Source organism: Pelophylax lessonae (genome assembly GCF_965119305.1).
Source record: "Pelophylax lessonae genome assembly, chromosome: 1".
Taxonomy (NCBI): domain Eukaryota; kingdom Metazoa; phylum Chordata; class Amphibia; order Anura; family Ranidae; genus Pelophylax; species Pelophylax lessonae.
This window is the reverse complement of record NC_138768.1, coordinates 467,799,162-468,375,877: the sequence shown is the minus strand read 5'-3', so window position 1 is coordinate 468,375,877 and position 576,716 is coordinate 467,799,162. Positions and strand designations below refer to the sequence as shown.

General features: G+C 46.7%; 2 protein-coding genes across 2 annotated transcripts in view; both read left to right on the top strand.

Annotated features, from left to right (window-relative positions):
- The window catches only part of RNF126 (ring finger protein 126), a 213,661-nt gene extending 181,728 nt beyond the window's left edge, over positions 1–31,933 (top strand). Inside the window, exon 9 of the mRNA XM_082261204.1 lies at positions 31,363–31,933. Within this exon, the coding sequence (XP_082117330.1) occupies positions 31,363–31,506 (144 nt within the window). The 3' untranslated portion in view covers positions 31,507–31,933. The remainder of the gene's footprint in view (positions 1–31,362) is intronic.
- A 118,669-nt stretch (positions 31,934–150,602) lies between these two features.
- POLRMT (RNA polymerase mitochondrial) lies at positions 150,603–574,296 on the top strand. Its single transcript, XM_082261183.1, has 21 exons — positions 150,603–150,752; positions 190,736–190,819; positions 227,475–228,091; positions 286,968–287,098; positions 296,031–296,214; positions 307,302–307,451; positions 307,654–307,821; positions 322,102–322,272; positions 322,415–322,654; positions 322,992–323,777; positions 364,441–364,563; positions 421,215–421,337; positions 421,434–421,613; positions 436,422–436,508; positions 440,640–440,753; positions 495,997–496,049; positions 501,930–502,028; positions 515,200–515,272; positions 526,818–526,903; positions 573,890–573,954; positions 574,044–574,296. The coding sequence occupies exons 1-21, from the start codon at positions 150,653–150,655 to the stop codon at positions 574,091–574,093; spliced, it is 3,684 nt and encodes a 1,227-aa protein (XP_082117309.1). The 5' UTR covers positions 150,603–150,652; the 3' UTR covers positions 574,094–574,296.
- The last annotated feature ends 2,420 nt before the right edge of the window (positions 574,297–576,716 follow it).

Genomic DNA, 576,716 nt, shown 5'->3' with positions numbered 1-576,716 from the left:
TAGACACACCTACAGGGGGCTGCCCCACTGGTCCAATACCCCCGGCTAGCCTCATTCCCAATTCAGTTTGTCTTCTGCCCAGATAGGAGTAAGATAGGCTCTCCCTGTGCTGGGGCTGCATATCTCAGCCTTTCTTCTGTTTTATTACTTTTATTTTCTGCAAAAGTGTTTTCCTTGCACTACTAGCTTTTTATTTGTTCTGCGCTTAGTTCGGATCTTCGGAAGACTACAGCGTTTGCGGAGCTGAGAATCGGACTGGTCGCCCTGGTACTCCAGGACAGAGGATCTTATGGAATCCCAGCCCGCCATCGAGCGTTTAGCAGGCTATGCGTACGCCCTGGCCTCGCAAACGACCTGCCCCTGTCCTCAGGGTCGAACGCCCGCGAGGTGGCCACCTCGCCAAGATGCCTCAGTTGCGGTCTGACCGTGTGTGGCATATGTCCTGTCTTTGGCGGACGGCACCCCCGCCACCTGGGGTGGGAGGTTCCCGTCGTGGAGAGGCACCCACGCCATCTTGGTCGGGTAAGTAGTACTCTGTGTGGGGCCTCTGTGTGGGATGAGTCTGCTGTGTCTGTTCTCCCTCCCTCATGTCTGTGTCTGGGGCTTGCATCCTCCTGGTTCCTGCTGGGGAGTTACTGTGTGCTGAACACTGTGTGGGGGTTTGTGAGGGTCCCTACCCTGTCGGCACTTTTTTGTGTTTTGTGTGGGGTTCAGACATGTGAAGGCGGACTGCTGCGGTAAAAAACCGCAAGTCCGCCATGTTGGGTGTGGGCGGCTGTCTGGCCTCACTGTAGGCTCTTTAGCAGCCATTTTCCTCTGCAGTATTGGCGCTGTTCGGGCCCCATCTTGTGTGTGGCACGGTTCTGTGTTTACACGTGTCGGCGGCCATTTTCCCGGAGCCTCCAATTGCAATCAATAGGCATCCATTTTTCCTTAGCCTGTGCTTGCCTGGCGGTCTGACATCACTTCCTTTTCCTGCATACAGCGGAATCGTTTTGGAGAAGGGTAACGTTCCTGGGGGTCTTTCTTGCTGTCTTGGGGAATATTCTCTTGCTATTGGCTATTTTTTGATATCTGTTGGTGCTTCAGTTATGGTCCTGATTGCATGACAGTGGGTAGCGCCGCCGTCGCGTCTTAAAGGGCCAGTGCCATACAAACTTTTGTTTATTTTCATGGGAGTCCCAGGACAGCAGAATTCCTCCCAGTCTTTGGTGGTTGATTCAGGTGCGCCTGAATCTTCTACCCTTACTGCTACTCTTGCGACTTAGTGTCCAAGGGGGCTTTAGTGATGTCAGAACGGGCTGTTTAGCTAAAGGTCTAGGATTTTCACTATGTGCGTTTTTGCTATGGTTGCCTTGGACAGTATACCCCCTGAGGGGTCTCAGTCCCCCCGAGACTGCCAAAGAACGCGCTGCTATGTCTGCGCTTATTTCCTCAGTTAAAGAGACACTGCATTTAGAGAATGAGCCCACCCACCGGGGTAAGCAGTCTTCCTTGGGCCTCGCAGAACCCGAAAAGCGGCACAGGTATTTCCTTGTCCCGCTGAGTTTCACGTGACCGTGAACGAACAATGGCGTACATTTAATGCGCCCTCTTCTGGTACCAAAACTGTTTCAATTCAGTTGCCCTTTCACGTCTCCTACGGATTCGCGATGGACCGGGTCTCCTAAAGTGGATCGCACGTGTCCAGGTTAAACAAGGCCACTCTCATGCCCTCGGAGGATTCTCCGGTGTTTAGTGCTCAAACGCACTCTGGAGGCGGATTCCCACCCTCCGACTACTGTGGAGATGGTGGAGCAGATGCGTCTGGCAGGTTTTTTTGTACCTGTTTGACGTGGCCTTGGAGGAGGCTCCTCTAGCAGCTCGGCTGTCTGGTGTCATGGTGCTGCTCCATCGTTTAATGTGGCTGATGAGCTGGTCGGCTGACCAGACTCCAGGAAGACGGTGTCTAACATCCCTTATGAGGGGAATCGTCTTTTTGGGGATTCCCTGGATGTGTTGGTTAAAGGAGGCACTGGGGACAAACTCTCTGCTGCCCCAGAACCCCTGGGGTAAGTTTTTCCCGCGGTAAGCGGGGCCCTTCCTTTAACCCAAATCGGGGGTCCTTTCGTGCCTTCCAGGCACCGGTCAAGGGGCAACCCTTTAAGGGCCAGGGTGGTCAGAGGTAGCCCTGGGCGGGCAAGCAAAAATCCACCCATGCCGGCCCGGCGGGTCCTTCCGCCTCCTCCTGCAGGGACGCCCTCACCCATTACAGGGGTGGGGGTGGGGAACGTCTGCGCGGTTTCCTAGACCCTTGGCTGCTCCGGGTTTCGGACAGGTGGGTTCTGGAAATAATTCACGGGGGTTCAAAAGTTCCGCATGGAATCCCTCAGTTCGGTGGTGGCCTCCTTAAGTCCAGGAGATTCCAGGCTTCCACCATCCTCGAGGATGCGTATTTGCACATCCCTATCTTTGCGTGTCTTCAGAGGTTCCTCCAATTCGCAATCACGGAGGGTCACTATCAGTTTGTGGCGTTACCTTTCAGTCTCGCTTCGGCTCCAAGGGTGTTTCCCAAAGTGCTGGCTTCTGTTCTGGCCCTGTTGCGAGCGCAGGGGATTGCGGTCTTGGGATCTCTGGACGATCTCCTGTTACGATCGAGTGCCAGCCCGAGTCTCTTACGCGATCTGTCAACTACCTTTCAAACGCTCCGGGAGTCCGGATGGACCATCAACGTTCAGACCTTGTCCCCTTATATTTGTCTCCCTTATCTGGGAATGGTCCTGGACTCTACCCAAGTAAAGGTTTCCTGCCCGAGGACATGCTCCAGACTCTACAGGACGAGGTCAGGTCCCTCCGGGGAAAAGGATTCTTCGTCGCTCAGGGCCTGCATGCGGTCCCTGGGGTTGATGGTGTCAGCCTTCGCGGCAATACAGTTTGCACAGTTCCACCCGCGATCTCTTCAATCGGGGATCTTGGCCAGGTGGGACAGGCATTCTCAATCCTTGGTAAGGTTTATATCTCTGAGTCGCCAAGTCTGAGAGGATCTTCTCTGTTGGCTCCTGTCCCCGACTCTGACGGAGGAAAACTCCTTCCGCCCGTTGTTGTGGACTGTGATCCCCACGGATGCCAGCCTGTCAGGCTGGGGTGGCGTTCTGGGCATTCTGTTTGCCCAGGGCTCTTGGTCGGAGGGGGAATCCTCCCTGCCGATGAACATCTTGGAATTGCGAGCGATCACATTATGCTTGCTCCGTTGGTCGGCTCATCTTCGGGGCTGCCCTGTGCGGGTCCAGACGGACACCGCCACTGCGGTGGCTTGCATCAAATCATCAAGGGGGCTCATGGAGTGCCCGGGCGGCCCAGGAAGTGACAAGAATTTTGTCTGGGGCCGAGATGCACGTCCCGGCGATTTCGGCAGTTCACGTTCCGGGTGTGGAGCATTGGCAGGCCAATCATCTGAGCCGCCAGACCCTGGACCAGGGAGAATGGTCCCTACACCCGGAGGTTTTTTGAAAGCTGTGTGCGAGCTGGGGATCCCCGGATGTGGATCTGTTCGCCTCTCGGCTAACCAACAAGGTGGGAAGGTTCGTGGCACGAACGCGCGATCCTCTGGCGGTCGCCTCGGATGCGCTGGTGGTGCCTTGGAATCAGTATCGCCTGATTTCTGCCTTTTCTCTGCTTCGGTTGTTGGCCAGGTTCCTTCGCAGGTTAGTCTCGGAACCGAAGTTGGTGATTCTGGTGGTCCCAGACTGGCAGTGCCGGTCTTGCTATGTGGCCATCGTCCCAACTGGTCGTCGAGACTCCGTGGCGGCTCCTGTTCGAGACGATCTGCTGTCTCAGGGGCCGATCTTCAATCCTGCTTTATGGTCGCCGACCTTAGCGGCGTGGCTGTTAAAAGCCAGGTCTTGAGAGATCGGGGTCTCTCGTCGGCAGTCATTCCTGCCCTGCTCAGGGCTTGGAAGGCCTTGTCCGGTAAGATCTATTACCGTACTTGGAAGGCTTATTTTGCCTGGTGTGAATCCAGGGGCATCCATCCTCGCTCCTTTTCGGTGGCGAGGGTGTTGGCCTTCCTCCAATCTGGTGTGGACCAGCGTCTGCGCTGACCACTGTTAAGGGCCAGTTATCTGCACTGGCCATCCTTTTTTCAGCGCCCCTTGGCGTCTACTTCATTGATGGGCACCTTTATCAAGGAATGCGTCTTTTGGCTCCTCCTCGGAGAGCGCCTTTAGCTCCTTGGGACTTAAACCTGGTCCTGTCCATTTTTCAACGTCCTCCCTTTGAATGCACCAGAAAAAAATTTTCTGCCTCTGCTGACGGGAAAGGTTACCTTTCTGGTGGCTATCACATCTGCTCGCAGAGTGTTGGAGTTAACGGCCTTGTCTTGCCGCTCCCCTTACCTGGTGGTTCATAGGGATAAGGTGGTCTTGCGACCTAACCAATCCTTCCTTCCTAAGGTGGTTTCTGATTTTCACCCTAATGAGGATATTGTCTTACTTTCGCTATGTGCGAACCCTAAGCATCCTAAGGAGTGTGCCTTGCATTCCTTGGATGTAGTCCGGGCGATCAGGGTTTACCGGTCTTCCACTGAATCCTTTAGGGAGTCGGATTCTCTTTTTGTACTTCCTGAGGGTCCTCGGAAGGGTATGGCTGCATCTGCTGCAACCATTTCTAGATGGATCAGACGGCCGATTGTACAGGCCTATTCGTTTAGGGAACAGGTACCGCCCTTCCTTGTCAAGGCGCACTCTACCAGAGCGGTGAGTGCTTCCTGTGCTTTCCAGCAACAGGCTTCGGTGGCCCAGATGTGCCAGCTTGCGACTTAGTCGTCGGTGCACACCCTTTCCAAATTTTACAAACTTGAGGTTCTGGCATCTGCAGATGCTTCCTTTGGCCGCAGGGTTCTGTGTGCGGCAGTGCCTAAAGGGGGCCCTAGTTTTTTTGCAGGTCCCTGGCTGTTGGGGTTGTTTCCTCCTTGGTTATTTGCTTTCCGGGGTTGTTTGCTCCAGTTGAGCTTTTCTGTTACCCAGAGGGTTTACCTTTCTGTTCAGATGAGGTTCCCTTCTCGGACCTGGGTGCAGCGTTGCCTTGGTGACGGTTGTGCTTCCCACCCCTCTGTCTACACTGCTTTGGGAAATCCCATTGGTGAAGACTGTATGAGTGGGCGGCGACTGTCAGAGGACGTAAGAGAACTGAATTTTTGGAAAATCTTACCGTAAAATTCCTTTCTCTGAGTCCTCTGACAGTGGCCGCCCCCGCCCCTCTTTTGGGGTTCATGGACTATCTACTGCTTGCTACCAAACTGAATTGGGAATGAGGCTAGCTGGGGGTATTGGACCAGTGGGACAGCCCCCTGTAGGTGTGTCTATATGTAAATTGCTTTTTTTTTTTTAACAAGTCTTATGCCTAGCTTGCTCCTGAGGATAACAGGTCAATACCCATTGGTGAAGACTGTATGAGTGGGCGGCGACTGTCAGAGGACTCAGAGAAAGGAATTTTACGGTAAGATTTTACAAAAATTCAGTTTTTAATGGATAATCCACAATATATACAGATGTTTAATAACATTCTACTACTTACAAAAAATTATCACGAGTTATCATATTGGCAAAATCCACGACTGGTGGTATAACTTCTAAGGGTCAATGGGAATTTGTGTGTATACAACATCCACACTCGCCTATGTTTTATGCCCTAACTAAACCTCTACTTCATCTCTTCCCCAGGCCGGCCTATTGTGTCAGGTAATGGATCTATATTGAAAAACTCAATTAGTGGAGGAGCACCTCCAACCACACGTTATTAGTTTACTTATATATATATATATAATGTATTTATTACTATACACTTGTTACAACATTTTGATGGACTAAATGTATCCATTGCTGCTTTTCGAGTAAGTATCGATGTAGAAGCACTTAACAGCTCGCTGCCCCATGGTTAAGGCTTTACCTGCATTAGACGCATCCTCTCACAACATAGTTGAGCTGATTGTCTGAATTCATCATTGAATCCCTGGACTTTATTCTCCGCAACAAATATTTTCTGCTTCTACGGTTCCCACTTCCTCCAGGTAGAAGGCGTAGCAATAGGGACCTGTTGTGCCCTATTCTACGCCAACCTGTACCTGGAGGAATGGGAACATTTTTGTTTTTAAATCGAAGGCATTTTCGATCTACACTGAACATGTCGCCTTGTGGCTTGGATACATCGATGATATATTTTCAGTGTGTGAGATGCATTGGACCTACTACAGAAATATATTAAACTGAATACCAATGGGTTTAATCTCAGCTTTACAATGATGTAGAATTTGGACTCCTAACCACTTTTGGATGTTACCATCTCAAAAAAATCAGGAAGGATATTTAACTAGCAGCCTTTTTCTTAAACCAACAGCTGGCAATACTATCCTACATGCCAGCAGGTTTCACCCAAAACCGCCAATTGCCGCTATTCCATACAGCCAGTATCTGCGACTCCTCATAGAGCAAAAAAAAACATAAAGTTAATAATCCCACCAGGATTATGACCTTTTCGAAACAACACAGACATAAAAAAAATGGTCAGAAAATACTGGAATCTTCTGCCCTGCGTTCCGCAGAGAAGTATTGTTGTCCCCGATACTCCTCTATTTACATATAGACGCACAAGATCCATTGGGGACCTCTTGGTCCACAGTGAATTCAGCGGCAGCTCCAAAAAGGACCCCTACAAATTTTGGGGTACCTTTTTTACATGTGTAGGATGCAAATATTGTCAATACATCCAAATCCATAACCCTACACAATGAGGAGAAATTTACAATTCCTCATATTAGATTGAATCCATCTGTGCCAATGTGGAGGAGACTGGAATAAGTCTCATCTAATGTGAGGCAATGATTTTCGGATAAATGCTACATATCCCCCTGGTTTAAATGATATTGTTTCCTATAGAGCAGGGTTTCCCAAACTACGGCCCTGCAGCTGTTGCAGAACTACACATCCCATGAGGCATTGTAAAACTCTGACATTCACATACATGACTAGGCATGATGAGAATTGTAGTTCCTGAACAACTGCAGGGCCATAGTTTTGGAATTCCTGCTATAGAGCCTTTCTTGAGGGGTTCTCTTCAGGAGGATGGGCATATTAATGTATTCTAGTTATGGTACTTTATCCCTCCATGAAATGTTCTCCTCTGATTTATGTCATCCTCTGTCTGCTATATTGTACTTTTTCCGGTTTAAATGTACTGTATGTTGCCTACATATGGTTGGTTTCTTTCACTTAAGCCTTGTATTTTTTTGACATTCCCTGTGTTTGTAGCCCATGGGGATAGGGGATAAACCTTTCTCTCCTGTCCGCCTTCTCTCCCCTTTTCTTCTGCCCGGGGGACCACCAGGCACTTCTACCATCCATGTGCCGGAGGCCTGTTCCATGCTGCTCTACCCTGGTGTTCCTCTTAGGCTGCAGCTTGATTTGTGACTTCCATTGTCGGTGTGGCTCATCATGCGGCAGTGGGTGGGTGATGCATAACATTGCGCCACCACTGGCCCGACGTAATGCTGATTGGTGGATGGAATATTTCTTGCCATCCCGCCCCTAATCGACGTCACAGGGGATACTTACATCTGGCCCTTATTAGTGGGTGCAGCATCGCAGTGCACTGCCCACCCAGGGGGCTGTGGCAGCCCTGGTATGCTTGCCCCCAATTGGAGATTCTTCCCATTCAGATACTCGGCCCTGCCTTTCTTTTTTTATTTCTCTCCCCGTTATTGACTAGTTATCAGTCCAATTCAGGCTCATTTAATGAGCCCAGGTGCACACAGATGATCACATTGCTTTTATGCTGTGTTATGCACCCTAAACCACACAGAGCTTTGTAAGTATTAATATTCCTCCTGGTTTGGATTTCTTCTTTTTCCCTGGATTGAGATACTTTTATATTTTTTCTTATACTTCGTGGTTGCTTCAATCCTGAAATCCCTGTATACACTTCCCTCCTTTGGACATCCTGGGGCAGTTATATGACGACTTGTACTGTGTCGGTTCAGTTTTTGGTTTATTTTATACTAACTGATTGATCTGCATCAGTACATACTTTTTAATACGTGAGTACTGGGTAATTCCATTATTTTTTGATCTAATTACAAGCACAGAGACTTTTATATATAACCGTCACATCCTTCCATTAGGGCTTCCACTCTTTGCTGTCCCAACAGCGGAGGAGAGGGGCAGCAGGGGTAACCTCCCTATACTCAGAGTGTGTGTGTGTGTGTGTGTGTGTGTGTGTGTGTGTGTGTGTGTGTGTACGTGAAATGTCATCAATCTTACCCAGTGGCTGCATATAGTTAGTCAGGTTGAAAAAGACACAAGTCCATCTGGCTCAACTAATAAACAAAAAACATTAAAGAAAACCCAACCATACAATACCATATACACAATCATATACCTGCAGTATACACAATCCTATACCTGCAGTTGATCCAGAGGAAGGTGAAAAACTCCAGCAAAGCATGGTCCAATTTGCTACAGCAGGGGAAAAATTTCCTTCCTAATCCCCCAAGAGGCAATCGAATATTCCCTAGATCAACAATACCTAGAAATATTAGCACCCGTTTATTTTATGCACACCTAGGAAAGAATCCAGGCCTTTTTTTTTAAAGTAATCTAGTGAGCAGGCCAGAACCACCTCTGTAGGAAGTCTATTCCACATTTTCACAGCTCTTACGGTGAAGAAACCCTTCCGTATTTGTAGACGAAATCTCTTTTCCTCTAGACTTAGGCTGGCCCTACACAATACAATTTTCTTATTCAATTTCCTTTAGATTTACCTTAAACTATGTAATGCAAGGGCCTGCCTGACTGCATACAAATTGAAAGTGTTTAGGTTTGCCCCTATATTACATGGTTTTGGTAAATCTAAAGGAAAGTTGAACAAGAAAATTGTATAGTGTATGGCCAGCCTTAGTGCCCCCTTGTTCTGTGTTGACCTTAAAGTGAATAGCTCAGCACCCAAGTTCACTATACTGACCCCTTATGTATTTATACATGTTGATCATATCCCCCCCTTATTCTCCTCTTCTCAAGAGCATAAATTCAGTTCCTCTAATCTTTCCTCATAGCTGAGCTCCTCCATGCCTCTTATCAGTTTGGTTGCCCTTCTCTGCACTTTCTCCAGTTCCCCGATATCCTTTTGAGAACTGGTGCCCAAAACTGAACTGCATATTCCAGGTGAGGTCCTAACAATGATTTGTACAGGGGCAAAATATCACTCTCTCTGGAGTCCATGCCTCTCTTAATACAAGAAACGACTTTGCTTGCTTTGGAAACCACAGCTTGGCATTGCATGCTATTTTTAAGCTTATGATCTACCAGGACACCCAAATCCTTCTCCGCTATGGATTCCCCCAGTTCCTCTCCCCCCTAGTATGTATGATGCATGCATATTCTTAGCCCCCAAGTGCATAACTTTACATTTATTAACATTAAACCTCATTTGCCACATGGTTGCCCAATGAAATGCACTGAGGTCGGCTTGTAAGTTGGAGACATCCTGAATGTATATTCTGAATGCACTCTAAGTCAGTAGTGAATATTATGTATGACATTGACACAATCATGCATTTATCAAACACTGTATTACATCCAAATCAATTATGTATTCTTTCAACCATAATTCACTCTACCAGTTTGCATGTGGCACCTCTCAAGTGGGCTTTGAAATGCATCAGATGCCCGTATGCTACTATATAAGCAACTAGAACCATAATGTGGTTAATAAAAAAAAAAAAAGTATTCGTTTTTTTTTTTTCTCCTTACAATACTGCTTTTTCATATGATCCGGGTAGTCCATAATGTTCCCCTGTTCCATGTAGAGGATATTCTTTTTCTTTTTTTTTGGGATGCTTTACTCTGCCCCCAGACCCCGTCAATTCTATCTTTGAGTAAATAAGTACCAAACATGCAGGTATGTAGATAAAGAGGGGGGGGGTTCAGAGGAACATCTCCTGCACTCTGTGTGATCTCTGACTCAAACACCCCCCCCCCCCCCCCCCATTACCAGTGCCATGTGTTGAGAGAACTAGGAGGCAGAGCGAGCACACTGTAGCTACTGCCAGGCTGACCTGCTGCTCACACTACAGGCAGGGAGGAGGTGAGCTGAGGAAAGTCTCCTTGGGTGGACTGGAAAGCTGTCAAGTGTGTCTGTCTCCCTGTACTTTTTCGGTGGCAGGTCGGCTCTGTCACTTGAAAAGACGTACCTGTGCATCGCTTCGCAGGATCATGCCCATTCGCCATAGGGGAAGCTGATCAGCAGGGCACCCGCGATCGTTCCCTGTGGAGACAGAACGGCGGTCTGCCTTTGTATACACTGCAGACCACTGTTCTGTCAGCTATGAACACAGGGATCCTGTGTTCCTCTTATTTAGGAACACGGGTCTCTGTGTTCATGCAGCAAGCCCAACCCCCCAGTTAGAATGCATATCTAGGGACACATTTAACCCTTTGATCACCCCTGGTGTTAACCCCTTCCCTGCCAGTGTCAGTACAGTAACAGTGCATATTTTTAGCACTGATTACTGTAGTAATGTCACTGGTCCCCCCAAAAATGTCAGGTGTCTGATCTGTCTGCCGCAATGTGGCAGCCCCGCTGCTGATCGCTGCCATTACTAGTAAAAAAAATAAAAATGACCTAAATCTTACCCCTAGTTTTGTAGACGCGATAACTTTTGCGCAAACCAATCAATATACACTACTTGGGATTTTTTTTTGTACCAAAAATATGTAGCAGAATAAAAATTGGTCTAAAATGATGAAAACAATTTGATTTTTACTTTTATATGTGAATGTTAAAATTACATTTTTTTTTTTTTTTAATTGTGAATGTTATATAGCCGAAAGTAAAAAATATGGTTTCTTTTTCATTCATTGACGGACACAGCTTCAGATCTTCTTGACCCTTGGGTTTATGCTGCCCCCTAGGCGGAAAAAAGTTTGACTACACCTATAGGGCAGTCACAGGGGGTATACTCCCACTTCCTGCTAAAGGTCTTTGCTTTTTTTCTGCCTAGTCAGGAATGAGGACCTGGTTCCTTGCTGGGATCTCTGGTCCTTGCATTTTTTCCTTTTTAAACTGACCTTTTTTCTTTTATTATTTTCTGTTACTGTGAGAACTACAATCAATTGCTGGATTGGGTAACGGACTGTAGATCCTTAAGCCTCGTACACACATACCGATCGTCGGCCGAATGATCGGCCGTCTTTTGTCCAGTGCTGTCGTGTCTGTTGAAAACTGCAAAAGACTGCACACGAATTTTGTCGGCCAACAGCCGACTGCAGAAGTGATGTCATGTGATGGTTAACTTTCCTTGTCTTTTTTTCTTTTCTGAGCATGCCCAGTCTTGCTAATCGGCTGTCTGTCGGCCGAAATCTGTACTGACTGGCGAACAATCGGCCGTTCTGGTGTTGGCCAACAAAAATTTTAATGCCTGCCCGACAGATTCTGTTCGGCTGAAAATGCGCTGTCGGAAGCATCATACTAACAAGCCTACAATCGGCCGTATATTTACGACCGACAATCGGTACGTGTGTACGAGGCTTTACTGTCTTCCCAGTCTGGACAGCAAGCGCAACTTGACCTTAGCTCCGGGCTAGGTTGGCCGCAACATAGCCCCACTGGACGGGGGACTGGCCGACAAGTTAAACACCTCACGAGGATGCATAGTCCTGGTCACGACCTGAGTCGCAGCATGCTTCTGGCCCGCATCACCCCCATTCCAAGATGGTATGATGGTCTGCCTGGAGCAATGCCCGTCTGGTCCCAATGTGTGGTGAATAATGTTCTGGTGTTTTTTTCCGGGTGGACGTGGTCCCCTCTCGGTTGGTCAGACCCACGAGTGCCCTTCCTTCCCTCATGTCGCTCCCCCTCACTATCGGGGTCCATCTGCGGACAAACCACCCCCCCGGGACGTTAATGCCCGTTTTCTCTTACGTCCTCTGACAGTTGCCGCTGATCCATATGAGCCTTCACTATTGGGTAATGGTGCCCTCGGCAGGAGTAAGCTAGGCAGATAAAAATGTTAATACAAAACTTTTCTATACTTAAACACACCTCTATGCTGTATGTATGCTGCCAATCGGGTGCCATCTTAGTTAAGGGCACATTATTTTAGGCACCGTTTTTTTGTGGCTCCTGGGCTAGGCCTCTAGAGAGTTCAGGTCACTTCCTCTCTTTCCCTCCATTTTACCTCCGAGTAGTCTGTGACAGTTTATGAAACTGTGGGGGGATTTTTACTAATGCCAAAGGCATTTTGCTGCCAAAACTGTTTTTGGATTTTGCATTTTCTGAAGGAGCGCTTTCAAACAATGCAGCCTGCGGTAGGGTTCCGTAGGAACCGCCGATTTAAGGTGCCAGTGTCCCATTTATTTTATCTTGGCTTTTTGGACTCCCAGACCAAAATTTTCCCTGCAGGCCTGGTGGGGGCTTCAGGTATGCCTGAAGCCTCTTCCCAGGTCTCCATTTTCTGCTGCTCTTGCACTTTTTTTGCATTCATGGTGGATTTGCAGAGTGCTCTTTTAAAAAAAAAAAAAAAAAAAAAAAAAACCTTTTAAACAATTAACGGCTTGTGCCCTCCCAATCCTCGGACTCTGAGCCTGAATGGTTGCCACGGACGATGTCCCTCCTGTGGGATCCATGTCCTCCGCTTATGAGGAGGAGGGGGTGGAAGAATCTCCTCGGTAGCGCGGGGACGCGCTGCCATAAGCTATCCTCATTAGCGCCATTATGGAAACTCTCCATCTGGACAATGAGTCCTCTCAGTCAAGTACAAGGGCTGCTGTCGGGTTTCGAAGTGCCCGGACGTCGGGTCAGGTTTCCCTGCCCTGTGAATTTTCGCAAACTTGCGCATGACAGGCGACATCGCATTACACATATGCTCGTGGTGCCTGAGCATCTTTTCCCACCGCTATCCCTTTTTAGGAGGCCGTGATCAGACGTTGGACGGTGTCCCCTTACGTGGACCACACTGTCTCTGGGCTGGCTAAATCCACCTCAATGCCAGTTCACAGATCTGGCTGATAGGCATGTTGAGGCACTTTCCTGTTTGCACCTGTGTTTGCCGCGGTGCTGGCCTCTCAGGCTCTCGCGGCATGGGCCAAGGTGCTTCTGTGCACCCTGGTGGTGGAGACGACCTATCCGACTGCCCTTGACTTGGTGGTTTGGGTTACCCGAACAGGGATGTACCTGTGTGACGCGACCTTGGACGAAGCTCCATTGGTCGCTCGGTTGTCTGTGGTCGGGGTCACGATTCGCTGCCTTATTTGGCACAAAAGCTGGTCTGCTGACCACACTTCCAGACAGACAGACCGTGTCTGATGTTCCTTGTTGGTGAGTCGTCCTTTTGGGAACACTCGGGCTGAGTTGATTAAGGGGCTTATGGGGGTCAGAGTACTCGGTTGCCCCGGTCGCTAGGGGTAGGTCCTCCCGCGCTAGGCGGGGGCCTTCCTTGATAGCTCAGCATGGGTCCTTTCGTGCCTTGGGGGCGCAGGACAAGGGCTTCAAGCACTCCCGTGGTCACAAGAAGCCGTGGTCAGGTGAGACAAAGGACGGTTAATCTGGCTCGGTGGCCTGGTCCACCTCTTCCTGCAGGAACGCCCTCATCCGTCTTAGGGGTGTAGGGACGTCTGTGTTGCTTTCAGGTTCCCTGGTTGTCCAGTATTCAGGACAGGGGACGGGGGTTCACAAGTTGCTTTTTCAGGGTCCAAGATCAGTTTTCGATCTCGCTCCGTGGACAGGTTCTTCCTCCCGGCTCTCCAGCTGCCTCCTGCTTGTCTCAGGGGTCTCATGGTGGCGGTGTATGTTCTGCTCGCCCAAGGAGTCTTTGTGCCCTTGTCTTCACGGGACAGGTTTCGGGTTTTTTTTCTTTTTTCTTCCATCCTGTTCTCTGTGCCCAGAACAGGGGGCACAGTGCGTCTGCTTCGGGGGCTTGCAGTCTCTGAACCGTTTTTTGCGAGTGCTGGAGTTCTCGATGGAATCCCTCAAAGCCGGTTGTGGCGTCATTGGGTCCAGGGGACTTCCTGGCCTCCCATCGCCTTGCTGGATGAGTGTCTACCCATCCCTATGTACGAGATGTCTCCACTTTGCGGTGGCAGGGGAACTGGCCAGTTTTCTGGCGCTACCCTTCGGTTTCGCTTCAGGTCCCAGGTTTTTCACCAAGATTTTGGCTCCAGTGCGGGCTTTACTGCGTTTAAAGGAGATTGCGTACTCTTTTATCTGGCCGACCTCCTGTTCAGGCCGAGCTTGTGTGCATCTTTGTCGAGTTTTCTGACCGTGCCAGTTTCAGACACTCCTCCGGGAGTTGGGGTGGAACGTCCTTTTTCATTGGTCGGCACTGAGTCCTTCAGGTCATCTTCATAACCTGGGGGTGGTCCTGGACTCGGCTCAGGCGCAAGTTTTTTTTTTTTTCTTCCGGTGGGCTAACCCTGGCTCTTGAGGGACGACGATCCCTCCTCCTTTGCGGACCTATGTGCAGTCTCTGGGTCTGATGGTTTTGGCTTTCACAGCCCTCTAGGTGGCCAGGTGATTGGTCATTGGACAAGTAGTTTCTCTGTTCCACCGGCTGCGGTCGGATCCTTTGTGGGGGTTGTGGTCGGCGGTGGGGGCCTCTTTGCGGTTGCACGTCTTGGAGCTCCGCACGATCAGGCTTTGTCTGTTTCTATTGGTTATCTCAGCTTCAGGGGTGTCCGGTTCCAGGACGGACGATGCCACGACTGGGGCTTATATTAATCATCAAGGGGGCACCAAGAGTGCCTAGGCGGCCCGAGGAAGTGGCCATGCTCCTGTCTTGGGCCGAATTGCGCATTCCTGCGCTTTTGGCTGTTCCCATTCCGGGTGTGGAAAATTGGCAGGCGGGACTGTCTAAGTCGCCTGACCTTGGACCATGGAGTCTGGTCCCTGATTCCAGAGGGGTTTTGCCTCCTGTGTGCCCAGTGGGGGACTCTGGACGTGGATCTGTTCACGCCCCATCTCGACAATGGGGTTGGGAAGTTTGTGGTCGGACCTCACGATCCTCTGGCGGACGCCACGGATGAGTTGGGGGTGCCTTTGGCACCGGTATCTGCTGTTGTATGCCTTCCCTCCGGCTCGACTGTTGTCCAGGTTCCTCCGCAGGTTGGCGTTGGAACGGATATCGGTCTTTCTGGTGGCCCCAGACTGGCCACGTTGGTCCTGGTACGTGGCCATCGTACAGATGGTCGTCGGGCCTCCCTGGCGGCTTCCGCTGCGGGACGATAATCTGTCTCAGGGGCCGATCTTCCTTTCTGCTTTACAGTCTCTGGCTTTCACTGCATGGCTGTTGGAAGCCAGGTCTTGAGTGGTAGGGGTCTTTCACAGGCGGTCATCCCTACATTATTGAAGGCTCAAAGCTACATTGAGGAAGCTTTCCCATCGCACCTGGAAAGTGTATATGCCTGGTGCGGATCGCATGCATACCATCCTCGCTCCTTCTCTGTGGCAAAGTTTCTGGCCTTCCCGCAGAAAGCAGTGGATCAGGGTTTGGTGCTGAACGCGATCAAGGGTCAGTTGTCGGCTTCGCCGTCTTTTTCCTCGTTCCTTGGCATCGTATTCTTTGCTTCGCACCTTCCTCATAAGGGTGGGGCGTCTGGCTCCTCCGAGGAAGGCTCCCTTGCCTCCCCGGGGCCTGAATTTGGTGTTGTCTGTTAAAACTACCTCCCTTTGAGAACATCAGAGTTTTTCCTCTGCCTGGGTTGTCCCAGACAGTTGCTTTTCTGGTGGCTATCACGTCTGCTCGCAGAGTGTCTGCATTGGCGGCTTTGTCTTGCCATTCACCTTATCTGGTGTTTCATAGGGATGAAGTGGTTCTGCGACCCACTCAGTCTTTTATCCCCAAGGTGGTTTCTTCGTTACACTCCATGAGGATATCGTGCTGCCTTCGCTTGTGAGAAGCGCGAGCATCTCCAGGAGATGGCTTTGCATTCCTTGGATATGGTCCGGGTGGTCAGGGTTTTCCTGGCTGTCACGGCTTCTGTTTGGCAGTCTGATTCCCTGTTTGTTCTTCCTGAGGGACCTCGGAAGGGCTCGGCCGCGTAAATTTTACGGTAAGTTCTTAAAAAATTATATTTTTTCTGGTTTGGGGGTGTCGAGCGGGTGCTGGACGCCGGAGGGGGCGCGGCGCTGGCTGCGCAAAGCGTGGTTTTTAGGGCGGATGGTCCTATTGGGGGTCCCCCCCTTACTGTTCAAGTGTACCGGGGGGTTTCCGGGAGCCACATGGGCCTGCCGTTTTGCCGTGGATGACTGCATGTATAATAGGCGGTCAGGTTTGTATAGTCTGGCAACCATTTTCATGTAGTTTGCCATTGCTAACAAATGGCAGTCATGTTTTTGAAGCCTATGGAGCGGTGAATCGGTGGTGGGCCTCTTGTGGCAGTTTATGTATTTCCTCTTTCTCTTTGATCCCCGCATGGCGTGCAGCCGTGGAGGGGGTGGTGAGTCCCTGTGGGTGCAATGGCTCCCTCTTTCTGCTATAGGTTATTGGTGCTGCTGGTGCAGTGGTGGGGGGTTCTTTTAACAGCTATTTTTACACTTTTTGCTGGCAGTCTCCAGGTTAACCATGGAGTCCCTGGAGCATGTGTGACCTGCAGTCACTTGTGTCCAAAGTGGATATGGCTCTCCAAAATAGGACGAGCAAAAAGGATGCTCCGCCTTCACTTGCATCCTCTGTCTCCTCAGATTCCTAGGTTGATTGGGCTGCCGCGGACGTAAGTCACCCTACTGGGTCTGTGTACACGCACCGAGTGCTCTGATAGTGAGGATGATTCCACTTCCACTACAGCCGCACATGAAAAAGCGCTAGTAGATGCGCTGATTTTATCAGTGTGGGAAATGTTGAAATTGGAGGACTCATTTACTGCTGCGCCGGTGCAATTTGGTACCCGCAGAGTCTCCATATCGGCAAAGGTGTTTCTCTTTCCCGCCTATTTCTCAAATCGCCTTTCAGGACAGCACTTAGAGAGAGCGTAGCTCCACCCAAATTCCCAGAAAACACTGCAGTCTTTAAATCCCTCCTCTTCCACCATGCCTTCAGTATTTGTGTTTCCTCTGCCATGGTGGAAGTGCTGCAGGAACCATTAGAGGGGCTCAAGGTGAGAGAAAGGGTAGGCTTACCTCTGTTTTCTCTGTGATCATCCCAGCATCCCCCCGGGTGTTCTGGAGCTGCTGGTCCTTCCAGCTCAGGGGAGTGAAGGCTTTCCCAGGATACCCCACCTGTGTGCCCGGGAGCCACGAGGTTTAGGCTGGGAGAGGCAGCCCAGGCCAGAATTTTTCCTTTTAAATTTCCAGACATGTCGGACCTGGGTCCCGTCCTGCGAGTGTGCATGTCCGGGTAGGCAGGACTTCCTGCAGGGGCGTTGCAGCACTGGTTCTGGCCACTGGAATGCAAGGATCATCGGTGGATGCAGGCGCCGCTAGCACCGGCCAGGCTCAGGTAAGAGGGGTACAGGGGTGCCTTCAATCTTACTATTAGCCTTATTTTGTGTTTTCTGTTTCTCGGTCCCACCTAGAGAGTCTGGGGGTGGCTTCAAAATCTGGAACAATCCAGCTTGACTCATCACAAGAGATTTGGTTTTTAGGGTACACCCTAGATTCAGTACTTCAAAAGGTCTCTCTCCCTCAAGAATAGTAAAAGTCCAGTCCACTGTGGCCCTGATTCAGACCAACCTCAGGGTTTTGGTTTGGACAGCTATGGCGGCGCTGGGCCTTCTTACTGCATCAATTCCAGCCATCCAGTGGGCCAGGTTACATTCTCACCCACTCCAGATGCACATTCTGCAAAATTGGTCACACCTCCAGCCTCTGGAGAAACCATTTAAAATTTCCAGAAGGGTGAAAAGAGCGCTCAGGTCCTGTCGGACAATATGACGACTGTAGCCTATGTATCAAAGCAGGCGGGAACAAGGAGCAAGAGCCTCTTGGATCTGGCCAAACAGTTGCTGGCCTGGGCAGAGCTAAATGTGGCTTCTCTGACAGCAATTTACCTGAAGGGTTCTCCATCTCCTGGCAGATCTGCTAAGCAGAAAAAAGATTGTAGAAGCAGGATGGAGCTTGAACCAGGAAGTCTTCCTTAATGATTACGGAAGTCTGGGGCTATCCTCAAGTCGATTTATTTGTGAGTCAGCAAAATGCCAATGCTCCAACATTCTTTTCCCTTCACAGGGGAGATCCGGTTTGGGGTCTGGATGCCCTTGCTCATCCATGGAACTTCCCTTTTTGCTATGCGTTACCCCCCCCCCCCCCTCCCTCCATTCCAGCTGGTACCTCTAGTCCTCAGGAAGTTCAGGGAAGAATCAGCAGATCTGATCTTGATCATCCCCTTTTGGCCAAAAAGGCCTTGGTTTGCACCACTTCTAAATCTAACCACGAAACCCCCATGGAAGCTTCCGCTCAGGAGAGATATTCTAACGCAGGGGACCCTGAACCTTCCGGAATCGGAACGTCTTTAATTGACGGCTTGGTTTCTGAAGAAGACCTCTTAAGGGCCAGAGGTCTATCAGAACAACGTATTTCTACTCTTCTTTCTAGTAGGATAAAGGTGGCCAGAGCTATCTACATGAAGATCTAGAAGAAATACAATTCTTGGTGCTCTTTTTAAGAAGCTTCAGGTTAAAAGTGAAGCTTCAGGTTAAAAGTGTAATTTCTATTTTGGAGTTGCTCCATGAAGGAATGGAGAAGGGGCTGGCAGCCACCACCCTAAAAACCCAAGTGGCAGCTCTTTCAGGTTTTTTTTTTTTTTTTGAGAAAACTTTGTTGCAAGAGACTTTAGTTATTAGGTTTTTCAAGGCTTTCGCTCGGAATAGGCCAACAACCTTTAAACATTTGGTTCTTTAAAACTATTTTTCTGGTTGCGATCACATCGGCTGGTAACGTGTTTCCCCGAAAATAAGCCGGGTCTTACATTAATTTTGGCACCAAAAGACACAGTAGGGCTTATTTTCGGGGTAGTTCTTATAATGTTCTGTCCTGTCCCTCTCTTCCCTCCCTGCGTGCCAAGAATCCAGTGTGAACCTAGTTTAGTGTATATAAAATCCTAGGATGCACTTTATTAGTGTTTTTATATATGTCCAGTGTGTGTTTTTGTAATACAATAGTGTAAAATACCTTTATTACATTACTGCTGTGTCTCCCACTCTCTCCTGTCTTTCTCCTCTCATACCGTGGCTGTCAGAGGGGGATCTCAGCCCCTCCCCTCTGAAGTTTACACAGAAGCGCAGGGTTGATTAAATTACAATAGTGTGAAATACCTTCTACATTGCCGCTCCGGGCTCAGCTGATCTGCTGCCCTCTTCTCCCCCACTGACAGTTGGGGGTCACGGAAGCGCCGATGTATCGAAGGTATCTCCCACAATTCTAATCGAAAACCGGCGCTTCTGTGTAAACTGCAGAGGGGAGGGGCTGAGATCCCCCTCTAACAACTTAGCTACGGTATGAGAGGAGAAAGACAGAATCATCTGAGAGCGGAGTGGCGATCCAAGGAAGGTTAGTATTATATTACAAAAACACACATTGGACATTATTTAAAACACTAATAAAGTTCATCCTAGGATTTTTTATACACTAAACTAGGGCTTATTTTCATGGTAGGGCTTATATTGCAGCCCTCCCCAAAAATAACACGAAGTCTTACTTTCAGGGTAGGTCTTACTTTCGGGGAAACGCGGTAGAATTAGTGAAATTCAGGCCTTGTCAATCGCAGATCCTTTTTTGGTTATTTTTCCGTATCAATTAGTTCTCAGAACGGAACCGGCTTTTCTTCTAAAATGACTACATCCTTTCATTGTACTCAAGAAATTTTACTGCCCACGTTTTCCTCACCTCCAGCTAACGCTTAAGAGGAATCCTTTCATTCTCTGGATGTTAGAAGGTGTTTGTTATACTATCTGTCCGTGACTAAGGAATTCAGAAAATTAAGTGCACTCTTCATAATCTTCACGGGATCTCATAAAGGTGAAAAAGCCTCCAAGAGTACCTTGGGAAGGTGGCTTAAATGGACAATCAAGGAAGCCTACATCGCTCAGAGGGAAACTCCTCCTGACTGTATTGCAGCTCATTCTACTAGGTCAATGGCTGCTTCATGGGCCGAAAGAGCCGGTGCTTCGCCTGAACAAATCTGCAAGACAGCTACCTGGTCCAGTTTTTCCAATTTTCTTCAGCAGTATAGGCTAGACTTACTGTCAGCTACAGATCAGGCCTTTGGTAGGAAGGTACTGCAGGCAGTGGTCCCGCCCTAGGGTAAGTTACTTGGTTATCCTCTTCAGGTGCTGTCCTGAAAGGCAATTTGAGAAAACCTTAGTTAGACTTACCAGTGATGGTATTTCTAAGAGCCTTTCAGGACAGCAGCCTACTACCCTCCCTATATTTTTTTCTAAGATATGACTAAAATACCTGTTGTGTTGGTTGTTTTGTTGTTCTGTGCTCTATTTTCCAGCATGTCGAAGGCTACTCTATAACTGAAGACATGGTGGAAGAGGAGGGATTTAAAGACTGCAGTGTTTGCTGGAAATTCGGGTGGAGCTACGCTCTCTCCAGGTGCTGTCGTGAAAGGCTCTTAGAAATACCGTCACCAGTAAGTCTAAGGTTTTCAACAACATTGTCGCGAGTCAGTGGGGTTCCCCCAAATGCACTGTCGGGGTCCCTAAACGTTTCGCTAGAAGGTATCCTTTTGAAGAGTCCCTGTTAAAGAGACTGACCGTACCGCCTGATGTGGATTTGCAGGTTGAATAAAGCCACCCTTCTGCCGGTGCAGCACTCTGTCCTTTAAGGACCCTTTTGACGTGAGCTGAATCTCTGGTCCGATACACTTTTACCATGGCTGGTTCCATTCTGCGGCCGGTTTTTACCATAACCTTTGTGTCCCAGACCTTAACGGAATGGGTTAAGCTCCTGCGCCAGGATTTTGTAGGGGGGCAGTCCCCTTCTAACCTGGCATAGCTGGCGGACAAGTTGATCCAGGGGTTGCAGTATGTCTGTGATGCCTCTCTGGATGCGGTCCCCTTAGCCTGTAGGGTGTCCGTGACAGCCGCATGATATGGCTGAAATACTGGTCTGCGGACCAGGCTTTCAAAAAAGTATTGTCTGATCTCCCTTTTGTAGGAGACCACTTGTTTGGAGCTTCCATGGAAGCGATCATTAAGGGTCTTACTGGAGGTAGGAGTACTCTGCTTCCACAGACTACCAGGAGCAAAGAGTCTCGTCGCAAACGTGGTCCTTCCTTCTCGGCCCATAAGCGGTCCTTTCGTCCCTTGAGATTTAAGGACCAGGGATAAAAATCTGCCCGTTACCCCGCAGGGGGTTCCAAGAAGCCCTGGCCTGGTGAGTCGAGAGCGGGTTCCTCCCGGACCACAGACAAGCCCGCTTCTGCCTGAAGGGGCGCCCTCACACGTATCTGGGGCTGGGGGCGGATGTCTTTTGCTTCTTTCCAGATCTGGAGCATTTGGCCCCATATTGCCTACGAGGTCTTGGGGCGGTACAGGATCTGCTTTCACAAGGGGTCATAGTACCGGTTCTGGAATCGGATGGCTTTTAGGGGTTTTATTCAAACATTTTTACTGTTCCCAGGAAGGAAGGCCTGGTCCGTCCAATTCTGGACCTCAAGGCCTGAACCGCTTTGTGCAGGCTCAGAAATTGTGAATTGAGTCAGTTTGCACGGTAGTGGCATCCCTTCATCCGGGGTATTTCCTGGCCTCCATCAATATCAAGGACACTTACCTTCATATCCCTATATGTCGGGCATCAGCGTTTCCTTCGCTTTGCCGTGGGCGAGGAGCAGTATCAATTAGTGGCTTTACCCTTTTGTCTTACCTCCTCGGGTGTTCACAAACGTTTTGGCCCTGGTGTTAGCATTGCTAAGGCAGAAGAGGATTGCGGTACTAGGGTACTTGGACAACCTCCTTCTGCAAGTCTCCGAATGCCTTTTAAAGACCGTCTGGACATTTGGTGCAAACTCTGCAAAAGTTTGGATGGAAACTGAATTTCCAAAAATCTGTAATTGTCCCGTCCACCAGGCTGGACTATCTGAGCCTGACCCTGGACACGGCCTCAGCCTGGGTGTTTTTTCCGGAGGTGAAACTCCAGAAGCTGCAGGATACGATATGGCTCCTGTTGTCCAGTCGGCGGTCATCTCTCAGGACTTGTGTGCAAGTGCTGGGCTTCATGGTCTCCACTTTCGAGGCGGTTCCGTATGCTCAGTTCCATACCAGATCTCTGCAAAAAGATTCTTGCCAAATGAAAACCCACAAAAGAACCCACAATCTCTAGACAATCTGATTCTGTTAAACCGGGGAACGAGGGTATCCCTGATCTGGTGGCTCTGTTCTCCGGCGCTTTTTGACAGTAAAAAATCCTTTCTCCCCCTGTACTGGACGGTGTTTACCATGGATGCCAGCCTGTCCGGGTGGGGAGGTGTTTTGGGCACGGATTGTGCTCAGGTGTTTGGACTCTGAAGGAGTACAGCCTGCCGATCAATATCCTGGAAATTCGGGCGATCAGGCTTTGCCTATCCCAATGGGCGGTTCTTCAGCAGGGGCGCCCGGTAAGGATTCAGTCGGACAATGCCACGGCCGTGGCATATGTCAATCATCAAGGGCGCACCAAAAGTGTCCTAGTGGCCTGGGAAGTAGCCAGCATTCTAAGCTGGGCAGAATGGTTTGTTCCAGCCATCTCTGCTGTGCATATTCCAGGGGTAGAAAATTGGCAGGCGGACAACCTCAGTTGGCCGACGTTGGATCGGGGAGAATGGTCTCTTCACCAGGAGGTGTTTCATCGACTGTGTCTCCGGTGGGGGACTCCCGATGTGGAATTGTTGGCCTCTCGCCTCAACAGGAAGGTGCGGAGCTTCGTAGAAAGATCTCAGGATCCTCTGGCTGACGCCACAGATGCTCTGGTGGCTCCTTGGAGCAGTTATTGTCGGATTTACACATTTCCCCTAATAACTCTTCTGCCAAGACTCCTGCAAAGAATCGAGGCAGAACGGATTACCGTCATCCTAGTGGCTCAAGACTGGCCTCGCAGGTCCTGGTATGGAGACCTAGTGCGGCTGGTTGCCGATGTCCCTTGGAGACTTCCTCTCAGAGAAGATCTTGTTAGCTCAAGGACTGGTCTTCCATCCTGCTTTACAGTCGCTGGCTTTAATGGCTTGGCTGTTGAAAGCCAGGTGCTGAAGGATAGAGGGCTGTCTGAATCTGTGATTCCTACACTGTTAAAAGCTAGAAAATCTACTTCCAGGAAGATTTAAGTCTGGAAGGCATACAACATTGCTTGGTGTGAGTCTCGGTGTGGGGGGGGGGGGGGGGGTGGGGGTTTGCTTGGTGTGAGTATCGTGTCTTGAAGTTTCTCCAAAGATCAGTGTTTGGCCTTGGGTACCATCAAAGGCCACATTTCGGCCCTGGCGATTCTTTCAGCACCTGTTGGCCATGAATTCCTTGGTTCACACCTTTGTTTAGCCAACTGGTTCCCCCGGTGAGATTTCGGTTACCTCCGTGGGACCTCAATTTGGTGCTCCCGGTTCTTCAGAAACCACCTTTTGAAAATATCCATGAGGTTTCTCTGCTTACTCTGTCACAAAAGGTAGCCTTCTTGGTGGCTATTACTTCTGCACGCAGGGTGTCGGAGTTGGCTGCGTTGTTGTCGTTCACCCTATCTGGTGGTTCACAGAGGCAAAGTGGTGCTTTATCCCTGCCAGTCATTTCTTCCTAAAGTCGTCTCTGGTTTCAATTTAAATTAAGACATTGTGTTGCCTGCCTTTTATCCTAAGCATCCTAATGATATTGCCTTACATTCTTTGGATGTTGTTCGGCAATCGGGGGTGTATCTGAAGGTGACTGAGTCGTTCCGAAAATCGGATTATTTTTTGTCCTTACGGATGGACCCCGTAAGGGGCTGGCCATGCCTGGTGCGACCATTTCTAGATGGTTCAGACAGACGGTGATGCAGGCCTATTCCATTAAGGGTCAGGGTCCTCCTTTTTCTGTTAAAGCGCATTCTACGAGGGCGCTTAGTCTTGGGCCTTCCGTCATCAGGCGTCTGTAGTGCAGGTTTGCAAGGCGGCTTCCTTGTCGTCTTTTCACACTTTTACAAACGTTTATAAGGTAGATGTGTTGGCATTTACGGATTCTTCTTTTGGCTGCAAGGTTTTGCAGGCCGCTGAGAGTGTGTTTTTTGTCAGTTGAGCTCCTGTTTTACTTGGTTGGCTATGTTTAGCCTGTGGGAAGTGTGTTTTTTTTTTTTTTCTGTGTTCATCCCACCCCTTATGTTGATACTGCTTTGGGATGTCCCAAGGGTCAAGAATATCTGACGCTGTGTCCGTCCATGAGCGAAAGAGAAAATGGGATTTTTGTCTCACCGTAAAATCCTTTTCTCTGATGTCCGTTGATGGACACAGCACCCGTCCCTCTATTGAGTTGGGATTTATGGTCTTCTGACACTGCTTGTCACAAAACTGAAGACCTATAGCCGGAAGGGGGAGTATACATCCTGGGACTTCCCTATAGGCGTAGTCCAACTTTTTGCCAAGTGTCCTATTCCTCTCGGGGGCAGCATAAACCCAAGGGTCAAGAACAGCTGGAGCTGTGTCTGTCAATGAACATCAGAGAAGTATTTAATAGACAAAAATCCATTTTTTTTTTTTTTTTCAGAATTGTTGCTCTTTTTTTGTTTATAGCCCAAAAAAATAAAAATCGTACAGGTGATCAAATACCACCAAAAGAAAGTTCTATTTGTGGAGAAAAAAGGACATCAACTTAGGGTACAGCGTCGCACAGCCATGCAATTGTCAGTTGAAGTAACAGTGCCATATCGCAAAAAAAAAAAAAGCCTCGTCATTAAGGCGGTAAATCCTTCCAGTCCAGAAATATATATAAGCTGTACAATCAGTTGAACAACAGACTGAAATCCTTTTCGGTGGTAGGAAGTAAAAAAAAAAAAAAAAACTAAAATATGGTTGCATAAGTGTGCACACCCTTAAACTAATACTTTGTTGAAGCACCTTTTTGATTTTATTACAGCACTGTCTTTTTTGGGTATGAGTCTATCAGAATGGCACATCTTGACTTGGCAAAATGTTTCCACTCTTCTTGGCAATAACACTCCAAATCTGCCAGCTTGCGAGGGCAACTCCTGTGCACAGCTCAGATCACCCCACAGATTTTCAATCCGATTCAGGTGTGGGCTCTGGCTGGGCCATTCCAAAACTTTAATCATCTTCTGGTGAAGCCATTCCTTTGTTAATTTGGATGTATGCTTTGAGTCGTTGTCATGCTGAAAAATGAAGTTCCTCTTCATGTTAAGCTTTCTAGCCTGAAGGTTTTGTGCCAGTATTGACTGGTATTTGGAACTGTTAATAATTCCCTGTTCCAGCTGAAGAAAAACAGCCCCAAAGGATGATGCTGCCACCACCATGCTTCACGGTTGGTATGGTGTTCTTTTGGTGATGTGCAGTGCAATAGATCTTTTGTAATTATGGCCAAAAAGTTCAACCTTGGTTCATCAGACCATAATACGTTTTCCCACATGCTTTTGGAAGACTTCAGATGTGTTTTTCCAAAATTTTGCCGGTTTTGGATATTTTTCTTCGCCAGAAAAGGCTTCCGTCTTGCCACTCTACCCCATAGTCCAGATAAATGAAGAATACGGTAGATTGTCACATGTACCACACAGCTAGTATTTGCCAGATATTCCTGCAGCTCCTTAAATTTTGCTGTAGGCCTCTTGGTAGCCTCCATTACCAGTTATCTTTTTTTTTTTTGTAAATTATTTATTTAGAAAGGCACACATTACCAACGGGTAACAGTAGATAACAGGTCAAAAAAATTCAAGAAAGCACATTGCAATCCACAAATATGAATAAAGGTCACATAACGGGTTAAGAGCAAAGAACACTGCAGTCCAGCAGAAAATCAAAAGGGTAGCTTAATAGGTTACAAACATGTGAGTCATAAGAAAACCCATCATATGAACAAATGCATCTGCAGAGACGCAAAGGATCTAAGCATGGAGGCTGGTCGCGTGGGCAACCCCCATCTTCACCGGCGTCTGTCTCGTGGCCAGTATACGGAAACAGAGGGGCGCGCCCCAGGGGGCAGCCAGGCGCATCAACCCTTCAATAGTAACCCTAATGTAAGCACGCACAGAAACAGGTGGGGGGGGGGGGGTATTTTTTCTAATATGCGAAAGAGCCAAATAGAAGACAAAGTATGGGAGAGGTAACGGAGAAGTGTGGACACAAGAGAGAGTGGGAAAGGGATGGGGATCGGGGGAGGGGGGGGAGAGAGGCAGGGGAGGAGGCAGAGATGACCGTCCGTGAAGCCCAGAGAGGATTAGGCAACAAGATTCTTGTAGTCCTCCGACAACATGAACTTATGCCAGTAGAACCAATGCTCCAGAAATCTGTCCCACGTGCCCCGCTCCGCCACCACAAGATCTTCCATTTAATTGATTTGAGCAACCTTTTGCAGTCACATGGCTACCGTGGGAGGCTGGGCTAGTACCAGCACCTCTGACCAATAAGACTGCAGGCCGCGGCAAGACCAGAAGATGTGAAGAAGGGAGCCATTTTCTTCCTTGCATCACCAGCACAGGGCAGAGCAGGAAGGAAACCTCTTATGCAGCCTGGTAGGAGTATAGTACCACCTAGTCAGGATTTTATAGCCTGCTTCTTGGTACCTGGAACAGACTGAGGTCTTCTACGCAAAGAATAGGAGTCTCTCAACCTGTCGGTCTGAAAAGGTCAGCCCCAGATCGTGTTCCCAATGCACAATGTAAGGGGGTCGGTGCGCCAGATCGGGAGTCATCAGCATGTGATAAAGTAATGAGATTGCATGTCGTAGTGGAGAGCGTTTCCACGCAGAGAGTTTCAAAAGATGTGAGGGGCCTAGCGAATGAATTCGCTGGCGGTAGAGAGCTTAAGAAGTGGGCCAATAGCATCTTTTTCTAGAAGGACAAGGGGTCGAAAGTTGGGTCGGTGCAAAGTTCTTGCCTAGAGACTCAATGACCTTGTCGGATAAAATTCCTAGCTTGATACAGCCCCCTATTCTGCAGAACGTGGAAGCCAGGGGCTCCCACTCCCGGCATAAAGTCTAGGCAATCCACCACCTGATGAAGGGGGGACGGCAGGGGAGCCATTTGCCAAACCCTACATGCTCTCCGGCACACAGTCAAAGTGGCCCCGATTGTCGGGTGTAGAGCGATCCCTTTCGGCAAAGGAGATTGGGTCCAGAGAAATGATTCCAAAGAGGAGTCGCCTACAAATTGTTAAATCTGTACCCATTGCTTGATGGGTCCATGTCTGTACGAGTCTAGGATCCTGGCCAGGTGGCATGCTGTGTGATAGAGTGCTGTGTCAGGAATAGCCATGCCGCCTTGTAACTTAGGCAGCCTCAAGATCCGCAGAGCCAGACGAGGAGGGCCTCTGACCCACAGGAATTCACAAAGTGTCTTGTTAATCTTTTTAAGGAACACAGGAGGGAACAGAAATAGGAAGTGCCTGTAAGACGTAGAGCAAGCGGGGCATTATGTTCATCTTTATGATGATGCATCGGCCAAACCACGAGAATAAGCCACGTTGCCATTCACCCAAGTCCTTCCTAATTTGGGCTAGGAGCGGAGGGGAAGTTACAGTCAAAGATGCGATCCGGGCTAGTCGGAAGGGAAATTAGAAGGATATGTGACGAGCTCCATCTAAAGAGAAAATCCGCCCGGAGCAGGAAGGCTATCGATGCCGGCATAGCTATAGTGAGCGCTTCAGACTTCTGTGGATTGATCTTGTATGGTGACAGGGCTTCATAGGAACAAAATTCTTTCATCAGATTAGGAAGAGAGGTTTGATCAGAAAAAGCAAAAGATCGTCCGCATAAACTGCCACCTTCGGAGACAGCGATGGAGACACCAGCAGTCCAACGACATCTGCGCTGGCCCGCATGGTCCTGAGGAATGGTTCCAAAGTTAGAATAAAGATCAAAGGTGACAGGGGGCAGCCCTGCTTACCAGTTTTCTTGTCTCCATCAATTTTGGAGAGCCATCCATTTCTTGGTAATGTCACTGTTGTCATATTTTCTCCACTTGATGACTGTCTTCACTGTGTTCCGTGGTATATCTAATGCCTTGGAAATTCTTTTGTGCCCTTCTCTTGACTGATACCTTTTAACAATGAGATCCCTCTGATGCTTTGGGAGCTCTCTGCAAACCATGGCTTTTGCTGTAGGATGACACGAAAAAAATGTCAGGAAAGACCTACTATAACAGCTGAACTTTATTTGGGTTTAATCGCTGGCACAATGATGACAGGTGTGTACTGACTCATATTACCATGAGTTTGAATGTGATTGCATCATTCTGAACACCGCTACATCCCCAGTTCTAAGAGGGTGTGCACACTTATGGAACCACTTTATTTAATTTTTTTTTTTATTCTCACCCCCCATCCAAAATAAAAATGTAGTTTTGTTTTTCAATTAAGTTGTACAGTTTATAGGTCACAAAGGTAGAAAAAGTTCTGCAATGATTTATCTTTGTCTCCATTTTTTTTTTTCCCAGAGACCTGATTATTTTAACCACTTGCCTTCTGTGCACTTAAACACCCTTCCCATCCAGGCCAATTTTCAGCTTTCAGCGCTGTCACACTTTGAATGACAATTGCGCGGTCATGCTACACTGTACCCATTTGAAATTTTTATCATTTTTTTAACACAAATAGAGCTTTCTTTTGGTGGTATTTAATCATCTCTGGGTTTTTTATTTTTTACAAAAAAAAAGAATAAAGACAAATTTTGAAAAAAAAAAATTTTTCTTATTTTCTGCGAGTAAATTTTGAAAATAAATTTTTCTCCTTCACTGATGTGCGCTGATGAGGCGGCACTGATGGGCACTGATAGGCTGCACTGATGGGCACTGATGAGGTGGCACTTATGGGCACTGATGAGGAGGTACTAATATGCCGCACTGCTGGGCACTGAGAGGCGGCACTGCTGGGCACTGAGAGGCGGCACTGCTGGGCACTGAGAGGCGGCACTGCTGGGCACTGAGAGGCGGCACTGCTGGGCACTGAGAGGCGACACTGACGGGTGGCACTGAGCGGCACTGATGGGCAGCACCATCAGTGCCCACACTCAGTGCCCATAGTGCTGCCAGTCAGTGCTCATCAGTGCCTAGATGAGCAGGCACTGATGGGCACTGACTAGCAGCACTATGGGCACTGATTGTGGGCATTGATGGGGGGCACTGATGGCGGGCACTGTGGGCACTGATGGGGGGGCACTGTGTGTGTGTTTTTACCTTGTGTAATCAGGGCACTGGTGATCGGTGCCCTGATTACATTCTCCTGTGTCCCCGGCGCTGTGAGGCTCCCCCTCCTTCCTCACACTGCAGGCTCTGTGTGAGGAAGGAGCGCCGGCGATGAGAGATGATCTCATATGTTTACATATGAGATCATCGCTCATTGGACGGCCAGATCACGTGGTGAATGGCCGCTGTGATTGGCCATTCACCACGATCTGTGATCGGCCGTGTCCAAGAGACACGGCCGACACAGATTTTCTCCCCGCAGCGCGCTCGCGGGAGCGCGCTGGGGGCGTGTCACTGGGAGGCCGTTTAAAAACGGCCTCCCGAAAATTCGAGTCCGCGCTGCAGCCGTATATAGGCTGTAGCGCGGATGGGGGGTGGTTAACAGGGGTGTGTAGACTTTTTATATCCACTGTGACTCATTTTAGTAGTTTCTGTTGTCATTATGATTTAAAAAGAGTAAACACAGTTAATTGATGATAAATGAATTCAACGTTTTGTGTTACCATTCATATTCTTTGAAAAATGGCCAAGAAAGAATAAATTCTGCCAGGGTATGTAAACTTTCGAGCACAACTGTAACTACTTGCTGACAGAAGGTATTTATATGTATGTCAGTCAGTGGTTGTGTGTTTGTGGTGTTTTTATTTTCTTTAATATTAATGCTAGCTTAAAAAATAAAGAAGTCTGTATATTTACCATCTAAGGGCTTTTTCACACGGGCGATCCGATCAAATCCGCCTGCCAGTTTTTTAGGCGGATCTGATCGGATCCTCCATGCAGCTCTATGGGGCAGCGGATGTCAGCGGAGACACCTCCGCTGACACCCGCTTGCCATCCGTATCCGATCCTGTCCGTGAAATGTGGACGGATGGAAACCCTATTTTTCCATCCGTTCAGTAATCGGATCGGATCTGATGAGAGCGGACAGGCGGTCCGCTCTCATCCGATCCCCCATAGAGGGCAGCGGGGGCTGAGACACCTCCCTCTCCGCTCTGCAAGCGGAGACGGAGCTGTCTGTCATCCTCCGGCTCAGCGGGGATCGCGGATCGATCCCCGCTGAGCAACACGGATCCTACGGAGGCGGCCCGTGTGAAAGAGGCCTAACAGACATTTGTTATGCACTGCCAATCCTCATTGTGACATTCTTAAAAGCAAACCCTGTCATGCTGTAGCTCTCCCTGTAAAACAAGAGTAAAAAACTGAGTGAAACACTTGCCATCCCACCCTCCATGATGGTTAATACTTCTCCGTTCCTGAGAAATCACTCCCCAGAAAAAAAGTTCCTGGCAATATCGATCTACGTGGTCCCCCGCAGTTCTGTGGTGGCCTGGAAAATTTTGGTTTTCTGAGCAGACTTCAGAGGACAATATTTCAGGAACCGATCGGAGCTTGGTTTCCCTAGAGGCAGGTGGGGTAGGCATTTGCAATTTTCTTTTCCAGAGTAGGCTTGCCTGGAGAATTTTTGTATAGAAAAAGATGCTCATGCTGTGGGGAAGTGTTAAATGTATTAGCTTAAGGGCAATTTCACAATGATCCGCAGTAAAAACAAATGCTTTTTTGGTGCTATTTTATCACGTTTTTACAGTGTTTGTGGTGCGTTTTTCACAGAACGTATGACTAAAAAAAAAAAAAAAAGCACCACTGTGAGTACATTTTTGCTGTTTGTCTATGCATTTTAATAGAGGGGTGGGTTTTTTTTTTTTTTACCACACCAAAAATGCAGCAAGCCAGGACTACACCTCCATTTCCATCTGACCCATCCTATCTGCCAGACAGATGGGGGAACAGATCTGTCTGTTTTTAGCAGACAGGAACGAATCGGATGTAGGTGGGTGTCAATGGACATATCCATTGGCATCCGTCGTTCCATAGAGGGCAATGGAGGGTCCGATCGGGTACAGCAAAAAGCAAAAGAAAAATTTGATGGCAAATTCCATACTACAAAAATCTTAGGAGTCCTAGTCTATTTATAATGTTATGACCCTCAGTCTAGAGAATTTTGCATGCATTTTGCCTATGTCCTGAGAGAATCTTATGTTCTGACATTTTTCTTTTTTACAGCATGATACATGTCCTGTATGCAGGAAAAGTCTGAGTGGGCAGAACACTGCAACCAACCCCCCAGGACTTTCAGACATGAATTTCTCTGCATCTTCTGCTTCTTCCTCATCTTCCACCTCCCCTACTGAAGAAAATAACTCTTGAGCAGCTGAAATTGGGTGGGGGAGCAGCTGCCGTGCACCTGCACCTCTTGCCGCCCTCTCGCCTGCTGCTTTGTCACCACTGCATTTAGAGCCGAAAAGGAACAGAGCACAGGGGTTCCTAAGAGAAGAAAAAAAAAAAGAAAAATAGACTTTTTAAGGCTTTTGGGGGGTCGAGTCTGGATTTCTCTTCCTCCTAACCAAGTGGGAGCAGCTGGTAACCAAAGTGTGACATCTAATATGGAAGAGACTGAGTGGGTGTGAGGATTTTTTTTTTTTTTTTCTGTGAAGGGTTTGGGTTTCCTCTTTTAAAATATAGAGGTGCGGTAACTCCTTTTTATCCATTTTTATTTTTTAATGCTTTGAAGTTTTTAATCTCTAAATTAAACATGTATGATACTGCTCCTGGTGTGAGCAGTGATTGCACCATACTTGGAGGCTGTGTCTTCTTCAGTAAGATTAATTAAGTGTGTAGAATGTGCCATATTTGTGACCTGAGTGACACACAGCACTTGACTATCTGTGGTTCCAGTTCCATGTCTCATAATCCTTAAAGACTACTGTATAGCGCTTAGGTTCCATTTAACAGTATTGGTATTGTGGTTTTACCTAGTCTTAATGTTCCTCTATATGCATATGTAGCATGGTGTTTTAGCCCAGTTTGCCAGTACAGTCTGTTCATAAGCAAATTTTAGGCTGCAAGTTTGCTATAAGCAAATATTTATAAGTAATAAGAGATATGCAGAGCAATTTGTGTGGCAGGTCCTGCTACTCCTTTTTTTCTGGCAGCCTATTTGTTCTCAGTACCAGCTATGTAAGATATCCATTTTGACATCATCACACACAGATAACTAGCAGTTTTCTACCTATTTTCCTTACTGTTCTCTTGGAACCTGGAATTTGGAACCATATTTCTCCTGGGAGATTGTGTGTTAGAGACTAATTTCCAAGAGTCTCGTGCTAACTTCTCATGTAGCACACGTCAATGCTTCACTTTTTTTTATCTTTTGGATTTACATGTGGCTTTGTAGCAATTGAGGAAAGTAACCCTGGGTTTTGCTGAGCATTGCACAAACTTTCATATTGTGTGTGTGTGTGTGTGTGTGTGTGTGTATATGTGTATATATATATATATATATATATATATATATATATATATATATATATATATATATATATATATTTCTCTATCGCTCATTGACAGACGTAGTCCTCGGTGATACAGCACCTTCGGGTTATGTTGCCTCCACAGGAGCAGGACTAGACAGGAAATTAAAATGCTCTAGCCACACCCTAGGGGCAGTCCCAGAGGGTATATCCTCTCTCTCTCTCTGCCTCAGCAAATCAGTTATTTTCTGTCTAGTTAGGAGTAAGGACCTAGATACCTTGCTGGGATCTTAGGTCCTGGCAAGAATTTTTTTCTTAAAAAGATTTTTTAGACAGCTTTTTTCTCCAGTGTTCCTGTGAGATCTTCAAGCAAGAAAGCTGAACTGGGCGACGGGCTGGATTTTGAGATCCGGTGGTCACCCCAGTTCAGCCTACGAGCGCGTGCAGGCCATAGCTCCGCGCTGGGTCGGCCGCGACAAAGTCCCATTAAGGGACTGACCCCGCGAGTTAAACGTCTCGCTGAAACGCCAAAGACCATGAGTCACAGCGTCCGTATTGGTCGACAGCCCTCCCGCCCCGGTGGAGAGGGGTACTGTCAGGAGTTGGTGCCCGCCTGGTTCCGGTATGGTGAGTAGTATGTTCCCCCTTTTCCCCCTGACGGGTCTTGTGGTGAACGCGGGCCCCTCTCTGTATGGTAAGATAGAGTCCCCCTCTATCCTATAACATGGCACAGATCCCCCTACTTTGAGTGTGATTTTATGTGCAAAAAGCCAGGAGGCTTGGTTTGGGAGCTAACAATCTAATTGTATACATGTTTAAAAGATTGTAATCAGTGGCAGTCTGGGAATCTTACTGTGATAAGAATAAGGTACCTACCAGTCAGAAGCCACGGACATGTAGACTGCCTTCCTAGTCAAATCTCCAGCTATAGCAGGCCTTCCGAAGGCCATGAGGTCCGCCAGGGCCGGTACCGCCAACCACGCCAAAAAATCCCCATGCAGAGATAGTGTTGTGTGCCCTGCAGCACACCGCTATTCGGTACAGGCCGCCGCCATTTTTTTTGCTGGATTGCACGAGCCGCCATTTTGGCGTAGCCTCGTGTCTCCAGCATGGGGGCGGCCATGTTTGAGGTGATCCAAACACCTTGTGGAGCTAGGGGAGGCGCCGGAAGGCGTGCAGAGGGGCGGAGCCGCCTCCTTTCTTCCTGGGCAGCCAGCCAAAAGACTTCCTGTTTGTCAAGACAGCGCTGTAACCTGTTGCAGTTAAACTCTGAGCATCAAGTGGTGAGCCTGGGGGTCTATCTCTCTCTCGATCGATAGGGATTCCTAGCAGGTAACACTAAGGGGCTTTTGTGGCGCTGGGGGTCTGTGAAAAAAAAAAAAAAAGTTTTTTATTTTTGAATTATATTGTCCGGGAAGTTACTGGAATAATCATGGACCCTGCCACACAAATTCCCCCACCTGTTTCCCTCGAGGGGGCCACGGGACCCGCCGGTGCACAGAGTGTAGAGGCATTTACAGCAATTTTGGAGTCTATGGTGGCTCGGGTGGAGGCGGCCTGTCAGGGACGAGGGTCAAGGAAGCGACCCCCGCCTACCCCTATATTATCTGACACCTCTGACTCAGATTCAGAGATGGTCACTGCAGTTGCAGGTCCCTCTGCAAGGGCTGTTAGCTCAGGTAAAGCTCCCTCAGACAGTGAGGAGGACGTTTCTTCTCCCGCTATAATTCAGGAAGAAGCATTGGTGGACGCACTAGTTGTGGCAGTGCAGGAAACCTTAAAACTTGAGGTTTTACCGGCAGAAGCAACTGATACAGAGATTCCTTTTGGTACTAACAAGCCCATCAAAACGGTGAAGGTTTTTCCTGTACCCAAGTGTTTTGGTAATAAGATTAAAGGAGAATGGGAGCATTCTAAACGTACCTTTACTATTTCCAAGCGTATTGCTAGACGCTATCCGTTTGAGGAATCCATCATTAAGAAATGGACGGTACCACCAGTGGTGGATCCACCTATTTCCAGGCTGAATAAAGCCACGGTTATCCCAGTGGAGGACACTTCGTCCTTTAAGGATCCGGTGGATCGAAAGATGGAAGCAGAGTCCCGCACCATCTTCTCTCTGATAGGGTCAGCATTTAGACCAGTAATTGTTATTGGTCTAGTTTCCCAGACACTTACGGAATGGGCGAGATTGGTACGCCAAGACCTTAGGGGAAAAGATATTCCCCAGGAAACATCTGATTTGATGGAACAGATTATACAAGGGCTACAGTTTATCTGTGACGCAGCCTTGGACACTACTCCCCTATTAGGGCATGCATCTATGTCAGCGGTAATCCTCAGACGTGTGCTGTGGTTAAAATGCTGGTCAGCTGACCTAGGTTCCAAAAAGACCTTGACGAATCTCCCCTTTCAGGGGAATCGTCTATTTGGGGCCACCCTAGATGAAATCATTAAGGATGCCACTGGGGGCAAGAGCACTTTTTTTGCCACAGGCTGCTAAAACTAAGGGACCTCGCAACAAGCGAGGACCTTTCTTTACCGCCCATAAAGGGTTCGCACGCCCGGCTGGAACAAGCGGGAAAGGCAAGACTCCTCCAGGAGGGTTCAAGAAAGGCTGGTCGGACAAACAGAGGACCAACTCAGCCAAACCCGAAGCAAAGGAGTACACAGCCTGAAGGTGCGCCCCCACCCGGTTTGAGGGTGGGGGGACGTTTTCACCGGTATTCAGGACATTAGATCGAGCATCAACTACTACTACCGGTGCGATTCTTCCCTTCCAACATTTAAGTACTACAGGGAGCGGTAGTCACCGTTCCCTGAATAGATCTTTTCCTTTACCTTTTCCTAAGATTAATTTCTATTCCCCACAGGAATCGGATCTGGTTGACCAGACAGGCCAAGAAGCCTCTAGCCGGGTGACTTCGGTCCCTGAGGTTCAACCAGAAAAGATCACCCTTCCTGATAGCAATCAGGTATCTGATAAATGTGTGGGAACAGAAAACGACCAGACTTTCTCGGATGGTTGGGGCCAGATACCTCTAGGGACGCCTGGTTCAGATCCAATCAGCGCCAGTGGTCCTAGAAATTCTAGGCTGGCCTCCTCAAGCCGGCCTGGCCGACTTGGACATGTTAGTCGTAGACGTTCCGTGGGAACTTCGTCTCAGGGAGTGTCTGTGGTCTCAAGGACCAATTTACCATCATGCTTTACAGTCGCTGGGTTTAATGGCCTGGCCATTGAGACCCAAGTACTGAAGGACAGAGGTTTGTCAGCTTCAGTCATTCCTACCCTTATTAAAGCAAGGAAAGCGACTTCCAGCAAAGTCTATTATCACACATGGAAAACTTATATTGCGTGGTGCGAATCTTTAGGATTTCCTCCACGTACCTATTCGGTGTCTCGAATATTGGCCTTTTTGCAACAAGGGGTTGAGCAGAAGCTAGCCTTGAGCACCATCAAGGGTTAAGTTTCAGCATTAGCAATCTTCTTTCAGAAGCCTTTAGCTACCAAATCCTTGGTGCGGAATTTCATCCAGGGGGTGCGGCACCTGGCTCCTCCAGTCCGCGCGCCCTTACCGCCTTGGGATCTTAATTTGGTTTTGTCGGTTCTACAGAAACCTCCTTTTGAAAACATCAGGGAGATTCCCTTGCTTACTTTATCCCAGAAAGTGGCCTTCTTGGTGGCTATTACTTCTGCTCGCAGGGTGTAAGAACTGGCTGCATTATCATGCCAGTCCCCATACCTAGTGATTCATAGGGATAAGGTAGTACTTCATCCTAAGCCATCTTTTCTTCCCAAGGTGGTTTCAGATTTTCATCTGAATGAAGATATTGTACTACCTTCCTTGTGTCCTCAGCCCAAGCATCATCGGGAACATGCGTTGCATTCCTTAGATGTGGTTCGGGCAATCAGGGTATACCTGAAAGCTACGGAATCATTCCGTAAGACGGATTCACTTTTTGTGATCACGGATGGCCCCAGAAAGGGTTTGCCTGCATCTGCCGCGACCATTGCCAAATGGATTAGACAGACGGTGGTACAGGCTTATTCTATTAAGGGTCAGAGTCCTCCGTTCCCTGTTAGGGCGCACTCCACTCGAGCGCTCAGTACTTCCTGGGCCTTTCGCCATCAGGCGTCAGTGGTTCAGGTATGTAAGGCGGCCAACTGGTCGTCGGTACATACCTTTACAAAATTCTATAAAATTGATGTGACGGCATCGGCGGATGCCTCATTTGGCCGCAAGGTTTTGCAGGCCGCAATTTGAGGAGACCGGTGGTCTACCTCGAGAGTTTTTTTCTGTTTGAAAAATTTCTTTTTTGTTGAGTCTCATCATTAAGGATGAGCATTGTAAACTTCTAGTTGGCACCGGTTGGGCCTTCTAGATTGTGATTTGATTTCCATTTTCCCACCCCTCATTTGTGATACTGCTCTGGGACGTCCCGAAGGTGCTGTATCACCGAGGACTACGTCTGTCAATGAGCGATAGAGAAAAATGGATTTTTGTAAAATCTTACCGTAAAATCCTTTTCTCTTAGCTCATTGACAGACGTAGTCCCCGCCCCTCTGTTTTGGAGTTGGGTTGGGTTAAAATCTCTAAAGACTGCTTTTTGACATAACTGATTTGCTGAGGCAGAGAGAGAGAGGATATACCCTCTGGGACTGCCCCTAGGGTGTGGCCAGAGCATTTTAATTTCCTGTCTAGTCCTGCTCCTGTGGAGGCAACATAACCCGAAGGTGCTGCATCACCGAGGACTACGTCTGTCAATGAGCTAAGAGAAAAGGATTTTACGGTAAGATTTTACAAAAATCCATTTATTAGGGCTGTGCATCTTCACTTACCTCACGATTCGATGCGATTACGATTATTAGGGTCGCGATTCGATTCGATTCCGCGATGCATCACGATTACTATGGGGGCCCTTTTCTAAAGGGGGATCTATGGGGACCCTGCTCTAAGGGGGATCTATGGGGACCCTGCTCTAAAGGGGATCTATGGGGGACCCTTCTCTAAAGGGGGATCTATGGGCACCCTGCTCTAAAGGAGGATCTATGGGGAGCCTGGGCCTGCCCTAAAGGGGATCCAGGGGAACTGAGCTCTAAAGGGGGATCTATGGGGACCCTTCTCTAAAGGGAGATCTATGGGCACCCTGCTCTAAAGGGGGATCTATGGGGAGCCTGGGCCTGCCCTAAAGGGGATCCAGGGGAACTGAGCTCTAAAGGGGGATCTATGGGGACCCTGCTCTAAAGGGGGAATCTATGGAATAGATCCCCTTTAGTGCAGGCAGGTCTCCCGTAGATCCCCTTTTAGTGCAGGCAGGTCTCCCGTAGATCCCCCTTTAGTGCAGGCAAAGGCAGGTCTCCCGTAGATCCCCCTTTAGTGCAGGCAAGGGCAGGTCTCCCGTAGATCCCCCTTTAGTGCAGGCAAGGGCAGGTCTCCCGTAGATCCCCCTTTAGTGCAGGGAAGGGCAGGTCTCCCGTAGATCCCCCTTTAGTGCAGGGAAGGGCAGGTCCCCCATAGATCCCCATTTAGGGCAGGCCCCCCCTTTAGCGCAGGCAGGTCCCCCCATAGATCCCATTCCCCTTTAGAGCAGGCCAGGGTCCCCTACCAATAGAGCCCCCTTGGAGCAGGCCAGGGTCCCCGTTCCACAGACCCCCCCCTTAGAGCAGGCCTGGCCTGCTGTAAGGGGATCTATATGGGGACCCTGGTGGTCCTGGCCTGCTCTAGGGGGATCGATGTGGGGAGGACCCCTGGCTTGGTGACTGGTCCCAACCAATAGACCCCCACCCCCCTTAGAGCAGGCCAGGGTCCCGACTCCCAAGCGACCCCCTCCATTATAGATCCCCCATAGAAGAACACTGCAGCAGACCAGGGCCCAGCCCAGTCCCCCCAGGGTGGATCCTCCCATAAAGAACCCTTAAAACAGGCTAGGCCCCAGGGCCAGAGCAGGTCCCATCCCTTCCTGAGGTGGCCTACTGGCTACTGGCCCCCCCTCCCCCAAAGTTAAAACTTTAAAAACTTCTTCTGTTACTGTACCTTGTGTAAGTTGTCTCCCCTCAGTCTCTGGTCCCCTGGTCAGTCCGACTCCGGCCTCTCTCTCTCCACTGGTCCAGCAGTGGGGCCCCCCAGCTGCCTGCAACAACACGGTTCTTCCAGTGACCACCGGAGTCTCACCGCCGCACCAATTCCACAGTCCATCCCCCAGCCAGCAGAGAGATAATCTCACTGGCCAGGAGGACTCGGGAGGCTGAGCGGGACTGTCTGCAGGGGGGAGCGGCGGGCGGCGACTCCAGCCGGCGAGGCAGTGTCAGTGAGCACATGATCATCTCTGGGAGTAAAAAAAAAAATCAATGATGGCAGGGCAGCGTGGCGGACCGGCAAGAACCACTCACGGACACCGGTGTCCCTAGAGCGGACACCTTGCCGACCCCTGATCCCGGGGCCAGAGAGAGCACCGATAGCTCCGCTCTCCTCTACCTCCGTGTTCCACAAGCCCGGCCAGCGGCCCAGCGCCGCCATGTCACTTCTTTCCCCGCCCCCGGAACTGACGTCATTAGTAATCGATTTTCCAAGCACCCCGAATTGATGCAGAATTGCGAAGGGTCGCATCGCGATGCATCGATCTTCCGATTATATTGCGCAGCCCTAATATATATATATATATATATATATATATATATATATATATATATATATTACATACACACACAGAATATATTTTATGCTTCTTTGTATGAATGTTTGTTTTGTTTTTTTTCCTTGTGGCAGAAGTTGGAGCATATAATCCCATTTTAGGCACAGGAAAAAAAAAGGTCACAAAATGACATTTCCATTCCACGTGTTAAAAAGCTTTTATAGACCCGATTTATCAAAAGGTGCTTCGATTTCTAAAGCCCAGTACTTTGATAGCATTCGAGCCAACTTGGTATCTGCAGTTTGCAGATTTTTTTTTTTTTTTCTCCAGTGTGATTTCTCTCTAGCTTGTATTACTTGCAACTATTTATTAGCTTATCAGGAAGCCTACTACACAGGATTTATCTATGTGATGTTAGAAATAATTACATGGCAAGTAGTTAATTTTGAAACCAGTGTAATTTCGTATCGTGTATAAATGTTGCTTGCCTAAACTTCCAGGGAGGTTGGCATATACAGCACCTCTTCTTCCCACCACATAAAAAAAACATTTCTCTTTCGTTCATTGACTGGTACCGCTCCTGGTATTCCTAACTATTGGGTTATACTGCCCCCTACAGGATTTGGACACTGGGCAGAAAATAATTCTGGCTACACCCATAGGCAGTCCCAGGGGGTATACTCCCTCTCTCTGCTATAGCCACTCAGTTTTTTTTCTGCCTAGTCAGGGGTAAGGACTTCATTTTTTGCTGGGATCTTTGGTCCTGGTAAAATTTGTGAGATAGAAAATGTTTTCCTCCTGGATTTTTACCTGTGAGATCTACAATCCACTGTCGGGCTGGATAATCTAGATCCAGTGGTCACCCCAGTCTGGCCTGCGAGCGCAGACCTCAGCTCCGAGGCAAGGGGTTCTGTCTGGAGCGGTGCCCACCTGGTTTCTGGTATAGTAAGTAGCTGTCTCCCCCTGGAGGGTTTTGGCGTGGATGTGGGCCCCTCCTTGGCACAGTCAGACCCCTTGGTTCCCCCTCTTCCCGCAGGCATCACCACTTGCCAAGTCCCTCATCCTGCCCCCCCCCCCTCCACCCTGGGGCTGTTTGGCTGGTCTGGACGCTTTCATGGGAGGATGGGGCAGGGCATTAACTGTCAATGGGGGCCGGGGGATTACGCCGCTGGCGACCGGAGGATCGACTGAGCGGGGTGTTGTACCTGGTGGGGGCTGAGGATGACCATGCTGAGGATCACGTGGTGCTGCCAGAACGGTGGGGGTTGTCCCTTAGCAGTGTTATAAACTTTTTTTTGGGTCCCCCTGGTGACTCATGGAGTCTTTGGAGCGCGTTTCCTCACCTGTTCCCCTCTCTGAGGCTTTGGGGCCCTACGGGTCCCAACCTTCCATCCATGCACTGACAACGGTCCTGGAGTCCCTTATGTCCCAGGTTGAGGTGGCTTGCGGGCGACTGGCTAGCAAAAAGCACCCCCTGCCTCATCTGTCTCATCAGATCCTGAATCTGATCTGGCCGCCACGGACGTGGGTCACCCTGCTGGGTCTGCAACCACACGCCTGGAATCCTCTGATAGTGAGGATGATTCCCCAACGTCTGCGACCGCGCATGAAGAGGCGCTGGTGGATGCACTGATTGTATCTGTCCGTGGGACCCTGAAGATTGAGGATGGAGCTGAAGCTGCGACGGAGGTGCGGGTGCCCTTTGGCATTCACAAGCCATCCAAAGCGGCAAAGGTGTTTCCTTTCCCTGCCTATTTTGACAGAATTGTCGCTTTAGAGTGATGGCGACCATGGCATGCCCGTGGGGCCCCTAAGCACTTTACTAGATGTTAACCTCTGAGTCCCATTTTGCGGAGGCAAGGCAACCATGATTCTGGCTGGAGAATCCCTGGCCTTTAAGGATCCGGCTGACCGGAAGACGGAGGCTGTGGCCCGCACTATGTACGCTTTGGCTGGTTCGGCAATGAGGCCGGTATTCACCATTGCCCTAGTGTCCCAAACACTGACCGAGTGGGCTAAGCTCATACACCGTGACCTGGAGAGGGAACAGCTCCTCCCAGCCTTTGCGGAGCTGGGGGACCAGCTGGTCCAGGGGCTGCAGTTTATCTGTGATGCCTCTTTGGATGTGGCAGTGGTCCTTTGACATGTCTTTTGGCTCAAGTGCTGATCTGCGGATCAGACTTCAAATAAGGCCTTGACTGATCTTCCTTTTAAAGGAGATCGCTTGTTTGGAGCTACCCTGGATGACCTCATTAAAGGTCTCACGGGGGAAAAGTACTTTTCTTCCACAGGCTACGAAGGGCAAGGAACCTTGTCATAGACGTGGGCCTTCCTTCTCTGCTCAGAATCAGTTTTTTTGTCCCTCTGGGTCGTCTGACAAGGGCTCAAAGCCTTTCAGGGCCTCTTCTGGAAGATCCAAACTAACCTGGACTGGCAAGCCAAGATCAGGCTTCTTCAGACCCGTGGACAAGGCTCCTTCAGCATCATGGTGCGCCCTCACCCATATCAGGGGTGTGGAGACATCTTCGCTGGTTTCCGGACCCGTGGACTCCGGGTGCAAGACAAGTGGGTCGACGAAGTCATTCGAACCCGGCTACAAGATCAAATTTCGCTCTTGTCCCCCGGCAAGGTTTTTTCCTTCTAATTTGTGCCTGTCCTCAGATCGCTTACAGGGCCTGTTTGGGGCGGTACAAGACCTGTTCCTTCAAGGGGTGATTGTCCCGGTTCTGACCTTTTTTTTTTTTTTTTTTTTTTTCAGGGTTTTTACTCAAACCTGTTTATAGTTCCCAGGAAGGAAGGCAAAGTGCATCCTATCCTAGATCTCAAGGCGCTAAACTGATTTGTGCGGGTACAGAGGTTCAGAATGGAGTCCATTCGAACGGTGGTGGCATCCCTGTGTCGCGGAGTTCCTCGCCTCTATTGCCATCAAGGACGCCTACCTTTACATTTCCATATGTGCCAGTCACTGGCCTTTTCTCTGCTTTGCTGTGGGAGAGGAGCATTATCAGTTTGTGGTGTTACCCTTTGGTCTCGCATCCTCCTCGGGTCTTACAAAAGTGTTAACCCCGGTGCTAGCTTTGCTACACAAAAAGTGTCCTGGCGGCTCTGGAGGTAGCCGGCATTCTAAGGTGGGCAGAATGGTTTGTTACAGCCCTCTCCGCCGTACACGTTCCGGGGTGGAAAATTGGCAGGCGGATTACCTCCGTCGGCAGGCTTTGGGTCACAGGGAATGGTCCCTTCATCCGGAGGTGTTTTACCAGCTGTGTCTTTGGCTCAGATCTTGACCTTCCTTCAACGGAGGGGTTGCCTTGAGTACCATGAAGGGGCAGGTGTCGGCTTTGGCGGACGTCTTCCAACAACCTATAGCCACACACTCCCTGGTGCATACCTTTCTTCAGGGTGTCCGACATTTGGTTCCTCCAGTGCGGGCTCCTTTGCCACCTTGGTATCTTAATTTGGTGCTTTTCAGCTCTACAGAAGCCTCCCTTTGAAAATATTCAAGATTCCCCTGCTTACGCTGCCCCAGAAGGTGGGCTTTTTAGTGGCTATCACCTCTGCGTGCAGGGTGTTGGAACTGGTGGCATTATCCTGTCGTTCACCTTACCTGGTGATTCACAGGGATAAGGTGGTTCTTCGCCCCTGTCCAAAGGTTGTCTCTGATTTTCATTTGAATGAAGACATTGTGTTGCCTTCCCTGTGTCCCAGGCCTAAACATCCGAAGGAAATTGACTTGCATGCCTTGGATGTGGTCTGGGCAATTAGGGTGTAACTGGCAACTACGGAGTCTTTCAGGAAGTCAGACTCTTTGTGCTCACAGATGGACCTCTAAAAGGTTTGTCGACTTTCTCTGCGACCATTTCCAGATGGATCAGACAGACGGTGGTTCAGGCCTATACCATAAGGGGTCAGATTCCTCCTTTGCCTGTCAAGGCACACTGTGCTAGGGCGCTCAGTGCCTCCTGGGCTTTTCGTCATTAGGCGTCAGTGACACAGGTTTGGAAGGTGGCCACCTGGTCGCCTGTACACTTTTACAAAGTGGATGTGTTGCATCTGTGGATGTTTTTTGGCTGCAAGGTTTTGCAGGCTGCTGTTTTAAGAGGACCTGATCCTCTTTGAGGGGTGTATTTTTTTTTTCATTTAGGCTCCAGTTGTTTAGTTGAGTTCCTGTTGCCTGGTTGGGTAATGGTTAGCCTTGGAAATTATTGTTCCCACCCCTCATGTTTAACACTGCTTTGGGACGTCCCAGTGGTTATGAATATCAGGAGCTGTGTCCGTCAATGAACGAAAGAAAATGGGATTTTTGACTTACCGTAAAATCCATTTCTCTGATGTTTGATGGACACAGCACCTACCCCTCTGTGAAGTTGGCTTTCTTCTGACACTGCTTGTAACAAAACTGAATGCCTATAGCTGAGAGTAGGAGTGTACCCCTGGGACTGCCCCATAGGCAAGTTTTCTTCCTGCTTGGTCTCCTGTAGGGGGACAGCATAACCCCAACGGTCAAGAAGATAAGAAACCGAGTCTGTCAATGAACATCAGAGAAATGTATTTTACGGTAAGGCAAAAATCCAATTTTTTTTTTTTTTTATAGTCTTATCCTCTGAGGGATACAAAGTATTAAACATTTTGGGTCTACTGCAGCCTACCGAAGGGTTGAACACTGGCTCACAAACTGTAGGCTACCCACCACCACTGCCAGCATTTCGGGGTTTTTTTTTTTAATTTGCTAATGTTCTAGTAAGAGGGATGTCTTTCTCTGCTTCACTAGTTTAAGACTTGGCCTACTTTTTTCCTCTTTAATAAAGATTTATTTCCATGTAGCTGCAGGAAGTTTTGGAATTCTTGCAACTTCCTGGCTCAGTTTTTCTTCTAGAATTTTGGTCTTGTGTTGATTTGACATTGCTGGGTGAGCCTGTAGGCGAATATTGGGCACTGTTGGAGTGCTTTCCAGAATGGTTCTGGTTAAGCTCGCTCCAAAGGGCTTCCCCAGCCTAGAGCGATTACCTTTGTGCTTTCGCTTTCTCTGAAGCCTGACACGTGCCGATGCAGGGGACTTGGAAGTCTGTGTCCCCTGTGTCCTATCTGCTGATAAAAATCCTGGAACTTCGGAAAAGATTTGACTGTGTCTTCACTGTTGAATTGGGTCTGCTGTCGAGTCAGTTGTTTCAGATTCAGTCAGACAAAGCTTTGGTGTGGAAGTAGCAAGAGGAGAACCAGAACAGATCATTGTAAAGCAGATTTCCCCAACCACAAGAGTGTTATGTGCATCCAGATGTGTTCCAAGACCTGTCAGATGAGTGCTAGATGGGGCCCCCTGGATTCCAGATTTCAACAACTGGATAGGTTTGTATCTAGATGCAGGGATTTGCTAGCAGAAGCAGTGGACACACTAGTACAGTAGAGGGATCTGTGCCTCCCCTGAAACTTTTTCGTTGGCTGTTTCATAGGATCCAGATGCAGGACATTCCCAGAACTCCAGATTGGCCCAGGATAGCAGATACACTAACCTGGTAAGAATTATCCGATGCATCATGGGCTGTGCCAAACTGTCTGAATCTTCTTTCCCTATTTACCACTCTGCTTCTTGGTGGCCATCTGTAAGTGTTATCCCTTCAATGTGTAAGGTAAGAAAATCTACTTCCCACAATGTTTATCATGAGGACATGGAAGGCATACTTGCTTTGTGTGAGTCTAGAGGCTTTTTTCTGTTGGACAGATCCTTCTTTTCCTATGGTTTGGTCAAGACCCATAAAAAGATGGATTTCCATTCTTTCCATGAGACAATTACTTCCCACTCATTGATCAAGGTCTATGTCCAAGGTATCTCCCATTTGGTCACATCTCTAACTATATGGGATTTTATTTTTATTGTTTAGGCGTTTCAGAAATCTCCATTTGAACCCTTTAGACACATTCCTCTCTCTGCTGTGACTCCCAAGGTGGTTTTCTCATGGTTATCACTTTGACTAGACAGGTGTGCAGAACTGGCAGCCTTATCCTACATAGATACAAGGTGGGGTTGAGGCCTATACCTTTCTAAAATTAACTCTGCATTTCTTTGAAAAGGATTTAATAATTGGGGACGGAGGTTACAAGAGATATCAGATGATATCAAAGAGATTGCACATGCATTCTTATAGTTACAGATGAGCAAAAGAAAATGGAGATACGTAGACTCCACAGGTTCAATGGTCTCTGCATTTCATCTTAATCAGGACATTGCCTTTTACTCTGTACCCAGCTCTGGTTCACAGAAAGGAGCTTTCACTCCTCTGTCTAGATATGGTTCTGGTTGTCTATGTGTGTCTGTGTCACCAATACTTCATTCTGCAAGACTGATTACCCCCCCCCTCCTCTATTCAAGGCTTACTCCTCTAGCACTATGAGTGCTACCTGGGGGCTTTGCAGCAGACCTCTGTTTGCAAAGCTGATTTCTGGCCTTCAGTTTACACATTTTTCCAAGCTTTTACCAGGTGGATGTTTTCAGCTACTTGTAATGCTAGCTTTGAATGTAAGGCCCGAACTACTGCATTCTCCGTTTCTTTTGTTTATGTTGGGACTGTTAGCAGTTTGCTATGTTGTCTGACCCACACTTGTACTGCTTTTAGGTGTCAATGAACCAGAAAGAAAAGAGGATTTATGTACTTGCTGTAAAAACCTAGCCTTGGAGTCCATTGAAGGATACAGGTGCATCCATCTGGATATGCTCCTGACAGTGTCCAATCCTCCTGTAGGTTGTATAACCCAAAGTTTTAAGACCTGTCACTTTATTAAACTCCATAGAAAAATTATTTTATGGCGAGTACAAAAATCCAATATTGTAATCCTACAGTACAGGACATAGGAGGGTGTATATTTATAGACCATGTGTTTATAGACTGCTACCATCTGGTGATTGGACACTTGTAAAAGCTTTGCTGGATGTGCTTCTATAACACCACCCTACTCAGGGAGTCCTTGATTTTATTTGCTAGTGTTCTTGGATGGTGGACCTCTTCTCCCCTATGGAAAAGTTTTATATGCTTCACTAATTATCTTTATTTTTTTTTTCAACTTCTACGATGATTATAGAAGCATTGTAACTGGTGTACTTTTAACCATGCCTGGACCACGCAGTGTGGGAACAGCCTTTAATGTTGTTTAGGGCCCTGGATTCTGCTTAGGGGAATTATGAATTATTTATTACCATAGACTTGAATAAAAGGAGTTGAGATGCTTTGACTCCTTCCAAACTCTACATGAAGCTTCATCTTTGAAGCACAGCAAGGCTAACTCTTCGTTTTTGATTACAGGCCATGTTATTAATTGCAGACTGCTTTACTAGGAGTTTGAGCAGTTAAGAACACTCCTCAAACTCCTGCTTTTAATGCCAGTGTGAACAGGGCCTTAATACAGCAATAGCCGCCCAGAGCTCAAAAGTGCAAGGCTTCTTTTGCATCCCTACCTTCTGCTCTACAAGTGGTAAAATCAGGAGAATGAAAAGGACTCGGAAATGGTCTTGTAGCAGGCCACAGAAGATTTGTTAACATGCTCACTTTTGCTCTACACAAAAGCCTCGGCATCCTTTCACCTGACTCTCCTCCATCTCGCCATGCCCCTCTAGGTACTAAGACGTACAAAGGCTGAAAGACATTCCCTCTTCATGATCAAATAGAATGGGAAATTATGACAAATGGGGTATCTTTGCTTGGCCATATCCAATAGAAAGAAGCATGAATACAAAATTAAAAGTGGGCTTTTCAGGTAGTAGACCCTGCTGTCTTAGTCCTAAATATAGTACTGTCCCTATACAAGATGTTCCTTCCAATCTGATTACTGGGTTAGAAAAAAAAAAAAATCCCTACTTTATCTAAATGCCCCCCCCCCTTTTTTTTTTCCATTAAGCCATTGTCATGTGAAACTTCATCCCCAAGTCTTCTCTTCTGTTTACTTTCTGCTTAGACTGTTTCTTCAGGTGTCCACATCCAGTGCTTTGCAGGGCATGGACAATTCCTATTGGATGTCCCAGCAATGGGGTGTGCTCAGGATCCAGAAGAGGACAACATAAAAATTACAAATCTGCATTTTTTTTTTTGGGAGGTGGAGGACAGGGGGATGGTCAAAGGTTTTTATTTTGAAGCAGGGCTTTAAGGAATAAGCAGACAAAAAAAAAAAAATTTTAGACCCTCTTAAAGGCTCTGTTTACTATAACAGACCCAGCCCTGCAACCAGCTATTGCTGCAATTTATTTGTTTAACTGCAAGTACTTGGACAAGAGATGAAAAATCAACATGATCTTGTTTTTCAGAACCGAGTTCTGGTGGAACAAACTGCCTTCTGCCCTACTTTTCTGTAGTGACGGCATTTAAGAAGTCATGACACAGATCTCCGGAATGGCTTTCATTTCTGTCCATAGCCACAAAATCTTATGAACAGAAGCCTGATTGTTTAAAGCTGCCTGTAAAAGACGCCTCCTTCACTCATGCCTTTTGAAAGAGGCCGTCTCTTGGGAACCAGCTCCTAAGAAGTCAGAGAAGGAAAAGTCTTCCTTTCACAATGGAAGACTCCAAAACTCCCCTTCATAGGGACTTCCACCTCCAAACTAAGAGCACTTCATCACTTTTCCCAGGCTTCATCTTCAACGCCAAAAGTCAACCCTTCTCTTTTAGTACAAGAATTGGAACAGGTCCATCCAATCAACTCCAAAGCCTTCTTCACTATAAAAGGGTGCTCTTACTCCTAAGAGATGGGGGATGCTTGTTGTAGTTTGCATTCCTCTGTGTCTCAGACCTGTGGGTTCAGTCGACTTGGTTTTAAAAAGGTACAAAATAGTTTCAAACTCCCATCATGCGGTCCCTCTGGAGGACAGGTTCAAGGGATTCTATTCAAACTTGTTAATGGTGCCAAAACCCAGTGTGTGGGGGGGGGGGGGGGTATTTGTCCTATTCTTAACCTGTAATCCCTTTAACCACTTGCCGACCGCTCACTGAGCTGGTACTGCGGCAAAGTGGCTCGTTATCGTCCAACTACGTAGACCTATGTCGCTGGATCCCGCCCCCTCTCGTCGCGTGCGCCGCCGGAGGCTCGCTCCCGCTGTATTCAGACACAGTGGGAGTCGGGCCAGGGGAGGAGAAGCAGTGATCCCCGCCACTCTTCCCTGATCGTCAGGGATCGAGTGAGGAAATCCGCCCACTTGTGTAAACAAAGCGGGCGGATCTCCTATGTGACAGATTACAGGATTCAGCTTAGCTGAACCTGCGATCTGTGTCACACAATCCCCTCCCCCCACACACGTCAGTAAGCATGAGGCATACATTTAACCCCTTGATCACCAATAGTTAACCCCTTCCCTGCCAGTGTCATTATGACAGTAAGAGTGCATATTTATAGCACTGATTACTGTAGTAATGTCACTGGTACCCCCAAAAGTGTCAAAAATGTCAGTTAGGGGTCCGATCTGTCCACCGCAATGTCGCAGTTCCGCAAAAAAAAAAACGCAGATCGCCGCCATTACTATTAAAAAAAAAATAAACAATAAAAATGACAAATCTTTCCCGTAGTTAGTAAACGCGATAACTTTTGCGCAAGCCAATCAAAATACGCTTATTGTGATGTTTTTTACCAAAAATATGTAGCAGAAAGTAAATTTGTTAAATTTTGATTTTTAAATTTTTTTTGGGGAATGTTGTATGTCAGAATATAAAAAATATATTTTTTTTTTTCAAAATTGTCGCTTTTTTTCAAAAATAAAAAATCGCACAGGCGATCAAATACCACCAAAAGTAAGCTCTATTCGTGGGGGAAAAAAGGACACAAATTTAATTTGGGTACAGCGTCGCACGACCGTGCAATTGTCTGTTAAAATAATGCAGTGCCGAATCGCAAAATATAGGCTGGTTAGGAATGGGGTAAAATCTTCTGGTCTTAAAGCGGTTAAAAATACGCTCATTGAGAATTTTTTTGTCAAAGACATGTAGCTTAATACATTTTGGCCTAAATTATATGACAAAAATTAAATATATTGGATATTTTTTCACTGTAAAAGTAGAAAATATCAATTTTTTCACAATTTTTTCTCTTTTATTATCGCAAAAAATGAAAAGCGGAGAGGTGATCAATTACCACCAAAAGGAAGCTCTGTTTGTGGGGAAAAAAGCATGTAAATTTAGTTTGGGTATGGTGTTGCGTGACCGCGCAATTGTCAAAGTCGCGCAGTGCCAAGTTGCAAAAAGTGGCCTGGACCTAAAGCAGGAAATTCCTCTGGTGCTAAAGTGGTTAACAAGTACCTTTTTTGAGTTCCAGTTTCACATGGAATCTGAAAGGTCTGTAATTGCCCCTCTGAAACAAAGAGAATATCTGACATTCATGATGCCTACCAACATGTTCCTATTTTCCCATCTTCTCAGTGATTTCTGAGCTTCGCAGTAGGAGACATATCCTTCTGATTTGCACTGCTATTTGGCCTATCCTCTGTCCTCAGAGAATTCAAAAAGGTGCTTGCACCCCTATTAGCCATTTTAAATTATATCTACACCCCAAACCACAAATGTAATCTATTGCAACTTACTAGCCCTTGATGTGGTAAATGCATTTTTAAACTTTTTTTTTGTGAACTTCTGACGATTTTTGCCAAGATGATATAATCAACTTCCTGGCGTAAAACAATAGCGTAAGGAGGATATGTATAATATAGTTTTAGTAGTGGCAAGCGAGTCCAACCAGACTTAACACACTTCTATGGAGAGAGGAACAGAAACGCTGGTTATAGTAATATTATAAGTTATAAATAATACATGCCAAAACCTCCCTCTAGAAAGGGACTTTAAGCTGGACAGTTCCAAAAGCATGCATGAAATCTTCATCTGGTGTGGAACATCGCCAACAAAGGGAGGATTGGTTTCCAAATATCTTACCCAGTCGTGCAGGTGTGTCATAGTCCCTATGAATGAACTTAGTGTATTAAACAGTCTCTAGCAGAGACTAATTTGGTAAAGGGAGCTTCCCAAATGTCTTCCCACTCTAGGCCGGGAGCCACAACATCCCAAGCTGCTTTAGAGGGACGTGTTCTTGTAATAGTTTTGTATATAATGGAAAAAAGCTTGATCAGGTCCTCATCCCGCAGCAACAATTCCGTATCACTAGCTTCTAAATATGCCTTGGGCCAAAATGAGCCTGAAAACCATAATTGTAAATACCTTAAAAAAAAAAAAAAAAGTGGGAATTAGGTAGCTGGCACAGTGCCTTTAACTTATTAAAGGACATCAAGGATCCCTGAGATGTAACATGTCGCAATGTTTTAATGCCATATTTAGTCCATACTGTTGGGTAAGGGTACAAATAAAAATGAGTCAGGTTTGGGTTTTTCCTAAGGGTACATGTGGAGAGAATCCAAAATGGTATCTCTCCTGTGTTCAAGTGGTATGTGGGAAGGTGAGTGGTCTGTTTTTACCACCTAGGGTCTTGCTGTCCCCTCAGGACCAAGGGTATCCAAATATATAACTGAAAAACAAAAAGAGAAGGGTGCACTGACCTCATGCATTACCACTTAAAAAAGTTTATCAAAATCCAAAAAAGCATACATTGTACTCAAACGCATGATACTAGCACACATGTAAGGAAAATTGAACCAATCGCCTCCAGGACTGCCAGGATACTCCTATGGTGCTGGATGATGTGATGGCGTCTGCATATTCCTGGCTGATGCGTTTCGAGGGAGAAACCTCTCCTTCAGAGCCAAAAGTACTGACCCACCATAAATTCACAAGGTGTTCTATAGCCAGTCTGTACCGCCCTCATTACTCAGCTCAAGGTCAAGGGTGTAGCTAGCTGTGATGAAGTTTGTTTACTGATGGTCTATAACGTCCACAAAAATGAGAGACCACACAGTGTACACTACTACCCGTGTATACAAACCAGCCATACACATACACCAATTTCAAATAATGATGGTAATAATGACAAAGGTAAAATGATGCGAACAACTAAAAGCAAGAATAAAAAAAGTTATGAATCGTTAACCACTTAAGCCCCGGAAGATTTTACCCCCATTCCGACCAGGGGGTATTTTGCGATTCAGCACTGCGTGACTTTAAAGGACAATTGCGCGGTCGTGCGACGCTGTACCTAAACGAATTTGACGTCCTTTTTTTCCCACAAACAGAGCTTTCTTTTGGTGGTATTTGATCACCTGTGCGATTTTTTGATCACGCGCTATAAACAAAAAAAGAGCGTCAATTTTGCAAAAATAGCAATATTTTTCACATTTTTTTTATATGAAATTCCCCCCAAAAAAATGTAAAAATCAAAATTTTTTAACATTTTCGGCCAATTTGTTTTATGCTACCTATGTTTGGTAAAAAAAATCGCAAAAAGCGTATTTTGATTGGGTTGCGCAAAAGTTATCGCGTTTACGAACAAAGGGAAAGATTTTTGTCATTTTTGTTTTTTTTTTTTTTAACGCGTAATGGCGGCGATCTGCGATTTTTTTTTTTTTTTTTACGGTACTGCGACATTGCGGCGGACAGATCGGACCCTTGAATGACATTTTTGACACTTTTGGGGGTACCAGTGACATTACTACAGTAATCAGTGCTATATATATGCACTGTTACTGTAAAAATACACTGGTAGTGAAGGGGTTAACTTTATTTGGGAGGGAGGGGCTGTGTGTGTCCCTAGGGGCGTGCTTTCTACTGTGATTGGCTGTGGCGTGAGCTGTAAGGACACTGATCAACGGATCTACATAGTAGATCCATGTGATCAGTGTCTTTACAGCGAGGAGAATGACAGGCAGCTTGTTTACACAAGCTGCCTGACATTCTCCCTCTCCCCCGCCGATCGCCGAGTGGCCGGCGGACATCGGGTCCGCTGGTCACACGCGCGGGGGGGTCCGTGACCACGCGGGAGCGCGCGCTCGCTCCCTAGACCCTCACAAGCAAGCAACGTAGCCCTACGTTAGTTTGCCTGTGAGGGGCTGACCGCCGACGTAGATAGTCGTGCGGCGGTCGGCAAGTGGTTAACAAAGCCAACAAATATAGTGACTAGGAATATGCTAGGCCACATGTGTCAAACGCAAGGCCATTTTATGTGGCCCTCGCACCTCTCCAGCTGCAGCATCCCCCTCATCTCTGCCTCCACCTTGTCTCAGCAGTCGGCAGCAGAGAGAAGGACTCCTCCACCAGATCCTGCACCTCTCAGCCACAGCACCCCTTTGACTCCTCTTCCCTTGGTCTCCGCATTCAGCAGACTGACAACTAATTCCAGCCCTCCTCTGGTCCTCCTCCTAATTTTTCCCGGCAGCAGCTCAAGTTAAAGAGGAAGTAAACCCTCCTCAGGAAGTTGTACCTATAGGTAAGCCTATATTAAGGCTTACCTATAGGTACTGTAAATATCTCCTAAACATGTACCGTTTAGGAGATATTTACCTTTAATGCAGCCAGTGACGTCACTGGCGCATGCGCTCTGAAGGAACGGCAGATCGTGCCGTTCCTTCAGAGCCCCGTGCCGTGACCGTCGGCTCCCGCGCGCGTGCGCGGGAGTGACGTCACCGCGGCTCCGGCCAATCAGATGGCCGGATGCCGCGATCCCGGAAGACGGGCGACTATACATGTCGCCCGTCATACAGGTAAGCGGACGGCACGGCGGGGGCTCGTTCTAAGGTAAGTATTTCATAATGAGCTAGTATGCGATGCATACTAGCTCATTATGGGTTTCTCTTTCAGGTTGTAAAGAAGATAAAAAAAAAAATTCTTGGTGTACAACCTCTTTAAGAGGGTGCAATGTATTGTAAGATAGGGTGGGGGGACTCTTGACTTATGATAATGGGGGGGGGGCTCTTGACATCTAATGTATGAGGGGGTGGGGTGCTGTTAACATCCAGTCTTACAAATCTAACCGACTGTTTGAAGGCAACCTTAATGCTGATGTGGCCCGTGATGAAATTCAGTTTGACACCCCTGTGCTCGGCCTTCATTTTGACTTTAAACTGGCAAAGACCGGAATGCAGAACAGCAATACATGTATCTGTATGTATATATCTCTCTATGTACTCCAACCTTGATGGGATTAAAGGATGTTGGGGATCGTGCCCCAAAAGGACCAATTCCTCTTTATAGTTTGCAAGCCAGGGCTTGTGTCGCCATCCGCGCTCCAAGCCGCATCGCACTTGCTTGGAACACACGCCCGACTCGTACACACACAAGTGCGGGCGGATCTGCATCCCACCACTCAATACATCACTTCGGGGTGCACTGCGGCATCCCTTCCGGTTCTATCTGAGGCTGCCTCCTGCAGTGAATGGCAGCCCCAGAGATTAAGGAGCGTCTCAGATGGCCACCCAACCTCGCCCCAGCCTGACAGACACACAGAGAAGAGATGGTAACATGGTCTAGGAGTCCCCCACAGTCCTAGATCAAAGAGTACCATGCAGTGTACTGCAGTCTCCAAGAAACAGAGGTGAAAGAAGAAGGGAGAGACAGGAGAGATTTTGAGGTCAGGCATCCCTCAATGCCAAAAGAAACTGGAAAGGAGCCAATGGACTTAAAAATAGCTTTGGGAATCCATAAAACTTCTTTCTCTTATGTCCTTTGAAAGTCGCCGCCCACTCATACAGTCTTCACCAATGGGTATTGACCTCATCCCACAGGAGCAAGCTAGGCATAAGACTTGTTAAAACAAAGCAATTTACATACACACCTGTAGGGGGCTGTCCCTTTGGTCCAATACCCCCTTGCTATCAGCCTTCCCAACTCACATGCCCCCCCCCCCCCCGCCGTCTGCGGTGGGGAGTTCCCCCTCTGTTTGGGGATGACAGTCTGCTGATGTATGTGCTCTCCCCTCATGTCTGTGTCCGGGGCTCGCATCCCTCCCGGTCCCTGTGGGGGCCTCTTGGCGCATGTATCACCTTGGGGGGGGGGGTCTGTGGGGGTCCCTGTCCACTTGTCAGTGTGTTTGGGGGTGCAGACATGCGGACCGCTGCGGTGCAAAAAACCGCGGGTCCCCCATTTTGGGTGTGGGCCGCTGCTCTGGCCTCACTGTGGGCACTTTCTGCAGCTCTCTATGTAGTGTTTTTTGGCGCCTTCGGGCGCCATCTTGTGTGTGGCAAGGTGTTCTTCTTTGCACATGTTCGGTGGCCATTTTCCCGGAGCCTCCCATTCAGATGCATTGGCAACCAATTTCCCTTAGACAGCTTCCTGTTCAGCCTCTTGCGGATGACATCACTTCCTTTCCTGTATGCAGAGATCGTTCCCAGCTGAGTGGTAACAATTCTGGGGGTTCTTTTTGCTGGTTTTGGGGAATATTCTTCTGTTTTCAGTGTTTTTCCCATCTCAGGGGGGTACCTTAGTGTAATCCTTATTGCAGTTCATTTTGGTGGGTCGCTGCGATCGCGTCTTAAAGGGCCAGCGACAGTGATTTTCTCATGGAGTCCCAGGACTGCAAATTCCCCCCAGCCTTGGTGAGTGATTCAGGTACTGCTGAATCTTCACCTTCCCTTGCTGCTGCACTTGCGACTTCAGCGTCCAAGGTGGATTTGTTGATGTCAGAGCGGGATTCTAGGAAACGAGCTAGGGCTTCATTGTCCTCTGATTCTCAGTCTGATATGGTTACCCTGGACAGTTTAACCCCTGATGGGGTCTCAGTCCTTGCATTCTGATATGGAGGTGGAGGAGGAGGATGATCCTTCTCCTGAAGCGGCTAAAGAACACGCTGTGTCTGCGCTTATTGCTTCTGTTAAAGAGACACTACGTTTAGAGGATGAGCCCAAACCACCGGTTAAGCAGTCTTCCTTTGGAACTCGCAGAACCCGAAAAGGGGCACAGGTATTTCCTTGTCCCGCTGAGTTTCACGAAACGGTGAACGAACAATGGCGTTTTTTTGAAGCGCCCTTTTGTGGTACCAAAACTGTTTCAGTTCCGTTACCCTTTCGCGTCTCCTACGGATTTGCGATGGACCGTGTCCCCTAAAGTGGATCACACGGTGTCCAGGTTAAACAAGGCCACTCATGCCTCTAAGGGAAAATCCACCAACGCTAGGCGGAGCCCTTCTTTTAAAGCTCATCTTGGGTCCTTTCATGCCTCTGGCGTACAGGATAAAGGAAAATCCTTCCTTCAAGACCTCAGGTGGTCGCAAGAAGCCGTGGTCGGGTAAGCCAAAGGCCGGTCAGGCCAGTTCGGTGACCCGGTCCACCTCTTCCTGTGTGCGTTGTTTTCAGGAGCCCTGGTTGTCCAGAATTCAGGACAGGTGGGTTCACAAACTGATTCGTTCAGGGAACAAGATTGAGTTTTGCTCTAGCCCAGCAGACAGATTCTTTCCATAAAACCTCCATCTGAATCCCGATCGTTTCAGAGATCTCATGGGGGCGGTGCAAGATCTTCCCGCCCAAGGAGTCATTGAGCCAGTGCCTTCACGGGACAGGTTTCGCGGTTTTAACTCAAACCTGCTCACGGTGCCCAGAAAAGAGGGCAAAGTGCGTCCGGTTCTGGACCTAAAGTCTCTGAACCACTTTGTGAGGGTACAGAAGTTCCGGATGGAATCCATCAGGTCAGTGATGGCCTCGTTTAATCCAGGGGACTTCCTGGCCTCCATTGACTTGAAGGATGCAGATCTGCACATCCCTATCTACGAGGGTCATCAGATATATCCGCTTTGCGGTGGCAGAGGAGCAATTACCAGTTTGTGGCATTGCCCTTCGGTCTCGTTTCGGCTCCCAGGGTATTCACCAAGGTTTTGGCTCTGGTGCTGGCTTTACTGCTTTTAAAGGGGATTGCGGTCCTCGGTTATCTGGACCACCTCCTGTTAAGGTCGCGCACGTGTGCAACTTTGACGAGCGATCTGTCTGTCACAGTTCAGACGCTCCAGGAGTTCAGGTGGACCATCAACTTTCAGAAGTCGGCTCTGACTCCTTCGGTTCGCCTCCCGTACCTGGGGATGGTCCTGGACTCCTCAAGCGAAAGTTTTTCTCCCGGAGGACAAACTCTGGACCCTGCGGGACGAGATCAGGTCCCTCAGGGACAACAATCTCTCCTCTCTACAGGCCTGTATGCGGTCCCTGGGTCTGATGGTTTCGGCTTTTGAAGCCATCCCATTTGCTCAATTTCACACGAGAACTCTGCAAGCAGAGATCCTTGCCAGGTGGGACAGAATGCCTCAGTCATTGGACAGGAGGATTTCTCTGAGCCCCCTCGCAAGATCGGATCTTTTGTGGTGGCTCCTGTCACCAACTCTGACACAGGGCAAGTCCTTCTGGCCTCTGCTGTGGACTGTGCTTACCCCGGATGCCAGCCTGTCGAGCTGGGGTGGAGTTCTGGGCATGCTTTGTGCCCAGGGGACGTGGCCGGCAGGGAGGCCTCCTTGCCGATAAATGTCTTGGAGCTCCGAGCAATCAAACACTGCCTGTTCCGTTGGTCAACTCGGCTTCAGGGTTGCCCGGTTCGGGTAGAGATGGACAACGCCACGTCGGTGGCTTACATCAATCACCAAGGGGGCACCAAGAGTGCCCGGGCGGCCAAGGAAGTGGCCGAGATCCTAGCTTGGGCGGAGACGCACGTTCTGGCAATTTCAGCCGTTCACATTCCAGGTGTGGAGAACTGGCAGGCGGACTATCTGAGTCGCCAGACTCTAGACCAGGAAGAATAGTCTCTGCATCCTGAGGTGTTTTGCCTCCTGTGTGCCCGGTGGGGGTCTCCGGACGTGGACCTGTTCGAGTCCCATCTCAACAACAAGGTGGGAAGGTTCGTGGCCAGAACCTGCAATCCTCTGACGGACGCGTTAGTGGTGCCTTGGCACCGGTATTGGCTGATTTATGCCTTCCCTCCAATTCAACTGTTATCCACGTTCCTCCGCAGGTTGGCGTCGGAACGGATGCAGGTCATTCTGGTAGCGCCAGACTGGCCGCATCAGTGTTGGTACGCAGACATTGTGCAGATGGTCGTCGAGCCTCTCTGGCGGCTTCCGCTGGGAGACGATCTTCTGTCTCAAGGGCCGATCTTCCATTCTGCTTTATAGTCTCTGGCTTTGATGGCGTGGCTGTTTAAAGCCAAGTCTTGAGAGATGAGTGTCTCCTGAATGCTGTCATTCCTACATTACTGAAGGCTCGGAAAGTTACCTCTTAAAAAGTTTGATTCCCTTTTTGTCCTTTCTGAGGGATCTCTGAAGGGTTTGGCTTCGTCCGCAGCAACCATTTCTAAATGAATCAGACAGACGATTGTTTAGTCCTTTTCGATTGAGGGTTAGGTTCCTCCTTTCCCTATAAAGGCACATTCTACTAGAGCTGTCAGTGACTCTTAGGCGTTTCTCCATCAGGCTTCTGTGGCTCAGGTGTGCAAAGCGGCGACCTTGTCATCCGTGCACACTTTCACAAATTTCTACAAAATTGATGTGATGGCATCCTCGGATGCTTCCTTTGGCCGCAAGGTTTTTATTGCAGTGGTTGTTTGAAGAGATGGTTTTTTTTTCTGTCACTTCCTGGGGTGTTTTTTTTTTTTTCTTGTTCTGGGTTAGCTCCTGTTTGAACTTTGTTGCCCTGTTGGCTCAGTTGCTTTTTTCTGGCCTTTTTGATACGTTGCCTTTTGGTAGGTTGCATCTTCCCACCCCTCACACCTGCACTGCTTTGGGACATCCTACTCGTGAAGGCTGTATGAGGGGCTGCGACTGTCTGAAGACGTAAGAGAAAATAGAGTTTTTGTAAGAACTTACCGTAAAACTCTTTTCTCTGAGTCATCTCCATTACATGAGGGGCAGGGAAATTGATGGATTACAAAAGATAAACTAGGAAAAAGATAGATGAAGTGAGCAGCTCACTGGAATTAAGGAGGATGTTTCATTGCTGGCAAGGTAAACTGGTATTTTCTGTATTTGCTGAAAACATTTTTGCTTGTAAGAAGAAATCCGCCCCCCACATCTAAGGAATGCAGGCCACAATCTATTGCATTTTTGTTCTTTTGTTTAGTAATCCTTTAAGAGCTTAGGTCAAAGGTACCCAAGCGAACTGAAGGTTTCATCTCCCTCAATGTCTGCAAAAGTCCAAACCTCAATCCTGATTCTGTTTCTAGTACTTAGGCCTCAATATGGGTACAACCTAGTTTTCCTTCCAGCAAACAAATCATGTGTTTGGACCTTAAGAACAAAGACATCCCTCAATGAGCAAAGCTCCCAATCAACATCCTGGAACTCCAGAGGAATATAATTGGCTCTGTCACTGGACAGCCTTGGCTTTCCTTTCCCTTGTAAGAACTGTTCTCACGGATCCACCCCTCATTACAACACCCTGTGCTTCTTTGGGATCTTAATTTTGTTCTGTCTGCTCTGCAGAAGCCACACTTGGAACTCCCTTTTGAGTGATCTCTCTGGCAAAGTGGCTATTGTGAATATCGCATGTTTCTGATTTAGCGGCTCTCTTGTAAGATGCCCTCCTTGATTCTTCACAAGGATAAATTGGTTTGGCATCCAAGACCTTCCTTTCTATCTATGGTGGCCTTCCACCTTGAGGATAATTTCCTTCCTTCCTTCTTGGACCCACTCCAAAGCACCCTAAAGAAATTGCTATAGTCAGGACATGGCCAGAGCTGTCGGGGTCTATCTGGCAGCCACAGTCTCTATCTGAAAAATGGACTCTATCTTGCCGACTGGTTCTTGTAAAGATAACCGTGCTTCTAAATCCACTGTTGCTAGGTAGAAATGACCACTCATTGCAAGGGCTTATGCTCTAAAAGATGAAGTACCTCCAGTACCTTTACATGCTCACTTCACCAGATTGGTTGGGAGTTTCTTTGCTTTCCAACATCAAGCATCTGTTGCCCTGCCTTGTAAGGCCACCACATGGTTTTCAGGTTTATAACTTCTCCTTTTACCAGGTGGATGGCCAGGCCTTGTTGGATGCATCCTTCGATCACAAAGTTCTTTCAGCATCACTCCGAGTTGGGTATTTGACCCATTGGTTTTTTTTTTGGGCCTGTTGGGAGTCTGTCTTATTGTTGCCCACTCCTCTATTTCATTGCTTGGGGACATCCCATGGTCTATAACTATCCAGCCTGTGTCCTATACTGTATGACTTAAAATAAAAGGAGATTTGATTTACAGTGCATCCAGACAGTATTCACAGCGCTTCACTTCCACATTTTGTTACAGCCTTATTCCAAAATGGATTAAATTCATTATTTTTCTCAAAATTCTACAAACAATACCCTATAATGACAATGTGAAAGAAGTTTGTTTAAAATCTTTTTAAATTTATTAAAAAAAAAAAAAAAAAATTGCATGTACAAAAGTATTCACTACCATTACCATGATCACCATTAAGTTTCTACAACTTGATTGGAGTCCACCTGTGGGAGATTCAGTTGATTGGACATGATTTGGAAAGGCGCACACCTGTCTATATAAGACCCCACAGTTAACCGTGCATGTCGGAGCAAAAACCAAGCTATGAAGTCCAAGAAATTGTCTGTAGACCTTCCAGACAGGATTATATTGAGGCACAGATCTGGGGAAAGGGTACAGAAAAAATTCTGAAGCATTTAAAGGTCCCAATTAGCACAGTGGCTTTCATCATCTGTAAAGTTTGGAACCATCATGACTCTTCCTAGAGCAGGCCGCCTGGCCAAACTGAGCGATCTGGGGAGAAGCGCTGTAGTCGGGGAGGTAGGTGATCAAGAACCCGGTAGTCACTGACCGAGCTCCAGCGTTTCTCTGTGGAAAGAGAAGAACCTTGCAAAAGAACAACAATCTCTTTAGCACGCCACCAATCAGGCCTGTATGGTAGCGTGGCCAGACCGAAGCCACTCCTCAGTAAAAGGCACGTGACCGCTCGCCTGGAGTTTGCCAAAAGGCACCTGAAGAACTCTGACCATAAGAAACAAAATTCTCTGGTCTGATGAAACAAAGTGAAAAAATGTGTGCATACCCGTGCTCGGATATAGATGTGTACAGTGTGTGTGTGTGTGTGTATGTATTTATGTGTATATATAAATAAAAATGTATCAATGTTTTAGGCTGCTGTTAGTTATAGAGGTGTTAACCTCACAATCGGGTAATGGGATAGTTTGACCAGCGCTGCCTTCTCTAAACCTATTTTATAATAAACAATATCTCCATTGTATACAGTAAAGTGCAATACATAAACAATTCATCAATCCAAAATGTTAAAGTACAGTACTTGAAAAAGTTTTTAGTGCTTTCAAAGTGCTTGATGCATATAATAGGTGAATATGGTGTCACTCTGTGTTCCCCTCCTGGGTCCCTACTCACCGACCAAATGAGGAAAAACCACTTTCTCTAGCGCTCATTGACAGACGTAGTCCTCGGTGATACACCACCTTCGGGTTATGTTGCCTCCACAGGAGCAGGACTAGACAGGAAATTAAAAAGCTCTGGCCACACCCCAGGGGCAGTCCCAGAGGGTATATCCTCTCTCTCTCTGCCTCAGCAAATCAGTTATTTTCTGTCTAGTTAGGAGTAAGGACCTAGATACCTTGCTGGGATCTTAGGTCCTGGCAAGAATTTTTTCTTAAAGGATTTTTTTAGACAGCTTTTTTCTCCAGTGTTCCTGTGAGATCTTCAAGCAAGAAAGCTGAACTGGGCGACGGGCTGGATGTTGAGATCCGGTGGTCACCCCAGTTCACCCTACGAGCGCGTGCAGGCCATAGCTCCGCGCTGGGTCGGCCGCGACAAAGTCCCATTAAAGGACTGTCCACGCGAGTTAAACGTCTCGCTGAAACGCCAAAGACCATAAGTCACGGCGTCCGTATCGGTCGACAGCCCTCCCGCCCCGGTGGAGAGGGGTACTGTCAGGAGTTGGTGCCCGCCTGGTTCCGGTATGGTGAGTAGTATGTTCCCCCTTTCCCCCTGACGGGTTTTGTGGTGAACGCGGGCCCCTCTCTGTATGGTAAGATAGAGTCCCTTTCTATCCTACAACATGACACAGATCCTCCTACTTTGAGTGTGATTTTATGTGTGCAAAAAGCCAGGAGGCTTGATTTGGGAGCTAACAATCTAATGGTATACATGTTTTAAAGATGTAATCTGTGGCATTCTGGGAATCTTATGGGTTAAGAATAAGCTACCTACCAGTCAGAAGCCACGGACATGTAGACTGCCTTCCTAATCAGATCTCCAGCTATCAGCAGGCCTCCCGAACGGCCATGCGGTCCGCCAGGGCCGGTACCGCCAACCACGCCATATCCCCATGCAGTGAGAGTGTTGTGTGCCCTGCAGCACACCGCTATTCAGTACGGGCCGCCGCCATTTTTTTTGCTGGATCGCACGAGCCGCCATTTTGGCGTAGCCTCGTGTCTCCAGCATGGGGGCGGCCATGTTTGAGGTGATCCAAACACCTCGTGGAGCTTGGGGGAGGCGCCGGAAGGCATACAGAGGGGCGGAGCCGCCTCCTTTCTTCCTGGGCAGCCAGCCAAAAGACTTCCTGTTTGTTAAGACAGCGCTGTAACCTGTTGCAGTTAAACTCTGAGCATCAAGTGGTGAGCCTGGGGGTTTATCTCTCTCTCGATCGATAGGGATCCCTAGCAGGTAACACTAAGGGGCTTTTGTGGCGCTGGGGGTCGAAAAAAAAAAGAAAAGAAAAGTTTTATTTTTGAATTATATTATCCAGGAAGTAACTGGAGTTATCATGGACCCTGCCACACATATTCCCTCGAGGGGGCCACGGGACCCGCCGGTGCACAGAGTATAGAGTCATTTACAGCAATTTTGGAGTCTATGGTGGCTCGGGTGGAGGCGGCCTGTCAGGGACGGGGGTCAAGGAAGCGACCCCCGCCTACCCCTATACCATCTGACACCTCTGACTCAGATTCAGAGGTGGTCACGGCAGTTGCAGGTTCCTCTGCAAGGGCTGTTATCCCAGGTAAAGCCCCCTCAGACAGTGAGGAGGACGCTTCTCCTGCTATTATTCAGGAAGAAGCATTGGTGGACGCACTAGTTGTGGCAGTGCAGGAAACCTTAAAACTTGAGGCTTTACCGGCAGAGGCAACTGAAACAGAGATTCCTTTTGGTACTAATAAGCCCATCAAGACGATGAAGGCTTTTCCTGTACCTAAATGTTTCGGTAATCAGATTAAAGGAGAATGGGAGCATTCTAAACGTACCTTTACTATTTCCAAGCGTATTGCTAGACGCTATCCGTTTGAGGAATCCATCATCAAGAAATGGACGGTACCACCAGTCGTGGATCCGCCTATTTCCAGGCTGAATAAAGCCAGGGTTATTCCAGTGGAGGACACTTCGTCCTTTAAGGATCCGGTGGATCGAAAGATGGAAGCAGAGTCCCGCACCATCTTCTCTCTGATAGGGTCAGCTTTTAGACCAGTAATTGTTATTGGTCTAGTTTCCCAGACACTTACGGAATGGGCGAAAATGGTACGCCAAGATCTTAGGGGAAAAGATATTCCCCAGGAGACATCTGATTTGATGGAACAGATTATACAAGGGCTACAGTTTATCTGTGACGCAGCCTTGGACACTACTCCCTTATTAGGGCATGCATCTAAGACAGCGGTGATCCTCAGACGTGTGCTGTGGTTAAAATGCTGGTCAGCTGACCTAGGTTCCAAGAAGACCTTGACAAATCTCCCCTTTCAGGGGAATCGTCTATTTGGGGCCAACCTAGATGAAATCATTAAGGATGCCACTGGGGGCAAGAGCACTTTTTTGCCACAGGCTGCTAAAGCTAAGGGACCTCGCAACAAGCGAGGACCTTTCTTTACCGCCCATAAAGGGCGCCCGGCTGGTACTAGCGGGAAAGGCAAGACTCCTCCAGGAGGGTTCAAGAGGGGCTGGTCGGACAAGCAAAGGACCAACCCAGCCAAACCCGAAGCAAAGGAGTACACAGCCTGAAGGTGCGCCCCCACCCGGTTTCAGGGTGGGGGGACGTTTTCACCGGTATTCAGGACATTAGATCGAGCATCAACCACTACTACCGGTGCGATTCTTCCCTTCCAACATTTAAGTACTACAGGAAGCGGTAATTACCGTTCCCTGAATAGATCTTTTCCTTTACCTTTTCCTAAGATTAGTCCCGATACCTCACAGGAATCGGATCTGGTTGACCAGGTAGGCCAAGTAGCCTCTAGTCGGGTGACTTCGGTCCCTGAGGTTCAACCAGAAAAGATCACCTTTCCTGATAACTATCAGGTATCTGATAAATGTGTGGGAACAGAAAACGACCAGACTTTCTCGGATGGTCGGGGCCAGATACCTCTAGGGATGCCTGGTTCAGATCCAATCAGCGCCAGTGGTCCTAGAAATTCTAGGCTGGCCTCCTCAAGCCGGCCTGGCCGACTTGGACATGTTAGTCGTAGACGTTCCGTGGGAACTTCGTCTCAGGGAGTGTCTGTGGTCTCAAGGACCAATTTACCATCATGCTTTACAGTCGCTGGGTTTAATGGCCTGGCCATTGAGACCCAAGTACTGAAGGACAGAGGTTTGTCAGCTTCAGTCATTCCTACCCTTATTAAAGCAAGGAAAGCGACTTCCAGCAAAGTCTATTATCACACATGGAAAACTTATATTGCGTGGTGCGAATCTTTAGGATTTCCTCCACGTACCTATTCGGTGTCTCGAATATTGGCCTTTTTGCAACAAGGGGTTGAGCAGAAGCTAGCCTTGAGCACCATCAAGGGTTAAGTTTCAGCATTAGCAATCTTCTTTCAGAAGCCTTTAGCTACCAAATCCTTGGTGCGGAATTTCATCCAGGGGGTGCGGCACCTGGCTCCTCCAGTCCGCGCGCCCTTACCGCCTTGGGATCTTAATTTGGTTTTGTCGGTTCTACAGAAACCTCCTTTTGAAAACATCAGGGAGATTCCCTTGCTTACTTTATCCCAGAAAGTGGCCTTCTTGGTGGCTATTACTTCTGCTCGCAGGGTGTAAGAACTGGCTGCATTATCATGCCAGTCCCCATACCTAGTGATTCATAGGGATAAGGTAGTACTTCATCCTAAGCCATCTTTTCTTCCCAAGGTGGTTTCAGATTTTCATCTGAATGAAGATATTGTACTACCTTCCTTGTGTCCTCAGCCCAAGCATCATTGGGAACATGCGTTGCATTCCTTAGATGTGGTTCGGGCAATCAGGGTATACCTGAAAGCTACGGAATCATTCCGTAAGACGGATTCACTTTTTGTGATCACGGATGGCCCCAGAAAGGGTTTGCCTGCATCTGCCGCGACCATTGCCAAATGGATTAGACAAACGGTGGTACAGGCTTATTCTATTAAGGGTCAGAGTCCTCCGTTCCCTGTTAGGGCGCACTCCACTCGAGTGCTCAGTACTTCCTGGGCCTTTCGCCATCAGGCGTCAGTGGTCCAGGTATGTAAGGCGGCCACCTGGTCGTCAGTACATACCTTTACAAAATTCTATAAAATTGATGTGACGGCATCGGCGGATGCCTCATTTGGCCGCAAGGTTTTGCAGGCCGCAATTTGAGGAGACCGGTGGTCTACCTCGAGGGTTTTTTTCTGTTTGAAAAAAAAAAAAAAATTGTTTTCTCTTTTTTGTTGAGTCTCATCCTTAAGGATGAGCATTGTAAACTTCTAGTTGGCACCGGTTGGGCCTTCTAGATTGGGATTTGATTTCCATTTTCCCACCCCTCAGTTGTGATACTGCTCTGGGACGTCCCGAAGGTGGTGTATCACCGAGGACTACGTCTGTCAATGAGCGCTAGAGAAAAATGGATTTTTGTAAAATCTTACCGTAAAATCCTTTTCTCTTAGCTCATTGACAGACGTAGTCCCCGCCCCTCTGTTTTTTGAGTTGGGTTAAAATCTCTAAAGACTGCTTTTTCACATAACTGATTTGCTGAGGCAGAGAGAGAGAGGATATACCCTCTGGGACTGCCCCTGGGGTGTGGCCAGAGCTTTTTAATTTCCTGTCTAGTCCTGCTCCTGTGGAGGCAACATAACCCGAAGGTGGTGTATCACCGAGGACTACGTCTGTCAATGAGCTAAGAGAAAAGGATTTTACGGTAAGATTTTACAAAAATCCATTTTTTTTTGTGCTCCCATCAGCACAAGAAATGGCTACCACCAAGAATGATACTGCCTAACTAACCTTTTAATCTTGAAAGTGTATTCACTTTATTTTAAATGAAATGTAAATGTTTTTACGCTATGAGAACTCTCCTCTCATTTCTACCACACACGTTGTTGGTAGCCTGGTAACAGATAACAGCAGGAAGGATCTCACCACACTGCACCATTACACAGTCTCCAATTACATTGATGAATCTAGGAAAAAAAGGCAAAGGAGGATATTCATAGCCATTTGTTGTGCTGATAGGAGCACTAAAAGCTGTTTTTCATCATACGTTCGGTGAGTAGGTACCCAGGAGAGGAGCACTGAGTGGCACCATATTCACCTATTATATGCATCAAGCACTTTGAAAGCACTAAAGACTTTTTTTTTTCCCAAGCACTGCCTTTCATTTAACATTTTGGATTGATGAACGATCGATTTGGATCGATTCATCACCTGGCCGAAACCATCCCTACACTGAAGCATGGTGGTGGAAGCTTCATGCTGTGGGGATTTTTTTAGTCTGCAGGAATTAGGAGACTAGTCAGAATTGAGGGAAAGAAAAATGCAGCAATGTACAGAGACCTCTATAGCGAAAACCTGCTCCAGGGCACTCTGGACCTTGTACTGGGGCAAAGGTTCATCTTCCAACAGGTAAATGACCCTAAGCACACAGCCAAGATAACAAAGGAGTGGCTACGAGACAACTCTGTGAATGTCCTTGAGTGACCCAGACTTAAACCCAATTGAACATCTCTGGAGAGATCTGAAAATGGCTGTGCACCGACTCTCCCCATCCAACCAGCTGGAGTTTGAGAGGCCCTGCAAAGAAGAATGGGAGAAACTGCTCAAAATAAGGTGTGCCAAGCTTGTAGCATCATACTCCAAAAGACTTGAGGCTCTAATTGGTGCCAAAGGTGCTTCAACAAAGTATTGAGAAAAGGCTGTAAATACTTATGTACATGTGTATTTTTTTAAATAAACTTGCAAAGATTTCAAACAAATTTCTTTCACGTTGACTTAATGGGGTATTGTTTGTAGAATTTTGAGCAAAATAATCGGAATTGGCTTTGATCGGATACGGTAACCCGGAAGTGACATCATGACATCACTTCCGGTTTACTGAAGTCTTAAAGGCACCAGTTTTTGAAAATCAAAGTATTCAAAAACGCTGAATTTGGGGTTTGGAATGCTTTCAATTGCAAAGGAAGGATTTTGGGTCCTATAGACCCCAGATCCCTCCATAAAGAATACCGGTCATGATGCCGATGTTTACATTCCTTGTGACAGCAATAAAAGTGATTAAAAAAAAAATAAAAGCATCAGTGTAAAAATATAAAATATATATTTAAAAAAAAATTAAAGTGCCCCCATCCCCCTGTGCTAGCGTGCAAGGCCGAACGTGCACGTTGGTCCCGAACGTACACAAACCGCGATCGTCTCAAATATGTGAGGTATCACTGCGAACATTAGATCATGGGCAGTAATTCTAGCACTAGACCACCTCTGTACATCTAAGTGGTAAGCGGTAAAGGCTTTAAAATTTTGCCTATGGATAGTAAAATTTACGTTGTTTGACACCATTGTGCAGGTGTACACAATTTTTAAGCGTGACATGTTTTTGATATCTAATTATTTAGCGTGATATCATCTTTTATATTTTACAAAAAAAATTAAGTATTGTTTTTTTTTTTTGCATTAAAATTAAGTGTATTTTTTCCCGTAAACTGCGTTTGCAAAACCGATGTGCAAATACCATGTGACATAAAACATTGCACCAATTATTTCTCTAGGGCCTTTGCTTTAAAAAAATATATAATGTTTGGGGGTGTTTAATTTTCTAGAAAATGTTCTAGCAAAAAAAAAAAAAAAAATGATTTTCACATGTAAACAAAAAAAGATTAAACCCAAAAGCTTAAAGTGCAACTAAACCCTATTATCCTTTTCAGCCAAGAAAGCTGCCATTTTAGCCACCCTTTGATTTACAACTGCCATGGTCCTGCACATGTGATCGATTATGACTCCAGCCGTTGAATTGTTTGACCATTTGATTGAGAGAACAAGCACATGTGACAGCTAGCATTCCCCTTTTTTATTTTTATTTTTTACTGTTGAGTTTAGTTCTGCTTTAACATTTATTATATTGCAGCTTACCAAATTTTAGATGTGATAGCTGTATTTTTCTTTTTTAGGCTTTCTTTTTTTTTTCATCTTGTGATCCAGCCAGTAAGTCTGTTTTTTTTCAAAAAAAAAAAAAAAAAGCGCTCTTGCAGTTACGTGGATGAGATGGACCATTTACCACTGCCAGGGGTGCCTAATATGATTAGCTTTTATATGAAACCTTTATCCCAAAGGGAAAAAAAATCAGCTGTAACTGATTATGAAGTGTTCAGCTAAAATTTGATACTGTAATTCATTCAATTTGCTAGTACTTCTACAATGCCACACTCAAAAGCGTTATGGTAATGCATTTTAATGAACACAATTCTTGCAAATAGAATGCATTAACACCCATGTAAATATGTACCTTTTCACTGTATTTTTGAGGTTGCAATCTCATGTGGGAGAAAAAAAAAACATTTTTCAGCTTACAGGTTTGCACGATGGCCTAATACAGCCACCTCATCTAATGATTGGTAAACTGCAAAATATCACATTTTAGGTTTAATACAAAAAATATATGTTTCATTTTTACAATACTTTTTCATTTTCCAATTTAGGCTAAAGCCTAAGTTAGTTTTATTATGGTATTAGAGGATTTTGCCATCGGTAGCTTTTTCTTTTTTCCCTCTCCTCCCCATCTGTCTCTATGACCCTCGAGTCATCTCGCACACCCCACCTCTTCCCCTGTATTTTACAGTTATGCTGGCAAAACATTACGCTTCACTAGCGCTCAACCCTCTGCTGCACATACATTCTACAAATGCCTCCTATCCTTGTCCCCCTGCCACTACAACTACCTCCAGTTTGGCCACACACTCCCTCTCACATAATCCATCACCCCAATTCCCCCTCATCTCCTGTGCTGCATCGCCACATTGACTGCCCAGTACTTGCATTAGACATGTGAAATGAGAAAACACAAAGTTGTTGCTGGAGCAGTGAAAACAAATGCTTGTAAATAGTAAACTAACTTGCATTGCAAAATAACATCTCTGCCCTACAGGTTACACCTGAAGATCAGCTGTACAACATAAGTGCTAGGAAGACCATACAGGGCTGAGGGAGAAGATCAGTAAGTTCCTGCTCCATCTCCTCTGCACACAGAAAACCTGCAGTACTAAGTGCTGTTCACTTTTACATTCTTTCTTCAGGTTCAGTAAACCTGGGAAAGTACAAGTGGCACCTAGAGGGGGGATTAGAGGGAAGGTAAATGGCGCTGCCTAGATCAATATGGCCACAGAATGCTGTAACCACAACTAGATTTTAAAGTGTCAAATGCATAAAAGTGCTGACGTACAATAAATGATCACAATTCATCAAAATAAACATACATATAAAAATAGAGCCAATTGTGCAATAAGTGCTGTTGTGGTATGGCATCTAAATTATTATCAAGAAAGGTGACACAATGTGCATATATAGGTAACCTCAATGTGTAAACATATATTTAGAAGAACACTAATAGTTCCAAACAACAGTGGATGAACAATCAAAATATGTGATAAATGGTGAGGTAGTGAAATAAATCCATGGAATAAATTGATAAAGTGACTAGTGTAAATGTGGCCAATTATATGGTAATAATTCCAAATAGCAAAAAATAGGACAACCAAACTATTATGTGGTAAAAGCTGAAGTCAATTATAATTGATAAAGTGACTAGTGCGGAGGTGGCCAAATATTTAGTTTAACATGAATCCATCAGGTGAATAAATACATGGGAGTCCCAAAATGGTAAATCTTGAGGTGATCCAAAGCTGGCCATGCAGGTGAGGAAACAGCAGTGCTCCCCTCTCAATGCCCGCACTCACCGGAACTAGATACCCCTGCAGGTGTAAAAAGCGTGGTAATTAATCAGGGGTATGATGCCATCCGATAAAGGGCACCGGTCTTATTGGCTCAGGTCATCCAGTTGGATCCTCACTCAAGGGTACAGGGTAATACTCTTTTCTCTGTCGCTCATTGACAGACGTAGTCCTCCTTGATTAATATCAACTCGGGTTATACTGCCCTCTACAGGAGTAGGACTAGACAGGAAAGAAAACGTTCTGGCCACACCTTAGGGGCAGTCCCAGAGGGTATATCCTCTTACTTCCTGCTACAGGATATCAGTTTTTTTCTGTCTAGTTAGGAGTAAGGACCGAAGTTCCTTGCTGGGATCTTTGGTCCTGGCAAGATATTTTTAGAAATACTTTTTTAGGCAGCTTTTCTTCTCCAGTGTTCCTGTGAGATCTTCAAGCAAGTATGCTGAAACTGGGCGACGGGCTGGATGTTGAGATCCAGTGGTCACCCCAGTTCAGCCTACGAGCGCGTGCAGGCCATAGCTCCGCGCTAGGTCGGCCGCGACATAGTCCCACTGGACGGGGACTGACCCTGCGAGTTAAACGTCTCGCCTGGATGCCAATGACCAGCGGAGTCACGGCGTCCAGATTGGTCGACCAGCCCCCCCACTCCGGTGGAGAGGGGTTCTGTCAGGAGTTGGCGCCCGCCTGGTTCCGGTATGGTGAGTAAATGTTCCCCCTCTCACCCTGTCGGGTTTGTTGTTGGACGCGGGCCCCTCTCTGGGATGCATGGACCTGATCCTAACAGGTGTCATTAATCCCCCTCTTATAAGCTTGGTTTGGGAGCTGACTATCTATAGTCACTATATGACACTATAAGGGAGATGACTGAAGTCAGTGGCAGACTACTAAGGCATTACTATTAAGGTATTACTATTAAGGTATAGAGGTATCCTACCTGACATAATGTGTATACAGGCCGATGCCTATGCCTGGATTACAGCATCCGCAGGTCGCCATCCTTCCATAAAGCTGGTCACCTCCGCAGGCCGCACAGCCTCCCGCAGGCCACACAGGCCGAGGACTACACTCCCGCAGGCCGCACAGGCCGAGCGCACACTCACGCAGGCCGAGCGCACACTCCCGCAGGCCGCTGCTACTTTGCTCAAGCCGCCGCTATCCTCCACAGGCCGCCGCCATTTTTCCTGCAGATCGCACGAGGCCGCCATATTGGCGTAGCCTCGTGTCTCCAGCATGGGGGCGGCCATGTTTGAGGTGACCAAACATCTCGAGGAGTAATGGGGAGGCGCCGCATCCTTGGCCCGGGAAAGCAAGCCAAAGACTTCCTGTCTGTAACAGACAGTGCTGGAAGCAGGTTGATAAGAAACTTCTGTGCATCAGGTGAGCCTGGGGGTCTCTCTCTCTCTGAGGGGTACAAGCAGGTACACTGAGGGGCGCTATTGCGCTGGGGGACTAAGTTTAAAAAAAAAAAAAAAAAAGTTTTTTCTTGCAATTAATTTTTTGTGTTTGCTGGCAAGTGTCTTGTTAATCATGAACCCTGCCACACATGTATCCCCACCTGATCCCCTCAAGGTGGCCGCAGGACCCTCCAGTACCCCACTTGTGATGATGCATTATCAGCAGTTTGGAGTCTTTGGTATCCCGGGTGGAGGTAGCCTGTCAGGGACGGGGGTCGCTTTTCTTACCCCCCCCCGCCTACCCCTATTTCATCTAATATTTCAGATACGGATTCTGAGCTGGTCATTGCAGCCCCTTTTCTGGGGTTGTTGTCTCAGGTACGGTCTCCTCAGACAGTGAGGAGGACGCTTCTGCCTCCGCCATAGCACAAGAAGCGTTGGTGGAGGCACTAGTTGTGTCTGTCCGGGAAACCTTAAATTTTGAGATTACACCGGCAGAGGTAGCTGAGACTGATATTCCTTTTTTGGTACTAGCAAGCCTACCAAAATGGCGAAGGGGTTCCCTTGCCCAAATGGGGTCGTCCGAAAACGAACCCCTGCTATTTCCAAACGCATTGCTAGGCGCTATCAGTTGAGGTATCCCTCATTATAAAGGAAAGAGAATGGAAGGGAAGGAATTGGACTTTATTGGCACCGATATTAAAATTGTATATTTTTTATTGAAAAATTCACAAAAACACCAAAAAAAGGGGGAATATAAAAAGACCAACATACAATAACATATAATGCAATAGGCGGCAAAGCCTCAAAACAGTGTGCAAATCGCATAGCCTGTCAGGTACTAATAATTGTAACAGCAATCGCATATATTACAGAGTAACCTGTGTTCATGAGGCGGCCATAGAGAAGGATGATGACCGTCTCTAAAGGTTGTCTGTACAGAGTGGATACACAGATGTTAAGTTGAATCCCAGCTGCCCTACATGTTTCGCTTAACATAGTAAGCTTCTTCTGGAGCATGTGGTGAAAACAAACCTCTGCATAGGGACAAAACAATGATAATGAATATCCTAATATATACACATACAAAATAAAATTGGCATATACATAGAGGTTGTTATACAGTCATACAACTGAATAGAGCTATCGAACAGCCAATAATTGATTACATTTGGGGCTACGTTCAATGCCCTTGTCACACCAAGGGGAGGGGGGGTGAGGGGAAGAGGAGGTAGAGGTGAGAAGGCGGGAGAAAAGGGGGGGGGAAGAAAACAGGGGAGGAAGGGCCTGAATGCTGGGAGTGCCTACCAAGCCCGCAGACACAGATGGAGCCAAACGTAGGGACCAGGGCTGCATGGTCTGGTATGATGGAGTATTCTAGTGGGAAACACCACAACTATAGTCATATGTTTAACAGGGATACATACCTGAGAAAAACTTCAGGTGATAGAACCTTGTAATAGACCAAGCCTGGTGGGCTAGAAAGAATAACGAGGGGGGTCGGTACGCTGTGATTGGAGCAAACTGCCTAATACAATTACCGGAGATAACATGAGACAAAGTACTTCATATGACCTGAAATGAGTGATATGGTAAGTAAGATAATCAGTCAGCCAGATATTGATGAAATTGAAAGGGGAGCTAGGATAGGGACTATCGCCCAGAACCTCACCTACAGTGCGACTGAAAAAGACCAATACAAAAAACCCCAAGTTCATGCAAGGGTTAATAACGTATGCCTTGACTGTTCAAAGTAATAGTAACAGACTAAAGAGAGATCCGAATGGTAAAGCAACATGCAATAGCAAGGTTAAAAGTGGGAGTAGAGTGCCTAGAATGAATATGGAAATCCCCATTGTATTTAGTACCCAAAAGACACCAGGGTGTAATAAAGCAGAGATAGCATCTTAGGAGCTAATAGAGCTCATTAGGGCGTCACTCACATAGATACAGCTCAGATCGAGGACTCAATGTCAAGGAAATCCGATCCCAAAAAGGGATTATATAAAAGGAGGGCCGGAGGTAAGGAAAACCCCGGCCTACAAATCCGAACAAGGGAAGGCGAGGTAGGTACACCTCCTATGCCTAAGACCTGTTGGATAATGGGGATAGTAAGTCCACAGACAGCGATATGTGGTGACATATTGGCCCAAAAGAAGAAATAAGCTTACCCAGGTGTATTCAGGCATGAGTATGCTACCTGCTCAGCAACCGTGTGTATACCCCCCCGGATGGGGATACCGCCATGTTTAGAGCGAGTAGCGCGCTCTATTTGAGCGCCGTGGTCCCGGGTGATGAGTCATGCATGTGACGTCATCAACCCCGGCCGGTGTTCCCCGCGCATGTTCAATTTGGTTCAAGCTTTTTAAGATGTATAATCACTGTTTGATACATACAGTGCAGGAAAAAAACAATATGTACTTTACTGGGTTTAATACTTTTTGTACTGATTGACTGCACCGTGTGTCCATAGGCTTGTGACCCTAGCTGCCCCCCTTTGGGGACATCTGCGGTCCAACATGTGGTCAGGGTGGCAATCGATCTACTTTACTGTATTTTGCAATATGTATGCATATATTAATATGTTGGTACTAATTGATGCTCTAAAGTGTCCCGTTTATCTAGGTTATACTAACGGTGCACTTTACTTATAATGTTGGTTTTGTTTTGTCGGGGGTCCTTGTCTCTTCCATTCCCCCCGCGTTTTCCACTGGTCCCTTTTTTTCTTAATTTGATTGCTAATTCACTGTTGTTTTCCCTTCTCCCTTGTCCACAGGATGGCGCTGTGCATGTGTGGGTGCGCACTCCATCTCCGCTGACTGTCTGGAGCAGACGTACGGCCGGGTAGCCACGCCTAACGGTTGGGCTGCCAATTGGCGCCCCCGTCGGCGTGGTTAGTAGGAAGCGCTGTGGGTCGGATGACTCACAAGGGCTCCCTCCCCCAGCCATGACGCGGCCGGCCGTGTGCTGGGTCACCATGGTGACGCCTGCGGCCCGCGCATGCGCGGGGAACACCGGCTGGGGTTGATGACGTCACATGCATGACTCCTCACCCGGGACCACGGCGCTCAAATAGAGCGCGCTACTCGCTCTAAACATGGCGGTATCCCCATCTGGGGGCGGTATACACACGGTTGCTGAGCAGGTAGCATACTCGTGCCTGAATACACCTGGGTAAGCTTATTTCTTCTTTTGGGCCAATATGTCACCACATATCGCTGTCTGTGGACTTACTATCCCCATTATCCAACAGGTCTTAGGCATAGGAGGTGTACCTACCTCGCCTTCCCTTGTTCGGATTTGTAGGCCGGGGTTTTCCTTACCTCCGGCCCTCCTTTTATATAATCCCTTTTTGGGATCGGATTTCCTTGACATTGAGTCTTCGATCTGAGCTGTATCTATGTGAGTGACGCCCTAATGAGCTCTATTAGCTCCTAAGATGCTATCTTTGCTTTATTACACCCTGGTGTCTTTTGGGTACTAAATACAATGGGGATTTCCATATTCATTCTAGGCACTCTACTCCCACTTTTAACCTTGCTATTGCATGTTGCTTTACCATTCGGATCTCTCTTTAGTCTGTTACTATTACTTTGAACAGTCAAGGCATACGTTATTAACCCTTGCATGAACTTGGGGTTTTTTGTATTGGTCTTTTTCAGTCGCACTGTAGGTGAGGTTCTGGGCGATAGTCCCTATCCTAGCTCCCCTTTCAATTTCATCAATATCTGGCTGACTGATTATCTTACTTACCATATCACTCATTTCAGGTCATATGAAGTACTTTGTCTCATGTTATCTCCGGTAATTGTATTAGGCAGTTTGCTCCAATCACAGCGTACCGACCCCCCTCGTTATTCTTTCTAGCCCACCAGGCTTGGTCTATTACAAGGTTCTATCACCTGAAGTTTTTCTCAGGTATGTATCCCTGTTAAACATATGACTATAGTTGTGGTGTTTCCCACTAGAATACTCCATCATACCAGACCATGCAGCCCTGGTCCCTACGTTTGGCTCCATCTGTGTCTGCAGGCTTGGTAGGCACTCCCAGCATTCAGGCCCTTCCTCCCCTGTTTTTTCCCCCTCCCCCCCCCTTCCCCCTTCTTCGCCCCTTTCCCCCCCCCCTTTTCTCCCGCCTTCTCACCTCTACCTCCTCTTCCCCTCACCCCCCCTCCCCTTGGTGTGACAAGGGCATTGAACGTAGCCCCAAATGTAATCAATTATTGGCTGTTCGATAGCTCTATTCAGTTGTATGACTGTATAACAACCTCTATGTATATGCCAATTTTATTTTGTATGTCTACATATTAGGATATTCGTTATCATTGTTTTGTCCCTATGCAGATGTTTGTTTTCACCACATGCTCCAGAAGAAGCTTACTAGGTTAAGCGAAACATGTAGGGCAGCTGGGATTCAACTTAACATCTGTGTATCCACTCTGTACAGACGACCTTTAGAGACGGTCATCATCCTTCTCTATGGCCACCTCATGAACACAGGTTACTCTGTAATATATGCGATTGCTGTTACAATTATTAGTACCTGACAGGCTATGCAATTTGCACACTGTTTTGAGGCTTTGCCGCCTATTGCATTATATGTTATTGTGTGTTGGTCTTTTTATATTCCCCCTTTTTTTGGTGTTTTTGTCATAAATGTGTTTTTGTGAATTTTTCAATAAAAAATATACAATTTTTAATATCGGTGCCAATAAAGTCCAATTCCTTCCCTTCCATTCTCTTTACTCTACAACTCAGGATGTGGCACCCCTAACTACCCCCCCTTTCCTTGTGCGCCTAGACACCCTGCGACCTAGGAGCGCATACATAAACTATTTGATCCCTCATTATAAGATGGACGGTACCACCAATAGTGGACTCACCGATTTCCAGACTAAATAAAGCCACTGTTATCCTGTTGGATTGACAGAATGGGCCCCCACCCATCTCTAGGGTGTTGGGACGTCTTCACCGGTTTGTGGATCCATGGCTTTTCAGAATCCCGGATAAAGGGATTCGCGAGGTCATACGGTTGGGATACAAGATTGATTTTCGATCACTTCCGCCGGTGCGATTCTTCCCTTCCAATATTCGACATCCCCGGGTCGCTTAAAAAAGCTTTGCGGGGGACAGATTGATGCAACAGGGAGTGGTAGTTCCCATTCCTTGGACAGTTTCAGGGGTTCTAGTCGAACCTGTTCACAATGCCCAGGAAAAAGGGCTAGGTGTGTCCATAGACATTTAGGATGCCTATCTTCATACCCCCATCTTCACAGGCTGGTTCCCACCAGGGGAGGGCTGGCAGCCTTAAGCCTGGGGGGCAAGTCCGGTCAAGTGGCCCGTTGAACTACCGAATCAACTCACCATTCATGCCCAGCTTTTTAGTGGGACTGCGACATTGCGACGGACAAATCTGACACAAAGTGACACTTTTTGGGGACCAGTGACACTAATACAGTGTCAGTGATCAGTGCTAAAAAATGCACTGCTACTGTATAAATGACAATGGCAGGAAAGGGGTTAACACTAGGGGTGATCAAAGGGTTAAGTTTGCTCCTAGGGAATGCTTTCTTACTGTGTGGGGGATGGATGTACTAGAGAAAATAAAAAGATCTGTGTTTCAGCTCAGCTGAAACATAGATCTCCATCTTCCTGTGACAGAACAGCCGTCTGCCTTGTTTACAAAGGCAGACCGCCGTTCTGTCATTCTCCTGCATGATCGCAGGTGACCTGCTGATTGGCTCCCGCTGTGTCGCGTCCCCTAGAACCCGTGCACAAAATCACGCATCGGTATGTGATTTTGCACAGCCAGGCCACCCTGCCACACTATATATGCGGTGGGCGGTCTGGAAGTGGTTAAGCTGGATGAGTGGGTCCTGTAGTCCTTCACTAGTTGGGGGATCGGGGGTGGGTGACACATGCTGAGCTCTTAAGGGGCTTATGCTGGGACCTGTAGTCCTTCACTTTTGGGGGGATTACATCCCCAAAAGCAAAGGACTGCAAGACCCAGCATGAACCCTGGCTGAGATCTACACATGTGACCTCCTCCTTTGCGGCCAGCTTACGCTCCCATGACACAAGGGGGAGCCCTAGGGGACCTCAGGGACCCAATACCTTTAAAGAGGTTGTAAACCCATGAAACTATGGTTTTTTTTTTTTTTGCTGCAACCTGAAAGAGAAACCCATAATGAGCTAGTATGCATCGCATACTAGCTCATTATGAAATACTTACCTTAGAACGAGCCGCCGCCGTGCTGCCCGCTTACCTGTATGACGGGCGACATGTCCAGTCACCCGTCTTCCGGGATCGCGGCATCCGGCCATCTGATTGGCCGGAGCCGTGGGAGCTGACGGTCACGGCACCGGACTCTGAAGGAACGGCACCAGCGGCCGTTCCTTCAGAGCGCATGCCCCAGTGACGTCACTGGCTGCATGTCAGGTAAATATCTCCTAAACGGTAAATGTTTAGGAGATATTTACAGTACCTATAGGTAAGCCTTATCATAGGATCACCTATAGGTAAAAGTGTCAGAGGAGGGTTTACTTCCTCTTTAAAGATGAAGTAAACCCTCCTCGGACACTTTTACGGACACTTGACCATCGGCTCCCGCGGCTCTGGCCAATCAGATGGCCGGATGCCGCGATCCCGGAAGACGGGTGACTGGACATGTCGCCCGTCATACAGGCAGACTTGTATAAAGTACTCGAAATTTCTACTTGAGTAAAAGTACAAGTGCTCGATCAAAAAATTACTTGAGTAGAAGTGGAAGTGCTCGCAGAAAAAGTTACTTAAGTAGAAGTACTAAAGTATTCAACATTTTTTTTACTTAAGTATTGCAAGTAGTTTTTTCAAAAAATTTGCTACTTAAGTACTAGAAGTAAAAAGTACCAGTAGTTTTGAAAAAAAATTTCTACTCAAGTACTGAAAGTAGAAGTACAAGTACTGTGTTATGTAGTTATTAAAGAAATAAGTCAAAAGTTTGAACATCATATTGTTTTTATTATTTCAAATGATTTATTCAAATGATTAACCTGTGTTTGTTAGTAGTTTCTTGATGCACTTTAAGCGCTGTAGCACCATTTATTTGTTTGTTTCATATTTTCTTTTTATTGGAAAGATTTGGTATAGCAGCTTTTATTATACACAGCCTTTATTTTCGTATGCGCTGATTTACAAATGACATTATACACATTTTTTTGAGCTTTATGCAACCTGCCATCTACTGTTCTGGCACTGGTAATTTTTTTAAAAGTAACGAGTAACTATGCAGCACAAAAAAAAAATACTTGAGTAGAAGTATCGAAATCATCGAAAAAATGTAGTGAAGTAAAAGTAGAAGTAGGAGAAACAAATTCTACTCTAGGAAAGTACAGATACCGCATTTCGGTACTTAAGTACAGTACTTAAGTAGTTCTACTTCGTTACTATACATCTCTGCATACAGGTAAGCGGGCAGCACGGCGGGGGCTCGTTCTAAGGTAAGTATTTCATAATGAGCTAGTATGCGATGCATACTAGCTCATTATGTCTTTCTCTTGCAGGGTCAAAAAGAAGAAAAAAAAAAAAAAGGGTTTACAACCTCTTTAACTGGACTGTATACAGCATGTATATTGATGTCTAGCTGCTCCTGGCTCTAAATACTTGTCTCATACCTGTATAATACAGGTATGAGACAGGTATATAGTGCCAGGAACAGCTAGACATCAATATACAGGCTGTATACAGTGCCAGGGGGTAAGTGCAGGGAAAAAATGCTCCACATGTTGTCCACACATGACACTTTCTTTTTTTTTTTTTTGTCACTCACTGGAAATTCTTCTCTGAGTCCCGACCACGTCCTCACAGACACTGTCCACCGCAGCAGGAAACTTCACTTTAAATCTGGATTGCCACCGTAAGTTTACCAGGCCAGGCCAGCCCCCTCTTCTGCATCGGCCCCGCGTTGATGGATGGAGGGAGGAGCCGGAGGTGGGTGGGGCCGGGCGGCTGGGGCCAGTAATCGTCGCGGAGGACGGCTGACCACGGCGCTTTGCGTGATGGGTCCTCCTCTCTGCTCTGGAGACCGTGACGTCACTGGTTGCTAGACGCTAAGCGGTGATCTAGCAACCAGGTCTCCAGGGCAGGGCAGGGCAGTCGCCGGAACTTCCAGGAAGTGACAGACAGTGTCAGCTGTCAGCGCTGCGTGTGACTGTGTAAGTGCCTGAGCGGCGTGAGCGCCTCCCATTTTCAATCGAGTACCGACTGACACACAAGATACTGAGCGAGCAGCCTTTTCTGAGGGGGATCAGATCGGCCCAGGGGGAAATTGCCACCTTGCCCCCCGGCCCAGCCCATGCCTGGTTCCCACCAGGACACTGAACTATATGGGCCTAATTTTGGATACATCCTTGGCAAGAGTGTTACTCCATGCGGAGAAACTCCAGAAGATTGTCAATGATTCGGATGTTGCTGTCCGTCAACTGGCTGGGACTGATGGTCGCCTCCTTAGAGGCAGTACCGTTTGCCCAGTCTCATACCCGAATTCTCCAAGAGGAGATTCTTCTCAAATGGAATCGGAATCCCGATTCCCTGGACAATCGGATCCGATTGAGCGAGCGGACCAGGGAGGCTCTGGTCTGGTGGCTTCGGTCTCCGATGCTCAGCCAGGGGAAGTCATTTCTTCTGATAAATTCCAGGTTACCGATAAAGGTGTTGGAACTGAGAGCGATCAGACTTTGTCCGATTTACTGGACCGAGCAGCTCTAGGGCAGCCCGGTTCGGATCCAATCGGACTATGCCACGGTCATGACTTATGTCAATCACCAAGGGGCACCAAGAGTGCCCTGGCGGCCATAGAAGTGGCCAACATTCTTTATTGGGCTGAACAGTTGTTCCAGCTCTCTCCGCGATATTCATCCCGGGGGTGGACAGGCAGATTATCTCATCCGTCAGATTCTGGATCAAGAGGAATAGTCTCTTCATCCAGAGGTATTTCACCAGCTGTCCCTTCATTGGGGCACCCCGGATATGGATCTGTTGGCATGCCGGCTCAACAGGGCTCGCGTCCGCGATCCTCTAGCAGACGCAGCAGACGCGCTGAGCGCCCCGTAGGGGCAGTATCAGCTATTATATGTCTTCCCCCCTCTCAAGTTGCTGCTGAGATTTCTCCGCAGGATAGAGGTGGAGAGAACTCCAGTTATCCTGGAAATTCCGGGCTGGCCTCGTCAAGCCGGGTACGCCAACTTGGGCAGGCTAGTCGCGGACGCTCCTTGGAGACTTCCTCTCAGGGAGGAGCTGCGGTCTCAAGGATCGATCTTCCATCGTGCTTTACAGTCGCTGGTTTTAACGGCCTGGCCATTGAGACCCAGGTACTGAAGGACAGAGGATTGTCAGCTTCAGTTATTCCTACTCTAATTAAAGCAAGGAAAGCGACTTCCAGCAAAGTCTATTATCGCACATGGAAGACTTATATTGCGTGGTGTGAATCTTTGGGATTTCCCCCACGTACCTATTTGGTGACCCGAATTTTGGCTTTTCTGCAAAAGGGAGTTGAGCAGAAACTATCCTTGAGCACCATCAAGGGTCAGGTTTCAGCGTTAGCAATCTTCTTTCAGAAGCCGCTGGCTACTCATTCCTTGGTGCGGAATTTCATCCAGGGGGTGCAGCACTTGGCTCCGCCAGTGCGCGCACCCTTACCGCCCTGGGATCTTAATTGGGTTTTGTCGGTTCTGCAGAAACCTTTGAAAATATCAGGGAGATTCCCTTGCTTACATTATCCCAGAAGGTGGCCTTCTTGGTGGCTATCACTTCTGCACGCAGGGTGTCAGAACTGGCTGCATTATCATGCCATTTCCCATATCTAGTGGTTCATAGGGATAAGGTAGTTCTTCATCCAAAGCCATCCTTTCTTCCTAAGGTGGTTTCAGATTTTCATCTGAATAAAGATATTGTGCTACTTTCCTTGTGTCCTAAGCCCAATCATCCTCGAATGTGCGTGGCATTCCTTGGATGTAGTTCGGGCAATCAGGGTATACCTGAAGACTACGGAATCGTTCCGTAAAACGGATTCACTTTTTGTGATCACGGATGGCCCCAGAAAGGGGTTGCCTGCATCTGCCGCGACTATCTCCAAATGGATTAGACAGACGGTGGTACAGGCTTATTCTATTAAGGGTCGGAATCCTCCGTTCCCTGTTAAGGCGCACTCCACTCGAGCGCTCAGTACTTCCTGGGCCTACCGCCATCAGGCGTCAGTGGTCCAGGTTTGCAAGGCGGCTACCTGGTCGTCGGTGCATACCTTTACAAAATTTTATAAAGTTGATGTGATCACATCGTCAGATGCCTCTTTTGGCCACAAGGTGTTGCAGGCCGCAATTTGAGGAGACTGGTGGTCTACCTCGAGGGTTTTTTTCCGTTGGAATTTCAGTTGAGTCTCATCTTTTGATTGATGAGCCTTTAAAACATCTAGTTGGCACCGTTTGGGCCTTCTAGATTGGATTTTGATTTCCATTTTCCCACCCCTCATTTGTGGCACTGCTTTGGGACGTCCCGAGTTGATATTAATCAAGGAGGACTACGTCTGTCAATGAGCGTCAGAGAAAAATTGATTTTTGTAAGATCTTACCGTAAAATCCTTTTCTCTTAAGCTCATTGACAGACGTAGTACCCGCCCCTCTGTTTTTGAGTTGGGTTGGGTTAAATTCTCTGACACTGCTTTGTGACATAACTGATATCCTGTAGCAGGAAGTGAGAGGATATACCCTCTGGGACTGCCCCTAAGGTGTGGCCAGAATGTTTTCTTTCCTGTCTAGTCCTACTCCTGTAGAGGGCAGTATAACCCGAGTTGATATTAATCAAGGAGGACTACGTCTGTCAATGAGCTTAAGAGAAAAGGATTTTACGGTAAGATCTTACAAAAATCCATTTTTTCCTAATTGATATACAGCTGTCACATGACCCAGATCTTTCCCAGCTTGTCTTCAGATGAGGAGGAGCTTCTATTCCTCTGCATCCAGTGATTCAGCATTGCAAACCGTTCTGCTCATCATGGGAGTTCCCCCCCCCCCCAATGCTACAATTGGGGTTATATTTAGGAGGTAGGCAGCAGCCAATTATTTATCCTTAGCGCGGATTTTCTTCTCTTTGCAAGTGGCACCTAATTGCAAATCAGTGTTTTTTTGTCCCTGATCTATAGTTGATTCACACAGAGGAGTCATCTGGGTTCTTAAAGATCTCTGATGTCTCCTAAAGAGAACCGTTCACCATTTTAAAATAAAAATGTATACTATGCTAATGTGTCTTGCCACACTTTGCCCATGTACTGTGTATGCTGTCCACACTCCTCTCTGCATATCCTTGCCTCCTCATACTAGGTAATGCCCCTGTCATACCCTCTGCACTCCTCTCTTGAACATACTGCCCCCATTGTATCTTCTGTACTATTTTCATGTACGCCCTAATCTTTTGATACCTTCTACACTCTTCTGCTGCATACAGTGTCTTGCAAAAGTATTCGGCCCCCTTGAACTTTGCGACCTTTTGCCACATTTCAGGCTTGAAACAAAAAGATATAAAACTGTAATTTTTTGTGAAGAATCAACAAGTGGGACACAATCATGAAGTGGAACGAAATTGATTGGATATTTCAAACTTTTTTAACAAATAAAAAACTGAAAAATTGGGCGTGCAAAATTATTCAGCCCCCTTAAGTTAATACTTTGTAGCCCCACCTTTTGCTGCAATTACAGCTGTAAGTCGCTTGGGGTATGTCTCTATCAGTTTTGCACATCGAGAGACTGAAATTTTTGCCCATTCCTCCTTGCAAAACAGCTCGAGCTCAGTGAGGTTGGATGGAGAGCGTTTGTGAACAGCAGTTTTCAGTTCTTTCCACAGATTCTCGATTGGATTCAGGTCTGGACTTTGACTTGGCCATTCTAACACCTGGATATGTTTATTTGTGAACCATTCCATTGTAGATTTTGCTTTATGTTTTGGATCATTGTCTTGTTAGAAGACAAATCTCCGTCCCAGTCTCAGGTCTTTTGCAGACTCCATCAGGTTTTCTTCCAGAATGGTCCTGTATTTGGCTCCATCCAACTTCCCATCAATTTTAACCATCTTCCCTGTCCCTGCTGAAGAAAAGCAGGCCCAAACCATAATGCTGCCACCACCATGTTTGACAGTGGGGATGGTGTGTTCAGGGTGATGAGCTGTGTTGCTTTTATGCCAAATATAACGTTTTGCATTGTTGCCAAAACGTTTGATTTTGGTTTCATCTGACCAGAGCACCTTCTTCCACATGTTTGGTGTGTCTCCCAGGTGGCTTGTGGCAAACTTGAAACAACACTTTTTATGGATATCTTTAAGAAATGGCTTTCTTCTTGCCACTCTTCCATAAAGGCCAGATTTGTGCAGTATACGACTGATTGTTGTCCTATGGACAGAGTCTCCCACCTCAGCTGTAGATCTCTGCAGTTCATCCAGAATGATCATGGGCCTCTTGGCTGCATCTCTGATCAGTCTTCTCCTTGTATGAGCTGAAAGTTTATAGGGACGGTCAGGTCTTCGTAGATTTGCAGTGGTCCTTCCATTTCAATATTATTGCTTGCACAGTGCTCCTTGGGATGTTTAAAGCTTGGGAAATCTTTTTGTATCCAAATCCGGCTTTAAACTTCTCCACAACAGTATCTCGGACCTGCCTGGTGTGTTCCTTGTTCTTCATGATGCTCTCTGCGCTTTAAACGGACCTCTGAGACTATCACAGTGCAGGTGCATTTATACAGAGACTTGATTACACACAGGTGGATTCTATTTATCATCATTAGTCATTTAGGTCAACATTGGATCATTCAGAGATCCTCACTGAACTTCTGGAGAGAGTTTGCTGCACTGAAAGTAAAGGGGCTGAATAATTTTGCACGCCCAATTTTTCAGTTTTTTATTTGTTAAAGTTTGAAATATCCAATAAATTTTGTTCCACTTCATGATTGTGTCCCACTTGTTGATTCTTCACAAAAAATTAGTTTTATATCTTTATGTTTGAAGCCTGAAAAGTGGCAAAAGGTCGCAAAGTTCAAGGGGGCCGAATACTTTCGCAAGGCACTGTATACTGCCGGTGTCGTTCCCTCTAAACTGATCTTGGAAACACTGCACACATCATACATTCCTCTCCTGGACAAACTGGTCTGTCAAATGCTAAACACTCGTCTGTTGAACATACTGATCCTTCATACAATGCACACTCCTCTCCAGGACACACTGATCTATCATACCCTCTGCACACATTTGCTATATACACTGCCCTCGCCCTCTGCACTTCTCTGTTAGGTCAATATGTCCAGCAGAATATGTCTATCATACCCTCTGCACTTATTGCACATGGCACATCTTCTGTACTCCTCTTATGCTTATACTGTTAGTGGATAGTAGGGCTGGTGGTCTCTGTAGGATCCCCCTTCTGGCCGGGTTTTTGGTTTTTCTACCCCTCCCAGCTCCCGCTGGGGGCACTGTATGGGGTACTTGTAGTACTTGGGGGGGGGGTGCTCCATAGCTCGTGGGGTCCCCAATGGTAGCCAGAATGTGCTTGTACACTTTTTTTGCTGCCGTTTGGAGCGGCCGCCATGTTTATGGTAGATTTCTAGGCTCTGTGTGAGGACAGCAGCCATTTTAGGATTCTGCACAGGCTCCCGTTCGGGCGCCATCTTGGATGTGGGCAAATGCCTAGTGAGGGCAAGCGGCCATTTTCCCTGTGTCGTTTTACATTGAGTTTCAATAGGCGCCTTTTGTCTGGGCTCGAGGGCTGGGCCTCTAGCGGTGTGAGGTCACTTCCTCCTTCACACATCTCCTGTGCAGAATGCTGGTGGCAAGTACTGACAGGCTGGGGGATTTTTGCTCATCCCCCTGCCATTTTTCGGCCAAATCGAATTTTACTTGTGGCTAGTGTGTTTCCTCAAGGGGCTCTTTCAGTTGGTGCAGATTGCCGGGGGGGGGGGGGGGGGACCGCAGATTTAAAGGGCCTGCGTCCCTTTTTAATTTTTAGGCAAGATGGACTCCCATGACAACAAATTCCCTGCAGACCTGGTGGGGACTTCGGGTACACCTGAATCCTCTTCCATGGCCTCCATATCTGCTGCTATTGCGACTTTGGCGCCCCAGGTGGATCTGCTGATGTCGGAATGCTCCTCCAAAAAACGGCCTGTGCCCTCCCAGTCCTCTGACTCTGAGACCGAATTGATTGCCACGGACGATGGTCCCTCTGAGGGGTCCCGGTCCTCCGCTTCAGAGGGGGAGGAGGAATCTTCCTCCTCGATAGCGCCGGAACGCGCTACGATGGGTGCCCTCTCTAGCGCTATAAAAGAAACTCTCAATCTTGATGATGAGCCATCTCAGTCAAGTAAGCGGTCCGCTTTCAGGTTCCGGAGGCCCAAGAAGTCAGGTCAGGCTTTTTCCTGCCCTGAGGAATTTCACGAGATTGTGAATGACCAGTGGCGACGCATTAAGCACATGTTGGTGGTGCCTAAGCGTTTTTCCATCCACTATCCATTTTTGGAGGCGGTAGACAAACGTTGGATGGTGTCCCCAAAAGTGGATAACACTGTGTCTTGGCTGAATAAGCCCACCTTGATGCCAGTTGAGGATTCCCCGGTATTCAGGGATCCGGCAGATAGGTGTGTGGAAGCGCTCATCCACCACATTTATCTGGGGGTGGGTTCACTGTTAAAACCTGTGTTTGCCTCGGTGATGGCCTCTCAGGCTCTCACGGCATGGTGCAAGGGACTTCGCAGCACTCTGGTGGCAGAGTCGGTCTCTCCGACTGCTGTTGCCATGGTTGATCAGCTCATACAGACTGGGATGTTTTTTTGTGACGCAGCCTTGGACGAGGCCCCATTGGTCGCCCGGTTGTCCGCGTTGAGGATCGCGATCCCATTACCTAGATGAGTAAATTAAGGGGCTCGCTGGAGGTAAGAGTACTCCAGGTCACTAAGGGTAAGCCCCCCCCCGCACGCGGTGGGGGCCCTCCTTCAAGACTCAATGTAATTCCTTTCGTGCCTTTGGGACACAGGAGAAGGGTAGACCCTTCCGACCTCCCGGTGGCCACAAGAAACCGTGGACGGGTAAGCCAAAAGCCGGTCCGTCTGGCTCGGCAGCCCAGTCCACAGTCCACCTCTTCCTGAAGGGACGCCCTCACCCGTTGTCGGGCTGGGGGGACGTCTGCGTTGCTTTCAGGAACCCTGGTTGTCCAGCATTCAGGACAGGTGGGTTCACGAACTGATTAGTTCAGGGTACAAGATCAAGTTTTGATCTCGCCCCACAGACAGGTTCTTCCCCTCCAATCTCCAGCTGTCCCCCGATCGTCTCAGAAATCTCATGGGGGCAGTGCACGATCTGCTTGCCAAAGGAGTCATTGTACCGTTCCTTCACGGGACAGGTTTTGCGGGTTTTACTCCAAACTGTTCACGGTGCCCAGGAAAGAAGGCAAAGTGTGTCCGATTTTGGATTTGAAGTCTCTGAACCGCTTTGTGCGGGTGCAGAAGTTTGGGATGGAATCCATCAGGTCAGTGGTGGCATCGTTGAGGCCCGGGGACTTCCTGGCTTCCATCGACTTTAAGGAGGCGTATCTACACATCCCTATTTTCGAGGGTCATCAGCGATATCTCCACTTCACGGTGGCTGGGGAGCACTACCAGTTTGTGGCGTTACCTTTTTGGTCTCGCTTCGGCTCCCAGGGTTTTCACCAAGGTGTTGGCTCCGGTTCTAGCTTTGCTGCGTTTACGGGGCATTGCGGTCCTCGGTTACCTGGACAACCTTTTGTTAAGGTCGAGCTCATGTGTGACCTTGGCGAGCGATCTGGCCGTGACGGTTCAGACACTCCAGGAGTTCGGGTGGACCATCAATTTTCAGAAGTCTGCATGGACTCCCTCAACTCGTCTTCAGTATCTAGGGATGGTCCTGGACTCTGCTTAAGCTAGGGTTTTCCTTACGGAGGACAAACTCGGGACTCTGCGGGACGAGATCAGGTCTCTCCGGAACAACTATCTCTCCTCCTTGCGGACCTGCATGCGGGTTCTGGGCCTGATGGTTTCGGCCTTCGAAGCAGTTCCGTTTGCTTAATTTCACACCAGGACCCTGCAAGCGGAGATCCTCGACAGGTGGGACAGGACGCCTCAGTCTTTGGAGAGGAGGATTTCGTTGAGTCCTCCGGTATGGTTGGATCTCTTGTGGTGGCTCCGGTCACCGTCCTTGATGCAGGGCCAGGCCTTCCGGCCTCTGTTGTGGACGATTCTCCCCACGGATGCCAGCCTGTCGGGCTGGGGCGGAGTTCTGGGCGCGCTTTGTGCCCAGGGGACGTGATCGGAGGGGGAGATTTTGCTGCCGATAAACGTCTTGGAGCTCCGAGCGATCAAACTCTGTCTGTTCCGGTGGTCATCTCTACTTCAGGGGTGTCCGGTCCGGGTACAGACGGACAATGCCACGGCTGTGGCTTATATCAATCACCAAGGGGGCACCAGGAGTGCCCGGGCGGCCAAGTTAGTGGCTGAGATTCTATCTTTGGCCGAATCGCATGTACCGGCGATCTCGGCTGTTCACATTCCGGGTGTGGACAAATGGCAGGCGAACTATCTGAGTCGCCAGACCTTGTACCAAGGGGAATGGTCCCTGCATCCGAAGGTTTTTCTTCTCCTTTGCGCCCGGTGGGGGACCCCGGACGTGGATCTGTTTGCGTCTCGTCTCAACAAAAAGGTGGAAAGATTTGTGGCCAGAACTCGTGATCCTCTGGCGGACGCGTTGGTGGTGCCTTGGCATCGCTATCGGCTGATGTATGTCTTTCCTCTGATTCAACTGTTTTCCAGGTTCCTCCACAGGTTGGCATCGGAACGGATGTCAGTAATGTTAGTGGCCCCGGACTGGCCTCGACGGTCCTGGTACGCGGACATCGTTCAGATGGTCGTCGAACCTCCCTGGCGGCTTCCGCTGCGAGACGATCTGCTGTCTCAAGGACCGATCTTCAATCCTTCTTTACAGTCTCTGGCTTTAACGGCATGGCTGTTGAAAGCCAGGTCTTGAGGGATAGAGGTCTTCCACAGGCGGTCATCCCCACCTTGTTAAAGGCTCGTAAAGCAACTTCAAGGAAGATGTATCACCGCACCTGAAAAACGTATATATCGCTTTGTACGAAGCGCATGGTACGAAGCGCATGGTTTTCATCCTCGCTCCTCGTGTCGAAGGTCTTGGCCTTCCTGCAGAAGGGCATGGATCAGCGTCTGGCGCTGACTACGGTCAAGGGTCAGTTGTCAGCCTTGGCCATCTTTTTTCAACGACCTTTGGCTTCACATTCCTTGGTCCGCACCTTCATTCAAGGGGTACGGCATTTGGCTCCCCCGAGGAGAACTCCCTAGCCTCCCTGGGATCAGTCCGACGATTGTTCAGGCCTATTCCATTAAGGGTCGGATTCCTCCTTTTCCGGTAAAGGCCCATTCTACTCGAGCCGTTAGTGCCTCTTGGGCTTTTCGCCATAAGGCTTCTGTGGCTCAGGTGTGCAAGGCGGCGACTTGGTCGTCTGTGCACACTTTCACAAAGTTTTACAAACTTGATGTTTTGGCATCTTCGGATGCTTCCTTTTGGCCGCAAAGTTTTGAGTGTGGCAGTTGTTTAAGGGGACATTATTTTTAACTGTCCCTCCTTCTTGGGGTTTTTTTGTTGTTTTTTGGGTTTGTCCGTTTTTTCCTGTGGGCTCAGGTTTTTACTGGCCTGGCTGTTTGCGTTACCTTCTAGGTTGGTTGCATTGATTTCCCACCCCTCATACCTGCACTGCTTTGGGACATTCTATTAGTGAAGGCTAATACCATCGGGCGGCAACTGTCAGAGGACTCAAAGAAAATAATTTTACTTTTGTTAACTTAGAGCCCTTCATAACTAAAAATGTGGTTCTTTTATGGAAGAAAATACAATTTTAACAGGGTTGAAAACTATAGTCATTTGGTCTCAACTACTTTGCTGCCTGGGGCTTCTGCTCATTCAGCGCTTTAGATGACCAAAGCTATTTTTCTTTTTTTTTGCTAAACATGCACAGATAAAATGCACAAACTTGAATGCATAGTTACATAGTAGGTGAGGTTGAATAAAGACACTAGTCCATTGATTCCCCTCCTAATGTGTATTGTGCTTTTATGTTTCTAGTCCCCAAGTGCAAAACCTTGCACTTCTCCACATTAAACCTCATTTGCCAAGTCGCTGCCCACTCCGTTATTTTGTCCAGGACATTCTGTAGGATATCTGCTTCATGCTGTGCAGTTATTGCCCTGGCCAATTTTGTGTCATCTGCAAAAACTGATATTGAACTACTGATCCCGTCCTCAATGCTGTTTATGAATAAATTGAACAAGGTTGTTCCCAGGACTGAGCCCTGGGGGACCCCGCTTACTACCTCAGACCAGTCTGAGTATGTGCTGTTTATTACCACCCTTTGGACACGCCCTTTTAGCCAGTTCCGTATCCAAGAGCAAACCCTGCTGTCGATACCTGCAGACCTTATTTTATAAATTAAGCGTTTATGGGGAACTGTATCAAATGCCTTAGCGAAATCTAAGAACACCACATCCACTGGTCTGCCCCTATCTAGCTCACAGCTCACCTCCTCGTAGAATGTTAAGAGATTGGTTTGACAAGAACGCCCATTTGTAAACCCGTGCTGGTTACTGCTGATGTTGTTGTCTTTAGCAAACTCTACAATATAGTCCCTTATCATCCCCTTCAGAAGTTTACATACTATTGATGTCAAACTGACAGGCCTATAATTTCCCGGGACATGCCTCTGACCCTTTTTGAAAATCGGAATCACGTTCGCTTTCCTCCAATCCCCTGGTACATCTCCTGTCCTAATACTGTCAGCAAAGATCAGGAACAGTGGTCTAGATATAACCTTACTGAGTTCCTTGAGTACTCTCGGATGTACGCCATCTGGGCCTGGTGATTTGTTTGTGTTAAGTTTATCCAGCCTATCCCTGATTTCACCCTCTGTTAGCCATAGTGGCAAGTCCTGTGTATTACTACTAACCATACAGTCATGGTCAGTGTACCCCTCCGTTTCCTGTGTAAAGACTGACGAGAAAAAAGCATTCAGCACGGTTGCTTTTTCAGTGTCCTCTGTAACCATCCTCCCATCATCGTTAATTATGTGTGCAATATGCTCTGCCCTAGTTTTTTTGCTGTTGATATATTTAACCACTTGCCACCCGCCCGCCGTCAATTGACGGCGGAGCGGTGCGACCATTATTCTGGGAAGACGTCATATGACGTGATCCCAGAATAGCAGGGCAGGCGCGCGATCGTGTGTGCGCCGCCCTGCACTGCTGGTGTCGGGGTGTCCCCGGGACACCCCCGTGTCACCAGCAGGGGGGGAAACAGCCAATGGGCATGGCTGTTTCCCACGTGATCGGCTGTGTACCAATGACACAGCCGATCACAATGGAGGAGCCTGGAAGATGACCGCGCATGCGCGATCGGGAGCGCGCAGCGCGGTCATGTCAGTGGCGCTGTGTTCCGTAGGAACACAGCTGTCACCGGTAGTAGTAAACAGTCACTGACAGTGACTGTTTACTAAGTGATCGGCTGTGAATCCATTCACAGCCGATCACAAAATGTAAACAAAGAGCAGTAACTCACTGTTACTAGCTCTTCTCCCCTCACAGTTTCCAGTGTGAGGGGAGCAGAGCTAGAAAGAGTGAGTAACTGCTCTGTGTACCTGCAAAAGTAAAAATCACAAAAATAAATGTCCCCACACAGTCCTCAGCCCCCCCCCCCCAATTGCACCTGTCACCCAACAGTCACCTCATCAGTGCCCAGAAATTGACACCCATAAGGCTACGTTCACATGTGAGCGTAGCGATCGCGGGCAGAATCACCGCGATTCTGCCTGCGATCCGGAAATCATTGCAAATTGCGGGACGCCTGTGCGTTGCCCGTGATTTGCAATAGCACCCCAAACGCTGTGCGATGTTGCTGCGATTTCCACCTGCCGAATCGCGGTAACATCGCGCACAAACATCGCATGACACCCAAAAAAGGTACAAGAGCTTCTTTGGGGCGTCATGCGTTGTTTGCGTGATGTTACCTCGATTCGGCAGGCGGAAATCGCAGCAACATCGCACAGCGTTTGGGGTGCTATTGCAAATCACGGGCAACGCACAGGCGTCCCGCCATTTGCAATGATTTCTGGATCGCGGGCAGAATCGCAGTGATTCTGCCCATGATCGCTACGCTCACATGTGGACATAGCCTAAAGTTTACCGGTCACCAGAGACTGCCATCAGTACCGCCGTGCACCATCGCCCGTCACCTGTCACCCATCAGTGACCATCGCCCATCACCCCATCAATCACCGTCACCTGTCACCCCATCAGTCATCGTCATCTGTCACCCTATCAATCATCGTCACTTGTCACCCCATCAGTGATCGTCACTTGTCACCCCATCAATCATCGTCACTTGTCACCTCATCAATTATCGTCACCTGTCACCTCATCAATCATCGTCACATGTCACCTCATCAATCATCGTCACCTGTCACCCCATCAGTCATTGTCACCTGTCACCCCATCAGTCATTGTCACCTGTCACCCCATCAGTCATCGTCACCTGTCACCCCATCAGTCATCGTCACCTGTTTGCCATATACATGCAATCACTTACTGACCGCCTAACGACTATATGCGTCGGCCATTAAAAGCTAAATACTGGGGTTATGGCAGCAGATAGCTGCCATAACCCCGGTATTTTTTGAAACGGCGGGCGGTCGGCTTTCAGATAAGGGTGGTCCCAGTGGCGGATTCGCCGCGGAATTACTCTTGCGGTGCAGGGGAAGAGGTGCCCCCCCCCCCTCCTGCCGCGTCCCAGACGTTTTCCCAGCTTACCGGACCCGCCGGCAGTGGGGAAAACTATCCGGTCCCGGATCCTCAGAGACAGGAAGTCGAGTGAGGGCAAGATGTTGCCTAGCAACCGGTTTAAAGGGCCGCTTTTTTTTTTTTTCCTTTTTCAACAATTTTTTATTTTTTTTTTATTTTTTAGTGTAGTTGTGAGATGTGAGGTCTTTTTGACCCCAGATCTCACAATAAAGAGGACCTGTCATGCATATTTCTATTACAAGGGATGTTTACATTTTTAATAGGAATAAAAATGATCAAAACATTTTTTTTTTAAACTGTGTAAAAATAAAAAATAATAAATAAAATAAATAGGAAAAAAAAAATTAAAGCGCCCTGTCCCCGTTAGCTCGCGCGCAGAAGCAAACGCATACGCAAGTCCCGCCCACATATGTAAACGGTGTTCAAACCATACATGTGAGGTATCTCCGCGATCGTTAGAGTGAGAACAATAATTTGAGCCCTAGACCTCCTCTGTAACTCTAAGCTAGTAGCCTGCAGAAATTTTTAAAATGTTGCCTATGGGGATTTTTAAGTACCAATGTTTGGCGCCATTCTGTGAGCATGCGCAATTTTGAAGCATGACATGTTGGGTATCTAATTACTCGGCGTAACATTATCTTTCACATTATGGAAAAAAATTGGGCTAAATTTACTGTTTTCTTATTTTTTATTTAAAAAAAGTGAATTTTTTTCAAAAAAATCGCATTTGGAAGACTGCTACGCAAATATGGTGTGATAAAAAATATTGCAACTATCTCCATTTTATTCTCTATGGTTTCTGCTAAAAAAAATATATATAATGTTTGGGGGTTCTAAGTAGTTTTCTAGCAAAAAAAATGATTTTAGCTTGTAAACACCAAGTGTCAAAAATAGGCCCATTCTTAAAGTGGATAAATGGACAACTTTGTGTAAAGTGCTACTTGAATGTTAGGCCTATGTATGTGGCCAGGCTGTGAAAAAGTGTTACACATGTGGTATCGCCATACTCAGGAGGAATAGCAGAATGTATTTTGGGGTGCAATTTTTGCTATGTACATGCTATGTGTTAGAAATATTGCATAAATGGACAGCTTTGTGTAAAAAAAATGTGTTTTCATTTTCTTTCCACATTTTCCAAAAACTTGTGGAAAAAAATGACATGTTCAAAAGACTCATTATGCCTCAAAACTTATACGTTGGGCTGTTTGCTTTCCAAAATGGGGTCATTTTATGGGGGTTTCCATTGTCCTGGTGCTCCAGGGCCTTCAAAAGTGCAATAGGTTGTCAGGAAATTATATGTGTAATTTGTGCTCCTAGAATGCCGGACGGTACTACTTGGATGTTAGGCCTCTGTATGTGGCCAGGCTGTGAAAAAGTCTCACACATGTGGTAACGCCATACTCAGGAGGAGTAGTAGAATGTGTTTTGGGGTGTAGTTGCAAGTATACATATGCTGTGTGAGAGAAATAACCTGTTAATACGTCAATTTGTAAAAAAAGAAAAAAAAAATCTTCATTTTGCAAAGAGTTGTGGGAAAAAATGACAACTTCAAAAAACTCACCATGCCCCTTATTAAATACCTTGGAATGTCTACTTTCCAAAAAGGGGTCATTTGGGGGGTATTTGTACTTTCCTGACTTTTTAGTGTCTCAAGAAATGAGATAGGCCTTCAGTACATCAGGTGTGGTCAAGTGTGATCAATTTTCAATGATTAGCACCATAACTTGTGGACTCTATAAATTTCACAAAGACCAAATAATATACACTTATTTGGGTTATTTTTACCAAAGATAAGTAGCAGTATAAATTTTGGCCAAAATATGTGAAGAAAAATTACTCATTTGCTAAATTTTATGACAGAAACAAAGAAAATGCGTTTTTTCACAATATTTTCAGTCTTTTTTTATTTATAGCACAAAAAAATAAAAAATCCAGTAGTGATTAAATACCATCAAAAGAAAGCTCTATTTGTGTGAAAAAAGGACACACATTTTTTATGGGTACAGTGTTGCATGACTGAGTAATTGTCATTCAAAGTGTGAGAGCGCTGAAAGCTGAAAATCAGTCTGGGCAGGAAGGGGGTGAAAGTGCACTGTAGGCAAGTGGTTAAAGAATTTCTTTGGGTTTTTTTTTACTATCCTCCGCTATTTGTCTCTCAAAGTTTATTTTAGCCATCTTGATTTCGTGTTTACTTTTCATATTTGCCTCCTTGTATTGGTCGAAAGCCGATACTGTGCCCTCTGATTTATATTTCCTGAAGGCCAATTTTTTTCCCCTAATAAGTTTTTTAACGCTACGGTTTAGCCAGCCAGGTTTGGCTTTGTCTCTTCTAAATTTATTTCCCATAGGAATGCACTGCAAGATGCATTTGCTTAATATGCTCCTAAAGCATTCCCATTTTTCTTCTGTGGTCAGTGATCCCAGGGTTTGGTCCCAGTTTACCCTTTCCATCAATTAGTACAATTTTGGAAAGTTTGCCCTTCTGAAGTTTAGGGTTCATATGTTCCCCACTTGCCTTGTTATATTGTTATTTACACTAAATGTGATCATCCTGTGATCGCTAGAGCCCAGGTAGTCCTACCTCCGAGATTAGGTCTGGGTCATTAGTGATCAATAGATCCAGGACTGCATTTTCTCTAGTCAGAGAGTCCACCAACTGTGACATGTAATCACCGCTCTTAATATTTAAGATTTCCTAAACCATATTTTTCTCGTTCATTAAGGGAAAATAGGATTTTTCTACAGCTTGCCTGTAAAATTATTTTCTTGGAGTACATCACAGGACACAGCAGGTAATAATGACTATCTGGGTTATACGCTACCTTTAGGTGAATGGACGCTGGCAACCAATAGACAGGAAGTTCCTCCCATATAATGCATCCCATACAGGAAGAACCTCAGTTTTCGAAGCAAGCAATGAAAACCCAGAAAAGAGGGGAGGGACCTCTGTGTCCCGTGATTTACTTAAACAAAAGGATTTTACAGGTAAGCTGTAGAAAAAAATCCTGTTTTCTTTATCGTACATCACGGGACACAGAGCAGGTAATAATGATTATCTGGGATGTCCTAAAGCAATGCCCTTGAGGGGAAGGGACACAGAATCCCATAATTGCCCCTAGGCAAAGAACAAAAGGGAACTTATAGTGCTGTTTGCAACACGCCAATACCAAACGGAGCCCCTTCTTGGGCTCTAACATCCACTTGATAAAACCTTGTGAATGTATGAATTGAAGACCAAGTAGCAGCTTTGCAAATCTCAGCAATATATACTTGATGATGCACTGCCCAAGAAGCACTCACCCTCCTGGTAGAATGCGCTTTTAACTTAAAAGGCAATGACTTCACAAATCCACCTAGAGACAGTGGAAGTAGTTACCGCTTGGCCTTTTCTAGGCCCTTCTGGCAACACAAAAAAAGCATCGGTACTACGGATTAGTGCAGATGACTTCAAATAGACTTTAACTGCACTAACAAAACCTAGTGAATGCAATAATCTTTCCTCTGGAGTCTGAAGATTTGGAAAAAAGGAAGGCAGAACAATATCCTGGTTTAGGTGAAACCCTGATACTACTTTAGGCAAAAAGGATGGATGAGGCCAAAAGACCACTCAATCCTGATGAAGGGTCAAAAATGGCTCTCTACAGGAAAGAGCCGCTAACTCTGAGACCCTCTTGGTCGAGGTTATAGCAACCTAAAAAGACCAATTTCGACCAATATTACCAAGGGAATCTGCCCGATAGGTTCAAAGGGCTGCCTCTGCAGCACCACGAGCACAAGATTCAGGTCCCAAGGACACAGGAGTGGTTTAATTGACGGAACCATGCAAATCACACCTTGCATAAATGTCCACACCAAAGAGTGCGTCGCTAAAGGTCTCTGGAAAAAAAGGCTGAGACTTGACTTTTAATGGTCCCTAATGCCAATTTTGAGAGCACCCCTACCAGAAGAAAAGCAAGAATTCTACCAATGACATACTTACGAGGATGCCATTTTTTGGTTTCACACCAAGAGATACAGGATTTCCAAAATCAATAATAAATTATCCTAGAGATGGGCTTCCTGTCATTAATCAATGTAGCCAAAACCGAGCCCGAGATCCCACGATCCTTCAAGATTCTGGTTTCAATAGTCAAAACTAGTGATGGACGAACATCGGCCGGGGCGGTTCGCAAACGCCAGCCACAAATTTTCTCAAAAGTCCGCGAACCGCGAGTTTGCGGCGGGCCCCATTGACCTTAATGGGAGGCGAACTTTAAAAACGTTTAGGTCATATTTGCAGCCACAAAAGACGTACTAGCTGTGCACAAATAGTCCCAGCACATGGACAATGTCATAACAGAAGTATTGCAATTGAAAAAGTTGTCCTAAATTTTTTTTTTTTTCACAGCACAAAATATTTTTTTTATTTATCAGCCAGAACTGACAGCAGCCGGTAAATACATTGTATTATACATATAGGGTCCATTCACACATCTGTAAAATGGGTCCGCATCCATTGGCGGAACCTTTACAGACCCATTGTTTTTCATTTCCAGTCTGCAAAAATTAGGCATTCACAGGATGAAGAAGTAAGTGTCGGCCATTCCAGACCCCAAAAATTAGCCCACATGCGTTTACCTGACAGCTAACTGTACAGACTGTAATAGACCCTAAAACGACATTGGAGCATTTTAAATGACTTTTGTGGACATTGTCCAAGCGATTTCTGTGCGACTGCAGCTGATATCTAACTGTCCCTAAAGGAACCACAGGATACCTGGCCGTCATGTTAGCCACTTTACCACAGGAGTATTTTCCTGCTTTACGTCTAGGCCACTTTTTGCGATTCGGCACTGTGTGATTTTAACTGACAATTGCGCAGTCATGCAACGCCGTACCCAAACAAAATTTACATCCGTTTTTTTTCCCACAAACAGAGCTTTCTTTTGGTGTTATTTGATCACCTCTGCGCTTTTCATTTTTTGCGATATTAATAAAAAAACGCGACAATTTTGAAAAAATAACAATATTTCTCTGTCGCTCATTGACAGACGCAGACTTCTTGATTAATATCAGTAGGGATATACTGCCCCCTACAGGAGTAGGACACTAGGCAGGAAAAAAGTTCTGGCCACACCTTATGGGCAGTCCCAGGGGGTATATCCCCTCTCTCCCTGCTACAGGATGTCAGTTTTTTTCTGCCTAGTCAGGAGTAAGGACCTAAGTTCCTTGCTGGGATTTCTGGTCCTGGCAAGCTTTTTTAGATAAATCTTCTTTTTTAGTTAGCTTTTTTTCTCCAGTTTGTTCCTGTGAGATCTTCAAGATGCTGGATCTGGACGACGGGCTGGATGTTGAGATCCGGTGGTCACCCCAGCCGGCCTACGAGCGCGTGCAGGCCCTAGCTCCGCGATGGGTCGGCCACGACTGGCCCCGCGAGTTAAACGTCTCGCCAGGTCGCCTACGACCAGTCGGAATCTGAGTCGCGGCGTCCGTATTGGCCGACAGCCCCCCCCACCTCGGTGGAGAGGGGTTCTGTCAGGAGTTGGTGCCCACCTGTTCCGGTATGGTGAGTAAATGTTTCCCCCCTGCTCCTCATGGCTGACTCTGGGGTGGACCCAGGCCCCTTCCTGGGACAGTTGGACCCACACTAATCTGGGTTCCCCTCTGTTTCCCTGTGCACCCTCCCCCTGTGGTGTCCCTCTCCCCCCTCCCTTCCCCCCTATGGGAGGGTGTTTGTGTGTGGGGTGGCTAGCCGTTCATGCAAGCCGCTAAGGGGGCGGGGGGTCCCGAGTGTGGACGGCTGTTGTGCGGGGGGCTTCCTCCCTGGCTTCCCAGGGCCTACCTGCCGATCGATCGCCTTGTTAGTGAATGTGGGGACCCCCCCTTCCCACCGCAGCGCGCAGAGCCGCCATTTGTTTGGAGTCCCTCATGTGGCTCATGGGGGCGGCCATCTTGGTACACCCAGCTCGTTTTGTTTGCAGAGCTGGGCAGCTGTGGGAGTTACTGAGGGCATGTGAGGGGGAGGAGCCCCTCCCTAGACCCGGGAAGATTGCTGCACAGGACTTGTCATGCAGACAAACGCTGAGAGCAGTCCTGTTTTGAACTCTGATGCATCGTGTGGTGAGCCTTTTGGGAGTCTCTCTATCTCTCTCTGAGGGGGTCTAGAGGCACGCTGTCTGACCATTGAGGGGCGCTGCAGCGCTGGGTGACATTTTGCAAAAAAAAAAGTTTTTTTTTTTTTTTTTAAATTTTGTCATATTTTGCTGACCGGTTCCCCTGGTGTTGCCATGGACCCTGCTGCACATGTGTCCCCTCCCCATCCCCTCGAGGTGGCTGCAGTACCCTCCGATTCTCCGCTCACCATTGATGCGCTTTTGGCGGTCCTGGAGTCATTTGTGTCCCGGGTGGAGGTGGCCTGTTAGGGACTGGGGGCTAAAAAGCGACCCCCGCCTACCCCTGTCTTGTCTGATGGCTCAGATTCTGATCCTGAGCCAGTCGCTGCTACTGCGGGTTCCTCCTCTGGGCTGCTGTCTCGCGCCCCGTCTCCTCTGATAGTGAGGATGACCTTTCTGCCTCCGCCATAGCGCAAGACAAGGCACTGGTGGATGCACTAATTGTGTCTGTCCGGGAGACCCTAAAACTGGAGGTTGAACCTGCGGATGCAGCTCATACGGAAGTTGCCTTTGGCACTCGCAAGCCCTCCAGGGTGGCAAAGGTGTTTCCCTTTCCCAAATGCTTTCACGATATCATTAAAAAGGAGTGGGTCCGTCCAAAACGACCCCCTGGGATTGCTAGGCGCTACCCGTTTGAAGAGTCCCTCCTTAAGAAATGGACGATGCCACCTTCGGTGGATCCGCCGGTTTCCAGACTAAATAAGGCTACTGTTATCCCGTTGGAGGATTCCCCATCTTTTCGGGATCCGGGTGATCGTAGGGCGGAATCTGTGTCCCGTTCCATATTCTCCCTGGCAGGGTCGGCCTTGAGGCCAGTGTTTACCATTGCTCTGGTTTCGCAGACGTTGACGGAATGGGCCAAGCTGTTACGCCATGACCTGGAGGGGAGAAGTCTCCCCCCTGCCGTGACGGATTTTCTGGAGCAGATGGTGCAGGGGCTACAGTTTGTTTGTAACGCCGCACTGGACGCTGCTTCATTGCTGGGGCGTGTGTCGATCTCGGCGGTGGTCCTCCGGCGCATGCTATGGTTGAAGTGCTGGTCGGCGGATCAGGCTTCCAAAAAAGCCTTGACTGATCTCCCTTTTCAGGGGGATCGCCTGTTCGGTGCTACCTTGGATGAGATTATTAAGGATCTCACTGGGGGCAAGAGCACCTTTCTACCACAGGCTAATAAAGGTAAGGAACCTCGTCGTAGACAGGGACCTTTCTTTACAGCTCACAAGAAGTTTTTTCGCTCCTCCGGGGCGGGCGATAAGGCAAAGTCCTCCAAAGCCCCCCCGGGGGGTTTCAAGAGACCCTGGTCTGGTAAGCAAAAATCCGGTCCTTCCAGACCTGAGGATAAGACCGGTTCAGCCTGAAGGTGCGCCCCCACCCAGATCAAGGGTGGGGGGGGGGTGTCTTCGCCGGTTCCCGGACCCGTGGCTCTACAGTATTCAAGACAAATGGGTTCACGAGGTCATACGGTCGGAACACAAGATCGAGTTGCGATCGTTTCTACCGGTGCGGTCCTTCCCTTCCAGTATGCGACTGTCCCCGAATCACCTAATGGCTCTGTTGGGGGCAGTGCAGCACTGGATGTAAATGGCGCCCATAGAGGGTGCCTATCTTCACGTTCCCATTTACGCAGGACACCAGCGGTATCTGCGCTTTGCGGTGGGAGCGGACCATTATCAGTTTGTGGCGTTACCCTTTGGTCTCGCCTCTGCTTTCCGGGTCTTCACCAAAATTTGGGCCCCAGTCCTGGCTTTGTTGCAGCAGCGGGCATATCGGTCCTGGGCTTCTTGGACAACCTCCTCTTTTGTGCGGAGTCTCCGCAGGCTCAGTGTCATACGCGGACTCTCCAAAAGGAGATTCTTCCCAAATGGAACTGGAATTCCGATTTTCCTAGACAATCGGATCCGGCTGAGCGAGCGGACCAGGTAGTTTCTGGTTTGGGGGCCTCGGTCTCCGATGTTCAGTCAGGGGAAGCCCTTTTCTCAGAAAATATCCAGGTTATTGATAAATGTGTCGGTACTGAAAGCGATCAGGTTTTGCCTGGTTCACCGGACCAGGCATCTTCAGGGCTGCTTGGTTCGGATTCAGTCGGACAATGCCACGGCCGTGGCATTTGTCAACCATCAAGGGGACGCCAAGAGTGTTCTAGCGGCCGTGGAAGTGGCCAGCATGTTTTGGGCGGAACAGTTCGTTCCGGCTCTGTCTGCAGTTCACGTTCTGGGTATGGAAAATTGGCAGGCGGACTTTCTCAGCCGTCAGACCTTGGATCAAAGGTAATGGCCTCTTCAGGTCGGGCTGGTCGCAGACGCTCCTTGGCGACTTCCTCTCAGGGAAGAGCCGCTGTCTCAGGGACCAATCGTCCATCCTGCTTTACGATCACTGGCTTTGACGGCTTGGCTGTTGAGAGCCAGGTGCTGAAGGACAGGGGTTTGTCTGCTTCAGTTATTCCTACTCTGATTAAAGCGAGGAAAGCGACTTCCAGAAAAGTCTATCATCGCACATGGAAGTCTTATATCGCGTGGTGTGAATCCCTTGGGTTTCCTCCACGTTCTTACTCGGTGGCTCGGATATTGGCCTTTCTGCAACGGGGGTTGAGCAGAAGCTGGCCTTGAGCACTATCAAGGGTCAGGTCTCAGCATTGGCAATCTTTTTCCAGAGGCCACTGGCTACTCATTCTTTGGTGCGGAATTTCATCCAGGGGGTGCGGCACCTGGCTCCTCCGGTGCGCGCGCCCTTGCCACCCTGGGATCTTAATTTGGTGTTGTCGGTTCTCCAGAAACCTCCCTTTGAAAATATTAGGAAGATTCCCTTGCTTACCTTATCCCAGAAGGCGGCCTTTTTGGTGGCTATCACTTCTGCACGCAGGGTGTCGGAATTGGCCGCATTGTCCTGTCGTTCCCCATATCTGGTGGTTCATAGGGATAAGGTGGTTCTTCGTCCGAATCCATCCTTCCTTCCTAAGGTGGTTTCAGAGTTTCATTTGAATGAGGATATTGTGTTACCTTCCCTGTGTCCTAAGCCCAGTCATCCTCTGGAGTTTGCGTTACACTCCTTGGATGTGGTTCGGGCGATCAGGGTGTACTTGGCTACTACTGACTCTTTTCGTAAGGCCGATTCACTTTTTGTGATCACGGATGGCCCTAGAAAGGGGTTGCCTGCGTCTGCCGCGACTATCTCCAGATGGATCAGATAGACGGTGGTGCAGGCTTATTCTATTAAGGGTCGGGTTCCTCCGTTCCCTGTTAAGGCACACTCTACTCGGGCTCTTAGTGCTTCCTGGGCCTTCCCCCATCAGGCGTCGGTGCTTCAGGTTTGCAAGGCGGCTACCTGGTCGTCTGGTCATTCCTTTACAAAATTTTATAAAGTTGATGTGCTGGCATCGGCGGATGCCTCTTTTGGCCGCAGGGTTTTGCAGGCCGCTGTTTGAGGGGACCGTTGGTCTACCTTGGGGGTTTTTTGTTTTTTTCAGTTGGGTCTCATCCTTTTGTTCGATGAGTCCTTGATGCTTCTGGTTGGCTCCGGTTGGGCCTTCTGGATTGGATTTTTATTTCTGTTATCCCACCCCTCATTTGTGGCACTGCTTTGGGACGTCCCTACTGATATTAATCAAGAAGTCTGCGTCTGTCATTGAGTGACAGAGAAAATTGGATTTTTGACTTACCGTAAAATCCTTTTCTCTTAAGCTCATTGACAGACGCAGAACCCGCCCCTCTATTTTTGAGTTGGTTTGGGTTGAATTCTCTGACACTGCTTTGTTACATAACTGACATCCTGTAGCAGGGAGAGAGAGGATATACCCCCTGGGACTGCCCATAAGGTGTGGCCAGAACTTTTTTCCTGCCTAGTGTCCTACTCCTGTAGGGGGCAGTATATACCTACTGATATTAATCAAGAAGTCTGCGTCTGTCAATGAGCTTAAGAGAAAAGGATTTTACGGTCAGTCAAAAATCCAATTTTTTCTATTTTGACAGTTAAAAAAATATCCAATATATTCAATTTTTGTCATATATTTAGGCCAAAATGTATTTAGCTACATGTCTTTGACAAAAAAATTCTCAATGAGCGTATTTTTAACCGCTTGAAGACCGGAAGATTTTACCCCATTCCTGACCAGGCCATATTTTGCGATTCAGCACTGCGTTACTTTAACAGACAATTGCACGGTCGTGCGACGCTGTACCCAAATTAAATTGATGTCCTTTTTTTCCCCATAAATTGGTGGTATTTGATCACCTGTGCGATTTTTACTTTTTGCGCTATAAACAGAAAAAGAGCGTCAATTTTGAAAAAAATAACAATATTTTTCACTTTTTTTTTTATATGAAATTCCCTCAAAAAAAAATGTAAAAATTAAATTTTTTTAACATTTTAGGCCAATTTGTTTTCTGCTACATATTTTTGGTAAAAAAAATCACAATAAGCGTATTTTGATTGGCTTGCGCAAAAGTTATCGCAGCTACTAACTACGGGAATTTTATGTCATTTTTATTGTTTTTTTTTTTTTAACTAGTTATGGTGGCGATCTGCAAATTTTTTTTTTTTTGCGGGACTGTGACATTGCGGCGGACACATCTGACCCTTGACTGACATTTTTGACACTTTTGGGGGTACCAGTGACATTACTACAGTAATCAGTGCTAAAAATATGCACTGTTACTGTAAAAATGACACTGGCAGGGAAGGGGTTAACTTTTATTGGTGATCAAGGGGTTAATGTATGCTTGGTGCTTACTGATGTGTGTGGGGGGAGGGGACTGTGTGACACAGGCACAGATCGCAGGTACAGCTATACTGAATCCTACAATCTGTCCCTGCCTGTCACTTAGGAGATCTCCACACTAGATCCTTTACTCGGAACCTTTACAGACCCATTGTTTTTCATTTTCAGTCTGCAAAAATTAGACATTCACAGGATAAAGAAGTAAGTGTCCGCCATTCCAGACCCCAAAAATTAGCCCACATGCGTTTACCTGACAGCTAACTGTACAGACTGTAATAGACCCTAAAACGACATTGGAGCATTTTAAATGACTTTTGTGGACATTGACAAAGCAATTTCTGTGCGACTGCAGCCAATCTCTAACTGCCCCTATAGCAACCACAGGATACCTCTCCCTAAGCTCAAAGGATACTAGACCTATACCGAAATACCAGCCCTGAGAAGGACTTTTGTGGACATTGACAGAGCGATTTGTGACTGCAGCCGATCTCTAACTGCCCCTAAAGCAACCACTGGATATCTGTCCCTAACCTGAAAAGAGACTGTAGAAGGCCTATACCGAAATACCAGCCCTGGAAAGGACTTTTGTGGATCTTCACAGCACTATATGTGTCTAGCAAACTCTCCCTGATAAGCACAGCAGACCTCTCCCTACACTGGCAGAAAACGGAATGTGAAATGGCCGCCAGGTCAGGTCTATTTATAGGGTAGGGGGACTGTCCATGTGCTGGAATGTTTCAATTGACTGTCCGGTTCCACCTGACGGCTGTGTCATGGGTCAAAGTTCTCCCCAATGTAAACAAATATGGCCGCCGCGAACGACTCCATGTGTCCGAAAATTTGACGGGTAGCGAACAAGCAAAGTTCGCCGCAAACCGACCGCCGGGCGAACCGCAAGGCCATCTCTAGTCAGAACGTCAGATTCATCGACCGTAAAGGAGGCTGGAATATGGGACCTTGGGAGAGCAGATCTGGACAACATGGAAGCAACCATGGCTCTACTACGGCTAACCTCACAACCTCTGTGAACCAAGGCCTCCTGGGCCACGCAGGAGCCACCAGGACCACCGGCTTCCCTTCCACCTGAATTCTGTTCAACAACAGTGGCAGAAGTTGGATCGGAGGAAATGCATACGTGAGTCTAAAATGTGACCAAGGGGTCACTAAGGCTTCTGTTCCGACAGCGTTCTGGACACAAAATTGTTCAGTTTGTTGTTGGACCTGAATGCCAAAAGGTCTACGTCGGGGGTACCCCAATGTTGAAAGATCGTCTGAAACACCTCGGGATGCAGGGACCATTCCCCTGGACACAACTGCTGGCGACTTAGAAAGTCTGCCTGCCAATTGTCCACACCCGGGATGAATACTGCTGAAAGACAGGAAATATACCTCTCTGCTCATGTCAGAACATAGTTCACTTCTTTCTGAATTGGCTTCTGGTGCCCCCCTGATGGTTTATATAAGCCACCAGGGTCGCATTGTCTGACTGGATCCCGACAGGACCCCCCTGCAACCTGGTTGTCCAATAACACAGCACCAAACGGGCAGCTGTGGTTGCCAAGATGTTGATGGGCAAGAATCTCTTCACCCGAGACCAAGTCCCTTGGACAGAAAGACCGTCCAAGATGGCCCCCCAGCCGCTCAGGCTGGCGTCTGTGGTCACAACCTTGCAGGTTATTGGCAAACAAGATTTTACCTTCCTTAGGTTGACGCGAATCATCCACCAAGACAGATCCTGTCTGACCCTCGGGGGAAGAGACATAGGGAAATCCAACACTTGGACCTTCTTATTCCAAGCAGAGAGAATACTGTTCTGAAATAGTGTGGAGTGGAATTGAGCATAAGGGACTGCCTCTAAAGAGGCCACCATTTTGCCCAACAGCCTCACGCATAGTTGTATGGAGGGAAACTTTTGTCTCTATGAACCAAACCAAGCTTCTTAACGCCACAACCTTTTTTGACGGCAAAAAAACTATTGCCTGAACTGTGTCGAGAACCAGACCCAGATATTCCAAGACTTTAACAGTGGATTTTTCTAGATTGATAATCCAACCCAAACCCTCTAGAAACTGGATTGTTCTGGACACGTCAGCCCTAAGCTTGAACGATTCTCTAACAGTAGGTCGTCCAGGTAACCCATGACAGAGATGCATTGGGACCCTAGAAAAGCTAACACCGGGGCCAAGATTTTTGTAAATACCCGGGGAGCTGTAGCCAGACCGAACGGTAGAGCTACAAACTGGATTGGCACTGCCCTACTGCAAACCGCAGAAACCTCTGGTGCGACTTGAAGATTGGCACATGGAGGTATGCGTCCTTGGCATCTATGGAAGCATCACAGATGCTAAATAGGGTTTAGGTCTGACGACATGCTTGGCCAGTCCATCACCTTTACCTTCAGCTTCTTTAGCAAGGCAGTGGTCATCTTGGAGGTGTGTTTGGGGTCGTTATCATGTTGGAATACTGCCCTATGGCCCAGTCTCTGAAGGGAGGGGATCATGCTCTGCTTCAGTATGTCACAGTACATGTTGGCATTCATGGTTCCCTCAAAGAACTGTAGCTCTAAAGTGGCGGCAGCACTCATGCAACCCCAGGCTATGACACTCCCACCACTATGCTTGACTGTAGGCAAGACACACTTGTCTTTGTACTCCTCACCTGGTTGCTGCCACACAAGCTTCACACCATCTGAACCAAATAGGTTTATCTTAGTCTCATCAGACCACAGGACATGGTTCCAGTAATCCATGTCCTTAGTCTGCTTGTCTTCAGCAAACTTTTTGGGGGCTTTCTTGTGCATCATCTTTAGAAGAGGCTCCCTTCTGGGACGACAGCCATGCAGACCAATTTGATGCAGAGTGTGGCGTATGGTCTGAGCACTGACAGGCTGACCCCCCACCCCTTCAACCTCTGCAGCAATGCTGGCAGCACTGATACGTCTATTTCCCAAAGACAAACTCTGGATCTGACACTGAGCACACGCACGTAACTTCTTTGACCGACCATGGCGAGGTCTGTGCTGAGTGAAACCTATCCTGTTAAACCGCTGTATGGTCTTCGGCATGGTGCTGCAGCTCAGTTTCAGGGTCTTGGCAATCTTCTTATAGCCTGGGCCATCTTTATGTAGAGCAACAATTTTTTTTTTTCAGATCCTCAGAGTTCTTTGCCATGTGGTGCCATGTTGAACTTCCAGTGACCAATATGAGAGAGTGAGAGCGATAACACCAAATTTAATACACCTGCTCCCAATTCACAGCTGAGACCTTGTAACACTAACGAATCACATGACACTCGGGAGGGAAAATGGCTGATTTGGCCCAATTTGGACATTTTCACCTCTGTTGCCAGCGGTTTAGGCATTAATGGCTGTGTGTTGAGTTATTTTGAGGGAACAGCAAATTTACACTGTTATACAAGCTGTACACTCACTACTTTACATTGTAGAAAAGTGTAATTTCTTCAGTGTTGTCACATGAAAAGACATAATAAAATATTTACAAAAATGTGAGGGGTGTACTCACTTTTGTGAGATACTGTACATTTGACATCAATCCTTGCCCTCAAGGAGCTTAGTCTAAGGTCCATAACTCACATTCATACTAGGGAAAATTAAGATAGGAGCCAATTAACCTACTAACATGTCTTTTGTGTGTGGGAGGAAACCCATGCAGGCACATATAGGTGCGCTACCAAAATTATTCATCAAGTGCAGAAAAATCATCTCCATATAAAACATTAACAATCTTTCATGCATATAATAAATTAACTTGGTATAAAATGCTTCAAAATATAAAATAGAGCCCACAACAGGGCCAGATCTAGCGTGTCTGATGTGGAGGTGCAGTAAAAAATGTCAGGGGGGTGGAGGATAGGATCAGTAGTTTGTAGGCCAGTGTACTGGGGCATTAGTTTTTAGGACAGCATACAGGGGTCAACTGGGCAGTGCACAGGAACTGGTAAGGCAGAGGACAAGGGGTCACCGCTCACAGTAGAGAGGGCAGGGGTTAACTGGCAGGGCAGAGGACAGGGGTCACTGCTGACAGGAGAGCAGCCTACCCCAGCACCCCCTACATCCAGTGGCAGGTGAGGACAATATATAATTGTAGTATAGTGGCAGGTGAGGGCAATGTTGTTGCAGGCTAGGACAGTATGTAGTGTGAAGGTGTTACTCTATGGCTTTTTATCAGAATACCCCAGCTGTGGGATCAGCATGAGTGAAAGAGAGTGTGGGAAGAGTGGAGGAGGCAGCTACACTCCCGGCCACACCCACCACCTCCAGTGGCCTCAGGAGATATTGTAGATCCCAGAGGGACAACCTAACCAAACTAGGTGACCTGGGAAGTGTTACAGGCAGCTTCCCCCACCCCACTGGGCTCTCTGCTCAGCTGATCATCAAGTTAGCCAGGCAGTACTGCGTTTACAAAGCGGTAGACAAGGAAAGTGCAGCTGTTTGAAGTATGGTTCAGCAGCCATGAAAGAAACAACTATAGGTGTCCCTGGGGAATTTGAGTGGAAGGGCTGGAGATGGTAAGTGTAGTAATGAAAGGTATAGAAAAGAATATATAAAATTTCAACATTTATTGATTTATATTAAAATTCAACAAAATACAAAAAATAACATATTTAGACTTTAAAATAACATTCCATATACATATCCTGATAGGGATAATACATTAGGGGTTCATGAAGCAGGGAAGTGTATCCTCCAACATGTTTCGGAATTTTTGTTCATCTAATTCCTTCTTCAGGGAAGTTTATATACACATAACCGTGCATTCACCACCTGTGTATTTACGGATGTATAGAATGTAAGCAATATTATTTAGAACAAATACATGAGCATAGAGGCAAACAATATATCTTATCATCAATGAGGGATCCCCAAGTCCCATAAGGGTAGGGAATACCCATAATAGGTATGTGTCTGTATACACAAGTATATCCTTAAGAGTAAACAGTAACTATGAAAATATCAACTTACCCCTAGAGGGAGTATGGAGCAAAAAGCGTCCTTTTAGTTGTCTCCTCACAGAAGGTATACTGCAAACGTGGCTGTTTGTATGGCAAAGGATACCTTATATTCATGCAGTCTGACTGTGCAGCTCTGTAGTTTGAATGTGCAACAAGTATATGGACTTGAGAGAATACAAGTCCCTCCACACGTTGTCAGGGTATTAATGTTAGTACCGGCGGTTCACTCAAATCCCCAATGGCCATATGCACATTGTGTTCACGAGGAGCACATAGGGCGGATGAGTCCACACCTATTAAAATGCACAAGTGGGGGAAGAAAATATTTAGCCATAATGACTGATTTCCCATATATAAAAGTGTGATTAGGAAAGGGGAATTCAAAATCCACATACCTTGTCAGAAATCCTATGTGAAATGCAGATAACCGATCTCTCTGTGGTGACCCAAAGGTACTGAGTCCCACTAAGCTTGAAGCATTTATATGCTCCACCTGAGAGTTCTTACCTGAATTAGGAGGAGTGTATACACCTGGTTGGATGATGAGGGGCGGGTAAAGAGCAGGTGGGTGGTTCTGAGCTAGTTGTCCCCATATGTTGGATTTCAAGTTTTCCTTTTATTAGGTGTCTCCACTGATGGTACATTATCCCTCTCTATCCTACCATTCCAAGCAGGAAGGGAGATCGAGAGGAAGAGGAAGGGCGTGGGTGACATCCAGGGCTGCGCTCCCCCGGTCTAAGCGGCGCCGAGGGCCGCCGCGTACCTGTGACGCGGCGGCGTCCGGCGTCACATGACCGCCGGCACGTTGATGCGCAGCTCTCGTGAGATGATCGATGGATCTCGCAGACGGGGTGTCAGTGAAGGATACATGGCGTCCGGAGGCGCCATGATACCGACACCTCCCCTGGATCGCTGCGCAAACTACAGGCCCCAGCATGCATTGCAGGGGCCTGGGCGTGCCGTGGAACACCAATGGGAACAGGCCAAAGCGAGGAGGGAAGGCCGTATCAAGTGACATTTCAGCATAGCTGGTATGCCGTGGAGCATAAAAAGAAAAAGGAGATAAAGATACATAAACAATATGAATAATGTAAATGCATAGGGCTGCACAGTGAGCTGCATGAGAGGTACAGATTGTTTAATCATACCTATACGTGAGATAGGGATCCCTAATGATTGATGAGCAGACCGAGGCCCCTCTGTAGTGATATAAATAATATTAGATTTAATACATAAAGTAACAATATTGCATAATATTACATAATTAACGATTTCTTTGATTTCCACATTGTAACTGAGAACATCTTAGGCATATAATGCGACCATTTTAGCATGTATGATCATACAAATACATAAGCAGAGACATTTCATGAAAAATATATATTTTTATATATTTGATGACAAAACAAGAAATGGAAATAGGGAAGCAGAGATGGATACGAGAGAAGAGAATGTGTATTGGGATTCAAATATCTTTAGTATTTTATTTTATTTGACAGAATCTGGGTGTTACTCCAGAGAATTAGTATATTTTCCCGCACATCTCTATTCCAAACCATTACAAGAGCTAAAGATTCCATTCAACATTTTTCCACACACCCCCTCCCCCCTCTCTCCCCTTTCCATCCATAAAAGGGGCTAGAGATCCCATTCAAAACCCCCTGAACTAAAGCCAGGGAGAAACGGCTTAAAATTGAAGGCTTCATTCAATCCCGGTGGAGAAGTGGCATTTAGGTCCGAAATCCAACGAAGCTCGCGCTGGAGGAGAAACTTGTTAAGATCTCCTCCGCGGGAGCTGGGGTGGATTCGATCCAAAGCCAAGAATTTTATATGTGGAATGTTGGCACCATGTACCAAAGCTGAGTGTCTACCTAGCGGTACTTCTGGATCTTTCTTTTTAATACTTGCTATGTGTTGGCCAATACGTTTGCCGAATTTTTGGATAGTTTTGCCAATATAATAGCAGCCGCAATCACAAGACAGTAGATATACGACTGCCATAGTCTGGCAGTTCACATAATGTTTTGGACGAAAGTTTTTACCATTAGGCAGTATAACATTTTTCTTGGTGTTAATATATCGACATTGGGCACATGACCCACAGGGGAATGTGCCCAAATGTGTACAAGGGTCCTTCCTTGACCGGCCCTTGTATTCACTACTAACAAGGGCATCCGACAAGGAAGGAGCTCGTTTAAATGTTATCTGCGGTGTTTCTGAGATAAAGGGACTGATCGACGAATCAGACATTAACACATGCCAGTACTTTTTTAAGATCTTTCTAACCTTATGGTGTCCTCGGGAGTATTTTGTTATAACTCTCGTAGTAGTATCACTTGAGTCTTCAGCTTTTTTGTTTTTGTATGAAAGAAGATCCCGACGGGATTGAGTTTTTGCCTTTTTAAAAGCTTGTTTCAAACATTTTGGGGTATATCCCCTTGCTGATAGCCTTTTCTGTATGATTTTAGCCTCTACATCAAACGCCTCCTCCGTGGTACATATTCGTCTAGCCCTCAAGTATTGAGAATATGGGATGGAGTCTACTAACGGCTTAGGGTGCGAGCTCGAGGCATGCAAGATAGTATTGCCTGAGGTTGATTTTCTAAAGAGCTCACAGTGTAGCATGTCATTATCCCCCCTGACTATCCTGAGATCAAGGAAAGTCACTGAGGGGGTGCTATGCTCAACCGTGAATTTTAGATTTAAATCATTACAATTGATGTAATCCATACACTCCAAAAGAAGGGAAGGAGGTCCATCCCATATCATAAGAATGTCATCGATGTAGCGGTACCACATAGGTATGTGGTCCGCATACATCGTGAATTCTTCAGATAGGAAGAGATTTCGCTCCCACTCCCCCAGGTACAGGTTGGCGTATGCCGGAGCACAGCAAGTGCCCATGGCAACGCCCTGTACCTGGAGGTAGTGGGAGCCAGCAAAACAAAAGACATTATGTCTTAGGATAAAGTCCAAGGCAGATAGAATGAAATTTTGAAATATTCCATCAATCTCATTGGTTCTCATCATGGCCTTCCGGATAGCTGCCAGTCCCAGGGTATGGGGTATTGAGCTATAGAGTGATTCCACATCTATAGTAACTAAACTAGCATTTGGTGGTATGTGAATATTTTCTAGAATGCGTAGCATATGGATTGTATCTTGGATGTATGATGGGAGGTCAGCTACCATGGGCCTAAGATGTTGGTCAATGAGCTTGCTGAGATTTTCGGTAATTGCCCCATTTCCTGATATAATGGGTCTTCCTGTAGGGTCTGATATGCTTTTATGGACTTTTGGGAGGGCATAGAAGGTGGGGATACGTGGGTGAGTGGTTCTCACGAAATCCCAAGTTGTTTTTGGGATGACGTTATTATAGTATGCTTCATCTACAAGATTGTAGAAATCCTTATTGAATCTCTCGATTATGGTTTTGTTTATGGGACGGTACCACTCGGTGTTTTTTAAAATGCGAAGGCACATGGTGTATTGGCTGTTATCCATGAGGACAACATTGCCACCCTTGTCGGATGGCTTTATTGTCAACTCATGGTTGTTACGTAAATTATACAGGGCTTTTTTCTCCTCCATGGTGATGTTACTTTGGACTTCTATATCGTCCATTCTCAGGGCTTTGATCTCTTGTGGTAAGTTTTAGAAAGGAAGCTACAGCCTGGTTAGAGCTGGGTGACGGGTAGATGTTAGATGGCTTTTTTAGAAGTTTTTGTTCAGACGACATTGGAGGCGCTGGAGGGTCGGGATCCTCTACCTGGGATAACAGCATTTCAATATCAAGGCGGTCAATTAAATCTAGAGGTTCATTCTCCTCGAGGAGAGCCTCTAAATTGGTCAGAGCTTGTCGTTCTTTTAGGGTGTGTGTAGTGTCACAGGTTTTTTTGGAATACATACTTTTTAACAAGAGTTTACGGGTGAAGAGGTGTATATCTTTTATGGTCTAAAATTTGTCGAGACTGGCGTCTGGGCAAAAAGTGAGACCTTTGTGCAAAAGTTGTGTTTCAATATCTGTGAGAATGTGCGAAGAAAGATTAATGATACTAAGTTGGTCAGTGCATTTGGGATTTAAAGTGTTGGGGATCATTGGATTTGGGAATTGGGAGGAGGCACTTTGCCTAAAAAAATCTGGGGGATTTTGGGGGTGGTGGTGAGTGGGGTATTACTTGGAATGACAAGCTCCGGGGCCTCATTTGAAACGTTTGGTTGTTCACCTGTAGAGGCAATTGCTCCTTCCTGGGTGGACCCAGGTGGAAACATTTTGGTAGTTTTGTTCTTAGGAGTTTTTGGATATTTTGTAGGGGGACCCTCACCTTGTTGGCGTCTCTTTTGTCGTCTGTTACTTGTGGTGGACTTAGATGAGCTAGAAGAAACAGAGGAGTTATCAGAGGTATATGACAATTTACGTGGTTCATTATTCCTAAGAGCATCTCTAGGGATATGATATTGAGTTTGTTTCCATTTATAAGCTTTACCCTCCTTAAACGCACGTCTGTCACGCAGGTACTTTGCTTCTTTCTTTTTGAGTATTTCTCTATTGAAAAACTCTAGGTGTTTTGTAAGTTTTGTATTAAGTTCCTCGTACAGATGGTGCGTTTTAAAGGGGGCAAGCTCTAAGTATATTTTTTCAATATTGGCATTAACCTCTATTGATTGTCTCCTATATTCCCCTATTAATAGTTCCATCATCTTGTTGGAACATTGTTGTAGGTTATCCTCCCAATCTTTCTTAAAAGCAGGGTTTATATCCTCAAAAGAGGGAAAGATTTGGATGCGTAAGCCTAGGGGATTAAGTTTGTCTTCTCTATATTGCTCAAAGGTTTTTACATGCCAATGAATGGCTGATTTTTTCTCAAGCCATTTTGTAAGGCCTGAAAATATAAAGGTCAACTCTGAGACTACAGATTCCTGTTGACCAAAATCTTTTTGAAGGCCAGAGACAAAGTCCTCCCATACTTTACCCTGAAACTCAGCCATTTTGGAGAAAAAAGGGGGGGACAGGAGGTGAGGGAAAGATGAAAGGAAAAATATTGGTCGAGTATCAAGGCCTAGATGGACAATCAAAAGATGAAATCAAGAAACAAAGAATCAAAGAAAATCAGAGACGGCAATGCATTGTACCAAGAGTGGGACGCGGGTATTTACTACCCAAATTTATGAGACAAATTGAATGGTTGGTACAAGGCTATGCCGAACCAGCCCAAAATCCCTTCCCCACTGAATTCATGAAAGAAACAACTATAGGTGTCCCTGGGGAATTTGAGTGGAAGGGCTGGAGATGGTAAGTGTAGTAATGAAAGGTATAGAAAAGAATATATAAAATTTCAACATTTATTGATTTATATTAAAATTCAACAAAATACAAAAAATAACATATTTAGACTTTAAAATAACATTCCATATACATATCCTGATAGGGATAATACATTAGGGGTTCATGAAGCAGAGAAGTGTATCCTCCAACATGTTTCGGAATTTTTGTTCATCTAATTCCTTCTTCAGGGAAGTTTATATACACATAACCGTGCATTCACCACCTGTGTATCTACGGATGTATAGAATGTAAGCAATATTATTTAGAACAAATACATGAGCATAGAGGCAAACAATATATCTTATCATCAATGAGGGATCCCCAAGTCCCATAAGGGTAGGGAATACCCATAATAGGTATGTGTCTGTATACACAAGTATATCCTTAAGAGTAAACAGTAACTATGAAGATATCAACTTACCCCTAGAGGGAGTATGGAGCAAAAAGCGTCCTTTTAGTTGTCTCCTCACAGAAGGTATACTGCAAACGTGGCTGTTTGTATGGCAAAGGATACCTTATATTCATGCAGTCTGACTGTGCAGCTCTGTAGTTTGAATGTGCAACAAGTATATGGACTTGAGAGAATACAAGTCCCTCCACACGTTGTCAGGGTATTAATGGTTAGTACCGGCGTTTCACTCAAATCCCCAATGGCCGTATGCACATTGTGTTCACGAGGAGCACATAGGGCGGATGAGTCCACACCTATCAAAATGCACAAGTGGGGGAAGAAAATATTTAGCCATAATGACTGATTTCCCATATATAAAAGTGTGATTAGGAAAGGGGAATTCAAAATCCACATACCTTGTCAGAAATCCTATGTGAAATGCAGATAACCGATCTCTCTGTGGTGACCCAAAGGTACTGAGTCCCACTAAGCTTGAAGCATTTATATGCTCCACCTGAGAGTTCTTACCTGAATTAGGAGGAGTGTATACACCTGGTTGGATGATGAGGGGCGGGTAAAGAGCAGGTGGGTGGTTCTGAGCTAGTTGTCCCCATATGTTGGATTTCAAGTTTTCCTTTTATTAGGTGTCTCCACTGATGGTACATTATCCCTCTCTATCCTACCATTCCAAGCAGGAAGGGAGATCGAGAGGAAGAGGAAGGGCGTGGGTGACATCCAGGGCTGCGCTCCCCCGGTCTAAGCGGCGCCGAGGGCCGCCGCGTACCTGTGACGCGGCGGCGTCCGGCGTCACATGACCGCCGGCACGTTGATGCGCAGCTCTCGCGAGATGATCGATGGATCTCGCAGACGGGGTGTCAGTGAAGGATACATGGCGTCCGGAGGCGCCATGATACCGACACCTCCCCTGGATCGCTGCGCAAACTACAGGCCCCAGCATGCATTGCAGGGGCCTGGGCGTGCCGTGGAACACCAATGGGAACAGGCCAAAGCGAGGAGGGAAGGCCGTATCAAGTGACATTTCAGCATAGCTGGTATGCCGTGGAGCATAAAAAGAAAAAGGAGATAAAGATACATAAACAATATGAATAATGTAAATGCATAGGGCTGCACAGTGAGCTGCATGAGAGGTACAGATTGTTTAATCATACCTATACGTGAGATAGGGATCCCTAATGATTGATGAGCAGACCGAGGCCCCTCTGCAGTGATATAAATAATATTAGATTTAATACATAAAGTAACAATATTGCATAATATTACATAATTAACAATTTCTTTGATTTCCACATTGTAACTGAGAACATCTTAGGCATATAATGCGACCATTTTAGCATGTATGATCATACAAATACATAAGCAGAGACATTTCATGAAAAATATATATTTTTATATATTTGATGACAAAACAAAAAACAAGAAATGGAAATAGGGAAGCAGAGATGGATACGAGAGAAGAGAATGTGTATTGGGATTCAAATATCTTTAGTATTTTATTTTATTTGACAGAATCTGGGTGTTACTCCAGAGAATTAGTATATTTTCCCGCACATCTCTATTCCAAACCATTACAAGAGCTAAAGATTCCATTCAACATTTTTCCACACACCCCCTCCCCCCTCTCTCCCCTTTCCATCCATAAAAGGGGCTAGAGATCCCATTCAAAACCCCCTGAACTAAAGCCAGGGAGAAACGGCTTAAAATTGAAGGCTTCATTCAATCCCGGTGGAGAAGTGGCATTTAGGTCCGAAATCCAACGAAGCTCGCGCTGGAGGAGAAACTTGTTAAGATCTCCTCCGCGGGAGCTGGGGTGGATTCGATCCAAAGCCAAGAATTTTATATGTGGAATGTTGGCACCATGTACCAAAGCTGAGTGTCTACCTAGCGGTACTTCTGGATCTTTCTTTTTAATACTTGCTATGTGTTGGCCAATACGTTTGCCGAATTTTTGGATAGTTTTGCCAATATAATAGCAGCCGCAATCACAAGACAGTAGATATACGACTGCCATAGTCTGGCAGTTCACATAATGTTTTGGACGAAAGTTTTTACCATTAGGCAGTATAACATTTTTCTTGGTGTTAATATATCGACATTGGGCACATGACCCACAGGGGAATGTGCCCAAATGTGTACAAGGGTCCTTCCTTGACCGGCCCTTGTATTCACTACTAACATGGGCATCCGACAAGGAAGGAGCTCGTTTAAATGTTATCTGCGGTGTTTCTGAGATAAAGGGACTGATCGACGAATCAGACATTAACACATGCCAGTACTTTTTTAAGATCTTTCTAACCTTATGGTGTCCTCGGGAGTATTTTGTTATAACTCTCGTAGTAGTATCACTTGAGTCTTCAGCTTTTTTGTTTTTGTATGAAAGAAGATCCCGACGGGATTGAGTTTTTGCCTTTTTAAAAGCTTGTTTCAAACATTTTGGGGTATATCCCCTTGCTGATAGCCTTTTCTGTATGATTTTAGCCTCTACATCAAACGCCTCCTCCGTGGTACATATTCGTCTAGCCCTCAAGTATTGAGAATATGGGATGGAGTCTACTAACGGCTTAGGGTGCGAGCTCGAGGCATGCAAGATAGTATTGCCTGAGGTTGATTTTCTAAAGAGCTCACAGTGTAGCATGTCATTATCCCCCCTGACTATCCTGAGATCAAGGAAAGTCACTGAGGAGGTGCTATGCTCAACCGTGAATTTTAGATTTAAATCATTACAATTGATGTAATCCATACACTCCACTATGGTTCAGCAGCCAGGCACAGTGCCCAGGGTGGAGGAGGATGCAATTGGCTTTGGAGGGGGTCAGCTGAAATCTGGGGTGGCACAGCCTACCCCAGCACCCCCCCCCCTTTAGATCCGGCCATGGTTCACAACGATGCTCAAAAATGCCTCAGTCCTTATAAATCCTGATGGATCTTATAAAAATACACCCAGCGTACAAGTGTGTTCCAGTGATTCCTCCACCACAAATATTCAGCCTCTTACCAGAATGATTGATCTCCATACAGAGATTATTAGGCCCTTGTTTATATGCCTTTAAGCAACACTGACTACGTAGTAATCAGCATTCTGACCTCCAGTAGCCATGGCATACCTGATATATATAGTGATGGACGAACATCTGCCGGGACAGTTCGCAAACGCGATCGGCGAACTCCCTCAAATGTTCTCGAACCACAGGTTCGCGGCGGACCCCATTCAGAGGCAGGTGAACATGAAAAACATCCAGGTCATATTTGCAGCCACAAAATACTTACTAGCTGTTCACACATAGTCCCACAACATGGACACCGACATACCAGGAGTATTGCTATTGGAAAAGTTGCCATAAGTGTTTTTTTTTTTCAGCAAAAAATATATATATTTTTTTTCTAAATCAGCCAGAAATGACAGCAGCCGGTAAATACATGTCAAATACATATAGGGTCCATTTACACGTCTGTAAATTGGGTCCACATCCGTTCCACAATTTAGCGGAACTTTTTACAGACCCATTGATTTTCAATTCCAGTCTGAAAAATTAGGCATTCACAGGATAAAGAAGTAAGTGTCGGCCAGTACAGGACCCAAAAATTAGCCAACAGGCGTTCACCTGACAGCAAAGAACTTTGTATTCTGTGGCTGGAGGTACATTAGGCATTCACAGGATACAGAAGTGTCGGCCATTACAGGCAATATTAGCCCACAGGTGTTCACCTGACAGCAAAGAACTTTGTATTCTGTGGCTGGAGGTACATTAGGCATTCACAGGATACAGAAGTAAGTGTGGGCCAGTATAGGCCCCAAAAATTTGTCCACAGGCGTTCACCTGACAGCAAAGAACTTTGTATTCTGTGGCTGGAGGTACATTAGGCATTCATAGGATACAGAAGTAAGTGTCGGCCAGTACAGGCCCCAAAAATTAGCCAAAATGCGTTCACCTGACAGCAAAGAACTTTGTATTCTGTGGCTGGAGGTTACTTTGTGGAGCAGGGACAGAGAGTTAGTGACACAAATCGCTAGCTAATAGGTCCACAAAAGTATATTGTCAGTGTAGGGAGAGGTTGCTGTGTCGAGCAGGGATAGACTGTATAGTGACAAAAATCGCTAGCTAATAGGTCCACAAAATACTTTTGTCAGTGTAGGGAGAGGTTGGTGCGTGGAGCCGGGACAGACTGTAGCAATTAGGCATTCAACGGACATAAAATGCCTTTTATGCTGCTGTATTTACCTAAGACAGGGAACATGAATTTTTATGGGTGGTGGCGGATATTTGTGGGCTGTCATGAGGAATTTGAATCAAACATGGTCTACTGGTCACATGTGTTGAATTCCTTCGAGATCCATACCTCATTCATTTTTAGAAATGTGAGGTAGTCATAGTCAACACTGTCGTGAGCTAGGCGAGTGCGCTTATCGGTCACGATCCCCCCTGCTGCACTGAACGTCCTTTTGGACAGGACACTGGACGAGGGGCAAGCCAACAGTTCCATTGCAAAATGTGCAAGCTCTGGCCAGAGGTCAAGCTTGCCCATCCAGTAGTCCAGGGGTTCATCACTTCTCAGAGCGTTCACATCAGCCATTAACCCGATGTAGTCGGACACCTGTCGGTCTAGGCGTTCCCTGATGCTGGATCCGGAGGACAACTGTGGATGGGTCGGCTGAAAGAATGATATATCAGAATTGACTAACACATCTTCAAACCGCCCTCTTCTTGCAGGCGCTGTTGGATTGGTACCCGCAACTGTTTCTCTTTGTGTGGAAATTCCTCTGCCAGTGCACGCAAAAGCAGAATGCAGCATTTCTCGAAGCAAGGCCTGGAAGTGCTGTATTCTGACAGCCCTCCGTGATGGTGGTAACATTTACGCCATTTTTTGTTTGTACCGGAGGTCTAAGTACGTTGCCACCCAGTACTGGTCATTTTGTCACAGGGTTATTTAAAAAATGACAGGCAGAGGAAGAAACAGGCCCTTCCGCAGGGGTGGTAGGGGGTAGAGCAGGAGCACCAGGCCCGAGCCAAAGTGGGAAGTTGCAGAAGGTGAGTTTGATTACGTCAAAGGTCGCACCAGACTTGGTTGAGTGGCTCACTCAGCCTTCCTCTTCTGCACCCTCCTCATCCTCTCTATCTGCACTCTCTGCTGTGTGCACCCCCAAAGACACCACCACCACCATATACACTCCACTTGAGTCACATGAATTATTTTCGGATCCATCACAAGACATTTGCGATGCGCAGCCATTCTTGGCATTGGATCAGGAAGAGGAGGTAGCAACAGCCACCACTCATAAGTCTGACGACAGTATCCAGATCAGCCCAACGAGGTTTGTCCCTGCTGCTGCTGCCTACTTCGAGATCTCAAATGTTAGTGGTGGGGAAGGTGACGTCGATGATGATGTGTCTATGGACGTCACGTGGGTGCCCACAAGAGAGGAAGAGGAGGGGAGTTCAGAGAGGGAGAGATGGACCAGCAGATAGGGAGGAGAAGCAGGCCGAAGTTACATTGCACAGGAGGGACAAACCAGACTGCTAATGTATCAGGAGCGATCCATCAACCATGTACGGCCACATCTGGCGCTAAAAGGACGCCGGCACATGGCTCCGCAGTGTGGGCTTTTTTTAACCTGTCCGCTGCTGACAATAGTGTTGCCATCTGCAGCCTTTGCAGTCAACGCATAAGTCGCGGTAAGCCCAACACTCACCTAGGGACGACCGCCTTAAGAAGGCACCTGGACTCCCATCACCGAGCCCAGTGGGAGCAACGCCGTCAAAACCCACAAAGCCACACTCCATGCTCTCACCGTCCAGCCTTTTCTCCTTCTCCTCTCTCCTCACAATCTTCCTCCGCTCCACCTTCCATCATGCCGTACTCATGTTTTTCTGGAAAAAGGCAAGCTTCCGTGGCCTAAATGTTCGAGCGTAAAAAAAATGATGACGCCGGATAACCCTCTTGCCCAACGGTTGACCGCTGGCATGTCGGAACTACAGCCAACTACTGCCATATAAACTGATGGACTCGGAGGCCTTTTGAAAATTTGTGCCCATTGGAACACCACAATGGAAGGTCCCAGGAAGGAAATATTTCTCGCAGAAGGGCATCCCAGAGCTATATGGCCATGTTCAATGTGAATGTATCTCTGGCGCAGTGTCAGTGCCAAGATATATCTGACCACAGACATGTGGTCTAGCACAGTGTTTCTCGAATCCGGTCCTCAGGGCATACTAACAGGCCAGGTTTGCAAGAAAACTGAAATACATCACAGGTGATATAATTTGCTGCTCAGTGATTGCAGTATTCTAGTCTGCATCTCCCCAAGGTAATACTTAAAATCTGGCCTGTTAGTGTGCCCTGAGGACCGGAGTTGAGAAACACTGGTCTAGCAAACATGGCCAGGGAAGGTATATAACTTAACCTTCTGACTGCCGTCAAGCATGTAACCTGTGGCACCAGTGTAGATTTGGTTTTACCGCCACGGATTGCACACAGGCTTGCCTCTTCTTCTCCTCCTCCTACTCCATCCTCCCTCTCCTCCTCGGCTGACTCCTCCTTTTCTGCTGCTACCATCTCTTCTGCTGCGCCGCACAAGATCCTCAGAACCTATTCGACATGCCAGGTGAGACGTTGCCATGCTGTGCTGCGTCTGTTGCGCCTGAAAGCCAAGAGCCACACTGGCCTTGCACTCCTTTCAGCTTTGAGTTCACAGGCAGATCAGTGGCTAGCTCAATTTGGCAGTTGGTAAAGTGGTGTGCGACCACGGTGCCATTCTGCTGAGCACGCTGAAACAGGGCAAAATTACACACGTGCCATGCATGGCACACATCCTGAACTTGGTCGTGCAGCGATTCGTTGCCAAATACCCTGGGGTCCAGGACGTCTTGCGGCAGGCCAGGAAAATCTCAGCCCATTTCATAAGATCTTACATAGTCATGGCTCGCCTTGCTGACATTCAGCGGCGACACAACCTGCCCGTCAGACGTCTTATTTGTGACTGCCCGACGCAATGGAACTCAACCTTGTATTTATGCTTGACCAACCTCCTTGGGCTGTTCTGGGTACTGTCGTCAGACTGCTGAGTGGCGGCTGTTGCTACCTCCTCTTTCTGATCCGATGCCAAGAATGTCTGCGCATCGTAAATGTCTTGTGATGGATCGGAAATTAATTGCTGTGACTCAAGCGGAGGGTATATGGTGGTGGTGTCTTTGGGGGTGCACACAGCAGAGAGTGAAGAGGGTGCAGAAGAGGAAGGCTGAGTGAGCGACTCAATCAAGTCGCTTGCGTCCTTTGACGTAATCGAACGCACCTTCTGCAACTTACCACTTTGGCTCCAGCCTGGTGCTCCTGCCCTACCCCCCTGTGAAAGGGCCTGCCTCTTCCTCTGCCTGTCATTTTTTAAATGACCCTGTGAAAAAAGTCTCTAGAGAAGCGCAGTATATGTGGAAGAAGGTATATAACACCCCACTTCAATCTGTCGTTTTGGGGGGCCACTGGTCTATCACACCAGTTATAAAAAAAATTTCCCAGTAACTTTTGTCACTGTGTGTAGCAGAGTTAACGCGGCGAAAGAGGCAAAATTTCTGCAGTACCCAAATACAATATTATAAAAGTATATTGTTATAAAACACCCCACTTCAAATCCACTATAATATGCTTTCTATATTAGAAAGTATATTATAAGTGTATTACACCCCTATGTACTGCACACCAAACAATAGTACACTTATGCCAGTCCTTAAAAGGACTTTTGTGGACCTATTACGTAGCGATTTGTGTCACAGACAGTCTGTCCCTGCTCCACACAGCAACCTCTCCCTACACTGACAAAAGAGAGAATATAGGCCAAACAATAGTACACCTATACCAGTCCTTAAAAGGACTTTTGTGGACCTATTACCTAGCGATTTGTGTCACTAACAGTCTGTCCCTGCTCCACACAGCAAACCTCTCCCTACACTGACAAAAGGCAGAATGTAAAATGGCAGCCAGATCAGGTCTATTTATAAGGTAGGGGGTATGTCCATGTGCTGAAATGTCTCAATTGGCTGTCCTGTACCACCTGATGGATGTGTCATGCGTCAAAGTTCTTCACAATGTAAAAGAATATGACGGCCGCGAAAATCGCCATATGTTCGCATGATCGGCGAACAGCGAACGAGCAAAGTTCACCGCGAACCGCAAGGCCATCTCTACTGATATACAGTGCCTTGCGAAAGTATTCGGCCCCCTTGAACTTTGCGACCTTTTGCCACATTTCAGGCTTCAAACATAAAGATATAAAACTGTAATTTTTTGTGAAGAATCAACAAGTGGGACACAATCATGAAGTGGAACAAAATTTATTGGATATTTCAAACTTTAACAAATAAAAAACTGAAAAATTGGGCGTGCAAAATTATTCAGCCCCTTTTCTTTCAGTGCAGCAAACTCTCTCCAGAAGTTCAGTGAGGATCTCTGAATGATCCAATGTTGACCTAAATGACTAATGATGATAAATAGAATCCACCTGTGTGTAATCAAGTCTTCGTATAAATGCACCTGCACTGTGATAGTCTCAGAGGTCCGTTTAAAGAGCAGAGAGCATCATGAAGAACAAAGAACACACCAGGCAGGTCCGAGATACTGTTGTGGAGAAGTTTAACCGCTTGTTAAACGTGTACGTCACTCGCCTGCGAGCCAATAGGGGGCGTGCGCGCGCCGCCGGAGCTATGCTCCCGCCCCCGCTCGCTCACTGTGATCCCCGATGTCCGCCGGTCACTCGCGATCGTCCGTTACAGAGGGAGAAAGGCAGGCGGCTAATGTAAACAAAGCCGCCTGTCATTCCCTCTTGTGTAAGTGCAGAGATCATACGGTCCTGCTATGCAGGATCATATATCTCTGTAGTTACACAAACAGCCACATCCCTATATATGTATAGCACTGATTACTGTAGTAATGTCACTGGTACCCCCAAAAGTGTCAAAAATGTCAGTCAAGGGTCCGATCTGTCAGCCGCAATGTCACAGTCCCGCAAAAAAAAAATCGCAGATCACCGCCATTACTCGTTAAAAAAAAAAACAATAAAAATGACAAAAATCTTTCCCAATAACTTTTGCACAAACCAATCAAAATACGCTTATTGCGATTTTTTTTTACCAAACATATGTAGCAGAAAACAAATTGGCCTAAAATGTTAAAAAATTTTGATTTTTACATTTTTATGGGGGGAACTTCATATAAAAAAAATGTGAAAAATATTGTTATTTTTTAAAAATTGTCGCTTTTTTTTTTTGTTTATAGCGCATGATCAAAAAATCGCACAGGTGATCAAATGCCACCAAAAGAAAGCTCTGTTTGTGGGAAAAAAAGGACATAAATTTCATTTGGTTACAGCGTCGCACGACCGCGCAATTGTCCGTTAAAGTCACGGAGTGCCGAATCGCAAAATACCCCCTGGTCAGGAAGGGGGTAAAATCTTCCGAGGCTTAAGAGGGTAAAGCCGGATTTGGATACAAAAAGATTTCCCAAGGAGCACTGTGCAAGTGATAATATTGAAATGGAAGGAGTATCAGACCACTGCAAATCTACGAAGACCTGGCCGTCCCTCTAAACTTTCAGCTCATACAAGGAGAAGACTGATCAGAGATGCAGCCAAGAGGCCCATGATTACTCTGGATGAACTGCAGAGATCTACAGCTGAGGTGGGAGACTCTGTCCATAGGAAAACAATCAGTCGTATACTGCACAAATCTGGCCTTTATGGAAGAGTGGCAAGAAGAAAGCCATTTCTTAAAATATCCATAAAAAGCATTGTTTAACCACTTGCCTACAGTGCACTTTCACCCCCTTCCTGCCCAGACCGATTTTCAGCTTTCAGCGCTCTCACACTTTGACTGAGAATTACTCAGTCATGCAACACTGTACCCATACAAAAATTGTGTCCTTTTTTTCACACAAATAGAGCTTTCTTTTGATGGTATTTGATCAATACTGGGTTTTTTATTTTTTGTGCTATAAATAAAAAAAGACTGAAAATATTGTGAAAAAACGCATTTTTCTTTGTTTCTGTCATAAAATTTTGCAAATTAGTAATTTTTCTTCACAAATTTTGGCCAAAATTTATACTGCTACTTATCTTTGGTAAAAATAACCCAAGTAAGTGTATATTATTTGGTCTTTGTGAAAGTTATAGAGTCCACAAGCTATGGTGCGAATCATTGAAAATTGATCACACTTGATCACACCTGATGTACTGAAGGCCTATCTCATTTCTTGAGACACTAAAAAGTCAGGAAAGTACAAATACCCCCCAAATGACCCCTTTTTGGAAAGTAGACATTCCAAGGTATTTAATAAGGGGCATGGTGAGTTTTTTGAAGTTGTAATTTTTTCCCACAATGCTTTGCAAAATGAAGATTTTTTTTTTTTTTTTTTACAAATTGCCGTATTAACAGGTTATTTCTCTCACACAGCACATGTATACTTGCAACTACACCCCAAAACACATTCTACTACTCCTCCTGAGTATGGAGATACCACATGTGTGAGACTTTTTCACAGCCTGGCCACATACAGAGGCCTAACATCCAAGTAGCCCCGTCCGGCATTCTAGGAGCACAAATTACACATATAATTTCCTGACAACCTATCGCACTTTTGAAGGCCCTGGAGCACCAGGACAATGGAAACCCCCATAAAATTACCCCATTTTGGAAAGCAAACAGCCCAACGTATAATTTTTGAGGCATAATGAGTCTTTTGAATATGTCATTTTTTTCCACAAGTTTTTGGAAAATGTGGAAAGAAAATGAAAACACATTTTTTTTACACAAAGCTGTCCATTTATGCAATATTTCTAACACATAGCATGTACATAGCAAAAATTGCACCCCAAAATACATTCTGCTATTCCTCCTGAGTATGGCGATACCACATGTGTAACACTTTTTCACAGCCTGGCCACATACATAGGCCTAACATCCAAGTAGCGCTTTACACAAAGTTGTCCATTTATCCACTTTAAGACTGGGCCTATTTTTGACACTTGGTGTTTACAAGCTAAAATCATTTTTTTTTTGCTAGAAAACTACTTAGAACCCCCAAACATTATATATATTTTTTTTAGCAGAGACCCTAGAGAATAAAATGGAGATCGTTGCAATATTTTTTATCACACCATATTTGCGCAGCAGTCTTCCAAATGCGATTTTTTTGAAAAAAAATTCACTTTTTTGAACTAAAACATAAGAAAACAGTAAATTTAGCACAATTTTTTTCCATAATATGAAAGATAATGTTACGCCGAGTAATTAGATACCCAACATGTCATGCTTCAAAATTGTGCATGCTCACAGAATGGCGCCAAACATTGGTACTTAAAAAATCCCCATAGGCAACATTTTAAAAATTTCTGCAGGTTACTAGCTTAGAGTTACAGAGGAGGTCTATGGCTCAAATTATTGCTCTCGCTCTAACGATCGCGGCGAAACCTCACATGTATGGTTTGAACACCGTTTACATATGTGGGCGGGACTTGCGTATGCGTTTGCTTCTGCGCGCGAGCTAACGGAGACAGGGCGCTTTAATTTTTTTTTTTTTTTTTTCCTATTTATTTTATTTATTATTTTTTTATTTTCACACAGTTTAAAAAAAAAATGTTTTGATCATTTTTATTCCTATTACAAGGAATGTAAACATCCCTTGTAATAGAAATAGGCATGACAGGTCCTCTTTATTGTGAGATCTGGGGTCAAAAAGACCTCACACCTCACAACTACACTAAAAAAGCAAAAAAAAAAAAAAAAAATTGTTGAAAGAGGAAAAAAAAAAAAAGCAAAAAAAAAAGCGGCCCTTTAAACCGGTTGCTAGGCAACGTCTTTTGACGTAGCTCCGGTCCTCCAAGACCATAGAGTTGAGTGAGGGCCATCTTGCCCTCACTCGACTTCCTGTCTCTGAGGATCCGGGACCGGATAGTTTTCTCCGCTGCCGGCGGGTCCGGTAAGCTGGGAAAACGTCTGGGACGCGGCAGGAGGGGGGGGGGGGGCACCTCTTCCCCTGCACGTAAGGGTAATTCCGCAGCGAATCCGCCACTGGGACCACCCTTATCTGAAAGCCGACCGCCCGTCGTTTCAAAAAATACCAGGGTTATGGGGGCTATCTGCTGCCATAACTCCAGTATTTAGCTTTTAATGGCCAACGCATATAGTCGTTAGGCGGTCAGTAAGTGATTGCATGTATATGACAAACAGGTGACGATGACTGATGGGGTGACAGGTGACGATGACTGATGGGGTGACAGGTGACAATGACTGATGGGGTGACAGGTGACGATGACTGATGGGGTGACAGGTGACGATGACTGATGGGGTGACAGGTGACGATGACTGATGGGGTGACAGGTGACGATGACTGATGGTGTGACAGGTGATGATGATTGATGAGGTGACAGGCGACGATGATTGATGAGGTGACAAGTGACGATGATTGATGGGGTGACAGATGACAATCACTGACGGGGTGACATGTGACGATGATTGATGGGGTGACAAGTGACGATGATTGATAGGGTGACAGATGACGGTGACTGATGGGGTGACAGGTGACGATGTTTGATGGGGTGACAGGTGACGGTGATTGATGGGGTGACAGGTGACGGGCGATGGTCACTGATGGGTGACAGGTGACGGGCGATGGTGCACGGCGGTACTGATGGCAGTCTCTGGTGACCGGTGAACTTTAGGCTATGTTCACATGTGAGCGTAGCGATCATGGGCAGAATCACTGCGATTCTGCCCGTGATCCAGAAATCATTGCAAATGGCGGGACGCCTGTGCGTTGCCCGTGATTTGCAATAGCACCCCAAATGCTGTGCGATGTTGCTGCGATTTCCGCCTGCCGAATCGAGGTAACATCACGCAAACAACGCATGACGCCCCAAAGAAACTCTTGTACCTTTTTTGGGCGTCATGCGATGTTTGCGTAGCCTTATGGGTGTCAATTTCTGGGCACTGATGAGGTGACTGTTGGGTGACAGGGGACATTGGGGGGGGCTGAGGACTGTGTGGGGGACCTTTATTTGTGTGCTTTTTACAGGGGTACAGAGCAGTAACTCAATGTTTCTAGCTCTTCTCCCCTCACACTGGAAGCTGGAGAGAAGAGCTAGTAACACTGAGTTACTGCTCTTTGTTTACATTTTGTGATCGGCTGTGAATAGATTCACAGCCGATCACATAGTAAGCAGTCACTGTCAGTGACTGCTTACTACCGCCGGTGACAGCTGTGTTCCTACGGAACACAGTGCCACCGACATGATCGCGCTGCGCGCTCCCGATCGCGCATGCGCGGTCATCTCCCGGGCGCCTCCATTGTGATCGGCTGTGTCATTGGAACACAGCCGATCACGTGGGAAACAGCCATGCCTATTGGCTGTTTCCCCCCTGCCGGTGACCGGCTGTGTCCCGGGGACACGCCGACACCGGCAGTGCACGGCGGCGCGCCCGCGATCGCGCGCCTGCCGTGCATTTACTGGGTCACGTCATATGACGTCCGCCCAGGATAATAGCCGCACCGTCCCGCCGTCATATGACGGCGGGCGGGCGGTAAGTGGTTAAAGTTTGCCACAAGCCACCCAGGAGACACACCAAACATGTGGAAGAAGGTGCTCTGGTCAGATGAAACCAAAATCAAACTTTTTGGCAACAATGCAAAACGTTATGTTTGACGCAAAAGCAACACAGCTCATCACCCTGAACACACCATCCCCACTGTCAAACATGGTGGTGGCAGCATCATGGTTTGGGCCTGCTTTTCTTCAGCAGGGACAGGGAAGATGGGAAGTTAGATGGAGCCAAATACAGAACCATTCTGGAAGAAAACCCGATGGAGTCTGCAAAAGACCTGAGACTGGAACGGAGATTTGTCTTCCAACAAGACAATGATCCAAAACATAAAGAAAAATCTACAATGGAATGGTTCACAAATAAACATATCCTGGTGTTAGAATGGCCAAGTCAAAGTCCAGACCTGAATCCAATCGAGAATCTGTGGAAAGAACTGAAAACTGCTGTTCACAAACGCTCTCCATCCAACCTCACTGAGCTCGAGCTGTTTTGCAAGGAGAGACATACCCCAAGCGACTTACAGCTGTAATCGCAGCAAAAGGTGGCGCTACAAAGTATTAACTTAAGGGGGCTGAATAATTTTGCACGCCCAATTTTTCAGTTTTTTATTTGTTAAAAAAGTTTGAAATATCCAATAAATTTTGTTCCACTTCATGATTGTGTCCCACTTGTTGTTAATTCTTCACAAAAAAGTTTTACAGTTTTATATCTCTATGTTTGAAGCCTGAAATGTGGCAAAAGGTCGCAAAGTTCAAGGGGGCCGAATACTTTCGCAAGGCACTGTACCATGTAAAAAAAGCACACCACAAGTTCAAATCAGTAATCCTCCAAAGAAAAGCCAAAATGAGCCACAATAGTGTTATATCATAAAAGTTATTTTTATTTAAAAACTGTGACAGGAAGTCAGGTAAATCTGTGGATGTAGTCACAGACAGGAGATACAGTTACACCTGGTTTGGAAAGTTCACCAATTACTATAGGGTGTTGGCTGCAGAGATAGCAAGCAGGAAGTTGAAAACCATTCAGCTGTTCAGAATGAGGAAATAAAGGCCTCTATAATTTGTCCAAAGGAAGTCTAAGGATTGCTGCCTCCTGTCGCCGTGTGGGCTGGGAGAGGAGGACAGTCAGATGTGTGCCCCCTGAAAGCTGTGTGAGCATGGGGAAGACCTCCTGAAGCGATGTGAAGCTGAGGAGGGTAACAAGTGTGAAGACTACTCGAAGTGAGGTCTTGGATCGTTTCTAGGTGAAAAGAAACCAATGGACATTTCCTGTGTGAAGGGGAAATTAATTAAGACTAAAGACTACTCAAGGTGAGGTCTTGAACTATTTCTATGTGGAAGAAATAAATGAACTGTTTGCTATGTGAAGAGCCAAGCAAAGGAATGGTTGCTATGTGAAGAGACAAACAAAGGGACAGGTTCAATGGACATTTGGTGTGTGAAGAGATAAAACATGGACTATTGAGAGTCTGCTGTATGATCAGCCAAGTCTGCCCAACAGTAGGTTGGGGACAGACTTCATTAGATAGGTTCCAGTGTGTGAAGATAGCTGCCCACAGTGGCAAGGATTTATTTTGTGTTTTATTTAATTTTGGATGTTTTTGCTGCATGCACTTGTGTGAATTAAACTGCAAGAATAAACCAAACTGTTGTTTGCAACCACTTCTCGGCTATCTCCCTGTGTAACGAACCCCCCAAGGGGTCATCCACGCCTACCACCGAGCTAATCAACCCCACATATGGTGGAGGATGCGGGCAGAAGCAGAGATCCCTGCAAAGAAGTGCATATTGTAACGGACCGTTTCAGCAGACAAGGGGTTAAAATCTGTTTAGGCGATATGCCCCTTTCTGAGAGACAGGCACAGCTACTGCAGAACACCAAACTCCCGAACTGGATACAAAATAGCACTCCAACCTGGAACCTCACGAATAGCTGCTAGCAGACGAACAGGAAAAGCATACATCAGCTTACACTCCTAGCAATCAGTCTCCAACAGCATACAGTGAATCCCCCCAAGAACGAGACAAAGCTCTGAGTTGAGGGTAAAACAGGAACATCATCAACAACATTTATTGGAAGAACACAGCACACTTTTATACAGAATTTGGAACATCCTGCTCCCAACAACCGCCCTCCCATTGGTCAATTGCAAAGTACCTGCAGTTCCCATTCAGGTCCTCTTTTAGCCATGCAAATGAGGAATTGAAAATGAGTCAACAGGGATTGGTCAGATAGCTTTGACCAATGCAAGGAGACAGAAGCCCCAGGTGGCAATCAATGTAAACTATTGTCAGACACAAACTGTGTCTGCAGCAAAGGAGATCCTGCAAAAGAAAGAGAAAAGCTACTGGCTTTAAAGGGGCAGTGGTCTCAACATTTTTTGCTGGACTGTGAAAAATTTATTGTGGAGTTATTGAAGATGGGGCGATCAAAGCGCCTGAAAGATGCAAAGATAGCTGAAATGAGAGACCGGATTCTATGGATGGAGGGGATGCTACTGTCTGAACGAGCCCCATCCATGCCGGAACAGAATCTGCTAAAGAGAAAGGTTGTTGTCCCTAGCAACACTGAGGAAAATGTGGATTTTCAGCGGAGCTTTGCAGCTCAACAAAAGGCTCATCAAGAGAGCATGGCAGGCTGGAAACAGAGACGCCAGCAGCCAATGGAAGTCATCGGTTTGGAGGAAACCGAGTATGTGTGCAGGGCTGAGCTGGATGCCTTGCAACGGAAAATGGAAGAAAAGGAACGAGCCCTGGAATTGCTTAGGATGGAGCATAGAAACGTGCAGGCTCAGGTGTTACAGTGGGAAGAATCCACTGCTCTTCTTTTTTCCGAGTTGCACAAACGCAGAGAGACTATAATGGAGAAAGATACCATCTTCATGGAAAAGGAAATTGAAATTTAGACTTTGCAGAAGCAAAGTATGTGTGATATGTTGGAGTTGCGTAATCAACTGGCAAAAAGTCTTCAGTCTTTGGAAGCTACCAAAATAGACCTGCAGGATGTGCAGGAACAGAATGTCTCTCTGAAAACGACATTGTCTCTCAGCTACAAGGAGAAAAGTGAGAGAGAGGCTAAATTACTGAGTACTGTGTATGAGCTCACCACTTTGAGCAATGTGGTAGATGAATTGCGTACGGACTGTAAAAGTTGGAAAGATGAAGCCCAACGTGTCCAGCAGCAGCTAAAGGAGAAAGAAACCTGTGTGGCAGAATTACAGTCTCATTCCCAGAAACTAGCCAATGAAGTGAAGGCTCTTATGCAGGGAAAAGGAGATTCTGAACACAAGAGAAAAAAAGTAGAGGCACAGCTGCAGGAATCGCAAGTCAAAGTGTCAGAAGGTGACCGATTGTGTGCTAAGCTGTCAGAGAAGGCAAACCGACTGCAGGTTGAGTTGGACAATGTCACAAATCAGCTTTCTCAAGCAGACAGCAAATCTAGAGAAATTGCCAAAGATTTCTCTATCTTGGAATCGCAGCTGCAAGACACGCAGGAACTCTTACAGGAAGAGAGGTGTCAAAGGCTGAGTTTGAGCACAAAACTCAAACAAATGGAAGATGAGAAAAATGGCTTCCTGGAACAATTAAAAGAGGAGGAGGAAGCAAAGAAAAACCTATCAGAGCAAGTCGCAACATTGCAAGCTCAGATAGCGGATATGAAAAAATGCATGGAAGAAAGCGTTGGTTCATTAGAGAGTGTTGAAGATGTGAAAAAGAAGTTTGATCAGATGCTTGGTGAGGAGAAGTCTGTATCTGCAAAATATGCAGAAGAACGCGACCGTGCAGAAGCGGAGGCGCGTGATAAAGAGAGCAAAGCCCTGTTCTTGGCTCGCTCCTTGGAGGAAGCTCTAGAGTGTAAGGCTGAACTAGAAAGAGTTAACAAATAGCTGCGTACAGAGATGGAAGGTTTGGTCAGCTCCAAGGATGATGTTGGGAAAAGCGTTCAGGAGCTAGAAAAGTCTAAGCGAGCCTTAGAACAGCAAGTAGAAGAGATGAAGATTCAGTTGGAAGAACTTGAAGAGGAATTACAGGCAACAGAGGATCTGTCCCAAAGAGGGGATAGTGTGCCTGATGCAGTTTTTAGAAGGATCAGTGTTTTGAGGTCTGTCCTGAGTGAGCTTCAGAAATGTGATGACATGTGGCTTGAATCACCCCTCTGGAATAAACAGTTCCTTCAAAAACTTCAAGCATTGGAAAATGTATCAGTAGAGCTTCAGCAAACAAAGGAGTTGTGTAAGAGATGTGGTGATTTCTCAGTTCAGGCTGAAAACCTAGTGGAGAAAACTAAAGCAAGTTATATAAAGCTGGGAGAAAAAAGCAAACACCACCTAGTGGAGAAAACTAAGACTGTTGGTGAAAATGTGAAGCAAATGAATAAGTGCCTTTCAGGGAGTGTTTCCAAAATGGAATTGGTGAAAGACAGGTGGCAGAAGTTGGATCGTGATCTTGGGATACATTCCATGTGGAGTTCAGATAAAGAAGAGGAGCTACAAGGGAAAAGTAATGCAGTGTCAGAAAGTGCATTGAAGAAACCTGTAATAGACTGTGTTGGTGCCTTTGACCCATGTGTTGGTGGAAGGAAAGTTGATGATGTCTCTGGAAAAAGGAACAGGGGTCACTTTGAAGAAATGTGTGACCGCCTGTTGTCGCAAATGGAAGGCCCTCTGCACAGCATCTTAGAGCAAGCTAATCTCAAGAAAGATTATTCCCTTTTACAACAAAGAGTCAATGATTGTGTACAGCTGTATGGGGAGGCAACTCAAGTCACAGAGGGACGTCAAGATTCCCTACTTGGAACAAAGCTTAGTGAAGCAGAGGTTCTCAAAGTTTTGTGGAAAACATTTATTGATTGCAGAGAAAGGCGGCTCAAGATTGGTGAAGACCATAAGATTAGCAAAATTGAGTTGCCTTTGGATCACGGTCCTCCTTGGTGGATAGGACTAAATTGTATGCAAGACAAACTTGAGAAGGAGCGGAATGATGCCAAAAATGCAGTTGAGGAATGTGTATATGAGATGAGAGACAAACTGTGTGACATTTATGAGAAATCTGTCAATGAAGATGACAGAAACCGTTTCATCCGGAAGCTTGAGAATACTAGGGGGCTTATCAGTGAGAGTCAAGAGAAGTGCCTGACACATGCGTGTCTGGAAATCTGTGTCCCAACCCTAGGGTTGAAACAAGAGGGGGGGGGGTATGTGACAGGAAGTCAGGTAAATCTGTGGATGTAGTCACAGACAGGAGATACAGTTACACCTGGTTTGGAAAGTTCACCAATTACTATAGGGTGTTGGCTGCAGAGATAGCCAGCAGGAAGTTGAAAACCATTCAGCTGTTCAGAATGAGGAAATTAAGGCCTCTATAATTTATCCAAAGGAAGTCTAAGGATTGCTGCCTCCTGTCGCCGTGTGGGCTGGGAGAGGAGGACAGTCAGATGTGTGCCCCCTGAAAGCTGTGTGAGCATGGGGAAGACCTCCTGAAGCTATGTGAAGCTGAGGAGGGTAACAAGTGTAAAGACTACTCGAAGTGAGGTCTTGGATCGTTTCTAGGTGAAAAGAAACCAATGGATATTTCCTGTGTGAAGGGGAAATTAATTAAGACTGAAGACTACTCAAGGTGAGGTCTTGAACTATTTCTATGTGGAAGAAATAAATGAACTGTTTGCTATGTGAAGAGCCAAGCAAAGGAATGGTTGCTATGTGAAGAGACAAACAAAGGGACAGGTTCAATGGACATTTGGTGTGTGAAGAGATAAAACATGGACTATTGAGAGTCTGCTGTATGATCAGCCAAGTCTGCCCAACAGTAGGTTGGGGACAGACTTCATTAGATAGGTTCCAGTGTGTGAAGGTAGCCGCCCACAGTGGCAAGGATTTATTTTGTGTTTTATTTTATTTTGGATGTTTTTGCTGCATGCACTTGTGTGAATTAAACTGCAAGAATAAACCAAACTGTTGTTTGCAACCACTTCTCGGCTATCTCCCTGTGTAGCGAACCCCCCAAGGGGTCATCCACGCCTACCACAAAACGTATAGGTACTTAAAAAATTGTAGAAACAAGAGCGCACAAAAATACAAAAGCAGAACCACCAATCTCGGCATGCATGTGACGTCACTGACTAGTCCCTGCCCGTCATGTTTCGCTAAAAATCAGCATCATCAGGAGTGTGGAGCATGGTTGGCAATACCAGTGACAGATCTTATATAGTCCCAGAGCCGGCTTTCCTGTCCATGTGCTCATGTAAAGAACTATTGTGTCTGATTTAAAAAAATCATTGAAAAGAATCGTTAAAAAGAAAAATCAATCTCATTATAAAAATGAAGACTATTCTTTATGCTGAAAAAACTGCATGTACGTACTAATAAAATTAAGTAAGTATTGTTTACAGACTGGTTTCACTGACTATAAGGAATACCCGGCTCCATCTAGTGGTGCCATAAAAAACTACTACTATATAAAAAATGTGTATCTTATTGGTCAGCTAGTGGAAGGTTTTTACCATAATGCATAGAATGCATTAAAGTGTTTGTTACCCCAACACTTCATATTCCTGATATGTGCCTGCTGTACCATGTACTTGTATGATAAATTCTCCTGTTTTCTTTATTGCTTCTTTTGTGTGAATTCCCTGGTGTTCCTGCCAGTCCCTATGCTTTCCTAATAAAAACTGACCACACTAAGCAAGAGAGCACACTGTAGTCAGTTCTAGCTAAGGCGGGAGCTCAGCCTGCTCTCCTCCAATGATCAGACTTGTCCTGACAGGCCCCTGCTGCACAGCCATTCACTTGGAAGCTCAGTGTGCTGCTGTTTTTCATCCCCTAGGTCTCAGCTGAGAACAGAGGGAATGTGATCACTTATAAAGAAGGGAGAAAAGGTTTTTATAATGTGTTTTTATCTATACACAATGCCTTTCATTTCAATTTTAAACTGAATGGGTTGTTTTACAAGGTGATAATTTACAATCACTTTGTGTTAAAAAAAAAAAAAAAACATTTTGACTTTAAAGCCACTTTAATAAAGGGCTGCTTTGACACTGCAGGTTTCTCACACTATTAGACAATGACACCTAATGGGAACAACCAGGGCTGCTGTTAGAAATCATGGGGCCCCATACAGCCTACCTGGCAGGGCCCCCCGAATTTATCAAGACAATATTATTTAATATTATTACTAAAAATATACTAAAATCATTTTAAGCAGACACAAACATAAACAGAGAACCTGTGCGAATTAGCCCTTTTTTGATTGTTTTTTTACATTTAACCACTTGCCGACCGCCGCACGACTATCTACGTCGGTGGTCAGCCCCTCACAGGCAAAGTGACGTAGGGCTACGTCACTAGCTTGTGAGGGTCTAGGGAGCGAGCACGCGCCGCCGGAGGCGCGCTCCCGTGTGGTCACGGACCTCCCCCGCGCGTGTGACCGGCGGACCCGATGTCCGCCGGCCACTCTGCGATCGGTGGGGGAGAGGGAGAAAGTCAGGCAGCTTGTGTAAACAAGCTGCCTGTCATTCTCCCCTCTGTATGAGAGTTGATCATATGGATCTACTATGTAGATCCGTTGATCACTCTGCATACAGCTGAAGCCACAGCCAATCACAGTTAGAATCACGCCCCTAGGGACACACACAGCCCCTCCCTCTCAAATAAAGTTAACCCCTTCACTACCAGTGTATTTTTACAGTAACAGTGCATATGTATAGCACTGATTACTGTAGAAATGTCACTGGTAACCCCAAAAGTGTCAAAAATGTCAGTCAAGGGTCCGATCTGTCCGCCGCAATGTCGCAGTACCGCAAATAAAATCGCAGATCGCCGCCATTACGCGTTAAAAAAAAAACAACAAAAATGACAAAAATCTTTCCCTTAGTTAGTAAACGCAATAACTTTTGCGCAAACCAATCAAAATACGCTTTTTGCGATTTTTTTTTTACCAAACATAGGTAGCATAAAACAAATTGGCCGAAAATGTTAAAAAATTTTGATTTTTACATTTTATTTTGGGGGAATTTCATATAAAAAAAGGGAAAAATATTGCTATTTTTGCAAAATTTACGCTCTTTTTTTGTTTATAGCGCGTGATCAAAAAATCGTACAGGTGATCAAATACCGCCAAAAGAAAGCTCTGTTTGTGGGGAAAAAAAGGACGCCAAATTCGTTTAGGTACAGCGTCGCACGACCGCGCAATTGTCCGTTAAAGTCACGCAGTGCCGAATCGCAAAATACCCCCTGGTCGTTTAGCAGCCAAATCCTCCGGGGCTTAAGTGGTTAAAAAAAAAATGTATAATAATTTTTTGTGTGGTGGCCCGTACGGGAAATTAAGTATATATATTTTTTTTAAATGTTAAAAATGTTTACAAGTATTTTTTTTTTCTATTTTTTTTTAATGATGTATTACTATCTATAATTATTTATTTATTTTTATTTTTTTACAATTTGTCATCACTAAAGATATTATTAATAAAAATACTCTAAAATCATTATTAGCGGACAGAAACATAACAGAGAACCTGTGCAAATTAGCCCTTTTTTGATTGTTTTTGTTTCATTTAAAAAAAAATTTAAAATTTTTTTTTGGTGGCCCATACGGGGAACGAAGTATAATTTTTTTTTAAATGTTAAAAATGTTTATAAGTATTTTATTTTTCTATTTTTTTTAAATTATGTATTACTGTCTTTAATTATTAGATATATTTTTTTACAATTTGTTATTTTTTTACAGGACAGGGAAGCCTGCAGTGTTGCGGGAGGGGAGAGGGGGGAACAGAATGAAAGGGGGGCACACGACGAGGGGGATCAGAAGCAAGCAGAGCAGAAAGGGGGATCGATGTCAGGGAAATGCCCTGTGTCTGTGTCTCTCTCTCTGCGGCAGGTGAAAGCTGGAAGGAGGGGGAGAAACTGTCTTTCAGCTGCTGCAGAGAGCCGCACAGGGCTTCTTTCTGTAATTGCCTCTCCTCCCAACCGCACTGATCCCCTGTGCTGTTGGGGCCCCCCTGTGTGCCCGGGCCCCCTACAGGAGGACTGGTGGTCCCCCCCCCCCCTATCAGCGGCCCTGGGAACAACACTGACAATACTTCTGCACTTCCCTGCATGTTTAGGGTACTGGTAAAAAAGCAGTTTTACTTAAAGCCTAACTTCATGCTTTATCTACTTTAAAGAGTTCTTTAACTACTTGCCGACCAGCCACTGTACTTTTACTGCAGCAGGTCGGCTCTGTCCTGCGAAACGATGCACCTGTACCAGTGGAGGCTGGTGCTAAATTCTCTTGGGGGGGGGGCAGCCGTGGTCCCCCCCAGCCAGCCAACCACATAACCCTCCCCATCGCTCAATCAATCCCCCGTCAGGCCCCCCACCAGCCCCTGCACTTACCCGATGCAGGTGATGGCTTTTCCACCTGCATCTCCTTCCAAGTTTCGGCAGTTGCTTCTCTTCCCGGCCAATCAGGTCTTTGGACTCCCAGCCATTGGGATTCAGGACCCACTTCCTGAATGGCCGGGAGGAGAAACAGGAAGACATTAGCGAATATTAATTTGTTAATGTCACACAAATTTTTGGAACCAATTAGAGCTTCTGGCTCTAATAATTTGCTTCTTAGAAAAAAAAACCCATTGGAATCCATGCGTCAGGCACTCTACATGTAGATTAGGGGGGCGGCCCCCCTGCGCCCCTAATGGACGGGCCGCCACTGACCTGTACATTGTTTAGTGAGACAGCTAGTGAGCCAATCAGCGGGTCCGGTGCACGCGATGTCCCCCGTGCACCCCCGATCATTCCCCATGGAGACAAAACGGCAGTATGCTGATGTAAACATGGCAGACCGCTGTTCTGTCAGTGATAAAGACAGGGATCCTGTGTTCCTCCTATTTAGGAACATAGGTGTCTGTGTTCATCCAGCAAGTCCAACCCCCACACAGTTAGAAAGAATCCCCTAGGAACACACTTAACTCTTTGATCGCCCCTGGTGTTAACCCCTTCCCTGCCAGTGTCATTAGTACAGTAACAGTGCATATTTTTAGCACTGATTATTGTAGTAATGTCACTGGTCCCCCCCAAAAGTGTCAAAAATGTCAGTTAGGTGTCTGATCTGTCCACTGCAATCCCGCTAAAAATCGCTTGATCGCCGCCATTACTAGTAAAATATAATAAAATAAAAATGACAAATCTTTCCCCTAGCTTGTAGATGCGATATTCTTTGCGCAAACCAATCAATATACACTTATTGGGATAGTTTTTTTAGCAAAAATACAGTCAGGTCCATAAATATTGGGACATCAACACAAATCTAATCTTTTTGGCTATATACACCTCCACAATGGATTTGAAATGAAACAAACAAGATGTGCTTTAACTGCAGACTTTCAGCTTTAAGTTGAGGGTATTTACATCCAAATCAGGTGAAAGGTGTAGGAATTACAACAGTTTGAATATGTGCCTCCTACTTTTTAAGGGACCAAAATGAATGGGACAATTGGCTATTAAGCTGTTCCATGGCCAGGTGTGTGTTATTTCCTTCATTATCCCATTTACAAGGAGAAGATAAAAGGTACAGAGTTCATTTCAAGTGTGCTATTTGCATTTGGAATCTGTTGCTGTCAACTCTCAATATGAGATCCAAAGAGCTGTCACTATCAGTGAAGCAAGCCATCATTAGGCTGAAAAAACAAAACAAACCCATCAGAGAGATAGCATAAACATTAGGTGTGGCCAAATCTACTGTTTGTAACATCCTTAAAAAGAAAGAACGCACCGGTGAGCTCCACAACACCAAAAGACCCGGAAGACCGCGGAAAATAACTGTGGTGGATGACCGAAGAATTCTTTCTCTGGTGAAGAAAACACCCTTCACAACAGTTGGTCAGATCAAGAACACTCTCCAGGAGGTAGGTGTATGTGTGTCAAAGTCAACAATCAAGAGAAGAGTGTATACAGAGGGTTCACCACGGAATGTAAACCATTGCTGAGCCTCAAAAACAGGAAGGCCAGATTAGAGTTTGCCAAACAACATCTTAAAAAGCCTTCACAGTTCTGGAACAACATCCTATGGAGAGATGAGACCAAGATCAACTTGTACCAGAGTGATAGGAAGAGAAGAGTATGGAGAAGGAAAAGAACTGCTCATGATCCAAAGCATATCACCTCATCAGTGAAGCATGGTGGTGGTAGTGTCATGGCATGGGCATGTATGGCTGCCAATGGAACTGTTCTCTTGTATTTATTGATGATGTGACTGCTGACAAAAGCAGTAGGATGAATTCTGAAGTGTTTTAGGCAATATTATCTGCTCATATTCAGCCAAATGCTTCAGAACTCATTGGACAGCGCTTCACAGTGCAGATGGACAATGCCCCGAAGCATACTGCAAAAGCAGCCAAAGAGTTTTTTTAAGGGAAAGAAGTGGAATATTATGCAATTGCCAAGTCAATCACCTGACCCGAATCAGACTGAGCATGCATTTTACTTGCTGAAGACAAAACTAAAGGGAAAATGCCCCAAGAACAAGCAGTAACTGAAGACAGTTGCAGTAGAGACCTGGCAGAGCATCACCAGGGATGAAACCCAGGGTCTGGTGATGTCTATGTGTTCCAAACTTCAGGCTGTAATTGACTGCAAAGGATTTGCAACCAAGTATTAAAAAGTGAAAGTTTGATTTATGATTGTTAATCTGTCCCATTACTTTTGGTCCCTTAAAAAGTGTGAGGCACATATACAAACTGTAGTAATTCCTGATTTGGATTTAAATACCCTCAAATTAAAGCTGAAAGTCTGCAGTTAAAGCACATCTTGTTTGTTTCATTTCAAATCCATTGTTGTGGTGTATAGAGCCAAAAAGATTAGAATTGTGGCGATGTCCCAATATTTATGGACCTGACTGGATGTAGCAGAATACATATTGACCTAAAATTATAAAAAAAAATTGATTTTAAAATTTTTTTTATTGGGAATGTTTTATAGCAGAACATTAAAAAAAAAAAATATATATATACAGTGGGTACGGAAAGTATTCAGACCCCCTTAAATTTTTCACTCTTTGTTATATTGCAGCCATTTGCTAAAATCATGTAAGTTCATTCTTCTTCCTCATGAATGTACACATAGCACCCCATACTGACAGAAAAACACAGAATTGTTGACATTGTTGCAGATTTATTAAAAAAGAAAAGCTGAAATATCACGTGGTCCTAAGTATTCAGACCCTTTGCTCAGTATTTAGTAGAAGCCCCCTTTTGATCTAATACAGCCAGGAGTCTTTTTGGGAAAGATGCAACAAGTCTTTCACACCTGGATTTGGGGATCCTCTGCCATTCCTCCTTGCAGATCCTCTCCAGTTCTGTCAGGTTGGATGGTAAACGTTGGTGGACAGCCATTTTTAGGTCTCTCCAGAGATGCTCAATTGGGTTTAAGTCAGGGCTCTGGCTGGGCTATTCAAGAACAGTCACGGAGTTGTTGTGAAGCCACTCCTTCGTTATTTTAGCTGTGTGCTTAGGGTCATTATCTTGTTGGAAGGTAAACCTTCGGCCCAGTCTGAGGTCCAGAGCACTCTGGAGAAGGTTTTTGTCCAGGATATCCCTGTACTTGGCCGCATTCATCTTTCCCTCGATTGCAACCAGTCGTCCTGTCCCTGCAGCTGAAAAACACCCCCACAGCATGATGCTGCCACCACCATGCTTCACTGTTGGGACTGTATTGGACAGGTGATGAGCAGTGCCTGGTTTTCTCCACACATACCGCTTAGAATTAAGGCCAAAAAGTTCTATTTTGGTCTCATCAGACCAGAGAATCTTATTTCTCACCATCTTGGAGTCCTTCAGGTGTTTTTTAGCAAACTCCATGCGGGCTTTCATGTGTCTTACACTGAGGAGAGGCTTCCGTCGGGCCACTCTGCCATAAAGCCCCAACTGGTGGAGGGCTGCAGTAATGGTTGACTTTCTACAACTTTCTCCCATCTCCTGACTGCATCTCTGGAGCTCAGCCACAGTGATCTTTGGGTTCTTCTTTACCTCTCTCACCAAGGCTCTTCTCCCCCGATAGCTCTAGGAAGGGTTCTGGTCGTCCCAAACGTCTTCCATTTGAGGATTATGGAAGCCACTGTGCTCTTAGGAACCTTAAGTGCAGCAGAAATCTTTTTGTAACCTTGGCCAGATCTGTGCCTTGCCACAATTCTGTCTCTGAGCTCTTCAGGCAGTTCCTTTGACCTCATGATTCTCATTTGCTCTGACATGCATTGTGATCTGGAAGGTCTTATATAGACAGGTGTGTGGCTTTCCTAATCCAGTCCAATCAGTATAATCAAACACAGCTGGACTCAAATGAAGGTGTAGAACCATCTAAAGGATGATCAGAAGAAATGGAAAGCACCTGAGTTAAATATATGAGTGTCACAGCAAAGGGTCTGAATACTTAGGACCATGTGATATTTCAGTTTTTCTTTTTTAATAAATCTGCAACAATGTCAACAATTCTGTGTTTTTCCGTCAATATGGGGAGCTGTGTGTACATTCATGAGGAAGAAGAATGAACTTAAATGATTTTAGTAAATGGCTGCAATATAACAAAGAGTGAAAAATTTAAGGGGGTCTGAATACTTTCCGTACCCACTGTGTATATATATATATATATATATATATATATATATATATATATATATATATATATTTTTTTTTTTTCAGATTTGTCACTTTTTGTTTATAGCGCAAAAAATAAAAATTGCAGAGATGATCATATACCACCAAAAGAAAGCGCTATTTGTGGGAAAAAAAAATGACATCAATTTTCATAGGGTACAGCATCGCACGACCGCGCAATTGTCAGTTAAAGTAACGCAGTGCCGTATGACAAAAATAGCCTGGTCATTAGGGGGTAAAACCTTCCGGTCCTTCTTAAGTGGTTAAATGAATACAAGCCTTTCTCTGCTTGGGTGAGGAGCATTCATTTATAAAAATACAAGACTTCCTGTGCTGCTCAGTCCGGCTTAATTTTGTTCCAGGAACAGAATAGAAAGCCCCCGTACCAATGTCAGAACACAACAGTGCATGCTGATGCTACATACATGAAGCATCGCTAAAAAATGGAACTCAATATTGTGAAAACACAACAATGAATCAATATAAGGACATCAAACTTATTAGGTGAAAAATGTGCATAAAAAAAATCACCAAGTATTTAAAAAGTGTCCATAAGAGCCCATACACAAGGTCTAGAAAGGAAAAATATATTTGAAACAAAAAAGTCCAAAGGAAACAAATTGTCCACAATTCACTTGCGCCACCAGTGTCCCCACAATCCCAATTCTTAGTGCTTCCACCACCAGGTGACAGTAAATATTAAAGCCTCTTACCGGATCCAAATGTGTGTGGTACATCTCCTTATGAAGAGAAACTCAAAAGCGCCAAACGTGATCCAGTCAGGGTTGGTTCTTTAGCAGGGTGAAAAATAAAAAGTATATACGCCCATAGTGTAACCCGTAAAAAACATGGTCAGTCCCCGTGGGAGTTGTACTGAAGCACATGACAAGAAAAATCACATTATTTTCATTGGTGCCTGTTCAAATCAATGCAACTTCATGTGGTGCGATTTTGGAAAAGGTTCCTGAACTACTTTGACGGAATTACAGCATGATTTTCCTTTCAAAATTTTTTATTTATATAACAAAAGAACAAAGACAGTACAGGCACTACGGACCATGCAAAAAAAACAAAAAAAAAACAAAAAAAAAACAGATGTTTAGCAAATGACAAAAGACATGAACAATCATGAAATAACTTCTATATGCCACTATGGGTAAGTAAGTAGATCACATCATTAAGTTCCAAAATTAAAGGAAGGGCAAACAATGAACGTCTTGAGTAGGGGGCCGGAAGAGGTCCCCCCGAACCCAAGGAGACCCCCAATGTGAACTAAGACTGTCTCCTCAGGGAAGGGAGGGTGTCTCCAGCACTCCTATAACCTAGAAACATTTGACAGCATTGGGTTGTTGGCAATCTACCCCCAGAAGGGAATGTTGTAGAACTCCACACACGGAAGAACAAACAAATAATCAATAGGCAACGTGCCGGTTCCCACTACTCCGACTTGGGACACGACTTGTGTGCCCTCAAGTCGCCCCAAGTCTCTTGTCATCACAAATTCAATGTAAATGAATGAGAGTCGTCTTAATATGCACTACTGAAGTCTCTCCGACTTCAGAAAAGGGTCCTGTACTACTTCAAGGCAACCTCTATCTGACTTGTGCACATAGACTTCAATGGGAGTTGCTTCGAAGTCAGATCCTTATCTATTTTCAAGCGACTTGTTATCAGACTTTCCAGGAAGAAGAAAAAGATTAGCCAGGCATTCCCCACAGACAGTCACCTATCATTTAAGACTCTTCAAAGTAGTGCACAATCTCTTCCAAGTTTCTTCCAAGTCTCTTACAAGTCTCTAAACAAGTCTCTTCAAAGTCACGCTTAGCGCCCATTCAGACTGGCGCGACACGACTTGCTGGGGCGACCTTTGAAGTCGCGGTGCACAGCCTCGGCGCGACTTGCAGGGACTTCATATAAGTCGCCCCAAAGTAGTACAGGACCCTTTTTCTAAGTCGGAGCGACTTGTGTCGCTCCTATTAGAACGGGTCCTGTACTATTCAATGGTGAGCGACTGACCGCGACTTGTCAGGCGACCAAGTCGCCTGACAAGTCGCGCTAGTGTGAATGGACCCTAAAAAGTCGCTCCTTCATGGGGCGACTTTCTGGTCGCGGTAGTGTGAACCGGCTCTGAAGTCGGTAAGGTATCCAAAACTGTATAGGAAATGGAGCTAGCATTGTCCCAATAATTTCCCATCGAGCATGGGATAATCAGATCAGATAGAAATAGACAAAGCAAAGAGAGTGCAGGAAAGAGAGATAGACTCAGGGGTAGGAGAGGACAGAGAAGAAAATAGACCTTAAAATAGGTGTGCTAATGACGTGGAAGTGAGTGGTCAGAGAGAAAGAATGGAGGAGGAGGAGGGTTTCCTGACAGGTCCATGTAAACAACTGCGAGCTAGAATATACTACTAAGTAAAGGGGTTTTAGTGAACAAAGCCCATGGTTTCCAGACCGCTTCGAAGGAGTGGTAAGTGTCTAGGATTTTGCTGGCTAGCATTTCCTGTGACATGATCCACAGTCTCCATAGCGCTCACTTAAAGGAAAATTTCCAGCATGATTTTGACCTCCATAGAATATGTAAACTATCAAAGTACCATCTAAGCTGCACTACACACCTGTAATTGCAACTGAAAATTGGATCAAAATCTGATTGAGCAGTGTGAACTTAGCCTAGCCTTCGTGTTCATGCAGGTGGTAAAACTGCAGATCAACTGCTTGCTTTTACGATCCCCTGATGTCACATGTGAACAAGCCCTTAGGCTTTAGGCTCGGTTTACATTGGTGCGATGTGGGAAACCCTCTGAATCCATTGTGGGTTCCCGCATCGCATCCGACCACATGCCGCTGGGAGTGTCAATACAAAATTATTAACCCCCCCCCCCCAGATCGGTTTGCATATCGCAGGGCAAACTGTCAATTCGGACAAGAATCAGATCGCATGGGTGTGAACACGATTCTGATGCAGACCAAAAAAAGGGCCCTACACAACTTTGGTCCGAATGTGATGCAAATTGGCTGAATTAGCATCACACAGACATCACATGTGATTTGCACAGCAGTGCGGTGCGAATCACATGCAATGTCTTCCATCCCACCAATGTGAACCAAGCCTTAAAGTGGAACTAAACCCTCCTATCTTTTTCAGCCAAGGATGCAGTGATCTTAGCAACTGCCATGGTGCTGCATGTGTGATCAATTACAACACAAGCCTTTTGATGGTTTGACAGTTTGGTTGAGAGCACAAGCATATGTGACAGTTAGCAATCCCAGCATGCCTGGAATGTAACTGTTTTTTGAAACTGTTAAATCAATGGGTCTAGTTCCACTTTAATTGATCCTCCTCTCCAAAAGGCTCCCTCCAGGCTGTAGAATTGGTCCCCACAGCTTTTTTTCCCCCTATGCTCTAGCAGTCACAGGTCTAATGCAGAGCCTATATCCATGCATTGGATGTGAGTATACCCAGGGGCAGTCCTCTACTGGAGTGTAGAGGAGTACAAGAGAGTTCTGGCTACCAGAAGAGCAAGATCAAGTAAGTATAGCTGATTATGTGGCCCTGTAGACCAAAACTTGCATCAAGGCTAGGTTTACTTCTATGCATGTGCAGGTTGATGCATTTTTCCAGTGTTTTCTGGCAAATTTTGCGTTTTTCATGCACGTTTTTTTTAAGCATTTTTAATGTGTCTTGCATTTTTTGGGAAGAGTTGATGTTGCTAGAAGGAAGTATTTATTTATCCACCTTTTCTTCATGCAATTCCATTTAAGTCTGCGGAGCCAAAAGCACACTGTGCTCTGTGTAAAAAAAAACAAAAAACAAAGTTCCTGCGCCTTTCCAAAAAACACATTGCAGGGAACTGCAAAGATGTGAATAGGACCCATGGGAAATAGGCTTAACCCCTTTGTGCAGACGAAATGCAAATATGCAGCCTCAGCTTCAGGGGGCCTGCAGCTAGAGGCATCACCCCGGTACTGTTGTTTAGAGCTGACGGTCGGCTTTCTTGTAATGACAACCGATGCAGTTGAGCAGCCGCTCGATTGCCATTACAAGGAGCCCGGGTAACACTTTATTAAAACACATCAACCCCCCTTTCCTTCTAAACACTTACAAAAAAAAAGATTCTTGGTAATCAGCATACATATCATAAAAAAGCATCCAGCGGAATCCACCAGTTAGAGGGAGCCGGTCTGCGTACTACGTGGAAGCTTCATGGTCACCCTAATGCGTTTCATCATTGCTTCGTCAGAGGCCCTATTTTAATAAAGTTACGTAATTACACTATTGGTCTTCCTCTCTCAGTTTTCTTGCGGCTTATGTCCTTGGAGTATATGTGCTAAGGCTAATACCTGCATTTGCCCTTGAGATTTCTTTGGAGTGAATTACTTATGTATCCACTAGAGAGATCCTGCAAGTGATTTTAAGCGGTTCAAGAGGAGTGTCTATTTGGGAGGACCATTTCTATACTGTGGATTTTACATGCAGTTTATCATTTATTTCTGGTGGGTGTGTGACCATTAGGAGAGGTGGCCCGGGGTGTGGTGACGGCCCATTTTTTCTACCTTTTGGACTCCCCCATGTGGTGTACCCCAGAGACTTCAGTTCATTCATCAGTTTATATGGAGTATTGTTTATTTATTGAAATTATCATATTGACTTATGATGCATGTAACATCCTAATTTTCCCATTACTGTGTGATACAGCTGTTAATATTAATTTTATTTAGCGCCGCTTGATGTTATAGTTACATCCTTACTTTGAGTGTGCAATTTTATAGGTGGCTGCTCATTTATTACATAGTTACATAGTAGGTGAGGTTGAATAAAGACAATAGTCCATCCAGTCCAACCTGTGTAGGTGTGTGTGGCTGTAATCATCTCACATAGCCCTAAATGTTCTGATCCTTGAGATGTACGTCTAAGAGTCTTTTGAAAGCCACCATACTACCTGCAGAAACCACCTCTTGTGGTACAGAATTCCACAATCTTGTAGCCCTAACAGTAAAGAACCCCCCACGTTGCCTGAGGATAAAACGCTTCTCCTCTAATCGCATTGTATGCCCTCGAGTCTTCATGCAATCCCTTCGACTGAACAGCTTTTTTTCTAAGCTGAGATCCCCATTGAGATATTTAAAAATTGCTATCATGTCCCCCCTCAGGCGTCTCTTCTCCAGGGAGAATAAATCAAGCGATTGCAGACGCTCTTCATAATTAAGGTCCTCCAATGCCCCAATTAGTTTAGTTGCCCTTCTCTGGACTCTCTCCAGCTCCAACACATCCCTCCTGAGGACTGGCGACCAGAACTGCACAGAATACTCCAGATGCGGTCGGACCAGAGTTTTATAAAGTGGAAGGATTATAGTCTTATCTCTGGAATACATCCCTTTCTTTATGCATGCTAATATTCTGCTGGCTTTGGCAGCTGACGCTTGACATTGCATGCTATTGCCTAGTCTATCATCAACCAAGACTCCCAGATCTTTCTCCATTTTTGATTCCCCCAAGGGTTCCCCTCCTAATGTGTATGGTGCTTTTATCTTTATAGTCCCCAAGTGCAAAACCTTACACTTCTCCACGTTAAACCTCATTTGCCAAGTCGTTGCCTACTCCGTTATTTTGTCCAGGTCATTCTGTAGGATATCTGCTTCATGCTGTGCAGTTATTGCCCTGCCTAATTTTGTGTCATCTGCAAAAACTGATATTGAACTACTGATCCCGTCCTCAATGCTGTTTATGAATAAATTGAACAAGGTTGGTCCCAGGACTGAGCCCTGGGGGACCCGCTTACTACCTCAGACCAGTCTGAGTATGCGCTGTTTATTACTACCCTTTGGACACGCCCTTTTAGCCAGTTCCGTATACAAGAGCAAACCCTGCTGTCGATACCTGCAGACCTTATTTTATAAATTAAGCGCTTGTGGGGAACTGTATCAAACGCCTTAGCAAAATCTAGGTACACCACATCCACTGGTCTCCCCCTATCTAGCTCACAGCTCACCTCCTCGTAGAATGCTAAGAGATTGGTTTGACAAGAACGCCCATTTGTAAACCCGTGCTGGTTACTGCTGATGATGCTGTTGTCTTCAGCAAACTCTACGATATAGTCCCTTATCATCCCCTCCAGAAGTTTACATACTATTGATGTCAAACTGACAGGCCTATAATTTCCCGGTATATGCCTCTGACCCTTTTTGAATATTGGAATCACGTTTGCTTAGTATTTTCTTTTATCCCGGCACAGGGTGGCGATTCCTTATAGTATCTATAAGTGGGTTTCCCTTTAGTTTTAATGTCATGACATCACTTCCGGGTACTGGAGCCTTAACCACTTTAATACAGGGCACTTTCCTCCCTTCCTGCCCAGGCCAATTTTCCACTTTTAGCGCTGTTGCCTTTTGAAAGACAATTGCGCGGTCATGCAACACTGTACCTACACCAATTTTATGTCATTTTCCCCCCACAAATAGAGCTTTCTTTTGGTGGTATTTGATCACCTCTGGGTTTTTTCCTTTTTGCTAAACAAATAAAAAAAGACCGAAAAGTTTGAAAAAAAAAAAAAGTTTTTTTGTTTATGTTATACAATTTTGTAAATACGTTTTTTCCTGCACTGATGAGACTGCACTGACGAGCACCGATGAAGAGGCACTGATGGGGTGGCGCTGATGGGGTGGCACTGATAGGCAGCACTGATAGGTAGCACAAATATGCAGCATTGGTGGGCACTGATAGGCGGCACTGCTAGGCACTGATAGGCGGCATTGATTGGCACTGATAGTTGGCACTGATAGGTGGCACTGGTGGGCACTAATGGGCACTGATAGGCAGCACTGGTGGGCACTGATAGGCACTGACGGGCGGCACTGATGGGCACTAATGGGCACTGATAGGCGGGACTGGTGGGCAACAATGGGCACTTGTGGGCGACACTGAAATCTGGCAATTATGGGCACTTGTGGGCAGCACTGATAGGAAGGGCACTGACGGGCAGCACTGATGGGGAGGGCAATGGGGGGCTCCCTGAGCCCTGATTGCCATCCCTGGTGGTTATAGTGGGCATCCCTGGGGTCATAGTGGGCATCCCTGGTGGTTCTAGTGGCATCCCCCCCCGAGGGTCTGCACTGGTAATCAATGGGCGTCCAGAGCTGTATTATCCTGCCGCCATCATATGACGTCCGGTCAGGATAATACAACCACATTCCCGCCGTCAATTTGTAATAGGGCGGGCGGGAAATGGTTAAAGATGCCAGATTTTTTAAAAAAAATGACAGCATTCAAAACAGCCAAGCTTGGCGTTTTGAATGCTTTTAAGTGCAAAGGAGGGATTTGGGGTCTTTTTGATCCCAGATCCCTCCATAAAGAGTACCTGTCTCTGCCTATTATTGTCACAAGGGATGTTTACATTACAGCAATAAAAGTGATCAAAAATGTATTTTTTTAATGGACAGTGTAAAAATCAAAAAAATAATTAATCTCTGTAACTCTAAACAGGTAACCGTTAATATTTTTTAAAGCATCACCTATGCAAATTTTTTAAGTACTGTAGTTTGTTGCGATTCCACGAGCATGCACAATTTTAAAGCATGACATGTTAGGTATCTGTTTACTCGGCGTAACATTATATTTCACATTATTCAGAAAAATTGGGCTAGCTTTACGTTTTTTTTAATTCATGAAAGTGTATTTCTTCCCAAACAATTGCATTTGAAAGACTGCTGCGCAAATAATACTGCGTGACATAAAATATTGCAATGATCGCCTTTTTATTCCCTAGGATCTTTGCTAAAAGAATATATATCTATATAATGTTTGGGGGTTCTAAATAATTTTCTAGCAAAAAATACTGATTTTAACTTGTAAGCAATGTGTCAGAAAAAGGCTTAGGTTCCAAGGGATTAAATGGGCTGTAGTGTGTTTCTGCAGATCTACAAATGCAATAAAAACCGCATGGATGTGAATCTAAACCTTACAGTGCAGGGGCAGCCCCACTGCAAGGGAGGATCTTTCTTTTCCCTGAAAATTGGCTTTAAAGTGGTAGTACACTGCTGTTATTTTTTTCTTTTTTGCAACCTGCTAGGCAATATCATAATGTGTTAGCATGCAATGCACACTAGCACATTATGCGAAACTTACATAAAAACGAAGCCCTCCAGCGCGGCGCTGTCACCGCTGAGAGGGCTGACATCTTCACCCAGTCTTCCTTCCGGGTTCGCGGACTCTGGCTGTGAGTAGCTTACGGCGCAGAACTCTGAAGGAACGGCCACCATGTGTTGGTGACATTACCGGCTGCATGTACAGTAAATAGCTCCTAAACAGTACATGTTTAGGATAGGGTGACCAGACGTCCCCGGATTTAGGACACTGTCCCCGGTCCAAGTCTGTCTCCAGGTTTGTCCCCGGATTCAGGGCCGGATTAATGTAGACAGGGCATCCCATACTGGCTGAGAAACAGCCTGGTGGCTCAGAGGCAGACGCCCCCTGCTGGACAATATCACTGCCGCTCCTGCTGCTGTTCAGTGGAGAAGAGGCAGAGCCAAAAATTTACTGTGTGGAGGGCTGTGAACGGGAAATGAGCAGATGGGGGGGGGGTCAGAGCTGGTGCAGTTACATGGAGCGATGGAGAGTTTAGCTGTTGTGGGGGAAGGGCTAAGAGGTGGCTGCAGAGATAATCTGTGAGAGAAGGGTACAGAGGTGAGCTATGGATGTGGGGCAGAAGTGTCCTAGCATAGCACACCCCTGAACCCTGTACTCTATGCCTAACACCCTCCAGTATATTATGTAGTCCTGTGCCCAGCGCTCTGTGTATTATGTAGTCCTGTACCCGGCGCTTTGTGTATTATGTAGTCGTGTGCCCAGCGCTCTGTGTATTATGCAGTCCTGTGGCCAGCGCTCTGTGTATTATGCAGTCCTGTGGCCAGCGCTCTGTGTATTATGCAGACCTGTGGCCAGCGCTCTGTGTATTATGTAGTCCTGTACCCGGCGCTCTGTGTATTATGTAGTTGTGTGCCCAGCGCTCTGTGTATTATGCAGTCCTGTGGCCAGCGCTCTGTGTATTATACAGACCTGTGGCCAGCGCTCTGTGTATTATGTAGTCCTGTACCCGGCGCTGTGTATTATGTAGTCCAGTGCCCGGTGCTCTGTGTATTATGCAGTCCTGTGCTCAGCGCTCTGTGTATTATGTAGTCCTGTGCCCAGCGCTCTGTGTATTATGTAGTCCTGTGCTCAGCGCTCTGTGTATTATGTAGTCCTATGCCCAGCGCTGTGTATTATGCAGTCCTGTGCCCAGCGCTCTGTGTATTCTGCAGTCCTGTGCCCAGCGCTCTGTGTATTATGCAGTCCTGTGGCCTGCGCTCTATGTGTTATGTAGTCCTGTACCCGGTGCTCTGTGTATTATGTAGTCCTGTGCCCGGTGCTGTGTATTACGTAGTCCTGTGGCCAGCGCTCTATGTATTATGCAGTCCTGTACCCGGCACTCTGTGTATTATGTAGTCCTGTACCCGGCGCTCTGTGTATTATGTAGTCCAGTGCCCGGTGCTCTGTGTATTATGCAGTCCTGTGCCCAGCGCTCTGTGTATTATGCAGTCCTGTGCCCGGCGCTCTGTGTATTATGCAGTCCTGTGCCCGGCGCTCTGTGTATTATGCAGTCCTGTGCCCGGCGTTCTGTGTATTATGCAGTCCTGTGCCCGGCGCTCTGCGTATTATGTAGTCCTGTGGCCGGCGCTCTGCGTATTATGCAGTCCTGTGCCCGGCGCTCTGCGTATTATGCAGTCCTGTGCCCGGCGCTCTGTGTATTATGCAGTCCTGTGCCCGGCGTTCTGTGTATTATGCAGTCCTGTGCCCGGCGTTCTGTGTATTATGCAGTCCTCAGCACTCTGTGTATTATGCAGTTCTGTGCCATCTGCCAATAATAAAAAAAAATATGTCCCCCCTGGATTTCATTTTAAAAATCTGGTCACCTTAGTTTAGGACATATTTACAGTACCTATAAGTAAGCCTTATTATAGGCTTACCTATAGGTACAAAAGTCAGAGATGGAAGAACATGTCATTACATTTAAATGAAGGATGCTTTACTTGCCTATCCTGAATGCGCTGGTTGCTTGGCTGCAGAGCTGACTCTCTTGCACACATAAGGACCATTCTCTGTCATTCCTAGTCTGTGACTCTGAAGGTATCAGACAGGATAACATTTACAGAAAACGCTCAGTAGTGACTACCCCTTCAGCAGCATCATTTTCCATATTTCCCTGGCACAACTTTTTTACCCCCACAACAGCAGGAAAGCCCTCCATCCACATGTTTATTTACACACGCGAGCCAGCCTCCTCCTCCCCACACGAGCTGGTCATATGACCGTGACGTCACGAAGGTCCTTTAGCCCTCTCGGAAGTACTATCTAGCCTGGCACGGGGAATGTTGGGGTTGAGGCTGGTTGTGCTGTCTCGGGTTCTCCGGGAACAAGTGGCACGCGGCTCGGGGATGTGTGTGCGCTGCAGGCGGCTCCTAGACACAGGTGAGCCACACTTCCGGGACAGACACGTGGGCTCCTCATCTCCTTCATACCTGGAGGAGGGGACAGAATAGGGGAGACACACTGCTCTTACACTTCTCATTGCCCCTCACAGACATTCGTCCTCTAGTGCCCTTCAGGTGAATGATGTGCACCTTGCATTAGCTCTTTCAGCTAGGTACACGAGTAGGCTGCCACCTTTGGAGCACACACAACTTTATTGACAACTGAGAGCACAGGCTTGGAAATGAAATTCTTTTTGTGGGACTTGAAAGGCTTTGGATAGCATGGAAAAGGATTATAACTCGTATCAGGTTTTTTTTAGGGCTTGTTGGTTTGCTAGATAGTAAAGTATATCATCATATTTACTTGTTTTAGTGCCGAGTTCACATCAGTGCGATCACATGCGATGTCTAACTTCACATATGTGTGAATAGGCACTAAAACTTTTTTTTTTTTTTTACGTTACTTCCTAGTTTCTACCCTAGGCAAATGATGTCATGTATACCAGGAGACTTCAGGAGGGGAGGAGCTAAGGGCAGATGGATTCCAGAAAGTAAATGCTACATGACACACTTGCCCTTACTCAAGATGGCCACGGCCAGAAATGGTAGGGGGATGTTTTTCAAAGTGATTTCATAAAAAAATAAAGCATGGAGACATGGATGGATGGGGGAGTTTGGTTTGAATATTAAAGCGGAGTTCCACCCAAAAGTGGAACTTCCGCTTTAGGTATTCTAACCCCCTGACATGCCACATTTGGCATGTCATTTTTTTGGGGGGGGAGCGGGTACCTAGTTTTGACAGGTACCCGCTCCCACTTCCGCTCGGAGCTCCTCTCCTCCACTCCACTTCCTCCTCTCCCCCTCCCTCCCTGCAATCTTCTGGGACATGTCAGAGGTCCCAGAAGATTGCCGGCCAATCAAGGCGCGACTCGCGCATGCGCAGTGGGTACCCGGCTGTGAAGCCGCAAACTGTCACAGCCGGGTGCCCACAGCAGTGATGCCGAGGGAGAGGATCGAGGCTTCGGGCGGCCGCATCGCTGGACCGTTGGACAGGTGAGTGAAATGGCTGGAACTCCGCTTTAACCACTTGCCGTCTGCTCACTAGAGCTCTACTGCGGCAAAGTGGCTGTTGTAGGTCTGAAGATGTAGACCTACGTCGGCAGACACTCCCCCTTCTCGGCGGCGCGCTGCTGCTGTATTCAGTCACAGCGGGAGTCGGGCCAGGGGAGGAGCAGCCGCTGCTCTTCCCCGATCGTCGGGGAATCGAGTCTGGAGATCCGCCCACTTGTGTAAACAGAGCGGGCGGATCTCCGAAGTGACAGGCAGGGTTCAGCATAGCTGAACCTGTGATCTGTCCTTGAGTCACTCAGTCACCTCCCCCCACACATGTCAGTAAGCACCAGGCATACATTAACCCCTCCCTCTCCAATAAAATTAACCCCTTCCCTGCCAGTGTCATTTTTACAGTAACAGTGCTTATGTATAGCACTGATTACTGTAGTAATGTCACTGGTAACCCCAAAAGTGTCAAAAATGTCAGTCAAGGGTCCGATCTGTCCGCTGCAATGTCGCAGTACCGCAAAAAAAATTGCAGATCGCCGCCATTACTCCTTAAAAAAAAAACCCACCAAAAACGACAGAAATCTTTCCCTTAATAAACGCAATAACTTTTGCGCAAACCAATCCAAATACGCTTATTGCGATTTTTTTTTTTTTTACCAAAAATATGTAGCAGAAAACAAATTGGCCTAAAATGATAAATTTTGATTTTTACATTTTTTTGGGGGGGGGGTTGTTCATATAAAAAAATGTGAAAAATATTATTTTTTCAAAATTGTCGCTCTTTTTTTGTTTATAGCGCAAAAAGTAAAAATCGCACAGGTGATCAAATATCACCAAAAGAAAGCTCTATTTGTGGGAAAAAAAGGACGTAAATTTTGTTTGGGTACAGAATCGCATGACCGCGCAATTGTCGGTTAAAGTCGCACAGTGCAAAAAGTGGCCCAGACGTAAGACAGCAAAATCCTCCGGTGGTAAAGTGGTTAAAAATGAATCAAATAGCGTTTTTGGTTTGTAATGCTCAGATGTAGTGAAGATCCCCTTTAAAGGGATTGTAAAGGCAGAAGTTTTTTTAAATCTTTTTATCTAGCGATGTTGCAGGAGTTTTTCAGCTGCCCGGGACTCCCCTCCTTATTGGCAGAGACAGCAGCGCCATTGGCTCCCGCTGCTGTCCATCAAAGTCAGTTAGCCAATCAGGAGAGAGAGGGGTGGGGGAGGGTCGCAGCTCCATGTCTGAATGGACACACAGAGCTGTGACTCGGCTCGGGTGCCCCCACAGAAAGCTGCTTGCTGTGGGGGCACTTGACAGGAGGGAGGGACCCAAGAAAAAGAGGACCTGGGCTGCTCTGTGCAAAACCAACTGCACAGAGCAGGTAAGTATAACATGTTTGTTATTTAAAAAAAAACAAGACTTTACAATTACTTTGTCTTATCTTTAAGTATATATATATGTAATTCGACCCTTCCGGGTAGGGGGAGTGCATGTGCACCGCTGGCGATTCGGGAATCAGGAAATACATTTAGCCCCGGTTCACACTACTGCGTGTGCGGGGTTCGCATGTCATGTCGGAGCGCACTGCTCCGACATGACATGCGATCAGCTGTGCGGTGCGAGTTTAGCCATACAGTTTGTATGGCTAAATTCGCATCGCACCCGCAGCAAACACGCACAGGAGGCATTTTTGCTGCCGCATCAGGATCGGATCGCACAGCGGTTCACACTTGTGCGATCCGATCCTGTGCGAACTGCACGATCGCACTGCGATATGCGATCAAACTGGGGGTGTCGTTAAGATTACATTGACACCCCCAGCGGATCGCATATGGCAGTGTGAACTGCCGGGGGTGCGTGTGCGATGCGGGAACAGGCTGCGAATTCGCAGCCTTCCCGCATCGCATCAGTGTGAACCGAGCCTAAATCTCTTTGTCTAGTAAAAGTACTTCACGAAGTATAGTAAAACACTGGCTAGGCACACTGATAACCCTTTGATCGCCCTAGATGTTTAAACACTTTAATAGAGGGCACATTCACCCCCTTCCCGCACAGACCAATTCTCTGCTTTCAGTGCTCTCACACTTTGAATGACAATTACTCAGTCATGCAGCACTGTACCCAAACAACATTTTTTAAATTTTTTTTCACACAAATACAGCTTTTTTTTTTTGTGGTATTTATTCACCACTGTTTTTTTTTTGTGAAAAGTGAAAAAAAGAGTTTAGTTTATTTTATAAAACTTTGCAAATAAGACATTTTTGTTCATACATTTGGAGCTAAAACTTATACTGCTGCATATCTTTGGTAAAAATAACAAAAATTAGTGGATATTATTTATTCTGTGTGAAAGTTAGTCTGCAAGCTATGGTGTCTATCATTAATATTTGATCATACCTGATCACATTTTTGAAGGCCATGGAGCACCAGGGCAATGGAAACGCCCAGAAAATGACCCCATTTTGGAAAGCAGCATATTGTATGAGTCTTTTGAAAATTTAATTTTTTTCCACAAATTTTATGAAATTGTGGAAAGAAAACGAAAACTTATTTTATTTATTTATTTTTTTTACACAAAGTTGTCAATTTATAAGCTATTTCTAACATATAGCATGTACATAGCAAAAATTACACCCCAAAACACTATCTGCTACTTCTCCTGAGTATGGCGATACCACGTGTGAACCTTTTACACAGCGTAGCCACATACAGAGGCCCAAGCATCTCCAGGCGTTCTAGGAGCATAAATTACACCTAATTCCCTGACTACCTATCACACCTTTGAAGGCCCTGGAGCATCGGGAAGATGGGAAACACCCCTAAAATGACCCCATTTTGGAAAGCAAACACCCCAATATATATTCTATGAGGCATGAGCTGGAGACAGGTACTTGGGTACTCTGATGGGCTGGAGACAGGTACTTGGGTACTCTGATGGGATGGGGACAGGTACGCGGGTACTCTGATGGGCTGAGGGAAGGTACTCGGGCACTCTGGTGGGCTGGGGGCAGGTACTCGGGTACTCTGATGGGCTGGGGGCAGGTACTCGGGTACTCTGTTGGGCTGGGGGCAGGTACTCGGGTACTCTGTTGGGCTGGGGGCAGGTACTCGGGTACTCTGTTGGGCTGGGGGCAGGTACTCGGGTACTCTGTTGGGCTGGGGGCAGGTACTCGGGTACTCTGTTGGGCTGGGGGCAGGTACTTGGGTACTCTGATGGGCTGGGGGCAGGTACTCGGGTACTCTGATGGGCTGGGGGCAGGTACTCGGGTACTCTGATGGGCTGGGGGCAGGTACTCGGGTTCTCTGATGGGCTGGGGGCAGGTACTCGGGTACTCTGATGGGCTGGGGGCAGGTACTCGGGTTCTCTGATGGGCTGGGGACAGGTACTCGGATGGGCTCATAGACAGGTACTCTTTATTACTGAGGCATTTTTCCGAAAATATGAATGATAACACAAAAACTTTTCTTTCACTCATGGTTAGTGTTTGGCTGAAGCCATTTATTTTAAATCAACTGTGTTTACTCTTTTTAAATCATAATGACAACAGAAACTACCCTAATGACCCTGATCAAAAGTTTACATACCCTGGTGATTTTGGCCTGATAACATGCACACAAGTTGACACAAATGGGTTTGAATTGCTATTAAAGGTAACCATCCTCACCTGTGATCTGTTTGCTTGTAGTGTGTGTGTATAAGGGAGAGGGGAGGAGCAAATAAATTTGCACCGCCCACCTATGGGACCGTGGCAGGCCCTATATTTTAAATTAGGGATAGACCGATATGGTTTTTTCAGGGCCGATACCGATATTTTGTTCACAAAGTATCAGTATCAGCCGATATTTTGTACATTTACTTCTTTGAAAAAAAGGCAATTTTTGACACAAATCTGGTGCTGAACATGTTAATGTTTGTTTATTAACACTTTTAATATTAAAGGCTCATTCTTCACACCTTACCTGCATGAAAACTGATAGGAAAACTGCACAGCTTTCACTTGCAGGTACATCAGTTTCACATCATGTGAACGAACGAGTTCTAGAAAAGTAGATAACTGTGAAAAATAATATGATGGGAAAATAACTAAAGGCTTCCCAAAACAAAATTTACATAAACCGCTGCAGTAGTGCACTCACTGTCTGCAATGACTAAATCTAGTAGCTGCAGAGCAAAAGCCAATGGACTGGACACCAGTACTACTCACTTTCAATACTCTCAGTTAAGAAGAAAAATATTATAGCGCAGAAAGCATAACATTTCAGCATGTTCACCAGTTAAACGGCTTCTGTTTTTTTCATGTATTGCTGCCACCTCACTAAAAACACGTTCACTTGGTACCAAGGAAGGAGGAGCAGAAAGGTATCTTCTAGCATGAGAAGCAAGTCTTTTGTAGCGTGCCTCATTTTCTTTCCACCACTGAAGAGGATCACCACTTCTTCTGTCAATTACTGGTTCCTTCAAATAGAGATCAAGTTCATCATCCAGGGTCATTATTTAAGATCCAGAAGAATCCTCTGCATGACGCCCCAATAAAACACTAAACATGGCACCTACAGTCAGGTCCATAAATATTGGGACATTGTTTCATTTCAAATCTATTGTGGTGGTGTATAGAGCCAAACATATTAGAATTGTGTCAATGTCCCAATATTTATGGACCTGACTGTATTTGACCACAATGAAGTTTCTCTTCTGTCCATTGTCTATTTGGACATTGTTCTCTTTTTGCAGCATCCTGCTCTTCCAGATTAGAAACCTGCTCTTCCTGACTTGTCTTTTCGGCAGGAACCTCCTGCACCTCCTGTAGAATAGCTTCTGTCAGCCATTGTTTTGCCTGGCCAATAAGTCATCAGAAGAGAAAGCATGATTCTTGTATCGAGGATCCAAAAGACATGCAAGCACAACATTTTTATACTTTTCATGCGTCTCAAAACGTTTGGCGAGGCTGTTCCTCGTGGCTTGCCTACATGTTTTAGGGCCACGTGTGTTGGGTCCTTCATTCTCTTGAAGCATCTTCAGCACTCTCACACATGGGATTACAGATGACACAGATGAGTCGTAATAACTCACCTCTAGTGTCACTTTCTCTATGGGGAGGAGGGTCTCAATGACATTGGCTACAATGTCCCACTGATCAGCAGTAGGACAAGAATATCCTCCATATTCACCTAAATATATGGTAAGAGCTCGCTTCTGCTCCAGCATTCTTTGCAGCATGTGAAGTGTGAGTTCCATCGTGTTCGAACAGCATTAATCAAGTTGTTTTTGGGTAGGCCAAGGTCTTCCTGAATGCACCTTAGTCGCTGCATGGCAAGGATTAAATGGTGGAAATGGCCTGAGCACCTCTTCAGCATGCCAATTATATCAAGCAAAGCTCTCTGGTTTGACAGACCATCATTTACCACAAGTTGGAGGGTGTGTGCCATGCAACTGAGGTCTGACGTTAGCCAGCCTCATTCTTTTCACCATGTTCGCTCCGTTGTCTCGAAGCACAAGCATCACTCGGTCTTTGGGGATTCTCCAGTCTTCAAGCATGTCTGGAAACCTTTCCCTAATACACTCCCCAGTGTGGGATCCTTGCATCACTTTTGTATTCAACATCAAATGCTTTCTTGTCCATCCGCTGTCAATGAAGTGGCATGTAAGACTCATTAGTGACTCTGTTTTTCCTGACCAGCAGTCAGTCGTGAATGAGAGTGAGTTGCCAGCATTCTCTGGTTTCAGCATAGCCTTTACTTTCTCAATTACCTTTTGGTGAATCTTTCCAAGCATTTCGGTTCGAAAATACTTGTCACTCTTCAGTGTGTACCTTGGTTCAACTATGGACATCAACCGCTTAAATCCAGAGTTAGACACCATTGTAAATGGCTGGTTATCAGTGACCATCATCTCTGTGATTACTCTGTCCAGCGGTTGGGATCTTCCATCTGAGTTTAGCCACCTGTTTTTTTTTTCTGAAACATATCTGTTATTGTTGCCTGGGATATTGGTATTTCACCTTGTGATTTATTGTGTTTTTTTCTGTGCTGCATGATATAACTTAACATGATGAACTCTTAGATGGGCTCAAAGATTTGATGTATTTTTGGTTTTTGCAATTGCTGATCCCATGCCTACATTGTTTGTGCATGTATTGCACACTGCTGCTTTTCCTGGAGATGGAGACGAGCAATAGTTCCAGAACACACTTTTACTTTTTCTATTTGCATCCATCTCCATTGAAAGTTGAGACACTACAAAAAGGCCTGTGGTGGCTGGCTGGTACAATGCCTGTGGCTGGAATGCTGGCACCCTGTGGTAGTTGGCTGGCTGGCACCCTGTGGTGGGTGGCTGGCTGGCACAGGAGCTGTGGCTGGCTGGCTGGTACAAGGCCTGTGGCTGGCTGGCTGGTACAGTGCCTGACCTGTGGCTGAATGGCTGGTACAGGGCTTATGGGTGTGGGTGGCTAGCTGGCACCAGGCTGCTGTGGGTGGGTCACTGGCTGTGTTACAGTCCCGACTAGTCCCGACGGTTAGGTCCAGTGCGCAGCAACATACGCAATGACGTCATGACAATATTGGTAATATCGGCAAGTTCCGGGGCCGATACCGATATATTGGGAAAAGTGAACATCGACCTTCCGATAATCGGTTGATCCTTAATTTAAATTTGTCAGTCAGTTAGCAGTTGACTCAAAGTTAGTTTTAATTGGTTAAATAAGAGGTCACATGCAATTGGCACGAGCAAGTACCTTTTTTATAAAGAATTTCTTCTGCGTAGTACAGTACAGAAGAGGAGCAGCAAATAAGACGACACATCCCGCCCTACCACCCATTGTCACGGCACCTTTTATGTAGTCAGTCCTTTTCGATAAGAAAAGGGACAGTTATTCATATATATGGACAGGTTTTTGCTATAACTCAAGCTGTTATGGCTGAGTTATAAATGTGGAAATGTATTTGGTGAGTAAACAGCGTTATATTATATATACAATTGGTCACAATTGTGTGGTGTTTTTTTTTTTTTTTTTAATTAAACAACAATAAAAGGGCCCCGGCCATTTTAAATCCAAAATTGTGTAGTGTCTGTCTATTGAGTATTAGAGCTTTTCATAAGTTGAAGAAAGTCATGCCAACTGTCTCATAAGGTCAATGAGTTTCTGGACTCCTGACAGACCCTTGCATCTTTCATCCGGTTCTGCAATGACGTTTCTGGATTCTGAGTCATGGGGAAAGCAAAAGAATTGTCAAACGATCTGCGGGAAAAGGTATTTGAAATGGTATAAAACAGAAAAGGGATATGAAAAGATATCCAAGGAATTGAGAATGCCAATCAGCAGTTCTCAAACTCTAATCAAGAAGTGGAAAATGAGGGGTTCTGTTGAAACCAAACCACGGTCAGGTAGACCAACTAAAATTTCAGCCACAACTGCCAGGAAAATTGTTTGGGATGCAAAAATAAACCCACAAATAACTTCAGGTGAAATACCGGACTTTCTGAAAACGTGGTGTGGCTGGTTCAAGATGCATCTTGAAAGAAAGAAAGCCATTACTATGCAAATGCGACAAAGTATCTTGCTTACAATATGCCAAACAGCACAGAGACAAGCCTCATTAAGCTTGAGATGAGACCAACATTAAGCTTTTTGGCCACAACCATAAATGCTACTTTTAGAGAGGAGTCAACAAGGCCTATGATGAAAGGTACACCATTCCTACTGTGAAACACGGACATGGATCACTGATGTTTTGGGGATGTGTGAGCTACAAAGGCACAGGAAATGTGGTCAGAATTGATGGCAAGATGAATGCAGTATGTTATCAAAAAATACTGGAGGAAAATTTGCATTAATCAGCCTGGAAGCTGTGCATGGGACGTACTTTGGACATTCCAACATGACAATGATCCTAAATGCAAGGCCAAGTCGACTTGTCATTGGCTACAACAGAACAAAGGGAAGGTTCTGGAGTGGCCATCTCAGTCTCCTGACCTCAATATCATTGAGCCACTCTGGGGAGATCTCAAACGTGCAGTTCATGCAAGACAGCCCAAGAATTTACAGGAACTGGAGGCTTTTTGCCAGGAAGAATGGGCAGCTTTTACCATCTGAGAAGATAAAGAGCCTCATCCACAATGACAACAGAAGACTTCAAGCTGTCATTGATGTCAAAGGGGGCAATACATGGTATTAAGAACTGGGGTGTGTAAACTTTTGATCAGGGTCATTTGGGTAGTTTCTGTTGTCATTATGATTTCAAGAGTACACACAGTTGATAATAAATGGCTTCAGTCAAACACTAACCACGAGTGAAAAATGTTTTTGTGTTATCATTCATATTCTCTGAAAAGTGGCCAAGAAATCAAAAATTCTGCAAAGGTATGTAAACTTATGAGCACAACTGTAAAATAATAATGGAAATCCAGTTTAGTTACACTTGTATCATGTAATCACTATGACCGGTCCTCAGGAAGGATGTGCTGGAACTGGAGAGAGTCCAGAGCAGGGCAACAAAAATAATTAGGGGAATGGAGGAAATCAGCTATGAGGAAAGACTACAAGCACTGAACTTATTCTCTCTGGAGAAGAGACCATTGAGGGGGGATATGATATCAATGTACAAATACTGTACTGGCGACCCTAGCATAAGGAACAAACTTTTCAGAGAAAGGGAATACAATAAGACACGTGGCCACTCACTAAAACTAGAGGAAAGGCGGTTTAACCTTAAAATACGTAGGGGGTTCTTCGCTGTAATAGCAGTAAGGATGTGGAATTCTCTTCCACAAGCAGTGGTATCAGCAGGGAGCATCGATAGTTTAAAAAGACTATTAGATGGGCACCTTAAAGACCACAACATACAGGGGTATACAATGTACAGTTAACAGCAAACACACACGCACATCATAGGTTGAACTGGATGGACGGATGTCTTTTTTTCGACCTCACTAACTATTTAACTATGTAACTATGATACCCGGTTATCTGTAATTTTGATCTGCTGTATTTGCAGCCCGCCCCTAACACCAAAAGGGTTAGATGACAAACAAGTACGTGACCTAGCCTGCTCGTGCTGCCTACCCGCAATAAATGTACTGAGGGCAATCCAGGAGCGTTTTGAGCCCCCATTCACACTAGGGCGACTCACGAGGCGACTTGTGTCGCCCCAGGTCGCCCCAGGTCGCTTGACATGACCAAACCAATGTAAATGAATCAGTGCCGTCTTAATTGCCGCTATTAAGGTCGCTCCGACTTCAGAAAAGGGTCCTGTACTACTTTCAGGTGACCAGTGATCCGACCTGTCCCATATACTTCAATGGGAGTCGCCTCCTTATCTTAATTGAAGCGACCTGTAATCCGACTTGTCATCCGACTTTGCTAAAAAATGGCAGTGAACAAGAAAAGAGCATAATTTTCTTGCAGGCATTAGCGGTCATTTTTTTAGGCAGGCATGTCATTTTTTGGATTTCGTTTCTGGGGGGTCTAAAAAGTGTCCCTGTCAAGTTTCAGCTCTGTAGCATGTCCAGAACCCCTAAAAAAAAATCATTTTTCTTTTAATTTTTTGTAGTGTCTTTACCAGCTGTCTTTTATACTTGCAGGCATTCATCAGCGGTCATTTTTTTAGGCAGGCATGTCATTTTTTGGATTTCGTTTCTGGGGGGTCTAAAAAGTGTCCCTGTCAAGTTTCAGCTCTGTAGCATGTCCAGAACCCCTAAAAAACAGCATTTTTACTATATTTTCAGGAATACGGCTTCTCTGCGGCTGGCTTTTTTTCTTGCAGGCATTTAGCGGGCCTTTTTTTAGGCAGGCATGTCATTTTTTTTATTTAGTGTCTGGGGGGTCTAAAAAGTGTACCTGTCAATTTTCAGCTCTGTAGCATGTCCAGAACCCCTAAAAAACAGCATTTTTACTATATTTTCAGGAATACGGCTTCTCTGCGGCTGGCTTTTTTTCTTGCAGGCATTTAGCGGGCATTTTTTTAGGCAGGCATGTCATTTTCTGGATTTAGTGTCTGGGGGGTCAAAAAAGTGTCCCTGTCAAGTTTCAGCTATGTAGCATGTCCAGAACCCCTAAAAAAAATCATTTTTCTTATAATTTTTTGTAGTGTCTTACCAGCTGTCTTTTTTTCTTGCAGGCATTTAGCGGGCATTTTTTTTAGGCAGGCATGTCATTTTTGGGATTTAGTGTCTGGGTGTCTAAAAAGTGTACCTGTCAACTTTCAGCTCTGTAGCATGTCCAGAACCCCTAAAAAACAGCATTTTTACTATATTTTCTGTAATATGGCTTCTCTGCGGCTGGCTTTTTTTCTTGCAGACATTTTACGGGCATTTTTTGGGTGTCTTTGGAGGCATGTGCTTCTTAAAAATTATAGGAAAAAAGCTCTTTTTTTTTTTTTACGTTTCTGGACAGACAAACAAAGCTATGTGAGACACACAACACTGCACACATGGGAAAAAGGAAATATGTAAAAAAAAAAACACAGGAAAAGGAAATTAGGTCACAAGACATCAGATTGTGATTGGCCAAATAAAAAGTTGCCTCGCGATTAGGTCGCGTCAAAGTCGCGCCAAAGTCGCGTCAAAATCGCGTCAAAGTCGCGCTGGAAGCGACGCTACTTTAGTGGTAGCGGCAGTGTGAACCAGCACTAAAGCTTTAGTTTACCTTTAAAAAAAAATACAAAACAAACACAAGGGACATTACTTACCTTCAGTGTGATATGTCCCTTGCTTTTGTCTTCTAGTTCATTATTCATTTTCCTCCTCCGTTTACCCTCAACCTCCTCCATGCGTTGCCTACTAAAGATGGCCTCAGTGATTGATCGAGGAAAAATCTACAACAGAACGGTTGTATAGAAGTGGCTCTGTATATCGACTTCTGGACAACCAGCCTGCTGGATCAAAATTTGCTCAGTCCAGCATGGCCAGCTTTAGGCTTTAATATTGTTTGGTTAAAGGTTATTGTCACACCCAGTTAGTGGGGGTTGCTATCAAATGATTTATTTTATTTCAGGTTCTTGTATAGCGCTGTCAATTTACGCAGCGCTTTACATATACATTGCACATTCACATCAGTCCCTGCCCTCAAGGAGCTTACAATCTAAGGTCCCTAACTCACATTCATACATACATAGTATGGCCAATTTTATACAGGATCCAATTAACCTACCAGCATGTCACCATGATAATTAGTTTAGGTGTGCATCAGCGATATTGGCTGTTCACAATTGGCGTTATACCATTTATTTTCTACTATGCATCACTAATTATTTTGATTTGGCAGTGATTTTGGTTTTAAGACATCTGTGGGTTGTTAAGAGCTTCAGCATGGGCTTAGTGCTCTCTGACAGACATCTGCCTGTGTGTGGAGGTATACTTGTGATATCTTTGATCCAAATACTGATTTGAAAAGAAGATTTACAGTGGGGGGGAAAAAGGTATTTGACCCCCTGCTGATTTTGTACGTTTGCCCACTGACAAAGAAATGATCAGTCTATAATTTTAATGGTAGGTTTATTTTAACAGTGAGAGAGACAGAATAACAACAAAAATATCCAGAAAAAACGCATTTAAAAAAGTTATAAATTGATTTGCATTTTAATGAGTGAAATAGGTATTTGATCCCCTATCAATCAGCAAGATTTCTGGTTACCTGGTGTCTTCTATACAGGTAACAAGCTGAGATTAGGAGCACTCTCTTAAAGGGAGTGCTTATCTCAGCTTTTTACCTGTATAAAGACACCTGTCCACAGAAGCAATCAATCAGTCAGATTCCAAACTCTCCACCATGGCCAAGACCAAAGAGCTGTCCCAGGAAGTCTGACCTCTGTGATTGCCAACAAAGGTTTTGCCACCAAGTACTAAGTCATGTTTTGTGAAGGTAATCAAATACTTATTTCACTCATTCAAATGCAAATCCATTTATAACTTTTTTTAAATTGATATTTTTGTTATTCTGTCTCACTGTTAAAATAAACCTACCATTAAAATGATAGACTGATCATTTCTTTGTCAGTGGGCAAACGCACAAAATAGGCAGGGGATCAAATAACTTTTATCCCTCACTGTACGTCTCCTCTGTTCAACATCATCTTTTCGTTTTGGAGTATTTGCTGACAGCTGTCAGCCTTTTTAACCACTTGCTGACTGCAGAACGCATTTATACAGCGGCAAAGTGGCTCTCCTGTGCCGGATCACATACCTAGTATGTAAACCGCACTTCTGGGTTGGAAGCGTGACGGCTGTGCTGTGTTAAGACAACACAAGCCGATTAGCGGGTGCCGGCCAATGTATAAGCAGTGCACAGTACATACCTAACCCTTTGATTGCTCTAGATGTTAACCCCTTCCCAGCCAGTGTCAGTAAAGTCCATAATTTTAGCACTGACCACCGTATTATTGTCACTGCTTCCCAAAAAGTGTCAGATTGCCCGCCATAGTATCACAGTCCTGCTATAAGTCGCTGATCTCTGCCATTACTAGTATAAAATAAAAAAAAATTCCAGTATATAAACCATAGTTTGTACGTTAGAAGGTTTACGTAAACCAATAAATATACGCTTTATTGGGATTTTTTTCTTCCAAAAATATGTAGCGAAATATGTATTTTAGTAAAAATTTAGATTTTTGATTTTTTTTTTTTTTGTTTTTTGGTGTAGGTTTTATTTTTTTTGGCAGGGAGTAAAAAACATTGTTTTTCAAAATCTTCAGTCTTTTCTTTGTTCATAGCGCAAAAAATAAAAAACCCAGTGGTGATCAAATACTACCAAAAGAAAGCTCTCTTTGTGGGGAAAATAATTATATAAATCTAATTTGTGTACAGCTTTGCGTGACCGTGCAATTGTAAGTTAAAATAGCGCAGGATGAAAAAGCAAAACCTGGCCTGGTCATGATGGGGAGGGGGGGGGGGGTAAATCTTCTGGAGGTCAAGAAGTTAAGCGTGCAGTTGCTTGTTAACTCTATTTCTAGATAAGGAGCTGATTTTCCTACTCCAATTTGTTTTTTTACAGTTTTGAAAAATCAACACCATTTTCGACACATCTGGTACTGAACATGTTCATGTTTTTTAAAATGTTTAACATTAAGGGATCGTTCTTTACACCATACCTGCATTAAAACTGATGGGAAAACCGCACAGATTTCACTTGGCGGAGACATCGGTTTCACATCAGTTTTCATGTGCGATCCAGTCAGTTTTCATGCATGTTGAGATGACCTCAGTTTTGCAATGCGCGTTAGTTATGTGCACTATATTCACACCAATGTTTTCATATCCTTTTTTTTTTTTTTTTTGTTCCTGTGCAGAAAACTGCATACACGACACAGTGACAATGACACGTTGCACATTCATGCGCAGAATAAAATCTGTATGTTGTGGTGTGAAAAAAATCTATGGTTCTTTTCTCTACTCTTCTTCTCTATGTGCCATAGAGAAGAAGAGTAGAGAAAAGAACCATAGATTTTTTTGTGTAATGCAGAACGTGTGCAGCAAAACTGTTGTCTGTCTACAGATAAATATTAATCAATTAAAAGCAAGACAGAAAAATGGCATAAACTGCTGCAGTGCTCTCACTGCAATGATTAAATTTAAATCACTACTGCAGTGCAAAAGCTAGGCAGTGGACACTTCAATATTCCCCGCTAAGTAGAACAATATTATAGTGCATTTACAGTGGGTACGGAAAGTATTCAGACCCCCTTAAATTTTTCACTCTTTGTTATATTGCAGCCATTTGCTAAAATCATTTAGGTTCATTCTTCTTCCTCATGAATGTACACATAGCACCCCATACTGACAGAAAAACACAGAATTGTTGACATTGTTGCAGATTTATTAAAAAAGAAAAACTGAAATATCACATGGTCCTAAGTATTCAGACCCTTTGCTCAGTATTTAGTAGAAGCCCCCTTTTGATCTAATACAGCCAGGAGTCTTTTTGGGAAAGATGCAACAAGTCTTTCACACCTGGATTTGGGGATCCTCTGCCATTCCTCCTTGCAGATCCTCTCCAGTTCTGTCAGGTTGGATGGTAAATGTTGGTGGACAGCCAATTTTAGGTCTCTCCAGAGATGCTCAATTGGGTTTAAGTCAGGGCTCTGGCTGGGCCATTCAAGAACAATCACGGAGTTGTTGTGAAGCCACTCCTTCGTTATTTTAGCTGTGTGCTTAGGGTCATTGTCTTGTTGGAAGGTAAACCTTCGGCCCAGTCTGAGGTCCAGAGCACTCTGGAGAAGGTTTTTGTCCAGGATATCCCTGTACTTGGCCGCATTCATCTTTCCCTCGATTGCAACCAGTCGTCCTGTCCCTGCAGCTGAAAAACACCCCCACAGCATGATGCTGCCACCACCATGCTTCACTGTTGGGACTGTATTGGACAGGTGATGAGCAGTGCCTGGTTTTCTCCACACATACCGCTTAGAATTAAGGCCAAAAAGTTCTATTTTGGTCTCATCAGACCAGAGAATCTTATTTCTCACCATCTTGGAGTCCTTCAGGTGTTTTTTAGCAAACTCCATGCGGGCTTTCATGTGTCTTACACTGAGGAGAGGCTTCCGTCAGGCCACTCTGCCATAAATCCCCGACTGGTGGAGGGCTGCAGTGATGGTTGACTTTCTACAACTTTCTCCCATCTCCTGACTGCATCTCTGGAGCTCAGCCACAGTGATCTTTGGGTTCTTCTTTACCTCTCTCACCAAGGCTCTTCTCCCCCGATAGCTCAGTTTGGCCGGACGGCCAGCTCTAGGAAGGGTTCTGGTCGTCCCAAACGTCTTCCATTTGAGGATTATGGAGGCCACTGTGCTCTTAGGAACGTTAAGTGCAGCAGAAATCTTTTTGTAACCTTGGCCAGATCTGTGCCTTGCCACAATTCTGTCTCTGAGCTCTTCAGGCAGTTCCTTTGACCTCATGATTCGCATTTGCTCTGACATGCATTGTGATCTGGAAGGTCTTATATAGACAGGTGTGTGGCTTTCCTAATCAAGTCCAATCAGTATAATCAAGCACAGCTGGACTCAAATGAAGGTGTAGAACCATCTCAAGGATGATCAGAAGAAATGGAAAGCACCTGAGTTAAATATATGAGTGTCACAGCAAAGGGTCTGAATACTTAGGACCATGTGATATTTAAGTTTTTCCTTTTTAATAAATCTGCAACAATGTCAACAATTCTGTGTTTTTCTGTCAATATGGGGAGCTGTGTGTACATTCATGAGGAAGAAGAATGAACTTAAATGATTTTAGCAAATGGCTGCAATATAACAAAGAGTGAAAAATTTAAGGGGGTCTGAATACTTTCCGTACCCACTGTAATAGTGAAAGAAGGCACTGTATAAATTTGTGTATGTGCTGGGATTCACCACCAGCACATACACAAATTTATACAAAAATTATACAATGTATCTATATATGGATATGTGCAGCAATGTGCCAAAAAGGCAACCAACAAATACCTATATGAGATGGTTTGCTGTGTACTCAATCAAAGCTGAGTGTCATTAGCAATCTGTGAAATATGAATATTAAATATATATGTCCAGCAATAAATTTATAAATAAAGTCCAAATAAAGTGAATACAATTCATGTGCATACTAAAACTATTCACAATCGATACAAAAAAGGGCTAGGTGCATACAAGATCAGTCCAATTCAGAAAACATGACAAAAAAATGTCTTAGGCCCTGTACACACTATCAGATTATCTGAAGACTTTTGTCTTCAGATTTACCTTTTCTATGTAGTGCAAGGGCTTGCCGGATTGCATACAAATTGAAAGTGTTTAGGTTTGACCTCATATTATATGGTTTTGGTAAGTCTGCAGACAAAAGTCTTCAGATAATCTGATAGTGTGTACAGGGCATAAAAGTCCAATAGTGTGGCGAAGATGAGTGGCTGTCAGAACACCTGCACCTTTGTGAATAAGAAATGGAAACCATTTCATCCCGTGGGTAAATGGGTAATCTGTATGCTCACCAAAAAGATTCAGGCCACCAGGACCTATATCATTTATACAATGGATGGATGCACCGTCCACACTTGCACCCTCTTATCTTCCCGCAGTTCGATTGCATATATATGAGGAACACAAAAATTGTATAATAGTCTAATTCCGTTTTTTATTCTCTCATGAATCAATAAATAATTGTGCTTGCATCAATGAGTACCTATGCCGACACTGGTGAGAACCGCCACAATAGATATAGGAACTGTCTCCCCCCTCCTGAAGACGCAAATCTGTTAACCACTTAAGCCCCGGAGGATTTTGCAGCTTAAAGACCAGACCCCTTTTTTCAACTTGGCACTTTGTGAATTTAACTGATAATTGTGCGGTCATGCAATGCTGTACCTAAATGAAATTTACGTCCTTTTTTTCCCACAAACAGAGCTTTCTTTTGGTGGTATTTGATCGCCTCTGCGCTTTTTATTTTTTGCGATATTAATAAAAAAAGAGCGAAAATTTTGCAAAAAAATGACATTTTTAACTTTGTCTTTTAAAAAATATTCAATATACTCAATTTATGTCATTTTTTTTTGGCCAAAATATATTTAGCTACATGTCTTTGACACAAAAAAAAAAACCAATGAGCGTATTTTTATTGGTTTGCGCAAAAGTTATAGCGTCTACAAACTATGGTGTAAATACTGAAATTTACGCAGCTTTAATTTCTGACTGCCTATCTCGTTTCATGAAGTGCTAAAATGGCAGGGCAGTACAAACCCCCCCAAACTAGCACTTTTTGGAAAGTAGAGATCCTAAGGAATGTTCTGAGAGGCATGTTGAGCTCATTGAATATTTCATTTTTTTGTCACAGGTGTTTGAAAAATGACTAAAATGACTGTTTTTTTTTTACACAAAGTTGTCATTGAAATGATATATTGCTCACACATGCCATGGGTATATGTGTAATTACACCCCAAAATATATTCTGCTGCTTCTCCTGAGTACAGGGATACCACATATGTGAGACTTTTTGGGAGCCTAGCTTTGTACGGGACCCCGAAAACAAATCACCACCATCAGAATTTCAAAGGGCATACATTTTTCATTGCATTTTCTCACTACCTATAATGGTTTAGGAGGCCCTGAAATGTCAAGATACCACAAACCCCCCCCCCCAAATGACCCCATTTTGGAAAATAGACACCCCAAGCTGTTTGCTGAGAGTCATGGTGAGTCCATGGAATATTTTATATTTTGCCACAAGTTTTGGGAAAATTACAATTTTTTATTTATTTTTTTTTTTTTTTACACAACGTTGTCACTAAAAGATAAATTTCTCACACATGACATGGGTATATGTGGAATGACACCCCAAAATACATTCTGCCGCTTCTCCTGAGTATGGGGATGCCCCATGTGTGAGACTTTTTGGGAGCCTAGCTGTGTACAGGACCGCAAAAGCCGATCAACACTCTCAGGTTTTCTAATGGCGTAAATTGTTCATGTCACCTCTGCACTACCTGTCACAGTTTCGGAGGCCCTAAAATTCCAAGATAGCACAAAACCCCCCCCAAATTACCCAATTTTGGAAAGTAGACACCCCAAGCTATTTGCTGAGAGGCATGGTGAATCCATGGAATATTTTATATTTTGCCACAAGTTCCGGGAAATATATATATAATTTTTTTTTTTTTTTTTTTTTTACACAAAGTTGTCAGTAAATGATATATTGCTCAGCTCACACATGCCATGGGTATATGTGAAATGACACCCCTAAATACATTCTGCTGCTTCTCCTGAGTACAGGGATACCCCATGTGTGAGACTTTTTTGCAGTCTAGCCGAGTACAGGACCCCGAAAACCAACCTCCACTTTCAGGCTTTCCAAGGGCGTAAATTGTTGATTTCACTCCTGACTACATATCACAGTTTTGGAGGCCATGAAATGCCAAGACAGCACAACCACCCCCCCCCCCCCAAATGACCCCTTTTCGGAAAGTAGACACCCTAAGCTATTTGCAGAGAGGCATTTTGAGTGTTTTGCAGATCTAACTTTTTGTCACAAAGTTTTGGAAATTGAAAAAAGAGGAAAAAAAATGCATTTTCCTGTTTTTTCTTCATTTTCCAAAAATAATGAGAGCTGCAAAATACTCACCATGCCTCTCAGCAAATAGATTGGAGTGTCTACTTTGCAAAATTGGGTAATTTGGGGGGTTTTGTGCCATCTTGGCTTTTTATGGACTTCAAAAGTGTGATAGGTAGTAAGGAGTGAGATCAACAATTTACGCCCTTAGAAAGCCAGAAGGTGCAGATTGGTTTTCCGGGTCCTGTACGCGGCTAGACTGGCAAAAAGTCTCACACATGGGGTATCCCTGTACTCAGGAGAAGCAGCAGAATGTATTTTGGGGTGTCATTTCACATATTCCCATGGCATGTGTGAGCATTATATAATTTATTGACAACTTTTGTGTAAAAAAAAAAAATAAATAAATAAAAAAAATATATATTTTCCCGAAACTTGTGGCAAAATATAAACTATTCCATGGACTCACCATGCTTCTCAGCCAATAGCTTGGAGTGTCTACTTTGCAAAATGGGGTCATTTGGGGGGGTTTTGTGCTATCTTGAAATTTCAGGGCCTCTGAAACTGTGACAGGTAGCACAGTGATAAAATCAGCAATTTACGCCATTAGAAAACCTGAAGATGTGGACTGGATTTCGGGTTCGCGTACACAGCTAGGCTCCCAAAAAGTCTCACACATGTGGTATCCCTGTACTCAGGAGAAGCAAAAGAATGTATTTTGGGGTGTCATTTCACATATTCCCATGGCATGCGTGAGCAATATATCATTTAGTGACAACTTTCTGTAAAAAAAATATATATATATTTCCCGGAACTTGTGGCAAAATATAAAATACTCCATGGACTCACCATGCCTCTCAGAAAATAGCTTTTGGGTGTCTACTTTTCAAAAAGGGGTAATTTGGGGGGTGTTTGAACTGTCCCGGCATTTTATGCTCAATCTTATCCACACATCACCCACTCTTCTAACCACTTGAAAACCAAGCCTTTTCTGTGCCTTTTTTGTTTACATGAAAAAATATTTTTTTTTTTACTAGAAAATTACTTTGAACCCCCAAACATTATATATTTCCTTAAAGCAGAGGCTCTATAGAATAAAATGGTGGATGTTGCAAATTTTTTTGTCACACGGTATTTGCGCACAGATTTTCCAAATGCAATTTTTGCGAAAAAAATACATTTTTTTTTTAATTTATTGCACAAATACACTATATAATTCCATTTTTTTGATAAAATTTAAAAGATGATCTTATGCCGAGTACATAGACACCTAACATGACATGCTTTAAAAATTGCGCATGCCTGCGCAGTGGCAAAAACATACGGACATTTTTAAAAACCTTTAAAAGTCTCTACAGGTTACCACTTTAGACTTAGAGGAGGTCTACTGCAAGAATTACTGCACTCGATCTGGCGATCGCGGCGATACCTCACATGCATGCTGCAATTGCGGTTTACATATGACACTAGACCAACGCTTGCGTGTGCCATTGCGCGCAAGCACAGGGGAAAGGGGGGGGGGGCTCGATTTTTATTTATTTATTTTTTTTTCTTTTGCTTTTTTGTTATTTTGACACCTTTCCTTTTTTAATTTTTTTTTTTTTTTTTTAATAATTTTTATTGTTATCACAGTGAATTTAAATATCCCCTATGATAGCAATCTGTAGTGACAGGTACTCTTTTTTTAAAAAATTGGGGTCTTTTAGACTCTAGATCTCTCCTCTGACCTTAACGCATCTGACCACACCAAAATTGGTGTGATAAAATACTTTCCCAATTTCCCAATGGCCCTGTTTATTTTTGGCGAAACAGAAGTCATGAAATGCTCGTAGCCTCCGGTATCTTAGGCCATAGAGATGATTGGAGCCATTCTAATCTCCAATTAGCTCTATGGTTAAATAATTGAACCACCGGCTGCACTCTCGGGTTAACCAGTGGGACAGGAGAGCCAGAGAAAAACCACGGAAGGCTGCAGAAGGCGGCGGTGGGGGGGGGGGGGGGGGAGGCACCTCCCACTGCATGTAAAAGCAGTCTAGCGGCCAATTACCTGCTAGGATTGCTTTTACATGTAAGCCGACCGCTGGCTGTAAAAAACGATACCAAGATGATGCCTAAATCTGCAGGCATCATCCTGGTATAACCACTCAAAGTCTAGCAACGTACCAGTACATTGCTGGTCCTTGTTTGGCATATAGTTTTTTTTTTTTTTCATGCAGCCTGTGGGCTGAACGGAAAAAAAGAGAACCTATCAGAAATCAGCACAGGAATAATGCGTAGTATTACTCATCATTAACCGCCCAAACAACCACCCACTGAATTTAATGATGGGTATACACGACACTATCCACGTATACCAAAATAGGATTTTAACTGCAGTGCTGAAATCAGAAAATCACCACAGCTGCTATCAGCAAAGGTATCCATATATGCTGAGCGCAAACACTGTTTGTGTCAGAATATATACATTAAAAAAAGTACAGTAGGAAGAGTAGAAGAACATATAAAATGACTGACACAACAACAGTTTTTGGATCCTTTTATTTTTCTTTCTAACTGTTTCTTGATGTCTTGATTTGGGACTGCGATCTTCCAGCTTGGGTCTCTCAAAATGTCGATGGACATCCAACATCCTTCGAGACCCTGTGTTTGTGTGCCCTACACTGTGTCGTGCTGTACCCTACACTAATACTCCACTAGTGTATGGTAGCGCTCAAAACATTCCCCGATGCAGAGACCAGGTTGGTCAGGACATTTGGGACAATAATAACGGGTGTCACTCCTACATCCGCGCCTGCTACAGACACGACATCTTCTTTGGGGGTGTCTTTGGGTAGGGGTACTCGGGAGGACATAAGGAAAATGTCTCTCATGCAGCCGGCTCACTGCATCTGGAAGGGGAAGTTGGGAAGGCATGCCTCCTGGGTACAGGTAGGCAAGGATGATCGCTTCCTGGAATTCCCGGAAGGATCCAGTTCGTCCTGACGCCCTGTATAGGACAAAGGCGTTCAGCATAGCCAATTGGTAAAGGTAAACAGACACTTTTTTGTACCAGCGTCTGGCTTTACGGGCAACTAAATACGGCGCCAAAAGCTGGTCGTTAAGGTCCACCCCTCCCATGTTAAGGTTATATTCGTGGACACAGAGGGGTTTCTCCACAACGCCAGTTGCCGTAGGGATTTGGACTGTCGTGTCTGCGTGAAGGGAGGACAGAACATAAACATCCCGTGTATCCTTCCACTTCACCGCAAGCAATTTGTCCATTTTCAAGCAGGCTCTCTCCCCCCGACTAAGACGGGAATTTACAAGCCGTTGGGGGAAGCCCCGGCGATTAGGTCGCACGGGGCCACATGCGCCAATTTGTAATTCGAGCAGGTGACTAAATAGTGGCACGCTTGTATAAAAGTTGTCCACGTACAAATGGTACCCCTTTCCGGATAAGGGTGACACCAAGTCCCAAACAATCTTACCGCTGCTCCCTATGTAGTCTGGGCAGTTCGGGGGCTCCACAGTGCTATCTTTTCCCTCATAGACCCGGAAACTAACTGTATAGCCTGTGGCCCTGTCACACAATTTATACAGTTTGACCCCGTACTTGGCACGCTTGCTGGGGAGGTACTGTTTCATAGCAAGGCGGCCAGTAAATTTAATCAGGGACTCGTCAACGCAGACAACTTGTTCGGGGGTAAACAAGGCTGCAAACCGCTGATTGAAGTGGTCTATGAGGGGCCGAATTTTGTGGAGACGATCATATTCAGGGTCTCCCCGAGGACGACAGAGTTCATTGTCGCTGAAATGCACAAATCTCAGAATTTGCTCGTATCTCGCCCTGGACATGGAGGCAGAGTACATGCGCATATGGTGAACTGGGCTAGTGGACCAATATAGCCGCAATTCACTCTGTTTAGTTATGACCATGTGGAGGGAAAGGCCCAGAAAGATTTTAAAATCGGAAACCGTTATAGGTTTCCAGCCGAATGGTCTGGCAAGGGGCGAATTTGGGTTGGCGGCGATGAATTGTCGTGCATATAAATTTGATTGATCCACAATAGATCTGTAAAGATCTTCCGTGAAGAACAGCTCAAAAAAGTTCAGGGGCGTAAAACCAGCTGTCTCCACGTGGATTCCAGGTTGGGCGGTGAATGGGGGGAAGTACTGGCGCTGTAGAATCAGTGGGTTGCCAATTGGGATATGCCAGCGCATCAGGGAGGGCACTATGGGCTCTACGGGCCTGTTTACGAATACGCGGTGGCTGCGGGCCACTACTCGTGCTAGCCACCGCACCAGCTTCAACTGCACTTAGGGGACTCGCCACGTCACCAGGTGATACTGCAGTGCTGGTTGTACTAGGTCCAGGGTGTACTAGGCCGCTGGCGCTTGCCAGGTCGCCAGAAAAATGAGCGGCACTAGTAACCACACTCTGCTCCATACGAGCACCCTGCGATTCCTGCATCTCAACAACTCCAGAATGGGGTCGGGTACGCCTGGGTCTAACAGGGACCCATCTGTCGTCGGAGCTATCTGTCAGGGAGCCGCTGCTGTCATCTGGTTCGTATACTGACATTAATTCGGTCATTGTAGCTTCCCCATCGCTATCAGAGGACACGGCCAGTATACTATAAGCCTCTTCACCACTGTACAAACGTTTAGACATTTTGGTAACTAAATTTACCTGTACAGTGGTGTTGACTCACAGGTAATAAAAGCACCTGGTTGTCAAGGACTATTTCAAGCGCTACCAAAAAAACTGCTAATGCTAGCAGGGATCAGGCCTGACTCTGCTAACACAGCGGTTTTGTGTGTTGTGTTTTTTTGTAAGTGACAGTAATCTGTTGATTACTACACTTACCTGGGTGAAAGGGTTAAACGCAGGTGCTGGCAGGAATCAGTGCTGACCGTGCAAACACTGCGTTTTGGGAACCCTAAACTATGGGGGCGCTAGTATAGTTCTGATCAGATATTGATCTGTTCAAACACTATACTAGAAATGGAAGTGTGTGTGCGTGTGTGTGTGTGTGTGTGGTAATCAAGGGGTTACTTCTAACTATGCGCCGGGGATCTGGGGGGGGGGGGTGACGGGGACCCTAAACCTACTTTGGGATAGAAACTAACTCGCTAGCGCAACCTCAAGTCACAATCACACTAATACAAAATACAGTAAAAACAGTATATTATGTGTGTTAGTGTGCAATGTGACAGGGGGGAAGGGGTTAACTGGATGTGATCAAGGGGGGATCAGGGGGTTAAATCTTTATTGGAAGGGGATGGCGGGTATCCTACGGATAAAAGAAACGGTGGCAAGCGCTAAACCTGGTCACAAGTCACACTTATACGGGTATATAGAAAATGCTATATACTGTATACAGTGTGTTGTGGCAGGGGGCGTAGGGGTGATCAGGGGGTTAAATCTTTATTGGACGGGTGGCGGGGACCCTAAACCTCCTTGGGACAGAAACTTTAGTCGCCTGCACTAATTCTGATCACAATCACACTAATACAAAAATACAAAAACACTGTATATTACGTTTGTATTAGTGCTGATGTGACAGAGGGTGTAGGGGTTAACTGGCGGTGATCAGGGGGGATCAGGGGGTTAAATCTTTATTTGGGGATTGTGGCGGGTAATTTAAGTGGAAAAGGGGGGGCCGCAAGCGCTACACCTGACCACAAATCACACTTATACGGGTATATAGCAAAATGCTATATACTGTATACGGTGTGTGTTATGGCAGGGGGTGTAGGGGTGATCAGGGGGGGGTCAGGGGGTTAAATCTTTATTGGAGGGGTGGCGGGGACCCTAAACCTTCTTGGGACAGAAACTTAGTCGCCTGCGCTAATTCTGATCACAATCACACTAATACAAAAATACAAAAACGCCGTATATTACGTTTGTATTAGTGCTGATGTGACAGAGGGTGTAGGGGTTAACTGGCGGTGATCGGGGGGGGGTCAGGGGGGATCAAGTGGTTAAATCTTTATGGGGGGGGGGTAATTTAAGTGGAAAAGGGGGGGTCGCAAGCGCTACACCTGACCACAAATCACACGTATACAGGTATATAGGAAAATGCTATATGCTGTATACAGTGTGTGTTGTGTCAGGGACTGTAGGGGTTAATTGGGGGGGCGATCGGGGGTGAAATGTGCCTATCTATCTGTGTGTGGTGTGCTTGGTGCAATTACTCACAGTTAGATGTGCTCTCCTCTCACGCTGGATCCAAAAAAACCATTGGGAGGGGAGGGCACATCTTCTCTAAGCCTGTGTTTACATTTCACAGGCTTAGTGTCACTTGATTGGGCAGGACCGATCAACAGGTCCAGGCCAAAAATGATTGGCCTGGACCTGATGACTGATCGGTTCTGAACCCAATCGAGTCATCGGCGGGACCGCGGGATCGCGCGCGCGCCAGAGAGGCTCAGGCTAGTGACGTAAATATACGTCACTTTGCCTGGCCGGGGCTGACCGCCGCAGTAAATTTACTTGCGGCGGTCGGCAAGTGATTAAATGCATTGTGGTCTGTAGGCTTTCTGACACTTCCGGGTCTGTCTAGCGACGTCACACGCCAGCCGCGACCACAGCAACACTGTGGCGGGGCAACAAGTCAGCTGAGTAACGGTTCCTATATCCATTGTGGCGGTTCTCACCAGTGCCAGGATAGGCACTCATTGATGTAAGCACAACTGTTTATTGATTCATAAGAGAATAAAAAACGGAAATACAGTATTATACAATTTCTGTGTTCCTCCTATATATGCAATCGAATTGCGGGAAGATAAGAGGGTGTAAGTGTGGACGGAGCATCCATCAATTGTATAAGTGATATAGGTCCTGGTGGCCTGAATCTTTTTTATGGTGAGCATATAGATTATCCATTTACCCACGGGGTGAAAAGGTTACCATTTCTTATTCACAAAGGTGCAGGTGTTCTGACAGCCACTTATCTTCACCACAATATTGGACTTTTAGACATATTTTTTTTGTCATGTTTTCTGAATTGGACTGATCTTGTATGCACCTAGCACTTTTTTGTATCTATTGGGAATAGTTCAAGTATGCACATGAATTGTATTCACTTTTATTAACTAGATGATTTTATTTATAATTTATTGCTGGACATATATATTTACTATTCACGTTTCACAGATTTCTAATGACACTCAGCTTTGATTGAGTACACAGCAAACTATCTCATATAGGGATGTGTTGGTTGCCTTTTTGGCACATTGCTGCACATATCCATATATAGATACATTGTATCATTTTTTTAACAGTATTGGTGGTGAATCCCAGCACATACAAAAATTTTATACAGCGCCGCCTTTCACTATTACATTTTTCATTTGTGCACGTGTTCATTCACATTTAAAGGGGCAGCAGTATATGTTGTGTTTTTTTTTTTTTTTCAAATTTAGGGGTTTAGCGTCTTCATTATATTTTTTAATATTCTAGTGCTAAAAGCATACAATTTCAGCATGTTCATCTGTTAAATGGCTTCTGTTTTTTTCATATATTGCTGCCACTTCACTAAAAATACGCTCACTTAGTACAGAGGAAGGAGGAGCAGAGAGGTATCTTCTAGCATGAGAGGCAAATCTTTTGTAGCATGCCTCATATTTTCTTTCCACCATTGAAGAGGATCACCACTTCTGTCAATTACTGGTTCCTTCAAATAGAGATGAAGTTCATCATCCAGGTTGATTATTGCAGATTCATAAGAATCCTCCGCACGAGGCCCCAACAAAAACACTGAACATGGCATCAATTTGACCACGATGAAGATTCTCTTCTGTCTGTTGTCTTTTTGGACATTTGTCTGTTTTTTGCATCATCCTGCTTTTCCAGATTAGAAACATGCTCTTCTTTTTTCTTCATTTCGGCAGGAACCTCCTGCACCTCCTGTTTGAATATCTTCTGTCAACCTTGGTCAATACATCATCAGAAGAGAAAGCATGATTCTTGTATCGAGGATCCTTAAGACATACCAGCACAAAATTTTTATTCTCTTCATGGTTCTCAAAACGTTTGGTGAGGCTGTCCCTCATGACCTGCCTACATATTTTAATGCCACATGTGTTAGGTCCTTCATTCTCTTGAAGAAGCGTATTCAGCACTCTTACACATGGGGTGACAGATGACACAGATAAGTGGTAATGACTCACCTCTAGTGTCCCTTCCTCTATGGGGAGGAGGGTCTCAATAGCATTGGCTACAATGTCCCACTGATTAGCAGTAGGACAAGAATATCCTTCATGTTCACCCGAATAGATGCTAAGAGCTTGCTTCTGTTACATCATTCTTTGCAGCATGTGAAGTGTTGAGTTCCATTGTGTTGGAACAGCCTGAATCAAGTTGTTTTTGGGCCAAGGTCTTCCTGAATGCACCTCAGTCACTGTTTGGCAAGGATTGAATGGTGGAAATGGCCTGCGCACCTCTTCAGCGTGTCAATTATATCAATCAAAGCTCTCTGGCTTGGCAGGCCATGATTTGCCACAAGTTGCAGGGTCTGTGCCATGAAACTGAGGTCTGACACTTCAGCAAGCCTCATTCCTTTCACCAGGTTTGCGCCGCTGTCTCTTAGCACAAGCATCACTTGTTCTTTGTTAATTTCCCAGTCTTTAAGCATGCCTAGAAACATTTCTCTAATGTACTCCCCAGCATCAATTTTGTATTCAACACCAATTGCCTTTTTGTCTTCGCTGTCAATGAAGTAGCATGTAAAACTCATTAGTGACTCTGTCCTGACCAGCAGTCAGTCGTGAATGAAAGTGAGTTGCCAGCTTTCTTTGGTTGCAGCATAGTTTTCATTTTCTCTACTACCTGTTGGTGAATCTTTCCCAGCATTTTGGTTCGGTAGTACTTTTCACTCTTCAGTGTGTACCTTTGGCTCAGCTATGGACATCAACCACTTAAATCGAGAATCAGACACTATTGTAAATGGCTGGTTATCGGTGACCATGCTTTCTGTGATTACTCTGTCCAGCGATTGGGATCTTCCATTTGAATTTAGCCACCTGTTTTTTTCTGAAACCTATCTGCTATTGTTGTCTGGGATAATGGTATTTCACTTTGAAATTCTGTTTTGTTTTTTCTGTGCTGCGTTATATAATTCAACATGATGAACTCTTAGATAAGCCCAAAGATTTGATGTATTTTTAGTTTTTGCAGTTGCTGATCCCATGCTCACATTGTTTGTGCATGTGTTGCACACTGCTGCTTTTCCTGGGGATAGTTGAGATGAGAAATAGTTCCAGACCACACTTTTACTTTTTCTGTCTGTATCCATCTCCATTGAAATTTCAAAGAGAGTTTATGGAATACAGCTAAGGGTACAACTGGCTGGCTGGCACCCGGCTATGGGTGGCTGGCTGGCACCCGGCTGTGGGTGGGTGGCTGGCTGGCACCCGGCTGTGGGTGGCTGGCTGGCACCCGGCTGTGGGTGGCTGGCTGGCACCCGGCTGTGGGTGGGTGGCGTGTCCTCTCGAGTCCAGCCATCCAGTGCACTGTCCGTGGGGAAGGGAGGCAGCAACCTTTTGCCCTATCTGGGTAGAAGAAGCCAGGACTCAGTCAGAATGTGCAGGCCCAGTGCACGGAGGCTCGTGGCGCAACATACGTAATGACATTGTGTGCTACGCGCACTGGGCCTGCAAAACCTTCCTGGCATCTTGACCAATGACATAGTGGGCCCCAAAAATATGGCCGCCGCACCAGGAGGAGACCAATATCGGTCATGTCGGTAGGTTATGTGACCAATACCGATTCATAAAAAAAAGGGATTATCAGCCACACCGATAATCGGCCGATCCTGGTTTGCTTGTTTCCCCCCCCCCCCCCCTGAACAGAGAAGATGGGCCTAAAAGGATAGAAGCTATCATTCAAAAATTAGACTTTCAGCTGTGTTGCGCCCCCCCATCCAGCTAATTCTGCAGGTCCTGAAGAAGATTCAAACTGAGAAAGTGGCAGTCATATTTGTGGCTGAAAAGGCCATAGTTTTTATCTCTCCTCCAATTAACGGTCAAGCAGTATCAGACACTTCCAATCAGGAATCACCAGTTGCTACAAGGTCCCTTGTGTTATCCACAGGTGGAAAATCTATACTAGAAAAAAGGTTTCTCCCAATGCTTAGTAAGCACTCTTCTGTCAAGCCGTAAAAAGGTTACAAGGGCTATATATACGGTAAAGTTTGAAAAAGGTACAACTCTTGGTGCCTGTACAAATCAAAGCCTTCGGAAGATCTTGCCTCAATCCTGGAGATTCTTCAACAAGGAGCAGACAAGAAGCTAGCGATCAGCACACTCAAAGTCCAGGTTGCAGCTTTGGGAGTTTTTTTGGAACGCTCTGTTGCTTCGGAAACCATAATCATTTGATTTATTTTTTAAGGCCTTATCCCATTCAAGACCAGTTAAAGTTGAAGCTTTTCCTCAGTGGGATCTCTCAGTTGTCCTACAAGCTCTAACCAAGTCTCCTTTCAAACCTCTGGACTCTGCAACCTTTAAATATGTCACATTGAAGACAGTTCTGCTTATTGCAGTCACTTCCGCACGCAGGATTAGTGATAAGTAAGTGAGCCATTCCTAACGATTTATTCAGGATTGGATAGGATTGTGCCGAAAACTGACCAGGCCTTTCTCCCAAAGGTAGCGTGGGTATATCGTCGTTCTTAAGATATTATTTTTCCAACTTTTTTCCCTAACCTGTCAGGGGAAAAGGAAAGAAGTTTTCATTCTTTAGATGTAATGCCCCATACACACCTGCAGATTATCTGCAGACTTTTGTCTGCAGACTTACCTTTTCTATGTAGTGCAAGGGCCTGCCGGATTGCATACAAATTGAAAGTGTTTAGGTTTGACCTCATATTATATGGTTTTGGTAAGTCTGCAGACAAAAGTCTGCAGATAATCTGCAGGTGTGTATGGGGCATAAGAAGAATTATTTTAACTTATTTAGAATTACCTAACGAATTCCGGAGTTCTAAATCTTTTTTTTCGTTTTGTTTGCTGGGACCAAAAATGGGCTGAAAACCACTAAAGGGTCCATTGCCAGATGGCTAACAATTGCTATTGAATCAGCTTATTTACTTTTGGGTCTCATTCCACCCTTGGATATTCATGCTCATTCTACATGAGCTCTAGCAACCACTAGGGATGTAACAATATCAAAATCTCACGGTACGATACAATTTCGATATTGACCTCACGGTACGATATTTATTGCGATATTGTGGAAAAGCTCATGGTATTGTTAAATAGCTTATGATAGTGTTTGTGATGATAATAGCGAAAAAATACCGACATTTATTCTGCTTTTGCCAGTCAACGGGCAATTTATTGTTGTATTTATGGATCCATGACAACATAAAACACTGATCACATAGTGCTTTTAAAGTGCAAGTTGTAGTCAGGAACATCAATATTCTGTATAGTAATATTTGGTTGCATAACTGATTCTTCTGTGCAATGTTCAAGTTAAGAAGCAGCTAGAACAATTGTGAACAAACAATAGGCAATTCCCTTTAAGTGCAAACAAAGATCAAGTTAAGTCAGGTTTAAATGTGCAAGGCAAATAAAGGCAGCCTTTTAAAACTGGTATTTAGGAACATAACTTAAACTTAAATAAAATAGTCAGTCAAAAAGCCTTTAAAAAAAACACTGACCTATCATTTAGCTTATGTTCACGTTTTTCATCAGAAAGATCAAAATATCTACATTGCAAGAAAAAAAAAAAACAGTAAAAAAAATCCTTAAACTCTGGTCTATGTAGTTAACAATGATTTGTTCCGCGGGACTGTGTTTATTCCTCTTGCTTTTTGACGGACACCTGTCCTTTTAATATTGTAACCCAACCACGACGATATCAAGACACGACCACGACGATATCGAGACGACCACGACGATACGATATCGCGATATCTTCGATATCGTTACATCCCTAGCAACCACATGGGCAGAGAAGGCCGGTCGCAATCCCCGGAACGACATTTGTAAAGCGGCGACGTGGTCAAGCATGTCCACTTTCATACGCCATTACAGACAGGAAAAAATATCAGCTGGGGAGCAGGCTTTCAGCAGAAAGGTTCTGCAAGCTGTGGTCCCCTGAGGGGGTAAGTTCTTGTTTATCCTCATATGCCGTCCTAAAAGACGTTTTTGAGAAAAGTCAAGTTAGGTTTACCAGTAACTTGTTTTCCAGTAGTCTTTCAGGACAGCATTTACTGCCCGCATATTATTTATGCTGTTGTGCTTATGTTTTTCAGATGGGCAGGAGGTACTCTTCGACAAGTGAGGACTGTGGGGGAGAGGGCTCCAATTTAAAGACTGTGGTGGGTGTTTTTCCTGCCTGAGGAGGAAGAGCTACTTTCTCTTACGTCCTCCGACAGTCGCCGCCTCTTCATATTCGTCACAATGGGGTATTAGACTTTGCTCCGAAGGAGTAGCTAGGCAACAGAATATGTTAACATTAAAGCTTTTAACATATCCCACCCTCAAGGGGTGGTCCCCTCAGTCAATACCCTCCTACTTCCTGCAACCATATCTCAGTTTCAATGTCTAGCTTGTCAGGAGTAGCTGGTTCTCTCTGTGCTGGGGCTTTGTGCCCCAGCCTCTTTCTTCTTTTTTGATTTTTTGTTTGAGTTTTTTCTCTCTCTTTACTTCGCTGTTCTTTTTGTCAGCATTAGTTAGTTCTTCTGACGAAGAGGATCATGCGGGCTGGGTCTCGGGCTGATCCCCCTGGTCGCAGGTCATGGTTCAGTGGCTTCCCAGCCTGCCATCGAGCGTTCAGCCAGGTAACGCTCCTGGCACAGTGAACGACCCATCCCTGTTCGGTGCAGGGATGATTGGTGAGGTGGCTACCTCACTGGACGCTGTGCGGTTTCTTAACCCCCATTTTGTGCGTCTTGTATGCGACTCTCCCTGCCTCATGTGCAGCGGCTTGTTCGCCTGTGCGGGTCCCCCACACCATTGAGAGGTAAGTGTATCTATGTGGGGACCTGTCTGTCTGGGGGGGTGTCAGTCTGGGACTGTGTAACCTGCCCCTGTTCACACTGTTTGTCTCCCTATCACTCTGCTGCATGCTGCGGGCTGCAAGGGGGGGGGGGGGGAGCTGTGTGACACTGTCTGTGTCAGCCTTGTTCAGTGTGAGAAGCTGTGTGCTGTGGGGCATGTTTTGTGGCATGTTTGGGCACAATACAGCGATCGCTGCGGCGATCTGCCATGTTTTTTTATATATGGATGGTGTTATGTGCATTACTGTGCTGTGGGAGCGGCGGTTTCGGCGCCAAACGGCGCCATTTTGCCTGCACTCGCTCCGGCCGCATGTTCTACATGCATGGCGGGCATTTTCTTGTAGCCTCCCATAGGCTTTAATAGAGCGCCCTGGTCTCATCACTTCCTCTTCTCCTGGGTACACCGATCGAGGCAGCAGCAGCGGCGAGGGTCTCCTCAGGTTTTATCCTTCTGTTTCTTGCTATATCCATTGCCTGTGTCAGTTTATTGTCCCTGTGGGGGTCTCATTGTGCTGGTGTGTGGTGCGTTGGGCTGCGCTCGCCGCGCTTGTTAAAGGGGCAGTTAACCCTTTATTCTCCGGCATATCATATTGGGGCAATGGATTCTCAGGAGGGCAAATTTCCTGCCACCTTGGTGGAAAGCCAGGGGACCGCTGTTTCCCCCCCAGGGGGGGATTTGGCCACTATTGTGGCCGGCCTTGCTGCTCAGGTGCAGATGCTGGTGGCTGCTCAATCTACTAAAAGACCCAGAGTTTCTATTTCCTCTGATTCTGAGGGTGAAGGTGATGGGGCTGTTATGGCGGGGGTCTCCTTATCGGGGTCCCGCTCCTCCCTGGATCTAGTGGGGTCCGAGGTGGAGGCTGAGGTTGAGGGGGTTGATAATTCTCCCCCTGGCTCGCCTGAAGAGCTTGCAATCATGGATGAGTTGATTGCTTCCATAAAACAAACGCTGCGTTTGCAGGATGAAGTGTGTCCCCCCGCTGCCTTGGCGGCTTATGGGACGCAGAGAAAACGCAGGACGCCGCAGGTTTTTCCCTGCAATGATGATTTTCAGCGCGCTGTTAAGGAACAGTGGCGCAATTTACGCAAACCTTTTGCTGTGCCAAGTAGGTTCAAGCTGCGTTGTCCTTTTTCGCCTTCCACTGATGAACGGTGGTGTGTACCACCCCCGGTGGATCACGCAATTGCGGTTTTGAACAAATCCACTGCGATTCCTGCAGAGGATTCCCCGGTGTTCCGTGATGCCACGGATAGAAGAATGGAGTCTCTTGCCCGTCATACTTATTCTGTTACGGGTTCTATGCTTAAAGCTCTGTTTGCCTCTCTCATGGCGGCCCAGGCTGTCGCAAGTTGGACGCAGATGCTTAGGCGCGTCCTAGTGGCTGATTCGGCCTCGCCGGCGACCCTGGATATGGTGGGTCACATCCACCAGGGTGTCATGTATCTGTGTGATGCGCACTTGGACTTAGTCCCGTTGGCTGCACGTGTACACAGCGTGGCGGTGTTGTCTCGCCGCCTGGTTTGGTTGAAGTGTTGGTCGGTGGACCAATCTTCATGTAAGACCTTAGCCAATCTGCCTTATGATGGGTCTCGCCTTTTTGGGGAGTCCTTGGATGTGTTGATTAAGGGGATCACCGGAGGTAAGAGCACTCTCTTGCCCCATTTCCCCAAGGCTAAGGGGGCTTCTGGGAAGAAGCATGCTAATTTTCGGCCCCCTCAGGGGTCCTTTCGTGCCTTTCGGTCGCACTACAAGGGCAAACCGTTCAAGGGACAAGGCTCTCAAAAGAAGCCCTGGTCTGGAAAACAGAAGTCCGGTCAGTCCGGACCCGCTGCCCATAACAGTGCGGCCTGAAGGGGCGCCCTCACCCAGTTTTGGGGTGGGGGGATGCTTGCTCGGTTTTCTTCAACCCTGGTTGGCCCGTGTGCGGGACAGGTGGGTTCAGGAGATCGTTCGATCTGGTTACAAGATCGAGTTTCTCTCTCGGCCGGAGAGCAGATTTTTTCCCTCAAATCTTCAACTGTCTCCAGAGCGTTTACGGGACCTGCACCTGGCGGTGCGAGACCTGAGGGCTCAGGGAGTAGTGGTTCCGGTGCCTCATCGGGACAGATTTCGGGGGTTTTATTCCGATCTGTTCACCGTGCCCAGGAAGGAGGGCAAGGTTCCTCCAATTCTGGACTTGAAGGCTCTAAACCGCTCTGTGCGGGTTCGCAAGTTCCGCATGGAATCCCTGCGGTCGGTGGTGGCTGCCCTGGTTCCAGGGGAATTCATGGCCTCCATCGATTTGAAGGATGCGTATCTTCACATCCCCATTTTCGAGGGTCACCAGAGGTACCTTCGATTCGCCATTGCGGGGGATCACTACCAGTTCGTGGCGTTACCTTTTGGTCTCGCCTCGGCTCCGCGGGTTTTCACCAAGGTGCTTGCACCGGTTCTGGCATTATTGAGAGCCCAGGGCATCTCTGTCCTGGGGTATCTGGATGACATTCTGGTTCGGTCTGCGACCAGCCAGGGTCTGGAGAAGGACCTGTCTGTCACGATGCAAACTCTCTGCAGGAGTTTGGTTGGACGATAAATTTTCCAAAGTCGACACGGAGTCCGTCGGTTCGTCTTCCCTACCTGGGAATGATCCTGGACTCAGTTCAGGCGAAGGTCTTCCTGCCGGAAGACAAACTCGGAACTCTTAAGGAGGAAGTCAGGTCCCTCAGGGACTTTCCGCACTCGTCTCTGCGGACGTGCATGAGATGTCTGGGATTGATGGTGTCGGCCTTCGAGGCGATTCCCTTCGCCCAGTTTCACACGCGGGGTCTCCAAGCGGAGATCCTGTCCAGGTGGGACGGGCGACCTCAATCTCTGGATCTTCAAATCTCGTTGGGCCATCGCACCAGAAGGGACCTTCTGTGGTGGCTCCAGTCCCCGATGGTGTCGGGGGGCAAGTCTTTTCGTCCTATCTCGTGGACAGTGATCACCACGGATGCCAGCCTGTCGGGCTGGGGTGGTGTTCTGGGCGTTCTGTCCGCCCAGGGAACTTGGTCGGAGGGGGAGTCCTCCCTTCCGATCAACATTCTGGAATTGCGTGCGATAAATCTCTGTCTTCATCGTTGGACGGACCGGCTGCAGGGCTGCCCGGTTCGGGTGCAGACGGACAATGCCACGGCGGTGGCCTACATCAACCACCAAGGGGGCACCGGGAGTGCCCGAGCGGCTCGAGAAGTGGTCGACATTCTGTCCTGGGCCGAGACTCATGTCCCGGCGATAACGGCGGTTCACATTCCGGGGGTGGAGAACTGGCAGGCGGACTATCTGAGTCGCCAGACCCTAAATCAGGGGGAATGGTCTCTCCACCCGGCTGTCTTCCAGATGTTGTGCGCGAAGTGGGGTCTTCCAGATGTGGACCTGTTCGCGTCTCGTCTCAACAACAAGGTGAGAAGGTTCGTGGCAAGGACGCGCGACCCTCGGGCAGACGCGTCGGACGCGTTAGTGGCCCCGTGGCATCAGTACAAGCTGATGTACGCGTTTCCACCGATTCAGTTGCTGTCCAGGTTCCTTCGCAGGTTACACTCGGAACGCAGCACGGTGATTCTTGTGGCGCCGGATTGGTCACGCCGGTCCTGGTACGCAGACCTCGTGAATCTGGCGGTCGACGCCCCGTGGCGTCTGCCTCTTCAAGACGATCTCCTGTCTCAAGGGCCGATATACCATCCTGCTTTACAGTCGCTGGCTTTGATGGCCTGGCTGTTGAGACCGAGGTCCTGAAGGAGGGGGGGTCTCTCCCCTGAGGTCGTTCATACCTTGATCAACCATCATTCACATACAGAAAGATAAGGGATAATGCAAATTAAACAGGTGTAAATTAAACATAGAAAGGTGTCAGAACATACAGTACATTGCAGTTTGTGGCATCTGGGGCTTCATAGCTGCAGACCGTTCAGGATGTTCATGCTGACCCGTATCCACAGCCTACCATAGGCACGTGAGCATCAGAACTTGATCATATAGCAATGGAAGGAGGTGGCCTGGTCTAATGAATTCACGAATGGTTTGAGGAGCACCGCAACAAGTTTCAGATATTGACTTGGCCTTCAAATTCTCGAGAACTTAATCCAATCGACTATCTGTGGGATCTGTCGGGAAACAAGTCTGACCCATGGAACCTTGCAACTTACAGAACCTAAATGATCTGCTACTGACAGCTTGGAGCCATTTTCCACAGCATACCTTTAGAGGTCTAGTGGAATCCAAGCTTTGATAGGTTATGATGGGTGGTCACAACGTAATGGCAAATCGGTGTATAAAATACTTCTATAGAATGACCATATTTCCAGAGACCGTAAAGAAAATCGGCTAATGATCCAGTTTCTGTCTAAATACCAGCCAGCTTGGGGCAGGTTCTTTCAGAATATACACATAAACTCACTGTATGTATTTGAGGAAGTGATGCTCGCTCTGAAACGCCTTGAGTTTGAACAAGTTTGTTGTGGTTTTATATATATATATATATATATATTTCGATCTATATAATTTGTGTAATTGATTTCGATTTGTGTAATTGAGCCGGATGGATAGACCTACGTCAACAATCAGCACTTGAGCTGTGGCACATTACACCTGGCATCAATATCTGTGGTTGAAAATCTCTGTGAACACTGGAATTCATATGTTGTAAACTCATTTCTCTTTCGTTCATTGACAGACACAGCGTTCCATATCCCATAGGGTTATGTCGCCCCCCCCCCCCCCCCTCCTGACACTAGGCAGAAAAAACAACTTGGCTACACCTATGGGCAGTCCTAGCTGGTATATATCCCTCTCTCTGCTTTAGGCCTCCAGTTTTTTTTTTCTGCCTAATCCGGAGTAAGGACCTAGCTCCCTGCTGCGATCTTTGGTTCTGGCAATTTTTTTTTCTCTTGGGATATTTATTTCTGTTTTTTTTTTTTTTTTTCCCCCGTGAGGTCTACAATCAACTGCCGGGCTGGGTGAGGGACTGGATAGCTAGATCTAGTGGCCCCCTAGTCCGGCTATCGAGCGCGTGCAGACCAGAGCTCCGCCCTAGATCAGCCGTAAAATAGCCCTACTGGGCAGTGGCTGGCCTGCGGGGTTAAACGTCTCGCGAGGTTGCTTACGATCGAGTTCTAGCCCGAGTCGCAGTGTTCCTTCTGGCCGACAGCCCCCCCATTTCAGTGATGGCAGGTTCTGCCTGGAGTGCTGCCCACCTGGTTTCTGCTGGATCGGTGAGTATATGTCCCCCCTCTTCTCCTGGATGCGGATCCGGGCACCCCCCGGGATAGTCGGGTCTGCGGGTTCTCATCCTACTTCCCGGGCCCCCCCTCTGTTTGTGTCGTTCCCTGTGGGCCACCCTTGCCGTACAACCCCCCCCCCCCGGGTAGCGTGGAGGGGGTTAGTGGTTGGTACAGCGCGGCACCAGTGGGGGGGGGGGGCTGGCGGTCCTGGCGCTGGCGGGGCGGACTTAACTTAAGGGGTGGGGTGCGACCTTGTCTGGGGGGGTCTTGGGGCCCTGGTCCAACCCCTCGGGCTGCAGAGTTTGTGGCCTAGGGTCCAGGGATGGTTTACAGCAGTGGTCCTCAACTCCGGTCCTCGGGGCCCACTAACAGGCCAGAATTGCAAGATAACTAAACTACATCACAGGTGATCTCATTTGCTGCTCAGTGATTGCAGTATTCTAGTCTGCATCTCCCCAAGGTAATACTTAAAATCTGGCCTGTTAGTGGGCCCCGAGGACCAGAGTTGAGGACCACTGGTTTACAGGTCCCTGGGAGCCATGTGTGGCAGCAATCTTCCTGTATTTGGTGCCAAGCTTTTGGGGCCTGTGTTTTTCTCCCCCGTGGCCATTTTTGGTTAGTCCAATGTCCACAGGAGTGGCAGCCATGATAGGGAAGCCTTCAGGGCGTTGAATATTGTTGTGGGGGCCCCTCCTCTTCCCCCTGTATTGACTCCTGGGTTTTCTTTTCCCTGGACACCACACGTGGATCACTGGTTTTCTCCGGTGCTTGGTACCAGCGCTCCTCCAGTGGTGGTAGGGGTGAGTCTTGGTGGGGGTCCCTCTCTCTGCTGCAAGTAGCGGGGTGCACTGACTCAGAGTACCCCCTGCAGTAGTGTGGGGTGGGCAGGCTCTGGTTAGGTGGGTCCCCTGTGTTGCCAAATGGATTTGCTGGTGGGTTCTCCCTTATTAGTCATGGGGTCTCTGGAGCATGTTTCCCCACCTAACCCCCTCCTGGAGGCCGCAGGTTCTTCAGGGTCCCAGCAGTCCATTTATGCCCTGACTGCAGTCCTGGAGTCCTTTGTTTCCTGGGTGGAGGTGGCCTTTGGATGCAGGGCTAACAGAAAGCGCCCTCTGCCCTCTTCTGCCTCATCTGTCTTGTCAGATCCTGAATCTGGCTCTGTCCCCACAGACGTGGCCCACCCTGTGGGGCTTGTAGTCACGCTCCCTAATCTGTCAGATAGTGAGGATGATTCCTCCGCAACTGCAACAGCGCTTGAGAAGGCGCTGGTGGAAACACATGTTACATCTGTGCAGAAGGATGCAGCTAACTGTGGCCATTCCTTTTGGTACTCACAAGCCGCCTCGCATGGCGAAAGTGTTTTCTTATCTCTTATGATTTGACAAATTTGTCTGCAAAGATTGGGAGTGTCCAAATTATCCCGTGTGGTTCCTAGACGTTTTGCAGTGCAGTACCCCTTTGAGGAGCCACTTCTGAAGAAGTGGACTTTCCCACCGGTGGTGGACCCTCCTGTTTCCAGGTTGCATAAGGCAATCATGATTTCAGTAGAGTGATCCGGCTGATGGAAAAGCAGAGTCTGTGGCCCGCAACTGCTGGTCCTGGCCATTGCCCTGGTGTTGCAAGCTCTGATTGAGTGGGCTAAACTTTTGCGCCATGATCTGGGGGGGTGAGTAGATTCCCCCTGACTTTTTGTTGAATTGGTGGGCAAGTTGATCCAGGAGCTGCAATTTGTCTGAGATGCCTCCTTGGACGTGGCTCCCTTAATTTCTAAGCTCTCTGTTTTGGCAGTGGTGCTTAGGCGTTTGTTGTGGCTTAAGTGTTGGTCTGCAAACCAAACCTCTATAAAAGCTCTAACTGATTTGCCCTTTCAAGGTGATCACCTGTTTGGGATAGTTTCGTTCTTGCCCTCCGGAAAGGTTCTTTCCCTCCAATCTGCGTCTGTCCCTGGACTGGCTGCAACCTCTCTTCAGGGTGGTGCAGGACCTGTTGCTTCAAGGAGTTATTGTTCTGGTATTGGAACGATTTCAAGGTTTTTATTCAAACATGTTTACAGTCCCAAAGGAGGGCAAGATTCGTCTGTTTCTGGACCTCAAGGCCCTAAACTGTTTTGTGGGGGTACAGAAATTTAGAATGGAGTCCATTTGAACTGTGGTGCATCCTTGCATCAGGGGGATTTCTTAGCCTCCGTTTGTTTTTTCTGCCTAGTGTCCTTCTCCTGTAGGGGGTGATATAACCCTCGGATTCTGAATATGGAGCGCAGTGCCCGTCGATGAACTGAGAGAAATGGATTTTACAGTAAGTAACACAAATCCTGTTATTTCTATTTATTATATTCAGGCCTGTTTGAATACACACTTCTGTGTTCCTGGCCATTTGGATTAGTGAGCATTTGTGATGATACATTTTTTTTTTTTTTTATATTTGGACCCACTGGTACTCTTAAATATGCCCTATTTTTATGTCTCTTTTCACTCTTCTGATGGTAACTTAAAATACTGCATTTTCATTTATTTACTGTTTCTGTGACTGGCTATTAGGACAAAGAAAATAGGGGAAATCTATCAAGGGAAGACTCAAAACAACAATAGTAAAAATGTGACTATCTAAAAAAAAATGGCTATGCATACACTTTTTAATAAAAAATACTGTGAATATCTTTGTCATGCTACCTCCACTTTTCCTACTAATTGCCGTTGCATGTCTTCCAGGAAGTACACAAAGATGGTCATCCTCTGCAAAACCTAAGGATGAGATCACAATCAGTGATCGGGGTAGAATCGAACTACTTGAAGGTCAGTTAAATGAATTTACTTGATAAAAACACCCTCATGAATTAAGTGTACTTTTGATTGTGTATGGAATAGGCTTGTGACGGTATCAGATTTTCATGCTGCGATTAATTGATTAAGGTTTTGCCACGGTATACGGTATTATCACGGTATTCTATTATTAAATTTAAATTATTAAATTTCTACCTCACTTGAATTTCATTGCTGAATTTAGGGGCTTTGGTTCACTTATGCAAATTATTATATAGACAGTCAGTACAGACTCTGTGAACCAGGCCTAAAATAGGTCATCAAGCAGTGTCTGGCCTAACTGGTGATAACTGGTCCTGGCGCTCGGCTCCGATCCGATGGCCTGGTCATTAAGAGGGCAAATCCTTGTGGTCAAGAACTGGTTAAACCTGAAGGAGGTGTTGTTTATAAAATTACTTTACTATTGCTTTAGGCCTGGTTCACATGTATGCGGGTTGGCGGTTCACATGTATGCGGGTTGGTGGTTCACATGTATGCGGGTTGGCGGTTCACATGTATGCGGGTTGGCGGCCCACATTTGCACAGGCATAGCAGCCCATTGATTTGAACGGGCTGCTATGCCCTCATTTTCCGCAGAAAAAAGGTGCATGCAGCATTTTTTTAAAATTCAGTGGCCTTGAAATCCATCCTGCTTTTGCACCATGCGACTAACCTGCAGTTCCTGCTCTGGCAAGCTTTCTGCATTTTTTGTATACGTGGGCACGGCATTTAAAAACAGTTTGCGTGTGCAGCAACGGCAGGTAAGTCGCATGGTGCAAAAGAAGGATGGATTTCATGGCCACTGCATTTTTTTAAATTCTGCATGCACCTTTTTTCAGCTGAAAACGCAGGCATAGCAGCTCAAGCCCATTCACATCAATGGGCTGCTATGCCTGTGCAAATGTGGGCCCCCAACCCGCATACATGTGAACCACCAACCCGCATACATGTGAACCAGGCCTAAAGCAATAGTAAAGTCATTAATAGATAAAAACACCGGTCCTCCTGCAGGTTTAACCACTTCTGGATCGCAAGGATTTGCCCCTTTAAAGACCAGGCCATCGGATCAGAGCGCCAGGACCAGTCATCACCAGGTAGGCCAGACACTGCTTGATGGCTATATAATAATGTAATGTGGGCTGCTATGCGTGTGTGTGTATATGTATATATATATATATATATATATATATATATATATAAAATTAGAGCTGCACGATTCTGGCCAAAACGAGAATCACAATTTTTTTAGCTTGGAATAAAGATCACGATTCTCTGTGTAACAAAAAAAAAAAATTGGGATAACTTTACTGTTACGTTTTTTTTTTTTTTTTATTCATTAAAGTCTATTAATTGCGTTTGAAAGACTGCTGCGCAAATACAGTGTGACATAAAATATTACAACAATCGCCATTTTTTTCTGTAGGGTCTCTGCTAAAAAAAATATATAAAATGTTTGGGGGTTCTAAGTACTTTTCTAGCAAAAAAAAAAACTGATTTTTAACTTGCAAGCAACAAGTGTCAGAAAAAGATCCAGTCTTTAAGAGGTTAAACTTCCTTTCTCCCTGGCAGAGGGAAGGAAAAGATACAAATGTAATCATTTTTGTTTATAGTTACTGGGAGAGCTGTGTGAGTGAATGAGTCATCCAGCTCACTGAAATGTATCAATTCACAAGTCAGACCCAGGAGCAGAGAAACTCGGTATTTTAAAAATGCCACAATAACAATACTGTGGCTATGCAATACCGCGATATATCGAATTACCGAAAACCGGCATATGTCTAGTATGGAATAGTTTGCCTCTTTCCCTCTCTTACAAATGTCACATGAGTTTGTGGGATTTGCAACAATTCTTTGCCTGCATCCTTTTCACTGGTTCACAGTTTTTAGGACATAATTGCACCATGTTGCCTGCAAAAGCAGGATAAAGTAATCTTGAAGTGTAGGTTCACTTTTTTTTTTTTTTTTTATAATAAACTCTTTTGATAGAATTGACCAGTCTTGGGCGTTTTTTTCAAAACAGATTTTTTTTATTTTCCAGAAGGTTTTTTCATGACAATTGTTGGTTAACCAACAAACAAACATCACAACTACAGGGAAAAAAGATACGTTTTCAAAAGGCACATTGGTTCAAAACATTCAACCACTTATACCGTCTTATACCAGGCCGTTTTTCAGCTTTCAGTGCTCTCACACTTTGAATGACAATTATTCAGTCATGCAACACTGTACCCATATGAAATTTTGTGTCCTTTTTTCACACAAATAGAGCTTTATTTTGTGGTGTTATTTAATCACCACTGTTTTTTTTTATTTATTTTTTTGCTATAAATAAAAAAAAAAAAAAAAAAAAAAAAAGGAAAGCAAAATATTTTGAAAATTAAAATTGAGCAAATTAGTGATTTTTTTTTTCATAAATTTTGGCCAAAAGTTGTACTGCTAAATTTCTTTGGTAAAAATAAGCAATATTATTATTATTTGGTCTTTGTGAAGGTTATAGTCTACAAGCTATGGTGCCAATCATTGAAAACTGATGGCTCTACTGATGTTCTTATTTCTTGAGACCCTAACAAGCCAGGACAATACAAATACCCCCTCTTTGGAAAGTAGACATTCCAAGGTATTTAGTAAAGGCATGGTGAGTTTTTTTTTTTATTTTTTAAGTTGGAATTTTTCCCACAGTTCTTTGAAAAATAAAGATTTTTTTTCACAAAATTGTCATATTAACAGGTTATTGCTCTCACATGGCATATGCATACTTACATGCAGGTAGGCATTCTAGGAGCATAAATTACACATCTAATTTCATAAATACCTATCAAATATTGAAGGCCCTGGAACACAGAGACAATGGAAACGCCCACAAAATGACCCCATTTTGGAAAGCAAATGCCCCACTGTATATTCTACGAGGCATAATGAGTTTTTTGAACATGTCATTTTTTCCACAAGTTTTTGGAAAATATGGAAAGAAAATGAAAATGCAGGTTTTTTTTTTTTTTAAACAAAAAGTTGTCAATTTATAAGCAAATATTACACCCAATTTTACTACACCTACCACATGTGTGAGACTTTTACACAGCCTGGCCACATACAGAAGCCCAACATGCAGGGAGTACCGTCAGGTGTTCTAGGGACATAAATTGCACATCTAATTTCCTGACTACCTATTACACATTTGTGAGGCACTTTAGGGCACTGATTGCACTGTAGTGGCACAGATGGGAGCTAATGAGCACTGTGATGGCTCTGATGTGGCACAGATGAGCACTGATGTGGCACAGATGAGCACAGATGTGGCATGGATGAGCACAGATGTGGCATGGGTGAGGCATGGATGAGCACTGACGTGGCATGGACGGATGAGCACTGATGTGGCACAGATGAGCACTGATGTGGCATGAATGTGGCATAGATGAGCACTGAGGTGGCATAGATGAGCACTGATGTGTCATGGGTGTGGCACAGATGAGCATGGATGTGGCATGGATGAGACCCGAATGAGCGCTGATGTGGCACGGATGAGCACTAATGTGGCATAGATGAGGCACGGGTGAGCACTGATGTGGCATGAATGGATGAACACTGATGTGGCACGGATGAGCACTGATGTGGCATGAATGTGGCACAGGTGAGCACTGATGTGGCATGGGTGTGGCACGAATGAACACTGATGTGGCCCGGACAAATAAGCACTGATGTGGCGTGTATGTGGCACAGGTGAGCACTAATGTGGCAGGCCTGAGCACTGATGTAGCATGGATAAGGCAGGGATGTGGCATTGATGAGCACTGATGTGAAACGGATGAGTACGGTTGAGCACTGATGTGGCACAAATGAGGCATAGATAAGCAATGATGTGGCATGGATAAGGCACAGATGAGCACTGATGTGGCATAGATGTGGCACACAGACGGATGAGCACTGATGTGGCACAAATAAGACATGGATGAGCACTGATGTGGCACGGATTTGAGCACTGATGTGGCATGGATGTACACGGATGTGCCATGCATGAGCACGGATTTGAGCACTGATGTGGCATGGATAGGGCACAAATGAGCACTGATGTGGCACAGATGTTCACGGATGTGCCATGCATGAGCACTGATGTGGCACGGGTGTGGCATGGACGGATGAGTACAGATGTGGCACGAATGAGGCACTGATTTGAGCACTGATGTGGTATTGATGAGCACTGATGTGGCACAAATGAGGCATGGATGAGCACTAATGTGGCACTGATTTGAGCACTGATGTGGTACGGTTAGGGGCGCTGATGTGGCATGGATAGGACATGAATGAGCACTGGTGTGGCACGGATGTTCACTGATGTGCCATGGATAAGGCACAGATGTGCACTCATGTGGCATGGATGTGGCACGGATGGATGAGTACTGATGTGGCACAAATGAGGCATGGATGAGCACTGATGTGGCCCGGATGAGCACAGATGTGGCATGGGTGAGGCAGGGATGAGCACTGACGTGGCATGGACGGATGAGCACTGATGTGGCACAGATGAGCACTGATGTGGCATGAATGTGGCATAGATAAGCACTGAGGTGGCATAGATGAGCACTGATGTGTCATGGGTGTGGCACAGATGAGCACGGATGTGGCATGAATGAGACCCGAATGAGCGCTGATGTGGCACGGATGAGCACTAATGTGGCATAGATGAGGCACGGTGAGCACTGATGTGGTATGGATGTGGCATGAATGGATGAACACTGATGTGGCACGGATTAGCACTGATGTGGCATGAATGTGGTACAGGTGAGCACTGATGTGGCATGGGTGTGGCACGAATGAACACTGATGTGGCCCGGACAAATAAGCACTAATGTGGCGTGTATGTGGCACAGGTGAGCACTAATGTGGCAGGCCTGAGCACTGATGTAGCATGGATAAGGCAGGGATGTGGCATTGATGAGCACTGATGTGACACGGATGAGTACGGTTGAGCACTACTGTGGCACAAATGAGGCATAGATAAGCAATGATGTGGCATGGATAAGGCACAGATGAGCACTGATGTGGCATAGATGTGGCACAGACGGATGAGTACTGATGTGGCACAAATAAGACATGGATGAGCACTGATGTGGCACGGATTTGAGCACTGATGTGGCATGGATAGGGCACAAATGAGCACTGATGTGGCACAGATGTTCACGGATGTGCCATGCATGAGCACTGATGTGGCACGGATTTGAGCACTGATGTGGCATGGATAGGGCACAAATGAGCACTGATGTGGCACAGATGTTCACGGATGTGCCATGCATGAGCACTGATGTGGCACGGGTGTGGCATGGATGGATGAGTACAGATGTGGCATGAATGAGGCACGGATTTGAGCACTGATGTGGTATTGATGAGCACTGATGTGGCACAAATGAGGCATGGATGAGCACTAATGTGGCACTGATTTGAGCACTGATGTGGTACGGTTAGGGGCGCTGATGTGGCATGGATAGGACATGAATGAGCACTGGTGTGGCACGGATGTTCACTGATGTGCCATGGATAAGGCACAGATGTGCACTGATGTGGCATGGATGTGGCACGGATGGATGAGTACTGATGTGGCACAAATGAGGCATGGATGAGCACTGATGTGGCACGGATGAGCACTGATGTGGCACAAAAGAGGCATGGATGAGCACGGATGTGGGTCTGATGGATGAGCACGGATGAGGCTCTGATGGATGAGCACGAATGTGAGCACTGATGTAGCATGGATGATCACTGATGTGGCACAAATAAGGCACTGGATGTGGCACGGATGATCACTGATGTAGCACAAATGTGGCATGGATGAGGCACTGATGTGGCATGGATGAGGCACGGATGAGCACTGATGTGGCATGGATGGGGCACGAATGAGCACGGATGTCGCATGAATGGGGCACGGATGTGGCATGAATGTGGCAGAAATGAGGCACGGATGAAGACTGATGTGGAATGGATATGAGCACTCATGTGGCACGGATGATCTCTGATGTGGCATGGATGAGGCACGGATGAGCACTGTGGGCACTGCAAATCCAGCCCATTCACGCTGTTGCAGTCTCCCTCCTCTCCCCACATGCTGTATTGATTGGTGTAAGTAGAGGAGAGAGCTGAACCGGATATGATGCCGGTGTTCCGTGAGAATTACCTACCCGTGAGAAAAACCTACCCCTCGTCACTTCCGGTACTCGGCCCTGTATGTAATGCAGCGGGTACATTAAAACAGCTGTGTGGAAATACGAGTCACCTCCGCTCCTGTCCCGGTCACTTCCCTGCTCTCGGATAGTAAATATAAAAGCGGCAGCGGCTGTATGAAAAGATAAATCACGGAGCCGAAAGCCGCTTTTATATTTACTTGCCGAGAGCAGGGAAGTGACCGGGACAGGAGCGGAGGTGACTCGTATTGCCGCACAGCTGTTTTCATGTAAGCGCCGCGTCGGTAGGTTTTTCTCACGGTACACCGTGATCGTTTCATACTAGTGCGCATGCGCACTAGTAAGCTCCTCTGTTCTTCCATTAGGTATCCGGGGCTCTGAGCATGCGCACTGCTGCGCTGCTCAGCTGTTTCTGGCCGGAAGTGACGAGGGGTAGGTAATTCTCACGGGGTAGGTAATTCTCACGTTACACCGGTTTGTTGACAAAGTGAGCGCTCTGTCATTGGACAGAGCAATCACATGGTAAAGGGCTGCTGTAATTGGCCTTTTACCCCCATCCATGATGCGCTAGGTCCCAAGGACCCAGCCATCACAGACACTCCTGGCTGCGTGCGAGCATGGGAGGACATCAATAGACACTCTCTAAAAAAAAAAAAATATTAATTGTAATAAAGTGATCGTGTTAACCACACTTTAAACATATTCCAACAATATATGTAATGAAGAGAGTCGTGGTAGCTAAATATTAAAAATATGTACTTACCAGCATCCCCAACAATAAATTGATTACCCACACCCAATTCCTACGGGAGTGTCAATGCAATGGTGTGTAAACCATATTATTAAACAATAAAGCTTTATTTACAACAATTAGAAGAACAAAAAATATATAGAAGCTCATTCAACATACATGTAAATACAGTATATACATGACCCCACCCATAAGGCCCTAGTCGGGGAATTACTAAGAAATTATCACAGTGCCTAACTTGTCCAGTCCCCCAAGCTGGGACAGACCCAACACATTTCAAATATTTTACCTCAAAGGTCACTTGGATCTCAGAAATACTTCTCCACCTTCAACCACCAGCAGGCTGAGGATAACCAGCCAGGGGAGGAACATGCATGCACTTGAGGCCACAGGAACAACAACTGGCGAGGCAAAGAAAATGAAATGAAAGGCTAAGCAGTAAAGAAGAGTGTCCATATATGATGTACTTAAAAAAAAATAAAAAATATATATATATTTATATGTGTGTGTATATATAGCAAAAAGCACCCCCACCTTCCCCTGCCTCATCTATCTCCTCAGATCCTGAATCGGATTTGGCCGCTGCGGACCTTGTCCACCCTGCGGGGTCTGCGGCTATGCTCCCTGAATTATAGGATAGTGAGGATGATTTGTCCACACCTGTAGCTGCGCACGAGAAGGCGCTGGTGGATGCACTGGTTTTATCTGTGCGTGAAACTTTAAAAATGGAGGATGCAGCTGAAGCTGCGTCGGAGGTGGCTGTCCTCTTTTGCACTCAGAATTACTCTTGCTGGCAACCATTTTTTCCTATCCCTCTTTTGCGACAAATCTGTCGAAATAGGAGTGGGAGCATCCAAAACGTCCCTTTGTAGTTCCTAAACGCTTTGCGGTGAGGTACCCCTTTGAATAGTCTCTCCTTAAAAAGTGGACTGTGCCACTGGTGGTGGACCCCACCCCGGTTTCTAGGTTGAATAAAGCGACCATGATTTTGGTTGAGGAATCGCCTGTCTTCAAAGATCCAGCTGACAGGAAAGTGGAGGCTGTGGCTCACAATATGTTCACTGTTACTGATTCGGAGCTTAGGCTCATCTTCACCATTCCCCTGGTGTCGCAAACTGACCGAGTGGGCTAAACTTTTGTGCCATGACCTAGAGCAGTGGTCCTCCACTCCGGTCCTCAGGGCCCACTAACAGGCCAGATTTTAGGTATTACCTTGGGGAGATGCAGACTAGAGTATTGCAATCACTGAGCAGCAAATTATATCACCTGGGATGTATTTCAGTTATCTTGCAAACCTGGCCTGTTAGTGGGCCCCGAGGACCAGGGTTGAGGAACACTGACCTAGAGGATAAGCCGATTCCCCCTGCCTTTGCTGAACTGGCGGACCAGTTGGTCCAGAGGCTGCAGTTTATCTGTGATCCCTCTTTGGATGCGGCTCCCCTGATATCTAGGCTGTCTGCTTCGGCAGTGGTACTTAGGCGTGCATTGTAAGTTCAATGTTGGTCTGCGGAACAGACCTCTAAAAATAGCTCTGACTCCTTTTACCCTTTCAGGGTGATCGCCTGTTTGGGGCTGCCCCTGATAACATCATTAAGAGTCCCACAGGGGGGAAGAGTACCTTTCTTCACAGACTAGAAAGGGTAAGGAAACTTCGCAGACGTGGCCCGTTCTTGGCTCGCAAGAAGTTTTTTCGTCCCTCAGGGTCCACTGACAAGGGTTCGAAACCTTTTAAGTCCTTTTCGGGAGGTTCCAAGTGGCCCTGGTCTGCCAAGCCAAGAGCAGGATTCTCTAGACCCACGGACAAGGCTTCTTCAGCATGAAGGTGCGCCCTCACCCGTGCCTGGGGTGGGGGGGGGGGCGTCTTCGCTGATTTCCGGGCCCGCGGACCTCTTTGGTAAATGGCGAATGCGTCCACAAAGTGATACGGTCCAGCTACAAGATCCAGTTTCGTTCTTACCCTCTGTGTGCATCTGTCCCCAGACCGATTGCAAGCTCTCTTTGGGCTGGTAAAAGACCTGCTGCTTCAGGGTGCGATTGTCCTGGTTCCGGCCTCGGAACGGTTTCAGTGTTTTTATTCAAACCTATTCATGGTCCCAAAGAAAGAGGGCAAGGTACGTCCTATTTCTGGACTTTAAGGCCCTGAACTAGTTTGTGCAGGTAGCAAAGTTCAGAATGGAGTCCATTCGCTCGGTAGTGGCATCCCTACATCAGATGGATTCAAGGATGCTCACTTGCACATTCCAATATGTGCCGGACACCAGCGCTTCCTCCGTTTTGCTGATGGAGAGGAGCATTATCTGTTAATGGCGCTACCCTTTTGTCTCGCCTCCGCTTCACGGGTCTTTATGAAAGTGTTGGCTCTGGTTCTGGCCTTGTTACGGCAGCAGGGGGTTGAAGTACTGGGCTATCTGGACGACATCCTCTGCTGCCCTGCTGGGCGACGTGGAGATCACTATACAGACCCTGAGGGAGTTCGGTTGGCTTCTGAATTACCAGAAGTCTGCTCCGATTCCTTCCTCTGGACAAACTCAAGAAGCTGCATGCTGCAATTCATCTCCTGCTGTCCAGCAGATGGTCATCCCTCCGGACTTGCATGTGTTATATTCTCCGTGTTGTGAGAGACACAGGACTCTGGTCTGGAACAACGGATGTTTATTCGGGACTCTCTGTACAGCATTACAGGACAGCTCTGCATATCAATACATCTCTACATGTGTCTTAAGATGGCCACTCTGCCCCTTGACCCTTGTCATCACTCCTGGGTGGAGCCAGCCTTAAAGTTACAGTACATGTGAAACCCTTCAGGTATAACAGCATGCAAGTGCATGGATGCCAGTCTGTGTAGGTTGGGAGGTGTCCTGGGACACTGGAACAGTTCAGACTGCCGATCAATGTCTTGGAACTTCCGGCGATCAAGCTGTGCCTGGATCACTGGACAGATCAACTCCAGGGGCTCCCAAAACGGAACAAGTCTAACAATTCCACGGCGGTGGCATTGTCAATCACCAGGGCAGAAAAAAGAGCGTATTGGCAGCTTTGGAAGTAGACGGCATTTTCTGGTGGGCAGAATGCTTTGTTCCGGCCCCCTCCGCCGTACATATTACAGGAGTGAAAAACTGGCAGGTGGACTATCTCAGTTGGCAGGCGTTGGACCAAGGTGAGTGGTCCCTTTATCCGGACATGTTTCTTCAGATATGTCTCCGGTGGGGCACCCCTGAGGTGGATCTGTTGGTGTCCCGGCTCAAAAGAAAGGTACCGAGGTTTGTGGCAAGGTCTCAGGATCCATTGGTGGATGCCACAGATGCCCTGGTAGCCCCATGGGGCCAGTACACCTGAATTACGCTTTCCCTCCTCTCAAGCATCTGCTGCGGCTCTTGCGCTAAATCGAGGCCGATGGGATTCCGGTCATTCTAGTGGAGCCAGACTGGCCTCGCCTTGTGTGACGTCCTTGGAGACTACCCATCGGGGATTTCTTGTCCCAAGTGCCAATCTTCCATCCTGCTTTACAGGCGCTGGCTTTGATGGCCTGGCTGTTGAAAGCCAGGTGCTGAAGGTAGAGGTTAGCCTGGGTTGGCGATTCCCTCACTGCTGAAAGCTTACTAGGAAGTCTACCTTTAGGAAAATCTACCATTTGTATGTGAAAAGCGTACATTTCGTGGTGTGAGTCGATTGGTGTTCACCCTCAGTTTTTTTTTTTCGGTGGCTTGGATTTTGACCTTGAGCAGAAATTGGCCTGGAGTTCCATCAAGGGTCGGGTGTCGGCCATGGCAGTCTATTTTTAGCCACAGTCTTTGGTGTGTATCTTTGTTGAAGGGGTCCGACATCTGATTCCAGCGGTGCGGTCTCCCTTACTGCCGTGGGATCTGAACTTGGTGCTTTCAGTTTTCAGGAGGGAGAGAGAGAGAGAAATATGATTAGTGTGGATTATAGATGAACTAAAATTAGGAATCGTGTGGTGTTTTATAATTAGTGTGCATTATAGACGCACTAAAATGAGGAATCATATGGTGTTTTATGATTTAGTGTGCGTTTATAGATGCACTAAAAATTTACAAATGCGCACACAGTCACACACGCTTACAGTACAAAAACGCACTGTCATGCATACATACCCACTCTCGCGCATGCACTTACGCACGCACACACACACACTTGCAAACGCACAATCACATGCACTCACACGCACTCACACACAAACTCACACATATGCACTTACACACACACACACACACACACACACACACACACACACACACAAAATTTCACATAAAGGCCATGCACACAAAAAAACACACTTACAAATGCATTCTTGTTCGCACACACACACACACAAACACTCACTCATGCACATACACAGACTTACACAATCATGTTTGCACTCACACAAACGCACTCTCATGCACACTAATGCTTTATCACCCGCACACACACATGCACTCGCACTCAGGCACGCACACACTCTCATAGACTCCCTCTCATGCGCGCACGGAGATATATAGGTGGTATGGCGCTCATAGATAATGCAGAGGAATATATAATAACAATACAGTAAGGAGTGGTATGTCTTAAATGAATGGCCAGGACAATATTCAGGGTGTTGTTAGGGGCTGTACTGACAATTAGCACAAGGTGGGGATTATAAGTCCATTGTGCAAGTCTCTGAGGATAAAGGGAAATAAATGGCCTGGAATCCAATAAAGGATAAGCAGATGCGGGGTGGATCCAAGGATGGATGGATGGATGGATGGATGGGTCACAAGGCACTCAGGGCTGCTGTCCGGAAGAGTGAAGTCGACTCTGAGCAGTAGATAAAAAGAAGAGGGAAGCGCCTCTTGAGTGTGGTAAAAAGCACAATTTACCAGCTTACTTATATGTAAGTTACTATATTGCTTTGTAATAAATTGTGCTTTTTACCACACTCGAGGCGCTTCCCTCTTCTTTTTATCTCATGCGCGTACGCTCTCTCATGCACATGCACTGTCTTAAAATAAGTCAGTATGCCTGCAGATGAGAGTTTAAATAGTAGAGATACAGAAATCACTATGCCCGCAGAGATGATGAAAGCAGAAACAGCACAGATACATAATCAGTATGTCCCAGGTGACAGCCAGTGGCGTCACTAGGGTTGGTATCACCCGGTGCATAAAAATGATTTACCCCCTTAGTACAGAACCCCTTTCCTTCTACACACCCCCCCCCCTACTAAGTGCAGACCCCCTCTCCACTTGTGCTAGTAGGGAGGTGGGGGTTTGGATATGTGCTGGGGTGTGCTATGGGGGGGGGATAGGTCTTGTGGGGAGTTTGATTTCAAATCCAACCCCCACTTCTAGCATAGGACCTTCCTCTCCCCTCCCATAGCATCCCCTGGATATGTCTTTTTAGCTCCCCCCCCCCCCCATTACTCTTCCATCTTTTTTTAACCTGTCCCCCTTCCTGGTCACTGTCCGCCTCTTCTGTCCATCTACATTACAATGTACATACTTCAGATCAGCGTGGGACATGCACAGTGGTGTCCCTCCTCCTGTGTAGATGTAAACAGCGAGGAGAGGGAAGCGGCTTCGGTCCGCTCTGCTATGTGAGGCCGAGACAGCCAGTAAGAGACGCAGATCAGTGTAGGGGTGCGGTGCTAGCGGTGCTGCTGCCCACAGGTGTCCCCCCCCCCCCCCCCCCCCAGTGACGCTACTGCTGGTTGCTATGGAAATAACACCGCAATACAGGGGGCACGCGGCGTCATTTTCTGTTACTAATGCTTTCCCATGTGTCCTTGTAGCCAGAAGTGACGTTACATCGGGTACGTCACTTCTGTTGATTACTTATTCATTAGGGACACGCCCAGCTACTTTGCAATAATGACACGCCCAGCTGCTCTGAATGGGGGAGGGAGCTGGGGACGAAAAGTCACATGATAAAGGTACAATTGTGAAAGTTTAGAAGACTACAGATTGCTTTCTGTCACTCATTACGTGTGAGTTATGAGTTTGTGTGGTTGCCTATACTATTCCTTTAACAACCCCCACTTTCTTCCTTACAGCAGTTGCAAAGTGTTCCTTTGAACCTGTACCCAATTTTAAATCCCTGAGATAAAAGTTAACCATAAAACAGCCTTGGTTACTTTTATTGCCTATAAAAGCTTTTTTTTCTCAAGTCTGACAACATGATCAAGCCCATTTCAGTGTCCAATGGGACCTCCTCTGTGTTCAGTGAAGGCACTCTCATTACTAGAAAGGGGGGTTTTGTTTGACGGGGGTCAGAGAAAATCAGGCTACAGAGTCAAAAAAAATTTAAGTGGAGGCTTTTCTCACCACTTTAAGGTAATAGCTGGCATCTTGTGATGTCTGCTCTTAGGCTAAACAATTACTTTGGAAATGTAGTAAAGTTTACTTTAATAATAAAAGAAATGTATTTTTAAAACCACCATACGTTTCATTTTAAAGGAAACCTGTGCTGAGAGAAAGCTGGTGGCTGTTCTTACTGAAAATACTAGTTCCCTGGCCCTCATGCTAATCTAATATCTTGCTTCTAACCTGGAAAAAGAACACAAATCATGAGTACTGATATCAGTGTCGCTTTATTTACTGTGTTGCTCAGAATGTCAGAATGTCCTAAACTCAGAAATCAACATTACAGCCAGACAGCTAGCATCTGTATAATGTGATATTCCGATATTCAAAAAAGGGCAGAGGCATATCCTGGGTAATTATAGGCCAGTCAGCCTGATGTCAATAGTATGTAAACTTCTGGAGGGGATGATAAGGGACTATATCCAAGAGTTTGCTAAAATCAATAATATCAGCAGTAATCAGCACGGGTTTACAAAGGGGCGTTCCTCTCAAACTAATCTGTTAACATTCTACGAGGAGGTTAGCTGTGAGCTAGACAGTGGGAGACCTGTGGATGTGGTGTACCTGGATTTTGCTAAGGCGTTTGATACAGTTCCCTACAAACGGTATAAAATTTGTAACCGATCAAAATTAAGAGGTTTGTATACCAGTGCCAGAAGCCTGGCCAACAAGATGGGAGAGCTGGAGCTACTGATGTTTGAGGAGGACTTAGATTTTGTGGGGATAACTGAGACTTGGTTTGACAGCTCTCATGACTGGATGGCGACCATTCAGGGGTATTCCCTTTATCGCAGAGATAGAGAAGGTAAAAAAGGGGGAGGGGTATGTCTGTATATTAAGAACAGCATACAGGTAAATATGAGGGATGATATTAATAATGGAGCTAAGGACGAGGCAGAATCCCTATGGGTAGAGCTTCAAAGGGATGGCACGGCGGGGAAGGTAATATTGGGCGTATGCTATAGGCCCCCCAACCAGAGGGAGGAGGGTGAGGCGGACCTCCTTTTACAGATAGGATTGGCAGCAAGGATGGGAAATGTCATTACAATGGGGGACTTTAATTATCCAGATATAGACTGGGCAGAAGGAACCGCGCACTCAGCCAAGGCTAGGCAGTTCCTAAATGTTTTGCAGGACAATTTCATGGGTCAGATGGTGAATGCACCGACAAGAAACAATGCGGTACTTGACCTACTGATTACCAACGATACAGACCTGATCACGGATATAGAAATACGGGACAACTTGGGAAACAGTGACCATAGGTCAATAAGTTTCAGTATTAATTACAGTAATAGGAAGCAGAGGGGTAATATAAGGACACTGAATTTCAAAAGAGCCAATTTCCCTAAACTGCGCTCACTGCTAGAAAATATCAATTGGGATAGAACCCTGGGAACAAAGAACACGGAGGAAAAATGGGAGTGCTTCAAGAGTATACTAAACAGGGGGATTGACCAGTGCATTCCAAAGGGAAATAAATTTAAAAGAGCAAAAATAAACCCTGGATGGCTAAACTCCAACATAAAAATGCATATTAGTGCTAAGGAAAAGGCCTTCAAAAAATACAAGACTGAGGGCTCATTGGCAGCATTTAAGCACTACAAAGAGTGTAATAAGAAATGTAAAGACGAAATCAGGGCGGCTAAAATAGAACACGAGAGACATATAGCGGAGGAGAGCAAAAAGAACCCCAAGAAGTTTTTTAAGTATATAAACAGTAAGAAAGCGAGGCCAGAACACATTGGCCCCATAAAAGATGATAAAGGAAATATGGCCACTGAGGACAGAGAAAAGGCGGAAGTGTTAAATCATTTCTTCTCTTCAGTCTTCACAAAAGAATCGGGGGGCTACACAAACCCAGCTTGTAAGGCCGAACTAAATAATACACCTCAGGAAGTGCCACCATGGCTAACAGAAGATAGACTTAGAGCCAAACTAGAGAAACTTAACATAAATAAATCCCCGGGATCGGATGGCTTGCACCCGAGGGTTCTTAATGAGCTCAGCCAGGTGATCGCCAGACCATTATTCTTGATCTTTAAGGATAGTTTACAGACGGGTATGGTGCCAGCTGATTGGAAAAAAGCCAACGTGGTACCAATATTTAAGAAGGGGCCGAGATATATCCCGGGTAACTATAGGCCGGTCAGCCTAACATCTGTAGTCTGCAAAATTTTGGAGGGGATGTTAAGGGACCACATACAAGACTTTAGTAATGAAAACGGTATTATAAGTAGTAATCAGCATGGATTCCTGAAAAATCGTTCGTGCCAAACCAATCTATTAACCTTCTACGATGAAGTGAGCAGCCACCTAGATAAAGGTAAGCCTGTGGATGTGGTGTATCTGGACTTTGCAAAGGCCTTTGACACCGTTCCCCACAAACGATTACTGTACAAACTAAGGAAGGTAGGTATGGATCAGAAGGTGAGTAACTGGATAGAGAACTGGCTCCAGGGGAGAGTACAGAGGGTGGTGATTAATGGGGAGTACTCGGATTGGGCGGGTGTGGAAAGTGGGGTCCCCCAGGGTTCTGTCCTGGGACCAATCCTGTTTAATTTGTTCATAAATGATCTAGAGGAGGGGATATCTAGCACAATCTCAGTATTTGCAGATGATACTAAACTAGGCATGCCAATATCTTCTATGCAGGATGTGGAAACCTTGCAAGCAGACCTGAACAAAATAACGGGGTGGGCAACTACATGGCAGATGAGGTTTAATGTTGATAAATGTAAAGTAATGCACTTGGGGGCCAGAAACCAGAAAGCAAGCTACTCACTAGGGGGGGAACCTCTGGGTGAGTCTAGGATGGAAAAGGACTTGGGGGTACTGGTAGACAACAAGCTTGGCAGTGGCATGCAATGCCAAGCCGCCGCAAGCAAAGCCAACAGAATACTGGGATGTATAAAAAAGGGGATTCACTCCAGAAATAAAGAGATTATTCTCCCACTCTACAAGACTCTGGTCCGGCCACATCTGGAGTATGCTGTCCAGTTCTGGGCACCGGTCCTCAGGAAGGATGTGCTGGAACTGGAGAAAGTCCAGAGAAGGGCAACAAAAATAATTAGGGGAATGGAGGACATCAGCTATGAGGAAAGACTACAAGCCCTGAACCTTTTCTCTCTGGAGAAAAGACGATTGAGGGGGGATATGATATCAATGTACAAATACTGTACTGGTGACCCGAGCATAAGGAACAAACTATTCAGAGAAAGGAGATACAATAAGACACGTGGCCACTCACTAAAACTAGAGGAAAGGCGGTTTAACCTTAAAGTGCGTAAGGGGTTCTTCACTGTAAGAACGGTAAGGATGTGGAATTCTCTTCCACAAGCAGTCGTATCAGCAGGGAGCGTTGATAGTTTCAAAAAACTATTAGATGGACACCTTAAAGACCACAACATACAGGGGTATACAATGTACGGTTAAAAGCAAACACACACACACGCATCATAGGTTGAACTGGATGGACTGATGTCTTTTTTTCAACCTCACTAACTATGTAACTATGTCCTATCGAAGGCTTTTTTCCGCGTCCATCGACAAAACCGCACCAGGGACTCGCGCAGGGCCGTGACATGCCCAATGCATGACATGTAATGCTCTGATGGTATTTTCACGGGCAGTTCATTGTTAATTAGATTGTTCTATTTGATATTATTTTACATTATACTTGTGTCTGGTATTCTTTGTGCAAGTCCTCACATTTCTGGTCACACCTCTGGTCACAGGATACTAGGGATGCACGGATATATTATCATTAATTATTATCATTATATTATCATTATTTATTATCATTATCAAAGTGCGTAAGGGGTTCTTCACTGTAAGAACGGTAAGGATGTGGAATTCTCTTCCACAAGCAGTCATATCAGCAGGGAGCATTGATAGTTTCAAAAAACTATTAGATGGACACCTTAAAGACCACAACATACAGGGGTATACAATGTACGGTTAAAAGCAAACACACACACGCATCATAGGTTGAACTGGATGGACTGATGTCTTTTTTCAACCTCACTAACTATGTAACTATGTAACGGTTGATTTATAAATTAAGGTCCACAGGCATCGACCACAAGGTTTGCTCTTGGATACGAAACTGGGTAAAGGGGCGTGTCCAAAGAGTGGTAGTAAATAATGCATACTCTGACTCGTCTGAAGTGGTAAGTGGGGTCCCCCAAGGCTCAGTTCTGGGTCCAATTTTGTTCAATTTTTTCATAAATAGCATTGAGGACGGGGTCAGTAGTTCGATCTCAGTTTTTGCAGATGACGCAAAATTGAGCAGGGCAATAACTTCACATCGGGAGGCAGAAATCTTGCAGAATGACCTGAACAAAATAACAGAGTGGGCAACTACATGGCAAATGAGGTTTAATGTGGATAAGTGTAAGGTATTGCACTTGGGGACTAATAACGTAAAAGCTAAATACACGCTAGGGGGGGGGGGGAACCTCTGGGGGTATCAAAAATGGAGAAAGATCTGTGTGTCTTAGTAGAAGATAGACTTAGCAACAGTATGCATAGTCAAGCTGCCAAAGCGGGCAGAATATTAGCATGCATAAGGAAGGGGATGTACTTCAGAGACAAAACTATAATCCTTCCACTTTATAAGTTTGGTCCAACCACACCTGGAGTATTCTGTCCAGTTCTGTTCACCAGTCCTCAGAAGGGATGTGTTGGAGCTGGAGAGAGTACAGAGAAGGGCAACAAAACTTATCAGGGGATTAGAGGCCCTTAATTACGAAGAGCGTTTGGAGGTGATTGATTTATTCTCCCTGGAGAAGAGACGCCTGAGAGGGGACATGATTTACAAATACCTCAACGGTGATCAGAAAAAAAACTATTTAGTTGCAAGGAATGCATGAGGACACAAGGCCATGCAATGCGATTGGAGAAGCGTTTTAACCTCAGGCTACGAAGGGGGTTCTTTACAGTAAGGGCTACAAGACTGTGGAATTCTCTGCCACAGATGGTAGTAACTGCGGGAAGTATGTCTAAGTTTAAAAGACTCTTGGACATACATTTCAAGGACATTAACATTCAGGGGTATGGGAAATGATTCACACCGACACAGGTGGAACTGGATGCACTATTGTCTTTATTCAACCTCAACTACTATGTAACTATGTGATAGAAGTGGTAATGTCAGGAAGGGGTTCACCTGTTGGTGGCACTTTCGCTCCTAGACCTATAAGCTGCAGTTCCCATGTCCACCAGCGGTTGTCTCTCAGCAGCCAGAAGCTTATGGTAATCAGTTATCACATGATGCTTGTGTATTTAAAGTGATAATAAAGTCTTCTTTTTAACTAAAAAAATAAATAACAAACCTGTCAATACTTGCCTGTCCTGTGTGGTGGTTTTGCACAGAGCAGCCCTGATCCTCCTGTTCCGGGGTCCCTCTTTCTTGCTCCTGTCCCCTTCCTCCTGTTGCGTGCCCCCACAGCAACAGATTGCTATGGGGGCACCCGGGCCGAGCCACACCTCCCTGCAGCCCGGTCCGCCCCCTTTCTCTCCACATTGACTGACTTTGGCAGCAGCGGGAGCAAATGGCACCATGCTGCTTTCTCAGCCAATGAGGACGGGATTCCCGGGCAGCCGAGACACTCCTGCAACATTGCTGGATCTAGATGGATCTCAGGTAAGTATTAGGGGGGCTGCTGCACACAGAAGGTGTTTTATCTTAATGCATAGAATGTATTAAGATTAAAAAAAAAAAGAAAAAAAACCTTCTGCCTTTACAACCAGATTAAGCCCTGCTTGTGCTTCTTTTCTTTGCCTTGGTGTTTTGTCCATGTGCCCCTGACCTGTGTTCCTGTATGCTGATACTTTACCTGCCTGCTTGTTCCTTCTCCAGTTTACCATCTTCCTATCCTGACTTGCTCCCCCTGCCTGATCACTATTTATGGCTCTTACACAGACTACGCTTCACATATCCTGATATCCACATATCCTGCTATCTGTATATATTTGGTTTGGGCAGTTCATTGTTTTTTTATATGATCTTTATTTAGGTATACAAAAATTTTACAGAACAAAACACAATATTATACACAATGTTATACATAAAAAGAACATGTGGCAGAAGTCCAAACATTGGTTAAATCATCAAAACAATAGGGAGGAATGCACATCGACTACATTTTGCCCATAGGCCAAACAAAGGTTAACCCTTAATTTAATCCAACCTGTGTATCGGACTGGTCTTTTCAGAAACACGCCTTAAGACCAGTCCCAGGGCACAGTAGAATAAACCCTATTAAGAAATGTTGGGCAAATGCCATCATTCACTGGTAAGTACATGAAAACAGAAAGGAAGAGAAGAAGACATGCAAAGAAATAGAAGAAAATAAGAGGCGTGGCTTCCGGCGGAGTGAATGGACGTGTGAGAGTCCCGCTCCGCTGGCCATCGGGAACACCGCCGCTACATCAGCCCCAGCAGAGCCGCTGAAAACCAGCTGACACACCGCCATCCTCCACCCGATCACGGACTGACGATGGCCCGCCGCAAAAAGAATCCCGGTCAGCTCAACAAGCTGTCCGGGTTCTTCCTTCCGCAAGGCCCCGGACCACGGCAAGATGGCGGCGGCGGACCGCGCCATCACAGCTCCGCACCAGCTACACAGAATCCGGCTCCATCCGCAGCACACCAAGGCAGGATGATTGCGAACCCGGACAGTGGGACATCCTCGGGATCCGCCTCGCCCCCATCGCCACCGCTTTCTCCAACCTCCAGAAGCCCGGCGAAAAACAGGCCCAGGACGACATCTCCTCCCAGGCATTCATCAACCGCAAGTATGACTGCTCAACTGTCCCCGCACACTGGGGCCACTGTATCCCACCCTCTCTCTGACCCCTTTGGCTCCTTTCCATCCGGTGACCACCCTGTATCAGTGTCACTTATCAAAGACATGCTATTCACATTGAAAACATCCATGCATGCGGATATGATGGCATGCATGCAACAATACAAGACAGAAATCAAGTCCTTAGGCCACAGGGTGGATAATGTTGAACAAGCAGTGACTGCCCAGGTTTCCTCCCACAACACTATGGTAGATGCTGTCAATGCCCAAGGGGAGGAAATTCAATGGCTGAGGGACAAAGTGGCTGATCTGGAGGACCGCTCCAGGCGAAACAACATTAAGATTAGGGGCATCCCAGAGACGGATCCTCCGGATCAGCTACTACCTCATGTCACCAACCTCTTCCGCCTGCTGTTACCCACAGCAACGGAGTCAGACCTCCTAATTGATCGGATACATAGACTCCCTAAGCCGTCCTTCATAGCGGGTGAACTGCCAAGAGATACGTTGCTGAGAGTCCATTTTTTTCATATCAAGGACCAAATCATGCGCGCTTCTCGCAATATCCCCTCACTACCTGCGGAGTATGGCGGCCTCCAGCTACTGCCGGACCTGTCTCGGCATACCCTGCAGAGCAGGCGTAACCTGGCCACGGTCACAAAGGCCCTGCGAAATCATAGTGTACCCCACAAATGGCGATACCCTGCTACCCTTATCGTCACACACGGTGGCTCCACGGTCACTATCCGCACTTTGGAGGAAGGACTATCTGCTCTACGCTCCTGGAACATTATCCCCCCCTCTGAACCGGGTCCCTCCAGACCACCACAACTAGAATACCAGGAAGAACCGTGGCAGGTGGTCTCTCGCAAGCGTTCCGCGAAGTCCAAATGACACCTACAATGGGGCACCCCTATTACTCCACTCCACGATTTTCTGGTGTTCCCGGCCTAAGGAAGTTATCCTTATATGGCCCTCGTTTGCTCTCCTGACAGTTTTCACTGTCCCCGGACTGCTGAGACAGTCCCCTTCTTAAAGTTTTACCCCTTTTTTTCCTCCCTTATCTCCCCCGGTCATCCTCCAACTGACTTTCCGTCATCCCAGTGGTCACGACTGGACGCCTTTTCTTATGCTCAACTGCTCATCGTTGTGAGAACTGTTTTTCCTAACCAAACATGACTATTAAATGCCTGACGATAAATGCCAACGGTCTAAACCACCCGGCTAAAAGACACTCTTTATGGCGGGAAATTCGTGATAGCAAAGCAGACATAATAGCAGTGCAGGAAACGCATTTTCAATCCGATAACCATCCGAAATGTCTGCACAAAAACTTTCCTCATGTTTATATGGCGAATGGCCCAATCAAGAAAGCAGGAGTGATGTTGGCCCTGAAAGACACTTTGACTTTCTCCTACAAGTCCTCCATTTCTGACCCTGCTGGCCGATATATAATTCTGACCTGTGATGTTAATAATCTCCCATTGACGATCGTGGCGCTTTACGCCCCAAACACTCACCAGCTGCGTTTCTTGAGGAGATTGCTCAAACAGATTGAGTCAAATATGGGCATGTAATGTTATGTGGTGACTTTAATTTGGTGGTCGACCCTGGGCTGGACTCAACGGGCCCATCCGGGGGCCGACCTGTATCTTTGTCCTCCATGCTTAATGCATCGAGATTGTTTGACGTGTGGAGATGCCTACACGCATCCGAGAGGGACTACACCTTTTTTTCTAGCAGGCACCAATCATACTCTCGCATAGACCTCTTCATCACTGATTTATTCCTCCTGGAGAGGTCCTCCTCCTCGGTGATCAAGGATATTACGTGGTCGGACCATGCTGCGGTTGAACTGATCATCGAGGAGGGGGCGCAGGTTCGTTCGAACTTCATATGGCGCTGCGACAGTGGTACTGTTCAAGACAAAACGTCAGTCACTCATATCACCAAACAACTCCACGAATTTTTTGAATTCAATACTGGCTCGGTATCTGACTCCTGGACGCTGTGGTCTGCACACAAGGCCTTTATTAGAGGAGTGTGTATACAGCAGCAGGCCAGGATGAAGAGGCAGAGAGACCATAAAATAAAGAACCTCTTGTCCCAAATTCACCTGCTTGAATTGGAGAACAAACGGTCCCCCTCGGATGTGAACTCGTCTCAACTGTTTCGCTTACGTCATGATCTTAGACTGTTATTTATTGAACAATCTGACAGGCTTCTCAACAGGCTCAGACAATCTTACTACACACAAGCTAATAAGACAGGCAAACATTTGGCTTCTAGGGTTAAACAGAAACAGGCCAAAACCCGTATCCCATTTTTGATACACCCATCCACTTCACAAAAGATCACGCACCCACAAGCCATTGCAGACGCATTCGCTGATTTTTACGCTACACTTTACAACCTTAAAGATTGCCCAGATGAGCAAAAACCCACGCCACATTCTATCAACCAATTTTTAGACTCAATTAAACTTCCCACTCTTTCGCCAACGCAGCTAGAGGCCTTGAATGCCCCCATCACAATAACAGAAATAGAAACTGTCATTAAAACACTTCCCAAAGGGAAATCTCCTGGCCCAGGCGGGCTTATTAACGAATACTATCACCAATTTGCACGCGTATTGGCCCCCCACTTAGAATCGGTCTTTGCGAAAGCTGTATCCACGGGCTCTCTCCCACAGGACATGCTCAAGGCTTATATCTCCACGCTCCCAAAACCGGGGAAAGACCCAGTCACCCCCGCAAATTTTAGGCCGATTTCCCTCCTCAACTCGGATGCAAAACTCTTTGCAAAAATTATTGCCAAGAGAATCCAAGCTGTGCTACCGACACTAATTAAACGGGACCAAATGGGGTTTATGCCAGGCCGTCACACCGCTGATGCCACCAGGAGGATTATAGACATTGTTTCCTATGCGAATATACACAACATTCCCTCGACCCTACTGACTATAGACGCGGAGAAGGCTTTTGATAGGGTACACTGGGGGTATATGCAGGCCACCCTTCAAAAGTTTGGATTCTCTGGACCCATTCTACTAGCTATCTCCGCTCTATACTCCAATCCTTCCGCGCAAGTGAATGCATCGGGTATCCTATCAAAGCCATTCTCTATAACCAATGGGACTAGACAGGGATGCCCTCTGTCCCCGTCTCTGTTCAATCTTGTTATAGAACCCCTGGCAGAATCCATAAGGTCCAATACCGCTATTTTGGGCTTCTCCGTGGCAGGCATGACCCATAAAATTAACCTATTCGCGGATGATGTCATCCTTATGTTGAAAGACCCACGACGTTCCCTGCCGATAGCGTACGAAACTCTATTATCCTTCGGCGCTGTCTCCTACTACAAACTTAATGCGACGAAGTCCTCGATCCTCGATTTGGGTGTGAATGCCACGGAGAAACGTTATCTGCAACAAATTGTCCCGATCCCCTGGACCAAGGATAGTATCCGGTACCTGGGAATAGAGGTCACCCCGAATCCCCGTATGCTATTGTCCACGAATATAACGCAGTTACTCAAAAAAACAGATGCCACCCTAAAGCACATACAAAAAACTGAACTGGCCTGGTGCGGACGCTTGGCGGCTTATAAAATGATAATTCTCCCCCAAATTCTTTATCTTTTTAGGAATCTGCCTGTTCCCTTCTCATATACGAATTTGTCCCTTTTCACTAAACAACTTCATCACTTTTTATGGGAAGGCAAACGCGCGAGATGCGCAGCCTCTACCCTGCATAAAAGCAAATATTATGGTGGGGCAGGTATGCCTGATATTCCCTCGTACTACTGGGCAACTGCATTATCCCAAACAAAACGATGGTTAGACAACTCATCTCCTCCCTTATGGGTGGAATTGGAAACGGCTCTGACTCCCACCAAGGACCTCCACTCGTTCCTACTTGGGGACAAGTGGCTCCACTGGGACCTCGGGGCCTTTCCTCTTCCAATCCAAGCCTCCTTACGTGCGTGGAGGAAACCCACGCCTTCACAATATAACATTGATATTCTACCCCACTCTGATCTGCCATTGTCACTCATAGCCTCACGTGTCCCGGACCTACCCTTACGATCTTTCCATGAATGTGGAATCTCTCGTATCTCCCAATTTCTCAAGAATGGTGCTGTTACAGACAGCACCACCTTGAGAAGAACGCATAACCTTCCCGCATCACTACATTTCCATGTCACACGTGTTCGACATTTACTATACCCCTTACCGCCTAGCAGGTTTTTCTCGGTCATATTCTCCCCTCTGTTGGAGGGACTGCGGACACACGGGAACGTTACTGCATGTCCTGTGGGAATGCCCCTCCTTAAAAAGCCTATGGAACAACGTCTTTAAATATATCTCTACGCATACCGGCTGTATTGTCACCCCGAACCCGGCCTTAGCTCTTTTGCATCTGGGAATCGAGAATCTCCCTTATCGATTCCATTCGTGGATCACACACACTCTAATAGCTACTAGGCTATTGATCCTACGCAAATGGAAAACCACTACCCCTCCCACCATGCAAGAAATGATTTTATTACTACAAACCAACCACAGATATGAACGATCTCTGGCCGTAAATACAATGACCCTGAAGAAATTTGATTATCATTGGGATTTCTGGTCCACTCCCTAATGGACTATAACATACATACAACACACCCCCATAAGTTCTGTTGCCTGTATGAGAACGCCTCCGAGGAGCATACCTTGCTGTTACTAATGATGCTAATGATGTTTGATAATGATGTTTGCTATAGGCCTTATGTTGCCTTGCCTTCCATTCTGGGTTGACGGACTCCCCCCCCCCCCCCCCCCCTTTTTTCTAAATCTAACCCTTATTGTTATTTTCGACCACTTTGTCGACACCTGGTTTGAACATAATGTTTGTATTTGAATACTGAACGTATACTCCTGTTTGTTAATATTTGAAAATCAATAAAAATTATTGAAAAAAAAAAAAAAAAAAAAAAGAAATAGAAGAAAATACAAAGTTGGAGGAGAGAATCCAAGGTGGGGGGAAAAGCCCGGGAGCAACAGCGCCAAAGCAGTGTAGAAACAAGGAAGTGGACAAGGTCAAACAGTCTCAATTCAGTTCAAAGTGTCATCAATCCTTCAAATATATACCAATGGGCAGATCCGTAGTCACCTAGGCCAACTTAGTAAGACCTAAGGAGAAACCTACCTCCCCAAGGCCAGCATGATTAAACATCAGGGATCCCCTCAGAATAAAATATCCATCCCAACCAAATGTCCTGAAAGGGATCAAATTGCCCCTGACCGTGTAAACCCAACGCTCCGCTCCCATTATGTAATTCACCTCCTTCTTCCACTCAGGGCACACAGCCTGTTTCCAGTGTCTTGGGATCAAGCATTTGGCAGCATTTAATAGATATGAAGTGGCACTGTGCCTGTACCGTTTAATCAAGGTCTTAACATCATGAAAGAGGTATTGGAGTGGAGTACGCTTAATTGGTCTGATACCTTTTTCTGAATCCAGGGGGAAACCAAATCCCAGAAGACATTAATCAGTGGGCAGTCCCACCAAATGTGAAGGAACATACCTCGCTGATCACAACCCCCCCAACAACTGAGGTCCGCTCCCAGGAACATCTGAACAAGGCGGGAAGGAGTTCTATACCACCGGGTAAGAAATTTATATGAGCATTCCTGGATTTGGGTACTAATGGACAACACGTGAACTAGTTGTATAATCTTAGCTGCCTGTCGTGACTCAAATTCCATTCCTAATTCCCTTTCTCATTTTTTCATGTAATACGGCACTGTGTCTGAGATTGTTCCAAGTACCAACTTGTACATATATATGGGACAGCAAATGCCTAAACTCTGGAGGCCACACAACAGGATTAAAAAATAGACAGCGAGTACGCAGTTCGCAGAGGCGACAGCAACTTATGGAAAAAGTCAGTCAGTTGTCTATACCGCCAAGAGGACATCGGGAAGTCACCGTATTTGGACCTTAGATCCTCTAAAGGCATCAGTCGCCCAGTTGATGCGTATTAAGCGCAAAACGTTTTCCCATCCACCCCCCAGAAACGGAAAAAAAAGGCGAATTCTCCCCTGGAGAAGACAATGGGAAACCCCGCGAGCATTCAGTCTGTCCCACATCCGGAGGATTAACTTCGTTAAGGGAGAGGTCCAGTCCGAGAGGTCCCAGTAATCCATCGGAATCCAAGGCGCCCCTGCCAGATTTCTACCCGCCAATGTCTTTTCAAGAGGGACCCACAGTTTAGTAGAGGCATCATTGGTCCAGTTCAATATACGGACCAGAGTCATTGCTTTGTAGTATATATATTCAGGGCTCGACAAACCCCGGGCGCCAGGTCGCATTTGCGACTAGAATTAGCGACCTGGCGCCTGGGGTGCCCTGCAGGAGGTGTCCTGTCCTTTTTGCGCCCCCACTTCCTCCCCGAGTGCATGGACTTCCGCACCATCCAAAAATTGAGGCCCCGACTTTTCGAGGCTTCCAATGGGGAACTGGCGCCCTCTTGTGGTGGCCGGGAGTAATGACTGTTTCCACTGCCTTGTTCTCAATGCCTTCCCATCTCCTTCCAAAGAGGAGATGAGAGGGAAGTTTTTGCAGGCTTCATCTCCCTGTCCAGTTACCTTTGCTTAAAGGTAAGTGGACAGGGAGTGTGGTTATTATTCATTTATTTTTTAAATTTAAAAAAATAAATATTTTTTTCTTTTTTTTTTTTTAATTATTAAAAAAAAAAATTTTTTTTTTCAATTCTGATTAAAAAAAAATAAATAAATAAATATATATATTTTTTTTTTTCCTCATCGCCATGCCACAGCCGAAGGCCCCTGTCACACGGGCTGTCTGATCAGGACCGCCTGTCAGTTTTTCAGGCAGACCTGATCGGACCCTTCATTCTCCTCTATGGAGCAGTAATCTGCCGTCATCTGATCCTGTCCGCCAAAAACAGACGGATGGTGGTTCTATTCTCTATCCATCCCGTGGATCGGATCAGATGGCATTGGATGGAAAGAGACAGAGACAGTCTGTTTCCATCCAATTGCGCTATAGAGGAGAATGGGGTTCTAGTCGTATTTATGTGTAAATTTAGTATCAGTTTTATTAAATAAAGCTTGGTTGTTAGTTTAAAAAACAAAAAACTGGCTCCTAACTTTTTTAGCTGGCTCCTAGATTTCAGGCAAATTTGTCAAGCCCTGATATATATATATATATATATATAATATAATATATATATATATATATATATATATATATATATTAAATATACGTCAGGTAGTCCCGTCCCACTGTCTTTTTTGTGTCTCCTAAGTAGATCATAAGCGAGCCTGGGGTGTTTACCATGGCAGACGAACTTCAGGAAAGATCTCCTGATACGTCTGAAAAAAGATTGTGGCAATGCGATTGGAATCGTATACAGCAAATAAATAATCCTAGGTGGGATATTCATTTTAAGCACAATTATACGCCCAAACCAAGTCAGGGGAAAATCCTGCCATGTGTCCAAATCCCCAGCTATTCGCCCCAAAATTTCCCCATAGTTCTTGTCATATAAGACCTCTGGGTCGGGGGGGAAATATGAGTGCCCAAATAGGGGAGAGAAGTAGTTTGCCATCGAAACCGAAAGGATCGCCTAAGAGCGTCCGCCATAGCAAGTGGGACATTAATAGGGAGCAATACAGATTTGTCATAATTAATTTTAAAGTTAGATATAGTCCCAAATTTGCGTAACTCCTCTAAAAGCACAGGCAAGGAGACATGAATCTCACTGATAATAAATAACAGATTGTCCGCATACGCAGATAATTTGTGTTCTGTGGACCCAATGGTGACCCCCTCCCCCAATGTCCTTATTAGCGCGTACCATCCGCAAAAATGGCTCTAACACCAGAGCAAAGGGGAAAGGGGGCACCACTGCCTAGTCCTATTATGGATATAGAATGGGTGTGACAATACGCCATTAACCTTCACCCTAGCTCCTGGGCAGCTATACAATGCCAAGATCCACCCCATTACCTTATCACCCAACCCAAAAAATCGTAGAACCTCTGTCATGAGCAGCCACCTAGATAAAGGTAAGCCTGTGGATGTGGTGTATCTGGACTTTGCAAAGGCCTTTGACACCGTTCCCCACAAACGATTACTGTACAAACGAAGGAAGGTAGGTATGGATCAGAAGGTGAGTACCTGGATAGAGAACTGGCTCCAGGGGAGAGTACAGAGGGTGATGATTAATGGGGAGTACTCGGATTGGGCGGGTGTGGAAAGTGGGGTCCCCCAGGGTTCTGTCCTGGGACCAATCCTGTTTAATTTGTTCATAAATGATCTAGAGGAGGGGATATCTAGTACAATCTCAGTATTTGCAGATGATACTAAACTAGGCATGCCAATATCTTCTATGCAGGATGTGGAAACCTTGCAAGCAGACCTGAACAAAATAACGGGGTGGGCAACTACATGGCAGATGAGGTTTAATGTTGATAAATGTAAAGTAATGCACTTGGGGGCCAGAAACCAGAAAGCAAGCTACTCACTAGGGGGGGAACCTCTGGGTGAGTCTAGGATGGAAAAGGACTTGGGGGTACTGGTAGACAACAAGCTTGCCAGTGGCATGCAATGCCAAGCCGCCGCAAGCAAAGCCAACAGAATACTGGGATGTATAAAAAAGGGCATTCACTCCAGAAAGAAAGAGATTATTCTCCCGCTCTACAAGACTCTGGTCCGGCCACATCTGGAGTATGCTGTCCAGTTCTGGGCACCGGTCCTCAGGAAGGATGTGCTGGAATTGGAGAAAGTCCAGAGAAGGGCAACAAAAATAATTAGGGGAATGGAGGACATCAGCTATGAGGAAAGACTACAAGCACTGAACCTTTTCTCTCTGGAGAAAAGACGATTGAGGGGGGATATGATATCAATGTACAAATACTGTACTGGTGACCCGAGCATAAGGAACAAACTATTCAGAGAAAGGAGATACAATAAGACACGTGGCCACTCACTAAAACTAGAGGAAAGGCGGTTTAACCTTAAAGTGCGTAAGGGGTTCTTCACTGTAAGAACGGTAAGGATGTGGAATTCTCTTCCACAAGCAGTCGTATCAGCAGGGAGCGTTGATAGTTTCAAAAAACTATTAGATGGACACCTTAAAGACCACAACATACAGGGGTATACAATGTACGGTTAAAAGCAAACACACACACACGCATCATAGGTTGAACTGGATGGACTGATGTCTTTTTTCAACCTCACTAACTATGTAACTATGTCCTATCGAAGGCTTTTTTCCGCGTCCATCGACAAAACCGCACCAGGGACTCGCGCAGGGCCGTGACATGCCCAATGCATGACATGTAATGCTCTGATGGTATTTTCACGGGCAGTTCATTGTTAATTAGATTGTTCTATTTGATATTATTTTACATTATACTTGTGTCTGGTATTCTTTGTGCAAGTCCTCACATTTCTGGTCACACCTCTGGTCACAGGATACTAGGGATGCACGGATATATTATCATTACGTCGTTGCAAACATTATCGGCCAAAAATAGGGCTATCAGCGTTTTGCGGATAGAAAGAAATAAGGTGCCGATAATGTCATGCTGCGCCCCGCGTGACTTCAGTGCAAAGCCGCGCCCCGCGTGACTTCAGTGCAAAGCCGCGCCCCGCGTGACTTCAGTGCAAAGCCGCGCCCCGCGTGACTTCAGTGCAAAGCCGCGCCCCGCGTGACTTCAGTGCAAAGCCGCGCCCCGCGTGACTAAAGTGCAAAGCCGGCAGCCACTTTAAAGTGGAGCTCCAGTTGTTTTTGTGTTTTAATAAAAGTCAGCACTTACAAAAAGTGTAGCTGCTGACTTTTAATTAACACTGCGCCTCCAGAATTGTCGGGCAGTCTTCTGGGACAGGGGGAGGGGGAGAGGAGGACTTCCGTTTGGATGGCCTAGCGGAAGTGGACTCACCCACCATCCCTCCCCTTTCCCAAAAAAATGTAACGCCAAATGTGGCAGTGAAAGGTGGGGGGTGCAGAGTGCCTAAAGCGGAACGTCCCTTTTTGGGTGGAGCTCCGCTTTAATAATTTTTTTTTTTTTTTAAACTGTCTGTTTTTGGCACAACCTCAATTTACGGTTTCGGCACCGGAAGTTTCATTTCAGTGCACCACTACAGGATACCAGTACTCTGTATCCTTGACAGGTAGCCTCAAGAAATCTCTCAGCTCATGTTTTCTTTTTTTTTTTAAAATAGAAGTCGGAGTGCAAAAAAGTGCATCTATTGGTGAGATTTAAGCGAGGTATTATTCTTATGGTTCAACCCAATGCATTGTAACGGATATTGTTCACATTTAGTTTGCATCTTTTTTCTGTTTGTTTAAGACCATTATTATGGTCTTATACCAACGGCGCCTATATGCGTGTAATCGTTCCCTCGATGGATAAGACATTTTTTTTTCTCAAACTTTAATAAAAAGATTGATATATAAACTTATGTTTCATAAATGCAATATTTGTTTCTCTATCGCTCATTGACAGACGTAGTCTTCTTGATTCTCAAGAGCTGGGTTATGTTGTCTCCGCAGGAGTAGGGCTAGGCAGAATGACAAAACGTTCTGGCTCCACCCTAGGGGGCAGTCCCTGAGGGTATATCCTCCCTCTCTCTGCTACAGGGAATCAGTTTTTTTTCTGTCTAGTCAGGAGTAAGGACCTAAGCTCCTTGCTGGGATCTTTTGGTCCTGGCAAGACTTTTTTTCTTTAAGAAAAAGACATTTTTTAGGTAGTTTTCTCCAGTGTTTTTTCCTGTGAGATCTTCAAGCAAAAATGCCGGACTGGGCGACACTTGTGGTCACCCCAGCCGGCCTACGAGCGCGTGCAGACCAGGCATTGCGCTTGGTCGGCCGCGACATATTCAAGTAAGTATGCGGGGCCGGGCGACGGGCTGGATGTGAGATCCAGTGGTCACCCCGGTTTCTGCCTTAAAGGCGCGTGCAGACCAGTGCGCTGAGTCGGCCGCGACGGAGTCCCAGTAAAGGGACTGACTTTGCGAGTTAAAGCTCGCTTGGACGCCAGGACCAGAGAGTCGAGGCGTCCACAAACCCCCACCCCGGTGGAGAGGGTATTATGAAGAGAGGGTGCCTGTCGGTTCGGTATGGTGAGTAAAACGTTCCCTTTTTTTCCTCATTTATGAGGCAGTATATATTATGGGCCCCTCCATATATGGTCAGTATATATCTGACACTTACAAGTCCCCCTTGTAATACAGCATGTGTTTGTGGGAAGTGGACTTGGTTCAAGAGCGAACACTCTACCCAGCAGACTGTAACATTACAGCAGACATAGGAGGTATAATCCTACCTTATGTGCAGTGTATCTCTGTAGATCCATATGTCACCTCTCAGCAGAGTGCAGGTGGATGTGCTGGGAAGACGATATCGGCGGTCCGCCGCCATTTTGCCGTAGACCGAATACATATATGTCCTCAGGTCACGCCGGCCGCCATGTTTTTGGAGTCTTAGGTCTCTTCTATGGGGGCGGCCATGTTTTGTGAGCCCAGCTTCCTCGTGGAGGGCTGGGAACGCCGGAAGGCGTACACAGGGGGCGGAGCCACGCCTTCTGCCCGGGAAAAAGCAAACAGCTCCTTCCAGTCTGTGTAAGACAGACGCTGGCTGCAGTTTGTTGGAAACTGCACTGCATCGGTTGGTGAGCCTTGGGGGTCCCTCTCTCTCTCTCTGGGATCGAGAAGCAGGTACTCTGAGGGGCGCTATTGCGCTAGGGGGAGACACACAAAAAAAAAAAAAAAAAAAGTTTTTTTTTGTTTATTGCTGGCAAAGTGTCCTGTATTAACATGGACCCTGCCACTCATGTATCTCCTCCGGATCCCCTCGAGGGGTCTGCGGGATCCTCCAGCACCCCATTGACAATTGAATCTTTGTCAGCTATTATGGAAACTTTTGTGTCCCGGGTGGAAGTGGCTTGTCAGGGACAGGGCGCAAGAAAGCGACCCCCGCCTAACCCCTTATTATCTGAAACCTCGGATTCAGACTCTGAGCCTATTTCTGCAGTTGCAGGTACTTCATCTGGTATTGGTGTCTCGGGTCCTGTCTCTTCAGACAGTGAGGAGGATGTTTCGGCATCAGCCATAGCCCGAGAGGAAGCGTTGGTAAACGCACTCATTGTATCTGTTCAAGAGACTTTAAGGTTACAGGGTATTCCATCAGAAATAGCTGAAACTGAGATCCCTTTTGGGACTAAAAAGCGCATCAAAGTGGCAAAGGTTTTTCCATTGCCCAAATGTTTTGGCAATCCAATCGATGAAGAATGGCGTCTGCCAAAACGCACTTTTAATATTTCCAAACGCATTGACAGGCGTTATCCGTTTGAGGAAACCCTTATTAAGAAATGGACAGAACCACATGTGGTGGATTCACCTATTGCTAGATTGAATAAAGCCACGGTTATTCCTTTAGAAGACGCTCCGTCTTTTAAAGATCCAGTGGATCGCAAGATAGAAGCTATGTCTTGCACCATGTTTTCCTTGATTGGATCAGCTTTCAGGCCAATAATTGCTATTGGTCTGGTTTCGCAGGCTGTAACTGAATGGACCAAGTGGTTACGCCGGGACTTAGAAGAAGTCCCTTAGGCGGTATCAGATTTGTTGGAACAAATGATACAAGGGTTACAGTTTGTATGTGATGCGGCGTTAGACGCCACTCCATTAATGGCGCGAGCATCAGTCTCAGCAGTGGTTCTCAGGCGTACACTGTGGCTAAAAGGTTGGATAGCCGACCAAGGTTCCAAAAAAGCATTGGCTAATATCCCCTTTTCAGGAGAGCGTCTATTTGGAGCCAACTTAGATGAGATCATTAAGGATCTCACCGGTGGAAAAAGCACCTTTTTACCGCAAAATTTTAAAGGTAAAGGAACTCGTCAAAGACGAGGGCCTTCTTTTTCTGCTCACAAGAGGTTTTTTCGTCCAGCGGGTGAAAAAACTAAGTCCTCCAAAGCTCCTGCAGGAGGCGTCAGGGGTCGGTGGTCGGGCAAGCAAAAGCCCGCCCCCTCCAGACCCGAAGATAAACCATCCAAAGCCTGAAGGTGCGCCCCCACCCATAACTGGGGTGGGGGGACGTCTTCGCCGGTTCCCGGATCCATGGCTTTCCAGAATCCCGGACAAATGGGTTTGCGAAGTCATAAAGTCAGGGTACAAGATCGAGTTTCGATCTCTCCCACCGGCGCGATTCTTCCCTTCCAATATCCGACTATCTCCGGATCGTCTAGAAGATCTGCGGAGAGCAGTCACAGATCTACTACAACAAGGAGTGGTAGTCCACGTTCCTTGGACAGAACGGTTTCAAGGGTTTTATTCAAACCTGTTTACAATACCCAGGAAAGAGGGCAAAGTGCGTCCAATTCTGGACTTAAGAGCGCTCAATTCTTTCGTCAACATAAGAAGATTCAGAATGGAGTCCATTCGCACGGTAGCAGCCTTCCTGCATCCAGGGGATGTCCTAGCGTCCATAGACATCAAGGACGCCTATCTTCACATTCCCATTTTCGCAGGACATCAGCGTTTTCTACGCTTTTCCGTAGAGGAGAACCACTATCAGTTTGTGGCGTTACCTTTCGGTCTCGCCACGGCTCCGCGGGTCTTCACAAAGGTGTTGGCCCCTATGTTGGCACTTCTGCGCCAAAGAGGTATATCGATTCTAGGTTACCTAGACGATCTTCTGCTTCATGCAGAATCTCCTCAGACCTTGCTACAAAACATAGAAATTACTATGATTTCTTTACAGGAATTCGGGTGGCTGGTGAACCAGCAAAAGTCATTTCTGGTTCCCACCCAGAGGCTCGAATATCTGGGTCTAATTCTAGACACAGTCAGGACGAGAGTTTTCCTTCCGGTAGGGAAACTTCGAAAGATTCAATCAGCAGTCCAGTTGTTACTGTCCAACAGCTGGTCTTCCCTTCGGACGTGCATGAGGGTTCTGGGGTTGATGGTGGCTTCATTCGAAGCAGTCCCATTTGCCCAGTCCCATACCCGAATTCTTCAGCAAGAGATTCTTCTCAGATGGAATCGGAATCCGGAATCCCTGGACAATCAGATACGATTGAGCAAACAGACCAGAGAGTCTCTGGTTTGGTGGCTTCGGTCTCCAATGCTCAGCCAGGGAAAGTCATTTCTGCCAATATTTTGGACGATAGTGACCACGGATGCCAGTCTATCCGGATGGGGAGGAATTCTTGGTCAGTTATCTGTCCAGGGACTTTGGTCCCCGGAAGAATCCAGATTACCGATAAATGTATTGGAACTGAGAGCGATCAGACTTTGTCTGATTCACTGGACCGAGCAGCTTCAGGGCAGCCCGGTTCGGATCCAGTCGGACAATGCCACGGCCGTGGCTTATGTCAATCATCAGGGGGGCACCAAGAGTGTCCGAGCGGCCAAAGAAGTGGCTTGCATTCTTCGCTGGGCGGAACGATTTGTTCCAGCAATCTCTGCGGTGTTCATTCCGGGGGTGGAGAATTGGCAGGCAGATTATCTCAGCCGTCAGACCCTGGATCAGGGGGAATGGTCCCTCCATCCAGACGTTTTCCACCAGTTGTGCCTACGGTGGGGCACCCCGGATGTGGATCTGTTGGCATCACGATTCAACAGGAAAGTTCAGAGATTCGTGGCTCGCTCCCGCGATCCTCTAGCAGAAACCGCAGACGCACTGATCGCCCCGTGGGGGCAATACCAGCTAATATATGCCTTTGCTCCTCTCGCGTTACTGCCAAGACTTCTTCGCAGGGTAGAGGAGGAAGGAATCCCAGTAATCCTGGTAGCTCCGGACTGGCCTCGTCGAGCTTGGTACGCCGACATGGTCAGACTGGTGGCGGACGTCCCATGGAGACTTCCTCTCAGAGAGGATCACTGTCTCAGGGACCGATCTTCCATCCTGCTTTACGATCGCTGGCTTTAACCGCCTGGCTATTGAGACCCAGGTGCTGAAGGACAAAGGTTTGTCAGCTTCAGTTATTCCTACTCTAGTTGAAGCAAGGAAAGCGACTTCCAGAAAGATTTATCATCGCACATGGAAGTCCTACATTGCATGGTGTGAACCTTTGGGGTTCCGTCCTCGGTCTTATTCGATTAGTCGAATATTGGCTTTTCTGCAACAAGGGGTTGAGCAGAAACTGGCCTTGAGTACTATCAAGGGTCAGGTCTCAGCATTAGCCATCTTCTTTCAGAAGCCTTTGGCTACTCATTCCTTGGTGCGGAATTTCATCCAGGGGGTGCGACATCTGGCTCCGCCAGTGCACGCGCCGTTACCCCCCTGGGATCTTAATTTAGTGTTGTCGGTTCTTCAGAAACCTCCCTTTGAAGATATTAGGGAGATTCCTCTACCCACGTTGTCCCAGAAGGTGGCCTTCTTGGTGGCTATTACTTCTGCACGCAGGGTGTCAGAACTGGCCGCATTATCTTGTCGTTCACCATATCTGGTGGTTCATAGAGATAAGGTGGTTCTTCGTCCGAATCCATCCTTCCTACCAAAAGTAGTTTCAGAATTTCATCTGAATGAAGAAATTGTATTACCTTCCCTGTGTCCTAAGCCCAGTCATCCTCGGGAATTTGCTTTGCACTCCTTGGATGTGGTCCGGGCGATCAGGGTATACTTGAAAACGACAGACTCGTTTCGCAAGACGGATTCACTTTTTGTGATCCCAGATGGACCCAAAAAGGGGTTGCCTGCATCTGCCGCGACCATTTCCAGATGGATCAGACAGACGGTAGTGCAGGCTTATTCTATTAAGGGTCGGGAGCCCCCGTTCCCTGTTAAGGCGCACTCCACTCGGGCACTTAGTGCGTCATGGGCCTTTCGCCATCAGGCGTCAGTGGTCCAGGTGTGCAAGGCGGCTACCTGGTCGTCGGTGCATACCTTCTCTAAACATTATAAAGTTGATGTAATGGCATCGTCTGATGCCTCATTTGGCCGCAAGGTTTTGCAGGCCGCAATTTGAGGAGACCAGTGGTCTACCTCGAGGGTTTTTTCCGTTGGAAAATTTTTCTTTAGTCTCATTCTTTGTTTATAATGAGCCTTTAAAACTTCTAGTTTGGCACCGGTTGGGCCTACTAGATTGGATTTGATTTTGTCAATCCCACCCCTCATTTGTGGCACTGCTTCTGGATGTCCCAGCTCTTGAGAATCAAGAAGACTACGTCTGTCAATGAGCGATAGAGAAAAATGGATTTTTGTAAGAACTTACCGTAAAATCCTTTTCTCTTAAGCTCATTGACAGACGTAGTACCCGCCCCTCTATCATTGAGTTGGGTTGGGTTAATTTCTCTGTACTGCTTTAAACAGAACTGATTCCCTGTAGCAGAGAGAGGGAGGATATACCCTCAGGGACTGCCCCCTAGGGTGGAGCCAGAACGTTTTGTCATTCTGCCTAGCCCTACTCCTGCGGAGACAACATAACCCAGCTCTTGAGAATCAAGAAGACTACGTCTGTCAATGAGCTTAAGAGAAAAGGATTTTACGGTAAGTTCTTACAAAAATCCATTTTTTATTTTATCTAATTTCTTTCTTTTTCTGTGCTTTTAGTTCTGGAGATCCGGGCACAGCAACTGCAGGTAGATAAGGGCTCGCCTATGCTTGAAACTGGGAATAAGAAACGAACTGCTCGGCAAGAAGAAAAAAAGCAGACCAAACAAAAATTAAAAACTGTCCATTCTTCTAAACGCCAGATGGAAAAGCTACAAAATGAGCAGGGTTTTAAGAATTGTAAGAAGAAAAATGTAAATCTATTGCAGACTAACACGTTTCCTGTAAGGACAGAGCAATACCAACCAGAGGAGGATGTAACAAAAAAAGGAAAAAAGGTTCAGAAAAAGACAAAAGCCCAACCCAAAGACGATAGTCATTCTTTAAAATCTGTCAGACCTACTGCGCAGACTGTTGGAGGTCTAGATCTGAATGAAGTTAGCTGTGAGGACTCAAAGTTGGCTGGCAATGGAAGGGAAGTTTTATTGGAGGATAAGGATGGAAACCGATTTGGGGATACACAACAGAACATCCACTGCTATTTGGAAACCTGTATTTTTTTGGGAGATTTGAACAAGGCTCAGCAGTGCTTACAATACTACCTACAGCACCCAGTAAGGATGACTCAGCTTAACGTAGCTATGTTCAACTTGCTTTTGAAAGAATGGGCGAAAAAGGTAAGAGAAGAAAAAGGATGTTGGCACCAGTTGAGTTGATAAGATAAAAAAGTGTAGAAGAACATGAGTGCTGTTGAATTGTTCAAGGGGCGTTTTAAATTATCTTTAAACTCTTGGGGACTCTGGTTAGATGTTGCTGCTAAAGATGATAGTTATCCTGCTTTTGTGATGTGAGTTGAATGAAATATTATTAAACAGGGAGGGTGAAATCTTCATGACTGACCTATGAACTGAAGGGTAGGGTGTCCCTAAAATACAAGAAACTTGTAGGGTATTTAATTTGACAGTATCTTGGTAAATTTAAAATAACAGTTTTAAAAGAACGTGCACCTTACATTGAAAAATGGTGGTCAAAACTACTATTAAATATTTTTTTAACATTTTGAACAGTATTTACAACCTGCTTTTGGCAGACAGTTCCACTGGATGAACTGTTGCCCATTTTGGGCTGCATCTAGCATGGCTACATACTGTTCTGAGAAAACAGCATGTTTGTTGACAAGCTCACCTCCTAACCGCTTTAGATAAATGACCACATTCAAGAGGAAGTAAACCCACATAAAAAAAAAGAGAAAAAAGAAAAACCTGTTAAGACAAAGGCATAATGAGCTAGTATGCATCGCATACTAGCTCATTATGAAATACTTACCTTAAAACAAAGCCCTCGCAGTGCGGCCCGCTCAGTGACAGTCACTGTCCGGCCGTCCTGCTACCTTGTTCGCGTCCTCTGGCCATCTGCGCGCGGGAGCCCCCGTTCACGGGATAGGGCTCTGAAGGAACGGCACGGGTGCCGTTCCTTCAGAGCGCATGCGCCGATGACGTCATTGGCTGCATGCACTGTAAATATCTTCTAAACTGTGCATGTTTAGGAGATATTTATAGCACCTATAGGTAAGCCTTAATATAGGCTTAACTATAGGCAAAAGCATTTAAAGTGGGTTTACAACCTCTTATAAGAAATATATGACCAGGGATGCACTTTCAACAAGGAAGCTTTTTCTGTAAATTTTTTTTTTTTTTTTTTATTCATGAACAGGAATGTACATAACATTCATCTATACCAGGGGTGGGGAACCTTTTTTCTGCCAATGGCCATTTGGATTTTTGTATCATCATTCGGGGGCCGTACAAAATGTATGCATACATGTAATAGGCATTGCTTTGCTGCAAAAAACGCTGTAAAAAATTGAGGTCACAAAAGTGTGAAAGGGGCCTTCAGTAATCAAGGTATAGTGTGCCCCCTTTCAATGCAGAGAGGCCACAGCCTGCCCCCTTCCAATGCAGACTGACCACAGCGTGCCCCCTTCCAATGCAGACTGACCACAGCGTGCCCCCATTCAATGCAGACTGACCACAGCGTGCCCCCTTTCAATGCAGACTGACCACAGCGTGCCCCCCTTTCAATGCAGACTGACCACAGCGTGCCTCCCTTTCAATGCAGACTGATCACAGCGTGCCCCCTTTCAATGCAGATTGATCACAGCGTGCCCCCTTTCAATGCAGACTGACCACAGCGTGCCCCCCTTTTAATGCAGACTGACCACAGCGTGCCCCCTTTCAATGCAGACTGACCACAGCGTGCCCCCTTTCAATGCAGACTGACCACAGCGTGCCCCCTTTCAATGCAGACTGACCACAGCGTGCCCCCTTTCAATGCAGAAAGCCAGTGCTCTTACCTGCAGTGGCGGCTTCTCCTCGAATCCTCCCGCCTCCCCCTCGACCAATGGCATGCGTTCGCCTTTCAGCCAATCACGGAGCTGGTCTCAAACCCGCTTCCTGATTGGCCAGGGGGAGGATCCGTGAGACAATAGCAAATTTTCATTCGCTATTGTCACACAAATGGGTTGGCCCCGGGTCCACCCTTTTCGGAGACTCAGTGTCAGAAAGGAGCCATCGGCTCCTTCTGACACAGCGGCACGGGCAACGATTGTGCGGGCCACAGGTTCCCCACCCCTGATCTATACACTGTGAGACAGGTTAAAGTCCAGCATCCTGCAGAAAACCTCATATAATTGCATGCAGTATAATGTACAGCCATAGGAAACACCTTATTTTTCTGGTAAGCATAGCCCATAGGCTTTTCATATTTTTAAACATGATATCAGGGCAGTAAAGGTTCTTAGACTTCCATCGTAGAAAGAACTAGGGGCAAGAAATTACAGGAATGGAAAAATAAAAATGGGGAGAGAAAAAAAAAAGGATGACGGGGAATAGGATAAGGGAAGAGGCCTCCCCTTCACCCAGGACCCCGTGAGCTCCCTGGTCGACAAGGATGCAACAATCCTGTCGTGATGGATGTGTTTTCCTCTGGGTAGGTACATTTTTCCCAATAGAACTATTTAGTAAAGAATTTGTTAGGAGTCGTGATCCCCGGGAAATAAGGTCCTTCATTTTGTTTATTTCTTCTGCCTTAGCAAGCCACATAGCTGTGGATGGGGGGTTGGGCAGTTTCCAAAGGTCTGGGATTAAGCAGGTGATGCAACACTTGTAGGTCTTCTTTGGTGTGGTATGATGGTGCTGGAGGAACAAAGCCAGATCCCAGGTAAGTGGTAATTGGTACATTTTTGGGGGATTACGTCCAACCTCCAGGTCTTCAGGAGTTTATTGCAAGACCAAAAGATGTGTAGGAGATCTCCAACAGACTCGCCACACCACGAACAGATCTGTTGATGGGGGGATATATTTTATGTATTTTATGTAATCTACTTTGAGTTAGGCACCATCTGGTCGGTATTTTGTTAGTTTCCTGATATTTAGTGCATACTGAACCCTTATGCATGAAAAACAGTATTTCTCTTTCGTTCATTGACGGACACCACTCCTGTCATTCTTGACCATTGGGTATACTGCCCCTACAGGAGTAGGACACTAGGCAGAAAACAATTCTGGCTACATCAATGGGCAGTCCCAGGGGGTATACTCCCCCCTCTCTGCTATAGTCACTCAGTTTTTTTCTGCCTAGTCAGGAGTAAGGACCTAGTTCCTTGCTGGGATCTTTGGTCCTGGCAACATTTTATAGATAGACAATTTTTTTCCGCCTGGATTTTTCCTGCGGGATCTACTAGGGCTGCACGATATTGGGAAAAAAGTACATTGCGATATTCGTTTTTCAACTATATATATCGCGATGTTTAACTGGGTGGAATGCAGAAGACACTGACAGTGTGGATTAGGCAGAGTCGGGACTCACAGTGGTGGTAGGAGGTAGAAGAATCCCCCAGAGTCCCGACTACTCCCTGCCTAGTGCTGTAGAGCGGCTGCTAAAAGAGTTCTATGCAAGGGGGGATTGCTGAACAGGGTGAGAGAGTTGCACTCTGCTGTGGATCTGTGTCCCCCTGTGCAAGCAAGATGGCGGTTGAACAGCTTGCTGAGGGATATGAGTACACTGGGGTCCTTTTTGTGAAGATTAGGAGGTCTGTGTATGGCTTTGGGGGCACCTGGGGGATGGAGGCAAGTCCCGAATGAGTGCGGAGTAAGTAGGCCTTACCGGGAACCACGAGCGCGCGATCACGCTCCGATCTAGGCAAGACCGCGGCTTCTGTGCCTGTATAGGCCTCAACTCTGCGCTCCTCAGAATGGAGTCTTTCCTCCGCAATACCGGGCAGTATTGGTCTCTGGTGCCTCGATGGGTCTCCCCAAGCTGTTTTTTCTCCCTGAATAGGGGAGATTTAGGAGGATTGCTCAGGATTCTGTACGGCGGTATCGGAGCTCTCACAAGCCACGTCCGTCCTGCACGTCTTCCGGCCACGCCCCTTGCCTAATGCTAAATATCGTGTCTTCGGCGATATGAATATCGCCCGCAGAACGATAGTCGATATATCGACTATCGTTCAGCCCTAGGATCTACTATCAACTGCCAGACTGGGTGATGGGCTGGATAATCTAAATCCAGTGGTCAACCCAGTCTGGCCAGTGAGCACGCACAGGCCTTGGCTCCGCTCTAGGTCAGCCATGGGGGGGGGGCTGACACTGCTAGTTAAATGTCTCGCGAGGTCGCATACAACCTGGATTCGGCCTGAGTCGCAGTGTTCCTCCTGGCCGACAGCCCCCCCATTTCGATGGACAGGAGGATCTGTATGGAGCAATGCCCGCCTGGTTTTTGTTATGGTGAGTGGCTGTCCCCTCTCTACCCCTGGAGGGTTTTGGCATGGACATGGGGCCCTCCTTGGGATGGTTGGCCTCCTGGGTTCCCCTCCTTCTCACTGGCACTTACCAATTCCTTCATCCTCACCCCCCCCCACCTTATGCTGGGGATGTATTTTTAATTTTTTTGGGTGGTCTGGCCACTTTCTTGGGGTGGAGGCGGGGCACTAACTGGCGATGGGGGCCAGGGGGGTGCGCCACCGCCGACTGGACGATCGATTGTGTGGGGGGGTTGTACCTTGTGGGGGCTACTGCCAGGGCCCCCTATCCTGCCTGGATCTGTCCTGAGGCATGGCCCCCCTATTCTGGGTCCCTGTATGCCTCGTTGTCCTGCCATTTTGTTGTAGCCTGTGTGTTTCTATAAACGGCGGCCATATTTGTGTAGTCCGGTGGCCATTTTCTTGTGGTTTAGCAGTGCAAAATAGCGGTGGCCATGTCGGTGGAGCCCTATGGGCAGAGTTTTCGGCGGTGGAAGCCCCTCCTTATCCCCTGGTGCTGACTAGGGCTGCAACTAACGATTATTTTGTCTGTCGACTAATCTAACGATTATTTTTATTTTATTTTTTTTTTGCTTAATTGAGTGTTCTTTTTTTGAATAGCTAATTAATCCTTTGAATAACTTTACAAAAAATGATACGTTCAACTTCTAATATAATATTTCAACTTTTGTTACATTTTTTCCAAAAAATACTTCAATGTGGTTGAAGTTTTTACAGTATACAAAAATGAAGTGGCAAAAATAAAATGTAAAAAGGGAAAAATTTCTGCGCTAAAGATAAAATTATATGAGTGAAATAGCATACAAGCAAAGCTGCTTGCACTAATCTATAGTGTACTTTATTATGAGAGGAGAGCAGGGTAAGGCTCTATAGTGTGCAAATACTTTATTAGATGAGAGCGGGGTAAAGCCTATCAGTGCCCATCAGTGAAGGAGAAAAATTTAATTCCTTATTTACAAAATGTTATAACAGAATCTAAGAAAAACCTTTCTCAGTTGAACCTACAGACAGGTCCATCAGCCTGCACAGTATTGTATGAATCTTTCTCTAAGCTGCGACGAGCTGTTATTTCTGCTGGAAACGGCTCTCTGCTATCAGCAGCAGCATGGCGTACTTTGTGGATCTTCTCACAGCAGGGGTTGCAGCAAACACTGACCCCGACATAGCTGAGTGATTAACTTATCTCCCAGTCTTTTCATGCCTCAGTCTTTTCAGTCTTTCCCGGTTTTTTCATGTCTTGTGCACTCCGAGGAGGGGGAGGGGGAGAACAGCCGGCACGAGCAGGGGGCATGTGACGCGTCGACGCCTTTCACGCACGTCGACGTATTTCTGTAGTATTTCACTAGTGCTGACTCCTGGATCATTTGACTTCCTGATCGCCACACGTGTAGTGCAGATTTTTCTGGTAGCTGCAGGTGCCTGTGTCGGCAGGTGGGGAGGTCTGGTGGGGTATTCTCCCTCTCTGCCGAGGATTGCTCTATGCCTTGTGCTTGGCGACCGGGTGGTGCTACCAGTGGGGTGGGGGTTGTCTCTAAGCAGTGTGTTACACTTTTTTGTGAGGTCCCCCTGGTGACTCATGAAGTCTTTGGAGCATGTTTCCCCACCTGATCCCCTCTCTGAGGCTGCAGGGCACTCCGGGTCCCAACCATCCATCCATACATTGACGCGGGTGCCGGAGTCCCTTGTGTTCCAGGTGGAGGCGGCTTGTGGGTGACAGGCTAACAAAAAGCACCAGCCCCCGCCTTTCCCTGCCTCATCAGATCCTGAATCTGATTCAGAATCCGTGGACGTGGGTCTACAACCACTCGCCTGGAATCCTCTGATGGTGAGGATGATTCCTCCATGTCTGCGACCGCACATGAAAGGGCGCTGGTAGATGCACTGATTGTATCTGTGCATGAGACCCTGAAGATGGAGGATGCTGCTGAAGCTGTGACGAAGTCACAGGTACCCTTTGGCCCTCACAAGCCATACAGAGCGGCAAAGGTGTTTCCTTTCCCCGCCAATTTTGACAGAATTGTCGCAAGAGTGGGGACGACCAAAGTGTCCCCTTGGGTTCATAATCGCTTTACTAGGCGTTACTCCTATGAGGAGTCCCTCCTTAAGAAGTGGACTGTGCCAGCGGTGGTGGACCCTTCAGTTTTCAGATTAAACAAGGCAACCATAATTCTGATGGAAGAGTCCCTGGCCTTTATGGTTTCGGCTGACCGGAAGGCAGAGGCTGTGGCCTGCATTATTTACACCTTAGCTGGTCCGGCAATTAGGCCGGTATTTACCATTGCCTAGTGTTGCACACTCTGAGTGGGCTAAGCTCCTATGCTGTGATCTGGAGGGAGAACTGCTCCCTCCTGCCTTTTGCTGAGCTGGCGGAATAGCTGCTCCAGGGGCTGCAGGCTATCTGTGATGCCTCTTTGGACGTGGCTCTCCTGATGGCTCGCCTCTGCTTAGGCGGTGGTCCTTCGGCGTATCTTTTGGCTCAAATGCTGCTCTGTGGACCAGACTTCTAAAAAAGCTTTGACTGATCTTCCCTTTTAAAGGAGATCGTCTGTTTGGAGCTACCCTGGATGACATCATTAAAGGTCTCACAGGAGGGGAAGAGAACCTTTCTTCTGCAGGCTACCAGGGGCAGGGAACCTCGTCGTAGACATGGACCTTCCTTCTCGGCTCAAAAAGTTTTTTCGTCCCTCAAGGTCGACTGACAAGGGCTCAAAGCGGGTACAGAAATTCAGACTGGAGTCCATTTGAACGGTGGTGGCATCCCTGCATCAGGGGGGATTTCCTCGCCTCTATAGATATCAAGGATGCCTATCTTCACATTCCAATATGTGTCAGTCACCAGCATTTTTTCCGCTTTGTTGTGGGAGAGGAGCATTATCAGTTTGCCCTTTGGTCTCGCCTCCGTTTTCTCAGGTCTTCACAAAAGTGTTGGCTCCCGTGCTAGCCTTGCTACGCCAACGGGGGATCGCAGTACTGGGCTACTTGGATGATCTCCTTCTGCGAGCCGAGTCTCCCTCTGCTCTGGTGGCGCACCTGGAGATCACAATATGAACTCTGCGGGAGTTTGGCCGAATTCTAAATTTTCAGAAGTCCTGCCCTGGTTCCGTCCACGAAGCTGGACTATTTCAGCCTGACTCTGTACTTGGTCGTAGCCAGAGTGCTCCTTCCTCTGGACAAACTCCAGAAACTGCAGGCAGCAATTCGCCTCCTGCTATCCAACAAATGGTCATCCCTCCGGACTTGCATGCGGGTGCTGGACCTGATGGTATCTACATTCAAGGCTGTTCCGTTTGCACAGTTCCATACCTGGTCCCTGCAAAGGTAGATTCTGACCAAATGGGACAAGACCCCGCAGTCTCTGGACAATCTGATCCGGCTGAGTCGGGGAACTAAGGAGTCCCTGATATGGTGGCTTCGCTCTCCAGGGCTTTGGCTGGGAAAATCCTTCCTCCCCTTGTATTGAACGGTGGTCACCACAGATGCCAACCTGTCTGGCTGGGGAGGCGTCCTCGGCAAGCATTCTGCTCGGGATTTGGACGATGGAAGAGTCCAGGCTGCTGGTCAATTTCCTGGGATTCCAAACGATTAGACTGTGTATGGATCATTGGACGGATCGTCTTAAGGGATGCCCAGTGTGCATTCAGTCAGGCAATGACAGGGCGTGGCTTATGTCAATCACCAATTGGGCGCAAGAAGTGCCCTGGCAGCTCTGGAGGTAGCCGGCATTCTAAGGTGGGCAGAAGGGTTCATTCCAGCCCTCTCCGCCGTATGCATTCCCAGGGTGGAAAATTGGCAGGCGTTCGACCAAGGGGAGTGGTCCCTTCATTCGGAGGTGTTTCATCAGCTGTGTCTCCAGTGGGGCATCCCCAAGGTGGATATGTTGGCATCTCAGCTCAAGAGAAAGCTGCAAAGGTTTGTGGCACGGTCAAGGGATCCTCTGGCTGACGCCACAGACACGCTGGTGGCCCCGTAAGGTCAGTTTCATCTGATTTACGCCTTCCCTCCTCTCAAGCTTCTGCCCAGACTCCTTTGCAGGATCGAGGCAGAAGAGATTCCAGTCATCTTAGTGGCACCAGACTGGCCTCACTGGACCTGGTACGCCGATCTATTGTGGCTGGTCGCCGACGTTCCTTGGCAGCTTCCTCTCAGGTAGGATCTGCTGTCCCAAGGACCGATCTTCCAACCTTGCTTTACAGTCGCTGGTTTTGACGGCTTGGCTGTTGAACCCCAGTTGCTGAAGGATGGAGGTGTATATATGAGTCGGTGATTCCTACGTATTTAAAAGCTAGGAAATTTACCTCCTAGGAAGATTTACCATCGTATGTGGAAGAGGTATATTGCATGGGGTGAGTCTCTTGGGGTTCCTCCTCGCTCCTTCTCCGTGGCTCGTATCTTAACCTTCCTTTAACGGGGGGTTGAACAGAATTTGGCCTTGAGTACCATCAAGGGCCAGGTCTTGACCTTGACGGCCTTTTTCCAACGACCTTTAGACACACACTCCCTTGTACGTACCTTTTTTCAGGGTGTCCGACATTTGGTCCCTCCAGCGTGGGCTCTGTTGGCTCGCGTGGGCTCTCAATTTGGTGCATTCAGCTCTACAGAAGCCTCCCTTTGAAAATATTCAGAATTCCCTGCTTACGCTGTCCCAGAGGGTGGCTTTTTTGGTGGCTATCACTTCTGCGTGCAGGGTGTCGGAACTTGCGGCTTATCCTGTCGCTCACCTTATTTAGTGATTCACAAGGATAAGGTGGTGCTTCGCCCCTGTCCGTCATCCCTTCCTAAGGTGGTCTCTGACTTTCATTTGAATGAAGACATTGTGTTGCCTTCTGTGTCCCAGGCCTAAACATCTAAAGGAAATTGCCTTGCATGGCTTGGATGTGGTCCGGGCAATTAGGGTGTACCTGGCAGCTGTGGAGTCTTTTTAGGAAGTCAGACTCTCTATTTGTGTCCACGAATAGACCTTGCAAAGGGTTGTCTGCTTCCTCTGCGACCATTTCCAGATGGTTTAGACAGACGGTGGTGCAGGCCTAGTCCATCACGGGTCAGGTTCCTCCTTTTCCCTGTCAAGGCGCACTCTACTAGGGTGCTTAGTGCCTCCTGGACTTCCGTCATCTAGCGTCAGTGATGCAGGTTTGCAAGGCGGCCACCTGGTCGTCGGTGCACAGTTTTATAAAGTGGATGTGTTGGCATGTACGGATGCTTCCTTTTGGCTACTAGGTTTTGCAGGCTGCTGTTAAGAGGACCTGAGGGTGTATTGTTTTGTTTTTGCAGGTGGGCTCCAGTTGTTTTGGTTAAACCCCTGACAAACAGTATATTGGGGTGCCCCGTGCTATGGACCAGCTGGTGAAATATTTTTATATATATATATATAGAAGGTAAGGCTGCCCTCACTAAAGACTACCACTGATTAGTGGTGTCCAAAATGAAGAAGGTGCTAATGTGCTAGAAATGTGAGAAATGGCGCTGCTTAGTGACAATCCAGATGTCACTCCTATATATGAGTTATATCCACTAACAAAAAATGTGTAAAATAAAAAATTGTGATATAAATATGACATGCATACAATAAATACAGTAACTACATGCATAAATCTTGCTGTGCACACAAAAAATCCTATATAAATAAGTGCTAGTGCCTTAATCATATATATTGTGCAAATCCGTGCAATATTTCACAAGTGCATAAGTGAAAATATAGTATGCAAGCAATGGATATTCGGTTTATCTGACATAATACCTGAATGTTTTTGTTTTGTTTTTTTAATGTAATGATGATTTTTTTTTTTATTTCACATTACATTATTTTTTATTACATTTCTTTAAATTTGTTTGAAGCAAAGAGTATTATGTCTTTTATTGCAATCTTGTTTGCTAACCTAATGTTTAGGAGTAGTAAATCTTTACAATAAAAAAGTTCTTCAGAATTGTGAGAGAATCGTGATCTGTATTCTAAGCAAAAAACTTTTTATCATTTTATCCGGAATTGTGCAGCTCTACTTCCAGCTTTCTTTACTTTTACTAATCAGGGGAGGGGATCAGTGCTGACCAATGTATTCATACAAAGGAGGGTCAGCCGTAGGCAGGCATGAAAGAGAGGTGTTACCACCTCTAAACACGTAGCCAAACCCCTTTCCCCACCCTTGACATCTGGCTTTACCAAGGAACTTTCCCACTCTGTCAGATCGACTTCTGTGCTACTGCAGTTCTCTCTGCTGCTGGTGGCTCTGCCCTACATTGCTATTGCTTGGCTTGGGTCCAAGTGATGACAGCTCTTGCTTTGATGTCATGCCTTATTTTAGTCTACTTAATGTGTGTGAATGAATCACTTTTTTTTTTTTTTTGTTACTTCCACTTGACTTGCTGCACTTAGATGTGCCCTCTTGTGTCCATTTACTCATTTAGATATGCTCTGTCCAGCACAGTGGTGTGTTGATTCAAATGGGCTGTCAACACAACACAATGGACCAGAAAAGGCACCTGCATTATTTTTCCATGATGCAGCAAGACCATAATGCACTTTATTGCGTTACCATGTGTTGCAGTTCCTTTAGTGCATGAATGGCAATGCAGAGCACGAATGGGTGCATGATTTGGTTAGCTAGCCTAAGTGGAGCCTATATTTCCATTGTCTTCACTCTATCATATTGGTGGTCTCCTGAAATGGACATGGTAATAAGGGGCATGCTTTTGCTGTTTGTTTTTTTTTCCTCACCTGCTAATGCTATGCCTATTGAAACATGCTAAATTTTTGTCATATTCATGGTTTTAAGATTTTAACTAATAAGCAAAGCATATTGTTTATACTGAATAAATATTGGTTAGGTATGCAATAGAAGTGTAAATGGACACGTCTGTTTACATCTGCTGCTCCATAGAGGGGAATGGATGGTCCAATCGGGTCTGCCTAAAAAAACGTACAGGCGTTTCCTCCCTCTTTCCTGCTCTATACCATGTTTTATTTATCCTATATCCTGTTTTTGTCACTCCTGATTCTTGTCCCCTTGTGCATGCTGCATTAAAATCTGTGCCAGGCCAAACTAAATAACCTCTCTCATCTTCAATTGTAAAGATAACTGTTGGTTCTGTAACCACTTTAGGCTCCGTTCACATCTAGGCGTTTTGGGGCGTTTTTGGGGAGTTTTTCTGCTCTAGGATCAGCTCTCAAAACGCCCAACAAGACAAATCCTATTCATTTCAATGGCCCCTGTTCACATCTGAGCGTTTTGACGCTGTAAGCAAAACGCCCAACGCTCAAAAAAGTACACAAGCTTCTTTTTGAGCAGATTACAGGCGTTTTCCATTGGTTTCTATTCAATCTAAAAACGCCTACACAAAAAACGCCTGAAAATCGCGGTAAAAATCGCGCGAAAACGCTACGCTCAGGTGTGAATGTAGCCTTAGAGTTGAACATGTTTTTATTATTATCATAACATTCCAAATAAAAAGAGACTTGTAAGAAAGACACATCAGTAATGGAGGAGAACATCACATCGGCTCAATTGCTATCGTCCATAGCAGGACTCCTGTAAACCAATAGTATTTCATAAAAATTATGGTTAGTGTCACAGGTTGAGTTAAAGGAAACCTCATGGTACAATCCAACGGGTGTTCAGCAAATGAACCAAACGTGCAAATTATAAAAAAACAAAAATACGGCATGGAGTGTTTTCTAAACCATCAAAATGGTCAAACAACCTGATGTGGTGTTAATACGGTAATTAACTTTTTGTCCTGTTATACTCAGAGATAAAAAGGAAAAAAGAGGAAGGAAAGAAGACAAAAATAAATCGTAAAGAAGGGGAGGGAAAGAGGGGAAAGAAGGGAAGGGAAAAGCTGGGATGATACACTGGGAACACTCAAATTAGTGGGATCCGTGGGTTCAGGAGGGGCATCACAGTAATAGTTAAAAGGTTCAAAGAAGGCACTGATATGAGAGATTAGGGAGAGCAATATCTCAAACCCATACCACAGAAAACCTGGGGTCATGGAAGGACTAGTGATGAAACTGTTGGGGTCGAGAGCATAGCTGCCAGGGTATCAGAGGAGGAGAAGCGGATCCAAATCTACCACAAGACCTTGTATTTGTCAAAAGTATTATTATCAAGAGCCAAAATCTTTTCCATTCACAGTAGAAACTCACAAGGATAATTTTGGTGTGGTTTCAGACTTAGCATATAAAGGGATGGGTTGGCGTGCTGTGGATAAAAAGATGGGGAGAGAGGGCTCCTTTTCTGGGACGCCATAGAACCACGAAGCATAGAGAGAAGGGCAATTGCTGGGATTGGTGTTAAAGGTTGCTCGTTAACAGTTCTATAAACCTTACATTTCAATTCAAAGCCTTTGTTTCAAATTTTTAGGGACTCGTTAAGGACTGAAATATTACCACTGGATTGGCATAGGGCCAATGTCGTGCCTATATTTAAAAAGGGATCAAAGTCTTTGCCAAGTAACTATAGACCTGCTAGTTTAACTTCTATAGTCGGGAAGATACTGGCGAGTTTAATAAAAGACCACATAGATGAGTTCTTGCTGGAAAAAAATATTTTAAGCAACAGACAGCATGGATTCATGAAAGACAGAAGTTGTCAAACAAACCTGATTTCTTTTTATAAGGAGGTAAGTAAAACTTTGGACAGAGGGGTGGCTGTGGATGAGTATACTTGAATTTTGCAAAAGCGTTTGACACCGTTCCCCATACACGGCTAATGTGTAAGGTAAAGTCTACAGGCTTGGAAAGATCAGTTTGAAAATGGATAGAAGGGGGCGTGGCTAGCTGGTGGCGTGAGCAGACGTCTTCCCTGGAGCACTGCTGCTATCCCGCCTCTTTTCTCCGTACTTACCTGCCTAATCCTCTCCTGCTTCGGTTCTTCTTGCTGCGGATGCCGACCAGATCCTCGGGGAGGGCGAAGGGCGGGAAGAAACTCCACTTTCCTTCAGGGATTCTGACCCTTTCTCCCGCAGCAGCCTCTGGCATCGGCAAGCCAGTGCTGCGAGCTCACATGGCGTCTCAGACGGAGGAGCGGGAAGCCCTGTCGGCACAGCCTCCTGGCATTACGGAGGTGATGACGGCGATTTACTGCCTGCCAAGCGGCCCTTACCAACAAAATTGAGGCTGTGCAGATGGATGTTGGTCTCATCCGGCAGGACCTGGACAAAATGAGGACTCGCCTGACTACGGCGGAGGGGCGAGTGGGGCAGGTGGAAGACACAGTGGCGGAACACTCTGCGGCCATCCGCACCCTGCAGACCAAGGTGAGAACTCTGGAATATAGGATGCGGAGAATCGGTGTAGAAGAAACAACATCCGTATAATTGGCCTGGTTGAGGGGGTGGAGGGCAGGGATGCTACTACATTTGTAGAAGACATGTTTCGGGGCCTACTCCCTGCTGCCCGCCTGTCCCCTCACTTTACGGTTGAGAGAGCGCATCGTGTCCCACCCCAGCCGGGCCCGCCTGGATCTCCCCCTCACACTCTGATTTTGTGGCTTCTCAATTTCCGAGACAGGGATGAAATCCTCTGGGCGGCGAGGGCCCTGGGTAAGCTTTGTTTCCAAAATAACCGACTGATGTTGTTCCCGGATTACTCGGTGGAAACGCAAAAGCTGCGCAAATCATACGATGCAGTGAAGGCCTCCTTGCGCTCTCGGGGGATTGAGTACAGTGTGCTTTTCCCTGCCAAACTGAGGGTGGTGGACGGTAAGACTGTATGCTTCTTCAATTCCCCTAAGGATGCGGCTGCATGGATGGACACCCTTCCCCCTCAGGACAGAGGCTAATGGATGTTCCAAGCATTCTGGATATACCTCATCGTTTTTACTTTTTCGTGCTGCCGTGACAGCTATGACTCTCTGGTGTCCCCCGCTGCTGTTGGTGTCCCCCGCTGCTGTGGGAAGGAAACTGTTGCTGTCAACCGGATTAGTTGTCCCTGGCCTCTTTTGGATACTCACCTGTTGTGAGGTTGGGCTGTTATCCTCCTTGCTGGTTTGTGGGCAAAGGGACTGACAACAAAGATGAAACAACCTTCTCACCGTCCAGCTGCGGATTTTTTCCTTTCTGCTCGAACCCATCTATATATGTTTGTTTTTGATGCTCATTTTGCTCGAAGTATGTTCCCCTGGCTTGTCCAGGTAAATTTTCTACTGAACCCTGACAATTGTTGCCGGTTGGCATCTCCACGTGGGATAGACTGTCTCAGGATATCCGGACCGTCTGCTCCACCGGGGCTCCGGGATTCTTTATGGCGGTCCGGCTAGCCATGTGCATCCTAACTGTTTTTTTTCTGCCCTCGGGCTTTTGGTTTGGGACTCAGGCGGCCCTATGTTCTGGAGGGTCCGCGGGGTGGGGGGAGTGGGCTGTTGGCTATATATGGCCGGAAGGAGGTCCCGTTGGGCCTCTTTGTGGTTTTTTGTCTTTTTGCTAACTACTTTTGTTCCTTTTGCAGGTTCCTTTTTGCTACGGACTTGACACATTTATGCAGGTTGATGGCTCTATTGTTTTTCACTGGCTCTGGGAGAGGGATACCGGAGTCTCTCCTGCTACTCCTTTCCTACACTGATTATCTCTGCTTCCTGTCTGCCTTCTTTCTGTTCATTACCCTGCTTTTATCTCTCTTACTTTCTGATGCCTGACATCTCTATTCTCTCCTGTAATGTCCGGGGTCTTGGTACGACTGTGAAACGCTCCCTTGTTTTCAATTACTTACGTAAGCTTTCTCCCCAAATATGTATCTTGCAAGAAACTCATCTTTTAGGCTCCAGGATTCTGGGTCTGAGACGGGCCTGGGTTGGGACACATTATCATTTCGTGTATTCTAGTTATGCCAGGGGTGTCAGTGTCTTGATCCATAGATCGTTACCCTTTACTCTGTTGGATCTGTGCACTGACCCCGAGGGTCATTATGTAATTATTAATGCTCTTGTTGCAGGTGTTCCTTTGGTGGTGGTGGGGCTGTACCTTCCTCCTCCTGCGGAGGTCCCCCTCCTGTCTCGGATCATGGAGGTGGCCCTGCGCTATGGGGTGGAAGACGTTCTTCTACTGGGTGATTTTAACTTGGTGATGCGTCTGGAGTGGGACAGACTGCATTCCTCTGCTTCCGGGACCCCACGTCTGGCCCAGTGGCGGAGGCGTTACGCTGACAGATGTTACATAGTTACATAGTTACATAGTTAGTGAGGTTGAAAAAAGACACAAGTCCATCCAGTTCAACCCATGATGCGTGTGTGTTTGCTTTTAACCGTACATTGTGTACCCCTGTATGTTGTGGTCTTTAAGGTGTACATCTAATAGTTTTTTGAAACTATCTATGCTCCCCGCTGATACGACTGCTTGTGGAAGAGAATTCCACATCCTTACCGCTCTTACAGTGAAGAACCCCTTACGCACTTTAAGGTTAAACCGCCTTTCCTCAAGTTTTAGTGAGTGGCCACGTGTCTTATTGTATTCCCTTTCTCTGAATAGTTTGTTCCTTATGCTAGGGTCGCCAGTACAGTATTTGTACATTGATATCATATCCCCCCTCAATCGTCTCTTCTCCAGAGAGAATAGGTTCAGTGCTTGTAGTCTTTCCTCATAGCCGATGTCCTCCATTCCCCTAATTATTTTTGTTGCCCTCCTCTGGACTTTCTCCAGTTCCAGCACATCCTTCCTGCGGACCGGTGCCCAGAACTGGACAGCATACTCCAGATGTGGCCGGACCAGAGTCTTGTAGAGCGGGAGAATAATCTCTTTATTTCTGGAGTGAATCCCCCTTTTTATACATCCCAGTATTCTGTTGGCTTTGCTTGCGGCGGCTTGGCATTGCATGCCACTGCCAAGCCTGTTGTCTACCAGTACCCCCAAGTCCTTTTCCATCCTAGACTCACCCAGAGGTTCACCCCCTAGTGAATAGCTTGCTTTCTGGTTTCTGGCACCCAAGTGCATTACTTTACATTTTTCTACATTAAACCTCATCTGCCATGTGGTTGCCCACCCCGTTATTTTGTTCAGGTCTGCTTGCAAGATTTCCACATCCTGCATAGAAGATATTGGCATGCCTAATTTAGTATCATCTGCAAATACTGAGATTGTACTAGATATCCCCTCCTCTAGATCATTTATGAATAAATTAAACAGGATTGGTCCCAGGACAGAACCCTGGGGGACCCCACTTTCCACACCCGCCCAATCCGAGTACTCCCCATTAATCACCACCCTCTGGACTCTCCCCTGGAGCCAGGTCTCTATCCAGGTACTCACCTTATGATCCATACCTACCTTCCTTAGTTTGTACAGTAAGCGTTTGTGAGGAACGGTGTCAAAGGCCTTTGCGAAGTCCAGATACACCACATCCACAGGCTTACCTTTATCTAGGTGGCAGCTCACTTCATCGTAGAAGGTTAACAGATTGGTTTGGCACGAACGATTTTTCATGAATCCATGCTGATTTCTACTTATAATACCATTTTCATTACTAAAGTCTTGTATGTGGTCCCTTATCATCCCCTCCAAAATTTTGCAGACTACTGATGTTAGGCTGACCGGCCTATAGTTACCCGGGATATATCTCGGCCCCTTTTTAAATATTGGTACCACGTTGGCTTTTTTCCAATCAGCTGGCACCATACCCGTCTGTAAACTATCCTTAAAGATCAAGAATAATGGTCTGGCAATCACCTGGCTGAGCTCATTAAGAACCCTCGGGTGCAAGCCATCCGGTCCCGGGGATTTATTTATGTTAAGTTTCTCTAGTTTAGCTCTAAGTCTATCCTCTGTTAGCCATGGCGGCACTTCCTGAGGTGTATTATTTAGTTCGGCCTTACAAGCGGGTTTCGTGTAGCCCCCCGATTCCTTTGTGAAGACTGAAGAAAAGAAATTATTTAACACTTCCGCCTTTTCTCTGTCCTCAGTGGCCATTTTTCCTTTATCATCTTTTATGGGGCCAATGTGCTCTGGCCTGGCTTTCTTACTGTTTATATACTTAAAGAACTTCTTGGGGTTCTTTTTGCTCTCCTCCGCTATATGTCTCTCGTGTTCTATTTTAGCCGCCCTGATTTCATCTTTACATTTCTTATTACACTCTTTGTAGTGCTTAAATGCTGCCAATGACCCCTCAGTCTTGTATTTTTTGAAGGCCTTTTCTTTAGCTCTAATATACATTTTAATGTTGGAGTTTAGCCACCCAGGGTTTAGTTTTGCTCTTTTAAATTTATTTCCCTGTGGAATGCACTGGCCCACTCCCTTGTTAAGTATGCTCTTGAAGCACTCCCATTTTTCCTCCGTGTTCTTTGTTCCCAGGGTTCTATCCCATTTGATATTTTCTAGCAGCGAGCGCAGTTTAGGGAAATTGGCTCTTGTGAAATTCAGCGTCCTTATATTACCCTTGTGTTTCCTATTACTGTAATTAATACTGAAACCAATTGACCTATGGTCACTGTTCCCTAAGTTGTCCCGTATTTCTATATCCGTGATCAGGTCTGTATTGTTGGTAATCAGTAGGTCAAGTACCGCATTGCTTCTTGTCGGTGCATTCACCATCTGACCCATGAAATTGTCCTGCAAAACATTTAGGAACTGCCGAGCCTTGGCTGAGTGTGCGGTTCCTTCTGCCCAGTCTATATCTGGATAATTAAAGTCCCCCATTATAATGACATTTCCCATCCTTGCTGCCAATCCTATCTGTAACATGAGGTCCGCCTCACCCTCCTCCCTCTGGTTGGGGGGCCTATAGCATACGCCCAATATTACCTTCCCCGCCGTGCCTTCCCTTTGAAGCTCTACCCATAGGGATTCTGCCTCGTCCATAGCTCCATTATTAATATCATCCCTCATATTTACCTGTATACTGTTCTTAATATACAAACATACCCCTCCCCCTTTTTTACTTTCTCTATCTCTGCGATAAAGGGAATACCCCTGAATGGACGCCATCCAGTCATGAGAGCTGTCAAACCAAGTCTCAGTTATCCCCACAAAATCTAAGTCCTCCTCAAATATCAGCAGCTCCAGCTCTCCCATCTTGTTGGCCAGGCTTCTGGCATTGGTATACAAACCTCGTAATTTTGATCGGTTATATTTATCCTCTTTTGATGTTTTTAGGCTGCTCTCTTGATTTTTCCCCGTACCCACCCTGGGTATAGGAGCTCCGCACACCCTATCGCTAATGCCCCCATTTCTGCCCTCTGAAACTTGCTTTCCACTGGGTAATTCTACATCTGTACCCTCCCCCCCATTCCCTAGTTTAAAAGCCCCTCTAACTTTTCGGCCATCCTCGCACCCAGTACGGCTGCACCCACCCCATTTAGGTGCAATCCGTCCCTACCAAAGAGCCGGTGACCGACTGAGAAGTCGGCCCAGTTCTCCAGGAACCCGAAACCCTCCTTACTACACCAGCTCCTCAGCCACTCGTTAACTTCCCTAATCTCCCGCTGCCTCTCTGGTGTGGCTCGAGGTACAGGTAGTATTTCGGAAAATATTACCTTGGAGGTCCTAGTCCTCAACTTAGCGCCTAAGTCCCTGAAATCGTTTAGGACTCTCCGTCTTCCTCTGCCTATGTCATTGGTACCCACGTGTACCATGACAGCTGGGTCTTCCCCAGCCCCACCCAATAATCTGTCCACCCGATCCGCTATGTGCCGAACCCGAGCGCCCGGCAAACAACAGACTGTTCGGCGCACACGGTCTTGGTCACAGATTACACTGTCTGCCCTTCTAATAATTGAGTCCCCTACCACCAGCACCTGTCTTTCCTTTCCCTTTCTCCCAGCCTCACTGGAGGAGTTCTTCCCCTGGCAGCTAGGGGCGTCGCTCTGCTCCAGCAATGCTGGTCCCTGACTGGTTTCCCCAACATCACACAACGGGGCGTATCTATTGGGGTGCTCCAGCCCAGGATCAGCCTCCTTGCCTTGTTCCCTTCTACCCCTCCTAACTGTCACCCCTCTACTCTGCTCTGATGCCTGCACCTCCGATACTCCGCCCACCTCTGTGCAGACCCCTGCCTGCACCTGATTGGTACAATCCTGGCTCTCCTCCGGCATGGACATTCGTCTCAGTGTTGCCAGCTGCTTCCCTAGATTCAGGACCTGAGCTTCCAGGGAAGCAACGTGCTCACATTTTGCACATTTGCATTTGCACATTTGCACAGATGTCTGGCGGCATTTCTGTCCTACGTCCCGTACATTCACCTGTCACTCAGCGTCTCATCGGTCCCTGTCCCGGATAGACCTAGCGTTTGCATCCCACATTGCCCTGTGCAGGGTGTTGGAGGTATCTATCCTGGCTAGGGGTATCTCCGATCACGCGCCGTTGCTGGTGTCGCTGCGGGGGGGTCCCTCGGGCAGGGGCTTGTGGAGGCTCTCCCTGTTCTGGGCTATGTACGAGGTGGTTCAGGAGCGTGTCCAGGAGGAGATTGGCCATTTTTGGCAGACTAATTTCGCACCTCTGGCGGGGTTTCGGATTCTTTCCCACTGCGGAGGGGTACTAGACAGGGTTGCCCACTTTCACCCTCCTTGTTTGCATTGGCCCTCGAGCCTCTGGGGATCCTGATCCGGGGATCGCCTTCCGTTGTGGGTCTGCGGGTGGGCCCCCTGGAGGAGAAGATCTCCCTATACGCAGATGATGCGCTTTTATGCCTGCATGATGCTAACGCTTACTTGGGGGCTGCCCTTGAGATCTTCTATGAGTTTGGTCGATTCTCTGGTATCAGAATCAACTGGTCCAAGTCGGTTCTGTTCCCCTTGGACCCCGGAGCCAGGACGGGTGCGGCCCTGACCCCCTTGCGGTGGGTGGACCAATTTCGCTCTCTGGGTATAGAGGTGCGCCGGGACCCGACCTCCTTTAGATCCCTGAATCTCGATCCCCTTGTGGCTCACCTTCGGGATTGATGTGCCCTTTGGGCTTCTCTACCGCTGAACCTCATGGGTAGAATTAATCTGCTTAAGATGATTTTTTTGCCTAAATTTTTGTATTTTTTTCGTAACTGTCCTGTGTGGCTGCCGGTCTCCTTTTTTAGGGTCATTGATGGCTATGTGAGTTAATTTATCTGGGCAGGAAAGTCTCCCCTCTTAGCTAAATCTACTTTGTGTCTACCGTCGAGTTGTGGGGGACTTGCTATGCCTGATTACCGGACCTACTACTGTGCGACGGTGCTGGTCACCGTTGGTTGGTGGTATGTGCAGTCGTGGGGGAATGCAGCGGTGTGTCTGGAGGCTGCTTTGGTGGGGTCTCTGCAGGGCCTTAGTAACCTGGTGTACAGGGGACTTCGGGCCTGTCCCCCGACTCTTCAGTCTACCAAAGTGACCTTGTGGGTGTGGGTGGCGGCGGTTTTTGTTTCTTACTCGGTGGTCGCCGGTCTGCCCTCTGTGGGAGAATCCCAACCTGAGGCATCTGGTGTTTCTGCCAGACCCCCAGCTGTGGGCGCGTTATGGGGTGCGGACCCTCCGGGATGTGTGCCCCGGGGGTTCCATTCTCCCTTTCTCCGACCTTCGAAGGACGAGGGGCCTGCCTGGTTGGATGTACTTTCGGTACCTCCAGTTGCGCCAAGTGCTCCGAGCTCAGTTTCCTGAGAGTTTAACCTTGGAGATGGACCCGGTGGAGGAGCTGCTTGCTCATGAGATTTTGGCCAAGCCGCTCTCCTCTCTCTATCTTACACTGCAATGTTCCCACTCTCCCAGAATGGATAAGTTGTGGGATATGTGGAAGACAGACTTACCTGATCTTGATGGAGATGATTGGGAAGATTGCTTTGAGAATGGTACCAAACTGATGATCTCTGCCAGAGACCGTTTGATTCAGACCAAATTTTTGCATAGAATCTATTATACCCCTCAGAGATTACATAGGATTTTCCCTCAGAGATCACCGGACTGCCCGCGTTGCCTCGCCGCTGTGGGGACTTATTTTCACATGTTTTGGGAATGCCCCAAGGTGGCCCATTTCTGGTTACAAGTTTTTGATGTCATTAACCACAGGTTGGGGATGGCTCTCCGGGTCTCGCCCATTCTGGCCCTGTTGGGCATTATGGATGATGATCAGAGACCTAGACCCACCAAACTGTTAATTAATTATTTGCTGTACTATGCCAAAAGGGAAAGTGTTCTAAAATGGATTGCCCCTTCCCCCCCTCGGTGGTTTCCTGGGAGCACTCTATCGATGCAGTTCTGCTGTTATATGAGCTCACCTACTTGCTGAGAAACTGTCCTAAAAAATTTGACAGGGTATGGCAGCCTTGGTTGGCACCTTCGGGCTAGTCGGGGCTGCCTGCCTAGTGTTACTCCTGGTGCTTCTGGGACTGAGGGCAAGGGGATTATTGTTTGTGTATGACCTGATATGCTTTACTGTTTTGTTATTGCTGTTAATGCATTATGTTGGTTGTTCTTATATCTTGTATATGCTGTCCAATTTATGAATGTGTCATTCCACTTGTTTCAATAAAGGAACCGTTTGAATTGTAAAAAAAGAAAATGGATAGAAAATTGGCTAGAAGATAGAATTCAGAGAGTAGTAGAATTCAGAGAGTAGTAGTTAACGATTCTTACTCTGAATGGTCTAAGGTTATTAGCGGTGTACCCCAAGGTTCAGTGTTGGGACCCTTACTTTTTTCAAATTCAATGTTTATTGAGGAGATAAAGGCATACAAGTCATCTATGGCAGTGAAGTGAGATACAGCCAAGTAACAAGAGAACAGCGTAACATGAGGCGGAAAGCATATAAACATAGCCGTATATGAGAAATGATAACATACAATGCATTAAGGTATGTCTCAGGACGGTAGGTTCCCAGACCAACCCACACTCCCTCCGGCATCTGTCACATGGCCGGCACACCGGAGTGCGGGGAGCATCCGACGGGGTCACCAATCCGAGAAACCACAAGAGGTCGTAGTGTCATGCATGCCTTACAAGAACGGGGGAATTTTCCAAAAAGAGAAAAGAGAGAAAAACATGAAAGAAAAAAGAGAACAGGTGAAGGAAGTACAGAGCAAAGAGCAGGAAGAGCTACTGCAGAAGGGGGGGGAAGACGGGAGGAGGGGAGGGGGAGAGGGAAGACAGGACAAACACATGAAGAGAGGACAAAAAAAAAAAAAAAAAAAAAAAAAAAAAGGGGGGGGGGGGCAGGGGGGCGACTAGGGGAGAAGGCCATCCAGTGTGAGCGGATCAGCTAAGCGACAAGGTCCCGGTATTCCGTGGACGAGCTGAACTCATGCCAATAAAACCAACGCTTGAGGAACCCTTCCCTAGTGCCCCGTTCGGCCGCCACCAGGTCTTCCATCTCATTAATAAACGCAACTTTACGCAACCACATCGCCACGGTAGGAGGGCTTGTTTGCTTCCACAGGAGAGGAATACAGCTCTTTGCTGCTGTCAGCAGTATCGGCAAGATCGACTTCCGATAAGACGCCCTTGGGAAGCTGTGATGGTGAAGAAGGAATAGGGCTGGTTGCAAAGTAAGGGTATGATCTGTGAATTTTTGGATAATACGGAGGACCTCTGACCAAAAAGATTGCAATTTTTTGCAAGACCAAAAGATGTGGAGGAGAGAGCCTACCTCCATACCACATCGCCAGCAAAGATCCGAACAGGAGGGGAACATCTTGCGAAGTTTAACCGGGGTATAGTACCACCTGGTCAAGAGCTTATAACCCATCTCCTGGTATTTAGAGCATGTGGAGGTTTTGAAGGTGAAGAAAAGGATACGTTCCACCTGATAATCCGAAAGGGAAATGTCCAAATCACGCTCCCATCGAGAAATATAGGGGGGCCTGGAGGACTGTCCAGGGGATGTCACGATACGATACAGCAGGGAAATAGCATGGCGCACCGGAGCATCCGACGCACATAGTTCTTCAAATGGCGTGAGGCGTCTGGCAAAAGAGATCGCCGGCGGCAGCGATCGGAGAAAATGGGCATGTTGTACCTTCTGCCAGAACGACAGGGCGGCAAACACGTCCCTCGATAGTAGCGCCTGGCGAGACATCCAACAGTCCCCGCTAAGAAAATGTCTGGCCTGGTAGACCCCGTTGGCCTGCATCCTGCGGAATGCCGGGTCATGGAGGCCCGGGGAGAAATCCGGGTTTCCCACGATCGGGAGCAAGGGGGACGGCAAAGACGCAACGATGCCCTCCTTACAGAGCTTACGGCCCAGTTGCAACGTGGCTCCAACAGTTGGGTGATCCAATACCTCCCTTGATAGGGGGGATGTTCCCCACAGTAGAGACTCCGGGGGAGGTCCCCCGCAAAGCTGTTCAATCCTCACCCACTGTTTCAAGGGGCCATGCAGATGCCAATCCAGAGTCCTGGCCAGAGGGCATGCAGCAGAGTACATGATGGCGTCCGGGAAAGCCATACCGCCGCTGAGCTTGGGCATGCGAAGAAGTTTCAAAGCCAACCGGGGGGGGCCTCGAGTCCACAGGAATTTACGAAATGCCCCATTCACTGCACGGAGGAAGGGCAATGGAATAAGTATCGGAAGGGCCTGAAGCACATAAAGCAAACGGGGCATGACAGTCATTTTAATAATGTTACAGCGCCCAAACCACGAAAACATGCCTTTCTGCCAGCCGTCCAGATCTTTCCGGATGCGGGCAAGAAGAGGAGGAAAGTTGCATTCGAAGATGCGTTTGGGGCAGTTAGGGAGGGATATGCCCAGGTATGTGATGTGGGAGGAGCTCCACTTGAATGGAAAATCGCCTTTGAGAAGCTGCGACATAGCGGGTGGCATCGCAACCGGGAGGGCCTCCGATTTCTGGAAATTGATTTTGTACGAGGACAGAGTTTCAAACGCCTTAAACTCCCGCATAAGATTCGGTAAAGAGATCAGCGGCCTAGTAAGGAAGAAGAGGAGATCATCCGCATAGGCCGCCACCTTAGGGGCGAACGACGCCGAAAGTGGCAGGCCCGTGACATCGGAGCTCGCTCTGATGGAGCGCAGGAAGGGCTCGAGAGTCAACACAAAAATCAGGGGAGAAAGAGGGCACCCCTGTCTCGTACCGTTCCTGATCTCTAACGGTTCAGAGAGGAAGCCATTAACCTTAACACAAGCAGACGGGCGTGAATATATCGCCCTGATCCAGGCCATCATACGCTGTCCCAACCCCACATGCTCCAAGGTTTCCAGGAGGAAGAGCCAATTCACTCGATCGAACGCCTTTTCGGCGTCCGTCGAGAGAAGCAGCATTGGGGTCCCCCGGGAACAGGCCAGGTGAAGGATATCAATCGCTTTCGTGGTATTATCACGAGCCTCCCGAGAGGGTATGAAGCCTACCTGATCGTCATGTATCAACTGTGGGAGGAAGGGGGCTAGACGTGATGCTAAGATTTTCGTAAAAAGCTTCAGATCGATATTGAGGAGCGAGATAGGACGATAATTCTGGCAGAGAAGGGGGTCCTTGCCCTCCTTTGCTATTACCGTGATGTGAGCTCGGAGGGAGTCCAATGGAAAATCTGCACCCAGACCCGCCGCATTATAAGCAGCCAGGAAGTGAGGGGAGAGTACATCCGCAAAGCACTTATAGTATGAGAGCGAATAGCCGTCAGGCCCCGGGGCTTTGCCCCTTTGAGACCCCGCCATCGCGCAGGAAAGTTCGGTCGGCCGAAGCGGTTCGTCCAACTGCTCCAAGGCTGTCGTCGGGAGACACGGGAGGCCCGATGCGCGAATATATTCCTGAATACGTGTCCGAAGAGCATCCTGGGCAGAAGCCGTAGAGTCCGAGGATAGATTGTACAAGGAGGCATAATAGCGGCGAAACACCTCTGCTATACGCTCCGTAGCCTGGACCTTTTGTTGGGAGGGGGAAAGCACAGCAGGGATAAATGCCTGCGCCCTCTGTTGGCGAAGAGCATGTGCCAAGATCTTACCACATTTGTCCCCATGCTCGTAGAAGATACGTTTGCATTTGGATAGAGAGGCCTTCGCTTTAAAGAGGGTCAGAGATCGCAGTTGCTCACGGAGGACCGTCAGCTCCTGCAAGGTAGCCAGTGCTAAAGACCTCTTATGAGCAGCTTCCAGCCTACTGATGCGCGAGATAAGATCCTGCATTTGGCGGATCCTTTCTCTCTTGCGACGCGATCCGATTTTAATCAGAATTCCCCGCATGTAGCTTTTGTGGGCCTCCCACACCATCAAGGGGGGACTGTCCGGGAGGGCATTAGAAGCAAAGAACCCACCCAGTTCTAAGCGTAGCTCAGATAGGATGGAAGGGTCCTGCAAGAGACTGTCATTGAGCCGCCATTGCCATTGGCGTCGCTCTGGGGTCCTCAAATCCAGCTCAAGGACCACCGGAGCGTGGTCCGAGACCGTGATGTTGCCTATTGAAGCCGACATCGTCCTGCTCAGCAGGGCCTGGGGCAACATAAAATAATCGATGCGCGAGTAGGAGTCATGTGGAGGCGAGTAGAAAGTGTAATCTCTGTCCGTCGGATGCATAGCTCGCCATACATCCACAAGCTGAAAAGCTTGAAAGGTCTTCTTAACGCGCCGTAACGCCGCATAGGAGTTGTGGGAGGTACCTCGGGAGGCATCTAGTTCTGGATCTAAGGCCAGATTAAAATCGCCGCCCAGCAGGACCTGTCCTTCCATGAAATCATGCAATTTAGAGGATATCCGTTCAAGGAACGACACCTGGTCAGAGTTGGGTAAGTATAAGTTTGCCAGGGTGACGAGCACCGAGCCAAGACGGCCTTTGACAAAGAGAGCTCGACCCGAGTCATCGGTCCATGAATCCAAAAAAGACCATGGAGTCCGGCCAGCGATCAGGATACTTACGCCTCTAGATTTCGATTCAGAGAAGCAGCCATGGTAGACCGTGGGAAATCGTCTGTTGCCCAGTTTAGGAATATTGGTAGATTTGAAATGGGTTTCCTGAAGGAAGCCAACGTGGGCCCGAAGGCGGTAGAGCTCGGTCAATACGATGGAGCGTTTTTCGGGGGTATTTAGCCCCTTGGCGTTCAGCGTGACCAGGCGGATGGGGTCAGCCCGAGGGATGGCCATCTCCCCACAAGGATCCCGAACAAACAGACAGACGAAAAAAAAAAAAAAAAAAAAAAAAAAAAAAAAAAAGGGGGGGGGGGGGGGGAAGAAGGAAGAGTGGCGGGGACTACAAGAAGAAGAAACCGAGATCAGGGAGTAAAAGGCAGCTAGATGGGGAAACCGCCCGTGTAGAGCGGAAGAGTAAGGGCAAGGAATAGACCGGACGGAGTCCGGGAGGAAGAACAGGAGCAGAGAAAGTAGGTAGAGGAAAGAGAGCTGGAAGACACGAAGTTCGTGTGAACAGAAAGAGAGGGGGGAGAGCAACCGTGCGAGAGGTGCACAGGAGAACTAATCAACGTTCGCCCAGCGTTCCAGACCCACCACCCCGGATCAGGGAGGGGTGAAAGGAACCCCGCGGAAAACAAACCCTACGTGGGGTACGGGGAAGGTCACCACAGGCAGAGGAGGGTGACCGCTCCCCACCTACCCCAACACGGCCCATAGAGAACAAAGCATGTGATGTATAATGAGCGTCTATAAACAAGCATAATCACTAAATACCAAAGAGGGGGAAGGGAACAAGCTAGCCTCGGCCCGTGAAGGAGAGATAGGGGGAACGGGAGGGGGGGAGAGGGAGGGGAAGAAGAGGAAGGGGGAAGAGAAGAGAAGGAAGGAGGGGAGGGAAGAGAAGGAAGGAGGGGAGGGAAGAGAAGGAAGGAGGGGGGGGAAGAGAAGGGAGGAGGGGAGGGAAGAGGAGGGGAGGGAAGAGGAGGGGGGGAAGAGGAGGGAGGAGAAGGGAGGGGGATAGGAAAATGAAAGGGGGGAGAGGGAGAGGGAGGGGAGGGAGAGGGGGGGGAGAAGGGGGGGGAGAAGGGGGGGGAGGGGGGGAGAAGGGGGGGAAGGGGGGGGAGAGGGGGAGACGTGAGGGAGGGGAGGAAAGGGTAAAGGGAAACAGAGACTCTGCAAAATGTAGTACAGGCAATAAATGTCGCAGGCGACCCAACAGTTATAGGTTCCGCTGCTGCGCGATGCATGGGGGAGCAGAGCCCCCGGCCCTACGAGGGGTACCTCCGAAATGAGAACTGAAATGGAATGGAGGGCCTAGGCACATCACTGCACCCATGCACCGGAAGCAGGACCAGTCACCCCAACGGAAGCCACACAACACATCCCGGGCAACCGGGCTGCCCCCACCGGTATCTCCCGGGGCGGGCGCCCCCCGATTACCCAGATAAGGTCATAGCACCACCCCCCCCCCACCAGGGACCGGCTATAGAAGCAGGGGGGCTCCGCCAGGTGGGGAACGGCCCGTTCCCTCCTCCACACGTCAGCCCTGAGAGAAATCCAGCAAGATCCCAGACACAGGAGCTGGGTGAAGGAGGCGGGGAGAGGCCGAAACAGGCATTGGGAAGCATAAAAACCATGCAAGGGCAGAGGCACCGGGCCCATAGCGGAGCAACCCCCCACCCCCGCCAGGTGAGCACAGAAGACGGGCCCCCACAGCAGTGTCTCTCCATCCTCAGGCTCGTGGCCTGCGGTCCTTCAGAGCAGCTCCATGGTAGGAAGTCCGTGAGGAGGTCGATCCGCACATGCGGACCACCGATGATGATCGGGACAATCCTCGCAGGGCAACCAAAAGATCAAAGCCATAGCAACATGCAATGAGGAAAGCAGCTACCGTTACCTGGACGAGCAATCAGCAGGGGCAATATAGATACAGATCCAAGGGCTGGGGGCTAAGTCACCAAGGGGGGGGTCGGCACACATGGTGCGAAACACATGCAGGCAGGGGCACCCGCAGGCAGGAGGCAGGAGCGGGCAGTCTAGCAGGGCAGTCCACTAACGGTCAACAGCAGGATAATCACACCGGATCCCAGGAGGATGGACAGAGCAGGGGGGGCACTGCAGGGCAGGCAGCAGAGTCGGGGCTCGGGATCCGTTAGCGACAGCCATGAGAAGGAGTCAGCGGGAGGCAGCGGAGGAGGGAGAGGGAGAGGGAGGGCAAAGGCAGGAGGGATGGATGGAGCTATACTCACGGACCACAGGCTCAGGTCTCAGGAGCCGCTACGTCCGGGCCACGAAAGTCCTGCTGTGGTCTCCTGCTCCGGTGGCGTTGGCGCTGTCTGCGAGGCAATGTACGGACGGAGCCCCCGGGTCCCTGACGAGGATCACGGTCAGGGAGCAATGCCATCCAATCCGGGAGGGCGATTGGGGTCCGGTCCAGGAACTCGAACGCGGCCGGCAAGTCGGAGTGTCTTCGTAGGGTAAAGGAGGATCCGTGTCTACGCACCGTAAGCTGCAGGGGAAACCCCCAGCGGTAGGTGACCTCCGGGGCTCGGAGCCGCTCCAGAAGGGGCTTCAACATAGCCCTGCGCTGCAAAGTTCCACGGGCCACATCAGGGAAAATATGAATAGAGGCGCCATCAAACTCCACCGGACCCTTCGACCAAGCCTCCCGCAGGATCATCTCCTTAGTGGTATACCGGTGGAGACGGCATATCACGTCTCTAGGTCTGGCAGGATCATTCGAGCGGGCACCCAAGGCACGGTGGATCCGGTCGAACTCAAGGGTCACCGGCGGCTCAGGCGGCAGGATACGGGAAAGTATAGCCCTCGCTGTCTCCTCTAGGTCCTCGGTACCCGTCGCTTCTGGGATCCCCCGGAGCCGCAAGTTATTACGGCGGCTCCGGTTCTCCAAGTCCTCCATGCGAAGTTGGTGAGCAGCAAGGGCCTCTCCGTGGGATGTCTGGGTCTGCTCCAGGGCCGCCACCCTGGACTGAAGATCACTGACCGCCGATTCGCCCGCCGTCAGACGACCATCCAGCAGGGCCACCTCACCACCCAGTTGCTGGAAATCCCGCCGGTGCTGTTTCGCCACCTGGGCCACGATGGACTCCATGTCCGTTCTGGTGGGAAGGGCCCGGAGAAGAGTCCACAGCTCTGCGTTATCTCCAATCTGAACCACCTGCGGGGACAGGGGAGCAGGCACTGAGGTAGAAGTCGCCATAGTGCCGGGTGGGGGCAGAGGCGAGGTGGCCTGTCCCGGGGAAGAAGCGGCCTGCGGTCCCAGGTCGCCACGCGGCGTTAGCTGTAGGGCCCTCGGCGGAGGACTGGCAGAGTCCGGGAAGAAAGCACGGATGGGGGTAGCCGATACAGTCCGTGAGGATGTGGAAGAAGCAGTCTTAGTTTTCCTCCTCTTGTGGACGCTCATAATAGCGATAGATAATAGTTAAAGGCCGAGAAGGGAGGCTGGAGAGCGGGAGCACCAAGAGAGAGCGTCCTCACACCGCCATGTCCACGGGACCCTTACTTTTAATAACTATATAAATGTATAACTATATAAATGATATAGGGTCTGGGATTAAAGTACAATTTCAGTCTTTGCAGATGACACCAAGCTTTGCATTGGAATAGCTTCTTTACAGGATGTCTCCAACTTACAAGCTGACCTCAATGCACTTTTTCATTGGTCATCTATGTGGCAAATGAAGTTTAATGTTGATAAATGTAAAGTTATGCAATTGGGGGCTAAGAATATACATGCATCATAAATACTAGAGGGAGTAGAACTGGGGGAATCCATAGCGGAGAAGGATCTAGGTGTTCTGGTAGATCATAAGCTTAATAATAGCATGCGATGCCAAGCTGCAGTTTCCAAAGCAAGCAAAACCCTTTCTTGTATTAACAGAGGCATGGGCTCCAGAGAGAGAGATATAATTTTGCCCCTGTTCAAATCCTTAGTAAGACCTCATCTGAAATATGCAGTTCAGTTTTGGGCACCAGTTCTTAGAAAGGATATTGGGGAACTCGAGTGAGTGCAGTGAAGGGCAACCAAAATAAGAGGCATGAAGGAGCTCAGCTATGAGAAAAGATTAGAGGAACTGAATGTATTCTCTTTTTGTCTCAAAATACGGGAAGGTTTCTTCCCCGTAAGAGCTGTGAAAATGTGGAATAGAATCCCTCCAGAGGTGGTTCTGGCTAGCTCACTAGATTGCTTTAATAAAAGGTCTGGATTCTTTCCTGGGTGTACATAATATAAATGGGTACTAATATTTATAGGTAAAGTTGATCCAGGGAATATCCGATTGCCTCTCAGGGGATCAGGAAGGAATTTTTTTCCCCCTGCTGTAGCAAATTGAATCATGCTTTGCTGAGGTTTTTTCACCTTCCTCTGGATCAACAGCTGCAGGTATAGAATTGTGTATATGGGATTTTAGGGTTGGGTTTTCTTTACTGTTTTTTTGTTTTTTATTGGTTGAGCCAGATGGACTTGTCTTTTTTTTTTTTTTTCAACCTGACTAACTATGTAAATACCTGAGTTCAGAAGGGGCATATTCTCTCACATTCCCACCAGATATGTAAGTACGTACCTAAAGCTGAGCCACAGCGCCAGCAGGATGCAGGGGTGGACGGAAATATATTGTGTAGTGTTGACAGATCTCACCACCATGATAAGATCTTAAAATTATTTCTCTGTCGCTCATTGACAGACGCAGGACTGATATCTTGATATCCGTAGGGTTATACTGCCCCCTACAGGAGTAGGACACTAGGCAGGAAAAAAGTTCTGGCCACACCTATGGGCAGTCCCAGGGGGTATATCCTCTCTCTCCCTGCATAGGATGTCAGTTTTTTTTCTGCCTAGTCAGGAGTAAGGACCTAAGTTCCTTGCTGGGATCTCTGGTCCTGGCAAGCTTTTTTAGATAAATCTTTTTTTAGTTAGTTTTTTTCTCCAGTTGTTCCTGTGAGATCTTCAAGCAATTATGCCGGATCTGGGCGACGGGCTGGATGTTGAGATCCACTGGTCACCCCAGCCGGCCTACGAGCGCGTGCAGGCCCTAGCTCCGCGCTGGGTCGGCCGCGACATAGTCCCGCTGGACGGGGACTGGCCCGCGGGTTAAACGTCCCGCCGAGTCGCATACGACTAGTCGACGGCCGAGTCGCAGCGTCTCCTTTGGCCGACATCCCCCCTCACTGGGCGGCGAGGGGTTTTGTCTGGAGTGGCGCCCGCTCTGTTCCGGTATGGTGAGTAAATGTTTCCCCCCTGCTCTTCATGGCTGACTCTGGGGTGGACCCGGGCCCCTCCCTGGGACGATCGGACCCACACTAATCTGGGTTCCCCTCTGTTCCCCTGTGCACCCTCCCCCTGTGGTGTCCCTCTCCCCCCTCCCTTCCCCCCTACGGGGGGGGTGTTTGTGTGTGGGGTGGCTAGCTGTTCATGCAAGCCGCTAAGGGGGTGGGGGGGGTCCCGAGTGCGGACGGCTGTTGTGCGGGGGGCTTCCTCACTGGCTTCCCAGGGCCTACCTGCCGATCGATCATCTGTTAGTAGATGTGGGGACCCCCCTTCCCACGGCAGCGCGCGGGGCTGCCATTTGTTTGGAGTTCCTCATGTGGCTCATGGGGGTGGCCATCTTGGTACACCCAGCTCATTTTGTTTGCAGAGCTGGGCAGCTGTGGGAGTTACTGAGGGCGTGTGAGGGGGCGGAGCCCCTCCCTAGACCCGGGAAAATCGCTCCACAGGACTTCCTTGTCATGTAGACAACGCTGAGAGCAGTCCTGTTGGACTCTGGTGCATCATGTGGAGAGCCTTTTGGGGGTCTCTCTCTCTCTCTCTGCGGGGGTCTCGAGGCACGCTGTCTCATTAATGGGGCGCTGTAGCGCTGGGTGACATTTCTAAAAAAAGAAAAAAAAAGTTTTTTTTATTTTTTTTTTCAATTTTGTCATACTTTGCTGACGGGTTCCCCTGGTGTTACCATGGACCCTGCTGCACATGTGTCACCACCTGATCCCCTTGAGGTGGCCGCAGGGCCCTCTGATTCTCCGCTCACCATTGATGCGCTTCGGTGGTCCTGGAGTCATTTGTGTCCCGGGTGGAGGTGGCCTGTCAGGGATGGGGGGCTAAAAAGCGACCCCCGCCTACCCCTGTCTTGTCTGATGCCTCTGATCCTGAGCCAGTCGCTGCTGCTGCGGGTTCCTCCTCTGGGGCTGCTGTCTCGCGCCCCGTCTCCTCTGATAGTGAGGATGACCTCTCTGCCTCCGCTATAGCGCAAGACAAGGCACTAGTGGACGCACTGATTGTGTCTGTCCGGGAGACCCTAAAACTGGAGGTTGCACCTGCGGATGCAGCTCATAAGGAAGTTGCCTTTGGCACTCGCAAGCCCTCCAGGGTGGCGAAGATGTTTCCCTTTCCCAAATGCTTTGACAATATCATTAAGAAGGAGTGGGTCCGTCCAAAACGACCCCCAGGGATGCCCAAACGGATTGCTAGGTGCTACCCGTTTGAAGAGTCCCTCCTTAAAAAATGGACGGTGCCACCTTCGGTGGATCCGCTGGTTTTCTACCATTGCTCTGGTTTCACAGACGTTGACGGAATGGGCCAAGCTGTTACGCCATGATCTGGAGGGGAGAAGTCTCCCCCCTGCCGTGGCGGAGTTGCTGGAGCAAATGGTGCAGGGGCTACAGTTTGTTTGTGATGCCGCACTGGACGCTGCTCCATTGCTGGGGCGTGTGTCGATCTCGACGGTGGTCCTCCGGCGCATGCTATGGTTGAAGTGCTGGTCGGAGGATCAGGCTTCCAAAAAAGCCTTGACTGATCTCCCTTTTCAGGGGGATCGCCTGTTTGGTGCTACCTTGGAGGAGATTATCAAGGATCTCAATGGGGGCAAGAGCACCTTTCTACCACAGGCTAATAAGGGTAAGGAACCTCGTCGCAGACGGGGACCTTCCTTTTCAGCTCACAAGAAGTTTTTTCGCTCTTCCGGGGAGGGCGACAAGGCGAAGCCCTCCAAAGCCCCCCCCCGGGGGGTTTCAAGAGACCCTGGTCTGGTAAGCAAAAATACGAGGATAAGACCGCTTCAGCCTGAAGGTGCGCCCCAACCCATATCAGGGGGGGGGGTGTCTTCGCCGGTTCCTGGACCCGTGGCTCTCCAGGATTCAAGACAAATGGGTTCACAAGGTCATGAGGTCGGGATACAAGATCGAGTTTCTATCGCTTCCATCGGTGCGGTTCTTCCCTTCCAATATGCGACTGTCCCCGAATCGCCTAACGGCTCTGTTGGGGGCAGTGCAGGACTTGATGCAACAAGGAGTGGAGTCCATTCGCACAGTGGTGACCTCCCTGCATCAGGGGGATTTTCTGGCGTCCATAGACATCAAGGATGCCTATCTTCCTGTTCCCATTTACGCAGGACACCAGCGGTTTCTGCGCTTTGCTGTGGGAGAGGACCATTATCAGTTTGTGGCATTAACCTTTGGTCTCGCTTCTGCTCCCCGGGTTTTCACAAAGGTTTTGGCCCCAGTTCTAGTGCTGTTGCGGCTGCGGGGCATATTGGTCCTGGGCTACCTGGACGACCTCCTCCTTGGTACGGAGTCTCCGCAGGCTCAGTTTCATACGCGGACTCTCCAAAAGGAGATTCTTCTCAAATGGAACCGGAATCCCGATTCCCTGGACAATCGGATCCGGCTGAGCGAGCGGACCAGGAAGTCTCTGGCTGCTCAGGGGCTCTGGTCCCTGGAAGAATCCAGGTGGCCGATAATTGTGTTGGAACTGAGAGCGATCAGGTTCTGCCTAGTTCACTGGATCGAGCATCTTCGGGGCTACCCGGTTCGGATTCAGTCGGACAATGCCACGGCCGTGGCTTATGTCCATCACCAGGGGGGCACCAGGAGTGTTCTGGCGGCCGTAGAAGTGGCCGGCATTCTTCATTGGGCGAAACAGTTTGTTCCGGCTCTTTCCGCAGTTCACATTCCGGACATGGAAAATTGGCAGGCGGACTTTCTCAACCGCCAGACCTTGGATCAAGGGGAATGGTCTCTTCATCCAGAGGTGTTTCACCAGTTGTGCCTTTATTGGGGCACCCCGGACGTGGATCTGTTGGCATCAACAGGAAGGTGCAGAGGTTTGCAGCCTGCTCCCGCGATCCTCGGGCGGACGCCGCAGACGCGCTGGTTGCTCCGTGGGGGCAGTATCAGCTGCTGTATGCCTTTCCTCCTCTCAAGTTGTTGCCGAAACTTCTTCGCAGGATAGAGGCGGAGGGAATTCCAGTCACCCTTGTGGCTCCGGACTGGCCTCGTCGAGCCTGGTACGCCGACTTGGTCAGGCTGGTCGTGGACGCTCCTTGGCGACTTCCTCTCAGGGAGGATCTGCTGTCTCAGGGACCGATCTTCCATCCTGCTTTACGATCGCTGGCTTTGACGACTTGGCTGTTGAGAGCCAGGTGCTGAAGGACAGGGGTTTGTCTGTTTCAGTTATTCCTACTCTGATTAAAGCGAGGAAAGCGACTTCCAGAAAGATCTGTCATCGCACATGGAAGTCTTATATCGCGTGGTGTGAGTCCCTCGGGGTTCCTCCACGTTCTTACTCGGTGGCTCGGATATTGGCCTTCCTGCAACGGGGGTTGAGCAGAAGCTGGCCTTGAGCACTATCAAGGGTCAGGTTTCACCATTGGCGATCTTCTTCCAGAGGCCACTTGCTACTCATTCTTTGGTGCGGAACTTCATCCAGGGTGTGCGGCACCTGGTTCCTCCGGTGCGCGTGCCCTTGCCGCCCTGGGATCTTAATTTGGTGTTGTCGGTTCTCCAGAAACCTCCCTTTGAAAACATTAGGGAGATTCCCTTGCTTACCTTATCCCAGAAGGTGGCCTTTTTGGTGGCTACCACCTCTGCACGCAGGGTGTCGGAACTGGCTGCGTTGTCCTGTCGTTCCTCCTATCTGGTGGTTCATAGGGATAAGGTGGTTCTTTGTCCGAATCCATCCTTCCTAAGGTGGTTTCCGACTTTCACTTGAATGAGGATATTGTGTTACCTTCCCTGTGTCCTAAGCCCAGTCATCCTCGGGAGTTTGCGTTACACTCCTTGGATGTGGTTCGGGCGCTCAGGGTGTACTTGGCTACTACTGACTCTTTTCGTAAGGCCGATTCACTTTTTGTCATCATGGATGGCCCTAGAAAGGGGTTGCCTGCGTCTGCCGCGACTATCTCCAGATGGATCAGACAGACAGTGGTGCAGGCTTATTCTATTAAGGGTCGGGTTCCTCCGTTCCCTGTTAAGGCGCACTCTACTCGGGCTCTTAGTGCTTACTGGTCCTTCCGCCATCAGGCGTCGGTGCTTCAGGTTTGCAAGACGGCTACCTGGTCGTCGGTTCATACCTTTACAAAAGGTTGATGTGCTGGCATCGGCGGATGCCTCTTTTGCCCGCAAGGTTTTGCAGGCCGCTGTTTGAGGGGACCTTTGGTCTACCTCGGGGGTTTTGTTTTTTCAGGTGGGTCTCATCTGCTTGGTTCAATGAGTCCTCTGTTCTTCTGGTTGGCTCTGTTTTGGCCTTCTGAATTGGATTTTATTTCTATTATCCCACCCCTCATTTATGGCACTGCTTTGGGACGTCCCTACGGATATCAAGATATCAGTCCTGCGTCTGTCAATGATCGACAGAGAAAACTGGATTTTTGACTTACCATAAAATCCTTTTCTCTTAAGCTCATTGACAGACGCAGTACCCGCCCCTCTATTGTGAGTTGGGTTGGTATGAGTCTCTGACACTGCTTTGTTACATAACTGACATCCTATGCAGGGAGAGAGAGGATATACCCCCTGGGACTGCCCATAGGTGTGGCCAGAACTTTTTTCCTGCCTAGTGTCCTACTCCTGTAGGGGGCAGTATAACCCTACGGATATCAAGATATCAGTCCTGCGTCTGTCAATGAGCTTAAGAGAAAAGGATTTTACGGTAAGTCAAAAATCCAGTTTTTCTTGGGAGTAGCAGGAGATAGTGGACTTGTGTGTAAGATGGAATGAGGTCTACCAGTCTGCCCTAAAACTCCTATGCCAGATTCACGGACCATTTCCTGGTATATGTTGGCAAGTCATCATGTGTAAGTGTAAGTGTAAGTGTATTGGTAATGATTAAGCACACAGTCAGTGTGTGAAACGCGTCTACCTTGTCACGATTGTCATATTTGGATGTCCAGTCAATAAACCTGGATTTTGACTCAACCTGGAGTGCTGCCAATTCTTTTTCTTTTATCAAGTTTTCACGGAGGCTAGCCGGGGCATGCACCTGTGTGAGTCATCAGGCAATTACACCCCCTTGAGCAGTGACTCCTTGTCTGTTCAAGGTATGGGGGTGTTGTACATACACCAAAAGATCGTCTGCGTAAAGAGAGTTTATAATGAGAGGAAGATGGTTGGACAGGCCAGGTGTTCTATGACATTTGAAGCTTTAACAAATAAAATAGGAGAAAGGGGACAACCCTGGCATGTGCCGTTCTAGATGTCAAATGGTTCCGAAGACGTACCATTCACCAAAACTGAAGCAGAGGACAGAGTAAAGGGACATTACCTTGGAAACAAAGGAGGTATCCAAACCCAACTGTTCCAATGAGAGACGCAGAAATTGCCAGTTAATTTCTATCAAACGCCTTTTCGGCATCGAACGATAAAAGGCAAGCTCTCAGGTTGTGGTGTTGAATGTAGGAGATGAGGTGAATAGTCTTAGTCCTTAGTCCTATTGTCGTGCCACATGGCCTTAGACCTGCACCTGTTCTCTGTATATGGCCGCAGGTAAAAGAGGGGATAGACGATTGGCCAGTACCTTTGCAAAGGGTTTGATATCTATGTCCAGCAAAGATATTGGGCGATGGCTACTGCATTGCGAGTGGGCCTTGCCAGGTTTCAGAAGGATAGAGATTTTTGCTGATGGGAGCCCTTTAGAGGGGTGTACAGAGTCATCTATGGAGTTGAATGCTCGGGTAAGTTCTTTAACCACTTTAAAAAAGGGCACGTTTACCCCCTTCCTGCCCAGACTAATTTTTAGCTTTCAGTGCTCTCACACTTTGAATGCAATTACTTAATCATGCTACACTGTACGAAAAACATTTTTATCCTTTTTTTTTTTTCACACAAATAGAGCTTTCTTTGGTGGTATTTAATCAGCACTGGGTTTTTTAGTTTTTGCTATATAGGCAATAAAAGGCGAACATTTTGAAGAAAAAGAAAAACACACTTTTTTTTAAGTTTTATAAAATTTTGCAAATAAGTTTCTCTTTCGTTCATTGATGGACATAGCTCCATATCTTCTTGACCCTTGGGTTTATGCTACCCCCTACAGGAGTAGGACACTAGGCCTCTAGTGTCAGTTCCTGAACTCTTCCTTTCTCTTTGATCACCGCACGGCGTGCAGCTTGGCGTTCTGTGTCTGTGCCTTAGTAGGGGGTGGTGAGTCCCTGTGGGTGCTAAACGGCTCCCTCTTTTTGCTATAGCGGTAACTTGGTGCGCTGAGACTTGTGGTGCCGCTGGTGCAGAGGTTGGGGGGTACTTTAACAGCAATTTTCCAAGTTTTTGTTGGTGGTCCCCATGACAAGAGAGCTGAATCTCTGGTCCGATACCTTTTTACCATGGCCGATTCCATTCTGCGACCGTTTTTTGCCATAACCTTGGTTTCCCAGACCTTAACAGAATGGTCTAAGCTCTTGCGCCAGGATTTGGAAGGGGGACAGCCTCCTCCTAAATTGGCGTGGCTGAAGGGCCAGTTGGTCCAGGGGTTGCAGTATATCTGTGATGCCTTTCTGGATGCGGCCTCCTTAGCTTGCAGGGTGTCGGTGACCGCATCGACTTCACTGCATGATATGGCTGAAATACTGGTCTGCGGACCAGGCTTCCAAGAAGGTACTGACTGATCTCCCCTTTGTAGGAGACCGCCTGTTCGGAGCTTCCATGGAGGAGATAATTAAGGGTCTTACAGGAGGTAAGAGTACTCTGCTTCCGCAGACTACCAGGAGCAAAGAGTCTCGTCACAAATGTGGCCCTCTCTTCTCATCCCATACGCGGTCCTTTTGTCCCTGGGGATCTAAGGACCAGGGATCAAAATCCGCCCGTAGCCCCGCAGTGGGTTCCAAGAGGCCCTGGCCTGGTAAGTCGAGAGCGGGTTTCCTCAGGTCCTGCGGACAAGCCCACTTCTACCTGAAGGGGCGCCCCTCCTGTATCTGGAGTCGGAGGATGTCTTTGCTTCTTTCCGGATCCGTGGACCTCCTTTATTCAAGACAAATGGGTCCATGAGTTGATTTGGTCTGGTTACAAGATCGAGTTTCAGTCCTTGCCTCCAGCAAGGTTCTTCACCTCCAACCTGCGGTTTTCCCCAGATCGCCTACAAGGTCTTTTTAGGGTGGTACAGGATATGCTCTCACAAGTGGTCATTGTACCGGTTCCAGAATCGGAACGCTTTCAGGGGTTTTATTCAAAACCGTTTACTGTTCCCAGGAAGGAAGGCAAGGTCCGTCCAATCCTGGACCTCAAGGCCTTGATCTGTTTTTTGCGGGTTCAGAAATTTTGGATGGAGTCCATTCGCACTATAGGTGCATCCCTTCATCAAGGGGATTTGCTGGCCTCTATCGACATCAAGGACACTTACCTTCATATCCCAGTATATGTCGGGCATTCGCTTTTTCTTCGCTTTGCCGTGGGCGAGGAGCACTAACAATTTGTGGAGTTACCCTTTTGTCTCGCCTCAGCTCCTCTGGTGTTCACAAAAGTTTTTTCCCCTGGTGTTAGCACTGCTACGGCAGAAGGGGATTGCGGTACTGGGGTACCTGGACGACGTACTTCTGCAAGCAGAGTCTCCAAATGCCTTAAAAGATAATCTGGACATTTTGGTGCAAACTTTGCAAGAGTTCGGATGGAAACTGAATTTCCAAAAATCTGCTCTGGTCCCATCCACCAAACTGGACTACCTAGGCTTGACCCTGGACTCCATCCACCAAACTGGACTACCTAGGCCTGACCCTGGACTCGGCCTCGGCCTGGGTGTTTCTTCTGGTGGCAAAACTCCAGAAGTAGCAGGATGTGATTTGGCTCCTGTTGTCCAACCGGCAGTCATCTCTCAGGACTTGCATGCAAGTTCTGGACCTGATGGTCTCCACCTTCGAGGCGGTTCCGTTTGTTCAGTTCATACCAGATCTCTGCAAAAGGAGATTCTTGCTAAATGGAGCAAGAATCCTCAGTCTCTAGAAAATCTGATGCTGTTGAGCCGGGGTACGAGAGTGTCACTGATCTGGTGGCTACGCTCTCCGGCACTTCGACAGGGAAAATCCTTTTTCCCCCTGTACTAGACGGAGGAGCATTTTCAATTTGTGGTGTTACCCTTTGGTCTCGCTTCAGCTCCTCGAGTGTTCACAAAGGTTTTTGACCCCAGTTCTGGCCTTGCTACGACAGAAGGGGATTGCGGTACTAGGTTACCTGGACGATCTGCTCCTGCTTCTGTGTGCAGAGTCTTCCTTGGCTCTAGAAGCTGACTTGAACGGTACAGTGCAAACTCTGCAGGTGTTCGGGTGGACACTGAATTTTCAGAAATCGGCACGATCTCCGTCCACAAAGCTGGACTACTAGGGTCTGACACTGGATTCAGCGTCAGCCAGGGTGTTTCTTCCTCAGACCAAACTTCTGAAGCTACAGGATACTATTCGGCTCCTATTGTCCAACCATCGATCGTCATTTAGGACTTGCATGCAAGTACTGGGTCTGATGGTCTCCACCTTTTGAGGCGGTTCCGTTTTGCGCAGTTCCACAACAGATCTTTGCAAAGGGAGATTGTGATCAAATGGAACAAGGATCCGCTGTCATTGGACAATCTGATCCTGTTGTCTGAGTTCGAGGGAGTCTCGCCTATGGTGGCTCCGCTCCCCGGCCCTACGTCTGGGAAAATCCTTTCTTCCCCTGTATTGGACTGTAATCACCACAAATGCCAGTCTGTCCGGATGGGGAGGTGTCTTGAGAGTTTGTTCAGGCCAAGGTGTCTGGACTCAAGAGGAGTCCAGGTTGCTGATCAACATCCTTGAAATTCAGGCGATTAGACTGTCTCAATGGACTGATCGTCTGCAGAGATGTCCTGTGCGGATACAATCTGACAATTCTACAGCTGTGGCATATGTCAATCCTCAAGGGGGCACAAAGAGTGCCCTGGCAGCCCGGAAAGTGACTGGCATCTTGAGGTGGCCAGAACGTTATGTTCTGGCCCTCTCTGCTGTGCACATTCCGGGGGTAGCAAATTGGCAAGCGGACTATCTCAGCTGGCAGACGTTGGATCCGGGAGAATGGTCTCTTCTCTGATGGTTTTCCATCAACTGTGTCTTCAGTGGGAGACCCCAGATATCGACCTGCTGGCTTCCCGCCTCAACAGGATGGTGCAGAGGTTTGTGTCAAGGTCTCGGGATCCTCTGGCTGACGCCTAGGCCGCTTTGGTGGCCCCTTGGGGTCAGTATCGTCTGATTTAAGCCTTTCCTCCAATACAACTTCTGTCAAGACTGCTAAGCAGAATCGAGGTGGAAGGAATTCCAGTCATTCTGGTGGTAGCAGACTGGCCTCGTCGGTCTTGGTACACAGGCCTGGTAAGGCTGGTACCAGATATCCCTTGGAAAATGGAAACTTCCTCTCAGGGAAGATCTTCTGTCTCGGGGACCAATCTTCCATCCTGCCTTACGATCGCTGGCTTTAATGGCATGGCTATTGAATCCCAGGTGCTGAAAGACAGAGGGCTGTTGTAGTCTGTTTCCTATGCCATCGAAGGCTAGGAAATCTACTTCCAGGAAGGTTTAATATCGAGTTTGGAAGGCTACATTACTTGGTGTGAGTCGTGGGGGGTTTCTCCCTGCTCCTTTTCTGTATCTTGCCTGTTGAAGTTTCTACAATTGGGTGTAGATCAATGTTTGGCTCTGGGCACCATCAAGGGCCAGATTTCCGCCTTGGCTATTTGTTTTCAAAGGCCGTTGGCGGCAAAGTCCTTGGTTCAATCTTTTGTGCAGAGAGTTCTTCTGATGTGACCCCTGGTACCTCTGTGGGATCTCAATTTGGTTCTGTCGGTGCTTCAAAGGCCTCCTTTTGAAAATATTCAAGAAATTCCTCTGCTCACTCTGTCGCAAAAGGTGGATTAGTTAGTAGCTATTACTAAGTAGCTATTACTTTCCGCATGTCTGTCGGAGTTGGCTGCATTTTTCCTGTCGGTCATCTTACTTGGTGATTAATAGGGACAAAGTGGTGTTGCGACCCTGTCAGGCGTTCCTTCCTAAGGTTGTCTTGGGGTTTCATTTAAATGAAGACATTGTGTTACCATCCCAAGCCCGGGGTGTCAAACTCAACTTCATCTATTGTTGTATCTGTAATAGTAGATGTCCAGAGTACCCCAACCCCTTTACATCAGATATCTAGTGCCCCCCCACCCTACCTTACATTAAAGTGCATCCCCTTACCTTGTGTTGCTGCTGGGAAGAAGCTGGGGGCAGAGCTGGAAAGCAGCAAGTGCAGGGTCTAGAGGAGGCCAAAAAGAGGGCTGACGCTCTACTGCAGCTCTAGGAGAGGTGCAAGGGCCACATGAAATGACCTGGAGGGCCAGATTTGGCCAGCGGGCCTTGTGTTTGACAAGCCTAAGCCTACACATCCTAAGGAAATTGCCTTGCATTCTTTAGATGTGGTAAGGGCGATTCGGGTGTATCTGGCGATGACTGAACCGATTAGGAAATCAGATTCTTTATTTGTTCTTACGGATGGTCCTCGTAAAGGGCAGGCCGCATCTGCTGCGATCATTTCCAAGTGGATCATGCAGACGGTGGTGCAGGCCTACTCCATTAAGGGTCAGGTTCCCCTTTTCCTTGTTAAAGCGCATTCTACAAGGGCACTTAGTGCCTCCTGGATCTTCCATCATCAGGCGTCAGTGGTTCAGGTGTGCAAGGCAGCTAGGTGGTCGTCTGTACACACATTCACAAAATTTGAAAAAGGTGGATGTACTTGCATCTTTGGATGCAGCGTTTGGCCACAAAGTTTTGCAGGCTGCAGTTGCGGAGGCTTTCCGCTTCTTGAGGGTGAAATTTTTCCTGGTGGTGAGCTCCAGTTGTTACTAGTTGAGTTCCTGTTTTTACAGTGCCTTGCGAAAGTATTCGGCCCCCTTAAACTTTGCGACCTTTTGCCACATTTCAGGCTTCAAACATAAAGATATAAAACTGTAATTTTTTTGTGAAGAATCAACAAGTGGGACACAATCATGAAGTGGAATGAAATTTATTGGATATTTCACTTTTTTAACTAATAAAAAACTGAAAAATTGGGCGTGCAAAATTATTCAGCCCCTTTACTTTCAGTGCAGCAAACTCTCTCCAGAAGTTCAGTGAGGATCTCTGAATGATCCAATGTTGACCTAAATGACTAATGATGATAAATAGAATCCACCTGTGTGTAATAAAGTCTCCGTATAAATGCACCTGCACTGTGATAGTCTCAGAGGTCCGTTTAAAGCGCAAAGAGCATCATGAAGAACAAGGAACAAACCAGGCAGGTCCGAGATACTGTTGTGGAGAAGTTTGAAGCCGGATTTGGATACAAAAAGATTTCCCAAGCTTTAAACATCCCAAGGAGCACTGTGCAAGCGATAATATTGAAATGGAAGGAGCATCAGACCACTGCAAATCTACGAAGACCTGGCCATCCCTCTAAACTTTCAGCTCATACAAGGAGAAGACTGATCAGAGATGCAGCCAAGAGGCCCATGATCACTCTGGATGAACTGCAGAGATCTACAGCTGAGGCGGGAGACTCTGTCCATAGGACAACAATCAGTCATATACTGCACAAATCTGGCCTTTATGGAAAAGTGGCAAGAAGAAAGCCATTTCTTAAAGATATCCATAAAAAGTGTTGTTTAAAGTTTGCCACAAGCCACCTGGGAGACACACCAAACATGTGGAAGAAGGTGCTCTGGTCAAATGAAACCAAAATCAAACTTTTTGGCAACAATGCAAAACTTTATGTTTAGCGTAAAAGCAACACAGCTCATCCCCCTGAACACACCATCCCCAGTGTCAAACATGGTGGTGGCAGCATCATGGTTTGGGCCTGCTTTTCTTCAGCAGGGACAGGGAAGATGGTTAAAATTGATGGGAAGCTGGATGGAGCCAAATACAGGACCATTCTGGAAGAAAACCTGATGGAGTCTGCAAAAGACCGAAGACTGGGACGGAGATTTGTCTTCCAACAAGACAATGATCCAAAACATAAAGCAAAATCTACAATGGAATGGTTCACAAATAAACATATCCTGGTGTCAGAATGGCCAAGTCAAAGTCCAGACCTGAATCCAATCGAGAATCTGTGGAAAGAACTGAAAACTGCTGTTCACAAACGCTCTCCATCCAACCTCACTGAGCTTGAGCTGTTTTGCAAGGAGGAATGGGTAAAAATTTCAGTCTCTCGATGTGCAAAACTGATAGAGACATACCCCAAGCGACCTACAGCTGTAATTGCAGCAAAAGGTGGTGCTACAAAGTATTAACTTAATAGGGGCTTAATAATTTTGCACACCCAATTTTTCAGTTTTTTATTTGTTAAAAAAGTTTGAACTATCCAATAAATTTCATTCCACTTCATGATTGTGTCCCACTTGTTGCTGATTCTTCACAAAAAATTACAGTTTTATATCTTTGTTTGAAGCCTGAAATGTGGCAAAAGGTCGCAAAGTTCAAGGGGGCCGAATACTTTCGCAAGGCACTGTACCTGGTCGGCTATGTTTAGCCTTGTTGGAAATTCTGCGTTGGCTGTGTTTTTTCCCACCCCTCCTATTGACACTGCTTTGAGACATCCCAATGGTCTGAAGAATTAAAGCTGTGTCGCAGTGAACGAAAGAGAAAGCTGGATGTTTGTCTTACAGTAAAATCCTTTTCTCTGTGATTCACTGACAGACCCAACACCCGCCCCTCTTTTGGGGTTGAGTTATTTGTTCTGACACTGCTTGTTACAAACTGGAATCCTACAGCAGGAAGTGATACAAAAAAAGGGGGGAAATGGTCTAGCCGAAATAGTTGGGTGTGATATCCCTGGTGACACCACAAGTATAGCGGTCCTTCCCCTGGCTCTAGGACGTGGACACTACACTTTTTCCTGGACAATCAGTGTAACCCTGCCAGATCCCAGGCACCTTTAACCCACGAATACCCGGCCCAAGTTCAGCCAACCTGTGGGACACTCGCACCCCCCCCCCCCCCCCCCTGTGATACTACACTGCTCATTGGAAATCCAGTGTATCTTTGCCAACCTCTGGCACTTCTAGCCCATGCATACCATAGTCCTGTCATTGACACTGGTTAGCTATGTTCCCCCCTCATACCGATTATCCACACGGTTTATTCTAGGCACTAAGCCTGAGGGATCTCTCTACCAGTGCCATCCCCCCCAACAGACGTCCAATTGATTTATTGCAATCTATATGTAACTTAGGCTGTCCATACATGATACATACAATTTTCTTGAAATTTACCTTCAAGTATGCAGTACGAAGGCCTGCCTAATTGGATACAGGTGAAAGTGTTGTTTAGCTTTGACCTCACATTATGTGGTTTGTGGTGAATCTAACAGGAAATTGTACAAAAGTTGAACATGTATGGACAGCCTTATACATCTTATTGTACTGTACTGTTTGATTCATTGCAATCTATATGTAAACTTATACATCTTACTGTATCGTATTGTTGATCACATGACTTGATAATTTTTACCACCTCTCACTACGTTGGTTACACCACAAGTGTTATTATATATACACCCTTATTTGCACTAATCACACCTCTGTACTCCTCCGCTTGAACCATAGTCTAAAACTGTGTATTATTTACACCAATAAAACACATTCTATTTGACCAACTCGTGACCCTGTGGTTTCATTATCCATCCTCCAAAAAGCAGGAAGTGATAGTATACCCTCTAGGACTGCCCCAGGGGCGTAACCAAAAAGGTTTCCGCCTAGTCCTACTCCTGAAGAGAGACGTATAATACCCAATGGTCTGAAGAATTGAAGCTGTGTCTGTCAGTGAACCTCAGAGAAAAGTATTTTGCAGTAAGACAAAAATCTATTTTTTTGAAACCCAGGTGTACTACTTTCTCTAATTCTTTTTTTACATTTGAAGGTCAGGTTGCTTCGTAGTTCCTGGTAAGTATCTTTGTCTCCTAAAAGTTTTATCATATTTTCATGGTATTTGTCTTTGGATTGTAACACAATTCCGCCTGCTTTATCTGCCGGTTGGATGACCACATCATTCCTCTTAGTAAGTTTTCTGATGCCTGTTTGTATATATCTTGGGTCTTCCTTCTTCTTGATTTTCAAATTGTTGATATCTTGTATTTTAAGGACTTCTATATGTTTGTTTGTCATTAATTGTCGAATTAAAAATAGATTTATTCCGTAAATCCCTATGAATGATGCCTCCTGTTGTTTTGCACTACTTGTGATCTCTGATGGGATTACTTAACATATATTTCTTTATATTCAACTTTCTCATATACTTTTGTACACCAATGTAGGTTTGGAATTGATGAAGTTTCTTTTTAGTGCATATTTCAACACATTTTCCAGTACATACGGTTCCTCACCAGAGAGTGGTTTGTTACTCGGATTGAATGATCCCTCTCCAATTATTCTCTTTTTCGCTTGTTTTCTCTTTCCAGTTCTACACCCTTTTTTCTTTCTATGGTTCTTCTTGTATTTCCTGGTTGTTCCACTTTTCTCGGTGGTCGATACTCTGGACCTCTCTCTAAAAAAAGATCTGCATCCTTGGGCATGATCATTCTCATATTGTCTATCTTGTCTATCATCATGGCATTCATCCTAGAAATCTGGATGTGTGGATTCAGAGATTGGATGGCCTTTTTTCCTCCAACACGCCAGTGTAGGAGATTAAAGAATCTCTCCCCCTGGTTACTAAATTGGTGGCATTCCTAGCTGATGCTGCAGTTGAAAACAGAAAGTCTGTATCCAGAATATCAGCACTCATTAATTCTAGTAGGCGTGCTATCTGGTTGAAGTCTTGAGAGGAGGACCTTACTTCCAAGAATAAATTGTGTGGCATTCCTTTTGGAGGGATACTTTTGTTTGCTTCTACTTTAGAGGAAGTATTGGCACGTTCTTCAGAAAAAAATAAGCGTTTCCCTTCTAGGCGAAACCTGGGGGCAAAAGACCTTTTCGTCCTTTCCAGGAAAAAAGCTGAATTTAAGGCTGGGTTCACACCTCGGTGGGGAGTGGCTCACAACAGGTGTCCGGTGCATCCCTGTTCACCGTTTCAGGTCTGATTTCGGTCCGAATTTTTGGCTGAATTCTGACCTGAAACGGACCAGAAGACGCACAGGACTTCTGTGCAATTTGCTCCTCAGCCGTCCTGAAGCTGTGTGAACCGGCTTTGAGAGCCAGTCACAGGCTCCTGACATGCAAATTGGATGCAAGGAAACCCACATCCAATTCACATAGGTGTGAACCCAGCCTGAGTTAGGTGATTTCAAGACTAAAAAGAAGTGCTTGATCGATATAGATAAATCAAAAGAGGGTGCTCTCTTTGCTCCTTCAGCCCCTGCCTAAAGCTTGCTGTGATGCCAGATTAGGTGTGGGAAGAAGGCTGACAGTGTTTGCCGATCATCGGGCAGAGATCACCGAAAATGCCTTTTATCCTCCAGATTATAGGAGAGGGCTACAGGTTAGAATTCAAGTTCCCCCCCACCTCAGAGATTTTTTTCTCAACCGCCTGCCCAGGGGCCAGGAAGGGAAGCAGGGCATGTTGGAACTGCTCTCTCTGTGAGACCCAGAGAGGATAATCTCTTCTGTTCCAGAAATTAAAAAATTTCAAGGGTTTTTCTCACGTTTTTTTGGTAAAAAGCCATCAGGAAAATTTCGAATGATTATCAACTTAAGCGTCCTCAACAGATTTCTGGTTTACAGACGGTTCCGTATGGAAAGCATCTATTCCGTCAGAAATCTGTTATTACCAAATGCGTTCATTATAACGCTTGACCATCATGGCACTTCTCTTCACGTGCCAATTTGCTAGAGTCACCAAAAATTTCTAAGGCTTGCGATTCTCACGGAAAATGGGCCACGTCATTGGTAGTTCAGAGCCCTGCCATTCAGACTCACGGCAGCCCTGACCATTTTTACGAAAATTATGGCCAAGGTCATGGCCTATTTCTGTTTACGGAAAATATCAATTGTTCCTTATCTAGACGATTTCTTAAACTTTTCAAAAAAAGAAGGAAAAGCTAGCAAGAGATCTAGAATTGATCTCACAGACCCTTTTATAGGTTGGGCTGGAAGCTCAATCTAGAAAAATAGTGTCTGGTACCTTTCCTTCTTGGGTTACCAAATAGACACAGTAGGACAGGAGATATCTCTTCCAGCGGCAAAGATCATTCTTTCAGTACAGAATTTCAAATTGGCCTTTTCAAATTGGCCAGATAATGCAGTTGCTAGGTCTGACAGCAGCAATCCTGGGGGTACCATGAGCTCAGTTACATTCCAGGCCCCTTCAATCTCTCAGATGTTGGGATTGCAGGAGGATCTCCTTGAGTCAGAATATTCAAATTACCAATGTAAATTCCTTGGGTCTTTCCTGGTGGGAACATCCAGAACAGTTGCAGAGGTGTAGGTCTTGGACCCAGAGGTCGCTCCTAAAAGTTACCACCTACGCCAGCCTTTGTGGTTGGGGAGCTCAGAAAAATGGCAGGCTGAAGGACCCTGGCTACCAGAGGAGGCAGCTCAGTCATTCAATTTCAGGGAGCTCCTTGCAGTGGAGAGGGCGTTGATAGCTCTTGAACTGAGAATTCAGCCAGATACCCCTACAAGCAAGGGCGCACCTTCTTGAACAGTCTTTTATCCCTAACCCACCAGATCCTGAGCTTGGCAGACAGTCCTATTGCCTCAATCAAGGCTGTGCACATCAGTGGCACAACAAATATTCTAGCAGACTATTTCAGCCAGGTAAGAGTCAGCAGCAGCAATTGGGGATCGAACAGGGAAGTTTTCTAGGAGATCACACGGAGATGAGGAGTACCCTCAGTGAACCTCTTTGTTTCCAGTCAAAACAGGAAGCTTCCAGTCTTCTCACTGGAATGAGAGACGAAGGCTTTGAGAACAGATGCACTGACCTTCCCATGGGGATTCATTCATTCTTATGCCTTCCTGCCATTTGATCTGAAAAATTGTCCAGGAACAGCCGTAAATTGGTCACAAGAAAAAATTACCGTAAAGTTTTGAAGATGTTTGTTGCCTGGCAAAATGAGGCTGGGTTTGATTCCTTTTCTATTCCCTGTATCTTGGATTTTTTACAAGAGGGAGTAGAAAAGGGTCTTGCTGTAGGCACCCTTAGAGTTTAGATTGCTGCTATGTCACTTTTCTTAGATGTCAGGCTAGCTGAGGATCCATTGATTAAAAGATTTCTCTTATCAAGAGCAATATATACTCTCAGGTTAGTTAAACATATACCTTTTTGGAAACTGTCTTTGGGGCCGAATGCTCTTACCAGAGCTCCCTTCGAGCCCTTGAGTGAAGTTTCTTTAAAATGAATACCTATTAAGATAACTTCTTTTAGTCATCACTTCGGGTAGAAGAATTTTAAATTTAGAGTCCCTTTCTTGTAAGGATCCCTTTTTTTGATAATTTTTAATGATAGGGTTGTTATTAAACCAGATGCTCATTCTTACCTAAGGTTTCTTATAGTTTTCACCGATTACAGGTGATGGTCCTTCCTAGTCTTTGTATCTTCCCCAGAAATCCGGAGGAGGAAAGCTTTAGTTTCTCGACGTTGGAAGATATTTTTCTCTTACGTCCTCCGACAGTCGCCGCCCATTCACACAGTCTTCACTAATGGGGTATTGCTTCCTCTCCACAGGTGTTTCTAGGCATAAGACTTGTAAAAGAACAATTTATCTACATAGTCACACCCATGGAGGCTGTCCTTTTAGTCCAATACCCCCCTGCAATAGCCATCCCAATTCAGTTTGTCTTCTGCCTAGCTTAGGAGTGGATAGGCTTCCCTGTGCTGAGGCTACAGTCTCAGCCTTCCTCTTTTTCTTTTATGATTTATTTTCTGAAAATGCCATTTTTCTTTACATTGCTAGCTGTTTATTTTATCAGCGCTAGTTAGTTGGATCTTCGAATGAAGTCGGCGTTTGCGGAACCGGGAATCGGACTGACCGTTCTCCAGGTCAGAGGGTCAGATGGAATCCCAGCCCGCCATTGAGCATTTCACAGGCTATGTGTTCGCTTTGGCCTCGCAAACGACCCATCCCTGTCCATCAGGGATGCAGCCATGTGAGGTGGCTACCTCACTGGACACAGCATAGGTTCGTCCGTGCACTACTAGTGTCCTGCGTTTCTGGCTGGCGGCACTCCCCTGCCATCTGAGGGTGGGCGGATTCCCGCTTGTTATGATGCACCCCACGCCATCGGGTACAGGTAAGTACATTCTATGTGGGGCCTCTGTCTGGGGTCGGCAGTCCTGTGTGCCTGTGGTGTCCCCTATGTCTGTGCATTTTGGGCTCCCTTTTCCCGGTCCCTACGGGGGTTTTTATTCTCACAGCAGGGCTGTGTGGGGGATTGGGGGGTCCTTCTCCTAAGGTCACTTTAGGGTGCTGGAGGTGCAGACACATGCGGCGGCCGCTGCGGGGTTAAAAAACCGCCGGTCCGTCATTTTATGTGTGGGCAGCATGTCTGGCTTCATTATGGGCGTTTATGCAGCATGCTATGTAGTGATTTTGGCGCCTTGCGGCGCCATCTTGCGTGTGGCATGCGATCGTTTCAGAGTACATGTCAGCGGCCATCTAGCCGGAGCCTCCCATTGGTTTTCAATAGGCATCCATTTTCCCTTGGCCTGCAGCCTAGTTCAGCCTCCAGCGGTGACATCACTTCCTTCTTTCTCACAGAGCCGACCGAAGGAGCTGGTAACACACTGTGGGGTTCTGTCCTGCTGTTCTTTTCCTGTCCTACTTTGTGCAATCTTCCTGGTCAGTTTGTTGTCCCTGCGGGGGGTCTGTGTCTCAGTCTTTACAGCGGTGCGCTAAGGGGTCCGCGGCACTCTTAAAGGGCCAGTTTACAAAAAAAAAGACAGTTTTTTTTATATTCTGTTATGGAATCCCAGGCCTACGATTTCCTTTTCTTCTGATTCTGAGTGTGACATGGTTGCTGTAGGTAGCGTGGCTCTTTCGGGGTCTCGCTCTCCTCAGGACCCGCAAGAGTCTGAGGGGGAGGCGGAGGTCGCAGGGGTGGATGACATCCCGCCAACCCCCCAAGGCCCCCCCCCCAGGGTCGCCCGAGGAACGTGCAGCTATGGATGAGTTGATCCTAGCAGTAAAGGAAACACATTTGGAGGATGAGCCCACCCCTCAGGGCGTTGTGTCCTCTTTTGGTACACACAGGACCCGCAAGACGGCGCAGGTTTTTCCTTGCCCCACAGAGTTTCACCATAAGGTGAATGAGCTATGGCGTAATTTAAAACACACCTTCGTGGTGCCTAAGAAGTTTCAACTTCTCTGCCCTTTTGCGGCCACTACGGCTGCGTGCTGGTGTGTGCCTCCTCAAGTGGATCACACGGTGGCAAGATTGAACAAGGCTACCTTGGTCCCCACCGAGGACTCCCCGGTGTTTAGGGACCCTACTGATAGGAGGCTGGAATCTCTTGCCCGACATTCCTACATGGTGGCGGGTTCCATGTTCAAGTCTATTTTTGCCTCTGTAATGGTGGCTCAGGCTGTGGCGGATTGGACCAAGGTGCTCAAACACACCCTCGTGGCTGACTCTGCCCCTCCCACTACAGTGGAGATGGTGGCCCTCCCACTACAGTGGAGATGGTGGATCAGATTTATCGAGGTGTCATGTATTTGTGCGATGCGGCCCTAAATAAGGCCCCTTTGGCGATACGCCTGTCCAGTGTCGCAGTGATTAACCGTCGCTTAATCTGGTTAAAAAGCTGGTCGGCTGACCAGAAATCCAGGAAGACAGTGGCTGACATTCCCTCGCCTTTTTGTGGAATCCTTGGATGAATTGGTTAAAGGAGTCACTGGGGGCAAGAGCACTTTGCTGCCTCAGAACTCTAAGGGAAAAATTTTCCGCGGTAAGCGGCCCCCCTCCTTTAAACCTAATCAAGGGTCCTTTCGTGCCTTCAAGGCGCAGAACAAGGGAAAACCCTTCAAGGACCAAGGTGGCCAGAAAAAGCCCTGGTTCGGCAAACAAAAATCCGGCCAGGCTGGGACGGCGGCTCAGTCCGCCTCTGCCTGAAGGGACGCCCTCAACCGTTTCCTCCAACCTTGGCTGCTCCGAATCACGGACAGAGGGGTTCAGGAAATCATTCGGTCAGGGTACAAGATCAAATTTCTTTTACGGCCGGCGAACAGATTTTTTCCCTCAAATCTTCATTTGACCCCAGGGCGGTTGCAGGACCTGCATCAAGCGTTGCAGGATCTCGTCGTCCAGGGGGTTGTCGTCCCGGTGCCTCATCGGGACAGGTTTCGGGGTTTTTATTCGAATCTGTTCACTGTGCCCAGAAAGGAGGGCAAAGTGCGTCCGATTCTGGACTTGAAAGCGCTGAACCGCTTTGTGCACGTTCAAAAATTCCACATGGAATCACTTCGCTCGGTGGTGGCCTCCCTGAATCCGGGGGAGTTCCTGGCCTCTATCGACCTGAAGGATGCGTCTCTGCACATCCCCATTTTCGAGGGTCATCAGAGGTACCTCCGATTCGCTATTGCGGAGGATCATTACCAATTTGTGGCGTTACCTTTCGGTCTCGCTTCGGCTCCAAGGGTCTTTACCAAAGTCTTGGCGCCTGTTCTGGGCCTGTTGCGGGCACAGGGCATTGCGGTCTTGGGATATCTGGACGATCTCCTGTTAAGATCGAGTGCCAGTCAGAGCCTGTTGCGCGATCTGTCCACTACGATCCAGATGCTTCGGGAGTTCGGTTGGACGATCAACATTCAGAAGTCGACCTTGTCGCCTTCGGTTCGTCTCCCGTATCTTGGAATGGTTCTGGACTCTGCTCAAGCAAAGGTATTCTTGCCGGAGGATAAGCTCCGGAACCCTGCAGAACGAGGTCAGGTACCTCAGGGACAACCAATCCTCGTCACTCCGGACCTGTATGCGGTCCCTGGGATTGATGGCGTCAGCCTTCGAGGCGATACCATTTGCACAGTTTCACACGCGATCCTGGCCAGGTGGGACAGACTACCTCAATCCTTGGACCTGAGAGTGTCTCTGAGTCACCAAACCAGAATGGATCTCTTGTGGTGGCTTCAGTCCCCGGCGGTGTCGGACGGAAAATCCTTCCGGCCAATTCTGTGGACGGTAATAACCACGGATGCCAGCCTGTCGGGCTGGGGTGGAGTTCTGGAAACCTGTCTGCCCAGGGCATTTGGTCGGAGGAGGAATCCTCTCTCCCGATCAACATTTTGGATTTAAGAGCGATCAGGCTGTGCCTGCTCCACTGGTCGGATCATCTTTAGGGCCGCCGACGGGTGCAGACAGACAATGCCACTGCGGTGCCGTACATCAATCACCAAGGGGGCACCAGGAGTGCCCGGGCAGCCCAGGAAGTGACCAGTATTCTGTCTTGGGCCGAGACTCATGTCCGGCGTTATCGGCAGTTCACATTCCGGGTGTGGAGAATTGGCAGGCGGATTATCTGAGCCACCAGACCCTGGACCAGGGGGAATGGTCCCTACACCCGGAGGTATTTCAAATCAAAAATCTGTTCGCGTCTCGGCTAAACAACAAGGTGGAAAGGTTCGTGGCAAGAACGCACGATCCTCTGGCAGACGCCTCGGACGCGTTGGTGGTGCCTTGGCATCAGTATCGTCTGATTTATGCCTTTCCTCCGATTCAGTTGTTGTCCAGGTTCCTTCGCAGGTTGGCCTCGGAACAATCATTGGTGATTCTGGTAGCGCCGGACTGGCCTCGCCGGTCCTGGTACGCGGACGTCATTCACCTGGCCGTAGAGCCTCCGTGGCGGCTGCCAATGCGGGAAGATCTGCTGTCTCAGGGACCGATCTTCCATCCTGCTTTACAGTCGCTGGCTTTAATGGCATGGCTGTTGAAAGCCAGGTCCTGAGAGACAGGGGTCTCTCCTCAGAGGTCATTCCTACTTTAATCAAGGCTAGAAAAGCCTCGTCTGGTAAGATTTATTACCGTACATGGAAAGCTTATTTTGCCTGGTGTGAGTCCAGGGGCTTCTCTCCTCGTTAATCCTCAGTGGCGAGGGTGTTGGCTTTCCTCCAGTCTGGTGTGGACCAGCGCCTTGCGTTGGCCATGATTAAGGGCCAGGTATCTGCACTGGCTGTTCTTTTCCAACGCCCTGTGGCGTCTAATTCTTTGATTTGCACCTTTATTCAGGGTGTGCGTCACTTGACCCCTCCCGGAAGGGAGCCCTTACCTCCATGGGACTTGAACTTGGTTCTGTCCGTGTTACAACGGTCCCCGTTTGAAAACATCAGGGAAATCTCGTTACCTCTGCTGTCTAAAAAGGTTGCCTTTCTGGTGGCGATCACTTTGGCTCGCAGAGTGTCGGAGTTGGCGGCGTTGTCCTGCCGTTCCCCTTACCTGGTGGTTCATAGGGATAAGGTGGTCTTGCGACCTAATCTGTCCTTTCTGCCAAAGGTGGTTTCGGATTTTCACCTCAATGAGGACATTGTCTTGCCTTCGCTTTGTGCGAACCCTAAGCATCCAAAAGAGGTTGCTTTTCATCCTCTGGATGTTGTCAGGGCGATCAGGGTTTACCTGTCGTCGACTGAATCCTTTCGCAAATTGGATTCTCTCTTTGTACTTCCGGAGGGTCCTCGGAAGGGTATGGCTGCGTCTGCGGCAACCATTGCCAAATGGATCAGACAGACCATTGTACAGGCCTACTCGTTGCGGGAACGGGTTCCTCCATTCCCTGTCAAGGCGCATTCTACCAGGTCGGTGAGTGCGTGCTGGGCTTTCCGGCATCAGGCTTCGTGGCCCAGGTGTGCAAGGCTGCGACTTGGTCGTCGGTGCACTCTTTTTCCAAATTTTATATAATTGATGTTCTGGCGTCAGCTGATGCATCTTTTGGCCGCAAAGTTCTCTGTGCGGCAGTGCCATAGGGGACTCTGGTTTGTACGGGTCACTGGCTGTTGGGGTTGTTTTCCCCTTGGTTATTTGTTTTCCTGGGTTGTTGCTCATGTTGAGCCCTTTTTTGTTACCCAGAAGGTTCCCTTGCTGTTCATGTAAGGTTCCTTTCTCTGATGTGGGTACTGCGTTGCTTTACTGGCGGTTGCATTGCCCACCCCTCATGTCTACACTGCTTTGGGTCATCCCCATTAGTGAAGACTGTGTGAATGGGCGGCGACTGTCGGAGGACGTAAGAGAAAACTGAATTTTTGTAAAATCTTACCGTAAAATTCCTTTCTCTGAGTCCTCCGACAGTCGCCGCCTCCGCCCCTCTTTGGGGTTTTTTTATACACTATCACTGCTTGCGACCAAACTGAATTGGGATGGCTATTGCAGGGGGGTATTGCACTAGGACAGCCCCCATGGGTGTGACTATGTAGATAAATTGTTCTTTTACAAGTCTTATGCCTAGAAACTCCTGTGGAGAGGAAGCAATACCCCATTAGTGAAGACTGTGTGAATGGGCAGCGACTGTCGGAGGACTCAGAGAAAGGAATTTTACGGTAAGATTTTACAAAAATTCAGTTTTTTCGTTACTTAGAAATGACCAGTGAGTTTAGAAAATCTTCTAGTTTCTTTTAGTGGGCAAAGGAAGGGGTCTAGAGCCTCCAAGAGCTCCATTGCTAGGTGGATCAGGGAAACCATTTGGGAAGCTTACAGTTCTTCAGGTCAGGCCCCTTCTTACAGGATTATGGCTCATTCTAAAAGATCTTTGGCCACATCTTGGGCAGAAAAGGCAGAAGCATCATGGGAAAAAATATCTAAGGCTGTGGTTTGGTCTTCCTCTCATGCGTTCATCAGGCATTATAGAGCACAAATGCTCTCCAGCCAGGACCGCTCCTTTGGAAGGAAAGTGCTGCAGGCTATCGTCCCTCCCTAAGGTATAGAATCTTGCTTATCCTCTCCAAGTAGCTGTCCTAGAAGATGAAGGGGGAAATCCCCCGTTAAACTTACCGGTAAGGGTACTTCCATTAATCTTCCAGGACAGTGTCTGGATTCCCATCCTATCCTTTTTAGCACTATTTTTGTCTGTTTTTCCTCTGCGTTGTGCACATTGGGATAATTTACTTGATCTTCAAAATAACTTTGGGTCAGAGGAAGGGGAGGGCCTTTTAAATTGTGTCTGATTTGTATTTCCTGTAAAAGGCAGCGCCAATCATTTCTCCCAAGTAGCTATCCTGGAAGATTCATGGAAATACCATTACTGGTAAGTCTAACTGGGGTTTTTCATCAGCATTTAGAGCAGTCGTGTGACTTCTTTCAGTGTTTGGTTAAAGCTTGTAGGAGGAGTTTTCATTTTCTCCTGATTGTCCTTTGAGGCTGCAGAAAACTCCTGACCCTTGTTGATTGGCCCTGTGCTGATCACTTCACTCCGACACTCTCCCAAAAAAGCAAAAAAAAACAAACTCTCCGATACACACCAAACTGAGCAACGTGCAGCTTGCCCCCAAAGCTTTGTTCTATTAGGTGATGGTTTGGGGACTGTAGAAGAAGGGGAGGATCAGAGAAGACAGATCAAGCAGCTTCTTTACACAATGCAGAGGAACAACCCATTTGGTTCCACAGTGAGTATAACGAGCATGCTTTACTGCATATACAGACTGACTTTTCTGTTGCGGGTATAGTAACACTTTACATCCTTTGTGTCCTGAGATGTACAGTTAAGCAAATAGGATTTTTGGTTTACCTGTGAAAGCTTTTTCTTGGAGTACATCACAGGACACAAAGAACCCCACCCCAAGTTTGTGTTACTCAACGCTTTTTACAAAACTAAGGCTTAGCTGAAGCTGGGAGTTATTCCTGGGTGGGGACACCTGCCTTTCTGACCAGTGTCCATTCACCTGAAGGTGGCAACATAACTCATGTAGTAATGACTGTTAAAGGGGTTCTAGAGAATCAAGGTTTTTTGTTTTTTCTTCATTCTTGTCGCACATGTACACCCTTGGGAGCGCACAGCGATCAGTGGCTAGCTGTGGCTGTAGGACACAGTGCATTGCCGATTGGGGTAAAGAGCCAGTGATGTCGGCCAATGACGGCTGATCACGATGTAAACACACTTGCAAGTTTTCAGCATTCCTTTCCTTGCGCTGTCACAGCGTGAGTAGAGCGCCAGTAACCGGCTAGTGTGAGAAGGGGACATCTGCACTGATCAGGGCACTGCCCATCTGTGCCCACTAGTGCTGCCAATCAGTGCTTCCTCATCTGTGCTACCAATCAGTGCCGCCTATCGGTGCCCTTCAGTGCTGTCCTCTAGTGCCCCGTATTCGTGCAGCCTAATCAGTCCCTCCTCATCAGTGCCCACCATTGCCGCCTCATCGACGCCTATTTGTGCATTTCAGTAAAGGAGAAATATTACCTGTTTGTAAATTTTACTAACAGAAACTAAGAAAAACATTCATTTTTAAAACAAAAAAAAAATACTTTTTGGGCTTTTTTCGTTTGTTTAGCAAAACAAAAAAACTGTGGTGATTAAACTTTTGCCGACCCCCCCCCCCCCCACGCAGATTTACGTAGATCACGTGATTATGTGCGCGCGGTTTCGGCGACGCGAGTGCGCTGGCAGGGCTGCGCTTTTGCTGTGATTAGACACAGCAGGAGCCAGACCGCAGGAGGAGCAGGCGATCGCCGCCGGCCTTCCACAATCTTCAGAGAAACTGACAGGAGAGATTTCTGCCTATGTAAACAAAGCAGGTGGCTCTCCTGTCAGACAGACACAATGAGATTGTGTGTCTCAGCTAAGCTGAAACACCGATCTCTGTGTCCCTTTCACAGAGCGCCCCCCCCCCCCCACAGTTAGTAAGCTCAATTTAGGCTCACACTTAACCCCTTGATCACCCCCAGTATTAACCCCTTCCCTGCCAGTTTCATTTATACAGTAACAGTGCATATTACTTAGCACTGATCACTGTATTTGTGTCACTGATCCCCAAAAAGTGTCGCTTAGTGTCAGATTTGTCCGCCGCAATGTCGCAGTCCTGCTAAAAATCGCTGATCGCCGCCATTACTAATAAAAACAAAAAATAAAACTAAAAAGTCCAAAAATCTATCCCATAGTTTGTAAACGATATAAATTTTGCGCAAACCAATTTAATATGCACTTTTTGGGATTTTTTTTTTATTTTTTACCAAAAATATGTGGCCGAAAACCAATTGGCCTAAACTTTTTTAACTTTTAAAAAAAAAAAATGTATTAAATTTTTTTTATTGGGAATGTTTTATATAGCAGGAAGTAAAATATATATATATATATATATATATATATATATATATAATAATTTTTTTTTTTTTTTCAAAAATCGTCGCTCTTTTTTTTGTTTATAGTGTAAAATTTAAAAATTGCAGATGTGATCAAACATCACCAAAAGAAAGCTCTAATTATGGGGAAAAAAAGGACATCAATTACATGAGGGTACAGCGTCGCACGACCTGGGCAATTGTCAGTTGAAGCAATGCAGTGCCGAATCACAAAAAATGGCCTGGTCATTAAAGGGGTAAAACCTTCCGGGCCTGAAGTGGTTAAATACCACAAAAAGAAAACTCTATTTGTGTCATATGTTCAGTGCTGCATGACCGCGCAATTGTCATTGAAAGTGCGACAGCACTGGAAAATGGGCTGGGCAGGAAGGGGGGTACAGGTGCCCAGTGGGCAAGTGGTTAAGACAGGGCTCGACAAACCCTAGGTGCCAGGTAGCATTGGCGACTAGAATTAGCGACCTGGCGCCTGGGGTGCCCTGCAGGAGGTGTCCTGTCCCTTTTGCGCCTCCCCGAGTGCACGGACTACAGCGCCGTCCGAAAATTGAGGCCCGGCTTTTCGGCCACCTTCTGTGAGATGAGAGAGGCTTCCAATGGGGAACTGGCACCCTCTTGTGGTGGCCGGGAGTTTCACAAGCAGTCACTAATGACTGTTTCCACTGCCTGTTCTCAATGCCTGCCCATCTCCTTCCCAAGAGGAGATGAAATGGAAGTTTTTTCAGGCTTCATCTCCCTGTCCACTTACCTTTGCTTAAAGGTAAGTGGACAGGGAGTGTGGTTATTATTATTTATTTATTTTTTAAATTATTAATCATTTTTCTTTTTTTTTTTTTCAATTATTGAAAAAGATATATATTTTTTTATCATCTCCCTGCCATACCACAGCCACACAGCCGAAGACCCCTTTCACACAGGCTGTCTGATCAGGTCCACCTGTCAGTTTCTCAGGCAGACCTGATCGGACCCTTCGGTCTCCTCTATGGAGCAATAATCTGCCGCCATCTGATCCTGTCCGCCAAAAACAGACAGATGGTGGTTCTATTTTCTATCCATCCCGTGGATCGGATCAGATGGCATCGGATGGAAACAGACAGGCAGTCTGTTTCCATCCAATTGCCCTATAGAGGAGAGCGGGGTTTTAGTCGTATTTATGTGTAAATTTAGTATCAGTTTTTTTTAAAATAAAGTTTTGGTTGTTAGTTTAAAAAAAAAAAAACTGTCTCCTAACTTTTTTAGCTGGCTCCTAGATTTCAGGCAAATTTGTCAAGCCCTGGGTTAAGAAACACTTTTGTCCTGTTATGTACTTCAAAAAGATTTTACAGGTAAATTAAAAATTCTCATTTTAATGGCTATTAATGTGAAGAGATCTTTGACTAAGTGTTAAACTGTGCTGAATGTTTTTTTGAATAGGTTGAATATTTTTAGTAGAAATAATTTACTGCTTGTACTGTCTTGGGTGACAATGTTGTTGTTTCCTTCTGTAATGACTGGTTATATTCTGGCCCAGCATGCTTTGTTCATTCCTTGACTGATCTGTTTTTTACCTTCTGATGCAGCTTTCTATTCTGTTCTTTTTATACAGGCCTCATTGCCTGAAATTGGACATACATTCACACTGATGGATAAGGCTGGATTAAAACCAAATCTTGGATCATATGCTGCAGCATTTGAGGCTTTTGGTCGCATTGAAAGTAACACAATAAATATTAAAAGGTACAAAAAACGTTTTCTTTTTTTAGTAGTAGTCTTCAATGAGTTGTTGTTTTGACAGGTTTGATCAAATTGGTTTACAGTGAATTGCTTAGCTCAGCCTAGTGACATAACTGACATTTCTGTTCAATGTGCCCAAGTTTACCTGTATCACTGACCGCACTTCCTATGCATTCAGATACCACTAAAGAATGCTATGTATGAAATGCAGTTCTAAAGGTAATCGATCATTATTGATCCCTCTAACGTGTGTGGTTTGGTCTTGGATGTCAAAAGGTCAGACTCCGCTTCACTGCTTTTTTAAAGCTAGCATACTGTCTGTTTTACAAAAAAACAAAAAACTAGTGACTTTTTAACTGCAAGCACAGACCAACATCACTTCCGCCTTTGCATTGCATCCTGGGAGCTGTTTGTCATCACTCCCAGGAGGCTGGAATCAGGAAGAACTCCCAGAACACTCCCTGGAATCAGGAAGAAGGACATAGCAGATTACACTGCGGCTTCAGATGCCCACATCCAAGATGGCCACGCCCAGACAGCATTTTTAAAAGTAAGATTTTGACTAAAATCGAATACCGTACACCTTGTAAGTATGAGAATAGCGGTTCTGTAAAGGGCAAAGGATTAGTATTATAGGGGTATTTTTAGGTAAAAAAGGTATTTGAGGCTGGAACTCTGCTTTAAAGACAATCTGTCACCTAAAAATCATCACTAGGGGGGGGACTTTTTGTCCCCTGTGTAATCAAAAAAAAAAGGTACATTTGCGAAAAAATAAAGTTACACCCAAGCACCGAAAGAATTTTGACCCACCCCCACATATACGCACGTACAAACGTAAACGCATGTGTCAGGGGCGCCTACGTATGAAAACATCAATTGCGATACATGTTACTTATCGCTGCACACGCCATGGTGGGCGCAATAATTCTAGCACCAGACCTCCTCTGTAACACTAAACTGATGGCCTATAGAAAATAAAGCGTACTGAAGCTTGTTGCCATTTCACTGGCGCATGTAAATGTTAGGTTTTGACATGTTGGGTATCTATTTACTCGGTGCAACCTCATCTTTTAATAGTTATCAAAAGTTTGGGCAGTTTATTGCGTTTTTTTTTTTTTTTGCCCTAAAATTCCCATTACTGAACTTTTGAGTTTCCTAGACCTATGCGGTAATATCGCGTGACGTAAAAAATGGAAACTATCACTATTTCGTTCTCTAGGGCAGGGGATATGCAAACTGTGGCCCTCTAGATGTTGCAGAACTACAAGTCCCATGAGGCATAGCAAGACTCTGACAGCCACAAGCTTGGCACCCAAAGTCAGAGGCATGATGGGACTTGTAGTTTTGCAACAGCTGGAGGGCCACAGTTTGCATATTCCTGCTCTAGGGTGTTTGCTTTCAGAAAATATATAATGTTTTGGGTTTTTTTGTAATCTTAAAGCGCAGTTCCGGCCACAAAATCTACATAATCGATTTTGGGCCATCCGCTTGCTTTTGGTCACCTGAAAAAGAAATGGATATTTACAAATTTTTTTTTTTGTTTATTTACCTTGTTATTGAAGAAAAATATACTCACCTTTCTTCCACTTCCTCCCTCTGCGGCCGCGGTCCGCGCCGTCACTTCCTCTTTGCATTGATTCCTGGGAGCTGAACGTCATCGCTCCCAGGAATCAATGCGCCTGCAGCGGCCCCGCTCGTCACTTCCGGTGCGGGCGCTTATTCCCTGCTAAACAGCTTCTGGGCATACCCAGAAGCTGTGGAGGGATGACGCGCCCGCACCGGAAGTGACGAGCGGGGCTGGTGCAGGCGCATTCTGGAAGAAGAGGACGCAGAAGAGAACGCGCTGGCTTCAGCTGCCCACATCCGAGATGGCAGCGCTGGAGAATAAATTTTCAAGGTAAGTATTTCTTCTAAAAGGTAAATGTGACCCGGGACAGTACAGAGGCTATCCATTGTGGAATGTACTAGCCCTGACTGTCCGGGGGGTATTTTTATTGAAAAAACATTTTCGTGGCCGGAACTCCGCTTTAAGGTCTAAAATGATTTTTAAACGTGTGCAAAAACGGCTCTGGCAGCGAAAAAGATTAATACTGATTAAAGTTTAACTTTTATATTGCATAATTGACATTAAATTAAACCTTCCATGCAAAAAGCAGTTTGTAGCAAAACGATCTGGTTTTATGTAGAGGACTGCACAGGTTCTGCCTTATGGATCCTAATGGGGAAGTGCAAATAACAAAATATTACTCTGTATTTAGTAGCAGTAGTTTTGTTGCTGGGTCATGTGAGTCACTAGACTGGCTGAAAAGATTTACAAATATGTTGGCAGGTATAACTTTTCACATGTGTTTCAGCTGTGCATTCATTTACCTGCATGAAAACTCTAATCAGTGTTTGTATAGGTCAGTGTTTTGGAACTACATATCCCATGATGCTCATGCGCTCTGCAGTGTAGTGGAGCATCATGGGAAATGTAGTTCCAAAACATCTGGGGTGCCAAGGTTTGCCGTCACTGGTATAGGTCTTTAAAACATGGGGCAGTGTTAACATTTCTGGCAGATTTTTGCCTATGGTCATGACACAATTGTGGATATTTTCCCCAATATCTTATTTTTGTGACATTTGTACAAGAAATTAGGATTGGTTTTTATCAGGACAGGAAAGCATGATGGTATTGAAAACATTGTGAGAAGTTCTTACCCTTTTTTGCACTCTTCTAAAAATGTGTCTCTGTGAGCATTGGAGAGATTCCTCATCCTTTCCTGTCCTGACAGAAAGTGAGAGCAAATTTTGTTTTCTCTTACGTCCTCCGACAGTCGCCGCCTCTTCATATTCGTCACATATGGGGTATTAGACTTTGCTCCGAAGGAGTAGCTAGGCAACAGAATATGTTAACAATAAAGCTTTAACATATCCCACCCTCAAGGGGTGGTCCCCTCAGTCAATACCCTCCTACTTCCTGCAACCATATCCCAGTTTTAATGTCTAGCTTGTCAGGAGTGGCTGGCTCTCTCTGTGCTGGGACTTTTTGTCCCAGACTCTTTCTTCTTTTTGATATTTTGTTTGAGTTTTCTCTCTACCTTTACTTAGCTGTTATTTTTGTCAGCATTAGTTAGTTCTTCGGACGAAGAGGATCATGCGGACTGGGTCTCGGGCTGATCCCCCTGGTCGCAGGTCGTGGGTCAGTGGCTTCCCAGTCTGCCCTCGAGCGTTCAGCCAGGTAACGCTCCTGGCACGGTGAACGACCCATCCCTGTTCGGTGCAGGGATGATTGGTGAGGTGGCTACCTCACCGGACGCCGTGCGGTTTCTGAACCGCCATTGTGTGCGTCTTGAGTAGCGACTCTCCCTGCCTCATGTGCAGCGGCTTGTTCGCCTGTGCGGGTTCCCCCCACGCCATGTGAGGTAAGTGTATCTATGTGGGGACCTGTCTGTCTGGGGGGGTCTCAGTCTGGGACTGTGTAACCTGCCTTTAATCACACTGCTTGTCTCCCTATCTCTCGGCTGCATGCTGTGGGCTGCAAGGGGGGGGGGGAGCTGTATGACACTGAGTATGTCAGGCTGGGCAGTGTGAGGAGCTGTGTGCTGTGGGGCATGTTTTTAATGGCATGTTGGGGCATATACAGCGATCGCTGCGGCGATCTGACATGTATCCATATTATGGGATGATATTGTGTGTGATTTTATGCACTGTGGAGCGGCGATTTCGGCGCCAAACGGCGCCATTTTACCGGCGCCCGCTCCGGCCGCATGGTTTACATGCACGGCGGCCATTTTCTTGTAGCCTCCATAGGCTTACATAGAGCGCCCTGGCAGCATCACTTCCTCTCTCCTGGAAGCACCGATCGAGGCAGCAGCAGCAGCGGAGTCTCCTCAGGTTTTATCCTTCTATTCCTGTGTTCCATTGCCTGTATTCAGTCTGTATATTCCCTGTGGGGGTCTCATTGTGCCTGAGTGTGGTGCGGTGGGCTGCGCTTGCCGCGCTTGCTGTAAGGGGGCAGTTAACCCTTGGTTGTCTGGCATACAGGGGCAATGGATTCTCAGGAGGGCAAATTTCCCACAGTCTTGGTGGAAAGCCAGGGGACCGCTGTTTCCCCCCCAGGGGGGGATTTGGCCACTATTGTGGCTGGCCTTGCTGCACAGGTGCAAATGCTGGTGGCTGCTCAATCTACTAAACGGCCCAGAGTTGCTCTGTCCTCTGATTCTGAGGGTGAAGGTGATGGGGCTGTTCTGGCGGGGACCCCCCTATCGGGGTCCCGCTCCTCTCTGGATCTAGTGGGGTCTGAGGTAGAGGCTGAAGTTGAGGGGGTTGATAATTCTCCCCCTGGCTCGCCTGAAGAGCTTGCAATCATGGATGAGTTGATTGCTTCCATTAAGCAGACGCTACGTTTGCAGGACGAGGTGTGTCCCCCAGCTGCCTTGGCGGCTTATGGGACGCAGAGAAAACGCAGGACGCCGCAGGTCTTTCCCTGCAATGCTGATTTTCAGCGCGCTGTTAAGGACCAATGGCGCGATTTGCGCAAGCCTTTTGCGGTACCAAGTAAATTTAAGCTGCGTTATCCTTTCTCGCCTGCCACTGATGAACGGTGGTGTGTGCCTCCGCCAGTAGATCATGCTATTGCGGTTTTGAACAAAGCCACTGCGATCCCGGCAGAGGGATCCCCTATTTTCCGTGATGCCACGGATAGGAGACTGGAGTCTCTTGCCCGTCATACTTATTCTGTTACGGGTTCTATGCTTAAGGCTCTGTTTGCTTCTCTCATGGCGGCCCAGGCGATCGCAAGTTGGACGCAGATGCTTAGGCGCGTCCTAGTGGCCGATTCGGCCTCAGCGGCGACCCTGGATATGGTGGATCAGATCCACCAGGGTGTCATGTATCTGTGTGATGCGGACCTGGACCTGATTCCGTTGGCCGCGCGTGTGCACAGCGTGGCGGTGTTGTCTCGCCGCCTGGTTTGGTTGAAATGTTGGTCGGTGGACCAATCTTCACGTAAAACCTTAGCCAATCTGCCTTATGATGGGTCTCGCCTTTTTGGGGAGTCCCTGGATGTGTTGATTAATGGGATTACTGGGGGTAAGAGCACTCTCTTGCCCCATTTCCCCAAGGCTAAGGGGGCTTCTGGGAAGAAGCATGCTAATTTTCGGCCCCCTCAGGGGTCCTTTCGTGCCTTTCGGCCGCACTACAAGGGCAAACCGTTCAAGGGCCAGGGCTCTCAGAAGAAGCCCTGGTCTGGAAAACAGAAGTCCGGCCAATCCGGACCTGCGGCCCATAACAGTTCGGCCTGAAGGGGCGCCCTCACCCAGTTTTGGGGTGGGGGGACGCTTGCTCGGTTTTCTTCAGCCCTGGTTGGCCCGTGTGCGGGACAGATGGGTTCTGGAAATCGTTCGATCTGGTTACAAGATCGAGTTTCTCTCTCGGCCAGAGAGCAGATTTTTTCCCTCAAATCTACAACTGTCTCCAGAGCGCCTGCGGGATCTGCGCCTGGCGGTGCGGGACCTGAGGGCTCAGGGAGTGGTGGTTCCGGTGCCTCATCGGGACAGATTTCGGGGGTTTTATTCCAATCTGTTCACTGTGCCCAGAAAGGAGGGCAAGGTTCGTCCAATTCTGGACTTGAAAGCTCTGAACCGCTCTGTGCGGGTTCGCAAGTTCCGCATGGAATCCCTGCGCTCGGTGGTGGCTGCCCTGGTTCCGGGGGAATTCATGGCCTCCATCGATTTAAAGGATGCGTATCTTCACATCCCCATATTCGAGGGTCATCAGAGATACCTTCGATTTGCCATTGCGGAGGATCACTACCAGTTCGTGGCGTTGCCCTTTGGGCTCGCCTCGGCTCCGCGGGTCTTCACCAAGGTGCTTGCACCGGTTCTGGCATTATTGAGAGCCCAGGGCATTTCTGTCCTGGGGTATCTGGACGACATTCTGATTCGGTCTGCGACCAGTCAGGGTCTGGAGAAGGACCTGTCTGTCACGATGCAAACTCTGCAGGAGTTCGGTTGGACGATAAATGTTCCAAAGTCGACTCTGAGTCCGTCGGTTCGTCTTCCCTATCTGGGAATGATACTGGACTCGGTGCAGGCGAAGGTCTTCCTGCCGGAAGACAAACTCAGGACTCTTCAGGAGGAAGTCAGGTCCCTCAGGGACGTTCCGAACTCGTCTCTGCGGACGTGTATGAGATGTCTGGGATTGATGGTCTCGGCTTTCGAGGCGATTCCTTTCGCGCAGTTTCACACGCGGGGTCTCCAAGCGGAGATCTTGTCCAAGTGGGACGGGCGACCTCAATCTCTGGATCTTCAGATCTCGTTGAGTCATCGCACCAGGGAAAACCTCCTGTGGTGGCTCCAGTCCCCGTTGGTGTCCGGGGGCAAGTCGTTTCGTCCGATCTCGTGGACGATAATCACCACGGATGCCAGCCTGTCGGGCTGGGGTGGTGTTCTGGGCGTTCTGTCCGCCCAGGGGACCTGGTCGGAGGGGGAGTCTTCCCTCCCGATCAACATTCTGGAATTGCGTGCGATAAGGCTCTGTCTTCATCGCTGGACGGACCGGCTGCAGGGCTGCCCGGTTCGGGTGCAGACGGACAATGCCACGGCGGTGGCCTACATCAACCACCAAGGGGGCACCAGGAGTGCCCGAGCGGCTCGAGAAGTGGCCGACATTCTGTCTTGGGCCGAGACTCATGTCCCGGCGATAACGGCGGTTCACATTCCGGGAGTGGAGAACTGGCAGGCGGACTATCTGAGTCGCCAGACCCTGGATCAGGGGGAATGGTCTCTCCACCCGGCTGTCTTCCAGATGTTGTGCGCGAAGTGGGGTCTTCCAGATGTGGACCTGTTCGCGTCTCGCCTCAACTACAAGGTGAAGAGGTTCGTGGCAAGGACGCGCGACCCTCGGGCGGACGCGTCGGACGCGTTAGTGGCCCCGTGGCATCAGTACAGGCTGATGTACGCGTTTCCACCGATTCAGTTGCTGTCCCGGTTCCTTCGCAGGTTACACTCGGAACGCAGCACGGTGATTCTTGTGGCACCGGACTGGCCTCGCCGGTCCTGGTACGCAGACCTCGTGAATCTGGCGGTCGACGCCCCCTGGCGTCTGCCTCTTCGGGACGATCTACTGTCTCAAGGACCGATTTACCATCCTGCTTTACAGTCGCTGGCTTTGACGGCCTGGCTGTTGAGACCGAGGTCCTGAAGGAGAAGGGTCTCTCTCCAGAGGTTGTTCATACCTTGATCAACGCGAGGAAGTCTTCCTCGGGAAAGGTTTATTACCGTACTTGGAAGGCCTATTTTGCCTGGTGTGAGTCCAGGGGGTTTTCACCCCGCACGTACTCGGTTTCCCGTGTGCTGTCTTTCCTTCAGACGGGTGTCGATCAGCGTCTGGCGCTGGCTACGATAAAGGGTCAGGTGTCTGCGCTGGCCGTTCTGTTTCAACGTCCCGTAGCTTCCAACTCCTTGGTTGGCACTTTTATTCAGGGTGTGCGGCATCTGGTTCCTCCTAGGAGGGATCCCTTGCCCCCTTGGGACTTGAATCTAGTCCTGTCTGTGTTACAACGTGCTCCTTTTGAACAGATCAGGGAGATCTCGTTGTCTATGTTGTCCAAAAAGGTCGCCTTTTTGGTGGCGATCACTTCGGCTCGCAGAGTGTCGGAACTGGCGGCTTTGTCCTGCAAGTCTCCGTACCTGGTTGTTCATTTGGATAAGGTGGTCTTGCGACCTAATCCTTCTTTTCTGCCGAAACGAGTTTCGGAATTCCATCTTAACGAGGATATTGTTTTGCCTTCGTTGTGCACGAAGCCTAAACATCCTAAGGAGGTGAGATTGCATTCTCTGGATGTTGTTCGAGCGATTAGGGTTTACCTTAAATCGACTGAGTCTTTTCGAAAGACGGACTCCTTGTTTGTTCTTCCAGAGGGTCCTCGGAAGGGCATGGCGGCTTCCGCCTCTACCATTGCCAAATGGATCAGGCAGACCATTGAACAGGCTTATGCCTTGCAGGGGAAGGTTCCCCCTGTGCCTGTGAAGGCGCACTCTACTAGATCTCTGAGTACGTCTTGGGCCTGTCGTCATGGGGCTTCTGTAGCCCAGGTGTGTAAGGCGGCGACTTGGTCGACCGTGCACACTTTCACAAAATTCTACAAAGTAGATGTTCAGGCATCGGCGGATGCTTCCTTTGGCCGCAAGGTTCTTAGTGCGGCTGTTCCCTAGGGTCCCTTGTTGGGGACTCCTGGCTGTTGGGATAAGTTTTGTATCCCCTGGTTTTTTGTCTTTTCCTGGGTTGTTGCTCCTGTTGAGCACTTATTTTTGCTGTTGCCCAGCTAGTTTCCTTCCTTTGGTAAGGTTCCTTTCTTTGATGTGGAGACTGCGTTGCCTTTCGGCGCGGATGCGTTTCCCACCCCTCATGTTTGCACTGCTTTGGGACGTCCCCATATGTGACGAATATGAAGAGGCGGCGACTGTCGGAGGACGTAAGAGAAAACGGAATTTTTGTAAAATCTTACCTGTAAAATTCCTTTCTCTGAGTCCTCCGACAGTCGCCGCCCCCGCCCCTCTTTTGGGGTTTGAATGTATACTCTACTGCTATTCCACTAAAACTGAGATATGGTTGCAGGAAGTAGGAGGGTATTGACTGAGGGGACCACCCCTTGAGGGTGGGATATGTTAAAGCTTTATTGTTAACATATTCTGTTGCCTAGCTACTCCTTCGGAGCAAAGTCTAATACCCCATATGTGACGAATATGAAGAGGCGGCGACTGTCGGAGGACTCAGAGAAAGGAATTTTACAGGTAAGATTTTACAAAAATTCCGTTATTCGAGACACAGTGTCCCTAATGACAGTCTCTAAATTATTCCCACTCTGTCTAAAACAAAAATTACCCACTTTGGCTAGAGTTGACCAAAGATCTTTTTCTGTTAAAGTATTTATAATTCCATCTCATTTTAGTTGCTTGAGTCAGATGGAGAAGGATGGACTATCAGTTGACCAGCTCTTTCAGGACTTGACATATCGTGCAGATGAAAGGCAAATGGTGCTCAAGGCCATCCGTCAAGTCAGGCCAAATTTCACGCCTCTGCCTAGAACTGAAGTTGTTTTAGACTCTCCACTGGTTAAGAATTTCTACAAGAATGTAAGTTGGATTGAAATGTAATGCAGGACTTAAAAACAGAAAATGACTAGACTTTTGTAGAAAATTGGGAAGTGGGCGGTGATAAATGCATGTATGTGAAGAGGTTACAGGAGTGCCACAGCAAGGATGTGTCACTAAAGCATTACTGGCACAGTTACAGGATAAAACTTTGCAGAAATCATGCAGAGAAATATGTGAAAGTTTGAGGGCTCCTTTGCTCTCTTGCAGTGCTTTAACCTCCCTGGCGGTCTGATAATGTCAGAATTTCGGTGCTAAAAGCGGTATATTCTTTTGCATGGAAATCTGTTTTACATTTTAAAACTCACCTTCCCCTGCAATCCCCCACTGTCCTCCTGCTATGCCCTTGGCTGATGCTGGCCCTGGTCTTTCGGTTCCGTTCCCAGCGAGCGTTGCGACGCAGGGGGGTGAAACTGGCGGCAATTATAAAAAATCGTAAATACACTAAATGACATGATACAAAGTTGTGATTCTAACGGATTACACTGTATCATGCCATTTCACCACAGGATTGCACCTGGTGACTTTTCCAGTGCCCTGCCTGTGCTTTTCCAGTTCTTTGTGCCTGGAAAATTGAGAACGACCATGGCGTCCAAAAAGCATTTTTTGCGCAAAAGCGCTTTTAGACGAACTGGAAAACAGCGACAGCGCAACGGAGTTACTTGAAGAACTGAGCGATAGCGATTCATGGGAAAATTCGTCATCAGGTACGGAAAGTGACGACAGCGACGATTCTGATGTCTCTTTGGAAAAGCACAGGCAGGGCACTGGAAAAGTCACTAGGTGCAATCCTGTGGTGAAATGGCATGATACAGTGTAATCCATTGTGATCAAAGCTTTGTATCATGTAATTTAGTGTATTTACACTTTTGAATTTGCCGTCGGTTCCACCCCCCTGGGTCGCAACGCTCACAGGGAGGGAACTGGAAGGCAAGTGCCAGCAATCAGCCGTGTACAGAGCGGGGAGAGACTGTGGGGACGGCGGGGGAGCGCAGGAAAGGTGAGTAACATTGCGGGGTAATCCCGAGTGTGGCTCGGGGGTTACCGCTTTTGGTACTGAAAGTTAACCCCGAGCCACACTCGGGAATACCGCTAAGGAGGTTAACACATCCACATTAATGTGTGTTGTGTTTTGTTGAGGCAGCCCGTTGAAATAAATTGGCTGCCAATGACCTTTGAAGTAATGAACATGATTTTTTTTTTTATTTGCACTGCATGCAATGCATTAATGCATGTTACATGTGTTACCCTACATTTAGGCAGTATGTGTTACCATGACACCGAAGTCTAATGATTGTCAAACTTTTTGTGATTTCACAGTTTAAACCCTTCACATTGCCACCCGGTAGCCTTTTAAGTGGGTTTTAAAGCAGTTTTTTTTTTTTTTTAAATGGGCCCCTGGTTTATGCCATAATGTGCTAGTATGAACTGCATAGTAATATGTTGTGACAGATCTACCTGTGAAACGAGGCACTTCAGGACTGAGCTGTCACTGCTCCTGGAGCTTCAATCTTCACCTGGTCTCTTTTCCGGGTTCTCACTCTCTGACCACTTGAATGCCTGGGCCAAGATTTAACAACTCCTGGGCATGCACAGCACAGGGTCACCATCATGTTGGGGCACTTTCTGCAATCGCATCACAGGCCATGAGAGGGCCTTGAGAAATGAACAAATCAACCAAAGACGGTAGAATTTGTGCCCTTCCGTTTTTGCCCTCGAGCAGTTGAAACAGGTAACGACAGTAGTAATGAAGTCTGGCCGGCTTAATGCCACACCTGGGTAAATGGATGGAGGGAGCAGTGTCTAGCCAGAGTGCAACTGGAGACCTGGGCACTATCAAAGTCCAGTGTGCCCTATTCTCAGGCTTGATCATAATGACTTCCTCTTGACCTAAAAATGTGCATGTGACACCCAATGTTATGTTATTGGGTAACGTTAAGCTTGCAGAATCCAGGGGCTCTATGAACCCTTTTAATTTCTAATTTCTCTTCAGTTACCAGCCACCCCTATGTGGTGTTAAATATGCCAATCACTGATAGTTGAAGATCAGAGGTGTCCAGTAGCTTCTAGCATACCAAGCAGTCGGATGTTATTCTGGCCATCCAACTGATGCCAGATGCAGATTACAGTTCCTGAACAGTAGAGTACATAGAATTGATATCTCATTTGGTGAATGCCACGGTAAAATGGTGAGCATTTAAGCTTTGTAGCGCAGGGTCTTCCATGTACTGACCAGCTTCCAGCATGGAGGGCTCTTCCATGGAGACCTTAGTGTCCAGGTGGTCAGTTTACCACTGCAGGGGGAGATGCATCTGAGCTCACAACATCATGCGCCATCTTTGTAGAGTGTGCTATGCTCTGTGACCCATCAGTGCATGAGAAAAATGTTTGCAGACCCTTCCTTTAGATCAGTTAATGTTGACTGACTGACACTCAGGCTTTTCCTCACCCCAGTGAGCCCAATTGTGGAGTAATAAAGGTGGTTTTAGTGGTGTCTCCTGGGTTAATCTTGGGGCAAGTGTGGAAGCTCTGTTATAAGCATCCAAACTTACCTGAAGGCAAGTTATGTTTCCTGCTCACAAAATTGGATTAAAAATTCACATGCATCAGAATATATCACAAAACAACCATTTTGATTTTAAATCCATCACCTTTCCCCAAACAACATTAAGATCTGGACAGTGTTGTCCTTAAATACCCCTAAAAATCGCTGCCCCACCTGCTAATCTTTACTAATAGAAACTGACTAATTGAAATTACTTAACATAACAGCGACTAGAATTGTTGTCACCCATAACTAAATATAAGTTCAGCATTGCCACATTGATACCCTTAAAAAGCGTACTGCTAATGGAAACAAATCTTTACAAAGAAATCCATGTGAATTTTTGTTTTTTATGTTTATGTACTTGCCGCATGTGTAAGGGAAAAATATGGGGAAACCTGCATATATTGCATAGATGTACAGCATATGTTTTTAATTTTACCCAAGCATACACTTTAGTATAATAGTCCTGGGTAAAAATGTAAAATGAGAAAGCCAACTATGGCTTTACTCCCATATCTTTGGATACGCTTGACCCCATCCTTTGACTTTCTCTACCAAGCAAACTACCCCTCCCTTTTCAAAGATTTGGCCAGGCTGTTAACGACCTGGGCTCCTTTACAGATTTCTTTTTTTTTTTTTTTTTGAAAATCTTTTTTATTGAATTTGCAAGAAAAAAAAAACAACAACTACAAACATTGGTGCTCAGGTTCAGACCAGATACGAGCTAGCAGCAATACATACATAATGAAACACGGCACCCGCGCAGGGGTCCAAAGGGAAAGGCAAGTGTAGTACAAACCAAGTGAGAGATATACACAGCAGCCCTGAGAGACACAGCAGATATTGTTAATCAATAGGAGATCCTCACCAAAACTCATCAGCAGGGCCCATGCTCAATACAGGACAGCCCCAAACATCACAGAATCCCATAACACCCCAAGGCGAGGGGCGCCATCCGCCTAAGACGGAAGGCGAGACCCGCCTCCCCCACCCGGGACAGCGGGGGGATCGGAGAGCCACCGAGTCCACACCCTATCAAACTTTTTCCGGCAACCCCTGTGCACATATGTGTCTTTATATAAGGGGAGGACTGAATTCACCAGGGACCTCCATTGTTGAACCGTGGGAGGGGAGCGCTGGCGCCAGTGGAGCACAATGGATTTCCTGGCATAAAACAATAATAAACCGAGCAACGTGCGGTCCGCCACCCGAGACACCAGATCATCCAGTAGACCGAGTAAACATATTCTCGGGGAGGGATCTAGCGAGATGGAGGAGACCTTTGTGATCGTGTGCAGCACCCCGGACCAGAAGGTAGAGAGATGGGGACAGGTCCAGAATATATGAAGGAAGTCACCCAGGGCCTGGCCACAGCGCCAGCACTCCGGCGACTGGGAGACGTGCATTTTATGTAACCTATGCGGGGTGAGGTAGGCTCTGTGTGCAATTCTGAATTGAATAAGTCTATCCCTGAGTGAGACCAACATCTTGAATGGAACCTCCCACATGTTCATCCAGTCCTCTTGGTCCAGGTCCGGAACGTCCCTGGTCCACCGAGCACGGAGACCAGAGAGCTCCGGAGAGTGCACCCGGAGGAGATGCGCGTAAAGGGTCGACAACGCTCGTTCAGAGCAGTCGTGCCGCAAAACCCGCTCAAGATCCGACTGCACTACCTGGGAACCACCGGGTGGAAACTGGGATTTGAAGGCATGGGAGAGCTGTAGGTAGCGGAAAACCATGGAGGGTGGTACATGGAAGGAATCTACGAAAAATTGAAGGGGGGGAAAGGAGAGGTCAGGGGAGATGTCTGAAAGTTTCTTGACATGGTACTTCGTCCACACCGCTGGGTCCGGGAGGGAGCAGAGATGCGGCAAGTTGGGATTATACCACAGAGGTGCGTTGGGGGAGACAGCAGTGCCCGGATAGCCCTCTAGCTGCAAACCGGATTTCCAAGCCCGCAGGACCGTAACCATGGAGGTCGTGAGACCATGCGGGGCCCTAGGACCCCGAAACAACAGATGAGTGAGCGCCTCCACGGACCCGAGCACCGCTGCCTCCACCGCAACGGCCGAGTTATGCAGGTCGGGGTTCAGCCACCAAGCCGCAGACACCAGCTGGGAGGCTAGAAAATATTTGTGGCAATCAGGGAAAGCTAGGCCCCCCTGTGAGGGGGGGCGCATAAGGGTGGAAAGTTTATATCTCGGGGGGCGGGGACCCCACAAAAAGGAGGAGAACAACTTATTCAGGGAAGTGAAGAAGGATTTTGGTATCCATTGCGGGGAGTGTCGGAAGAGATACGTAAATTTGGGCAGCACTTTCATCTTGACCAGGTTAATCCGGCCCAGAAGGGAAAGGGGCAAGTTCTCCCATGCCTTCAGCCTGGTCCTGAGCGCCGCCACCACCGGCTCCAGGTTGAGAGCGACAAAGTCGTCAGCGACCCCAGAGACCCTAACTCCCAGATACACCAACACATCCACCCACTGTAGCTGAATATCGGGCGGCGCCGAGCGTCGGGCCCCCTGGTCGATCGCCAACAGCTGCGACTTGGACCAGTTGACCCGCAGCCCGGTTACCCGAGAGTAGGCCTCCAGGACATGTAAGGCACCCGTGAGCGAAGAGTCGGCATCATTCAGGAACAACAGCAGGTCGTCAGCGTACAGGGCCACCCTCTCCTCCAGCCCGGCAATCCGCAGGCCCCGAACCAGCGGGGAAATGCGGAGGGCCTCCGCCACCGGCTCCATAGCAATGGCGAACAGGGCCGGGGAGAGAGGGCAGCCCTGCCTCGTGCCCCTGGACAGAGCAAACCAAGACGACAGCCGTCCCCCCAAACGAATAGCCGCCACCGGTGAGCTGTAAATGATTTTTAACCACTTAATGAAGAGCAGGGGGAACCCCATCCTTCTGAGAGTCTCCCACAGGAAGGGCCACTCCACCGAATCGAAAGCCTTTTCGATATCCAGTGAAGCAACCACTCTGGAACCCACATTGACATGTTGCGCCTGGAGGTTGGTATACAGTCTGCGGAGGTTAACGTCTGTGGACCTATGAGGCATAAAGCCAGTCTGGTCTTGGTCAACCACAGAGGGGAGCAAGGGCTGCAGGCGAATAGCCAGTAGTTTGGTCAGGATCTTTAGGTCCGTGTTGAGCAGCGCTATAGGTCGGTAAGAAGCACACAGTTTCGGGTCCTTAGGGGGCTTATAGATAAGAACAACATGCGCTTCAGCCATCGAGGGAGGGAGAGACCCCTCCGCAAGACACCTGGAGAACAACGAAGCCAGTAGAGGGGCCAAGAGTCCAGAGTGGGTCTTGTAAAAGTCCACGGGGAGACCGTCTGGACCCGGAGCCCTGCCCCCTGGAATAGTCGAGAGAACAGCCAGGACCTCCTCAGATGTGATGGGTCTCACCAGCCATTCCCTCTCGCAATCAGAGAGCCAGCCCAGGGCCACGGGGTCCAGAAGGGAGTCCAAAGCGGTCGGTCGAAAGTCTGGGGGAAGGGTAGTGGTGTAGAGGGCACTATAATATGAGCGAAAGGCATCTAAGATGTCCTCGGGAGCGGTCAGGGAAACCCCCGCGGGAGAAGTGAGCTCCGGGACCACCGTCAGGGGGGCATCATGCTGGGATATCAACGCCAGAAACCTACCATTCCTATCCCCTTGCTCAAAAAAGGATTGTCGAGAGTGATACATGGACAACCTCGTGACCTCGGACATGTGAAGGTGGAGGTCTCGCTTCATCGCCTGCAACGCCTCGAAGTTTGAGGTAGAAGGGTCCAGGCCGTACGCGGCAGTGGCCCCCTCCACCCCCCCCTCCAGGCGAGTCAGCTCCGCGGCCTGTTGTACCTTAACCGCTTTAATGATAGACATATATTGGCCCCTAGTATAAGCTTTAAACGCGTCCCAAACCAACCCAGGTGAGGACGTGTCGGCATTGTTCCTCCAATAGTCCTCCAGAACCGGCGGGATCCGAGAGGCGACATCCGGTTGTTCCACCCACTGGGAGCCCAAACGCCACATGGAGGCCGAACGGGCCGCGCCAGAGCGGAGGGTGAGCTCCAAGGGGCAGTGGTCAGACAGACCCGCCGGTAAGTACTTCGCCGTCACCACATCGGATAACGCCAGGGAGTTGGCAAACGCCAGGTCAATTCTGGAGGAGGTCTTATAAGAAGAGGAGAAACACGAATATCCTCTTTGGTCCGGGTGCTTCCAACGCCAGACCTCCCGCACCCCAGCAGCCTCCGACCAATGCAGCAGATCCTCTGAAAAGGATTTAGGGGGTGAAGGCCTGTCCAGAGCAGGGGAGAGAATGGCATTGAAGTCCCCCAGAAACAGCAATTTCGCAGGGCAGTAAGGGGAGACCTTATCCAACACAGTGTAGAGAATATCAGACTTAAACGGAGGAGGAACATATAGGCCCACTAACACATATCTACAGTGCCACATGGTGAGGACCAAAACAACATAGCGGCCCATGGGGTCCGTGTGGACCGCCTCCACCTCGCAAGGCAAGGTTTTGCGGATCAGCACCGAGACCCCACGGGCGTAACTAGAGTAAGAAGCATGAAATGATTTGTGAACCCACGGCTTTTTGAGGGACTGTAGCTTGCTTCCCACCAGATGCTTCTCTTGAAGGATCACTATAGAAGGCTTGCGGGAGGACAGGTACTGAAACATCAGAGCCCTCTTAAATTTGGAGTTAAGGCCCCTGACATTCCAGGAGATAACGGAGAAGGACTGGGAGTCACGGGAGGCCATAACAAACAGCTAGGGTGAAGATGGGGAGGGACCCCGCGGGGGCCTGCCGTAGCATCTGGGGAGTAGCAAGACCAGTCGGACCTAAGCACCACACACTTAAACACAGAACAATGAACACCAAAACACAAAAGCGAATAACAACATAACCCAGGCACGTAGTGCCTATCCTGCCAAACCCCAGCATCCCCCGCAAAAAGAAAAAAGGAACCGGGGGGGGAACCAAGGCCCCCCGGGGGGAGCTGGGGCCGGCCTGTACCCCAAAAAACGACAACGTCATTGAACCAGAGCTCCCGCGAGAGCTATAGCATAGAGCACGGGAGTGAGGGGCAGGGGGAAACAAAAACAAGGGGGGGGGACCTGAGTAAGTGGCCGGGGGGGGGGGGGGCAGCACCAGGAGCGGAGGGGTCAGCAAAAGAGAAAAAAGGGGAGAAAACCAAACGTCACAGCACAGTCCAACGTCTTGAAGCCAGCTCCTTAACAGTGAGCTACCCAGAGTACATCATGAATGGGTAAAGGCAATTCCCAAGGCACGAAATAGGAGATGTGGGGGGGCAGGCAGGGGACCGGGGCAGGAGGGCAAGGCAGGGGGACAGATAAGGGAGAAATCCAGGGCCAAGCTGAAACAGGATGGATACTTGCGTTACTGGGGCCCAGGAGGCAGCACGGATCAGCGAACGTCCAGCCAGGAAGCCGCCTGTTCCGGAGTATCAAAGAACCGGGTGCGATCGCCATCGATTACCCGGAGTCTGCTCGGATAGAGGAGGCTGTACTTGATGCCCAAATCGCGGAGACGCTTGCGGATGTCGGTGAATTGGCGGCGTTGACGTTGCACTTCTTGCGAGTAGTCCGGGAACAGCATAATTCGGGCGTCCTCATAACGGAGTTCTTTCTTGGAGCGAGCCGCCGCCAATAGTCTGTCCCGGTCCCTGTAGTTAAGCAGCCGCAGCAGGAACGGCCTGGGAGGTGCCCCCGGAGCGGGGGGGGTCGGGGGAACCCTGTGTGCCCTCTCCACCACGAAGGTAGGCGGCATGTCAGGCAAATCCAGCAGCTTGGGGAGGAAGGCCTCCGCAAATTCGGCAGGTTTGGAGCCCTCAGCCCGCTCCGGCAACCCCAGGATGCGGATGTTGTTGCGCCTCAGGCGATTTTCGGTATCAATCGCCCTGTCCTGGAGAGCCTTCACCTGCAGCTGTAAGGCATGGATGTCCCTGGAGTCCTCCCTGGAATTGTCCTCCAGGCGGGAGATACGATCCTCCGCCTCAGACACCCGAGAACGGAACTTGTCCAAGTCATGTCTAATAAGGCTGATATCCGTCGCCAGATAGTCGATTTTAACAGTCAGGGTATCCTTACATGCCTTAATCGCCTCCAGGATGTCCGATGGAGAGGGATCCTGTGGTCGGCCAGGGCTCGGCTCCGTCTGGGTGCTGACCGACATGCTGGAGAGAGGAGGCCTCGTGTCCAAGATGGCCGCCGGCGGCCTCTGGGGACCGGGAGAAGAAGCGGGCGCAGCCGAAGAACAGAGCCTCCCGGGAGCTATCGGAGGGGCTCGCTGCTTCCCGCTCGTCTTCTTAGGGGGACCCAGGGTGAAAAAGGGGGTGCCGAGGATGATCGGGTAGCTCAAGGACAGAAAAGGATGAGATCAGGATCGGAGCTCCGGCTTCACACGTCCGCTCGGCTTCACATCCCGGCCACGCCCCCTCCTTTACAGATTTCTTAGTTTGACTTTCGAGTATTACCAATCCCTTTCCTGAATCCCATCATAAGGATCCAGCAACACAAAAATATTAAAAATGTGTACTAATACTGCGCTATGGATGTATGATGATTACCCTCAATCCAAAATGCTGCTGTTCAAAAGTAATAAAAAATGACAAAAAAGGACAGACAGCACAAATCGGAATATATAAAGTGACTGGTGCCAAAATTCTTGTGTAGATAGGTGAAAACTGTGCAAAATTGCAAATAAATAAATTAATAGAAAATGAATAAATTAAAGCGGTTGTAAACCCTATGAAAAAAAAAAATAAAAAAAAAAAAACCTGCAAGACAAAGGCATAATGAGCTAGTATGCATCGCATACTAGCCCATTATGTTTAACTTACCTTAAAACGAAGCCCCGACACGGACCCCCGGACATCGATGCGGGCGCTGCCATGATCCCTCGTCGTCTCTTCCGGGTTCGGCGGCTTATTATAGGCTTACCTGTAGGTAAAAGTGTCAAAAAGCGGGATACAACCGCTTTAAATAATTCATCCTAATCTGAATCATACAGTGCTGTGAAATCAAGTGCAAATACATATGCGTGATAGAAGGCAAATCAATATACCATACAATAGTGCATAAATAATTTAAATATGAATAAATAAATAAAGTTCCAAAAAAGTCCTTAAGCAAGTAGCCAGTGAAGGTACAATGTGCTTAAGTGCTCTTTATTGTACAAACTGGTGACAATCCGTGCCAATAAGATAAGGTGCAATGGTGAGGGGGTCCACTCCCCGTGGATACTTCTACTTACCAGACTGCCAGGATCCCTTAGCAATATTGCATGTGGGTCAAACGCACTTAGTCCGGTGTGGGTCCTTCCTTTTCCTTTGAGGCTAGTCTTGTGGACTCCCAATATCCAATCTTTCCTCAATAAGCCAAAGAATGTGGGACCATAGGAAGGAAAAACTCAAAATAGTGTAATCCCGTTTCATAAGCTTTATTAAATAATGCAGAAAAAAAACTCACATTTCAGGAGTGATAACAAGCCTTTAGTGAAGGCACTAATCTCCTATGCAGAAAGGACTTCCGGACTTGTGGTGACTGCACGGGTTGCGCTGGTCCCGGCTTGCGTTCCACCGAGACCGGAAGTGAAGTAAGCTTCAAACGTGAGCCGGAAATTACGTTGACGCGTTTTGCCCTCATCCAGAGTGTTATCAAAGACGTATCATGGATTTTTTTTAGCCTGCAACCCCTGGGAGCCCTACTGTATGAACCAATCCCATCACTGACTACGAATCAATGAAAACTAGTGGGAGTTTTAGGTTCCTGGCTGCCCGGCAAACCCTGGCTAGAGCATGGAAACAACCGTTCCAGAATTTCACTGAATTGCGACACAGGCTTATGGACAAAATGGTGCACAAGAAACCCACTTCCATCCTGGAGGACACCCATACCAATTCCACAAGGTTTGGGATCCCTGGATCGCATATAACATCAAGTGAACATAGACAGAACTTTGCTTTTTGTCTGACCGTACCTGGCAACCTGTTGGTATTGCAACCTGGCTGGAACATGTGGGAGAGGGACCCCTCCCCCCCCCCTTTTTTTTTTTCTTTTTTCTTCCCCCTCTCTTTAGCTCCCAGCTAAGCCTTTCCTGCAGCCCTTCCCGCACGTCATCTTCTCCATTTACTTTTCCTCTCTATTTTGATACTTTCGCAAACAATCACAGATTCTTTTCTAAACTCCCCTGTTTTTCCCCACACAACTTGATTGACTGTCGCACTGCATTGTTCTCTCTAACTTCTATCTTCATGTGCTTTGTTCAGTAGTAATTAAGGTCTATGCTCATTGATATGCAACTATAAAACTGTAGTCCCCTATAGGATGTGCCTTTCTTTGCCACACGGTTTGCACTATTTCACTGTGCCTTCACTTGCTGTTCATTTTTCTTTATTGTAAAAACTTCACAAAAACAAAACTTTGTTAAACCGAAATATAAAATGAGTACACTAAAATGAAAAAGTAATGTCTGAATTAGATTTTTTTTTTTTTTGTCTGTATTTTAGCAATCTGCTACCTGTTACCCTAAAATGGACTTCACAGTGACTGACTTGCAGGAATGGTTTGAAGAGCAACTGAAAATTGAGAGTTGTGATACTTTGACTATTAACTCTGTGGAGGCTATTAAACCAGTTACTGATGCCAAGATGAAAGCGGTAAGGCAAAGTGAAGTTAATTCTATTCATGTCTTATCTGATACCGATATACATATTTCTTCTTTTCTGTACTCCTTTGTTTTATGTTCTAAATCTCCAATTTCGATACATTGCAAGTTTGGTAGTTCTTTTGACATTGTCCTACATTTGCAGGTTAGTGTTCCCGGTTTAGCATCTCAAATAAATGTGTGCTTTTTTGCAGAGAGCTGCGCTGGCTAGTCTCCGCTCAGTCTGGGGTAAAACTCTGCTCCATGCACTGCAAGACTCAAAGAGCCAACTAGCAGAGATCAGCAAGAGGACTCGCAGAATCAATATATATCCCTACCTGCGCCTGTTGGAGGATGAGCAATATGTGGAGATTATGCTACAAGTCAGTAGACTGTCACTGTAAATGCGGAGTGATTTGTAATGTAGCCTTCAAATGTTCTGTGATTGCTAGTAAATTAGTTGCTGTATCTGCTTTTATTTTTTTATTTTTTAACCACTTTAGCTCCGGAAGATTTTGCTGTTCAATGACCAGGCCACTTTTTTCAACTTGGCACTGCGCGATTTTAACTAACATTGTGCGGTAATGCAATGCTGTGCCCAAACAAAATTTACGTCCTTTTTTTTCCCCACAAGCAGAGCTTTCTTTTGATGGTATTTGATCACCTCTGCGCTTTTTTTTTTTTTTTGCGATATTAATAAAAAAGTGCAAAAATTTTGCAAAAAATTGACATTTCCTACTTTGACTGTTAAAAAATATCCAATATATTCAATTTTTGTCATATATTTTGGCCAAAATGTATTTAGCTACATGTCTTTGACAAATTAAATTAACATCCTATTTCTCTTACGTCCTCCGACAGTCGCCGCCTCCTCTAAGTCATCACTGTTGGGTATTGTCTTCCTATCCGTAGGAATAGCTAGGCATATAGACTTAGTCCAAAGACAAAAGGCATTAGCATATACACACCCATGGGGGCTGTCCCATCCGGTCAATACCCCCCCTGCATCACCACTCCCAACTCAGTTTGGTAGCATAGCAGTATGTAATAAGAACACCAAAAGAGGGGCGGGGGTGGCTACTGTCGGAGGACTCAGAGAAAGGAATTTTACAGGTAAGATTTTACAAAAATTCAGTTTTCTCTTACGTCCTCCGACAGTCGCCGCCTCCTCTAAGTCATCACTGTTGGGATGACCCAAAGCAGTATAGACATGAGGGGTGGGAGACGCAATCGTAGAAAAGGCAACGCAGAACCCACATCAGAGAAAGGAATCTTACATGCACCGTAAAAGAACCAGCTGGGCAATAGAAAACAACAATGCTCAACAGGAGCAACAGCCCAGGAAAGCAAATGCCAACAGCCAGGGACCCAGAGAAAAATTCAAGGGTCCATCGTGGCACTGCCGCACTGAGAACTTTGCGGCCAAAAGAAGCATCAGCTGATGCCAGAACGTCTACTTTGTAGAACTTGGAAAAAGTGTGCACCGACAACCAAGTCGCCGCCTTGCACACCTGAGCCACCGAGGCTCGATGCCAATAGGCCCAGGAAGCACTCAAAGACCTAGTAGAGTGTGCCTTAACAGGGAAGGGCGGAACCCGTTCCTTCAAGGCGTAAGCCTGCTCAATGGTCTGTCTCATCCATTTGGCAATAGTTGCTGCGGACGCAGCCGTGCCCTTCCGAGATCCCTCAGGAAGGACAAAGAGGGAATCCGTTTTCCGAAAGGATTCCGTAGATGACAGGTAAACCCTGATCGCCCTGACAACATCCAAGGAATGCAAGGCAATCTCCTTTGGATGTTTAGGCTTCGTACAAAGCGAAGGCAGGACAATGTCCTCATTAAGGTGAAATTCAGAGATCACCTTGGGAAGGAAGGATGGGGGTGGTCGCAAAACCACCTTATCCTTGTGAATGAACAAGTAAGGGGAGCGGCAAGACAACGCCGCCAGCTCCGACACTCTGCGAGCCGAAGTGATTGCCACTAAAAAGGCAACCTTCTTAGACAGCAGAGGCAACGATATCTCCCTGATGTTTTCAAAGGGAGCGCGCTGTAACGCGGACAGAACCAAGTTCAAGTCCCATGGAGGTAAAGGCTCCTTCCTGGGAGGAGCCAGATGTCGCACACCTTGAATGAAAGTGCGCACCAAGGAATGAGACGCCACAGGGCATTGGAAAAGGACAGCCAGTGCAGACACCTGCCCCTTTATCGTGGCCAGCGCCAGGCGCTGGTCCACTCCAGACTGGAGAAAAGCCAAGATTCTCGACACCGAGTAAGAACGAGGGGAGAACCCCCTGGACTCACACCAGGTGAAATAGGCTTTCCAGGTACGGTAATAGATCTTACCAGAGGAGGATTTCCTAGCCTTGATCAGGGTAGGGATAACCTCAGGGGATAGACCCTTGTCCTTCAAGACCTGGGTCTCAACAGCAAGGCCGTTAAAGCCAGTGACTGTAAAGCAGGATGGAAGATCGGACCTTGAGACAGGAGATCTTCCCGCAGAGGCAGACGCCACGGAGGCGCCACTGCCAGGTGAACAACGTCGGCGTACCAGGACCGGCGAGGCCAGTCCGGTGCCACCAGAATCACCATGTGCGGTTCCGAGATCAATCTGCGAAGGAAGCGGGATAGTAACTGAATCGGAGGAAAGGTGTACATCAGACGATACTGATGCCAAGGGGCATCCGAGGCTTCCGCCAACAGGTCGCGCGTTCTTGCCACGAACCTTTCCACCTTTCGATTTAGCCGGGATGCGAACAGATCCACGTCTGGGAATCTCCACCTCGCACACAGCATCTGGAAGACCTCCGGGTGTAGGGACCATTCCCCTTGGTCCAGAGTCTGGCGGCTCAGATAGTCGGCCTGCCAATTGTCCACACCCGGAATGTGAACTGCCGAGATCGCCGGGACATGAGTCTCGGCCCAAGACAGAATGTCGGTCACTTCCCGGGCTGCTCGAGCACTCCTGGTGCCCCCCTGGTGGTTGATGTAAGCCACCGCGGTAGCATTGTCCGTCTGTACGCGAACAGGCTGGCCCTGGAGACGGTCCGACCACTGGAAGAGACAGAGTTTTATCGCTCGTAGTTCCAGCACATTTATCAGGAGGGAGGACTCCTCCTCCGACCAAGTGCCCTGGGCAGACAGGTTGCCCAGGACTCCACCCCAGCCCGACAGGCTGGCGTCCGTGGTAACCACTGTCCACACCAACGGGCGGGAGGACTTGCCTTCCGCCACCGACGGGGACTGGATCCACCACAGAAGAGCCAATCTGGTCTGGCGACTCAAGGAGACATCCAGATCCAAGGACTGAGGAAGTCTGTCCCACCTGGCCAGGATCTCCGTCTGGAGAGCCCACGTGTGGAACTGGGCAAAAGGTATCGCCTCGAAGGCCGACACCATCAACCCCAGGCCCCGCATGCAGGTCCTGAGTGACGAGGACGGATTGTCCCTGAGGGACCTGAGTTCGTTCCGTAAAGTCCGGAGCTTGCCCTCCGGCAAGAACACTTTTGCCTGAGCAGAGTCCAGAACCATTCCCAGATAGGGAAGGCGAAGCGACGGGGACAACGCTGATTTTTGAACGTTGATGGTCCATCCGAACTCCTGGAGCGTCTGTACCGTGATGGACAGATCGCGCACAAGGTCCTGGCTGGCACGCGATCTCAGAAGCATATCGTCCAGGTACCCCAGGACCGCAATGCCCTGGGCCCGCAGCAGGCCCAGGACCGATGCCAACACCTTGGTAAACACCCTTGGTGCCGAAGCGAGACCGAAAGGTAACGCCACAAACTGGTAGTGGTCCTCTGCGATAGCAAACCGAAGGTACCGCTGATGACCCTCGAAAATGGGGATGTGCAGGTACGCATCCTTCAGATCTATCGAAGCCAGGAATTCTCCTGAACTCAAGGAGGCCACAACCGAACGGAAAGACTCCATTCGAAACTTCCGAACACGCACGAAGCGGTTCAGCGCTTTCAGGTCCAGAATAGGACGCACTTTGCCCTCCTTTCTGGGCACAGTGAACAGATTTGAATAAAACCCCCGAAACCTGTCCCCCTGAGCAAGCAGGTCCTGCACCGCTTGATGCAAGGCCTGCAGACGCCCCGGAAGCAGATGGAGATTGGAGGGAAAGAATCTGTCCGCCGGCCGGGAAAGGAATTCGATCTTGTAACCTGATCGAACGATTTCCTGGACCCACCTGTCCGATATCCGGAGCAGCCAAGGTTGGAGGAAACCGCGCAAACGTCCCCCCACCCCTGAAATGGGTGAGGGCGCCCCTTCAGGCAGAGGCGGATTGTCCCGCCGAGCCGGCATTGCTGGCCTTCTGCTTACCCGCCCAGGGTTTCTTCTGGTTGCCCTGGGCCTTGAAGGGCTTGCCCTTGGATTGGTTCCTGATTGGATCTAGGCGCAGAACCCCGCTTGCCTCGGAAAGACTTGTTCTTCGGGTTCTGGGGCAGCATAGTGCTCTTGCCCCCCGTGACGCCCTTCACTAGGGTAACCAACGCCTCGCCAAAAAGGGGAGAGCCAGCATAGGGAAAATCAGCAACTGTATTCCGTGAGGACTGGTCGGCCGACCAGCTCTTCAGCCATATCAGTCGCCGGTTAAGTACCACGACACTAGAGAGGCGAGCCACCAAGGGAGCCTCATTTAAGGCTGCATCACACAAATACATGACTCCTTGGTGGATCTGATCCACCATTTCCAGTCGGGCAGGCGGCACGTCATCAGACACGAGATTGCTGCTAAGCATCTTGGTCCAATCAGCCACTGCCTGAGCCACCAGAACGGATGCGAAAACGGGTTTGAGCAACGAACCCGCCGCCGTATTAGAATGGCGGGCTAGAGACTCCAACCGCCGGTCCGTGGGATCCTGGAAAACCGGGGTATCCTCAGTAGGAACCAAGGTAGCCTTGTTCAACACGGCCACAGTGTGGTCTACCTGTGGAGGCACACACCATCGCGATTCCGTAGCCGGCGCAAAAGGATAAAGCAATTTGAACCGACTAGGTACCAGGTATGGACGTTTCAACGTGCGCCACATTTCATTAACAGTGTAACGAAATTCAGCTGGGCAGGGAAAAACCTGCGCAGACTTGCGGGTCCTGTGCGTCCCAAAGCTCATCCTCTAAATGTAAGGTTTCTTTAACAGAAACAATTAACTCATCCATGGTCGCCCGTTCTTCAGGTGACCCTGGGGAGGATGTGTCAACACCCTCCATGTCAGCCTCCCCTTCAGACCCCGGGGGGTCTAAAGATGAGCGGGACCCTGAAAAGGGCACGCTCGCAGCAGCCATATCCCCATCTGAATCAGAGAGACAACCTGGGCCTCTTTCTCGCAGCCCGTTCAGACATCAGCATTTCCATATTTTCCACCAAAGTCGCAACTACAGCAGCCAGATCAGGTCGCAGCGGGGCCACAGGAGAACTGGGGCCCCCCACTAAAGCTGGAGGAAACTTGCTTTCCTGAGAATCCATGGCTCAAGTTACCCAAACAAACTACAGTGCAAAAAAGTGTACTGTCCCCTTTTAAAAAGCGCTGCGGTGTGCGCAGCCCACTGCTACTGTCACAGCTATGAAAGACCCCCTAAGGAGAAAAGAAACTGAGCCAGAAGCAATATACAGAGGGAAATTGAGAGGAATAACCTGCAGAGCCCGCAGAGCGTTGCTGCCAGTGTCCTTGCTGCTGATGGAAAAAGGAAGTGCTGCTGGAGAGGGCTGGACTATAAGCCAGACCCCGGGAAAATGGCTGCCCCATAGAGATGCATTGGAGGCTACGCCAAAATGGCCGCCGACATGCGGCCGGACCGATCGTTCCACCGCCCACAAAATGGCGGCGGATGGCGCCAAAATGACATGCATGATCGCCCCAGAGGAGCTATACATGTGTGCCCACAGTAAAGATGGCGGGCCGCGCGAAAATGTAGCAGCGACAAGCACAAACGTCTGCACCCCCAACATGCACCTAAGGTGACACAGGGACAGGGACCCCCAAGGCAACATACAGAAGTGCACAAGCGAAACCCCGCAGGGATCGCACAGGGAGTCACACAGGCACAGACACGGGGAAACATACAGCAACACAGACTGTCACCCCAAACAGAGGCCCCACACAGAAAAGTACTTACCTGTACCAGATGGAGTGGGGAGCCTCCATGCACGGAAAACCTCTGTCCTCATCTGACAGGGAGTGCCGTGAGCCAGGGACATGATGCTGCAGCACCGAAAAATAGTCCTGTGAGGTAGCCACCTCACGGCTGTAATGGTCGTTCGTAATGCCAGGGCGAACCATAGCTGAACGCTCGATGGCGGGCTGGAAGTCCATCTGACCCTCTGTGCCCTGGAGAACCAGGGCGGTCAGTCCGAATCCCAGCACCGCATGATCCATCTTCATCCGAAGAGAAGACTAACACTAGAGCTGACAAAATAAACAGCTAGTAAAGTGAGAGAAAAAACTGACATTTTTAAAGAAAATCAAATGAAAGATTAGGAAGGCTGAGACTGAAGCCCCAGCACAAGGTAAGCCTGACTATTCCCAAACTGAGTTGGGAGTGGTGATCCAGGGGGGGTATTGACCAGATGGGACAGCCCCCATGGGTGTGTATATGCTAATGCCTTTTGTCTTTGGACTAAGTCTATATGCCTAGCTATTCCTACGGATAGGAACACAATACCCAACAGTGATGACTTAGAGGAGGCGGCGACTGTCGGAGGACTCAGAGAAAGGAATTTTACAGGTAAGATTTTACAAAAATTCAGTTTTTTCCCACAAATAGAGCTTTCTTATGGTGGTATTTGATCACCTCTGCCATTTTTAATTTTTGAAAAAAAGATCGACAATTTTGAAAAAAAAAAAAATATATATATTTTTCACATTCTGATATATAAAATTCCCAAATAAAAAAACGTAAGATCAAAATTTTTTAACATTTTAGGCCAATTTGTTTTCTGCTACATATTTTTGGTAAAAAAAATCGCAATACGCATATTTTGATTGGTTTGCGCAAAAGTTATCGCGTTTACTAACTACGGGAAAGAGTTATGTCATTTTTATTGTTTTTTTTTTTTTTTACTGGTAATGGCGGCGATCTGCGATTTTTTGCAGGACTGGGACATTGCAGCAGACAGATCGGACCCCAAACTGACATTTTTGACACTTTTGGGGGGACCAGCGACATTACTACAGTAATCAGTGCTATAAATATGTACTGTTCCTGTAATAATGACACTGGCAGGGAAGGTGTTAACACTGTTGGTGATCAAGGGGTTAAATGTATGCCTCATGCTTACTGATTTGTGGGGGAGTTCTGTGACAGACACAGAGATCACAAGTTCACCGCCTCTCCTCCTCTGGCCCGACTCCTGCTGTGTCTAAACACAGCGGGAGCGTGACTCCGGCGGCGCACACGCGCTGCCGAGACCACTAGGAGTCCAGCGACATAGGTCTATGTCGCTGGACCCAGGGGAGCCGCAGTGCTGCAGTCTCAGCACAGTGAGTGGTCTTAAAGTGGTTAAAACAAACTTTTATTGAGTTATGTGCAGAGTAACATTACAAGCAAAACGGGCAACCAGAGAGCAATGGTAAACCGAATACATAGAAACCGTTATGTAAAAGAAAAATAAACATGTACGCGATATACAATAAGTTCATGCGGGAGCTGCAGCTTAACGTGTCAGAACAGTGCATACTGGGGGCTCGTGTGTAAGCATGGTTAAGCAGAAAATAGCCACAGGACTAGCAGGTGATCAAGATATACAAGTAGCCGAGGCTTGGAGCCATCTGTCCCATATTATATGAGATCAGATGGGCAACCCCTATTGATGTATATGACTTTTTTGTAGGGAAGAGTGTTCCACAATATATATCCACAATATATGATATCCACAATCCAAGCTGCCAGTGTGGGTGGGGATTAATGGATCCACATGCGAGCTATCAATTTGTGGGCACTAAATAGCACTTCATGTAAGAATCTGACAGTGTATTTGTCCACGTTGCTATCTGGGAATATTCCTAAGATGCACATTTTGGAGTCTAGTGTCGCGTGAGCACCCATGCGGTCATGAAGGAACTGCACCACCTGCGCCCAGAAGCCCCGGATGCGAGGCCAATGCCACATGAGATGACTAAAGGTACCAATGGATAGTAGGCTCCTGGGGCAGGTGGGGTCCCGAGAAGGGTCAAATCTAGCCATTCTGTCCAGGGAGAGATAGGCTCTGTGAGTAATGTATACCTGTGTGAGCCTATCCGAAACCTTTGGGGAGACCAGTGTGCAAGTCTCCAAGGCATCACCTTCTTCATCATCATCTCATTCCTCTGTGTCACCCACCCAGGCATCTTTGATACTATAAGCCAACTTAGAGATGGCCTTGGTAGTAAGGAAGTCATAGAGGATAGAGATAAGTTTCTGCGAGTCCTGACCCCTGACGACCTCAGGACATCAAGGGATGGTAACGTGGGGAAGTGGTTGTTAAATTGGGCGCGGAGGGCATGCCTGATCTGCAGATAGCAGAAGAGCATATGGTTAGGTAGATGAAATTCCTCCTGGAGTTGAGCAAAGGTTTTCACAGCACCGGTGTGCAACATGTGGGATAGGAAATGAATCCCTTGAGCCATCCATAAGCCAGGGTCAGGAAGTTGAAGTGGTTCTGGGAGATGCCAGTTATACCAAAGGGGAGTCATAGTATGCATCGCTGGACCAACAGTTCTAGACTGTGCAAGGTCCCATATTTTCCTATAATGGGCGGAGGAGCTGCCACGGTCAAAGGGGCGGAAGGTCCACTCTCTCCACGCAGAATGTCGCAAAACAGGTGTGAACACAGGGCACCCGAAGGGCAACATGCCAGCGAGAGAATACCTACAGCGGTCGAGTTTATCTGCATGAAATAAATGTGAAAGTTGGGCCACAATATAATATGCTCCAAAGTCGGGCCCAGCCAAACCCCCCCAGTTTCGTAGGTTTCTGCGTGTGGCGCCAGGCCAACTTATGTCGGCTGGTACCCCACATAAATGTTTTGAGCAGGCGGTCAAGGATCTTAAAATATCTAAGTGGAATATATGTAGATGAATGCCACAATGCATAGAGAATTTTAGGTAAGAGAATCATTTTGATCAGAGCCATCTGTCCTATTATTCCAAGGGGCAGTGGCGCCCGTGCCTGCGTCTTGAGTTTTACAAGGTCATAGAGGGGCTCGATGTTATGCAGGATATAGTCAGGATGGATCAGATAGATGGCGACTCAGGCCTATTCTATTGAGGGTCAGGTTCCTCCTTTCCCTGTATTGGTACACTCTCTACTCCGGCGCTTAGTACTTCTTAGGGCCTTCCTTCATCAGGCATCAGTGGCGCAGATTTACAAGGCGGCCACTTGGTTGTTGGTGCACACTGTCACTAAGTTCTACAAAGTGGATGTGTTGGCATCTGCGGATGCTTCCTTCTGCCGCAAGGTTTTGCAGGCTGCTGTTAAGAGGGTCTGTTCCCACTTTGGGGGTGTATTGTTCAGGTTGGGCTCCAGTTGTTTTTTGTTGAGCTCCTGTTTACCTGGTTGGCTACTGTGTTTAGCCTTGGGATTTTTTGTTGTCCCACCCCTAGTATTTGGCACTGCTTGGGGACGTCCCTGTGGTTCTGAAAAACGGAGAGCTGTGTCCCTCACTGAACGAAGAATAAAATAGGATTTTTGTACTTACCGTAAAAATCCATTTCTGGGAGTTCACTGACGGACACCGCACCCACCCCTTCATGGAGTTTTGATACTTCTGACATGGCTTGTTCTTAAACTGACGGCCTAAAGCCGAGAGGGGGAAGTATACCACCTTGTGTCTTAATCCTGTAGGGGGCAATATAACCCTGTGGTTCGGAATAATGGAGAGCTGTGTCCGTCAATGAACTCAGCGAAATGGATTTTACAATAAGTACAAAAATTCTAATTTTTTTTTTTTAAAGCATAAGTAATCTTTTTTTTTTTTGCAATTGTACCTACAGGTAAGCCTATAATAAGGCTTACCTGTAGGTACCATGAATATCTCCTAAAACTGCACTGTTTAGGAGATATTCACACTGCATGCAGCCGGTAATGTCACCAGCAAATGCATTCTAAAGGGACAGCATACCTGTGCCGTCCCTTCAGAGCCCCGTGCCACAGTCAATGACTCGACACGCATGCGCTGGAGTGATATCATCACACGTGGCCAGAGCGCGCAAACCTGGAAGGAAGGGTGAAGATGGAAGCCCTCTTAGCGGTGACAGAGCACCCCTGGAGTTCTTCGTTCTAAGGTAAGTATTTCATAATGTGCTAGTATGTGATGCATACTAGCACATTATGCCTTTACCTTGCATGGTTTAAAAAAAAAAAAACATTGGTGTGGTTTATTACCGCTTTAAGTTGTATTTTCATGTAGTCCGTGGGTATTGAGATAGTCCTCCTCTTCTTTTTTTTTTTCTCCAGGTACCTATTTGGGGGTTGTCTCTGGTCATTCTACCTACAAACCCGATTCCAAAAAAGTTGGGGCACTGTACAAATTGTGAGCAAAAAAGGAATGGACTAATTTACAAATCTCATAAACTTATATTTTATGCACATTATAATATAGATAACATATCAAATGTTGAAAGTGAGACATTTTGAAATGTCATGCCAAATATTGGCTCATTTTGGATTTCATGAGGGCTACACATTCCAAAAAAGTTGGGACAGGTAGCAATAAGAGGCCGGAAAAGTTAAATGTACATATAAGGAACAGCTGGAAGACCAATTTGCAACTTATTCGGTCAATTGGCAACATGATTGGGTAAAAAAGGGCCTCTCAATGTGACAGTGTCTCTCAGAAGTCAAGATGGGCAGAGGATCACCAATTCCTCCAATGCTGCGGCAAAAAATAGTGGAGCAATATCAGAAAGGAGTTAAAAATTGCAAAGAGTTTGAAGTTTTCCTCATCTACAGTGCATAATATCATCCAAAGATTCAGAGAATCTGGAACAACCTCTGTGTAAGGGTCAAGGCCGGAAAACCATACTGGATGCCCATGATCTTCGGGCCCTTAGACGGCACTGCATCACATACAGGAATGCTACTGTAATGGATATCACAACATGGGCTCAGGAATACTTCCAGAAAACATTGTCGGTGAACACAATCTAACGTGCCATTCACTGTTGCCGGCTAAAACTCTATAGGTCAAAAAAGAAGCCATATCTAAACATGATCCAGAAGCGCAGGCGTTTTCTATGGGCCAAGGCTCATTTAAAATGGACTGTGGCAAAGTGGAAAACTGTTCTGTGGTCAGACGAATCAAAATTTGAAGTTCTTTTTGGAAAACTGGGACGCCATGTCATCCGGACTAAAGAGGACAAGAACAACCCAAGTTGTTATCAGCGCTCAGTTCAGAAGCCTGCATGTCTGATGGTATGGGGTTGCATGAGTGCGTGTGGCATGGGCAGCTTACACATCTGGAAAGGCACCATCAATGCTGAAAGGTATATCCAAGTTCTAGAAGAACATATGCTCCCATCCAGACGTCGTCTCTTTCAGGGAAGACCTTGCATTTTCCAACATGACAATGCCAGACCACATACTACATCAATTACAACTTCATGGCTGCGTAGAAGAAGGATCCGGGTACTGAAATGGCCAGCCTGCAGTCCAGATCTTTCACCCATAGAAAACATTTGGCGCATCATAAAGAGGAAGATGCGACAAAGAAGACCTAAGACAGTTGAGCAACTAGAAGCCTGTATTAGACAAGAATGGAACAACATTCCTATTCCTAAACTTGAGCAACTTGTTTTCTCAGTCCCCAGACATTTGTAGACTGTTATAAAAAGAAGTGGGGATGCCACACAGTGGTAAACATGGCCTTGTCCCAGCTTTTTTGAGATGTGTTCATGCCATGAAATTTAAAATCAACTTATTTTTCCCCAAAACCACATAACGACCGCCCGCCGCAGTTTTACTGCGGCAGGCAGCCGCTCCTGGGCAAAGCGACGTAGTGCTACGTTGCTCGCTCAGGAGACTCAAGGAGTCGAGCGTGCGCCGCTGGCCGCTGGCCGCGCGCTCCTGCCCCCGCTCATTCCCTGGGGAGCCAGCGCGTGTGATCGGCGGCTCCGACAGCCGCTGGCCACTCACGATCTCCCGCAGCAGAGGGAGAAAGACAGACGGCTGATGTAAACACAGCTGTCTGTCATTCTCACTGAAGTATTCACAGAGGCTATGTGATCCTGCTGTATAGGATCGCATGTCTCTGTGATTACTTCACAAGCAACGCCCCCTGACAGTTAGAATCACGCCCCTAGGGACACACTTAACCCCTTGATCACTAGTAATGTTAACTCCCTTCCCTGCCAGTGTCATTTTTATAGTAACAGTGCATATTTCTACCACTGATTACTGTAGTAATGTCACTGGTATCCCCAAAAGTGTCAAAAATGTCAGTCAGGGGTCCGATCTGTCCGTCGCAATGTCACAGTCCCGCGAAAAAAAAATCGCAGATCGCCGCCATTACTGGTTAAAGAAAAAAAAAAAAAACAATAAAAATGTCATAAACCTGTAGTTAGTAAACACAATAACTTTTGCTCAAACCAATCAAAAGACGCTTATTGCGATTTTATTTACCAAAAATATGTAGCGGAAAACAAATTGGCCTAAAATGTTAAATTTTGATTTTTAATTTTTTTTGGAGAATTTCATATAAAAAAAATAGAAAAATATTGTTTTTTCAAAATTGTCGCTATTTTTTTGTTTATAGCGCAAAAAGTAAAAATCGCACAGGTGATCAAATGCCACCAAAAGAAAGCTCTATTTGTGGTAAAAAAAAAAAGGACGTCAATTTCGTTTGGGTACAGCGTCGCACGACTACGCAAATTTCCATTAAAATCACGCAGTGCCGAATCGCAAAATAGGGCCTGGTCTTTGAGTAGCCAAATCCTCCGGTCTGAAAGTGGTTAAAATGTAAATTTTCTCAGTTTAACCACTTTGAGACCGGAAGATTTTGCTGCTTAACGACCAGGCCCTATTTTGCGATTCGGCACTGCGTGACTTTAATGGACTAATGCGCGATGCTGTACCTAAACGAAATTGACGTCCTTTTTTTCCCACAAATAGAGCTTTCTTTTGGTGGTATTTGATCATCTCTGCGATTTTTTTTTTTTTTTTTTGCGCTATAAACAAAAAAAAGAGCAACAATTTTTTAAAAAAAGCAATATTTTTCACATTCTGCTATATAACATTCCCAAAAAACATTGTAGGCCAATTTTTTTTTTTCTGCTACATATTTTTGGTAAAAAAAAATCGCAATAAGCGTATTTTGATCGGTTTGCGCAAAAGTTATTGCGTTTACTAACTGCGGGAAAGATTTATGTCCATTTTATAGGTTTTTTTTTTTTTACTAGTAATGGCGGCAATCTGCGATTTTTAGCGGGACTGCGACATTGCGGCGGACAGATCGAAACCCCAACTGACATTTTTGACACTTTTGTAATCAGTGCTATACATATGCACTGTTACTGTAATAATTACACTGGCAGGGAAGGGGTTAACCCTGCGGGTAATCAAGGGGTTAAATGTAAGCCTGGGGGGGGGTCGGGCTTTTGAGATGACCATAGAGACATGCGATCCTATATAGCAGGATCGCATGGTCTCTGTGATCATCTCGGGGAGAATGACGGACGGCTGTGTTTACATCAGCCGTCCGTCCTTCACCTTCAGCGGGGAGAGATTGCGAGTGGCCGGCGGCCATCGGAGCCGCCTGTCACACGCACTGGCTCCCCAGCTGACGAGCGGTGGCAGAAGGGCGGCGCGCGCTCGCCCCCTAGCTCCTCCCAGGCGAGTGCCGTACTTGTACTTGAATTTGCCTGGGAGAGCCAGCCTGCCGCAGTACATAAGTGGTTAAACATTTGATATATCATCTATGTTGTATTATGAATAAAATATTGAAATTTGAAACTTCCACATCATTGCATTCTGTTTTTATTAACAATTTGTACAGTGTCCCAACTTTTTTGGAATCGGGTTTGTAACATTTGGGCACTTATTGTTTATAAAAGGACTTTTTTGTTCACATTCAATATTTTAAAATGACAAGTTGCGTTGCTCTCATATATAGTGTTTTGATTAGCTGCTTCTCATTCATGTTTACTTTTAGGCTTTATTTTGATACAAATTTCACATTAATTGGGTGCAAAATTATCACAATTTAATTACTATCTGGTAGTGATTTTATGTATTTTAGGATTCTGTAAGAAAGGCTTGAGTTGACTGGCATTTATTTCCATTTGACAAGTTTTGTCTTCAATACAAGTCTATGGGAATGCAAAACCCACTTGAAGCAGGTGAAATGCAGGTTGGTAGGAGGTAAATTGCAAGTCAAATGCGCCTGTCGGTGGATTCTGAATGACCTCAGAAGCCCAAAGCCCATCATCACAGGCTCTAACAGTATTAAAGATGTTGGTTTGCAAGGGATAGGGACTGACGTAAATAGCTTGATGTACTTTGTGCTGTATAATATGACAGTGCTTTATAAAATGTAGAAAATAAAACAACATAGGCTTATTGTCCATAGTTACATTTATGGTTTTGCTGTAGGCTATTTTTAACATCTAAACATAAAGCCATGGATGCTTCTGATGTTCTATATGCTGCCATGTATAGACCTTGGTTTTTGATTAATTTTCTTCTTTAGACATTGACCCGGCTGCCACCTACAGGAGACTCGTTCCTTATCATTTCTCGAGACCTTGGAATGAAAATCTACAATAGGTTCTTCATTCGCAAACAGTTGCAGGGCGATCATGTGGATAGGATCCGGCTATTGTACAAGGAATATTGCAAGTTGCTGTCCAAGGAAGGAAAGGTATGGGTGACTTGAGCAAGTCATACAATTATTAATATATGGGAAATAGACAAAATTGAGGTTAGGCTTTAATAGCATTTATATGGTTGATCTTAATAGTTGCTGTATTAATATTTTTTTCCCTCTGCCTACTTGCATACAGATTTCTGGCCTTCTTCCTCGAGAATTGTGGGAAAAGGTGGAGCATGAAGCTTTTGGAGGCCCATGTGTTTCAAGATCTCACTCTCCTTGGCCGCGCTCTCTGTTGGTGCAATTGGGAACACACTTAGTAGATTTAATGGTTAAGACAATAAAAATAAAAAATAACTTGTTAAGTCCTCGCAGTGACCCAAAACTTATCCCGGTGCTTTACCACATGTATTCCTTTCGGAGCACACACCAGGTGGGTTTATTTGCAATTACCAGCTAATTATTGGTTGGCTGCTGCTATATTGTGTAGTTGTAAGCAATTCTAAAATTGATCAGTTGTTCATTATATCATATGCATTTGGCACAGTGAGCGGTTGCTATGCTGTCCTTCCTTCATTCCTTGTGGAGAATTGTATATTACATTTTCAGGTCATGCAAAACAAATTCAAATATTGAAGATTGAGGTTGTATTCCTATGTAGCCCTTCTTCTTCCAAGCTTTACTGTATTGTTTCACTTTACTGGCCTTTTGACTTTTGAGTTCTGTCTTTCATAATGTACTCCTGACATACCTAATATTTCTGTTCACAGATTGGGCTTATAAAGCCACACCCAATTTACAGCCAAATCCTTCTGGATGCAGAAGAAACTCTTCTGACTTTTGATGCTGCTGTTATGCCAATGAAGTGTCCCCCATTGCCCTGGACCTCTCTTCAATTCGGTCCCTATTTATTGTCTCCTGCACAACTTATGCGCTGTAATGAAGGAGTAGTGCAGCATCAGCTGTTGTTGGAAAAGTGTCCTCAAGGGCAACTATTTCCAGTGTTGGATTCAATTAATCAGCTTGGGGCATGTGCTTGGCGCATTAACCAGCCTATTCTGGACATTATTGTGTCGATCTTTAATGATAAAGGTAATGAGAAGCTGGACATTCCACCACCTATGTCTGAAGCTCCTGTGATTTCAGTGCAGTTACCTGGGATGCTGAGCTCGTGGGAAAAATACGTACATCAAAAAGAGCTGACACAGTGCAAAAAGAAAACCGCTGAGATGTTTAGCCTGCGAATGGATGCGCTTTATAAGTTGTCTATTGCCAATCATTTGCGAGACCAGATATTCTGGTTCCCACACAACATGGATTTCAGAGGCCGCACCTACCCCTGTCCTCCATATTTTAATCATTTGGGTAGTGATGTGACTCGGGCATTACTAGTGTTTGCTGAAGGCCACCCACTTGGACCAAATGGCCTAAATTGGCTAAAGATCCATCTCATCAACCTTACTGGGTTAAAAAAGAAAAGCTCACTGCAACAAAGGAAGGAGTATGCTGATGAAATTATTCAGGACATTATGGATTCTGCTGATCACCCACTGACTGTAAGTGCAGTTTTTTTGTTTAACCCTTTCCATCGATAATCTGTTTTTTATTGTTTCCCAGCATGATAGCGCCACCAAGGATACTTTCAAAAATGTCCTCCCATTTAATAGGGAGCAGCTGATACTTTGTGCAGGTCTGCTGGCTGCCACTGGCGATCAGGAACCAGAGTGGTTCCTGGTCATGTGACCACTTTGGAAAAAAAAAGCCTGCAGATGAACGCTACAACCTAATAATATGGTAACCATCAGAAGTAGTTGTGTATTAAAAAAATAATAATGGGGGGGGAAACATGTAAAAGGACCCAGAACTTCTTTTAACCACTTGCCGACCAGCCACCGTACTTATACTGCAGCAGGTCGGCTCTTTCCTACAAAACTACGTACCTGTATGTCGTTTTGCAGGACCACTAGTGGGGGCGTGCAGGCCGATTGGCCACAGGGGGAGCCAATCAGCGGATCCGGCACTATGTCCACGATCACACCCCGTGGAGACAGAACGGCGGTCTGTCGTCGTAAACACGGCAGACCGCTGTTCTGTCAGTAATGAACACAGGGATCCTGTGTTCCTCCTATGTAGGAAAACAGGTCTCTGTGTTCATTCAGCAAGCCCATCCCCCACACAGTTTGAAAGCACCCCCAGGGATACATTTACCCTTTTAATCGCCTGTGGTGTTAACCCCTTCCCCGCCAGTGTAATTATTACAGTAACAGTGCATATTTTTTAGCACTGATTACTGTAGTAATGTCACTGGTCCCCCCAAAAGTGTCAAATTTAGTTCGGTGTCCAATCTGTCCGTCGCAATGCCCCAGTCCCGCTAAAAATTGCTGTAAAAAAAATTACTAGTAAAAAAAGAAATAAATAAAAATGACCTAAATCTTTCCCCTAGTTTGTAGATGCAATAACTTTTGCACAAACCAATCAATATACACCTATTGGGATTTTTTTAACCAAAAATATGAAGCAGAAATTGGGAATGTTTTGTAGCTGAATTGTCGATTTTTTTTTTGTTTAGCGCAAAAAAAAAAAATCGCAGAGGTGATCAAATACCACCAAAAGAAAGCTCTATTTGTGGGAAAAAAGGAAATCAATTTTATTTGGGTACAGCATCGCACGACCGCACACTTGTCAGTTAAAGTAACGCAGTGCCGTATTGCAAAAAATGGCATAGTCATTAAGGGGGTAAAACCTTCCGGTCCAGAAGTGGTTAATAGACCGTGACTTTAGCTGACCATACATCATTCTTTTTTTTTTTTTTTTTTTTTTTAACAGCCTCCTTCAAATCCTCATTTGAGGTGGATAGGAAAAGCATCCCCTGCTGCCAGAATACACTGATCAGTGCTGCAACTAATTGACTACTTGCGCTGATCGAATGCTAATTTTACTTCCCTCTCGAACAGGGTCAGGCATAGATGAATCGAAATTTGTCTGGTCCTTGCTGAACTGGCCTGATTTCTATCCATCTATGGCCAGCTTTATATGCAGGCTACATTCAGGTAATTGTACACTGGCCAAAAGATTTGGCTATGAATACTCCTACTGCATGCTCATATAACCCCTCCTACTTGGCAAGACTACAATTTTTTGCTTGTGTCCTTGGGTAATGGACCTCTTTCTCCTTTTATCTAATTCATCTGGAGCTTCTATCAAGATCTGGCTGCTTTTTTCTCTGGTCTATTTAGCAGTTTCCAGATCGATACTTGTCAGTGTTGTTACTTTGGGGACTGTACCTGGACCCCACTGTATGGGTGTCAGGGATACGATATGCAGGCATCCAGCAAAGGTGATCAGATCAGTTGGCTGCACTAAGTAATCAGGACCCAGACGGAAAAGGTTTAAATACGTTTATTAAAGCAAAAGACACACTCCAATACCAACATCAGTAGACCATAAACAAGAAATATAACGTGACAGTGCAAAAACCCAAATCTTACCTAACTATCTATATAGAAAATCGAGAGGGGGACAAACAGGAGCAAGACAGGACAGGGACAGGAGACAAGGGGAGCAGGAAGGCAGGTACAGGAAGCAGGGAACAGGACACAGGATCAGGGTACAGGGTTCAGGCTCAGACAGGGACACAGCTTACAGGTAGAAATACTGAGGCGCTGAACCTCAGTGAAGGGTGGGCTTATATTCCCTCAGCAGTCCACATTAGGTGCAGCCTAATTATTAAAAGTACAGTCCAGTTGCTGGGACACAACTGCTGGTGGGCACCAGAAGTGCGCCCTTCAGTTCCAGGAACAGCAGTGCCACCAGGTGACCCACGTAATGACACAGATCCTGAAAATGGGCCTGTAATATGTTTGTGTGTGTGTATATACAGTGGGTAAAATAAGTATTGAACACGTCACCCATTTTTTCTAGGTAAATATGTTTCTAAAGGTGCTATTGACATGAAATGTCCACCCCATGTTGGTAACAACCCATGCAATCCATATATACAAAGAAACCAAAACAAAGAAATTAAGTTGTGTGTAGGAAAATGTAATGACACAGGGAAAAAGTATTGAACACATTAAGATAAGTTTCAGCTGGTGTCTTGTCTTTCCATGCCTTTTTGCACCTCCCTATCCGTAATTAGAAAGCAATCCTGCCACTTGTCAGTGCAAATTAATATCAGCTGGTTTTCTCTCAACTGATGACCTGTAAAAAGGTGGCTCCATTACCAAGGTGTCAAACGAGAAACCTTTATAATGGGTAAAAGCAAAGCCCTCTCTCAAGTCCTTTGCAACCTTATTGTTGCAAAACATGCTAATGGAATTGGTTACAGAAGGATTTCTGACTTTCTGAATGTTCCAGTATGCACTGTTGGAAATGGAAAGAACATCATTTTACCATAAATCAGCCACAACCTCCTCGCAAGATTTCTGACAGAGGAGTGAAAAGAATTATCAGAAGAGTTGTCCAAGAGCCAAGGGCCACTAGTGGAGGGCTATAGAAAGACCTGGGCTTAGCAGGTTTAATTGTTTCAAAGAAAATAAGTAATGCACTCAACTGCCATAGCCTGTATGCATGCTCATTGCGCAAGACTCCATTGCTGAAGCATGTTGAAGCTTGTTTAAAGTCTGCTGCACAACTTTTAGACATGCCTGTGAAATACTGGGAGAATATAGTCTGGTCAGGTGAGACCAAAATTCAACTTTGGATGCCATATACACACCATGTTTGGAGGTCAAACGGCACTGCAAATCACCCCAAAAACACCATACCAACAGTGAAGTTTGGAGGTGGGAACATCATGGTGTGGGGCGGTTTTTTCCGCATATGGTACTGGCAAACTTCATCTCATTGAATGAAGGCTGAATGGAAAAATGTACCAGAACCTTCTTGATAAAAAATCTGCTGCCATCTACCAGGATGATGAAGATGAAACGAGGGTGGACATTTCAGCAAGACAATGATCCCAAACACAAAGCCGTTTCAAAGAAAGAAAATAAAGTTGCTAGAATGGCCCAGCCAATCACCTGACTTGAATCCAATAGAACATTTCTGGAAAGAACTAAAGATCAGAGTTCATAGAAGAGGCCCACAGAACCTTCAAGATTTGAAGACTGATTGTGTGGAAGAATGGGCCAAAATCACACCTGAGCAATGCGTGTGACTAGCTTCTCCATACAGAAGCTGTCATTACACACAAAGTATTTTGTACCAAGAATTAAATACATTTTAGTTGCCGTGTTCGATAATTTCTCCCTGTGTCAATCCATTTTTAGTACAGATAACTTCATTTCTGAACTTATTTGTTTTGGTTTCTTTGTATGTATGGGTTGCAAAAATGGTGACATGGTCAATACATATTTTATCAGATGTGTGTGTGTATATGTATGTGTTTGTGTATATGTGTGTGTATATATATATATATATATATATATTATAGAAAATATACACACACACTATATTACCAAAAGTATTGGAACGCCTGCCTTTACACATACATAAACATTTATGGCATCCCAGTCTTAGTCCGAAGGGTTTAATATTGAGTTGGCCTACCCTTTGCAGCTATAAACGCTTCTGGGAAGGCTGTCCACAAGATTTAGGAGTATGCCTTTTGGGAATGTTTGACTATTCTTGCAGAAGCGCATTTGTGAGGTCAGGCATTAAAGTTGGAAAGAAGGCCTCGCTTGCAGTCTGCAATGGAATTCATTCATCCCAAAGATGTCCTTTCGGGTTAAATTTAGGACTCTGTGCAGACCAGTCAAGTTCCTCCACCCCAAACTTGCTCATCCATATCTTTATGGACCTTATTTTGTGCAATGGTGTGCAGTCATGTTGGAACAGGAAGGGGCCATCCCCAAACTGTTCCCACAAAGTTGGGAGCGTGAAATTGTCCAAAATGTCTTGGTATGCTGAGGCCTTACGAGTTCCCCTCACTGGAACTAAGGGGCCAAGTCCAACCCCTGAAAAACAACCCAACATCATAATCCCCCCTCCATCAAATGATTTGGACCAGTGCACAAAGTAAGGTCCATAAAGACATGGATGAGCAACTTTGAGGTGGAGGAACTTGACCTCAACCCAATAGAGCACCTTTGGGATGAATTAGAGCGCAGACATAGTCCTAAACTTTGTGGACAGCCTTCCCAGAAGAGTTGAGGCTGGTATAGCTGCAAAGGGTGGGCCAACTCAATATTGAACCCTATGGACTAAGACTGGGATGCCATAAGTTTATCTGCGTGTAAAGGCAGGCGTCCCAATAATTTTGGTAGTATAGTGTGTGTATGTATATATGTATGTATATAAAATCAGCGCAACACAGTGGATATATAAACTGAAATGATTGTGCAGTGAAAACACAATTTAAAATCAAAAGAATAAAAATAATGAGCTAGTGCTAATTAAAGTGCAAAAAATGGAATGTTAGATTAAATCAAGTGGCTACTAGCACTATAAATGCTTCCACTGCACATCTAATATCAATAATAAAGAGAAGTGCAGCGCCACTTAAAACTATATGAATGTTAAATGTGCAACATTAATAAGTGCAAATAAAGTGAGAAAGTGCCATACATACAGTCGGGTCCATAAATTTTGGGACATTGACACAATTCTAATCTTTTTGGCTCTATACACCACCACAATGGATTTGAAACGAAACAAACAAGATGTGCTTTAACTGCAGACTTTCAGTTTTAATTTGAGGGTATTTACATCCAAATCAGGTGAAACGGTGTAGGAATTACAACAGTTTGTATATGTGCCTCCCACATTTAAGGGACCAAAAGTAATGGGACAATTTTCTGCTCAGCTGTTCCATGGCCAGGTGTGTGTTATTCCCTCATTATCCCATTTACAAGGAGCAGATAAAAGGTCCAGAGTTAATTTCAAGTGTGCTATTTTCATTTGGAATCTGTTGCTGTCAACTCTCAAAATGAGATCCAAAGAGCTGTCACTATCAGTGAAGCAAGCCATCATTAGGTTGACAAAAACAAAACAAACCCATCAGAGAGATAGCAAAAACATTAGGTGTGGCCAAATCAACTGTTTGGAACAGAAAAGAAAGTCTGCAGTTAAAGCACATCTTGTTTGTTTCATTTCAAATCCATTTTGGTGGTGTATAGAGCCAAAAAGATTAGAATTGTGTCAATGTCCCAATATTTATGGACCGGACTGTAGATATACACAATCACAATTCATATGAATATAAATCGGGCATAAAAATATTGTTCCTTTAAAATGGCACAAAATAAATGAATATACAGTGCCTTGCAAAAGTATTTACCCCCCCTGGCATTTTTCGTGTTTTGTTGCCTCAACCTGAAAGTAACATGGATTGTTTGAGGATTTGCATCATTTAATTTACAGAACATGCCCACAACTTTTGAAGATGTGTTTTTTTTTTTTAATTGTGAAGCAAACAACAAATAGGACAAAATAACAGAAAAAGGCATTGTGCATAACTATTCACCCCCTAAAGTCAATACTTTGTAGATCCACCTTTTGCGGCAATCACAGCTCCAAGTCGCTTTGGATAAGTCTCTATGAGCTTGCCACATCTTACCACTGGGATTTTTGCCCATTCCTCCCTTCAAAACTGCTCCAGCTCCTTCAAGTTGGATGGTTTGCGCTTGTGAACAGCAATCTTTAAGTCTCATCACAGATTTTCTATTGGATTGAGGTCTTGACTATGACTAGGCCATTCCAACAAATTTACAGGTTTCCCCTTAAACCACTCAATTGTTGCTTTAGCAGGGTGTTTGGGGTCATTGTCCTGCTGGAAGGTGAACCTCCGTCCTTGCCTCAAATCACGCACAGAATGGTACAGGTTTTGCTCAGGAATATCCCTGTATTTAACACCATCCATCTTTCCCTCAACTCTGACCAGTTTGCCAGTCCCTGCTGCTGAAAAACATCCCCACAGCATGATGCTGCCACCACCATCTTTCACTGTGGGGATGGTGTTCTTTGGGTGATGTTATGTGTTGGGTTTGCAACAGATATAACGTTTTCTTTGATGGCCGAAAAGTTACATTTTAGTCTCATCAGACCAGAGCACCTTCCTCCATACATTTTGGGAGTCTCCCACATGCCTTTTCGTAAACTCAAAATGTGCCACTTTGTTTTTTGCTGAAAGTAATGGCTTTCTTCTGGCCACTCTGCCATAATGCTCAACTCTATGGAGCGTACGGCTTATTGTCATCCTATGTACAGATACTCCAGTCTCTGCTGTGGAACTCTGCAGCTCCTCCAGGGTTACCTTAGGTCTCTGTGCTACCTCTCTGATTAATGCCTGCCTTGCCCGGTCCGTGAGTTTTGGTGGGCGGCCGTCTCTTGGCTGGTTTGCTGCTGTGCCATGTTCTTTCCATTTTTTTTATGATACATTTAAAGATGTCCCTGGGGATCATCAAAGATTTGGATTTTTTTTTTTTTATAACCTAACCCTGACTTGTACTTCTCAACAACATTGTCCCTTATTTGTTTGGAGAGTTCCTTGGTCTTCATGGCAGTGTTTGGTTAACCACTTAACGACCAGCCACGTAGATCTACGTCGGCTGACTTTGAGTGGTTATACCGGGATGATGCCTCTAGCTAGAGGCATCATCCCGGTACCGTTGTTTGAAGCCGGCGGTCGGCTTTCCGTCGGTAACGATCGATGCGGCTCGGGAGCCGCTCGATCGTTACCCGGGGGAGCGGGAGGGGACGTCCCCCCCCTCCCGCCGCCTTCCGCGGCTTTGCTTGGGGCTCCCGTCCCACCGGGAGCCCCGAGCACCCAGCCGGCACGTCCACCGGCTGGATGGAGTCCCGATGAATGCCGGAAACGGCATCGATCAGGGTCTCCGATGACGTAACCCGGAGGCGGCGTCCATGACGTCACATCCGGGTTACTGTGCCGCAAAAGGCGGCAGATTTAAAAAACGGCTGTATGCAAAAATGCCGTTTTTGGCATTTTGCATACAGGGAAGTGTAGTGGAGGGGTCTAGGGTCTTTTAGACCCTCGATCCCTCCATAAAGTGTACCTGTCACACATATTGCTGTCACAAGGGATGTTTACATTGCTTGTGACAGCAATAAAAGTGATCAGATTTTTTTTTTTTTTTTATAAAAACCTGTAATAAAGTTAAAAAAAAAGAAAAAATAAATAGGAAAAAAAAAAAAAAAAATTTAGCCGCCCCCGTCACCATTAGCTCGCGCACAAAAAAAAACGTATACGCAAGTCGAGCCGCAAATGAAATCGCTGTTCAAACCACACATGTGAGGTATCGCCGCGATCGCCAGAGCGTGGGCAATAATTTAAAAAAAAGAGCTACACTCTAACTCAAAACTGGTAACCGTTAAATAAATTTAAAGCGTCGCAGATTGAGATCTCTATTGACCGTAGTTTGTCGCCATCCCACGGGGGGGGCGCAATTTTAAACCGTAACATGTTTGGTATCTATTTACTCGGCGTGACATGTTCTTTCACAATATACAAAAAAAATGGGCTAACTTTACTGTTTAGTATTTTTTAAAATTAGTGAAATGTGATTTTTCAAATTTTTTCCAAAAAAATGGCGTTTTAAAGACCGCTGCGCAAATACCGCGTGACAAAAAATTTTGCAATGACCGACATTTTATTCTCCAGAGTCTTTGCTAAAAAAATATATATAATGTTTGGGGGTTCTAAGTAGTTTTCTAGGAAAAAATACTGGTTTTAACTTGTGAACAAAAAGTGTCCGAAATAGGGCTGGGGGTAAAGTGGTTAATGGTGCCTCTTGCTTAGGTGTTGCAGCCCCTGGGGCCTTTCAAAAAAGGTGTGTATATGTAATGACAGATCATGTGACACTTAAATTGCACACAGGTGGACATCATTTCACTAATTATGTAGGACTGCAACTAACGATTATTTTCATAATCGATTAGTTGGCCGATTATTTCGATTAATCGATTAATCTGATAAAATCATTAAAAAAACTCAATATGCCGTTTTTTTCCCCCCGGCAACACCAATGATGGGGCACTGTTCCCCCCGGCAACACCAATGATGGGGCACTGTTCCCCCTGACAACACCAATGATGGGGCACTGTTCCCCCCCGACAACACCAATGACCGGGCACTGTTCCTCCCATTGATACCAATGATGGGGCACTATTCCCCCGGGAACACCAATGACGGGGCACTATTCCCCCGGGAACACCAATGACGGGGCACTATTCCTCCCGGGAACACCAATGACGGGGCACTATTCCTCCCGGGAACACCAATGAGGGGGCACTATTCCTCCCGAGAACACCAATGACGGGGCACTATTCCTCCCGGGAACACCAATGACGGGGCATCATTCCTCCCGGGAACACCAATGACGGGGCACTATTCCTCCCGGGAACACCAATGAGGGGGCACTATTCCTCCCGAGAACACCAATGACGGGGCACAATTCCTCCCGGGAACACCAATGACGGGGCACTATTCCTCCCGGGAACACCTATGACGGGACACTATTCCTCCCGGGAACACCAATGACGGGGCACTATTCCTCCCGGGAACACCAATGACGGGGCACTATTCCTCCCGGGAACACCAATGACGGGGCACTATTCCTCCCGGGAACACCAATGACGGGGCACTATTCCTCCCGGGAACACCAATGACGGGGCACTATTCCTCCCGGGAACACCAATGACGGGGCACTATTCCTCCCGGGAACACCAATGACGGGGCACTATTCCTCCCGGGAACACCAATGACGGGGCATCATTCCTCCCGGGAACACCAATGACGGGGCACCATTTCTCCCGGGAACACCAATGACGGGGCACTATTCCTCCCAGGAACACCAATGATGGGGCACCATTCCTCCCGGGAACACCAATGATGGGGCACCATTCCTCCCGGGAACACCTATGATGGGGCATCATTCCTCCCGGGAACACCAATGATGGGGCACAATTCCTCCCGGGAACACCAATGACGGGGCACTATTCCTCCCGGGAACACCTATGACGGGGCACTATTCCTCCCGGGAACACCAATGACGGGGCACTATTCCTCCCGGGAACACCAATGACGAGGCACTATTCCTCCCGGGAACACCAATGATGGGTCACTATTCCTCCCGGGAACACCAATGACGGGGCATCATTCCTCCCGGGAACACCAATGACGGGGCACCATTTCTCCCGGGAACACCAATGACGGGGCACTATTCCTCCCAGGAACACCAATGATGGGGCACCATTCCTCCCGGGAACACCAATGATGGGGCACCATTCCTCCCGGGAACACCTATGATGGGGCATCATTCCTCCCGGGAACACCAATGATGGGGCATCATTCCTCCCGGGAACACCAATGATGGGGCACCATTCCTCCTGGGAACACCAATGATGAGGCACTATATTTCACTTCTGTTATTCCAAATGCTGAAATGTATTTTATTTTTTTTCCTTTGCTGACGCAAACACGTTTTAGCTATCAACCTGTAGAGCCACCCTAATCCCCATTTCCATAGGCTTTCGAATGATCCTTGAGCAAGTTTGGGAATAAAATAATTAAAAAGTAACATTTGCAGGGCACATAATGCTCCCAGAACTTTGATACCTTAGGCCCCTTTCACACTTGCAACTCCGTCGGCGGACTCTGTTTTTCTCAGCGGGGGATCAAACCGCCGATCCCCTGCTGAGCAGGCGGATGGCAGCTCTGTCTCCCCGCTGTGTGCGGAGACACAGCTGTCAGGTCCCTGCTGCTCTGTATGGGGGAATCGGATGAGAACGGACTGCCTGTCCGTTCTCACCTGATCCCATCTGATCCGATCTGCCAGACGGATGGAAAATAGGGTTTCCATCCATCCGGATTTGACGGACAGGATCGGATGTCAGGGGACATGTCTCCGCTGACATCCGATGCCCCATAGAGATGCATGGGGCATCAGTTCAGATCCGCCTGAAAAACTGACAGGCGGATCTGAACGGTCCGCAAGTGTGAAAGGGGCCTTAACTGCTTTTTTTTGTTTTAAAAAATTTGCTGCTATATACTGTATAATATAACAATAAATCCTAATGGCAGGTTACAAAAAGTGCCTTTTGTAATGGTGTTGAGCGTTAGGACACATTTTGTCTTCACGGCATCCATTTTGTTTAGTGACCCAGGCTCCTTGAGCGAAAGTAGCCCCCACCTTTCCCTAATCAGTATGCAAACTCAAACCAAGCTTTATCTGCACATTCTAGCAGAAGTCCTGTCTCCAAGAACACAGCATGAGGTCATAAAGCAGATCTTATTTCAAACACATCCTGCACAGGCCAGGTTGTAAAATCTTATCTGAGAGCAGATGTCCATTACAGGCTGTGTGGAATTCCACAGCAAAGGGTCATTAGGAAATATGTGACGGTGGCGGGTATCAGACCCCTGGCCTTCTCATCCAACTCGTGACCAAAGACCAAGCAATCTCACACCCTGCCGTCACTTGCGTAACAATGCCACTCTCAGCTGCACCCGGTACACAGATTGTCCAGCTTGCGGGACCACAATCTAGATGCCAGCAGACCGAGAGCGATTGTCGCCGGGCTAATTAACAATTAACCCTTTCTCTGCCACCACCTCTATGTTATAATGAGCCCAGAGGACGCTCGTAATTTTACAAATACCAATTATGACTTTAGAATAATTATCTGTAACACACACTGTCACCTCAGACAGGAGTGTCCAAATGATTTATCTTAAACAGTAGCGCTCTCAGGAGGCAGGTTCTTTGGGTCAGTTTGCGTTTAAGAGCTTAGAGACAAAATTAACACTTTTCAAAATAAGGTTTAATTATAAGAAAGGTTAAGATTAGTGCAGATAAAAATATTTACAGAAAAATGGGTTACAAAGAAATAGAGACATAATACAGCAATTTAGAAGAATAGATAAGAATTAGAAATGAGATACTTGCATATAAAAATCCTGGGTGTTTCAGAGTTCAGAAGCTGAACATGCGATCAGTCCTTCTCTTAAGCGATGTTATTGCTTGGATTGTAGAATGAGAACTGCTAAACCATCTGCTTCTGTCATTTTTCTCTGAGACTGCAGGGGGTGTCACCAGAGATCCTTGACCAATGAACACAGTGGCCCTGGGCGGCCCTAGGCTCAGACCCTGGCAAAGAACCTCTCGCTTAGACAGATTATTAACAGAACTCATATCTTGAGATGTGTAACGGTTACATGCTTGAAACTGATATCTTATGGTACGGTATTGAATCTACTATTCACAGATACTAAACACGGGTTATCCTCGGAATAACCTCTGACCTGTAAGGCATCTAAACGCTAGCTTGTCTCCCCTAGCGACGACAGTGATCAAGTTTGATCTTAATTCGATCGGTATTTTATCTGGCATCCAAATATCTACTTTTTGTCAATGTGTCATGTTCGGGTAAAACGTTATGACTTTGTGGGTACCCGTGATCATTTTCCTAATGACCCTTTGCTGTGGAATTCCACACGGCCTGTAGTGGACATCTGCTCTCAGATAAGATTTTACAACCTGGCCTGTGCAGGATGTGTTTGAGATAAGATCTGCTTTATGACCTCATGCTGTGTTTTTGGAGACAGGACTTCTGCTAGAATATGCAGATAAAGCTTGGTTTGAGTTTGCATACTGATTAGGGAAAGGTGGGGGCTACTTTCGCTCAAGGAGCCTGGGTCACTAAACAAAATGGATGCCGTGAAGACAAAATGTGTCCTAACGCTTGACACCTTTCACTAACCACAAACCAAAATTAAACAAAGAATCAACGCAGAGCCAAAAGCCTAAGAAATATGTGCTTATCCGGATAAAATAGTTAATATTCCTTATAAGGTTCAATATTATAATAGAAAAATAAGTGAATGAAAACATCAGCCAGAGTTATAAAAAGGATGTGAAAAATTATAATAGTACAATTTCACTAATAAAATGAGACTTCACTCCATAATAATAGGGAGCATAGAAAGACCCACTATATGTGCTAGAAGGACGTTTTTATTCACTTTTTTTTCTATTAGAATATTCCTTATAAGGTGCAATATTAGAAAATAAGTGAATAAAAATGTCCTTATAGCACATATAGTGGGTCTTTCTATGCTCCCTATTATGGAGTGAAGTCCCATTTTATTAGTGGAATTGCACTATTATAATTTTTCACATCCTTTGCATATCTCTGGCTGATGTTTTTATTCTCTTATTTTTCTATTATATTATTGCACCTTATAAGGAATATTAACTATTTTATCCGGATAAGCACATATTTCTTAGGCTTTTGGCGCTCTTTATTTAATACTGTATAAGTCTAGTGCAGCTCGGGACTCACGTGATCAGCTGCTGCTTCTCTGCTCGCTCTCTCCTCCCTCCTCCCTCGATCTGATTGACTGCATAGCTAAGAATCCCTCACTGACTTCAACAAAAAGGCAGAGAGGAAAGGAGGAGAGCGGGGGCGGTCACATGGGTGTTGAGCGACGCTCTGAAACAGTGAGTTTATTCACACAGCAGTTTGTACAGAGGGGACGGCACTGACAGGCAGGGAGAAAAGTCCTGTACGCAGACCAACTAATCGGCAGACAACTAATCGATAATGACAATCGTTGACAACGATTTTCATTATCGATTATTATTGATTTAGTTGATTAGTTTCAGCCCTATAATTATGTGACTTCTGAAGGTAATTGGTTGCACCAGAGCTTTTTATGGGCTTCATAACAAAGGGGATGAATACATATGCACATGACAATTTTCTGTTTTCTATTTCTAAAAAATAGTTTTATGTATATATTTTTCTTATTTCACTTCACCAACTTAGACTATTGAGTTCTGATCCATCACATAAAATTTAGATTACAGCCTTCAGTTCAATGTTTTGTTAATGTAACAAAATAGGCAAAAAGTCAAGGGGGGTGAATACTTTTGTAAGGCACTGTATAAAACACCAATTAGAATATTCAAGCTTATGCAAACATCACAAAACCTCAAAAATATCAAATTAAATGTATGAAAGTCCAGTGCAAAAAAGATATGAAGAAACAAGCAGAGTGCCTCTGAGTGCAGTATTAATTTATTCCAGGGAAGCACACAATAATATTAACTCATATGGGGTAAAAGATCATAGGCTCTGTATTAGTCCGGTGGTCCGCGGGGATGGCTGTAGGATCCAGCGTCTGGAGATGTAATGGTGGTTACTGCCATCCCCGCGGACCACCGGACTAATACAGAGCCTATGATCTTTTACCCCATGTGAGTTAATATTATTGTGTGCTTCCCTGGAATAAATGAATACCTCACTCAGAGGCGCTCTGCTTGTTTCTTCATATGCTTTCTCCCACAGAGCTTACTTCCCTGTGCTGTGAAGCCAGCCCTTACTTGAGTCTTATATCCAATTCCTACAGGCACACTGTCTCTTCCCTGGGACTTTTATTAATACTATGGACTCTAATATCTTCCATGGTTCCTCATGTATATGATTGTTTTTTATACATTGTATAACTTGTATCAAACCTTTTTATTTTTCATGATTTATTTTATTGTCTGACCATTGTTTACATATTGGTTACATCTGACCCTCCTACAGAGGTGCCCCAGAGTGCTTGCTTTTTTCCCACTACAGCGCAAAAAAGAGTCTTTGTGCAAAAATGTCAAGATGTGGACTACAAAAGCCAGAAAGTGCTGGTGCTTGAGAGTGAAACTTCAAAAATCAAAAATCCTCCACCACATACAATTGGTTGCTCACCTCACGTTCGGAACCCTGTGTTATCAGTGGGTCAGAACAAGCTGTTCCCAGAAAGGGATATAATCTTGTGGATGATAATCTCCGGATGCTGGATCCTCCTGTACTCACAATACTGTTTTTTCCAGGTTCTACAGTGTCTCAACCCCTCTAGTCAGCTCTCCTGGACCTCTGGGTTCAGCTCCTTCCTTCTGGTTTACCAGGCCGACTGCCTGTGACCACATGCCACCAATGCAGAGGAGGAGACCGCTGTCACCATCCCTCCGGGACTCTGCTCACCAGCCAGAGACCGCGAGCACATGTGCTCCTGGCTTTTATACCACACCCCAGAATGCACCGAGACAACCAGTCTATGCCAATCACTGGGGCTGTATCAAAGCATGTGTACCCATTGGTCAGGTTTTCTCCACTATCCAATATGCCTCCCTATTGGACCAGCGTGAAACACTCCCCTAGACCAGATGAATCCCACACTGAGCACCATGAGCAGACCTATCTCACAGATCCTGCTTTCTGTTAAGCAGAAAGCAATATAGAATTTGCCTGCTGCTTCTCTGATAGGCAGACAGAGCCAAAACTATACTCACTCTCTAGCACCTACCTAGGAGGGTGCTATAAATAAATATATATCTATAAATATATATATGTACACACAGTGCTCAGCATAAATGAGTACACCTCTTTTGAAAAGTAAAATTTGATTCTCTTACGTCCTCTGACAGTCGCCGCCTCTTCATATTCGTCACAATGGGGTAATTGACCTTTGCTCCGTAGGAGTAGCTAGGCAACAGAATATGTCAATATTAAAGCTTTTAACATATCCCACCCCCGGGGGGGTGGTCCCCTCAGTCAATACCCTCCTACTTCCTGTATCCATACCTCAGTTTCATTGTCTAGCTTTCAGGAGTGGCTGGATGTTTCTATGCTGGGACATTTTGTCTCAGCCTTTATCTTCTTTTTTTGATTTTATTTGAGTTTTTTTCTCTCTCTTTACCTAGCTGTTACTTTTGTCAGCATTAGTTCTTCTGATGAAGAGGATCGTGCGGGCTGGGTCTCGGGCTGGCCCCCCTGGTCGCAGGTTGTGGGCCAGTGGCTTCCCAGCCTGCCATCGAGCGTTCAGTCAGGTATTTTTCCTGGCATATGTGAACGACCCATCCCTGTTCGCTGCAGGGATGCTATGATGAGGTGGCTACCTCACTGGACGCCATGCGGTTTCGCACCGCAGTTCTACTGCGTCCTGGCTGCGACTCTCCCTGTCCCATGTGCAGTGGCTTGATCACTTGTGCGGGTTCCCCACGCCATTCAGGAGGTAAGTGTACTTTGTGTGGGGACCTGTATGTGTAGTGGGTGTCAGTCTGGGACTGTGTAACCCTGCATGCCTGTTCACACTGTTGGGCTCCCTGTCTGGTTTAATGCTGCTGTGGGCTGCAAGGAGGGGGGCTGTTGTACACTGTTCAGTGTTAGTACTGTGAATATCGGTGTGACATGCTGTATGTTATAGGACAGTGATGGCGAACCTTGGCACCCCAGATGTTTTGGAACTACATTTCCCATGATGCTCATGCACTCTGCAGTGTAGTTGAGCATCATGGGAAATGTAGTTCCAAAACATCTGGGGTGCCAAGGTTAGCCATCACTGTTATAGGACATGATGTTATACATGTTGGTGCATACATGCGGCGGCCGCTACGGCGGTCCTCCATTTTTTATAATAGCTGCAGGCGTGTGCTGGCCATATCTATGTGATAGGAGCGGCGTTTTTGGCGCCAAGCGCCGCCATTTTGGCGGCGATCGCTCGGGGCCGCATGTCAGCGCTGCATGCTCTGCCTTTGCTAGTCCCTCACCGGCGGCCATGTTTGTGGAGCCTTCCATAGGCTTTATAGGAGCGGTCTGTGTTTCATCACTTCCTTTCCCTGAGCAACAGCGATCGGTGCAGCAGCTGAGTGGTCTCTCCAGGTTTATCTTCCTTATCCCTGTATTCCTTGCCTAAGTTTTGTGTTTATCCCTGTGGGGGTCGGTGTGTGCTTGTGTGCGGTGGGCTGCGCTCGCCGCGCTTTTAAAGGGGCAGTACTCCTTTTCTTCCTAACACACTTTTGGGGGCATGGATTCTCAGGAAAGCAAATTTCCTCTCACCTTAGTGGGGGGCCAGGGGACTGCTACTGCTTCCCCCGAGGGGGGTGATTTGGCTACTGTTGTGGCTAACCTTGCTGCTCAGGTGCAAATGCTTGTGGCTGCTCAATCCACAAAACGGCCCAGAGTTTCAATTTCCTCTGATTCAGAGGGTGATGGTGATGGGGCTGCTATGGCTGGGGTCTCCTTATCGGGGTCCCGTTCGTCCCTGGACCTTGTAGGGTCTGAAGTGGAGGCTGAGGTTGAAGGGGTTGATAATTCCCCCCCTGGCTCGTCTGAAGAGCTTGCACTCATGGATGACTTGGTTGCTTCTATCAAACAAACACTGCGTTTGCAGGATGAGCCTTGTCCTCCTGCCGTCCTGGCCTCTTATGGGACGCAGCGAAGACGCAAATCATCGCAGGTTTTTCCCTGCACTGAGGATTTTCAGCGCGCTGTTAGTGAACAATGGCGCAATATACGGAAGCCTTTTGCTGTGCCAAGTAGGTTCAAGCTGCGTTATCCTTTCTCACCCGCTACTGATGAACGTTGGTGTGTGCCGCCTCCGGTGGATCACGCGGTGGCGGTTTTGAATAAGTCCACTGCGATTCCTGCTGAGGATACCCCGGTGTTCCGGGATGCCACGGACAGGAGGCTGGAGTCTCTTGCCCGTCATACTTATTCGGTTACCGGTTCCATGCTAAAAGCTATTTTTGCTTCTCTTATGGCAGCTCAGGCTGTCGCGGATTGGACGCAGGTACTTAGGCGCGTCCTGGTGGCTGACTCTGCCCCTCCGGCGACGCTGGCTATAGTGGATCAAATCCATCAGGGTGTCATGTATTTGTGTGATGCGGACTTGGATATAGTCCCGTTGGCTGCACGTGTGCACAGCGTGGCGGTGTTGTCACGCCGCCTGATTTGGCTGAAGTGTTGGTCTGTGGACCAATCTTCGCGCAAAACCTCGGCTAATCTACCCTATACGGGATCTTGCCTTTTTGGCGAACCCTTGGATACGCTGATAAGAGGGATCACGGGTGGTAAGAGCACGCTCTTACCCCAATCCCACAAGGCTAAGGTTGCTCCGGGTAAGAAGCATGCTTCTTTTCGGCCCTCTCAGGGGTCCTTTCGTGCCTTTCGGTCGCACTATAAGGGCAAGCCCTTCAAAGGTCAAGGCTCCCAAAAGAAGCCGTGGACAGGTAAGCAGAAGTCCGGCCAGTCCGGATCCGCTGCCCGTAACAATGCGGCCGGAAGGGGGCCCTCACCCAGTTCTGGGGTGGGGGGACGTTTGCTCGGTTTTCTTCAACCCTGGATGGCCCGTGTTCGGGACAGGTGGGTTCAGGAAATCGTTCGATCTGGATACAAGATCGAGTTTCTCTCTCGGCCGGCGAGCAGATTTTTTCCCTCAAATCTTCAACTGTCTCCGGAGCGGTTGCGGGATCTGCACCTGGCGGTGCGGGACCTGCGAGCTCGGGAAGTGGTGGTTCCGGTGCCTCATCGGGACAGATTTCGGGGGTTCTATTCCAATCTGTTCACCGTGCCCAGGGAGGAGGGCAAGGTGCGTCCAATTCTGGACTTGAAGGCTCTGAACCGCTTTGTGCGGGTTCGCAAGTTCCGCATGGAATCCCTGCGGTCGGTGGTGGCTGCCCTGGTTCCGGGGGAATTCATGGCCTCCATCGACTTGAAGGATGCGTACCTTCACATTCCAATTTTCGAGGGTCACCAGAGGTACCTTCGATTCGCCATTGCGGAGGATCATTACCAATTCGTGGCGCTACCCTTTGGTCTCGCTTCGGCTCCACGGGTGTTCACCAAGGTGCTTGCATCGGTTCTGGCTTTGTTGAGAGCCCAGGGCATCTCTGTCCTGGGGTATCTGGACGACATTCTGGTTCGGTCTGCGACCAGCCAGGGTCTGGTGAAGGACCTGTCCGTCACGATGCAGACTCTGCAGGAGTTTGGTTGGACGATAAACTTTCCAAAATCGACGCTGTGCCCGTCGGTTCATATTCCCTACCTGGGAATGATTCTGGACTCGGTCCAGGTGAGGGTCTTCCTACCGGACGACAAGCTCAGGACTCTTCAGGAAGAAGTCAGGTCCCTCAGGGGCGTTCCGTGCTCGTCACTCCGGACGTGCATGCGATGTTTGGGATTGATGGTCTCGGCTTTCGAGGCGATTCCCTTCGCCCAGTTTCACACGCGGGGTCTCCAAGCGGAGATCCTGTCCAGGTGGGACGGGCGACCGCAATCTCTGGATCTCCATATTTCGTTGGGCCATCGCACCAGAAGGGATCTTCTGTGGTGGCTCCAGTCCCCGGCGGTGTCGGGGGGCAAGTCTTTTCGTCCTCTCTCATGGACGGTGGTCACCACGGATGCCAGCCTGTCGGGCTGGGGTGGTGTTCTGGGCGTTCTGTCCGCCCAGGGAACTTGGTCGGAGGAGGAATCCTCCCTTCCGATCAACATTCTGGAATTGCGAGCGATATATCTCTGCCTTCGACGTTGGACGGACAGGCTGCAGGGCCGTCCGGTTCGGGTGCAGACGGACAATGCCACGGCGGTGGCCTACATCAACCACCAAGGGGGCACCAGGAGTGCCCGAGCGGCTCGGGAAGTGGCCGACATTCTGTCTTGGGCCGAGACACACGTCCCGGCAAAAACTGCGGTTCACATTCCGGGGGTGGAGAACTGGCAGGCGGATTATCTGAGTCGCCAGTCCCTGGACCAGGGGGAATGGTCCCTCCACCCGGGTGTCTTCCAGATGTTGTGCGCGAAGTGGGGTCTTCCAGATGTGGACCTGTTCGCGTCTCGTCTGAACAACAAGGTGAAAAGGTTAGTGGCAAGGACGCGCGATCCTCGGGCAGACGCGTCAGACGCGTTGGTAGCTCCGTGGCATCAGTACCGGCTGATGTATGCATTTCCACCGATTCAACTGCTGTCCAGGTTCCTTCGCAGGTTGAACTCGGAACCGCACACGGTGATTCTTGTAGCGCCGGACTGGCCTCGCCGGTCCTGGTACGCAGACCTCGTGAATCTGGCGGTCGACGCCCCGTGGCGTCTGCCTCTTCGAGAAGATCTTCTGTCTCAAGGTCCGATATTCCATCCTGCTTTACAGTCACTGGCTTTGACGGCCTGGCTGTTGAAACCGAGGTCCTGAAGGATAGGGGTCTCTCCCCTGAGGTCATTCACACTTTGATCAACGCGAGGAAGTCTTCCTCGGGGAAGGTCTATTACCGTACTTGGAAGGCCTATTTTGCCTGGTGTGAGTCCAGGGGGTGTTCCCCTCGCACATACTCAGTGTCTAGGGTGTTGTCCTTCCTTCAAACGGGTGTTGACCAGCGTTTGGCGCTGGCTACGATCAAGGGTCAGGTTACTGCGCTGGCCGTTCTCTTTCAACGTCCTGTGGCGTCTAACTCCTTGGTTAGCACCTTTGTTCAAGGGGTGCGACATCTGGTCCCTCCTAGGAGGGAACCTCTGCCTCCTTGGGACTTGAATCTTGTTCTGTCCGTGTTACAACATGCTCCTTTTGAAAAGATCAGGGAGATCTCGTTGTCCATGTTGTCCAAGAAGGTTGCTTTTTTGGTGGCGATCACTTCGGCTCGCAGAGTGTCGGAGCTGGCTGCTTTGTCCTGCAGGTCTCCGTATTTGGTCATTCACTTGGATAAGGTGGTCTTGCGACCTAACCCTTCTTTTCTTCCAAAAAGGATTTCGGAATTTCACCTCAATGAGGACATTGTCTTGCCTTCGCTCTGCGCAGAGCCTAAACATCCGAAGGAGGTGGATTTGCACTCCTTGGATGTTGTTCGGGCGATTAGGGTTTACCTAAAATTGACTGAATCTTTTCGTAAGTCGGATTCTTTATTTGTCCTTCCAGAGGGACCTCGGAAGGGCATGGTGGCGTCGGCTTCTACCATCGCCAAATGGATCAGACAGACCATTGAACAGGCTTATGCTCTGAAGGGACAAGTTCCCCCCATGCCTGTGAAGGCGCACTCTACCAGATCTCTGAGTACGTCTTGGGCCTGTCATCATCGGGCTTCTGTGGCCCAGGTGTGTAAGGCGGCGACTTGGTCGTCCGTTCACACCTTCTCAAAGTTCTACAAGGTGGATGTTCAGGCATCGGCAGATGCTTCCTTTGGCCGCAAGGTTCTTAGTGCGGCAGTTCCTTAGGGTCCCTTGTTTTAGACCCTTGGCTGTTTGGGATATGTTTCTTATCCCTAGGTTATTTGTTTTTCCTGGGTTGTTGCTCCTGTTGAGCAAGTTTTTTTCATGCTGCCCAGCAGGTTTCCTTCCCTTGGTAAGGTTCCTTTCTCTGAGACTGGAGAGTGGAGACTGCGTTGCCTTAGGCGCGGCTGCGTTTCCCACCCCTCATGTTTGCACTGCTTTGGGACGTCCCCATTGTGACGAATATGAAGAGGCGGCGACTGTCGGAGGACGTAAGAGAAAACGGAATTTTTGTAAAATCTTACCTGTAAAATTCCTTTCTCTGAGTCCTCCGACAGTCGCCGCCCCCGCCCCTCTTTTGGGGTTTGGTTGTATACTCTACTGCTATTCTACTGAAACTGAGGTATGGATACAGGAAGTAGGAGGGTATTGACTGAGGGGACCACCCCCCGGGGGTGGGATATGTTAAAAGCTTTAATATTGACATTTTCTGTTGCCTAGCTACTCCTACGGAGCAAAGGTCAATTACCCCATTGTGACGAATATGAAGAGGCGGCGACTGTCGGAGGACTCAGAGAAAGGAATTTTACAGGTAAGATTTTACAAAAATTCAGTTTTTTCCATTCTTCAAGAACGACCTCTTTTAGAGCCTGGATGTTGAATGGAGAGTGATGCTCCCCTTGTCTCTTCAGAATTCCCTATAGGTGTTTGATTGGGTTCAGATCAGGAATCTTTCACCCTGTTCTTCAGAAATGCAACAGTGTGTTTTGGATCATTGTCATGTTGGAAAAGTACACGACGACCAAGGGCACTGAGTGATGGTAGCATCCTCTCTTTTTAATATAGAGCAGTACATCTGTGAATTCATGATACCATCAATGAAATGCAGCTCCCCAACACCAGCAGCACTCGAGCAGCCCCACAGAAGGACACTACCACCACCATGTTTCACTGTAGGCACCATGCATTTCTCTTTGTACTCCTGACCTTTGCAATGCCGTACAGTTTTGAAGCCGCCCCTTCCAAAAACATTTTTCTCTTATGTCCTCTGACAGTCGCCGCCCACTCATACAATCTGCACGTCTGGGTATTGGCCTTCTCCACAGGAGGAAGCTAGGCAGAAGATTTTGTTAGAACATTCACAAAAACTTTGTATAGACACACCTACAGGGGGCTTTCCCTCTGGTCCAATACCCCCAGCTAGCTGCATTTCCAATTCAGTTTGCTGCTGCCTAGCTTAGGAGTAGGCTGGCTTTTCCCTGGCTGGGGCTGCGGTCTCAGCTTGTTTTCTTCCTTTTTATGTTTTCTCTCTAGAAAAGTATTTTTCTTTTAAAAAGATAGCCTTTTATTTGTTCCTGCGCTTAGTTAGTCGGACTTCGAAAGACTACAGTGTTTGCGGAGCTGGGAATCGCACTTGTTATTCTAGAGCCTTATGAAATCCCAGCCTGCCATCGAGCGTTAGCAAGTTATGTGTACGCCCAGGCCCCGCAAACGACTATGTCCCTGACCTCAGGGTCGAGCCTGCAAAGTTGCTATCTTCGCTGGGATGGCTCAACTGCAGTACGCGTGTTGCTAGCGTCCCCTTCGGCTAACGGCACCAACACACAGAGTGGGAGGCTTCCTGTCACAGAGCGGTACTCACGTTTTCGCTGGACCGGTGAGTACCATGCTACCCCTCTGTCTCTGACTTTGTCGGGTGTGTATGTGGGCCCTTTGTTTTATGGGGACGGCAGTTTCCCAGAGCTTTCCCCATAGACTTGCATTGGCAACCATTTTTTGTGGCTTAGGGCTGTGTCTGCCTCTAGAGGCGTGAGGTCACTTCCTCTTTCTTCACATGTAGATCGATTCCACACTGTAGCTCACTGTGGGGGGCTTTTTATTGTTTCCTGGCCTGCATTCCTGCTAGCATTCATTTTTTTGCAGTTTCCTGTTGCACATGACTTGCTCTTCCTTTGCAGTGCATTTGCGGTGGGGACCGTGGAAATCGCTGATTTAAAGGGCCTGCGTCATTTAAAATTGAGATTGCTATATGGAGTCCCAGGATAGCTAATTCCCTCCAGATCTGGTGGAGGGTTCAGGTACTCCTGAATCCTCTGCTATAGTCTCACTTACTGCTGCACTTGCGTCTTTAACGTCTAAAGTGGATTTGTTGATGTCTGACCGGGCTTCTAAGAAAAGGCCTATGCCCTCTCAGTCTTCTGATTAAGAGCCAAATTTGGTTGCCACGGACAGTGTATCCCCTGAAGGGTCTCAGTGCTCTCAGTCGGATGTGGAGGAGGAGGATTCCCCCTCCGGATCAGCACGGGAACACGCTGCGGTGTCTGCACTTATTAGCTCTCTTAAGGACACTTTAAATTTAGATGATGAGCCCCACCTGTCGGGTAAGCCAGGGCTTGACAAATTTGCCTGAAATCTAGGAGCCAGCTAAAAAAGTTAGGAGCCATTTTTTTTTTTTTAAACTAACAACCAAGCTTTATTTAATAAAATGTATAGAACCCCACTCTCCTCTATAGCGCAATTGGATGGAAACAGACTTCCATCCGATGCCATCTGATCCGATCCATGGGATTGATAGAAAATAGAACCACCATCCGTCTGTTTTTGGCGGACAGGATCAGATGGCGGCAGATTACTGCTCGATAGAGGAGAATGAAGGGTCCGATCAGGTCTGCCTGAAAAACTGACAGGCGGACCTAATCAGACAGCCCGTGTGAAAGGGTCCTTCGGCTGTGGCACGGTGATGAGGAAAAAAAAAAAAAGATTATATATATATATATATATATATATATATATATATATATATATATATAATTTTTTTTAAGAAGAATTGAAAAAAAAAGAAAAACATTTTATTTATTTTTTTTAGTAATTAAAAAAAAAAGAAAAAAATTATTTTTTTTTTAAATTTAAGTAATAAATTGATAACAATAACCCCACTCCCTGTCCACTTACCTTTAAGCAAAGGTAACTGGACAGAGAGATGAAGCCTGCAAAAACTTCCCTCTCCTCTCCTGTTTGGAAGGAGATGGAAAGGCATTGAGAACAGGCATTACTCCGGGCCACCACAAGAGGGCGCCAGTTTCCCAGCCTCTCTCATCTCACAGAAGAAGGCCAAAAAGCCGGGGCCTCAATTTTTGGATGGCGCGGAAGTCCGTGCACTCGGGAAGGAGGTGGGGGCGCAAAAGGGACAGGACACCCCCTGCAGGGCACCCCAGGCGGCAGGTCGCTAGTCGCAAATGCGACCTGGCGCCCGGGATTTGTCGAGCCCTGGGGTAAGCGGTCTTCCTTTGGGACCTGCAAAGCCCAAAAATCGGGTCAGGTTTTTCCTTGTCCCGCAGAGTTCCACGATACTGTGATTGAACAATGGCGTCTTTTAAAACGTAATTTTGTGGTGCCCAAGAGATTTCAGTACCGCTATCCCTTCGCGATCCGGTGGATTCTCGCTGGACTGCGGCTCCTAAGGTGGACCACACTGTGTCCAGGTTAAATAAAGCCACTTTAATGCTCGTGAAGGATTCTCCCGTGTTTAAAGACCCGGCGGATAGGCGGGGGAAACTCTTACCCGCCACATCTACCTAGTAGCGGGTTCCTTGCTAAAACCAGTGTTCGCTTTGGTAATGGTCTCTCAGGCTGTTGTGGAGTGGGCCAAGGCGCTTAAGCGCACTCTGATTGCTGACTCCGCCTCTCCTTCTGCGCTGGGGATGGTGGATCAAATAGGTCAGGCTGTTTTATACCTGTGTGACGTGGCCTTGGATGAGGCCCCTTTAGTCGCACGACTTTCTGCAGTCGCTGTTATGATTCGTCGCATCTTTTGGTTGAAAAGCTGGTCGGCCGACCAGTCTTCCAAGAAGACAGTGTCTGACATCCCTTATTTATGCGGGTAGTCTTTTTGGGGACTCTCTGGATGAACTGGTCAAGGGGATCACTGGGGGCAAGAGCACTCTGTTGCCCCAGGTGTCCAGGGGAAAATCTTTCCACGACAAGCGGGTCCCTCCTTAAAACCTAACCAGGGGTCCTTTCGTGCCTTCAAGGCACAAGACAAACAGAAGTCTTTCAAGGCCTCTGGTGGCCAGAAGAAGCCTTGGGCGGGCAAGTCAAAAGCCGCCCACACTGGCACAGCGGCTCAGTCCGCCTCGACCTGAAGGGGCGCCCTCACCCGTTTCAGGGGTGGGGGGGACGTCTGTGCTGTTTTCCCGAGCCTTGGCTGGCCAAGATTAAGGACAGGTGGGTTCAAGAACTCATTCGGTCAGTGTACAAGATCGAGTTTCGATCATGCCCAGCAGACAGATTCTTTCCCTCAAATCTTCATTTGACCCCAGATCGTTTCTGAGATCTCCATCGGGCGGTTCAGGATCTCTTCGCCCAAGGGGTGGTTGTCCTGGTTCTACAGCGGGACAGGTTTTGGGGTTTTTACTCAAATTTGTTCACAGTGCCCAGAAAGGAGGGCAAGGTGTGTCCGATTCTGGACTTAAAGTCTCTAAACTGCTTTGTAAGGGTCCAGAAGTTCCGAATGGAGTCCCTCCGGTCGGTGGTGGCTTCCCTGAGTCCAGGAGATTTCCTGGCTTCCATCGACCTCAAGGATGCGTATCTACACATCCCTATTTACGAGGGTCATCATCTCAACAACAAGGTGGGAAGGTTCGTGGCAAGAACACGCGACCCTCTGGTGGACGCCTCGGACGCGTTGGTAGTGCCTTGAACTCGTTATTGGCTGATTTATGCCTTTCCCCCCGATTCAGATGTTGTCCAGATTCCTTCGCAGGTTGGTCTCGGAACCGAGGTTGGTGATTCTGGTGGCCCCAGACTGGCCGCGCCGGTCTGGATATGCGGACATCATGCACCTGGCCATAGAGCCTCTCTGGCAGCTCCCGCTAAGTGACGATCTTCCCCCTCAGGGACCGATCTTCCATCCTGCTTTACAGTCGCTGGCTTTGACGGCGTAGCTGTTGAAAGCCAGGTCTTGAGAGACAGAGGTCTCTCCTTGGCGGTCATTCCTACCTTGCTTAAGGCCAGGAAGGCCTCCTCAGGTAAGATTTATTATCGTACCTGGAAGGCTTATTTCACCTGGTGCGAGTCGCAGGGGTTCCATCCATGCTCCTTTTTGGTGGCGAGAGTGTTGGCTTTCCTGCAAACTGGTGTGGAGCAGCCTCTTGCGCTGACCACTATTAAGAGCCAGTTGTCTGTGCTGGCCATTCTCTTTCAGCGCCCCTTGGCGTTGAATTCCTTGATCCGCACCTTCATTCAAGGAATGCGTCATCTGGCTCCCCCTAGGAGGGCACCCATGCCCCCTTGGGACCTGAATTTGGTTCTGTCCGTTTTGCAACGTCCTCCCTTTGAAAACATCCGGGAGATTCCTCTGCCCGGTGCTGTCACGGAAAGTTGCCTTTCTGGTGGCGATCGCATCTGCTCGCAGAGTGTCGAAGTTGGCGGCCCTGTCTTGCCGCTCCCCCTATCTGGTTGTTCATAGGTATAAAGTGGTCTTGTGACCTCATCAATCCTTTCTTCTGAAGGTGGTTTCTGATTTCCATCTCAACGAGGACATTGTCTTACCTTCGCTGTGTGCGAAGCCTACGCATCCTAAGGAGTTTGCCTTGCATTCCTTGGATGTGGTCCGGGCGATCAGGGTTTGCCTGTCGTCTACTGAATCCTTCAGAAAGTCGGATTGTCTTTTTGTCCTTCCTGAGGGACCTCGGAAGGGTACGGCTGCGTCTGCGGCAACCATTTCTAAATGGATCAGGCAGACGATTGTGCAGGCCTATTCAATTAGGGATCAGGTTCCGCCTTTCCCCGTCACAGCGCACTCTACCACAGCGGTTAGTGCATCTTGGGCCTTCCGCCATCAGGCGTCGGTGACGCAGGTGTGCAAAGCGGCGACCTGGTCGTCCGTGCATACATTTACGAAATTTTACAAACTTGATGTCTTGGCATCAGCGGATGCCTCTTTTGGCCGCAAAGTTTTGAATGCGGCAGTGACTTGGTGGAGACAGGATAGTTTTTTGGTCTGTCTCCTCCTGTTGGTTTTTTTTCCCTTTTTTTTGTTTTCCTGGGCTTTCGCTCCTGTTGAGCTTTCTTGTTGCCCAGTGTTTACCTTTCTGGTTCAGAAAAGGTTATTTTCTCTGACCTGGGTGCTGCATTGCCTTTTTGACAGTGTTTTCCCACCCCTCACATCTACACTGCTTTAGGACGTCCCAGACGTGCAGATTGTTTGAGTGGGCGGCGACTGTCAGAGGACGTAAGAGAAAATAGAAGTTTTGTAAGAACTTACTGTAAAATTATTTTCTCTGAGTCCTCTGACAGTCGCCACCCCCCACCCCTCTTTTGGGGTTCATGGATCTCTATACTGCTTGCTACCAAACTGAATTGGAATTGCAGCTAGCTGGGGGTATTGGACCAGAGGGACAGCCCCCTGTAGGTGTGTCCATACAAAGTTTTTGTGAATGTTTTAACAAAATCTTCTGCCTAGCTTACTCCTGTGGAGAAGGCCAATACCCAGATGTGCAGATTGTATGAGTGGGCGGCGACTGTCAGAGGACTCAGAGAAAATAATTTTACGGTAAGTTCTTACATAAATTCTATTATGTTGGTCTCATCACTCCAGAGTACAGAGTCCCAGTAGTTGTCTTCTTTTTCAGCATGTGTCCAAATTCTAGGCATGCTTTTTTGTGCATGGGCTTTAGGAGAGGCTTCTTACGTGGACGCTATTCATTTGCAATGTATGCCGTACACAATGTATGCCGTGTCACAGTAAACATTCACCCCAGTTTGGCTTTCTATTTCTTTAGCTAACTGCAGTAAGACGCTCTTGTCGAGGTGTTAACTTCCGTAGACGGCCTTGGATATCTTTGTGAGATGGTTGCAGTTCCATCTTTGTTAAATTTTTGTACCACGTTTGCTACATTATTCTGACTGAAAAGTAAAGCTTTGCTGATCTTCTTGTAGCCTTCACTTTCATGATTTTCTTTCTCAGGCCTTCTGACATTTCTCTTCCATGTGGTTACATTGCTGACAGCATAAAATTGGTTTTCATTTGTTAAGTAACATTCTTTTGTAATCAACTGTCTGCTGGGCACCTGTTTAAACCTGTTTAACAAGTTAAGTTGTTGTTAAGGATTTTTTTTGTCTAAAATTTAGCTTTGCTCCTAAGACTTTCATTGGGGTGTATTTATTTTTGCATCATGGTCTTGAATGAATTTGTTAGTAAAAATACTTTTTTGTTTGTACAAATTAACAAATCTTGATTGCAATTAATGGCCCACATTTGTGGGAGTATTTTTTAGTATAGTGTCCCATAGAAATTGTTGATTTTGAAAGGAAAGATTTTCTGACACATGATTTGGAGTGTTCTCATTTATGTTGAACATTGTGTTTATGTAGACATACTTTTATTTCTTTTTTTCTACATCACGGGACACAAAACAGTCTATAAATCATGACTACCTGGGTGATGCTCGACCTATAGGTGAATGGACACTGGCAGACACAGATAGGAAGTCCTCTCCTATATAATCCCGCCTATACAGGAAGTACCTCAGTTTTTTTGCTAGTGTCAGTAAATGATGGTCACTGAGGGGCAGTTCTCACGATATCTAATGATACCACACTCTGAACTTATTCCAGTCCTAAAAGTCCAATATTTTGATAGTCGGACCCATTTCTACAGCTGGGAAGCTAAGTTGGATGGCATCTGGGCTCTGCTTCAAGAAAGTGGACATTTTTGATTGGGCAATGCCTGTAATGTGGCCACTTGGCACTGGACCTTGCAAATACAGACCCTTGCAAAGTCATGTACTGACCAAGGTGTTCCAGTAGGGTGCTGTACAGGTCCAGGTGTTTAACTAGCATGCTTAGGAACATGGCTTCCAGAAAATGAGGAGGGGGAAGCACAGCTGGGGGAGTGCATGTGCGCCATTGTCTGGTCCAGAGGACTCTAGTTGTAGTTCTGCTGTATTTTCATTTCCTGGTAGACCAGAGGTGACTGGTGCATTGGATTTGCTGAATCTGTCTGGTATTGGGGCCACTGCATGGGCATCAATCTTTTCTTATGTCACTAAAGATGACTTGGCTGTGGCTTTGGAGGGCCTTGAGAGTAAAATTGCTGGTATGATTACCTCAATAGCACAAGGTGGTAAACAGTGGGAGAGGGTCCCCTTAGCCAGGGGGTTTCGGAGGGTCAGACGGTGGAGTCTACCTCTGGGGACTCTGAGCCTGAGGAGGCTCTCTCTTTCAAGCTCAGAGGGTATTAGTGCAATCCCTCTCTAAGATGATTCAAACTGATTTTCAGGTTGCCACCGGCTGAATTATCATCAGTTAGTGTCAATAAGCCCAGTCTATGAAAACCTCTCATTACATTCTACATAAGTGTTCATACTCAAAAAGCCACTAAAGCATTTGTTTTATGTACAGTTAAATATATCTGGTTGATCTGCTTTCAGCTGTCCCTCCCATATTCTGTGTCCCCACTGCAGGTTGAGATTGTGTAGACCCTTGTAGAGGACATCCTGCCACCTGCTCCATTATTGCCAGGTGGATCGGACAACTTTTTTCTAGGGCCTATGCCCTAAGCAAAGGCTTCATTTTTACCTATAACAACTCATTCCACTAGGTCTGTTGGTTTTTCTTGGACTTTTCAGCATCAGGCATCTGTAATTTGCAGTTTTTAAAGGCTGTAACTCGGTCCTCTGCTCAGGTTCTCTAGGTTCGTCCAAATAGAGGTTCAGGTCTTGGCTGGTGTGAGCTTTGGTCACAAGGTACTGCAAGTTGTCATCTGAGTTTTTTTTTTTTTCTCTTTCGTTCATTGACGGACACAGCTCCTGATTCTTCTTAACCATTTTGTTATACTGCCCCCTACAGTAGTAAGACACTAGGCAGGAAAAAGCTTGACTTCGCCTATGGGCAGTCCCAGGGGGTATATACCCACACTCAGCTATAGGCACTCAGTTTTTTCTGCCTAGTCAAGAGTAAGTACCTAGTCCCTTGCTGGGATCTCTGGTCCTAGAAATTTTTTTCCTTTTTAAATGGATTTTTTTCCTATCTTTGTTGTTTTGTTCCTGTGACAATCTACTATCAGATTGCAAAATATCTTATCCTACGCAAAGGAAAATAAATGCTATTATTGTGTAAAAAAAAAAAAAAATATGACACTATAGCTGCTGCCAATCCGTCTTCTTCCCCTGGGGGAAGTATAAAGTGTAGAATTAATATATGGGGTTGTGGCACTACTTTATATATGCTTACTAGAAAAGGAGAATGTATAACTGAAGAAAACTACAGTCTGACATCATCAGCGGCGTCCTGATGACGTTAGACTTACAAAACACATATGAATGGACCCGAGCGTCACTTCCGGTTGTGTGGTTACGGGCTGTGGAACACACGGTACCCGGAAATCCGGCGCGAACGCTTCTTTGATTGTATACCGCTGGCTAATTGTGAGTGGATGCTGCTTTTTTCATTAAAAAATGTATACTGATACACTATGGGCTGTCAATTATATAATTTCTTGTGAACCCGATGGAGATACGCGGAGACCCAGGAATCAACAGTGTTGAAAGGCCTGATACCCCTTTACGGGGAAGGATCTGTGGTGAGTTTAACACCATAGGGGGAGTGCACCGCACAATTGTTTGAACACTGAAGAGCACAGGAAGCACGGATCTCTTTATATATATTTCCTTCGAATTTTTGCTTTGGACTTTGCCATTCGGCACACGTGTATAATTGGACTGAGAAATAATATTGGGGTCATTGAGCACTTGGCACTTTATATTATTTATTGTCGATATATCATTTTTATTACATCACTATTGGCACTTAATATGGTAATTTTGCACACATATTGGGTGCTTATATTATCACTATACCTTATACTAATTAGGAGTGCATATTTAGGTATAGCTCTACCTCTAGTGGTGACTATATAGTAAAGCACTTTACACCATTTGTTGGACTTGGAATATTTCATAACACAGTAATATCAACACGTTTTGGTGGATGGATGGTATTTAAAGCACTGGTCACTTTTTTTATTACAATAACTGTTCATTTAAAGGTATTTATTATTTAATTTTTTTATACATACAGTGCCTTGCGAAAGTATTCGCCCCCCTTGAACTTTGCGACCTTTTGCCACATTTCAGGCTTCAAACATAAAGATATAAAACTGTAATTTTTTGTGAAGAATCAACAAGAAGTGGGACACAATCATGAAGTGGAACGAAATTTATTGGATATTTCAAACTTTGTTAACAAATAAAAAACTGAAAAATTGGGCGTGCAAAATTATTCAGCCCCTTTACTTTCAGTGCAGCAAACTCTCTCCAGAAGTTCAGTGAGGATCTCTGAATGATCCAATGTTGACCTAAATGACTAATGATGATAAATAGAATCCACCTGTGTGTAATCAAGTCTCCGTATAAATGCTAAACGAATGGCGTTAAGCGCCAAAAGTACCTGCGCTTATTGGATAAAGTGCAAACGTGATATATAAATAATTATTTGCTAGTGAGTAAGTGAATTATTTGTATTAGAATCAATAAATATGTAAACTGTGCACAATATAATGGTGTGAACCAATAATCTAGGGAGCTGCAACTCAATCGTAAAAACGTGTAATAGGTGTATGCTACACACAAGGTGTACTAAGCTGCGCTCACCTTTAAACGTGCAAATATGTGGTATAATAAAATTATTAGATAAAGTGCATAGTGGCAAATCATCAACTAATTGAATAATTAGAAATAAATAAATAAATAATTAATTGAATAGAGTGCATCAATAAAGTGCATCAAAAAGTTCAAAGTGATAAGTCCCAATAAGCGGATAGATGAATAGAGATATATCTCCAAGGAATAAAAAATCTTCACATGGTAAATCCTTGAACCCTTCACCATATAGGCACCAATGTGTGAGTGTGCTTACCAGAAAGCACAGACCCCTTAATTACAGGGGGTCAGTGCAGGCAGGATCAATCAACGCGACCAGAGTCAGAATATGTAAGACCAAGCCCTCTGAAGTGGTCCACTTCACAACCTCCTGTACACCACAGAACTCCTCACTCCTCCTCCTTATGCTCCTCAGCAGTATGAAAACAAAAGGAATGACCAGGTACCAAAACGTAGTGAAGTATGTTTTGACAGTTTAATGTAAAATAAGGTGGACACACTTACATCAGGGTAATAAAAAACAGGCATATAGGACTTGAGATCCAAGATCCTCTCCAGACGGTCTCAAAATGGCAGTGATAGCAGGGTGATCGTATCCCAATGTTCCCGACCGGTTTCGTCGGCTCGTATGGCCGTCGTTTTCAAGGGTCATGTGACACCTGCTATCACTGCCATTTTGAGACCGTCTGGAGAGGACCAGAGAACGCGGAAGCGGTACCGTCCTGTGTCCAATCTTGGATCTCAAGTCCTATATGCCTGTTTTTTATTACCCTGATGTAAGTGTGTCCACCTTATTTTACATTAAACTGTCAAAACGTACTTCGCTATCCTGGTCATTCCTTTTGTTTTCATACTGCTGAGGAGCATAAGGAGGAGGAGTGAGGAGTTCTGTGGTGTACAGGAGGTTGTGAAGTGGACCACTTCAGAGGGCTTGGTCTTACATATTCTGACTCTGGTCGCGTTGATTGATCCTGCCTGCACTGACCCCCTGTAATTAAGGGGTCTGTGCTTTCTGGTAAGCACACTCACACATTGGTGCCTATATGGTGAAGGGTTCAAGGATTTACCATGTGAAGATTTTTTATTCCTTGGAGATATATCTCTATTCATCTATCCGTATAAATGCACCTGCACTGTGTCTCAGAGGTCCGTTTAAAGCGCAGAGAGCATCATGAAGAACAAGGAACACACCAGGCAGGTTCGAGATACTGTTGTGGAGAAGTTTAAAGCCGGATTTGGATACAAAAAGATTTCCCAAGCTTTAAACATCCCAAGGAGCACTGTGCAAGCGATAATATTGAAATGGAAGGAGTATCAGACCACTGCAAATCTACGAAGACCCGGCCGTCCCTCTAAACTTTCAGCTCATACAAGGAGAAGACATCAGAGATGCAGCCAAGAGGCCCATGATCACTCTGGATGAACTTCAGAGATCTACAGCTGAGGTGGGAGACTCTGTCCATAGGACAACAATCAGTCGTATACTGCACAAATCTGGCCTTTATGGAAGAGTGGCAAGAAGAAAGCCATTTCTTAAAGATATCCATAAAAAGTGTTGTTTAAAGTTTGCCACAAGCCACCTGGGGGAGACACCAAACATGTGGAAGAAGGTGCTCTGGTCAGATGAAACCAAAATCAAACTTTTTGGCAACAATGCAAAACGTTATGTTTGGCATAAAAGCAACACAGCTCATCACCCTGAACACACCATCCCCACTGTCAAACATGGTGGTGGCAGCATCATGGTTTGGGCCTACTTTTGTTCAGCAGGGACAGGAAAGATGGTTAAAATTGATGGGAAGATGGATGGAGCCAAATACAGGACCGTTCTGGAAGAAAACCTGATGGAGTCTGCAAAAGACCTGAGACTGGGACGGAGATTTGTCTTCCAACAAGACAATGATCCAAAGCATAAAGCAAAATCTACAATGGAATGGTTCACAAATAAACATCTCCAGTTGTTAGAATGGCCAAGTCAAAGTCCAGACCTGAATCCAATCGAGAATCTGTGGAAAGAACTGAAAACTGCTGTTCACAAATGCTCTCCATCCAACCTCACTGAGCTTGAGCTGTTTTGCAAGGAGGAATGGGCAAAAATGTCAGTCTCTCGATGTGCAAGACTGATAGAGACATACCCCAAGCGACTTACAGCTGTAATCGCAGCAAAAGGTGGTGCTACAAAGATTTAACTTAAGGGGGGCTGAATAATTTTGCACGCCCAATTTTTCAGTTTTTTATTTGTTAAAAAAGTTTGAAATATCCAATAAATTTCGTTCCACTTCATGATTGTGTCCCACTTGTTGATTCTTCACAAAAAATTACAGTTTTACATCTTTGTTTGAAGCCTGAAATGTGGCAAAAGGTCGCAAAGTTCAAGGGGGGCGAATACTTTTGCAAGGCACTGTATAACACTAGAAGACACACACTTTATTCAGTAGTTTTATTCAGCTATACATTCTCATTTTTCGTATAAGCATATATATATATATATATATATATATATATATATATATATATATATATATATATATATGAGTAGCGCCACAACCCATATATTTAATCTATCAACTGCCGGACTGGGCGACGGACTGGATAAACTAGATCCAGAGGGTCCCCCTAGTGTGGCCAGCAAGTACACGCAGGCCTCAGGTCCGCGCTAGGTTGGACGCGACATAGCCCCACTGGACGGGGGCTGGCCTGCAAATTAAAAGTCTTGCGAGGGCGCATACAACCAGGCCTCAGCCTGAGTCGCAGCGTTCCTCCTGGCCAACAGCCACCCACATCCTGATGGAGCGGTGGTCTGTCAGGAGAAGTGCCCACCCTGTTCCTAGCATGGTAAGTAGCTGTCCCCCCCCTCTACCTTTTGGAGGGTTTTGGGGTGGTAGTGGGCCACTCCCTGGGACGGTAGGACCTCCGAGTTTCCCCCTCCCAGCCCTGTAAAAAAAAATCAGTGGTCACTGTGGGTCTTCAGGCCATGCGTCTGAGTCGGCCTCTGTTTGGGGGGGGGCAGCCTCAGTGAGCCTGACTGGAATGAGTGCCCTTTCGACTGGGCCTCCACACAAATTTAGGCTGTGGCTTGCGGCCTACTAGGCCATGCGACCAGCTTGGAACCTTCCTTGGAAGGGGTGGCGCTGTGGGGGCGGTTTAATTTTTGATAACAACCATGCCGCCATTATTGTGGAGGGTAGTGCACCTACCCCTTTTAGCGCTGCAGGACCATCAGGATACCCTGCCTGTGCGTCCGCGCCATGGCAGACGGCCTACTTTTAAGGGGGGCTATTTCCTATTGTGTAGCCTCTTTGGAGGGGCTTGAAGGGCGGCCCCCTTGTTTTTTGCAGGGTCCAGTAGGTTGTCCATTCATGGACCTTGGGTCGGCGCCCCCCTTGTTGCGATCGCAGTCAGCGGCCCTCCCACGATTTTGTTTTTTTCTAGTGACCTTTGTATATAGAGTCCACCGCCCTCCCCTGCCTCATCTGTCCATCAGGTCCTGAATCTTTTTTCGGAGGCGGCGGGTACGAGTCATCCTACTGGGTCTGCGTCCACGCACCCTGAGTGCTCAGACAGTGAGGGTGTTTCCTCTGCTCCTATAGCCGTGCATGAAAAGGCGCTGGTGGATTGTGTCAGAGCGTGAAATTTTAAACATAGTGGAGATGCTGCGTCAGAGGTGCCGGTCCCTTTTGGCACCACAGGTCCTCCACTGTGGCGGGGGTGTTCCCCTTTCCCGCTTACTTTGACAACATTGTCACATAACAGTTGGGTTGTCTAAAATGCACTCTAAGCGTTTTGCTATGCGGTATCCTTACAAGGATTCCTTGCTTAAAAAGTGTATGGTCCCACCTGAAGTGGACTCTCCGGTTTCCAGATTAAATAAAGCTACCTTACTTCCGGTTGAGGAGTCCTTGGCCTTTAAAGATCCGGTTGATAGGAGAGTTGAGGCTCTAACCTGCCATATGCTTCACTATGGCTGGTTCGGCTTAGGCCGGTATTTACTTTTGCCCTGTTGTCGCAAACTCTTGACGAGTGGGCTAAACTTTTATGCCACGACCTGGAGGGAAAATTGCTTCCCCTGCCTTTGTGGAGCTGGCAGATCAGTTGATCCAGGGGTTACAGTTTGTGATGCCTCTTTGGATGCAGCTCCTTTGATTTTAGACTGTATCAGCAGTGGTCTTTCGTTGTCTTATTTGGCTGACAATGCTGATCTGCGGACCAGACTTTTAAAAAGGCCTTATCTGACCTCCCCTTTGTGGGGGGATCGCCTGTTTGGAGAATCCCTCAATGACGTCACTAGTAGATGTGGGCCATTCTTCTTGGCTAATAAGAGTCCTTTTTTCGTCCCTCAAGGGATAAAAGTCCTTCAGGGCCACTGCCGGAGGTTCCAAGAGGACCTGGGCTGGCAAGCCACGAGGGGCTCTTCCAGACTTGTGGACAAGGCTTTCTCTGCATGAATGGGTGCACTCACCTGTATCTGGATACATATAACGCTAGAAGACACACACTTTATTCAGTAGTTTTATTCAGCTATACATTCTAATTTTTCGTGTAAGCATATACAGTATGTAGGCCTGATGGTGTCTACCTTCGAAGCTGTTCCGTTTGCACAGTTCCACACGAGATCTCTGCAAAAAGAGATTCTGGTGAAATGGGACAAGAATCCAGTGTCTCTAGAGGTGGCTTTGTTCTCTGGCACTTCGAAAGGGAAATTCTTCTCCCCCTAGGTGGTTGCCACCATGAATGCCAGCCTGTCCGGTTGGGGAGACGTCCTCAGCACAGCTTGTGCTCAGGGAGCTGGACTCAGGAAGAGTCTAGACTGCCGATCAATGTACTGGAACTCTGAGCGATCGATCAGACTTTGGATCATTGGACAATTCATCTTCAGGGATGTCCGGTACGAATTTAATCGGACGATACCACGGCCGTGGCCTATGTCAATCACCATAGAGAGGAGGTAGGGAATATTGGCATCGATGAACACAGAACAGAAATGGGAATTCTTCAAAAAGACTATATGCAAACTCACTGCAAAGTATATTCTCATGGGCAATACGTTTAAAAGGCTAAAAATAAAATCTATGTGGCTCATGGCCAAAAATTTTAAAAGCTCTAAATTATAAGAAAAGAGCTTTTAAAAAATATAAAAAGGAAGGAACACTATCCTTGTTTTAATTGTTATAAAGACTATAACTGAAGATGTAAAAAGGAAATCAAGGATGCAAAAAATTCAAAATGAACGACAGATTGCAAAAGATAGTAGACAAACCCCAAAAAATTCTTCAAATATATTAATAGTAAAAAGGTCAGGTCTGAGCATGGTAGGCCCTTTACAAATAATACAAAAAATGGTCACTTCCCCCACCTATAACTGGTCTTAACAACAGCAAGGAGCACTGGAAGGGCAAACACATGTCAAAAAAGCCAAGGGGCTTCCAGTCACAACTTACCAACCAGCCTGCGACCAACCAAATTAACCTGTATAACAGTATGTGTTAAAAACAGGAGTTTAGTTGCACACATGTGCAAATACATGCGTAAGCTGCAGGCCCCGGCAAAGGCACCCTGATATCTGCAGACCCTAACTAAGTAGTGGTTAATGATTCTTACACTGAATGGTCTAAGGTTATCAGTGGTGTACCCCAAGGGTTAGTGTTGGGACCCTTACTTTTTAATATCTTTAGAAATTATATAGGGTCTGGGATTAAAAGTACCATTTCAGTCTTTGCAGATGACACCAAACTTTGCTGTGGAATACCTTTCTTACAGGATGTCTCCAACTTGCAAGCTGACCTCAATGCACTGTTTAATTGGGCAACAATGTGGCAAATGAGGTTTATTGTTGATAAATGTAAAGTTATGCACTTGGGGGCTAAGAATATGCATGCATCATACATACTAGGGGGAGTAGAACTGGGGGAATCCATAGTGGAGAAGGATCTGGGTATCCTGGTAGATCATAAGCCTAATAATAGCATGCAATGCGAAGCTGCGGTTTCCAAAGCAAGCAAAGCCCTTGTATTAACAGAGGCATGGACTCCAGAGAGTGATATTATTTTTGCCCCTGTACAAATCCTTAGTAAGACCTCATCTGGAATATGCAGTTCATTTTTGGGCACCAGTTCTCAAAAAGGATATCGAGGAACTGGAGAAAGTGCAGAGAAGGGCAACCAAACTGATAAGAGGCTTGGAGCAGCTCAATTATGAGGAAAGATTAGAGGAACTGAATTTATTCTCTCTTGAGAAGAGGAGATTAAGGGGGGATATGATCAACATGTATAAATACATAAGGGGTCCATATAGGAAACTTAGTGTTGAGTTTTTCACTTTAAGGTCAACATGGAGGACAAGGGGGCACTCTTTATGTCTAGGGGAAAAGAGATTTTTGTCTCCAAATATGGAAAGGTTTCTTCACCTTAAGAGCTGTGAAAATGTGAAATAGACTCCCTCCAGAGGTGGTTCTGGCCAGCTCACTAGATTGCTTTAAAAAAGGCCTGGATTCTTTCCTAGGTGTACATAATATAAATGGGTACTAATTTTTATAGGTAAAGTTAATCCAGGGAATAGCCTTTTGCCTCTCGGGGGGGGGGGGGGGGGGCAGGAAGGAATTTTTTCCCCTGCTGTAGCAAATTGGATCATGCTTTGCTGGAGTTTTTCGCCTTCCTCTGGATCAACTGCGGGTATAGGTTGGTGTATATGGGATTGTATGGTTGGGTTTTCTTTACCTTTTTTGTTGGTTGAGCCAGATGGACTTTTTTCAACCTGACTAACTATGTAACCATGGGGGCACAAGAAATGTCCTGGAAGATCCAGCCCCCTCTGCTGAACACATTCCATGGAAGGTACAGAAGTTTGTGGCATAGTCTCAGGATCCTCTGACTGACGCCGCAGACGCATTGATGGCTCCTTGGCGTCGGTATCGTCTGATTTATGCCTTTCCCACCTCTCAAACTTCTGCCAAGACTCTTGTGCAGGATCGAGACAGCATGGGATTCTGGTCTTTCTAGTGTCTCCGGACTGACCTCGCTGGTCTTGGTACGCCGATCTGGTATGGCTGGTTGCTGATGCTCCTTGGAGACTTCCTCTCAGGGAAGATCTGCTGTCCCAAGGGCCAGTCTTCCATCCTGCTTTACAGACGCTGGTTTTAAAGGCTTGGCTGTTGATAGCTAGGGATAGTCTGAATCGGTTATTCCTACGCTGTTCAATGTTTGAAAATATACCTCTAGGAAGATCTACCATTGTACTTAAAAGATGTACGTTTCGTGGTGTGAGTCTTTTGGGGTTTTCCCTCACTCCTTTTCGGTGGCTCAGATCTTGGCTTTCCTCCAACGGGGGGTTGAGCAACGCCTGGCCTTGATTACTATCAAAGGCCAGGTTTCGGCCTTGGCGGTTTTTTTTTTTCAATGTCCATTGGCCACACATTCATTGGTGCATATCTTTACTCAGGGAGCTCGACACTTGGTTCCTCCAGTGCGGTCTCCATTACCGCCGTGGGTCCTCAAATTGGTTTTGTCAGTTATCCTGGAATCTCCCTTCCAAAATATTGGGAGGTTCCCCTGCTTACGTTGTCCCTGAAGGTGGCCTTTTTAGTGGCGTTTACTTCTGCGTGCAGGGTGTCAGAGCTTGCGGCGTTTGCTTGTCGTTCACCTTACCTGTTGGTTTATAGACCTAAGGTGGTTCTTCGTCCTTGTTCGTTGTTTCTTCCAAAGGTTGTCTCTGATTTCCATTTGAATGAAGACATTGTGTTGGCTTTCCTATGTCCCAGGCCTAAGCATCCTAAGGAAATTGCTCTGCATTCCCTGGATATGGTTCAGGCAGGCAGGGTGTACCTGGCAGCTACAGAGTCTTTTAAGGAGTCAGACTCACTATTTGTACTCCCGATTGGACCTCGAAAAGGGTTGGCCGCTTCTGCTGCGACCATTTCCAGATGGATCAGACAGACTGTGATTCAGGCCTATTCAATTAAGGCTCTGGTTCCTCCTTTCCCTGTTAAGGCACAATCTACTTGGGTGCTTAGTGCCTCCTGGGCCTTCCATCATCAGGCATCAGTGATGCAGGTTTGCAAAGCGGCCATCTGGTCGTCTGGGCAACTTTTACTAAGTTTTATAAAATGGATGTGTTGGCATCTGCAGATGCTTCTTTTGGCCGCAAGGTTTTGCAGGCTGCTGTTTAGTGGACCTGGTTCTCTTTGACGGCGTGTTTTTTTTTTTTTCCCCCCAGGTGAGCACCAGTTGTTATGGTTGAGCTCCATGTTACTTGGTTGGCTATGGTTAGCCTTGGGAGTTTTTTTCTGCTGTTTTTTCCACTCCTCATGTTAACCATTGGGACATCCCAAAGCAGTGGTAAAGAAGAATCAGGAGCTGTGTCTGTCAATGAACGAAAGAGAGAATGCGATTTTTGATTTACTGTAAAATGCATTTCTCTGATGTTCATTGACAGACAGACACAGCATCCACCCATCTGTGGAGTTGGCTTTCTTCTGACATGTCTTGTAACAAAACGGAGTGCCTATAGCTGGGTGTATACCCACTCGGACTGCCCATAGGCGTATCACATCAGAGAAATGGATTTTACGGTAAGTCAAAAATCCCAGTTTTTTTTAAAATACAGTACAGAACACAGGCCCCTTCCTTGCGGCCACCCAATATTGTTTACAAAAAAACTAGTGTTTTATTAAGTGGATGGGGCTAGATAAGCATGCAGTAGGGGAGACCCTAGCAAAGCTTTTTTTTTTTTTTGCCAGTATCCTGCCACCTGAAGGTAGCTTAAAAAAACTTGAGGTCTGTGAATACAAGTCCTGTATCCTTTACGGTACTCCAGGATAAGGAACTTACAGGTAAGGTAAAATTCCCATTTGACAGCTTATAATAAAAACAGAGCATTGTAATTTAAACAATTTATTGCATTAAAACCTTATATGCTCCTAAAAAAATAAAATGATTTGGGTATGCAAATTATTCGCTAGAGTGGTCTTGCATCTAATCATCAGAGACCCGAAAGGATTAAAGCTTTACTAAAACCACAACCGTAAAATCAGCCTGTATATGATGCAGTAAAGCATGCTTGTTATGCTCATTGTGGAATAATACTCCCCATTGTGTAAAAAGGCTGCTTGATCTTTTATGCACAGATCTTACTCTTCTTCCACTGACTCCAGAATGTGTCCGGATAAGACCAAGCCTCTTTGAGTCAGGCTGCACATGCTCAGTTTGGTGTGTATTGCTAGATTTTTTATTTATTTTTTTATTGGGAAAGTGCATGTGATCAGCACAGGGTCAATTAGCACTGTCCAGACAGAGGGTCAGGTGTCCTGGATCCTGATAGGACAGCTAGTCCATGAAAACTCCTCCTACAAGCTTTACCAGGAACTGATGAAGTCACAAGGCTGCTATATACTGCTTAGGAGAAAAGGTATTTAGCAGTTTATTTTTACTAAAATAATTGCATTTCCATGTGCTGTGTACTGTGGGAGACCAGATATAATGAATTTAGGGTCCTGGGTTTAGTAACACTTTAAACCTTTCAATGTTTATATTATTATCTTTCCCATTCTTTTCTTTAGTTTTTGCAGTATTGCTTACTTGCCTATTCTTCACAGGGAAGGAAATGGTGGATGGAAGCAGATGAGCCCTGGCAGGCCTTGGCATGCTGCATGGAAATTTCAAAAGCTGTACGTTCCTCGGATCCTGCAAACTACCTATCCCACTTTCCTGTGCATCAGGTACATACACACATTAACTGCTAAACCTGCATTTATTACGATTTGACTCTAGATTTGTTTAGGCATGAACTAAAGTAACCCCCAAATCTTCCTCTATACCTCTAAAGCAGGGGTATTGAATTTAAAATTCATGGAGGTCCGATTTAGTAAAATTTTCTTCCAGCAGAGGTCCAGATTGCATTTTTGCGTGATGATTCGGATTCTTTACATCACAGCCCAGGTGTGCAGGCACGACAGCCCATTCATTTGAATGGGCTGTTGTGTCTACGTTTTCTGCTGGGAAAAGGCCCTGGCACCTTTTTAAAAACGCTGTCGCATGGAAACTGCATGAAGCGTATGTACCATGCAATTTCCATGTGTGAGAAACCGCACCTTGTATTTCATTGCGTTTAAGAGTCAATTGTACCCCTGCACGTTTTCTGTGCAGCTGCTTATCCCCCTTCACATCACCACTCACAGCACTGTCCCCCTTCAGATCACCACCCCCCACACACACACAGCACTGTCCCCCTTCACATCACCCCCCCCCCCCACACACACACACACAGCACTGTCCCCCTTCACATCACCCCCCCCCCCCCCCCCCCACACACACACACACACACACAGCACTGTCCCCCTTCACATCACCACCCCCCACACACAACTGTCCCCTTCACATCACCACCCCCACACACACCACTGTCCCCTTCACATATCACCCCCCAAAGCGCTGCCCCTTTCATAACCCCCAACCCACAGCACTGCCTCCCTTCACATATCACTCCTGCAGCACTGCCCCATTCATATCCCCCCACAGCACTGCCCTTTACCTCCCCCCATAGCATTGCCCCCCTAATATCCCCCCCACAGTACTACCCCCTTCACATATCCCCCCAACAGCACTGTCCCTCTCACATCCCCCCAACAGCACTGTCCCTCTCACATCCCCCCACACCACTGCCCCCTTCACATATCACTCCCGCAGCACTGCCCCATTCATATCCCCCCACAGCACTGCCCCCCTATTATCCCCCCCCACAGCACTGCTCCCTTCACATATCACCCCAACAGCACTGTCCCTCTCACATCCCCCCACACCACCTCCCCCTTCACATATCACTCCTGCTGCACTGCCTCATTCATATCCCCCCACAGCACTGCCCCCTTTACCTCCCCCCACAGCACTGCCCCCCTATTATCCCCCCCCCCACAGCACTGCCCCCTTCACCTCCCCACACAGCACTGCCCCCCTCACATATCCCCCCCACAGCACTGTCCCCTTCACATATCCCCCCGTCAGCACTGTCCCTCTTACATATCCCCCCAACAGCACTGTCCCTCTCACATCCCCCCACACCACTGCCCCTTTCACATATCACCCCAAAGCACTGCCCCTTTCACATCCCCCTCACAGCACTGTCTCCTTTTACATCGCCACACACACCACTACCCCCTTATATCACCCCCACAGAACTGCCCCTTTGCATCACCCCCACAGAACTGCCCCTTTGCATCACCCCCACACACATACACAGCACTGCCCTGTTTACACACACCCCCATAGCACTTCCCCCATTTACATCAACACACACCACTACCCTCTTGACATATCACCCCCACAGCATTGCTCCCATTTACATGAATCCCCACACTAACCCCCTGTACATGATCTCTGCTCCCCAATCATCTTTCACAGCCCTGTCCTCCCTTCACTCTCCTACCTTACACAGAGCGGAGAGCAGGAGGCGAGACAATCTCGAGGAAGGCAGAGGAACAGCAGCACCGCATGCATAGAGGCAGCCGACTGTGTGCCTCCCAGCCAATCACCTCCCAGCAGCTGCTTCCCTCCATTCAATGCCGTTCCCGCCCCCAGTCCCAGTCCCGCCTCCGGTCATCCGCCCTGCTCTGCTAATGACAGGCAGCAGAGACAGGGAAGAAAACCAGCAGCTGATCGCGGCGGTCCTGATGGAGCAGCAGCTCGGGCCGGAAACGGACCGCGGGCCGCCACTTAGTGATGCCTGCTCTAAAGAATTACACCTTTCTTTTAGCTTGTTCCTGTAGGAAGAAACTATTTTTATTACTCCTTTTTACAGTGAGTATAATTCTTTTAGGGGCAGCTGTTGTAAAGAGGAGTCCGCTGGGTGCCCTAGGTCAGTACATGAAGGCAACCTCCCCCCCCCCCCGCCCCCCCCCCCCCCCTATTCAGTTCAGAACTATATCTTCTTACAGCCATTTTACTAAGGGTCGGCCATAGACGTAGCAAATTTCACACTGGTTACAGGAAAAGCCTGATTCCCCCATCAACACAGACAGTGTTGACAGGGGAATCGCTACCACAGAGCCATTGTGTTCTCCGGGCAGGGGTGGGGGAAGCCATCCTCACCAGGAGAACCCAGTGACTATTGTAACCAGCAGGGTGGTTTTACCCAAGTTGATTGATTGATCGATCGACTTGGATACAATCAGTCTGCCCATATATTGTTTGAATTTTGTCTGGTTCCTGACGAACCGGCCAAGATTTGAACAGTCTGTGGCTGGCTATAGTGTGTGGGCAGTTTGTTGGGAGTCAAGACAGCTGCATTGTTTTGTTGGGACTGCCAGAGATGGGGGCAGAGTTTTGCAGTCCAGAAGAGAAAAATTTAAGCAGAGCTGACAATAATCTTTGGGATTTCAGTGCAGCTGGGTCAGGGTTCTTGGTCTACTACAGAATGTACAGATTGATGATGATGATGAGGCCTGGGACTCCTTCAAAAAAGGAGTGGCACAATGGCTGGATGTCAGACAGCTTCCCCCTTATCAGGGGCACACTCCAGGGCTGCCCACTGTCCCCACTTTTGTATGCATTGGTGGCAGAACCGCTGGCCATCGCGATTCGGGCTCACCCAGGCATCCGTGGGCTTCGGATAAACTCCCTGGATGAAAAAATAGGGATGTACGCCGATAACACTTTATTGTTTTTGGCTGACCCGGGTGACTTCTTACACACTGCTCTGTCCCTGATTGGTCAATTTGGCTTATTCACGGGTCTAAAGATTAATTGGGATAAGTCCCAAATTCTACCCATAGATGATATATCCTCATTCCCCATTAGTCCCGATTTCCCACTATACAGAGTGAACCGGATTAAGTACCTGGGAGTCCATGTGACAGCCAAGCCAAGAGACTACGTGCCGGACAACTTGCAACCCCTTTTTGCCTTGGTCAAAGCCAAGACTCAAATGTGGACCCGCCTGCCTTTGGGGGTAATGGGCCTTGTTAATCTGGTGAAAATGGTCCTTCTGCCTAAGCTGCTCTATGTACTGTGGCATTCTCCGATATACCTTCCCCTTCGACATTTCCTGCAGCTGGAGTCCCTTCTTAAGCCATTTGTGTGGGGGTCCTCCAGGCACAAACTATCTTGGCGAAAGCTTAAGAATCCCACCAACCTGATCTTAATTTATATTCTCTCGCAGGGAAATTATCACATCTTTTTCACCTCAACTCTACAGATAGGGAAAGGTTCCTGGCTTTCCTGGCACCATCCTGGGCTCATGCATCCACGGATCCATTGTCAATCATTGTGACGGGTCTCCACGGGGCGGAGGAGAGAGGCAGTTGTGACTCTATGCTGTACCATTACCGTCGACTATGGGATGTATTTTCCGATAGGCTGGCTCTCCCTCTGCTCCATGAACACACCCTACTATGGCACAATGCTTCACTCCCTGAGTTTCAATCTATCCCAGGTGTGCATGTGTGGGTCCAGCTTGGGATCACTTTTCTGTCACATATCCTTATGAATGGCATGCTTAAGACCTATGATGCCCTGCGCAATCAATTTGGGCTGCCTGACTATATGTAATTTCGCTATTTACAGATCCGCCACGCTTTCCTTCGCAATTTCCCCAACCGATCCCTGTACTAGCCCCGATCTCGGTACTGGAGGTGGTTCAGAGCTATGACCCTAGTCACCTTATTTTGATTCTTTACACCATTCTGCATGAGCCGGCTTCCACGGTTCTCACATATACCCTCAAGCCTAGATGGGAGGAGGATGTGGGAGACCTGGAGGATGATGAGTGGAGTGATGCTTTAGATGCCTGTAAATTGGTCTCCCCCAAACTGTCTGACCGCCTTACACAACTATACGTTCTTCACCGAGCTTACCTTACTCCTCTCATGACAGCCGTTACAGACGTGATGCTTCTGATCTTTGTCCTATGTGTAGACTGGACCGGGGATCCTTTTACCATTTGCTGTGGAGCTGCCCGGATTTTCAGGGCTATTGGGCGCAGGTTGTCAAATTTCTACACGACACTATGGGCTCCCCACTCTCACTGTTCCCCAAGCCATGCCTATTGGGGATTTCCCACGACACCAGTATTGATAAAGTTACTACCATGTTTTTACACGAGACCTTATTCCTAGCTAGGAAAGTGATAGCACGACAGTGGATGCGAGACAGACCCCCCACTTTCCGTGACTGGGTTCGGGAGGTCAACAATACGCTGCCCTATAAAAAGTTGGTTCATCGAGGGTGTCCTGCCAAATTCAATAGGATCTGGGACAGATGGCTGCAGGCTTCAGAGACGTGCTCTTGAGTCCAAGTTTACCTCCCTGATTAATATGCTGATCTGTCTTTCTAAGCTATGTTTGCCCCCGGGCGTTACCTATACTGCAACAATGCATCTTATATCTGTTTAGTGACCATAATGCATGTACCGTTTGTATTCTCGCTGCTTTTGAACCCATATGACTTCTTGTATTCTCATGGCTACTTGTTTCTCTGTTTGTTCCTTTGTAATTTCTTCTTTTTATCAATAAAGAACCGGTTTGATTCAAAAAGGAGTGGCACATAGGACATTGCTCTGAGCATTCACAGCTCCATCTAAAGTTTGTGTGTCTCATTACAACCATCCTAGGCAGTGTCCCCCTCCTCCACAGTAAAACACAATAAAGCAAATAACAACTAGCTACAAAACAACCATAAATCATCTTTAGTAGACCTTGTCATTGGCTAAATCTTTAAGAAGACAGTGAGGAGGCTATTCAGTGGGCTGCATATGAGCTCCTGTGAGCTCTGGGAGGTACAACAGTTGTTTGTTATGGTAGTCATTTTTAGCACAGTTGGTTTAATCACACGAATTGCTGGCATGATGATTAAAGGGGGAATTCCAGTCAAAAATACATTTTTTCCTATTAATAGTATGTTACATATCTTTAGCTTTGATATTATTCATTTTTGGCTAGCTCCTTGTGGAGCTTAGAAAGTCTTATCTAAGCTTGACAAACAGAATCTTCCTGTTCTTTACTGACAACTCTATTTCCTGTTATCTGACATTTTCATGGCGCCTTTTACTTCCTGAAAACGTTGTCCTCCTCTCTTGCCCGGGCATGCCTACTATTCATTACAACCGCCCCTGTCCTGCCCACCCCCGCCCAGCCCCACCCCCATCCCTCCACTCCATCCCTCCTGTCCTTAGAGAACAATATCCTCCAGTCTTGAAAGCCTTGTTTTGGCTAACCGCTTCCTGAGAGAGAGAGCAGACAAGCAGGCAGGGTATGTATGTTATGCTCACTGCATGTGGCTAAAGCAGCACATGGCACACACAGAGAGACACACACTTCTTACAAACGATGATGTCCCTTCCTAAAATTAATTATTCATGTTGAAACACGCCCAGCAGCTGGGGAGTAATGGCACGCCCAGCTGCTGTAAAAGACAGAGGGAGCTGAGGAAATAAAATCACGTGACCGGAGCACTTTTGAACAAATAGAAGGTACAAAGAGACTTCTTTAATTTATTTGCACTATACAGATCAATTTTAAAAGCTTATTACATGTCAATAATGATTTTTACTGTGCTTGCCTGTAGTATTCCTTTAATATTTATTAATGTAATCATTACATTAATTATCAATCACCATGCCTGCAATAAGTGAGGTTATGTATGCGGTTTTCATTACTTTTTATTCATGTTTTTTCACGATTGTATATATACTGTATGTATGCCACGGTACTCGGGTGGAAAAATCCTGTCTGCTCTCCCTCTGCCAAAAGTTCGTAACTGCAGGCTCAGTTTGTGTGTGTGTGTGTGTATGTGTGTGTGTGTGTATATATATATATATATATATATATATATACATACACACACACACACACACTATGTGTATGTATGTTTATATGCATTGATGTGTATGTATGTCTACAATTTTTTTTATCCTGACTCCTACTACACCCTTTACTATCAAAGTGCAGCTCCTTGTGAAAAGCAATTCATGCTTGGATAACTTTTCAGAGGAATTTCACAGGTGGTGAGGAGGTGATATGTTGCAGGGTGGTTGCAGCACTGCCCCATTCATCAGTAAAACTTGCCGAACACAACAGGTCGTATAATTCCTGCCATAACTGCAGAGCCTTGTAGCTACAGCATTTGTACAACCCTGTCTGCAGCCTCTGCAGATAAAGGGAGAGTAGTTGGCTCAAATACATTTTTACCATCCCCCAACCTGACCGGTAAATAAGCCCTTATGCTAGGTTTACAATATAGTGGCTCTGTGAGCCGCATTTGTTTAGGTATGACAGCCCATTTGTTTGCATGGACTGTCGCCAGGGCCGCTGATAGAAATCATGGGGCCCCGTACAGCCTACCTGACGGGGCCCCCTTCAGCCCCACCCCTGGCCCCTCCCCAGACCCCGCCTTGAAACAAAGTGCAGGTTTGTCTTCAAGTGATAATTTATCATGCTATGCCATGCCATTCATAGTAAATGTGCAGAGCGCAGTACAATCACCACACCATGCCATATTGGCATCCATAGTAAGTGTGCAGTGCAATGCAGTATAAAACTCACAATGGACAATCAGCTGCTTCTGCCTGCCGCACAGCCACTCGCTCTCTGTCTTGGGCCTAACTCAGAGCTGAGCGGAGGAAGATCACTCTGCAAGGGAAGAAAATAGGCGGCAGGCAGCCGGGACTTGAAATTAAGCCACCATGAGGATCAGGCCCGGAATACACATGCGTTCGAAATATCTAAAAAAAAGTCCCTCCACTCGCACCAGCACAGAGGTCAGAGAGGGGCCCAAAAAAAGCAATTAAACCCCTGCTAGTAAGAGCAGAAGAGCGGGGGGCAGTGGCGTAACTTGGGTTGGTGTCACCTGGTGCGGTAAACCATGGTGTCACCCCACTGAGCTCTCTCCTGCAACAGAGACTGCAGACATCATACAGGAGACAGCCAGAGACTGCAGACATCATACAGGAGACAGCCAGAGACTGCAGGCATCATACAGGAGACAGCCAGAGACTGCAGGCATCATACAGGAGACAGTCAAAGATTGCAGGTCTCATACAGGAGACAGCCAGAGACTGCAGGCATAGTACAAGTACTGTGGGTGGTGTAAATAGCTCTGGGGAAGCCTGTCCTCCCTTTCCTTCTAAAATAGACCTATGTGACCCCCCTCCCCCCCTCCTCTGTGTGCAGCTATGGCAGGAGCTCTTCTCACTTACATTAGCAGTGTCCCAGTCCAGGTGGCATGTCTCCTCACACTCCCAGCCCTTCCGTTGTCAGTGGGAAGTACAGCAAAGGTGAAGGTGGAGCAGCTCAAGACGAGAAAGTTACATCTTCCTCATGCCGGGGTCTCCATGCACCTGATTGGTTGCTGGAATGCTAGACAGGCCCAGCAACCAATCATTTTGACAGGCCGGACTTGGACGTTCTGGGAGCTCTGCCACTGGTGCAGGCATTTACCGAAGACTATCAGATTGTCTCAAGCTGCCCGGGCCCCCCTGCTGAGCTGAGGACACAGGGCCCGGTACAACAGGGCCAGTTGTACTGGCTTATCAGCGGCCCTGACTGTCGCGCCCGTGTTTCATGTAGGAAAAAGGTTCCCGCACCATTTTTAAACTGCAGCAGCTGGGAAATAACATTGGTGCAAAAGCACTGTGTGATTTCCCAGCGGTTCCCACATCTAAAAAGCACATTTTTAGATACTTGAGGATGCCATTAAGAGTGAATGGCAGCCCCATGCGCCTGTAAAGAGCAGCGTGTTTTAGCTGTGACAGCTGACTTTTGTCCTTTGTGTACAGCTCGTCTCACAACCAGCTTCTGTCTAATGCGCATGCTTGAAAACAGTATCAGATTGGCTTCCAATCACGGCTCGCAATCAATCAACTTTGGTACATTCTGACTGGCCGTACGTGGTTTATATCTCGGCCGTTCCCTGCTGAACCGGCTGAGGTTCGGATCGTCTATGGCCAGTGGCGGCCTGTCCATAGAGGGCGCAGGGCCGCCGCCCCCCCTAAAAAAAAAGAAGAAAAAAAAAATTAAATTTTTTGCCCACTAGGGGTGCCGGACCTAGTGGTGGGTATGGGGGGGGGGGGGGGGTTTCCACCCACGTGCAGCGGACAGAGGCGCCAATTGGCGGCCTTCTGGGGGTCATCGGGGCGCAGAGCAATACCTGTCTTCAGTACATGTCTTATCTACAATACCTGTCCTCTGTATCTGTCCTTTTATGTAGAGTACCTGCCCTGTCTATATTACCAATCACCTCCAGTTATCTGTCCTCCTATGCAGAGTACCTGTCCTGCATAAAATACCCATCATCAGTATCTGTCCTTCTATGAAGTGTACCTCCCCCCCTGTGTGCACCCTTCTGGGGGAGATCACAAGTCTAAGATTATAACGGAACCTGCAGAGAGAACCACACTGGTCACATGTGGAGTGATGAGAGAAGAAGCTGCTTACCTTTCAGGCAGGATGTGCTTTCATAGAGGCAGGCAGGAGAGAGCAGTGCTCATCCCTGCTGCCATTCATCCTATTCCATCCCTGCTGCCACCCATCCCATCTGCCACCCATCCCATCCCTGCTGCCACTCATCCCACCCCATCCCATCCCTGCTGCCACTCATCCCACCCCATCCCTGCTGTCACTCATCCCACCCCATCCCATCCCTGCTGCCACTCATCCCACTCCATCCCATCCCTGCTTCCACTCATCCCACCCCATCCCTGCTGCCACTCATCCCACCCCATCCCATCCCTGCTGCCACTCATCCCACCCCATCCCATCCCTGCTTCCACTCATCCCACCCCATCCTATCCCTGCTGCCACTCATCCCACCCCATCCCATCTCTGCTGCCACTCATCCCACCCCATCCCATCCCTGCTGCCGCTCATCCCACCCCCTCCCCCCCATCTCTGCCACTCATCCCATCACCGCTGCCACCCATCCCTTCCACCACCACCGCTGCCACCCATCCTAACTATCCTCTAGCATGTACTATAAGTACTATATATACACATCCCTTACCTGTGTACCTAGAGCTACCTTGCTGAAATGCGTGCATTATATCTAGCTGGGTGTCTTTGTACAGTATATGCCGACCAACAGTATCTGCTCACCTGTCTCTCTTTAGCACTAATGCAGACCAATCCATCTTTAATTTCTGTCTTTCTGTCATTTCACTGTCAAAAGGTGACTACCTAAACTTATGGACCTCCCCAGCATCTGTCCTCCTATCTACAGTACAGTGCTCCTATCTAAAATGCCTGTCTTCAGTACATGTCTTATCTACCTATCCGTAATAGCTTTCCTCCTATGTAAAGTACCTGTCCTGTTTATAATACCCATCCTCAGTATCTGTCCTTCTATTTAAAATACCTGTCCTCAGCATCTGTCCTAACTACAGTACAGTGCTCCTATCTAAAATACCTGTCTTCAGTACATGTCTTATCTACAATACCTGTCCTCTGTATCTGTCCTCTTATGTAGAGTACCTGCCCTGTCTATATTACCAATCACCTCCAGTTATCTGTCCTCCTATGCAGAGTACCTGTCCTGTCTATAATACCCATCATCAGTATCTGTCCTTCTATGAAGTGTACCTGCCCCCCCGTGTGCACCCTTCTGGGGGAGATCACAAGTCTAAGGTTATAACGGAACCTGCAGAGAGAACCACACTGGTCTCTGTGCATTGAAAGGGGGCATGCTGGTATCTCTGCATTGAAAGGGGGCACGCTGGTATCTCTGCATTGAAAGGGGGCACGTGGGCATCTCTGCATTGAAAGGGGGCACGCTGGTCTCTGTGCATTGAAAGGGGGCACGCTGGTATCTCTGCATTGAAAGGGGGCACGCGGGCATCTCTGCATTGAAAGGGGGCACGTTGGTATCTCTGCATTGAAAGGGGGCATGCTGGTATCTCTGTATTGAAAGGGAGCACGCAGGCATCTCTGCATTGAAAGGGGGCACGCTGGCATCTCTGCATTGAAAGGGGGCACGCTATACCTTAATTACTGAAGGCCCCTTTCACACTTTTGTGACCTCAAAGTCACGCAATTTTTACAGCGTTTTTTGCAGCAAAGCAATGCCTATTACATTTTTCTGTTTGTGCCCCTCCAAAAATTTTGAGCACCAGCCGCCACTGTCTATGGCTGGTTTAAGCTATCATATTCAGGAGGCAGAAAAGACACCTTCTACCCCTTGTATGATCTGGATCTCTGAGGTATATAAATCTTAGGCGGGATGAAATCACAATTGTAAACTGTATAATAATATGTGGGTTGTCAAATTGGAGATTGTGGTACAATAAAAACATGACCACATTTACAGCTGTACAGTCAGCTTAATTTTTTATAAAACTTTTCATCATTCCTACCTCCTACATTGTAACCCTGGTGCTTGGGTGAAGTGAAGGGTTTATTAACTCCCTCCAGAAAGTCCACAAAAAGCTGTTGCAACCACAGGTTGGGAGCTCTCCAACAGCCCAATGGTTCTGATACACTAGAGCAAACTTATCTGCCTGAACCCAGAGACCAGAAAAGATAAGTACTTTTTTTTTTATTCACATTCATTTTTTTTTTGCTGTTCTTGCCTTTTGTAATATAAAATATATACAATTTTCTGTAATTATCGTTCCATCTTTTCTTTAATCAAACAATATTTTTAAATCCTTAAAGCTATTTTTTTAAATTAAAATAATAAACATTTTATAATTTCCTTTTTTGTGCAATGGCATTGCACTGAGTAGTCCCATGGGGTCCCTTACTGGTGCTGTACGCTCCTCGCCTCCTGCGTGTGCAAGTCATGTGCTTTGGGGGCCATGTGCAGACGCACTACCAAGTTGAGCTTTGCACATCCATAGACACACAGCGTTTCTGAGCCACACTCCCTGCTCCCGCCTCACAGCATTTGACTGACAGCAGCAAGAGCCAATGGCTTCTGCTGCTACCTGAGACCCCCTGTAAAAAGAGGAAGATAGAGAAGAGGTGCACCGAATAGAAATTTTGGTACTGAAAATGCAGGATGCACTTTACCAAAAACCGAAAATATCAGTTTAAAAAAAAAAAAAATATATATATATATATATATATTTTATTATATTCAACTTTTTGATTAATATCGTGAAGTTAAATGAATATGAATTTGTCGGGCATTATCGGCACCTTTAGCGCAAGAAAAGCTCAAGAAAAATACATGCCTTTAAATTCTTTGTAGGAAAAAACAAGAACCCCCCCATCAAAAAAACAGCAAAAAGTACACCAATATCATTTATTAAAAATCCATATATTTATTAATTCACATCAAGACCGTTCCAATATTGAAAGGGCATGTATAATCAAGATAAAATCATGGCTCAAGTTACATGCATCTTGTGAAATTCTGCATATGAAGTCATGGTGTCTCCACTCTAAGTGACGCGTTTCAGGTCACAGCCTTTCTTCAGGGGTATGGCGGGGGAGATGCATGCATTCACAATTTCACCTACAGTGATCAAGGTAAAATATGGCCATGTGTGGATAAAAGAAGAGTGAGACTTTGCCTCTGTCAGGTTGGAGGGACCAGTTGGGAACCACCATCACCACAGGACCACAGATGCCCCCACGGAGGTCCCTAATGGAAGAGCCGCTGTGAGCCAGGCACTGAGGGGGTCAATGGCTCTGCTCTTAAGGACATCATGCGCACATCCTTTTCACCACCAAGAGGGATGGATCCCTGATTTGGTCCACCCGGAATGCAGTTGGAATTTTAACATTTCAGGGCAACCTTGGAGAGTTGCTCTTTATGCTAATTACTATACAGAACTCAGTGGCCGCCTCACAGTGGCTCTTCCATTAGGGACATCCATGGGGGCATCTGTGGTCCTGTGGTAGTGGCTCCCAACTAGTCCCTCTAACTTTACAGAGGTAAAGTCTCACCCTTCGTTTATCCACACATGGCCATATATTTCCTTGACCATCGCAGGTGAAATTGTGAATGCATGCATCTCCACTGCCATACCCCTGAAGAAAGGCTGTTACCTGACATGCGTCAGCTAGAGTGGAAACGGCATGACTTCATATGCACAATTTCACAAGATGCATGTAACTTAAGCTGTGATTTTATCTTGATCATACATGTCCTTTCAATAATAGAACTGTTTTAATGTGAATTAATATATGTATTTTTAACAAATGACATTGGTGTACTGGTTGCCTTTAAAATCCCGCTTTTTGATGGGGATCCATGTTTTTTTCTATTAATCTGGGATGTTGACAACAGACACCTGACCTTGGAACAGTGGAGACAATTTCTTTAAATTATATGTATGAATTCACAATGGTCCATTGTGCTTCCTTGTGGTGGTAAAAATCTTGCTTGCTGCATTTTTGGCCATTTAAAAAAAACGTGCTAAAACACACTTTCCCGTTGAAATGCATTGAAAACACATCAATAACGCACCTGTGTTACGTATTTGGTGCAATTTTTGATTCACATGACCTATGAAAAACACACCGTAAGCACAATAAAATCGTAGCAAAATTGCATGCGTTTTCGGTGCCATTATCTGCACCTTTTTCTTTATTGGCGAAATGCCAAAAACACCATTTCTCTTTCGTACATTGACGAACACAGCTCCTGATCTTCTTAACCATTGTGTTATACTGCCCCCTACAGGAGTAGTCTGGCTACGCCTATGGACAGTCCCAGGGGGTATACTCCCTCTCTCTGCTATAGGTATTTCGTTTTCTCTATCGCTCATTGACAGACGTAGTCTTCTTGATTCTCAAGAGCTGGGTTATGTTGTCTCCGCAGGAGTAGGACTAGGCAGAAAGACAAAACGTTCTGGCTCCACCTTAGGGGCAGTCCCTGAGGGTATATCCTCCCTCTCTCTGCTACAGGGAATCAGTTTTTTTCTGTCTAGTCAGGAGTAAGGACCTAAGTTCCTTGCTGGGATCTTTTGGTCCTGGCAAGATTTTTTTCTTTAGAAAAAACATTTTTTTAGGTAGTTTTTCTCCAGTGTTTTTTTCCTGTGAGATCTTCAAGCAAAAACGCCGGACTGGGCGACACTTGTGGTCACCCCAGCCGGCCTACGAGCGCGCGCAGACCATTGCATTGCGCTTGGTCGGCCGCGACACATTCAAGTAAGTATGCGGGGCCGGGCGACGGGCTGGATGTTGAGATCCAGTGGTCACCCCGGTTTCTGCCTACGAGCGCGTGCAGACCAGAGCTCCACGCTGGGTCGGCCGCGACGGAGTCCCAGTGGAGGGACTGACCTTGCGAGTTAAAAGTCTCGCTTGGACGCCAGGAACCAGAGAGTCGAGGCGTCCGGAGTGGTCCACAACCCCCCACCCCGGTGGAGAGGGTATTGTGAAGAGAGGGTGCCTGTCGGTTTGGTATGGTGAGTAAACGTTCCCTTTTTTTCTTTCCTCGTTATGAGGCAGTATGATTTATGGGCCCCTCCATACACGGTCAGTATATATCTGACACTAAAAAGTCCCCCTTGTAAATACAGTATGTGTTTGTGGGAAGTGGACTTGGTTTGAGAGCTAACACTCTACCCAGCAGACTGTAACATTACAGCAGACATAGGAGGTATAATCCTACCTTATTTGTAGTGTATCTCCTGTAGATCCATATATCGCCACTTAGCAGAGATGCAGGTGGATGTGTTGGGAAAACGATTTCGGCGGTCCGCCGCCATTTTGCCGTAGACCAAGTGCATGTATGTCCTCAGGTCACGCCGGCCGCCATGTTTTTGGAGTCTTATGTCTCTTGTATGGGGGCGGCCATGTTTCATGAGCCCAGCTACCTCGTGGAGAGCTGGGAACGCCAGAAGGCGTACACAGGGGGCGGAGCCACGTCCTTCTACCCGGGAAAAAGCAACAGCTCCTTCCAGTCTGTAAAAGACAGACGCTGACTGCAGTTGGTTGGAAACTTCACTGCATCGGTTGGTGAGCCTTGGGGGTCCCTCTCTCTCTCTCTGTGGGGATCGAGAAGCAGGTACTCTGAGGGGCGCTATTGTGCTAGGGGGAGACACATAAAAAAAAAAAAAAAAAAAAAAGCTTTTTTTTGTTTTTTCTGGCAAAGGTGTCCTGAATTAACATGGACCCTGCCACTCGTGTATCTCCTCCGGATCCCCTCGAGGGGTCTGCAGGATCCTCCAGCACCCCACTGACGATTGAATCATTGTCCGCTATTATGGAAACTTTTGTGTCCCGGGTGGAAGTGGCTTGTCAGGGACAGGGCGTAAGAAAGCGACCCCCGCCTAACCCCTTATTATCTGAAACCTCGGATTCAGACTCTGAGCCTATTTCTGCAGTTGCAGGTACTTCATCTGGGATTGGTGTCTCGGGTACGGTCTCTTCAGACAGTGAGGAGGATGTTTCGGCATCAGCCATAGCCAGAGAGGAAGCGTTGGTAAACGCACTCATTGTATCTGTTCAAGAAACCTTAAGATTACAGGGTATTCCGTCGGAAATAGCTGAAACTGAAATCCCTTTTGGGACAAAAAAACGCATCAAAGTGGCGAAGGTTTTTCCATTGCCCAAATGTTTTGGCAATCCAATCGAAGAAGAATGGCGTCTGCCAAAACGCACTTTTACTATTTCTAAACGCATTAACAGGCGTTATCCGTTTGAGGAAACCCTCATTAAGAAATGGACAGAACCACCTGTGGTGGATTCACCAATTGCTAGATTGAATAAAGCCACGGTTATTCCTCTAGAAGACGCTCCGTCTTTTAAAGATCCAGTGGATCGCAAGATAGAAGCTATGTCTCGCACCATGTTTTCCTTGATTGGATCAGCTTTCAGACCTATAATAGCTATTGGTCTGGTTTCGCAGGCTGTAACTGAATGGACCAAGTGGTTACGCCGGGACTTAGAAGAGGTCCCTCAGGCGGTATCAGATTTGTTGGAACAAATGATACAGGGGTTACAGTTTGTGTGTGATGCTGCGTTAGACGGCACTCCATTATTGGCGCGAGCATCAGTCTCAGCAGTGGTTCTCAGGCGTACACTGTGGCTAAAAGGTTGGTTAGCCGACCAAGGTTCCAAAAAAGCATTGGCTAATATCCCCTTTTTAGGAGAGCGTCTATTTGGAGCCAACTTAGATGAGATCATTAAGGATCTCACGGGTGGAAAGAGCACCTTTTTACCGCAAAATTTTAAAGCTAAAGGAACTCGTCAAAGACGAGGGCCTTCTTTTTCTGCTCACAAGAGGTTTTTTCGTCCCGCGGGTGAAAAAATCAAGTCCTCCAAAGCTCCTTCAGGAGGCTTCAGGGGTCGTTGGTCGGGCAAGCAAAAGCCCGCCCCCTCCAGACCTGAAGATAAATCGTCCAAAGCCTGAAGGTGCGCCCCCACCCATAACTGGGGTGGGGGGACGTCTTCGCTGGTTCCCGGATCCATGGCTTTCCAGAATCCCGGACAAGTGGGTTTGCGAAGTCATAAGGTCAGGGTACAAGATCGAGTTTCGATCTCTCCCACCGGCGCGATTCTTCCCTTCCAATATTCGACTATCCCCGGATCATTTAGAAGATCTGCGGAGAGCAGTCACGGATTTACTACAACAAGGAGTGGTAGTCCACGTTCCTCGGACAGAACGTTTTCAGGGGTTTTATTCAAACCTATTTACAATACCCAGGAAAGAGGGCAAAGTGCGTCCAATTCTGGACTTAAGGGCACTCAATTCTTTTGTCAACATAAGAAAATTCAGAATGGAGTCCATTCGCACAGTAGCAGCCTTCCTGCATCCAGGGGATGTCCTAGCGTCCATAGACATCAAGGACGCATATCTTCACATTCCCATTTTCGCAGGACATCAGCGGTTTCTACGCTTTTCCGTAGAAGAGAACCACTATCAGTTTGTGGCGTTACCTTTCGGTCTCGCCACGGCTCCTCGGGTCTTCACGAAGGTGTTGGCCCCAATGTTGGCACTACTGCGCCAAAGAGGCATATCGATTCTTGGTTACCTAGACGATCTTCTGCTTCATGCAGAGTCTCCTCAGACCTTGCTACAAAACATAGAAATTACTATGATTTCTTTACAGGAATTCGGGTGGCTGGTGAACCAGCAAAAGTCATTTCTGGTTCCCACCCAGAGGCTCGAATATCTGGGTCTAATTCTAGACACAGTCAGGACAAGAGTTTTCCTTCCGGTAGGGAAACTCCGAAAGATTCAATCAGCAGTCCAGTTGTTACTATCCAACAGCTGGTCTTCCCTTCGGACTTGCATGAGGGTTCTGGGGTTGATGGTGGCTTCCTTCGAAGCAGTCCCATTTGCCCAGTCCCATACCCGAATTCTTCAGCAAGAGATTCTTCTCAGATGGAATCGGAATCCGGAATCCCTGGACAATCAGATCCGATTGAGCAAACAGACCAGAGAGTCTCTGGTCTGGTGGCTTCGGTCTCCGATGCTCAGCCAGGGAAAGTCATTTCTGCCAATATATTGGACGATAGTGACCACGGATACCAGTCTATCCGGATGGGGAGGAATTCTCGGTCAGTTATCTGTCCAGGGACTTTGGTCCCCGGAAGAATCCAGGTTGCCGATAAATGTATTGGAACTGAGAGCGATCAGACTTTGTCTGATTCACTGGACCGAGCAGCTCCAGGGCAGCCCGGTTCGGATCCAGTCGGACAATGCCACGGCCGTGGCTTATGTCAATCACCAGGGGGGCACCAAGAGTGTCCGAGCGGCCAAAGAAGTGGCTTGCATTCTTCGCTGGGCGGAACGGTTTGTTCCAGCTATCTCTGCGGTGTTCATTCCGGGGGTGGAGAATTGGCAGGCAGATTATCTCAGCCGTCAGACTCTGGATCAGGGGGAATGGTCCCTCCATCCAGACGTTTTCCACCAGTTGTGCCTACGGTGGGGCACCCCGGATGTGGATCTGTTGGCATCACGATTCAACAGGAAAGTACAGAGATTCGTGGCTCGCTCCCGCGATCCTCTAGCAGAGACCGCAGATGCACTGATCGCCCCGTGGGGGCAATACCAGCTAATGTATGCCTTCCCTCCTCTCGCGTTACTGCCAAGACTTCTTCGCAGGATAGAGGAGGAAGGAATTCCAGTAATTCTGGTAGCTCCGGACTGGCCTCGTCGAGCTTGGTACGCCGACGTGGTCAGACTGGTGGCGGACGTCCCATGGAGACTTCCTCTCAGGGAGGACCTACTGTCTCAGGGACCGATCTTCCATCCTGCTTTACGATCGCTGGATTTAACGGCCTGGCTATTGAGACCCAGGTGCTGAAGGACAAGGGATTGTCAGCTTCAGTTATTCCTACTCTAGTTGAAGCAAGGAAAGCGACTTCCAGAAAGATTTATCATCGCACATGGAAGTCCTACATTGCATGGTATGAACCTTTGGGGTTCCGTCCACGGTCTTATTCGGTTAGTCGAATATTAGCTTTTCTGCAACAAGGGGTTGAGCAGAAACTGGCCTTGAGCACTATCAAGGGTCAGGTCTCAGCTTTAGCTATCTTCTTTCAGAAGCCTTTGGCTACTCATTCCTTGGTGCGGAATTTCATCCAGGGGGTGCGACATCTGGCTCCGCCAGTGCGCGCGCCGTTACCACCCTGGGATCTTAATTTAGTATTGTCGGTTCTTCAGAAACCTCCCTTTGAAGATATTAGGGAGATTCCTCTACCTACGTTGTCCCAGAAGGTGGCCTTCTTGGTGGCTATCACTTCTGCACGCAGGGTGTCAGAACTGGCCGCTTTATCTTGTCGTTCCCCATATCTGGTGGTTCATAGAGATAAGGTGGTTCTTCGTCCGAATCCATCCTTCCTACCAAAAGTGGTTTCAGAATTTCATCTGAATGAAGAAATTGTATTACCTTCCCTGTGTCCTAAGCCCAGTCATCCTCGGGAGTTTGCTTTACACTCCTTGGATGTGGTCCGGGCGATCAGGGTATACTTAAAAACGACAGACTCGTTTCGCAAGACGGATTCACTTTTTGTGATCCCGGATGGACCCAAAAAGGGGTTGCCTGCATCTGCCGCGACCATTTCCAAATGGATCAGACAGACGGTGGTACAGGCTTATTCTATTAAGGGTCGGGAGCCCCCGTTCCCTGTTAAGGTGCACTCCACTCGGGCACTTAGTGCGTCATGGGCCTTTCGCCATCAGGCGTCAGTGGTCCAGGTGTGCAAGGCGGCTACCTGGTCGTCGGTGCATACCTTTACAAAACATTATAAAGTTGATGTAATGGCATCATCTGATGCCGTGTTTTGCCGCAAGGTTTTGCAGGCCGCCATTTGAGGAGACCAGTGGTCTGCCTCGAGGGTTTTTTCCGTTGGAAATTTTTCTTTTGAGTCTCATTCTTTGTTTATAATGAGCCTTTAAAACTTCTAGTTTGGCACCGGTTGGGCCTTCTAGATTGGATTTTGAATTTTGTCAATCCCACCCCTCATTTGTGGCACTGCTTCTGGATGTCCCAGCTCTTAAAAAAAATGGATTTTTGTAAGATCTTACCGTAAAATCCTTTTCTCTTAAGCTCATTGACAGACGTAGTACCCGCCCCTCTATCATTGAGTTGGGTTGGGTTAAATTCTCTGTTACTGCTTTAGAACAGAACTGATTCCCTGTAGCAGAGAGAGGGAGGATATACCCTCAGGGACTGCCCCTAAGGTGGAGCCAGAACGTTTTGTCTTTCTGCCTAGTCCTACTCCTGCGGAGACAACATAACCCAGCTCTTGAGAATCAAGAAGACTACGTCTGTCAATGAGCTTAAGAGAAAAGGATTTTACGGTAAGATCTTACAAAAATCCATTTTTTTTTCTGCCTAGTCAGGAGTAAGGACCTAGTTTCTTGCTAGGATCTCTGGTCCTAGCACTTTTTTCTTTTTAGATACAATTTTTTTCTCCTGGATTTTTTCCTGTGAGATCTACAATCAACTGCCGGACTTGACGACGGGCTGGATAATCTTGATCCAGTGGTCACCCCAGTCTGGCCAGCAAATGCTAGGTCAGCTGCGACATAGCCCCACTGAACGGGGGCTGGCCTGTGAGTTAAACGCTTTGCGAGGTCGCATTACGCCCGGGTCTCGGCTAGAGTCGCAGCGTTCCTTCTGGCCGACAGCCCCCATATTTCGATGGACAGGAGGTACTGTCCGGAGCGGTGCCTGCCTGGTTCCTGGTATGGTAAGTGACTGTCCCCCCCCCCCTTTCCCCCTGGAGGGTTTTGGGGTGGATGTGGGCCCCTCCATTAGACGGTCGTACCTCCGGGTTCCCCTCCTTCCTATTGGGCATCCCCCTCATTGGTCTGGTGGTCCCTGTGGGCCATATCGCCCCCTCCTCAACTTTATTGGGCGATCAGCTGTGGGGGGGGGGGGCTGTACCTGGTGGGGGCTCCTACCAGGGGCTCCCCTTCCTGCCTGTCCCATTTTTGTGTAATCTGGCGGCCATTCTGCAGTGGTTTGCCATTGAAAATAGCGGCGGCCATGACAGTAGAGCCCTGTGGGTGGCTATTTTGGCAGTGGGAGCCCCTCCTCATCCCCTGATGCTGACTCCTGGATCTTTTCACTTCCTGATTGCCAATGTGGAGTGCAGATTATCCTGGTGGCTGCAGGTGCCAGCAACTGAGGATCAATTTAGGTGCTCAGTTGCTGGCGACCGAGTGGTGCTACTGGAGCGGTGGGGGTGTTCCTTAGCAGTGTTTTTACACCTTTTCTTGTGGGGACCCCCTATTGACTCATGGAGTCTTTGCAGCACATTTGCCCATCTGATCCCCTTTCAAAGGCTGCGGCGCCCTCCGGGTCCCAACCATCCATCGATGCACTGACGGCAGTCCTGGAGTCCTTTGTGTCCCGGGTAGAAGTGATTTTTGGGCTACAGGCTAGCAAAAAGCAGCCCCCGCCTTCCCCTGCTTCATCTGTCTCCTCAGATCCTGAATTTGATTCGGCCGCCACGGACGCGCGACACTCTGCTGGTTCTGCGACCACACACCCTGAGTTCTCAGAATAGTGAGGATGATTCCTCCACTTCTGTAACCGCGCACGAAAAGGCACTGGTGGATGCACGGATTGTATCTGTGCGTGAGACCTTTTTTTTTTTTTTTTAATTTGTATTTTTATTAACTTTTCAAACAGTAACAAACATAACAGGTATCACGCTTTCCATTGACATTTGCCCAGTACATATCCGTACAAAAAAAAAAAAACATATTTCTCTTACGTCCTCCGACAGTCGCGGCCCACTTATACAGTCTTCACCAATGGGTATTGACTTCCTCTCCTTAGGAGTAGCTAGGCAAAAGACTTGTTAAAACAAAAGCATTTACATAGACCCACCCATGGGGGCTGTCCCACTGGTCCAATACCCCCATGCAGCCATCCCAACCCAGTTTGTCTTCTGCCTAGTTCAGGAGTAGTCAGGCTTCCCTGTGCTGGGGCTACAGTCTCAGCCTTCTTCTTCTATTTTATGATTTTATTTTCTGGAAATTTCATTTTTTTCTTTGCATTACTAGCTGTTTATTTTGTCAGAGTTTAATAGGCTATGCGTTCGCCCTGGCTTCACAAACGGACCTATCCCGGTCCTCACGGATGCAGCCTTGTGAGGTGGCTACCTCACTAGACACAGCCACGGTTCGTCCGTGCACTACTGGTGTCCTGCGTTTTTGGCTGACGGCACTCCCCTGCCATCTGAGGGTGGGCGGTTTCCCGTTTGATATGAGGCACCCCACGCCATCGGGTACAGGTAAGTACACTCTGTGTGGGGCCTCTGTCTGGGGTCGGCAGTCCTGTGTGTCTGTGGTGTCCCCTATGTCTGTGCGTTTTGGGCTCCCTGATCCCGGTCCCTGCGGGCGTGTTTTCTCTCACAGCCAGCGCTGTGTGGGGTTTTGGGGGATCCCTCTCCTGTGTCACTTGAGGGTGCTTGGAGGTACAGACACGTGCAGCGACCGCTACGGGGTTAAAAACCGCCGGTCCGCCATTTTAGGTGTGGGCAGCATGTCTGGCTTCACTGTGGGCGCTTATGCTGCATTGTATGTAGTGCATTTTGGCGCCTTGTGGCGCCATCTTGTGTGTGGCAACGATCGATCCGAACACATGTCGGTGGCCATTTTGCCGAAGCCTCCCATTGCTTTGCATAGGCATCCATGTTTCCTTAGCCTGCAGCCTCAGTTCAGTCTCTGCGGTGACATCACTTCCTTCCTTTACTCAGGAGCGACCGAAGGAGCTGGTAACACTTGTGGGTCTCTGTCCTGCTGTCCTTTTCTTTTCCTCCATTGTGCAATCTTCCTGGCTTCAGTTTGTCCCTGCGGGGGGTCTGTGTTCCACAGTCATTGTAGCCGTGTGCTGCGGGGTCAGCGGCGCACTTTAAGGGCCAGTATTTTAGCAAAAAAAAAAAAACTTTTTTTGCAATGGAATCCCAGGACAGCAAATTCCCTCCAGCCTTGGTGGGGGATTCAAGTTCTTCTGAATCCTCTACTCTGACTAATTTGGCTGCTGTTGTGGCGACTTTGGTGTCCAAAATGGATGTGCTGATGACTGAACGTGCTGCTAGAAAAAGGCCTAGATTTTATTTTTCTTCTGATTCTGAATGTGACATGGTTGCTGTAGGTAGCGTACCCCTTTCAGGGTCTCGCTCTTCTCAGGACCCGCAAGAGTCTGAGGGGGAGGCGGAGGTAACAGGGGTGGATGATTCCCCCCCTGGGACGCCAGAGGAACGCGCAGCTATGGACGCGCTGATTTCTGCCATTAAAGAAACAGTACATTTAGAGGATGAGCCCAATCCTCCGGGCATTGTCTCATCTTTTGGTACACACAGAACCCGCAAGCGGCGCAGGTCTTCCCCTTCCCCGCTGAGTTTCATCACACTGTGAATGAGCAATGGCGCAATTTGAAACACACCTTCACGGTACCTAAAAGGTTTCAACTTCTCTATCCTTTTGCGTCTTCTACAGTTGCACGCTGGTGTGTGGCTCCTCAAGTGGATCACACTGTAGCCAGATTGAACAAGGCTACTTTGGTTCCTACCGAAGATTCTCCGGTATTTAGGGATCCTACGGATAGGAGGCTGGAATCACCTATGTGGTGGCGGGTTCCATGCTAAAACCTATTTTCGCCTCTGTCATGGCGGCTCAGGCTGTTGCGGATTGGACCAAGTTGCTCAGACGCACCCTCGTGGCTGATTCTGCTCCCCCCACTACCGTGGAGATGGTGGACCAGATTTATCAAAGGGTCATGTATTTGTGCTATGCGGCCTTAAATGAGGCCCCTTTGGCTGCGCGCCTGTCCAGTGTCGCGGTGCTTAACCGTCGGCTGATATGGTTGAAGAGCTGGTCGGCTGACCAGAAATCTAGAAAGGCGGTGGCTGACATTCCCTATGCGGGGTCTCGCCTTTTTGGAGAATCCCTGGATGAATTGGTTAAGGGAGTCACTGGGGGCAAGAGCACTCTGCTGCCCCAGAATCCTAAGGGCAAGTTTTTCTGCGGCAAGCTGGGTCCCGCCTCTAAACCTAATCAGGGGTCCTTACGTGCCTTCAAGACACAGTACAAGGGGAAACCCTTCAAGGGCCAGGCAAACAAAAATCCGGCCATGCTGGTGTGGCGGCTCCGTCCGCCTCTGCCTGAAGGGGCGCCCTCACCCATTTCAGGGGTGGGGGGACGTTTGCGCAGTTTCCTCCACCCTTGGCTGCTCCGAGTTCAGAACAGGTGGGTTCAGGAAATCATTCGATCGGGGTACAAGATCGAATTTCTTTCACGGCCGGCAGACAGATTCTTTCCCTCAAATCTTCATTTGACCCCAGGGCGGTTACAAGATCTGCATCAAGCGGTACAGGATCTCCTTGCTCAGGGTGTAATCGTCCTGGTGCCTCATCGGGACAGTTTTCGGGGGTTTTATTCGAATCTGTTCACTGTGGCCAGAAAGGAGGGCAAAGTGCATCCGATTCTGGACTTGAAAGCTCTGAACCGCTTCGTGCGCGTTCGAAAGTTCCGCATGGAATCGCTCCGCTCGGTGGTGGCCTCTCTGAGTCCGGGAGAATTCCTGGCCTCTATCGACCTGAAGGATGCGTATCTACACATCCCCATTTTCGAGGGTCATCAGAGGTACCTCTGGTTTGCTATCGCGGAGGATCATTATCAGTTTGTGGCGTTACCCTTTGGTCTCGCTTCGACTCCAAGGGTCTTTACCAAGGTGTTGGCGCCTGTTCTGGGCCTGTTGGATGATCTCCTGTTAAGATCGAGTGCCAGTCCGAGCCTGCTGCGCGATCTGTCCATTACGGTCCAGACGCTCCAGGAGTTCGGTTGGACCATCAACGTTCAGAAGTTGACCTTATCTCCTTCGGTTCGTCTCCCGTATTTGGGAATGGTTCTGGACTCTGCTCAAGCGAAGGTGTTTCTGCCGGAGGACAAGCTCCGGACCCTGCAGTCCGAGGTCAGGTCCCTCAGGGACAACGAATCCTCGGCACTCAGGACCTGTATGCGGTCCCTGGGGTTGATGGTATCGGCCTTCGAGGCAATATCATTTGCACAGTTTCACACGCGGTCTCTCCAAGCGGAGATCCTGGCCAGATGGGACAGACTACCTCAGTCCTTGGATGTGAGAGTGTCTGAGTCACCAAACCAGAATGGATCTCTTGTGGTGGCTTAAGTCCCCGGCTGTTTCGGAAGGGAAGTCCTTCCGGCCGTTACTGTGGTCGGTGATTACCACGGATGCCAGCCTGTCGGGCTGGGGTGGCGTCCTGGGCAACCTATCTGCCCAGGGCACTTGGTCGGAGGAGGAATCCTCCCGTCCAATAAACATATTGGAATTGAGAGCGATCAGGCTGTGCCTGCTCCATTGGTCGGATCGTCTTCAGGGCCATCCTGTACGGGTGCAGACGGACAATGCCACTTCGGTGGCATACATCAACCACCAAGGGGGCACCAGAAGTGCCCAGGCGGCCCAGGAAGTGACCAGTATTCTGTCTTTGGCCGAGACTCATGTCCCGGCGATATCGGCAGTTCACATTCCGGGTGTGGAGAATTTGCAGGCAGATTATCTGAGCCGCCAGACCCTGGACCAGGGGGAATGGTCCCTGCACTTGGAGGTATTTCTAATGCTGTGTGCGAAGTGGGGATCCCCGGATGTGGATCTGTTCGCGTCTCGGCTAAACCACAAGGTGGAAAGGTTCGTGGCAAGAACGCGCGACCCTCTGGCAGACGCCTCGGATACGTTGGTAGTGCCTTGGCATCAGTATCGTCTGATCTATGCCTTTCCTCCAATTCAGTTGTTGTCCAGGTTCCTTCGCAGGTTGGCCTCGGAACAAACACTGGTGATTCTGGTGGCGCCGGACTGGCCACGCCGGTCCTGGTACGCGGACATTGTTCACATGGAGGTTGAGCCTCCATGGCGGCTGCCAATGCGGGAAGATCTGCTGTCTCAGGGACCGATCTTCCATCCTGCTTTACAGTCGCTGGCTTTAATGGCTTGGCTGTTGAAAGCCAGGTCCTGAGAGACAGGGGTCTCTCCTCAGAAGCCATTCCTACTTTAATCAAGGCTAGAAAAGCCTCGTCTGGTAAGATTTATTACCGAACGTGGAAAGCTTATTTTGGCTGGTGTGAGTCCAGGGGTTTCTCTCCTCGTTCATACTCGGTGGCGAGAGTGTTGGCTTTCCTTCAGTCTGGTGTGGACCAGCGCCTTGCATTGGCCACGATTAAGGGCCAGGTGTCTGCACTGGCTGTTCTTTTTCAGCGCCCTGTGGCGTCTAATTCTTTGATTCGCACCTTCATTCAAGGTGTGCGTCACTTGGCCCCTCCTAGAAGGGAGCTTCTGCCTCCATGGGACTTGAACTTGGTTCTGTCCGTGTTACAACGTTCCCCGTTTGAAAACATCAGAGAAATTTTGTTGCCTCTGCTATCTAAAAAGGTTGCTTTTCTGGTAGCGATCACTTCTGCTCGCAGGGTGTCGGAGTTGGCGGCGTTGTCTTGCCGCTCCCCTTACCTGGTGATTCATAGGGATAAAGTGGTCTTGCGACCTAACCCGTCCTTTCTTCCAAAGATGGTTTCAGATTTTCACCTCAATGAGGACATTGTCTTACCCTCGCTCTGTGCGAATCCTAAGCATCCTAAAGAGATTGCCTTGCATTCTTTGGATGTTGTCAGGGCGATCAGGGTTTACCTGTCGTCGACTGAATCCTTTTGAAAATCGGATTCCCTCTTTGTCCTTCCTGAGGGACCTCGGAAGGGTATGGCAGCGTCTGCGGCGACCATTTCAAAATGTATCAGACAGACAATTGTTCAGATCAAAAAAGCAAAGGGATTTCCAGTCACTACTTACCAACCAGCCAGCAACCAGCCAAATTAACCTGTCTAACAGTATGCATTAAAAACAGGGGTTTAGTTGCACACATTTGCAAATACATGCGTAAGCTGCAGGCCGCGACAAGGCACCCTGATATCTGCAGTCCCTAACTCTACCTTTAAAGAGTCTCCACAATGGGAGCACATGCATTCTGATGAGATAGATGGAGGACAGGTGACTGGAGGGAGCCCACCCCTCCTTAAAGGCGCAGGGTCACACTGAACGCCCAGCACATAGCTCAATGGCAGCAAAGGTGTCAGTGCGTTGCCTGACCAATATAAACGTTATACGATATTGCAAAAAGTGGTCACCTCCCCCACCTATAACTGGTCTTAATAGTAAGGAGCACTGGAAGGGCAAACACAGATCAAAAAAGCAAAGGGATTTCCAGTCACTACTTACCAACCAGCCAGCAACCAGCCAAATTAACCTGTCTAACAGTATGCGTTAAAAACAGGGGTTGTTCAGGCCTATTCGTTGAGGGAATGGGTACCACCCTTCCCTGTCAAGGCGCACTCTACCAGATCGGGGAGTATGTCCTGGGCCCTCCGGCATCAGGCTTCGGTGGCCCAGGTGTGCAAGGCTGCGACTTGGTCGTCAGTGCACACTTTTTACAAAATTGATGTTCTGGCATCAGCTGATGCCTCCTTTGGCCGCAAAGTTCTCTGTGCGGCAGTACCGTAGGGGACCCAGGTTTTGTGTGGGTCCCTGGCTGTTGGGGTTGTTTATCCCCTTGGTTTTTTGCTTTGCTGGGTTGTTGCTCCTGTTGAGCTTTTTTGTTGCCCAGAAGGTTCCCTTGCTGTTCATGTAAGGTTCCTTTCTCTGATATGGGTACTGCGTTGCCTTTTTCTGATGGTTGTGTTTCCCACCCCTCATGTCTACACTGCTTTGGGACATCCCCATTGGTGAAGACTGTATGAGTGGGCGGCGACTGTCGGAGGACGTAAGAGAAAACTGAATTTTGTAAAATCTTACCGTAAAATTCCTTTCTCTGAGTCCTCCGAAAGTCGCCGCCCCCGCCCCTCTTTTGGGATTCTTATACACCTAACTGCTTGCTACCAAACTGAGTTGGTATTGCTATTGCAGGGGGGGGGGGGGGTATTGGACCAGTGGGACAGTCCCCATGGGTGTGTCTATGTAAATGCTTTTGTTTTAACAAGTCTTTTGCCTAGCTACTCCTAAGGAGAGGAAGTCAATACCCCATTGGTGAAGACTGTATGAGTGGGTGGCGACTGTCGGAGGACTCAGAGAAAGGAATTTTACAGTAAGATTTTACAAAAATTCTGTTTTTTGACTTGCCGTAAAATTTACCATTTCCCTGATTGTTCGTTGACGGACACAGCACCCACCCCTCTGTGGAGTTGGCTTTTTTCTAACACTGCTTGTAACAAAACTCAGTGCCTATAGTTGAGAGTGGGTTTATACCCCCTGGGACTGCCCATAAGCGTAATCAAGCTTTTTCCTGCCTAGTGTCCTACTCCTGTAGGGGGCAGTATAACCCAATGATTAAGAAGAATCAGGAGCTACGTCCGTCAATGAACATCAGAGACATGGATTTTACAGTAAGTCAAAAATCCCATTTCTCTGATGTTCCTTGATGGACGCAGCACCTGATTCTTCCTAATTCTTCTTAATTCTTCTACAGGAGTAGGACACTAGGCAGGAAAAGCTTGACACAGCACCCACCCCTCTGTGGTGGTCTTTTTCTGACACTGCTTGTAACAAAACTGAATACCTATAGCAGAGAGAGGGAGTATACCCTCTGGGACTGGCCATAGGCATAGCCAGACTTTTTTTCGCCTAGTGTACTACTCCTGTAGGGGTAGTAAAACCCAATGGTTAAGAAGGTCAGGAGCTGTGTCCGTCAATGAACATCAGAGAATTGAATTTTACGGTAAGTTTTTCACCCCAGCTTTATTTCCAGAGGCTCTAAATGACTAGAAGAGTCCAGGCTTTTTGAAAAAGCGCCACTGTGTCTGCAGTGACGATGCATATTTCAGACATTTATTAAAAGTATGAATTGTTAATGTAGGTATTGTGAAAAGTTCATGTTTGCAATAAAACACGTGGTGGCAGCTGTTTTGGTGTGTGATCGGTTAACTGCTTAGTCAACCGACCCAAGGAGCACGCTGGATTTTCTTTAGGATCAATGGGTATGTCTGTATACTTGCAGTGTTTTTAAGACTCTGTTCACATATTGGCGTCCCAGATAGCGGGCAGAATCGAAGTGATTCTGCCAGCGATTGCAAATCACGGGACGCCCGCGCAATTTTTGTCACTTCCAATGACACCCCAAACGCAACGCGATTGTTGCCCGATAAATTGTGCCGACTGAATTGCGGGACGCCTGTCGCCAAAAAAATGTACAAGAACTCTTTTGGACGACAGGCAACCCATGATTCTGTTTGCGAGATTTTACCGTGGGCGAGAATCGCTGCAAAATCGCACCACGTTTGGGGTGCCATTGGAAGTTGCGCAGACTTTTTCCAAAACAGCTTTTGTATATGTATGTGCCTGGATTATATAGGAACCCTGAAATGTGGTTGGATCTTCTTGGTGCTGGATTCTTTCATGTTGTAGTCAGACATAAAGCAAGAGGGCCAAGAAATAAGTGTGTCAGGGTCCGAAAAGCCAGCCTTTAATAAAATTTGGATTGTAAGCTTTTATATTTTTATTACACCTTTTCAGTTTAAGTCTATTTGTTAGCTCTTTAGTGGCTTGTAAAAGAAGTTTCACTAATATGTGAGGTTGGTAATGTTTCTAGACATAGATTTGCTATAGTAAATGAGTGTGTATGGTTCCACATTTCCTTGGCAGGATTGGGTAAAATGTAACTCCTGATGTTTCTAGTGCCACTTACTTGCAGGTGATGAGGGTTGGGGTACCTGATAAGTCAGGTGTGAGCTCAACCGCTTGAAAAAATCTCCCTGTATTCTTGGAAGCATGTGAATTCCCTTAATAACCCCATTTTTTTAGAATTTGTCTGAAAGTGTTTGGGGGCTGTAAGGTCTTTCATAAAACTGATTTTATTCATTTTGTATAACCTTAAGCTGAGGCATTGGCTGAATTCCTGTCTCCAGGGTAGGAATTCATATGCTTGCTGCATTTAGAAGGTGTATCAGAAGAAAGCTAGAAAGAGAAGAACGATGGAGAAGGTAAGCAGGTGGCTCATTACGCTACATATATCAGCTTTTAGGTAAGGTTGCAAACCCCTCACTGAAGAGTATGTCGTAGGACCAAAATATATGTAGTGGGTTCCCTCAGCTTTTTCAAATTTCTAACAAGAATGAAAAATGTGTGATTATATATTATGGAGGACTGAGGGCATCCTGTAACATGCAGTAAGGATTTTATATGCAGATTGCTAAAATTGACTGGCAATAGATGAACAGTGAGAAAAATACAGCATGTCTCTGGTGGTATATTGAGAAGTTAATAGCAAGGTGTACCAAATGTCCCAAGGAACAGTTGTCAGAACACAATTGTTCAAAAGGAGTCAGCATGGCGGGTTTGTGCCTTCCAGCAAGTAGTGTCAACAGGAAGTGTAATATTTGAGCAAGTCTCCAATTTATTGGTGGGCTAGCATGGCTTTATTTTTTTAATTGGTTTAATCTCATTGATTGACATAAAGTTCTTGAGGTGGTATTTGTTAGTGGTCACAAATTTCAAAAAGCATTTCTCTGCTAGACCTAGGGTAAAGGTAGGGTTCCAGATTACAGGTGTTATGCAATGAGGACCATAGATTCAGCCATTGATGGATAGAGTATAGATTCAACACTTTTAGCTTCAAACTACGGAATGCAAGAAAGTGATATAACTAAGTTTTTAAGGGAATCCATTGTTTGTATGATGAGTTTCTGCACCATTTCATAATAGTCCGTTTCTTGTAATACTTTCTAGTATTTTTCACTGTGATTTTACAATGTAGCCCTTTTTGGATAAAATACCAAAGTACGTATGTATGTTTGTTCTGCTGAGAATTCCCTTCACTTCCTGTCCTGGAGACACAACCAAAAATAGGAGTAATTTCCTTTATTCATTATCGTGGAAGCGTTTGTCCCAACTGGATTTTTCTCTGTCGCTCATTGACAGACGCAGGACTGATATCTTGATATCCGTAGGGTTATACTGCCCCCTACAGGAGTAGGACACTAGGCAGGAAAAAAGTTCTGGCCACACCTATGGGCAGTCCCAGGGGGTATAACCTCTCTCTCCCTGCTATAGGATGTCAGTTTTTTTCTGCCTAGTCAGGAGTAAGGACCTAAGTTCCTTGCTGGGATCTCTGGTCCTGGCAAGTTTGTTTTTAGATAAATCTTTTTTTTTTAATTAGCTTTTTTCTCCAGTTGTTCCTGTGAGATCTTTAAGCAATTGTGCGGGATCTGGGCGACGGGCTGGATGCTGAGATCCAGTGGTCACCCCAGCCGGCCTACGAGCGCGTGCAGGCCCAGCTCCGCGCTGGGTCGGCCGCGACATAGTCCCGCTGGACGGGGACTGGCCCGCGGGTTAAACGTCCCACCGAGTCGCATATGACCGGTCGACAGCCGAGTCGCAGTGTCTCCTTTGGCCAACACCCTCCCCCCACTGGGCGGCGAGGGGTTTTGTCTGGCGCCCGCTCTGTTCCGGTATGGTGAGTAAATGCTTCCTCCCTTTCTCCTCATGGCTGACTCTGGGGTGGACCCGGGCCCCTCCCCTGGGACGGTCGGACCCACACTAATCTGGGTTCCCCTGTGCACCCCCCCACCGTGGTGTCCCTCCCCCCTAAGGGGGGGGGGGTGTTTGTGTGTGGGGGTGGCTAGCCATTCGTGCAAGCCGCTAAGGGGGTGTGGGGGTCCCGACAGTGCGGGGGGCTTCCTCCTTGGCTTCCCAGGGCCTACCTGCTGATCGATCGTCTGTTAGTGATGTGGGGACCCCCCTTCCCACCGCAGCGCGCGGGGCCGCCATTTTCCTGGAGTCCCTCGTGTGGCTCATGGGGGAGGCCATCTTGGTACACCCAGCTCGTTTTGTTTGCAGAGCTGGGCAGCTGTGGGAGTTACTGAGGGCGTGTGAGGGGGCGGAGCCCCTCCCTAGACCCAGGAAGATCGCTCCACAGGACTTCCTTGTCATGTAGTACCAATATTTAAAAAGGGGCCGAGGTGTATCCCGGGTAACTATAGACCTGTCAGCCTAACATCTGTAGTCTGCAAGATTTTGGAGGGGATGTTAACCACTTACCGCCCGCCCGCCGTCATATGACGGTGGGACGGTGCGGCTATTATCCTGGGCGGACGTCATATGACGTGACCCAAGAAATGCACGGCAGGCGCGCGATCGCGGGCGCGCCGCCGTGCACTGCCGGTGTCGGGGTGTCCCCGGGACACCCCCCGTCACCGGCAGGGGGGAAACAGCCACTGGGCGTGGCTGTTTCCCACGTGATCGGCTGTGTTCCAATGACACAGCCGATCACAATGGAAGCGGCCGGGAGATGACCGCGCATGCGCGATCGGGAGCGCGCAGCGCGGTCATGTCGGTGGCACTGTGTTCCGTAGGAACACAGCTGTCACCGGCAGTAGTAAACAGTCACTGACAGTGACTGTTTACTATGTGATCGGCTGTGAATCCATTCACAGCCGATGACAAAATGTAAACAAAGAGCAGTAACTCACTGTTACTAGCTCTTCTCCCCTCATACAGTTTCCAGTATGAGGGGAGAAGAACTAGAAACAGTGAGTTACTGCTCTGTACACCTGCAAAAGTAAAATCACACTAATAAAGGTCCCCCCACACAGTCCTCAGCCCCCCCTAATGTCACCTGTCACCCAACAGTCACCTCATCAGTGCCCAGAAATTGACACCCATAACGTTCACATGTGAGCGCAGCGATCGCGGGCAGAATCACCGCGATTCTGCCCGCAATCCGGAAATCATTGCAAATTGCGGGACGCCTGTGCGTTGCCCGTTTTTTGCAATAGCATCCCAAACGCTGTGCAATGTTGCCACCATTTCCGCCTGCCGAATCGCGGTAACATTGCGCAAACATCGCATGACGCCCAAAAAAGGTACAAGAGCTTCTTTGGGGCGTCATGCGTTGTTTGCGTGATGTTACCGCGATTCGGCAGGCGGAAATCGCAGCAACATCGCACAGCGTTTGGGGTGCTATTGCAAATCATGGGCAACGCACAGGCGTCCCGCAATTTGCAATGATTTCTGGATCGCGGGCAGAATCGCAGTGATTCTGCCGCGATCGCTACGCTCACATGTGAACATAGCCTAAAATTCACCGGTCACCAGAGACTGCCATCAGTACCGCCGTGCATCATCGCCCGTCACCTGTCACCCATCAGTGACCATCGCCCGTCACCTGTCACCCCATCAATCACCGTCACCTGTCACCCCATCAGTCATCGTCACCTGTCACCCCATCAGTCATCGTCACCTGTCACCCTATCAATCATCGTCACTTGACACCCCATCAGTCATCGTCACTTGTCACCCTATCAATCATCGTCACATGTCACCCCGTCAGTGATTGTCATCTGTCACCCCATCAATCATCGTCACTTGTCACCTCATCAATCATCGTCACCTGTCACCTCATCAGTCATCGTCACCTGTCACCCCATCAGTCATCGTCACCTGTCACCCCATCAGTCATCGTCACCTGTCACCCCATCAGTCATCGTCACCTGTTTGCCATATACATGCAATCACTTACTGACCGCCTAACGACTATATGCGTCGGCCATTAAAAGCTAAATACTGGGGTTATGGCAGAAGATAGCCCCCATAACCCCAGTATTTTTTGAAACGGCGGGCGGTCGGCTTTCAGATAAGGGTGGTCCCAGTGGCGGATTCGCCGCGGAATTACCCTTACGGTGCAGGGGAAGAGGTGCCCCCCCTCCTGCCGCGTCCCAGACATTTTCCCAGCTTACCGGACCCGCCGGCAGCGGGGAAAACTATCCGGTCCCGGATCCTCAGAGACAGGAAGTCGAGTGAGGGCAAGATGGCCCTCACTCAACTCTATGGTCTTGGAGGACCGGAGCTACGTCAAAAGACGTTGCCTAGCAACCTGTTTAAAGGGCCGCTTTTTTTTTTCTTTTTTTTTTTTTCCTCTTTCAACAATTTTTTTTTTTTTCTTTTCTTTTTTAGTGTAGTTGTGAGGTCTTTTTGACCCCAGATCTCACAATAAAGAGGACCTGTCATGCCTATTTCTATAAGGGATGTTTACATTCCTTGTAATAGGAATAAAAATGATCAAAACATTTTTTTTTTTAAACTGTGTAAAAATAAAAAAATAATAAATAAAATAAATAGGAAAAAAAAAAAAAATTAAAGCGCCCTGTCCCCGTTAGCTCGTGCGCAGAAGCAAACGCATACGCAAGTCCCGCCCACATATGTAAACGGTGTTCAAACCATACATGTGAGGTATCGCCGTAATCGTTAGAGCGAGAGCAATAATTTGAGCCCTAGACCTCCTCTGTAACTCTAAGCTAGTAACCTGCAGAAATTTTTAAAATGTTGCCTATGGGGATTTTTAAGTACCAATGTTTGGCGCCATTCTGTGAGCATGCGCAATTTTGAAGCATGACATGTTGGGTATCTAATTACTCGGCGTAACATTATCTTTCACATTATGGAAAAAAATTGTGCTAAATTTACTGTTTACTTATTTTTTAGTTCAAAAAAGTGAATTTTTTTCAAAAAAATCGCATCTGGAAGACTGCTGCGCAAATATGGTGTGATAAAAAATATTGCAATGATCTCCATTTTATTCTCTAGGGTCTCTGCTAAAAAAAATATATAATGTTTGGGGGTTCCAAGTAATTTTCTAGCAAAAAAAATGATTTTAGCTTGTAAACACCAAGTGTCAAAAATAGGCCCAGTCTTAAAGTGGATAAATGGACAACTTTGTGAAAAGTGCTACTTGAATGTTAGGCCCATGTGTGTGGCCAGGCTGTGAAAAAGTGTTACACATGTGGTATCGCCATACTCAGGAGGAATAGCAGAATGTATTTTGGGGTGCAATTTTTGCTATGTACATGCTATGTGTTAGAAATATTGCATAAATGGACAGCTTTGTGTAAAAAAAAATGTGTTTTCATTTTCTTTCCACATTTTCCAAAAACTTGTGGAAAAAAATGACATATTCAAAAGACTCATTATGCCTCAAAAATTATACGTTGGGCTGTTTGTATTCCAAAATGGGGTCATTTTATGGGGGTTTCCATTGTCCTGGTGCTTCAGGGCCTTCAAAAGTGCGATAGGTTGTCAGGAAATTATATGTGTAATTTGTGCTCCTAGAATGCCGGACGGGGCTACTTGAATGTTAGGCCTCTGTATGTGGCCAGGCTGTGAAAAAGTCTCACACATGTGGTATCGCCATACTCAGGAGGAGTAGTAGAATGTGTTTTGGGGTGTAGTTGCAAGTATACATGTGCTGTGTGAGAGAAATAACCTGTTAATATGGCAATTTGTAAAAAAAAAAAAAAAAAAAAAAAATCTTCATTTTGCAAAGCATTGTGGGAAAAAATTACAACTTCAAAAAACTCACCACGCCCCTTATTAAATACCTTGGAATGTCTACTTTCCAAAAAGGGGTCATTTGGGGGGTATTTGTACTTTCCTGACTTTTTAGTGTCTCAAGAAATGAGATAGGCCTTCAGTACATCAGGTGTGAGCAAGTGTGATCAATTTTCAATGATTCGCACCATAGCTTGTGGACTCTATAACTTTCACAAAGACCAAATAATATACACTTACTTAGGTTTTTTTTACCAAAGATAAGTAGCAGTATAAATTTTGGCCAAAATTTGTGAAGAAAAATGACTAATTTGCAAAATTTTATGACAGAAACAAAGAAAAATGTGTTTTTTCACGATATTTTCAGTCTTTTTTTATTTATAGCACAAAAAATAAAAAACCCAGTATTGATCAAATACCATCAAAAGAAAGCTCTATTTGTGTGAAAAAAAGGACACAATTTTCGTATGGGTACAGTGTTGCATGACTGAGTAATTCTCAGTCAAAGTGTGAGAGCGCTGAAAGCTGAAAATCGGTCTAGGCAGGAAGGGGGTGAAAGTGCACTGTAGGCAAGTGGTTAAGGGACCACATACAAGACTTTAGTAATGAAAACAATATAATTAGTAGTAATCAGCATGGATTTATGAAAAATCGTTCTTGCCAAACCAATCTATTAACCTTCTACGATGAAGTGAGCTGCCATCTAGATAAAGGTAAGCCAGTGGATGTGGTGTATCTGGACTTTGCAAAGGCCTTTGACACCGTTCCCCACAAACGCTTACTGTACAAACTAAGGAAGGTAGGTATGGACCATAAGGTGAGTACCTGGATAGAGAACTGGCTCCAGGGGAGAGTCCAGAGGGTGGTGATTAATGGGGAGTACTCGGATTGGGCGGGGTGGAAAGTGGGGTCCCCCAGGGTTCTGTCCTGGGGCCAATCCTGTTTAATTTATTCATAAATGATCTAGAGGAGGGGATATCGAGTACAATCTCAGTATTTGCGGACGATACTAAACTAAGCATGCCAATATCTTCTATACAGGATGTGGAAACCTTACAAGCGGACCTAAACAAAATAACGGGGTGGGCAACTACATGGTAGATGAGGTTTAATGTTGATAAATGTAAAGTAATGTACTTGGGGGCCAGAAACCAGAAAGCAAGCTACTCACTAGGGGGGGAACCTCTGGGGGAGTCTAGGATGGAAAAAGACTTGGGGGTACTGGTAGACAACAGGCTTGGCAGTGGCATGCAATGCCAAGCAGCTGCAAGCAAAGCCAACAGAATATTGGGATGTATAAAAAAGGGGATTCACTCCAGAAATAAAGAGATTATTCTCCCGCTCTACAAGACTCTGGTCCGGCCACATCTGGAGTATGCTGTCCAGTTCTGGGCACCGGTCCTCAGGAAGGATGTGCTGGAACTGGAGAAAGTCCAGAGAAGGGCAACAAAAATAATTAGGGGAATGGAGGACATCAGCTATGAGGAAAGACTACAAGCACTGAACCTATTCTCTCTAACGAAGAGACGTTTGAGGGGGGATATGATATCAATGTACAAATACTGTACTGGCGACCCTAGCATAAGGAACAAACTATTCAGAGTAAGGAAATACAACAAGACACGTGGCCACTCACTAAAACTAGAGGAAAATCGGTTTAACCTTAAAATGCGTAAGGGGTTCTTCACTGTAAGGGCGGTAAGGATGTGGAATTCTCTTCCACAAGCAGTCGTATCAGCAGGGAGCATTGATAGTTTCAAAAAACTATTAGATGGGCACCTTAAAGACCACAACATACAGGGGTATACAATGTACGGTTAAAAGCAAACACACACATCATAGGTTGAACTGGATGGACTGATGTCTTTTTTCAACCTCACTAACTATGTAACTATGCAGACAACGCTGAGAGCAGTCCTTTTGAACTCTGGTGCATCGTGTGGTGAGCCTTTTGGGGGTCTCTCTCTCTCTCTCTGCGGGGGTCTCGAGGCACGCTGTCTCATTGAGGGGCGCTGTAGCGCTGGGTGAAATTTTGCAAAAAAAAAAAAAAAAGTTTTTTTTTTCAATTTTGTCATACTTTGCTGACGGCTTCCCCTGGTGTTGCCATGGACCCTGCTGCACATGTGTCCCCACCTGATCCCCCTCGAGGTGGCCGCAGGGCCCTCCGATTCTCCGCTCACCATTGATGCGCTTTCGGCGGTCCTGGAGTCATTTGTGTCCCGGGTGGAGGTGGCCTGTCAGGGACGGGGGGCTAAAAAGCGACCCCGCCTACTAGAGCTGCACGATTCTGGCCAAAATGAGAATCACGATTTTTTAGCTTGGAATAAAGATCACGATTCTCTCACGATTCTCTGTGTAACAAAAAAAAAATTGGGATAACTTTACTGTTACGTTTTTTTTTTATTCATTAAAGTCTATTAATTGCGTTTGAAAGACTGCTGCGCAAATACAGTGTGACATAAAATATTACAACAATCGCCATTTTATTCTGTAGGGTCTCTGCTAAAAAAATATATAAAATGTTTGGGGGTTCTAAGTACTTTTCTAGCAAAAAAAACTGATTTTAACTTGCAAAGCAACAAGTGTCAGAAAAAGGTCTAGTCTTTAAGAGGTTAAACTTCCTTTCTCCCTGGCAGAGGGAAGGAAAAGATACAATGTAATCATTTTGTTTATAGTTACTGGGAGACTTAGGCCCCGTTCACATCGGGGCGACGCTACTTCACACCGCGACCTCCGAGGTCGCGGTGCGAGCAGCGCGCCGTGACCTCGGAGCGGCCGCCACGGACTTCATAACATTGAAGTCTATGGCGGTCGCCTCCTGGTCGCCCCAAAGAAGCTCCGGACCCTTTTTCTAAGTCGGAGCGACTTGTGTCGCTCCTATTAGAACGGGTCCGCAGCTTCCCTATGGAAGGCGACCTGTGAGGCGACCAGGTCGCCTCACAGGTCACCTCAGTGTGAACCGGGGCTTAATGCTGGTTTGTTTGCAGGAGGCTTTTTTTTTTCCACAGCTGTTCTCTCTGCAGTTATGCAAAGAATCGAGCATATGTCAGGTTTAGATCGTCAGGGGGGATGAATCGAGGTCGCGATTTTCATACGATTAATCGTGCAGCTCTACCGCCTACCCCTGTCTCGTCTGATGCCTCAGATTCTGATCCTGAGCCAGTCGCTGCTGCTGCGGGTTACTCCTCTGGGGCTGCTGTCTCGCGCCCCGTCTCCTCTGATTGGGAGGATGACCTTTCTGCCTCTGCCATAGCGCAAGACAAGGCACTGGTGGACGCACTGATTGTGTCTGTCCGGGAGACCCTAAAACTGGAGGTTGCACCTGCGGATGCAGCTCATACGGAAGTTGCCTTTGGCACTCGCAAGCCCTCCAGGGTGGCAAAGGTGTTTCCCTTTCCCAAATGCTTTGACGATATCATTAAGAAGGAGTGGGTCCGTCCAAAACGACCCCCCTGGGATGCCCAAACTGATTGCTAGGCGCTACCCGTTTGAAGAGTCCCTCCTTAAAAAATGGACGGTGCCACCTTCGGTGGATCCGCCGGTTTTCAGACTAAATAAGGCTACTGTTATCCCGTTGGAGGATTCCCCGTCCTTTCGGGATCCAGTTGATCGTAGGGCCTCCCCACTGCCGTGGCGGAGTTGCTGGAGCAAATGGTGCAGGGGCTACAGTTTGTTTGTGACGCCGCACTGGACGCTGCTCCATTGCTGGGGCTTGTGTCGATCTCGGCGGTGGTCCTCCGGCGCATGCTATGGTTGAAGTGCTGGTCGGCGGATCAGGCTTCCAAAAAAGCCTTGACTGATCTCCCTTTTCAGGGGGATCGCCTGTTTGGTGCTACCTTGGATGAGATTATCAAGGATCTCACTGGGGGCAAGAGCACCTTTCTACCACAGGCTAATAAGGGTAAGGAACCTCGTCGCAGACGGGGACCTTCCTTTTCAGCTCACAAGAAGTTTTTTCGCTCCTCCGGGGCGGGCGACAAGGCGAAGCCCTCCAAAGCCCCCCCGGGGGGGTTTCAAGAGACCCTGGTCTGGTAAGCAAAAATACGGTCCTTACAGACCTGAGGATAAGACCGCTTCAGCCTGAAGGTGTGCCCCCACCCATATCAGGGGTTGGGGCGTCTTCGCCGGTTCCCGGACCCGTGGCTCTCCAGGATTCAAGACAAATGGGTTCACAAGGTCATACGGTCGGGATACAAGATCGAGTTTCGATCGCTTCCACCAGTGCGGTTCTTCCCTTCCAATAAGCGACTGTCCCCGGATCGCCTAACGGCTCTGTTGGGGGCAGTGCAGGACTTGATGTAACAAGGAGTGGAGTCCATTCGCACAGTGATGGCCTCCATGCATCAGGGGGATTTTCTGGCGTCCATAGACATCAAGGATGCCTATCTTCACGTTTCCATTTACGCAGGACACCAGCGGTTTCTGCACTTTGCTGTGGGAGAGGACCACTATCAATTTGGGGCGTTACCCTTTGGTCTCGCCTCTGCTCCCCCGGTTTTCACAAAGGTCTTGGCCCCAGTTCTGGCGCTGTTGCGGCAGCGGGGCATATCGGTTCTGGGCTACGTGGACTCTCCAAAAGGAGATTCTTAAATGGAACCGGAATCCAGATTCCCTGTACAATCGGATCCGGCTGAGCGAGCGGACCAGGGAGCCTCTGGTTTGGTGGCTTCGGTCTCCGATGCTCAGTCAGGGGAAGTCCTCTCTTCCGATCTATTGGAACGATTGTCACCATGGATGCCAGTCTATCCGGGTGGGGAGGGATTCTCGGCAGCCTATCTGCTCAGGGGCTCTGGTCCCTGGAAGAATCCAGGTTGCCGATATATGTGTTGGAACTGAGAGCGATCAGGTTTTGCCTGGTTTACTGGACCGAGCATCTTCGGGGCTGCCCGGTTCGGATTCAGTCGGACAATGCCACGGCCGTGGTTTATGTCAATCACCAAGGGGGCACCAAGAGTGTTCTGGCGGCCGTAGAAGTGGCCGGCATTCTTTGTTGGGCGGAAGGGTTTGTTCCGGCTCTTTCCGCAGTTCACATTCCGGGCGTGGAAAATTGGCAGGCGGACTTTCTCAGCCGTCAGACCTTGGATCAAGGTGAATGGTTTCTTTATCCAGAGGTGTTTCACCAGTTGTGCCTTCATTGGGGCACCCCGGGACGTGGATCTGTTGACATTTCGACTCAACAGGAAGGTGCAGAGGCTTGTAGCCTTGTAGCCGGATGCCGCAGACGCGCTGGTTGCTCCGTGGGGGCAGTATCAGCTGCTGTATGCCTTTCCTCCTCTCAAGTTGCTGCCGAAACTTCTTTGCAGGATAGAGGCAGAGGGAATTCCAGTCATCCTTGTGGTTCCGAACTGGGCTCGTCGGGCCTGGTACGCCGACTTGGTCAGGCTGGTCGCGGACGCTCCTTTGCTACTTCCTCTCAGGGAGGATCTGCTGTCTCAGGGACCGATCTTCCATCCTGCTTTACGATCGCTGGCTTTGACGGCTTGGCTGTTGAGAGCCAGGTGCTGAAGGACAGGGGTTTGTCTGTTTCAGTTATTCCTACTCTGATTAAAGCGAGGAAAGCGACTTCCAGAAAGATCTATCATCGCACATGGAAGTCTTATATCGCGTGGTGAGTCCCTCGGGGTTCCTCCACGTTCTTACTCGGTGGCTCGGATATTGGCCTTCCTGCAACGGGGGGTTGAGCAGAAGCTGGCCTTGAGCACTATCAAGGGTCAGGTTTCAGCATTGGCGATCTTCTTCCAGAGGCCACTGGCTACTCATTCTTTGGTGCAGAATTTCATCCAGGGGGTGCAGCACCTGGCTCCTCCGGTGCGCGCGCCCTTGCCGCCCTGGGATCTTAATTTGGTGTTGTCGGTTCTCCAGAAATCTCCCTTTGAAAATATTAGGGAGATTCCCTTGCTTACCTTATCCCAGAAGGTGGCCTTTTTGGTGGCTATCACTTCTGCACTCAGGGTGTCGAACTGGCTGCGTTGTCCTGTCGTTCCCCCTATCTGGTGGTTCATAGGGATAAGGTGGTTCTTCGTCCGAATCCATCCTTCCTTCCTAAGGTGGTTTCCGACTTTCACTTGAATGAGGATATTGTGTTACCTTCCCTGTGTCGTAAGCCCAGTAATCCGCGGGAGTTTGCTTTACACTCCTTGGATGTGGTTTGGGCGATCAGGGTGTACTTGGCTACTACTGACTCTTTTCGTAAGGCTGATTAACTTTTTGTGATCACGGATGGCCCTAGAAAGGGGTTGCCTGCGTCTGCCGCGACTATCTCCAGATGGATCAGACAGACGGTGGTGCAGGCTTATTCTATTAAGGGTCGGGTTCCTCCTTCCCTGTTAAGGCACACTCTACTCGGGCTCTTAGTGCTTCCTGGGCCTTCCGCCATCAGGCGTCGGTGCTTCAGGTTTGCAAGGCGGCTACCTGGTCGTCGGTTCATACCTTTACAAAATTTTATAAGGTTGATGTGCTGGCATCGGCAAATGCCTCTTTTGGCCGCAAGGTTTTGCAGGCTGCTGTTTGAGGGGACCTTTGGTCTACCTCGGGGGTTTTGTTTTTTTCAGGTGGGTCTTATCTTCTTGTTTCGATGAGTCCTCTGTTCTTCTGGTTTGCTCTGTTTTGGCCTTCTGGATTGGATTTTATTTCTGTTATCCCACCCCTCATTTATGGCACTGCTTTGGGACGTCCCTACGGATATCAAGATATCAGTCCTGCGTCTGTCAATGAGCGACAGAGAAAACTGGATTTTTGACTTACCGTAAAATCCTTTTCTCTTAAGCTCATTGACAGATGCAGTACCCGCCCCTCTAATTTGAGTTGGGTTGGTATGAGTCTCTGACACTGCTTTGTTACATAACTGACATCCTATAGCAGGAAGAGAGAGTGATATACCCCCTGGGACTGCCGATAGGTGTGGCCAGAACTTTTTTCCTGCCTAGTGTTCTACTCCTGTAGGGGGCAGTATAACCCTACTGATATCAAGATATCAGTCCTGCGTCTGTCAATGAGCTTAAGAGAAAAGGATTTTACGGTAAGTCAAAAATCCATTTTTTCCCTTCTCTTGCTCTGTTAACAACATCAATTTTGGATTGCCCTTCAGTTATAATGGCAAAAAGGACAAACAGGTGAACATACCTAGCTTGAACACACAGATGTTGGCAAAAAAAATGTAAATGTCTTACCTCAATAATCACTCTATCCAAAACCATAGAAAAAAGAAATGGCCTTTAAATACACCTTTTTTGGCATTGCAGGCTGTTTAACACACTTTTAGTAAGACGGAAAGATGTGTTATTTGTTTAGCTGCTTCAAGACCGCCCAGCCTTAACCCTGGTATTTTCTCATACACCTGGTGATCCAGAATCTGATTAAAAGTGGTCCCGTTGGCAGGTTCACCACGGGATCACTTTAATGGGCAGCGGGATAGGTGCCCCACCCTCTCCTCTTCCCGGTCATTTTCCCCACTTACCGGAGCCATCGGTAGCGGTGAAAATGATCCGGCCCTGTGCAGTCATGGGCAGGAAGTCGAGTGAGGGCAAGATCGCCCCCCACTTGACTCAATGCCCCTGGAGGACTGGAGCGACGTCAAACGCCACTTCTGCCCAATGGCCTTATAGGGCCAATTTATTTTTTTTAGGAAAAGTAAAATGACTTTTTTTTTGCTTTAAGTGTGAATAAGAGATCTGAGGTCTTTGTGAACCCAGATCTTTCATTAAAGGGAACCTGTCATGCTTCTTTATATTACAAGAGATGTTTACATTCCTTGTAATAGGAAAAAAATATTTCTCTTACGTCCTCCGACAGTCCCCGCCACCTCTAAGTCATCACTATTGGGTATTGACTTCCGCTCTGCAGGAGTAGCTAGGCATAAGACTTAGTCAAAAGAACAAAGCATTTAGCATAGATATACCCATGGGGGCTGTCCCACTGGTCAATACCCACCTGCATTGATCCCTCCCAACTCAGTTTGTCTCTGCCTAGCGTCAGGAGTAGTCAGGCTTCCCTGTGCTGGGGCTTTCAGTCTCAGCCTTCTAATCTTTTCTTTTGATTTTTATTTTAAAAAATGTCAGTTTTTTCTTTGCTTTACTAGTTGTTTATTTTGTCAGCTTAGTTTAGTCGGATCTTCGGAAGAAGAGGGATTCTGCGGAGCTGGGAATCGGACTGGCCGCCCTGGTTCTCCAGGGCAGAGGGTCAGAGGGATCCCCAGCCCGCCATTGAGCGTTCGGCCATGTGTTCATCCTGGCATTATGAACGACCCATCCCTGCTCGCAGCAGGGATGCAGCCTGTGAGGCGGCTACTTCACTGGACACATCTTTCGGTGCTGCAGTGTCCCTTTGTTGGCAAACAGCATTCCCTGTCAGATGAGGATAGTGGCTTTCCGTTCATAGAGGCACCCCACGCCATCTGGTACAGATAAGTACTTCTGTGTGGGGCCTCTGTCTGGGGTGGCAGTCCTGTGTTGCTGTGTGTTCCCCATGTCTGTGCCTGTGTGGGGCTCCCTGATGCGATCCCTGTGGGGGTCACTTGTACATGCGCTGTGGTGCTGTGTTTTTGGGGGCCCCTTCCCCTGTGTTACTGCGGTGTTTTTGGGGGTGCGGACTGTGTGTGCGGCGGCCGCAGCGGGTTAAAACCGCGCGGTCCGCAATTTTAAGTATCGGCAAGCTTGACTGTGGGCTTAACTGCATGCTGTTTTGGCGCCATCTTGTGTGTGGCAGAACGATCGTTCAGAGCACATGTTCAGCGGCCATCTTGCCGAAGCCTTCCATTCAGTCTATGGGCAGCCATTTTCCCTGGGTCTTGCAGCTTATAGTTCAGCCTCTGATGACCTCACTTCCTTTTCCTCTGAAGCAGCGATCGATGTGGTAACACTCTGTGTGGGCTCTGCAGACTGTCTCTTCCATAACTCTCTGTTTTGTCCTTCCTTGCTCAGTTTCTTCTCCTTTTGGGGTCTTTTGTCACTGTATATATAGCGGTGGGCTGCGCACTCCGCGGCGATTTTAAAGGGCCAGTACCTTTTTATTGCTCTATTGTTTCTGACTTGGGCAATAGATTCTCAGGACAGCAAATTCCCTCCAGCCCTGGTGGGGGACCCCAGTCCTGCTGTGGCCCCTGTTATACCTGATTTGGCCGCCATAGTGGCGTCTTTAGTGTCCAAAATGGAGGTGCTGATGGCTGAACCTGCTGCTAGGAAAAGGCCCAGATTATCTATCTGCTCTGATTCAGATGGTGATGTGGCTGCTGCGGAGGGCGTGCCCTTTTCAGGGTCTCGCTCATCTCTGGACCCTCTGGGGTCTGAGGAGGTTGATGATTCTCCTCCAGGGTCGCCTGAAGAACGCGCGACTATGGATGAGTTAATCTCTTCTGTTAAACTCTACATTTAGAGGATGAGCCCAGTCCTCCGGGCATTGTGTCCTCTTTTGGGACACCCAGGACCCCCAAGTCGGCGCAGGTTTTTCCCTGCCCCGCTGAGTTTCATTACACTGTAAATGAACTGTGGCGCACTTTAAAACGTCCATTTGCGGTACCTAGTCGGTTTAAGTTGCTTTATCCCTTTGTCCCGGCTACGGAATCGCGCTGGTGTATGCCTCCACAGGTGGATCACACTGTGGCCGTGTTAACAAGGCTACCTTGATTCCTACTGTGGAGACCCCGGTTTTTCGGGATCCCACGGACAGAAGGTTGGAGTCTCTTGCCCGCCATTCTTACACGGTGGCGGGTTCCTTGCTCAAACCTGTTTTTGCGTCCGTTTTGGTGGCTCAGGCGGTGGCTGATTGGACTAAGGTGCTTAGATGCAACCTCACGTCTGATTCTGCCCCACCTGCCACGCTGGCTGTGGTGGACCAAATTCACCAAGGAGTCATGTATTTGTGCGATGCGGCCTTAAATGAGGCCCCTTTGGTAGCACGCCTATCTAGTGTTGCGGTGCTTAACCGGCGACTGATCTGGCTGAAGAGCTGGTCGGCTGATCAGACATCACGGAAAACAGTTGCAGATTTTCCCTATGCTGGTTCTCGCCTGTTTGGCGAGGCGTTGGATACCTTGGTAAAAGGCGTCACGGGGGGCAAGAACACCATGCTGCCCCAGAACCCGAAGAACAAGTCCTTTTGTGGCAAGCGGGGTTCAGCCTCTCGACCCAATCAAGGGTCCTTTCGTGCCTTTCGGAATCAAACCAAGGGCAAGCCCTTCAAGGGCCAAGGTAGCCAGAAGAAGCCCTGGGCAGGCAAGCAGAAGTCCGGCAATGCCGGTGCGGCGCGTGTGAGGCGGTCAATCCGCCTCTGCCTGAAGGGGCGCCCTCACCCATTTCTGGGGTGGGGGGGCGTTTGCGCAGTTTCCTCCAACCTTTGCTGCTCCTAATTCCGGACAGGTGGGTTGAGGAAATCATTCGATCAGGGTACAAGATCGAATTCCTTTCCCGGCCGGCGAACAGGTTCTTTCCCTCAAATCTTCATTTGACCCCAGGGCGTCTGCAGGACCTGCATCAAGCAGCGCAGGATCTCCTTGCCCAGGGGGTGATTGTCCCGGTGCCTCATCGGGACAGGTTTCGGGGGTTTTATTTCAATCTGTTCACTGTGCCCAGAAGGAGGGCAAGGTGCGTCCTATTCTGGACTTGAAAGCGCTGAACCGCTTCGTGCGCGTTCGGAAGTTCCGTATGGAATCCCTCCGCAGGGGAATTCTTGTCCTCTATAGATCTGAAGGATGCGTACCTACACATCCCCATTTTCGAGGGTCACCAGAGGTAGCTTCGGTTCGCATTAGCGGAGGATCACTATCGGTTTGTGGCGTTACCTTTCGGTCTCACTTCGGCTCCAAGGGTCTTTACCAAAGTGTTGGCGCCTGCTGGCCCTGTTGCGGGCACAAGGCATTGCGGTCTTGGGATATCTGGACGATCTCCTGTTAAGATCGAGTGCCAGCCAGGACCTACTGCGCAAACTGTCCACTACGGTACAGACGCTCGAGGAGTTCGGATGGACCATCAACGTACAGAAGTCGACCTTGTCTCCTTCGTTTCATCTTCCCTATCTGGGAATGGTTCTGGACTTTTCTTGCATGCGGTCCCTAGGTTGATGGTATCGGCCTTCGAGGCGATACCCTTTGCTCAGTTTCACACACGGTCTCTTCAAGCGGAGATCCTAGCCAGGTGGGACAGACTGCCTCAGTCCCTGGATCTGACTGTCTCCTTGAGTCGCCGGACCAGTATGGATCTTCTGTGGTGGCTTCAGTCCCCGGCTGTGTCAGAAGAAAAATCCTTCCGTCCGTTGTTGTGGACGGTGATTACCACGGATGCCAGCCTGTCGGGCTGGGGTGGAGTCCTGGGCAACCTGTCTGCCCAGGGCACTTGGTCGGAGGAGGAATCCTCCCTTCCGATCAACATATTGGAACTGAGAGCGATCAGACTTTGTCTCTTCCAGTGGTCGGATCGCCTTCGGGGCCGTCCTGTTCGGGTACAGACAGACAATGCTACCGCGGTGGCTTACATCAACCACCAAGGGGGCACCAGGAGTGCCCGGGCGGCCCGGGAGGTGACCGACATTCTGTCTTGGGCCCGAGACTCATGTCCCGGCGATTTCAGCAGTTCACATTCCGGGTGTGGAGAATTGGCAGGCCGACTATCTGAGCCGCCAGACCCTGGACCAGGGGGAATGGTCCCTATACCCGGAGGTCTTCCAAATGCTGTGTGCGAAGTGGGGATCTCCGGACGCGGATCTGTTCGCGTCTCGGCTAAATCACAAGGTGGAAAGATTCGTGGCAAGAACACGCGATCCGTGGGCAGACGCCTCGGATGCGTTGGTGGCCCCTTGGCATCGGTATCGTCTGATGTATGCCTTTCCTCCGATTCAGTTTTTGTCCAGGTTCCTTCGCAGGTTAGCCTCGGAACCGAACTTGGTGATTCTAGTGGCGCTGGACTGGCCACGCCGGTCCTGGTATGCTGACGTTGTTCACCTGGCGGTCGAGCCTCCTTGGCGGCTGCCAATGCGGGAGGATCTGCTGTCTCAGGGACCAATCTTCCATCCTGCTTTACAGTCGCTGGCTTTAAAGGCCTGGCTGTTGAAAGCCAGGTCCTGAGAAACAGGGGTCTCTCCTCAGAGGTCATTCCTACTCTTATCAAGGCTAGGAAAGCCTCATCTGGTAAAATCTATTACCGTACCTGGAAAGCTTATTTCGCCTGGTGTGAGTCCAGGGGGTTCTCCCCTCGCTCATACTCGGTGACGAGAATCTTGGCTTTCCTTCAGACTGGTGTGGAACAGCGCTTGGCACTGGCCACGATTAAGGGCCAGGTTTCTGCACTGGCTGGTCTTTTTCAACGCCCTGTGGCATCTCATTCCTTAATTCGCACCTTTATCCAGGGTGTGCGACATTTGGCTCCTCCCCGGAGGGAGCCTTTACCCCCATGGGACATGGCGAGGCCAGAACACATTGGCCCCATAAAAGATGACAAAGGAAATATGGCCACTGAGGACAGAGAAAAGGCGGAAGTGTTAAATAATTTCTTCTCTTCAGTCTTCACAAAAGAATCGGGGGGCTACACAACCCTAGCTTGTAAGGCCGAACTAAACAACACACCTCAGGAAATACCGCCATGGCTAACAGAAGATAGACTTAAAACTAAACTAGAGAAACTTAACATAAATAAATCACCGGGACCGGATGGCTTGCACCCGAGGGTTCTGAAAGAGCTAAGCCAGGTGATTGCCAGACCATTATTCTTGATCTTTAAGGATAGTTTACAGACGGGTATGGTGCCAGCTGATTGGAAAAAAGCCAACGTGGTACCAATATTTAAAAAGGGGCCGAGATGTATCCCGGGTAACTATAGGCCGGTCAGCCTAACATCTGTAGTCTGCAAGATTTTGGAGGGGATGTTAAGGGACCACATACAACACTTTAGTAATGAAAACTGTATTATTAGTAGTAATCAGCATGGATTCATGAAAAATCGTTCTTGCCAAACCAATCTATTAACCTTCTACGATGAAGTGAGCTGCCACCTAGATAAAGGTAACGCTTACTGTTCAAACTAAGGTACGTAGGTATGGACCATAGGGTGAGTACCTGGATAGAGAACTGGCTCCAGGGGAGAGTCCAGAGGGTGGTGATTAATGGGGAGTACTCGGATTGGGCAGGTGTGGAAAGTGGGGTCCCCCAGGGTTCTGTCCTGGGACCAATCCTGTTTAATTTATTCATAAATGATCTAGAGGAGGGGATATCTAGTACAATCTCAGTATTTGCGGATGATACTAAACTAAGCATGCCAATATCTTCTATGCAGGATGTGGAAACCTTACAAGCGGACCTGAACAAAATAACGGGGTGGGAAACTACATGGCAGATGAGGTTTAATGTTGAAAAATGTAAAGTAATGCACTTGGGGGCCAGAAACCAGAAAGCAAGCTACTCACTAGGGGGGGGAACCTCTGGGTGAGTCTAGGATGGAAAGGGACCTGGGGTACTGGTAGACAACAGGCTTGGCAGTGGCATGCAATGCCAAGCCGCTGCAAGCAAAGCCAACAGAATACTGGGATGTATAAAAAAGGGGATTCACTCCAGAAATAAAGAGATTATTCTCCCGCTCTACAAGACTCTGGTCCGGCCACATTTGGAGTATGCTGTCCAGTTCTGGGCACCGGTCCTCAGGAAGGATGTGCTGGAATTGGAAAGAGTCCAGAGAAGGGCAACAAAAATAATTAGGGGAATGGAGGACATCAGCTATGAGGAAAGACAACAAGCACTGAACTTATTCTCTCTGGAGAAGAGACGATTGAGGGGGGATATGATATCAATGTACAAATACTGTACTGGCGACCCTAGCATAAGGAACAAACTATTCAGAGAGAGGAGATACAATAAGACACGTGGCCTTTCACTAAAACTAGAGCAAAGGCGGTTTATCCTTAAAATGCGTAAGGGGTTCTTCACTGTAAGAGCGGTAAGGATGTGGAATTCTCTTCCACAAGCGTCGTATCAGCTGGGAGCATTGATAGTTTCAAAAAACTATTAGATGGGCACCTTGGAGACCACAACATACAGGTGTACACAATGTACGGTTAAAAGCAAACACACACACATCATAGGTTGAACTGGATGGACTGATGTCTTTTTTCAACCTCACTAACTATGTAACTATATGTAACTATGTAACTTGGTTCTGTCCATGTTACAGCGTTCTCCCTTTGAAAACATCCGGGAGATATCGTTGCCTCTGCTGTCTAAGAAGGTTGCCTTTCTAGTGGCGATCACTTCGGCTCACAGGGTGTCAGAATTGGCAGCTTTGTCTTGCCGCTCTCCTTACGTGATTCACAAGGATAAGGTGGCCTTGCTACCTCATTCGTCTTTTCTCCCTAAGGTGGTCTCTGAATTTCACCTTAATGAGGACATTGTTTTGCCCTCCGCTCTGTGCGAAGCCTAAGCATCCTAAGGAGGTTGCATTGCATTCCTTGGATGTTGTCAGGGCGATCAGGGTGTACCTGTCGTCCACTGAATCCTTTCGGAAATCAGATTCCCTCTTTGTCCTTCCTGAGGGACCTCGGAAGGGCATGGCCGCGTCTGCGGCGACCATTGCCAAATGGATCAGACAGACCAATGTACAGGCCTATGCTTTGAAGGAACGGGTTCCACCCTTTCCTGTTAAGTCGCACTCTACCAGATCATTGAGTACGTCCTGGGCCTACCGGCATCAGGCCTCGGTGGCCCAGGTGTGCAAGGCTGCGACTTGGTAGTCGGTGCACACCTTTTCCAAATTCTATAAGGTGGATGTTCTGGCATCAGCTGATGCCTCCTTTGGCCGCAAATTTCTCAGTGCGGCAGTGCCATAGGGGACCCTTGTTTTTTTGCGGGTCCCTGGCTGTTGGGGTTGTTTATACCCTGGGTTATTTGCTTTCCTGGGCTGTTGCTCCTGTTGAGCCTTTTCTGTTGCCCAGAAGGTTCTCTTACTGTGCGTGTAAGGTTCTTTTCTCTGATGTGGGTACTGCGTTGCCTTGTCTGCGGTTGCGTCTCCCACCCCTCATGTCTACACTGCTTTGGGACATCCCAATAGTGATGACTTGGAGGTGGCGGCGACTGTCGGAGGACGTAAGAGAAAACTGAATTTTTGTAAAATCTTACCGTAAAATTCCTTTCTCTGAGTCCTCCATCAGTCGCCGCCCCCGCCCCTCTTTTGGGGTTTTTTCTTGTACACCTACTGCTATTCTACCAAACTGAGTTGGGAGGGATCAATGCAGGGGGGTATTGACCAGTGGGACAGCTCCCATGGGTGTGTCTATGCTAAATGATTTGTTCTTTTGACTAAGTCTTATGCCTAGCTACTCCTGCGGAGCGGAAGTCAATACCCAATAGTGATGACTTAGAGGTGGCGGCGACTGTCGGAGGACTCAGAGAAAGGAATTTTACGGTAAGATTTTACAAAAATTCAGTTTTTTTAAAAGGACAGTGTAAAAATAAAAAGAAAAAAAGGAGAAAAAAAAATGAAAGCACCCCGTCCCTCTGAGCTTGTGCGCAGAAGCAAGTCGCGCCCACATATATAAACGGTGTTAAAATCACACGTGAGGTATCGCCGCGATCGTTAGAGCGAGGGCAAGACCTCCTCTGTAATTCCAAAAACGTAACCTGTAAAAAATTTTTAAAGCGTCGTCTGTGGAGATTTATAATTACCATAGTTTGTTCCCATTCCATGAGCGTGTGCAATTTTGAAGCATGAAATGTTAGGTGTCAATTTACTCGGCGTAACATTGTCTTTCACATTATAGAAAACAGTTGGGCTAACTTTACTCTTTTCTTATTTTTAATATAAAAAAGTGTATTTTTTTCCAAAAAATTGCATTTGTAAGACCGCTACGCATATACGATGTGACAAAAAGTATTGCAATGATCTCCGTTTTCTCTAGGTTCTCTGGTAAAAAAAAAAAAAGAAATATTATGTTTGGGGGGTTCTAAGTAATTTTCTAACACAAAATATACAGATTTTAACTTGTAAACAACCACTATCAGAAATAGACCTGGTCCTTCAGTGGTTAAATATATTTGTTTGGAGGGGGCGTGGCCGAGCTGCTGATGTGAACCGCTAGCTCCGCCGGGAATCCGTTCAGCTATCCTGTTTCCAGACTTACCTGCCATTTCTTCTGCTCCCGACTGACTCCGGTGCCTCCCTGGTTGCTGCTGCCGCCTCGGTGAGTCCTCTTGTCCCCTTCTGCAATGTCCAAACGATCGAAGGAGGGAAAGTCCGCCGCGGCGGCACAGGCCCAAGATGGCAATCCGGCGCAGCGTGCCTCTCAGAAGGAGAGGTACATGGAGGCTGCTCAAAAACGTTTTGCCAAGCTGGCTCCCCGTGACCCTTCTGTCTCCTCCGGTCCGTCTTCCAGCACATCTCCCTGCCCTCCATCTGAGGCAGATGATACAGTGCCACTGGGTGACCTCTCAGGACAGCTCCAGGATTGGGATCCGGCCTGCACAGATCGAGTTAGGCTGCAGTCCTCACCCTCCCCTGGTTCGGATCCCACACTAAGGGATGTCATGTCTGCAGTTAACACATGCAATTCATCTATTACAGCTCTGACCGCGGAGCTGCGAGGAGTTAAAGCTGAAATAGCCTTTATTAGACACAATATGCAGAAACTCAGGGAGAGAACCTCGGCTGTGGAGGGGAGGGTGAGCTCTCTAGAGGATGATATGGTCCCATTGTAGAGGGAGGTTAAGCACACTTCCCTGCTGTCTGCACCACAAGCTGCTAGGCAGGATGACTTGGAAAACAGAATGAGAAGGAGCAATATTAGAGTCATTGGCATCCCTGAAAGAGCTGAGGGTAAGAATCCTGTTAATTTCATCGAACGCTGGCTCACTACAACGTTTGGCCAGGACTCCTTCACTCCAATGTTTTCTGTGGAACGAGCTCATAGGGTGCCCACGCGCCCCCTTCCTCCGGGGGCCCCCCCTCGCACCTTTATCTTTAAGCTTCTCAACTACAAAGATAGAGACATCATCCTTACTAAGGCTAGAGGGATGCAGGGGAAGCTGGTGGTGGACAATGCAAAGATATCTCTGTTCCTGGATTACTCTGCGGAGGTGCAGAAACAGAGGGCCAAGTTTGGGGATGTCAAGAGAAGGCTTAGGGATCTTAACCGTCAATACGCCATGCTCTACCCATCTAAGCTCAGGGTTGTCGCTGGAGAAGAGGTCCTGTTCTTTGACAAACCCGCTGCTGCAGCACAATGGCTGGATGCCATCGGCAGGGCATTGAGGGCTGCCCCTTTACCGAGACACGGAGCCCCGTGAATATATTTGCTCTCTGCACTGGGATGCTGAATGTCCCTTCCACTGGTTTTTTGTTCGCTCGGGACACTTGAAGTCTGGATGCACTGTTTGGAATCCTTGGTAGGCGGTTGCTACCCTGTTATCTTCACAGTAATGCGTTTTGAACTTGCACTTTTTGTTGCTCATGAGGAGATTACTATGCCAACTGTGATCCCTCCATGGATTCCCCCTATTTAGTCCTGGTTGGACGCACCCTGGTACCTTTCCCCTTTCCTTTCCTGTGGTACCCCTTCTCCCCTCAAGAACCATCTTCTCCCTTTTCCTGCACTCTGCCTTCACCGGACTCTCCTGGGAACTTTTACTAGCTGCCGCTTTGTGGTCATCTCCACTAATGTGCTTTGCCTCTGCTGACCTATGGACTGGATCTACTTTATGTCATCGTTGGGCTGAGGTGCTATCCTGGGTTCTGTTGCTGACTCTCTCCATGGATTTTTCCTGTGCTCGGACTTACCCCTGGGGCTCCCGCCCTCACTATCCTGAGGAATTTCTACCGTATCTTCCTAATGGCTGATACCATCTGTATACTCACCTGGAATATTAGGGGCTTTAACAACCCCGTCAAGAGAACTGCTGTGTTTAGATACATTTAGCGGCTACAGGCCGACGTAGTATGTCTACAGGAGACGCATGTGGCTGGGTCTACCCAGCCAACCTTGGCGCCCAGCTTGTTTGGTCACCAATATCATTCTGTCTACTCTAGCTATTCTAGGGGGGGTTAATATACTTATTAGACGGGGTGTACAGTTTACATGCATACAATATGTCAATGACCCTGAGGGTCGCTTTGTTCTGCTGTGTCAGGTTGCGGGTCTGACCTGCGTTGTCGCTGCGGTCTATGTCCCCCCCCCCTTACTCGGTGGGTGTGTTTCGTCTGGTCATGGAGCCGGTGGCTGAGTTCCTGGATGTGCCCCTGTTACTGCTGGGCGATTTTAATACTGTACTAGATGTTACCCTTGACAGGTTTGCTCCGCACTCCGTTGGTCCCGCGCCGACGAGGGTTCTCACGCCCTTCGCTCGTTGTGGGGGGGGGAGCTTGAATTAACAGATGTCTGGCGCATGGGTCACCCGGGGGTTAGACAATACTCCTGTTTTTCGGCCTCCCACTCTGGCCTCTCCCGCATTGATATGGGGTTGGACAGTGACCGCCTGCTGCCACTAGCCGTGATTGGTATCTGGCCACTCGCCGCTCTGGGTCCGCCTGGCCCTCCCGACTCGGTGGGGCAGGCCTCTGTGGAAGCTCAATGCGTTCTGGTTGATGCTCTTTCCTAGCCCTGACCCCTTGCCGTCCCAATTATCCTCCTTTTTTGCACAGAACCAGGGTACTGCCGAGGTGGGTATGGTGTGGGACGCGGCCAAGGCGTTCCTGAGGGGGCGATTTATAGACATTATTAATGGGGTGAAAACTAAAACAAAGGAATGGGAGAACACAGTGCTGGCAGAGGTGGCGAGGTCGGAGGCTGCGTATGTTGCTGCCCCTATTGAGGACACCCGGAGATCCTGGCTGGCGGCCCAGGCCCTAGCGGGTACGGTTTTGCTCCAGCGAGCGGAGAACAAGCGTTTCTTTCTGCAGCAGAGGTACTTCGAAGAGGGTGAGTCCACTGGTCATATGTTGGCTATGATGGTACGAGCCCAATGACGACATTTATCCCAACAATTACTGACCCTCAGGGGGTTCGTTGGCACGCGCGTCTGACATAGGGAGAGTGTTGCGGGATTTTTATATTGACCTTTGCTCCTCTAAGATTTCAGCCACCTCCCGGGAGATTGTTGATTTCCTGGAGGCATGTGACCTCCCTACCCTCTCAGACTCGGACGCAGCTGTGCTCGACGCTCCCCTGACGGAAGATGAGGTACATGATGCTCTGAAATCTGCACAAAATGGCAAATCTCTGGGAGCTGATGGTATCCCTTCGGAGGTCTATGGTAGGTACGCGGAGCAATTGGTACCTAGACTGCTCAAGGTATATAACTCAGCCTTGCGGGAGGGTAGGTTACCTCCTTTTATGACTGAGGCTGTTGTGGTCCTCATCTTGAAACCTGACAAAGACCCTACTCTACCTGACTCCTATAGGCCTATATCCATGCTCACTGCAGATATCAAGATCTTGGCAAAGGTCCTGGCAACTCGATTATCCCAGGTCGTACACAAAATTATTCATCGGGACCAGTTCGGTTTTATTCCCTCTCGCTCTACGGCACTTAACCTTCGACGTCTTTTTCTCAACCTACAGGTACCGGTTGACAATCCTGGTAATAGAGCGATTTTTTCCTTAGACGCAGCCAAGGCGTTTGACAAGTGTCGAATGGTCCTACCTGTGGGAAATGCTTAGTCGCTTTGGCATTGGGGAGACGTTTCTTAGGTGGGTGCAATTGCTCTATTCGGGTCCCACAGCTCGGCTACGGTTTAACCTGGAGCTATCTGGACCCTTCTGTCTCCATAGAGGTACCCGACAGGGATGTCCACTATCTCCACTGCTATTTGCTATGACTCTGAAAGCCTTTGGCGGCGCGGATTCGGGCCTCTCCCGAGATAGTGGGGTTCAGAAGAGGTGCTCGTGCGGACACTGTTTGTCTTTATGCGGATGATACTCTTCTCTATCTAGGAGACACCCAGACCTCTCTGAATGCCGTTATGTCTCTTATAGACAATTTTGGTTCCCTTTCGGGTTTTTCTATAAACTGGGTGCTGATGCCTCTGGATCCTCTACCTGTTTCTCTACCTGAACGCGCGGCTGCGGTTCGGGTGGTGGATAGGTTCAAGTACCTGGGAATACATGTATCACCCGACCCGACACCTAGAATTAAACTTGGTGCCTCTGCTGCAGAAACTGCGATCTAAGTGCACGAGTTGGTGCAAATTGCCGCTCTCTGTTGCTGGTCGAGTTAATCTCATGAAGTTGGTGTGGGCTCCCCAGCTGTTATGTCTTCCACAATACCCCCATGTGGATTCCTAGACGGTGGTTCCTTAGTGTTAACTCGTTCACGTCAAAGGCAGTTGCAAGATAATTTTGCATTTAGGTCCTGGACCTATGACCCTTCAGTTCTGACTCCCTCGTGCAGTGAATTTTCCCTCCTCTGGCCAGGAAATGTACACGCATACAGCACTCAAGCTTAATGGGAATACATCTGATTTATTTATTCACAGCTCACACATTTATGGGCCATTTTAGCGGGAAAAAACAGTTTAAACTGGTGTACAATCCATCGGTCAGTTTAACAATAGAATATATCTACTACGACAATACATGAAAAGGTTTTGTTGTCCTCAACACATTGATGTAAATGTGAGATGTCTTGTGTCTGTAGATGCTTTTGTAGACGGGCCTTCCCGTCTATGCTCAGCTGTCTGATGTGTTAATATGTAAGTACTTATCAATGTGTTCAGGTGTCGTCTGTAATCTATATGCAAAGTCTAACTGTTAAGTGTGCAGAAGGTATGAATGAGATGTGTTAATATGTCTGTACTCATCAATACTTTGGTATCGTGGGATATCAATATTTTTATTAGGGCACATTGATACACTCTTTCACTTAGAATTGAATCTCAGTTTCGAGAACTCATCTGGTGCAAGAAGGTTTCCAGGATTAAACTAGCCACTCTCCAGATGGGAAAGGATGGTGGAGGTTTGGCGGTTCCCAACCCCCGGGTGTATTTCCTCGCCTCCCAGGTTCAGCACATGGGCGGCTGGGGGAATCTGGACCCGCAGGATCCCATCGGGGCCTTATTGTCCCCTTTGGACTCCGACTCCCCTATACTTGTCCTTTTTGAGGCGGGATTTGCGCATCTGCCGGCTACTTTGCCGACGATTGCCCTGCTCCGTTTATAGTGGCACTGTGTGAAGGAGATGTTCCGGGTTGGGGGCTTCCTACCGGAGACCCTGATCTGGGATAATCGGAATTATAGAGAGCTTGCCCGTTTGGAGGGAATAGAGGTCTGGAAGGAGGTGGGGATCCGCTTTATGACACAATTGTTTAGGATGCAAGTTTTAAAGTCTTTCCAGGACCTGGAAGGGGAGTTTCGGGTTTCCAGACGCCACTTTTTCAGGTACCTACAGCTCCGGCATGCTCTCTTGGCTCAGGCCAGGTCATCGACCTTACGGCTTTCCCCTTTACACATTTCTGGGGGGGGGGGTGCTCCGGGCCTCCGATAAGAAGGGCATGATTTCTGAGGTGTACGCTGCCCTCCTGGGTTTGATGCAGGACCCGGCCGTTCTCCCTGCCAGAGCGGCTTGGGAGGCGGACCTTGGTCCCATTGATGGAGAGACGTGGGAGCTGTGCCTCGCTTCAGCTCCTCTGGTCTCGGTTTCGGCCTCTCAAAAGATTTCCCACCTTATGCTGTTCTATAGAGCATATAGAACACCTATTAAACTGCACCGATGGGGTCACAGACCTACCCCCCTCTGCCCGAAATGCGATAGGGACTTGGGCACTCTGATGCATATGATGTGGCGTTGCCCCAAACTCTTCAGATACTGGTCTACGGTTATAGCTACGATATCTAAGGTTTATAATTTCCAGTTGCTGCGGGATCCTGTGATTTACCTTCTTGGGGCCCTGGATGTTGAATCATTAACCCCTAATGCACACGTGGCTGTTATCAGGCTACTTTATATGGCACGTAAACTTATTGCCAGATATTGGATTTCCTCCAGGGTACCAACGGCACAGCAGTGGATTGCGCAAGTCAACAGTTCTCTCATTAGAGAAAAATTGACATATCAACATAGAAAAGCACATAAGAAATTTCTTTCCTTGTGGCAACCCTGGCTGGATGATCCGGCCCTGTCTCCTCCTCAGCTAGTCATGCACAGGCTTTTCATGGGTTAAGCTAGTTCCCGTTTAGAGAAAAGTTTAGATGCTGATGTTCGTGAGGCTCTCCCCTTTCCCCTCTATATCTCTCTCATCTCTCCTCCATCTTTTTCCCTATATTCCTGATCCCTTCCCTTTACTCTTTCCTTCCCTAACCCTTGTTTCCCCTTCTACTCCAGTATTTTCTATTTAGCATCATTCCTTCATTGGGTAATCTTATCCGGTTTGTTGTCTCTAGGTGCCCCCTACAGCTAATGTTTATTGGTTATATGTTTTGGTTTCCCTGGGGGCTACCACTCCAAATTCTTACTAATTGGTGTCTGGTGTATTCTCTGCTGGCTGATAGTATTGCCTTCAGACTGGATTTCAGGATGCTTCTGTGTTTGCTTTATGGAATGTTACTTGTGCATTGTACTACCATAACTTTTGATGTACAGTATTATTATTTTTTATGCTCAAAGTTTCTACTGTTTGTACGATGTTCAACCTTTTTTTCTTAATAAAAATGATTTATTTTCTGAAAAAAAAATATATATATTTGTTTGTTTTCACTCCAGGATGGTTCATGTAATGGACTCCAGCATTATTCTGCTCTTGGAAGGGATGAAATTGGGGCAAAATCTGTAAACTTGGTGCCGTGCGATACCCCCCAAGATGTTTACAGTGAGGTCGCTCAACAGGTGAGACACCTAGCAATTGCAATCTTATTACAAAGGCTTTGCTGTACTAGCAATTCTTGACTGACTGTGCCTTGTTGTCCATTGTATTGCCCTCAGGTGGAGGAATTCCGCAAAAGGGATGCCAAGAAAGGGATTAAGGTCGCTCAGGTTCTAGAAGGTGTTATTGGCCGTAAAGTGGTAAAACAGACTGTTATGACCGTAGTCTATGGTGTAACTAGATATGGCGGGCGCCTCCAGATTGAAAAGAGACTCCGTGAGATGGACTCCTTTCCTCAGGTGATTTAGTTGCAAAAAATGTACCCTTTTTTCCTCTTTCTTTCACTGACGGACACAGCTCCATGTCTTCTAGACACTTGGGCTTATTCTGCTCTCTCTTCAGGAGTAGGACTAGGCGGAAACAATTTTGGCTATGCCCCTGAGGCAGTCCCAGGGGGTATATACTAGTGATCGACCGATATCGGTTTTTCGTTGCCGATATCAATATTTTGGCGATCGCATATCGGTATCGGCTGATATTGGCCGATATTTTTGTACATTTAAAATTTAGCAAAATAAACACAAATTTTGACACATCTGTTACTGAACATGTTAATCTTTATTAACATTTTTAACATTAAGGGCTTGTTCTTCACACCTTAACTGCATGAAAACTGATAGGAAAAGTGCACTTGTAGGGACATCAGTTTCACATCATCTGATTGTGCATTAATGCATAATAAACTGCTGCAGTAGTACACTCACTCACTGCAATAATTTTAAATCACTACTGCAGTGCAGTCAGTGCAAAACTGCTAGAAAAAAAGCTAGGCAACAGCTAGACAGTGGATTGGACTGGAGTCGGTGGACTACCGCTGCAGTAGGGCACTCACTGCAACTACTGCAGTCAGTGCAAAACTGCTAGAAAAAAAGCTAGGCAACAGCTAAACAGCGAATTGGACTGGAGTCAGCGGACTACCGCTGCAGTAGGGCAGTCAGTCACTGCAATCATTTTGTGACTGCAGTAGTGATTTAAAATTATTGCAGCAGTGAGTGGCGCACTACTGCAGCAGTAGTCCACTGACTCCAATCCACTGTTTAGCTTTTTTGCTAGCAGTTTTGCACTGACTGCCGCACAGCGCAGTCAGTGCAAAACTGCTAGAAAAAAATCTAGACAAAAGCTAGACAGTGGAATGGATTGGAGTGGACTCAGTGGACTGGACACTACTACTACACTTTCAATACTCCCAGTTAAGTAGAACAATATTATAGTGCAGAAAGCATAACGTTTCAGCATGTTCGCCAGTTAAACGGCTTCTTTTCTTTTCATAAATTGCTGCCACATCACTAAAAACACACTCACTTGGTACCAATATGGCATCTATTTGACCACAATGAATTTTCTCTTCTGTCCGTTGTCTTTTTGGACATATTTCACCTGCATCCTGCTCTTCCACATCAGAAACTTTCTCTTCTTGACTTTTTTCTTTTCGTCAGGAACCTCCTGCACCTTCTGTTGAATATCTTCTGTCAGCCATTGTTTGGCCTTGGACAATACATCATCAGAAGAGAAAGGATGGTTCTTGTATTGAGGATCCAAAAGACATGCAAGCAGATTTTTATTCTCCTCGTTTGGCAAGGCTGTCCCTCATGGCCTGCCTAGATATTTTAATGCCACGTGTGTTGGGTCCTTTATTCTGTTGAAGAAGCATCTTCAGCACTCTCACACATGGGATGACAAAGGACACAGATGAGTCGTAATGACTCACCTCTAGGGCCACTTCCTCAATGGGTAGGAGGGTCTTAATGATGTTGGCTACTATGTCCCACTGATCAGCAGTAGGACAAGAATGTCCTCCAAGTCCATATTCACCAGAATATATGGTAAGAGCGAGCTTCTGCTGCAGCATCCTTTGCAGCATGTGTAGTGTTGAGTTCCATCGTGTTGGAACAGCCTGCTCAAGTTGTTTTTGGGTAGGCCAAGGTCTTCCTGAATGCACCTCAGTCGCTGCTTGGCAAGGATAGAATGGTGGAAAGGGCCTGCACACTTCTTCAGCATGCTAATTATGTCAAGCAAAGCTTTCTGGTTTGACAGACCATCATTTACAACAAGTTGGAGGGTGTGTGCCATGCAACTGAGGTCTGACACTTCAAGTCTCATTCCTTTCACCATGTTCGCTCCGCTGTCTCAAAGCACAAGCATCACTCTGTCTTTGGTGATTCCCCATTCTTCTAGCATGCATAGAAACATTTCTCTAATGTACTCCCCAGTGTGGGATCCTTGCACCACTTTTGTATTCAACACCAAATGCCTTCTTGTCCATCTGCTGTCAATGGAGTGGCATGTAAGACTCATTAGTGATTCTGTTTGTTCTAACCAGCAGTCAGTCGTGAATGAGAGTGAGTTGCCAGCATTCTCTGGTTTCAGCATAGCCTTTACTTTCTCAACGACCTTTTGGTGAATGTTTTCCAGCATTTCAGTTTGATAAAACTTGTCACTCTTCAGTATGTACCTTGGCTCAAGTATGGACATCAGTTGCTTAAATCCAGAGTCAGACACTAATGTAAATGGCTGGTTATCAGTGACCATCATCTCTGTGATTACTCTGTCCAGCAGTTGGGATCTTCCATCTGATTTTAGCCACCTGTTTTTTTTTTCTAAAACTTCTGTAAGGGTGATAGAGAGGAGTGACATTACGGAAGGGATGAGTATGGAGTTAGAATCCGTGTGGGTAGAACTCCATAGGGAAGGAGAAAAGGGAAAAGTAATTGTGGGGGTTTGCTATAGGCCACCTAAACAAGGGGAGGAGGTAGAGCTGGAATTTTTAGCACTTTTGGGTAAAGTGGCAAAGCTAGGATCAGTCATCATATTGGGGGACTTCAATTATCCCGACATTGACTGGGGAGAGGGGACTACACACTCACATAAGGGCCGTCAATTCACGGAAACCTTACAGGATAATTACATGTCACAGTTGGTGGATTCCCCTACCAGAGAAAACACAATCCTGGATCTATTGATCACTAATGACCCAGACCTAATCTCGGAGGTAGGAGTCCAGGACAACCTGGGCTCTAGCGATCACAGGATGATCACATTTAGCGTAAATAACAATATAGCAAGGCAAGTGGGGAACATAAGAACCCTTAACTTCAGAAGGGCAAACTTTCCAAAATTGTACTTGTTGATGGAAAGGGTAAATTGGGACCGAACCCTGGGATCCCTGACCACAGAGGAAAAATGGGAATGCTTTAGGAACCTATTAAGCAAAGGCATCTTGCAGTGCATTCCTATGGGAAATAAATTTAGAAGGGACAAAGCCAAACCTGGCTGGCTAAACCGGAGTGTTAAAAAACTTATTAGGGGAAAAAAATTGGCCTTCAGGAAATATAAATCAGAGGGCACAGTATTGGCTTTCGACCAATACAAGGAGGCAAATAGGAAGTGTAAACACAAAATCAAGATGGCTAAAATAGACTTTGAGAGACAAATAGCGGAGGATAGCAAAAAAAACCCAAAGAAATTCTTTAAGTATATCAACAGCAAAAAAACTAGGGCAGAGCATATTGCACACATAATTAACAATGATGGGAGGATGGTTACAGAGGACACTGAAAAAGCAACCGTGCTGAATGCTTTTTTCTCATCAGTCTTTACACAGGAATCGGAGGGGTACACTGACCATGACTGTATGGTTAGTAGTAATACAAAGGACTTGCCACTATGGCTAACAGAGGGTGAAATCAGGGAAAGGCTGGATAAACTCAACACTAACAAATCACCAGGCCCGGATGGCGTACATCCGAGAGTACTCAAGGAACTCAGTAAGGTTATATCCAGACCACTGTTCCTGATCTTTGCGGACAGTATTAGGACAGGAGATGTACCAGGGGAGTGGAGGAAAGCTAACGTGATTCCGATATTCAAAAAGGGTCAGAGGCATATACCGGGAAATTATAGGCCTGTCAGTCTGACATCAGTAGTATGTAAACTTCTGGAGGGGATGATAAGGGACTATATCGTAGAGTTTGCTAAGGACAACAGCATCATCAGTAGTAACCAGCACGGGTTTACAAATGGGCGTTCTTGTCAAACCAATCTCTTAACATTCTACAAGGAGGTGAGCTGTGAACTAGATAGGGGCAGACCAGTGGATGTGGTGTACCTAGATTTTGCTAAGGCGTTTGATACAGTTCCCCATAAGCGCTTAATTTATAAATTAAGGTCTGCAGGTATCGACAGCAGGGTTTGCTCTTGGATACGGAACTGGCTAAAAGGGCGTGTCCAAAGGGTGGTAATAAACAGCGCGTACTCAGACTGGTCTGAGGTAGTAAGCGGGGTCCCCCAAGGCTCAGTCCTAGGACCAACCTTGTTCAATTTATTCATAAACAGCATTGAGGACGGGATCAGTAGTTCAATATCAGTTTTTGCAGATGACACAAAATTAGGCAGGGCAATAACAGCACAGCATGAAGCAGATATCCTACAGAATGACCTGGACAAAATAACGGAGTGGGCAAAGACATGGCATATGAGGTTTAACGTGGAGAAATGTAAGGTTTTACACTTGGGGACTAGAAACATAAAAGCACAATACACGTTAGGAGGGGAACCCTTGGGAGAATCAAAAATGGAGAAGGATCTGGGAGTCTTGGTTGATGATAGACTAGGCAACAGCATGCAATGTCAAGCGGCAGCTGCCAAGGCTAGCAGAATATTAGCATGCATAAAGAAAGGGATGTATTCCAGAGATAAGACTATAATCCTTCCACTTTATAAAACTCTGGTCCGACCTCATCTGGAGTATTCGGTCCAGTTCTGGTCACCAGTCCTCAGAAGGGATGTGTTGGAGCTGGAGAGAGTCCAGAGAAGGGCAACTAAACTAATTAGGGGATTGGAGGACCTTGATTATGAGGAGCGTCTGCAATCGCTTGATTTATTCTCCCTGGAGAAGAGACGCCTGAGGGGGGACATGATAGCAATTTTTAAATATCTAAATGGGGATCTAGGCTTAGAAAAAAAGCTGTTCAGTCGAAGGGATTGCATGAGAACTCGGGGGCATACAATGCGATTAGAGGAGAAGCGTTTTAACCTCAGGCAACGTGGGGGGTTCTTTACTGTTAGGGCTACAAGATTGTGGAATTCTCTACCACATGAGGTGGTTTCTGCGGGTAGTATGGTGGCTTTCAAAAGACTCTTAGACGTACATCTCAAGGATCAGAACATTCAGGGGTATGCAAGATGATTACAGCCACACACATCTACACAGGTTGAACTGGATGGACTTTTGTCTTTATTCAACCTCACCAACTATGTAACTATGTAACTATGTAAAACATATCCGTTATTGTTGCCTGGGATAGTGATGTTTCACCTTGTGATTCATTTTGTTTTTTCTGTGCTGCATTATACAATTCAACATGATGAACTCTTAGATGGGCCCAAAGATTTGATGTATTTTTGGTTTTTGCAGTTATTGATCCCATGCTTACATTGTTTTTGCAAGTGTTGCACAGTGCTGCTGCTTTTCCTGGAGATGGAGATGAGAAATAGTCCCAGACCACACTTTTAATTTTTCTATCTGCATCCATCTCCATTGAAACTTGAAAGACACTAATGAATATAGGCTTTCAAAAAACTGGCTGACGGGCACCCTGCGGTGGGTGGGTGGCTGGCACCCTGCGGTGGGTGGGTGGCTGGCACCCTGTGGTTGGTGGGTGGCTGGCTGGCACCCTGTGGTGGGTGATGGGCTGGCTGGCACCCTTTGGTGGGTGGCTGGCTGGCTGGCAACCTGTGGTGGCTGGCTGGCATCTTTGGTGGGTGGGTGGCTGGCTGGCACCCTGTGGTGGGTGGCTGGCTTGGCACCCTGTGGTTGGTGACTGGCTGGCTGGCACCCTTTGTGGTGGGTGGGTGGCTGCCTGGCACCCTTTGGTGGGTGGCTGGCACCCTGTGGTGGGTGGGTGGCTGGCACCCTTTGGTGGCTAGCTGGCTAGCACCCTTTGGTGGCTGGCTGGCTGGCACCCTGTGGTGGGTGGGTGGATGGCTGGCACCCTTTGGTGGCTAGCTGGCTGGCACCCTTTGGTGGCTGTCTGGCACCCTTTGGTGGCTGTCTGGCACCCTGTGGTGGCTGGCTGGCACCCTTTGGTGGGTGGGTGGCTGGCACCCTGTGTGGTGGGTGGCTGGCTGGTACAGGGCCTGTGGCTGGCTAGCTGGTACAGGCAGGGTCCTGTGGCTGGCTGACTGGTACAGGCCTGTGGGGTGTGCGGGTGGCTGGCTGGCACCAGGCAGCTGTGGGTGGGTGGCCGCGGCGGCTGTGCGCACTGTGACTGATCACTGTACTGTATGATTGTGGCCGTGGCGATTGTAAAACACACTTTGCGCACTGTGAGACTCCAAACGAGGCTGAGGTAAGCGGCTTAAGAAGGCCGCAGAAGCTGTCCCAGACTCCCGAGGCGCGTGGCGCAACATACACGATGATGTCACGGCAATATCGGTAACCGCCGGGGCCGATTCCGATACATCGGTGTTGCCGATAATCGGTCGTTCCCTAGTATATACCATCATATCCTGCTATATAGGACTCCAGTTTTTCCTGCCTAGTCAAGAGTAAGGACCTGGCTCTCTGCTGGGATCTGCGGTCCTGGCATTTTTTCCTTTTTAAATGTATTTTTTTTTTTTATTATTTCCCTTTTTCTTTATTATTTTTGTTCCTGTGTGAACTGCAATCAACCTGTTCCTGTGTGAACTACAGTCAACAGCTGGACTGGGCGACACACTGGAAATCCTAGATCCTTACGGTCTTCCCAGTCTGGCCTGCGAGTGCGACCCAACTATTAGCTAGGTTGACAGTGACATAGCCCAACTGGACGGAGGCTGGCCAGCGAGTGAAACACATCGCGAGGTCGCATAGCCCTGGTCACGACAGCAGTCAGGGTCAGATTCGCAGCGTACCTTGGGCCGCAGCACCCCCATTCCAAGATGGACTGCGGGGAGTGGTGCCTGCCTAATGCCATGGTGTGGTGAGTAGTGTCTCCCCTCCTTTCTCTGGGAATTGCTGGGGTGGTTGCGGGCCCTCCCTGGGGGTGGTAGGCCCCCTCTGTGTCCTTCCTCCCCTCATACTTTTCCCCCCTCTCCCTAGCGGGGTTTCCCTGCATCGGTTGCCCTGACCGGCCCCCTATCTCTCCCTTAGTCTCCTTTTGGGGCGCACAGGTGTGTTTTCGGGTGGGGGGGCTACACCGGTGCTGGGCCGGAGAGCGGTGGGTGTGTTGCTGATGGCCCCCCTTTGAGGATGCGTGTACCTTTTTGGTTCTGCAGGAGGGGGGTCCCTGGGGGGTTCACCCGTGGTGGATTCTTATTTCCCTGGAGTCCAGTGGGGCCCTGCCATTTTGCTGTGGATGATGTTGACTGGCTTCAGCGACCATGTTTGTGTAGTCCAGCGGCCATGTTTTGGGTTTCCCAATGTAAATAGTGGCGACCATTTTCTTTTAGTCCAAGTGTGGTGATATGCTGCGGGGGCCTCTAGTGTCAGTGTTGGCGCTTCCGCTTCCTCTTTCACTTTGATCGCAGTGTGGCAGGCTGTTTGGCACTCTCCAGCTCTGGGGTGGTGAGTTCTAGTGGGTATACGATCCTTTCCTCTGCTGTATACAGCTCCGTGGGTGCGCTGATTCTTGTGGTGCTCCAGCGGTGTGCGGTGGGTTCTTTTTGAAAAAAAGAGAAAACCTTTTCTTTTGTGCACAGCATGGCTCGATTTAACCATGGAGCCTCTGGAGCGTGTATCACCATCTGACCCACTCCTTGATGCTGCAGGACCCTCTGGGTCTCAGTCTGCCTTGGCGGCCATGAAGGCGGCCCTGCAGTCACTTTTATCTAAGGTTGATATGGCCCTGCAAAGGCAGCCTAGCAAGAAGCTCCCCCGCCTTCTCCTGTATTCTCTGTCTCCTCAGACTCTGAGGTGGATTTGGTCACCGCAGAGGAAGGTCAGCCCACTGGGTCTGTGTCCACGCACTCTGGGTGCTCTAACAGTGAGGACGAATCCTCCTCCTCCACAGTTGCACATGAAAAGGCGCTGGTGGAGGCCTTGATTGTGTCAGTGCGGGAAACCTTAAAGTTGGAGGACTCGGCTAATGCTGAGTCGGCGATGCCCGTGCAGTTTTGCACTTGCAAATCTTCCAAGGTGACAAAGGTGTTCCCCTTTCCTGCCTATTTTGACGAGATTGTCACTAGTCAGTGCCAAACACATGGTTGGAATACCTAAGCGTTTCACTAGGCGATATACATTTGAGGAGTCTCTCTTGAAGAAACGAATGGTTCCACCATCGGTGGACTCTCAGGTTGCCAGGCTAAATAAGGCCACACTTTTGCCGGTGGAGGATTCTCCATCCTTTAAGGATCCTGTGGACAAGAGAGCTGAAGCTCTCATCCGTTACCTTTTCACGGTGGCATTACAATAATAAAATATGCCCTCATGCACCCCATGACGCACCTCCATCCCTCAATAACATAGAAAGTTGCAAAGATTTACCCCTGGGACTTTAAATGAAGTGCGACACGCCCAATGATACAATGTAGAAAGCAAGTTTATTGGAACATACAATGTCAGCAAGTAAACACAGACAGGTACCATATTATGAATCAGATTTGTGATGTTATACATAGTGTATTGATATTCATAGTAGAGTTCAGTATTCCATAGAGCAATCCATGGTGGGTATGAAGGTGCATCCTGATAACCCGACGCGTTGTGTGAACAACCGTTCACTTCCTCAGGGGTTGATGCGATACATGGTTTCTAAGAAATAGTTTGTGGCATGTAATAAAGATAGTAGATAATGTTATGCTAATGCGAAACACTAAGGGGCCACCAAGGGGCCCATACTTACAAATCTGGTAAAAGAAATCAAATGCTCATGAGCCATTGGCTGCCGCTGGGAATGTCTATCCCGGGAGCTGTGGGCCTGGAATCCACGAGGGCCCGGCAGGACAAACAGGGCCAAACACAAGCACAAACCAACATGGTGTGGCATCCACGGTGATGGCTAAAGGAGACATATCTATGCATCAGACTCATCTAAAATGTATGTAAATAGTAATATCAGCAATCAATACAAGTACGAGTATGAGTATAATACTGTGCAGTAAGTAGGGGTATCAACTGAGAGTGGCACATTCAATGTTGAGGCCGGTGTTTGCTATCACCTTGGTATCCCAGACTTTAACCACTTGCCGACCGCCCGCCGCCTTTTTACTCCAGCAGGGCGGCTCGGCTGTGTCCAGTCACATAGTACTATGTGACTGGAGTGCATGTGGTTTTCGGCGGCGCGCGCACGGGAGGCGGGCTGGGGGAGGAGCAGCGGCGATTGCCGCTGCCCTCCCGCAATCGTCCGAGAAACTGAGAGAAGACCTGCCTGCGTATGTAAACAAAGCAGGCAGATCTTCTGTCAGACAGGCAGGGAAGAGATCAGCAGTAGTCCCGCTAAAAATCGTTGATCGCCGCCATTAATGATAAAAAATAAATAAATAAAAAGTCCAAAAATCTATCACGTAGTTTGTAAACGCTATAACTTTTGTGCAAACCAATTAAAATACACTTTTTGGGATTTTTTTTTACCAAAAATATGTAGCAGAATACAAATTGGCCTAAACTGATAAAAAAAATTAAATTTTTTAACATTTTTTATTTGTAATGTTTTATTGCAGAAAGTAAAAAATATGGCCTTTTTTTCAAAATTGTCGCTCTTTTTTGTTTATAGCGCAAAATCTAAAAACCGCAGAGGTGATCAAATACCACCAAAAGAAAGCTCTATTTGTGGAAAAAAAGGACATCAATTGTATTTTGTACAACGTCGCATGACTGCGCAATTTTCAGTTAAAGTCACGCAGTGCCGAATCACAAAAAATGGCCTGGTGGCTAATGGTTAATGGAATGGGCAAAAATTTTACCCCAGGATCTGGAAGGGGGTCAACGCCCTCCTGAGCTGGTGGATCAGTTGATCCAGGGGTTACAGTACATTTGTGATGCTTCTTTGGATGCGGCCCCCTTGGCCGGTAGGGTATTTGTGACCGCAGTGATTCTTTGCCGAATGATTTAGTTAAAGTACTGGTGCTGACTGACCTACCCTTTGTAGGTGACTGTTTGGTGCCTCTATGGAAGAGATCATTAAGGACCTTATGGGAGGTAAGAGTACATTACTTCTGCAGGTTGCTAGGGGCAAGGAACCTTGTTGTAAACGTAGTCCTTTTTGCTCGGCTCACAAACGGCCCTTTTCGTCCGTCTGGATCGCAAGAAAAAGGTTCGAGATCCACCCGTAACTTTGCGGCAGGCTCCAAGAGACCCTGGAATGGTAAGTCAAAAGCGGGCACTACCGATTCTGCAGACAAGCCTTTCCAGCCTGAAGGGGCGCCCTCACCCTCATCTGTGGTGGGGGGACGTCTTCGCCTTTTTCTGGGACTGTGGACTTTGCTCATTCAGGACAAATGATTCCACGTGTTGATTTGGTTTAGTTACAAGATCGAGTTTCGGTCCTTGCCTCTGGCAAAGTTCATTCCTTCCAACTTGCGCCTGTCTCACGGTCGGCTACAGGGCCTCTATGGGGCAGTGCACGACCTGTTAGCACAAGGAGTCATTCTGCCGGTTCCAGAGTCGGAACGTTTTCAAGGTTTATATTCAAATCTGTTTACAGTTCCCAGGAAGGAAGGCAAGGTTCGTCCGATCTTTGATTTCAAGGCTCTGAACCACTTTATGTGGGTTCATAAATTTCGGATGCAGTCCATCCGCATGGTAGTAGCTTTCCTCCATCAAGGAGATCTTATGGCTTCTGTCGATCTCAAGGAAGCTTACCTTCATATTCTAATATATGTCGGGCATCAGCTTTTTTATTTGTTTTGCCGCAGAAAATGTGAGGAGCACTTTCAATTTGTGGCGTTACCCTTTGGTCTCGCCTCAGCTCCTTGGGTGTTCACAAAGGTTTTGGCCCCAGTGCTGGCCTTGCTACTGCAGAAGGGGATTGCGGTACTGGGTTACCTGGACGATCTGCTTCTATGTGAAAAGTCTTCCTCGGCTCTAGAAGCCGACTTGGGACATTATGGTGCGAACTCTGCAGGAGTTCGGGTGGACACTGAATTTTCAGAAATCGGCACTGTCTCAGTCTATAAAGCTGGACTACTTGGGGTCTGACGCTGGACCGTCAGCACGGGTGTTTTTTTCTCTGACACAACTTCTGAAGCTACAGGATGCGGTTTGACTCCTGTTGTCCAACCATTGATCATCACTCAGGACTTGCATGCAAGTGCTAGGTCTGATGCTCTCCCCCCTTCGAGGTGCTTCCATTTGCGCAGTTCCATACCGGACCTTTGCAAAGGAAGATTCTGATCAAATAGAACAAGGATCCGCTGTCGTTGGACAATCTGATCCTGTTGTTCAGGGTTCGAGGGAGTCTCACCTATGGTGGCTCCGCTCCCCGGCCCTTCGTCTTGGAAAATCCTTTCATCCCCTGTATTGGACAGTAATCACCATGGATGCCGATCAACATCCTGGAAATTGAGGTGATTAGACTTTGTCTCAATGGACTGATCGTCTACAGGGACGCCCTGTGCGGATACAATCCGACAATGCTACAGCTGTGGCATATGTCAATCCTCAAGGGGGCACAAAGAGTGCCCTGGCGGCCCGGGAAGTGGCCGGCATCTTGAGGTGGGCAGAACGATATGTTCTGACCCTCTCTGCGGGGGTAGAGAATTGACAAGCGGACTGTCTCAGTTGGCAGACGTTGGATCTGGGAGAATGGTCTTTTCACCTGGAGGTATTTCATCAACTGTGTCTTCGGTGGGGGACCCCGGATGTGGACCTGCTGGCTTCCCGTCTCAACAGGAAGGTGCAAAGGTTCATGTTAAGGTCTCGGGATCCTCCTGCCGATGCTGCAGACTCCCTGGTGGCCCCTTGGGGTCAGAAATTGCCTGATTTACACCTTTCCTCCAATACAACTTCTGTCGAGGCTGGTACGCAGAATCTAGGTAGAAGGGATTCCAGTCACCAGACTAACCTCGCAGGTCTTGGTACGCAGGCCTGGTAAGACTGGTAGCAGACGTCCCTTGGAAACTTCCTCTTAGGTAAGATCTTCTGTCTCAGGGGCCAATCTTATATCCTGCTTTACGGTCGCTGGCTTTAACAGCCGGGCTGTTGAAAGCCAGGTGCCAAAGGACAGGGGGCTGTCAGTCTGTGATTCCTACGTTGTTAAAAGCTAGGAAATCTAGGGGGGGGGTTCTCCCTGTTCCTTTTCTGTGTCTCGCCTGGTGGAGTTTCTACAACTAGGTGTAGACCAACGTTTGGCTTTGGGCACCATCAAAGGCCAGATTTCAGCTTTGGCCTTAGGTGATTCAAAGGGACAAAGTGTTGTTGTGACCCTGTCAGGCGTTCCTAAGGTTGTCTCTGGGTTTCATTTGAATAAAGATGTAGCACCCTCCTAGGTAGGTGCTAGTGAGAGAGTATAGTTTTTGGCTCTGTCTGCCTATCAGAGGAGCAGAGGGCAAATCTATATTGCTCTCTGCCTATTAGAGAGCAGGATCTGTTAGTGAGGTCTGCTCATTGTGCTCAGTATGTGATTCATTATTTCTAGAGAGTGTTTCACACTGGTCCAATAGGGAGGCATGTTGGACAGTGGGAGGAAACCTGACAAATGGATGCATAGGCTTTGGTACAGTCCTGATGATTTGCAAGGGCAGGTCACCTCGGTGCATTCTGGGATACTGTATAAAAGCCCGGGGTCTTTGGCTGGAGAGCAGAGTCTTTCCCTGAGGGGGGCCACCCCAAGAGTAGGATAGTCAGTGGATGGGTGTTGGCAGTCGAGAAAGAGGATACTGAGGAGAGTGTCCTGAAGATAACCTTAGTTCATCAAGTCGTCTTAGGAAAGAGACAAAGCAAAATCCACCTCAGTGGCAGGGTGGATCAACAGCCTGGCTGTACTGAGAGATTGAAGTTCTCCAATAATGTGCATAGTTCATTTGGAGTATCCCACTATTCCTAATTTATAATAAAACTCTAAAACAACTACATACCCCTGGACTGATTATTGGACGAGCCAAAGAGGAAAAGTGAGAGATTGTGCATGTCAAGGTTGCTGGTGGTAACTCAGGGGGGACCTGTAAGTGTGACATCTGGCATTCCTCAAGGGGGCAGTGCTACAAAGATATTGTGTTACCATCCCTATGTCCTAAACAGAAACATCCTAAGGAAATTGCCTTACATTTCTTAGATGTGGTAAGGGCGATTCGGGTATACCTGGCGGTAACTGAACCGATTTGAAAATCCGATTCTTCGTTTGTTCTTACGGATGGACCTCGTAAGGGGCAGGCCGCATTTGCTGGGACATTTCCAACTGGATCAGGCAGATGGTAATGCATGATCTTTTAAGTGTCAGGTTCTTCTTTTCCCTGTTAAAGCGCATTCTACGAGGGCGCTTGGTGCTTCCTGGAACTTCGTCATCAAGCCTCAGTGGTGCAGGTGTGCAAGGCGGCTACGTGGTCGTCTGTACACAGATTCAAAAAGTTTTATAAGGTACTTGCATCTTTGGATGTGGCGTCTGGCTGCAATTTTTTGCAGGCCGCAGAGGTGGTTGCAGAGGCTTCCGCTTCTTGAGGGTGTAATTTTTTCCTGGTGGTGAGCTCCAGTTGTTCCCAGTTTAGCTCCTGTTGTTAAATGGTTGGCTATGTTTAGCCTTGTTTGGAATTCTGCGTTTGCTGTGTTTTTTTTTCCCACCCCTCATATTGACAATTCTTTGGGACATCCCAATGGTCTGAAGACTTGAATCAGTGTCCCTCAGTGAACAAAAGAGAAAACTCTTACCAAAATATCCTTTTCTCTGAGGCTCACTGACGGACACAGCACCCGCCCCTCTGTTGGGGTTGAGTTATATGTTCTTCTGACACTGCTTGTTACAAACTGGAGTCCTACAGCAGGAAGTGATGGTATACCCTCTGGCACTGCCCCAGGGGCGTAACCAAAAAGGTTTCCGCCTAGTCCTACTCCTGAAGAGAGACGGCATAAAGCCCAATGGTCTGAAGACTTAAAGCTTAAAGCTTAATGTCCATCAGTGAACCTCAGAGAAAAGGATTTTATGGTAAGACAAAAATCCTGTTTTTTTCATACAAGTAAATGGTACATCAGAAATATGGCATGTTGGGTTTACATATTCCTGAATAGTGGAAGTATCTTTATAGCTTTCTTTTCACTACGCTGAATTTCATGAACAATGTGTGGTAATTTGTTGTTGATATCTTTTAGAAAAAAGGGGGGAGGGTTGGGACTTTGCATGAGGAGCATGGTGGGATTTGCGTGTGCCTCCATCCCTAATCAATATGCAAAAAAAGAGAGGGTTGGGACTTTAAATGAGAGTCATGAAAGGTCGACAGGGAAGGTAAAATACATTTATTGGTACATAACAAATGAGTACAGACGTAGTAATAAATATATATTGCACAAGTAATGACAAGCTGGTAAGGTATCTCCAAATTCATAAATTTATTCATAAATACAGCTTCAGTGCCATGTATTTAGAGCTGTCATGTAAGTATTTGGGAGTAATAGGGGTCTTTTTCCCCTGTTCCCTCTCTTTTCCCCTCATTCAAATTGGCATTTATCAACATGGTCCTTTTTCCTTACTCATATATTTTTCTTAGATTTTTACAAACATCTACTCCTGATGAAGTGGCAATGTGCGTCCACGAAACGCGTTGAGGCTATGATGTTTACCATACATTCAATTACTCAAATACTTGGAATCTGAATCCTATATGATGTTAACATATACAATATTGTACTATTTTCTGGAATCAGCACTGTTGTCTGTCAAATTTATGAATTTGGAGATACCTTACCAGCTTGTTATTACTTGTGCAATATTTATTTATTACTACGTCTGTACTCGTTTGTTATGTACCAATAAATGTATTTTACCTTCCCTGTCGACCTTTCATGACTCTTATTTAAAGTCCCAACCCTTTCTTTTTTTGCTTTTTAATATCTTTTTATGTGAGGAAACATTTGATTTAAAAATGACTCCTTGAAGTTTTCATACCCTTGGTCTCTTGTGTGTGTTTCTTCTCTGTCTTCACAGGAATACATCTGGGATGCCTCTCATTATCTGGTCCAGCAAGTCTTCAGCAGTTTGAAAGAGATGTTTTCTGGCACAAGAGAGATTCAGGTAAATCTAGTCTATTTTGTATGTTAATATTGTGCTTCCCCAATCTGCCTTATTTCTTCAGAGCTTTATTGGTTTTCCTGATGTTTTCATATCCTTTAGAGGAAATTGCTACTAAGTTACACATTTTAAATGAGTAACTCCTCCTTTCCAATCCTTTTAAATCTGAATTCCAGGTAGTCACAAATTAATGCGGCTCTCTAGTCAATAATACATCACAAAATGTTTACCGTATACAGGTCCCTCTCAAAAAAATTAGCATATTGTGATAAAGTTCATTATTTTCTGTAATGTACTGATAAACATTAGACTTTCATATATTTTAGATTCATTACACACAACTGAAGTAGTGCAAGCCTTTTATTGTTTTAATATTGATGATTTTGGCATTGAGCTCATGAAAAACCAAAATTCCTATCTCAAAAAATTAGCATATCATGAAAAGGTTCTTTAAACAAGCTATTAACCTAATCATCTGAATCAACTAATTAACTCTAAACACCTGCAAAAGATTCCTGAGGCTTTTAAAAACTCCCAGCCTGGTTCATTACTCAAAACCGCAATCATGGGTAAGACTGCCGACCTGACTGCTGTCCAGAAGGCCATCATTGACACCCTCAAGCAAGAGGGTAAGACACAGAAAGAAATTTCTGAACGAATAGGCTGTTCCCAGAGTGCTGTATCAAGGTACCTCAGTGGGAAGTCTGTGGGAAGGAAAAAGCGTGGCAGAAAACGCTGCACAACGAGAAGAGGTGACCGGACCCTGAGGAAGATTGTGGAGAAGGACCGATTCCAGACCTTGGGGGACCTGCGGAAGCAGTGGACTGAGTCTGGAGTAGAAACATCTAGAGCCACCGTGTACAGGCGTGTGCAGGAAATGGGCTACAGGTGCCGCATTCCCCAGGTCAAGCCACTTTTGAACCAGAAACAGCGGCAGAAGCGCCTGACCTGGGCTACAGAGAAGCAGCACTGGACTGTTGCTCAGTGGTCCAAAGTACTTTTTTAGGATGAAAGCAAATTTTGCATGTCATTCGGAAATCAAGGTGCCAGAGTCTGGAGGAAGACTGGGGAGAGGGAAATGCCAAAATGCCTGAAGTCCAGTGTCAAGTACCCACAGTCAGTGATGGTCTGGGGTGCCATGTCAGCTGCTGGTGTTGGTCCACTGTGTTTTATCAAGGGAAGGGTCAATGCAGCTAGCTATCAGGAGATTTTGGAGCACTTCATGCTTCCATCTGCTGAAAAGCTTTATGGAGATGAAGATTTCATTTTTCAGCACGACCTGGCACCTGCTCAAAGTGCCAAAACCACTGGTAAATGGTTTACTGACCATGGTATTACTGTGCTCAATTGGCCTGCCAACTCTCCTGACCTGAACCCCATAGAGAATCTGTGGGATGTTGTGAAGAGAAAGTTGAGAGACGCAAGACCCAACACTCTGGATGAGCTCAAGGCCGCTATCGAAGCATCCTGGGCCTCCATAACACCTCAGCAGTGCCACAGGCTCATTGCCTCCATGCCACGCCGCATTGAAGCAGTCATTTCTGCAAAAGGATTTCTGACCAAGTATTGAGTGCATAACTGAACATAATTATTTGAAGGTTGACTTTTTTTGTATTAAAAACACTTTTTTTTTTTTTTTTTTATTGGTCGGATGAAATATGCTAATTTTTTGAGATAGGAATTTTGGTTTTTCATGAGCTGTATGCCAAAATCATCAATATTAAAACAATAAAAGGCTTGCACTACTTCAGTTGTGTGTAATGAATCTAAAATATATGAAAGTCTAATGTTTATCAGTACATTACAGAAAATAATGAACTTTATCACAATATGCTAATTTTTTGAGAGGGACCTGTATACTCGAGTATAAGCCGACCCGAGTATAAGCCGAGGCCCCTAATTTACCACAAAAAAAGTGGGAAAACTTATTGACTCGAGTATAAGCCTAGGGTGGGAAATGCAGCAGCTACTGGACCACCACGAGACACAAAACGGGTTGCGGGCATGGGACAGGAGAATGTTCAGGCATGGTACAGGAGAATGTTCAGGCATGGCACAGGAGATGGCACAGGAGATGGCACAGGTCATGGTACAGGCATGGCACAGGTCATGGTATAGGCATGGCACAGGTGATGGAACAGGCATTGCACAGGAGATGGTACAGGTGATGGTATAGGCATGGCACAGGTGATGGTATAGGCATGGCACAGGTGATGGTATAGGCATGGCACAGGTGATGGTACAGGCATGGCACAGATGATGGTATAGGCATGGCACAGGTGATAATATAGGCATGGCACAGGTGATAATATAGGCATGGCACATGTGATAATATAGGCATGGCACATGTGATGGTATAGGCATGGCACCGTAGGTACAGGCATGGCACAGGAGATGCAGTGCTGCGGGTATGGTACAGGAAAATGTCCTGTACTATGGCCGCAGCACTGCATGAGGAAATGCAGGGGCTGCGGAGGAGTCTCACTTACCTGTCGGTGAGGCGCCTTACATTTAAAAATGGCGCCGCCCAGCACCAACACGTCACCGCACATGCGCCGCCGATGCTCGGGAAAGCCCGTACACGTTTGGCTATTCCCGGGCAGACGGCGCATGCGCTGTGACATGTTGGCGCCGGGCAGCGCCATTTTTAAAAAGTAAGTGAGCCAGTGACTCGAGTATAAGCCGAGGGGGGCTTTTTTAGCATAAAAAAAACATGCTGAAAAACTCGGCTTATACTTGAGTATATACGGTACTTATAAAATGCAGCAGTGTGAATTTGACTTGGTTTTAGGTTCTTGCAATTCCCTGCACAGTAGAGCTTAGACTGGGAGGGGGAAAAGCAAAACAAGGAGCCAATGATGAGATACAGTGCTTATATGCTGCTCCTCTTTTCACTGTCTATATACAGACTGAGAGAAGAAGACATGTAAATGTTACTTAAAGTGTTACTGAGCCCAGGACCCTAAATTCACTATATCTGATCTACCACAGTACACAGAACATAGAAATGTAATTATTTTAGTAAGTAACCTTCTAAATACCTTTTCTCAACAGCAGTATACAGCAATCTTGTGACTTCTATCAGCTCCTGATAAATTTTGTATGGAGTTTTCATACTGTGCTGAGCGTTCCTTTAAGTATGCAGGACCCCTGACCCTCGGTCTGGACAGTGCTGACTGGCCCTGTGCTAATCACATTCACTCTCCCAAGGAAAAAAAAAAAACTCTAGCAATTGACACCAAACTGAGCATGTGCAGCCTGACTCCAAAGGCTCTGTGTTAAGCGGACGTTTTGTGGAGTCAGTGGAAGAAGGGGAGGATCTCTGCATACAGGATCAAGCACCCTTTTTATACAATGCAGATGATTAACTCCTTAGGTTCCATAGTGAGAATAACAAGCATGGCTTACTGCATAATGATTTTACCGTTGTGGGATTAGTAACACTTTAACTGCAGCAGAGAAAAGTACTCTACCCTGCCAGACAGAGTAAACATCAGAACTGGATGGACAGAAATACTAATGCTTTAGTGGGTAAAAGTGCTCACTTACAGTGGCAAGAAAAAGTATATGAACTCCTTGTAATTAACTAGTTTTCTTCATAAATTTGCCATAAATTGTCACAACAATAGACAAACAGTGTGCCTAAGCAACAGATAATTCAAATGTATTGTATCTTTATTGAACAAACCCAAATAAACATTCACAGTGCTGGAGGAAAAAGCGAAGCCTTGTAGACACTAGAAGTTTATTTTTTTTTTTTCATTCAACCCAGGGGGCTGAACAAATAAAAAAGAAAACTGACAGATCACTGTACTAACACAATAACACAGCGATCTGCCCGCTAAGCTATTGTGTGCTGACAGGGGGACTCGCAGCCAAAGGCATTTCCTGCCAGCAATTATAGTTTTCATAGGGGCTTGTTCAGATGCCCTGTGTGCATGAAGTGTATGTTTAAAATGGCTAATAGGTTCACTTTAAATATCTTCCCGGCCGCCTCCTACCCCCTTGTTCAGGTGCAGATTTGGTATTTTTTGGTGGGACAGTGCCTCATCATCTTTAGAAACTGCTAAATACTTTTATCTCTAGCTCAGGCAGTTCTTTTTCCTTACACTAAAATATATTTCTTGTGCTTAGCACTGGCTAACAGAAAGTGCCCGTATGATCTCAAAGTCTGGAGACACTGTGCAGTGGGTGACACCCCTGGGACTACCCATAATTCAACCATATCATCGGTCTAAGAGTGTTACGGTAAGAATAATTTGAATATATTCATGTGTATATATTTATATATGTATATATATATATATATATATATATATATATATACATATATATTAGCTTCATCGAGCATTTAAATATTCATAACAATGCAAGCAGACTTTATGATCTGAACCTTGCTGTGTTTACTTTTTCACGTGTGTTACTTATATGGACATTTGTACCTAACTGCATTTTTTTTGATTTGTTTTTTAAACCTATTAACTGAGCTTGATCTTTTGTACGCAATATAGAAGTGCATGACTTTAAAACAATAACAATGAGTATGTGAAGTCATCTGGAATACAGATATGCAAAATAAAAACAGTAACTGTGTGTGTCTCATGTAATTTTTTCTTTCATACATGGAATATATGAATTAAAGGATAAGTTCACCTTTGAGAATATGTTACATGTTCCACCCATTTTTAGGGTGGAGCATGTAACATGTTTCCACTGCTGCAGCCGCTTCCCGATGCTCTCTCTACCTGTGACAGCAGTACGGGGAGAAGTTACCTGTACGAGCTGTCACTTTTTGAAAACCGCATGTCTGTGGGGCTCCACACACATGCGTACCTAGGGTCTCCAACGCCCTTGGCAAGGAGCTGTATCGGCACCCCCTCCCCCCCATGAAAAAGTAAAAAAAAAAAAGTCAGGGAAATGTGGGTGTGGCTTAAAGGGTATAGCTTAATAGAGTCTGAGATGCCTTACATAGTGCAGAATGTGTTAATGTTAAATAGGGAGTGTACAGTGCAAAGTGTTTGGCGGTGGGTATTTTGTGCAGGAGAGGGGTGTGGAGTATGTACAGGGGAGAAGTGTGGAGTGTATGGAGGTGGGGAGTATGTGCAGGAAAAGAGTGTGGAGTGTATGGAGGTGGGAAGTATGTACAGGAGAGGGGTGTGGAGTGTATGGAGGTGGGGGATTATGTGCAGGAGAGGGGTGTGGAGTGTATGGAGGTGGGTGTATGTACAGGAGAGGAGTGTGAAGTGTATTGAGGTGGGTAGTATGTGCAGAAGAGGAGTGTGATGTGTATTAAGGTGGGTAGTATGTGCAGGAGAGAAGCGCGGAGTGTATGGAGGTGGGTAGTATGTGCGGGAGAGGAGCGCAGAGTGTATGGTGGTGGGTAATACTGTATGTGCAGGAGATGAGTATGAAGTGTATTGAGGTGGGTAGTATGTACAGGAGAGGAGTGTGGAGTGTATTGAGGTGGATAGCATGTACAGGAGAGGAGTTACATAGTAGTTGAGGTTGAATAAAGACAATAGTCCATCCAGCTCAACCTGTGTAGGTGTGTATGGCCGTAATCATCTCTCATACCCCTTAATGTTCTGATCCTTGAGATGTATTTCCAAGAGTCTTTTGGAAGTAGCCATACTTCCCGCAGAAACTACCTCTTGTGGTAGAGAATTCCACAATCTTGTAGCCCTAACAGTAAAGAACCCACTGCGTTGCCTGAGGTTAAAACGCTTCACCTCTAATCGCATTGTATGCCCTCGAGTCCTCATGCAATCCTTGCGACTGAATAGCTTTTTTTCTATGCTGAGATCACCATTTAGGTATTTATAAACTGCTATCATGTCCCCTCTCAGGCATCTCTTCTCCAGGGAGAATAAATAAAGCGATTGTAGACGCTTTTCATAATTAAGGTCCTCCAATCCCCTAATTAGTTTAGTTGCCCTTCTCTAGACTCTCTCCAGCTCCAACACATCCCTCCTGAGGACTGGCGACCAGAACTGGACAGAATACTCCAGATGCGGTCGGACCAGAGTTTTATAAAGTGGTAGGATTATAGTTTTATCTCTGGAATACATCCCTTTCTTTATGCATGCTAATATTCTGCAGGCTTTGCCAGCTGCCGCATGCTATTGCTTAGTCTATCCTCTACCAAGACTCCCAGATCTTTCTCCATTTTTGATTTTCCTAAAGGTTCCCCCCCCCCCTAAAGTGTATTGTGCTTTTATGTTTTTAGTCCCCAAGTGCAAAACCTTACATTTCTCCACATTAAACCTAATTTGCCATGTCATTGCCCACTCTGTTATTTTGTTCAGGTCATTCTGTAGGATATCTGCTTCATGCTGTGCAGTTATTGGCCTGCCCAATTTTGTGTCATCTGCAAAAACTGATCTAGAACGAATGATCCCGTCCTCAATGCTGTTTATGAATAAATTGAACAAGGTTGGTCCCAGGACTGAGCCTTGGGAGACCCCACTTACCACCACAGACCAGTCTAAGTATGCACCATTTATTACCACCCTTTGGACACGCCCTTTTAGCCAGTTCCGTATCCAAGAGCAAACCTTGTTTCTCTGTCGCTCATTGACAGACGCAGTCCTCTTTGATTAATATCAAATTGGGTTATACTGCCCTCTACAGGAGTAGGACACTAGGCAGAAGAAAACGTTCTGGCCACACCTTAGGGGCAGTCCCAGAGGGTATATCCTCTCACTTCCTGCTACAGGATGTCAGTTTTTTTCTGTCTAGTCAGGAGTAAGGACCTAAGTTCCTTGCTGGGATCTTTGGTCCTGGCAAGATTTTTTAGATAAATCCTTTTTGAGCATCCAGGGGGTGCGGCACCTGGCTCCGCCGGTGCGCGCGCTCTTACCGCCTGGGATCTTAATTTGGTGTTGTCGGTTCTTCAGAAACCTCCCTTTGAAGATATTAGGGAGATTCCCTTGCTATCACAGAAGGTGGCCTTTTTGGTGGCTATCACTTCTGCACGCAGGGTGTCAGAACTGGCGGCATTATCCTGTCGTTCCCCATATCTGGTGGTTCATAAGGATAAGGTGGTTCTTCGTCCGAATCCATCCTTCCTTCCTAAAGTGGTTTCAGAGTTTCATCTGAATGAGGATATTGTGTTACCTTCCCTGTGTCCTAAGCCCAGCCATCCTTGGGAGTTTGCATTTCACTCCCTGGATGTGGTTTGTCGATCAGGGTACACTTGACTACTACGAACTCGTTTTGTAAGACGGATTCACTTTTGGTGATCACGGATGCCCTAGAAAGGGGTTGCCTGCTTCTGCCCCGACCATCTCTTGATGGATCAGACAGAAGGTGGTACAGGCTTATTCTATTAAGGGTCGGGATTCTCCGTTCCCTGTTAAGGCGAACTCCACTCGGGCACTTAGTGCTTCCTGGGCCTTCCGCCATCAGGCGTCAGTGGTTCAGGTTTGCAAGGCGACTACCTGGTCGTCGGTTCATACCTTTACAAAATTGTATAAGGTTGATGTGCTGGCATCGGCGGATGCCTCTTTTGGCCGCAAGGTTCCTGCAGGCTGCTATTTGAGGAGACCGTTGGTCTACCTCGAGGGTTTGTGGGGTTTTTCACTTAGGTCTCATCTTTTTGCTCGATGAGTCCTTGATGCTTCTGGTTGGCTCCGGTTGGGCCTTCTGGATTGGATTTGATTTCTGTTATCCCACCCCTCATTTGTGGCACTGCTTTGGGACGTCCCAATTTGATATTAATCAAAGAGGACTGCGTCTGTCAATGAGCGACAGAGAAAAATGGATTTTTGTAAGAACTTACCGTAAAATCCTTTTCTCTTAGCTCATTGACAGACGCAGTACCCGCCCCTCTATTTTTGAGTTGGGTTGGGTTAAATTCTCTGACACTGCTGTGTGACATAACTGACATCCTGTAGCAGGAAGTGAGAGGATATACCCTCTGGGACTGCCCCTAAGGTGTGGCCAGAACATTTTCTTCTGCCTAGTGTCCTACTCCTGTAGAGGGCAGTATAACCCAATTTGATATTAATCAAAGAGGACTGCGTCTGTCAACGAGCTAAGAGAAAAGGATTTTACGGTAAGTTCTTACAAAAATCCATTTTTTTTTATAAATTAAGCGCTTGTGGGGAGCTGTATCAAACGCCTTAGTGAAATCCAGGTACGCCACATTGACTGGTCTCCCCCTATCTAGCTCACAGCTCACCTCCTTGTAGAATGTTAAAAGATTGGTTTGACAAGAACGCCCATTTGTAAACCCGTGCTGATTACTGTAAAGAAAGGATTCCGCGCAAATGGATCTAATTGTGTGGTTGGCTGCAGCCTACCCCAAAAATATAGTGAAACTATATCTGAATATGAAGAAAATATTAGGGTAATTGGCGCTGCCAAATAATGAAGAAAAATATAAAGGTGTGTCTCATAAATCTTGGTGCATATAGGTGGTAAGAAAAAATTATTGCTGTAAGTAATGGTCCTCATAATATAACCAATGGTCTTAGTGATAAGCCACAATAAATATTAAAGATATCAATAAATAAATAAATTAATAATATAACCAACCATTCATCAATTAATATCACGAATAAATACTTGATAGAAATGCAATAATTAGGCAAGCCAATAAAATTAATAAAAACAGTGAACAGTGTCTCAAAATTGAAAGTATAGTGACTCTTAAAACGATTGTAAACACTAGGTGGCAGTATTGATTCAAAATTAAGTATGGATATCCAAGTGAAACCAATAATAGGTAATGAAAAGTGCCAAGTGCTGTAATTAAATCAAAATCTAAAATTAAGTGCAAAAATGGGTATCCCAGTGAAATTAAAGATATATAGAAACCAGCCAAGTAATGTAAAAATACATATGATGTGCCAAGTGAAATATAAAAAGTAAAAAACCAATAAATAGGTGAATTTCTGGTGGATAAATAAATATGAATATAAAAAATAATAAGATAGTCCGTAATATAAGTGACAAAAAGTCCAAAGAAAAATATATGCTCAATATAATAGTCCAACAACGTGCAATATGGTGATAGGACGTGCCAAGAAAAATTGCATGGATGGAGGGGGTGTCTCCTGGTGTGGATCAGGATGTGGGTGCTGGGTGAGGGAATTACGTGCTCCCCTTCCTAAATAGCCCGCACTCACCAGAGAGCGGCACCCCTACAGGGGTAACCAGCGTTGGGTAATTGGGGTAAACCCCGATAAACCGCGGTGAGCCTCTCCTCTCCTGGTGGGACCAGTTGTACTTCCTCCCTCAAATGGTAGGTAATAGGGATGAGCGATGTGTAATAGGGGTAATATGCAGCGCTCCAGCAAAGATGATGTCCGGGATTATATGGATAAAAAAACACTCATATAGTGAAGTACCGTAATGTGTGTTCATTTATTAGACAAATAAAATCAAGTACTCACATTTAAAAACAAGATAAAGCATCTGTAGGAAAGTAGGGACCGCGAACCCCTCGTATAGCGGTATTTCCGGACGCCATGCGCCTCAACGGCCGGATGTGCGTCTCAAGGTGCGGAACTGACGTGCCTACGCTCTACGTGTTTCGTCATCAAACTGACTTCATCAGGAGCAGCTGCTCCTGATGACGTCAGTTTGATGACGAAACGCGTAGAGCGTAGGCACGTCAGTTCCGCACCTTGAGACGCACATCCGGCCGTTGAGGCGCACGGCGTCCGGAAATACCGCTATACGAGGGGTTCGCGGTCCCTACTTTCCTACAGATGCTTTATTTTGTTTTTAAATGTGAGTACTTGATTTTATTTGCTCAATAAATGAACACACATTACGGTACTTCACTATATGAGTGTTTTTTTATCCATATAATCCCGGACATCATCTTTGCTGGAGCGCTGCATATTACCCCTATTACACATCGCTCATCCCTATTACCTACCATTTGAGGGAGGAAGTACAACTGGTCCCACCAGGAGAGGAGAGGCTCACCGCGGTTTATCGGGGTTTACCCCAATTACCCAACGCTGGTTACCCCTGTAGGGGTGCCGCTCTCTGGTGAGTGCGGGCTATTTAGGAAGGGGAGCACGGAATTCCCTCACCCAGCACCCACATCCTGATCCACACCAGGAGACACCCCCTCCATCCATGCAATTTTTCTTGGCACGTCCTATCACCATATTGCACGTTGTTGGACTATTATATTGAGCATATATTTTTCTTTGGACTTTTTGTCACTTATATTACGGACTATCTTATTATTTTTTATATTCATATTTATTTATCCACCAGAAATTCACCTATTTATTGGTTTTTTACTTTTTATATTTCACTTGGCACATCATATGTATTTTTACATTACTTGGCTGGTTTCTATATATCTTTATTTTCACTGGGATACCCATTTTTGCACTTAATTTTAGATTTTGATTTAATTACAGCACCTGGCACTTTTCATTACCTATTATTGGTTTCACTTGGATATCCATACTTAATTTTGAATCAATACTGCCACCTAGTGTTTACACCAATCGTTTTAAGAGTCACTATACTTTCAATTTTGAGACACTGTTCACTGTTTTTATTAATTTTATTGGCTTGCCTAATTATTGCATTTCTACCGTGCTGATTACTGCTGATGATGTTGTCTTTAGAAAACTCTATGATATAGTCTCTTATCTTCCCTTCCAGAAGTTTACATACTATCGATGTCAGACTGACCGGCCTATAATTTCCTGGGACATGCCTCTGCCCTTTTTTGAATATTGGTATCACGTTCGCTTTCCTCCGATCCCCTGGTACATTTCCTGTCATAATACTGTCAGCAAAGATCAGGAACAGTGGTCTAGATATAGTTTTACTAGGTTCTTTGAGTACTCTAGGATGTACGCCATCTGGGCCTGGTGATTTTATTTGTGTTAATTTTATCCAGCCTTTCCCTGATTTCACCCTCTGTTAGCCATAGCGGCAAGTCCTGTGTATTACTACTAACCATACAGTCATGGTCAGTGTACCCCTCCTTTTCCTGTGTAAAGACCGAGGAGAAAAAAGCTTTCAGCACGGTTGCCTTTTCAGTGTCCTCTGTAACCATCCTCCCATTATCGTTAATTATGTGTGCAATATGCTCGGCCCTAGTTTTTTTGCTGTTGATATATTTAAAGAATTTCTTTGGGTTCTTTTTACTATCCTCTGCTATTTGTCTCTCAAAGTTGATTTTAGCCATTTTGATTTCGTATTTATTTTTATTTGCCTCCTTGTATTGCTCGAAAGTCAATACTGTGCCCTCTGATTTATATTTCTTGAAGGCCATTTTTTTTACCCCTAATAAGTTTTTTAACGTTTAGCCAGCCAGGTTTGGTTTTGTCTCTTCTAAATTTATTTCCCATAGGAATGCACTGCGAGATACATTTGTTTAATATGTTCCTAAAGCATTCCCATTTTTCCTCCGTGGTCAGTGTTCCTAGGGTTTGGTCCCAGTTTACCCTTTAGTTCATTGAGCACAATTTGGGAAAGTTTGCCCTTATGAAGTTTAGGGTTCTTCTGTTCCCCTCTTGCCTTGTTATATTGTTATTTACGCTAAATGTGATCATCCTGTGATCGCTGGAGCCCAAGTTGTCCTGGACTCCTACCTCCGAGTTTAGGTCTTAGTCATTGGTGATAAATAGATCCAGCACTGCATTTCCTCTAGTAGGAGAATCCACCAACTGAGACATGTAGTTGTCCGGTAAGGTTTCGATGAAGAGACGGGCCTTCTGTGAGTGTGTAGTCCCCTCTTCCTAGTCAATGTCGGGATAATTGAAGTCCCCTAATATGATGACTGATCCCAGTTTTGCCACTTTAGCCAACATGGATACAAATCCCAGCTATACCTCCTCCCTTTGGTTGGGTGGCCTATAGCAAACCCCCACAATTACATTTCCCTTTTCTTCTTCCCTATGGAGTTCTACCCACACGGATTCTAACTCCATACTCATCCCTTCCATAATATCACTCCTCTCTATCACCCTTACATTATTCTTGACATAGAGACATACCCCTTCCCCTCTTTTTCCTACCCTGTCCTTCCGGTACACCGAATACCCTTGGATATTGGCCAGCCAGTCATGTGAGGGGTCGAACCAAGTTTCTGTTATTCCCACAAGGTCTATGTCCTTCTCATGTACTAACATTACCAACTCATCCATTTTATTAGCTAGGCTTCTGGAATTTGCATATACCCCATTAGTTTTGTGGCCTAATGACAGTATCCAAACCAACGAACTTGGCGTTTTGAATGCTTTTACGTGCAGAGTAGGGGTTTTGGGGTCCTTTTACTACATAAAGAGTGCAGGGTTGTGGAGTGTACTACATAAAAAGTGCAGTTTCGAGGTGCGCTATGTATGGAGCGCACCTCGCATCCACTGAGCGCCCCTGACTGAAGTCCGCTCTAGGCCGGTGTGGAGACTAACTTGCTTATAGGTAGCGCCGGCCCTGATTCCACGGAGAAAGAATGGGAGGAACTGGAGTGGAGAAAGCTGGAGGGGAGGAGTTCTGATCGGCTGGAGAGGCGGGACTGGGAGGAGCTGGATTGCAGAAGGCTGGATGGGCGGAGTTCCAATCCCAGCCAAGAGCCAGGGAAAAGGGGTTTTCTTGGGGAAACCTGTTTCGACACAACACTGGCGCTCCTACGCAGACCGCGAGGGGGAGGTGCTCCCCCTGTGTACTGTGCGTGCGGTTCTTTGATGGAGCCGCACGCTGCCTGTGACGCCCAATTGATTTTTGGGTCCCCACCCCCCCTTGACCTGCCCCCCTGGTGGGCACCAATTTTGCCAACCCCTTTGTACGCCCCTGCTGCCCCGCCTGATAGATGCTCCCAATGTACTTTTTTCATATTCCTCCCCTCGCTCTATGCTATTGATGTGCTCTGGTTTATGTTAATCAGAGACTGTCTGCCCAGTAGATTGTGATGATACAGCTCCATTATAAGCCGAAAAAGATGGAAGCAGATTACGCTCAATACTTTCCTATGGTTTTTCTGATATTCACTGCGGGGCTGATTTTTCCAGAGCTCAGAGGTTAAATCATTCTTTACAATGTCTATTTCGGTTCTAGCAGGACAAAATTCACAGATAAATATAATTATAAAATAGTTATATAAAAAAATGATTGTCAGATCAGTGACTTTTATTAATATCTACATTTATAAGCTTGTGATAAATAGATTTATATGTCTCTCTGTCTATATTTATCGCTCTATCTCTGGCTGTGAGTATTTAGAAAGACTAATAAAAAATTATATGAGTACACTTGCCAGAACCTGTAATAAATGGGCCAGCCCTGATTCCATGGATGGAGAATGGGAGGAACTGGAACAGAGAAAGCTGGAGAGGAGGAGATCTGATCGGCTGGAGAGGTGGAGCTGGAACGCAGAAGGCTGGAGGTGCGGAGCTCCGATCGGCTGGGGACGCGGAGCTGGATTGCAGAGGGGTGGAGTTCCGATCATCTGGAGAGGGGGGGCTGGGAGGAGCTAGATTGCAGAAGGCTGGAGGGGCGGAGTTCTGATCCCAGCTGAGAGCCAGGGGAGATCACGGAGGGGGAGGTGCTTCCCTGCCCTGTGTACTGTGCATGTGGTTCCTTGATGGAGCTGCATGCTGCAGAAACTTTACTGGAAAAAGCCTGGGACGCCAATGCAGCTACTATGGCTTCAGGTCTAACAGCCTCCTGTGTGGCTAGAAATGCCTTTTTCTGGGTGGATAGACTCGGTAAAAATCTGTCTCAGACAAAAACCCAAGATATCCAGGACTCCCTGTCAGTGATAAGTAAGGCAGTGGCCTACCTGGCAGACGCCGCACTAGAATCAGTAGAAGCATCTGCCAAAACAGGAGCTCTCCTGAACACAGCAAGAAGAGCTATTTGGCTTAAGAAGTGGGAAGGTGACCTCACATCCAAGACCAAGCTTTGTGGTCTTCCATTTGAGGGGACCCTTCTGTTTGGTTCAGGTTTGGACTATGTCCTTTCCAGATCCTCAGAAAAAGGGAAAAAATTTCCCACAAAGCCTAGAGAGGCTAACAGAACATTTTTTCGTGGCCCCAGGGATAATAAACCGCAAAGAAGGAAAAGGGAACCTTCAAAGAGCTGGAATTTTCGGAAGGAAAGATCAAGAAACAGTGCGTCCTTTCCTTCCACCTCAGCTGCAAAGGATAACAAATTACTTAAATGTCAAAGTAGGGGGCAGACTGAGTCAATTTCTTTCCAGCTGGGAAGAGAAAACAGTCTCCCCATATATCCGCAGCACCATAAAAGAAGGCTACAGACTGGAATTTGCATCAATACCCCCTCCAACAGTAACCCTTACACACGTCTCCAAGGGAACTCAAAAAGGACAAGCCCTACTATTAGGGATTCAGGAACTGGCAGAACAACTGGTAATCATCCCAGTACCAAAGGAGCAGCTTTTCCAAGGGTTTTACTCCCATGTGTTTGTGGTCCCAAAACCCTCAGGGAAGCATCGCCTGATAATAAACTTGAGAAACCTCAACAAGTTCCTTTTATACAAAAAATTCACTATGGAGACCATCTACTCAGTAAGAAAAAACCTACTGAAAGAGGTGTTCATGATCACCCTGGACCTCAAAGATGCGTACCTGCATGTTCCTATTCACCAGGATCATCAGCCGTTCCTAAGGTTTGCAAGAGTGACAGAGAAAGGAACTTCTCACTGGCAGTTCAAGGCACTACCGTTTGGACTAACCTCCAGTCCAAGCATCTTTACCAAGATCCTAGCGGAGGCAGTGGCTTGGTTACACGACCAAGGGATAGCTCTAATCCCTTACCTGGACGACCTGCTGGTTTTTGCAAAAACAGAGGCCCAACTAAAGACAGACTCCCAGCAAATAATAACCTGCCTACAAGAGTTAGGATGGCTTATAAATTTGGAAAAATCGTCCCTGGTGCCAACACAGGTACAATCCTTCCTGGGATTTCAGGTGGATTCGGTGTCACAGAAACTCTTTCTTCCAAAAGAGAAGAGGGAACAAATAGTTTTGGCAGTCTTAGACTTAAAGAATGCTCAATCCTGCCCCAGGAGAAAAGTATTAAAAGTCTTAGGCCTTATTTCAGCCAGTATCCCAGCTATTGTTTGGGCACAGCTGCATGCAAGAGAACTGCTGTTCTTCCATCTGTCCTCCTGGAACAGAAGAATAGAATCGCTAGACGAAATGGTTGTCCTCACTCCACAGGTCCAGACCTCCCTGGAATGGTGGACCAAGTCAAACAACCTAGCGGAAGGCAGGCCATGGGGTCAGTGGGACCCGGTAAGGATTGCCACAGACGCCAGTACCAGAGGCTGGGGAGCCGACCTAGAAGGGGCACAAACCCAGGGAATATGGGGCAAACGAACAGCCCAAGCCTCATCCAACTTCAGAGAATTGAAGGCAGTAGGGAAAGCCCTAAAAGCCTTTCGGAAACTCATATGGAACAGAGAGGTTCTGATATCAGACAACACCACAACGGTGGCCTACCTGAACCGACAAGGAGGGACCAGATTGAGATCTCTCCTTACCCTAACCCAGGACATCTTGGGATGGGCCGAAGGGAGGGTAATCTCAATAGCAGCTGTCCACATCAGGGGAAAGGACAATCTGCAGGCGGATTTTCTCAGCCGCTACAGCATCAAAGAAGGGGAATGGGAACTGAACCCCAAAGTCTTCTAGTCTGTATCGGAGAGGTTTGGGCAACCAGAAATAGACCTATTTGCCTCAGCTCTGAACAAAAAGGTGAATAATTTCTTCTCCCTAAACAGGTCCAAAGAAATGGTCGGGCTGGATGCCTTAGCCCAGCCCTGGAAGTTCAATCTGGCCTACACCTTTCCACCTCTGATGCTAATTTCCAGAGTGCTCCAGAAGTTGAGCAGGACGCAGGATCTAAATTTAATTCTGATCGCTCCCTGGTGGCCCAAAAGGCCATGGTTCCCAATCCTGAAAGCCATGTCCATAGCCTGTCCTTGGCATCTCCCAGTCTCCCCAGACCTTCTGTCTCAGGGACCAGTACAGTGTCAGGACCCAGGTTTCTTCCAGCTAACGGCCTGGTTACTGAACGCCAATTGCTTAGAGCAAAGGGATGCTCAGATAGTGGTAGATACTCTTTTACTGAGCAGAAAAACAGTCACTAGAAAAATTTATTTGAAAGTATGGAAAAAATTCTGTGCCTGGAGGAAGCAAAAGGACTTTGCCTCTACCTCTACTCCCATAATTCTGGAATTTTTGAAAGATGGAGTAGACAAGGGTATGGCAGTAAACACCCTTAAGGTACAGATAGCGGCTCTTTTGGTTTTCTTGGACTCCAGTCTGGCAAAAGAGCCGTTGGTTAAAAGATTTTTGTTGGCTAGGCAAAGGGTTACCCCTATTACTAAAGACAGGTTCCCTCCTTGGGACCTGAACAGGGTCCTAGAGGAGTTATCTAAGGACCCTTTTGAACCTTTAAAAGAGATTTCATTTACATTTTTGTCTTTGAAAGTAGCTTTCCTGCTAGCCATCACTACAGCAAGAAGAATTGGTGATCTACAGGCTCTTTCCATTAAAGAGCCCTTCATGGTGGTCTTCCCAGATAGGATCGTGCTAAAGCCAGATCCTCTGTATCTACCTAAGGTTTCATCCTCATTCCATAGGACTCAGGAGATAAGTCTACCATCTTTTTGTGACAAACCAAAAAATAAGAGAGGATCGGAATTCCACTGTATTGATGTAAGAAGAGCTCTTCTTACTTATCTAGAAAGAACAAAGACCTTCAGGAGATCAAATCACCTTTTAGTCCTTCATTCTGGACCTAGAAAGGGCTTGCAGGCTTCTAAGCCTTCAGTAGCTAGGTGGATTAGGCAAGCAATTACCACCTTTTATGAGTTATCAGGTGTTCCTGCTTCAACTAAGGTAAAGGCGCACTCTACAAGATCCATTGTCACATCCTGGGCCGAAAAGGCAGGAGCATCATGGGAACAAATCCGCAATGTAGCCACCTGGTCTAGTCATGGCACCTTCCTGAAGCATTACCGTGTCGACATACTGTCTCAACAAGACCTAGCCTTTGGCCGAAAGGTCCTACAGGCAGTGGTCCCACCCTAAGGTAGGCAAAAAGGATCTCTATTATCCTCTCACTGTTGGGCCGTCCTGGAAGACGAGGAGAGAAAACCTACCGTTAGTACACCAGTAACGGTCTTTTCTTCTGAGCCTTCCAGGACGGCCCACCTACCCGCCCTTGTTAAAAGGGTTTATGATAATATAAATAAATGTAGGTGGTAAGTACCTATAGAATTATTAGAACACTTCCCTTGGAAATGGTTGTGGAAGATACTTTATTACAACTGAGGGCCTGAGGGAAGGGTGGGGCCTTTTAACTAATCTTAATTGATTGTGTTTCCGGTAGGAGGAGCCTATCATCTCTCACTGTTGGGCCGTCCTGGAAGGCTCGGAAGAAAAGAATGTTACCGGTGTACTAACAGTAGGTTTTCTGCTATAGGTAATCCGTTTTATTCTGTCTAGTCAGGAGAAGGAAACTAGGCTCCCCGCTGGGAACTCTTGGTCCTACCAATTTTTTCTTTTTTCTCCTTCCTTGCATCTTTTTTGTTTTTTCTCTTGGGAGATCTACAAAAAACTGCTGGGCTGGGAGACAGGCTGGATAATCTAGATCCAGTGCCCCCCCCCCCCCAGCCCAGCCAGGGAGCATGTTCAGACTGCAGCTACGTGCTAGGTCGGCAGCAACATAGCCTCACGGACAGAGGCTTGCCCACAAGTTACGTCTCGCAGGATCGCATGCGACCGGGCGATGGACTGAGACGCAGCATCCCCTTGGCCGACAACTCCCCCACTTTGTTGGCGATGAGTTCTGTCTGGAGCCTCACCCGCACCATGGAAGTGTAAGTACAGTCCCCCCCTCTCCCCTTTTGGTGGTTTGGGGTGGACACGGGTACGCCCCTGGGATGGTCGGGGGTGCCTGCGGGTTCCCTCCTCCCATCCTAAAGTCCCTCGTTTGAGTGGGCTTCCCCCATGGACTTGTAGGGGTCCCAGGGCAGGTGGCAGAGACCCCTGGGGTCTCCTCCGCCATTTTCCCTTTTGTTGAAGAGGTGCGTGTCCTGCCCTGACGATATGGGGGAGGTTCCAGTGCAAAGGGTGCAGCAGAGACCCCTAGCCTAGGTGCATGCACTTCTGTGTTTGGGGATTGGTGCAGTTTGGGGGTCCCCAATGCAGAGGCGTTCCCCTAAATGTTGTCCCTGCTTGGGATGTACAGTACCTTTAGTGTGCCCCTTGCAGAGGGCCCAGCAGTTTGGAAGGCACAGAACGCTCCTGGCAGCATGCTCTCCGCAGCTAGGGACCATGTTTGTGTAGCCCAGTGATGTCATGGTGGCCATTTTCCCTTAGTCACTGAGATGTCCAGAACCTCCTGAAGAGGCCGGAGCTTCTCCCTTCTTCCTCCTCAGTCTCCTTCCTGTCCCAGGATATATTGAAGCAGATGGAGTCCATGGGTTGCTGGGTCCGAATTTTTGGCGCTCCTCCGGTCGGAGTCCTTGAGGTTCCCGATTATCTCTCTCTGCTGATAGGTACCCTTACTTTTGGAGGGATCCTTTAGTGGTATCAAAAGATCGATTGTACTGCAAGGTCTTCTTTTCACTATGGAGCTTCTGGGGGCAGATCTCCCCCACTGACCCCCTCATAGATGTGGCAATTCCCTCAGAACCCCACCTTCCCATGCTCAGTCTGTCTCATCTGATTCTAAGCCTGATGCTGCCATGGACGCAGCCCGTCCGGGAGGGGCTTAATATCACACCCCCAGATCCATCTGATAGTGAGGATGATTCCTCCATGGTCGCAGCAGCAAATGAAAAAGCGATAGTAGACGTACATATTACCACAGTGCATGAGATTTTAAAAATGGAGGATGCGGCTAATGTGGCCACGGATGTGGCTGTGTCTTTTGGTACACATAAGTCCCCTCGCACACCAAAGGTGTTTCCATTCTGCCTTATTTTGACAGGTTTTTCTATAAGGAATGGGAGCAACCAAATTTAACCTTTGTGGTCCCCAAATATTTTGCACTACTTTACCCCTTTGAGGAATCACTTTTTAAAAAAGTGGACTAGTCCACCAGTGGTAAATTCTCCTGTTTCCCGGTTCAATTAAGCAATCATGATCCCAGTAGAGGAATCTACTGGAGATAAAAGGCTTACACAAATGCAGAGTGGCAGCAGCGTCTCATAATGTATTAGAGCCGGCGTGGTGTTTGTTTCATACCAGGAAGATAGCTACCGAACTTACCCAACTGCGCATGCGTCTGTCCACCAGGGGCTACGTGAGACGCTGCTGCCACTCTGCATTTGTGTAAACCTTTTATCTTGAATTCTATTATTAAAGTCTTTGAAGCATAATGCACTATGAAGGTGTTTTTTTATGTCTTTGAGAGCATTTAAGATTGGCAAGTGGTATTACAGTATCCAGTTAAGAGTGAGAAGATTGTGTCTCAGATCCACGATATTATCTGCTGTTTTGCCTCTTAAGACCTATCCAGGTCTATTGGTTTGGTAAGGGCATATCCAATCTTTTCCGGTGGTGGATTCACTTTTTCTCCTCACTATTCAACTTGCTGGTGTGATGTTTAAGTTTCACTTGGACTTTTAATATTCTTTGATGGACTGTTCATATTGGTTATTTTTAGTAGCGCTACACCTCCACTTCTATTGTTGTTATTGATTTTCTTTCAAAGATCATTTGTGTAGCTGCTTCATACACCTATTAAGTTTAATGTTGTTTTATTAATTTATATTCTTAAATTAGCGCAGCAATATTTAGACTTTTAATACTCTTTAGTTTGTACCTTCATTCAGTGGGTGCGACATGTGACTCCACCTGTACGGTCTCTTCTTACTGCCATGGGATTTAAATTTGGTTCTTTCAGTTCTCCAGAAACCTCCATTTGAGAATATTCGGGATATTTCCTTGCCTTCATTATCCCAGAAGGTAGCATTCTTGGTGGCTATTACCTCGGCCCGCAGGGTTTCGGAGTTGGTGGCATTATCTTTTCGTAGTCCCTATTAAGTGGTCAAAAGGGATAAAGTGGTTCTTTGTCCCTGTCCATCATTCCTCCCCAAAGTTGTCTCTGACTTCAATTTGAATGAGGACTTTGTGTTGCCTTTCTTGTGTCTTAAGCTGGCTCATCTCGAGGAATTTGCTTTGCATATCTTGGATTTAGTTCATGCAATTCTGTTGCATCTGGCAGTTATGGAGTCCTTTCGGAGCTCAGACTCAATTTTTGTGTTTACAGAGGGACCAAGGAAAGGGCTGGCCACTGCTTCAGCTACCATTTCCAGATCTATCAGACCGATGGTAACTCAGGCCTATTCTATTACAGGTCAGGTTTCTCCTTTCCTTGTCTCGGCTCATTCTACTCGCGTGCTGAATACTACTTGGGTCTCCCGTCATCAAGCATCAATATCTCAGGTTTGCAAGGCCGTCTACTTCTACAAAGTAGATACTTTGGCATCTGCGGATGCTTTTTTTGGCCACAAATTTTTGCAGGCTACTGTTTACGAGGGGCTTTTCCCTCTTGAGGGGTGTTTTCCCTTTACATTTCATTTTTCAGATGGGGCTCTTGTGACAAGGTTTAAGGCTCCTGTGTCCTGGTTAGGGCTCTTATGTTTAGCCTTGGGTTATTTTCCCCACCCCTCATTTTCCTTTTGGCACTGCTTTTGGAAGTCTCAGTAGTTATGATTTATGGAGCGTAGTGTCTGTCAGTGAACGAAAGGGAAAATTGGATTTTTGTACTTACCGTAATATCCATTTTTCTGAGTTTGACGGACACAGCACCCACCCCTCTAAGGAATTTTGATACTTCTGATACTGCTTGCTACTAAGTTGATTACCTATAGCAAAGGGGGGGGGGGTGACAGCTGAGGATGGCCCATGGGCATAGCCAAGTGTTTTTTTGTTCTGCCTGCTCCTACTCCTGGAGGAGGCAATATAACCCAGTAATGATTTATGGCGCTGTGTCCATCAATAAACTCAGAGAAATGGGCTTCACGATAAGTACAAAAACCCAATGTTTTTACTTTTTTTTTGTTATTGTGTGTTCTGGCCGCCATTCTAGCCTAGAAAAGAGTGGTATAACCTGCACCTGCTTAAGTTTCCATACATCAGCATCAATAGAGCCGAATCCAGTAGGGCGTCATCAGGGAGTCAAGTTGCCTAAACAAGGAAAAGGCAGCCTGGTGTAATGAAGCTAACAATCTTCACCTGTTATACCAAACTGGGAAATGTCAGGTGTACAGGGGGAGAGGAAGTGCATATGGTGAATACCTGCGTAAAGAATTCAAAAATCAATGGTTTTCACCAAATGATGTGCATGAAATCTGCCTGGGGTTGAGTATATCGTAGGCAGTTGAGGTTTAGCTATGTATCCCATTTTATACAATCCAACAAGGATAAATGACAAATAATATGCACTTGAATCAGCCTGTTATTAACCGCAGTGGAAAATAACACATGGGAAAATCAACTGCAGTGGGGGTTCAGGGTTTTATGTCTGTGCGCATGTGCTGGTTTTTGCAAGTCCCGGCATATCCCCACATACAATCATTCATGTTTTTGGGGTGGCTGTACATGGCATCTGTGGCTTCTGGGTAGGGAAATACATCTGAACTCTGCGTTGTAATGCCCCAGTCAGCCATGTTTATGGGCCCTAAAACTCCTATTAATGAATAGTCGGAGATGGGCTTATGATGGTCTCCAAATAGTCTAAAGACTATGGCATAGTTGTAGAAATCTATAGGGCAGTTCATATTTCTCTTGTAAATGTGTAAAGGAATGTCGGAATTTGTACCAAACTGTTCTGATATAGGATTGTCTCATAGGGATAGGCTGTCTGGAAGATCCTGAATTGAGACTACCTGTTCCTTCAGTTCACAATGAGATTGGCCAATTTCATTATGGGCCGTTGATATCAACAATTATTTGTCTCCAGAACATGCGCCAAGTGTGCCTCTGAGTTTAAGGGTATATATTGGGGCAGACCCATGTTAATAAATGCTTTAGATATCCTGCCAAGGTAATATAAAAACTTCCCTGGCAGGGCAATTTTGTCTTCCTCTTTTAGGTAACATGGTCCCTTTTAATCTTGATCTAATAGTGCCCTGTATAAAGGATGAGAATGGAAAGTAAAGTTCCTTGAAGAAGGATATAAGTGCTATCACAGGCAATTATAGGCATTTTAGCAATTGAATCCTGGTACCTTAAACATATTGTAGAGGTTACAGGCATCTTATTCATACATCATGGGATTATAGGCTCATACAGTGCCTTGCGAAAGTATTCGGCCCCCTTGAACTTTGCGATCTTTTGCCATATTTCAGGCTTCAAACATAAAGATATAAAACTGTAATTTTTTTGTGAAGAATCAACAACAAGTGGGACACAATCATGAAGTGGAACGAAATTTATTGCATATTTCAAACTTTTTTAACAAATAAAAAAACTGAAAAATTGGGCATGCAAAATTATTCAGCCAATTAAGTTAATACTTTGTAGCACCACCTTTTGCTGCGATTACAGCTGTAAGTCGTTTGGGGTATGTCTCTATCAGTTTTGCACATCGAGAGACTGAAATTTTTGCCCATTCCTTCTTGCAAAACAGCTTGAGCTCAGTGAGCTTGGATGGAGAGCGTTTGTGAACAGCAGTTTTCAGTTCTTTGCACAGGTTCTCGATTGGATTCAGGTCTGGACTTTGACTTGGCCATTCTAACACCTGGATATGTTTATTTGTGAACCATTCCATTGTAGATTTTGCTTTTATATACAAAAGGAGCAAGTAAGGCGGGGCACAACGAGGGACTAAAACACCTGCTCAACCGGCGCTAAACAAAGTACCTTAAAATGCAATGCATAAATGAATAAAATGCATATAATGCAAATAATGTATCCTAAAACAGCTGCTGCTATAAATGAAAAAACATAAAATAAAGGTGCATATATAGTAACAATCAATCAGAGGATATACTACAACACACTAGCAGCGCTAAAATATAGTGCAGTCCACTGGGATAAAGTCCATGTGTTCATATATTCATGCAACGTGCCCGAGATATTCACTCCTGACAATCAGAAGCTGTGAGTGGGTAATTGTGATGATATATACACCGAACCCTCCACCGCACCAAAGTGCTCCCCCTAGTAAGAGACACTCACCAGAAATCTGGTCATACAAGAGCCTGTAACATCAGCCTATCTCAGGCTCAGAAACGATCTCCACAGGATTTAACCAGGACAGATGGCACTTGATCAGTCACGATCGGATCAGTACTTGTGGCAGACCCACAGGAGGTTCCAATCAAACCAGGGGCGGTACATGTGAAAATAGTAACTCACATAGGGCAATATTGCATGGCTAAAACACTGCTTTATTACCCAAAGATATATCCCCAGTAGCTGATGCACTTACAAAGTATAAAACAAAGCAAGCTTGTCATAAAGAAATGAGGTGTAAACCTGCGTGCAGAGGCCGGTCCCCGTGATGACAGTTCGCTGCTGGTACCAAGCTGTAGCGAGCCTCGGGTTCAGCATCAGACGCTGGTCTTGCCTCGTGACCGCGTGACCACGCCCTGACGCGTTTCGTTAGCAAGTAACTTCAACAGAGGGCGTGGTCACGCGTGTACGGTCACCGCTATTTGACTGTACCGAAGGGGCGGTGGCACTAATCAGCCGGATGACGCGGGACCTTCCCGCTAGTCATCACTTCCGCCCTCACCGGAAGTCATATCGTACAACACGGGCTTCCGCCCACACAGAGCGTCACTGCCATCTCCGACCGAGGCTGTCCAACCTCTCCAGCGCCCCTAGAGATAGATGGAACAAGCACTCATCGGATCATAAGCAGATCCTGCAGCCCATATGTACACAATGAACTTATACAATAGCGACCCATCACAGATGGAATAAATAGATAAAACCATGATTACCATTCAATAAACATAACAATAATCCTGAACAACATACATTGTTTAAAATAGGTAAAATTACCTAAAGACGATGCATAAAAGAAATCATAATTTAAAATTAACCAAAATAAAAACAGAATAGACAAGGGTAAACGACTGAATCCAAAGCCAGAAAATCACATAAGAGGGGGGAACTTAATGTCAATATTCACTAATGAAACAGTTGATGTCTAAATCAACGTTTAGCCCTTTGGGGTGCAAAGAGTGAGTCAGAAATATCCAATGCGTTTCACGCTTGGACAGCTCTCTCACTCTGTTTGAGCCCCTCCAGACAGGTTTGACATGTTCAATACCACAAAATTTAAGCTCACTCGGATCTTGATTGTGATACTTTTTGAAGTGTAGAGAGACATTATGGTCCTTATAACCATTTTGAATATTCGCAATATGCTCTGAAATGCGTATTGCAATGGTTCTCTTAGTTCTTCCAATGTAAATCAAGCCACAAGGGCATTCCAAGCCATATACCACATGAGTGGTATGGCAAGTGATGAGATCTTTGATATCAAAGGTCTCACCATTCGCGGAAGAGCTAAAGGAAGAGAACCCCCGTAAATGAGTCCGCACCTGTCTGCATGTCTTACGACGACAGGCATAAAAGCCCGTCCTGTCATCCCAAAACATGGAGGGCTTGGTAGGGGGGTCAAGGACCTTACACACCAGTTGATCACCAAAGGTGCGTGCTTTTTTGTATACAAAGGTGGGTGTAGATGAAATAATGCTCCCCAAAATCCTATCTACGCTCAATACACCCCAATGTTTCCTAATAATGTCCTCCACCTCTCTATATTGGGAGTTGTATTGCGTTAGAAAACTCCACTCCTGTTTACTGTCCGTTGGTCTCACAGTGTCTGCAAGGCATTCCTGCTGGGAAATGCCCAAGACTTCAGTAATGGTACTGTCAAGCTTCCGTCCATCATAACCCTTCTCAAGGAAACGATGTCGAAGAACCTGAGCCTGTGTCAGAAAGTCCGTATCTGAGGAGCAGTTCCTCCTCACGCGTAGGAACTGCCCCTTAGGGATGTTCTGTACCAACGGAAATGATGACCACTGTAAATGGGTAAATACCCATTCCTGTCGGTAGGTTTAAAGTACACACGAGTCTCCAGTACTTTATTTTTTAACATCACCTCTACATCCAAAAAATGGATGGACTCGTGACTCCAACTAAACTCTAGTTTAACACCATTGTTATTGGAGTTAAGCGAGTCAGCAAAATCTCGCAATGTACTTTCAGAACCTTCCCATATAAAGAATAGGTCGTCAATGTACCTTCTGTAGATCTTAAGCTCACTTTTAGCGAGCGCATAGATAAACCGATCCTCCCATTCCCCCATGAAGAGATTGGCGAGGCTGGGAGCAAATTTGGCTCCCATTGCCACACCACGTTTCTGGTTATAGAAGGTTCCATTGAACCAGAAATAGTTATGCGCTAGGCAAAACTCAAGTGCGCATTTTAAAAATCTCTTTTGGGGGTCCGGGAGGTCGGTGCGACTACAAAAGGCCCAATTCAGAGCTAATAATGCGTCCTCGTGCTGGATTATAGTATACAACGAGGACACATCCGCTGTTACTAGAAATACTTCTTTATCTGGGGATATCTGGACGTCCTTCAAGGACTGGAGGAAATCTTTGGTGTCCTTGAGGTACGACCTCAGATTTACCACACTGGCCTGTAGAAAGAAGTCCAGGAATTAATTCAGTGACCGCTAGACTGGGTGAGTACCTGGACTTCTTTCTACAGGCCAGTGTGGTAAATCTGAGGTCGTACCTCAAGGACACCAAAGATTTCCTCCGGTCCTTGAAGGACGTCCAGATATCCCCAGATAAAGAAGTATTTCTAGTAACAGCAGATGTGTCCTCGTTGTATACTATAATCCAGCACAAGGACGCATTATTAGCTCTGAATTGGGCCTTTTGTAGTCGCACCGACCTCCCGGACCCCCAAAAGAGATTTTTAAAATGCGCACTTGAGTTTTGCCTAGCGCATAACTATTTCTGGTTCAATGGAACCTTCTATAACCAGAAACGTGGCGTGGCGATGGGAGCCAAATTTGCTCCCAGCCTCGCCAATCTCTTCATGGGGGAATGGGAGGATCGGTTTATCTATGCGCTCGCTAAAAGTGAGCTTAAGATCTACAGAAGGTACATTGACGACCTATTCTTTTATATGGGAAGGTTCTGAAAGTACGTTGCGAGATTTTGCTGACTCGCTTAACTCCAATAACAATGGTGTTAAACTAGAGTTTAGTTGGAGTCACGAGTCCATCCATTTTTTGGATGTAGAGGTGATGTTAAAAAATAAAGTACTGGAGACTCGTGTGTACTTTAAACCTACCGACAGGAATGGGTATTTACCCATTTACAGTGGTCATCATTTCCGTTGGTTACAGAACATCCCTAAGGGGCAGTTCCGAAGGCGTGAGGAGGAACTGCTCCTCAGATACGGACTTTCTGACACAGGCTCAGGTTCTTCGACATCGTTTCCTTGAGAAGGGTTATGATTGACGGAAGCTTGACAGTACCATTACTGAAGTCTTGGGCATTTCCCAGCAGGAATGCCTTGCAGACACTGTGAGACCAACGGACAGTAAACAGGAGTGGAGTTTTCTAACGCAATACAACTCCCAATATAGAGAGGTGGAGGACATTATTAGGAAACATTGGGGTATATTGAGCGTAGATAGGATTTTGGGGAGCATTATTCCATCTACACCCACCTTTGTATACAAAAAAGCACGCACCTTTGGTGATCAACTGGTGTGTAAGGTCCTTGACCCCCCTACCAAGCCCTCCATGTTTTGGGATGACAGGACGGGCTTTTATGCCTGTCGTCGTTGTAAGACATGCAGACAGGTGCGGACTCATTTACGGGGGTTCTCTTCCTTTAGCTCTTCCGCGAATGGTGAGACCTTTGATATCAAAGATCTCATCACTTGCCATACCACTCATGTGGTATATGGCTTGGAATGCCCTTGTGGCTTGATTTACATTGGAAGAACTAAGAGAACCATTGCAATACGCATTTCAGAGCATATTGCGAATATTCGAAATGGTTATAAGGACCATAATGTCTCTCTACACTTCAAAAAGTATTTCTGGTGAGTGTCTCTTACTAGGGGGAGCACTTTGGTGCGGTGGAGGGTTCGGTGTATATATCATCACAATTACCCACTCACGGCTTCTGATTGTCAGGAGTGAATATCTCGGGCATATTGCATGAATATATGAACACATGGACTTTATCCCAGTGGACTGCACTATATTTTAGCGCTGCTAGTGTGTTGTAGTATATCCTCTGATTGATTGTTACTATATATGCACCTTTATTTTAGATTTTGCTTTATGTTTTGGATCATTGTCTTGTTGGAAGACAAATCTCCTTCCCAGTCTCAGGTCTTTTGCAGACTCGGTCAGGTTTTCTTCCAGAATGGTCCTGTATTTGGCTCCATCCATCTTCCCATCAATTTTAAAGTTTAGAGGGACGGCCAGGTCTTCGTAGATTTGCAGTGGTCTGATACTCCTTCCATTTCAATATTATCGCTTGCACAGTGCTCCTTGGGATGTTTAAAGCTTAGGAAATCTTTTTGTATCCAAATCCGGCTTTAAACTTCTCCACAACAGTATCTCGGACCTGCCTGGTGTGTTCCTTGTTTTTCATGATGCTCTCTGCGCTTTAAACGGACCTCTGAGACTATCACAGTGCAGGTGCATTTATACAGAGACTTGATTACACACAGGTGGATTCTATTTACCATCATTAGTCATTTAGGTCAACATTGGATCATTCAGAGATCCTCACTGAACTTCTGGAGAGAGTTTGCTGCACTGAAAGTAAAGGGGCTGAATAATTTTGCACGCCCAATTTTTCAGTTTTTTATTTGTTAACAAAGTTTGAAATATCCAATAAATTTTGTTCCACTTCATGATTGTGTCCCACTTGTTGTTGATTCTTCACAAAAAATTACAGTTTTATATCTTTATGTTTGAAGCCTAAAATGTGGCAAAAGGTCAAAATGTTCAAGCGGGCCGAATACTTTTGCAAGGCATCCCATAATTAGCTTATCTTAAGGCAGAGAGAACAATGTAAGGTCATTAACATTTAACAATGAGACAGACACAATCCACATTCCCTCCCAATACACAAACAATAGGGAAGTCTGCCAATGACAGTCTGTGTGTCTCTCTCTCACAGACAAGCACATGTAATACATTGTGTAAGGTGGTATTAAATCTTCATATTTCTATATGAAGATATGGTTGACAAATATTACTGTCCCATCTGAAGCAATTCAAACCATTATGTATGACGGTGAATACAGTCACAGATGAGGTGGGAACATCGAGTCTCCTCTGGGCCGCTACGAGTTGCTGAGTGACCGAATGCCTGCCTTGGGGGATGTTGCATACTGAGGGGAGTTCCTACATGCCTCATGGTATTCGCGCACCCGCCAGCGGTGCAGCCATTCTCTAGAGGCCGCAGGTACAGCCGCTCGACAGCCATGTTTTTTTTTTTATATACTAGATGCTGCGGCCATTTTCTTGTAGCCGAATGGAGTGGCGCTCAGCCGGCAACCTCTAGTGCCAGCACGGGTGTTTTCTCTTTCTTTTGGATCGGCGTGCTGCAGGCTGTTGATGCTCTTTCCCACTTGTTGATTCTTTTTTTTGAAAATCTTTTTTATTGAATTTGCAAGAAAAAAAAACAACAACTACAAACATTGGTGCTCAGGTTCAGACCAGATACGAGCTAGCAGCAATACATACATAATGAAACACGGCACCCGCGCAGGGGTCCAAAGGGAAAGGCAAGTGTAGTACAAACCAAGTGAGAGGTATACACAGCAGCCCTGAGAGACACAGCAGATATTGTTAATCAATAGGAGATCCTCACCAAAACTCATCAGCAGGGCCCATGCTCAATACAGGACAGCCCCAAACATCACAGAATCCCATAACACCCCAAGGCGAGGGGCGCCATCCGCCTAAGACGGAAGGCGAGACCCGCCTCCCCCACCCGGGACAGCGGGGGGATCGGAGAGCCACCGAGTCCACACCCTATCAAACTTTTTCCGGCAACCCCTGTGCACATATGTGTCTTTATATAAGGGGAGGACTGAATTCACCAGGGACCTCCATTGTTGAACCGTGGGAGGGGAGCGCTGGCGCCAGTGGAGCACAATGGATTTCCTGGCATAAAACAATAATAAACCGAGCAACGTGCGGTCCGCCACCCGAGACACCAGATCATCCAGTAGACCGAGTAAACACCACTTGTTGATTCTTTACAAAAAATTACAGTTTTATATTTTTATGTTTAAAGCCTGAAATGTGGCAAAAGGTCGCAAAGTTCAAGGGGGCCGAATACTTTTGCAAGGCACTGTACTTTTAGGTGATTGGATACTGCAAGTTTTTGAGGACATGCTCCCCAGGGCTCCTCCTCTATGTTCCCACCTTACTTTGTGAGTCCTCAATTTTTTGCTAGTGTCTGTAGGTGATGGACCTCCTCTTCTTACCATAGAAATCAGCTCCACTAGTTTACTAATTTCTCAAGAATTCTTCCTTCAAACTTACTACCTTTTAATGCCTTTCTCAGAGGCAGTTTATCTAGATTGGTTTAACCTCAGTAAAACCTTGGGAGCCATACCCAGGCCCCCAAACTGGGGGACTACCTGTAATGTCACTTCAGGCACTGGATCCTGCGTGGGACTCTCATCTTGCTTGTCGTGCAATAAGTTTATTTAGCTGCAGGGTACTATACAGTTTCTGGGCTGTGGTCAATCGCTATGAAACCCAGTCCCCGAAGACCCCTCGGGGATGTTCACTTCATATACCATCCAGCGTCGTGAACAGGTAAGATAGGGTCACCCTGTATCTTTGACTGTTAATGTGTAAAGCAGGGCTATGTTTGGAAAGTATTCACTTTACAGTTTAATAATTTCAAACTTGGCAATGAAATTCAGCCGCTCAGTCTCAGGCGGGTGAACAGGTGTTACATCAAACAGCTAGTCACACACTTTTATACCACGTCCCCCTAAAGCCCTTAAAAGGTACTCAGATGCTTCCTCCTGTCCCTTTGCCATGAGAATTCATTGCAGGACAGTCTACATCTGGGTTACCCTATCTCAGGCAAAAGGGAGCCAACTCTAAAAATCAGGAGAACATTCCCTTTGCCAAAGGCCTGCACAACACACAGACTCTGTGACAATGCGTCCCTTGCACCTGTATCCAGAGCTCAAAAAATCTCCATCTCTTCTCCCACTCCCATTTCTCAACAGGAATTGATATACCCAGTATTCCAGTCCTATAGAATGCTGAACCATAAGTGAATGGAGGAAGCTGCAACGGATTGCTCTTCCTTAGATTGTCACCATATTGAAGAGGGGAGCTTCATGCAACATGCTTGCTAACATTGAAAAGTTCATTACCTCTGTCTGCAAAAATTGTGCAATTTGATTCTCTTTTGTCTCACCGGGCCCCTTTGGGCACAAATAGAGCTACAACAGCTTGGAAAAAATTACCTGTTTATGAATGGATACAGTGGGATGAAAATAGGATAGCTCTCGCTCTAAATCACACAAAATATAAATGTGATACCAGTGTGTAGATCAAATAAATATTCAATATTAAATGATGTATAAATACATATGCTGCAGCTTAAACCACAAAATCAATATAAAAAAGTGTGAAAAATAAACTCCCACAAGCTGTGCAAAAACACTTCAAAGAAATAAGTGTTCAAATAAATATGTGCAAAAAATACAATATTGCAACAAATAATCATAAAAAATAAACATATATAAGGTGGAATTGTGCACAAAATACATAAAGTCCATTAATCAAATGTGCTAAAGTAGTGATAGGTGTGAAGAAAGAAGCCCCCCGTGCTGAATGTTGGACACCACTTAAATCCACCACCTGCATGATCCCTCTCCCATCAGCTAGTAATTCACCCCAACAAGATGCCCCCCATGTGCATGGTCAGGGCTACAAGCGCAATGACAAAACACTGTTAAGTGCAGGGGTCCACCTTAAATGATCTTAAATTAAATTAAATCTCCTCTCGCATTTACATATAGGGAAAAACAAAGGGGAATCCACTAGTGCAATACAGTATTTTTATTGTTAAAACATAGTTGCACTCACATAAACCAAAATCAACAGTGCATGTAAAGAAAATGGGGTTTGGGGTGTTCCCCACATCCTCACCAACTCCACGCTAGTGTGCCAGATATGGAGGAACCGCCACCGCTTCACCCGTTGACTTCTCCGGTCTGCCGTGTAGCCACGCCCTAACGTTTCGTCATTCCGACTTTGTCAAAGGGGGATACAGTGGGATGTCTGTGAAGTTGGGGTCCCTCCTAAAAGGATTTTTTCTCCCCCAAAAATCTATGCTGAACTCTATTCAGTGGAAAAGGCATTTACAAACAAGTGGGCTTTTTCACTTTTGGCTGAGCTCCTGTTGCCCTGTTGGCTACATTTTTTTACTGGCCTGGATGAATCATTGGCGTTGTTTTTTGTTGGTTGCGTTTCTTCCCACCCCTCATGTCTACACTGCTATGGGACGTCCCATTTGTGAGGAAACTATGAAGAGGCTGCGTCTGTCAGAGGACGTAAGAGAAAATAGAATTTTTGTAAGAACTTACCGTAAAATTCTTTTATCTGAGTCCTCTGACAGAAGCAGTCCCCGCCCCTCTATTTTGGGGTTGGTTGTGTTTTCCTTCACTGCTTGCTACCAAACAGATTAGTAAGCATTATGTGTCTGGGGTAATGTCTGATGGGACAGCCCCTAAAGGTGTGTCTAGTGAAAAGTTTTCCTTTGAAGTTTCACTGCCTAGCCTTCTCCTGTAGAGGGCGCATTACCCATTTGTGAGGAAACTATGAAGTGGCTACGTCTGTCAGTAATTTCATGGTAAGTTCTTACAAAAATTCTATTTTTCTCAGCTACTGAGCCAATAATATGGTCCAATTTAGAATACATACAACAATAGTGCATTTTGTTGTTGAGATTACAATATTTGTCATGTGGTGACCATGACAACTGGCTTTGTGTTTTTTTCTGTTCTTGTTCTGCTTTGTATTTGTGTTTTATGTATGTATTTGAAAAATTTTCTCAAAAATGATCTGATTTTAAAAAAGTAAGACAAGTTTGCACCTGGTTGTCTGTGCACACGTTCACTAAATTCTACAAAGTAGATGTGTTGGCATCCTCAGATGCTTCTTTTGGCTGCAAGGTTTTGCAGGCTGCTGTCTAAAAGAGCAATTTTTTTCTCTTCGAGGGTGAATGTTGTTTCTAGGTGAGCTCCAGTTGTTCCAGGTTGAGCTCCATGTTACCTGGTTGGCTAAGTTTAGCCTTTGGGGAATTACAGTCTGTCTCTGCTTTGTTTTCCACCCCTCATGCAAATACTGCTTTGGGATGTGCCAATGGTTAAGAAGAATATGGAGCTACGTCTGTCAATGAATGATAGAGAAAACTGGATTTTTGATTACTGTAAAATCCTTTTCTCTGAAGTTCATTGACAGACACAGCACCCGCCCCTCTATTTCTGAGTGGGTTGGGGTTTTTCACTTCTGATACTGCTTGCAACAAAACTGAATCCTATAGCTGAGTGAGTGGGTGTATACCCCCAGGGACTGCCCCATAGCCATGGTAAAGTCTTTTCCTGCCTAGTGTCCTATTCCTGTAGGGGGCAGCATAACCCAATGGTTAAGAAGAATATGGAGCTTCGTCTAATGAACTACGGAGAAAAGGATTTTACGGTAAGTCAAAAATCCATTTTTTTCACTTTCTGCTATATAACATCCCCCCCCCCCCCCCAAAAAAAAAGGTAAAAAAATCAATTTGTTTCATAATTTTAGGCCAATTTGCATTCTGCTACATATTTTTTCTACAAAAAAATCCCAATAAGCGTATTTTGATTGGTTTGCACAAACATCGTGTCTACAAATTAGGGGAAAGAGATTTTTAGCGGGTTTGCGACATTGCGGTGGACAGATCAGACCCCTAACTGGCATTTTTGACACTTTTGGGGGACGGATAACATTACTACAGTAATCAGTGCTAAAAATATGTAATAATGACACTGGCAGGGAAGGGGTTAACCCAGGGGCGATCAAAGGGTTAAGTGTGAGCCTAGTGGGTGTTTTCTGACTGTGGGGGGGATGGGCCTTTGAACTCAATACGGAGACCTGTGTTCCTAAATAGGAAAAAGATTATTCGGGTTCGGTGTTTACCCTGGAAATTGCCAACATCCCTATGGAATATATCATGGAAAAAATTCCCCTAAAGGGTGAAACTTTCACGGCAATAACTAGGACTTGAGTATGTTGAGTGTAATTTTTATTAAACAAATGTAAATCAAATTATATGGTACAAAACATGTGATAGACCAAGACAATGACAAAAACATCAAATGTGTCATAAAAACATGGCCATAGATACGTCTCTGATGCTGGAAATGTCTGAGATGTCTGGACAGGACCAGACGCGTTTCGGTCAGTTTGCCTTTTTCAATAGTCCAACAAGAGAATCCAGATCTCAGACTGGAAATGCAAGAAGCAAAAATCAATACTTGATAGTAGCAATTGTAAAACAATCATATATAAGAGAATACATGGTGTGTAGATTACATAGTATCTGTTTTTCCAAAAACCATACAAAGTGTAAGTAAGTAATATGTTATATAGATACATACCAGATAAGAGAGTTCTCTATGAGACGAGGAAGAAAAAGCCATGTAGGAAATTAAAATCTTAGCGAGTTGAAGAACCTCGGTTATCAAGAAGCCGCTAATGGTATACACCGACTTCAAATTGTCTGTTTTACCAGATCTATAGATGTATATCCAGTTGTACGATGTTGAATTTGGAAGGGAACCCCCAAAAGACATATTTTAGTACATATTGGGGATGGGGTGAATATAACAGCCCCACAAATAGACAAAGGTGACTGTATTCTAAATAGGAGGAACACAGGAGCTCTGTATTGATTCCATACAACAGCAGACCGCCGTTCTCTCTTCAAGGGGAGCGATCACGGGTGACTGGCGGCATTTGCAGCCGCTGGCCCCATGGAGCGGCTTCCCCGTTGCCCCTAGGATCGCTCCTGCGGACTGCCGTATTCGCAGGAACCTGACGACCTGCCGTCGTATAACTGCGGCGGCTGGTTGTCAAGTGGTTAAGAGCTTACGTGTGACAATTGAGTGGGGGCTTCCTTCGAGGTAGTACCTTTGGCCCAACTCCATTCAAGAACTCCCCTGTCAATGTACAAAAGGCAGGCCTAGATCTACTCAATACTCCTCCTCCCCCCCCCCCCCCCCCCGACAAGAAATCCCTTTCCCTGGCCAATCATCACGATAGTGATTGTAAAGGATAATTGTTTTTTAACCACTTCAATACCGAGTCATTGTAAAATGACGTCGGCAACATTCCTTTAGCGATCCGGGCGGACGTCATATGATGGCGCCCGGATCTCCCCGCTACTGCGCATCCCCGGGGGCGCGCAGCGCGGCGATCGGGGGTGAGGCTCGTCCCTCGGACTGAGCCCAACCCCGATCAAGGTAAACAGCCAATGAAATTGGCTGTTTACCACGTGATCGGCTGTGTCAATCACAGCCGATCACATGAGCGGCTCAAGCACGAGCCGCTCGTTCCTTTCTTAATGCGCGGCGATCGGGGACGAGGCTCGTCCCTCGGACAGAGCCCATCCCCGATCTAGGTAAAGAGCCAATGAAATTGGCTCTTTACCACGTGACCGGCTGTGTCCAATCACAGCCGGTCACAAATGTCATCAGAGAACACGGTAACTAGCTGTCACCGTGTTCTCCTCCTCACACACTGATCCTGTGTGAGGAAGAGATTGTGGTAACAGCTAGTTACCAAGTACAGTGCACCCCAACCACACTGATTGCCCCCCCAATAAAAAGCACCTGTCACCAGCCCTTTAAAGTACCCGAGTACCTGTCACCAGCCCATCAGGTACTCTGATGACAGGTACTCGGGTACTCTGATGGGCTGATGACAGGTACTCTGATGGGCTGGTGACAGGTACTCGGGTACTCTGATGATGGGTACTCGGGTACTCTGATGACAGGTACTCGGGCACTCTGATGACAAGTACTCGGGTACTCTGATGACAGGTACTCGGGTACTCTGATGACGGGTACTCGGGTACTCTGATGACGGGTACTCGTGTACTCTGATGACGGGTACTCGTGTACTCTGATGACGGGTACTCGTGTACTCTGATGACGGGTACTCGGGTACTCTGATGACGGGTACTCGGGTACTCTGATGACAGGTACTCTGGTACTTTGAGTACCCGTCACCGGAGTACCCGAGTACCTGTCACCTACCCATCAGAGTACCCGAGTACCTTCCACCTGCTCATCAGAGTACCTGACACCTGAAGTACCCGAGTACTTGCCACCTGCTCATCAGTACCCATCGCTACTCATCAGTACCCATCAGTACCTATCACCTATCAGTATCAGTACTGATCATCCGTACCCATCAGTACAGTATCAGTATCACCTATCAGTATCAGTACTACTCATCAGTACCTATCACCTGCCTGTCACCTGCCCATAAGAGTACCCGAGTACCTGTCACCTGCCTATCGGAGTACTCGAGTACCTGCCACTTGCTCATCAGTACCAGAGTACCTGTCACCTGCCCAGCAAAGTACCCGAGTACCTGTCACCCTTCATACAGCCACCATGTCTAAGTCCAAAAAGGTTTATATACGTCCTCCGTTTAAGCCTAAATACCGGTGTTATGGCAGCAGATAGCTGCCATAACCCTGGTATTTTTTTAAACGGTGGAGGGTTGGCTTTCCGATAAGGGAGGTCCCAGTGGCGGATTCGCCGCGGGATCACCCTTCCGGGGTGGCGGAAGAGGTGCACCCTCCCGCCGCATTCTGGTCCTTTTCCCCGCTTACCGGACCCGCCGGCAGCGGGGAAAACGATCCGGTCCCAGATCCTCACAGACAGGATGTCGAGTGAGGGCAAGCTTGCCCTCACTCGACTCTATGGTCTTGGAGGACCGGAGCTACGGCAAACGTCGTTGCCTAGCAACCAGTTTAAAGGTCCCTTTTTTTTTTCATTTTATTTAATTTTTTTTTTATTTATTTTTTTATTTTTTCTATCTTTTAGTGTACTTGTGAGATCTGAGGACTTTTTGACCCCAGATCTCCCAAAAAAGAGGTCCTGTCGTGCCTTTTTCTATTACAAGTAATGTTTACATTTCTTGTAATAGAAATAAAAATGATCAATTTTTTTTTTTAAAAAAAACAGTGTAAAAATAATAAATAAAATAAATAGTAAAAAAAAAAAAAAATTAAAGCGCCCTGTCCGCGCGAGCTCGCGCACAGAAGCGAACGCATACGGAAACCCCGCCCACATATGTAAACAGTGTTCAAACTACACATGTGAGGTATCGTCGCGATCGTTAGAGCAAAAGCAATAATTTGAGCCCTAGGCCTCCTCTGTAACTCTAAGATAGCAACCTGTAGAAATGTTTAAAGTGTCGCCTATGGGGATTTTTAAGTACCAAAGTTTGTCACCATTCTGTGAGCGTGCCATGCATGACATGTTGGGTATCTGTTTACTCGGCGTAACATTATCTTTCACATTATGGAAAACAATTGGGCTAACTTTACTGGTTTCTTATTTTTTAATTCAAAAAAGTGAATTTTTTCCCAAAAAATTGCGTTTGGAAGACCGCTGCGCAAATATGGTGTGATAAAAAAATATTGCAATAATCTCCATTTTATTCTCTAGGGTCTCTGCTAAAAAAAATATATAATGTTTTGGGGTTCTAAGTAGTTTTCTAGCAAAAACAACTGATTTTAGCTTGTAAACACCAAATGTCAAAAATAGGCCTAGGCAAGTGGCTAGGATGCATGATGATGCTCCTTGGATGTTGGGCCCCTCTATATGGCTAGGCTGTGAAAAAGTCTCACACATGTGGTATTGCCATACTCAGGAGGAGTGGCAGAATGTATTTTGGGGTGTCATTTTTGCTATGTACATGCTATGTGTTAGGAATATCCTATAAATTGACAACTTTGTGTAAAAAAAAAAAGTTTTTATTTTTTTCCCACATTTTCCAAAAACTTGTGGAAAAAAATGACATGTTTAAAGGACCCATAATGCCTCATAGAATATATACGTTGGAGTGTTTGCTTTCCAAAATGGGGTCATTTTGTGGAAATTTTCCATTGTATTGGTGCTCTAGGGCCTTGAAATGTGTGATAGGTAGTAAGAAAGTTTTATGTGTATTTATGCTCCTAAAACGCCTTATGGTGCTACTTGGACATGGAGTCTCTTTTTGTGGCCAGGCTGTGTAAAAGTCTCACACATGTGGTATCACCATACTCAAGAAGGAGTAGCAGAATGAATTTTGGGGTGTCATTTTTGCTGTGTACATGCTATGTGTTAGAAAAAGCTTCTAAATTGACAACATTTTGGGAAAAAAAAAGAAAAAAAAATTTTTTTCTTCATTTTCCCAAGAATTGTGGGAAAAAATTATAACTTCAAAAAACTCACCATGCCTCTTACTAAATACCTTGGACTGTCTACTTTACAAAAAGGGGTCATTTGGGGGGTATTTGTACTGTCCTGACATTTCAGGGCCTCAAGAAAGGAGATAGGCCATCAGTACATCTGGTGTGATCAATTTTCAGTAATTGGTACCATAGCTTCTAGACTCAATAACTTTCACACAGACTAAATAATATACACTAATTTGGGTTAATTTTACCAGAGATATGTAGCAGTATAAATTTTGGCCCAAGTGTATGAAGAAAAATTTATTTTTTGCAAAATTTTATAATGGAAACTAAAAAAAAGTGGGTTTTTTTGCAAAATTTTTGCTCTTTTTTTGCTTATATCACGAAAAAAAAAAACCCCAGTTGTGATCAAATACCACCAAAAGAAAGCTCTATTTGTGTGAAAAAAAAAATGATAAAAATTTTGTTTGGTTACAGTGTAGCATGACTGAGCAATTGTCATTCAAAGTGTGAGAGTGCTGAAAGCTGAAAATTGGTCTGGGCAGGAAGGGGGTCTAACTGCTCTGTATGGAAGCGGTTAATAACAAACATGCCATATTTACCTTCACCCTAAGAGCAGTGAAAATGTGGAATAGATTCCCTCCTTAGGTGGTTCTGGCCAGCTCACTAGATTGCTTTAAAAAAGGCCTGGATTCTTTCTTAGGTGTACATAATATAAAAGGGTACCAATATTTATAGGTAAAGTTTTTGATCCAGGCAATATACAATTTGCGCCTCGGGGGATCAGGAAGGAATATTTTTTTTTTTTGCTGTAGCAAATTGGATCATGCTTTGCTGTTTTTTTTTTGTGTTCCTTTGGATCAACTGCAGGTATAGGATTTTTTATATGGGATTGTATGTTTGGATTTTCTTTACTTTTTTGTTTTTTATTGGTTGAGCCAGATGGACTTGTGTCTTTTTTTCAACCCGACTAACTATGAAACCTGTGCAATTGTATCACAGAGAGCAGCCCTGTTTCTTCTCCTTTTCTTCGATCTCCCACCAGCACCATCCCCTTACCTGGCTTCTCCCCCCTGCCGTGTGCTTCCATAGCAAACCTAATCCTGCAGGCTCACTCCCAAGCTGGCTCTGTGTATCCTGCTGCATGTCCTGAATGGCCAGGCGATCTTCTGGGACCTCTGATGTGTCCCAGAAGATTGCAGGGAGAGTGGGGGAGAGGAGAACTTCGACTCCGAGCTGAAGTGGAAGCTGAGTACCTATCAAGACTAGGTACCCGCTAAACCCCAAAAAAGAAAATAACATGGCAAATTTGGCATGTCTGAGGCCAGGAGTACCTAAAGCGGAAGTTCCACTTTTGTGTTGAACTTCGCTTTAAGTTGGAGAGGAGTCTTCCATTTATCGACAGTTCAGGAAACATGCTCAAGAGAAGAAGACACATTCCCTATCAACATCTTGGAGCTCACACCTGTCAGGCTGGACCCCCCTTCTAAATTTCAGGCACATTCAAACAATGCCACATCAAGGAGACACGAGGAGCCTGAACGTAATGAAGGAAGCAAACTAGATGCTCTAATGGACAGACTTTTGCTGCCCAGCAATCCCAGAAGTGGACAGCTGGCAGGCTATTTCCACCACCACGATTTGAAACATAGGCTACATTTTAAAAATAAAAAAAGACAAAAGTTCATCCAGTTAAAAAAAAAAAACACGAATCAAAAACCTCCACATACACTATCCTTTACCCTCAGTTGATCCAGAGGAAGGAAAAATAAAACCCAATAAAGCATGATCCAATTTGCTCCAGTAGGGGAACCCCCCCCCCCCCCCCCCAAGAGGCAATTTGATATTCCATGGATCAACTTTACTTATGAATATTAGTATCCAGTTACATTATATGCATTTAGGAAAGAATCCATTTATTTTTTTAAACAATCTACCAAGCTGGCCAAAATCAGCTTTTGAGGCAGTCTATTCCACATTTTACAGCTCTATTTTCACCTAGAGGTAAAGAGTGCCCCCTTGTCCTCTGTGTTGACCTTAAAGTGAATAACTCTACTCAAAGTTCACTTTATGTATTACCTTATGTATTAATACATGTTGATCATATTCCCCCTTAATCTCCTCTTCTCAAGAGATAATAGATTCACTTCAGCTAATTTTTCCTCATAGCTGAGCTCCTCCATGCCTCTTATCAGTTTGGTTGTCCTTCTCTGCACTTTCTCCAGTTCCCCGATATTCTTTTTGAGAACTGTTGTCCAAACCTGAACTGCATATTCCAGATAAGATCTTACTAATGATTTGAACAGGGACAAAATGATATCTTTCTCTCTGAAGTCCATGCCTTTCCTAATACAAGAAAGGATTTTGCTCGCTTTGGAAACCACAGCTTGGCATTGCATGATATTATTAACCACTTGCCTTCTGTGCACTTAAACCCCCTTCCCATCCAGACCGATTTTTTTAACTTTCAGTGCTCTCACACTTTGAATGACAATTGCGCGGTCATGCTACACTGTACCCATATGAAATTTTTATCATTTTTTTCACACAAATAGAGCTTTCTTTTGGTGGTATTTAATCATCTCTGGGTTTTTTATTTTTTACAAAAAAAAGAAAAAAGGCAGAAAATTTTGAAAAAAAAAAAAAAGTTTTTCTTATTTTCTGCGAGTAAATTTTGAAAATACATTTTTCTCCTTCACTGATGTACGCTGATGAGGCAGCACTGATGGGCACTGATGAGGTGGCACTTATGGGCACTGATGAGGTGGCACTGATATGCCGCACTGAGCACTGATAGGCGGCACTGATAGGCGGCACTGCTGGGCACTGAGAGGCGGCACTGACGGGTGGCACTGATGGGTGGCACTGATGGGCACTGACGGGCGGCACTGATGAGCAGCACCATCAGTGCCCATAGTGCTGCCAGTCAGTGCTCATCAGTGCCTAGATGAGTGGGCACTGATGGGGGGCACTGATGGCGGGCACTGATGGCGGGCACTGTGGGCATTGATGGTGGGTACTGCATGTATTTTGTGTACCTTGTATAATCAGGGCACTGGTGATCAGTGCCCTGATTACATTTTTCTTCGTCCCCGACGGCTTGATCGGCTCTCTCCTTCCTCACACTGCAGTCTCCGTGGGAGGAAGGAGCGCTGGCAATGAGAGATGATCTCATATGTTTACATATGAGATCATCTCTCATTGGACGGTCCGATCACGTGGTGAATGGCCGCTGTGATTGGCCATTCACCACGATCTGTGATCGGCTGTGTCCAAGGGACACGGCCGACACAGATTTTCCCCGATGCGCGCTCACGGGAGCACGCGGGGAGCCTGTGTCTGGGAGGCCGTTTAAACACGGCCTCCCAAAAATGTGAGTCCGCGCTGCAGCCGTACTTCGGCTACAGCGCGGATGGGAGGTGGTTAAGCTTATGATCTGCCAAAACCCTCAGATCCTTCTCCACCATTGATTCCCCCAGTTCTACTCCACCTATTATGTATGGTGCATGCAATTTCTTACCCTCTAAATGCATAACTTTACATTTATCCACATTTAGCCACCATTCACATTAGAGCAACTAAATCGCATGGCGAATCGCAGCCTATTGCTGGCAATGGCACTGTTAAAATCGGTGACTTTGCAGTGCCGCGTTGATTTGAAAAAGTAGTACATATACTACTTTTGGCGATTTTGGGTGCAACTTGAATAGACATTAGTGCATGAAGCCGCACAGATGTCTTCAAAGTCGCATTCGAGGTCGCACTGAGATAGGGCTTTAAAATCGTTGGTTTTCAAATTAAGTCACACGATTTAAAAGCCGCAGTCACTGAACCGAGCGCAACCTCATTTGCTACATAGTCGCCCAATTAAAACCGTGCATTGAGGTCGGCTTGAAAGCTGAAGACTTCCTGTAAGGAAGTTATTCCACTGCATGGTTTGGTCTCAACTGCAAAAACTGCAATGGTACTTTTAATCCCAGACCCTATATAATTTATAAAAATATTGAAAAGTAAGGGTCCCAACACAGAACCTTGGGGTACACCACTGATAACCTTAGACCATTCAGAGTAAGAATCATTAACTGCTACTCTCTGAATTCTATCTTTTAGTCAATTTTCTATCCATTTACAAACTGTTCTTTCCAAGCCTGTAAACTTTACCTTGCACATTAGCCGTGTGTGGGGAACTGTGTCAAACGCTTGTGCAAAATTCAAGTATACTACGTTCACAGCCACCCCTCTGTCCAGGGTTTTACTTACCTCCTCATAAAAAGAAATCAGATTTGTTTGACAACTTCTGTCTTTCATGAATCCATGCTGCCTATTGCTTAGCCACTTCAATACTGGTCACTTTTACCCCCTTCCTGCTCAAGACAATATTCAGCTTTCAGCGCTGTCATGCAACGTTGTACCCAAACTACATTTTTATCATTTTGTTCACGCAACTAGAAATTTCTTTTACTGTTATTTAATCACCGCTGTTTTTTTTTTTTTTTTTGCAAAATAAATAAAAAAAGACTGAAAATGTGTTTTTCTTTGTTTCTGTTATAAAATTCTGCAAATAAAAAATTGTTCTTCACTAATTAAGCCCAAAATTTATTCTGCTAATTTTCTTTGGTGAAAATAACCCAAATCAGTGGATATTATTTAGTCTGTAGGAAAAGTATAGAGTCCACCAAGTACAGTATGTTACATATCTGAAAATTGATTAATCCCAGTGTACTGACGGCCCATCTCATTTCTTGAGGCCTGCAAATGCCAGGATAGTACAAATACCCCTCAAATTACCACTTTTTGGAAAGTAGACTGTCAAAGGTATTTAATAAGAGGCATGGTAGGTTTTTGAAGTTGTAATTTTTTTGTCATTGTTTTGAAAATAAAGCAAATAAAGCAAGTAACCACTTGTTGACTGGCCGCCGAATATATACTGCGGCAAAGTGGCGCTATTGTGCGAAACTACGTACCTGTACTTAGTTTCATTCAGTAGCCACCCGCGATCATCCCCGGGAGAGGCTTACATAGGCAGATCACAGTTCTGAAAAGGGATAAGATAGAGATCTTGTGTTCCTGCTAAGCAGGAACCAGGATCTCTGTCTTTCCCCAATCAGTGTAAGCACCCCCCTAGGGACACACTTTAGCCTTTGATCACCCCCGATGTTAACCCCTTCCCTGCCAGTGTCATAAGTGCAGTGACAGTAAAAAAAATTTTTAGCACTGATATTAGTGTCAAAAGTGTCAGTTAGATGTCTTATTTGTCCCCTGCAATGTAACAGTCCCAATAAAGATCACTGATCGCCGCCATTACTAGTAAAAAAAAAATAAATGAAATAACACATTTGCGCAAACCAATATGCTTATTGGGATTTTTTTTTACCAAAAATATCTATCTGAATACATATTGGCCTAAATTGATGAATAAATTACATTTTTTAATTTTTTTTTTCTTTATTGGCTATGTTTTATAGCAGAAAGTTAAAAAAAAATTTTTTCTTCAAAATTGTTTTTTTTTAATAGCGCAAAAAATAACTGCAGAGGTGATCAAATACCACTGAAAGAAAGCTCTTTTTGTGGGGGAAAAAAGGACTTAAATTCGTCTTTGGGTACAGCGTTGCACAACTGCGCATTTGTCAGTTAAAGTAACGCAGTGCCGTTATCGCAAAACATGGTCTTGTCATTAAGGGGGTAAAACCTTCCGGTCCAGAAGTGTTTAAAAAAAGTTTACATACTGTCATCAGTGCAGTGCAACGTCAACGTATAACTGGTGTGGTGGTGATCAGGGACACTGACTGGTGACTGTCTGGGGGGGAAGAAAAAAAGTGATTTTTATTTTTATTTAATTTTTTTTTTTTTCAAACTGTAACCAGAGCAATATAATGTTATTATAGTAGCACTGTACTTCTCTGGGGAAGTGATCAGAATTTACTTTTTTTTTTTTTTTTTTTACACATTGTATATAGCAGTGAATTACATTGCTATTAGCAAGCATTTTACTGAATTAAACTGATTCATTCAGTTTGTTTTGTTGTGATTAGCTGTGATTTGTCAAAGCTAATCACATGGTACAGATGGGCTGTGATTGGCTCGGTCTGTGACATGTGATCAAGTTAACCAATCACAGCAACTCCATTGTACACAAAAAGGTATAATTAGTATGTGGCCTGCTGTGATTGGTCACATGGTACCGGCAGCGAGCTGGTACTCTGATTAGTCCCGTGGATGCTGCTGGTAACAGATCACGCCTCTGCGCGGCCCCTTCTGATAGGATGTCATATGAGGTCCATTCAGGATCTTAAAGAATGCTTGACCATATTTGTGCTATAGGCCGGACGAGAAGGTGTTAAATTTTTTTTTTTTTTTTTTTTCAAAAACGAATTTATGTGGTCTTTTATTAAACTCTCAAGTATCTTCCCAACTATAGAAGTTCAACTAACCAGTTTAAAAAAACTTAGCAAAGACTTTGACTCATTTTTTTAAATATAGGCACCACATTGGCCTTACACCAATCCAGTGGTACTATTCCAGTCATTAAAGACTCCCTAAAAATTAGAAACAACGGCTTGAAATTAGAGATCTGAATTATTTTAGGACATGTGCATGTATGCTATCTGGTTCATGTGCTTTTATACACCATTATTCTGTCAAAATATTTCTGCGCCATATCAATTTTGAGCCACAATGGTTCATTTGGGGGCTAGGTCAATATTATCCCCATTATGAACTTGAGCTTCCCCATGCTGCTTTGTATACACAGAGCTAAAGAAGGTATTTCTTCAATTTGCCTCCTCTACAGTGGTGATCGAAAGTTTGGGCACCCCAGGTAAAAATTTGTATTAATGTGCATAAAGAAGCCAAGGAAAGATGGAAAAATCTCCAAAAGGCATCAAATTACAGATTAGACATTCTTATAATATGTCAACAAAAGTTAGATTTTATTTCCGTTATTTACACTTTCAAAATAACAGAAAACAAAAAAATGGCGTCTGCAAAAGTTTGGGCACCCTGCAGAGTTAATATCTTGTACTGCCCCCTTTGGCAAGTATCACTCACAGCTTGTAAACGCTTTTTGTAGCCAGCCAAGAGTCTTTCAAATCTTGTTTGAGGTATCTTTGCCCATTCTTCCTTACAAAAGTCTTCCAGTTCTTTGAGATATCTGGGCTGTCTGTCACGCACTGCTCTTTTAAGGTCTATCCATAGATTTTCAATTATGTTGAGGTCAGGAGATTGTGAAGGCCATGGCAAAACCTTCAGTTTACGCCTCTTGATGTAATCCCCCGTGGATTTCGAGGTGTGTTTAGGATCATTATCCATTTGTAGAAGCCATCCTCTCTTTAACTTAAGCTTTTTCACAGATGGCATCAAGTTACCATCCAAAATTTGCTGAAATTTTATTGAATCCATTTTTCCTTCTACTCGTGAGATGTTCCCTGTGCCACTGGCTGCAATACAACCCCAAAGCATGATTGATCCACCCCCATGCTTAACAGTTGGACAGAGGTTCTTTTCATTAAATTTTGTGCCCCTTCTTCTCCAAACGTACCTTTGCTCATTCCTGCCAAAAAGTTCATTTTTAACCTTATCGGTCCACAGAACTTGTTCCCAAAATGCATCAGGCTTGTCTAAATGTTCATTTGCAAAGTTCAAACGCTGATTTTTGTGGTGAGGACGTAGAAGAGGTTTTCTTCTGATGACTCTTTCATGAAGACCATATTTGTACAAGTATCTCTTTATGGTGGAATAGTGTACCACAACTCCAGTGTCTGCCAGATCTTTCTGGAGGGATCGTGCAGTCAAACGTGGGTTTTGAATTGTTTTTCTCACAATCCTGCGAGCTGTTCTGTATGATATTTTTCTTGGTCTTCCAGATCTTGGTTTAACTTCCACTGTTCCTGATGACTGCCATTTCCTAATTACATTCCGAACAGAGGATATTGACATCTGAAAACGCTTTGCTATCTTCTTATAGCCTTCTCCAGCTTTGTGAGCGTCAACTATTTTCAGTTTCAGTTTTCTAGACAAACGCTTAGAAGATTCCATGGTGCTGATTGTTGGGGCAAGGTCAGATGAGTCTGGGCATTTAAAACCTTTGAGATTGACATCACCTGGTCTTCCCAGACGAAGATTGAGAACAATCCATGACACTGGCAGATCTCAGCCTTGCAAAGGGGGCAGTGCATGCTATAAATTCTGCAGGGTGCCCAAACTTTTGCAGACACCATCTTTTTGTTTTCTGTAATTTTGAAAGTGTCAATGATGGAAATAAAATCTAACTTTTGTTGACATATAAGAATGTCTAATCTGTAATGTGATGCCTTTTGGAGATTGTTCCATCTTTCCTTGGCTTCTTTATGCACATTAATACAAATTTTTACCTGGGTTGCCCAAACTTTCGATCACCACTGTATGTCCCTAGTCACACACTCTAGATTATTTTTTTAAAGGGATTCCATGCTCAGACTTTTTTACACTTTATATAGTTGAATAACTTTTTTGGGTTGGTCTTACTCAATTTTGTGATCTGTCATTCGTTTTCAATTTTTTGCGGCCTTGCTTTCCTTTTTACATATTCTGTTATATTCTTTGTAACATTTAAATGATAGTGTTCCTTCATTTTTTTATTTTTTAAAAGCTCTTTTCCTATTATTTATAGCTTTTTTAAAACTTTGGCCATGTGCCACATACATTTTTAAGCCTTTTAAACTTATTGCCCATGGAAATATACTTTGCTGTCTGTTTGCATACAGTCATTTAAAGAATTTCCATTTCTGTTCTGTATTCATTAATGCCAATATTCTATCCCAGTCTAATGCTGGCCATACACTAGCCGAAATATCGGACAAACTCCTTTTCGAAAAACAAAAAATCGGCCGTTAGAGCAGACGATTGTGCCATCATGTAATGACCGAATTTTGAAAGCTAAATCGTTCAATGGACGTAAATGAATACATTTTTCGTTCAGTTTGTCACATATACCTAGTGCAAACAGGTCGGCCGAGAAACACATTACCCTTTCAATTTATTGTTCGTTTATTGTTCGGCAGATTTTCAAAACTGTTCCTTCGATTATTCGGCTCTGAAAAGTTGAAAACGATTTTTTATTTGTGCCCATTAACTGGACGAAAAACGGACGATCGGACCAAATGACAGATTTTCGAATTATTTTTTTCGGCAGGTGTATGGCCAGCATAAGTTTTGGAGAGCAGCCCTCATCATGGAAAATTTGTTTTTTTAAGGTTAAGTGTTTTTATCTTTCCAGGACATCCTTAGGTCGAAGTGGTTATACCAGGATGATTCCTGCACCTGCAGGCATCATCCCGATATCAAAATTTGCAGCCGGCAATTTCCTGTTCAGCAGAAGTGGTTTAAATGTTCACTAATGCGAGTGGATGATGCGGGTCCTGCCGCTGCTGCCTTTCCCAGTCTCTGCTGTTTTATCGCGGAGTCCAGGAGTGATGCGACGGCCTCACTACACAGAGAGAGAGGAACTGACATTCCTTCCTCTCTGTGACCCCGGAAGTGACGAAGATTTCGGCACTTTGGTTCCGGCTCTTTGTACCTGGCTATTAGTGGGCAGGAAAGCAGCCAATCAGACTGATCTGTGTAAAAAAAAAAAAAAAAATTAAAGCGCCCCCTTCCCCCCGTGCAGGTGCGCAAATGCGAGCACATATGCCAGTCCCGCACGCAAATGTACACAGTGATCTCACCACACTTGTGAGGTATCCTCACGAATGTCAGAGCAAAAGCAATCATTCTAGTGGCAGAACTCCACTCCAGATAGTGTATCTCTATCTCTAAACTAGTAACCTGTGAAGGTGTTTAAAGTGTCCCCAATGGAGAATTTAAAGTATTGTAGTTTGGCACCATTCCATTGGGCGAACCCAATTTTAAAACCGTAACATTTTGGGTATCTTTTTACTCAGCATAACATCATCTGTTCTATCATATTAAATTATTGGGTATTATATTGTCTGTGTGCAATAAAATTCATTAAAGTGTATTTTTTCCAAACAAATTGCATTTGAAAAACCACTGCACAAGAACCGTGTGACAAGAATGGCAACACTCATTTTATCCTATAGGGCCTCTGCTAAAACATATATTTTTGATAAGAATATAGCATCAAGTCATTTCAACTCCTGGGATATTGATTTGTTCATTTAAGTAGCAGACGGAGTCGTTAATCAGTTTCAGCTGTTTTGGTGTTAATGAAATTAACAGGTGCACTAGTTGGGCAACCATGAGAAGACTTCCAAAACAGGAATGGTTTACAGGTAGAGGCCACTGACATTTTTTCCCTACCCATCTTTCCTGTTTTTCACTAGTTTTGTATTTGGCTAGGGTCAGTGCCACTACTGGTAGCATGAGGCAATACCTGGACCCTATAGAGGTTGTACAAGCAGTCCAAATCCAGCTGTGTCTCCCAGAACAGTCTCAAGAGCATATAGGAGATTCCAAGAGACAGGCAGTTACTCTAGGAGAGCTGGACAGGGCTGTAGAAGGTCCTTAACCCACTAGCAGGATTGGTATCTGCTCTTTTGTGCAAGGAGGAACAGGATGAGCACTGCCAGAGTCCTACAAAATTACCTCCAGCAGGCCACTGGTGTGAATGTCTCTGGCCAAACTATCAGAAACAGATTTCATGAGGGTGGCCTCAGTGGGCCATTCGCTCACTGCCTGTCACTGTAGAGCTTGATTGGCATTTGCCATTGAACACCAGAATTGACAGGTCTGCCACTGGAGCCCTGTGCTTTTCACAGATGAGAGCAGGTTCACCCTGAGCACATGTGACAGACGTGAAAGGGTCTGGAGAATCCGTGGAGAACATTATTGTAATTGATCAACCGGCACCCCGACCGGGTACCTCCATTGACGGATGCTCCTAGTGCTTCCTGAGGGCTCCAAGCACTTCCGCAGACACCATAGCCACCTCAGACCCCACGAACCACCGCAGCTTGGTTGGGGTCTCGCTGTCTCCTATCCACCCTGGACCTACGGCAAGGCTCCAGGTTCCCGTGGGTGACCCTATCTTTCCCCAGAACAAGCTCTTACAAGAGCTTAGTGATTATCCAAGGGAGTATGAAGGACATAGCAATCCCTTGGAGCATATTCCCCCAATGAGAGACAGGACTCTAGATTGAGGGTGAAGTAACTCAACTTTATTGAGCAAGAAACAGACTTTTATACAGTTTTCCCCCACAAGGTTACCGCCTAGGTGGACCTTGTTGAAAACAGGCCCTGACATTTACAATCCAATGAAAACAGAGTTTCACTCCCATACAGTGTACACAAAGATATACACTGTGGGACAACCCCCCCTCCCCCTTAGCAGCCAATAAACATCCCATAATAAGCTTATCTTAAGGCAGACCGAACAATGTGAGCTCATTAACATTTAATAATGAGAGAGGCACAATCCACATTCCCTCCCAATACACAAACAATAGGGAAGTCTGCCAATGACAGTCTGTGTGTCTCTCTCAAGCACATGGAGTACACTGTGTAAGGTGGTATTAAATCTTCATATTTCTATATGAAGATATGGTTGACAAATATTACTGTCCCATCTTACACATTTCAAACCATTAAGTATCTGCTCCTCCCCTCCAGTGACGGAGAATACCGTCACATATCTCCCCCCCACAAAGGTAGACTAACCAGGTACTAGACCTCCTACTGGCCTGTGTCTGAGTTAGTTGGGTAACAAGTCCCAAAGAGTCAATCCATCATGGCAGCTTTCATTAAAAAGTTCCACATAGTTTGTAAGTTTGTCCTGGCAAGGCGCATGGAGCTCTCATAGCCAATCAGTCTGTAGAAGTCTGATTTGGGCAGGCCAGACTGGGCTTCTTGGGCACCCTGTGTCCCTAATAGACACAGGGTGACTTAGACATAAGAGGAGCCCAGTAGGCTGAGAGAGGAACTTGCCAACCTCTCTAGGGTAGGCTGTGTTCCACAGGCCCTCCCAATGTCTGCACCCACCCAGTACCCCAAACAAATTGTCCAGAAAACAGCGTTACTCACCCAGCCAACCTCTGTCTCTCTCGTAGAAGATACCTGCCACTGTGGATAAGCTTGGACTGGCCCTTCTCCCGGGAGTCCTTTCAGCCGCTGTAGAGAAGACAGGGTGGTGGGGCTCACTTTCTCAGGCTGTTGGGGATCTGGGCCGACTGTCCAGCATCCCTGGGATATAAACGTGAAGACTGCAGTCCCATCCACTGCCACAGGAACTCCATCTTTTGTATGTTGAGGGCAGAGGCCAACTGCATTCTGCTCTGTTGCCAGCTCTTCTGCTGGGTTGGTGTCATCATTCTGGGGCACCAACTCCTCCTGGGAAGGGGAGTCAGCTGTTCCATCTTCCTTACCCCCATGTGGCGGTTTGGACAACCTTTCTCCGGTACTGTCTCCCAGATGCACAGATCCTGGCTGGGGAGGGAAGACAGTTTCCTCCGCTCTGGCTGGCTGTTGGGGAGAGAGGACAGCGACCTCCTCTCCCTTCTCAACCTGGGCCTCCAGAACTGCCACAGGTGTGGGGCAGAGGTTGTTGACACGCTTCAGCCCTTGCTGGAGCAAGGAGCCAATTTCCCCAGCTTCCTGGAACTCTGTAGCTTTTGTGGGTGCTGGGCAGAGGTTGGTAGCACTCTGCCCTGTTGCCACCTCCTCTGCTGGGTTGGGGTTGGCGAATACTACCCCCAGGACCTGGTTGGGGGTCCGCTGTACAGAGGAGGGATTGCCTACCTCCTCCTCCTGGTATTCCTGTGGGGTTGGTAGATACGGTGCAGAGACCGCTGTCCCATCTGCACCATTGGGGTCAGTGCTTCTGTCTCCCTGTGGTTGGGAATGAAGATGGCTTCCTCTTCTCCCATATCTTTATCTAGTGGCTGGACAGAGGCATTCCTCCATCCAAGCTCGTCCCGTGCAGAAACAGGTTCGTCCAGGTGAGTCAGCACTTGCTGCATCCACCATAAGACATCCGCATCCAAGACTATGGGTGCAGGTGAGCAAAGCACACTACTACTGTGCCATATTGTCGATTCTTCAGTCAGGATTTCTGGACTGTCAGCTGGTTCTTCTGGATATTCCCAGGCAAGGGGAGCTCAGCCCTGGCGCTGAGCAGAGTCCAGCAGCCATCTGTAGGCGATCTCCAGCTCCCATTCCTGAACGCCCAGAAACTTCACATCTTCCAGTGCCCAGAGCACTTCTGAGATGTTCAGAATCCTTTTTCTGTAATCCATCATTTCCTCTAACTGCCACTCCAAATCGCTCCCAAAGTTAGAGTCCCCTAACAGCTTCTCGTACAACAGTCCCCGGCCGCCGTAGCCAAAGCCTTCCGTTGGGCTGGTGGTATTAAATCTTCATATTTCTATATGAAGATATGGTTTACAAATATTACTGTCCCATCTGAAGCAATTCAAACCATTAAGAATCTGCTCCTCACCTCCAGTGACGGTGAATACCGTCACAATAATGCTGCCTGTAACATCGTTCAACATGACCGGTTTGGTGGTGGGTCAGTGATGGTCTGGGGAGGCATATCAATGGAGGGATTCACAGACCTCTACAGGCTAGACAATGGCACCCTAACTGCCATTCAGTTTCGGGATAAAATCCTTGGACCCATTGTCGGACCTTACCCTGGTGCAGTGGGTCCTGGGTTTCTCCTGGTGCATGACAATGCCTGGTCTCATGTGGTGACAGTATGAGGCCAGTTCATGGAGGATGAAGGAGTTGATACCATTGAATGGCTCCCATGCTCGCCTGATCTAAATCCAATAGAACAACAATGGGACATGATGTTTCAGCCCATTCAACGCCGCCAGGTTGCAACGTAGTCTGTCCAGGAGCTCAGTGATGACCTGGTCAAGATCTGGGAGGAAATACCCCAGGACACTATCCGCCGTCTCATTAGGAGCATCCCTCTACGACGCGTCAGACATGCATACAAGCACGTGGGGGGGGGGGGGGGATAAAAACTACTGAGTACCTTTTTGAGTTACTGCAATGAATCCAACATTCCAACATAACGACCCCCAAACACACCTCCCAAGACGACTACTGCCTTGCTAAAGAAGCTGAGGGTAAAGGTAATGGACTGGCCAAGCATATCTCCAGACCTAAACCCTATTGAGCATCTGTGGGGCACCCTCAAATGAAAGGTGGAGGAGCGCAAGGTCTCTAACATCCACTAACTCTGTGATGTCGTCATGGAGGAGTGGAAGAGGACTCCAGTGGCAACCTATGAAGCTCTGGTAAACTCCATGCCCAATTAGGTTAAGGCAGTGCTGGAAAATAATGGTGGCCACACAAAATATTGACACTTTGGGCCCAAATTGGACATTTTCACTTAGGGGTGTACTCGCTTTTGTTGCCAGTGGTTTAGACATTAATGGCTGTGTTGTTATTTTGAGGGGACAGCGCATTTTTACTGTTATACAAGCTGTACACTCACTACTTTACATTGTAGCAAAGTGTAATTTCTTCAGTGTTGTCACATGAAAAGATATAATAAAATATTTACAAAAATGTGAGGGGGGTACTCACTTTCGTGAGATACTGTATAATGTTTGGGGGTTCTAAGTCCTTCTCTAGTAGAAAAAACTTTACATATATGTAAAAAGTGTCAGAATTGGCCTGGTATTGAGGTGGTTAAATGAAATCATGTTATGGTCACCGCTAGCAAGATGTTCTTTTATATGAACATTAGTAATAAGCTCTGCATCGTTTTAGGGTCCAGTAGAACATTATTCCTAGTTGGGGCCTCTATGAACTGGACCATAAAATTGTCTTGTAATAGGTTTATATATTTTTGCACTTTAACAGTACCAGTAGTGCCATTACTCCAGTCAATTTCCAGGTAGTTAAAATCCACGATTATTATCACGGTGCCAGCCCTTGCAGCCCTTTCTATCTGCAAAGAGCTGAGTCTCCACCTCCTTAACATGGGTGGCCTATAACAAACTCCAATGATTACCTTTGTAGTACGCACAACCATATGCAATTCCACTCATAATGCTTCAGCCTCCTCACTCCATCAACTATCATTTCATTGAGCATAGTCAGAAATTTAGTTTTCTAAGCTCCTCGTCTTTCGTGTGTTGCATAACCTCCCTAGCGGTATTCCCGAGTGTGGCTTGGGGGTTAATTTTCAGTACCAAAAGCGGTAACCCTGAGCCACACTCAGGATTACCCCAGAATCCCACTCACCTTCCCTGCGATCCCCCGCCTTCCTTACACTCTCTCCTCACTCTGTGCTCTGCAGATGCCGGCACTTGCCTTCTGATTCCCTTCCCTGCGAGCGTTGCGACGCAGGGGGGGTGGAACCGGCGGCAAATTCAAAAATGTAAATACACTAAGTGACATGATACCAAGTTGTGATCCTAATGGATTACACTGTATCATGCCATTTCAGCACAGGATTGCACCTGATGACTTTTCCAGTGCCCTGCCTGTGCTTTTCCAGTTCTTTGTGCCTGGAAAATAGAGAACGACCATGGCATCCAAAAAGCGTTTTTTTTTTTTTGCGCAAAAGTGCTTTTAGACTAACTGGAAAACGGCGACAGCGAAACTGAGTTACTTGAAGAACTGAGCGATAGCGATTCATGGGAAAATCCGTCATCAGGTACGGATTCTGATTTCTCTTTCTGCCACATAGCTTGTGGAATTTGGGAAGTATATCAAATAATTCTTCAGAATTTCCAACGGGGCTATGTGCCAGAAAGAGACATCAGAATCGTCCCTTTCCGTACCTGATGATGAATTTTCCCACGAATCGCTATCGCTCAGTTCTTCAAGTAACTCCGTTTTGCTGTTGATGTTTTCCAGTTTGTCTAAAACCGCTTTTGTAAAAAAAGAACGCTTTTTGGATGCCATGGTCGTTCTCTATTTTCCAGGCACAAAGAACTGGAAAAGCACAGGCAGGGCACTGGAAAAGCCACCAGGTGAAATCCTGTTGTGAAATGGCTTGATACAGTGTAATCCGTTAGTAGGATCACAACTTGGTATCATGTCATTTAGTGTATTTACATTTTTGAATTTGCTGCAGGTTCCACCCCCCCTGCGTCGCAATGTTATCAAACGCAAATGCATCGGCTGAGCACACAGCGGGAGGACAGCAGGAGGGCGGCGGGGATCGCAGGGGAATGTGAGTTTTAAAACATAAAACCGATTTTAATGCAAAACAATGTACCACTTTTAGCACAAAAATCCTGACATAATCAGACTGCCAGGGAGGTTAAGGTAGCATGGTTCAGGTTCCTTGAACGTTTGGGGCTGCATTCTGCAAGTGAAGTTTGAGATTTGGCTGGGATCAATGGTGTTTTCAATGCTGAGAAATACAGGCAGATACCTAACCTTCCTGCCATACCATCAGGGAGGTGTGTGATTGGCCCCAAACATATTCTGCAGCAGGACAACCACTCCAGACATACAGCCAATGTCATTAGGAACTATCTTCAGCGTAAAAGAACAAGGATGTTGTTGAGCCCTAATTTCAACATCATCACGTTTGTCTGGGATGAAGAGACAGAAGGATCTGAGGCAGCCTACATCCACAGAAGGTCTCTGGTTAGTTCAAGATGTTTGGAACAACCTACCGGCCGAGTTTCTTTAAAAACTTTGCATAAGTATACCCTGAAGAACCTGAAGAATTGATGCTGTTTTTGAAGGCAAAGAGTGGTCACACCAAATATTGATTTGATTTGGATTTCTCATGTGTTTATTTTTATCAATTAACAAAAATGGAAAGTTAATCTGTTTCTAAATGTATTCCTAGCTTACATACAGCATTTGTTCACACCTTCCTAAAACTTTTGCACCGTAGTGTAGATGGAGCCTACGGTTTCCATCAGATTTGCTGTTTGTCCTTTTTTTTTTTAAAGGGCACCCTGCTTCAAAATCTACCATTGCCCAGTGGATAAGGGATTTGATTGCTAGGAGCTATGCTCCAAAAAAAAAAAAAAAAAAAAAAAGGCACCCTGAACCTGGGTCTTTTATACTTTTTGAGCCTGTTAGCACAGCTCTGTTTGCATACCCTTATATTTATTACTTGGGCATATTCCATGGTGTATGAATAGAATGCCTGTGTCCTGTACTGAACAATTAAGATCAGAGGAATTCTGACTTACTGTAAATTCCATATTGTAGAGTACAGTACAGGGCACAGGCCACCCTCCTTAAACTCTCCTTGCTACTCAGCATTGTTTGCTATAAAACTGAGTGAGGTAGGGTTATAGGGAAGGTGCCCCAGGAGGACAGGTCCTCAAACACTTGCCATTGTTCAATCACCTAAAAGTAGGAGCCTATAAACCTATGTTGTATGAATAGGATGCTTGTGTCTTGTACTGTTCTCTAAGATATAAAATTTACAGGTAAGTCAAAATTCCTCTGAGTCAGGTTAATTCTGCCTGTTACAAGGGTAACTTAGAAAAGAAAAAGGATCGGAATAAAAGGGGGAAATAGTCAGTCAAAGAAGTCTGGGGCTGACGCATTTCACAGAACAATCATGTTCTTAAAATGCTTCCTCAGAGACCCTTGACTCTGGCCAACGTCATGAAGAAATATATCCAAAAAGTAAAGAATTAAATATATAATTTCATCCATAAAAATACATATATTATACTTAATTAAATTACAAAACAATGCTCACCACAAAAAGAGAGCAAAGGAAAGCCTTTGATGGCTGAGACAAGCAGCACTGATCAATCATAAGATGAGGCACCCAGAATCCATATCAAAAGAAGGAATATACCCAGATACCAACGGCTCTAAGGTAATCCTCCTGGGGGATACTGAACTGTGTAGACACTGGGTACACACTAAAGCACCCTGGCCTTGATAAGAACCCACCAATTCAACAACCCCAATGAGTTGGAATAAATGTCTTGGGTCTGAAAAGCAATAAAGCAACATAACATACCATAAGATGCTTGTGTCTTGTACTCTACTCTAAGATATGAAATTTACAGGTAAGTCAAAATTCCTCTGAGTCAGGTTAATTCTGCCTGTTACTTTGACTATATTTGTAGTTTACATTTAATATTTTGCAGTAGTGAGACAATATTCTGTGAGAAGGGCTGTGAGGGTCTCTTGTGATTACAATACCTTGAATATATAATGGAGGTTAAGATTGTAAGAGGTGATTGGGATAGGGTAGAGGGTACAGATCTGGAAGCTAACCGCATGAGGAAAGATTTTTGCCAGTTACCTTTAATGCCGGAGTATTCTTCTTTCTGTAAAAATATGTGGATTTATTATTATTTTTTCCCCAAAGGTGAACTTATCCTTTTAACACTTTTACTGCCAGGTCTGTACGTCATACGGACCTGACAGAGTAAGGTTTTACACACATTCCTGGTGGCTGTAGCCACTGGGATTGTGTATAAATCAGACTCCTGCATGTCAGGTGGAAGCATTCAGGCACTGCCGTCTTATTGCTTCCACAAAACCCTGGTAATGGCCAGGAAAGTATGTAATGCAGTGCGACCATACCTCCTCCGTAATGCTAAACTGATGACCTACAGGGAGTGCAGAATTATTAGGCAAATTAGTATTTTTGAGGATTAATTTTATTATTGAACAACAACCATGTTCTCAATGAACCCAAAAAACTCATTAATATCCAAGCTGACTATTTTTGGAAGTAGTTTTTAGTTTGTTTTTAGTTTTAGCTATTTTAGGGGGATATCTGTGTGTGCAGGTGACTATTACTGTGCATAATTATTAGGCAACTTAACAAAAATCAAATATACAGTATACCCATTTCAATTATTTATTTTTACCAGTGAAACCAATATAACATCTCAACATTCACAAATATACATTTCTGACATTCAAAAACAAAACAAAAACAAATCAGTGACCTATATAGCCACCTTTCTTTGCAAGGACACTCAAAAGCCTGCCATCCATGGATTCTGTCAGTGTTTTGATCTGTTCACCATCAACATTGCGTGCAGCAGCAACCACAGCCTCCCAGACACTGTTCAGAGAGGTGTACTGTTTTCCCTCCTTGTAAATCTCACATTTGATGATGGACCACAGGTTCTCAATGGGGTTCAGATCAGGTGAACAAGGAGGCCATGTCATTAGCTTTTCTTCTTTTATACCCTTTCTTGCCAGCCACGCTGTGGAGTACTTGGACGCGTGTGATGGAGCATTGTCCTGCATGAAAATCATGTTTTTCTTGAAGGATGCAGACTTCTTCCTGTACCACTGCTTGAAGAAGGTGTCTTCCAGAAACTGGCAGTAGGACTGGGAGTTGAGCTTGACTCCATCCTCAACCCGAAAAGGCCCCACAAGCTCATCTTTGATGATACCAGCCCAAAACAGTACTCCACCTCCACCTTGCTGGCGTCTGAGTCGGACTGGAGCTCTCTGCCCTTTACCAATCCAGCCACGGGCCCATCCATCTGGCCCATCAAGACTCACTCTCATTTCATCAGTCCATAAAACCTTTGAAAAATCAGTCTTGAGATATTTCTTGGCCCAGTCTTGACGTTTCAGCTTGTGTGTCTTGTTTATTGGTGGTCATCTTTCAGCCTTTCTTACCTTGGCCAAGGTATTGCACACCTTGTGCTTTTGGGCACTCCAGTGATGTTGCAGCTCTGAAATATGGCCAAACTGGTGGCAAGTGGCATCTTGGCAGCTGCACGCTTGACTTTTCTCAGTTCATGGGCTGTTATTTTGCGCCTTGGTTTTTCCACACGCTTCTTGCGACCCTGTTGACTATTTTGAATGAAATGCTTGATTGTTCGATGATCATGCTTCAGAAGCTTTGCAATTTTAAGAGTGCTGCATCCCTCTGCAAGATATCTCACTATTTTTGACTTTTCTGAGCCTGTCAAGTCCTTCTTTTGACCCATTTTGCCCAAGGAAAGGAAGTTGCCTAATAATTATGCACACCTGATATAGGGTGTTGATGTCATTAGACCACACCCCTTCTCATTACAGAGATGCACATCACCTAATATGCTTAATTGGTAGTAGGCTTTCGAGCCTATACAGCTTGGAGTAAGACAACATGCATAAAGAGGATGATGTGGTCAAAATACTCATTTGCCTAATAATTCTGCACTCCCTGTATAGGGGGCTTTTAAAGTGTCGCCTATGGAAAATGTAGGGGATGGAAGTTTAGTCGTCATTTCACTGGCACACGCAAATTGAAGGTTTGACATGTTAAAGCGGAGTTCCACCAAAAAGTGATGCCGCAAGGCTTCACTGCCGGGTTCCTTCACCAGCAATGGTGGCGGCAGCACCCGACAGCCGATGGAATCATCGGCTGCGGTGCCCACATCGCTGGACTCCAGGACAGGTAAGTGTCCTAATATTAAAAGTCAGCAGCTACAGTATGTGTTGCTGCTGACTTTTAATTTTTGGAGGGGGAGAGGGGAGGCTGGAACACCGCTTTAAGTATCTATTTGATCAGTGGAACCTTGTCTTTTATAATTTACCAAAATAAAGGTGGGTAATTTATTGCATTTGTGTGTCCTAAAATTAACTTTAGTGATTTTTTTTTTTTTGCAGTAATATCGCATGATATTAAAAATGGGAATTACCACTATTTTATTCTCTAGGGTGTGTGCTTTCAGAAAATATATAATGTTTTGGGGTTTTTATGTAATCTTTAGGGCTAAAAAGTTTTTTTTAAACGTGTGCAAAAAAAAAACAAAATGTGAAAACGGCTCTTGCAGCAAAAGGGTTAAGCTGTCAGCTGGTGACGTGCTTGGGGAACACAACTCCTCACAGAACCCTGTTTCAGTATAAGGCTTCATGTACACTGGTTTATTTTAAATGATGTTTCCCCTGACAGGAGAAAATCAGCATTAAAAATTCACCTAAGCTGTATTTTTTTTTTTTTTTTTAAGTATTTGTTAACCCTAAATAAACAACTAAGATCCTGTGCCTTTAAGGCGTGAATAACAGCACAGTGCTTGCAATTCTTCTCTTCCTAACTGGTAATAAATTTGGTTGATCCTGGCAGTTCCTGAGTCCCCCTGCCTCTGCTAACCATGATAATCATGGCTGCTGAGCCCTGGCTACTGTGGTCGGCTTATGTGTCCCCATCTTCCGCAGCCCTTGTCTCTCCTCTGACAGTCTCTTCCCCCCCTCCCTCCCATTCTGCATGAGAGTGTTTCCTCCCCACCCCTCCACCCTCTATTCTGCTGCATAATGCAGCACATTTCAATGTATGTAATGCAGATATCCAGCCATTACCAAAACGGTATGTGTTTGTTAGATATGAAAAGGATAAATACAGTTTCTAAAGCCGCAGCTGTGTGGTCACGTGATCCCTTGTGCTGGCCGGCCTCGATCTATAGAGAGAAGCAGGAGTGGCGGAGACTCCCCTCTGCTCGCTGGCTGGCTGACGTCACAGGGGATTTGTGGCCCCTCCTGCTTCTCTCTGTTCAACTAGGCAGGCCAGCACAGGGGATTACGTGACCGCGCAGCTGCGGTGTCAGAAACTGTGTTTATCCTTTTTCTTTTTATCCTTTTCATATCTAACAAACACATACAGTTTTGGTTTAGCAGCATTTGGTGTTTGGGTGTTTATTTCATTGGTCTGAATTTTAATTTATTCTGGCCATTGAGTAAACAGTGAAGTCCTCAATATGCGTTCAGATGTTTATAGATACGTTTAGTGTTTTAAATGCCAGTAAACTCCCCTAAACTACTATGTGTACATGGACACATAGAATAACAGAGAAGAGTTCAGGGGCTTCAGCAAAAAAAAAAAAAAAAAAAACTCAACTGCTCCTAAATGTCAGTTTAGCATCTGCAGTGTACATGAGGCCTTAGAAGTCAGAAATCAGTTGAGTTTGTAAATCATTCCTGAATCTCAACGTCTTTTTTTCTTTCTCTGGTTTGCAGACTTTTACTGAATTCCCTTGCTAGCATATATCCAATTTACAAAAGTTCTGAAATACTTATTAATAGATTTGCTGGCAACAAATGTCAAATATTCTAAACCTGGTAGCATTGTTGTGTAATGCTGTTTGTCAAGCTCCTATTCAAATAATTTATGTTCTTATTTTCTTTTCCAGTTTCAAAGTAATTTGCAGATGCTGCATGTGACAAACAAAAGTGATGTTAATGAGTAAGTGACGTTTTACTGAAATGTATTTTTCCATCCAGTATGATTTTCACATTGGTAATGAACTAAGCAGCTAATCCAGTGCAGGGAAGAGCATAAAATTATTTTCTCTATTGTTCATTAACAGACGCAGCTTCCTATTCTTCGTACCCATTGGGTTATGCTGCCCCCTACAGGAGTAGGAAACTAGGCAGGAAAAAACTTTACCACGCCTATGGGGCAGTCCCTGAGGGCATACACCCACTCACTCTGCTATAGGATTCAGCTTGTTTCTGCCTAGTTTAGCAGTAGGACCTAGTTCCCTGCTGGGACTTCGGTCTTACCATGTTTATTTGAAAGGGAACATTTTGTTAAAATGTTTTATTTTTAACTAGTTATGTTCCTAAGAGAACTACAATCAACAACCGGCCTGGGCGACGGACTGGATATTCTAGATCCTTAAGGTGTCATAGACTGGCCAGCGTGTGCAGGTTATAGCCCCGCGCTAGGCCTCGCCACGACAGTGCCCCATTGGACAGGGGCTGCCCCGTGAGTGAAACACCTTGCCGGGACACACACGACTTGGTTCAGCCGTACCCTTTGGCTGTTGGCACCCACTATTCCAAGATGGGGAGGGGGTCTGCCCAGAGTGGATCCCATCCGGTCCATGGTGTGGTAAGTTGTGACCCCCCCTCCCCCTTTGTGGTCCTGCGGGGTGGATGTAGGCCCCTCCCTGGGATGGTCGGACCCCTCAGGTTCCTTTCCATTCCCCCCAGCCCCTCTAACAGTCACGGTAGTCTTTTGGGCCCAACCTATCCCCACGCCCCCCCTCCCCTCCCGGGGTGAGGTTGGAGCTGCCTTTGCCACTTGCTCCAGTAAAGGGCGGGGGGTGAATGTGGTTGTTGCTGACCGGGCTGTCCGGATCGCACACGGGGTGAATTTTGAGCAAGTTACTGGCCCCCTGGGGGTTAGTGACTGGGGCAGGAATGTCCTTTGGGCCCCCTGCAGTGGTTATAGGCTGGGGGGAACGGATGTCTCTGCATCCGGGGGTCTGCGACCCACGTGGCTGGATCGGGCCAAAAGTTTAGTCCGCGGCTTTGCTGCCTACGCGCAGATGTCCGGGTACCTGACCAAGCTGACCAGGCTTTTCCCCCAGAAAAGCTGCAAAAGTTGCAGAGGGCGATTCTATTACTGTTATCCAGCACTCTGTCCTCATTGCGGACATGCATGTGAGCTCTAGGCCTGATGGTGTCTACCTTCGAGGCGGTTACGTTTGCTCAGTTCCACACGAGACCTCTGCAAAGGGGTATTCTTGTCAAGTGGAACGAGGATCCGAAATCTATGGACAATCTGATTCGGTTGAGTCAAAACACAAGAAGTGCTCTTCTGTGGTGGCTCCGTTCCTTGGCCTTGCGTCAGGGCAAGTCCTTCCTTCCATTGTATTGGACCATGGTAACCACGGATGCCAGCCTTTCCATCTGGGGGTAGAGTACTTGGGAAGCTGTGTGTCTAGGGGACCTGGACTCTGAAAGAGTCCAGACTTCCGATCAATATTCTGGAACTCAGAGCGATAATGCTTTGCTTGAGTCACTGGACAAATCGTCTGCAGAGTTGTCCAGTTCGGATTCAATCAGGAAATGCCACGGCCGTGGTTTACGTCAATCATCAATGGGGCACCAAGTTTCCTGGGGGCTGGGGTGGTGGCCGAGATCCTAAAATGGGCAGAACATTTTGTTCCAGCCCTCTCCGCCGTGCATATCCCCAGAGTGGAGAACTGTCAGGTTAATTACTTGAGTCGTTGGGTGTTGGATCAGAGGTAATGGTCCCTGCAACCGGAGGTGTTTTCACCTGCTGTGTGTCCGGTGGGGGACACCCGATGTAGACCTGTTCGTTTTTCGGCTCAACGAGAACGTACAGAGGTTTGTAGCCAGGTCTTGAGATCCTCTGGCCGATGCCGCAGACGCACTGGTGGCTCCTTGAGGTCAGTATCGGCTGATCTATGCGTTTCCTCCACTTAAACTTCTGCCAAGGCTTCTGCGCAGAATAGAGGTGGAAGGGATTCGGGTCATTCTGGTGGCCCCAGACTGGCCTCGCCGGTCTTGGTACGCAGATCTGGTAAGGTTGGTTGCCGATGCTCCTTGGAGACTTCCTCTCAGAGAAGATCTGCTGTCTCAAGGGCCAATCTTCCATCTTGCTTAACAGTCGCTGGCTTTAACGGTGTGGCTGTTGAAAGCCAGGCATTGAAGGATAGGGGTCTTTCTGACTCAGTAATTCCTACACTGTTGAAGGCTAGAAAATCTACCTCCAGGAAGATTTATCATCGCACGTGGAAATCGTACATCTCATGGTGTGAATCGCTTAAGGTGCATCCACGCTCCTTTTCACTGGCCAGGATTTTGACCTTTCTCCAAAGAGGGCTATTAAAGGCCAGGTGTCAGCTTGGGAAGTGTTTTTCCAATGCCCTTTAGCTACGCATTCCTTGATTTGCACTTTTATTCAAGGAGTTCGCCATATGGCTCCTCCAATACGGTCCCAGTTACCTCTGTGGGACCTTAACTTGGTACTGTCTGTTCTTCAAAAACCTCCCTTTGAAAACTTTTGGCAGATTCCTCTGCTTACACTGTCACAGAAGGTAGCCTTTTTAGTGGCTATTTCCTCTGCTCGCAGAGTGTCGGAATTGGCAGTGCTATCCTGCCGTTTACCTTATATGGTGGTCCACACAGAGATAAAGTAGTACTTCGACCTAATCAGTCGTTTCTTCCTAAGTTGGTTTCTGATTTCCATTTGAATGAAGACCTTGTGCTGCCTTCACTCTGTCCTAAGCCAAAGCATCCCAAGGAAGTTGCCTTGCATTCTTTGGATGTGGTTCAGGCAATTACGGTTTACCTGGCGGTTACGGAGTCTTTCAGGAAGTCAGACTCTTTCCTCATGGAAGAACCTCGGAAGGGATTGGCTGCGTCTGCTGCGACCATATCCAGATGAGTCAGGCAGATGGTGGTACAGGCGTATTCACTTAAGGGTCTGGTTCCACCTTTTCCTGTGAAGGCGCATTCTACTAGGGCGCTGAGTGCCTCTTGGGCTTTTTGCCCTCAGGCGTCAGTAATACAAGTTTGCAAGGCGGCAACTTGGTCGTCTGTGCACACGTTCACAAAATTCTACAAAGTAGATGTTTTGGCATCCTCAGATGCTTTTATCCGCAAGGTTTTGCAGGCTGTTGTTTAAAATATTTTTTTTCCCCCTCTCTTTTGAAGGGGTATGTTGTTTCTTAGGTGAGCTCCAGGTTACCTGGTTGGCTACGTTTAGCCTCTGGGAATTACGTTCTTTTCTGCGTTCTCCCACCCCTCATGCAACTACTGCTTTGGGACGTTCCAATGGTTAAGAAGAATAAGGAGCTGCACCTGTCAATGAATGATAGAGAAAACTGGATTTTTGACTTACCATAAAATCCTTTTCTCTGAAGTTCATTGACAGACGCAGCACCCGCCCCTCTATTTCTGAGTGGGTTGGGGTTTTTTTCGTCTGACACTGCTTGCAACAAAACTATAGCAGAGTGAATGGGAACTGCCCCATAGGTGTGGTAAAGTTTGTTCCTGCCTAGTGTCCTACTACTGTAGGGGGCAGCATAACCCAATGGTTAAGAAGAATACGGAGCTGTGTCTGTCAATGAACTTCAGAGAAAAGGATTTTACTGCAAGTCAAAAATCCAGTTTTTATAGCCAACCACCACGGCCATTTTCACTTAAATTTTCTCTCCTGCCATTCTGTTAGCTTCTAGAAGTGAATACTTCTGGAAGACCCGATACTTTCAGGTATAAGGGGAGGATGTGATTTTGTCCCCTCTAATTCATGTGATAGCGCGGTTGCTTAGCATTTGGCTGCTCATGCAGCAGGGACAACGCATAGAAGAAAGGCTTAAGTCTACACAGACTAAACTTGTTAAAGAGCTTACAATAGGCTGCTTCTCCTGGCAGAAAACAAAGTGGTGAGAAAGTGAAGGCTTAATGAAACAAAGGTTGCTGCATGGGCCAGATTTAAAATGAACTTGTTTCTTTGCTGTGCAAAGACCTAGTTACCAGCATTGCCTGTGTTTTCCTTGCAGTAGATTTTTCCCCTGTACTGACTTACTATGCGTTATTCTGCACTATCTCTGTGTAGGCAGGGTTTTTCTTCCTCGTATCACAGCCCCCTATAGCAAGGAGAACTGTATGGATTTCAGGTAGGTACATCAATAATTCTCACTCCAAATCAACTAAGACTAGCAGTTAGAAACAGCAGGGACTTAGATCTCACATTGCAGATGTACAGTTTTAAGGCTGTTGGAACAGGAGTGCCTAGGCTTCCTCACATACCGGAAAGTGCACTGCTATAGGTAAGCTACGAGTCATTTCTCAGTAAAGGAAAAGAGGTCCACCACCTTTAGACACTGGCAAAAAACTGAGGATTCCCAGGGTGGGGCAGAGTTACAGTAGAGGTGCCCAGGGTGCTGTCCTTAAAAGCTTAGCCACTGTCTAATTCAGTGGTTCTTAACCTTGTTAGAGGTACTGAACCCCACCAGTTTCATATGCGCATTCACCGAACCCTTCTTAATTGGAAAAATAAAATATGATTTTTTTCAAATTCAAAACATAGGTATATATTTAGGTATATATTTATACATAGGTGCACAAAATGAACAAAACCATTAAAGAACAAAACCATGATTAAAACATGATTTTCACACAAAAACATAATAATGAATATTTACTGCAAATCAGTGTGAGGGGGGTGGGGTGGGAGGTCATACCATGGGGTGTCAGGAGGGCACACACTGGGGGGGAGGTGTTGGGAGGGAATACCGTGGGGTATCAGGAGGGCACACACGGGGGGGGGGGGGTTGGGAGGGAATACCGTGGGGTATCAGGAGGGCACACACGGGGGGGGGGGGTTGGGAGGACATACCATGGGGTATCAGGAGGGCACACACTGGGGGGGGGGGGTTGGGAGGACATGCACTTCCATTTGTCAGCTAACAGCACCTCTATGTTAAGTTGCAATAACTCAGCAGACTTAGCCTAGAGGTGCTTGTAAACTAATCCACCATGTACAGCTAGCTGAGCCTACCTCCAGGAACATTCACTCGGCTCCCTCTGCTCAGCTGCTCACACTTCCCTCTTCCAGGCAGGCTCCATCTCCGTGGTCAGGTAAATCCCCATCCCACCCACTCAAGCAGCCTGCAGGAGATAGGCTGGAAACCTGCTGGGGGAGGTACAGGGGACGGAGCGTCAAGTGTCTATGTGTAATGGCTGTGAGTTGTCCCGACCGCAGCTCTGATTTCCCGGGGTGCGCTCGGCCTCACAATCAGTAATATTTTCTGGGGGGGTTGAGCGGGGCGTGTCATCACGAATTATATGAGTCGGGTGAGTGGCTTGACCTCCGCCGAACCCACGAGACTGACTCACCGAACCCCTGGGGTTCGATCGAACCCAGGTTAAGAACCACTGGTCTAATTACTGGAAGGTACAAGCCTATAACCCGGATCTACAAATACTTAGCTTGTCTCCTGTACTGTTAGATTAAGATAGGTACATTTTTTCAGATTACTGCTTAAGCACGATAAGCATTTCTAGATATTCCTTTTAGTAAGTTTTTAGGCTCAGTTGCACTTTAGACATTCGCCATTTTTACTCGTAATTTCCATACATGACCATTATTGGGACTAGGATATACACATATGCCTAGTATGCTGCTTGATCCTTTTAAATTTCCTAATTTAAATTATCCTAATTAAAATTGTAATTGTTGATACCAGCTTTTTCCTTAGTTTTCCATCCGCCTAGGTTTGACTTGCTATGCTGTACAGTGCATGGGTGCATTCCCTTGTTTATAATTGTGGTCATTAAGTGCTAATGCCTCTTCTCATTGTAGGAAGCCCAATACCATGAAGCAGAAGAATGCTTTCCCCCCAAACTTTATTCATTCTTTGGATTCTGCACACATGATGCTCACTGCTTTGCATTGCTATGCGTAAGTTGTGCTAATGAGATGTCATGTCATTTAGGCATTTTATAGCGAACAAATTCTCCTGTATGTATTTCTGTGTTGCTGGAACCAAATCACTTTCATCCGCACATATTGTAAGGGCCTACCACAGAATTGTCTAATCCATTTCTGTATAATACTGTTAATTGCAGATAGTATTTATTTAGCCACTTAAAGCGGAGTTCCAGCCATTTACTCACCTGTCCAACGGTCCAGCGATGCGGCCGCCGGAAGCCTCGATCCTCTCCCTCGGCGCCGGCATCACTGCTGTGGGCACCCGGCTGTTACAGTTTGCGGCTTCACAGCCGGGTACCCACTGCGCATGCGCGAGTCGCGCTGCGCGCCGTGATTGGCCGGCAATCTTCTGGGACCTCTGACGTGTCCCAGAAGATTGCAGGGAGGGAGGGAGGGGGAGAGGAGAACTTCCGCTCAGGGCGCTCCGAGCGGAAGTGGGAGCGGGTACCTGTCAAAACTAGGTACCCGCTCCCCCCCCCCAAAAAAATGACATGCCAAATGTGGCATGTCGGGGGGTCAGGACTCCCTAAAGCGAAAGTTCCACTTTTGGGTGGAACTCCGCTTTAAGGACCAGGCCTATTTCTGACACTTGTTTACAAGTTAAAATCAGGATTTTTTGCTAGAAAATGACTTAGAACCCCCAAACATATTTTTAGTAGAGACCCTAGAGAATAAAATGGAAATCGTTGCAATACTTTGTCACACCATATTTGTGCAACAATCTTTCTTACGCAATTTTTTTGGAAAAAATAAAATTTTTCAATTAAAAAAAGAGGAAAACGGTAAAGTTAGCCCAATTTTTCTCTATAATGTGATGGAGAATGTTGCGCTGAGTAAATTAATACCTAACATTTCATGCTTCAAAACTGTGTGCGCTTGTGGAATGGCGACAAACATTGGTACTTCACAATCTCCACGGGCGACGCTTTTAAAATTTCTACAGGTTACAAGTTTAGAGTTACAGAGGAGGTGTAGGACTAGAACTATTTCTCTCGCTCGAACGATTGCGGCGATACCTCACGTGTGCTTTGAAGACCGTGTTACATATGTGGGCGCGAATTACGTATGCATTCGCTTCTGCGCGCGAGCTTGGAGAGACGGGGAGCTTTAAATGTTTTTTCTGATTTATTTTACCTTTTATTATTTATTTTTACACTGTCCCTTTAAAAAAATGTTTTTGATCACTTTAATTCCTATCACAAGGAATTTGAACATCCCTTAAAAATAGAAATAAGCAGGACAGGTCCTCTTTAATGTGAGATCTGGGGTCAAAAAGATCTCAGATCTCACATCTACACTTAAAAGAAAAAAAAAAATGTAATTTCGCTTTCGTTTATTGACGGACACAGCTCCTGATCTTCTTAACCATTTGGTTATTCTGTCCCCTACAGAAGTAGGACACTAGGCAGAAAAAAAGTTTGGCTACGCTTATGGGCAGTCGCAGGGGGTATACTCCCTCTCTCTGCTACAGTTTTTTTCTGCCTAGTCAGGAGTAAGGACCTAGTTCCTAGCTGGGATCTCTGGTCCTGGCAATTTTTTCCTTTTAGATAGAAAATTTTCTTCTGTTTTTTTCCTATGAGATCTACAATCAACTGCCGGGCTGGGTGATGGGCTTGATAATCTAGATCCAGTGATCACCCCAGTCTGGCCAGTGAGCGCGAGCAGACCTCAGCTCCGCGCTAGGTCGGCTGCGACATAGCCCCACTGGATGGGGGCTGGCCTGCGAGTTAAACGCCTCGTGAGGTCACATACAACCAGGTCTTCAGACGACAGGCTAGCAAAAAGCACCCCTCACCTTCCCCTGCCTCATCTGTCTCATCAGATCCTGAATCTGATTCAGCCACCACGGACGTGGGTCTCCCTGCTGGGTCTGTGACCACGCGCCTGGAATCCTCAGATAGTGAGGATGAATCCTCCACATCTGCAACCATGCACGAAAAGGCGCTGATGGATGCACTGATTGTATCTGTGCGTGAGACCTTAGAAATAGAGGACATAGCTGCGACAAAGGGGCAGGTTCCCTTTGGAACTCACAAGCCACCCGGAGCAGCAAAGGTGTTCCCTTTCCCCCGCCTATTTTGACAGAATTGTTGCTAAAGAGTGGGGACGACCAAAGCGTCCCCTTGGGGTCCCTAAGCAATTTTCTAGGCGATACTCCTATGAGGATTCATAACAGAAGTTGATTGTTCCACCAGTGGTGGACCCTCTGGTTTCTAGGTTGAACAAGGCAACCATGATATGGTTGAAGAGTCCCTGGCCTTTAAGGATCCGGCTGACAGGAAGGCGGAAGCTGTGGCCTGCAATATGTACACTCAGGCGGGTTTGGCACTGAGGCTGGTATTCACCATTGCCCTGGTGTCACAAACTCTAACTGAGTGGGCTAAGCTTATATGCCGTGACCTGGAGGGAGAGCAGCTCCCCCCCTGCCTTTGCTGAGCTGGCAGACCAGCTGGTCCAGGGGCTGCAGTTTATCTGCAATGCCTCTTTGGCTCTGCTCTCTGTTTGGCATTTCTTTTTGCTCAAATGCTGGTCTGTGGACCAGACTTCGAAAAAGGCCTTGACTGATTTTCACTTTCAAGGAGATCGCCTGTTTGGAGCTACCCTGGATGACATCAATAAAGGTCTCACAGGTGGAAAGAGTACCATTCTTCCTCAGGCTACCAAGGGCAAGGACCCTCGTTGTAGTCGTGGGCTCTCTTTTTCGGCTCATATAACGTTTTTTTTCGTCCTTCACGGTCGACTGACAAGGGCTCAAAGCCTTTCAGGGACTCCTCTGGTGGATCCAAATGAACCTGGTCTGGAAAGCAGAGCAAGCTTCTCCAGACCCGCGGCAGGAAAGTGCGCCCTTACCCGTATCGGGGGTGGGGGGATATCTTCGCTGGTTTCCGGGCCCGTTGAGTTCCCTGGTACAAGACAAGTGGGTCCACAGTTATTCGGTCCGGCTACAAGATCGAGCTTCGCTGTTGTCCCCCGGCAAGGTTTTTTCCTTCCAACATGTCACAGACCGCTTACATGGTCTGTTTGGAGTGGTACAAGACCTGTTATTTCAAGGGGTGATTTTCCCAATTCTGACTTGGGAACATTTTCAGGGTTTTTAATCAAACCGTTTATAGTTCCCAGGAAGGAAGGCAAGGTGCGTCCCATTCTGGACCTCAAGGTGCTGAACTGCTTTGTGCTGGTGCAGAAGTTCAGGATGGAGTCCATTTGCACGGTGGTGGCATCCCTGCATCAGGGGGATTTTATTGCCTCTGTTGACATCAAGGATGCTTACCTTCACATTCCAATATGTGCCATTTACCAGCGCTTCCTCTGCTTTGCCGTGGGAGAGGAACATTATCAGTTGGTGGCGTTACCCTTTGGTCTCGCCTCTGCTCCTCTGGTCTTAACAAAAGTGTTAGCCCCGGTGCTAGCGTTGTTATGCCAACAGGGGATCACGGTACTGGACTACTTGGATGACCTCCTGCTGCGAGCGGAGCCTTCTACTGCTCTGGTGGAAAACCTGGAATTCACCATACGAGGGAGTTCGGCTGGATTCTGAATTTCCAGAAGTCTGCTCTGGTTCCGTCCACAAAGCTAGACTATCTGGGTCTGATTCTGAACTCGGCCTTAGAGTGCTTCTTCCTCTGACCAAGCTCCGGAAATTGTAGGCTGCAATTCTCCTCCTGCTGTTCAGCAGATGGTCATCCCTCCGGACATGCATGCGGGTGCTGGGCCTGATGGTGTCTACCTTCGATGCGGTCTTGTTTGCGCAGTTCCATACGAGGTCCCTGCAAAGGAAGATTCTGGCCAAATGGGACAAGACTCTGCAGTCTCTGGACAATCAGATCCGGCTGAGCCTGGAATCGAAGGAGTCCCTAATATGGTGGCTTCTTTCTCCGTTGCTTCGGCTGGGAAAATGCTTCCTCCCCTTGTATTGGACAGTGGTCACCACAGATGCCAGCCTGTCCAGCTGGGGAAGTGTCCTAGGCAAAAATTCTGCTCATGGCCTCTGGACACTGGAAGAGTCCAGACTACCAATCAATGTCTTGGAACTCCGAGCAACCAAACTGTGCCTGGACCATTGGACGGATCGTCTTCAGGGATGTCCAGTGTGCATTCAGTCTGAAAATTCCACAGCCGTGGCTTATGTCAACCACCAGGGGGGGCACAAGAAATGTCCTTGCGGTTCCGGAGGTTGCCAGCATTCTAAGGTGGGCAGAACAGTTCGTTCCTGCCCTCTCCACCGTACACATTCCTGGCGTTGAAAACTGGCAGGCGTATTACCTCAGTGGGCAGGCGTTGGACCAAGGGGAGTGATCCCTTCATCCAGAGGTGTTTCGTCAGTTTTGTTTCTGGTGGGACATCCCCGAGGTGGATCTGTTGGCATCCCCGCTCAACAGAAAGGTGCAGAGGTTTGTGGCTCGGTCAAGGGATCCTCTGACCAACGCCACAGATGCGCTGGTGGCCCCGTGGAGTCAGTATCGTCTGATTTACACCTTCCCTCCTCTCAAGCTTCTGCCAAGACTTCTACGCAAGATCGAGGCAGAAGCGATTACAGTCATCTTAGTGGCTCCGGACTGGGCCTGCTACGCCGATTTGGTGCGGCTGGTTGCCAACGTTACTTGGGGGCTTCCTCTCAGGCAGAATCTGCTGTCCTAAGGACCAATCTTCCATCCTTCTTTACAGTCACTGGCTTTAATGGCTTGGCTGTTGAACGCCAAGTGCTGTCTGCGTCAGTGATTCCAAGACTGTTAAAAGCTAGGAAATCTAGCATCATACGTAGAGGACGTACATTGCGTGGTGTGAATCTCTTGGGGTTCATCCTTGCTCTTTCTGAGTGGCACGGATCTTGGCCTTCCTCAGCGGGGGGTTGAGCAGGAACTGGCCTTTAGTACTATCAAAGGTCAGGTGTCGGCCTTAGCGGTTTTCTTTCAATGACCCTTGGCCACACACTTCTTGGTGCATATTTTTCTTCAAAGAGTCAGGCACTTGGCCCCTCCAGTGCAGTGTCTGTTGCCGCCTTGGGACCTCAATTTGGTGCTCTGTCCTTCAGAAGCCTCCTTTTGAGAATCTTTGGGAGATTCCCCTGCTTACGCTATCCCAGAAGGTGGCCTTCTTGGTGTCTATTACTTGTGCGTGCAGGGTGTCGGAATTGGCAGCATTATCTTGTCAATCACCTTACTTGGTGGTTCACAGATATAAGGTGGTTCTTCGTCCCTGTCCGTCATTCCTTCCAAAGGTTGTCTCTGATTTTCATTTGAATGAAGACATTGTGTTGCCTTGCCTGTGCCCTGGGCCAAAACATCTGAAGGAAATTGCTTTGCTTTCCTTGGATGTGGTCCAGGCGATTAGGGTGTACCTGGCAGCTACGGAGTCTTTTAGGAAGTCAGACTCACTATTTGTGCTCACAGATGGGCCTTGGAAAGGGTGGTCCGCCTCCTCTGACCATTTCCAGATGAATCAGACATACGGTGGTTCAGGTCTATTCAATCAAGGCTCATGTTCCTCCTTTGACCCTGTCAAGGCCCACTCTACTCGGGCGCTCAGTGCCTCCTGGGCCATCTGTCATCAGGCGTCAGTGACGCAGATTTGCAAGGCGGCCACCTGGTCTTCGGTGCACTTTCACAATGTTCTATAAAGTGGATGTGTTGGTATCTGCGGATGCTTCCTTTGGCCACAAGGTTTTGCAGGCTGCTGTTTTTGAGGGTGTATTGTTTTTTCAGGTGAGCTCCAGTTGTTTTGGTTGAGCTCCTGTTTACCTGGTTGGCTATAGTTAGCCTTGGGAATTTATTTTTTGCTGTTCCCACCCCGCATGTTTAACACTGCTTTGGAACGTCCCAATGGTTAAGAAGATCAGGAGCTGTGTCCGTCAAAGTACGAAAGAGAAAATTAGATTTTTGACTGTGAAATCCATTTCTCTGATGTTCATTGACGGACACAGCACCCACCCCTCTGTGTAATTCTTCTAAAGCTGCTTGTAACAAAACTGAGTACCTATAGCAGAGAGGAGGACCCCCTGGGACTGCCCATAGGCGTAGCCAGACGCTTTTTTTGCCTAGTGTCCTACTCCTGTAGGGTAGTCAGTATAACCCAATGATTAGGGAGATCAGGAGCTGTGTCTGTCAATGAACATCAGAGAAATGGATTTTACGGCAAGTGAAAAATCTAATTTTCTCTTACGTCCTCCGACAGTCGCCGCCTCTTCATATTCGTCACATATGGGGGGTATTAGACTTTGCTCCGAAGGAGTAGCTAGGCAACAGAATATGTTAACATTAAAGCTTTTAACATATCCCACCCTCAAGGGGTGGTCCCCTCAGTCAATACCCTCCTACTTCCTGCAACCATATCTCAGTTTTAATGTCTAGCTTGTCAGGAGTGGCTGGCTCTCTCTGTGCTGGGGCTTTGTGCCCCAGACTCTTTCTTCTTTTTTGATTTTTTGTTTGAGTTTTCTCTCTACCTTTACTTAGCTGTTCTTTTTGTCAGCATTAGTTAGTTCTTCGGATGAAGAGGATCATGCGGGCTGGGTCTCGGGCTGATCCCCCTGGTCGCAGGTCGTGGGTCAGTGGCTTCCCAGCCTGCCATCGAGCGTTCAGCCAGGTAACGCTCCTGGCACAGTGAACGACCCATCCCTGTTCGGTGCAGGGATGATTGGTGAGGTGGCTACCTCACTGGATGCTGTGCGGTTTCTTAACCCCCATTCTGTGCGTCTTGTATGCGACTCTCCCTGCCTCATGTGCAGCGGCTTGTTCGCCTGTGCGGGTCCCCCACGCCACTGTGAGGTAAGTGTATTTATGTGGGGACCTGTCTGTCTGGGGGGGTGTCAGTCTGGGACTGTGTAACCTGCCTCTATTCACACTGTTTGTCTCCCTATCTCTCGGCTGCATGCTGTGGGCTGCAAGGGGGGGGGGGAGCTGTGTGACACTGTGTGTGTCAGCCTTGTCAGTGTGAGAAGCTGTGTGCTGTGGGGCATGTTTTGTGTCATGTTTGGGCATTATACAGCGATCGCTGCGGCGATCTGACATGTTTTTTTTATATGGAGACATGTGTGCATTACTGTACTGTGGAGCGGCGGTTTCGGCGCCAAACGGCGCCATTTTGCCTACACTCGCTCCGGCCGCATGTTCTACATGCATGGCGGCCATTTTCTTGTAGCCTCCCATAGGCTTTCATAGAGCGCCCTGGCAGCATCACTTCCTCTTCTCCAGGAACACCGATCGAGGCAGCAGCAGCGGCGAGGGTCTCCTCAGGTTTTATCCTTCCTATCCATTGCCTGTGTCAGTTTTATTGTCCCTGTGGGGGTCTCATTGTGCTTGTGTTGTGGTGCGGTGGGCTGCGCTCGCCGCGCGTGTTAAAGGAGCAGTTAACCCTTTATTATCCGGCATTTGTTGTAGGGGCAATGGATTCTCAGGAGGGCAAATTTCCTACCGCCTTGGTGGAAAGCCAGGGGACCGCTGTTTCCTCCCCAGGGGGGGATTTGGCCACTATTGTGGCTGGCCTTGCTGCTCAGGTGCAGATGCTGGTGGCTGCTCAATCTACTAAAAGACCCAGAGTTGCTCTTTCCTCTGATTCTGAGGGTGAAGGTGATGGGGTTGTTATGGCGGGGGCCTCCTTATCGGGGTCCCGCTCCTCCCTGGATCTAGTGGGGTCCGAGGTGGAGGCTGAAGTTGAAGGGGTTGATAATTCTCCCCCTGGCTCGCCTGAAGAGCTTGCAATCATGGATGAATTGATTGCTTCCATAAAACAAACGCTGCGTTTGCAGGATGAAGTGTGTCCCCCCGCTGCCTTGGCAGCTTATGGGACGCAGAGAAAACGCAGGACGCCGCAGGTTTTTCCCTGCAATGATGATTTTCAGCGCGCTGTTAAGGAACAATGGTGCAATCTGCGCAAACCTTTTGCTGTACCAAGTAGGTTCAAGCTGCGTTATCCTTTCTCGCCTTCCACTGATGAGAGGTGGTGTGTGCCACCCCCAGTGGATCACGCAATTGCGGTTTTAAACAAATCCACTGCGATTCCTGCAGAGGATTCCCCGGTGTTCCGTGATGCCACGGATAGGAGATTGGAGTCTCTTGCCCGTCATACTTATTCTGTTACGGGTTCTATGCTTAAGGCTCTGTTTGCCTCTCTCATGGCGGCCCAGGCGGTCGCAAGTTGGACGCAGATGCTTCGGCGCGTCCTAGTGGCCGATTCGGCCTCGCCGGCGACCCTGGATATGGTGGATCAAATCCACCAGGGTGTCATGTATCTGTGTGATGCGGACTTGGACTTAGTCCCGTTGGCCGCACGTGTACACAGCGTGGCGGTGTTGTCTCGCCGCCTGGTTTGGTTGAAATGTTGGTCGGTGGACCAGTCTTCACGTAAGACCTTAGCCAATCTGCCTTATGATGGGTCTCGCCTTTTTGGTGAGTCCTTGGATGTGTTGATTAAGGGGATCACCGGAGGTAAGAGCACTCTCTTGCCCCATTTCCCCAAGGCTAAGGGGGCTTCTGGGAAGAAGCATGCTAATTTTCGGCCCCCTCAGGGGTCCTTTCGTGCCTTTCGGTCGCACTACAAGGGCAAACCGTTCAAAGGTCAAGGCTCTCAGAAGAAGCCCTGGTCTGGAAAACAGAAGCCTGGTCAATCCGGATCCGCAGCCCATAACAGTGCGACCTGAAGGGGCGCCCTCACCCAGTTTTGGGGTGGGGGGACACTTGCTCGGTTTTCTTCAGCCCTGGTTGGCCCGCGTGCGGGACAGATGGGTTCAGGAGATCGTTCCATCTGGTTACAAGATCGAGTTTCTCTCTCGGCCGGAGAGCAGATTTTTTCCCTCAAATCTTCAACTGTCTCCAGAGCGTTTACGGGACCTGCACCTGGCGGTGCGGGACCTGAGGGCTCCGGGAGTGGTAGTTCCGGTGCCTCATCGGGACAGATTTCGGGGGTTTTATTCCAATCTGTTCACCGTGCCCAGAAAGGAGGGCAAGGTTCGTCCAATTCTGGACTTGAAGGCTCTGAACCGCTCTGTGCGGGTTCGCAAGTTCCGCATGGAATCCCTGCCGTCGGTGGTGGCTGCCCTGGTTCCGGGGGAATTCATGGCCTCCATCGATTTGAAGGATGCGTATCTTCACATCCCCATTTTCAAGGGTCACCAGAGGTACCTTCGATTTGCCATTGCGGAGGATCACTACCAGTTCGTGGCGTTGCCTTTTGGTCTCGCCTCGGCTCCGCGGGTCTTCACCAAGGTGCTTGCACCGGTTCTGGCATTATTGAGGGCCCAGGGCATTTCTGTCCTGGGGTATCTGGACGACATTCTGGTTCGGTCTGCGACCAGCCAGGGTCTGGAGAAGGACCTGTCTGTCACGATGCAAACTCTGCAGGAGTTTGGTTGGACGATAAATTTTCCAAAGTCGACACTGAGTCCGTCGGTTCGTCTTCCCTACCTGGGAATGATCCTGGACTCGGTGCAGGCGAAGGTCTTCCTGCCGGAAGACAAACTCAGAACTCTTCAGGAGGAAGTCAGGTCCCTCAGGGACGTTCCGCACTCGTCTCTGCGGACGTGCATGAGATGTCTGGGATTGATGGTCTCGGCCTTCGAGGCGATTCCCTTCGCCCAGTTTCACACGCTGGGTCTCCAATCGGAGATCCTGTCCATGTGGGACGGGCGACCTCAATCTCTGGATCTTCAAATCTCGTTGAGTCATCGCACCAGAAGAGACCTTCTGTGGTGGCTCCAGTCCCCGATGGTGTCCGGGGGCAAATCGTTTCGTCCTATCTCGTGGACGGTGATCACCACGGATGCCAGCCTGTCGGGCTGGGGTGGTGTTCTGGGCGTTCTGTCCGCCCAGGGAACTTGGTCGGAGAGGGAGTCTTCCCTTCCGATCAACATTCTGGAATTGCGTGCGATAAATCTCTGTCTTCATCGCTGGACGGACCGGCTGCAGGGCTGCCCGGTTCGGGTGCAGACGGACAATGCCACGGCGGTGGCCTACATCAACCACCAAGGGGGCACCAGGAGTGCCCGAGCGGCTCGAGAAGTGGCCGACATTCTGTCTTGGGCCGAGACTTATGTCCCGGCGATAACGGCGGTTCACATTCCGGGGGTGGAGAACTGGCAGGCGGACTATCTGAGTCGCCAGACCCTGGATCAGGGGGAATGGTCTCTCCACCCGACTGTCTTCCAGATGTTGTGCGCGAAGTGGGGTCTTCCAGATGTGGACCTGTTCGCGTCTCGTCTCAACTACAAGGTGAGAAGGTTCGTGGCAAGGACGCGCGACCCTCGGGCAGACGCGTCGGACGCGTTAGTGGCCCCGTGGCATCAGTACAGGCTGATGTACGCGTTTCCACCGATTCAGTTGCTGTCCAGGTTCCTTCGCAGGTTACACTCGGAACGCAGCACGGTGATTCTTGTGGCACCGGACTGGCCTCGCCGGTCCTGGTACGCAGACCTCGTGAATCTGGCGGTCGACGCCCCGTGGCGTCTGCCTCTTCGAGACGATCTCCTGTCTCAGGGACCGATATACCATCCTGCTTTACAGTCTCTGGCTTTGACGGCCTGGCTGTTGAGACCGAGGTCCTGAAGGAGAAGGGTCTCTCCCCAGAGGTCGTTCATACTTTGATCAACGCGAGGAAGTCTTCCTCGGGAAAGGTTTATTACCGTACTTGGAAGGCCTATTTTGCCTGGTGTGAGTCCAGGGGGTTCTCACCCCGCACGTACTCGGTTTCCCGAGTGCTGTCCTTCCTTCAAACGGGTGTCGATCAGCGTTTGGCGCTGGCTACGATTAAGGGTCAGGTGTCTGCGCTGGCCGTTCTGTTTCAAGGTCCCGTGGCTTCCAACTCCTTGGTTGGCACTTTTGTTCAGGGTGTGCGGCATCTGGTTCCTCCTAGGAGGGATCCTTTGCCCCCTTGGGACTTGAATCTCGTTCTGTCTGTGTTGCAACGTGCTCCTTTTGAACAGATCAGGGAGATCTCGTTGTCTATGTTGTCCAAAAAGGTCGCCTTTTTGGTGGCGATCACTTCGGCTCGCAGAGTGTCGGAGCTGGCAGCTTTGTCCTGCAAGTCTCCGTATCTGGTTGTTCATTTGGATAAGGTGGTCTTGCGACCTAATCCTTCTTTTCTTCCGAAGCGAGTTTCGGAATTCCATCTTAATGAGGATATTGTCTTGCCTTCGCTGTGCGCGAAGCCTAAACATCCAAAGGAGGTGCGATTACACTCTCTGGATGTTGTTCGGGCGATAAGGGTTTACCTTAAATCGACTGAGTCTTTTCGAAAGACGGACTCCTTGTTTGTTCTTCCAGAGGGTCCTCGGAAGGGCATGGCGGCGTCGGCCTCTACCATCGCCAAATGGATCAGGCAGACCATTGAACAGGCCTATGCCTTGCAGGGGAAGGTTCCCCCTGTGCCTGTGAAGGCGCACTCTACTAGATCTCTGAGTACGTCTTGGGCCTGTCGTCATGGGGCTTCTGTAGCCCAGGTGTGTAAGGCGGCGACTTGGTCGACTGTGCACACTTTCACAAAATTCTACAAAGTAGATGTTCAGGCATCGGCGGATGCTTCCTTTGGCCGCAAGGCTCTTAGTGCGGCAATTCCCTAGGGTCCCTTGTTGGGGACCTCTGGCTGTTGGGATAAGTTTTTTATCCCATGGTTATTTGTCTTTTCCTGGGTTGTTGCTCCTGTTGAGCACTTGTTTTTTCCTGTTGCCCAGCTGGTTTCCTTCCTTTGGTAAGGTTCCTTTCTTTGATGCGGAGACTGCGTTGCCTTTTCGGCGCGGATGCGTTTCCCACCCCTCATGTTTGCACTGCTTTGGGACGTCCCCATATGTGACGAATATGAAGTGCGGCGACTGTCGGAGGACGTAAGAGAAAATGGAATTTTTGTAAAATCTTACCTGTAAAATTCCTTTCTCTGAGTCCTCCGACAGTCGCCGCCCCCGCCCCTCTTTTGGGGTTTGGTTGTATACTCTACTGCTATTCCACTAAAACTGAGATATGGTTGCAGGAAGTAGGAGGGTATTGACTGAGGGGACCACCCCTTGAGGGTGGGATATGTTAAAAGCTTTAATGTTAACATATTCTGTTGCCTAGCTACTCCTTCGGAGCAAAGTCTAATACCCCCCATATGTGACGAATATGAAGAGGCGGCGACTGTCGGAGGACTCAGAGAAAGGAATTTTACAGGTAAGATTTTACAAAAATTCCGTTTTTTTTTTCTGCAAGAAAAAAAAATGGGCCTTTTAAGGCTGTTGGGAGGAAGCGACATATCGCTGCAGTCCTCCAAGGCCATAGAGTCGAGTGGGGGCCATCTTGCACTCGCTCGACTTCCTGCCTAAGACCTTAAAGAAGCGGATCATTTTTCCTGCTACCAACGGCTCCGGTAAGCTGGGAAAACGACCGGGAACAGCGAGAGGGGGGTGGGCACCTCTCCCGCTGCCCATATAAAAGTGATCCCGTGGCGAATCAGCCGCTGGGACCACCTTTATGTAAAAGAGGACTGCTGGCCATGTAGAAAAATATTGGGGTTATGGCAGCTACCTGCTGCCATAACACCGGTATTTAACGTCAACGTAAATACACGGTGGGCTTTCCGGAAGTGGGTAAATATGCACCAAGTGTAACATGCCCAAACTTCAGTCCTAGATGACCACTGTTGATGTTTTTCAGCATTCATTGCAGAATCATTGGAGACATGATTTATTATGATTATAATTATAGAGTCCCCTGTAATGTTGAACCACCTTTGTAGTAACTTGAAGGGCCCCCTTCCCATAGTTTTTAGTCACATCTGGCACTGTGAAACATTGTTGAACTGTGAACTGGGCAGACTTTAGCCTTTCTGAAAGTGTAAACAACACTAGCACAAGGGTTCTGCAGCTCCTAAGATGGTACTGGGATTAGAAGGATCCTTTCACAATGTTATTACACAGATAGTTCTAAAGCAGTTGGGAAACTTGCAGTTAAAACTAGATATCCCTTTACAGGTACTTGAGCTTCTACACCACAGTGTACAGACCTGATCCGTGAGTACTCACTGTGGATCAGAGTTTGGAAAACGCCCGTCTAAACACATCTGCATTATGTACTTTCTTTTTTAGTCTTTCATATAGAATATACAATGCTAGCATATTATTAAAGAAATAATGTTCAGTCTAACCATGCTGACCACTGTTTTCCTACTACCAATTTTTTGGCAGACGTGGACTTACCTTTGTGTCTGTTCATGATTGTTTCTGGACCCATGCAGATACTGTCGACATAATGAACAAGGTGAGAGGAAGTTGTTTAATCACCATGATGGTTAAAACCTGCTAAACTGCTGTACAACCTGCATACACATACATGTGCATGACAAATAATGAAATATACACATTGGTTTTTAATCATAAAGGCAAATGGTGGAAGAGTAGTAACATTACCAGAAAATTCTTTAATGTAATAGTTACAACTTGAGAAAAGAATGGAATATTTAGTCAGACGGAAAATAAAATACTTTGTGTCACTGTCCTAACACAGGTATGTCAATAAGGACTTGGTACGGGAGCAAGAGGGATCAGAATGACAGCCAGGAAATTACAAACCCGATTCCAAAAACGTTGGGAAACTGTACAAATTGTGAATAAAAACAGAATACAATAATGTGGAAGTTTCAAACTTCAATATTTTATTCAGAATACAACATAGATGACATATCAAATGTTTAAACTGAGAAAATGTATAATTGTAAGGGAATAATAAGTTGATTTTAAATTTCATGGCATCAACACATCTTTTTGGTCTCCTTTTTATCATCTGGTGATCCAGCCAGTAACACACTGTCTTGCAGTGTCTACATTCCGGATAAAGTAGTAAGGTAGACATCTTTGGACAGCAGTATTGTCAGTCTGGGGAGAGGGTAGTGTTAGGTGGACTAGCAGATTTAGATGGTCTTGACTAACAAATTGAAGCTGATCTCCAGATAATACTTTACAAGCAGTTACTGCAACTGCTCTTGGGATAAAAGATTTACATAAATGAATAAAATCTAATCATTGTAAGCACCCCTTTCATTGTTTAACGGTTTGTCTCAACCCCCTTTCTGCAACTGTGACTGAACAGCTTACTTGGCACCCACCGACAATACGTTTACTGCAAGTGGGCGGCAGCTGCAATTACCGTGACGTATTGGTACATCGTGCACTCCTATGACGAGCGTTTCCGGTGGGCACAGCGGATCACAACGCCCGGTACCAATCATAGCAATTACATAATTGCAGAGCAAGCAAAATTGTCATGAATGGCTTCCATCATCACTGCTTTAAACAATAATAGTGTTAAAAAAAAAAAAAATCCCTGCGGCCAATATGTATTCTGCTACATATTTTTGCTAAAAAAAAAAAAATTCTAATAAGCCTATAGTGATTGGTTTGCGCAAACGTTATTGTGTCTGCAAACTATGGGAATAGATTTATGAACTTTTTATTTTTTTTATTGTTTTTACTATTATTGGCGATGATCAGCAATTTTTAGGACTGCGACATTGCAGCAGATAAATCTGACACTGACACTTTTTGGGGATCATTGACACCAGTACAATGATCAGTGCTTAAAAAAAATGCACGGTCACTGTATAAATGACACTGGCAGGGAAGGGGTTAACATCGGGGCAATCAAAGGGTTAATGTATGTGGGTGGGTGGTCCCTGCGCTATCAGAGGTGTTTTTAGGTCCCTTCCTACTGCTGCACCACTATACTGGTACCAGAAACCAGTTAGTAGAAATTAAAATATGGGGGTGTGTGGCGCGCTTCAGAAGTAGAGACGCACTTCCGGTCACGGCAAACCAACAACATCACTTCCTGGAGTCTGTGGAATGCACGCTGGCTGCATTCCCGAAAGGATTGCGATAGCACCATTTCTTCTTTATAATCGTGCCTTTGTTGAACTTTCCCTGAGATCGCGCTAGGAGAGTAGGAGACCCTTAGGACTAAAAGCACCCTGATACGAATCCTGAGAGGGACCACGAGTAGGACTCTGCAGACAGTCAACACAGGCCAACCACCACCCAATCGGGGGATAGATATACATATTCAGGCGATTTATATACTCCATGAAGCCCTGAGATCGCGCTAGGAGAGTAGGAAACCCGAGGACTAAAAGCACCCTGATACGAATCCTGAGAGGGACCCCGGGACCACGAGTAGGACTCTGCAGACAGTCAACACAGGCCAACCACCACCCAATCGGGGGATAAATATACATATTCAGGTGATTTATATACTCCATGAAGGTGAGAGTTTAGAACACCTAGAGGTGACACCTGGTGGAGGAACAAGTCACTGCAGTTTATTTTGCACAGAAGCACTTTGTGATAAGTTGAAGATACACAGTTGGATTTATCTTATTAATTGCTTGTGGTGGAAAGAAAAAAACGGACATTCACTGGAATTTGCACTTTATTTATTTAATGAGTTTTATAGAGATTTATTGATATATTTTTGAAGTTTGTAAGCACTCAGCACTTTATAGTTTGAAATACCTGGATCAACACCTTACAGATTTATTGAATGATTTATGTCGTTTTGATTGAAGTTTCACCTGTATGTACAAATCACGAGGATAAGGAATTGAAAACAATAGCACCTTTACCACTCATATATTTTAATTAATTTAATTACTTTATTTAAATTTTCTCTACTTCTGAAGCGCGCCACACACTCCCATATTTTGATCAAAGGGTTAAGTTGCTCTTAGGGAGTGGTTTCTAACTGGGGGGGGAATGGATGCACTAGAGGAAAACCTAGATGCCTAGCAGAAACACAAGATCTCCAATTTCCTCTGTGACAGAATGGCAAACTGCCTTGTTTACATAGACAGACCACCGCTCTGCTTCTTCTTGGAACAACGGACGGGTCCCTACTGCCATTGCAACCACCGGACCTCCTGATTGGCTCCCACTGTGTCCAATCACAGCGGGAGCGGGGTTCCAGTGGTGCGCGTACGTGCCCCAGATCTCGTGGTACGTAATTTTGCCCAGACGGTCCGGAAGTGATTAAATAAGTTGAAATATAGCGGACATAGCGGACTTACTGACAGGGTCACCAGGTGAAAATAAATGAAAATGGTCCAAAAAAAGAAAACAAATGCAACCACCACATCTAAAAATTGGTGAGCTGCATTTTTTTTTATGTAATGTTTATATTTTCATTAACAAATTACATACAAATTGTAGAAAAGGAGACTGTTAGCTCAAATCTCATCAGGAGGCAATCACGATAATATACAGCCCTTCAGTTGCTAACCCCCCTCGCTAGTGAATTCCCTCTCGTCCGGCCGGGAGTTATGACGACACATAGCACTCAAACTTAGCGTAGTCACAACTGATTTTATTGCAAGTGTAGCTCTTGTTTAAGGCACGTTTAAGCGGGAAAAAACTGCTTTAACTGGTTTACAATTTACTGGTCAATTTGACAATAGAACATGTCTCACAGAAACTGTACATGAATGGCTTTGGTTTCCCTATGTATTTGTGTCAATACGAGGTGTCTTTGTATCTGAATCTGTGTCCTGTGGCAGAGTCGCCCCGTCTGCATTCAGTTGTCATGTGTTAATGTAGGCCATTGTCAATTGTTTATGGGTGGTGTTAGTAATCTCTTATGCAAAATGTCTTGTAATCTAAATGCTAAATATCCAACTGTCAAGTGTTCAAATGAATGAATGGAGAGGTGGTTTAACATGTTGTCTAAATGCAAAATACAGCTGGCTGCTGTCCAAGGTGGATGAATGGGTGTCAGTCTAGCTCGTTACTATGTAAATGCAAGGGCCCATATTTCATCATAGAATGGGCATAAGTTGAAATATATATGAAATGTAATAAGGCATGTTAATACAATCTTTCAGAGACCTAAGAAACAGGTGAACAAAGTATGTCCATATAGGCTGTAATCGCAGTGTACAAAAGTACAACAGGGGTCTAGCTGCCGTCCTGCATTTGGAAAGGCAGGGCAGGGGGATCAACATATCCAATATTACAACAGATGAAATATAACATCATAAGACTACCCAGGTCAAAACCATCACTTCCCAGGGCAGGTGCCAGCTCATTGCCCATTGAATGAACTGGAAGAGATGTAGCAAAATAAAACATACCAAAAGGGGCTAGAAGGACGGGGGCAGAGGGATATAGGGAAGGAAAGAAGATCAAAGTAACAAGAATAGCACTCCAATGTAAATGGTGTCAAATAAGTTCCAAAGGGATCAGGATTAAACTGTCTGAAACAATTAATAATTAGGCATAGGAAACATATTATGGTCACCAGAACCTTTGGAGATTCCCTCCAAGGGAAGAACTTTTATATGTTTAAACCTTTATAACTATCCCCATACCTTTGGGTTAGTGGAGAGGGGTGCTGAGGGCACAGAACAATCCCAGTTACCCTGGGGTAAGGGTCAGTACGGGCACAGTTGGTTGAGAACCCGTCAGGGAAGTAGTGGTATAATGTATCCAGGTGGCCTAAACACTATAGAACTTGTCGTGACGGCCCCTACATGTCGCCAACTAATTCTCCGCAGCCATAATATTATTCACGAGACAAATCCAGCCCGCTCAGCTAGGAACTTGAGCTTTCTTCCAATAAACGGTTACCAGTTGCCTAACCGCATTCAAAAGATGAGGAGAGACCAACCTGCAGTAATGGCTGAGAGGGATGGAGGGCACATAAATCAAAAGATCCAGTGGGGAATCGGGTATCTCAATATCCAAGAAAACTTTGTTTGGGTTCTAATTTCCTGCCCGTAGGGTTGCAGCTTGCGGCATTCCCACTAAATATGTAGAAATGTGCCCCCATGCCCACACTCCCTCCAGCAAGCGTCTGACAGAGTTGGATAAATTCTGGCTAGCTTAGAGGGAATGCTATACCAACGGGTAAGTAATTTAAAACTTTTCCTGCATCTTTGTGTCCACCGAGTTGGAGTGGGTGAGAAAATACAGGTGGTCAAGTTGGGTGCCTGTGAACTCATGCTGCTAGTCTGTCTCCCACTCTCTTATGTAAAATGGCTTTCCCCTAGGTTCCTCCAATTGTAGGAGCTCATATAGAACCGAGTTGGAATGGGGGATTGGGGATGTTGACATACAGTGCTTCTCAAAAAAGATCAAAGAAGATGGGAGGCGAATGGGTTGGGATAGGCTACGGATAAAATGTTTGAGTTGTCTATAGCGCCAGTCATCTAATGGAAAGCGACCGAATTGTTCTCAGAGACTATCAATGGAGAGCACACCCTGGTCCTGTACAAACCTGCCACATCTCACTTCCCCATCAGCCGCCCAGGTACGAAAAAGGAGAGTTGTTCTCCTGGAGTAAACCAAAGGAAGCCCCCCCCCCCCCCAGGGGAGCAAGAGGGCAAACCAAGGGAGACAACAGCCCTTTGGTATTTAGCATATCCCATAGCTTTAAAGCATAAGCGGTAGTGAGAGAGGTAGTTTCAGACAAACCACAATATTCCTGGGGAAGCCAGGGGGCATGGGACAAATCACGACTAGCCTAAAATATTTCAAGAGGGATCCATAATTTGGCTTTCACATTATAATGTGTTCAATATCGGTTGCAGGGCAATCCCCTCATAATATTTACGATTGACAGGAACATCCAGGCTACCCATCAGTTTAGGATGTTGCAAAATGGGAAGGGCCAAACTGGGGCTTCACCCATACCTAATGTATTTAAAAAATAAACTCTTGAGAGTCGAGAAGAAAGGCCTGGGCAAGGAAATTGGCACCATTTGCAAATAGAAGAGAATCTGGGGTAATGCATTCATCTTTAGGGCACTAACATTGCCCAACCATAAAAAAGTGGCACAATTCCAGCTTTGTAAGTCTGCTTGTATAGTAGAGAGCAGAGGGGCATAAATACAGGTGTATAACTGAGAGCAGTGGGAAGGAAGGTGGATACCTAAATACTTTAGGGAGGTGTGACACCAAGTGAATGAGAATGAAGTCTGCAGCTGTGTATGCAAGCCCAGGGGTACTATTTGAGGCAAAAATCTCAGATTTGTAATAACTCATTTTAAAGTTGGAAAGCAATTGGAATCCCTGTAGTTCAAGCATGATTTTGGGAAGGAAGATTGAGTTGGATACATAAAACAGAACATCATCCGCATAAGCCGACAACTTATGTTCTGTTGATCCTATACTTGATCTTCTAATGTCAGGGTTCAGACGTATTTTATTAAGCAGTGGTTCGAGCGTGAGGGCATAGATGAGAGGAGAGAGAAGGCAGCCTTACCACATCCTGTTATGAATGGGGAACGAGCCAGAGAGGACTCCATTCACTTTAACCCTAGCTTCTGGGAGCTACCTACGTGAGCATGTTGGGGCCTAGACCCAGGCTATTCAGTACTGCCCTGGAGAAATATCCAATCCACCCTGTTGAACACCTTTTTGGCGTCAGAAACTGGAGACAGGGTGGATGGTCAACTTGTGAGCGCACCCAGTGAATCCACTGAATCGCTTGGTTGGAATTGTCGCTGTTTGGTCTAGGTAGATGACTGTTGGTAAGATTAAGCAATTTGCTAAAATCCACTCAAGAATTTTGATATCAAGAACAAAATCAGCCTGTAGTTACTGGGGGTAGTAATATCCTTTCCTTCCATGGGGATGACTGTAATATGGGTAAGCAGCGCCTCCTCGGAAAACGGGTGTCTGACGCCAGAGCATTAAAGTAAGCGCACATGGGAGAGGAGGGGATGGAATTTGCAATAGTAAGCATTTGTGAAGCAATCTGGGCCTGGACTTTTCCCCTTCAGTAGGTCTTTGATAACCGCCGCCAATTATGTCGGGGTCATGGGTGCATCTAGTTGTTTAATAATTGGGGTGGTGAGCTGTGGGGATTGGGCCTCTTCCAAGTACTGCAGGATACGTGTGGTTTTCTGTGCTTCCGTCGAGCCAGGTAGTGTATCAGGGAGGTGGTAAATTTGGACATAGTAGTCCCTAAAGGCAGCAGCTATTTTAGAGGAATGAAGAATTGGGGAAGCTGTTGCAGTGGGAAATATATGGACATGTCCCGTTGCTCACAGTCGTCGAAGGGCCTTAGCAAGCAGTTTCCCAGATGTATTCCCAAACTCCTAGAACTTATGTGAGACATGGCTCAGTTGAGCCCGAATGTGAGCTTCCAGGAGGTTGGAAAGCTCTAAATGAAGAGACTGGAGTTCTACGGCCAGCTCCGGGGTCATGCAACATTTGTGTTTAAGTTCTTCTGTCCAAATTTTAGTTAAGAGGGCTTGCAATTCCCCATTATGTGCCTTCTTCAATCTAGAACCCTGGGATATTAGTTCCCCCCCGAACCACTGCTTTGTGTCCATCCTATATTGAAGCCTTCCCCACGTCATGCGTTGAGTTCTTGGGAAAGTATAGGGAAATGGTATCGGAGACCTACTTTAGCACCACCGCATCATCCAATGGGTTCTTATTAATTTGCCAAGTCCACTGCCTGTCATCTGGAGAAAGCAGAGACAAGAAGATTGGGGCATGATAAGAGATTGTAAGAGATCCAATAGACGTATCGGAGAGAGACTCCAAGAAAAACTGATCTATCAGCATTAGGTCCTTACGAGTATAAACATAGTGGGTAACTGAGTAATAGCTGAAGTCTATAGTGATAGGGTGAAGCAATTTTCAACAGTTAACTAGATGGTGGGTATGTAGGGACTTTTGAAAATGCTTAAAAAAGGCGAAAAAGTCTTGTAGAGCGACCCGAGGAGGTGTCAAGCTGCGGATTGGGGCTTATATTAGAATCTCCCCCAAGGACCAGTTGGTCCTCCTAGAAGGAGAAAAGCGATTGCAAGACAGAATCCAAAAATGTCAGCTGTTGGGTATTCGGGATGTACAGTAAAGTAAATTTGCATTAAAAAATGGTACCACATCTGCCATTAGGGTCAGCATAGTGATCAATCGGAACAAAAGGACAACGTTTATGTATTGCTATGGCTGCCCAACATCCCCGGATTTGGGATATGGAGAATTACTGAGGTACCATTGATTATACAAGTGTGTAGGCAGGTGAGGGACTAAGTCAGTGGTGGAAATATGTCTCCTGCAGTAAAAGAATATGTGCCCCCCAGCCGCTCCGTTTCGCGCACCACTTACTGCGTTTATAAGGAGATCCCACGCCACAGACGTTGTATGACACACTCTTCAGGGAGGCCATAATGTGAGGAAGCTTGGGAGGCAACTTATGCCTCTAGTGGAGTCAGAGAGAGACCTGCAGCAGCCGATCCTAAAATCAATGAGTGCTTAAGAGATGACATAAATAAGAACCTGGAAAACAAGAAACAGTTATAACACACAAAAGAGCTATTACCCAGAGGGCATACCAGTATAGCCAAACACAGCTGGATAAAGGCCCTCCCTAGCCCATCCAGCCAAAAAAGAGAGGGAGGCCAACGAATAGCATGGGGCCCCAAATGGGGAACAAGAGTTGACTTTTTGGGGGTAGGTGGTAAGGCATCAGGTGGGAGCTTGGCGGTAGACCCGCCGCAGTGAAGGCACACATCCGATTCCCAGGTGGGCATAGCAATGTGCCACGGCAACAAGGGGAGAATTGGAGGGTGAAACTGTAAGCTAAGCAGAAAGCCAGAAGACGTCACTCAGGGTGAAATTGATGAGAGAGATGACTGGGAGGCTGAACAAGATGACCCCCCTCAGGGCCTGTTCCAACCTCTGCAGCACGCAGGTTGCCACGGTTGTGGACGGGAAGGGGCTGGAATCTCCAAGGAGGTGCGCCAATCTTGAATGTCAATGGAAGGCAAGTCATTTTTGCTTCTCAGGGTGATCTGTTGACCATCTTTGGTACCCGACAGGCTCAAAGGAAAGCCCCACCGGTAAGTATAGAGTTTGCATCTTGTAGAGCTTCCAACAGTGGCTTGAGAGCTCTGCGTTGCATCAAGGTATGCCTGGAGAGATCAGGGAAAAATTAACATTTTGGCTCCATCAAAGTCCACGTAGCAGACACCCCTTGCATTAAACATAATACATTCCTTTAGGGAGTATTTGTGGAGTTTACAGATTAATGTCTCTCAGCTTGTCTGAGTCCTCAGAAGGTGGTCTGAGTGCTCTATGGGCACGATTGATTTCAATATTGTCTGGCTCCTTGTGGCCTAGTATTTGCTTAAAGACCCCTTGGGTAAGAAATATATTCCGTGTTGAAGTGGCTTCTGGCAGGCCTCTAATGTGGATATTAAACCTGCAACTTCTATTTTCCAAATCATCCAGCTGCTCAAGTAAGGAATCAATCCTTTGATCTTGTGCCTTGCACCTCTCAGTGAATGCCTGCAAGGTGGGAGTGAGCTCCAGGTACGATTCCAGTGCCTAAACTCTTCCCCCGATGTGAATAGTGTTATCCTGAAGGGCTTCTATGTCCTGTCTCAAGGCTTTCTCCACCTTGTAGCAAAGATTTCAAAATCCGCCTTAGTAGGAAGGGAAAGAATATGGGAACGCAGGTCCCTGTCCCTTAGGATTTCTCCAACATCTAAGTGCCTATCCTTGCTGTCTGAATAGCAAGGGGAAACAGGGGGCGGAAGCGATGCCAGTGGTAGCTTCGGAGAGAGGAAATGAAAGTCTGCACGTGCAGTGGAGGAAAGCTCACCTGGCACCATCTTTGAAGGTCCACAGGAGCCTCAGCGGCTCTCCATGAAATCTACATCTATAGAGCTCGATCACTGCCAAGATGTCCACTGCGGTTGCGGAGATTGCTTCCGCTTAGAATAGAAGGCATGGCTGGTTGTCAGGTTCACCCCCGAAACTCCCTGTAATCAGTATTGTTTTTTTTTTGGGGAATTTTTTTTTTGTTTGCTAAACAAACGGAAACAATTTGCAAACAGGTAATTTTTCTCCTTCACTGATGTGCGCTGATTAGGCTGCACTTCTAGGCGGCACTGGTAGGTGACACCGATGAGGAGGTACTGATTGCCAGCACTGGTGGGCAGCCTTGTTCACACCATAGTGCAGAGACATCTGTTTTTCTGCAAGGACAAAAAAACATTTGTTCTCTGTGTCCTGTTCATACCACAACACTGGTATAATGTGCAGATTATTTCTGAGCAGGAATCTGCATCATGTGTGCATTTTTCTGCACAGTGAAAAAGACTGACATGACATCAACACTGTGGTGTGAATAAGGCACATAACTGACGCGCATGAAAACTGGTGTCAATGGAGCAGTAAAGGGGTAAAGTACATAGGCTAATATAGCCTTAATTTAAATATATGTAACCCTAGTTAACATTATCCACACCATAAGATCCCAAGTACATTGAAGATTTTTTACTTCAGTGACACTACTCCCCTAGAAGCTGTTTAAATAGTTCTAGGGGACTGGCAGTATTATATACGCTTATGGACGTCAGGATCACCTGAGAGAATCCAATTACCAGATGCACAGTTTTATATCGATCCAACACTCATCAGTAGAGATCCGTATGAATTTCACCTGTCATTGCACATCTTCATACTTGCAGGAGTAGATGACCCTTCTTTATTGAGATCCATTTCAGAGGGGTTTTTTTTTACAGTTGTCCCCAGTTCCATGGACTGCTGTCCAAAACAGAAACTTCTAAAACAGTACTCAACGAATTCCCCATTATACTACATTTTTCTCTAATACGGAATTACAGGAACATCTAATGGACTTGCAGCAATGACTGGGTCCACAATACCCTCCCTAGAACATAAAATTATACTTTGGTCTTCTAGCCCCCCAGTTACCATATTTGCCCTATCCCTTAGCACGAGCTCCCAGGGGTTCACACACACAGGAATATTACCTTATGCATATATTTTTTGGTAATCATTATACGGCGATTAACTGTGGTAGCACCCTGTATGCCAGGAATACCTGGCGTCCAGACGGTTATTGTTACTTTATGTTCTATGTTGTCTTCTTTTTTGTTTTTATGTTAGCATGCAAAAATTGCACAGTGGATGTTGTTCTGGTATTTCCTTATTCGGGGAAACACATTTTTTATAATATTTCTTTTGAGAATTAATTAAATTACATAAAAAATCATTAAAATTTTGCATCCCAATTGCCATTTTTTGTTTTAAAAAATAGCCTCTTTTCTTCCCTGTCCTTGGTATAGGGATCGCTTTTTTTTCTGTATGCTTGTTAGGCTATGGTGACAACACCACACAGGTGAAGCAAAATTTGGAATATTATTTCCAACTAGGCCTATATTCCTGGTTTCTTATATGAAACGTGCATGTAAACAGATGTAAAACTGATGTCTCTGTAAGTGAAATTTGAAAGTTTTTCAAAAGCAGTAACATAAGAATTAAATACCTAGTTAAAATTCAAATGGAAAGAAACAAAATGAACCTGTCAGTTCCTACACAGGCTATGCATCTGTTAGAACTAGTCACTTATTTTCAACCAAGCTTAAGGCTCCATTCACAAATTGGCGTCCCGGTTTGCGGGCAGAATGGCCATGCGATTCCGGTCACTTCCAATGGCACCCTAAATGCAGCACGATTTTGCCGCAAACAGAATTGCGGGACGTCTGTTGCCCAAAAGTAGTACAAGAATTTATTTTGGGTAACAGACGTCCCACAATTCTCTTTGAGCGATGTTATCGTGATTAGTCGGGTGACAATCATGTCAAAATCACATTGCATTTGGGGTGCCATTGGAAGTGACTGGAATCGCATGGGCATCCCACGATTTGCCGTGATTTGTGATCTGAGACGCCAATGTGTGAACAGAGCCTAAGGCTTGTAATACTCCACTCAAAACCTAACTATTCCAACCAGAAGCTTCCACGCAGAAACCTAACTGTGGCATTACTCCATAGGTTTGTCGGGAACAGTTTGTGTCTCTACACAGTCAGCCGATTCTACAGGACCTTTCGAAATTCTTGATACAGAAATACTGCAGTCGGTGAGTACAAGGGTGCTGGGGACAGAGATAGAGATCAGTATAATGGAAGATTGCTATATCAGTTGTGGATATTATGGAAGACATTCTATGATCATGTCTGCATTTTAAAGGAGCACTGCAAGAAAAAAATTGCCAACAATCATTTAAGTGTATGTATGCTTAAAGCAGAACTTTATCCATAACAATGTTCTTTAACAAAGAACATACATTCCACAATATTAATTATGCTAACAAAATTAGTGTGTTGTAAAGTGCCTTTAGCATCGCTCCTGTGTCTTCTTGCCAGAGGCCGCCATTTTGCTACAGCCCAAGCAGTAAATCATAAAGCAGAACTAAACCCATTGATTTAATCGTTAAAAAAACAGTTACATTCTTGGAATGCCGGGATAGCTAACTGTCACATTTGCTTGTGTCCTCAACCAAACTGTCAAACCATCAAATACCTGGTGTCTTAACTGATCACCACGGCAGTTGCAGAACAAACCAGCAGCTGCCTTGACTGTGAAGGATAGGAGGGTTTAATTCCGCTTTAGGGCTATCAGCAGATTGGCCTGTACAAATTCAGCAGTGCCTACAAATGGAGAGCAACTCAGCATGTGCAGAGCAGGGTGAAACAATGTATTACTGGATTTTACACAGTAAAGACACTTATTTTTAATGTTTTACATAGCTATACCTTCAAAGGGGCCAGGCTGACATGATCGAGCAGGACTTCATTTTCTGACTAATGTTCCACTTTAAGAACAAAAATGTAATTTCTTGTCCATTGAGGGAAACAGAAATTCTTTCACTTTGGGGTAAATGCTGCCTGTAAGAGGATCGTACACTGGCAAACTAAACACCTGTTGGTTAACCCAGGATAACTTCTTCCACTACCAGCATGGATGCCTTCTCTTCAATGTGAAAGACTAACCTATGTTTGCTAGCACCTTTTTTTCTTATTATTTTTCTTTTCAGTAAAGACTTTTTCTACATTGCGATCTCTTCCATTGCTGCTATTGTGTGCAGCCATCCTCAGCATAACTTTTGATGTTCCACCTTTAGACATTACGAGGGATAGCTTGAAAGTGACTTTCCGCACTAGTTTTTGTGTATGGCGCTTTCCAGACTCCGTTCTTGTAAATGTAGCCACAGAGCACTTTTCAGGTCTAAAGCCCCTAGTATTGCCTTGCTTGGCCTGTTTCTGAGGAACTCGCTTAAAATGTCCTGTTTCCTTCTGATTTTGCTGTGCAAGAGGTTAATGTTGTGCTGGCATCATCTGCTGGGTGGAGTATCTCTTGAGCTCCACACTTTTTTTGCTTTCATTAAGTTCTTTTTTTTTTTTTGTTTTCCCTCGTGTGTGCTACCTACCCTGTCATCCCTCGCTTACAATATGGAACTCTGAACTGTTCCTTCTGCTCACCTAAAGTCTTTTGCTTATTTCAGCCATCTGACCCTCTTAAGCTACCAGCTGCCTGGGGTTCGGGAGTACCTGAGGCCTTACCTCTTATCCTGGGATTTACTGTGCCAAACCATAGCTGACTGGTCAGAGACCCTTAATGGATCTACAATTCATCCTTTGATTACAGAATGCATGGAGCAAATGGTTTTAATTGTGACAGTCTTGTGGTTTTATGGCTTATCTCTCACATGGGTCTCCCTTTTAGTACACATGCGTAGAACACTTTTGTACATCAAGAACATGTATCTACATGTCCCCATGTTTCCAACTTTTCCTTTGGTTTGCTGTAGTGCTTCTATACTACAAGTTTATGCCCCTGACCTTTGGTCTCTTGTCTGCACCTCAAGTGTTATCCAAGGTGCTGGCCCAAGTATTAGCTCTACTGCAGCCTTGTGGGATACTTAGGGGACTTTCTTTTGAGGGAACAGTCAGTACAAGCTCTGTCAGACAACCTGGCTTTGACTGTTCATATATTAAAGTAGTTCAGAGGAATCCAGCACCAATTTCTCAAGGTGCAGGATCCATCTGAACTACAGGACTGCCTCAGAGTGTCTATTCCACATTAGAGATCATTGAGAGCTTACATTCTGGGTCATCAAGGAGTCGTCCAACCCTAATTTTGCAAAAGTTTTGGACCTGATGGTAGCCTCCTATAAGCAGTCCTATTTCACTCCATACCTCTACAGCACAACATTCTGTTGTTGGAGAACAAGTCAGTCAAGTCCCAGGAAAGACCAATTCATTTGAAAGCAAGGGCCCTAGGTTGTCCCAGGCAGCTGAGGAATCTGAAATTAGAGAAATCCTTTCTGCCGGTCTTCTGTAAAATCTTCACAATGGATACCTGCCTGTTGGGAGGAGTCCTGGGCGCCCTTTCAGTCATCAGTTGAGTCTCATCGCCCTGTTCACATCCTGGAATACAGGGCTGTTTCTGGCTGTCTCTGCAGCATCCATCAATCCAGATTGTCAAACAAAGCCATGATAGTGGGTACAGCAATCATCAGGGAGGAACCAGAATCCTTAACATCGCAAGAGAGGTGGATCAAATCCTATCCCTGGCAGAACTTAATTTTCCCACATTGTCTGCCGTGTAAATTCCAGAAGTAATAAATTGGCAGGAAGACAGCTATTGGACCCAAGAAAGTAGTCCCTATGCCCGAAGTTGTTCCATGACCTGACTCACAGCAAAGGGGTGCCACCGAACTGGTAAAACTCCTGGCTGATGCTCCGTGGGTTCTACCAAGTTGTCAGAATCTTTTGTCTCAAATACTGATCTGAACTGTCCACTCTGTCTTGCAAGGAACTTTTGCTGGTACTCCACGCGGATAAGGTTGTTTTGCAGCCTATAACTTCTTTACTACCCAAGTTGGTTTCAGACTTTTGCCTAACCACGATATTATACTTCCTTTCTTGTATTCAACACAAGTTACTCAGAAGATTTCTCTCCATTGCCTGGATGTAGTTTGAGCTGCTATGGACTATCAGCTTAAGCATTAGAGTTCTAAGCACTTCTTGAGCATCTCAGCATCAGGCATCGCTTTCCCAGACTTGTAAGGCTTGCCACCTTGTTTTCTTTTTATATGTTCTACCATGTCTCTTTTGATAACAGCTTTAAACATAAAGTCTTGCAGGCTTCTATTTGAACTGCAGTCTGAGTTGTTTTTTTTGTTTTTGCCTATGTTACTCAACCCACCATTCACACTTGTGCAACTTGTCATGTGACTTTGGAGTCACATGACAAGTCACACCCCCTTTTTTCCAATGAGTACTGGTCATATCTGTGTGACTTAGTCATTCCTGCACTACTTTGGTCTGACTTTCATGTGACTTGAGGGTCACAGACTTCAATGAAAACCCTCAAAAGTCGCACCTGCGTGATATTCATGCGACTTGTTGGAAGAAGAAAAATGCCAATGACTCTAAAAACACCATCCCTACAGTCAAGCACGGAGGTGGAAACATTATGCTTTGGGGCTGTTTCTCTGCTAAATGTACAGGCCGACCTTGCCGCATTGAGGGTCAATGGATGAGGCCTTGTATTTTAAAATGTTTGAGAACCTTTTTCCCTCAGCCAAAACACTGGAGATGGGTTGTGGATGGGTCTTCCAGCATGACAATGACCCAAAACATACCGCCAAGGCAACAAAGGAGGGGCTCTAGAAGAAGCATATTAAGACCATGGAGTGGCCTAGCCAGTCTCCAGACTAATCCCATAGAAAATGTATGGAGGGAGCTGAAACCTTGAGTTGCCAAGCCACAGCTAAAAGAAACGTAAGGATTTAGAGAAGATCTGTAAAGAATAGTGGACCAAAATCCCTCCTGAGATGTGTGCAAACCTGGTAACCAACTATAAGAAACATCTTGCCTCTGTGCTTGCTAACAAGGGTTTTCCCCACCAAGAGCTAAGTCATGTTTTGCTTGGGGATCAAATACTTATTTTAATCACTGAACTGCAACTAAATTTATAACATTTGAATCATGTATTTTTTGGTTTATATTCTGTCTCTATCATTTAAAATACACCTATGATAACAATTATAGACCATTTTTTTGTAAGTCGGCAAATGTACAAAATCTGCAGGGTATCAAATAATTGCTTTCCCCACTGTGTGTTACGAGTAAATATGGCTGCCCCATGCACATATTTAATTACAAGCTACAGTGGGGATCGAAAGTTTGGGCACCCCAGGTAAAAATAAATGTGCATAAAGAAGCCAAGGAAAGATGGAAAAATCTCCAAAAGGCATCAAATTACAGATTAGACATTCTTATAATATGTCAACAAAAGTTAGATTTTATTTCCATCATTTACACTTTCAAAATAACAGTAAACAAATAAATGGCATCTGCAAAAGTGTGGGCACCTTGCAGAGTTAATATCTTGTTCTGCCCCCTTTGGCAAGTATCACGCTTGTAAACGCTTTTTGTAGCCAGCCAAGAGTCTTTCAATTCTTGTTTGAGGTATCTTTGCCCATTCTTCCTTTCAAAAGTCTTCCAGTTCTTTGGGATTTCTGGGCTGTCTGTCACGCAGTGCTCGTTTAAGGTCTATCCATAGATTTTCAATTATGTTGAGGTCAGGAGATTGTGAAGGCCATGGCAAAACCTTCAGTTTACGCCTAATAATGCTGAGGTCAGGAGATTGTGAAGGCCATGGCAAAACCTTCAGTTTACGCCTCTTGATGTAATCCCTCGTGGATTTCGAGGTGTGTTTAGGATCATTATCCATTTGTAGAAGCCATCCTCTCTTTAACTTCAGCTTTTCACAGATGGCATCAAGTTACCATCCAAAATTTGCTGAAATTTTATTGAATCCATTTTCCTTCTACTCGTGAGATGTTCCCTGTGCCACTGGCTGCAATACAACCCCAAAGCATGATTGATCCACCCCCATGCTCAACAGTTGGACAGAGGTTATTTTCATTAAATTCTGTGCCCCTTCTTCTCCAAACGTACCTTTGCTCATTCCGGCCAAAAAGTTCTATTTTAACCTCATCGGTCCACAGAACTGGTTTCCAAAATGCACCAGGCTTGTCTATGTTCATTTGCAAAGTTCAAACGCTGATTTTTGTGGTGAAGACGTAGAAGATGTTTTCTTCTGATGACTCTTCCATGAAGACCATATTTGTACAAGTATCTCTTTATAGTGGAATAGTGTACCACAACTCCAGTGTCTGCCAGATATTTCTGGAGGGATCGTGCAGTCAAACGTGGGTTTTGAATTGTTTTTCTCACAATCCTGCAAGCTGTTCTGTCTGATAATTTTCTTGGTCTTCCAGATCTTGCTTTAACTTCCACTGTTCCTGATGACTGCCATTTCTTAACCACTTCCATACCGAGTCATGTAAAATGACGTCGGCAAAGTGGTTGTCTAGATCCGGGCCGCCGTCATATGATGTCGGCCCGTTCTAGCTGCTACTGCGCGCCCCCGGCGGCGCGCAGCGGCACGATCAGGGATGAGGCTCGTCCCTCGGACATAGCCCATCCCTGATCAAGGTAAACAGCCAATAGAAATTGGCTGTTTACCACGTGATCGGCTGTGTCAATCACAGCCGATCACATGAGCGGCTCCAGCACGAGCCGCTCGTTCTCTCTGCAATGCGCGCCCCCGGGGGCGCGCAGAGCAGCGATCGGGGACGAGGCTCGTCCCTCGGACAGAGTCGATCCCCGATCTAGGTAAAGAGCCAATGAAATTGGCTCTTTACCACGTGACCGGCTGTGTCCAATCACAGCCGGTCACAAATGTCAACAGAGAACACGGTAACTAGCTGTCACCGTGTTCTCCTCCTCACACACTGATCCTGTGTGAGGAGGAGATTGTGGTAACAGCTAGTTACCAACTACAGTGCACCCTAAACACACTGATTGCCCCCCCCCCCAATAAAGAGCACCTGTCACTAGCCCATCAAAGTACCCGAGTACCTGTCACCAGCCCATCAGGTACTCAGATGACAGGTACTTGGGTACTCTGATGGGCTGGTGACAGGTATTCGGGTACTCTGATGACAGGTACTCAGGTACTCTGATGACAGGTACTCAGGTACTCTGATGACGGGTACTCGGGTACTCTGACGGGTACTCTGATGACAGGTACTCGGGTACTCTGATGACGGGTACTCGGGTACTCTGATGACGGGTACTCGGGTACTCTGATGACAGGTACTCGGGTACTCTGATGACAGGTACTCGGGTACTCTGATGACGGGTACTCAGGTACTCTGATGACGGGTACTCGGGTACTCTGATGACAGGTACTCGGGTACTCTGATGACGGGTACTCGGGTACTCTGACAGGTACTCGGGTACTCTGATGACAGGTACTCGGGTACTTTGAGTACCTGTCAACGGAGTACCCGTCATCAGAGTACCTGAGTACCTGTCACCTACCCATCAGAGTACCCGAGTACCTTCCACCTGCTCATCAGAGTACCTGACGCCTGAAGTACCCAAGTACTTGCCGCCTGCTCATCAGTACCCATCACTACTCATCAGTACTCATCAGTACCTATCACGTATCAGTACTGATCATCAGTACCCATCAGTACAGTATCACCTATCACCTATCAGTCAGTGAGTACTACTCATCAGTACCTATCACCTGCCTGTCACCTGCCCATCAGAGTACCCGAGTACCTGTCACCTGCCTATCGGAGTACCCGAGTACCTGCCACCTGCTCATCAGTACCAGAGTACCTGTCACCTGCCCAACAAAGTACCCGAGTACCTGTCACCCTTCATACAGCCACCATGTCCAAGTCCAAAAAGGTTTATATACGTCCTCCGTTTAAACCTAAATACCGGTGTTATGGCAGCAGATAGCTGCCATAACCCTGGTATCTTTTTAAACGGTGGACGGTTGGCTTTCCGATAAGGGTGGTCCCAGCGGCGGATTCGCCGTGGGATCACCCTTCCGGGATGGCGGAAGAGGCGCCCCCCCCCCCTCCCGACGCGTTCCGGTCCTTTTCCCCGCTTACCGGACCCGCCGGCAGCGGGGAAAACGATCCGGTCCCGAATCCTCACAGACAGGATGTCGAGTGAGGGCAAGCTTGCCCTCACTTGACTCTATGGTCTTGGAGGACCGGAGCTACGGAAAATGTTGTTGCCTAGCAACCGGTTTAAAGGTCCTTTTTTTTTTTTTTTTTCATTTTATATTATAATTATTTTATTTTTATTTTTTTTTTCTATCTTTTAGTGTACTTGTGAGATCTGAGGACTTTTTGACCCCAGATCTCACAAAAAAGAGGTCCTGTCGTGCCTATTTCTATTACGAAGAATATTTACATTTCTTTTAATAGAAATAAAAATGATCAATTTTTTTTTTTTTTAAACGGTGTAAAAATAAAAAATAATAATTAAAATAAATAGTAAAAAAAAAAAAAAAAATTAAAGCGCCCTGTCCCCGTTAGCTCGCGCGCAGAAGCGAATGCATACAGAAACCCCGCCCACATATGTAAACGGTGTTCAAACCACACATGTGCGGTATCGCCGCGATCGTTAGAGCAAGGGGAATAATTTGAGCCCTAGACCTCCTCTGTAACTCAAAGATGGCAACCTGTAGAAATTTTTAAATTGTCGCCTATGGGGATTTTTAAGTACCAAAGTTTGTCACCATTCCGTGAGCGTGCGCAATTTTGAAACATGACATGTTGGGTATCTATTTACTCGGCGTAACATTATCTTTCACATTATGGAAAAAAATTGGGCTAACTTTACTGGTTTCTTATTTTTTTAATTAAAAAAAGTGAATTTTTTCCCAAAAAATTGCGTTTGGAAGACCGCTGCGCAAATACGGTGTGATAAAAAATATTGCAATAATCTCCATTTTATTCTCTAGGGTCTCTGCTAAAAAAAAATATATAATGTTTGGGGGTTCTAACCAGTTTTCTAGCAAAACAACTGATTTTAGCTTGTAAACACCAAATGTCAAAAATAGGCCTAGGCAAGTGGCTAGGATGCATGATGATGCTCCTTGGATGTTAGGCCCCTCTATATGGCTAGGCTGTGAAAAAGTATCACACATGTGGTATTGCCATACTCAGGAGGAGTGGCAGAATGTATTTTGGGGTGTCATTTTTGCTATGTACATGCTATGTGTTAGGAATATCCTATAAATTGACAACTTTGTGTAAAAAAAAAAAAGTTTTTATTTTTTTCCCACATTTTCCAAAAACTTGTGGAAAAAAATGACATGTTTAAAGGACCCATAATGCCTCATAGAATATATACGTTGGAGTGTTTGCTTTCCAAAATGGGGTCATTTTGTGGACTTTTCCATTGTATTGGTGCTCTAGGGCCTTGAAAAGTGTGATAGGTAGTAAGAAAGTTTTATGTGTATTTATGCTCCTAGAACGCCTGAAGGTGCTTCTTGGACGTGGAGTCTCTTTTTGTGGCCAGGCTGTGTAAAAGTCTCACACATGTGGTATCGCCATACTCAGAAGGAGTAGCAGAATGTATTTTTGGGTGTAATTTTTGCTGTGTACATGCTATGTGTTAGAAATAGCTTATAAATTGACAACTTTGTGGGAAAAAAAAGAAAAAAAAAATTTTTCTTCATTTTCCCAAGAATTGTGGGAAAAAATTACAACTTCAAAAAACTCACCATGCCTCTTACTAAATACCTTGGACTGTCTACTTTACAAAAAGGGGTCATTTGGTCGGTATTTGTACTGTCCTGACATTTCAGGGCCTCAAGAATGGAGATAGGCCGTCAGTACATCTGGTGTGATCAATTTTCAGTAATTGGTACCATAGCTTCTAGACTCAATAACTTTCACACAGACTAAATAATATACACTAATTTGGGTTAATTTTACCAGAGACATGTAGCAGTATACATTTTGGCCCAAATGTATGAAGAAAAATTTATTTTTTGCAAAATTTCATAATTGAAACTAAAAAAAAGTGTTTTTTTTTCAAAATTTTTGCTCTTTTTTTGCATATATCACGAAAAAAAAAAACCCCAGTTGTGATCAAATACCACCAAAAGAAAGCTCTATTTGTGTGAAAAAAATGATAAAAATTTTGTTTGGTTACAGTGTAGCATGACTGAGCAATTGTCATTCAAAGTGTGAGAGTGCTGAAAGCTGAAAATTGGTCTGGGCAGGAAGGGTGTCAAACTGCTCTGTATGGAAGTGGTGCCTACTTGCCTACAGTGCACTTTCACCCCCTTCCTGCCCAGACCGATTTTCAGCTTTCAGCGCTCTCACACTTTGACTGAGAATTACTCAGTCATGCAACACTGTACCCATACAAAAATTGTGTCCTTTTTTTCACACAAATAGAGCTTTCTTTTGATGGTATTTGATCAATACTGGGTTTTTTATTTTTTGTGCTATAAATAAAAAAAGACTGAAAATATCGTGAAAAAAACGCATTTTTCTTTGTTTCTGTCATAAAATTTTGCAAATTAGTCATTTTTCTTCACAAATTTTGGCCAAAATTTATAATGCTACTTATCTTTGGTAAAAAAAACCCAAATAAGTGTATATTATTTGGTCTTTGTGAAAGTTATAGAGTCCACAAGTTATGGTGCTATTCATTGAAAATTGATCACACTTGATCACACCTGATGTACTGAAGGCCTATCTCATTTCTTGAGACACTAAAAGGTCAGGAACGTACAAATACCCCCCAAATGATCCCTTTTTGGAAAGTAGACATTCCAAGGTATTTAATAAGGGGCATGATGAGTTTTTTGAAGTTGTAATTTTTTCCCACAATGCTTTGCAAAATGAAGATTTATTTTTTTTTATTTTTTATTTTTTACAAATTGCCGTATTAACAGGTTATTTCTCTCACACAGCACATGTATACTTGCAACTACACCCCAAAACACATTCTACTACTCCTCCTGAGTATGGCGATACCACATGTGTGAGACTTTTTCACAGCCTGGCCACATACAGAGGCCTAACATCCGAGTAGCAGCGTCCGGCATTCTAGGAGCACAAATTACACATATCATTTCCTGACAACCTATCGCACTTTTGAAGGCCCTGGAGCACCAGGACAATGGAAACCCCTATAAAATGACCCCATTTTGGAAAGCAAACAGCCCAACGTATAATTTTTGAGGCATAATTAGTCTTTTGAATATGTCATTTTTTTCCACAAGTTTTTGGAAAATGTGGAAAGAAAATGAAAACACATTTTTTTTACACAAAGCTGTCCATTTATGCAATATTTCTAACAAATCGCATGTACATAGCAAAACTTGCACCCCAAAATACATTCTGCTATTCCTCCTGAGTATGGCGATACCACATGTGTAACACTTTTTCACAGCCTGGCCACATACATAGGCCTAACATCCAAGTAGCGCTTTACACAAAGTTGTCCATTTATCCACTTTAAGACTGGGCCTATTTTTGACACTTGGTGTTTACAAGCTAAAATAATTTTTTTTGCTAGAAAACTACTTTGAACCCCCAAACATTATATATTTTTTTTAGCAGAGACCCTAGAGAATAAAATGGAGATCGTTGCAATATTTTTTATCACACCTTATTTGCGCAGCAGTCTTCCAAATGCGATTTTTTTTGAAAAAAATTCACTTTTTTTAACTAAAAAATAAGAAAACAGTAAATTTAGCCCAATTTAAAATTTTTTTATTGGGCAAAACAATTTAAAAATTTCTGCAGGTTACTAGCTTAGAGTTACAGAGGAGGTCTAGGGCTCAAATTATTGCACTCGCTCTAACGATCGTGGCGATACCTCACATGTATGGTTTGAACACCGTTTACATATGTGGGCGGGACTTGCGTATGCGGTTGCTTCTGCGCGCGAGCTAACGGGGACAGGGCGCTTTAATTTTTTTTTTTTTTTTTTCCTATTTATTTTATTTATTATTTTTTTATTTTTACACAGTTTAAAACAAAAAAAATGTTTTGATCATTTTTATTCCTATTACAAGGAATGTAAACATCCCTTGTAATAGAAATAGGCATGACAGGTCCTCTTTATTGTGAGATCTGGGGTCAAAAAGACCTCACACCTCACAACTACACTAAAAAAGAAAAAAAAAAAAAAATTGTTGAAAGAGGAAAAAAAAAAAAGCAAAAAAAAAAAGCGGCCCTTTAAACCGGTTGCTAGGCAACGTCTTTTGACGTAGCTCCGGTCCTCCAAGACCATAGAGTTGAGTGAGGGCCAACTTGCCCTCACTCGACTTCCTGTCTCTGAGGATCCGGGACCGGATAGTTTTCCCCGCTGCCGGCGGGTCCGGTAAGCTGGGAAAACGTCTGGGACGCGGAAGGAGGGGGGGGGAGCACCTCTTCCCCTGCACCGTAAGGGTAATTCCGCGGCGAATCCGTCACTGGAACCACCCTTATCTGAAAGCCGACCGCCCGCCGTTTCAAAAAATACCGGGGTTATGGGGGCTATCTGCTGCCATAACCCCAGTATTTAGCTTTTAATGGCCGACGCATATAGTCGTTAGGCGGTCAGTAAGTGATTGCATGTATATGGCAAACAGGTGACGATGACTGATGGGGTGACAGGTGACGATGACTGATGGGGTGACAGGTGACGATGACTGATGGGGTGACATGTGACGATGACTGATGGGGTGACAGGTGACGATGACTGATGGGGTGACAGGTGACGATGATTGATGAGGTGACAGGTGACGATGATTGATGGGGTGACAGGTGACGATGATTGATGGGGTGACAGATGACAGTCACTGACGGGGTGACATATGACGATGATTGATGGGGTGACAAGTGACGATCGCTGATGGGGTGTCAAGTGACGATGACTGATGGGGTGACAGGTGACGATGACTGATGGGGTGACAGGTGATGGTGATTGATGGGGTGACAGGTGACGGGCGATGGTCACTGATGGGTGACAGGTGATGGTGCACGGCGGTACTGATGGCAGTCTCTGGTGACCGGTGAACTTTAGGCTACGTTCACATGTGAGCGTAGCAATCACGGGCAGAATCACTGCGATTCTGCCCGTGATCCAGAAATCATTGCAAATTGCGGGGCGCCTGTGCGTTGCCCGTGATTTGCAATAGCACCCCAAACGCTGTGCGATGTTGCTGTGATTTCCGCCTGCCGAATCGCGGTAACATCGCGCAAACAACGCATGACGCTCCAAAGAAACTCTTGTACCTTTTTTGGGCGTCATGCGATGTTTGCGCGATGTTACCGCGATTCGGCAGGCGGAAATGGCGGCAACATCGCACAGCGTTTGGGGTGCTATTGCAAATCAGGGGCAACGCACAGGCGTCCCGCGATTTGCAATGATTTCCGGATTGCGGGCAGAATCGCAGTGATTCTGCCTGCGATCGCTACTCTCACATGTGAACGTTATGGGTGTCAATTTCTGGGCACTGATGAGGTGACTGTTGGGTGACAGGTGACATTGGGGGGGGGCTGAGGACTGTGTGGGGACCTTTATTACTGTGATTTTACTTTTTGCAGGTACACAGAGCAGTAACTCACTATTTCTAGCTCTTCTCCCCTCATACTGGAAACTGTATGAGGAGAGAAGAGCTAGTAACACTGAGTTACTGCTCTTTGTTTACATTTTGTGATCGGCTGTGAATGGATTCACAGCCGATCACATAGTAAACAGTCACTGTCAGTGACTGTTTACTACCGCCGGTGACAGCTGTGTTCCTACGGAACACAGTGCCACCGACATGACCGCGCTGCGCGCTCCCGATCGCGCATGCGCGGTCATCTGGTGGGCGCCTTCATTGTGATCGGCTGTGTCATTGGAACACAGCCGATCACGTGGGAAACAGCCACGCCCATTGGCTGTTTCCCCCCTGCCAGTGACGGGGGGTGTCCCGGGGACACCCCGACACCGGCAGTGCAGGGCGGCGCGCACGCGATCGCGCGCCTGCCCTGCTTAAAGTGCCGCCGTCATATGACGGCGGCCCAGGATAATGGTCGCACCGCTCCGCCGTCATATGACGGCGGGCGGGCGGCAAGCGGTTAATTACATTCCAAACAGAGGATATTGACATCTGAAAACGCTTTGCTATCTTCTTATTGCCTTCTCCAGCTTTGTGAGCGTCAACTATTTTCAGTTTCAGTTTTCTAGACAACTGCTTAGAAGATCCCCTGGTGCTGATTGTTGGGGCAAGGTCAGATGAGTCTGGGCATTTAAAACCTTTGAGATTGACATCACCTGGTCTTCCCAGACGATGATTGAGAACAATCCATGACACTGGCAGGTCTCAGCCTTGCAAAGGGGGCAGTGCATGCTATAAATTCTGCAGGGTGTCCAAACTTTTGCAGACGCCATTTTTTTGTTTTCTGTAATTTTGAAAGTGTCAATGATGGAAATAAAATCTAACTTTTGTTGACATATTATAATAATGTCTAATCTGTAATTTGATGCCTTTTGGAGATTTTTCCATCTTTCCTTGGCTTCTTTATGCACATTAATACAAATTTTTACCTGGGGTGCCCAAACTTTCAATTCCCACTTTATACATAGAATCATTGTTATTAATACATTAGCATGCACTAAGAAGCATTACATCAAGCTGATCACTTTTACCTGTGTATCTAAAAAAAACTTTGAAAGGGCTGTATTCTTCTCCCAGAGACTGCATAATAAACCTTTGGTAGAGCAGCGCTCCATAGATCATAACTACTGGGTTATATTGCCTCCTCCAGGAGTAGGACTAGAATACACCTGGCTATGCCCATAGGCCATCCTTAGCTGGTATATAACCCCCCCCCCCCCTTTCTGCTCTAGGTAGTCAGTTTTAATCTGTCTAGTCAGTAGTAAGGACCTAGGCTCCTTGGTGGGATCTCTGGTCCTAGCAATTTTTTTTTTTCTCCTTCCTTATCTTTTTTTTTTTTTTTTTTTTTAGAAGACCCCTAGGTGCATGTCCTAACTGGCTGCAGTGTGGGTGTCGTGCAGCGGGGTCCAGTGCAAAGATCGGCACAGAGTGTGCAGCAGAGTCTCCCCTAACGTGTGTCCCATCTGTGGGGTGGGTCCCCTTGCAGAGGGCGCAGGGAAGATCCTGGCAGCATGCTTCAGCGTTTGTAGCTGCCGGCGGTCATGTTGGAGAAGTGCAATGACGCCATGATGGCCATATTCCCTTGGTCTGGCTGGTTTCCGGCTGGTAGCCATGTTTGTGTAGCCCAATAATGTCACGGTGGGCATTTTCCATTAGTTCTGGAGACGACGAAGCCTCGTGGGGGATGCCGAAGTTCCTCCTCAGTTTCCTCTTCCTGTGCCCGGGACCTATGAAAAGTGATGGCATCCATGGGTTGCTGGGTCCGAATTCTCGGCGTTCGTCCGGTCAGTAGGGTGAGTCTTTGGGGGTCACTCTTTTCTCTCTCTCTGCTGATAGGTGCCCTGAGCTTTGGGGGGGGGATCCTTTAGTGATGCCAAAAAATTGTATTTGTACTGCAAGGTCTTCCTTTCCTTATGGAGCCTCAGGGTCCCCTTCATAGACCCCCTCATAGAGGTAGCAGGTCCCTCGGAACACCAGCTTCCCATGGTTGAACTGTCGGCAGCCCTGCAGTCCTTAGTGTCCCGGGCAGAAGTCGCGTGTAGGCAAAGGCCCAGGAAGAAGCCTCCCCTGCCTTCCCCTGCTCAGTCTGTCTCATCTAATTCTGAGCCTGATGTCGCCATGGACGCGGCCCATCCCGTCCCGAGGGGGGGGGGGGCTTAATATCACACCCGATCCATCGTATAGTAAGGATGATTCCTCAATGGTTGCAGCAGCGAATAAAAACGTGCTGGTAGACGCACTTATCACTGCAGTGTGTGAGACTTTAAAAATGGAGGATGTGGCTGAGTCGTTTGGTACACATAAGTCACCTCGCACTCTAAGGGTGTTTCCTTATGTGCTTTATTTTGACAGGTTTGCCTTAAAGAATGGGAACAACCAATTACCCTATGTGGTCCCTAAATGTTTTGCTGTACGTTACCCTTTTGAGGAGTCACTTTTAAAGAAGTGGACTAGTCTACCAGTGGTGGACCCTCCTGAAACCAACCGGCCCTTAGTTTGCTATACTTACCCACCAGTCTGCTGACAAACCAAATAAACCTAACCTAATAGGTTAAAAACTGCCCAAATTTTCTATGTTATCAGGGATGGAGACGCTTGCTTTACAGGCTGGTGTCTCAAGTCCCAATTTGCCTTTAAAATCTATACTATTGGGATGGGGGTGTGTGTTTCCCAGCTGGTCATTTTTTAGTTTGCACACTATGGCTTTTACATAGCCATTAGTTTTTAAATACCAGTCATGGAGGGGAGCAGGTTGGGGGAGGATTGGGCCATCTCCAAGCTCACCTGTTTCCCATCCAGCCATTAGCATTCATGTACTTCCATGTTTGAGATGCTCAGGTTCAGTAGTGTTAGGAAGTGTTAGGACTGCAGGATACACAGGGTGCCGTGGAGTGGCCTGCAGCTTATACATGCGTTTGCAAATGTGTGTTAACTAAAACCCCTGTTTTTAACCTATTATGTGACAGGTTTATTTGGTTTGGCAGCAGACTGGTGGGTAAGTATAGCAAACTAAGGGCCGGTTGGTTTCCACACACACACACCTTCTTTAATCCCCTTTTTCTCTTCAGTTTTGTTATATACAAGGAAGGGGGCGCTGAGCAGTGCTCGCCAGTGTCTCATCTAAAGTCCCAAAACTGCCCAAATTTTCTATAGCTCTTTCAACTCTTCCCCAGGAGGTTCCAAGCAACCTTAGTCTGATAAGCCTGGAGCTAGTTTCTTCGGACCCACAGACAAGACCCCTTCAGCATGAAGGTCTGCCCTCACCCATTATTGGGGTAGGGGGACATCTTCGCTGGTTTCCGGCCCCGTGGACCTCTTTCTTGAGCGTCATGGAGGTCCGCAAAATATTTTTTTTGGGGGGTACTCAGAAAGGGGGACAAAGTTTGTTCTTTTAAGGTTTTTTAGGTCCTGACTCTCCTTGTGTGTATTTAATTCCTGCAAAGATTCAGGTGATGTCCGAAGTCCGAACTACCTATGGTCCCCCCTATTCCTGTTCAGGGAATTGATTTACCAAGGTCTGATTCCAATTCTGACCTGGGTGGTCCTTCCTCTGGACAAACGTCAGGAACCACATGCCACGATTAACCGGCTGCTGTCACACAGACAGTTCTCTCTCCCAATTTGTATATAAGTTGCAAGTCTGGTGGTATCCACCTTCAAGACAGTTCTGGCTGCACAATCCTACATGCAGCTCCTTTAGCAGGTTCGGCTCCACAGGAGGATACCAAGGTTTCGTGGTGAGGTCGCAAGTTCCTCTGGCAGAGCCACAAGCATCCAAGGGCCACGGTAATGCCAGTATCCTCCTCGGCTTTGGCTTCTTCCGCGGTTTCTGCGAAGAATCAAGGGCGAGTATCTTCCAATCAGTCTGGTGGTCCTAAACGTCCCTTGGGGGCTTCCTCTCAGAGAAAACTAGTTGTACCAAGGGCTGATCTACCATCTTGCTTTACAGTCGCTGGTTTTAATGGCTTAGCTATTGAAAGCCAGCTACTGAGGGATAGAGGTTTCTCTGGATAAGTGATCCCTACTATGGTGAAGGCAAGGAAGCCGTTTTGCAGCAAGATATACCATCAAATGGAAAACGTACATTTCTTGGTCTGAGTCGATTGGCGCTCATCCTTGATCCTTTTTTGTGGCTCGGATCTTAGCCTTTCTTCAACGGGGTGTTAATCAGAAGTTGGCCTTGAGTACCATCAAAGGCCAGGTGTCTGCCTTGGCAATCTTTTTCCAGCAACCCCTAGCCATGCACTCTTTAGTTCGGACCTTCATTCAGGGTTTTCGACATGTGGCTCCACCTGTACGATCTGTTTTGCCGCTATGGGATTTAAAATTAGTGCTTTCGGTTCTCCAGAAACCTTCATTTGAGAATATTTGAGAGATTCCCTTGCCTACCGTGTCCCAGAAGGTGGCATTCTTGGTGGCTATTACCTCAGCCCATAGGGTTACGGAGTTGGCGGCATTATCCTGTCGCAGTCCCTATTTGATGGTCCATAAGGCTAAAGTGGTTCTTTGTCACTGTCCATCATTCCTGCCCAAAGTTGTCTCTGACTTCTATTTGAATGAGGACATTGTGTTGCCTTCCTTGTGTCCCAAGCTGGGTCATCCCAAGGAATTTGCTTTGCATACCTTGGATGTTGTTTGTGCAATTTGGGTGTTTCTGGCAGTTACGGAGTCTTTTCAGGGGTCAGACTCGCTTTTTTTGGTTACGGACGGAGGGCTGGCCGCTTCTTTGGCTACCATCTCCAGATGGATCAGACAGACGGTGAGTCAGGCCTATTCTATTAAAGGTCAGGTTCCTCCTTTCCCTGTCACGGTGCATTCTACTCGGGTGCTGAGTACTTCTTGGGCCATCCGTCATCAAGCATCAATATCGGAAGTTTGCAAGGCGGCCACTTGGTCGTCAGTGCATACGTTCACAAAATTCTACAAAGTAGATATTTTGGCATCTGCGGATGCTTCTTCTGGCCGCAAAGTTTTGCCGGCTGCTGTTTAAGAGGGGCTGTTCCCTCTTGAGGGATGTTTTTCTTTACATTTTTATTTTGGGGCTCCTGTGACCCAGTTAAGGCTCTTGTTTCCTGGTTAAGGGCGCTTATGTTTTTAGCCTTGGGTTATTTTCCCCCACCCCTCATTTTCCTTTTGGCACTGCTTTTGGACATGCCAGTAGTTATGATCAATGGAGTGCTGTGTCTGTCGATGAACAAGAGAAAATAGATTTTTACTTGGTACTTCCCATAAAATCCTGTAGCCCTGCCCCCGAGGGAGTGGCTTGTTGCATGGGTATCCTCTTCTCTTCCTGCGCCCTGAGCCTGCTCCAACCCCTCTGACACTATTAGTTCTGTCATTGTGAATAATTGAGACCACAAGTATTGCAGTGAATAATCAATTTACTGCTTTTGACTTTTGATGACAAACAAGAATATCTAAACAGAATCAGAAATAAAACAAATGTGGCTACCGAGATAGATCCTGAATTCCCAACCAAGGATTTAGGCCTTTTAGTTCAGCACTCAGGATCCAGAACACAGGCCACACATACATATACACAAATAAATGTGTATGTATGCTAGAGGATTGCGTTCAGCAACAATAACAATACTTTAATAATCTGGTGTAATTAGAGAGTGACCACCGATAAAAATGTCTACACTTGGTAGCTTGGATGCAAAGTAGGCAATATAACAATATTAGAACAACTATTAAAATGCACTCTGTGTACTAACGGGGGCCCCCTTTATGATGAATTGCAAGAGTCTCCTGGAACGGCACCCGACAGGGATGCCCCCTGTCTCCGTTGCTATTTTGTTCTGACGTTGGAACCGTTCGGGATAACCCCTCGATTCAAGGTGTAAGTGCAACAGCCTACCATCATAAAGTGGCTGCTTACGCAGACGACTTACTTTTTATATCATCGAGCCTCTCTCCCTTCCTTCTTTGCTTGCTGAGTTGAAACTACTCGTCACTGTCCAATTTCAAGATCAATCTCCAGAAATCGGAGGCTTTGAACGTCTCGATTCCTGTGGCGACTATGTCGGCCCTGCACCCACACTTCCCGTTCCAATGGGCTACGCGTTACATTCAATACCTGGGCACGAATATTTGTCTGAGGTCTTCTCTTTGATTTTTCAGCCCTTTCTTGGCTCTCTGTCCGGTGACTTACAGAAATGGGATTCGCTAGCCTTGTCGTGGTTTGGCCATTGTAATGTTTTGAAAATGAACACGATGCCCAGATTGCTTTACCTCTTACAGGCTCTGCCGATCAGACTGCCTTGAATCTTTTTGCATTCGGTCAGCTTGGCATTTATCAAATTTGTTTGGCATTGTCGGTATCCCCGTCTTGGAGTCGACCTGCTGTTACGTTCCTAGGACAGGGGGGGTATAGGCTTTCCGGACCCTTCCTTATACTGTACTGCTGCCCATATGACCAGGGTCCTGGACTGGTGGACAGGCCCCTTAAGCTGTGGGTCCAGCTGGAACAGGAGGCCTGTGATGCGCCGCTCGCAGGGTTGCCATGGACGGGGCGTCACCATTTGGCCTCTATTTCGGGGCACCCCTTGATAGGTGCCACCCTGGCCGAGATGGATAGATTCTACAGAATGGCCTCCTTGGAGGGTCATCCTTCTATGTCGCTTATTATTGGACATCTGGGCTTTAAGACTCTCACTTTAGTCTTTTCTCTGCAAGTGGGTTGGTTCGCGCTTCCCGAATACTGAGTCCCGGTGGGTGGCGCGTAGATCGCATTCTGCCTCCTGGTCAACCCCCCTCTTTCCTTAACCAATGGCGCTCTCATCAACTCTCGCATTTCCTGCAATCACTACCGCACCATTCGTCTTTCCAGTTATGTCTGGGGGAGGGTCCAATCCATGGATCCCTTTCCAGCTTGGAGCTCAAGGCGGAATCAGAGCCCCCTTTTTTTGCAAAATGGGAGAGGGAGCTTGGAGTTACCTTTTCTGTCCCTCAGCGGGAGCGCATATTGTATTATATTATTTGGCCGATATCAGGAATCTTCCTATAAATTGATGACTAGAGTGGTACAGAACGCCATTGATGATGGCCAAATACTTGTGATTGGTTCTGGAGGTGTCACTCCTCCGAGGGCACTCTCTTCCACATTTTCTGGGTCTGCCCTGTCCTTGCCTCCTTTTGGGGCCCGGTGCTTCAGTTTGCTCAGAGGTTCACGGATGTGGCTTTGCAGGGAGATCCTAAGGCGGTGCTGCTTAACATCACGCCTATGTCGAAGAAGAGATACTGTAAATCCCTACTCAAGTACCTTTTGAGTGCTGCTTGAGCTTGCATTCCAGCTATGTGGAAACAACAATCTGCCCCCACAGTTTCGCAATGGCTTGCCAGGGCGAACGAACTCGAGCACATGAAGGATCTTACGTCTGATCTTCGGGGGACGAGAGAGGCTCACAAGACTAGGTGAATACATTGGAACCTATTTCGTGTCTCCGACGAGTACCTGCCCTACTCTGACCCTCCATAGGGGGCTGGTGCCACTTGGAATACAGAAATGACCAGCGCTATGGAGTATTCAAATACAATAAAAACTAGAATACAGGGAGTGCAGAATTATTAGGCAAATGAGTATTTTTGAGGATTAATTTTATTATTGAACAACAACCATGTTCTCAATGAACCCAAAAAACGAATTAATATCCAAGCTGACTATTTTTGGAAGTAGTTTTTAGTTTGTTTTTACTTTTAGCTATTTTAGGGGGATATCTGTGTGTGCAGGTGACTATTACTGTGTATAATTATTAGGCAACTTAACAAAAATCAAATATACAGTATACCCATTTCAATTATTTATTTTTACCAGTGAAACCAATATAACATCTCAACATTCACAAATATACATTTCTGACATTCAAAAACAAAACAAAAACAAATCAGTGACCAATATAGCCACCTTTCTTTGCAAGGACACTCAAAAGCTTGCCATCCATGGATTCTGTCAGTGTTTTGATCTGTTCACCATCAACATTGCGTGCAGCAGCAACCACAGCCTCCCAGACACTGTTCAGAGAGGTGTACTGTTTTCCCTCCTTGTAAATCTCACATTTGATGATGGACCACAGGTTCTCAATGGGGTTCAGATCAGGTGAACATGTCATTAGCTTTTCTTCTTTTATACCCTTTCTTGCCAGCCACGCTGTGGAGTACTTGGACGCGTGTGATGGAGCATCGTCCTGCATGAAAATCATGTTTTTCTTGAAGGATGCAGACTTCTTCCTGTACCACTGCTTGAAGAAGGTGTCTTCCAGAAACTGGCAGTAGGACTGGGAGTTGAGCTTGACTCCATCCTCAACCCGAAAAGGCCCCACAAGCTCATCTTTGATGATACCAGCCCAAACCAGTACTCCACCTCCACCTTGCTGGCGTCTGAGTCGGACTGGAGCTCTCTGCCCTTTACCAATCCAGCCACGGGCCCATCCATCTGGCCCATCAAGACTCACTCTCATTTCATCAGTCCATAAAACCTTTGAAAAATCAGTCTTGAGATATTTCTTGGCCCAGTCTTGACGTTTCAGCTTGTGTGTCTTGTTCAGTGGTGGTCGTCTTTCAGCCTTTCTTACCTTGGCCATGTCTCTGAGTATTGCACACCTTGTGCTTTTGGGCACTCCGGTGATGTTGCAGCTCTGAAATATGGCCAAACTGGTGGCAAGTGGCATCTTGGCAGCTGCACGCTTGACTTTTCTCAGTTCATGGGCTGTTATTTTTGCGCCTTGGTTTTTCCACACGCTTCTTGCGACCCTGTTGACTATTTTGAATGAAATGCTTGATTGTTCGATGATCACACTTCAGAAGCTTTGCAATTTTAAGAGTGCTGCATCCCTCTGCAAGATATTTCACTATTTTTGACTTTTCTGAGCCTGTCAAGTCCTTCTTTTGACCCATTTTGCCCAAGGAAAGGAAGTTGCCTAATAATTATGCACACCTGATATAGGGTGTTGATGTCATTAGACCACATCCCTTCTCATTACAGAGATGCACATCACCTAATATGCTTAATTGGTAGTAGGCTTTCGAGCCTATACAGCTTGGAGTAAGACAACATGCATAAAGAGGATGATGTGGTCAAAATACTCATTTGCCTAATAATTCTGCACTCCCTGTATGAAAAAAACAGGTGTAAGCTGCCACAAACCAAACCCTGAAAACAGGGGTGTTAAATGTGTAACAAGAGAAAACGTTTGTAACAGGTAGCGCCCTATACAAACGTTTTCTCTTGTTACACTGGTGCCACTTGGGTTGTAGTAACTTTTGAAGCCCATTTTGGGTGTCCTTCTGGCCAGTCTGATCCCTTCCAAGAATGCCTCTCATCCCGTCTTGGTTGGCGTGGGGAATGGGGGGATATGCACCCTTTTCCTTTTTTTTTTTATCCTCCTTCCCCCTTACCTTACTCTTTCACAATCCTTCTTTCTATCTTTCTTACAGCATCTTTCCTTCTCCGTGTTCACATTTGTAAACAAAAAATGAAACAAAATCTTAGGATGCACACAGGCTCAGGCCTCTGCCCACTTGGAAGTCTGTTCCTCTGTATTCCATCACTAGTTGGTTTGCTGGTTTGACTTTGGAGGTGACATTCCCAGGGCTAGTTTGCCTCCCTTACGCGGAGGCCCTGGGAATAGAGCGTTCTCTACACAATTGTAATTTAATGCAGCGGCTCACCTTTTTATATTTTTCATACTGTACGCTTTTGGTTAACCGCACTTTCGTGTTGTAATGACAAACCTGTTGTTTCATGTATCTGCATATTTGCTTGATGCCTGTATTGTATTCTTTAAAAAAAAAATGAAAAAAAAAAAAAAGTCTCCTGGACAGTGAGGCCTCATTTGTCTTCACCGGCAAGGAATTTCCCAACAATCCGAGGAAAGTATTTGTAATACAATAAAGGCAGAATGATGAACTGTATTCCCCAAGGCAATCAATAGTTGTAATCCACAGAGAAGCAAATGTAATAAATCCTAATGCGTCACAACAGGTTAACAGCCTGGGACTGGATAAAGGGCTTAAGGCCTAACTCACCCACCTTGCACTATATGTATATCTGCAGTGTCCAGTGGTTTGCTGAATGTCAGTATGGCCTTATGAAAGTACGCAGTTTAGTGCCACTGCCCTGATTCAGCCTAGGTCTGTGTTTAATGGAGATGTGGATATTGGATTTCTCTCACCCAAACCGGGAGCTCCGCTCTCCTCTCTGACCAGGCCCCTCTCCTCTCAGAGTCTCCGTCCGCCTGTCAGCAACCTTCCGCTCGGCCGAGCCACCGAGACTCCTCCGCTACTCACACCGCCGGCTTCACTCCGGTGTCCGCCACTAGGCCTCAGCCTAAGTTCCTGCGAAGTAGCTCTTCCCCTTCTTTTCAGGGCGCTGTCCTCGAGGCAAGAGAGCTAAATGGAGTCCAGCCCCCCTTTAAATAGCCACTCCCAGCAAGCGCCGTGCGTCCTATTGCTCCCTGGGAGAAGGGTCTCTCTCTCCCAGCAGTCTATGATCCTGATTCCTCCCCATACTACATCTCCCATAATGCCAAAGTCACTGTCTTTGCAGAAATTTAATAACAATTAACAGTTTAAACAATACCAGCCGTGCGAACCGGCTACAATCCTTTCCTCTGAAGTAACTACACAGCTTGAGAATAAAAAGCAACCTTGTTTCACATAGGCTGCATTCACACCTGAGTGTTGCATTTTGAGAGGTTTTTTTTCAGGCATTTTTTCCAATACAAGAAAAATTGGATTTTTGTATTTACCGTAAAATCCATTTCTCGGAGTTCATCGACGGACACAAAGCTCCATAGATCATAACTACTGGGTTATATTGCCTCATGCAGGAGTAGGACTAGGCAAAACAAAAAACACCTGGCTATGCCCATGGGCCATCCTTAGCTGGTATATAACCCCCCTCTCTGCTCTAGGTAATCAGTTTAGTAGCCAGCAATATTAGAAGAGAAGTATCAAAACTGCTTAGAGGGGTGAGTGCTGTGTCCGTACAAAAATCCAATTTTTTTTTTTTTATTGATCTCTTTAGAAGTCAAATTTTCTTTCTGGGAGTAGTTGGTTGGTGGGGTAGTGGAAAAAAAAAAAAAAACGTTAACAATAGTAACATTAACTGTTTACTTATTGCGTTCTCTTACTTCAGTGATGGGATGTTAAGACCCTGTCAACAGACATAACATTTTCTTTTAAACACTTGCAGTAGTAGTGAAAGATATGTACCAGCATGATTTTTAGTCTGTTCTTCAAAAATATTTCCCTCTTTCTTACAACCCTGTTTCTCCCTAAACTAAGCCCTAGCATGATTTTCGGGGATGGCTGTCCTACTCGAAAAAAATCTATCTAAAGAAACAAATGCCAGGACCAGAGATCCCAGCAAAGAACCAGGTCCTTACTCCTGACTTGGCAGAAAAAAAAACCTATAGCTGAGATAAGGAGTATACCCCCCTGGGACTGCCCATAGGCATAGCCAGACTTTTTTTCTGCCTAGTGTCCTACTCCTGTAGAGGGCAGTATAACCTAATGGTTAAGAAGATCAGGAGCTGTGTCCATCAATGAAAGAAAGAGAAAAGGTATTTTCCACAATAAAGTTAAAAAAGGAGACCCCACTGCACATTATATAATCTTTTTACAAAACAGATTACATGGTTTTATAAGGACTTCGAGTAGGACTTATATTGCAGCCATCCCTGAAAATCATGCCTGTGCCGTTTTCTGAGGCTTCGGGATTCCTCCTGCGAGCCTCATGGTGCTGCCATTTGCTTGTAGCCTGTGTGCTTAATGCGCAGAGGCCATTTTGCGGTGGTTTGCCATTGAAAATGGCCGCGGCCATGACAGTGGAGCCCTCTGGGAGGCTATTTCAGCAGTGGGAGCCCCTCCTAATCCCCTGGTGCTGACTCCTCGATCTATTCATTTCCCTTCCCCTACCTCAACAGATCCTGAATCTGGTTCAGCCGCCGCGGACGTGGGTCACACTGCTAGGTCTGCGACCTTTCGCCCTGAATCCTCAGATTGTGAGGAGGATTCCTCCACTTCTGCAACTGCGCACAAAAAAGTGCTGGTGGATGCACTGATTAAGTCTCAAGCACAGATACAAAGTTGGGGGACGCAGCCCCGGCTGCGATGGAGGTGCAGGTTCCCTTTGGCGCTCACATGCCATCCAGAGCCCTTTCCCCTCCTATTTTGACAGAATTGTCACTAAAGAGTGGGGACGACCAAAGCGTCCCCTTGGGGTCCCTAAGCAAGTTGCTAGGCGAAACCCCTATGAGGAGTCCTTTCTAAACCACTTAAGCCCCGGAAGATTTTACCCCCGTCCAGACCAGGCCCTATTTTGCGACTCGGCACTGCGTGAATTTAACGGACAATTGCGCGGTGGTGCGAATCTGTACTCAAATGAAATTGACGTCCTTTTTTTTCCCACAAACAGAGCTTTCTTTTGGTGGTATTTGATCACCTATGCGATTTTTACTTTATGCGCTATAAACAAAAAAAAGAGCGACAATTTTGAAAAAATAACAATATTTTTCACATTTTTTTTTATATGAAATTCCCCCCCAAAAAATGTAAAAATCAAAATTTTTTAACATTTTAGGCCAATTTGTTTTCTGCTACATATGTTTGGTAAAAAATCGCAATAAGCATATTTTGATTGGTTTGCGCAAAAGTTGTTGCGTTTACTAACTAAGGGAAAGATTTCTGTCATTTTTGGTGTTTTTTTTTTAACGAGTAATGGCGGCGATCTGCCATTTTTTTTTTTTGCGGGACTGCGACATTGCGGTGGACAGATCGGACCCTTGACTGACATTTTTGACACTTTTGGGGGTACCAGTGACATTACTACAGTAATCAGTGCTGTACATATGCACTGTTACTGTAAAAATGACACTGGCAGGGAAGGGGTTAACTTTATTGGTGATGCAGGGGTTAAGTGTGTCCCTAGGGGCGTGCTTCTTACTGTAAAGGGATGTGGCTTGTGATGTAACCACAGATACATACGATCCTACATAGCAGGATCATATGATCTCTGCAGTTAGATCAGGGAGAATGACAGACGGCTGTGTTTACATCAGCCGTCTGCCTTTCTCCCTCTCCACAGGGAGATCGCGAGTGACCGGCGGACATCTGGTCCGCCGGTCACATGCGCGGATTTATTAGGGAACTAGCAGAGGCGGGAGCGCGCCTCCGGCGGCGCGCGCTCGCCCCCTAGAGGCTCTCAGGCTAGCGAAGTAGTACTACGTCACTTTGCCTGTACGGGGCTGACCGCCGCAATAGCCGTGCGGCGGTCGGCAATTGGTTAAGAAGTGGACTGTTCCACCGGTGGTGGACCCTCCAGTTTCCAGATTAAACAAGACAACCATGATTCCGGTTGAAGTGTCTCTGGCCTTTAAAGACCCCGCTGACAGGAAGTCGGAGGCTGTGGCCCACAATATGTACACCCTGGCTAGTTCAGCACTGAGGCCGATATTCACCATTGCCCTGGTGTCGTAGACTCTGAACAAATGGGCTAAGCTTTTGCACCATGACCTGGAGGGGTAGTAGGTCCCCCCTGCTTTTGCTAAGCTGGTCCAGGGGCTGCAGTTTATCTGTGATGCCTCTTTCGATGCTGTTCCCCTAGTGGCTCGGCTCTCTGTTTCGGCATTGGTCCTTCGCCATTTTTTTTTTTTTGGGCTCAAGTGCTGGTCTGTGGACCAGACTTCTAAAAAGGCCTGACTGATCTTCCCTTTCAAGGAGACGTGGGCCCTCCTTATCGGCTTATTAAACGTTTTTTCCTCCCTCAGGGTCGACTGACAAGGGATCGAAGCCCTTCTGGGCCTCATTTGACAAGGAATCTGGGGTGGGGGGACGTATTCGCTGGTTCCTGGACTCGTGGACTCCCCTGGTACAAGACAAGTGGGTCCATGAGGTCTTATGGTCCGGCTGCAAGATCTAGTTTCGTTCTTACCCTGCAGTAAGATTCTTCCTTGCAATGTGCGACTGTCCCCAGTCCGTTTACAGGCTCTTTTTGGGGCGGTGCAAGACCTATTACTTTAAAGGGCAATGGTCCTGTTTCCGACTGCGGAACGTTTTCAGGGGTTTTTCTCAAACCTGTTTATAGTCCCCAGAAAGGAAGACAAGGTGCGTCCAATTCTGGACCTCAAACTGCTGTGTGCGGGTGCAAAAGTTCAGAATGTACTCCATTCGCACGATGGTGGCTTTCTTGCATCAGGGGGATTTTCTTGCCTCCATCGATATCAAGGACGCTTGCCTTCCCATTCCAATGTGTCGGTCCCCAGTGATTCCTCCGCTTTGCCATGGGAGAGGAGCATCATCAGTTTGTGGCGTTACCCTTTGTTCTCGCCTCTGTTTCTCAGGTCTTCATGAAAGTGTTGGCCCTGATGCTAGCATTGTTACGCCAATAGGGGATCGTGGTACTGGGCTACTTGGATGACCTCCTTCTGCGAGCGGAGTCTCCTACTGCTCTGGTGGAAAAACTCGGAAATCACCATACGAGCATGAGAGTCGTTTGGCTGGATTCTGAATTTTCAGAAGTCTGCTCTGGTTCCGTTCACAAAGCTGGACTCTCTGGGTCTGACTCTGGATTTAGCCTTAGTCAGAGTGCTCCTTCCTGTGGACAAACTCCAGCAACTGCAGGCTGCAATTCGTCTCCTGCTTTACAGCAGATGGTCATCCCTCTGGACTTGCATACGGGTGCTGGGCCTGATGATGTCTACCTTTTGAGACGGTTCTGTTTGTCCAGAGACTACAGATTCTTGTCCCATTTGGCCAGAATCTCTCTTGCTGGGGCCTCGTATGTAACTGGTAAATTAGATCCGGCTGAGCCAAGGAATGAAATAGTCCCTGATAATGGTGACTTGGCGCTTCGGCTGGGGCAAATGCTTCCTCCCCTTGGTATTAGACAGTGGTCACCACGGATGCCAGCCTGTCTGGCTGGGGAGGCGTCCTCGGCAAAATTCTGCTCAGAGGATCTGGGCACTGGAAGAGTCCAGACTACCGATCAACATCTTGGAACTCTGAGCGATTAGACTGTGCCTGGAACATTGGACGGATTTGTCTTCAGGGATGTCCAGTGCGCATTCAATCGGACAATGCCATGGCCGTGGCTTATGTCAATCCTCAAAGGGGCAAGAGAAGTGTCCTGGCAGCTCTGGAGGTAGCTAGCATTCTAAGGTGGGCAGAGCGGTTCGTTCCAGCCCTCTCCGCCGTACACATACCTGGGATGGAAAACTGGCAGGCGGATTACCTCAGTCGGCAGGCCTTGGACCAAGGGGGAGTGGTCCCTTTATCCAGAGGTGTTTCATCAGTAGTGTCTCAGATGGGGCATCCCCGAGGTGGATCTGTTAGTGTTCCATCACGGGATCCTCTGGCGGATGCCACAGATGCGCTGGTGGCCCTGTGGAGTCAGTATCATCCGATTCCCTCCTCTCAAGCTTCTGCCAAGACTTCAACGCAGGATTGAGGCCGAAGAGATCGCAGTCATCTTTTTGGCCCCAGACTGGCCTCTGCAGGCTTGTTACGCCGATCTAGTGTAGCTGGTCGCTGACATTCCTTGGAAGCTTCCTCTCAGGGAGGATCTGCTGTCCCAAGGACCAATCTTCCATTCTCTTTAAGGTCGCTGGCTTTGACTGCTTGGTGCTGATGGCTAGAGGTTTGTCTTGAGTCGGTGATTCCAACTCTGTTAAAAGTTAGGAAGATCTACCATCGTACATGGAAGACCTACATTGCGTGGTGTGAGTCTCTTGGGGTTCATCCTTGCTCTTTTTTGGTGGCTCAGATCTTGACCTTCCCCTTAATGGGGGGGTTGAATAGAAACTGGCCTCGAGTACTATCAAGGGTCAGGTGTTGACCTTAGCAGTCTTCTTTCAACAGCCCTTGGCCACATACCGCCTGGTACATGCTGTTCTTCAGGGAGTTAGGTACTTGACCCCTCAAGTGCGGTCTCTATTGCCGCCTTGTGACCTCAATTTGGTGCTCTCAGTCTTTCAGAAGCCTCCTTTTGAGAGATTACCCTGCTTACGCTATCCCAGAAGGTGGCCTTCTTGGTGGCTATTACTTATGTGTGCAGGGTGTCGGAATTAGCAGCCTTATCCTGTCGTTCACCTTACTTGGTGGTTTACAGAGATAAGGTGGTTCTTCGTCCCTGTCCGTTGTTCCTTCCAAAGGTTGTCTGATTTTCATTTGAATGAAGACATTGTGTTGCCTTACCTGTGTCCCAGGCCAAAACATCCGAAGGTAATTGCATTGCATGCTTTGGATGTAGTCCGGGCAATTAGGGTGTACCTGGCAGCAACGGAGTCTTTTAGGAAGTCATACTCACTATTTTTGCTCACAGATGGGCCTCGGATGGCTAGAGGTTTGTCTTGAGTCGGTGATTCCAACTCTGTTAAAAGTTAGGAAGATCTACCATCGTACATGGAAGACCTACATTGCGTGGTGTGAGTCTCTTGGGGTTCATCGTTGCTCTTTTTTGGTGGCTCAGATCTTGACCTTCCCCTTAATGGGGGGGTTGAATAGAAACTGGCCTTGAGTACTATCAAGGGTCAGGTGTTGACCTTAGCAGTCTTCTTTCAACAGCCCTTGGCCACATACTCCCTGGTACATACTTTTCTTCAGGGAGTTAGGTACTTGACCCCTCATGCTTTGGATGTAGTCCGGGCAATTAGGGTGTACCTGGCAGCAACTGAGTCTTTTAGGAAGTCATACTCACTATTTGTGCTCACAGATGGGCCTCGGAAAGGGTTGTCCGCTTCCTCTGCGACCATTTCCAGATGGAATAGACCTGAACCACCGTCTGTCTGATCCATCAAGGGTCAGGTTCTTTTATTTCCCTGCCAAGGCGCATTCTACCTGGGCGCTCTGGGCCTTCAAGCGCCAGTGACACAGGTTTGCAAGGCGGCCATCTGGTAGTCGGTGCACACTTTCACTTTTTAAGTTCTATAAAGTGGATGTGTTGGCATCTGTGGATGCTTCCTTTGGCCGCAAGGTTTTGCAGGCTGCTGGTTAGAGGACCTGGTCCTCTTTGAGGGTGTATTGTTTTTTTCAGGTGTGCTCCAGTTGTTTTATTTGAGCTCCTGTTTACCTGGTTGGCTATTATAGTTAGCCTTGGGCATTTCTTTCTCGCTGTTCCCACCCTTCATATTTAACACTGCTTTGGAACGCCCCAATGGTTAGAAGAGCAGGAGCTGTGTCCGTCGATGAACGAAAGAGAAAATGGGATTTTTGTTTTCCCGTAAATTCCATTTCTCTGTTGTTCATTGACGGACACACACCCACCCCTCAGTGGTGATGAAATTCTTCTGACACGGCTTGTAACAAAACCCTATAGCAAAGCGTAGCCAGACTTTTTTTTCTGCCTAGTGTCCTACTCCTGTAGGGGGTAGTATAAACCAATGGTTAAGAAGGTCAGGAGCTGTGTCCGTCAATGAACATCAGAGAAATGGATTTTATGGGAAGTCAAAAACCCCATTATTTACAGTGCCACTGGGCACTCACGTGACCCGCTGGAGATCTCCTTTCCTCCCGGCTAACATCAGCGACCCCTCCCTCTGCAGTGCTCGAAGCGGGGAAGAAGAGCTTTTACAAAACAGGTTACATCATTTTACAATGACTTTAACCAAGGTTTATTTTTGGGATTACAGAATGTCATAATGCTGACTCCTGAGCTGACAGGGGACACAGAACCTTTTTTAAAAAAACATTTTATTGTTTTATTTCAGTTTTTTTTTTTTTTTTTTTTTTAGAACCTAGGGAGGGGGTAAATGACACAGCGCAAGCACTGTGCGGTCTATCATGGTTTAAAGGACCAGGATATATAGTATCTCACAAAAGTGAGTACACCCCTCACGTTTTTGAAAATATTTTATTATATCTTTTCATGTGACAACACTTTGCTACAATGTAAAGTAGTGAGTGTACATTTGCTTTCCCTTCAAAATAACTCAACACACAGCCATTAATGTCTAGACTGCTGACACCAAAAGTGAGTACACCCCTAAGTGAAAATGTCCAAATTGGGCCCAATTAGCCATTTTCCATCCCCGGTGTCATGTGACTCGTTATTGTTACAAGGTCTCAAGTGTGAATGGGGAGCAGGTGTTTTAAATTTGGTGTTTTCGCTCTCATACTGGTCACTTGAAGTTCAACATGGCAACTCATGGCAAAGAACTCTCTGAGGATTTGAAAAAAAGAATTGTTGCTCTACATAAAGATGGCCTAGGCTATAAGAAGATTGCCAAGACCCTGAAACTGAGCTGCAGCAGTGTCCATGACCAGACAGGGGTTATCCAGGACATGTTCCACTCAGCACAGGCCTCGCCACAGTCGACCAAAGAAGTTGAGTGCACGTGTCCAGCGTCATATGCAGAGGTTGTCTTTTGGAAATAGATGTATGAGTGCTGCCAGCATTGCTGCAGAGGTTGAAGGGGTGGGGGGGGGGGGGGGTCAGCCTGTCAGTGCTCAGACCATACGCCGCATACTGCATCAAATTGGTCTGCATGGTTGTCGTCCCAGAAGAAAGCCTCTTCTAAAGGTGAAAGCCTGCAAACTGTTGCCGAAGACAAGCAGACTAAGAACATGGATTACTGGAACCATGTCCTGTGAACCAAGATAAACTTATGTAGCAGGATTCCCATCCGTTTTGCTGGATGTGGGTCCCCCTGGGTCACCGGGTGCAACAAAAGTACCTTTGTGCATGTCTCTCCAAGTGTGAGCACTTAAACAATGACCATTCCAGTATCTTTGGGTTTTTATATTTATTGAGAACTTGGATAGGAGAAGGGGGATGAGTGGGATACTCCTTTGGCTCAACTTTGCACAATTTACAGGGGACAACTAGAAAAAAAATGCCTGTTGGTGCTGGTTAACGCTGGCCTGCTGCCTATTAGCATTGAACTGACTTCTGATCACCTTCTTGTGACTCCTTTTGAAGCTCCCTTAAGCACTTCTTGCTGAGGTAGCTACTTTATCACTGCTGAAAACTTGTACGCTTTAGGGCCTGCATCGGCACCCTCTTTCACACACACATCTTCAGTGCTTAGACTCTGGCACCCCCTTTTATAAGCCTTCTCTACTGGTTATCTAGCTCCCGGATCCCTCTGACCTTCTGGAGTGGTCCCCTCTCCTAGGCAGACCCCTGGGCAGTTTACAGTACTCACGACGCTGCTTTCCTGGAAACCTCTGCCCAGCAGCTCCACTCGGTCCATAGCACACTGGATCCCTTGCTGCAGCCCAGCTCAACCTTCTGTCCTTCAGGCCGACCGCCAAGGACACCTTCACTACCACTCACAGGAGAGACAGCTGTCACCCTCCTCCTGGGACTCTGCTTCCCGCCAAAGACGCTGTGTCATGTGTGCCCCTCAGACTTATACCCTCTCCCAGGGTGCTTTTGGTTAGGTTTCCTCCACTGTCCAATAGGAACCCCCAATTGGACATTGTTGTGCTGGGGAGTCTCCCCCACTGACACCCTGGAAACACATGACAGCCTGACTGAACAAATAGGCCCCCCTGATAAGCAGACAGGGCCTCCCTTATGGTTTTCCTAACACCTACCTAGGAGGGTGCTACACTTATTTGATTCATATGGTGTAAAGCGTGTGTGGCGGCAACCAGGTGACTAGTACAAAGACAAATATGTCTTGCCTACAGTCAAGCATGGTGGTGGGAGTGTCATGGTCTGGGGCTGAATAAGTGCTGCTGGCACCAGGAGCTACAGTTTATCGAAGGAATCATGAATCCCAAGATGTACTGTGATACTGAAGCAGAGCATAATCCCCTCCCGTTGAAGACTGGGCCCTGCAGGGCAGTAGTATTCCAGCATAACGACCCCAAACACACCTCCAAGACGACCACTGCCTTGCTAAAGCAGCTGAGGGTAAAGGTGATGGACTGGCCAAGCATGTCTCCAGACCTAAACCCTATTGAGCATCTGTTGGGCATCCCTGAAACGAAAGGTAGAGGAGCAAGGTCTCTAACATCCACCAGCTCAGTAATGTCATCATGGAGGAGTGGAAGAGGACTCCAGTGGCAACCTGTGAAGCTTTGGTGAACTCCATGCCCAGGAGGTAGCCACACAAAAAATTTACACTTTGGGCCCCAATGTGGACATTTTAACTTAGGGGTGTACTCACTTTTGTTTCCAACGGTTTAGACATTAATGGTTGTGTGTTGAGTTAGTTTGAGGGGACAGCAAATTTACACTACTACTATGTAAAGTAGTGAGTGTACAGCTTGTATAAAACAAAGTGTAATTTCTTCAGTGTTGTCACAGGAAAAAAAAAAGATATAATAAAATATATACAACAATGCTGAGGGGTGTACTCACTTTTGTGAGATATTGTGTGTGTGTGTGTGTGTGTGTGTATATATATATATATATATATATATATATATATATATATATTTATTTTATATACAACCACTTTAGATCGTCATTGTACATAATGTGAATAAACCCTTTGTGCTTTTTGTAGCCAATATTATTATAAGACCCGGTCTTATTTTTGGGGAAACACGGTAACAATCAGGTCACTTGAATGTTGAGCTGCTGCTCTCCCTCTCCCCCAGCCCACTTCATTGCATTGTGCACATATGCTCTCTACTCAGTCTCCTATGTGTATGTGCTGTGCTTTTGGTAGGCTCTCACAGCTGACCATAGATGGATTTAAATTTGGCCAGTTCAGCAGGGACCAGCTGAATTTTAAATGATCTGTGGCACAAATAAGCTTCTTGGAAAAGATGGATTTTTGTAAGAACTTACCGTAAAATCCTTTTCTCTTAAGCTCATTGACAGACGCAGTCCTCTTTGATTAATATCAAATTGGGTTATACTGCCCTCTACAGGAGTAGGACACTAGGCAGAAGAAAACGTTCTGGCAACACCTTAGGGGCAGTCCCAGAGGGTATATCCTCTCACTTCCTGCTACAGGATGTCGGTTATGTCACACAGCAGTGTCAGAGAAATTAACCCAACCAAACTCAAAAATAGAGGGGCGGGTACTGCGTCTGTCAATGAGCTTAAGAGAAAAGGATTTTACGGTAAGTTCTTACAAAAATCCATCTTTCTCTGTCGCTCATTGACAGACGCAGTCCTCTTTGATTAATATCAAATTGGGACGTCCCAAAGCAGTGCCACAAATGAGGGGTGGGATAACGTAAATCAAAATCCAATCCAGAAGGCCCAACCGGAGCCAACCAGAAGCATCAAGTACTCATCGAGCAAAAAGATGAGACCCAAGTGAAAAACCCAACAAACCCTTGAGGTAGACCAACGGTCTCCTCAAATAGCGGCCTGCAGGAACCTTGCGGCCAAAAGAGGCATCCGCCGATGCCAGCACATCAACCTTATACAATTTTGTAAAGGTATGAACCGACGACCAGCTAGTCGCCTTGCAAACCTGAACCACTGACGCCTGATGGCGGAAGGCCCAGGAAGGAAGGCCCAGGAAGCACTAAGCGCCCGAGTGGAGTGCGCCTTAACAGGGATCGGAGAATCCCGACCCTTAATAGAATAAGCCTATACCACCGTCTGTCTGATCCATCTAGAGATGGTCGCGGCAGAAGCAGGCAACCCCTTTCTAGGGCATCCGTGATCACAAAAAGTGAATCCGTCTTACGAAACGAGTTTGTAGTAGTCAAGTGTACCCTGATTGCCCGAACCACATCCAGGGAGTGTAATGCAAACTCCCACGGATGGCTGGGCTTAGGACACAGGGAAGGTAACACAATATCCTCATTCAGATGAAACTCTGAAATCACTTTAGGAAGGAAGGATGGATTCGGACGAAGAACCACCTTGTCCTTATGAACCACCAGATATGGGGAACGACAGGATAATGCCGCCAGTTCTGACACCCTGCGTGCAGAAGTGATAGCCACCAAAAAGGCCACCTTCTGGGATAGCAAGGGAATCTCCCTAATATCTTCAAACCTGCCACTGGTCGGTGACTAATAGATGAGTGACCAGCAGTGACAATACATTAACCCCTCATGCTTCATAATACAAATACCATTGGTAAGCTGCCTCAGCACCCCCCCCCACACTGCCTCAGCGTCCCCCTCCTCGGGTGTCCTTCATTCAAATGTCCCGCCTCTGGCCGGCGGCACCGCCTCTCAATGACGTCCCTACTAGGATCTGTGCATTAATGAATGGACATACCAGGCGGGGGGGGCGGGGCGAGCGGCCGCTATAGAGAGAACTAATGTGATCCATCCCTGTCAGCTCAGCACGACTATGTGTGAATGAGAACAGAACTGACCTGACACCGGGCGGGGGGAGCGGCCGCTATTAGCTGTAACTATGTGAGAGCTTCACTTCCCTGACAGGCATGTTTCCCCGCTGACTAAATTACTTCCCCTGACTGATCGAAGCCACCAAACCAGAGATTTCCTGGTTCGTTCACTCAGCCGGATCCGATTGTCCAGGGAATCGGGATTCCAATTCCATTTGAGAAGAATCTCCTTTTGGAGAATTCGGGTATGAGACTGGGCAAACGGTACTGCCTCGAAGGAGGGCACCATCAGTCTCCGAACCCTCATGCAAATCTGAAGGGAAGGCCAGTTGACAGACAATCACAACTGAGTCGTCGACTGAATCCTCTGGAGTTTCTCCGCAGGGAGAAGCACCTTTGCCAAGGATGTATCTAAAGTTAAGCCCAGATAGTCCAGTCTCCTGGTGGGGACCAGGGATGATTTCTGCAGGTTCACCAGCCACCCGAACTGTTCCAAAGAGACCATGGTGATCTCCAAGTTTGGCAACAGAGCCTAAGGAGACTCTGCACAGACAAGAAAGTCGTCCAGGTAGCCTAGAACCGACATGCCTCGCTGTCGCAACAGCGTCAAATTCGGGGTTAAAACACTCTTGTGAAGACCCGGGGAGCAGAGGCGAGACCAAGGGGTAACGCCACAACTGATAATGGTTCTCTCCCACAGCAAAGCGAAGGAACGCTGATGTCCTGCATAAATGGGAATGTGAAGATAGGTATCTTTGATGTCTATGGACGCCAAACAATCCATCTGATGCAGGGAGGCCACCACTGTGCGAATGGACTCCCTTTTGAATTTTTGCATCCGGACAAAATAATCGAGGGCCCTCAAGTCCAGAATTGGACACAACTTGCCCTCTTTCCTGGGTACTGCGAACAGGTTCGAGTAGAATCCCTGAAACTTTTTCCCCCCAAGGGACCGGACCACTCCTTGCCCAGCAGAGCCTTTAAGCGATCCGGGATAGTCGTATGTAGGAAGGGAAGAATCGCACCGGTGGAAATGATCGAAAACTCGATCTTGTATCCTGCCCGTATGACCTCGCGAACCCATTTGTCTGGATTTCTGGAAAGCCACGGGTCCGGAAACCGGTGAAGACGTCCCCCCACCCCAGATATGGGTGGGGGCGCACCTTCAGGCTGTGTGGTCTTATTTTCAGGTCTGGAAGGACCGGATCTTTTTTACCCGACCAGCGTTAAGCCTACAGCACCTGGTATTCCCAGGCGGTTTCTCATACAGGTACTAAACAGGCCCAACTGTGTTTAGTTTCCGAGATCAGACGAGATCGGGCGCATTCAAGGTGATGCGGCCGTAGGCCCCTTTGAAACCCCCTGCGGGGTCTTTGGAGGAGCTCGCCTTATTACTCGCCTTAGAGGAACGAAACAATTTTTTATGAACAGAAAAAAGAAGGTCCCCGTCTGCGACGACGTCCCTTACCTTTTGTAGCCTGAGGTAGAAAGGTGCTCTTGCCTCCAATGAGACCCTTGATAATTTTAACCAGGGTAGCACCAAACAGGCGATCCCTTTGAAAAGGGGGGATCAGCCAAAAGCTCTTTTGGAAGCTTAATACGCCGACCAGCACTTTAACCATAACATGCGCCGAAGGACCCTGCAGAGATCGATACACGCCCCAACAATGGAGCGGTGTCCAGGCGGCGTCCAGGCGGCGTCACAGACAAGCTGTAGCGCTTGTATCATTTGCTCCAGCAAGTCCGATACTGCCGGGGGGAGACTTCTCCCCTCCAGATCTCGGCGTAACAACTTGGTCCACTCTGTCAATGTTTGTGCAACCAGAGCAATAGTGAACACTGGCCTAAAGGCTGACCCTATCAGGGTAAATATCGAGCGGGATAAAGATTCCGCCTTACGGTCCACTGGATCCCGAAAAGACGGAGCATCCTCCAACGGGATAACAGTAGCTTTATTTAGTCTGGAAACCGGCGGATCCACCGATGGTGGTACCGTCCATTTATTAAGCAGAGATTCTTCAAACGGATAGCGTCTAGCAATGCGTTTGGAAATACCAGGGGTTTGTTTTGGACGGACCCATTCTTCCTTAATTATATCTTGAAAACATTTGGGCAAAGGAAACACCTTTGCCGTCTTGGTAGGCTTGTGAGTATCAAAGGCAATTCTTAAGGTTTCCCGCACAGACACAATCAGTGCATGTACTAGTTCTTCATCTTGCGCTATAGCGGAGGGAGAGATGTTCTCCTCCTCACTCTCCGAGTAGATGGGACATGGGACACTAGCCTCAGAAGAGGGGCCTGCAGCTGCTGCGACAGGCTCAGAATCTGTATCTGAAATGTCAGATGAGATAGAGGTAGGCGGGGGTCGCTTCTTTGCGCCCCGTCCCTGACAGGCCACCTCCACCCGGGATACAAAAGACTCCAAAACCGCTGACAATGCATCAATAGTAAGTGGGGAACTGGAGGGTCCTGTGGCCACCTCGAGGGGATCAGGTGGGGATACATGTGTGGCAGGGTCCATGACTAATCCAGGAACACTTGCCAGCAAACAAAGATTGCAAAAAGAAAAAAACTTTTTTTTTTTTTTGTGTGTGTAATCCCCCAGCACAACAGCGCCCCTCAGCGTTATCTGCTTCGGACCCCCACAGAGAGAGAGAGAGACCCCAAGGGCTCACCACCTGATGCACAGAAGCTTCTACCAAACTGCTCTCAGCGCTGTCCTTTACAGAACAGGAAGTCTTGTGAATAGTTTTCCTGGTAAAGGAGGCGGCTCCGCCCCTTTACACGCCTTCCGGCGCTCCCACTGCTACTCCTCGAGGTAGCTGGGCGTATCCAAAATGGCCGCCCCCATGCAGGAGACACCAGGCTACGCCAACATGGCCACCCGCGCGGCCTGTGGAAGGATGGCGGCGGCCTACTGAATCATGCGGCCTGCGGCAGGATGGCAGCGGCCTGCGGGATCCATGCGGCCTGCGGAAGGAGGGCGGTGGCCTGCGGATATCGTGCGGCCTGCGGGAGGATGGCGGCGGCCTGTGGAAGGATGGCGGCGGCCTGCTGAATCGTGCGGCCTGCGGGAGGATAGCAGCAGCTTGTGCCGTGCGACCTGCGGGAGGATGGCGGTAGTCCATGTAGCTGCATCACTATGCATTAGGTAGGTGCTTGATTACATCACCCTTTTACATGACTATTTCAAATAGTAACGCCAGCCCCTGTCTCCATCCTTGACCCCAGTCATGGCTTCCTCCTTTTACAGCGCCAGTTCTTTACAGTGACTGTCATATAGTCAGCTCCCAAACCAAGCCTCCTGGAGTGGTATCTCTTATTCACCAAATCACACTATCAAGAGGGAGATCTGTGAAGCAGGTCATAGGATAGAGGGGGAACCCAGGATCAAGAGGGTCCGACCATCCACAGAGGGGCCCGTATCCATTCCCAAAACCCGACATGGGAGAGAGGGAACATTCTACTCACCATACCGGAACAGGCGGGCACCCTACTCCTAACAGAACCCCTCTCCACCGAGGTGGTGGGGCTGTCGACCAATACGGACGCCGCGACTCAGTTTCCGACTGGTCGTAGGCGTCCTGGCGAGACGTTTAACTCGCAGGGCCAGTCCCCGTCCAGCGGGACTATGTAGCAGGCCGACCCAGAGCGGAGCTAGGGCCTGCATGCGCTCGTAGGCTGACTGGGATGACCACTGGATCTCAACATCCAGCCCGTCGCCCAGCTCCAGCATAATTTTTTAAATGTGTCGCGGCAGATCCAGCGCGGAGCTGGAATCTGCACGCGCTTGTAGGCCGGCTGGGGTGACCACTGGACCTCAACATCCAGCCCGTCGCCCAGATCCGGCATAATTGCTTGAAGATCTCACAGGAACAACTGGAGAAAAAAAGCTAACTAAAAAGAATTTATCTGGGGGCGTGGCCTGGAGCATGATGGGATAGGTCGCATGTGGTGAGAGCTCCGTCTACCCGATCTCCGGTTCAGCTATCCTGTGGCAATATCTCTGCTATTTACTTACCTTTTTGGGTGCCCTGAGTCCCGCTGAAACCTCCGGGCATCATATCTCCTCCGAAGCGGGGCACGGACGCCGGTGCACAGCTCGCCAAGTTCCGCCGACAGGAGCCTTCTCCACAGGCCCAAGATGGCGCTGGCCCTTCCTCCACCCCTGAGAAGCCCGCGGCGAACATCGCTAAGGTCCTGGACGCCATCTCCCTCTGCCAGAGCACCCTCACCTCAAAAATAGAGGAAGTCAAAGTCGACATTTCTCTAATTCGGCAAGACATGTCTCAGCTGAGGGACCGGGTCACAGAGGCAGAGACACGCATCAGCGCCAGTGAGGACATTCTGCATCCCCTGCAGCACTCCGCCGAGGAGCTCCATCGCCAAGTGCAGCAGCTTCATTCTAAACAGGATGACATGGAGAATCGTCTCCGCAGATGCAACCTCCGTTTCATCGGCCTGCCTGAGAGAGCTGAGGGAAATGATCCGGCTGGCTTCCTTGAGGATCTACTTCTTACCACCTATGACCGCGATTCCTTCTCTGTTATGTTTGCGGTGGAGAGGGCCCATCGTATTCCGGCACGGCCTCCTCCATCTGGAGCCCCGGCCCGCACATTTATTGCCAAATTCCTTAATTTCCGGGACAGGGATAAAATCCTTCACCTTTCCAGAGAAAAGGGTAATATTCCCTATCAGAATGGACATGTGGCTATCTTTCCGGATTTCTCCAGTGAAGTCCAGCGTCAACGGGCCCGGTTCCAGGAGGTTAAACGCCGCATGCGGGCATTACATCTAAAGTATGCTATGTTATACCCTGCTCGCCTTCGGGTAGAGGTGGATGACCGCGTCCAATTCTTTGAGGATCCTGCACTGGCCATGGACTGGCTTGACCGCCGCAATGTTGCACCTGCTTGAGGCCCCTTGCTCTCCTTGGTGACTGTTTGCTTTTCTTCTGGGGGTTTTTTTTTTCTTTTTTGGCACTACTTTTTTGGGGAGGGGGGGTTTTGGGGGGGCTTTCCACTATCCTGACTGTGAGACCTGTTTTTTTGTGTCCTCTGCAGAGGGCCTCCCCCCCTCCCTCTACGATCTGGAGTCTTTATATGTTTCATCTGCCCTATAGCTGCGATGCCTGGAGGTTTTTCTGACTCCCCTTTTTTTTTTTTTCTCCTGCTTGATGTTCTTGGGGTATTTGGGATTATTGACTGTTGCACGATCTTGTTGTATAATGGGTAGTCTACCTAGCTCTTCCTGAACTGTGCGGTGATCCTGTTCCTAAGGAATGGGATTTGCTCTCTCTCCACGTTACTCAGCGAGTTAATCGCCCCCAGAATGCACGGATGCATTCTACTGTTTTTCTTTCTGTTTTTCCTGCTTTGCTTTTTATTTTATGCTCATATGACTGTTTTATTTTTTTGCGGTATGTTCAGTATTGTCCCCCGGTCCTTGCCTGCTCCCCCCTTTTTGGGGCCCAGGTCTGGTGGACGTGCTGCTATGTGCCTGTGCCTTTTTCTACTCTGTTTGGGGTTTATGCTCGCACGAGTTGGGGTTTGTGCAGAGCCGGGTGGGAATGGGTTTTATGTTTGCAATGTGATGTTTTTTATCTTTTATTGAGAGGCCCCCCCCCCTCTATCTGTTTATTTGTTTTCTATATGGTTCTACAGCGCTTGTCCACCGACATTTCTTTGTTTTATGGTACGCAACTGCCCATGGATGCTCTGCCGGCTCTGGGGGTCCCTATTTGCCACCTGAGACGGCTGTTTTTGATATGTTTTTTGTCTCCATATGGCGTCCCTGACTTTTTTGACGTGGAATGTCCGTGGCCTTGGGGATAGAGTGAAGCGCTCCGCAGTGTTTTTACTATTTGAAGCGCCGTCGAGCCGATGTTACTGTGCTGGTTGAAACCCATGCTGCTGGCTCTCTGCAGCGGGCGCTTAAACGCCCTTGGGTTGGCTGGGCGTTTCACCAGTGCTGTATCATGGTCTAGCCCAACAAGGCCCAGGCCTAGGGCGGCACTTTGCAGGGGGGCAGCAAAAAAGCTGCACCTCACATAATAGCCTTCTCCCTGCTCCCGCACGAAAAGGGTTACCGTCAGCTTGTGCTACACTTTTAGTATAGTGCCAGTCTTATGGGGGAAATTGGACCAGAGGGCATAGTCCAGGAGAAAAATAAGTCTGGCACCCACATAAAGCACTCACACTGCTACCAGCCAGTATGATAATACCGGCGGGTGAGGACATTCGGACAGACTGCAGGCCGCCATCCACACTTAATACAACTGGCCCGACGGCCCCCAATGCCAATAAGTGTGGCAGTCTAATGCTCCGCCTACCCTCCTCTGCCCCCAGGTATGGCAGGCATCATGTCAATAATATAATTTTCATTTCTTTAAACATCCTTGTCCTTGAGCGAGCATATTGAATTCCATAATATACAATTAAGACTGTACTGATGGGCAATAATGAGGCGGCACTGATAAGGCTGCACTGATGGGCACTAATGAGGCTGAACTTATGGGAACTGATGAGGCTACGCTGATGGGCACTGATACACTGTGGTTGTGGTCTGTGGTTTACAGATGACAGAACGGGTAGGAAACAGGAAGGGGTGTGGCCTTTACAGGAAGGGGGGGTCATATTTAATTTAGGGGGTGCACAAGTTTAGTCAGGCCTAGGGCAGCACAAAATCTAAATACACCACTGCGTTTCACTCTACCCACACTACTTCCTCCAGGGGCGTGTCAGTTCTGGTGGCTAAATCTGTTAATTTTGCTGTTCATTTGGTCGAATTGGACCCTCAGGGCCGGTATGTATTCCTTAAAGCTATTATTGATAACTCCCCTCTACTGCTACTGGCCTGGTATATGCCTCCCCCCTATTGTTCGGGTGTCCTGGCAGAGGGGTTTGCCTTCATGTCTAGACACCCGACCTTTCCGGCCATGTGGTTGGGGGATTTTAATACCGTATTAAATCCAGATCTGGATAGGTTGGGACAGTCCGGAGGCCTTGCCTACCCCTCCCGTGATACTCGCTTTGCCCGCCTCCTGGCAGACTTTGCCCTTGTGGATACTTGGAGACATCTGTACCCCACCTGTAGGGCTTATTCATGTTTCTCCTCCTCCCACTCCTCCTTGTCTCGTATCGACTTCATACTGATTTCCCGGCATCTTCTCCCCAGATTGCTGGGGGCAAGCTTCTGCCCTCGCATTTTGTCTGATCATGCTCCGTACTGTGTCACTGTACGTAGGACGGTGGTGACTCCTTCCCCGACCTGGAAACTGAACCCCTTCTGGTTGACTGTTTTGACGGATCTTGCTAAGCTAGCGGGCGAATGGCAATTCTACTTCAGTTCTAACGCGGGCACTGCCTCCCCCTTAATTGTCTGGGACATGTTTAAGAAGCACTGTCGCCGCTTACTGAGCGAGCATATTAATCGTCACAAGCGCAACTCTGACTTGTCCTACACTCAGGCTCTTGCCCGGCTGCAAGAGTTGGAGGCTGGATATGCTGAGGCCCCTACTCCTGCTGGCTTGGCTGATCTTAAACTGCAATCCCGGGTGACTGACCAACTTTGTTTCGAGAGGGCTAAACGCTGCATGTTTTTTGCCAGACAGCGCATATTTGAACAGGGTGAACATCCTGGTCGATTGTTGGCATATTTGGCCCACCTTGACTCTAGGCCCCCGGTTGTTATCTCCTTGCTTTCCCCCTCGAGGGAGCATGTGACGGAGGCGGCTGCTGTGGCGGCCGAATTCGTTGCCTTTTTCAGGGAGGTTTATGCGACTGGGGCGGACTATTCTGCTCAGGAGCTCTCCTCGTTTCTAGATCAGTTCACATTCCCTACTCTGACGGACCCACAGCTCCGGGCTCTGGAGGCCCCTATAACGGAAACCGAAATCGTGACTGCGTTGTCCCTATTTGCTCGTTCTAAAGCCCCTGGATCTGACGGACTCCCAATTGAGTTCTACCAATCGTTTTCTGAGACGTTGGTCCCCAGACTTCTTGAATTATACCAGGCGGCCTTTAAGGCTAATACACTACCGGACTCCATGCGGGAAGCGCTTATTGTGCTCATTCCCAAACCGGGCAAGGACCCGAGTCAGCCGAGTTCATATAGGCCTATATCCCTATTGCAAACGGATGTCAAAATCCTACCCAAAATCTTAGCCCTGCGTCTGAACAAGGTGATTCTCTCGTTGGTCCATGCAGACCAGACCGGATTTATGCCTGCTAAGAACACTGCGTTCAACACCAGACGGTTGCATATGAATATTCGGGCTTCTCACTCGCAGATTGGTACCAGGGTGGTGGTTTCCTTAGATGCAGCCAAGGCATTTGATTCCGTTGAATGGCCTTATCTGTGGCAATGCTTGCATTGCTTTGGCTTTGGCCCCAATTTTATCAAATGGCTTTCCATACTCTATACCTCCCCAAGAGCGCGGGTCGTGGCGAATGGGTGGACCTCTGTCGCCTTCCCCCTCTCTAGGGGGACGCGGCAGGGGTGCCCCATTTCCCCCCTGCTATACGCCTTGGCGGTAGAACCTTTAGCGATGGCGCTGAGAGACCACCCTGGTATTGTTGGTCTGTCTTCGGGAACTTTGGATGAAAAGGTGGGCTTATATGCCGACGATATGGTTCTGTATCTCGCTGACTCTGGGCCTTCCCTCGCTACTGCCCTCCGCCTCATTGAGAGCTTTGGGGTCTTCTCTGGATTGAAAATCAATTGGGACAAGTCTCAGATCCTTCCTATTGATCTTTTTCCCCCCTCGCTGGACCAGGCCTCTTTGCCATTGCAGAGAGTTAGTTCCATTAGATACCTAGGGATTCAGGTCACTCGGGACTTGGCGGACTACGTACCCCTAAATGTTGAACCCCTCATAGCGCTGACTAAGAGTAAGACACAGGTCTGGTCTAGGCTACCGTTAGGCGTCATGGGCCGCATCGGCTTGATTAAAATGATCTTGCTGCCTAACATCCTATACGTTCTCTGGCATGCGCCAGTTTACATTCAGTTGAAATTCTTTCGGGTTCTGGAGTCTATTTTGAAGTCTTTTGTTTGGGGTTCCTCCAGGCACAAGCTGTTTTGGAGGGCCCTGAAGTGCCCTACCAAGCTTGGCGGCCTTGCGGTCCCCGATCTTAGTCTATACTATATAGCGGCGCAGCTGTCCCATTTCTTTTATTTCGATAAGGTAGATAGGCATCGCTTTGAGTCCTTGGTTAGCGCTGGTTCCCCCGGCCAATTCCCTCATCCCTTTTGTGATATCCTGCGAGGCCTCCCGGGTGCGCTTGGTAGCCCTGGTAGGCGCACGTATGCGTTCCACAATAAGCGGATCTGGGACTTGGCGGCGGCAAAACTGGGCTGCCCTCCTCCCCTTCGCGACGATACTCCCTTGTGGTTTAATAGAAGCCTTCGGGAGCTTCTGCTGATTCCGGATCCGCAGGTCTGGATACGACACGGCATATACCTGCTCTCCCATGTTCTCCGCGGTGGCCGCCTTAAACAATTTGATCAACTGAAGGCCGAATTTCAACTGCCTAACTGTTTTTCCGGTTTCTCCAGCTGCGTCACGCTTTGCGTGCGCAGTTTGGTGGTACTTACCCCCAGTTGCAACCGTTGGATGTTGTTCTGATCCTTCGGGGAGACGAACCTAAGCAATTGATTTCGTTGTTTTACGACTTGCTTCTTACCCCGTCGGCTACGAAGTTGGCGTATTCTCTGAAACCCGCCTGGGAGGAATGGGCTGGGGAATTGGATGATGAGGACTGGAGTGATGTGCTGGAGGTGGGTAAGCTGGTGTCTCCTAAGATGTCTGACAGGCTGACGCAAACCTATATTTTACACAGGGTGTATCTTACTCCTGTTCGTATGGCAAAGTTTGACTCCTCCCGCAGCCCGGACTGTCCTAAATGTTCGCTATCTGCTGGTACCTTTGAGCACCTGATCTGGCAGTGTCCCCGCGTTAACTGTTTCTGGCAGCAAGTGGTTCGGTTTCTGCACGATCAGGTGGGCTCTCCGGTCTCACTGGATCCGCGGCAATGTTTATTGGGTTTATTTCCTGATCTAGAGGTAACTAAGAGCACTTTGAAATTTATACACGAAACACTGTTCAGTGCACGGAAGCTATTGGCGCGTAGCTGGATGCAACCCTCACCTCCTACACTGAATGCCTGGATTGCCGAGGTGAATGCTACTCTGCCTTATAAAAAGATTTATGTTAACCGGGGCTGCCCCGCTAGATATAAGATCTGGGATAGGTGGCTGCAGTCATCCTTAACGTGTTCCACTTGATGGGTTATACATGTGTACGTTTTCTTTGTTTTATGTTCTCTGTGCTGTTGGACTGATGCTTTTTGGACTCTGGGGGATCCTCTCTCTATGGGGTTTTTTTTACTTTTATTTTTGTCTTTATTTTTGTTTTCTTTTTTTTTTTGTTAGGGGGGGTGGTGTGGGATGTGTTTATCTCTCCTTCTGGGTTTATTTCTTGTATTTTGATGCCTTGCCTGTCCATTACTGTACATGTGGTTTTGTACCTTTATGTGCTCCTATTTTATGGTGCTTGTTGTACTTTTTCACAGTTTAATAAACTCGGTTTTTGATTTTAAAAAAAAGAATTTATCTAAAAAGTCTTGCCAGGACCAAAGATCCCAGCAAGGAACTTTGGTCCTTACTCCTGACTAGACAGAAAAAAACTGACATCCTGTAGCAGGAAGTGAGAGGATATACCCTCTGGGACTGCCCCTAAGGTGTGGCCAGAATGTTTTCTTCTGCCTAGTGTCCTACTCCTGTAGAGGGCAGTATAACCCAATTTGATATTAATCAAAGAGGACTGCGTCTGTCAATGAGCAACAGAGAAATTTAGTTTGACAAGTGCATTCTGACATCAGATGAGTCTCCTAGAGTACAAAAGCAGTAGGGAGGATCCCCTATCCACCTTGTTTGTATCGGTGGCTGATTCTTTGCATTTTTCTTTTTCGATCTGCCTACTGGCTGTTTGAAAAGAATGATCAGTATGCCCAACTTAAGGGCTGGCATTTTGCAGGCAATAGGCTAAAAAAGAGGGCGTGCCTTGTGCATTACAGACATGGAGTTTTATTACAATGAGGGAGAAAATAAATACACTTTTAAAACCCTTGTGTTTGTGAGTGTATCAGTCCACGATGGTCAGAGACAGTGACCTTTGAAATGGCTGACGCGTTTCAAGGGGAGATTCCCCTCTTCCTCAGAGGAAGAGAGGATTTCCCCTTGAAACCTGTGAGCCATTTGGAAGGTCCCACAGCGCGCTGGATACTCCGCACCCCCCCCCCCCCTCTCCGTGACCTGGCTGCTTTGTGTCCATTGTGGACTGATATACTCACAAACACAATTGTCTTAAAAGTGTATTTCTTTTCTCCTTCATTTTTAATAAAACTCCACTTGGGTAATGCACAAGGATGGTGTGCCCTCTTTTTGTTATTTTTACAGTGTTTCCCCTGACCCCTCGGAGGAGGGTGGCAAAGTCTGTGCATAGAACGGGAGCCATAAAGATTCTCTGCCGCCACATCTCTTTTGAGCACAGGCGAATTTGTTCATTATGCAGGCAATCCATGACTGCTCCAGCTGAGGCAGTAATGTGTTCTTTTTGTTTACTAGTTCAGTTGTGTGTGCACAGATAAGTACTGTCAAAGAAGATAAAAGACTGGAAAAAGGAGAGCTGTAACTGCAAGACAGCATAGTCGGGGCCCCTTTCACACATGTGGACCGTTTGTCAGTTCAGTTACTTTTTTTCAAAAAAAAAAACAACATATGAAGTTTACATCACTTTTGCATGAAAGAGCGGCTCTGGGACTCAAGTTAAAAAAGAAAAAAATAGACTGTTTGTCTTTTAACATCAGTTTTTCAACTGATTTTTTTTTTTTAATGGAAGAAAAATATGGCTTTAAACCATTCCAAAAAAACGGATGTTGACGGAAGCGCGCATGTACTGGATGACCAACTGTTTTTTTTTTTTTTCCCCATTGAGAGTCGCTGATGTCTGTTCTTCATGCGTCAACAGATGGACGAAAAATGTACAAACGAGCTGCATGTATGAAAGGGGCCTAAGGGACCCAACACTCCGAAAATGTCAGATCCCTAGAAAACGGTGAAAAGTTATGCAAAGTAATATTGTTTTGAAAAACAGAATGACAAAAATGTCAATGCGCACACACATAAATTACTACTGCAAGGGGATGTTATGTTTAAAGTGACCCTGTCACCAGACACATTTGTCCCCTCAAATTACAATAAAAAAAAAAATATATGATCAGCACTTAAACTGCATTTACATGGCTACCCCTAGCAACAGCTTGTTGACTGTGTGTTGTGTCATTCAGTTCACAGCGCATGTCCCCAGACAGTCTGAAGATGAAGGCCCACTTCAGCGTTGTACCACAGACAGGTAAGAAGGGCAGCACTTTCTTCTTTGTGTCCTGTGTTGTCTAAAATGCCATTTTTCTGTATTCATTATCCCCTCTTCTCCTATTTTAGGTACATTGAACCTGCAGAATGTAAAAGATTCTACGTATTTCTTCAGTTAACCACACGGCTGGATACACAGGTCTTGCAGTATATTGCACTGCAGTTCATTCTCTACCCATTCTGATTGGATGTTACTTGTTGTTTCATAGCAATTAATTTAGGTCTATTCTTCCTGTGGAAGCTGCATAGGTATTTAATAGATGAATTTCCCTTTAAGAAGGAACCTCTTGTATTTTTGTAGAGGTGCCAGTCTATGAATAAAACTTTTTTTTTTTTTTTTTTAAATATACGTAATTTCGATTTTTTTTTTTTTTTAGGCCTTTTTCACACCACCGTACAAAAACGCAGTCATAACCATTTTTTATTTATGGATCTGAACTCGGCTCCATTGTTTTCAATGGAAACATTCACCCAGGTTACGTAAATGTGCATTGCTTATTAACCACTTAAGCCCCGGAAGATTTTACCCCCATTCCGACCAGGGGGTATTTTGCGATTCGGCACTGCGCGACTTTAACGGACAATTGCGCGGTCGTGCGACGCTGTACCTAAACGAATTTGGCGTCCTTTTTTTCCCACAAACAGAGCTTTCTTTTGGTGGTATTTGATCACCTGTGCGATTTTTTGATCATGCGCTATAAACAAAAAAAGAGCGTCAATTTTGCAAAAATAGCAATATTTTTCACATTTTTTTATATGAAATTCCCCAAAAAAAAATTTAAAAATCAAAATTTTTTTACTTTTTCGGCCAATTTGTTTTATGCTACCTATGTTTGGTAAAAAAAATCGCAAAAAGCGTATTTTGATTGGTTTGCGCAAAAGTTATCGCGTTTACTAACCAAGGGAAAGATTTCTGTCATTTTTGTTGTTTTTTTTTTTAACGTGTAATGGCGGCGATCTTCGATTTTTTTTGCGGTACTGCGACATTGGGGCGGACAGATCGGACCCTTGACTGACATTTTTGACACTTTTGGGGGTACCAGTGACATTTCTACAGTAATCAGTGCTATATATATGCACTGTTACTGTAAAAATACACTGGTAGTGAAGGGGTTAACTTTATTTGGGAGGGAGGGGCTGTGTATCCCTAGGGGCGTGCTTTCTACTGTGATTGGCTGGGGCTTGAGCTGTATGGACACTGATCAACGGATCTACATACTAGATCCGAGTGATCAGTATCCTAACAGCAAGGAGAATGACAGGCAGCTTGTTTACACAAGCTGCCTGACATTCTCCCTCTCCCCCGCCGACCGGCGGACATCGGGTCCGCCGGTCACACGCGCGGGGGGGGGTCCGTGACCACGCGGGAGCGCGCCTCCGGGGGCGCTCGCTCGCTCGCTCCCTAGACCCTCACAAGCTAGTGACGTAGCCCTACGTCACTTTGCCTGTGAGGGGCTGACTGCCGACGTAGATCGGCGTTAGGCAGTCGGCAAGTGGTTAAATACACACACACACATAATATTGAGAAAAAGAACATGACAACTTTTGTGCATTGAAAAAGGGGTCTATTTCCTGATTATGCAGAAACTTTTGTTCCTTTGCCTTAAAGATCAGTTATTGTTTACAGCTGTGTTACGACCAAGTAAACGAGGCCTAAGCACTCATTCATTCACCCTGGAGCGATTGGACAGATCAAATCGCTGGCAATGGCTCTGTCCCTATCGGTGCAACACCTCCACTGTTCCTGCACTACTTTTGGCGATTTCGGGTGTGACGTCAAAAGACATCTATGCATGAAGCTGCACAGATGTCTTTCAAGTAGCACCTGCAATCGTGCTACTTCAAGTGAAGTTGCACATTTTCAAAGTAGCGTCAGTGTGAACCAGGGCCAAATCAGTGCAAGGCAGTAATCCTAATAAAAATAAAAAAATCATAAGGTAGTTTGATTGCGGTGCACTATTGCTTTGTTTACACTTAGAAATGTATATTTCTTATAATTTAAGGAATTTTGGATTACACAAGTTCAATAATATTGCACAGCTATCATTCTTTAAATACTTTTATCTTTATTCTGGTCTTTTCAGAGTGTCTGTTGAGCAGAACAGGAATAAAAGCTGTGGTAATTAAAGGATTCCTGACAAAATAATTTTTTTTTTTTTGGTTTAGCTTTCCACACAGGCGGACCGTTCAGATCCGCCTGTAAGTTTTTTTGACGGATCTGAACGGTCACCCCCATGCATCCCATATGGGGCATCGGATGTCAGCGGGGACATGTCCGCTGACATCTGATCCGATCCGTCAAATCTGGACGGATGGAAACACTATTTTCCATCTGTCCAGTGGCTCATCGAGTCAGATGAGAACGGACAAGACGTCCGTTCCCATCTGATTCCCCCATAGAGATGCATGAGGAACTGACAGCTGTGTCTCCGCACGGAGACCAGCTGTCATCCTCCTGCTCAGCATTTGAGTCACAGTTCCCTTTTTCACAGGTGCAGGCAACCCACAAATGCATATAAAATACAGGGATTTTGCTACAGAGCAGTGTGAAAGGTCCCCTTAGCCAATCAGGGCTTTCTCTGCCTCTCTCACAGGAGAGTAGAGAAATTACATAATCTGTGTGTTGGTGTGGTCTCATTATCCAATGTTTTTTTTCACTGTACGATATCATGCTCCTGCTGGGGCAGTGGGCCAGGGCTTTGTAATTCTGCTAAGCCATCTTTGTGATTTACAAATACTTTG

What these genes read in the sequence shown, in the direction of transcription:
- POLRMT (XM_082261183.1), top strand. Translation starts at nt 150,653, where the DNA reads ATGTTGGGGTTGAGGCTGGTTGTGCTGTCTCGGGTTCTCCGGGAACAA. An exon ending in AGATGGACTCCTTTCCTCAG is followed by an intron (nt 421,614 to 436,421) that starts GTGATTTAGTTG and finishes CTGTCTTCACAG; the next exon opens with GAATACATCTGGGATGCCTC. An exon ending in CAGCGTTGTACCACAGACAG is followed by an intron (nt 573,955 to 574,043) that starts GTAAGAAGGGCA and finishes CTCCTATTTTAG; the next exon opens with GTACATTGAACCTGCAGAAT.